Consider the following 516,467-nt stretch of genomic DNA (forward strand, 5'->3'; position numbering starts at 1 on the left):
TTTAACAAGATTGTACTTTTATTTCAAGATAATCTAAAACAAATTAAATAGGCATATTCCGGGTCATCGGAATCCAGTTACTTCTGATGAGGCAGTTTAAGGAAGTGGTGAAGAGGATGTGTTCTGGGGCTATCCCTGTTCAAATTCCTCCCCCCGCCCCCCCCCCACCCCTAATCTCAGCTGTGTGACTCAGGACAGCACTCCTCATCCTCTGTGCCTGAGTGCCTTTAGCTGCAAAAGGACAGCAATCATCGTTCCTACTCTGGGGTCCCCGTGAGATCTGAATGAGATTATGCCCGCAAAGCACTTCGCCTAGTGCTCAGCGAACATTAGCGTGCAATCACCATTTGATTTGTGTGTATTATCTGGGCAGCCCCATCTCTGTCAATGGCTCATGAGAAAAACACAAAGGTGGATTTAACAGAGAGAAGTGATGTGTGAGAGCCAAGTGAAGGCCAAATGATATCATGGAGTGCCGAATAAATGACGTTTTCACAGTGGTTTAAATAAAGAAAAGCAGTGTGACAATTGAGTCATCACACCAGGCAGGCTGAGCTCAAAGGAGTGTGCCCGGGAGCGGTTGGTGCTGTGCTGTTGTTGGGAGCTGCAATTTATTTTTCTGCAAAAACCTCATCTATCCCATCAAATCAATGTTGTTAATATGATTTTTATTGGTTTTGTCATTTTATTTGCATTGAAGTTATAAATTTGTTTTGCCTTTATATGAAAGATGCAAGCATGAGCTTATATTTAGTTTGCACAAATTTAGGTAACTTTCTAAAAACAATTCAAGTCGACACTGTGTCTTAAAAGCCAGTGGTCAGTTTTAGAAACACTGCTCTGGGGGCTTTGCATTGGAATTCAGACGGAGGGAAATCCAAGGTATTTCCTTTTGACACAGAGCCCTAACTCACCATGAGTGCCGGAACTCTCCAGTTAGAGATGTGAGGAACTGGAGTCGAGATAGCAGCCAAGACATCAAGAGCAAAGAGGGCCAAGCCAGTAGCTCTTCACCACCACCGGAGTCTGCAGGCCAGCAGCTCCTCCAGGTTCACTACCCTCCAAAGCTCTGAGCATGCACTTGCTTTTGTGATCCAGGTGACCATTGTGTTACTGGCTACTGGTATCGCCTTCTAAGATTTCTACTTTTGCATTCAGGATCTTTGAGAGTTAAGGCTCTGTGGGATAAAGTGTTGCCTGGTACTTAGATAACCTAGATGTCATGGAGCAGAGTTCTCTCCAGGCCAGGATTCAAGAGGTCTGATTCTCGGCAGGCTCATCATTGAGGATCCGGCACTAGCAAGCTCCTACCTGGGACCAGCCTTCCAGTGAAGTCTGTGGGGCCAGGCCCCCCTCTTCTGGGGCCTGCGTGCCTTCACATGGCCTCGGGCCTCCCCAGCCTGCTTTGGCCACCTTGCCTTGGTTCTATCGTGCCTCAGCCAAAATGTTTAATTCTGCGAAAGTCTCAAGGAAGACTGTTCTGAGCCACTGGGAGGGCCTGCTGCTGGGTGCGACATGGAGGAGGCAGATAGGACTCCCATCCTCAGGGAGCCCCTGGCCTGGGGTGGGGAGAAGGGGCCAGCATGAGCATGTGCCCAGTGCCACAAGAGGGAGACAGTGTCCTGAGTACAGAAAAGAAGAGAGAATTTCATGTGGAGGGATCTAGGAGGGTGTTTTGGATGGAACCTTGAAGGATGGCAGGATTTGAGATGGAGCTGTAGGCCGAGGGCGCATCATGGTGCAGGAAATGCATTCTCTAGGTGAGGAGGCTCAAAAGGAGAATGGGGCCAAGCCACAGGCTGTCAGGCCTGGAGGGGGAGTTGGGCCTGGGCAGCGGTGAGGCTTCTGGGTTAGTTAGAGACTTCTTGTTTGCAACAGATGGGAACTGGACTTGAACTTAACTAGGCAAAAAGGGTGATTTATTTGGAGAACTGAGAACCCTTCCCAGCAGAGGAAGGACCCTTCAGGAACAGCTGACCGGCTATTCAGACACCATCAGGACCCATCTCTTGATCCTATTTCTCTCCATATCGGCTTCCCTTTTCGCTTTCACGGCTCAATTTCCTTATGTGGAGGAATCCTGGGGAAGGGACATACTGGCCGGGCTCGGGTCAGGTCCCCACCGTGGGATCCAGCAGCTAGGGTAACATGGTCACGGGGCTGCTCTGTTACCGTCTGCAGAAGGGAGGGATGCTGAGGAGGCACCCCAGAACTGTCCCCCGAGTTGCTGAGCAGAGGAATAAGACCTGCTCAGATCTGCATGTTGGGACGAGGAGGCATTAAAGAGGACGGGTTTTTTTTTCCCCTTTTATTCATAAAAACAAATTTGCAACAATTTATTAAAAATTGATACCATGCAATAGGGGTACGAGAAATTCCTCATTTACATTTGATTCTGGCAGTCCCGGTCTAATTTAAAGCATTTGTGCACTAACGTCACTGGAAAATGCCTTCAGGCTGAAGCCTCTTCGGAAATGTACGGTGTGTTTGCTGCGTATAAAAGAACCGTTAGATAGCTAGAGTCACTTCTGTGGGTCTTGTTATTTGCAGGGAAATTAAAAAAAAAAATGGGAAAACCTACAGTATCATTAAGACAGAAAATGTACTTCGTGGGTGAACCTAGAAGACTGAGCACGGTCAGGGGTCACAACGGGTTACGGACACACACACTCACCTCCGACTGTCTGATACTTTTTTGTTTCTGTTTCCTGCTATGCTGGAATAATATTTCTACAGGTATATTTGTGTGTGTGTGTGTGTGTGTGTGTGTGTGTATACATTATGTACAATGAATTGTCTCCTTCCCTTGGAAAAATTAAGTGGTCCTTTAAATTAAATCTGGTTTTGGTAAAATCAAGAAAGCAAGTCAATACTGGTAATACACAGTGAGTGACAACACCGATTTGTAGTGCCTAAAACCGACAATGACTTCAATTGGACCTGTGATGTGTTGACATTTTTTTTTTCCCCTAAAAGCTACAGTACCTCCATAACCTCTCTTGGGGGGAGGGGAGGGGGAAGCTATGCTACGTGAAACAGGGTGTTTTTGAAATGTTGGCGATGGTGGGATTCCTGTGGGCCCTTTTGTCAAAGTCTGGTGGTGACAGCAGTATATTCCTGACTTCAGTGGTCGGGGAAGAGATTATTGCCTGCCTGTTAAAGCTGCCATTAGGTTTCTTTAGGGAGTGAGCAACCGCTCAGTTGTGCAGACGTCCTGGACGCTGTCCTTCAGGCCTTTCTTTAGCAAAGAAGGAACCTGTCTAGGAATGTCACAAAAGTCGTTGGGAGCCTCTCTCCACCAGGTTATCTTGGTAGAGGGCTGTGCTGGGAGCTTCTCTGAGCCAAACCCCTGGTGGTCGTGAGGGCCGAAGGTCATGGTCATCCTGATTTCTCACGGGTCAGGGCTGCTTCATGGTTTGGTACGAAGCTTTCCCGGACAAGATCAAGTTTTGATCCTCAGAGCGACCCTGTGAGGTAGGCAGGACGGGGGTTATTTTCAACCCCAATTTGTTGGGGAGGGGAAACGGAGGCTCAGAGAGACACTAGTGATTTTCCCAAGGTCATGGAGGGAGTCAGCCATGGAGTGAGGACTTGAGCCCAGGTTCGTCTGACTCCCAGGCCAGTGCTCTCTGGGGTTCGGTTGAGAGGGAAGAGTGATCTTATGAATGAGAACCAGTGTGTTGACTGGTCACCCCTGTGACCCCCAAGGGCGAGCTCCCCAGCTTGTCCAGATGGAAGGCCACCTTCGGGAAGCCAAGGAGAGCCCTCGGCTAGCAACTCTCTCCCTACGACTACAGGGATGTCTTCTAGCAGAATGCCTGATTCACTTTGGTCAGAAACAAAGTCAGTGGGAAAAAAACCAACCCCAGCCAGCCCTTGGGCCCTGATGAGAGGTTAAAGTGCACAGTCTTTCTTTAGCGTGTTTGCTGGGAACAGACATTCCATGATTAGCTCGGGTGGTCCCCCTGATTACTGGAACACCTGATACAAACACAAGGACATGGCCAACGTGGTGGGTGCATGACCGACTGTCGGTGAATGCTGCAGAGCGGGTCTGCAGTGACGTGCCCTAAATCCCCACGGTCCCGGAACGGGTGTTATTGTGTTAATGTGTGGCATTTATCAGAGAGTAAGGTCCCACCGGGAGGCATGGGAGTCAGCCTGCTCCCGTAGCCCAGCCCTCGGGCCACCTGGCTGCCCTGCAGACTCCCTGTTCCAGGAAGGCTGGGGGTGGCTGCACTGGCGGCTGGGAGCCTGGCTGCCCTGCCCACCTCCTTCCCCAGAGGGCAGAGGGGCTGGCCTGGGGGGGGAGGAGGGGCACAGCCAGGGATGTGTGTGCAGAGGCAGAGGCGGTTTCTCCAGAAGCCCCTCGCCTCTTCTCAAGGCTGCTCAGGGACACTCGGTGACTTCTAGCTGGAGTTCTAGTGATTCTCTCCTTGTCTAGGATTTGTTTTGTTTTTTGCAAAGTTTCAAATATCCCAGCTCCTCCTCCTTTGCAGACATCGTGGAAGAAGTCATTTCCATTCCTCTTCTTTGTGAAAGAATAAAAACTTCACAAATAAGGCGCGAGGTCAGGTGCCAAGTGCCCCCATCCTGTCCACGTGAGTGCCACCGAGCAGCCCCACAAGGCCAGCCGTGGCGCCCAGCGGCTCCGCAGCCAGAGCTGACAGTGTTCCCGTGGCCTCTGCTCCGTGAGGTTCGGTCATGGGGGAGGCCCCGGCCCCAGGCCTCCCACCCCTACAGGCCAGAGACCATAACTCGGAAGGAGGGTGGCACGTGTCTGTGGCGGGGGCTGGCGGTGGGGCTGACGCAGGGGCTGACGCAGCTGGCATCCACGCCTCCGATGGACGGCAGGTAGGCGTGGTGGAGGATGGGGAGCTGGAGGGACAGCCGGCGCTGGATGCTGTAGCATGGAGAGAGAGAGAGGGAGGGAGGGAGGGGGTGAGAGGAGTTTTAGTGAAGGCTACCTGGCTGCTCACCAGAATGTTCCTGGGACTCGCTTTGGCTAAGAAGCTGATGGTGGGAGAATGGGTATCCCGAATCCAAGCTCTGTCCATCCGATCATCTAACCATTCACCCACCTAGCAGGTGTTTAATGCGGGCCTACCCCTGCCAATGACTGCCCTGGGAATAACCAGGGAGATGGACTAAGCAAAGGGGACGCAGTCTTCCTGAGTGAGAGTGTGGCCATTCCTAAGCACAGGTTTTGCTCATCTCATGGGGCTTTGCTGCTGACACAGTTCTCACTCTACTCTCGAGAGCCTCCAAATGGACTGAGAGGCTTCTCGCTGCTCTGGCCTTCCTCATTGGCCCTTCTGCCCCTGCCTTGCCCAGGACCTCAGCCCTTCTTGCTGGGCTGATTCCAGTAGAAACTCCTTCCTGGTCTTTCAGCTTCTTTGGTGACTAGTGTTATCTTTCCACCTCTGGGGCAGTACATGCAGGGCTGCCTACGATCTTTTGCCTAATTCTCCAGGTGAAACTTCTACCCACTCTCCACCCAAAACCTACCCTCAGGCGGCTAGTTTCCCCTAAATCACTGCTTAGCAGGGCCAACTCTTCCTTGCCTTTGCACCTGCTCTTCCCCCAGCCTGGAATACTCTCTCTACCTCCTACCTGTCTCCCCTTCACTATCCAGTTTAAACTCCTCAGAGAGGGCTCCGTCGTCCTCTGAGCTCCCAGAGTTCTGGGTAAATTCCAGAAGCACAGCCAGAAAAGCCTGAGGCAGGACGGAGGCAGGAGTGGTGTGTGACTCCTGGCAGTGTGTGTGTGTTGGGGGGGCTGTGCTCTGCCCAGCTGCATCTTGTGTGGTTCTCTCTTGTACCCGGGAAGCTGCAGTCTCGGTATCCTTAGGCCTCCTGTGTCCTCAGTGCCTGACCGGTCAGGTGAGGACCTTCCCCCCACCCCCAGATCTTCACAAAAACCCAGTAGGTAAAAGAAGTATTGCTAGTCCCACTATAATGACTAGGGAAGGGTACAGAGTTTAAGTAACTTGCTAATGGAAACAAAGCCAGAACTGGGGAAGGTGCGTCTCCTGCTTCTTCTGGGGAACCACAGTGCTTTGTGAGGAGGGCAAATCAACTCACAGGGGTCACCTCATCCCAACAGGTGTGCCCCTGGTGTGTATGCATGGCACTGAAGGATCCCAAGATGGATGGGGACAGACGCAATGCTGTCCCCCTCCCCCAAAGGACCTGTGCCTTGGAGAGTTTCTACCAAGGACACCTCACAGGTGCTCATGAGGTTAGCGTGTTGGAGCTCTTCTTTTGAAATTCAGGTTGAACCTGTGTGTGTAACCTGAGCTACGATTGACTCCTTAATGCAAGAGGGTGCTGGCCAAGAGTCCAGGTAAAGGGAGGCTGGAGAATAAACTCTAACCTGGGAAGGCCTATGGGCCTGGGCCAGGTGGACATCTGTCTGTGGCTCTCAGAGCCGTGGCATTTTCCTGTCTGGTAGTGGGGTCCTGTTTACACTGTCATTCATTTAATAGACGTTTGCCAAAAACCTATCAGTGCCGGAGCCTGCATTCAGTCCAAGGGACACGGGAGGGGCTCACCCCTTATCCTCAAGGTGCTTACACTCTAGCGGAGGGTACTAATAAGCAAAGCACTGACAACTGCCATATAACCATAATAATTATTCTGGAGTGTAAGCCAATGAAGCCTTAGAGCTAACTGGGGTGAGAAGCTATTGGCTCTAACACTAAATGGCCCCAAATTACACTATAGTTGGTGATTTGGCTGTCTTTGCTGCTTGTCGCTTTCCAGGGAGCAAGTTTCAGTGTTGACATTTCTTTTCTTTTCTTTTTTAAGATTTCAGAGAGCGAGAGGGGCAGAGGCAAAGGGAGAGAGAGAATCCCAAGGCAGGGCTTGATCCCACGACCCTGAGATCATGACCTGAGCCGAAATCAAGAGTTGGACGCTTAACCGACGGAACCACCAGTGTTGACATTTCTGACCTCTGCTTCCAAGCTGCCATAAGCAAGGAAGATCTAACAGTTGCCAGTGGGAACACAGCTAACAGAGCTTAGATGTCACCTTCTCACTGAATCGCTGCTGATCGCTCTATTTAAGGTTACAATCCCTCACCCCTTGCCCTGCTTTATTTTTCTCCGAAGCACCTATGATGTAATACACTAGATTTTGCTTTTTTTAATGAAGTTCTTGTGTCACCGGATAGAATATAAGCTCTGTGAAGGGATTTTTGTCTGTTTTTTTTCACTTCCTTGTCTGACACACAGTAGGTGTCAGTGAATAGTTGTGGAGTGGTTAAATTTTATATATAATGAAGGCACTGTGCCTCAGTGGGCTTGATGGTGGACAGACCTGGGTTCAAATCCTATCTCCTGCACTTAGAAACTGGGGGAGCACTGACAAGTCACCTGCCCTTTCTGAATATTCGTTTTCTCATCTGTAAAATGAGCCTTGTAATTTGACCTGTATCATGGGGTTGCAGTGGGGTTCAAATAAAATAATGCACGCAAAAACGCGGTGCAGATCGAAATTGCTGTGCAGGAGTAACACGCTCTTCCGCAATAATTCTCAAGGAGAAAGTACTTACTGTTCTGGGGAGTTTATATCTTCTATAGGATCTTTGCATGTTCGAGAGGGCTCTGTTGTGTTCCACTGTAGCTGGGGATTTTGATCGAGGTGGTTTTTTAAAATGGCCTTTCCCCCATCTGAATGCAAAATAACAAGATCACAACACATTCTGTTAACTTCATTAAAAAAAAAAAAATGCAGTCTTTCTAGGATGCTGCCCAAGGAGAGAGAATGCAAAAGAGCCTATTATCCCATCACGTGTCCTCCTTAATACCCTTAAGGAGGGCACGTACTGCATGGAGCACTGGGTGTCATACGAAAACAATGGATTGTAGATCACCACATCAAAAACTAATGATGTATTGTATGGTGAGTAACATAATAAAATTAAAAAAAAAAAATTTAGGGGAGAAAAAAAAGAGCCTATTATCCCTCCAGAGCTGTGGTTTTTGTAGTACCTCTCTCGGGCCGAAGGCAGTGAACCCAAAAGCTTCCACCCAAGGATGGAAATGGCATCCTGGGGATTCCCTTTCTCCAAGAAAAAAAGGGGGGCGAAAATCAAGTCAACCAATGTAAGTCACATAACTTGGAAATGAAAAGTTCTAACATAAAGGCCTGTTTCACGGGTGCTCAGGAATGTAATGACAAAGGAAATAACCCTCCAAGGTAAAAAATAAGACTGCCAAAGACAGAAAAGAGTAATAATAGTCAGTAAACTGCTGGTGGGAGTATAAATTGGCATAATCTTTCTGGGGGGTCACTGTCAATAGGCATCAAACCCTAAAAAAAAAGTGCTTATCTTCTACCCAGAATTTTTACTTCTGGGAGTTATCCTAAGGAAATAATGAAGGGTGTGTGTGAAATTATACACAAGATGTTCAAATCAGCATTGTTTATAATATAAAAAAGTTGGGACTAGTCTGAATTTTTCCAGTAATAATAGATTAGTTACATACTCATGTATGTATGGGGGCTCCATTCAAAGAAATACTGTGTAGCCACAAAATGCGATGATGTGGATGCTTTTTCAACCCTCTAAGTTTCAGAACCATCTAAGGAGACTTAAAGAAATATTAAATATAAAAACCTGGCCCCCACCTGAGGGATCTGCAGGAGCATTGCTGTTTAGTTGTTTTTCTGCAGTGGGTAACTTTGTGAATGTCATTTTGCCCCCATGTGAGTACAGTGGATCCTCTTTATTCATGGGTTCTGTATTTGTGAACTTGCCTACTCACTAAAATTTATTTGTAACCCCAAATCAATACTGCTAATGCTTTCAAGGTCATTTGCTGACACACACAGTGTTGAAAAATTAACATTGACCTCATGGTCAACAACAGCACTATAACGCATGCCTGAATGAAGCCCATCTAACCCGTGTATTTTTTTTTTTTTAAAGATTTTATTTATTTATTTGACGAGAGAGACACAGCGAAAGAGGGAACACAAGCAGGGCGAGTGGGAGAGGGAGAAGCAGGCTTCCCGCCGAGCAGGGAGCCCGCTGCGGGGCTCGATCCCAGGACCCTGGGATCACGACCTGAGCCGAAGGCAGACGCTTAACGACTGAGCCGCTCAGGTGCCCCTAACCCGTGTATTTTCTCTGTCGGGCACATCACAGCCTTCTTGCACTTAGGCATGCGTTATAGTGCTGTTGACCATGAGGTCAATGTTAATGAATCAACACTATATATTAAATAAGACGTCTGCAAGCAGAAACACACATACAACAAAGTTATGTATTGACTGACCAAAATGTGAACCCGAGAGAGCCTCGCAGGAACCAAACCCTGTATTCCCCCCAGGAGCAGTGGTTCGGTAGTCACTAATTAATTCATGATTCACAGCAACTTTATCAAACACAATCACCATGAATAATGAGAGCTGACTGCATATTCTTAGGATAAATTCCAAAAGTGGACCTGCTGGGTCAGAACAATTTCTATTTCAACCAGCAAAGTTTGAGAATGCCTATTCCCCCAACTGTGTCCTCAAATTCTCTGTAACTTTCTGATCTGTCTTTGCCAGTCTCATTGGTGAAAATGGTATCTCACTAAAGATTTCATCTGCATTTTTAAAAAAGTTTTTATTTATTTATTTGAGAGAGAGAGAGAAAGAATGAGTGGTGGGGAGGGGGAGGGTCAGCGGGAGAGGGAAGGTGAGAGGGAGAAGCAGGCTCCCCGCTTAGCAGGGAGCCCACCTGAGGCTCAATTCCAGGGACCCTGAGGTCATGACCTGAGCTGAGGGCAGAGGCTTAGCTTAACCAACTGAGCCATCCAGGTGCCCTTCATCTACATTCTTTTAATAAAGAGTGAGCTTGAGCATCTTTTCATAAACATAGGAACCTCTTGCACTTCCTTCTGTGAGAACTCTCCTTTGCCCATTTTTCTTCTGTGTTGTTGGTTTTTTTTTTAATTAATTTGCATATAATTATATATGTCATAGAAATTATATAAAATTTCTCCTTATACCTAAGAAAATAAGCTCATTACCTGAGTTACAATATTTTTTGGCTTGGTTTGTTGGATTTTTTGACTACTTATGATGGGTTTGTATTGTTAAAAAAATTTTTTATAGTTAAATTTATCAACCTTTTCTTTTGTGGTTTCTGTGTTTTGCATCAAGCTGAGAGAGGCTTTCCTCTCTCTGGATTATATATATATATAAAAAATTCTCCTGTGCTTTCTGTGCTTTCTTTTAGTTCTTTCATGGTTTCACTTTCTACATTTAAATCTTTTATCCATCTGGACTTTATTTTTGTGTAAGGTGTGACATAGGGATTTAACTTTATTCTTTTCCAGATGGCTATGCACTTATCCCCATTAAATGTATTGAATAATTCATTTCCCTCCACTAATTTGAAATGTCCATCTTTACCAGATACTTATATTACTGTGAATAGTTTTTATTCTTTCAGTTTGTTACTTATCTCAATTCAAACTTTTTGCAATCAACTTATATAGTAAGAATTTTATAATTTGCTTTTATAATAATACTTATGACTTCTATAAGAAACTATAAAAAAACCTAAAGATTTTTCATTGATTTAAAAAATAATTTTATAGCAAATTAATGAACAAATGCTGACAAAATGCAAACAGAGAAGTATATTAAATGTCAAAGGAATCCTTTCTCACTTTGCAGTGTTCCTTTTCACACAGGTGGATACTGTTAACAATTTGGTGTTTGTTTTTCCAAACCTTTAAAAAAATGCACTTAATACACGCACAGACGTGTGCATGTGTGTGTGCATTTATGTATATCATAATGCTAGCCTTCATCTTGTTATTTTCACTTGGAGAGCTCTCCATATTTGCACAGATAGATCCATCCCATTTTTTTTTTAAAGATTTTATATATTTATTTGACAGAGAGATAGAGAGCACAAGTAGGCAGAGAGGCAGGCAGAGGGAGAGGGAGAAGCAGACTCACCACTGAGCAGGGAGCCCGACGTGGGGCTTGATCCCAGGACCCTAGGATCATGACCTGAGCTGAAGGCAGCCGCTTAACCGACTGAGCCACCCAGGCGCCCCAGATCCATCCCATTTTCTAATAGCTGTATTATGTGCCTTATTTGATTGTGTCATAATGAATGAAACTGCCCTACACGATGAACATTAATTCCAGTTTTTCTCCCCTACAATAACATGGTGATGAGCACCACATGTATACATCTTCGCCCACGTGGGAGTATTTCCCAGGGGCAAGATCTTGCTAATGGAGTTGTTAATTAAGAGGTTTAACATCTAGGGGCGCCTGGGTGGCTCAGATGGTTAGGCCTTTGGCTTGGGTCGTGATCTTGGGGTCCTGGGGTCGAGCCCCGCATCGGGCTCCCTGCTCAGCGGAGAGTCTGCTTCTCCCTCTCCCTCTGCTTGTGCTCTGTCTCTCTCAAAATGAATAAATAAAATCTTTAAAAAAAAAAAGAGGTTTAACATCTAACATATGGATGTGCCCGACTGACTTCCAGAACATTGCAGGAGAATGCCTATTTCTACACACTCTTAACAACACCGGTGATCTTTGAAAATTTTGCTGAAATGTAGGCAAAAACCAGATTGTGTTATTTTGGCTTGCATTTCCCAAGTGGTTGGTGAGATAGAGTGTCATGTCATAGCTTACTGACCATTCTGTTCCCATACATCGAGAAGGCACATCTGAAACCGTGAAATGTCACTGGGAGAAGTAAGGTAAACTCTTCACTAAGAACACTGTACCCCCAATCAGAACCCCGGGAATGCTGGCCAGGTCATGTACGTGCGCCACTGGAACCCAAGAGACCGAGGGACAGAAGCCCCGGCTCTAGGCAGGGTAGGACCCCAAACGGGGCCCGAACTGTGGATGCCAGGTGCTCCAGCTCTGCCTGTGTGGCTTCAGGTCAGCCCCACCCCCTCTCTGAGCCTCAGTTCCTTCCTCAGTAAAGTGGAAGATGGCCAGCTGCTGTCTGATACCCAGGTCCCCACGTTCCAGGGACCCCGCCTCCTCCTACCTGTGCTCTCAGTGAAGTTCCCAAGGTTGAGGATGTCGTTGAGTTCTTGGTAGTGGTTCTGTTTAATGTAGGTGGTCTTTTCTGGTGTATCCTGCAGCTGCATAGTGACCTCTTCCAAGTCTTTATCCAGCTAGAAGGCAAAGGCTCCAGCTGAGTTAGAGCCCCGGGGCCCAGCCCCTTCAGCCCAGCTCACAGGGTCACGGGACTGGGCCATGGGAGGGCGCCCAGAGCCAGAGAGGCTGCTGCCTGCTGGGGAAGAGCTGCGGAGGGCCCCTGCTGGCTGTTGTGCAGGAGGGGCCGGGAGGGGAGGGGCCTGGGCGCTCTAGTGATGTGTTCAGGGCAGGCTGGCGCCTTGGTGGAGCAGCTGGGTGAGCCCGGGCAGGCAGGGCGGGAGAGTGCCAGGGCGCAAGCTCTGAAGTTGGACAGGCCTTGGGGCAAACCCAGGCTGCCCCTTACTGTCTGTGCACTGGCTTGTGAGACTGAGTCTCAACGCCTTCATCTGTACAATGTGGTAACAGTAACTACCTTTGTGGTTACTGTGGAGATTAAACGAGGCAATGCACTGAAAGTTTAGCCCAATCCTTGACACATCGTAAGAGTAACCCGCCACTACAGTGAAAGTACTATAATTATTGTTACTGATACCTAGCAGCACTCTTGCAGGGGAGGACAGATCTGTGGGCCAGTCAGCTGTGAGCCTCACATGGACACCGAAGCTTAGCACAGGAGGGGCTCCTCTAGAGGATGGACTGCAGCTGCCTTCAGTTATAGAAAAGTCAGGTGCAGGCCCTGGGGCAGTTTAGCCCTTGAGAAGCCTGGTGCGTGTGTGTGTGCTCGTGTGTGTGCGTGCATGTGTGTGTTGGGGAGGGGTGGTAACTGGGAAAAGCAGTGGACATTCTACTATAGCATAAGGGAGAGGAAGTTATAAACTATAAAGTGTTGTTCTGATGTCAAGAGCACAGCCATTAATTTTTAAATGCATTTTCACGTGGAGGAGGAGAGAGAGACCTTTTCTGTGTGACTCAAACAGCAGGACTAGGACAAAGGAGGCCAGATTGTGATTCGAGTCCAGGTAAAACCACCCAGCATTTTATGGATTTTGACAATGGCTTCGGTTTCAGGTTTCCTGAAGTGAGTGAACCCTTTATTGCTGGAGTGTGCAAGTAGAAGTCAAATGTCAAGTCATGGTCGTTCTAGTCAGAGAAAGGTCTGAGATTAAAACGGAAATCAGCAATGGGCTTTGAGGGACAGAAACCTTTTATACTTTGCTCTGGTGACCAGTGGGGGGCTATCCCATCCTAAAGCAATCAGGTTTAGGTGCACAGACAATTGTGTAGTGGATCTTTGTGACAGACTAATGTGAGTTCCCCAAAAGGCTACTGGAATCTAGCAAATACAAATATGGAATGCCCAGTCCCATCTGAATTTCAGATAACGATGAATCTTTTTTTTTTTTTAGTGCAAGTAGATCCCAAGTACTGTATGGGCCATCCTCATACTAAAAGTATGCTTGATTGCCTGAAATTCAAATTTCCCTGGGGCACCCTGTATCTCACTTCCTCCTCCCGGTTCAACAGTAGAGAGCACATTTCCTAGCCTACCTTGTGTCTAAGTGTGATCATGCGAGTTCTTGCCAAGGTGACTGCAGCAGACCCAAAAGGCGCACAATTTTTGTACCACTTGCTCATCCCTTGTGTGGACTACTTCTTCCCCTCCTATGACTGAGAACAGGACATGCCTTCCCCCTCCCAGCTTTAACCGTCCTGGTGAGGAGTGCAGCTTGGGGAGTGGCAGAGAGCAAGAGTGAATGAGCCTCATCCAGTCATGGCCATGGAGGCAAAGCTGCTGGCCAGTCAGGACCCATCTCCTCAGGACCATTAGGTGAGAGAGAAATATTTTCTCTGGGTCACTTCATTTTGGGGTGCCTTTGTTACAGCAACTTAGCAAGTTATCCTGACTAACATGCTCTTCGTTGTGTCTTCCCCATTCCACTCGTCGAATGAGGGTTTCTCTGGGAAACATGCAGCCTGCAGATCATGGGCCAGTCACACCTCTGGACCCAAAGACAGAGGGGAAGAAGGGGAAGGTAATTTGGTCCCCCATTCCAGGTATAGAAAGTCCAGAATTGGAGGTCTGGCTTAGAGAAAGCTAGTTATGGCCTCTCTGGAATGCTGAAGAACCAGTTAAGGACCCTCAAGACAACAGTGAGGTCTCAGCAAACTTTCTTCCCTGAAAGTTTCTCTTTACTCCCTCCTGTCTTGCTGTACATCACATGGATGAGGGTGGTTTTTGGGTTGGGAGAGTGAAAAATCAAGGGCGGGGGGTCCCCGCACACTTAGGAAGCTCCTATAATCTGGGAGCTCACAAATCTTCAGGAACTTTCTTTCTGAGGATGTCTGGAATCGGGGCATGTCTGGCCTCCACGAGCCTGGGCCAGGTGAGTGGATTCCGATGAACTGCCTCTGTCTGGTTTATGGCCCCGCTTGTTCTCTCGGCTGTGACCCCAGCACATGGGACTGCACAGCCTGATGCAGGGGGTGTCCCGGGGTGGGGGGTCCAGGTTGGGAGTGGCAGCCCTGAGAAGTCTTGCCCTGAGGCAGACGGATGCAACTGGGAGGCTGGGGCCCTGGCTGCTGGTACTGGGGGAGCTACCTCGGTGATCTTCATTCGAAGGCGATGGTTTTCAGACTGCAGGCCCTCCAGGCGGGATGTGCTTGCTTGGTTCACGCTGGTGACTGAGGTGGACGTTTTAGAATCTTCCTTCTTCTGATTCTGAGTGAACTGGAATCGCCTGTTCTGGGTTGCTGCATCTGGGTTTGTTCTCAGAGTGATGAGCTGAAAGGACAAGGTATGGCTGAAAAGAGAAGCGCGGGGTCCTCCCCCTACAATCTCCCATCTACTCCGCCACAGCAGGTTCTATGCTGGAGGCAACACGGACCCAGGCTGGGAGCCCGGAGCCCTGGGCTCAGGCTTGTCTCTGCCACTGACCTTGGGCAGGCCCCTCCCCCCCCATGCTGAGTCTCAGTTTCCTTCTTCGTCAGCAGAAGTCTGGTCTCCTGATCCTGACTCCACCTGTATCCCAACCACCCCTCGGAGCCCACCAGCGCCTCTCGGGCCTGATTCCAGCTGAGCCTCACTCTGCCTTGGGCCTCATTCCACATGGAAAATAACCCCGAGGTGACACTGGAAGACAATGGATGGAGGCAAGGGAAGGCTTCTGCTTCTTAGAACCATTGGTGAGTGTTGAGGAGACTTGTGACTAGCTCGGTCATGGACAAAAGCATTGCTGTAGAAGAGAAAAGGCTGCTACTTGATCCTCATCTCACTCAATTATTCAAGAAACACTTCTGGTCTGAGGCAGGCTCTGGGCCTGGACTGGAGAGCAGGGACTGGGTGAGGCAGGGCCCCTGTCCTCCAGGACCCCACGGTCCAGAGCCCAGAAGTACTGAGGGCAGGCTGGGCTGTGGGTGCTGTGGGCCTGGGCTGGGCTCTGTGGAGGGCCCGAAGGATGGTGAGGGAAGGGAATTCTAGGGGGGAAGAAGGGGCATGTGGAAAGCAAGGGGGCCTGGAGCTCAGGGCACTTAGGGAGAAGGGCAGTCTGGATGGTGGGCAGGGTTCTTTGGGGAGACTGGAGGAGACTCAAGGGTCCTAAAAGGCAGCCTGGTATCGGGGACTTGATTCTGGAGCCAGGAGGGCAATGAGGAGCTCTTGAGGGTGACAGAGAAGAGTGACAGGGTCAGGGCTGGGCTTGGAGGCATCCGGCATCTTTGACCAGAGTGAGAGAATGTCAGAGTGCAGGCAGAGAGGTCTTGGCATTGGCCTGGAGCCTGGGCACGCGCTGACAAGCAGAGAAGGCAGGCATATAGGGTAACAGTGCTCCAGGGAAGTCACCGCTTGGCGACTCACTGCATGGAGGTGCCATGGGCCGTCTGTTTAGGGCACAGTGGACCCCGACTGATCTCTCGTCCCCCCGTACTCCAAGGCACACCCTACCCCACTTGGGCCAATAATTCCTCCCACCCTCTCTATTTCCCGTTCTTCTCTGATGCTGAGACCAGCCTACTTCGGGGGCTCCCAAGATACCCAGGCCTCTGGTTCACCTGCCCGCTGCTGGGAAGGATAAGGTTTGAAAAACACCCTCTTGGGCTGGTCTTGAAGGTCAGGGCTTCAGATGAATGGCTGTTAAAAGTGGTTATTTATTCCTTTTTACCCACTAATGCTACTTCTGAGGCTCCATCTGAAGGGTATAGCCAGAAATGGGGATCATGTGTTATGTAGAGAAAATAAGTTCATTTATAATATAAAAAATCTGGAAACAACTGTAATGCTCATCAGTAAGGGAATTGAGTGGACAAGAAAACATGGAACATCCCCCGTCAGTGGTGGTTATGACTGAGAAACACAAAGGAGAAATTCACAGTGGAAGAGGCAAACTACAAAACGATATGTGGGTTTAATCACAGCTGTAACTGAGAAGGCACCACTGCCTAACCATTTAAAAAAGACCGCGGGGTGGGGGGTGCCTGGGTGGCTCAGTCCTGATTTTGGCTCAGGTCATGATCTCAGGGTCCTGGGATCGAGCCCTGCATTGGGGCTCTGCACTCAGTGGAGAGTCTGCTTGTCCCTCTCCCTCTGCTCCTTCCCCTACTCTCTCTCTCTCAAATAAATAAATAAAATCTTAAAAAAAAAGACTGGAAGTAAACACATCAAAAATACATAGTTTCGTAAAAAACTAAAAACGTTACCAGTGATTGTTTTTGGGTGGTGAGACCCTGAGATTTCTGGAAAATTTGATTTTTACGTGTTTGCATTTTCTAAACTTTCCATGATGTGAACTGTAATCATCCCAAGCAGAGAAAGCATAAAATGGCTAGAAAGCGGAGGAAACCAGCAGTCCCCTGTGCAGGGCCGGAGGCCAGAGGGCAGGATGCAGGGGGTGGGCCGTACCTTGGGCACGAACACCAGGCAGAGGGTGATGGTGCTGCAGAAGATGATGACCAGGGCAACGATGCAGAACTGCACGTTGGGCTGGTCCCGGGTCAGGAAGGAGACGGCGGCCCCGATGATGCACATGATCCCCACATTGTAGACACTCATCCCAATGTACTTGCTGTCATTGAGGGCAGGGATGCTGACGTTGCGCGTCTCCCAAGCCAGGAAACAACCGAACAACTGAAATGATGAGCAGAAGGGGGAGGTGGACATTATCACGGGGTGGCACACATCTGCTGCTCTGAGAAGGGGGGCTGGGGGCTTTGCTGTGGGCCAGGTCTTCTGGATGTCACCCTCGGTCTCCACTGGTGGCCCTGGGGGGAGTCCTGCTGAGGAAATGCACACTGGGGGTGTTATGGCGTCTGTTCTCCTCTGTCCCACAACCGGTTCACGTACAGCAGGCCATGGTGGGAAGGGCAGACATGATCTGGACCACCTCCCCTCACTCTAGAGAGAGCATGGAGGCCCAGAGAGGAGGAAGGGGCTTGTCCAAGGCCACACCGTCATACAGTGGCAAAAGTGGATTGTGTTTCCAGAACTTCAGTCCAGTGTTTTTTACTACTAAATAAGGCAGAGCCCCTGTGTCTGGGACTTCTATTTCCTCTCAATGCACAAAGTCACTCAGAATAGAGACTACATATCCTAACTGTCCTTGAATCTAGGTGTGGTATATGAGTAGGTTCAGGACAGTGCCAGGTAGGTGGAAGTGGTGTGTACAAGTTCTGGAAAGTATCTATAAAGGGAAACGGTGTTCCTTTCCCTCCTTCCTAGTAGAAGGAGTGGAGTGTGACGGGTGGAGCTTGAGCAGCCATCTTAAACCAAAAAGTCATCTGAGTCTACAATGTGGGAGCTGTACGGTGAAGACGGGGGGGGCCACAAGATCCAAGGAGCTGAGATTCTGGGAGCCCCCACCAGCCCTAGATTGCTCATCTGAGAAGGAAGTTAACTATCTCTTTAACCATTACTATTTTGGGTTTTCTGTCACTTGTAGCTCTACTCCTAACTGATACATCTCCCAGCAGAAATGGACAAGGTAGAGGTCCAATGTGATCTGAAGCAGGGTGTGGAGGGTTTAGCCTTCATGGGTGGTCTAAGGGGAGGGCAGGTTGCGGAGGAAGTACAGATGGAATGCCAGGCAGAATGGTGGTGTGGGTGGGTGGGTGGGGGAGGAGCTGACCAGGACCACTGACCGTGCAGGGCCATCGGCTGCAGTCCAGCCCTTCTAGGACGTCTTTCCTCAAAGGCCCCTCTTCCTTCCGACCTCACCACTGCAGCTCAGGGCATCCAAAGCTGCATGATCCATTTAATAGCACACTGAGGGCTTCTGTTTTCAGGTTTGACTTAGTAGGGTAGCACGATGCCCTGTGCTAGAAGGGTGGCTGGCACAAGGCTGGAGGATCTGGAATCTTTGGGCAAGTCACTTCGCCTCTCAGGGCCTCAGTTTCATTGTCTGTGGAATAGGGATAATAATAACACCATCTCACAGGGTTTGTATCCAGATGAAATGGGAGGATGGCTCTGAAAGCATTTTGTAAACCGAAGTGCCCGGTATAAGAGTTGGCTAAAAGTTATTTTGTTAAATGGTATTATATATACAACCATGGTTGCTTTCCTCTCCTTTTCTCTAAGCGTATTATCTCACAGACAGATTTATTATTATTATTATTTAAAAAAATTTTTAAAGTTTTTAAGTGATCTCTACACCCAATGTGGGGTCCAAACCTACAACCCCAAGATCAAGAGTCACACGCTCCACTGACAGAGCCAGCCAGGCGCCCTAGACTAATGTATTTTTTAAAGATGTCTTTTAAAATGGGGAGCCAGAAGCCCAGGAAGCAGATACCTAGGAGAGAAAGAGTCCAGCGGGTGTTGAAAGCCTGCTTTGTGCTGGTTTCTTCATGTGTGTTCCCTTCAGTCCCACAGTGGGGGCTGTGCCAGCCGGGCCTGGCCGTCCATGTCTTCCAGGGGAAGTGGCAGAGGCTGGCCCTGCCGAGGGTCCCACACCAAACCATCACGAGAGTCTCTACCCATCATAAAATGTGGGCAAGTCTGGGGACCTGGTGGTTGGCTGCCAATCTCTGAAGCGTGTCAGGAGGAAACAGACAGCAACTTGTTCTTAGGCCTTCAAGGAGTAGAATGAGGGTTCATGGGCACAAGGTACATCAAGGCAGATTTTAGTTGAGGATAAGGAAGAACCTTCTAGAAAAGCAACCCAACTATAGTGGGTTGAACGGTGGCCCTAAAGATATGTCCATATCCGAATCCACGGGGACTGCATATTTGGAGAAAGGGTCTTTGCAGACATAACTAAGGGTCCTGAGATGAGATCAGCCTGGATTATCCAGGTGGGCCCTAATTCAAAGGACAAGTGTCCTTACAAGAGACCCACAGAGGAGAGACGTGGAGAGGAGAAATGGCCATGTGAAGACGGAGCTGGAGATTGCCTGGAGCCATCAGCCGCCGTGCAGAGGCAAGAGGGCATTCTCCCTAGAGCCTTTGAAGGGGGCACAGCTCAGCCTTGGTTTTCGACTCCTGGCCTCCAGAACTGTGAGAGAATAAAAGTGTGTTGTTTCAAGCCCGTCTGTGCATACCAGTTTGTGGAGATTTGTTCCTGCAGCCACAGACACTGATACACCATCCACGGGTGCCACAGGCCACTCTGAGGCGGGGGGGCTCCCCATCTCTGGAGGTATGGCAGCGGTGAGTGACGGAATGCTTGTCGGGGATGCCCAGCGGGGGCTGGAAGTGCTGAAACTCTGACAGGGGAGTGGGCCGACAGGGCTGGGCATACTCTCTCCAGCCTTGAAATTCTGTGGTTTCAGAGCGGCAGGCACCAGGAGCTAGAGTTTTAGTCCACAAACCCTAAGAGCCAGGAGGGCGGAGGACAATTCCTTGCGCACACTGGAAACAGTAAGGCACTTGTGCTGCCAAATTCAGCTTTTGCTGCCCCATCGGGCTGGAGGTTCTAGCTTCACTGGAAGAGATGTGGTCACCTCCAACCACTTTTGCAAGTAAGTGCCGAAGATAACGGAGGGTCAAACATTACAGATGAACGCAGCTTAAATAGTCAATTGGATTCCCCATAATCTAATTTCACAGTCTCAGATCAGGGAGCGTGGAGCGGGAGGGGTCCTGGGGAGTCTGGTTTCACGCTCTTTATTCAGCAAGGGCTGGGGGCCTCGAGTCACGGGTACTGCTTGCTTCCCGCGAAGGGAGCGCCACCACGTGGGCGGCCACTGTTCTGTTGTACAAAATCCTTCTCTAATGTGGACTTCAAAGCTGCCCTCTGACGACGGATCTGCCTTCGGGTCTATGCCACCTGTCTCTGACAGCTCCGGTGACCATGTCTCCTGAGTGCCCTTCTCCAAGCCCAGGGCCACTGGCCAGGCCTCAGAGTCCCATTTCCACTCTGGGTACCTCCTGTGGACACCTTCAGGGTCATCACCTTGTGGGGCCCAGAGTGCAGCCCACTGGTCCTCATAGAATCCCTAGGGAAACTAGTCTCAACTAGTATAAAGTGGGGGACAATCTCTGCCTAGGGTCCCCTAACACATGCCCTTCTGGTGTGGCCCCTCAGAAACAGTTCTCCGAAGCAGCAGAAGGTGAGGATGCATTTGGGCAGTACAAGAAATCCCTCTTTATCTGACCTTTGGAGAAGGCTTCATTCTTGGCCTCTAAGTGGAGGCCACACAGAAGCGAATGGCGGCTCAGCTTGCCTGCGGAAAGACCTGAGGGGGGAATGGGGGCTGGTTTCCTGTCCCTGGAGGGATTTCAGTGGAGGCACGGTTTGCATAGGATTGGAGAGAAGATTCAGGGGTCAACATGGGATCAGATGGGGTGTGGCTGCCCTTTCAAGTCCTTCCAGACGTGTGGGGCAGGCTTGGTATGTGATCTTTGATTCTAACAGATGGGAGGAGTGGAAAGAGTACTGGGTTCGGAGGTTGGAGGTTACGAGTGCCCTTTAACCTTTCTGAGCCTGACTTCTGTAAGACGAGGATGATTCCAGTCACCTCCCACAGATTTTGAGAGAACGCAGTAAGATGGGGGATGTGAACGTGCGCTGGATGTTGACAGGCTGCCGTTCTGGGAGCGCTACGGTGGCTGCCCTGAGGTACACTCACAGGTTTTGGGGTTACTCTGTGGTTAAGCTCTTGAATCTGCCTCTCACTACTGAGTGACCTCGGGCAAACCAAGCCTCAGCATCCTCATCAGTGAAATGGGGCATTATCTGCACCCATCTCAGAGGGTTGTTGTGGGAATCGAGAGAACACGTGGCAGACACGGGGCCTGGCAGTTAGTAAGTGCTTCGTCCTGGGGGCTCTGTTATTTTTATGTTCACAGAGGCCCCTGGGAGAGAGAGCGCTGACAGAGAAGCGGCCCCCCAACCTCTGCCTTCTTCTCCACACCTACCATGAGAAGCCCCTTGTAGGCATAGACGATGCCAAGCCAGATGGTCATGTGGGTGTTCTCACAGTGCTCCAGGAGTGGGCGGATAGAGATGTCTCGTCCTGCTGGGTCCGGCTGTGCAAAGAGAAAACAGAAACCCAGGGATGGCACTGGGCACCTTTTCAGCAGCCAGGGCCCCATCTGATGGCCACTTGCCCTCCCGTGAGCTACAGCCAGTCCCTTGTCCAGGAGGCCTTTTGGACCCCTCTTCTATGTTCCCACGAGGCTGCTTTCTCTTTGTCAGTCATGATTCAGCCCTGCACTCTAGTTATCTGTGTTCTTCATGCCTTTCAAACATGAGTCAGATCTCCTGAGGGTGGAGAGTGGGTCACTTCCTGTGCTTCTAGTACTTAGCATGAGACCTGGTCCAGAGCATGCATCTGTAATGTTTGTTGAAAGAATGAAGGTGAGAATAAGGCACAAGTTATGTCAAGAGGCCTTCAGGTGTCTCTGGGATTAACTCCAATAACTGCTGGCTGAGCCAGCCTCGGGGCCTGCCGAGCTCTTCTAAGGAGACCTTCTTGCCCATCACCCCCAGTGAGGGAACAATGGGGGCAGCCATGTGTTATTCCACATGACCTATCCTGGGCCAAAGTTGATTGGATAGAGGGTGGGTACTTGACCCACAGTAGCCAATCCAGAGTCTGGTCAGAGACTTACGAGGTTTTCTAGTGTGGTGTTCTGCTCAAAGAGGGATGGTGGAGAGGACCCTACCCAAACATGGTCTCTCTCAGGAATTTGAGCTGGGAAACTCTGGGCAAGAATCAGCCACATGGTGGAAAGAGGAGAAAAACACACCCAGAGAATGAAAAAAAAAAAAAAAAGTATATTCTACATATGTTTTTTCTGAACCATTTAAGAGTAAGTTGCAGACATCCTGACCTTTCACTCCTAAATATCTAGCAAGTATTTCTTAAGAATGAGGAGATTCTCGGGGCGCCTGGGTGGCTCAGTTGGTTAAGCGACTGCCTTCGGCTCAGGTCATGATCCTGGAGTCCCGGGATCGAGTCCCGCATCGGGCTCTCTGCTCGGCAGGGAGTCTGCTTCTCCCTCTGACCTTCCTCCTTCTCATGCTCTCTGTCTCTCATTCTCTCTCTCTCAAATAAATAAATAAAAGAAAAAGAAAAAAAAAAAGAAGAATGAGGAGATTCTCTTATATAACCACATATACTTACCAAATGGAGGACATTTAACTGATACAGTATCTAATATGCTATCAATTTTCAAATTTTGCCAATTGACTCAATAATGTCCTTTAAGACAATTGTGGTTTTTCCAAAGCAGGGTCCAATCTGGGACAATGTCCTGCATTTACTTGTCACGTCTTTAGTCTCCTTTAATCTTCGACAGTTCCTCAGCCTACTTCAGTCTTCTATGTCATGTATATTTCTGAAGAATCTGGTTCAGTTATTTGGTAGAATGTCCTTCAGTTTGGGTTTGTCTGATGTGTTTTCATGATTAGATTGGGGTTATGCATTCATGGTGGGACTCCTATGTAAAGTGATGTTTTTGCTTCCTTGGAGCTTCATCTCAGTGGCACTTGATGGCACTCTGTCCCATTACTGGAGATGTTAACTGTGATCATTTGGTTCAGTGATGTCTGCCAGATCTCACCACTTCAAAGGTACCATTTCCCCCTTGTAACTAATAAATACTCTGTGGGAGATACTTTGAGACTGTGTGAGTGTCCCGTTTCCCCACAAATGTCAACTCAGTGGTTTCAGCATCCAGTGATGGTTTCTACCTGAGTCACATTCCTTTGGTGGCTGAAAAATGGTGATTTTTTTTTTTTTAGAGTTTATTTATTTATTCATGAGAGACAGAGAGAGAGAGAGAGAGAAGCAGAGGGAGAAGCAGGCTCCCAAGGAGCAGGGAGCCCGATGCGGGACTCGATCCCAGGACCCTGGGATCATGACCTGAGCCGAAGGCAGACGCTCAACCGTCTGAGCCACCCAGGTGCCCAGGTGATTTTTCTTTTTAACTCTATCATTTCATTTAAATACTTGGCACACCACTGTAAACAGATCTTTCTTTTCCTCCCATTTATTTATGTATATCAGTATGCATTTAGGGCTTCCTTTTTCATTTCCATTACTATCATTCATTTTGATGCTCAAATTTTCCCAGATTTGGTCAGTCGGAAACTCCCATGTGCAGTCTCATGTGTTTTTCCAATACATCCTCACACTTTTTGGGAGCACTTTCCTATGTCTTGGCACAAAAAGTACTTCTACTTCTTTGTGCTTTCCTTTTTCCAGCCTCAGATTCAGCCATTTCTCTGAGGAGTCTTGGTTCTTTTTGGTGGAGAATGATATTTAGAAACCAAGATCTGGGCTCTAGATGTGCGGTATCATTACTTCTAGGCCCTTCCTTCCTCCCTTCCTTCCTTATCTATCTATCTATCTATCTATCTATCTATCTATCTATCTATCTATCTATCTATCTGTCTGTCTGTCTGTCTGTCTGTCTGTCTGTCTGTCTGTCTATCTATCTATCTATCTATCTATCTATCTATCTGTCTATCTATCTAATCTACTATCTATCTATCTATCTATCTATCTATCTATCTATCTATCTAATCTACCCATCCATCCATCCATCCATCATCATTCTATGTATCTATCCTTGTCTCTCTACCATCTGTTTATAGATGTAGATAAAATCCTACACCACAGGGTTCTTGCTTCTTCCCATTCCATATTTGCATCTTCCTTCTCTCATAGTGAGATCTCTGGTTTTCCACAATATCAAAATAGTCACTCATTTGCTCAATATTAAATAGACACAAAATGGTTTTAGAATTTCTACATCCATGCACTACCAATAACAAACTTGCAAAGTCAAGTTGAAGATATATTTGTGAATCTATTTGTCTTTAGAACAGATACCCACTGAGGGTATCTCATCAAAGAACTGTGTCCAGGATGGAGTTGTCCTACAGAGGCCCAAGGTAAAGCCACAGGCCTAAGGGTAAGAGGTACGCATCCCCAGAGTCACTCACCAGTTAGAAGGGACATTTTGGTAGGATCCGGGGATGTGGAAAGCAGGCCTCAGGTAAGAGGGAATGGGCATCCTATTTCTCTTGGCCCTGCTCTCTTGGCCTGGCCTTTGAGGCAGACAATGGTCTGGGCTCCTGTGGTCTGGGGAGTGATGGTGCTTCCACATGGAAGCAGGAGGAGCTTCCCTAATGCCTGACAACCCAGCAGACATCAGAATGCAGGAGCACAAGCCCATTACGGTCATGCATGAGTAGCAAACTCATTAATGATGATAGTAGCTGTTGTTCTACAATGAAAGGCAATAATTTATGATGGACTCTTAGATTCTCTGTGTATAAAGGACCGATGCTGTCATACACCATTGTTCAATGTTATGAAAAGTCTATTCACGGGAAGCCGAGAGTGGCTGTCGGGCTCTTACATCCCCAGTGACAGGGAGCCCACCCCCTCCCACTCCTGGTGAGTGGCTGCACAGTTCTTTTACTGACCCAGAACCTTCTGTGCGTCCACCCCACTAGCCCTTGCCTTTCCTCTGGGGTCCTCAGAATAATCCCGAGCTCTCTCCTTGCGTCTGCACGCCCTTTCTCAGGAGGAAAAGAGCTGCAGTGAAGGTACACATCGCCTCCTGCCACGAGTCGGCCTGGTCCTTCAACCTGCTCGAGTTTACCATCGATCTATAGGCCTGTAATCGAGCTCAACACTCCAGGTGGTGGTGAGCGAGTCTGCCTGTGCCCTTGTTCCACATCTCCTCGGCTTTCTTTCTTTCCTTTTTTTTTTTTTTTAAAGAATCTCTTTTCTTAAGATTTTATTTATCTATTTGAGAGAGAGAGAGAGTGAGAGAATGAGTGGGGCGGGGGGAGCAGCAGAGGGAGAAGCAGACTCCTTGCAAGGAGCCCGACATGGGACTCGATCCCAGAACCCCGGGATCATGACCCGAGCTGAAGGCAGACGCTTAACCGACTGAGCCACCCAGGCGCCCCATCTCCTCAGCTTTCTAAACAACTATCTTCCACCGGTGATTTATATGTTCCTTATGGTTGACTAAGACTCCATGAGGTAGTTTTCCTCCAACTGCGGCTACTCTGTCTTCCCCCTTCTGCAGCTGACGTTGTAGCCAGGTTATCTTTTTTTTTTTTTCCTAAAGATTTTATTTATTTATTTGACAGAGAGATAGACAGAAGAGCACAAGCAGAAGGAGTGGCAGAGGGAGAGGGAGAAGCAGGCTCTGCACTGAGCAGGGAACCCGATGCGGGACTCGATCCCAGGACCCTGAGATCATGACCTGAGCCGAAGGCAGACGCTTAACCATCTGAGCCACCCAGGCGCCCACCAGGTTATCTTTTAACTTGTTAATAGCCCCCTGCCCATGCTCCCCATCTTGGTATGCTCTGACCCCCATCCTGAAATCCTAATCCGTACATCTGGTCTTTTAGCACCCCCACCCATCTCATTAAGCTTAAGCAAAGGTGGGAGGCCAGCAAAAAATCAAGGGCCAGAGTTCAGAGAACTCAGTGGTCCGAGGCTGGGCGGAGCCTCCTCTACGCTATCCTCCCACTACGGTGTTGATCCAGAAAGAAGCCACAAAAATCTGATCATTAACATCACCCTCACACAACCCCATGTCTGGGCACACTGTGCATGGATCAGAGTGGCAGGGGTTGGGGTGGTTTTAGGAGTGATGAGGTTCAGGTACTCCTGGGGCTGGGGATGAGGAGTCTGACCAGTCAGTCAGTACCCCTGTACTGAATCTCAAAGTCATCTATAAAAGCCATGGCTTTTCTTCTCTGATCTGTTCTAATAATGCCTGGGACTGGAGTTCAGAGTGGTCTGAGCAGTCACACACATGGGGAGAGATGCACTCGATGATGCAAAGGGTGGGTTGTGGGGGGGATGGAGAGGGAGGACCGTGGGGGTGGGGAAAGGCGCCGCCACCTGAGCGCTTACTTGGAGACGTTGTCACACAGCAAAGAGCCACTAGAGGGCACCCAAGACCTGCACGGAGGGTCTGGCCCAGTGGCCCTGGATCACCCTCTGCTGAGGACACAGAGCTAGTTTTGTGGCTCAGTGGGGCCGCAAAGCCCTCAGCAGCATCCTGTGCTACTTTAGAAGGCACCCAGTGGTCTTAAAGGAGGCCAGATTTCCAGGCACCTTGGAGGACCGGCCCCACCCCTTCCAGACAGTGGGAGTGAGGTGGGAGGGTAGGGGATGTTGGGGAACGTGGGGCTGGAGGACCCAGGCCTACTGACCCCACCCTCATCCTGCTCTCAGTGTGGGCCTGACATGCAGCCCAGGGCCAGTGATCCCAGGGCACTGACCAGTGCTCGCTCCGGCAGCATACATACAGGGCACAGACCCCTGCAGATGCCATGCTGTGGTCTCCCCTCAGGGTCTGAGCCAGGATGTCAGCCCTGCCTCTCCAGATGATTGGGGACTACAGACTTTCCCCTGGTCTAAATCAATCTCCATGGACGACTGGCCTATAAGAGCTTTCGAACGGCTTTTTTCCTCTTCTTTATTTCTCTTCCTTACTTGTTGCCCACCTGGGCAATTACCTAAGTAGTCATTCATTCGTTCCAACGTAACCACGAAGCACTACCATCTGCTAGGTTCTGTTCTGGGCAGGGGGTAATACAGCAATCACCAGGATGGACACAGCCCCATCCTCAGGGCTTTTCCATTCTGGCAAGATCAGGACAATTCCACAAGAGACAGCCTCAGAGGCCGAATGAGTCGACCTCACCCAATAACAGCCGCCCCAAGAACACCGAGGGCGCTTGTCACGGGTGACAACAATGCACCAGATGCGAAGCTGCTAACTCTACCTATGCTGTCTTGTCAAAGCCTCGTAAGAATCCAACAACGTGTTGTATCCATTTTACAGATGAGAATACGGAGGCACAGAAAGAACTTGCCCCAAATCTCCAGGCAGTAATGTTGGAGCAGGGTTCAAAGCCAGGTCTGTCCGCCTCCCAAACCAGTGGTCTTTCCTCCCTCACTAGGTGCTTGTCCCAGCCTGCCCTGCCTCTCTCGAGCACCGCGTCACATTCCAAGGGGACAGTGAGTATAACCCTAGAACCCCGCTGTAGAAACTGGGAGGGGCTGCTTGTGGGAGGAATGACTTCATTGCGACGTGTTCCATAGAGGCCTCCTCGGAAGCCCCCAGAACTCTGCGAAGGTCGCGCTTTGGGGCCGCAAGCCGAACGCAAGCTGGTAAGAGGCTCTTCCTGCCTGACGGGGCGCAGTGCCCGGAGGGGAGGCCACGCCGGTCCGTGCCGGCCGCGGGCTGGCAGTGCTCACACCTGCCTCCTGGCCGGACCGCGGCCCAGCGGGAGCCCTGCAGAAGCTGCCCGGCAAGCCTCCCCCGTCTGTGCAGCCGAAGGAGAGCAACTGGCCTGAGAGTCCCTCTGCATAATGCAATTACTCACAATGTAGGTCAGCGGCCCCTGCACACATCCTGCTTTGTCCGGCCGCGCACACGGACAGGCAGGGGGTCTGGGCGTGGGTGCAGGTGCTGAGTCCTGAAAGGTCAAAGGCTTTGGTCTTGCTCTGCCATAGACTGGCCGGGTGACCGTGGCATGCCCCACCTCTTTCTAGACCTCAGTTTCCCACTTGCAAAGTGAGTCTGAGGGTTAACTTAGGGCGTAGTTAAGGTGAGCCGGAATAATGGTGAGATGGCGACAGTCGTCCTATATTTCATGACTGTACTGGTCCTACACTCACTCGCTCCACTCAGGCTTGTGTGCCTGCTGTGTGCCCTGCACCGTGCTCCGCGCTGGGCCCGCGTGTGTCGGGCCAACTGGGCATTCTGGCAAGGGCAGATCACACAGCTCGGCTGTGACTCGAACAGCGATCCGTGCTGTAAAATGGAGAACTACAGGCCACGCTGAGAAGGGCCACGAGGGGCATCGGCTTCAGAGCCGGTGGTCTGGGAAGGCTTTTCTGAAGTGGGGACATTCAGTCTGAGGCCTGAAGGCAGAGGAAGACCAGCCTTGTGAGAACCTAGGGGGACAGCGTTCCCGAGACAGGGCCCAGCAAGTAGGAAGGGCTTTGGCGTGTTTTAGGAACCCAAAAGAGGCCAGTGTGGCTGGCCTGTAGTCAGTGAGGGGCCGGCCCTGCTTCCCGCTGGATATCGTGCACACAAGCCCCTAGGGAGCTTGTTAAGGCGCCGATGGGTGGGGCCCAGGATGCTGCTGGTCCCGGGACTGCCATTCGGGCAGCAAGGCCTTAAAGGATCTTAAACAACGGAGTGACATTTGGTCCTCAGCTTAGCAGATCTTTGCTTAAAAATGCAGATTCTCTTGTCACTCGCACACCCGTGACACAGAGTGACAGCCCAGCACAAGCACAGACTTGAATGGCTTGTCTGTATGTTCTAAACCCAGATCAGACCCCGGTAGTACTGTGTTCCTGTGTGTCCTGCGTGGGGCTGGCCAGGGCGCTTAGGGCTGGCCACGTTGCAGGTCTGGGCAGAGAGGATGGGGAGTCCGGGTGTCGGGAGCGAAGGGGGTCACACGCCGCACCTGGGATCACAGGGCTCTTGGTCCCTCGGACCATTCATGCTCCGCTGCTGTGAGGGGCTCAGGTGCCCAGCCCCACTTGGCCAGTGCTTCTTGGAAGGAGGGGGTGTCTTCTACCTTCTGACCAGCTCCCAGAAGCTGGCTCTCAGAACTTTCTCCCTGGGCCTTTCGTGCTGCTTCTTTATTCGTTTTAATTTCAAAGTTGATTTTTGAAATCTGTGGTAAAATTGGTAGGTTTTCCTACTGGAGGTGAGTATATGTGTGTGTGTCAATTTGAGTTTGAGTGTGTGTGGTGAGGGGAGGGGAGGATGCCTGGCCTTTCCGGGCTGCATTTCAGAGTCCCGAGATGCCTCTCTTTTCCTGGGAAGGCAGGTGAGTCAACACTGCCTTTTCTGGGGGAGATGGTGAGGGAGTCCCATCAAGGAAGTTTGGGCAGGGAGGGGGAAGGGCACTGGGTTCAGACCCCAGGCCCATCACTTGCCAGCTGTGTGACTTTGAACACATCTCTAAGCCTTTCTGAGCCGTGGTTGGCTCATCTCCAACCTCCTGGGGTTGGCAAGACGATCAAAGGCAGTAAACGGTGTGTTTAGCAGGCTTTAGAGGCTGGAAAGCCGGCTCCTTATGTGTAAACCCTCGTCATTATCTCCAACTGCAGAGTCACAGAGCCCTGGAGCCAGGAGGAACCTTCTGGATCCCTCCGAGGCTGGGCTGCTTAGCTCAACAGCGGCAGTCCCACGTCTCTGAGGCGGCAGAGCTAGAAGCTGTCATTCCAAGGTAAGAATTTCTTTTTAGAATGATTATGAATTTGGGTGAATTTTTTCCAAATCCCAGTTCTGGAAGGGACCTGTGAGATCACCCACCAGGGTTTCTCCACACGGGTGCTTCTGCAATTTTTTCTTTGGAGGGGGCACGATTCTTCGTTGTAAGGGACAGGCCCCTAGACCGTGGGCCCTAAATGCCAGGAGTGTCTCCTGGTCACTGTGACCGCCCAAATCTCCCTCCCCTGGCTCTCCATTTCCAAACACGAAAGGGATCATGCACTAGTCCAATTCCTCTTTTTACAGATGGAGAAACTGAGGCCCAGAAGAGGACTCATACCAAGTGGGTGACTGAGTGGAGACCCAGATAAAGGTATCCTGACCTTGGTCCCACGCCCGGTGTACTGGACCATGCTGCGGGCTGGCACGGGAGGGGCCAGCCTTTTGGGCTGCTTACCAGCCAGCGTTTATGGGGATTTACCATTCAGGGGCGCTTGGCAGTGCCCCATCAGCCCCCTGGAGCTAGCTTCTGCATGCATCCAATCTGTTGGTGCTATGCACCCTTGCTCGGGTGCACCTGGAACAGCTCCCAGAGCAACACGCCTGGGTCCCAGAGCCGCTCACCTGATGCCCGCTGGCCACATCCTCACGGAGTCCTGCTTCATGGAGGGGAGATGCGGTAGCAGGGGGAGGGTGGGTAGGTGGCAGGGACCTGGCTGAGGAGGGCAAGGAGCCCTGGTCAGCATCAGGCCCCCAGTAGGACAGCAAGCCCCCTGCCTGGTCCTGTTCAGAGAGGCTTTCTGAGTTTGACCTTGGAATTAGTGGGAAATCTCATGGTTGTATAAGGGTCACAGCTGGGGTGAGGATCATCTTGGGGAAGCTAAGGGCGGACAAGTAAAGTAATCTCTAGCCCTTTGCAGCCCATATATATTCATATGAGAATCTCTCTTTGACTTTGACCTCAGGGCAGTCTGGTGAAGGAGCCAGGAATTTTATACCCTTGTTACAGGTGAGGAAACCGAGACCTGGAGAGGACAAGAGACTTACTTAAAGTTACATAGCAAGTCAGAGGCAAAGTCAAGCCAGCCCTCTTCCCTGCAGAGCAGGGGTGTCGCACCTTCTGTCCTTTCTTGTGGCCTGGCTCTGTTCCCCTCCCTGGGGAGGGGGGCCTTCCAAGGTGCCCTGATATTCCTTGGGCCTGCATCGGAGGCCTCTGGGGCAAGCCTGGAGCAGGAAGAACTCACAGAACCCCAAGCCAAGAGGTGCTTGATCACAGTGGGGGTGGGGTGGGGGGGTTTACCAGGCACACTGTGAATGGGCGTCAGCTTCATGGTCTGCAGTGCTCACCCAGCACAAGGACGCTGGCATCATGCGCTTTTCCCCAAGCCTGATGGGGCTGGGTAATGAGATCGGTGCCCAAACACACGCCTCCCCAGCTGGAATGATGACCCAGCAGCATATCCTCGAGAGAGAGTCACCAGGGCACAGCTGGGCGCCAGGGTGCGGAGTCTTCCCGCCGTTCTAGAGCAGAGAGAAACTCGTGGCCTTGGGGCGGTGTGCGGGCCATGGATGGGTTTTACTCAAGCTACACAGGGCTTAGAATTTTTTGTCTTCATGGTCAGGATTTAAAACTCAGGTGATTCACAGGAACACCTAGATTTCTGGCTTCCCTTGAACAAGACACCAGGCAGCACGGGGCTTGCCTGCGTGAGCCAGGTCTGTCTGCCGCCTGCCCACATCTGTGCTGCTCGTCTAGTTCTTCCCAGATCTCAAAGCCCATGAGGGCCCAGCTGACACTGGGGTATGCAAGAGGATGGGTTAACTAGTCACATAGTCGCCTGAGTTTTGTAGAAGCTGCAAGTCTGCTGGCCATCATGGGGCAAGCAAGCCCTTAGCCTCTGCGGTCCCCTCAAGGGCTGTGGACAGGCTCTCTCCCCTCACCTCCGGGCCTTGCCCTCTCCTGGCTCTTTGCCCTTCTCCGCTGGGGCCTTCTCCACTTCCTCTACTCACTGCTCTTCCTCTTCCAGAGGGCATCCCTTTCCTCGACGTTCCTGGGCCTCCGACCTCACATTTCTAGTCTGAACTCATCACTCTCTCTCTTAAAGCCGCCCCTCCTCCCACTTTGGCTAGCTCAGAGAACTGCTCCACTATCCACCCCAGTGAGACCAGAACCCTGGGCGTCCCTTCCTTTCTGATTCCACCCCGGCTCCCAACCCAGAGACCTTCAACAGCTTCTCAAACCACAGGAAAGACACCCTGACCCATGACTCCAGCATCGTGACCCTCTGCAATGGGCCTTGACGCCCATCACCAGCCTCATCCATCTGTGGCCAGGCCCCATAATGTCCCTTCTGGGTCCTGGGACACCCCTTCTTCACCACCATGTGAATAGTACCCACTCTTCTGTCTCTGAAATCTTCCTAGGGGCTCCTGCCCTGCATGGGCTCCTCTGAGGCCCCGTGTTTCCTGCCTCTCTTCTGGGAGGACCACCGCCCTGTGTGGGACATACTGTGTTTGACCTTTCCTCCCCCTCCACTACCACCCAGCATCCCCTCCACCACCTGTATCTCCTCTGTGCCCCCCCCTCCCGTTTCCTGCCTGCTCACCGTGTGCCAGACTCTGAGCTAAGCGCGTCCTATGCACTGCCCGTTGCATCCCCAAAGATCACTGCAGGAGTGAGCTCTAGTGAGCCCTTTTTAGGGGATGCTGAATGAGACGTGGAGGGGCTGAGTGGTGTGCCCAAGGTCTCGCAGGCACTAAATGATGGAGCTGTGACTTGCACCCCGGTGTGCCCAACTTCCCAAACCTTTGCTTTAAAGCACAAATCCAGAACTATGCCAAAGTGTGCCTAGGCCACAGTGTCAGCAATGGGTTTCAAGTGTCCCAAGATGGTGCTCTCCCCGGCCTCGGGGCACACGGATGGCCAGGCACCTCTGGCCATGAGCTGCCTCTGTGGCCGCTCTGGGGCCCTGCCCTACGCTAAACTTGGTCTTGGCCCAAGTTGGCCAAAGCCCCTTCTCCTGTACTTTCCAGTCTGGCCTGGGCCTGCCTGCGGAAGTGCTGGCCCACCCTCATCCTGCCTCTAGGCCCGCACCCCTCAGGCCAAAGGGTCTCTTTGTGGGGGTAACTGCCCCTTGCCAGGGCGGGGAGAGGTCTGTGGCCCCAGAACTGAGTAGAGCTCCCAGCCCCAATCCCTGGGGGCACTGGCATCCCTCCTGTTTAGCTCAGAACTCAAGGCCCCCAAGCCAGCCCTACTCAGCCCTGGCCTGGCCATGCAGGTGCTGTGTGTCTCATCACCCTCTCACGGGGGTCTGCTGCATGGCCTGGCTCATGGTTCACGGCCATGCCTGCTGGCAAGTCCATGCCCAGTTTGGCGTGAACAGGGAGGGGACAGAACTAGGGTGCGAGAATGCTCTAGGTGTGAGGAAGCGGGATCATGGACAGAGCATTCCACCACTGCTGTGCACGTGCACTCAATTTTATGGTTTTCAATGTCATTCGATCTGCCTAACAACCCTAAAAATTTAGTAGGGCCATCAGCCTCATTCCCATTTTGCATAGAGAACACAGAGCCCAGGAACAGGCTGTAACTCACCCCAGGGCACACATTTGCGTCCTGACTCCTAGCCCAGGGCCCTTTCTAGTGCTCTGGGCTCCTCCCTGGAACTCTGCCTAGTTCTGGGAGTCCCAGCTCATCAAGGAGAAAGGAAGGTGGCTGCCTGGGAGAGCGTCCAGTGCTCCCTCCCCTGTTCCCCGCTGCATCTCAGATTTTCCTGTTTGCCCTTGGCTAAGAGGCAGGAGGGCGGGACCACAGTGCCCTGGGATGAAGGACAGCCACTGGCCTTGCCTCTGAATGAGGGTTCTTGCCCCAGCTCTGTCACGTGCCCATTCGGAGCCCCAGGTTCTCCTCTGAGAAATGCCAGAGTCCCCTGCTTTGAGGCTTGCTCTGAGCATCCAGCCAGAGCACAGAAGATAAAAGACTACAAAGCCCAGAGACACACAGGCCCCAGGGTAATGTAAGTGAGAACAATGCATCCGTTCCATTTTCCTGTTGTCATTCAGGGAGGCAGGAGGATTGGGAGCCCCCAAAGTGCAATGCTGCAAAGATTGTTCCAAAATAGGATGTAGTCATTGGTGGTGCTGTTACCAGTCTGGGATCCCTGGGCAGCAACAGGCTCCTGGCACGTGGGCACGCCCCCTTCCTCACCCCGCAGCCTGCTCGCTTTCCTAGGCCCCTTTCCTTCTGCCTTGCCAGTGCACTCGCCCTCCCTCCCTCCCTCCTTCCCCCTCTCTCTCTCCTCTTTATAGATACACGTAGAAAGTCTTCTGAGATCACGTTGTTCTAGTGTGTGGACTCATACACCTTTTAGGTTTGAAGAGGCCCAAACATTTTCTTTCCCTTCCAGGCCTGCCTGTGTAGTCTCTGCCGAGGGTTCCTCCAACCTTTCTTTGCACACCTCTGGTGACGAGACACTACCCCCGGAGACAGCCCAGTTCATTTTGGGATAGATCACCTTAAAACGTGAAAGTTCTTCCCCATCCTAGACTGAGATCTGCATCCCCAGAACCTCCCCCTGCTGGTCCTGGATTCTGCCTTCTGGGGCCCTGCAGGTCATGGCTCCTTCCGTGGCTCCTTCCGTGGCAGCTCCTCTGAGACCTCTCTTTGCTGGCTTGATGCCAATCCTTTCTACGTGGCACAGGTTTTGGCCCTCTCCCTGTCCTGGCCACCCTTCATCTTGTCACTCTCTGCATAGGGTCTGGGTCCCTTATAAGAACACAAGTTTCCCAGGGGATCTGAGTAGGGCAAGAGTGTGGTCCCCTCTCCATACCAGAGCCCTATTCACCTGGGGCTGTCCCCTGAGCTTGCTCTGGACAGCTGAAGCACAGCATGGGGCTTGGCAGTCCACTGTGTCACTATCCACGTTTAAGGGAATACTGGTGCTTGAAATAGTCACACACACACACACACACACACACACACACCTGTCTGGTGTTCCCTTAGGGATCTAAGAAACCACAGATCCCGTGATGCAGAACCCCCGAGCGTTCTCTCTGCTGTCCGGAAGAAATGCACCGCTGACCCCCCTGCCCCCGTCATCCCTCACGATACTCCGGGGTCCCTCTCCACGCAGGATGTGTGGCCCTACTGTGCAACTCCAAAACTCAGCCACCGAAGGCTACTGCTAGGTGACCTTCACGATGTAACTGAAAAATAATTTCAAAGGCCCAAATGAGAGGAGGGAGGGAGCAATGAGAGACAGGCTGCGGTGTGGGGAATAAGAGGAGCCTAGGGATAAGGGAGGTGGAAGGCGTATGCTTTTCCTGTGAACCAAAGAAAGTGACATGGCTTTGGCCCAGCGGAAAGTAAGCCCACAACCACCTCTCACATTAACTTCGTATTTTCCACGTACTTATGGGAAAATGCCCCTCTAACAATCCCACGGAGAATAGGGCAGGAAGCGTGAGCCCTGTGTCGCAGATGAGGCAACAGGCTCAGAAAGGTGGCGTGGGCGGACCAGAGGGGCTCCCCTGACACCCCGGCTGCTGGTCCGCAGTTCTCAGCCCCTTCACCAGTAGGTGGGGGCCACATGGCCCATTCTGGCCAGTGCACTGTGTGGGACGTGACATCGGCCCCTCGTGGGCTGGAGCCTCGAACCTGTTGCAGGACCCGCAAGCCGCCCGCCCGGCGCTGGGGCCCAGATCGCTGAGCTGCCTCCGGGAAGCCAGTTACCCTGGAGACCACGCGGATGTGCAGGTGGACTGTGAATGAGTGAGAAATAGACTTCTGATGGATTTAGCTGCTGGGATTTAGGGCTTCTTTATTACTGCAGCCCCGCTCAGCCTATCCCCGCTAACAGAGAAGGGCGATGACATCCGTGTTTCTGCGACCACGTGTCAGGCTCCGTGCTAGGGACTTTGCACGTGTCACCGCAGGCAGTCCTTGAAGCTGCTCAGTGAGGAAAGGGTTACTATTCCTCCCCTCTACAGTGTGGGAAAACAGAGCCCTGGAGAAGTGCAGCCCCTTGCCCCTGGTCACAGAGCCATGAAGGTGTAGACCTGGGACACGAATCTGGGTCTCTCTGATTGGAAAGCCTTGATGAACTCCTGTGATCTGCAGAAGCAGATGGCTATTGTGTTCCAACACCCTGTTGGGCTAAATGCTTCCTTTGAAGATGCAAGATTGCACAGATTGCTTTTCTCATTCAGATTTTATGCCTGAGTAAAATCCTTGTGCTATGATTTATTATAGCAACACTGATTTTCCAATTTTAAGACAACAATACAGCTTGAAATAAAAGAGAAAGAAACACTGAAACATTTGAAACCTTTGCTTTAGATCCTTATTTCATCTGGCTCGAACTGCACAGGGGCCTCCTTTCCTCTTGCCTCCGGGCTCCCCCGTGGCAACTGACGGCCCGCGCCACCTTTCTAAAACTGAGCCTCAGCGTGCTCCCTCCTGCTTGAAACCCACAAAGACTCCTCATCCCCACCGGCAGCACTTCCTAAATTATATTCTGCAGAATATGTAAATGTAAATATGCTCCATGAAAGAAGGGTTCCATGGCCAAAGAAGTTTTGGAAATGCCAATTAAATTTTTTATTATTAAATATTAAAATGTTTAATATACATTTAAAAAAAGATTACTTATTATATTTATCAGAGAGAGAGCATGTATGCAGGGGGACGGGCAAAGGGGAGAGAAAGAGAGAGAATCCTAAGCAGACTCTGCATTGAGCTCAAACCCTGACCATCTCACAACCCTGAGATCAAGACCCAAGCTGAAACCAAGAGTTGGACACTTAACTAACTGAGCCACCCAGGAGCCCCATAATTAAACAATTCTTTTAACTGCAGGAATTTTTGGAGGCTTTAACATGCTAAAGCCTATTGTACATTTCCAAGAAGCAGATGTATAGTTTCTGGGATTTCTTAAATGATTGTACCATGAAATCCACCATTCCCTTTTATTTTGGGACACCTAATGGGATTAGCATTCTATGTCATATACTTTGGGAAGATGTTGGCTTTTAGGATAGAGTCTGAAGTTCTCAATTTAACACTCAGGTCCTCCCTTGATTTGGTCCCGGATCAGCCTCCAAGCTCATCTCACAAACCCCTGTCTCCGTCTACCCCAGGGTTCAACCTCCAGACATCTTACTGTTTGTCATATGCTAGGCTGTGGGGTTCTCTGAGCTGTGACCTGGAGAGAAGACAATGGTTGAGGAACAATGTCAGAAGCTTGACACAAGACAGCCTGCATTTGGGGGAATGTGAAGAACACTCTATTAGTGACGTGGCTGGGATGAAAATGGGAATGAGGATTGCACGACTAATTGAAAGCCATGTGTTTACCGAGGCTCAAAGGATCCCTTTTAGAAACAGGAACTGGGCCCACATATGCCAATGAACAAGGCAAAATGGGTGCACGCTGGAAACAAAAAGCACTAAGATATGCTGGGCCGAACCACAGATACCAATGTTAATAATAAAGAAATTAACATGCACAGGAAACGCAAAAGCTGCCAGGAGGCTGATAAGAGAGCATTTTTAAAAAAGAATGAGCAGTGTAGCAGAGAAGTGAAATTAAGTTTTGCATTTCTTTTTTACCACGGACCCCCAAAATACTCTATGAGTAATAAATAGGTCTTGGTTTACTGCAAAAATACCAATGAGGCTGGGACCAAAATTTGCTGTTGACCCTCTGTCTGGCAAAATAAACAGATCAATCATCCATCAGCCAGCCAGTCATTGAGAATCTGAGGAAGTGCCTTAGTCTAAAACGGGAGACCGATATCAGGTGGTTAAAAATGCCGGCCCTGGGGCCAGACTGCCTGAATTCCCATCCCAACTCTGCCACTAGCAAATGATGGAAGCTTGTAGCAGTGATTTAACCTCATTGTTGCCATCTGTGAAATGGGTGCAAACATGGTGCCTAACTCATGGGACTGAGGTTTAAATGGACTGATGATGTGGAAAATCCCTAGACCAGTGCCTGGCCTCGGGGAAGGGCTCATCAGGGCCAGCTGTTACTACTGTTACACAGCCCTCCCCCCCTCCGCCCTGCTGCAATCTACCCCCCCCCAAAACTCCCTGATGACAGCTTTCTCTCTCTCTTGCTTTCTCTCTCGCCACACACACACACACACACGTTTCCACCCCCCAGACCATCTGAAAGTAAATTTCAGACTGCATGACATTTCAGCACAAATGTACCTTGTCCTACACAGTCACAATATGATCATACCTAAGAAAAGTAATAATAATGCCATCATATAATCTGATAACTAGAGTGAACTTGGATAAGGAGCTCATCATGTTGGTCCACTGCTAAATTCCTTTAATGGCTCCCAGTTGCCTCTTGGGTTAAAGTCCAAGCTCCCTCCAGCCCCGTCCTACTTTCAACTAAAAAGCAGCCAGATGCAACTGATTCTTGAACTCTTCCCCAGACATAGCCTACACTTTCCTACTCAAGGATTTTCATCTACCAGGAATGCCACTGCCTCTAACATCTATTCCTTGAGGTTTTGGCCATTATTTAAAGCTAAAATTATATTTTGCCCAAAATTTCTAAGCTCTTTCTAGATGAAATGCATCTTTCTTTTCACATCTCCATAACATGTGGGAAGCTAGTGTGATGATCAATTTCATACATGGAAGAAGGTGGGGACAAAAGAATCATGGAGCGATGGAATGGATTCCTGATCAAACTGTGCCTGAGGTCCACATTGCCACTGGACCTTTCCAAGATGCCAGTAGGTGGTCTCTATTATGCACTCCAACTTAAGTTACTTGCAATGGAAAATATCTTAATGGCTACTGTAGGGATTAGGGCTGACAATCACTTAGTCTAAAGCTGTGAAGCAACAGTAGAAAAATACAATGCATTATGCTCCAGTTGGATCGGAAACTTGCTGTTCCCCAAAAGCATTTCCCACTCTTCCTACCCTCACTTTGGAATGCTCTTCACCTGGAGTGCCCCTGTCTACCTTTACCTGTCTTATTAAAAAATTGAGATAAAATTCACATAACGAAATGCATCCTCTTAACCATTTTCAAGTGTATAATCAGTGGTTTTTAGTATATTTACAATGTTGTTCAACAATTACTACTATCTAATTTTAAATCATATTCATCACTCCAAAAAGAAACCCCATAAGCAGTCACTCCCTATCGCCCTCTCTACTTCCTCTCTCTGTGCATTTGCCTCTTTTGGACACTTCATATGGACAGAATCATACAGTATGTGGCCTTGTAGGGTCTGGCTTCTCTCTCTGAACGTAATGTTTCTGAGGTTCATCCCTGTTGTGTGTATTCAAACTTCACTCCTCTTTATGGCCAAATAATATTCTATTGCCTGGGTAGACCACATTTTGTGTATCCATTCATCAGCTGATGAATGTGTGGGTTGTTTCCTTTAATGCACACATTTTCATTTCTCTTGAGTATCTACCCAGGGGTGGATTTGCTGGGTTACATGGTACTGTTTAATTTTTTGAGGAAATAACCAGACTGTTTCACACAGCTCCCATTTTTTTAAAAACTATCCAAGTCCTAATTGTTCTTTCAAGACTCAGGGAGAAAAGTCCCCTCTCTCCTTTTTTGGGGAAAATACTTCTCAAGGCAGGATGATTAGCCCCATCCTTTGTGATCCCGTAGGGCTTGGGGCTAAGCTATTCCAGAATTTCTACCTATCCTGCCATTGCCCATGAACATTTCTGTCCCCCTGGGGGACAGGGACTGGGACAGTCCTGAGAGCAGGGTCTGTGCCTCCCCCATCGCCGTGGCCCCGGCATCTGGCACGCAGCGGTGCCCAGCAAATGAGGTTCTGGCAAATGAATGAATGGCTCCCGTCTCTCTAGCAGCCTCCTGGTGCAGCTGAGCATCACAAGGGCCTCTCACAACCGAGGGCAGGTTGTGCTGAGAGCCTCCCCGTGCGGGAGTGAGGGCGTGTGGGCGGGCACGGGGTGTGGGTGTGTGAGAAGGCCCGGGGCAGGGGGAATGTGCGTGCATGGATGCGTTTTGACCACACGTGCAGAAGTTTACAGACAACCATGCAACGGGCCAGATGAGACTGATCCAACTGGTTTATGCCTAGAAGAGGCATAAGGACAGTAAACATGGACAAGAGAGCCGTTAGGATGCCCGGCGACAGACAAATGCTGGAGACGGGCCTCACCCTGGGCTGGAGCTCTGCTACTTCTGAAGTAATTTCCCATCTGTGGTCTCATGTGAGAATCAGCATGGAGCATGGAGGGAGAGCTTGGCTTTGGGGAGCAGCAGGCCTGGCTTCGTGCCTCTGAGCCCCACCAGCCACCTGTACGGTCCAGAGCCTGTCACCTGACTCTGGGCATCTCCAGGTGCTCACCGCAAAATGGGAGCAGGACTCTCTCTGCTCAGGGTAACGGTAAGGATTAAGTGAGTGCACTTGGGTAGAAGTGCGCTGGAATGTATTAATCTACCTCCCACGCAGCACTGCTCCTCAGGACCTCCCTGGGACCCCTGGCAGGGGAGTTGTGTTCACTTCCTTATGGAGTCAGGAAGTACGGAGTCAGGAGTGAGAACAAAGTCACAGTGATCGAACTCCTTTTATAGGTCAGGGTCAGTGTTAGGTCCTTGAACATGTTATACCAGTGAATATTCCTGGTAAACCTGAGGGAGGCATGGATTTTTCCTAGTAGGCACTGGGGCTCAGAGAGGGTGAGTCTCTCACCCAAGGCCACACAGCTAGGAGATGGCAGAGTATGGAGGAGAACCTTGGACTGTAGCGTCTATGGTTACCTCATCATTCCCCCAAAGCCCACAGTGCAGGAGCCTGGGCTGTGAATGCATTCCATTTCCTTGGCATGTGAATGAATTTCCAGAAGGCTGCCATATATTTTTAATAATTGGTATGAACGTGCAATCTCTGGTCAGCTGGCTTCCAGTCTGCTGTAAGACACAGATAAGAAAGAAAGAGCCGAGCAGACACAGGAAGATCCTCCATACCCATTGGCAGAAATCACTCTGGCCCAGAGTTACCTTTCTGATTTAATTCTCTGAGCCTTCTGTGTCTGACTCATGTAAGAAAATGACTTCTTGGGTGAAATATTAAAACGCCATGCGTGGATGTTCATCGTCTCGCTCTGGCAGCTCTGGGGATGATGGCTCAGAGGAGCCAGCTCTGCAGCCTGGGTTTGGGAGTCAGATTCGATTCCTCTGAGGTTCCTGGGCCAGGAGACGCGCTGGTCTGGGCTCCGGGGGCCCAGCGACAAGGAGTCAGACCCAGGAAAATGGCAAGATGCGGGACTAGTTCTCAGAGGGCTCAGGGGCAGGGTGGCCAAGGGCCAGGTCATCAATATTGCTCCAGGCGATAGCTAACCTTCATCAAGTACTCTTGATGTGCTGGGCACAGGGTAAGGCCTTCTAATCCTCCCCAAAGCCCTTGGCAGTAGGTCCTATTAATAATGGAGACCCATATTATGGATGAAGAAACTGTGGCCCTCGGAAGTTGTCACTCACGATGTGTACTAGTGTCCCAGGGTTGCTGTAACACATTGGCCCAAATTGGGTGCCTTAAAACAAAGAAATTGATTCTTGCACCTTTCTGGAAGCCAGGAGTCTGAAAGCAAGGCGTTGGCAGGGCTCACCCCCTCTGAAGGCTCTGTGGCTGCAGGTCCCTGGCTCGTGACCACATTGCCCCCGCCTCTGCTTCCCCCTTCCCATGGCCTTCTCCTCTCTGTGTCTGTCCTCTTTTGTCTCTTATAATGACACTTGCCACTGGATTTAGGGCCAACCTAGGTAATCCCAGACGACTGCCTCTTAAGATCTTCAATTACATCTGCAAAGACACTTTTTCTAAATAAGGTTACAGTCATAGATTCTGGGAGCGGGCATGTTGATATATCTTTGGGGGTCCACAATTCCACCCACTACACTTCCCTAACCTCACACAGTATGTGGCTTAGCTGGGATTTGAAGCTAAGCCTAATTCCAGAGTCCATCTGCTTAACTGTTACGGGCCATATGCTATACACTTAACCTGCTGTGTGACTCTGGGTTAGTCACTTAACCTCTCTGTGCCTCAGTTTTCTCATCTGAATATCATGGTGAGTACTGCCTGGGCTTGTCGTGAGGATTAAATGGGCTGGCAAAGTAAAGCATCTGAAACAGCACCTAGCATATAGTCTGCACTCACCAACAGCTGCTGGTGTTACTGTTTTTGCTGTTGTTATTATCAAGACAACACAGCTGAGTCGGAATCCTGCATGAAGGCGGAGCACATGCTACTGAGGCTGGACTGGGAGACAAAGCTCTCAGATCTCAATTTGCTGGGTTTGAACATCTGCTCACAAGTGCACCACACGCACGAAACAATTCACAGATGTAAAAGAGATTTAAACATTGATAAGAGAACACTATGCACAATGGATGCTAATAATTTTGAAATCATCAATGAAGAAAATATTTCTTTAAAACAAAACAAGTAAAACACAGGATTGATGTGAAGAGAAAAAGAAAAAGGCAGGAAGATCCGGAGACCAATAGGCCCATCCTAGCAGAAGAGATCCCATGTCCTCTGACACCACATGGCCCAGGCTATGGACAGTTCACCTCTCCAACCTTGGTTTCCTCATCTCTAAAATGGGGATGTCCAGGTGTGTTGTGAACTGTGCCACACTATGGAGATGTGAGGCCTTGTTGTCATTACAGTATGCGTTTGCCAACTGTTGAGTGCCTGTGCCCAGGTGGGACAGGCCTGGGGTCAGGGCCCCCGTCCACAGAAGGGCAGGACATTGTGTGGACTGAGCACTGAGAATGGGGCAGGACTTGAGATTATGTTGCTCCCCCCTGAGCTCTTGGCGGGGGGCGCCCACAGTTTGTGTCAGGGTCCTCTGAACTACACTGAGCATCTTTGGGTCACGTAAGATATTCCTTCCTATGTCAAGGTCAAAATGATTCAGCATGTGAAGTTTAATCCACTGTTGCTTTAGAGAGAAACTTCAGGGCCAAAGTGGCCCAAAATAACAAACATCCACCGAGTGGCCGATGGGTCCATTTCAGAGCCACTGTGAATGCCAAGTTGCCCGGACACTGCGGTCCGCTTGGCCTTTGCCTTCCTGTTGGGTTCTGTGGTTGGTGGCTCCCTGTGACTGCAGGGCACTTTTTGTTTTTTTTTTTTTAACCTGCCTAAAGTTTTGGTCTGGAACTTGTCCACCTGCCTCTCAACTGTAATGAAAAATATGGCAGAAACAGAAATCTTGTGGCTTTTCCTTTTTCCTATTCCTCGCTCTCTCTCTTCCATGGGGGAAACAATTATTTACATGATGATACAGGATTTTCAGAAAATCATGAGACTGGAGGAGCTCATTCAGCTGTGGGGTTCACACACGTGCGCCTTCCCAGGTGGCCCTCTGAGTCTGCATGTCCTTTGTCACTATCACATCCTCTGGCTGGGGGGCAGGGTGGGGCTTGGGAGGGGACCAGCTGGACTTCAGGTTTTCTGGATTCAGGTTTTTCTTCTCTTACCTTTTTAGCCTTAACTTTATTGTCCTAAGGCTAACTCTAGCATTCACAGTGCCGTCCTGGGCTCTTCCTAGAGCTCGGTGAGGGGCTAGTCCAGAAGGTTTCAATCCTGGCTGACACTAGAACCCAGGAAAACTTAAAAAGAATCCTAAGGCTCAGGTCCCTTGCCAATTCTGATTTTCTGGGGAGTGTGCCCTGAGCACCAGTATTTTAAAAAAGATCTTTTCTGGGTGATGCAGCCAGGATGGAGAACCACAAATGTAGCCTATCTTTAAGACCATTGAAAAATCTTCCTCCCCCACCTTTAAAATATTACTTATTTTTCTTGTCAGTATCAACATATTTACCCAATAATTTAAGCCAGCTGCTGAGCAACTGCATCACCTGGTCAAGAGATCGCCAAAGCTGAAAAGAAGCATGCCAGGGAGGCGTGCCATTCATTCATTCATTCATGCATGCATGCATTCCTTTGCTCATCATTCACGTGTCCATTTAACCAACATATATTAAGCACCTACTATGTACCTGCCAGGCCCTATGCTAGGCTTTGGGGGTAGAGCACTGAGCAAGACAGGCAAGGGCCCGATTTCATGGAGCTCACATTCTAGTGGAGGAAGACAAAAACAGAGGAGGGAGTGAAGGATAAATAATGTGATGGAAAAACAGGATGAGGTGAGACAGAATGTTGGGGGCCATGTATGGTTTGTTAGTTAACGTGTCGATACTTCCCAAATCGATCTACAAATTCAAAGCAACCCTTATGAGAATCCTAACAGTCTTTTTTGCAAACGTGGAAAAACTGATCCTATAATTCTAATGGAATCAAGGGACCCTGAATAGTCAAAACAGTCTTGAAAAAGAATAATGAAGTTGCAGGATTTATACTTCCCAATTTCAAAGCTTACCATAAGCGATAATAATCAAGACAGTGTGGTGTTGGCATAAGGACAGACATGTAGATGGATGGAATAAAATTGAGAATCCAGAAATAAACCATACATCAATGGTAAATTGATTTTGTATAGGGGTTAGAAGACTATTCAATGGGGGAAAGAATATTCTTTTTAACAAATTGTCCTTGGACAACTAGATATCCACATACAAAAGAAATAATTTGTACCATTACCTCACACTGTATAAAAAGTTAACTCAAAACAAATAGAATGAAAAGAAAAACCCAGATAGAATGCTTAAATGTAAAATTAATACTATAAAACTCTTAGAAGAAGACATTAGTATAATAAATCTTCATGACCCCAGATCAGGCAATGGTTTCTGAGTTATGATATCTAAAATACAAACAGCCAAAGAAAAAATAGATAAACTGAACGTCATCAAAATTAAAAATGTTTTGGGCGCCTGGGTGGCTCAGTCGTTAAGCGTCTGCCTTTGGCTCAGGTCATGATCCCAGGGTCCTGGGATCGAGTCCCACATCGGGCTCCCTGCTCGGGAGGAAGCCCGCTTCTCCCTCTCCCACTCCCCCTGCTTGTGTTCCTGCTCTCGCTATCTATCAAATAAATAAATAAAATCTTTAAAAAAAATTAAAAATGTTTTTGCATGTCACAGGACAATACTAATGAAGTGAAATGTCAACCCACAGAATGGGAGAAAATATTCACAAATTGTATACCTGATAAGGATCTAGTAGTATCCAGAATACATAAAGAACTCCTACAAATCAACAACGAAAAGACAAATAATCAAAAATGGGCAAAGGACTTGAAGAGTTATTTCTCCAAGGAAGATATACAAATGGCCAACATGCACATGAAAAGATGCTCACCATAATTAGTTATTTGGTAATAATTCTCTTCAAAACCCCAATGAGATACCACTTCAGACCCAGTAGGATGGCTATAACCAAAAGGGCAGATAAATAAAATTTTTGGCAACAATGCGGAGACATTGAAACCCTCATACACTGCTGGGAAAGAAAAATGGTGCAGCCACCGTGTTCCTAAAAATGTTAAGCAGCATTTTATATGACCCAGCAATTCTACTGTGCGTGTGCGTGTGCGTGTGTGTGTACCCAAGAGAACTGAAAACATATGTTTATACAAAAACTTGTACACGGATGTCCACAGCAGCATTATTCATAATAGCCAGAATGTGGTAAGAACCCAAATATCCATTAACTGATGAACGGACAACTAAATGTGTTTATCCATAGAAGGGAATATTTTCAGCCATAAAAGGAGTGAAGAGCTGACAGGCGCTACAACATGGAGGAACCTGAAAAACCTTATGCTAAGTAAAAGAAGCCAGACCCAAAAGGCCGCATGTTGTACGATCCCACTGATGTGACCTGTCCAGAGCAGGCAAATCCATGAAACACAAAGTAGATTAGTGGTTGCCAGGGGCTGGAGGGAAGGGGAAATCTGGGGTGATGGGCCAAAGGAGAGGGCTTTATTCTGGGGATGATGAAATAGTTCTGGAATTAGATAGTGGGGATGTTCACACAGTCTTATGAATGTATTAAAAGCCACCATGGCATACGTTTTAAAACTGAATTTTATGCATCTAAATTACATCTCAAAATAGACCATCAAACATAAATCTCTCTGCTGTGTGGAGAATGGCTTGCAAGTGACAACGAGTGGGAGCAGGGAGCCCGCTTAGAAACTTGTGATAACAACAATAAACAACAACTCAGTGCCTTCCACTTAATCACACCTCTTGGGCACTGTGTCGACAGCGGCCTTGCCTCATAGCGCCCCCTCCTGGGAGGCCAGACACTGAGCAGGTGATGGTGCTTTAGGCCTCGGTGGTAGCCGTGGAGGTGGACAGAGCGGTGGGTTAGGAGAGGGTTTGGCAGTAGTAGAGTCTGCAGGATTAGTACAAAACCTCTCAGAGAATATCCCACTGATGTCCTCATACAGTTGTTCTAAGGCTGAGTTCATTCAATTATTCAATTACTATTCTTCGTTGAGTGTGTACTATGTGCTGGGCATTTTTCCAGGTGCTGCGGATCCAGCAGTGACTAAAAGACAACACTTCCTCCTGCCACGTCCTTGCACAGCTCACATTCTAGGATGGGGCAGTGTTTGTTACAGCAACAGGAAGTTGGATGGAATGTGCTGGACTCATTCCTATAGCATGTACTATAGCCACTGTACTGTATACAGAGAACCCTGTATGTCAGCACCTGGTTCTCTCTCCCCTAGGCACATAGTAGGACTGCTCTTCCCTGCCCCACTGAACTCAGGCATGCACTGTTAACATGCTCTTCCCACTAAAACATGCGCGGAAATGACATGTGATCCTCGGGAGTGGGAGCTCTAAAAGTCAGTGCACGCTTTACCATGTACTCTTTCCCTTTGCCACAGAAACTGCCCCACCAGCTGAGTCCTGGAGTTAGGACCCTATGGGAGAAGCTGTAGTTGGCTCTTGATGGACAAGTACTCAGATGAGTAAAGAGTATTATTTTTAGTGCAGAGTTTGTTTGTTTTTTTGTTTTTTTCCTGCCATAGCAAAACCTCTCACACCCTAACTAATACAGGTTCTCTCTTACTTTTTTATCCTCTGGGGGCCATTAAATCCAAACTCAGTCCTGGCTCCTACTTTAGAAAAGGAAGCCCAGTCTCTCAGTACTGTCACTTAAACTTTAAACTGAGAATCTGGAGGCCTGTGTCAGAGAGGAGATACCGTTGGCGACAACCCCCTGCGTATGTATGTCTCTGTGTGTATCTAATCTTGCCCACCGGCCTGTGCGGTCCTTAAGGGAGCCTGAGCAGGACACACAGTGGCTCCCCACCCCTCCCCCCAAATGCTGAAGGAACACCCAGGTGACACATAGAGTACGAAGAGTAAGTTGTCTGGCATTTTCCCCACTAAAAAGAGGGAAGGTCTCTGTGGGTGCAACAGCTGATGTTTCTGCCGACATGGATGTGTGGGGTTGGGGAAAAAAATCACCAAAATCTAAAGGCTCCTTTTGCTCAAGAACTGGAATGGTTTTACCAAGACACACAGTGGTCAGAAGATGCCAGTATCACAGACAATTTTCCAGCCATTCTGTTCCAGGTGTTTGAGAATTTCTAGTAAACAGATCATTACCCCCCGCCCCCCCCCAGCAGCGCCACCTGGTCCGGGAGGGACCAGAGTATTTCTAGCCTCAGGGCTGTGCCCTGATTTGGTGGCTCTGTGTCTTTTGCTTTGTGTCCTGAGGGGCCTCTGGAAGTGCCTCCCGAAGGCAAAAGGGAAGCCGACAAGGAAGATGAGATAGACTAATCTCTCATCTATCTAAGATGCCTTCTTTTTTTTTTTTTTTAAAGATTTTGTTTATTTAGTTGAGAGAGAGAATGAGATAGAGAGAGAGCATGAGAAGGGGGAGGGTCAGAGTGAGAAGCAGACTCCCCGCCGAGCAGGGAGCCCGATGTGGGACTCGATCCCAGGACTCGGGGATCATGACCCGAGCCAAAGGCAGTCGCTTAACCGACTGAGCCACCCAGGCGCCCTCTAAGATGCCTTCTGATGATACAAGATGTTCCAGAAATGCGGCTGTGGCCAGCAGAGTCCGTCTGTCCACACATGGGGCCTGCAGTGCTGACTGCAACTGGGGCTGAGCCGGGACCCATGCCAGAAGGCGAGTGTCTGTGGACATCCTTCAATACTTCTCTGGCATATTATTCCAATTAAATCTTGCTCGGCATTCTCATTTTAATAACTTAATCTGGAATTTACACCTTGCCTGCTCTCCCAAAGGGCCTGAGGCAGCACATAATAAAAGCCCCAACACAACAGGACAGTTAAAAATAAAGACACATGATTGAAAGCGAGATAATCCTCCAGGAACCTGAGATAAGATGGTTATTGCAGCCAGAGTGTTGAATTTGGTCTCCTACTTTCTGGCAGCCAAGGTTAAAAAGAAAACGGAGTGGCTTATTCAGTTACGACTGCCTGATCGAAGGAAGGAAGTAGATTCAAGTTCACTGGGAGAGCACAACCCATTTCCTGGCGCTAAATTCTGTAAGGATCTAGCCTGTGGATCTTCATCTCAGGGGCACTAAGTCACAAACTGAACAACAGTCCTTTAGAGAAGATGCTGAATCATTCTTCAATTGGCAGCTTTAGCCCCATAAGTGGGCCCTTGATAAAAGGTGAGAGTGTAATATTAAATTAAATTGCAACTCAGCAAAGACATTTCTTGGAGAAGCCGGCTTAATGGGCCCAGACAGATGGGTTGAATTTGGACATATGGAGGCAATGGGGAGAGAGTTCCAGGTGGAGGAAACAATTTATTCAATAAATATTTACTGACTACTTACTCTGAGCCAGGCCCTGCCAGTGAGTAGGTACTGGGGACACACAGATGGCCTTGCCCTCCGAGGAGGTCACAGACCTGGGGGGCCAGGTGCACAGACAGTCAGTTATCAGTGTTGTGACTGGAATGAGGGGGCAAACGGGAGAAGGGGCCTAGGCAGACACATCCAAGGCAGTCTGCATGTTCCAAAGCCTCCTGGAGAAGATGCTTTCCAGCTGCCTCTTGAAGGTCAAATAGGAAATTTTTGCATGAAGATGGCATTTTGGGGTGCTCAGGAGAGTGTTCTGGGTAGAAAGAATAGCACGTACAAAGGTGTGGGGGAAGAGAGAGTGTGATGTGTTGGAGGAGCGCCGATCATTCAGGGTAGCTGAGCACAAGGAGTAAGGAGGGGCTCACAGATGGGGAGGCAAATGAAGTCAGAACGTTGAGGACCTCCGGGCCTGCTAAGGAGTGTGGGCTTCATCCTCTAGCTGATGGGGAGGATTTGAACCGGGAGAACGAACTGGCTAGAAGCTCAGATTGTGTAGCTGTCTCCGGTGAGTAGTCAGACTCTGCCAGAGGTCCTCGTGGGGTCCCACTCCCCTGCCTGGAGTTGGTTCGAATCTGGCCGGGGCCCCAGCCATCCAGGACCCCATGGATGACTATGGATGATAAAGACCTGTCCCACAGTCCAGGGCTGGCAGTGATGACCCATTGCTTGGAATGTGACCCTTTGCATCAAAGCTTTGGACCACCAGGCCACCTGTGAGCAACCCACAGAGCAGAGTGGACCCTGATGCTTAGCACTACCCTCACCCTGGCCATTCTGGTATCTATTTCGTTTCTTTCTTTTTTTTTTTTTAAGATTTTATTTATTTATTTGTCAGAGAAAGCAGGAGAGAGAGAGCACAAGCAGGGGGAGCTGCAGACAGAGGGAGAAGCAGGCTCCCTGCTGAGCAAGGACCCGGATGCAGGACTCGATTCCCAGGACCCTGGGATCAGGACTGGAGCTGAAGGCAGACGCTTAATAGACTGAGCCACCCAGGCGTCCCAGTATTTCTTTATTTCAAAATGAATAGTGTGAGATGGAACTTGGACAAGCTTTATAAGGATACCAGATGTTTCCAGAAAGTATGTGCTCTATGATTGGATTTTTTTTGCAGAGCAACTGTGGAGGGAGTGTAGAAGATAAGACTTAAAATTATTTAAAACTCTATGTATTTGCCTCTTCCAATATCTGTTGCCATAGAAACATACTGGAATAAGCCACCAGTTTCAAAGCCAAGTGTAGTCTATGACTTTTAAAGCCCTGGGTTTGCTTCCGCAAAAAGGATGGTAAAAGCATGGAACGTGGAGGGAAGTTTGAAATACCCCTCCGTTCCAGACTGCCCTTAACTTGATTACTGCCCAAATGGCCAGAAAGCCACAGAACCCAGAGTGCTGGGAATTCTCGATGTGGGCGGCTTGCAGCCTGTGGAGACAGCCTTTCACCATTTCCATAAATAAACACCACACACATGGCTCCCATGGGTGCCTGGACTGCACACGATTCCACCTCTTGTTGCAACCTGCCTGGGAGCAGATGGGGGATGTCTTTAGGGAGGGCAGGTGGTCTCAGGATGTTGCCTCAGTGGCTGTCCTGAGGCTCTGTGGGGTGTTCAACATTCAGCGACCTTTAGTGCTGTCCGCCATTTTCTCTTCACTTCCAAACCATTTCAGAGCGGTCAAGTGGAAGTGTAAGAGGTGGCCTGGTGTAGAAGGAAGGCTTGGGGAAAAAACCCAAACAACCCTTCCACTAGATTCATAGGCTATCTTCACAGCATTAGTACACACTGCTCTTACTTGAGGGGGAAATTATCTCAAATTATTTTCCTGAAAAGAAAAACATCCCATATGGGTGTGTGTGTATGGATACATATACACAGTGTCAATTCTTGGTTTTCATCTTAACTTGATCTAAAAGCAGCATTTGACACACTTGATTGAAACTTCCTTCTTGAAACACTTTCTTCACTTGGTCTCCTAGACACCAGACTCACCTGGTTTTCTTCCTATCTCGGTGGCTTCTCCTTCTAGGTCCTTTGCTGTTTCTCTCCCACCTTCCTGATGTCCAAACACTGGAGTGACTGAGGGTCTGTCCTTGGTCCCCTTCCCTTCTCCATCTGTATGCCCCACCCCTCATCCAAGCACCATCTTAGTGCTCTCATCCAAGGTTTTCAGTGCCATCTATATTTTGACCATATCCAAGTTCCCATCTCAGGCTTACATGTTTCCCCAGACTCCAGACCCATGTATATAACACCTACTCACTATCACCACTAGTAGAGTAGTACTCAAAAATGAGTGTTTTCCCTTTTTCTCGAGAATACAAATCATAGTTAAAAAACCCCTTTTAGCATCCTTGGCAGATTTACCCACACCTGCTCTATCTGAAATGCAGAAACAGCCAATCTTCCCATCAGATGCCGCAAAGCAGAGGGAGGGAGGGCTGAGATGCAGTGTGGGAGCACTAAGCCCGGGGCCAAGTAAGGGGGTGCACCTGTCGGTCCTTGCCTTGGTCTGTGGCACTTGTCTCAGAGCTCCCCCTCCTTCAAATGCCCACTGTGCATAGGCACCTCTCTCTCCTGGCTACTCCCTTCCTTCCTGACCACCACTTCAAAATTCCCTTCCCAGGCTTCTTCTGTCCCCATCAGTGCTCTGTGGTTGCTCAGGCTCTAGTCAGGACATCTTCACTTCTTACTGCACCCAGTCCCTGGGTGATTATACTCATTCCCACAGCTTCCATCCTTGATGTGTTAACTGCCCTCCGTCCCCATCTCTGTCACTGGACAAACTACTCCTTTGTGCTCCAGGACTCTGTATTCAATCTTTTGAGCCCCTCTGCCCAGAAGTGAGACCCTCACATTCCCTCCCAAACCTGCTCCTTATTCTGCACCCTGCCTCAGTGAACAGGACTGCCATCCACCACCCAGAGATCTGGGCATTGCCCTTGCTGCCTCCCTGTCCCACCCCTTAGAGTCAATCAATCACCGAGTCTTGTCATATCTGCTTCCTTAATCTCTCTCAAAGCCATCCACTTCTTCCTGTTCCCACTGCAACTGCCCTGCTTTAGGTCACCATCAGCTCCTGCCCGGATTATAGCAAAAACCATCTCTGAGCCATCTCTGGGCCTCCAGCCTCGCCCCTCCATCTGTTCTCACCATGCAGCCACGGCAAACTTGATCATGTCACTTCCCTGATTGAATGTCTTTAATTTTGAAGTTTAAACTCCTCTGTTTAGCACATAATGTCCCTAACAACCAGGCTCTGACCACATCTTCATTTGTCTTTCCTGTCACCTCCCCAAAGTCACCCTTGGCTTTGGCCAGCAGAACTATTTCAAACTATTTCATACACACACACAGGCACTCTCTTTGAGAAAAAAGTAATATACTAACATCATTAATATAGTGAGAAAGTGGGTACTTTCCCTCTAAGATTGGGAATAAGGTTGGAATGTCCCCTTCTCACCATTCCTATTCAAGATTGTACTTGGAGCCCTAGCTAATACAAATATTAGACAAAAAAGGAAATAAAAGTTATACAGTTTGGGAAGGAAGAAATAAAATTATCTCTTTGCAGTTGACATGACTGTCAATGTAGAAAGTTCCAAAGAGTCAAAAAAAACCAAAACCAAAAACAAAAAAACCCCACAAAAACCTCTTGGAACTAATAAGCAATTATATAGCAACGTTGTAGGACATAGGTTAGTATACAAAAGTCAATTGCTTTCCAATATGCCAGAAATGAGTGACTGGAATTTGAAATTAAAGATACACCACCATTTGCATTTTTACCAAAAGCTAAATAAAATTCTTAGGTATAAATCTAGCAAAATATGTATAAGATCTATGTGAGGAGATCTACAAAACTCAGATAAAAGAAATCAGAGAAGATCTAAATAAATGGGGACACATTCCATGTTCATGGATAGGAAGATTCAATACTGTTAAGCTATCCGTTCTTTTCAACTTGGTCTATAGATTCAACACAATCCCAAACAAAATCCCAGCAAGGCATTTAACAAACTGATTCTAAGGTTTATGTGGAGAGGCAAAAGGCCCAGAATAGCCAATACAATATTGAAGAAGAATAAAGTTGGAAAGTGGACATATTTGACTCCCAGACTTACTATAAACCTACAGTAATCAGAACAATGTGGTATTGGCAAAAGAACAGACAAATAGATGAATGGAAAGGAATAGAGAGTCCAGAAATAGACCCATACAAATATAGTCGACTGATCTATGACAAAGACCCAAAAGGCAATGGAGAAAGAATAGTATTTTTGATAAATGGTACTGGAACAACTAGACATTCACATGCATAAAAATGAATCTAGAAAATGACCTTGTATCTTTTCACAGAAGTTAACTCAAAATGGACCATAGACCTGAATGTAAAATGCAAAGCTCTAAAACTTCTGAAAGATAACAGAAGAAAATCTAGGTGACCTTGAGTTCGGAAATGAGTGTTTAGACTTGGCACTGAAAACATGCTCAACGGAAGAAAAAAAAAAGATAGGTTGGACTTCATTAAAATAAACAATTTGTGTTTTGCAAAAGACCATGTTAAAAGAATGAAAAAACAAGATACAGACTGGGAGCAAAGATTCACAAAACGTGTTTGATAAAAGACTTGCATCCAAAATATACAAAGAACTTTTAAAACTCAACAAGAAGACAATCTAATTAAAAAGCAAGTAAAAGACTTAAACAGACATCTCACTAAAGAAGATGGCAAATAAGCACATGAAAAGGTGTGCCACATCACACATCATTAAGGAAATGTGAATTAAAATAAAAATCTGATATCACTTCGTACCTGTAGAATAGCTAAAATCCAGAACACTGACAACACCAAATGCTGATGAGGATGTTGAGCAACAGAAATTCTCATTCACTGCTGACGGGAATGCAAAATGGTAGAGCCATTTGCAAGACAGTTTGGCAGTTTTTTACAAAGCTAAACAAAGATTTTGCATATGATCTAGTGATGGTGCTCTTAGTTATTTACCCAAATGAGTTGAAAACTTATGTCCACACAAAACCCTACACAAAAATGGTTATAGCAGCTTTATTCATAATTGCCAGAACTTGGAAGCAACCAAGATGTCCTCTGATGGGCAACAGATAAACTGTGGTCCATCCATACAATGGAATATTATTCAGTGATAAAAAGAGATGAGCGATCATGCCACGAAAAGACATGAAGGAACCTTCAATTCGTATTGCTAAGTTGAAGACATCAGTCTGAAAAGGCTACCTAGCATATGATGCCAACTATATGACATTTTGGAAAGGGCAAAACTATGGTGACAACAAAAAGCTCAGTGGTTGCCAGGGGCTGGTGGAGTACTGAGGGCATTTAGGACAGTGAAACCCTTCTGTATGACACTGTAATGGCGGATCCATGACTTTTGCATTTGGCAAAACCTACGGAATGTGCAACAGAAAGTGAACCCCACCTAGCCATAAATTATGGACTTTAGTAAATAATAATGAATCAATATTGGTTCATCAATTGTAACAAATGCACTACACAACGCAACATGTTAATAATAGAAGAAACTGTGGGGTATGGAGTGGGGTGTATATGGAAACTCTCTGTGCTTTCTGTTAATTTTTCCTGTAAACCAAAACCTGCCCTAAGCAACAAAGCCTATTAAGTATACACTTTAAAAAATGATACATATCACACATTCAGAATAGTACCTGGCATATAACAAGTGCTATATAAATATTTATTGCATGGAAATGAGTAAGGGTGCAGAGCTGGGATATCTCCAATAGGACTCCAGAATCAGATTTTCATTCTCCGGACACTTACACGCACTCTCACCGGGAGAATCTCCTCCACGGGTCCGTCCTGTTATTTGCCAACTCTTCATCCTATTTACTTCTAATCGCTAATAGAATCTACGCGATCTAAAGTGCTCCCGCTTATTTGTCTGTGTGTTTACTATCTGCCCCCCAACTAGCCTGTGGGTGCCATGAGATCGGGGGCCAGGGCGCCTGTGCTTGCCTCTGTCTCCCCAGCAGAAGACATGTGCAGGGGTGCTGGCTGGGCAGTGTGTGTTTGGGGAGGGGGTCTCTGTGACGTGGTTCTGTCCTGGAGAAGCTGGCGGTCCAGTGAGAGCAGGGGCAGGGATGCACGCAGTGGAGCTGAACAGCACGCTAAGTGTCCCGACAGGGGAGTGTCGGGAAGCTAGGCACAGCAGTGGGGAGGAACAAGAGCTTAAATCTGGTGGAGCCAGGGAACTCAGGGACACATCCCTGTAGAGATAACCCAGGGGCCTGGAACTGAAGTTCATTTACTTGTCAGAGACTGTTCTGGAAGGGGGAACAGCATGGGCAAAGGCTGGAAAGCGTAACACAGAGCAAGGCCTATGACTAGAATCCTGGGATGTTCAGAGCATCCAGAGCGTCCGGAGCAACCAAATGCGTCCATTTGGTAGGGCGGTAGGGACAGACCACAAAGGTCTTTGGTCACTTCTTCCCCAAGCAGAGACTTTCTCTCTCACTGGGGGCCCTGGACAAAACAGCCCCTTGAAGGACAATTTAGGACACCTCATCCCCTGGGCACACTGTTCAACCACCACGCCGTGTCCGACGGAGGAGGGCCGGAGAGAAATCAACTGGCTGCCTGGTGCTGCTTGGTGGGAAAATGACAATAAGGTCGACAAAGCAAAGGGTTCTGCTGCCATGGCAACAGCATGACAGGGCAACCCTAAAAATAAGAGGAGGAAAAGAGGAGCAGGCCAGAAAAGGTTCACAGAGAAATCTCAGCAGATACCTGGAGGGAAACTGAGACAGAGTGTCTGGGCTGAAAGCCAGGGAGCTGGCTGTCCTCCAGGCCTCACCTTGGAAAGTCTGGATGCCCCTTGGCAGGAACGTCCCCTCCCCAGACTCAGTTTCCTCATCTACGCAGTGGGGCATTTCCATGGCCCCCCTCGGCTCCTCTGTTTGAGACCCGTTGCCCTGGAAGGTGGTGCATGGGCCAGGGTTCTCTGCACAGAGCCACCGAGAGCCTCCGCACTTACTTCAGAAAGGAAGGAAGAAAGGTAAGGTCAGTGATAGCAAACTGTCACTTACGCTAATCCGACTGCACAAGGTTGATCTCCTTTAAAGGGTCCAGGGGGACTGGCTTCCCGGGTCCACTTCCCGGAGTCTGCTGACTCAGGCCGACGCCAGCCCTGCGGCCTCTCCGTGCCACAGCCAGAGTGTGGGGGACCCCTGGTGCATACTTGGCCTCCACCTTAACCTTGAGTGGAGGTGGCAGCGGCTCGTCTCTCCAGCCACCCCACCCCGGCAAGGCTGTGAGCCAGTGGACGGGTCTGGCCTCCGTCCACCCGCCCAGCTCCAGTTCTTCAGGCCAGCTCTGCGCACCTCGCTTTCTCCCTCCCTGACATCCTGGGCCTTCGGTCTGGCCGGCGCTCTAACCCGAGCCCTCACCCGCACAAAGTGAAAGCACTTCCCTGCCCACTTCACAGATCTGTGCCTACGGCCAAGGTCTGTGAGAGGCCCTAAAAACTGCAAAGCGCCATCTGTGTGCTGAAAGGCAGGGAGGGGAGTGTGTGAGAGGGTAGTTAGTGGTGTTGCCACTAACCTGCTAGGTAGCCTTGGGTCACTTAAAGAATCTCTTTGGGCTTCTGTTTGCTCATCACTAAAATGGGGCTAAGGGGGGGGGCACCTGCAGTACAGTTACTGTGAGGATTCCGCGAGTTAACGCGCAGAGCTGGCTACCACCACCATTGCTGTTGCGGTTATCGGCGTTAGGGTTGGTGATGAGCAACCCCCGGGCCTCCCTAGCCCAGAGGCCCACCTAGCCATGACAGTTCTTCCTCCTGTTGACACCCCGTCCGGATTTCCAACTCCTGGCGGTGGAAGAGGAAGTCTCCAGGGTGGAGTGGGGTGGGGCAGGACAGCTCCTTTGCCAACTGTGGGTCATGAGTAGTGACCAGGCGTCACCTCCCCTCTGGAGCCTGTCTGCCCCAGTGACCTCCTGCCCCCTCGGCCCACGGGTACAGCCCGCGTCTGGGCCTTCCTCCTCGGCAGTCCTGGCCGTGCCTGCCTGGAGTCCTGCTCCCTCCCGAAGTGAGGCTGAAGGCCGGGAGACAGAGGCCCCGGCCCTAAGGCTGTCTCCTACATCTGCACGGGCAGGAAGGGGCATTCTCTGCCCCGGCACTGGCTTTCTGACTTCTCCCTGTGCTGGGTAAACCCTCTATCTGTTCCCCTGCAAATGAAGCTGGGCTTCTTATTTGCTAGAAAACCATCTTGTCCAGAAGGGTAAAAACCTCTGTCCCCAGTGCATAAAATGACCAATTCCACATTAGCTTAAGAATCCACACTACATTCCACAAAAAGATTTCTCTAATAATGCGGACACCGGTTCTCTCGGTAGAATTTGCTACACCATATGGAGATCAGGATGCACGGCGCACGCCATTCAAGCCCGGCCCTCTCCCATGAAGGCAGGTTTAACTGTTCTAAGAGCAAGGCAACAAAACCACAACTTCCAAAGGGTCTTGAACTTCCCTAATCTGGAGCATCCTGGGAAGACCAGTGTGAGAAGAGGGTAAGGCTGAACGCAAGACTGTTAAAATATATACTTTTATGTAATTTTATGTAAGGTTCTTTATTTTAACAGAACTCCTCACTTCGAAAATCACATAGTAACTAGAAGGAGCTACCAGAATGTTTACTCCCAAGTAGCACTCCTTAGGGAACTTGCTTAAAAGGAGGTTGAAATTCAATGTATTTCTGGATGGATGAATCCTATAAATGCGGGCTTTGACAACGGGCAGAAAATATACTCATTTAAATGGCCTAACATTTCTTATTTCTGCATATATTAATATCACTAGACAATTCTTTCACTGTGCTTTCCCCAGGAGTGAAGACTTTCTATTTGGCCTTTCTGGAATGTGTCTCAAATGGAACAAAACAGAACTAAATGAGGAGTTTCTGATGGGGAATGTGGGCCCACGTGGAGCTGTGAAGATTCCCCTGGAACAACCTTGATTTCGTCTTAAGCAGCGCCCTTGGGGCGGTCAGGGCGACGTGCTGCCTCCCTGTCCCAGAATGTCTGGGAGCAGCGTCCCCGCGGGCCTCCCTCCTGCTGCCGTGGGCACTTACCTCCATGCTGTACCTCTCCACCGTCCTCCTCAGAGGATCTACAGCCTGCCAGCAAATCAGGATGCACAAGTCGATCAGCAGCATGCCCCCAACAATCACCAGCAGCTTCTGGTCCTTGATGATCTGCAGGGAGGGCAGGGCCAGAAGGCAGCAGACATGAGAGAGCTTCCCCACCAGCAGCTAAGGGGCGGGCTCAGGGGTTTCAGAATCTCTCGAGACTCTCCAACACCCACAGGAGAAATCCAGCCACACTCCTTTGCTTGGCATTCAAGGCCTCTCATGAGCTTGGCTGGACCACTCCCCAGACACATATGTGCACACACTTAGGTTTGAGGACTCCTAGTTTCTGGACCTGCTGTGACTTTCACCGTTCCACCCAAACTCCCACCCCCAGGCCTTTCTAGGTGCCAGTTCTGTTGTCTGAGACATTCTATTCTTTATGTCTGGCAAACTCCTAATGATCTTTAAAGATCCAGATCCTTGTCACTTCTTCCACGAAGTCCCCTCTAACTCCCACAGGAGAATTAATTACTCCTATAGCACTTTGTTCACATACTTAGCCGGAGAAGTCATAGTTACTACTATTAGAAGAACAAGGAGAAGAACAGCTACTATTTAGTGAACATGTACTCTGTGCCTGCCTCTAGGCTGATTAATGGGTTACATATATTATCTCTAATAAAGACAGATACTATTATTATTGCCATTAAAAAAAAGATTTATTTATTTTAGACACAGAGAGAGAGAGAGTACGAGCAGAGGAGGCAAGAGGAGAAAGAGGATCTCAACTAGACTCCACGCCGACTGCGGAGCCCAACACGGGGCTTGAACTCACGACCCCGAGATCATGACCTGAGCCAAAACCAAGAGTCGAACGCTCAACTGACTGAGCCACCCAAGTGCCCCTAATTATTCCCATTTTATGGATGAAGAAACTGAGGTTTGTGAGGGGCTAAATAACTTGCTCAATGTCACACAGCTAGTATGAGGTGAAGTCCAGATTTGAACCATGCTCTGCCTTTCTCCAAAGTCCACACCCTCCGACACTTACAGCAGCGACCAGATGCTATAGCGACCAGATGCTATAGTGTTTTATTCTATCCTCCTCAAGAAACTGGGGAGCCCCTGACAGAAGGGAAGCTGATTTTATTTTTTTGTGCACCCTCAGCAGGGCCTGGCAAGCCGTAGGCACTTAAAGGTTTGATGGATCCAATTGAGGTGAAGGAATATTAAAAAAAAAAAGAAAGAAATATAATTTCCATCCCTCTTTGCAGCCTGGGATGTCTTAATTACATGGTGAAACTCCCACCCCATTTTATGTCTATTTGACAGGGACTGGCCTGGGGACAAACACGGCCAGCTCCAGAGATAACCTGTATTTCATTCATGGCACGGTTATGTGCCTCCTCCCCCAGCAGCGAACGTGATGAAGTCGTTCTGGAAGACACTATAGAAAAACAAACAAAACGGAGGCAGAAGCTTAAGAAATATCACCAGGTCCAGCTTTTAATGATTAAAGCCATTTTCAAAGGAGAAATAGGAACTCAAGAGGCCTCTGTGTTGCCGAATTGTAAAAGAACAGGAAAATATTGCTGAGTTCCTGCCAAAGAGATCAAATCCACCAAAACTGCTTTATGTGGAGGCTGGGCACTGGCAAAGCCGCCTCTTTTGAGATTTTCCAGAGGCATCCAGGGAACCCCTGATGCTTTGCAGAAATCCTACTTAACCCTTGCCCTCTGGGGAGCTAGGCAACTCCCTGCTAGCCTTAAGGAAGTGGGGCAAAAGGAAGACTTGCCCAAGGAGCTCAGGACATGGAGGACAGGCTGGAAGGGGCCTCTCTACTTAATGCTCCCCCGGGGCTGTTTGAGCCCCCAGGCACGTGCCCACACTGTGCCTGACCCTGGAAGTTCCTTCTCCCACGTTCCTGCTGGTACCCCCCTACCCTGACCTCAACACTGAGCCCGAGCAGCTGCTCCTCAGGGATCCCAGGCATGCCCTGCACCAGGTGCGGGCTGCAGCCGTGTTCCGGTCAGCGAGGAGGTAGGGACCAACTAGTCTCCCCTCTGTGCCCTGGCGCCTTGTACAGAGGCTGGCTCTCAGACGTTCCTGGAGAATGTTTGGGGAATGAATGAATGAGCCTCAGGAAGAAGCCAGGAGAAAGGGGCACTGTAAAGTCAAGGTCCCTGCCTCCTGCCCGGGGCTCGGGTCCTACTTCCCATGGGACTCCTGTTGCTCTAGCTTCTTACCCTCCTCATCTGACAGCCCCCAAACCCTTCGGGGCACACACCTTCGTCTCCTTGTCCTCGCTACAAGGCTGGGGGACAGTCACTGGAGTTTATGGCCACACTCATTGCCTTTGGAGACCCAGTGACAGTTGCACCTTCACGTTTATTTGTGTGATCATTTGGTTTGTGTCTCTCCTCCCTTCTGGGCTGTGAACTCCGTGTGACTTGGTTTTGCTCATCACTGTATTCTTAGAGCCTGGCTGAGGCCTGGCAGAGAAAAAACGCCCCCTAAGCTCTGGTCGATGATGATGGCCTAAGAAAACATGCCCCGAGCACCCACTCCGTGCCGGGCCTTGTGCTGGGCATCAGAGATGCAGAGAAGGACAGACACCGTTGTTGCCCTCCAGGGGCCCCGAAGGTTGGGAGGAGAGGCAGACTTGCGTTGGATGAATCCAAGAGGGTGCGGGGAGGTGATGAGGTGGCTTCACGGAGGAGTTGCTGGAGGCCACTGGGGAGAAGGGACGTCAGACAGAGGAAGCAGCTGGAAGAGCTGAGGGGCTGGGTCAGGGGAGTGACCGCATCATGTCACCCCTGGTTCAGGATTCTCCTGTGACTCCCCATCACCTGGGTGATAAATCCAGCCAAACTCCTTTGCTTGACATTCAAGGTCTTTCCCGAGTTTGGCCTGACTACTCCCCAAACACAAACATGGTCTTGTTAATGCTTAGCCACTCCCGAGTCTCTGGCTGAGTTGTGATTTTTTTCCCTCCAGATCTTTGTAGGTGCTGGTTCTTTTGTCTGAAACGCCCTGGTCTTTCTGTGAGGGGTTCTGTGTGAGTGGGGTGGGTGGGGTGGCTGGAGAGGGGGTTAGCTGGAGGGGGAAAGCCTGCATGACACTGGAAAGGGGCCCCTACATGGGGCTGCTGGAGGTTGAAGCATCATGATGGGGAGTTCTCTGCAACATGGAAGGGTAGAGCCGAGGAGGGGAGCCTGCAATAGGAGGCCAGTTAGGAGTTGGTGCAGGCGTCCTGGTGAGCAGGGAGGAGGCTCGATTCAGAGTAGTGACTATCATGATGGTCAGGAAGATGATGGTGCCACAAATACCAGGCAGGTGGAGTTGCTGGGTTCAGCCTCTGAGTTCTCTCTCCTTCCCCAAACCTCCCCCACCAGCAAGGGTCGTCACCTCCAGATCCCCTGAGACAACAGATCTATGACTCTTCACGGTCTACCTTCCAGGAAGCAGTGACCTTGAACATGCTCAGCACTGATTATCATGTCGGTGCACACTGATGCCATCACGTTGAGCGCTCTCTCTGAAGCCAGGAGCTTACTAGCGCTCCAGTCTCAGTGGGTGTAAAGGCATACAGTAATAATGATTCAGCTCAGGTTCTGGAATTAGATTTGAGTGTGAATCTTACTAATGAGCTATGTGGCCTTGGGTAAGTTTCTTAGCTCATCTACAAAATGGGGGCACTAATCACATAAACTGTCTTAGATTACCAAAGTCTGGTTTATTATAACTGTTCAACGGCTGTCGGCTATTATTACTAAATGTCACTTTCGATCGTTGTTTAGAGCAGGGATCAGCAAACTATGGATTTGGCCCACTGTTTGTTTTTGAAAATAAAGTTTTATTGGAACACAGCCATATCCATTCATTTATGTATTTGTCTATGGCTGCTTTCATTCTCCAACAGCAAGAGTTTAGTGGTTACAACAGCAATTCAACAGCCGGCAAAGTCCATATTTGGCTATCTGGCTTTTTACAGAAAAAGTTGTCTGATTCCTGAAAAGAGCATTGGTTTATTTCTTCAGAAATAGAGCATTGGTTTATTTCTTCAAGAGACTTTAGATATTTTGCTGATTCAGACTGGCCTTCTGCTAGGACCAACTCATTGCCTAGTCTCAAGGACACCATTCCAGGGGAGTACAGAGTGAACGGTGCCCCAGGAGTTGGGCAATGCATATCACTCAGACGACTGGTGCTCTCCGGTGAAGCTGCTGAAAGCTCTCTCTTGGCATTTTGCTGAAGTTGAGCCCACAGGAAGGTCTGTCCCCATGTTACCGTCTGCAACAGTATTACCAAGTCACATGTGAACTTGCTTTTTTTTTTAATTAACAAAATTTTTAAAAGTAATTTCTACAACCGACATGTGGCCCAAACTCACTACCCCGAGATCAAGAGTTGCCTGCTTCACTGACTGAGCCAGCTAGGCGCCCCTGTAGTGAACTTGCATTGTCCTCCAAAAAAATATCTGCCTCCAGAACAAAAGATCTCATCTCTGCTCTTGTCTCAATGTCTCTATTTGGTCCTATTAAGATGCAGACTAAAGACTGTAGTAAGTCTTCCAATTCAAGATTTTATGATTGAGCTTTAGAAAAAAAACAGTAACATGCCATAAAAACACCAGATTTGGAAGCATTAAGTCCCCACATGTCACTATGTCCTTTAATAGGCTTCTCTTCCTCTAATGTCTTTAAAAATGTGGCCATATGGGGTGAAGTTTGTGTTATGTGTGTTGGGGAGGGCATGCCATTGTGAGTTGGGGGAGGAGGAGGCACGAGCCAGGGAAGGAAGAGAAGGATAAAAAGACTATGAAAACAAGTATATATTGCATTTGCAAACTTATGTAAATCCAGTAAACATGTCAGTAAAAAAAATGAAAGGACCCATCTTAAAAAAAAGAGTCTAAACTTTAAAAGAAACCAATAAAACAAGACAACAACAATAAAAACCAACCTTGGCTAGCTACATAAAGGGTTGGACTCGTGGAGAATTTAATTCCAGTTTTGACCTGTACTTCCACAACCCTTTTAAGACAATCTGGTTCCCTGACTTGGGGATTTTAAGGTATAAATTTCTCTTCTACACCTTTAACCTCCTCTTCTTTGTTGATAAGGGATGGTCGGTGGCAGCACTGCAAACCTGTTCTGGAATAACTAGAAAGCAAAACTAGAACAAAAAGTTTCTCCCCCTGGGATGGTGTGTTCATCTAGCCTTAGTCGTTTTCGGACCAGACAAAACTGGTGACCAAATCTTGTACTCAAAGCCTTTGGCAGTTTCTCAGACAAGCCCCTTCCCAGGGCCCCTGGCCCACCGCCAGCCTGAGTTCCAGCTGCCTTGCTCTGGCCCCCCAGAAGGTGTGGCCACACCACAGCCCCGCCCCCTGCAGAGCTCTCGGATGACTGAACTCCCCAAGTCTTCCCTGACATGGTTTGTCAATTGTTGCCAGACAACTGGGAGTCTTCTTGCTCAGCGATCACATGAGTAATGGAAAACAAGGGCCGGTTCTTTATTACTGATGACAATATGGATGAATCACATATTGACACAAAGGAATCAACACTGTGATTCTTTGAAGCCAGGATGGAGTTGTTATAAATGGCAGAGCAATTCTAATCACAGCCACCACGCAGGAGGGGCCCTAGAAGTCACTTGGTCCCTTGGTGCGCTCCCACTTTGGCTTGCATCTGCATGGCTGGGGGTGCTGGTGAGAGAAGGCAGGATCCTGGGCTCCACCCCAGGATCCTGATTCTTAGGGCTAGGGTGGGGCTTGAAAATCTGCATTTCTTCTCTCTCTCTCTTTTTTTTTTTTTTTTTAAGATTTTATTTATTTATTTGTCAGAGAGAGAGAGAGCGCGAGAGCAGGAACACAAGCAGGGGGAGTGGGAGAGGGAGAAGCAGGCTTCCTGCTAAGAAGGGAGTCCAACGCAGGGCTCGATCCCAGGACCCTGGGATCATGACCCGAGCGAAGGCAGATGCTTAACCAAGTGAGCCACCCAGGTGCCTCTCTGCGTTCTCTTTAAAAGTAGGCTCCATGCCCAGTGTGGAACCCAACGTGGGGCCCCAACTTACGACCCTGAGAACAAGACCTGAGCTGAGATCAAGAGTCGGATGCTCAACTGACTGAGCCCCCCAGACAACCCGAGAATCGGCATTTCGAACAAGCTCCCGGGTGAGGCCTACAATGCTGCTGGTCCAGCGCACACTCGGAGTAGCTCTGATCTAGACCAGAGGTCTTCCGCTCTGGCTGTGTATTAGTATCACCTGGGAAAGTCCTAAAAGCTCCTGATGCTCAGTTCCAGCCCCAGAGAAGTGGTTTCACATGGCTTGGGTTGGGTTACTTCTTGGAGTTTTCAAAAGCTCCCGTTTGCTTGAAATGTGCAGTCAGGACTGAGAAGGACTGGGGGGCCATGCTTCTCATTTTACAGAGGGAAGGGAGTTGTCATAAATGCTGCTGAGGCCCATGAGGGAGGGCCCTTCAGGTGAGCACAGGTAGTGGGTGGCAGAGACTGACTCTTTCCTCCCTCTAAATGCAGCCTGCAGTTTCCCTGAGGTGGTCCAGGTAGGGGGCAGGGGGCAGAACAGAGAGGACAGTCCTCCCTCATCCGGACAGCAGCTCCTAAAGCAGCCCCGGCAGGTGGAGGGGCTGATGAGTGAGTGGTGCCACTGGGCACCGGGCAGAACCACAGCCCAGGAGACAGTACCATTTCAATATGGCCCCATTTCACAGATAAGGAAATGGAGGCCCTGAAAGAGGAAGACGTCTGCTCAAAGACCCACGGCAGGTCAGATGCTCCAGGGGGCGGAACAAGAGGGGCGGCTGCTGCAGTGGGATCAACCCCTCGAGTCCGTGTGGGGGAAGGATGCACGCATGCCTCCTGTGCACCAGATGTGGCCGGGGGCGGGGGAACCGCCACATGGTCCCCTGGGGGAGTACGGCACCCACGTCAAGGGCGCTGCCGGAGGGAACGTTCCGGATCTGGGGCCTTTGAAAAACCCACAAAAGCCCCCTAGGAGAGTCTAAAGGGTGTGCTTAACCAGGCCTAGCAAGCGCCATGGCAGCTCCTTCCATCGCTCCAAGCTCCAACTCCAGAGGGTTCGGAAACCTTGGGATGGGGATGACAGGGAAACAGCTCAGGCTTGCAAAGGAGAGAAGCAGCCCAGCACACCATCTCTCCCAGGCGGGGCAGCTGGCCCGCTGCAGGCCTGAGCCGGGGGACGCTGTGCCTTTGAAGGCAGTTTGAAGTTCTGAATATTATGACGGACTCCACGTGTTGCTGGGCTGGCCAGAGGGCCTTCAAAGTCATGAGACTCGTCTTTTTCTCTAGAAGCATGGGAAGAACTGTGCCACCAGAAGAGTTAACACGACAGTGGTGGAGAGAGTTTCTCTAGGATTACATCCTAAGAGTCAAGTCGAGTCAACATTCTGGTTACACGTAACCACATGGGTGGCAAACGCTCTCTACCCACACCAAGGCCGGGCCCCTGTTCTCTCAGGGCCTCTGTGAAAATGGAAGCATTACATTTGGTCTGTGTCCTGTTTCACTCCCCTCTTGTAAGGGCTCCTCACTGCCCACAAGTTAAAGTTCAGATTCCTTTCTGTGGCTCGTCTCGTACCCTGTCCTGGCAAACACCATGTCCTGGCCGCAATGAGCCTTTGCCAGCTCTGGGAACACACCCAGTCCCTCCCCAGGCCTCCATGCGTGCAGCTCCCTCTACAGGCCTCTGCCTAGCTAACCCCCACTCATCCTCCAGGTCTCAGCACTGGGGGCACTTCCTACATGAAGCCTTCCCTGAGTGCTTGTACCCCCAATGCCCCTAGACATTTCCAGCCAGCCTTTACCACTGTGTGTTGTAAATGCTTTGTTAGCTGTTTGATTTCACTAGGAGGCTGAAGGTGCTGGGGATGGGCACTGTGTGTAGCTTGAATCCCCAGCAAATAGCCCAGGGCTAAGCACATTGTAGGTGCCTAATAATATTTGCTAAATAAACGCCAAGTGAACATTGCAAACATCCTGAAACAGGAGTGATTACCTTCTTCTTCATTTTCACATTTTTGAAGATGGCGTGGACCCTCCATGTCTTTGCAAACATTGCCCCAAAGGCGGTTGTGTAGCCCACGGTGAGAATCCAGGTCCTGACCTAGAGGCCATGAGAAAACAGAGACATTAACAACTCCTAGGTGGACTGACCTCACCATTTATGAGCATGTCCCAACAGGGAGATTCTAGGTGATGTCTATCTTACATTCTGTAGAGTTTTACTATCATCAAGAGTCCTTCAATCACATCTCAATTTGATAGACAGTTCTGTCAGCCACTCTCTAGACCCAGGGCCCTGGGCACAGGGGCCTGTGAGGTTCAAATTCTGCCTTCCATGGGCCCACAGCCCAGAGGGAGCCAGTCACAGAAGAGGCACAGAGGCGCCCAGGAGCACTGAGGGGTCACTGAGGGACTACAGACCAGCCTTCTGGTCTTCCCCCCTCCTTCCCTTCCTTCTTTAGAGCCTTTTAGATGAGGAGACAGATCTGCAGAGGTGAACATAATCGCTGACTTCCTGTCTCCTCACCTGAGTCCGTAGGAGACCAGATGGCCCCAGGAACCTCTTCAATGGGACTCCCAGCTCCCGGGTTGTGGGCAGCAGATAGGGGAGGGCACTGAACCACAGGGGCTGAGACTGGGCAGGAGAACCAGCCTGCTGTGGTCCTTCTCCAGGGCTCAGCAAATCCACCACTCTGGAGGAGCATGGCAAGACTCAGCCAGAGCTGGCCCCAGGGACACCTTGCTGGCAGCTGCACCCAGGCCAGCTCCAGACCATTGCAGGGGCTGTTCAGTTCGGGAGGAAGACCGGAACAGAAGGGCCATGACCTTCCTGCTCCCATTAGGGGCCTGCCTCCTTGGGTCTTGGGAGAAGAGAGAAGCAAATGCTGCCTGGGTCCTACCATCCAGCCCCATCTGCCATGGTTGCTGTGTGGTTCCTACTGCACTGTGTGACCCCAGAGTCTGGATACTCAGCACCAGGCCAGCCTGGCCCCTGAGCCCACCATTGGACCTTAGGTTCCTGCTCAGACTAAGGCCCTATCTGGCTCTCACCTAATCCCCAGGATTAAATGTCTCCTGATCCCCAGCCCTGCATTGGTGACAGACAGGCTGGACCCCTGCAGGCTGGGATGGATGGCCACCATCTGTTAGGTCGTGGGGGCATCCTGGATGCCGATTCCCTGGCTGGCCTGCCGTCACGGCCAGACCCCAGCCTCTCCAGATTCCCCCCTCACCGGCTGGTCTGGATACCCTCCCAAACTGAGCAGACTTGCCTAGCTCCAGGCTGTGTGTCACGGAGTCCTAGGGCCTCCTGCTCACTGGGATGAGAAAGCCATGTGGCTGTGAGCTTCGATTCTGGGCTTTGGTCTTTCCTCCGCTCTCCCTCAGCTCTGTTGTGCTAAGTTCCCTTGGAAAGATCCGCCCCCCCCACCCCCCCACCTCAGCTGAACACAGCAGGAAGGTGAAGGGAGTAGGAGAAAGAGGGAGACAGCCAGGCTGGAGTGGACAGGTGAGGCCCTCCGTGCCCCGAGGAATCGGACACAACAGGTGTGCCTGGCCACACCCTGCCCCTCCAGCCCAGGGTGCCTCAGCCTGTGTAGGAAGTTCCTAGAAATGCTCCCAGCCGACTTCCTGCATGGAGTACCTTCACTCTGCCCTTCTAGCAACTTGGCTCTCTAGCCTCCAGTTTCCAGAGACAGAACATGTCCCCTTTCCATTTTATTTGTTTTTTTTTTAAAGGTTTTATTTATTTATTTGACAGAGAGAGACACAGTGAGAGAGGGGGCACAAGCAGGGGGAGTGGGAGAGGGAGAAGCAGGCTTCCCGCTGAGCAGGGAGCCCAATGCAGGGCTCGATCCCAGGACCCTGGGATCATGACCTGAGCTGAAGGCAGACGCTTAACGACTGAGCCACCCAGGCTCCCCTCCATTTTATTTGTGAAAGCAGGACCTGGCTGAGAAGATGGCGAGGCCGGCCCCCTAAGGAAGGACAAGAGCATCACAGTGATTGCTCAGGTCTGAATGCTGACAATGGGACAGGTGGAGACGTCACTTTTTTTTTTTTTTTTTTTAATTTCAAAAGCAAGGATAACTCAGACAGGCAAGAATGAATCACAGTACTTTAGAGAAGGCACCGGAGGGCCACATTATTACCCATATTATAATCCAACAATGCAAGAAAAGTGAACACAACAGGCGGGGAGGAATAATAATGCCCAATTATTGGGAATTTAGACCTGAGCTTAATCCAAGACCAGCTCACAAATCTGTAGTCTGTCAGGGTTGCATAGGACCTTACAGATCATTCATTCATTCATTCATTCATTCATCTGTTCACTTGATAAGTATTATTAGGCTGGAGGTTAAGTGTATAAAGATAAAAACAACAAATAAAACAACAATAACAAAACAGAGTGGTTTTTTTTTTGAGCCACCAGTTGAGTGAGAAAACCACTTTGCAGATGAAGAAACTCAGAGACTCAGGGCATTTAAGACATTTCTCTGAACCACGGCACACAGCCGCAGAGCTGAGCCTGGAACCCAAAGCCTTGCCCCCCGCCCCCTCTCCCCTACATCCTGCTGCCTCCTCCTCAGATAGAGGTTCCTACTCCGAAGCTGGTTCATCCACACCCAGGAGTCAGCTGTCAAAGGGACAGGACACACAGGGCGAGGGGCGCAGGCTAGCCCACACACCCGTAATGCTAACAGGTCGGCAGGAATGTTAAGACAATGGCTTCCAAGTGTTTTGGCCATGTTCTCCTATCAGAAAGAACAACTTGAAACATGAACATAAAAGGCAACGTGGACATTTGAAAAAGGATGGTAGGGGATGAAATCGTCTCATTTGATTTTTATGTGGCCAACAAAGATCTCTTATTTTGGGTGGAAATGTCACTCCAGCGTGCTTAGCATTCTTAGAGTTGCTCTGACTTATGTTTTCTTTGAAGTAATGATTTCTGGGCCACTTGCCTGTTTTTGTAAGGCTAAATTCATTAAGACTCAATACTATAAATTAGTTACACCTTGATAATACAAACCTAACCTGGCATCTGGAAACAGCAACATGTTGCCATAAATGGAAAGCGAAGAATGGCTGAGGGGGCCTGGGCAGGAAAGGGTTAATGGAGCATGCTCCCGACCCTGTCCTTAGGAGGGCCTGCTGGCCAGATTGACCCTTGGCTGGCGTCTGGGAACTTGGATTTGGGGACAGTTCCCACCGTCCCCTCAGTGATAAGAGTGACTCTTGGCCGGAGCTGTTTGGGCCAACACCACGGTTTATGCTGCACGCCTGCTTTCCTTCCGGGACCCTGGAATTTTGGTACGTGCTGAGCAGAGGGGGCCCAGGTGACCTGTCCCCAACAAAAATCCCTTGGATGGCGTCTCACACGTGTTGTCGCCAGTCACTGCTGGGGGACTCAGGGTGTCCCGTGTGATCTGCTGGGAGAGGCCCGTGGAAGCCCCGGCCTGGTTTCCCGTGGACTTTGCCCCATGTGCCTTTACCCCCTGTGGATTCTGCTCTATATTCTTTCTTTGTAATAAATCGCTGCTGTGAGTACGACCATGTGCTGAGTCCCCTAGTGAATCGCTGAACTGGGGGTGGCCTTGGAGTCCCTTGGCACACACCCCACTGTCGTCTGGCGTCATGGATCGATCAACCACACGGTTCTCTGGAGAGTTCCTTCATCTGACGACTGGACACTGCACCAGGGCTCCAGGGCCATTCCAAGTATTACACCTTAGTAAAGCTGAATTTCTTTCATATTTTTCTATATAAAAACCAAAAATAAATAAAAGCTATATTCTTGCGCGAGACGATCCCAGCAGGTCACCTCACACACTGTGGTGTTCATGCCATTTAAAGACAGCCCCACAGACCAGGATGAAACAACACTGGAGGAAAGAACTCTGAAAGCGGGACAATGGGACCCCCACCGGCAGAGCTGCCCACCACGGGCTGGCTGGGCCCAGGGTCTTCACTGAGCGGGGCGGGACCTCTGCAAAAGGGATGTTATTTCTCTTCCCACTCCTCCACCATCTCTTTGAGATGGAAATGGACTCTCTTTGCCTCTAAGGGCTCTCCCCGGGTTATTTCCCCCACTCTCAGGCGTCAACTACTTTCTCTGTGCTGACAAGTCCCTTACATCTTTCCCAGCTTCTGTCTCTCTCCTGAGCTCCGACCTGCATATGGCCCTGTCACCAGAGACCTAGGTGATACCTAGCTGTGTCATAAAACTTCATACTCCACAGCCAAAGTTGAGCCCGTTGGCTCTTCCTCTGAGCAGCTCTATTTCCTCCCAACTCAGGGAGTGGTGCCATTATCCACGCCATCCACTGTCACCCCAGTTAAGGACCTGGAAGTCTTCTCCCTTGGGGAATCCTCCCCACCGCCACTCTCCTCTCCACCCGCTAAGCCTGGCTTCTGCCTCACTTTCTGCCCAGACCATGCTTTGCCCTTCCTTGTGTCTGAGAGGCGAGGCCCCGTGCCCGCACCTCCTGGGCTCCCTCGCCCTCTGGCTTTCGGCTGGACTTGGAAGGTTCCATCAGGAGAGTGGAGGGTGCCAGGAGAGAGAAGATGGAGTGTGTGCTCCCTGCTGCCGCTGTTTCGGAGCTGTATCTCTGGCCGAAGCTGGGTCTGTTCACATGGCTCAGGCCCTCTCTGGGTTCTGGAAAACACTCCTCTCTCGATCCCTTCCGGCATAGGAGTAAAAGGGCTTCCTGTGGTTGCTAGTCCCCAGGTGCTTCGACCCCCATGTTTGTTTCCTTAACCTTCCTGCACCCCAGGAGCTAGTCCCTCCACTAGAGCCTCTCTGTATGACCCACGGTGGCAGACTCTGTCCTGCCAGGCAACGCCTGATGGCCATCTTACTGCACGTCTCTTGCTGTACACCCCCTCCTCCGTGTACTCATGTTGCCACCTGGGTCAGTCATGACAAGCAGGGCTCCAGAGTCAGGCTGACAGGGGTTCAAGTCCTGGCTTTGTCACTTGCTGTCGATGCGAACCTGGGCAGGTCGTGTAATGTCTTTGCGCCTTGATTTCCTCATCTGTGAAATGGGAACAGTGGTGCCTCTTTCTTCATAGAATGGTTGTAAGGATTAGATGAACGAAGGTGTGTGAGGGGCTGAGGTTCTTAATCAGTGTCTGATTCTTGTTCATGTGTTCCTTGCCACCACTCGCTGGTCCACCTGGGGAGCCCTGGCTGCTCTTCCCACCTCTACCCTCACCTCCTGCTCATCCATCCGACCCGCCCCCTTGCCGTCCTGGGGCTGTTCTCTAATGCAAATCTAAGCAAGTCTCCTGCGTTTAAACCCTTCGCTGCCCCCACTGAACCATCAGGTTAGACTCTGGATTCTTAGCAGGGCGTAGCCCCTTTCCTGCCACCCCCCACGGGGCACTTCGCATCCAACGGATCCCACGCTGCTTGAATATTCCCCGCCCCGACTGCTCTGGCTCATGCTGTTGGCCCAGGCACCAGCGATTCTCTCTATTCGGAATGATATTCCTCTCTCTGATCTCCTGCACAAATTCTTATCCTTAGTTGTGCTCTGAAATCCAAACTCATGAGCCACCTCCTCTGAGAAGCCCTCCCAGACCTTGCAGGGAGATCACGGCCACCTCCTCCTTGAGACCTGTGCCCTCATGCACGTTTCTGCTGTGCTGGCCACCCTGAGATGTCTATCTGATTACCTGTCCACCTCTCCCACCAAGTGGTGCTACTGGGGGGGAGGGCCTACGGTGCTCGCTTTTCAGTCTCTGGGGCCAGCACTGGGTGAGGAGGGGGTGATCAGGCTGGATGAGCCAGCTTAGGAGGTAATGAGCTCTTTGTCATCAGAAACGTGCCTGAGCCAAGCACACAAAAGGAAGACCATAAAGGGAACTGGAGCATTTGATGGCAAAAAACGCTGAGTTCATGCCATCCGTGGTCCCTTCTACCCAAAGTATGCTGTTAGGTAGTGAGATCCCCATCACCCACATATTCAAGCAGAGCTTAGAGGACCCCCTGTAGGAACGCTGTAGGGGCATCTCCTGCACCGAGGCACTTCATGCACTTCCTTGATGATGCCCCGGCTATCTCCCTTCTGTGTGTCTCTATGAGGCCAAATAAACCAGAAGATTCTGAGGGGCTCTAGGGTTCTGTTTCCACTAAAGTCTCTACTGATTCATCAACACAAGACAAACAGCTACTTCCTTTTTCTCCCAAAGTCTTAAACATATTTACTCTTCTACCAGTAAGGTCTTTCTTTCCTCCCCTCAGTGGCCGCCCCCCTCCGCACACTGCCTTGAACACTTACATCCATGAGGCAGGGAGAACTTGAGGCAGGTGATACCCATATCAGTCTCAGCTATGAAAACGGAAAAAACAATTAGACACATCTCCAGATGGAAAGAAAGATCTATGCCCAGAACAATTCTGCTCAGCTGCTTGTTCAACTGATTTTGGGAAGGCCTGCCTGGCAGAGGGAAAGGCTTTCATTGCTCTTTGGGGGACCAGTGGGCAAATGGACACACAGCCTCTCTTGCAGGTTCTGACAGATGACTGGGACTCCCATGCTCTGGGCCTCCTGCCACGACAGAGGCATATGGGCCCCGGGCCGGGAAGGCAGATGGTAGGGAAACTCTGGGGGCTGGTTGGATGCTGGGGAGCAAGATGCTTTCCCGTTGTCCAGTGAGGTTCTAAAACCTTTTGTTTCATTCTGACTGTTCACTCCAGGCAATCAATAGTGAGAAGGTAGGTAAAGAAGACCCAGACTGTCCAAAAGCAAGACCCAAGCCTCTATTATGTACATCTTCCTGGGGCAAGGGGTGAGATTTGGTGTGTATCCTGAGGCAATAAGCCTTTGAAGACCGTGCTCTATAAACTGCTCCAGAAGATCCTGTCTTGCCCAGGGTCCTTGAAGCAAGAACTGCACAGAAAAGGCCCTCTAGGGTTTGGAGTGCAGCAAAACCTTTCGGGGGGAGCGGGGGGGGAAGGTACAATTCAGGGGGCCACGGGAGATGCTGGGTACAAAAAGGGGTACTCTGGGCCCAATGGGGGCATCTTAGGAGCCTTGGGCAAATTAGAGAAAGGCCTCCCTTTTGGGAGGAGGAATTTCTGAGAGGCAACCCCCCCCCCCCAGGACCCTTTTGAAAGAATCCCCTCCTTAAGGCCCTCCCAGCTGAAGAACTGAGCAGACCACTGGATGAAATCCAACTCCCGCTGCCCCTGACGCCCACACAGTGCATTTGGTGGCCCTTGCTCAGGTGTCAGAACAGAGAGTGAGGGAAGAGGCCTTTTTTCCCTTCCCTCCGCGCGACCCCAGCAGGTGTCTGGGCCATGAGAAGCTGGCGAATTTTCTGGATGCGTGATGTTTTCATGTTTTCAAGATGGGTGGTGGCAGCCTGGGGGCATGGGGTGTGGGCATGGGGGGGCGCCTCCATGCAGCTTGGGGGACTGAGGATGCAGATGAGTAGGGGCTGGGCCAAGAGGGGGAGGGGAGAGTGGATGCACCATAGTGACTACAGCCGCTATGAAACTCATGGGCATTTCAGGACTTCCAGAAATAACTGCTGCTCATTCTGAGGGGTCCCCTACTTAAAGTCTTCCCTGATCTGCCCCTTCACTTTTGGCCCTCACTCCTTCCCCCAGGCACCCCCCATCAGGGCATACAACATCCCGAATGATAGTTACTTGTTTGCCTACATCTTCCCGTCTACACAGCCAGCTCCCTGAGAGCAGCGGTCTATGCAGCCCAGCCCTGTGCCCATAGGCCCTGGCTCACAGTCGGTGCCTGGGAGATGTTACCATGGGGATGAATGACGTATGGGACCAGAGCCAGGGCATGGAGAGACCCACATGAGGGTGTGTGGGCTGGGAGCACATCATCTGCTGGAGGGTCTGGGAGCCTCTGGTGCCCTTCTCAAAGCCAGAGGGACCCCTTCACCACCGAAGGCCCTGGATGGCCCGGGGTAGAGATGGGGTGGGGAGGTCGCCACTGTAAGAGGGGGGCTGCAGCCTCTCCAAGACTCCAGTTGGCCCCAACAGGCCCTGGCAGCCAAAGGGACTGGCTGCCTCCCTCCCCTAGTCTGAACCTGCCAGGCAAGGCCACCGTCAGACACTCCGGGCATCCCCTGGCCCAGGCTCCCAGCCACCTTCCGAAATCACAAAGCCCTCTACCATGGCCAGACGCAAAAGCACAGGATTGCAGGCTGAGACAGCCCCCTCAACCACATTATTACATCAGGTTATCTCTCAGCTGCCTCAGAAGGAAATCCCCAAGCAAGAAACATCACAGACATTTATGGCCTTTTAACTCAAAGCATCACTAATTCTTCCTAGACTTGAACTTCCTGGGAGGCCAGATGGGTGTTCTCAGTTTGCCTTTGCCTTTTGAGTCAGAGTCAGAAAATCCTAGCATCCCAGGAGGGCTAGAAGAGGGCGTCCTGCCCCTTAATCCAGTGCCTGCGCCCCCACCACCTCACTCTTCCCAGTTGCTGCCCATCCTGAGATCATTCACACACCTCTTGTGAGCAGCGTGGAGGGCTGAGAGCACGCTTCAGGACCCAGAAACCAACCTTGCCTCCTGTGATGGGGCTGCTCTGCTTCCAGAAATTTCAGGGGGGAGGCCCAGGGACAAGGTTTCTGATGCTTCCCTTTCTCTTCCATGACCAGTCTCCAAGAGACAAACACGGAAAAAAAGCAGGGTTCTAACCTTGACCTTTGTACTCTGGGTGTGGTCTGGGAGCTTGTTAGAGATGCGGCGTCTCAGGAGCACCCCAGAACTCCTGAGTCAGAATCCGCATTCACCGTGCGCCCCAGGTGATTCACGTGCTCATGGAGGGGCATTTTTGTGTGTGTGTGATCAGAAAAGCTTATTATCAATACCTAATAATAAAGCTGACAATGAATTAGATAAAAGGTTTTGTTTGTTTTTTTACTACTAATTCATTTCGCATTTATTCTTAAAGCTCCTATGTAAAATACTCCCACACCAAATGAATGTATTATGCACACACAATCTAGATAAGCTCATAACCATGAGACTGCTGCCCAGCATGGTAACGTACATTTACATATTCTCTCTGCAACATGAATTTAATAATATCTGTTATGGATTCTTTAATATCAACAGGAAGATTCCTTTTCCATAGCTTTCTGCAAAAGGGTCTGAGATAGGACTCAGTTTGATTTTGAGTAGCACTGTTCAGTTTGCCCTGCACACTGCGCTTCACATAATCTTCTTTGGCATTCAATTCTTTAGTCCAAACACCAAGAAGAAACTTAAGGAACTTGGTAATGATGTCCATGTCCTTATGATCATTGCCTTTTCCTAAATACTCCCCCAGTGCCTCTAACTCTTCAGTGGTGGTGTTTTCTTCATGAACTTTCAAATCATTCTGTGTGTCTTCCTCTCCAGGTTCCTGACCACCCACAAGCTCACTGAGGTACTGCTGGTCGATCTTATCCAAAGCTGCTTTGGACAGGGTGGTGGTTACCCTTGAGGGGGGTATGGATAGCAACTGGAGGAGGACAGGGACCACTTCCAGGATGCTAGCAGTGGTCTGTTTCCTGGGCAGGATGCTGGATTCACAGCTGAGTTCAGTTTGTGAAAATTCACTAAGTTAGATGCTTATGATATGTGTGTGTGTGTGGGGGGGTGTATACTTTAATAAAAAGTCAAAAAAAAAAAAAAAAAGAAGGAATTGGAATTGTCAGAAATTAGAGGCAGCTGGGAGCTCTACAGCTAAGCCACGCTCCTCTGAGCTGCCGGGAGAGCGGCCGATGCCTGTGGACTTGTGTGGGAGCGCCCCGAGTCCCACCTGCCTCGTTCTTGCCTGCCTGCCCGAGGCCCCTTTCGGCACTGAGGGTGACAGAGATACAGCAGCTTGGCTTTGACGTAGGGCCTGAGTCTGTCCCTGCCCCAGTTCTAACAGAGCAAGGCCATGTAAGGCCAGAAGTCCCCACGGATATACCTCCATCCAATCAACCAGCACCAACACCACTTTTCCAGGCTCTTCTTCATCCCAAGTTCACTGTGCTTTATCAGCATCTCTCTGAGCAGCGTCCATAGGGGAATACCAGTATACAGATACAATCCCGTCATTCATGATGATAATTGCTAACATTTACTGAATCCTATTGGGAGGCAGGCAGTAAATGCTTTGTGTACACTGTGCTGCTGAATCTTCCCAAGCCTATTATTATGCCCATTTTACAGAGGAGTAAAGTTAAGTCACACAGCTGGGAAATAGTGTAGTTGGGATTTGAACACAAAGCAGTCTGACTATAATTCTCTTATAGGCTAGGTACTCTGAGATGCTTGGGGACGGATCAAAAATGAATGAAGAAATATATGAAAACCCCTGAATTATACACCTTAAAAGAGTGAATTTTATGGTATGTGAATGATATCTCAAGTTTTAAAAATCTGAATGGACAAATTTTGGGGTTGGGATAAATGTTGACTGCATCCCTAAGAATTTGGTGGACCTGTTTCTCGGGTATGAACCAGCTAGCAACAAATACATATATATTTCTTTAAAAAAAAAAAAAGGAATGAAATATCTCAGACACCTCTGTAGTCCAGCAGACCTAGTCCCAAACTTCAGTCCTGCCACCTAGCCATGTGTGACAGAGTTTCAGTTTTCTCTCCTGTCAAGTAGGAACAGTGAACTTCGCCTTGTCAGGGGGTTGTGGGGATTAGAAGGGACGTCTCCATGGGGCAGCAGGCTGGGCCTGGTGAATCACAGCACAGAGTACTGAATTTCAGGAGGGCATAGGCCTGGGGAGTTAACATGGCGCTGCTGACTGCCTCCACCCCCAGCGATGCCCCAAGAGCTCCCGAGGCTGTCGAGAGTGCTACTTCTCACCCTTCCGTGCTCATGCTGGGGGTTCTGCCTAGGATCCCCCAAGGAAGACAAGCGCCTTTTCTCTCCCCCACCCATCTTGCTCCCTCTCTGGGCTGCCAGGGGCAGGGATTCCTGAGCCAGGGCAGCGAGTAAGTTTTGAGCCGGCATTCCCACAGCCCCTGGCATGGGGCCTCTGGCCCACGCCCAGCACTGTCCTCACAGGCAGCTCCCTGCCCACAGGGGCCACGTCGCTATGGTGATCCCACTACCCACACAGTGTCCAGGGAGACGGCAAGTGTAGCTGGAGCTGTTTCCAAGTCTTGCTGAAACCAGGCTGGGAAGATTCCTGAAAGGGTCAGAGGGAATGGGCGGGGGGCGGGTAGGGGGAATGGGAACTAAGTGTAACTGCTTCCCCAGCAGTAGGTGTGTGTGCGTGTGCGTGCGTGCACGTGCATGCACTCACGCGTGCGAGGGCATGCTCACACATGCCACCACCCCCCGTCCAAGTTATAATGGCCCTCCTGGGCAGAGGGACAGCCCCTAGAGAGGCATAATCTCATGACCGTCACGGGTTTCTTCCTGAGGTGGTGTTCATGGTTTATCACTGTGTTTTGTTTCCACATTGCAAACGAAAAGAAAAAAGAATGGCATTCGCATAGTAGCAGGACAGACTGAACTGTGCCTTCTATTGCTCCACACCTGAAGCTGGCTTCATGTTCTGCCTTGTCCTTTATCCTATAAAAATAGCCTCTAGGACACAGAGCAGGACACCAGGACTGTAACTGTGACCGGGAGAGAGCCGCCCACCTGCTGCGTCCCATGCTCTCGGCGCCTGACTGCAATCATCCCAGTGACCCACCATCGTGCACGGGGATTTGTTATGCTCATTTCACAGATGGTGAAACTGAGGCTCAGAGAAGCTAAGTCACTGGCCACAGTCAGGGGCCAGTACGTGCAGGGGTGGGAGTCCCACCCAGGCTGTTCAAGATCTGTGCTCACTGAACTAGCTGGCCCTGCTTCTACCTCCTTCTCCCAGCCCGGTGGGTGTTTACCAGCGGGGGGCCCATTTGGCCCAGAGAGAACAGAATCCAAGGCACCAAGTAAAATAAAGGAGCCAAGCCCTGGGGAATAGCAGGTGGAGCACAACCCAAATTGCACTCACTGGGGACTGCTATTTAGGCTCTAAATTCAGGAGCTTTCAGTTCTCCTTCCTGAGCGATATGGGGAATTATTAACTAGATGACCCCAGTCCTAACCCATGTGCACATTTGTGCTGACCCAATTCAGTCCAGAGTAGTTAATCTACGCTTCTTCCCCACAGTCATGAATGTGGGTTCCCCTTTGCAGAGCCTCTGAAACAGCCCTGACTGCAAATAAATGAATCCTCAGGGATGGTGAGAACCGGGGCCTAACATCTTCCGAGCCCTCGTGTTTGGAGCTAATGCTGATTTGTAAAGTGCTTTATGATTTATTCATACTGCCTTGCCAGCCTTCCCAGGACAACCTTCCCCTTACACAAATGAGCGCGACTCCCAGAACAGAATGTCAGGCTTCATTAGAAGAAAAAAACCCAGGTGTGGGGGATGTCCCTTTTTTTTGCTCCCTAGCTTACATCATCCAGTGTTTGCAGGATTCAGGTCCCAGTCGAGAAAGCACTTTGGCCCCTAAGCAGGGTAAGAAGTCAGGAGGTTCTTCCTGGGAGGAAGAGACCCTCTCTGACTGAAACTCAGGCCAGTGGATGCATTCCCAGGGGGGCAGGCTGCAGGTGACCAAAGCCAGACAGAGAGGGGCCCCAGGAGCGGCCAGGGTAGGGCTCTGCTCTCTGATTCTTGGCTGGGAGACCGAGGGGGGCCCCTCAGCTCTCAGGGGTGCCACGGAGTCATCAGAGCTGTGGAAAGTACAATTCACCACACTGGCTCCTGATACCATTTTCATTACTGGTGTAATCATGGTCTCCTCAAATTTGGGGGGGTATCCCCAGGTGCAGAGGGAAGAAGGAAATCCCCACTCTCCTCGCTTAGCTTCTTCCGGGTGCCTCAGGAACCCCTTCGTGTGGCCTCACCCCTGCCCACAGGAAAGCTGACCTCGGACACACGTGGCATCCATGAAACTGCAAGGGCCCAAAAGTCAAAAGTCATGCTGAACAGAAATGCAGGGGACTTGACCGCGAGGGACCTAAGGGTCTTCACGGCATCCCTAAAATGAGCAAGACCCCCACAAGCCCCGGTCATCCTTGTGCCAAAGGGTCACACTTGCGAGGGAACACACGGCTGAGCCACACCCACGGGGACTTTGGAGCAGCTCGGCGTACTTCTTCGGACGCTCCCTGTCCTCTAGGGTATCAGGGGCTCCACCACACGCTTCTCAGATGGAAACTTCCGGACAGAGTAAGAGATCTGTGGGCATCTCACTTGCTAGGCAATTCACACTGAAGTTACTGGTAACATGAACAATTTCTTGGTGCCATGTGAGAGTCAGTCCGATCTAATCATCTGCAGGACTCGGGGGCATCGTCACGTATGGCATAAGATCCAGGGGGCTCCCCTTCTTTCCATATGCTGTCTCAGCACAGGGACCGGATGCAGCCCCACCAGTCCTAGGTGTGGATGCTGACCTGCCGCACGTGGAAGGAAGGGGTCCTCCACTGTTTCTCCCTCGCTGCTAGGCTAAGTGTCCAGTGGTGGGCGACACTGAGACCTGAGATCAGCAAGTATAATCGAAAACAGACTGCTGTGCAAAAAAGGGCCTGTATTGCTCTTAACGCCTTACAAGAAAACAGTAACAACAAAAGAGTCGCTTTCAACTAATCTGGCCAACACGGATCCTCTGGCCATCCCTTCTAGCTCTGGTCCTCCAGGCTGGGAATTTGATGACTGATTGCATTTGGGACAATACAGAGACCCAAATGGCTAACCCAGTTTTGAGAGATCACAGTAGTCAAAGTCCAGAAATAAATCCCAACTGCTCATTCTCATTTTAAATAGCGAGTCAGTGATACTTTCATCTGAGAGTGAGTTCTACACCATTGTTAATTGCTAATGCATAAACTCTTGTCGAAAAAACCACCACCACCACCACCAAGGAGGCAGCGAATGTTTAAAACCCAGTAATTAATGTTCAAAATAGGATTTCTAAAATATAGTTAATAAATTACACTGTCTTGTTCTTCCTTAGGTATATGCATTCTCAATGAGGGTATATAGTTCCCAAGGGGGCAAACACTGGTTTTTAAATGGGAAAATATTACTCTTTCGTGTATAAACCATAGATATACATACAACATATAAACATATAGTATATCTTCAGTATTAAATTTTCATGAGATAATTATAAAAAAAGTCTAAAAAGGCTTCTTAGGGGAGCAATAAGGAAAAAAATGGGTTGAGAAACACTGCTTAAATAGAGAATAGTGGCTCTGGTTTTTTCTATATGACTCAAAATCACACGCATAGACACCTCTTATCCTATTCTGTAATAGTTCTTGAGATACACGGGCAGATTTATTCCTTCTTACATGGCCCTGACCCTGACCCCAGGTGTGGATCCTTTTCTGGTTGGTAGTTTTCCTCCCTCGCTTTTAAAGGCTACCTGGTTATCCCTTGGGGGACTGTTTTCTAGCGGAGGCCTGTTAAATCCATGATCTTAATTTTGCAGGCAATACTGAAGTCCATTCCGGTCTGAAAGCAACAACATACTGCCTTGTTGGAACTGCATGAACGGCTCATGAATGAGTTGTCTTTTGCCTGTTCACATATTTTCATTCATTTCTGGGTTTGTATCTACACTTTTGAGGATGGAAAACCAAGAAAACCTTATATCCTATACCCCGAGAAGATGCAGAATGACTTACGGTGCAAAGTGTTTCAAAGGTCTTTTCAGACACAAAGGATCCATCAAGGCCAAAGAGAAATATCGATGCATAGGAGAGCATCCCTCCGAGGATAATGAGGTTGTTCATATACGGACTGGACATCTTTATCAGCCTGCCAAGAGAAAGATGACAGTTAACAGAAATGTTAATGTTGTTATTCCTCCAGCAAACATTCCCTGAATGCCTGCTAGGTCTATGGTGTTGCCAAGGCTGGAGGAGAGAGAAATGCAAGCCCAGGTTTCCTCCACTCCCCACCACCCACATCCCAGGCTGTGCACCTGCTAGGGGCCGCTTCCCCCTCACTAAAGGACCCTAGAAGCTATATAATGCTACTGGTGGATTTTTCCTCCATCAAGTTCACCTATCATTTCTCTAGGGGCAGCTTGTAACACCAGCTTCTTCAACCATTCATTTTCAGTTTACACAAATACCTTATTAAGGCAACATGTCTTTTTTTCCTCTGGGGCTGGGAAAATAGGCTAAGTCTAGAGAATTCTACACTTAAGCTCAGCAGCCTTAAGGGAGGAGGGAGGTGAGGGGGAGAAGGCCACACCACCCTCCACCTTACCAGGTGGGCCCAGCCTAGGCGGTCTATAGGTGAGCACTCAGGGCTGCTCACGAAGTGTGGTCACCAGGTGGTATGTGAGCATTCACTCCAGCTGTCTGAAGCTCACCCGGTCTTGTGCACAAAGGGGTCACACCCATGCACAGGAACACCTCCCCTAGGCATTAGGTGATAAACATGGACATTGCAGTCCCCATCCCCACCCTACCCCTGTCCTCACCAGGCTGCTGCTGGGGGTATTCTTTACACTCCCACACTCTACACGCTTGTCTCTCACCTCCTGCAGGAATTCTGCTTTGGCTCCCAGCTGCCCAGCAAGCCAGGCCTGGCTGAGACCAACGGCTAGGTGGAATTCACCCTCAGAAGTGCCTGGCTACCCCAGCACAATCCACTCGGTCTGTCTTGGGTTTTGAGGCGCCCCCTGGTCCAAGTGCTCTTTTGTAGATTGTAAATATGGTCACTTGTTCCCTGAACATTTTCTCTTGTACTCTGCCATTCTATGAATCCTTTCACATTTAAAAAATGCAATGTGTCCAAGTGGAAGAGAGATAAAAAGCCTGGTGTAAATTATGGATTGCATGCGGCTTTTGAGCTGGGAGCACGGGGTGGAGCCACCCTACAGAGGTGCACCCTTGGCAGGCCACTTGGCCTGGCTGAGTCTCCTCCGGAGTAAGACAGGAGCCCAGATCATACTGCCCAGGGCAAGTGTGCAGCTCAGAGGACGCTGGATTCCTGGAGGTCCTTCTGCAAACCATGGACCGCTAAGACCCCTTCATCTTTATTACCACGAGAAGCTGGGGAGGGGAGAGGCCAGGCGTTGGGCTGGTTACCTGGAGGAAAAGGACCTTAACAAATAGATAGCATTTAGGGACATAAAAGTGAGGGGAACTTGGAACAACTGTGACATTTATTCTTATTTCTTTCAGATTTTTTAATCTGCAAAGCCAGTCAAAAAATTCACATAGATGCCAGCCTACTGGGAAGAGTAACAGTAATTTTCTACAGGAGGGCCAAAACGGGGTAGTTACCGAATTAAAGGAGTTTAGTCTCACAATAGGGGCAACTTGCTGTTAAGATAGGTATTTTGGAAGCTTGTAGAAAAGGAGTCTAATATTAATTGAGAGCTGATTCTGTGCCCAGGCCTCGTCCAAATGCTAATGGGCATGGTCATCAGTTAAGGTTTGTACAGAGTAGGTGAAACTTCCTTCAATTTTTTTTGTGGTGGTGTATGTGTTAGTGATGTATAGAAAATAAAACAACAAGTGAATAAAACTCCTTTTGTTCTTCAGGAAATAGGTTTGACCTAATCAAAACCAAAAACAACAACAAAGAAATATAGAGCCTCCAAGTTCTGTCTTTGCAAGCGGGAAGAGAAAAAAAGAAAACAACCGTGTTCTCTGTGGAATCAGGTTTGCTCCTGGCTGCCAGGAAGGTCACACAGCGTGGCTTCTGGGCTTGATGTCAGCAAGGCTGTGCCTCTGGCGGCCCTGCTCTGAGCCCCTGCTCAGTGGCTCCCCAACAACCCAGGGAGCTGGGTCCAGGGGTTTGCCGTGGGAACCACAGAAGCTGGTTGCGCGCGGTAAACACCACCGCTTGGGTGGCGGCCTGTTCTACCCACGGCTGACCGAATTAACTCAGACGGGGAGCTGCTCTCCTCCAGAGAGGGAAGAGCCTGTGTGGTGGAAGAGAAATCAAAGCGGGATACCCAGGGGACCCATTCTGCCACACACAGCAGTGTGGCCTCGGACGGTGGCCTTCCCTCTGTCACTGGGCTTCGGGACTCTCATCTGTGATCCGGGGGGAGTTATCTGAGGGTTCCAGTGAGAATGATGGCAGGGAGGAGCTTCTCAGGCTGTAAAGTACTGTCCCGGGGGGTGGAGCCCCTTCCTGAACTCAGTGACTCCCTTGGGCAGAGCTTCCCCACGACGCTGGGGGGTGGAGACAAGACTTTGGGGGAGCTCCTGCTTCTGTGTTTTCCCTCCTGCACCGTACAAAGTGGAGGAGGCCTAGAGACTCAGACCCTTGGAGTTTATTTATCCCAGTCCTCCTGTGCAACCAGCAGCCCTGCCTCTGTGTGTGTGTGTGTGTCTGTGAGAGAGAGAGAGAGTACGTACATTACATGGAACATCTAATCACATCCCAGGGACCGAATGACCACTTTAGAAAACTGTCCCCAAAACTTCTGTGCCCCTGGTGCATCGGTCATGTGAAGTCCCTACACTTTATCTACGAGTTTGTCAATCCGGAAAGCATCATCCAAGAGGAGGCTGTGAGTGGCTTACTTCTGATTCCGATTCTTGATGTTGAAGAAGAGAAAAGCGCTGGCCATGATCATCCCCAGGATGGTGAGGGCAGAGAGGATGCTGTAGAGAGGTAGGGAGATCTTTCGGAGCTGCTCCAGGATGATGGTCTTGTCTTTTGGTGGCTCAGATCCTAAAGGCCAAGGAACAGACACCAGCTGAGCCCGGTGCATGGTCAGCCCTCGAGAACACCTTTGCCTGCATGTCTTGCTGTCTGGCACCTGGACACGATCTCTGAGCAGGACACAGCTACTGGGGGAGAGGGCTCCAGTGGTCGGCCAATCTACCGGCAGGGAGCCTTAGCTAGGACTTATTTCTTTCTCTAAATAGAATCAATAAGGAATTTGTGATGCATTTAACAGCCATTAAAAGACTAGGATTTGATCTGGTCTAATTATCCTGTTGAAAAACCATCCCCATTTGTCCCCAAAGGTAACAGCAGCTCGGAAGGCACAGGGCTGGACGCTGTGAGTGGGTCCCACTGGGTGTCACTGGGGGCGAGGCACCTGGCTTGGGCTCTCAAGGACTCTGCTCTGACACGTGATAATGACCACCCTCAACAGGGCAGACACTTTGCCTGTCAGTTCCATGGAGACAGAGATGTCTCTGGGCGTGGGTTTTCTGCCTCAAGGTCATTATGTTATAAAAGCTCTTTCTGGTTTTCCATTCTCATAAGCCTCACTCACTGTGGGAGGCAGAAGCTACTGGCATGCCTCCCCCTCCCTACCGTGCCAGGACTGGACCAAAACTGTGGGGTTGCATTTCTCTATGTGACTGAAGAGCTGTCCCTGCTCATTCTCCACGGGCACCGGGAACCTAGGGGAGCCCTGAGGGCCTCAGAGAAAACTCATCTTTCTGGTCGCTGGCAAAATTGTCTGGATCCAGCCTGGTTTGGGAGGAGGGGTGCAGGGACTCGCCCCACCCCGCCCCACTTCTTACAAATCCCTTTCTTCTCAGCTGCTATTTCAAGTCAGGCTTCTGCTGCGGAACCGTGAAACACTGGGGCTTTTCTCTCTGGTGGGGAAGGCGGGGAGCCCGGGGAGCCCCCACAGGGGTCATGAGGACCGCACCATGGCTGTGCCGTGGGGGGCAGCCTGGGTCACACCTCCGTTCCCAGGGGACAAGCAGAGGATGGGCAGGTGTGGCAGCAGGGATGGAGATCTCTGAACATCTGTGTTTCAAAAATTCTGCTAGCAAGTTCAAACGTGTTTGGAAACATTCAGGGGATAAGAAGAGTTCGAACCATCTAAGCAGGGAAACTGCCAGGTTCTAAAACAGCTAGGAACCTGCTAGCATGGTTAAATGTAAAGTTTAAGCAATTCCACGTAAAGGAACATTTTGAAGGAGTGGCCGAAGGTCAGGGCAAAAACAGACACAAGGTAAGTGAAGTAACACCATTTCTTGCTTCCAGAAGTGAAAGCTCTACATCTGAATCCTTCTTCCACCATTCTTCCCTTTTTTTCCCCCCAACCTCCCACCCCTAAGCGAACCTCTGGCTGCATTACGCTGGCTCAGGTGTCTTCTGGTTTCCAAACACTAGAGCCAACCTGGGGGTGCCCGTGAGTTCCTGGCTGGGAACAAGTCCATCTCTGGGCATTGAGAAAAGAGCTGAGGTTTGGACCAGCAGGTATATGATGATTGTGAGCACTCGCTGCTCATGCAGAAATGACGTCAGGAGACTGACCACATCTCCTCTTCCTTACTCTACCTTCCCTCCCCCGAAAATAGTGCCTTCACACACAATGCACAAAGAGCATCCATGCATTCATTCAGCCAGCAGGCGTCTGTTTGTTTGTTTTCCCCACAACCGTGTTCTCTGTGGAATCACCTTTCATTCATTTATTCACCCACCCAGTCATCCCCTCAGTTGATCAGTCATGTGTTTAGTTTTTGATCAAATATGAACCTTCGACATGTGTCAGACCCCGGCTGGCATTAGGAGTTTATTTATTTATTTTATTTTATTTTTTATTTTTTTTAAGATTTTATTTATTTATTGGACAGAGAGAGAGATAGTGAGAGCAGGAACACAAGCAGGGGGAGTGGGAGAGGGAGAAGCAGGCTTCCTGCCGAGCAGGGAGCCCGATGCAGGGCTCGATCCCAGGACCCCGGGATCATGAGCTGAGCCGAAGGCAGACGCTTAACGACTGAGCCACCCAGGCGCCCCTAAAGATTTTATTTATTTATTTGACAGAGAGAGAGATAGCGAGAGCAGGAACACAAGCAGGGGGAGTGGGAGAGGGAGAAGCAGGCTTCCTGCCGAGCAGGGAGCCCGATGTGGGACTCGATCCCAGGACCCTGGGATCATGACCTGAGCCGAAGGCAGACGCTTAACGACTGAGCCACCCAGGCGCCCTAGGCATTAGGAGTTTAAAGTCAGATAGGATCCAGTCAGGGAGCTCATGGTCTAACAACCTAGAAATTTCCATGCAAAAGACAGTGACTATGGGGAAGGCAGAGACAAACACTGAAAGCCAAGACAAGGGAGCCATTAGCTCAGCTGGGGGCAATCGGGGAAGGCTGCACAGAAGAGTGTCATTTGATTTGGTTCTAGAAGCTGAGGAAGAGTTCTCCCGCAGAAGAAGAGGGAATGATCTTCAGGAAGACCAGCCGGTGGACAGGCTTTATTTCTAACCCAACCAAGTCGTTTCTCCCAGTAGGAGACAGATCTAAATTTAGCTGGGTCACATTTAAACAGAATTACTCCTGGCTATGGACTGGTTTAAATGTAGATGCCTGGGTAAGAGACAGCACGCCATGCAAATTTCAGTGACTTATCCTAGGAGCAGGAAGCCAGCTCCCATGTGAGTGATGGGGACCCTGTGCTCAGTGAGTGTATGTGTTGAGAGGAAAGGAGGTTCCCTCTTCCCCAGGAAGCCAAAGACTCCGAGCTTGACCCCAGCCCTCAGACAGTATCTGACCTTGGGAGCAATTGAGCAGGCCCCCTCCTATGAGAAGCCCATCTGCCTTACCTTGGAACCTGATAGTGTCGTTGATGATCTCCAGTGTGTCAGCCACAGCGTTGTACTCTCCCACCTTCACCTCCCTGCTATCTGTGGGGAACAAGAGATAGAGGCTGGTTAGATGGAGTCCCGTGCCTGTGGCTGGCTGTTCCTGTCGCAGCTCCTGCACCCCCACAGGCCCTGGCTACATTCTCACAGGCTTTCCTTTGCCCCGGGCCTTTTCCGGGTAGAATCGCAAAACCTCCGATTGGATCTGGGGTGGGACAGACGCCCTCTCACCCCAGTGCATCCGCTGGTGATCCCCCCCCTTTGCTATATGCCTTGTGGATGGAGGCCTTCTCCCTTCATAACGGACTCGTCTGTTACCAAGTCCTTCCTGGTCATTGGGCTGAACGGTCTCTGTAACTTTCCCCTGGTCTCTGGCTCTGTCATCTAGGACCACACAGACCGCTTCGGCTCCCTCTGCTCCAGGACAGCCCTAGAGACTTGAAGACACAGATCATCCCCCTGGTGCCAGCCCCCAACCTCACCTTACAGAATATCATTTCTAATTCAGCCCTCTCCAGGTTCCTCCTTGGGCCACGCCACACAATGTCACTGTGTCTGAGAGAGTGTAGACTCAAGGACTGACCAACATACTTCTTTAGGCATGGTCTGGTCAGCAGCAAGTGCAGGGGATTATCCCCTCCTTCATTTTGCACATTATATTCCTATTAATGCATTCTGAGGTGGAATTAGTATTAGTGAAGCCGGACGTGCTCATGGATCATGAGACTGGTGAGGGTGGAGGTGTCCTTGGGTCTGGAGACAGGGGAGAGGTCTGAGCTGGGGAGAGAGTTGGGGCCATCAGCATGTGAACTGGGAGTTGGAGCAGGGGGCAGGGAGGAGATCCCTTGGGACAGTGCCAAAGAGCAGAGAGGACCAAGGGCAGAATCCTGGGAGCGCCAACCTCTCGGCGGGGGGGGGGGGGGGGGGGGGGGGGGAGGTTGGGCACGGCAAGGATGCTGCAAGGAGACTGGGAGGGACTGGCCAGGGTGCCGGGAGCAGGGTGGCAGGAGAGAGTGGGCATCATGGGAGCCAAGGAAAGGGACAATTTCACAATGAAGCTGGCTAGCAGTGTCAGATGTCACCGAGAGACTAGAACAACAAGCCCCTTGAGCAAGGGGTTAATGGATTTGGTGTGTGGGGGGACTGGTGACCACAGACAAAGCAGGTCTGGGGAAGCAGGACCAAAGGCAAAGGTTGTGGAACTAGAGGGTGAAGCCCCCAGGGCTGAACACGCTTTGCAAGGGCTGGGGAGTGGGCGGGGAGAACCACTGAGGAGTCACCGAGCCTGGACAGTGTGCCTGGACCTGTGCTGGGAGCTTTCTGTGCCTTTTCTTGTTCGGTTCTCACAGCTGCAGCTGGTGGTTTCGGTCCCACCGCACAGATGAGGCAACAGGGCTCGGCAGCTTGTGCCTTTGCTGCCACTCCACCGATTCTAAGAGTAGAGCCCGGCCTCGAACTCGGGATGTTTCCCACAGACCATGCTCTTTGCTGACATGGGGCTGCCTCAATGGGATCCCTGAGTGGTGACAGTTCCTGCCAAGCTGCCCCCTCCGTGTAGTAACTGCAGAGAGGCACGCCCACATGCCCACCCACAGGGCAAGCGGGTCCCCAGAGCTGCAGATGCTGGGCCTCCAAATGCCCGGAGGTTATCAAGTGACACGGCTGCGGGAACTCCGAATGTGCACCCAGAGGACCCGCTGGCCGGCTGGGGCTCTGGCTCTCAGGGAATTTCTTTGCAGAAATGCAGACGCACTGCTTGTCCCTTATACACATTTGGGAAGAGGAACAGGGAATCCCATAGGCCACACTTCTGCCTGTGTTCTTTTGACTGTGGGGTGGAAAACAGGGTTGTCAAAGTCACTTCCCTCCCACTACAGTGGTCTTCCTGCCCCTTTGCAGGTGGCTGTCGCCTGCCTGGATCACAGCTCCTAAATGTCACATTAACAGACTCTGCTGGGAGCTCCAGCATCCCTGCTCTGGCCTTTTGAAGTCCTCAGCCCCAATCAGCTCCTGCTGCTCAGAGGAGGAAGCCCTGATTTATTTATCTGGTGTGGGGAGGCAGCTCATGAAATATGCAGGCTGATTGGAACAAATCACCAGGAGCCGGGAAGTGATGTGGCTGGCGCCCCACCGCACCCCCAGCCACACAGCCTGCCCCCCCGACTGACATACCCTGATGGACTGTCCCATGGCACCAAGAGGAACTGCCGACTGGCTGGGGCGCACATACTTGGCTTCCCAAGACAGCTATCATCACCAGAATCTCTCCCTGGGGTACCGCTTGGGGGCTCATAGGTGCGTCACATGTTCTTGCATTGAAGGCTCTTGGCAAACCATGAACTGGACATGATTTGCCCCCATCTGTAGATGAGGGAGAAGCCTCACAGAAGTTAGGTGAACGCTCAGAGCCATGTGCTGGGCAGTGACCAAGTGAACTGAGCTCCCTTAGCTCTGAACTCAGACCACTTTCACCACCCATGCTGAGCAGAGTTGTTGGTCACTCAGCCCACATTTATGGAGGGCCTACTGCATGCCAGGCCCAGCCTCAGGTACTTCCTGATAAAGAATCCCTCAAAAGCATCAGTGTGGGTGGTGAAAGATGAGGTTCTGTCCTCACCCTTGACCAAGGTCGCCTTGGACATCTGGGCACTGAGGCATGCTTGTGCTAAATCCCTTAAGCACTCCATTCATTCATTCATTCATTCATTCATTCATTCATTCATTCATTCAACAAACATTGACTGGGTGCCTATTATCTGCCAGGCTCGGGGCTGGAGATACAAAGATTAAAAAAAAATTAATAATATCTGAGATTGTAGTTAAAGACTCACCCAGCCCCACCAGGCAGGTAAAATTATTCTCATCTGCAGATACTATTTCCCTCCAGCCTGCCCTTTGTTAGCAGGTGGCTGCAGCTGGAAAATGGGAACTTTCAAAGTGGCCATGAGGATTAAAGAGGAAAATATGGGCAGTTTCTGGCTTACAGCCTAACTCACAGTAAGTGTTCAATAAATTGTAGTTTGCCTCATGATAAAAGTAACTGAGCTATTTGCTCGGTCCCCAAATACTCCCTAGGTTTTTTTAATGCCATGGTTCCCCATAATGGTCCCTCTGCTTGGAAGGTGGCTTTCCCCTCCCTCTACCAACATGGCCCAATCCTACACCCACCTCTTCCAGGAAGCCTTCTCTGAGTACGTAGCTCCCCTCTGAGCACCTCAGTTGCTGTGGGCTGAGGGCATGGGTGACAGCTCCTGGTGTTGGAGCTATGACCTAGGTGTACCCAGGCCTCATGATTCCTATCAGCCAGTTAGTTCCTGAGCGGGCCTTGAAGCCTTGCATCTGGCATCCTTAGGTAGCATCGAGTCTCATCCCCTGTCCTCTACCCAGGACCCCTCCCGGGTCTGCAGGTAGAAGGATGGTGCCCTCTGTGTTCTTCCACGGCCCAGCTGGTGGCCCAGCTGGTGGTGACCATTATAGGCACCCAGCACTCTCAATGTTTAACTCTTGGGTTCCTTGCTAACTCACAAACAGCGTTAACCACCCAATGGATACAGACTGGGCCTTGCAGACTGTGGGTCAGGGGACAGGCTAGGAAGACGCACCAGGGGGTGGGGGTAGATGAAGGAATTGAGCAGAGGGCTGCCGTCCTGCCCCACAACTCTGCCGCAGCTTGCCACTGACTCACTGTGTGGCCCTGGACAGACTGTCTCTTTCTCTGGCCTGAGTTTCTCCATCGGCAAACTGCACAGCAGGGCTTCCAATGGTTCCCAGCCCCGGCTGGGCATTAGTATCACCTGGGAACTGCTGGAAAATACATACGTCTGAGTCCTAATATGGACCCATTATATTAGAACCTCTGGGGGGCTGAGGGGTGGGTTCTGGGCGGCAGTATTTTTAAAAGTCCCCTAAGTTGATCCTAACACACAGAGTTGAGTACCACTAGATTTGACTGAAGGCCCTTTAATGCCGACAGTTTCTGTGCTAAGAGCCTAAAAATAGTATGGAACAAGAGAGCCCCTCTCCCGAAGAACAATGCTGCTTCCTCGTTGTGGGGCAAAAAGAAGTGTTCTCTTTGAAAAACCCATTCTTTATTTCAAATTTTAGATTTGGATGATACGTAAAGGAAATAGGTCCTATTGGTGAAAATTAGGCTGCCAAAAAAAGTCCAGTCTGAAAATATTCACTGGCTGTGGGCCTGAGAGCATCCACGAGATGGCTGGGAGACAGCTTCCGTCAGTGATTCTACCTCCTTCTGGGACCGCAACCCCTAGGCGGGAGAGCCAGTTACAGGGTCTCTTGCATTAGCTGGGTTCTACTCCCCTCACCCTTAACTGTCCATTAGTCCTCAATTGGCTCTAGATCCGAATGGAAGGAGGTATATGTGTTCTTTAAAGTTTAATGGTTACAAACACACACACTCAATGTATGACTCCAAGGTCTAAAACACAGGATGGCCTTGACTCAACAAAAATAAAATAAAAAATGCTATAAGTTATTCCATTCTAGGCCCTCCTAACAAAATCCCAAACGCAGGGAGAAGAGCAAGCTCTGGCTGGTAGACAGGACCCTCGGAGCTAGTCTTGGCTTTGCCGTCACTTCAGTGAGGAGCCCCCAGGAAGTCCTGGCCTCTGCCTGGGTCTTGCTAAAGCGAGTGGGCTGGGTGGGGAGATCTCTGTGGCCTCCACCTCTTGCTCGATGATTCTGCAATTGCTTTGAAAACCTGCCTCACAGGTCCTGCCTCTGCCTGGGGGCCACACATCACATGGACTCCTGCTCCTGCTGGTTCTTCGGAGGTGGGAACATGGCGATCACGGGCTTTGATTCTGCTCTTCTCCAGATGGCCAGCCCTTCCTCAGGAGTGATCCCCAGTCTGGTCACTGCCTGTGGACAGGCCCTAGAGGGTGACTCTCCTGTCACTGGGTGAGGAGCAGAGCTGAGCAGCACCTCTCAGCAGCACTCCTTGGCCTGAATCCTGCACACACTCTTCTCTGTCTTCATAAACAATATGCCACTGCCACATTTGTAACAAATTAACGTCACTGACCTTTGTTTGGAAATTTTTAACAGGCCGGGTGGACACTGGCCAAATGGCTTGGGAATATGATAATCCTGCTAAGGGCAGATTTGTCTGTTGACTTAGGTTAACTGGGCTAGGGGCAAAAGCTAAGTATCTGGGGTTACCCAGGACATATATAAACACAACAGGTTATTTGCACCTAGAGCACCTTTTGTCTCCGCTTCTCAGCTAACTTCCCACTGGCCCTTCAGAATCCCAAACTCGGGTGCCTGGGTGGCTCAGCCATTAAGCGTCTGCCTTCAGCTCAGGTCATGATCCCAGGGTCCTGGGATCGAGTCCCACATCGGGCTCCCTGCTCGGCGGGAGGCCTGCTTCTCCCTCTCCCACTCCCCCTGCTTGGGTTCCTGCTCTCGCTGTCTCTCTCTCTGTCAAATAAATAAAAATCTTTAAAAAAAAAAAAATCCCAAACTCAGGGATAGGAAAGAAAACTCAGATGCTTCCTCTCCCAGGCAGCCTTCCTAGAATCTGGCAGGTGGAGGCAAGTGCCCCTCCTCTGAACACCCTTACCACGTATCACACCCACTTGAGGTCCTATGTCTGTGCTCCCCCCACCCCCAACCAGGAGCTCTCTGAGGGCAGGGGCTGCATCTTACCCAGCTTGGCACCCCCTGTGCCCAGTCAGGAGCTGGCATGCAGGTGCCAGGAAATGACTCCCAGGAAACTTAAAAAGCCCAAACCATGGAGTGGCAGGGGGAGAAAGGAATTTATCCACATCAAAATTAAGAACTTCTGTTCAACAAGGACTTTAAGTCTATAGACAAGTGACTGAATGGGAGAAGGTATTTGCAAAGCCTAAAGGTAAAAGGGGACTAATATTTAGCGTACATAAGGAACGCTAGCAAATCAATAAGAAAAAGACAGTACCCTCAAAATAAAAGTGGTCGAAGGATCAGAAAGATCAACAAATGGCTGACGAGCACAGGAACAAATGTCCAAACCTCATTAGCGGTCGGAGAAATGGTATTTAAGACTACAGTATGATATTACTTTATGCCTTTAGCCTGGCAAACAACGAGTGAGCCGGGGACTGGCAAGTGTTGGTGGGAGGAGGGACACAGGAACCCCCATGCTGTGGCAGTGGAGACAGGTGTGGGCACTGAAAGAGCCATCTGGGATCTTAGGCATGTTCAGTGTTCACACACCTTCCCATCCAACAGTTCTGCTCCTGGACATTTGTCCTAAAGAAACGCCCAGTTGGGTTCAGAAGGGGACATGTACAAGGACACTCATTATTTCTATGGGTAGGGAGTTGCAGGTGGCCTGGGTAGCTGTCACTGGCAGAGTGGATGGGTAAAGCATGATCAGCGCAAGGCATGGCTCAGATGTACACACAGGAACATGGAAGCATTTCCAAAAAACAAAGGCTGAGTGGGGAGGGAAAAAAATAGAGAAAGAAATAGAAGATACATAATCCAGTTGCACAGACAGAAATAAAAATATATGCCTACGAAAGAGCAATCCATATTTTGTAAGGACATACCAACACAATATATGCGTTAAACACTTAGAGTGTTTGCCTTTCCCTGCGGGATGAGCGCAAATGCTTGAAATAGGCCACAAACAAGCGAGAAGCAAGACAGTACTTTTCTCAAGAAATTCTGGCGGGGCCGCGGATCTGGGGTTATGGTCATGAGTGCCCAGGAGAGGAGCAGGAAGCCCACGGTTGCCATGGTCCTTCTCTGTGCTAGTCACTGAACCGTTCATAGCTTCAATGTCATGGAATTCTCACCATCCCTCAAGGCTAAGAAAATGATCCCCTTTAATTTTACTATTTTAAACTGAATGCTGAAATGATGGCTTTAGAGAGATCAAGCCACAGGACCTAATTAGTAAGGAAGAGACATGTCTGCTTCAAGGCTCATTTACATGCGAGGGGATGAGTTCCCCATCACTGGAGGCATTCAAGGAGAGGTAATGCTGCAAGAGAGAGTCACGGCTCCCTTCAACATGGAGAGTCTATGGCTCAATGAAACACAAGGTCTGCTAAATAATTCTTTTTCAGGCTACCTTCCTTGGGCTCTCTGAAACATAAGGATCATGGATCATGAAGGCTCAGAAGTGTCAGGGTCAGGCTCCCAGCCTCAAAGAGCCCACATACATGTGTGTCATCCCATTTCTGCTGACCCACAACCCTGCCAGGGTCTCTTGCGTTTCAGCGGCCCATGTCTCCACTCTTAATTATATCAAGTCGAGTGGCAGTTGGACGACCTGGCCTTTCTAGACCTTTGTCTAGATGAAGGGAGCTACAATACATGCCTTGACAGAAGGAAAAGGACATTAAAAACCAGCCTCAAGCATCTCAAACTAGAGTCAAACTAGCTCCGAAAGTTTTCTAGTCAGTTCTGGGAAATCATCTTCCTGCTTTTATAGACCCTGGCACTGGGCCAGAAAAATTATGAAGCCCCCAGGGGGCAGGGACTGTATCTTATTCAACTTGGCTTCCCTCAGAGGACTTGGTAAAGCGCCTGGCAGATGCTCAGGAAATGTGCACTGAATAGAACAGTATCTGTTACCCCAAAGACCAAACGGTAATTAATGTCTGCAAATGGGGAGGACAAGCCTACATTTCACTAGGTACCTTCTGAATGACAATCATGCTGTTGGAGTGATGCAAGACCCCGTGCCTTCAAATCAGGTGCTGAAATAGAAAAGTCCGAAGTCTGAGCCCTTTATGTTGCACAGAAGCCGTGTGAAATTCGAGCACATTATCGCTCACCAAGACTCTGACAAACAGGCCTAATGAAGGCAGGGCCGGTGAGCGGGCGAGCGTGCAGATGCTGAGAGCTCCCAAAGAACAGCACAAACAAGGCTCTAATCATGGCTTCACTCAACTTCCTTCCCTGCTGCAAATTCTGAACCATGTTTAGACTTCGGCAGGAACATGGATTCTTTCTTCTCTTGAGGGAAGAAAGAAGCCAATTCCCTGGCATTCATGCTCACATACACGTGGTTTAAAGGCAGTCAGCTCCAGCATGGGCAGGGGGAGGGCAACTGAATGTGGAGTCAGAAGGGGTTTAGGCCTTGGCCCTCCTGCACCCACGGTGTGTGGCCAGCAGGATGCCAATGCCGGCTTCTGACCACAGGTGCGTCACTCAGAATTGCACCTGAGACAAGAGTAGGAGGACACGGAATTGATTTGGGAGGTGGTCTTGTGGCACACTCAAGAAGTGTGGGGAGGTGAGACAGGACAGGGAAGGGAGCCAGTCTGGGGGCATGCATGAGCAGGTTTCTGGGCGGGCAACTGAGGCACAATTCCACTGGGGACCCCTGGAGACAGAGCAGAATATACCTTGCAGTTGCCCCACCCAAGAGGAAGGATGCTGGGTGGTTTATCCTCTGCTTCTCTCTCCTCCCTGGCACAAGGTGTCCCTGAAAGCACCAATTCCCTGACATATGGCCTACTCCTTGCATGGGTGAGGGGTGCAGGTGCTTTTCATGAGGCATTTGTTCTGGAATTGTGGATGCTCTGGGAGTATGGATGTGTCATTGACGGCATCTCCCATCTACCATCTACATTGTCCTGCTGGGAATTAAAAGCTACGAAAACAACGGATCGCGGATCATCACATCAAAAACCAACGATGTATTGTATGGTGACTAACATAACATAATAAAATTAAAAAAAAAAAAAAGCTTTGGGAACCCCTGAAAACAATGTAAATGGAGGGAAGCTGGGAGTGAGGAAGGTCATTCTTAGGGATCTGAAGCCCTCCTTGGATTAAAAATGCCTCGGTCTCAAGAGGGGCCGGGGGGCTAACCCTGGCACATTATTTTAGAACAGTCCTGTTGACAAGACACATGGTTTCTCCAGCCTGAAACAACAATGGCCATCATCTTGAATTAGCTTCCGCTCACATTCTGTTGTCAAGGCTAACTGCTGTTTCCCAGACAAGTCACCAGAAACCACAAATAAATGAAGATGTTCTTAAATTTCTACAAGTCCTATCACCAACGAATCCAGTAAACGTTACCAAGAGCCGGCCAGGAGCCAGGCATCATGTCAGTAATGGGACGTGCTTCCCAGGCTTGAGAAGCCATAGAGCAAAATCTCATTTGGCCCTTTCCCCAGCCCCAGGAGCTGGGCAGGGCTGGCTTTAGTGTCACCCCATTTTCCAGAGGATTAAGCTGAGGCTTAGGGAGATGAAGTAACTTGCCCAGGGTTACACTGCTGCTGAGTTTCAGAGCAAGGACTTGAACCCAGGTCTTTTGCCTCCCAGTTAAATCAATAAACTTGCACTGGGGGCCTACTGAGCGCCAGGTGTTTGTGCTACCCTACAGCCTTGGAATCAAAAAGTGCAGGGCCATGGCTTCTTAGCTCCCCTTTTAGTCTTCTTCCCAAAGCTACCTCCCATTTCCACCTCATCTGTGTTTTAGTTTTGCAAAGGAATTAACGGAGCCTCCGATGCAATGCTTCCTCTACGGTAGGTAAAAGGGTTCGGAAGGCCCTGCACAAATAAAGAGCTGAAAGAGCATCGCGTGAGGTCTTCAGAGGAAAGGTGGGATGGGCCAGCTTCCAAGATCAGGTTAGTGAGCTTTGAGACAGCCTGGGTGTGAGTCTCGAAGCAGCCCCTGCAAAGGGATCCTCCACCACCGGGGCTGACTGTCAGCGAGCCAGCTCTGCTGTTCACTGTCCCCTCTAAAGATGAGGCAGGAGGTGAGGGAGAGACAAGCAGACAGGGAGAGAGGTGGTGTGAAGGACATGGCAGAAAACAACATGGGGCTCTATTTAGAAGCCTTTTTGAAAGGCCCATGGCATGAGGCAATTCTCGGGGTAAATCCTGGAAAGTCCCAGAAAACAGAGTCCGGGCCAGCCCAGGGAAGCATGGGCCCAGAGAAGGGAAGGAATGAACTCACCATCCCATGGTGAGTCAGGGTCTCCCCCAGGAAAGTCCCTTCCCCTGTCTGGGCCTCAGTTTCCATTCTGTGAAACGAGATGATAACCAGGCACCCTCCCAGGTTGGGCAACCTGCCCAATAATTCAGCGCCGCTCCATCCTGGCAGACAACGCACCTCTGAGATCCTCTATATTTGGAAAACTAACTCCTGTGAGGACACGAACATGCCCCCAGCATTCTAGTGGCTCATTTTAGTCCCGAAATAACACAGAATCCCTCTGTCAACAGGATCAATGTTTGTTTTAAAAACATATAAAGAGAAGCATGTGCAGGTTCAGCTCTGATGTTCACTAAAAACTGGGCACAGATGTGGTAAAGGGAAAACACTCAGGTGTAGGTGTGCTTGTGAGCACAAGGGGAAAACTGAGGTCCCATCTTAGCTCTGCCACTAACCAGCTTGTGTCCCGGGGCGGGGGGGGGAACACCTCCCTCCCCTGGGCCCCAGGATCATCTCTTAGACCCTGCCGTATCTGACATCCTACATATGGCTAAGTGTGGGGAACAGCTATAAAGGGCAGGCAGACATAAAGGCACCTGGGGGTTTCAACACACCAAGAGAATCTGGATTTGTTTCAGAAAAGTGTCATAATTTTTTTGACACAGTGCTAATCATAATTGCTGCTACTTGCTGAGCAAGAAATATATGCACATATTTCTATGTGTTATCGAGTTCTTTCCACATTCCGAGAAGATAGATAGGATTATATTCCTATTTCACAGATGAGGACTTCACACAGGTGAAGTTACTTGCCTAATGTGCTACATCAACTTGAGCTAAGGTGGGTCAGACCCACTCTGAACTATTGTTTGCTCCACTGCTTTCCTTATAAATGCCCAAAACTGGTCACTGGAGTTGGTGTCTAATCCTAACATATGAAAAAAAAAGGCAATAAAATTGGCACGCACTTGTAGCTGTGATCGGCCAATCAATATTTTATAAAATATTCTCCTAGAATGATATAATTTGAGAACTGGAAATGTGACAAGAGAATTTAGTTACAATCACTCAAAAAAAAAAAAAAAAGTAAAAGTGTCTTTGCCAAGATGCTTACTTGGTTCAACCAATGAAGAAACAAGACTTAACAAATGGGACAATAATTACATTTGCCGAAAATTACATCTTTCGCGCATGCCAGAGAGCTGACATGCGTTTCAATTACCTGCCACGGGAAGACGAATGGGTAAATCTACAAGATTGCATTACTGAGCCACAGTACCAAACACCTCTCCTCATTGAGCTAAATCCAGTGGGATTTGTCTGAATGAACCCGAATAACTCGATTTCATTTCTTGCTTTCCCCTGGATGACTTTGGGATCTGACGCAAAGTCACTGCTCTTGATCCTGGATTTTTCCAGAAACATCCAGATGCTGAAAAACACTGCAGTGAAGAACGGTGCATCTCGTGGTTTTGGCTAACGACCCTGCTGATGACCGTACCGGGCTGCATGGAGGTGTCTACCTGGAGGAAAGCCCAGCCCCGCTTCTCACAGATGCCCTGTGGGCTCTGACAAGCCCCTGCCCCTCTCCGGGCCTCTACTTCCACCTTGTCACTTGAGGAAAGTGGTCTGGAAGGTTTCTGAGCCCCTTCCAACATGGACACCAGGAAAGTCCAAAAAGCGACCTGGTTTCTTAGAATAAAAATTAAGGACCTGTTACAAGTACGTGGGGGATGATTATGGGTTAAAAGAGATTAAAGAGAAATAGCAACCAGCCATTGTGTGGGTTCTCCCACAAATTGTAGAGACATTTTGGAGATAATCAGAGGATCAACACAGACTAGAAATGAAAGGATATTAAGAATCATTGTTAAATGTTTTAGGTAGGATAATAGTATCATGGCTATGTTTTGAAAAGTCCTTATCTAGTAGGAATGCATACTGCAGTATTTATAGATTGAAATGAGATAATGTCTGGGAGCTGCTTTAAACATTATAGCAAAAAAAAAAAAAGGGTGCAGTGGGTGAGTAAAGATAAAGCAAGATTGGCAAAATGTTGATGATGGTTGCAGCCAGGTGATGGGTACATGGGGTTTATTCTGGTCCTCTCAACTTTAGGGTCTGTTTGAAAATTTCTATCATCAAAAACAAAAATAATGCAAGCTTTTTCAGAATACTGGAGGGGATTGAACCCCCACCCTCATACTTCCATGAGCTTCTCAGAGTCATGTGGGGAGACTGAATAGCCTGAGAAGTCATGCAGTTGAGAAAAATATTCTAAGTAAGTTGAAACTAATGTTTTCACAGAGAAGTGTTTTCTATTGACTCTGCTTTCTCTTATCTGGAACATCATACTTTCATTTCTTTTGATGTATTTTATTGCAGAAACACAACATCCCCGAATATAGAATTCATCAACTAGAAAGAATAAGCACCAGAAAGCCTACCTTGAAATTGAGTAAATTTAATGGTCCCCATTCTCTCCCCATTCCGGAACACAACTTGACCCTAAAAACAAAACAACACAAACAAGAACAAAAGAGAAATGCCATATTAGCTCAAACACTACTGATCTCAACTACAATTCGTAAGTGGTACAATGTGATTACTAATATTGGGAAAAAAAATAGATTCCCGTGGGGCTGCAGATGCAAAATTAAACTAACTGTTTTAAAACTGGTTGTGACTTTACCTGGTTAACTGGAGGAGAACAAAATCAATAACAGAACTAACACATGTGAATTAAAGCTGAGCTATGTGTCATCATTACCACTGTGATCATCCATGAAACCCCCACGTATCCTGTGTTATCCTGAGACAAGGTCTTCCAGGGTGCTAGAAAGATGGAGGCAGAGATGAGGCCCACGGGGCCTGGCCCTGACTCTGCTCCTGGTCCTCACCCATTAAGATGCGTGGCTCTGCTGAGGCTGTTTGGCGTGAGAACCAGAAGGGGACTGGAGGTCAGTTAGTATTTCTTATTAAGGACAGAGAATGTTTTTGTAAGTTCTTCCTGAGTGGTGACATCAGCCCCAATTATAAATGGGCTACGGGGCAGCACAAAATGAAGGTTCTTGAGCCAGAGAGACCTGTGTGTCACAGGCAGCTGAGCATCCCTCGTTAGGGGCCCTGGGGGCTCCAGACGGCATCATCTGCAGCATCTGCCTTGCTGGCTGATACCGGGCTTCCATATGCTGCGCTAAATAAATCGGGAACATAAAGAGGGGGTGGGATCTCTCCTTGCTAATACACGACCCATCAAAATTCTGTAACCGTGCCAGGAAATCGACACGTTATATCAATGAATCTTTTTGACAAGCTCGAGTGGAAAGGGGGATGATCCTCATTTTACAGATCAAGAAACTGAGACCAAGAGAGGTTATGCGCTCTGTATTAGGTCCTGTAGGTGAGGCTGCTGGGAGTCAGATCCAAGTTTGATTTTAATGCTCAGGCCATTTCACTACAGCATGTTGCTCCTCAGCCAGAAATAAATTCCTTCCTCTCTTTCCATTACCGTGCAATTAGGAAAAGCAATGGTCTTAAAGGGACACCGCTTTACTCTCACTATGCTCTCACGTCATCAGGTCATAGCATAGACGATACTTCAGATCCCACTCAATGCTCGGGACAAAGTGCCAAGAAGTATCTTCCCTAGGTGGAAACCCAAAGTCTGAGGCCCTGCGGCTTTTCGAACAAAGAGAATCACTCAACCTGATCTCAGAACGAGAAGCACCTTAGAAGGCCACTTTGACACCTCTTTGAAATCCTGTAGACAGCCGCGAGAACTATCAGTTTGAAAGTAATGGCCAGCAAATTCCATATTATTCAGGTGATGGCACGCAATTCCCGGGAGTGTGAAAACACTTCAGTGTAAGGTGAGATGGACGCTGTGATTTGATTTCTAGGGAGGATTGAAAAACACAGAACATTGTGCAAAAGGCTCACTTTTATGCAAATAGAGCACTTTGCAAAGCTGGGAAAGACACAGACGGCGGTGGGGGGGGGGACAAGGAGGACATTTCTTGGTTTGATGAAGGTGGGGATCTAATTTGCCCACCTCCTGCCACGCTCTGAGGAACTCCAAAGGCTTCTAGATATAAAATGTGGACAAATTCTGCAGAACCTTTATTAGTTAAATGAAAAAGGACATGAAATGGTCTTTGAAGCTTGGACGGAATGACACTGGATTGGAGTACGAGGTGGGGAAGAGAACCTCCCTTTACTTGGTAAACAAAACAAATTAGTCCGTCTTTGAAGGGAGAGCGGTCACGTTTTATTTTCCTCACGATAACTATTTTTACTAACGTGGCTCCTTAAGCTCTCAGATAATGCAGTGGAAGGAGGCCCGTGTCTGAGTATCCCAAACCCGGCTTCAGTGCCCCCTTGGGCACGTTCCTGAGCACCCGAGTTACGGACCTAGCACAGCTCCCGACCTACAATGGGCATGCAGTAAATGGCAGTAGTAATTTTTATTTTAAAATGTTTAATAGCAGAGAGCTGAAATAAAAAAAGATTTTAAGCACCAGGAAGCTTTCCAACCCCTGGGAGGAGATTTTCCATATCACATGGTGTCATCCGGCAAAGGGATAAACTGTTGGGTCTTTGCCCAGGCATCCTCACTTCTCAGAAACAGAAGCCCCCAAGTGACTGCGTTCTCAAACCACACGAGCCGCCGTGAACTTCATTGGCGGGTAATGAAGGACGCACAGATGGGTAATTGGGCTATACCGGGTGGTCTGCACAGAGAAGAAGCCAGGAAGCCCCCTTCTGAGGGAGATGTGTCTTCTGGTTGTTTCCAGAAGAAGTTACCATGGCACCCACTGGGTCTGACCGCTAAAGCCAATTCTGCCACCGTGCCCGTGGCTGACAGGATGGGGACCACCGTCCCAGCCAAGTCAACGTCGACAAGGAAGCCCACGTGCCAGTCAGATGATTTTCATGAAATTTTGCCCTTCCACAAATACTTGCCTATTCTGGGCCACGTACTTAGCTTCCAGGAGCTGATTCCTGCTCTTGGAGAGCTTTGTATTTGATGAGGAGGGACAAATGAAACAAGTTCTCCAATGAAGGCACAAGATGACTTTAGTTTGTGGTGAGTGCCGTGAAGAAAGTAAGAGGGAGCGGCTGGGCGAGGGACGGGTCGGTTGTGCAGTCAGGAAAGAGGTCGCCCAAGAGCTGATAGGAGAGCCACAGGCCGCAAGGCGGGAGGGGGCTGCTGTAAGCAGAGTGCGACCTCAGGGCAGGAACAGGAAGGGCCGGCGTGGCGGCGAGGGCGCGGGTGGGTCAGCAGGGCCAGGTCACGTCCAACCTGGAGGCCACGACAGGGCTCTGGAGGTGATTTTAAGTGCAGGGAGGAGCCCCGGAGTTGGGGAGGCTGAGCAAAGCAGTACTATGATCTGATGTAAGATCTGGGAAGATGGTTCTGGCTGCTGGATGGAGATGGGATGGTTGTGTAGAAACAAAGACACAGAGAAACTGGGGGCTCTGGCAGCCAGTAAGCCCGGTGTGAAGGGACAGCGGCTCAGGCGAGGGTGGTGGCCGGATTCTCTCTCTTGCCAGCCCAGGGGGCACCGCCACGGTGGCTGGGCACTGTGGCCCGGACAGGAGTGGATTTCCACCCTACTCCTGGCCCCTCTGTCTGACGGACGCTGTCATGTGCTGCCCCAGGGCCCCCTTGGGATGGAGGCACTCATTTCGCCAGCCGCCGGGCATCTTGGCTGCTGCTGAGTTGCCCGGCACCCACACGGGGCTGTGCCAGGGACGGTTATGCCCCCTTCCTGGGGGGCAGCCTACATCCAATGGTCATGAAGGGACAAGTTCTACCCCCTTGCCTCAATTCAGGACAACTGTGAAGGACCGTGGATCCGGAAGTCCCCGTGGGATGACCGAGGCCATGGTTACAGCTGCGTTATTTCACTTGTCCCTTTGCTACATCCTGCTTCACTTCCTCCCTCCCAGGTCTCGTTCCTGAGGGCCCTCCCCGATCGATCGACCTCCTGTATGCAAATCTTTGTCTCAGAATCTGTTTCCAGGGCAACCCCACCTAAGACCCCCGCCATCAGGGGTCACTGGGACTCTTTCTTTCTTGCCACCTGAAGGAGGCTGACTGAGAAGGCGGTGGGAACAGAGGCGGTGGATTCTGCGCGAAGCCCATGCTTCAGCCTCACCGGGGCCTGGCATGTCCGCCAAGGAAGCCGGGCTGGCTTTGCGCTCTTAAGCCCCAGGTGGAGCGGGGATTTGTTTCCCTCTTCTCCCCGCACACGTACTCTTTATGTATACACAAATGCCATGACTCTCCTTAAGCTTTCGCCGTGTGCGATCCCAGGGCCGTAACTGCAGATCATCACGTGCACTTGAGACCCATCCACATGATGTGCGGAATTCTAAGGCAGTGGAGTTTGGTAGCTCTGGCCGGCGTGGTGGCCGACTTCTGTCCGCGCTGGCTCACGCCCGCACTCGCTCTTTTATACCCCTCTCTGTGTTGCCGGGGCCCGAAGTCCAGAAACCACACTTCCCACCATCCCCTGCCAGCTGGTTTCCATTTAGGTTCTGCTAATGAGAAGCATTCACGGGAGATTTAGAAAGTACGCATAAGGGAAAAGCTTTTTTTTTTTTCTGCTTAGGCTGTAGCAGCAGGAGTTCTGAGTGCCTGCAGGTGTCTTTGGGTCCCAGCAGCCCCCCAACTGTCAGCGTGGGGGGCTCTGAGCTGACTGCTCCGTGGCCGGTGGGGGGATCCCCAAAGCAGCAGAAACAGCAGCGGCAGGAGCCTCAGAGGCCAGGGCACTTGGGTCCCCATTATTTTATCTGCATTCCTAATCGGCTCTGGGGTCATTTTTTTTTTTTTTAAGATTTTATTTATTTATTTGACAGAGAGAGACACAGCGAGAGAGGGAACACAAGCAGGGGGAGTGGGAGAGGGAGAAGCAGGCTTCCCGCGGAGCAGGGAGCCCGATGCGGGGCTCGATCCCAGGACCCCGGGATCATGACCTGAGCCGAAGGCAGACGCTTAACGACTGAGCCACCCAGGCGCCCCGTCTGGGGTCATTCTTATAAACTCCTCGGAAGTTAGAATCCATTATCAATCAGCATGCCGTCTAGAAAACAGAAACCACTTCATGCACTTCGTGCATTTCAGAGGCGGTGGCCACACCGGTTCCCTTTTTGTTCCTGCAGCCCAAGGGGCTTGGTGCTTTCTGTAAATACTTATCTCCGGTGACAGCACCTTCCTGTTTCGCTCCTCCGCCCTTTTCAACAAAGTTGTAACCAGTTCCCGGTATTAAATCTCCCTCTGAAATGCCTGAAGTGGTTTCTGTTTTCTCAACGGCATGCTGATTGATAATGGATTCTAACTTCTGAGGAGCTTATAAAGAATGACCACAGAGCAGATCTGGAATGCAAATAAAATAATGGAAGTAAAGCCGCCAAGTGGATAATTTATAAAGAACTTTTTTTTTCCTGAAAGAGATGTCGCTAAGGTCCACGAAGGCAGTCTATTTCATAAAAGTCGATCCAAATGAACAGCTCAGGTTGAACCCGGGAGCAATAAAGCTGCATCTCTTTGTCGGAGAAATCTTCAGAATGCACAGGATTCTGTGCATGGAAAAAACTTACGTTTCAGCATTTACCAGACAAGAGTCAACACTGCCCCCAGTGTGACCCCGGATAGTCACGGAGTGTTTGAGTGTCCATTCTCCTCTTTGAAAAATAGGAAGCTCAATACCTACTTGTCAGGACTGTTTGTGAGAATTGAAGAAGGTATTTATGAAAAAGGCATAACCCAGAGCTGCTGCGTATAAAGGGTAACTCATAATTCCTTCAGGTAATCCTAGTTAGCAGAATTTCACCTGCTGTTAGCTCAGAATCCCCAAGAAAATCAGTGGAGAGCGAAATATACACTAAGGATCCCAGCAGCCTGCTCTTAGAAAAATTGTTTCCATTATTCATTTTTAATATTTCACTACTAAGCACGGGTAAGATCTATGCTAATAGCAGTTTATGAATTGTATGGGTCAAGCCCTACGTTGGAACTTTTTTTTTGGGGGGGGGTCTCTTTCAATTTCACAGTGGAGGGCAGGGATGCCCAGCCCCGGACGTGATCTGATGTTGGGCTGGAGCTGGAGGCTGGACAGAGTGAAGACTCCCTGGTCTCAGCCTAATTGCGTGGTGCCCTGGGACCACTGAGGGACACAGTCTCTCAGATCATGGCACATTTAGGGAAGGATTTCCATCTTTAATATGACCCTAAGTGCACTCTTGTCTCTGGCAGTCCTGTTTGTCTCTGGGAGGTGTGAGCATGCATGCTCATCTGAGTGCTTGGTCTGTGCTGTGGGGAAACAGGACCCGCCCTGACATGTCACACTGCTATCTGTGTAGATGATCCAAGTGTACCTTGGACGGTTCTGCTGCCAGCCCTCCAACCAGGACGATGCTGGTCTCAAATAAATAATGAGAACTTGGAGAAAACACTGAGGTCTGAATGCTGGTCAGATTTTCCATCAAGGGTAGAGACCCTCATCATGTAGTCTTAAAGAAGAAGGTGCCTTCTGTTTTCCAAGGGATGGCAGGACTTAAAAGAGAAATATCAAACAATTGTGTAGGTCCACCCACATATTCTACAAAGGTGAAAAATTCTTTATTCTCTGCCTGTGCCTCAGGCTAAAATAAGTCATATTTTGCAGACTATTTAAAATATTTTCTTAAATGAAACGCTTTTGATAGGCCCAAGCCTGGAGAAAAGTTTGATGTATCCATTGAGTTTTGAGCTATGGGTTTGTAGGGAATTAAGAGGAGGGGCAGGATGGAAGGTGTAGCAAGCCCCAATGCTACCCTTCTGCTGGTACGTAGTAAATGGAGGGGCATCCTTCTGAGAGACCATGAGCAGATGGCCCAAAGGGTTCCAATGGTCACCAGCCACAAAGCACGTGGTGGCCTAAGGCAAGGCTGGGTGCAAGGGAGGGGAGACAGATGAAGAGAAGATGTCAGGGTAGATGGGCCAAGAGAGGGGGGACCAACTCCTCTTTCCTTCCAGTCATAATACAGGAGTTAAGCTTGTTTAGAATAGCAAAATATCAGACATGAATGAAATGTCCACAATATAGGGCAATAGCCACATACACAGTGATAGACACGTGATGAAATATTATGATACATGCTTTCAATCAACCAGCACTGTTGAGCACCTAACATGTGTTGGGCACGTGCTGGGCGGGCACCAGATAAAGGGTGAGCAAAGTCAACATGGTCCTAGATTGCATGGAGTGTGTAGTCTGGTGGGAGATGCAGACATTAAACAGTAAATACACTGATAAATATATAATTACAAACTACAATAAGTGATATGAAGGAAAAGAACAGGGTGCTACGAGAGAGAACTATAACACAAACCTAATGTAGACAGACTGTGAGCTAAGGAGGGCTTTTCTGGGGAGGTGGCATTTCCACTGAGATCAGAAGGAGTTAGCTAAGAGTGTAGGAGAGAGGGTCCTGGGAAGAGGGATTGTATGTGCAAAGTTCCCAAGGCAGGAGAGAGACTGGGAAACCAGAGGACCTGAAAGATCCCAGTGAAGATGAAAGAGGTCATTGAGGAGGAGATGAGCATGGAATGTGATTGGCAAGGTGGTCATGTGGAACCTTACAGGCTGTATCAAGGATGCTGAGCGTAATTCTGAATGCAAGGGGAAGCAACTGAAGGGTTTTAACCAAGGGGTGACTTGATCTAAGTTATATACACTTGAGCATTCAATTACAAATTGAATTACAAAAGATTGGAAAAAGTGATTTCTGACTGTACCAGACACTGGCTAGCTGTTCACCAAATTCATTTTCTTTTCCTCTTGGGCACATGGTTAAACTGCATTTTCTAACCACCTTTATTTATTTATTTATTTTTAAAGATTTTATTTATTTGACAGAGAGAGAGACACAGCAAGAGAGGGAACACAAGCAGGGGGAATGGGAGAGGGAGAAGCAGGCTTCCTGCGGGGAAGGGAGCCCTATGAGGGGCTCGATCCCAGGACCCTGCGATCATGACCTGAGCCGAAGGCAGACGCTTAATGACTGAGCCACCCAGGTGCCCCTCTAACCACCTTTACAGTTAGGGGTGGCCATGTGACAGTTCCAGTCAATGGAATGTGGGTAGAAGTGCCATATGATATGCCAGATCTGGCCCATGAAAGCCTCCCACAAGACCTTTCATGCTCCTTCACTTCCCCATCTGCCAACTAGATTCACAGGGTCTTTCAGTGAACTCTGAGGCCCTAGGAACAGAGGGGACCCTAGGTGGAAGAGCTTGGGTCCATGAATCATCATGTGGAAAGAATTTCCACCAACCAGAAACATCCACTTTGGACTTTGCATATGAGGAACATCAATTTTTACTGTGTTGATCCACTAAGATTCTGAGATCTCTTTGTTATAGCAGCTGATTACTTATCCTAATAACATAAGTAAAAAGGGGTAAAAATTATATTTATAGTACATTCACAATGATACAAAAATCACTCCCACCAAATAAAAATGTTTATGCTAGTTGGTTTTTAGGTTGTGTGATTATGGCTTTTTCTTCTTTTGACTTTTCGATATTTTCCAATATCCTATAATAAGTATGTATTATTTTCCTAACAGGAAAACTTTATTAAAAACTTTTCTTGCAAAGACGTTATAAGGAGGCTTTTTTTTTTTTTTACAGGCAAAAATAGCAACATCATCACCAACAAAATAATACTCCGTCTTGGAATAGATTAATTTTTACTGACAGCTTTGAGTTTTCATGAATAAGAGCCAGAGATCCGTGCAGGCATAAGCACGTTTCCCCCTCCTCTTGGAAGAATGTAAAGAGCCATGAGCAAGGGGTCTGAAGACACAGAGGCAGGCTGTGCTCTGCGTTTTCTCAGAAGGGTACCTGGGATGAATCCTTTCTTGACTCTGTCACAGAACATACAGAGATAACACCCTTCAAGTTATTTTTAGCTCTGCTGAAACATTTGTGTACATTACCTGAGATTTTTTTTTCAGGGCTGTTCTTCATGAATCAATTCTCAACAGCAACCCCAATGCGGTGCACTGTGTGTGATCATTATCTCTGTTTTACAGATGAGGAAACAGAGGCAGTGAGAGAAGAAATTTGCCTGGGGTCATGTGACCAGTGGGCAGAACCGGGATTCACTCCAGATGAGTCGGACTTCAAGCTTACGCTTCTAACCACATGCTACCCTGCCTCCTTATGCAAGAACCAGCCACTGATGGGACAATGAGCTCTTTGCAGGGGATCAGAGGGAGGCCCAAGCAGCCTTGATGGAGAGTAGGGAGCAGGGGTGGAGTAGGTAGGTGGAAGAGAAAAGGAAGGTAGCTAGTCAGGGATGTGTTGATAAATGTTTAACAATGGGCTCTTTGGAGGGGGGGAGCCCTGGTTTATAGTGTTAGAGAATTTCCATGGTGTAAATACTCTCACCAAGGCAGACTTCCAGCTCTCTACCATTTAACACCTGGCTCATCAATTCTGGATCATTTAACAAGTAGCTCTTGGCTCTCTTGGGAGCCTGTAGGATCCAGCTCTAGCACATTGGTGGCCAAGCCAGTCCCCTTGGGTTTCCAGAGTAAAAAAACATGAGGAGGAACGCAAAATGCTTAGTTTTTACCTGCACAAGGGGTGGGTGAGAATCTCCTGTCAGAAATGGGGAAAGGAACTTCATATCAGAGCAGGAAGAGCTGCAGAGAAGGGGCTCGGGCTGGTTGCCTATCTACTGCCTCAGTTCCCAAAACCGCCCTGCTCCACTCTGCTCTGAACCGAGAGGGATGAAGAGCCCAAGGCAGAGGAGCTGGTTATCATGAAGACCCAAAGGTTATCACAGGCTGGGAGATCCAGATACCCCCGCAAGCTGTTGGTACTGGGGTCTGTGTCCCCCGGGGGCTGAATGATGTTTGCTGAGGTTGTTTCTATACAATTAAGCCAGAAGGGGTTCTGGGCTTTGAGTGGGAGGTTCAGGGCTCTAGTTCTAGTCTTGTCACGAACACCTGTGTGCCCCTAATTATGCTCCTTCCTTTCTCTGGGCCTCAGTTTCCTCACAGAAAATGGGGGAACAGGTGCTGTACACTGTTGTTGAGTGCTTACTCTGGGACAGGGCATGCTTATGCTAGACCCTGGGGAAATGCAGTGATTAAGCCAGAGTCCTAGTCTTCTAGAAGCCACAGTCTAATGAATGTGACAGGCAAAAAAAGAGATAGTTATAAGGCAGTGTGACAGTTGGTAGGAGAGGGTGGGTACAGACGTATGAGCACAAAAGGAAGAGCACTCTCTCAAGGAAGGGCTTGGAGGGGACAGGAAAGAATGAGTGTCAGTCAGGCAGGCAAAGAGGATGAGAGAGGAATGTTCTAGGCAGAGGGAAAAGCATATGCAAAGGCCTGGAGGCAAGAGAGAGCTTGGCTCTATGAAGGACCAGAAGGAAGGGCAAGGCGGCTGGTGTTAGGCAAGGGGTAGGGAGGTTGTTGGAGGCAAGAAGGCAAGAACCATATCAGGCAGGGCTTTGGACCTCATGTTGCAAATGGGGGCCGTAGAAGGGTTATTATAAACTGGGAGGTAACACGTCCAAGGTCCTCTTTAAAAAGAAGGAAATCCTGTCATTTGTGACAACATGGATGGACCTGGAGGACGTCATGCTAAGTTAAATAAGAAGGACACAGAAAGACAAATACTGCATGGTATCAGTTATGTGTAGAATCTACAAGAGCCAAACTCCTAGAAGCAGAGAGTAGAATGGTGATTGCCAGGCGCTGGAGGGAGGGAGAAATGGGGAGATGTTGGACAAAGGGGACCTACTTTCAGTTACGCAGGATGAATAAGTTCTGGGGAAGCTAATGGACAGCATGGGGACTATAGGGAACACTATCATACTGTAAACTTGCAAAGTGCTAAGAGGGTAGATCTATAAGAAAGCAAGAAAGAGAGAAAGAGAAAATGAAAACTGTGAGGTGATGGCTATGAGGGCTATATTAATTAGCTTAACACTTGTGATCATTTCATAATACATATGTATATCAGATCATCACAGAGTACCTCTTAAATAGATATAAATCCTATTTCTTAAGTATGCCTCAATAAAGCTGAAAAAAAAAAAAGCTACTCTGGTGCTGTGTGGAAAATGGATGGGCATAAGGGGGAGACTGGGTGCAATGAAGCCAGTTGGAAGCCATTGTGGAATCCAAGTGGATGGACGGATGGATTGCGGAATCCAGGAGGATGACATGGCTGGAGAGTAGTCCATACTTCCCAAGATGGGAAGGAGGTGGAACCCACAGGGCTCAGAGATACCCCATGTGAGGGCTGAGGAAGGTGGAGAAGTGAAGAATGGCTTTCTGGTTTGGCAGACAGATGGTTGTACCCTCCTTACCTGCGCCCAGTGAGTGGGGTCTTTGCCCAGCTTCTGGGGTGAGCTCTGTCACTCTAAAGCCACACATCACGAGACCCTCCTCCAGGCTTTTTGCCCCCACCCCCAGCCCCTCTTCGAAGTTTCCTGGTCACTTGCAGATGCAAGCATCCCCATGATTAGAAATACTTAATTTTGCTTTACTGTATGTTCTATTTTTGTTCAGTAGATTAGTCTCGACCAGGAAAACCAAACTGCTGACCAGTCGACCTGAAAGTCTGAGACAGGCAATTTGCAATCTGTTGGGATTTTCACTTTAAGCCAGGGTGGGCTGCAGGCTGGCCTGGGGTGGAGGGAGGTGTGGGCCTGCAGCTCAAACAAAGCAGTTGGTCCTGCAGCAGCCCAGGCGCAAGGCCAGAGGGCTTGGGCTGCAGGGTGACCAGGCAGAGCGAGAGAAAGGTGCCCAGTAACAGTACAGGAAAAATGGGCAGGGCTGCGGAGCCCATGGACAGGGGCTTCAGAAAGGGCCCTGTGCGGGGAGGCGGGCCGCCCGGCTTCTAGCTTGGGGCCCCCTCATCCCTTGGTGGTAGTCTCCTAGTGTGTAAGGAGATCAAGTTTGTATTATCTGAAAGCTGGGCCCAGAATTCCTCCTAAGAGGAAATGATCTTGGTGTAGGAAGGAACTTGATTAGCCTCCTGGGTGGAAGGTAAGAACCTCCGTTGGGAGAACAGGAGGGAGCTATCTTCTCTGCAGAGAAGAAGGCCCAAGAGGGGTGGGAGGCCTGGTGAGACCACCGCAGGGTAAGTGGCCCCTAAGACGGGGGAGGGTGTGTGTGTGGGGGGGGGGCAGAGCATGAACAGGATCAGGAATAAGTAAGGTCCAACCTGAAGTCATTCAAATGACATTCTATGGTACAAACCCCCTCCCCCTGACCCCCAAATCTTCCCTGGAACCCCTCACAAGTCCTTATAAAAGGGGATGGCTTTCAGGTCTGTTTGTTTTTGTTTTGTGTGACTGTCATAATGGAGGAGGGGTCTGCATTCCCGGCATGGATCATTGGGGCCCAGAGCTGAGGGGAAAAAAACATCAGGGATCTGGAAAAAAACAAAAACAAAAACAAAAAAAACCATCAGGGATCTGGGATGGTCCAAATCCTGAATGAACTCAGCACAAGCAGGACCATGAGAGTGCAAGCCCACAGGAATGTGAAGAAATCTTGAGGTTGGTTGTGGTCATCCCTGAACTGAGAGATGGAGCTTCCTGAGAACCTTTCCAAGCTCCCAATGGCTGACATCAAGTTACACATAGAGGCTAGGGTTGGGCAGGAGGCTCTCTCAATCTTGAGTGTGTCTTGGTTTCTCCATCTGTACAACAGTCAGGGTGTGAGTTTGCATCTGCCAATGTGCGGATGTGTCTAAGTGTGTACACGCATGAGGGCATGCATACGCATGAGGCAGGCCCAGGGCAAGGAGTACTGATGTGACAGTCTCCCAGGCTCCTCCCAGCCCCAGTGGCCCTCAGCTCTCAATCCCGATGAGTCACCAGTCCCACCTCCCACCTCGGAAACAGCGGGTGGGGCTGGCAGGAAGGTGTCCCTGGCATGACTGATTGAGAACCCATTCTCCCTCTTGGCTCGGCTCCCCCATTTGAAACCCAGATGGCTCCATATGGGGATCGGGGACTATTCACTTGGCCTCATGGGCTAAGCCTAAAAATCTTCCATCAGTTAAAAAATCTTCCACTAATTCTCCCGGGGAGGAAAGAGACAGTAGTCAGCAGGGGGGAGAATCGGAAAGGGAGGGAAGAGCAGCTGGTGAAAGCCCCACCTCCTGAGGCGGTCTCAGGCTGAGGGCGGTCAGGAGGCTACTTCTAGCAGCAGACCGGAACGAAGGCTGGGAAAGGCCAGGCGTGGACCAGGAACACACACAGTGTGTCTGAAGCTGTCTTCAGACCAGAGTGGGGCCAGCTGAAGCTCGGAGAGATAAATCTAGGAACCTTTTCGCTTAAGATGGGTTCTCTCTTCCCTCCTGCCTCTGGCCTGGGCTTGAGGGGGTCTTCACTCCCAACCACAGGGGCTCTTCTAAGACCCAACTTATGGGTCCAGCTGGTGAATTTAGGAGTCTCAATTCCCTATATTGATAGGATTTGCACCTGGTTTATAGCCATCAAACACTGTGCAGTGGATATTTATTTTTCTTGCTCACCAGCTGATCCCACTTTGAATGATAATAGTACCCTGATTTTAATTTAGAGATGATGTTGGTCAGGGGCTGTGAGAGCCACTCTCTAAGATGGCCCCAGTGATTCTTACCTACGGGTATTCACAACCTGTACAGTCCCCTCCCACACTGAACAGGGCTGGTCTGTGTAACCAGTAGGGTATTACAGAAATGGCAGAGTGTGACTTCCAAAACTAGAGCATACAAAGACACTGCAGCTTCAGTCTTGCTTTCTTTTGGATCATTTATGCTGGTGGAAGCTGGCCACCATGTGGTGGGGACACCCAAGCAGCCCTATGGAGAGGTCCATGTGATAAGGACCCGAGTCCTTCTGCCAACAGCCACCCTTAATTTGCCAGCCATGTTAGTGAGCCATCTTGGAAACAAATCTCCAGCTCCAGGAAGCCTGACGATGACTGCAGTCCCATCTGCAAATAATATATTAAAGCCCCCAAACCAGAACCTTCCAGCTAAATCACTCCTGAATTCCTGACCCACAGAAACGACATGAGATAATAAATCTTTATTGTTGCTTTCAGCCACTACACTTTGGGCTAATTTGCTATGAAGCAACAGACAACAAATCCAGGGTCACAGGAAGTAAGAGAATTCACCCTGGATGGTTCTAAGGAAGACTACTATTAGACTATTAAGGACTACTACAGAGTGGGGGAACAGATTATGAGGGCAGACAAAAGACAGTGTTGTGCCCATAGATTAGTAATGGCAGGACTGTTATGTAACTCAGAGCAGAGGAACAAGGGAAGAAATAGTGTCCTCAGAGCTTCACAAGAGTGGGAGACACAGAGGGGGAGCCATAGCCTTGGAAGGAGGGCACATTTATTTCAAGAGATACAGCACCAAAGCAAGGCTGAGGGCTGCACCCTGATCTCTCTCCTCTTGGCCTCCAATCTCCTGCCCGTACTCCCTACTGGCTAAATCCAACCAGAAGCCGAGGACAATGGATCCCAGGTGATGTCGACCATGGGAACAGCTTCCCAGAGCACAGAGAAGGGCAGAGAATGCATCTGTGGGAGGAGAGGCAGAGAAGATAGAAACGCCAACCCTGAGATTCACCTGGCCCCACTCTACCTTGAAGTTCGATGAAACTTTCTCTAAGCAGGGCTGAATCACATGACTTAGACTAAGCCAATCAGTGTGGTCCTCTGGTAATAGTGGTTGGTTCGGGTATGGGCACGTGACCCAAGCCAGCCAATCAAGGGGGACTCACTTCCAGGGATTTTGTTGGCACTACTGGGGAAACGAGCTCCCTCTTTTGCTGGACTTGCTGCAGTGATGATGGGATCTAGAAGTAACTGTGCAGAGGCTGAGCATGGAGCTGGCACAGGAGGAAGCAGTCCCAGCGATGGCGAGATGGAGAAGCCTCATTCTGGACTTCACTGTTATCTTTGGGTAAGGACGGTTTCCTATTACTTGCACCAGAAGAGTCCTGACAGCATATTCTCATCTAGACTGCCTTGATGATCCTCATTGTAGCTCTCTGGGGTATGCTGGGCAGAGAACATTAATCCCATTTTACAGATGGAGAAAATGAGGTTCAGTTCTCTTCATCACTTGGCAGCCAGTTCATTTAAACTCATCGTTATGTTCACTATACCACCCTAGGTTTTCGGAATATATTTCGTCCTCACATTGTATGATTTTAGATTTCTGACTTCTGTTTCAGTGGCCTTGCTGTGTATATGCCTGTTATTGAAAGCTCCTCCAAACTCTCTTTAGAAGTAGGTGGCACTCCATTATTAATTTTCATCAAACAAGCAAACAAGTCATGGTGGTTAGGAAGATTTTCCAAAGTCACACATCTTTTGGGGGCGGGATCTGAGACTGGAAGGCAGGACTGATGAAGAAGGTCCTCCAGACCTTTCTTGTCCCAAATGGGAAATGTCCTCTTTTCAGTACTTTTTTTTCCCCCCATACTCTCCTCTTCTTCCTGCTTCTGCACTGAGCCGATATTCCTGGGAGTACAGTGTGAAGGCTGGTAGTGGGCAGGTGTGTGCTCAAGGCTATCCTGATAAGGTAGGGCCAATTGCTCCATGGTCCCCAGCGAGTTTGGAGCAAAGCAGGGGCACGTTTCGGTCTGGTAGGGGAGGTAAGAAAGAAAACATCTTCTCCTGACTACTGAGTTAGCCAAAGACCTTGCACGGCTTACCAGGACCAGTGAAATCTGGCCTCTGATTTCTCTGGTGGTGTCTCTGCATCTCCCCTCACTGACACCATCCAGCTACACTGGCCTCCTTGCGCTTCCCACACACTCCAGCTTCTTTGCCTGCTTGGTAATTCTTTTTTTTTTTTTTTAGATTTTATTTATTTATTTGACAGAGAGAGACACAGCGAGAGAGGGAACACAAGCAGGGGGAGTGGGAGAGGGAGAAGCAGGCTCCCCGCAGAGCAGGGAGCCCGATGCGGGGCTCGATCCCAGGACCCTGAGATCATGACCTGAGCCGAAGGCAGTTGCTTAACCAACTGAGCCACCTAGGCACCCGCCTGCTTGGTAATTCTTGATGAGATACCAGACCCATCATGGGGTGCTAGATATTTTTGAATATTCCTTTATATTCTTAGGCTTTGGGACATAATTAAGTTACTTGGAATGACTTTGACCCTTTCGAGGCTTGCTTCAAGCTTTCTTGGGTGGGACCAGAGGTACCTTTAGTCTAGGGTTGACTACTAGGACAACAGCCTTCTGAGTACCTCCCATTCTGAAGTTTTTCACCCTGGCTGGTGTGAACATGAATGATTCCTGGCCTTGCAGGAGCTCTGAGGATCCTTCTGTCTGTTCCTTTCTGCTGGTGCGTTCCCTGGTCTCAGGTGGTTTCCTCACTACATCAGCAGGTGCCAATGAGTCCGCAGCTGAAGACCTGAGGCAGCCCCTTGGAGTCCTCAACTGCCCTGCCTCTCTTCCCTCCGCTATTCTGCCTGCAAATTCTAGCCTCCTTGGTCTCTCTTAATTCAAAATTTCAACGTCTCAATTCACATTGTCAACTTGGCGGACTGTGGGGCTGTGTCTGGGCCACGCTTCCTGTGCCACAAACTGCAAACTCTCCAGGCAGTAAGCTGGGCAATTGTCAGGCTCACATCCTCTGTGTCCCTTCTCTCAGGAGTCACTCTCCTCTGCTGTCTGTAGTCTAGGGTTGGAAAACTGTTGTTTCCCATGATTTGACTGGTATTTTAGTTGCTTAGGGCAAGAGGGTAAATCCAGTCCCTGTGACTCCTCCATCTTGGCCGGAAGTAGAAGCTCTTCCTACCCCACGTGCTGAAGACACTGTCAACCATGGCTTTCACACTGCTGTCCACCTGCCTGGATCACTTTCCCCCTGGTATTGCATGGATCCCTCTCACACCTTCTTCAAGTCTTTTCTCATGCACCACCTTCCCAGTGAGGCCTCCTCTGGCCATCCTGTTTAAAACTTCTCTTGGCTCCCCCTCCACGGGCGCCATTTCCAATTCTCCTTCCCTTCCCGCACATTTCTTTCCTTTTTCTTCTGAAATAGCAACTGCTGCCTTCTCACATACTATATAATTTACCTACTTAACATGCCAATTATCTCTCTGCTTGCACTAGATTGTCAACTCTTTGAAGGAAGGGATTTCTGTTTGTTTGGTTCACTGCTGTATTCCTGGCCTCCAATATAGTGCTTGGCCCATAGTAAGTTCTCAAAAAAATTACTCGTTGAATAAATGCACGGTTGAGAAAATAGTAAAAAAACCCACAAAAGACCAACAGCCCATAGGCACAGCTGTGAAGGTTGAAAAGTTGCTGTGTGTGTGGGAGAGCCATGAACATCCCTTCCGTATGAGGAGCAGCATGAGGAAAAACAGCTGGCAACACTATGGCTGGGGGTGAGCTCCCAAGGCGCCAGGCTCTATCCTGTAGGCAGTGCGGAGCCAGGGAAGGCTTTGAATAAGGAATAACGTGGTCAAAGATTATTTAGGAAGAATAATCTGGTGAGTGTGTAAACGTGAGAGCCAGAATAAATGAGGGGCAGACGGGAGAGAGAAGAGAGGCGGGGAGTTCACGGCAGAGATCAGCAGGTGGAGGGAGGAGTCGAGATGATAGCTGTATAGATTTTTCTGTGGAAACATGACAGAGCGAACTGAGGTTCCAGAGGATTCCACTGAAGGAGGTGGGGGAGTGGATGAGAGTGTAAACAGAACATGGGCGTTAGAGGGGGTTGACATCAGGCCCCAAACCTGGACTCTGCCCTTCCTACCTCCTGAGCCTGGGCACAGTTGCCACTTCCCACGTTGTGAGCCTGGGCACAGTTGTCACCTCCCACCTCGTGAGTCTGGGCACAGTCGTCACCCCCCACCTCGTGAGCCTGGGCACAATTGTTACTTCCCACCTTGTGATCCTGGGCACAGTCATCACTTCTCACCTTGTGAGCCTGGGCACAGTTGTCACTTCCCACGTTGTGAGCCTGGGCACAGTCGTCACCTCCCAGCTCATGAGCCTGGGCACAGTTGCCACTTCCCACGTTGTGAGCCTGGGCACAGTCGTCACCCCCCACCTCGTGAGCCTGGGCACAATTGTTACTTCCCACCTTGTGAGCCTGGGCACAGTCATCACCTCCAAGCTCATGAGTCTGGGCACAGTTGTCACTTCCCACGTTGTGATCCTGGGCACAGTTGTCACCTCCCACCTCGTGAGCCTGGGCACAGTTGTCACCTCCCAGCTCATGAGCCTGGGCATGCTACATGGCCTCTTGAACTGGGTTCCTCTTGTATAAAATGGTACTAAGCACATCTGCTCCACAGGCAGGGCTTGCTCCCGGGAAACTCAGTACTTCGGGCGCTTAGTAATGTTGGTTCCCATCTTGAAAAGCTTTTCTCTTTCACTACTTCAGAGTCACAAGAGGCCTCAGGGATCGGAGAGCCCCTGCTCGGACCATGCCAGCCAACATCCCCATCATCCTACAGATGAACTGAGGCACAGAGCTCAGCCCCAGCTGAGGTCCATGACTGTCCCATGGGGGAGACGTGATAAATCCCACTTCTTGTGATGCTCACTACTCCTCATACAAGTTGGGCTGAGGAGAGTGAGCCCAAGAAGACACCAACCTGCACATTTCCACATCCTGTTGCTGGTGGGGGGCAATAGGGCATGTTTCCATTACATTGAAGTGTAGAACCTCAGAATACTCTGTTCACAAGAGACTTTAATTCCTCAGACAGCTGTCCAGTGGCTAAGGTCATTAAACGTGGATTACTGAGGCAGCTCTTCATAAGCCAGTTGATAGAATTACTAGATTTGATGATGAACGGAATTTTTCTAGTACATTCCGGAAAGCACCGTAGAGCCCGTACACACCGCAGGGACCCTGCCAGATTGCTAAAGGGGAATTGACAGTGGTTCTATGGATTAACTATCACTACATATGGCCTACTAAAGATCCCGTGTGCCTGAGGGAGAATCTAGGTCACTGTTTTATCACATACCGTGGGCCTGTAAAAATATACATGTACATGTATTATGTATGTAGAGCATACATACATATGCATATACAAAATTCTGCGTTCTTCATATTATCACACTAAGGGTCTACTAAAGCCACAGTCTAGAGCTGATCTGTCACAACAGTCATTCATTGCATGTACCTAAGGTCTCAAACCTCAAGAGTTTTTCAAGCTGGCCTAAGGCCTATGGTAGGCACCCTCCATGTTTTTTTCCTACATACTCAGATTAAATAACATAACACGCCCTCAGTTAACTGGACCCCAACTAGTGGGGATCCAACTCACTAGAGTTTGGCATTGAGGAGAAAGAAGTTCCTCTAGGCTCAGAAAATTGAAGCTCACAGGAGAGCAGGACATGTTCAAGGCCTCTCTGATGTTTACTTCCATCTTGTCTCCCTTCCCTACTCCATTCATTTCTAAGTGAGAATCAGGGTCCATCTAAGATAGAATGGGACAGAAAGGAGAAGAGTACCAATAATGGCTGAGAGCCTACAGGTGCCAGGAACTGTGTCATCTAGCCATGTGTCATTTAGTCCTCATGACAACCCTTTGAGCCGAGTATTCATATATCCTCTTGTACAGATGGGGAAAGTGAGTCCAAGAGCTTATTAGCTGAAGTCCCTTGGCTAGTAAGGGCCAAGACTGGAATAAAATGTAGGTGTTTTAAAGTTAATATGTTTTTTAAGTCTTCCTTTTTTTTTTTTTTTTTAAACCAAGATCTAAAGTAATATATGGGGGCACCTGGGTGGCTCAGTTGTTAAGCGTCTGCCTTCAGATCAGGTCATGATCCCGGGATCCTGGGATCAAGCCCCGCATCAGGCTCCCTGCTCAGCGGGAAGCCTGCTTCTCCCTCTCTCACCCCCCCCCCAGCTTGTGTTCCCTCTCTCACTGTATCTCTCTATCAAATAAATAAATAAAATCTTAAAAAAAAAAGTAATATATGTCCACTGTAGAAAATTTGGAAAGGAGAAATAAGCAAAGAGAACGAATTCTACCCAGAGACACCACTGCTAAGATTTTGGAGTACATTCTTCTGGTCTTTACATATTTAAAAATTTGTTATCAAAAGTGAAGATTTGCCGTGAAAACCTTTGCAATCTGCCCCCTTTTCACTAAACAATATATTACAAACAATCTTCTATGTCATTAGATAGTGCTCTGTAACAACTATTTCTAATGGCTGCCAATAATTCTACCGTATAGATACATCCAAATGTATTTAGCTCAGTCCAAGCATTGGGCATTTCGGTTATTTCTAGTTTTTCCCCTGCCCGCACCAAGACAAACCATGTTTCCTTGAGTGCTCTAGTACGGCCATGTTTTTGCTCATATCACCACTGCTTCCTGAGGAAAACTTCCTAGAGGTATAGTTTTTTTTTTTTAAGGTCTAAAGGGATGCACTACTCCTCTTAGAGGGCAGGGTCCGAATGCTTATTTCTATAAAACATTTTCCTCCCTGCTCCCACTGTCTCTGATTTTCCAAACCTTATCTGTCCTTTTAGGTCCAGCCCGACTGTCTTGACTGGAAGTCTATACCACTGGGCCAGGAGCGACTTCAAAGGTTAAACCATGGTGACCAATAGAATATGAGCCGCATATGTCATTTTAAATCACCCAGCAACCATATTTAAAAAGTAAAAAAAAAAAAAAAAAAGGTAAAATTAATGTCAATGATAAATTTTTTAACCCCATATATCCACAGTAATATCATTTCAAATGTAATCAATATAAAAATTATTAATGAGATAGTTTATATATTTGGGGTACTAAATCTTTGAAATCGGTGTTTTTTTACATTTATGTACCAGCCACATCTTAAATGCTCTTGAATGAGGCTAGGGGTGACCACAGTGAGCATCACAGGTGTAGAATGTGTCTTACTTTCTCCATATTCCCATGAACACAGGGCCTGGTATGAGTGAGTCGATCACTGAAAGATCCACTAATGGCCTCATCCTATCTTCTCCAGCAGGTATGGAGTCTCTCTACTATGACCCCTTAGAACCTTGAAATATTCCTCTTGGTGTCTCTCCAAAGTACAGGGGCGCCTGGGTGGCTCAGTCGGTTGAGCGTCTGACTCTTGGTGTTGGCTCAGGTCATGATCGGGGTCATGAGATCGAGCCCCGTGTAGGACTCCATGGTCAACTTGGAGTCTTCTCAACATTCTCTCTCTCCTCTCTCTGACCCTCCCCCGACTTGTGCTCGCGTGTGCGCACACGCGCTCTCTCTCTCTCTCACAAAATGGAATAAAAACTTTAAAAACAAGACAAAACAAAAAACAAAGTATATCCAGTCTCTTCCAACATGCAGCAATGTAATTACAGGGGTCCCTGCTGCGCCTAAGCCAGGACTCAGAGCCTACCCCTGTTGGATGCTTTTGGGGGCCACAGTCCCTGGACAATGAGATGTTTAACGTACTGGTACTCGGGTGTGTTATGTAGGGAGTGGGAGCTGAGGGGACAGTGTGGTCACTGTCTCCAAGCCTGACCCCAGAGATTGAATCTAAGGGCACCGTGTTCACAGGGAAGCTTGTGGGGCCCAGGACACGGCCGCTGAGCTCCGGGCTCAGTCAGTGGCGTGCTGGGAACTGCTTAACCACAAGCTCTCCAAGGGGAGGACAAGTCCTGATTTGTAGCATTCAAGGATTACTGTGGAGTAAATACTCCAAGTCACGGCCAATTGCACGCTACTAAATGTGACATCTCAGAACAGGAAGTTGGGAAGACAGGCGCACAGTTGGCCCTCACCAGCCGAGACAAGTGAGCTCCCACGTACTACTGAGGCCAGCTGTGCAAGGGGCCGAGTGGCCTTCCCCCCCACTGAAGACTGAGGCCATTACAGCCCCATGTGGGCCCTGAGGAACAAAGATCTGGCAGTAATGTGGGGAGAGGCCTCCATGAATGGCTTGCAGGCACTGGATGTCACCAAGGAGCTGTGGCACTGGGCCAAGCAAGGAACCATTTGTGAAGACACGGAAATGCCTCCAGGGACACACAGGGAAGACTGGAGGAATGGTGGGGGTGGGGTGGGGTGCTGGGACTTGAGGTCACGCTGTTCGGCAGGTAGGAGCAACACCCCAGGGAGGTTTCCCTGGTGCTGGTGTAACCTCATTTGTAGACAGGCTGGAGTGGGTTCTGGCCGCTTACATTATGTCTGCTTCCCCACGAAACGTGAGCACCTAAAGGCTCAGATCAGATGTGTCCTGCACACTTGCATTTTTGGTTTTTACCGAGCACATCTTTGGGGTCCTGATCTCTGCATGCATGGAGTATTTTTCTGCAGGCTCAGGAAGGGTAAGTGCTGCATCCAGTTTCCCCTGGACCACCATGAAAAATTTCAGATTATCCAGATGTTACACTGCACAGAATACCGTAGGGTCTGTAGATGCTTTTCTTTCATTTACTGTAGGAATGTTTACAGTGTATGTAACTTGAGAGACATTCAGTTTAAAATGAAAAGTAACTCCATTAGAAGTACATCCTTGATCACCTCCTCATTTCTGTCAAGACTGACATTTTTTTTCTCCCCAAACATGCCTTGAATCCACCTGCTTCTCTCCCTCCCCACTCATCACAGGTTAGTACCAGTGTCCTGCAGGTGTTCTTACTTCTTTCCAACCTGTTCTCTCCACTGCAGCCCGGGGAACCTTCTTAAAAACAGCAATCAGTTCACTCCCTTGCCAGACACCCTTCTACAGGGTCTCACTGGTCTTAGGATAACAGGTGCACCGTGGTCTAGCTTCCACCTACGGCCCACTCCCCAGGTTCATCCTGTCCCACTCTGTTCCAGCCACATTGGCTTTCTTGTGCTTTCTCGAAGGTGCCGCACCTCCTCTCACCCCAAGGCCTTTGCATTTGCTTTTGCTTTTTCCAGGAATGCCCTTCTGACCCTCTTTGCCCAGTTAGCTCCTATTCATTCTTCACTCTCAACTCAAAGTCATCTCAGGGAAGTCTTGTCTTTTTTTTTTTTCCCCTTTTCTTTTCTTTTTCCAGGGAAGTCTTTCCTGATCCCTAGCCTTGGTCAGGACTCCATTTCTAAGTTCTCAACATGCCCTGTGGCTTTCTTCAGAGCACTTTCCACAATCTATATTCAAATCGTTATTCAGATGAATATCTGCTTACTATCTGTCTCCTCCTGGGTACAAGGACCACATTTGCCCTGCTCAGCGCTGTATCTGTAGCAGCCCCCTCCCCGTGCCTCTCACACTGTAGGTGGTAGGAAATATTTATAGAAGGAATGAACGAGCAAAGGGAAACAGCCACTTCCCTGCGGTGGTGCCAGGTTTTTACGCAGTGGTTCCATCACTGATAATAAAAATCCCACGGCCCAGAAGGGGTGTTTTATTAGTTCTTGGACATACAGTTAATTTTTTCACTATAAATATCTGATTTCTCCTCTTGTTTAAGCAAAAAACAAAACAAACCAAAGAGATACATGCTGTCACCATGGTGCCCATGAAAAAGGCTGGAGTGAAGGGGGGCAAAAAAAGAAGCAAGTTCTGAAGTTGAACTCTTACCCCCACCCCGCCCTGTAGAAGATAGAATCATGGATCCTGCCAAATTTGAGCCATTTCTTCCAAAGAGAATCCAAGTGAATGGAAAAGCTGGGAATCTCAGTGGAGGGGTTCTAGCCATTGAAAGGAGTGAGAGCAAGATTACTGTAACTTCTGAGGTGACTTTTTCCCAAAAGGTATTTGAAATATCTCACCAAAAAACATCTGAAGAAGAATAATCTATGTGATTGGTTGTGCGGAGTTGCTAATGGCAAAGAGAGTTACAAATTGTGTTACTTCCAGATTAACTAGGATGAGGAAAAGGAGGAAGAGGAAGATTAAAATTCATTTATCTGGGGACGCCTAGGTGGCTCAGTCATTAAGCATCTGCCTTCGGCTGGGATCTCGGGGTCCTGGGATCAAGCCTCGTGTTGGGCTCCCTGCTCAGTGGGGAGTCTGCTTCTCCCTCTCCCTCTGCTGCTCCCCACCACTTGTGTTCTCGTTCTCTCTCTCTCTCTTTCAAATAAATAATAAACATCTTTAAAAAAATAAAATTCATTTATCTGGAATATTTTGTATGAGTTCTGGAATAAAACTTGGGAACCAAAATAAATAAATAAAATGATATAGATGAATTATGGCTTTCTTTCTTCTTCTACTGGGGACCCCTCACCTGCCCTCTCTCCTCAATCACACACTGCACTTTACAGTTTGTAATGCACTTTCCTTAATTCATCTCCAGAGCAACCGAGCAAGGGGCTCTGGTCACTGGTCTCATTTTGTAGCACAGAATGCAAAGATTAGAGACTTCCCCAAGGTCACCACTGCTAAGATGCCGGGGACATCATGCAAACCTAGGACTGCAGACTCCATGTCCAGTGCTCTTTCTGCCACACTGGGCTGCCTCTGCCAGGAAGGTAAATGAGCCACCCAAATGAGATGGTGTCACTTCAGTTTTGCCTGGAATTTTTCACCAATGCTTTCAGAATCATTTTTGCAACCGGAACATTTCTTAAAGGAAGAAAACTAGTTCATCACAGTAATCAAGTCTGTCATAGAGGATGTGTGATGATGTTTGAAAATATAATCCTATGAACATCAGAACTGACAACTCTGAAACATCTCTGGGCTAAATCTGCTAATAACAGTCTTTAGCATTCAGGTTGGCACTCACATCAGTTGGTGTGATACATTTCACAGCAGAAATGCCCTAACAAGGAACTTCCTCAAAGAGGAGCTGGGTAGAGGACAGATTTTAATGAGGTCGGATTCCTGAAAGGGTGAAGTGTGAGTGAAGAATAATGGCATGAAATGAAACATGTATTTCCATGAGTCAGATGACAATATGGGGTTTCACATCAGAAAATGCAGCAAACGCTTTCTAGAGGTCAGGACTTGTACAGAAGAGGAGTCAAGACATCAGGGCCATCACTTCTGTAGATCCTCCCAGAGAAAATGTGCTTTGATTAGAACGAAGCCGACACATATGAATTGCAATTACCTCTTCTGGGCCTGCTGTTCACCCACTCGTTCCTTCTTACCCACCTATCTACCCACCAACTCATCCACTCATTCATCTTTGTCTGACCACTGACCTGCCCATCTACCCACCTGCCCCCCCTCTCCATCTATCCACCCATCCACCCACCTATCCACATACCTACCCATCCATCCGCCCACATACTCATCCATTCATCCATCTATCCTTGTATATACCTGTCTCTCTCTCTCTCCATCATCTCTTCCTGTATCCATTCACCTATCCACACACCCATCCAGCTGCCGTTCACCCATCCACTCAACCTTCCAACTGTCTACTCACCTGCCCACCCCTTCACCCATCCACTCACCCATCCAACCAGCTAACTAGTCTTTCCTGTATATCTACTGTGTGTAAAGTCCTTAAGAGATGTCGAGGAGGTGGGGGACATGTGGTAATAAAAATCTCTGATGTATTTGTTTACTGACCGTGAGCTGAGACTCTAGTAGAGGCCAGACTGTGAGCTAGCAACTGAGAATGCAAGGGTCTTTCTAAGACCTCACGTTCAAGGAGTGGGTAGGAGAAGACTCCACCATTAAGCTAACCAAGTACTTGGAGTCGAGATGAATGGCACAGCCAGGACGAGGGCAGAGATTTCCACACTATGCTGGGCTCCAGGGCCAAGTTCCATCAGCTGCCATAGGCAGCTTACCCAAAGCAGCCCGGCTCTTGTCTGTTTAATGAACACCCACCCCCTGGCCAAACACCATTTTTTGTTGTTGTTGTTGTTATGAACACACAGAATGTGGTGAAAGGGTATGCAACAAAAAGGCTATTAATCCTACCACAAAAATCTCGGGTGTAAAAGTACAGTATTGTTTGCTGCTTTGGTGACTAGGCAGGCCACCCATGATGACCACTGTTCTGCTGTTGGTTTCTCTCTCTCTCCCCCACTCTTCAGTGATTCATTTCTTCACCTTTGAGGAGGACAGCCAAAGTGCCTTTCCAGATAAAGATAAAGCAGTAAGAAACCCCCATGATATGTGTATCACCTTAGTGATTTCTGCAGCCTCCACGTACCATCTGTGCTTTTCTTTACTAAATATCTGCCTCTTTTTTTTTTTTAAAGATTTTATTTATTTATTTGAGAGAGAGAATGAGAGACAGAGAGCATGAGAGGGAGGAGGGTCAGAGGGAGAAGCAGACTCCCTGCGGAGCAGGGAGCCTGATGTGGGACTCGATCCCGGGACTCCAGGATCATGACCTGAGCCGAAGGCAGTCACTTAACCGACTGAGCCACCCAGGCGCCCGATATCTGCCTCTTAAAAAACCTAAAAAAGTAACCCCTTCTTGCTACCTTAAGTGCTAGTTATATTTTTATTGCACACATTAAAATCAAACACAGCTATTAAAATAAAGAATGTAGGTCTGGGTCCCAGCTCAGATCGTGCCCTCTCCCACCTCTGAGGCGCTGTGCATGGACCTGCCATCATGGCTTCTCTCCTCCCTTCCGCCCTGCCTGGGTGCTGACCGGGGTGGGCTGACCCGAGGGCCCAGGCTAGCTTCCCCGTTACAGCTTTGCTTCATCTTGTTACTGCAGAAATTGGCTTGCTTATTTTTTAATAAACGAGGAGGGTTAATAGAGGAGTCTTTGAAGGAGCAATTTTTTTTTTTTTTGAGAGGGAGAGGGAGAGAGAGAGAGAGATAGAGAGCAAGTGGGGTAGGGGCAGAGGGAGGGGGAGAGGATCTCAAGCAGGCTCCACATGAGTGTGGAACCCGAAGCCAGGTTTGATCTCACAAGCCCAAGATCATGACCTGAGCCAAAATCAAGGGTCTGACACTTAAGGACTGTGCCACCCAGATGCCCCCCAAGAAGCAAATTTAAAAGAAAAAAAAATAATGTTAAATGTAATCTTATGTTAACTGAGGGGCCATGATATTGGGATTCTCTGTAAAATCTCTTTTGGAAAACAAGTTTGAAAACAAGCAGAATAGACTGATAAATAGCTACGTACGCGAAGACTATGAACACCCATAAATCACATAGTTAGGGGTGTGTGTGTATCGTTTTGGAGTCCATGTGAGGGCATTTGCTCGTGTGCATAGGACTGTGAGAATGGAAATTCCCAAAGACGGTAAGAGCTGACAGAATGCAGCTGGAGTAGTGATGTGGGGACCCGCCAACCCTGTTGCTCCTGTAAAGTTAATCACAGGTGTTTGCGGGTCTAGAGGACTGTGTGCAGCTGGTATCGGGATGTACCCCTCCTTATTGTTCTTGTGGTAATTTAACTTCCATCATGTCCTGCACCCTACATGCATAAACCTCTTTAATCCCCACAACCCTATACAGTAGGCCCTGTTGTTATCTGTAGGGTATCCTTGTTATCTGTAGGGTATCTGCTTAGCTCTCCTCTTTACGGCTGAAGCACCATCCTCCAGCTCCTGGGAATACTGGAGACTGAGGGTCCCAGCTGGGTCTCCTACTGGGAATTACCCTCCACCATGGGGAACCTCCTTGCCCATGGAAGCACCCCTCCGAGGGCCCGGCCATGGCCAGTCACTGGCGGATGGGAAGATACAAAGGCCCGGGCTCCATGTCTCGCTGTGGACAACTGTGAGGGCCATCCCAGCTCCCGAGTGCTCCCAGCATCAACTGTAGCCTCAGTTACAACCACATTTCGGATCAGCTTCTAGCTCTGCCCCAAGTTGCCGTCCTCACTCCCTTACAGTACATTTCCTGAGTTCACCCTCCCATAAACCTGCCACACCCAGTGTTCTGGCTCAGAGCCTATTTACAGGGAGCCCAATCTAAGGCATTATCCCCATTTTACAAACAAGGAAACTGAGGCACAAAGAGATTAAGCTCTTGCCCAGGTTTACCTGACTAGCAAGTGGAGCCAAGGTCTGAACCTAGGAAGTCTGTCTCCAGAGTCTGTGACGCTAAGCATTTCACATTATTGATAGCAAAGGTGGGCAACCCCACCCCACAATCCTATCCCTCCCACACCCCCTTCCACAGTTTGCAACTGAGTAATTTGCCAATTACTGTTTATTTATTAAGGATTTATTTATTGATTTGAGAGAGTGTGCGCATGTGCGCGAGCTAGGGAGGGGCAGAGGGAGAGTGAGACTTAAGCAGGCTCCATGCCCAGTATGGAGCCCAACACGGGGCTCGATCTCAGGACCCTAAGATCATGATCTGAGCCGAAACCAAGAGTCAGCCGCTCATCCAACCCCGCCACCCAGGCACCCTGGCCAATTACAATTTGAACAATTGTTGTTTAAGTAAGAATCGTAGGATGCTTGAATTCCAGTGAGAAAGAAAGGGGGTTACAGGGGGGTTGCAATTCCAGAAGAAGATGGATCTTCCCAGCTCCCTCTGCTCCCTGACCCAGGGCTGGCCTCACACAGGGTCACATCCACGTGTGTGTGATTCACCGCTGTACTCGCACACCCAGGCGGAGCTGACATCCATCAATGTTTAAGGCTGTGTGTCTTGTCAGCTGAAATTTCTGTCAGCTGTCCCCTGATGGCAGAAGGCCTCCCTCCCACTTAGCAAGTGCACAGGCTAACATACCTTGACACGCACTTGGGGGTGGTATTCTGGCCTCATGCGAGGAGAAATGCATGTGATGTTTTACGGGGCTCGTCAGATTTGCTTTTCACCCAGGATCTGAGTCTATCTTTATCTGAGTGTTTTCCTCAACAGTGGGGATGTCACTCCTATTTACCTGCATTTTACTTTAAAGTAAACTTTAATTGTTTACTTTAAAAATTTTGCTCACAGTATTCTCAACATTTTAAAGTGTACATTCTTAAATTTCTGTATGAAACTTTTACTAGGCTAATGACTATTTGGTTAGCAGTAGCTTGCAAATAACTTTCCTCTAAAATTAGTTAGTACACTACTTATATCTTTACAAATACTTTTCAATATAAATAATAAATAAATTAAACCAGCTTTCCCATAATAAATAATAGTTCTAAAATAATCACACCGGAGTGCCCAGGTAGCTCAGTCAGTTAAGCCTCCTACTCTTGGTTTTGGCTCAGGTCATGACTTTGTGGGCATGAGATTGAACCCTGCGTCAGGCTCCATGCTCTGTGTGGAGTCTATTTCAGATTCTCTCTCCCACTCACTCTCTCTGTCAATAAATAAATAAAAATCTTTAAAAAAAAAAGATTGCACCTAATGGGGGGGGTTAGTGTTCAATGGGTACAGATGCTCAGTCTGGGAAGATGAACAAGCTCTGGAGATTGGGGGGCTGATGGCTGCACAATGAGGAGACTGCTTCATGCCACTGAACTCTGCACTTACAAGTAGTTAAGGTGGTAAATTTTATGTATATTTTATCATAATAAAAAAAGAAAGATGGGGTTAAAATGATTGAGGGCCACTGTCATAGAAAAAGCTTTATAATGTGAGGGATCAAAACAAATAGCCGTAAAAGAATTAAAAAAAAAAAGATCACAGCTGAGTGTGAAGGGTGGTCCTTCAAGTGGGCCTGTCTGAATGACGAAGTTACGGGTGATTTTGATTTTCTTTTTGGTGCTTGCCTGTACTTTTTACATTTTCTTTCTGATCAAGTATTATTTTCATAATCCGAAAAGGAAACGTATAGGTTATTTTTGAATACATGAACGAGAAGAAAATGGAACACGGGGTTGCAAATACCCTTGCTCCCCCAGTCAGGGAAGAAGTGAGTAAAATGTAAGGAGCTGCTTCTGGGACTGACTGGCCACACTGAGAGGCATAGAACTTTCCCCTGGGCAGTAGAAGCTGACGTCAGGGAGAGTTGCCCACCTAGAGATGAGGGGCCAGGGCCCTGGCTCCAGCCCCACCTCACACTAGGGCCGCAGACTCCCCACCTGCACAGTGGGTGGTAAGACATGCTGGTCTCACTGGCTCCTTTCAGCTCTGTCCTTCTCTGGCTGGGATTCTTTTGCCCCCTCATGGAGGAGAGCTTGTCTAGGTGTAGGATAATGGTTAACCGCGAGGGTTGAAAATTAGCCAGGCTGTGTCTTGTGTCCAACCTTGGGTAAATTATTTAACCTCTGAGTTTTCTCACCTGCCAAATGCTGGTAACAACAGTCTCCATTCTGTGGGGTTGTATTAGTTTGCTAGGGGCTGCCTTAGCAAAATATCATAAACTGGGTGGTTTAAACAATCTAAATGTCATGTCTCACAGCTCTGGAGGCTGAAAGTCCAAGATCAAGGTGTCAGCAGGGCTGGTTCCTTCTGAGGGCTGTGGCGGAGAGTTGGTTCCACACCTCTCTCTCCAGCTTCTGGTGGTTTGCTGGTAATTGTTGGTGTTCCTTGGCTTGTAGAAGCATCACCCCCTCTTTGCCTTCATCTGCATGTGGTGTTCTCCCCATCTGCGTGTCTGTATCCAATTTTCCTCTTTTTATAAGGATGCTAGTTAAATTGGATTACCCTACTCCAGTAGGACCTCATCTTGACTAATTACATCTGCAATGACCCTATTTCCAAATAAGGTCACATCCTGAAGCACTTCAGGTTAGGAGTTCAGATATGGATTTTTAGGGGGACACAACACAATTCAACCCATCACCAGAGTTATTATAAGTATCAGATGAGATAATGCATTTCAGAGCTTAGCATGGCACCCGGCATATAGTGAGTGTTCAAAATTATAGCCATTCCCATTATCATGACATTTGTCATTACAGTGATTGTTACTATGACCGCCTTGTCACTGGCTCCTTCCTTTGTTTCTCACAGAGACCTGGACAGTGTCTGTACATAGGGCTTCTGTTGAAGCTCTCATGAGACGATACGCTCCCCCACACTGCTTTTCATAAGGAAACAGCTATTTTTTCCCTGACTTGAGAAAGTCAAACTTGCAAGCTTTGGAAGGCTAGGCATCAATTGAAACAAATTGCTAAACCACATTATTTTGATCTTTCAAATTTATCTGACAGCAGAAGGAGTAGGTTTCTTTCCTGTGCTGTACATTATCTGCAGTCATTTGTAATTGTGTTTAAAGAAACAGGGGCGGGGGGCAGCCACGCGGCGCCTAGGAACACAAGATTTGGAGACACCTGCCTTTAGAATCAGAAGAACTAGGATGTGATGCTGAACGAGGCTCACCAGTAACACGGGGGGAGCCCAGCAAAGCTGGCGGAATTAACAGAACACCTAAATGGTGAAGAACATGGGCTGCTGAGTTAGCCAGATTGCGCAGTTCTGAATCAACTCTTGTCACTCGCTGCCTGGAGGATACTGGGTACATCATTTATCTTTGCTCAGCCTGCTCTTAAAAAAATCTATGACATGGTCATTAATTATCGAAATCCTTCATTCATTAAACAAAGATTGATCAGGTACCTAGTATGTCCCAGGCACCCAGTTCTAAGTCTTACGGGAGGCCCTGTGGGGGGAAACTGTGGTGAGGCAGGATGAGGGGGTGGGAGCTGTGATTTTAAATAGGGTGTGGGCGAGGCCTCCCTGACAAGGTGACATGTGGGCGAGATGGGACAGAGGGGAGAGGGCAGGACACAGCTCATTGGGAGGCGGCTTTGGGGCATGTGGAATTACCCATCCCCCACCTGGTGGCTGTTTAGAGCATCACATTCAATGACATGGGTACCATGCTTAGGGTGCTGCCTGGGATGCAGTAGGAGCTCATTAATTGATAGCTATTATTAGCATTATGTTAATAAATGGAATTGCACTGAACAATGAAGGCGACTATAAATGTACTCTGTGCACAAGGGTAGCCACACGATGATGATGATGATGATGATGATGATGATGATGATGATAGTTGTTTATGGCTAGCAATTACCTCTAGAAAATATTCCTGACAGTCTGAAGTCACAGAGGGCCCATCAGCAACCCCTCTGCCCCTCAGGCCCTACGACTTGCACCCCAGAGAGACAGGGATGGGAGAGACCAGGGAGCGGGCTGGAGGGTGGGTTTCTCTCCTGCCTCTCCCCTGCCTCAGGAGCCCTGTCCCCAGCCCCACACATACACGCTGGGGAGATTTCCACAGCCGGTGTGAAACTGATGCCGGCCATCACAGCAAGACTACGGGGATCATTATGAGCAGATTCAACAACTATAGATCCTGTTAATGCTTCTCTTGTCAGTTCTAATTATTTATTGGGCAGAAGTCTTTTTAGTTTCTAGAAGCCTGGAAGGCAGCAGACTGGGAGAGTGTGACGGAATTTCTCAATCATGTGTGGATGCTATCCAACAAAGTTAATTCAAGGTTACCAGTGGTGAAGAGCTTCTACCAGGTGTAAAGTGCTGGGTGCAGAACGGTGTGACCAGAGGCATGAAAAGTGGTCCCTGCAAATCTGGGAGCTGCTAATTCATCAGAGGAGGCAAGTACGGCTCTCCCACAGGCTGACGGCAATGGGCAGGGCCAGGAGCGAGAGGCAACTGAGCATACCCAGGGAGAAGAGTCCAGAACCCTCTCCCCGGTGTGAGGGAGGCGACGGGGGAGGGTTGCTGCTAAACTTAAAGGCAGAGATGACAATTAGGTTACAGGAAAAATTCCCTCTTGACAATGTTTACATTTCCCATAATGATACCCGGGTGTCTTCAATTGGGTCCTCCAGAAGCTCCAGAAGCCCAGGACAGGGAATTGTGTGCAAGTGATTTTTTAAAAGATGTGTTCTCGGGCGCCTGGGTGGCTCAGTTGGTTAAGCGACTGCCTTCGGCTCAGGTCATGGTCCTGGAGTCCTGGGATCGAGTCCCGCATCGGGCTCCCTGCTCGGCAGGGAGTCTGCTTCTCCCTCTGACCCTCCCCCCTCTCATGCTCTCTCTCTCTCATTCTCTCTCTCAAATAAATAAATAAAATCTTTAAAAAAAAAAAAAAAAAGATGTGTTCTCAGGAGAAACTTGTAAGGGAGAGAGGAGAGAGAAAAGGCCAAGAATGTGGTTTCGGGTGAGGGCCAGCCTCAGCCTAATCCCACGGGGAGCTCTGGCGAGTGCCTAGCCCTGGTGTCATAGGACCACACCAGCTAGTCACCGTGGCGGGTCGCTGGGCTATGGTGTGGGTCCCAGGCACCTCCAATCACCCAAGGTGTGAGCCACCAGCAGGGAGACCTGCATAGCTAGGGGCTGGGCAGACCCGACCAAAGCCCTAAAAGAGATCCCAGGAGATCTGGCTGGGACACCAACAGGATATGCTGTAGCTAGCTTTCGTGTGTAATGCTGAGTGCTAATTCTCAGGGCCGCGGGAGTTTGAGCCAGACTAAAGAGAGGAACGGAAGGGGGTCTGCAAGCAAAAACCTTCCACTTCTAAGGTGAGTATCAAATCCCCAGAGTGAATGGCAGCAGGGAGAAAACTGGAAGTGTTCTTGCTTACAGGCAGGGTTGACGCCATTCTGTTTTGATATTAAACTGCCACAACCTTAATACAAGTTAACTGATTTATTATTGAGACAATTAAATGAGATAGTATATGTATAAACAGACTGGCACTTAGTAGGTACAGAATGATTGTTTTGCTGGACTTGATTCTGAATACTGCTTGATTAGACCCACATAAACTCTGTTCTTTGAAAAGTCACCATGGGGACAGCAGTAGTAATAATAATAGAAATAATGATGTTGCAGTTTGGGGAGCTAATCACCAGCATTACTTATCCGTCTCAACCCTATGAAGTAGGTTATATTTCCCTCCATAGATGAGAGATAAATAATCTCCCTGAGGGCACACAGCTCTAAGCAGTGGACTGTGGCCTCCTTTTGTCTGACTTCACAGGTTTGCACTTCCTGTTGTAATTCATCACTGCCATGCCCCGGGCCATGGTACATTTTATCTGAGTTTGGGGCAGGGGACAGGGGAGGGCATTTGCCAGGTTCTCAAATCAGCTCCTCGGTAAAGTTTGTGTCTGATACAATTCCCCGGAGCTCCCAGAGTCTGGGATGGGGCGGAGACAGGTGGGGCGCAGCGGCCGTTTGGGGGGGGTGCTGTGGCTCCTGGGAACAGCCAACAGAGACTCATGAAAGCAAGGCCCTAAAACAGGAAAGCTTGAGTGGCGTCGGCAGCTAGCGCGACGTCACTGGGACAAGCGCCATTTTCTAGGACTTACGGTAGACACATCACAGTCAGACTGTTGCAGAGCTTCTGACAAGTTCCTAGTGAGAGCCTCGAGTACAAAATGGAGAAGCAGCCAGAATCCTGATAGTCCAGGGGATGGAGTCAAGACTGGCGGAATGACCAGTCCCAGAAGGAGTCAGATCTGGGATTAGTCGGGTTTTCTCTACTCCTGGGTAGACTTCCTAGTGCTCTGTTTCTTATCTCACTCAAATTCAACTGGAAATGCTGATACCAGATACAAATCACAAATGGGTGACTGGTGCAAAGCCTGTAGGTTAACGTGTCTTAGAGAATAAGACCAGGAGTCCGAAAGATGGGACAGGCAGGCGAGATGGGCTAACTCTAGCAAGATGATGTTTCACTAATTCGTGTGTGTGTGGTATGAAGTTTCCCATTTAGATAAAAAATCAACTGCACAACTTCAGCATCCCAGTAGGACGAGGCAGCAGTGTGTGTGACATAAAAAGGGGCTTCAGCTAACATCCCCCTGGGACGAGGATCTCACTGGCTTCCCCCAACTACCTACAGTCATTGGAATTCGAACCAAACTGAGTTTACTCTGGCATTGCCTCTATCCAGGTAGGATGGCAGGGGGAGCACGGTGGCAGTATTTGAGTCTTAGTAGAGATAATTTTTTTTATACGCATCTTGCATAATGATTTGAACTTTAAGGGACACACCAGCGAAGGCTGGATTCTTGTGCACCAGCAACAAAAGCAAATAGATCAATAAACTCTGCAAATCACCATCTGTTGTTCTTTGTCATCTCCTTGGTGTGACCATTTAGACATAACTGCCATTAGACGTGACATGCTCAAAGCTGAGGCTGCTGGCCTCCCCCGACAGATGTTACACGAGATGTCCAGACCCATAGGTGGTTGAGAGGCTGGGCAGACGATGAAGAATGGGGCTATTATTTGGAGGAACTTTGGATTGCTTCTACATTAGGTCCATCCATGGGGAGTGAGGAGGCAATCACAGGAAATAGTTTAGAAAGAACGGGCCCTCTTCTTATAATCAAAGATACTCCCCAGGAGCTTCTTTCAGTTTCTCCATGGCCAAATGCTCTTGAAAGCCTCATAGCCCCCAAGCAAACTTGGTGCATACCCTCAGTAACTTTCCAGGAAAAATACAATGAGATTATATTAATTTAGCCTCCATCCTAGGTACCAGGAAGTAAATATGATGTCATTTTAAGAGACAAATCAGAAGGAACATTTACTAAAGGGGGTATACTGTGAGTTAGAGCCATCATATCCTAGGGTGACATGCCTAGAGGATTTGTCCACTTGAGATCTGGTATGCCATCCTTGTTTTAAGAGACTGGAAACTGGAAAAAATTAAAAAGTGATCACCTGGGGCACCTAGGTGGCTCAGTCGGTTAAGTGTCTGCCTTCAGCTCAGGTCATGATCTCAAGGTCCTGGAATCGAGCCCCCAGTCAGGCTCCCTGATCAGTGGGGAGTCTGCTTCTCCCTCTGCCTCTCCCCTGGCTCATGCTCTCTCTCTTTTTCTCAAATAAATAAAATCTTAAAAAAAAGTGATCACCCAAAGAAAATGAAGGCTTTGATTTTTACCTGGATACTTAGCACATGTTCCCAAGCATGTTTTGAAGAGATGGATATAAGCTGGTCAATGAATTTAGTAAATCCTTGGTAGGAACACCTAATTAGAAGGCTTCTGTTAAATCGCAGTATATCACCATCAGTCCTGGGCATGGAGGAGGCCAGCATTGCATCCTTGCTACCCAACACATGGCACAGTGTGAGAACGCAGAGCATGGGCACCCTGCAATTATCCATACATGGAGTTCCGCTTACTGAACTGCAGGAAAATTGAGGACAGCCCTCTGCTCTTTACTCCCATAAGCTGAATGGAATCCTCCCTCCAAGGGCCTTGGACAGACCTTAGATAGTGACCAGCCATTATTCATCTACTTGTCTATATCCCCCACTGGGCAGGGAATTCGTAAGGGAGGGACCATACCATTAGTCCTTTCCATGCTTCCAGCTCCAGCACCCAGCCCAGGGGCTACTAAAGGAGTGAATAAATGTAGGAACAAATACATCTCTGACAGGTTTAAAATCAAAAAGTGTATGTGCATGCGTGGGCACATATATGTGGGGGCACATCCATCAGAGCCCCAAGCAATTCTCAGGGTTACTATCTGAGAATCACCAGGACTACTTGTTAATAATGTGAATTCCTTGGGGGCGCCTGGGTGGCTCAGTCGTTAAGCGTCTGCCTTCGGCTCAGGTCAGGATCCCAGGGTCCTGGGATCGAGCCCCACATCTGGCTCCCTGCTCAGCGGGAAACCTGCTTCTCCCTCTCCCAGTCCCCCTGCTTGTGTTCCGTCTCTCGCTGTGTCTCTCTCTGTCAAATAAATAAATAAAATCTTAAAAAAAAAAAATAATAATGTGAATTCCTTGGTCCTACCACAAAGCCATTGGATCAGAAGTTCTGGGTGGGGCTGGGAAATCAGAATTTTTAAGGAAGTTCCCTGGGAGCTTCTCATACGTCTAGAAGGTTAGGAATGTTGCCCTAGAGGAAACCTGCTGAGCTGGGATTCTCAGAATGCTCTGGGCTTTTGATACCTTAAATAGCCAACTCCAGCCTGAGTTTCTGTTCACACATTTGGCAGAAGAGAAGTTTCCACATGGGGAAGCATTCTGAGATTTGCAGACAATAGAGAGGTAAGAGATAATAATAACAGGACCAAAACTCAGAACAGCAGACTCAGGGAATCAGAGGCAGGCGGGACCCCCCCAGGCCATCAGTGTGCAGGTGGGGACACAGAAGCCACATCCCAGTGTTCACTGAGAAGGGTAGCTGGGAGGAGAGCTCCTAAGAAGGTAAAACAGAGCTGGGCCCCAAGCTAACGCCAGAGTTCCCATTTAGGACGCATGGAAGAAATGGAAGAAATCTCTACTTTGGCATGCCAACCAGGAACCACAGGCCCGGCTCCCAGACCAGAATGTGCACACTGAATCAATTGAAATTGAGTCACGGATATAATTAATTTAATGTGTTTAAACGATTTTCCGTATAGTAAACATGCTGAATGAGGGTGACCCAGAATAAAGTGCCTGCCTGAGAGTGGAAAAATGGACACCACGTGTGCCGTATAATGAAAACCTTTCAGCAAATAGAAAATGCTGCAATTTATTTCCGCCTCCTGTTCCTTTCCTTTCCAACTCTTTATTTATGGCTGAACTTGGCCTTCTGTGGTCTCCTTGGACCACAGAGACACTTTATTTTGTCAGAAGACATCCTTTCTTCTCTGATCAGAAGACAATTTTAATGAAACCTGTCTGCGGCCCCGTGACAAGCACATATTAATATGTGACAAAGGGGATCAGGACGAAGGGGAAAAAATAGTGCAGAACTGTGTCCCTATTGTAATCCCTTTCTCCAGTAAAGGGGACCGTGCAAGATGAGAAGGGAAAGGAGGTGGCACTGGGGGTGGTGGGGACAGGACCCAACTGAGCCACCATCCTGGCTCTGCCAAACCGTCCCTCCGTGGGACTTTCCAAGCTCCCTCTCTGGACCTCAGATACTCATCTACAACACGAGGGGGCTGAACTTGAGGATTTTAAAGAGCGCTTTCAATCCTGACATTCGCTAAGTTAGGAATTACAAACCAGAGCGGGCGTAAATGTGTGTCAAGGAATTTCTCATTAAAAAGAAACTCATCTTAAAGCCATGTAGAGTGTTGAGGCGGTCTTATCTAATTGCTCATCAAGTGGGGATTATGTGTTATTTGGCTTAGATGAAAGGGAGCACTTGGAAGTGGTTATAAATGATCTCCCACTAAGAAACATCAGGCATCTGGGCAAAATGCCGAGTGCTAGGATGAGGAGGGGCGCCGAACGCTTCCTAGATTCTGTAGCTCTCTATCCAGCTGTTCCAGCTGGAGATACTATGGATTCCTTCTATTAAATAAGAACCAAAGTGTGGCAGAAGTGTACCCACATTTTCAGACAGCTCTGCCACAGTGCTCCTGGTGGAACAGGCGAGTCCCACCCTCTCCGAGGCTCAGTCGTCTCAGAGGCATGTGACTCAGCCCCTCTGGTACAAAATGGGGACAATAATAGTCCCCACTGTATGAGGTCGTTTGTACCAGAAAAGGGAGGACCTCTGGGGTACCTGTGGGGCCATTCTGGGGGCGGGGGGCTGGGAGGGGGTCCTCAGGGGCTGCAGGAAGGGAGGTCGAACAAGCAGGGCCCTGGGCTCCTCCTTCTTTCAAACTGAGAGGCTTCTCTCTAATCGGTATTATATACCAGCACCACGTGAGATTTTATAAGAGGATCTGAGGATAAAAAGTTTTTTTTGAAACCAAATTTTTGAAAGGCACCCAAGTTTACCGTCTGAATCCAGGCTGCGCTATAAACACGGGGATTGCCCGTAACTATTCAGAGCCTTGACGTCTGAACCGTGGGAACAGAGGCCAAGAGCTGTTGGGTCCAGAGTGGCTCTAGTCTGGGGTTTTGGAGATCGCCTCGTTTTCAGCAAGCCTCCGCAGCTTCCCCCGCCCCCCAGCAGCGGTGCTCGAACTCCAGTGCGCATTAGCACCACCTGGAGGGTCGGTTGCAGGGGGGGCCCCCACCCGAGGCTCTGCTTCACTGCATCCGGGCTCGGGCTGGAGAATGTGCATTTCTAACCAGCGCACAGGGTGCTGCGGGTTGAAGCGCACTTTGAGCATCAGCGGCCTGTGAGCTGAAGGCCAGCCTCCTCAGCTTGTTCCTTCAGAAGCGCGCCCCAACTCACCTTCCCAGCCTCACCCTCCTCCTTTCCAATTACCCCAACAAAGTAATTGTCCCTGCACACACTCACGCATATCTCCCTCGCTCGCCACGCTCCATCTGGCCAGACTGCCGGCCCCCTCTCTGCAAGCCTAAGGCAGAGCACTAGTGTTACCTCCCCCAGAAAGCTCCCTGACTTTCTCATCCGTGGTCCCAGAAGCCCCTCTGGGCTCATACGCTTTCTCCCATGGTGCCGAGCCCTTTTAAGTTTTATTATCATCTGTGTCCAGCTCTCGCCCCTGCACTTGGACCGCGGGCTCCCATCTTATTCACTCGGCATCCACGTCATTGTCTACACCCTCACTACCCGCACCGCCCTGGCTACCAGACCAACAACCAGCAAGCCCGAGCGCACACACAAAGGAGTATGAACGTTTAAGAAATACACCAATCAACTCATCTTGTCTATTCTTCTTACTACCCCAAGACAGACTGATTCTCTAAATGGCTCTTTAAGTTAGAACACAAGACAGGAGTTTAGCCATTTTAACCTATTCTTTAGGCAAATTTCCCTTATTTTCTGAGAGCAGAATCAGTAACAAATACATCATTATGAGACATGACTAACTGCCACTTACGTCCACTACCAGCAGGTAGTATAATGCAGCAGTTAAGAGCTATACCCAGGTTCAAATCCCAGTTCTACTTCTGATTGGCTGTAGAACTTAAATGCTCTGCACCCCAGGCTCCTCACCTCTAATGGTAATAATAACAGCATCTACTTCCTATGGATGGCATATGGGTGCAATGAGATCATTATTAACACTAACAACCCTAGCATGGGCCTAGCATCGGGCATACATTATTGCATCTAACCTATCTGAAGTGCTCAGTGAAGTATGTAGCCCATAATAAACATTAAAGAAATGTTAGCAATTATTATCATTGCGAGACGTATATTATTATCCTCATCTCCCGGAGGAGAAACTTGAGGCTCAGAGCAAGTAGCCTGCTCAACAAATATTAGCAGTTCTTACTTTATAATGGTCAATCTTTATACCTACCTCATGAGGTAGGTACTATTTCCATTTTGGGAATGAAAACTCTATGGTTCGGAGACGGTACTTCGAAAGACCCAGGATTTGAATCCGACTTTGGGTCCAGAGCTCTTGCTACCCCATCCCCCACCTGGTGAATTTCAACTGCTCTGTGTACAGTCAACTCACTACGCCCTTTGTAATCCGTGAGCTATAGAGAGGCATCTTCCCAGCCTGTCAGAGAGCATCACTGAACCTGTCCCTCATTTCGGCAGCCGGGCAATCCTACAACCAACCCATAGGAAGTATTTCAGTGATCGGAGAAAAGGGACCTCGTCTCAGAGGCATGTTACTCAGCCCCTGTTGCCTTGTACATCTCCAAGGGGCACGAAGGAAAGCACAGTCTGGGGTGTGGGACTCACCGTGACCCCGAAGAAGTTGGTCTCATTCATGGCATTGAGGATGATCCTGCCCAGCGTGTGGTCCGTGTAGTTGAAATCCTGGATCCGCTGGTGCCGGCTGCTGGCGTGCAGCGTCTCCATGGCCCTCTGCAGCGTCTTGGCAATAACCCAGATGCCATCGTAGGCGTACCCGTGGAACTTGCTGGGCCCCACGCCTGACCGCTTGTTGTTGTACTCTCTCTCATACTGCTGTGGCGTCTGTAAAACGGGGCGGGTGGGGGGACACCAAGTTATAGCCAGCAGGGACATCAGGCACGCGGTGCCAAGAACGGACGCTCTCCAGTGCTTACTGCGGGCCAGGCCCAGTGCCAGGCTCTTTGAGGCCATTGTCTCATTTAATCCGCACAACGACCTCATACAGTGGGGACTATTATTGTCCCCATTTTACGGATGGGAAAACTGATTCAGGGAAGTTGACTTGCCCAGGATGACACGGCCAGTGAGTTGCAAGGCTGAGACTTGCACCCTGGCTGTCTCGCAAGGCTAGGGTGAAGGGATAATGCACCCGCAGCGGGCCTCCTTGTGTTATTTGCAGGGCCTGGAGCTATAGTACCAGTGGAGGACCACGTTCCCTATGTTCCTAAATATTTAAGTTACGGACCAGCAAATAAACTGCTCGATAAAATATTTTCTATCTCCCCATCATAATGAATATATCTTCCTAATGATCTGGAAGGGCAAGTTTGAATTCAGCATTCCGGGGCTCCTCCGAGCTTCAGGCGGGACACAGAGGCACAGGGGGAGCCGGCCTTGCCGTGGGGCCCACCCCTGCAGCCCAGCCAATCTCGGTGCACACCTCCTCCCCTTCCAACATCAGAGACCTTTAACTACCCCAGAAGTGCAGCTCAGCCTCAGGAGGGCCGGCCCTGGCAAGAGGCTCCCTGGCTCTGGAAGTGGTTCCAGCTGTTTGGGCAGGGCATTCAGGGTGTGATGTAGGAGGGAGGGGTTGGAGGCTCAGGGGTGGGGGGTATGTCCCAATGGCTTGTGGATTCTGAGCCCCTGGGGCCCGAGCGAGGCCTGCCTAGAGCATGGGGCCCAGGGCCTGTCCCAAGTGCCCAGATGTAAGGGCTGTCCTGACCCTATAATGTGCCCCTCCTCTTTCCTCTTCTGTAATACAGCAAGGTCTGTGAATAATTCAGCATTTTGTAAAAAAGCATTTTTTTCCTCCCATTGAACTGAATTTCAGAAAAGAATTTCATTGGTGATACTAACATTCTGATTGTAGCCATAAAGTCATGAAAACCTTTTTACTCCAGTTGCTGAGGCTTACACATCCAAAGGGATGCCACCCCAGGGAAACCCATCACCCTCAACCTTTCCATGGGCCTCTCAAGTCACTTCTGAACTCCTCTGCCAGAAATGTCATCAGAGCCCATGGCTTAGTCTTCAGAAAAAATCTCTTTGGGAACAAATCACATGTAGAAACCGGGTCTAGTGCCCAAGAAGGGTGGTGAGGCTGAGCCCTCGAGGGCTGGGTCTCGTGGCTGGAGCCGGGGTGAGTCTCTTGCCCTTGGTTCACTCACACGTGCCTGGGGACAGCCAAGTGCCTCCAATTGTGGACCCTGTAGGTGAGGAATTCTGCCTGGCCAACCGGGAATGCTGGTCTCCCAGCAAGAGCGCTCCCTCCTTCTTTGCTTCAGCTCCCACTGGATGACTCAGGTCTTATCCCTGTTGACAGTTTTCCTTGGAAATGTGTCATGTCCAGCCATCACATTTGTTCATCACTCAAAACACACAGCAGAAGCTCCTAAATCCAAGGGTTCCTCAAGGAGGCAGCACTGTCTCTGTCTCTAGCCTCACTCAGGGCCTTTAGCGGCTCCTCACTGTCCCTCATACCCTCCACCCTCCCGCTCTCAGCTCTCCACCCTCCTCCCTCCTCCCCGCGGAGCATGCGGGGTCCCTTATGAGGCGCACTCTCTCCCTTAGACCTCTTGGGTCCTTTGATCACATCAAGTTTGTTCGTACCTCAGGGCTTTTGCACCAGCTGTTTCCTCTGCCAGAAAGCTTCCCCAGCTCGTTGCATGATATTCTCCGCATTCAAATGTCAACACTTGTCACTTCTCAGGGGTGGCTTCCCTGACCCACCCTTTCTAAAAACCCCTCACCCCAGGCATTCTCTATCCACTGGTTTGATCTTCTTAACTGCACTTTTCACTGCCTGCAACTTTCCTACTTATGCATCTGTTTGCCCATTGTCTGTTGTTCCAGCCCTCCCTCCTCCTCCCCTCCCTCCCACAACTAGAATTAAGCTCCATGGGGTCAAGATGTTTTCTGTCTTGATCGCTGAGGTATCACCAGAACATGGCGATACCGACAGAGATCCTTCCCAAGCCTCAATTTCTCCATCTGAAAAATGAGGAGGTGGGATCAGGTGATCTGGAAGTTTCCTCTTGGCAACATAGGTAGGAGCCTGGCACAGTGGTAAGGACAGAGGATTTGGAAGCAGGCAAGCCTGCCCTCCAGCTTTGGCTCTGTGGTTTGCTAAGTGTGATGTGGGGCAAGGTCTTACCTCCTCCAGGTCTCTGTGTCCTCCCTTGCTGGGTGGCCATGCGGATTCAGTGACATGACGCGTGCAAAGTGCCCAGCCTAGTGTCCAGGACATGCTGCTGCACCACAAATGTCACCCACTGTTACTAACAGTAGAGGTGGCTGACTGGACCCGGCCACCCAGGATGCCCTGAGGAGCCCAGGTTGCGTTGACATCTGTGCTGAGGGGGGCCAACAGTTCTCGGGTGCATGCACGCCCTACCTTACTTCCTTAACCAATCTCCAATTATTGGACATTTAGGCTGTTTTGAATTTGTCCCAATTATAGGACTGCAAAAAGCATCCTTGTATCTAAATTTTCTGAACACATACTGGTACTTATTTTTTTCAGAATAAATTCCCAGAAGTATAATTGCTGAGGCAAAGAGTATAACAAACTTAAACACGATTCATCCATATCTGGGCCAAGATAGTCTCCCCAAATATGAGAAATTAAAATCCCCCTGGGTATGAAAGTACCCGTTTCCCTGCATCCTTGACAATAATAGCTATTACAATGTTAAAAATCTTCAGTTTGTTAGGTTAAGAAAAAAAAAGTGCATCCCCTTTTAATTTTAATTTGCATCTCTCTAATGAGTAGAGTGAGCTCCTTTCGAGTACGGATAGGCAATTTTTATTTCTTAGGTGCTTTTCTTTTTTCTACCATAAATGTTATGGTGATAGTCACACCTGTCAATGTTTTGTTTAAGTGCATTCTTATTATTTTTCCATCTTTTACTATTTGACTATATTTTCTTTGATTTTTAAAGATGATTTGGGTCTATTTCTGGTTATTAATTTAGCTATTGGCTATGTTAAAAGTATTACAAATTACTTGAATTTGTTTTCTCTAATTGCTTTAAGTATAAAAGTTCTGAGGCCCCCTTGACTTCTTCTCTCCTGGATTTTGCTCCTGTGAGCTTTCTCTGATTAATACAAAAGCATCGAGGGCTGCTGGTGTCTGTATTGGAGTCCTGTTTTTTCAACCTAATAATTATATTCAGATGATGTTTCCAGACCTCTTTCCTACCCAGAACATGCCACTGGGTCATCCTTCAAGGTTCCTATGACCTTTTAAAGTCAGGGGCCCAGACCTGAGGCAAACGTTCTCAGTGTGGTCTCACCAAGGGATAAATGAGTATAATCTTTTAACTTCCTTAATGTCGTTTACTGGGGTCATTTTTTGTGGAGACAGTAGGGGGAACAAAATAATATCATTTATTCAGTTTGACCTTGGAGCGAACACAAGCCCCTATGTATACTTTTTACATGTGTACTTATAAATCCACATCTTTCTCTTAACACTGTTCTTCACCCAGGGGGTGGGGGGCAGGAGGTAGGAGGAGAACAATGGAAATATGGCTGTTGACCTCATTTCTGTGGGAAGAGTCCTTGGAATGGGACAGGTGTAGCTAAGCCCCGCAAGGTGACCTCATTCTCACTGTCTTAGCAAAGCACTGAGTTGAAGTCATTGCCACCACATTATATCCCAGGCCATTCATCACTTCCCAGGTGAAGCCAGCACCAATCTCCCTTGGGCAAAACAATGACAGCAGGAAGAAACACTCTCACAATTGTCTGAGAAAAAGTAGTAGTTGTTCTTCAAGCAGGCCTCTGATTATTCAGGGCAGAAGAATTTCTTCCATTGTAGAGCTGACACTGAAGGCTGATTAATTACTCCTTCTCTGAGGTCAGGTTTATCATGAGATGCTAAAAGTTTCTGAGCAAATAACTTTATATAGATAGTCCCAATTACTGACAGGTTGTGCTCCAGCATATTTTTGAAAGGCAGTTGTTGGAACTTGGAACATATTTTTCCACAGAAACTATGTTATAAATAGTGGTTAGGCTCCCAGGCTAGCCCACACAAGCTTGCTAACCCACAATGTGACTAAACCTTATGGGTCTGTCATTCCAACAGAACCAAGCAGAGTCCTGCTTTCAGGGAGAGAGGAGCCTCATGGACAGAAGACAGCAGAAGGTGAAGAACCCATCCCCTTCCACATCTCCAGCTGCCATCCCCAGAGTGGCAAAACTGGCAGAGTTTCTCTCTAGCATCCCCTGTGGGATTTTGGAATCCCAGAGTCTCATTTGGGAGGTACACTAGGGGGAGTTATTTAGTCTCCTTGTTCCTGTACCCCAGTCTGCAGATCGCCTGGGGACCTTGTTAAATGCAGACGCCAGAGCCCTACATTTTGATTCAGTATGTCTATGGGATAATTTCAGAATCTGTATTTCTATCAACCTTCTAAGATCTCAAGAATATACAATCGGTTACCACTGATTAAGTCCCTCCTACAATCCGATTATTGGATCTTCTCAATACTAACTTCTAGATGTTTGCTGAACTCCATCTTAGACTCCTCCAGGGCTGAGAAGCTCACCCTCTCTTCAGAAAGAGCTTCCACTTAAGGAGTGCTTGCCATCTAGGAGATTTGTGTTCTGGATGCAGCATCTGCAGCACCTCCCTATGACCTGTATTCTGCATGCAGTGTCTCCTTGTGGAGCTGCGGTAAACATGGCTGTTCCCTCTTATGCATAACAGCCCCTCAGAGCTGAAGGCAGTGGCAGGCTACCCTGTCCCCAGGGTGCTGTTTTCTACCTTTGAAGCAAAATCGTCTCAGTTCACACTTCCACTCTGACGGTGATGAAATGGCTTATATCAGACCAAAGCTCCCATGAAGAACATTCAGAGAAGCAGAATAAAACATAAAAATAGCTATTCAAAGGCATCATAGAGCAACCAGGACATCTAGGACTTGAGGAGCAAGATGCTGGAAAGAAGAGAATACTTTGAGAAGAGTCCAGCAATCTTTGCTGTTTCCCCTGGAGGCATTTGCTGATTTGTAGGTAGGAAAGTTAATTGCAAGAAAACAAAGCACTGGGTCAGAGTCCCACAGGGAGGGCAAGACAAAAAACTACAGTTCAGGGTTATCAGGATAGCAAGGCTTGTAGGACCAAGGTGTTAGAGGAAAAAGCAGCACAGAAAAGTGAGCCCAGTATTCAGACTGGCCTTTGCACTTGAAATACTTCATGATAACTAAGCTGCATAAAGCAAGAGGCTGAGAAGCCAAGAAAAAGCAGTGGCTGAGGGGTTTAGAAATGAAACAGAAGTGTTTGGAGTCTCACAGTATCAGGGAAGACAAAAGTTGAACTCCAGGGCCAGTAAACACCCCAGGATTTCAGCTGATAACAATGAAGGGCAAACACTAGGAGTAAGAGCAAACCAAAAGAGACCAGGTCTATAAAAACCAAAACCAAGGGGTGCCTGGGTGGCTCAGTTGTTAGGCGTCTGCCTTCGGCTCAGGTCATGATCCCAGGGTCCTGGGATGGAGCCCCGCATCAGGCTCCCTGCTCAGCATGAGGCCTGCTTCTCCCTCTCCCTCTCCCACCCCCCTGCTTGTATTCCCTCTCTCGCTGTGTCTGTCTCTGTCAAATAAATAAATAAAATCTTTAAAACAAAAACAAAAAATAAAACCAAGACTGGAATCATTCAATTGGAATCCAATCAATTCTTGATTGGATTAGGTGATCTTCCCCTAGTCTAGCTACCTTCTTAAAGAGAAATAAATCTTCTCTGAAGAAAGATAACACCATCTGTAGTCTCTATATTTTTTCATCTCCAATTATATTAATAAAATGTAACAGGTACACCAGGAAATAGGACCAAATAATAAAAAGAGAAAAGGAAGGAAGGAAGGAAGGAAGGCAGGCAGGCAGGCAGGCAGGCAGGCAAAAAGTAAGGAAGGGCATAAGGAAGGAAAGAATAAAGGAAAGAAGAAAAATAGACAACAGAAACAGACTCACAGATGATCCAAATCTTGAAGTTATTAGACATGACTTTAAAAGAGGAACATTTATGTGTTCAAAAAAATAGATGAAAAGATACAGAATATTACCAGAGAATTGGAAGCTATGAAAAAAAAAAAGAGAGAATAAAATGAAGAGTCTAAAAATGAAAAAATACGACAACTGAAATTAACTCAATAGATGGATGAAGCAGCATATTAGACAGAGCAGAAAGTAGGTTAGTGAACTAGAAGAAAGGGTAGTAGTGGTAAATAGTTAATAAATATTCAGACTGAAACACAGATGGGAAAAAAAAGAGTAGAAAATAAGAAACAAACATAAGATATATGGAATATGTTGAAAATGTCTCACATATATAATTGTTGTCTTGGAATGCAAGGAAAGAAAGAACAGGGAGAAACAATATTTAAAAGGATATTATGCTAGAATCTCTCCAAACACGTATCAATCCACAGATTCATGAAGTTGTATGAACTCTGTGAACTACAATCAAGATAAGCCCAAAGAAAGCCTCATTTTAGTACAGCATAGTAAAATTGCTGAAGACCAAAGCAAAGACAAAATCTTAAAAGTAGTTAGAGAAAGGAAGATGCATTACCTTCAGAAGACCTGACTTAATAGAAACAATGGAAGCCAGAAGACAAATAATGGACTATCTAGAATTCTACACCTCAAAATTAAAGACAAAAGAAAGAAAATTTCAGAGAACCAGAAACGGAGAGAATTTGTCTCTAGCCAACCTGCAGTAAAAGAAAGACCAAGAGGAGTTCTTCAGGCAGAATGAAAGTGATCATAAACAGAAGAACAGAAATGCAGGAAGGAATGAGAAGTAATGGAAAGTGTGAATATGTGAGTAGATCTAAATGAAAAATGACATCAGGGCCAGGAACATCCAGGAAAATCTTAAAGAAGAAGAACAAAGTTGAAAGATTACATGACTAGGTATCAGGTCTTATATAATAAGGTTTTAGTTATTAAGACAGTGGTATTGGTTAATGGATAAGGAAATGGACCAATGGAAGAGAATGGAAAGTTCAGGAACAGATCCACATTATATACAATGATTAATTTATGACAAAGTTGTCACTATAGCATGGGGGTGGGTGGATGGTGAGGATGATGGACTTTTCAATAAGTGGTCCTGAATCAACTGGTTATCCATATGGGCAGAAAATGAATCTTGATCTTACCTCACACCATACATAAAATCAATTTCATGTGGATTCTATATCTAAATGTGAAAAGGAAAAAAAAACTTCTAAAAGACAGGAAAATATTTTCATGATTGTGGGTAGGCAAAGATGTTTAAATAGAACACAGATATACTAATCATAAAGAAGATGAATAAACTGGACTACATTAAAATTAAGAATTTCTGTTCACCCAAATACATCATTAAGGAAGTGAAGGTGTAAGTTCAAGAATGGAGGAAGATATAAATAATACATATAACCATCCAAGGATTCATATGCAGAATTTAAAAAGAACTACAAATCAATAAGAAATAGGCAGAGAATCCAAGTAGAAAAAATGGGCAAAAGACTTGAACAGGAAATTTGTAAAAGAGGGTATCAAAATGGCCAGTAAAGATATGGAAAGATATTTGACTTCATTAGTCATTGGAGAAATGTATATTAAAACTCAAATGAAATACCACTACACACCCACTAGATTGGCTAAAATTAAAAAGCCGACAATACCAAATGTTGGTGAGCATGTGAACCAACTGGAGCTCTCAATCACTGCTGGTGGGTGTGTAAATTGGTACAACCACTTTAGAAATCTGTTTGGCAGGGTCTACTAAAGCTGAACATATGCATACCCTGTGACTCAGAAATTCCACCCCTACGTATGCACCCAATAGTAATTTGCACATATATTCACCAAAATACCTCAATACCTAGAAATAAACCAAACACAGTATGTGCAAGAATTCCATACAGAAAATTACAAAACATTTCTGAGAGAAATTAAAAATGACCTTGGTAAATGCAGGGATATACAAAATTCATGTTCATATATTATTAAGTCAATTTTTCCTGCATCAACCTACAAATTCAGTAAAATCCCAACAACAAGCCAGAGCAGATTTGTGTATATGTGTGTGTAAACTGACTCACTGCTCCTTTCCCCAGCTCTGAGGCTGCTGTGCTAATGAAGAGACCACAATTTGTCAAGCACCTATTATGTGTTTGGCACTCTGCAAGATACTTTTCTCCGCTTTACTTTATCTAATTCTTATAAATCTTATAAAAGGTATTATTACCCCAATATTGTAGATAAGAAACAATTTCAGAAAAGTCAAATGACTTGCCCAATGTCATTGTATCTCTATCACTATGTCACCCAATTCAGCTGCATATAACTGAAAAAAAATTATCAGTGACTTAGAGATGGTTTATTTTTCTCTCACATAAAAGATGTCCATACGTTGGCAGTGCATGGCTGCCATGGCAGCTCCATAGTGTAATCAGGGACCCAGCTCCTACCTGTATGCAACACTACCCTAGAATGAAGCTTCCTTGTCACGGTCACTTCTTGAGCCAAGATGGCTGCCAGAACTCTAACCATCCCATCCACATTCCAGCTAACATTAAGGAGAAAGGAAAAGAAGAGCAAGCTCTCCCCTTAAAGGAGACTTCCAGAAATCCCATATAACACTCCTACTTATATTCCTTGGCCAGACTTAGAATCCTGGCCATATCTAGCTACATGGGAAGCTGGGAAATGTCCCTTTTCAGCTGGGTGGCAACATACCTACTTAAAAACCAAAGTTGTGTTACTGAGGTACACCGGGGGGCTATGGATATCGGTATGGACAACTAGCTATCTTTCAGTCTCCTAGTTGGGAAGTGGTGGGGCCAAAATTCAAATCTAGCCAGTGCCCTTATTACTTATGACCCTCCAGAGACTACCACACCTTTCCTCTGGAGCCCATGTTCCTCTGCTACACTACCTGTCCCCCATTGAAGTGAATTCCTAGGGAAGCAAGGGGAACAGGAGCTTTGTGGGGAAGGTGGGAGGCAGAAGAAGCAAAGGGAACAGGAGCTTTGTGGGGAAGGTGGGAGGCAGAGGCAGTGGCCTTGTGAAGGATGACCTCCCCAGGGAGCACGCCTACTTTTCCATGGCCCCTTCCCTTCCTCCTCTTTAGACCCCAGAGCTTCCCAGAAGTTCCACGTTCTTTGTCAGGGAGCTCACTTGGCAGTGACGATGAGATGGGTGCAGCTTTTCCTGGGTCATTGGCTCTCCACTAAGGACTCACTTGATTTGTGTTTCCTCCATTTCTGCACTGTTAAATCAACAGTCACGGGTGGTTGCAGAAGCTTCTTGCCAGAAAACATTACAAAACTCTTCCAAAGAATGAGCCTGTGCATTTGATGGGGGATTGGGGCCTCTGAGGTCCCCAGTGATTCCAGGGTTCTGTGAACATCTCCATCTGGTGCCTTGGTCCAGCTGTCTCAGCAGGAGAATGGGAAAAATGTCCAGAGAGGCTGAGCCATCACCAGAGAAACCTGGCCAGAGTTGTAAAGGCTCACAATGGAAACAAGCCTAACGGGACATTGGAAAGGGAAAGCTGACGACGGAAATCACCAATGTCAAAGAGTTCCTATGGAGGAGCGGAGAGGTAATGGGGAGTCTCAGTGAGTAGAGCCAAAGCAAGTGCCCAGAGACTGTCCTCATGAGGTTCCAGAAGACTGAGCTCTGGATGTGTTCGGGGAAGCCCGAAGGTCTGAATTTGTCTCATCATTGGAAATTCCAATAGGAAGAGACTGATGAATGTACTCTGGAGACCAAGGCCTTGTTATTCCTCCTACTAGAACTCTCCTGGGTGCCAGTGAAAGAGTTGGGGATGGCCTGCCTGGCAACAGGTGTATGGGAGGGGACACCTCAGAGAACACATTCCAAGAGGGGCCACTGTTGCCTGATTCTACAACTTTCTCTACCAGCAGTCACCTTTATCCCAGGGATCCCAAGGTTTAAGTGACATTACAGCCAAGTCACACAGCACACTGTAAGAACCCAGCACCATATTCACACAGAGCCAGAGGACTTAGCTGTGAGAGGAACCCAGGAGTTATCTGGTCCAAATCTCTCCTTTTCAGTTGGGAAACTGAGGCTGGGGTGGGGGTGGGGGGAGGAGAATGACTAACTGTTGGAGGCAGATTAATTGGTGGGAATGCCAGGATTTGTGCCAGATCTCCTGAGCACCAGACCCATGCTCTCCTGTATGCCACCTACTAGTGGTGGCTGGCTGAGACAGAAAAGGCTGATTTCGGTGCATTCTGTTCTAAGCTTGTCACAAGTCTTGGGCGGAGAGCATGGCAGAGGGGAAGGGGCTCTGGGTAGGGAACAAGCCGTCCTGGCTTCAGGTCCTGGGGCTGTCTCTGACCTGCTGGGTGACTGTATCAGTTTCCTGGGGCTGCCATGGCAGATTTCGACAAACAGAGTGGCTTGAAACAACAGAAGTTTATTCTCTCCCAGTTCTGGAGGCCGGGAGTCCAAAACTCAGGTGTCGGCAGGGCTGGTTCCCTCTGGAGGCTCTGAGGGAGAATCCATCCCATGCTTCTCTCCTAGCTCCTGGTGGCTGCCGGCTATCCTTGGCATTCTCTCTCTCGTGGTGGCATCACTCCAGTTTCTGCCTGTGCCGTCACATGACCACCTTCATGTGGCAAACCTCCCTTTGCCTTTCTCTTATTAAGGACCCTCGCCATTGCATTTAGGGTTTACCCAGGTAGTCCAGGATGACCTCATCTCAAGATTCCTAAATTAATTATATCTGCAAAGATGCTTTTCCCAAATAAGGTCATGTTCACAGGTTCCAAGGGTTAGGACACTGACCTATCTTTTTAGGGGCCACTATTCAACCCACTACAAGGATCTTGGGTATGACCCTTCCCATTTCTGCTGCTTAGCTTCCCTAATATGGATGGCAAGAGCTCACTGACTTGCTTCTACAAGTGTCTGCTTATCTTCATGGACACCGATGGACCCCAAAATATACACCTCAGCTCAGCAGCCTGTGCCAGACTGAGCACAGTCCCCAGCAGTCATGTATAACACAAATTCAAATTCAAGAACTATTTCCCACCTCTCTAGACCTTCCTTTGACCATATATTCTTGGAGATGAGTAGGGGAACTTGGCTGTGGTCAGACCACAAATAAGAATGCTTTATTCAACCGTGGGCCCCACACCCCAGGGAGAGAGCATTCAACAAGAACAAGCACAGAGGATGGGCTGAGTGGGGAAGGAGTTTGATAAACACAACCTGTTCAGGGCCAGGACTGGGGGGAAGACGAGCAAGGTGTGAAAACGAAGAGGGAGCCAAATACCTCATTAATCAAGAGAAATGACATTTTAAGGCAGTATTTTTAAAAATCAAAACGAATGCAAAAAAAAAAAAAATCCATGATGAACAAAACATCAACATTTTAAATAAAGACAAGATCCAGTCTTGCAATTGTGTGACTTAAATCACTTAGTTCTCCCTAATCCCAGTCCTGTGAATCTTACCTTTGTTTAAAATGTTGACGTTTTGTTCATCATGGATTTTTTGTGTGTGTGTTAATTTTGAGTTTTTAAAAAAAATATTGCATTACAATACTTTTCATCTTGATTACTGAGGTTTTTAGCATCGCCTTAAATTTTGCCCTTAGGTTCTGCACTAGGCATGTGAATTACAACTGGAGGGACTGGGGCTGTTTAATTTGGACAAGGATTGTCGCTGGGGAGATGGTCACCATCCATAGGACCTGTGTGGGCCCTGAGGGACCAGTGGGGGAAATTCAGGGAGAAGTAGTGAGTCCTCTGCTACTAGAAGGATCTGAGAATCTGATGGGAGGTTGGTCTAGATAATCTGTAGGAGAGCCCTAAAACTCTGATTTCAAGAGGCAGATGCCTCAGATTTTCTTGCATAACTTCAATCATCTTGTAACCTCAGGATAATGTAAGAAATGGTGTCTCTTGCTTCAAACACTTCAGAGGCAGGGGCTGAGTGTCCTGGAATTTTGGAAGCTGCTCCATGCCGGGAGCCTGGCACTGTTCCATCCTGGGAGGCCAATGAGTAGGTCACCCACACTGTGGGGTGAAGTGAACAACCCCAGGAATACCCACAAAGTGTTCCATTCCCAGGCACAGAGTTATGGGTGTGAGGTCAGCCTCAGCACCAGTCCTAAATAAAAACCATTAAAATGAAGAAAATTAAAATGCAGGTCAGTGACCTGGGAGATGTTATAAAGTCAGAGCACTACCTCTAAAAGATACTGCAAAAAATGAACTTCCTAAAACACATTCCCGTGTACTGCTCATATCCGTGCACTGCTCACCCACCCAGTAACATCCATGCTCCTTGGAACGACATTCAAGGCCCTTCTCATGGTGTCTTACGACCCTTACGCTCACAGATTTTGTGTGTAATCATTTCTGTCTTTGGTCTCCTAAAGTCCTCCGTTCAGTTATGCTGTCTGCGGGTGTGGAATTTTTTTTCTTAGTTTTTGTATTTTCCTCAAATTTTATATTATTTTGAGATTAGAGTCCAGGGTGTCCCTGGACTCAAATTTCTGCTAATAAACTACAAACTTTGACGTCTTTAAAAATAATACTTACTGAAATAAAATGAGTTCTTTCTGCACATTATTCAGCATCTCAGAAAACTTTCTGTATGCTCATTGATTTTTGCATGAAAATATTTCTTCCAACATTTTCTAGCCAGAGTGTTTTTCCAGCATCCCTCAGGTGCCAGCATGATCTAAAGAGTTGTTTACAAAATGTGTCCTCATGATTTGCCATTTTTTTTGAGAAATCAATAAATCATTCTTATAGAGCTGGCTCTGATAGAGATTAAATAATAGCTAAAAAATTATATACAAAAATTTTATATAGCTTTGCCATGAAGTTTAATTCCTTCGGTGGAACTGGGGTCGGGTGGAGAAAGGAACCATCTGAGCTCAGAGAAGACAGAAGGGAATTGTGTGCACCGCTCTCCTCGATACTGGCTGGCGGTTAGGACTACGAGATAGAACCGTCTTCGTTCACCAGGGCCGCCATCCCCTGATTCTTGATAACATTTACACTGACAGGTAACGGTGTACTTCTGAAATACTTTTACGTATGTCACATTACCTGGCCCTCTTGCAGCTCTCCGGGATAAGCGGGGTGGGGGGGTAAGGGGGGTGGCAGGGGTTAGTAACGCCCATGGGAACATGTGGAGTGCCCTGTCCAAGGTCCTGCTCCCAGGAATGACAGCACTGAGGGACCGGGCACCATGCCAGTCACATTGCACAATCTGCCACCAGAGGAGGGTATTTCTACCCTATTGTACAGATGAAGACTCCGTGGCTTGGACAACTCAAGCTCAAGTTCACACAGCTGGTAAGTGGCAAAATGGGGTTCAAGCCAGTCTGGCTGGTCTACAGCTCATGTTTCCCAAAGTCTACTTGAGGGGGTCTGTCCTCTCCTCTAGGCTGACAGGAGCACCAGTGAGCCTGAGAAATGACATTCCAGGTCCGAGGTACATGGAGTGAAAGCCCGACAAAGTCTGAAACACCGGGCCGGTAGTTGGTGCTGTCAAAATCATGACTCCATTGCTTACGTGTTTTGTGCTTACAAAGCACCCTTACCTCATTTGATTCTCAAGTTCCTTAGAGGGGCATGCAGTAGAGGTCTGGCTATCCCCATTTAACAGGCTCAGAGAGGTCAAGTGATTTGCTCAAAGTCACACAGCAGAGGCCAGAACAAGATCTGGGCACTTTGTACCAACATCATCAGACAAGATGATCAAAAGAGATGGGCCTGGGGGCTGAAGTGGGCAGACCATGGCACTGACCTTTCCTGAGATGGTCTTGATCTGCTTGGAGCTCAGGGGCTCGAAGTCCACGCCGATGTAGCCCTCCATGGCAGCAAGCAGATTCTTCCGGAGACAACGGGATGAGTTGGCTTCTGTGCGCACCTGCTCCCACCACGAAGGCTCATACCAGCCCGGGATGATCCACTGGTATTTGCTACCATACATGTTCTCCTCATATGCCTGCAACAGATGGGTTGACCATGAAGGTACCAAGAGTTAAACATTTGTTCAAGGCCTTGTGCCCTGTGAGACCGGTGAAGGGAGCTCAGGCCTCCTCTTACCAGAGGGTTTATTAATTTTTCTATTCTTCGCTTTGTTATCTTTCCTCATCATCTCTCAATAGACCCAAGGTAGTTTATTGGAAACATATATAATAAAATAATAAACACTGAATAAAAATTGAAACATGAGGGCCTGACCAAAGCCAGGTAAGGACACTATAAGAAAAGAAAACTATAGACGGATATCTCTGATGAATATTGTGGCAAAAATTCTCAACAACATATTGGCAAACTGAATTCAAGAACACGTTAGAAAGATTATACACTATGACCAAGTGGCCTTTATCCCTGGGATGCAAGGATGGTTCAACATACACAAATGAATAAATGTAATACATCACATTAGTGGAATTAAAGATAAAAATCACGTGATCATTGCAACAGATGCTCTCTGTGTACTGTGATGAACTGTGCACATTTTAAAACATGACCCTTAAATGATCCTGCAGTACATTCCTGGAGAGCCATGAACACATTGGGAAACAGTTCATGCCATGCCCCGTTGGGCTCCTTGGCCTACAACAGAGACAGCACAGAGGCCAAGAGGACGTGGCAGGGGAGCCTGCAGGATTGCTTTGGACTCCAGGAAGCTTCTGGTTGCCCTCCACTTAGGCTCTGGGTTGTTAGCCAGGCTCTGTCCACAGCAGGGTGGGCCAGAGACCCTAATGGCCTCTGTACATTAGAGAAAAGTTACAGTCAAGTCTGAGAGTTGGGGGAGAGATCCCCCCCATTCCTACATCTGGGGAAGCGACTCTTCTAGAATTCTCTTAACACCTAAGAAAGCCCATCCTGCAGCATGGGCAGTGGAGCATCTCACTGGGATAAATGTGAGTTAAAATGTTTGTTCCTTAACTTAAGCTCAGATACCATCTCCATGGCCTCATCTCCTTGGTTCAGTGAAGCCTCTGGAGATTAAACTGAAATTATTTAATGAAAGAGCCCTTCAACTACTTCAAGGCAGTGATCACACTGTGTTTTCTCTAGACTCCTCTGATGATATGGGACCTTGACCTCCCCAATTCTAGATAATATACTTCTCATAATGCAGCCTCAGATCATAGTCATTTTTCCAGCAGCTACATTATAATGTTGCCCCATCACAACTGTTGTAGAAAACACAGCCCTCATATTTCAATTACAGGATAAAATCCCAGTTCAATAAAGGGAGGCAATCTCCTGATCTTCCCTCTAATAAATGGGATTTAGTCCAAAGAATCTTTCTTTTGAAGAAAAGATAATCTGAGATCTGTTGGGGGGCTAGATTTTTTAACAAAAGGCTCATCCCAGTGATCCCAGGTCACTGTATGAACGGCAGAACCTGTGAGACTTTACAACTCTCATCCTTCATAGGAAAGGAGGAACTCACATATCTTGAGCCCCTATTGTGCTTGGCCAATTATACACATTATCTTATTTTATTCTCACAACAACCCTATGAGGTATGCATTATTATTTCTAACTTATAGATGATGAAATTGAGGCTCCGAGATTGAGGGATTTGCCCAAACACATACAGCTAAGTCAAGGGGACAAGATTCAAAGTCCATTTTTGGAAGTTCCCCTCTTATCTTAGCAAAATAAATAAAACAAAACTTTTTGGAAGCTTTCAGGTTGAGGCAAGAAGAGTGCCGCCCTTATTAGGAATGTATGTTAGGTAGGAATCAACAGATACACAGTGAGGACAACAGGACTTCTAAGCAGACACAGAGGCAGACCTGCATCACTCTCTGAGGACAAAGACCTCGTGATAACTTAGAGACAGCACAGAGCAGGAAGTCAGAAGCCGCCCAGGGATCTGCTGTGACAGCTCTTTGACCTGCCCTTGTCTCATTAGGAGCTGTTCCTTATGAGTGAATTTTCCAGAAAATAGAAGCTCAGCCCATTTGAGTGACAATAGATTTTGTTTAGAATGTTATTCAGTTTTGATGAAGATAAACATTTTCCTACTGACCTTCTCAAACAAACAAAAAGGGAGATTACAGTCAAGCAGCACCAGATTCTCTGCCACATACCAGCTGGGTAACTCTGGTGCCCAACTCCTCGGGTCTCACTTTTCCCATCTCTAGCCTGTGGAAAGCAAAGCCTATCTCACTGGGTTGGTGTAAAGAATTAAATGAGATGACACGTGTACCATGCCTGGCCAACACTACATCCGGGCACATTTTAGCAGCTCCTTCTCGTTGCCTTCTCCTTTCTGTAATGCATGGTTTTATTCTGAACACCAGTCACTGTTACGGGCTGTGCACAGTCATGCTGCTGGGTCTAGGGTGGCACTTTTCACTGCCATTGAGCCCCTGTCTTCTCTGAACTTGCTGCTTTTAAACTGTTATGGCTTGGAAAGCAGGGCGGCTGGGTGGTTAAACATGTGCAGAGCAAAAGTAAATAGGCTTTGAGTGAGGGTCTAAGAGGCTTCCCTGCAAGGTAGGTGAACTGGTTTAAATACACCATCCACCATCTAAAGCACCTGAGGGGAAGGCTCTGGGCCTCCATTCTGCTATTCCCATATTCAGACGGACTGAGCATGTGAGCTGGGAGTAAAGGAATGCTTTCTGTCTCCTTTGCTGGAGGGGGAGTTTTTGTAGGGTGGCGTCCACTCTTCTGTGGATCTCCGGTGCTCGGCACAGTGCCTGGTGTGCCCAGGGCACCCAAGAAGTGGTTGCAGAACGACTGAACACATTTCCAGCTTCCTTGGTCACTTTAGTTTTCATTTTCCCTGTCTCTGGTAGGAATGTGATCTCAGGACCTGTGGCCACCGGTGGGCCCTGCCATGTGGCGACAGGCAGTCCTGAGCTCACCTTCTTCAGTCTCAGGGACTGCTTTGGTTCTTATTAGTTGCTGACAGGTAACCATGATATGAATTATTTTTAAAAATCCAGTTTCCTCTTTTTATGATGTTTCCTTTCGCCTCCTCCCCTTTCCATGCAAGAAGGACATTTCCCTTTTCCTATTACGGTCACACCAATGATAGTAATAAACCCTCACATCAAGAAGGCAGTTCACAGTTGGGATGATGGTCTCCTTTCGTGGCCTTATTTAAGCCTCTTGCCAACCCCGTGAGGCCGCTGGGGCAAGGACTGCTGCTTCCATTTTGGAGGTGAGGCAGCTGGAGACCAGAGGTGTAAGGTGACCTGCCTGAGGTCACACAGCTGGTGGAGCTAAAACCAGAACCCAGGCCAGAGTGCTTGAGAATTTAGAATAGACCCCCGAGGGCGGAGGACAAGACAAAAGCGACGGAGACATGCTCATTCTGTGCTGAAGCCCAAATGAACATTTTGCCACAGGGCTATAAATAGGTCTTGCATTTGCTGGAGTCTGCTCTTCCATTGGGTGGCGGTTCCAATCTCAAGAACACAGCAACATGCTGCAAAGTTTGCACTGCGGCATTTGGATGGCAAAGATACGGCTGTTTCCACCGGATCTGCACTCTGACCCTGACGAGGAGAGGAAGGCTCTTTCACAGGGGTCTCCGCTCTGAGCAGCCCCTCCCTCTGTCACACACCAGTCTTGATCCAGTAGGAAGACATGGAGCAGACTCTCCTCAGGATCTTCCAGACCTGCCAGAAGAATTCCTTCCTAACCACGTAAGAGGGCAGATGGCTTCCAAGGGTCTCGAATAAATACCCAACAAAAAAACCTGCAAGGAATTTCTCAACAACCAAAGCCACCCGCAGACTCTAAGAGGGAACCCATTGCAAAATGTCCACCGTCCAACAAGAGGAAAGTAGGATGACGAAGTGGATGGTGTCTCACGCCATGTGGAAGGCAGGCAGCCTGGGGCTTTGCGTCGAGAGGAAGACAGCCACACCGTCTGTTCTGAAGCAGAAACCATGGCTGGAAATGCCACTCGGAAAATCATCCCAGTGCATGGCACAGAGTGGAATCACAGCCACGCCCCCACTTGGGTTTGGCTCAGAGCGGAGCATGAGGTCTGTTTCCAGTTCTTGAAAAAGGGAGATGGCCAGCGATCCGTGTGGTGTCTTTGTGGATCATGTTTATTAATTTATTTCTCCTGGAGTTATGACCCACCATGCACCAGCTGCTTGCAAGGCCTTGGGGATATGGTGAAGGGTGGGGAGGGACAGGGATAAAATCCAGTTTCTTCCCCAAAAGAGATTCCATTCTCCAATATGGAGCATTATTTTCCTTTTTATTTTATTTTTTTAATTTTTTTTAAGATTTTATTTATTTATTTGACAGAGAGAGACACAGCGAGAGAGGGAACACAAGCAGGGGGAGTGGGAGAGGGAAAAGCAGGCTTCCCGCTGAGCAGGGAGCCCAATGTGGGGCTCGATCCCAGGACCCTGGGATCATGACCTGAGCCGAAGACACTTAACGACGAAGCCACCCAGGCGCCCCTATTTTCCTTTTTAAAAATGGACCACTTCGGGACCTCAGATGGTAATGTACAAGGTTTTATGATAAAGGTTTATGAGTAAAATTTTATGAGCAAGGTTTTGAAGTAAAATGTATTAAATCCATTTGCTCCATTTTTTCAATTTTTCTCATGTTCATCCTTAGATTTTCATAGGGAAAGACCCCTTGCTTCCCTTAACTGGAGCAGAGGATGCTTCATACCATCTTGTAAAGACCATCAGATAGGAAACTCACCAGCCCAGCAGTGAGTTCCATTCTCACACACCTGAGACTTTACATAAACAAACAAAAAAAGACTGCGGACATTTACCGAGGGCTCACTATCCATCAGGCACCGTGCAGTGTTTCTGTTCATTCAATCTCCACAACAATCCTAGGAGACTGGTACTATTATCATCCCCACTTTACAGATGAGAAAACAAAGGCTCCAGAAGTGTCAACAACAAGTCCAAATTCAGCAACTAAGCCGCAGACTGGCTCCTGAGCTCCCAACTCCATCCAGGATCCCCAGTAAATCGAGAGATGATCAGGAGGTTCTCATTTTGTTCTTGAGCCTTCGGGATGAAACAGCCCCGTGTGACTGTGGCTTCCGGTCACCATTCTGTCCTCACTCCTGGTGCACTTTGAGTTCCTGCATCTCTCTGGAAAGGGGTAGCAGGAGCTGAGAAGGATACTCCAGGCAGTGTCTCTCCAGCAGACAGCAGAGGGACCACCTTCCCTGGGTGTGGACATGCAGCTGGAGGTCCCCTTGGCTCCTCAGAGTTATGCTTACCTTGGTGACTCACAGCAACCCTGAAGTCAACCAAGACCCCAAAGTCTCTTCTCTTCTAAATGCACAGTCCTCCTCAGCTATGCTCTACCACCTTGGACACAGGCAGCTTGATTTGTTCTAATGTAACCTTCTATTAGGGCTATGAGATTTAACCTTAGACTGAAGCAAACATTCCAGCCTGTTAGGGTTCTTTGCAATCTTGGATCTGTTTCCAATATATTTCACAACTTCCAAAATTCCTACAAGTCTGTTTTTTATAATCTCATCCAAGTCATCAACAAAAGATCAAAGAGAATGGAGGCCTATGGCCCATCACTAGAGACTACACCTAGAATAAGCTCACTCTAAGTGGAAGCGCTTATTGGGGAGACAATGACTCCCGTGACTGGGCTCTCATTCTGTTGACTCTTCTCCTGACCTGGGGTGGGGGAGAGGGAGCCAGGGCAACCGAATGGAAAGACTTGGTTCCTGTGTTAGAACTCTCACAAGTACGTAGGTGGAACATCATGTGAAAAGAAGTTGATTGGACTGGGAATCAGGTGACGGGGATGGAGCCTTGGCTCAGCCACGAGCTGGGCCTCTATTTTCTTATCTCTAAAGTGGGATAATGATAATTGTGAGTTGTGTCACATGGTTTACTGAAAAGATGAAATGAGATAAGGTATAAAAAGGTACCTTGTTGCCTATCACGCACCAGACAATTGTAAAGAATTCAGGGGTAGATACTGAATGGTTGAGAGAACATTCTAAAGTTGAGACTCTGAGCCCTGCTCCAGGGCCGGGAGGGGGCTCTGAGGTAGCTCAGCCTTGCCGGGACGGCTGGCCCCTCCCACCCTGCCGTGCACATGGCCCACCTCCAAGGCTAAGAAGACAGGCAGGGCATTAGCTTAGACAGGGCGCTGGAGGGGAGGTTGGGCCAGCTGAGGTCCCTAGGTCCTCCCACGACTGCACTGTTCTGAACCCTCGGGGTTTAGCTCCCTGCAAAGAGGAAAGAGCAGTGACCATAACATTTCTGCTTCCAACAACCCGGACTCCAGTTCTATATCCCGCTCAGACCAGGCAGTGAGAATGAGTCTGAGAAACAGCTTCGTGAAACTCCCCATAGACGCAGTGACACGACCAAAGTTTTACTTACACAACAGAACACTTTTGCTGCCATATTCTGGTCAAACTGGCCGAGGATGATCCTCACGTCATTGCCCTGTGGACAGAAGGACATGTGTGTGAAGGAGAGTGGAGGACAGGCACACTCGAGAGCTTGAGGCCACGGGCAGAGAACATTCGTGCACCCCCAGGTCCCCAGCCAAGAGCCCTGCCCTCTCACCCCAGCCCAGCCTGGATGCTCTGGCCCTCTCTGAGGCCAGCTTTCCCTCAGCTCCTGCTGCCCTCCCCGGTCTCCACGGCACACCCTGGGACAAATCTGCACGGGCTGGAGGCTTTGTAAAGCTGGCGGCTCTCAGCGGTCCCAGCAGCATCCCTGATTCCTTCAACAAGGGCAGGCCAACCCTACAGGGCACCGAGACAGCATCTAATCTTCTTCCTCACTTGACACACAGGGAAACTGAGGCCAGGGAAGGGAAAGGAGCTTCTAAGGTCCCCAGGGGAATTGGTGGCTGAAATAAGACTGCAGCGCCCCCCCCACCCCCCAGTATTCTAGACTTTTCTATACCTTCCTGGAACCCACAAGCCTTCCCAATTAAGGAGTTTCAGAGTCTCTTTGAGTTTTGAGCTTTGTTCAAATCTCAGCTCCACCCACAAGCCTCAGGGCGCCTCAGGTGGCTCCTATATGCATCTTAGCCTCAATTTCCTCACCTGTGGAATGTGGAAAACGGCAGTACCTACCTTCCGGGAGGACTCCCTGACGTGACCCACATAAACTGCTTCACACAGTTCCGGGCACATAGCGAAGGCCCAATAAGTGCTAGCTAGTATTAGGATTTTATAACCTCCTCCCAACCCGTTTTTAACTCCCCAAAAAACTTATATTTGAAAACTCTATAAATAGGACTGCACTTATTATCTCGATGTGTGCCTTGCACAACAGCTCCTGTGACTCATTTATTCATTCAACAAACATTTACTGGGCGTTTTCCTGAGGCTCCCTCCTGGGTCAGTTGAGGGGCCCTTGCTGCTCTCTGGGGGACAGGGATCCAGGCGGGGCCCGGCCCCATCGAGAACAGGCTACAGGAGGATGTGCCAGGCAGCCTGCAGGAGACCAGCCGGGGCCCTGGCCCCCCGGCCTGCTCCCCACCCCAGTCACTTCCTGCCCTCCGCCCTGAGGCTCAGGCTTGCAGGTGGTGCCACCTTCCTGCCTCTCCAGCAGGCCTCAAGGCCCTTTGATGCATAAAGAAGAGAAACATGCCTTTAAAGATCAGTTTTTAGCATCTTTCAAAATTGGAAAGTGCTGACTGGGAGGCCATTTTACTCATCATGTACTTTAGCAAAATAAAAAAGGCTTGGATTCTAAAATCATCCTTCGTTTGCAAGCAAGAATGGAAAGAAGAGAAAAAAAAAAAAAACCCTGCTCTGAAAGGACTTTAAAAGATCGTTAACAGAGCAGTTGAAGGAAGGCAAGCCTTTGTCATCACCATGTCTGCAACGCTATAAAAAGTTCTAAGCTGCTTCCGTTCTGTGGACAATGCTCTCAGGCACACTCCAGGGTTTTTTTTGCTTGTTTGTTGAAATCTTTTAGCCTTCTTTGCTGCTAATAGTATTCATCCAGCCAGCCAGCAAACACTTACTGAGCATCTACTTTGTGCCAAGCTCTGTGTTGCTAAACATGGTATAGTAGAAATAGCTTATCGGGTTTTAGAGTTAGGGAGACCTCAGTTCAAATCCCAGCTCTACCACTGACCAGCTGCGTGAACTTGAATCTTAATCCCCTGGAGCCTCAATTTTCTCACCATTGAAAGAGGGATAATCCAACCTACCTTGCCGGAGGGCTGTAGGATTCATACTAAGGAAACCCAGCCATTGGCTTCCATGATGCTTCCTCCTGGCTCCTTCCTACCTCCTAGTCCCTCTTGCTCAGACTGAGTCAGCTCACCATCTTTCTGCAAATCCGTACATGCTGGTGTTCTACACAGTTCTGCCCTTAGCTCTGTGTCCTCATCACTCTCCTGGGCAGCCTCATTCAAGACCCCAGCCACAACTGCCCGCCGTGTGTTACGGAGGCCCAATCACTCTCCCCACGCCCAGCTTGTCTCTAGCTGCCCCTGGATCCCTCCACTTGGATTCTCCCACGTACCTCAAGCTCAGCACATCCCAAGCTGAACTCATCATCTTTGCCAACGAGCCCTTTCCCCCTCCTGCGTGGTCCATCTCTGAGAACAGTGTCGCCAACCTCCCACCCACCCAGGTTCACTTGCCTCCCTCTGAGCCCTAACCAGGACCCACCCGCTGGTTCTGCCTGCCCACCAGTGCCAAATCACCCCCACCCCTGCAGCTTCACCTCGCTGGGTGTGGCCACCATCATTCCTCCTCGGTAAAATACAACTGCCTCCCAGCTGGATCCCCACCCTTAGTCCTGCTCCATCCACCCTGCTCTCCACAGAGCGGATTAAGGAATCATTCCGAGATTCAAATGTGGTTGTGTAAAATCTTTCCATGGCTCCCTGAGCTTTCCAGGTCAACTGAGCTCCTGAGTAGGACATTCGAGATGCTTTACCAGCCGACTCCTGCTCAGTCTTTGCCAGTCTTGCAGGGCATGAGAATGAGCTACCTGCAGTTCTCTAAAAGAGGGCTGCCACTTACGTACTCCTTCACTAGCTCATTCCCCCACCTGCTCCCCTCTTGCTTTCTGCAAGCTCGTCCATCTTGAACGCCCTTCCCTCTCACCTCTGCCTGGAGAGCTGCCACTCACCCTTCATGCTTTAGCTCAGGCACCCCTACCCTGAGAAACCATCTGTGTCCTCTGAGGTGCTCATTTGCTCCTCTGTGGGCCCAGAGCACTCTGTGCTTCCCTCTATCATGGCACAAGTCCACTTGCTTATCTGTCTTCTCCGCTGGACTGAGGGTAACTTGACTCATCTCTGGGTCCCCGGGTCAGGGGGTCAAGGCATGACACATATATAACCACAGGTGTTGAATGCACAATTAAGTGAGCGAATGCTCTATCAAGTACCAAGCGCAGTGCCTGGCCTGCATTCCTTATTCAGTAACTGGTAGCTATGATCACCACTGCCCTGATATCCTGCTAGCCTAGGGCCTCGGCACTCACTGGGTTCACCATGTCCGGTTCTTGAATGCACTGAGGAGCCCACATCTTCATGGCTGACCACCTGACCACCTGCAGATAGATAAATAACCGGCTCTACCACTTGTGGACCATTTGGTGTCTCTGTTGCCATGACAACCAAGTCGCAAGGACCATTTGGTGCTATGCTCCCAGACTGTTAAAATTGGGCAGAACCCAAGGGATCACTGATCTAGTGAACCCCTTCCTAGAGAGACAAAAGGCTTCCCCCAACACTGCCCAGTGGAACCAGTGCTCTCACCTTGGTGGCCCTCTGACCATCAGAGGACCCTGGAGAAAGGTCCTGGCCAGAGCCAGGTTCTGCCCATGGTAGGGAGTGACTCACACCCACTCTGATTCCAGCCGGTGAGAGGCAACAAGATGCTGCAGTGTCTGGGAGGGAAGACCCAGCATCCAGTGCAGCTCCCAGAGAGGGAAGGGCGTTCAAGATGGACGAGATGGAATCCCGTGTGGGGAGTGGACAAAGGGAGATGGAACTGGCCTGGGATGCTTAGCAGGAGCCTTGAGAGTGGTAGAAAGAACTGGAAGGGCTTCTCAAAATGGGATATGTTTCCTCCTGGAGCATGAGTTTTCCTGAGAGTATGAGAAGCATGGATATACCTCGTTCTTCTTTCCAGAGTAGCAATTTATTGGAAGATTCAGGGGTGAGGGAAAAGGTTTTGGATTCCGGGAGTCTTTTTTTTTCCTTTTTAAATAAAGATTATTTATTTATTTATGAGAGAGAAAGAGAGCGAGAGAGAGTGCAGGAAGGAGGGGCAGAGGGAGAGGGAATCTTTTTTTAAAGATTTATTTATTTATTTGTGCGTGCGAGAGAGAAATAGAGAGAGCGTGAGCAGGGGGAGAGAGAATCTCAAGCAGACCTCACACTGAGCATGGAGCCGGATGTAGGGCTCGATCTCATGCCCCTGAGATCATGACCTGAGCTGATACCAAGAGTCAGATGCTCAACCGACTGCCACCCAAGCGTCCTTGGATTTCCAGAGCCTTAAAAGTTTTTAACACATGTGTCCTCTCACAAAAGTTCCAGAACCATGCTGTTCAATGTTACATAACTTGTATCTTTCCCTGAAAATCTGTAAAGTGGAAAGAGAAATTTTGTCTCGGCAGTGGTTCCTGCTTCTGGCCACACCTCCACGTCCCTGCCAGGGGCCTGAACACTTGCTCCTTTGCCATGGAAAGGACTCTGGGGCAGTGTGGGGAGAACAGGGGGTAGAGGAGGAGAGCCCTGAATGTCCCTGAGGCTGAGAGTGACAGAACAGAGTTGGGACAGTACAGTGAACCCAGAATGTGGCAGAGGGCAGGGTCCAAAATTCCTGTGCCCTTCCACAGACTCTTGATTCTGCAGGGGGCCACCTGGAGCAAAAGGTGACCTGAGGTGGGACAAAGGACACCTTGTACTCACATGGCTAGATCCATGTGTAGACCACACAGAGGCCTGTGTTCACAAGAGGCCTCGCTCACAGGGAAGGGGCAGACACGGGAGGAAACAACGATGGGGTGGGAGGTCCAAGCCTGGATGGATTTCCTTCCCTCCTTCCTGGTCCTTCTCATCTCTTGCCTAGAGCCTCTTTGTCTCTGGGACACTTAAAGTGAGCTAAGATCACACACACACAAAAGTGACACTTCAGAAACATGACCCAATTCAAAGACTTTGTGTAAAACCCCTAGGTTGCAGGGGATCTTAGCAAATAAAAAGCAAGGACAGTTCCTGAGCTCTTTCTAGCTGTGGGACTAAGGAGTGCATCAGCCCCGCCCAAGGAGAGAGGTGTTATTACCACGTCCACTCCGGAAAGTTTCACGAGTGAGCTGAGCCCCAAAGAATGAAGGAAGTTTCTCAAGTGCAGCACATCGCCAGCCCCGCTGGTTCCTGCACTCGGGACCGGGGCGTCCATCCCCGCGCAGGGAGGGTGGGCTGCTTCTAGCTCGCCCCCCTCTCTAGAGAACTGCCCCCAGCGAAGGGACTTCAGGCGGTGCCCCACATCCTGCAGCACCCAGTGACCGACTCCCTGAAAGGCGGGGCCCGCTCTGTGGAGCAGGCTGTGTTCCAGGCAATCCCTCCAAGACCGCAATCTGGCCCGGCTCCCCGCTTGCCTTATCCTGCATCTCTCTCCCTTCTCCGGAGCAAGCTCTCAATAAATCACTTTGACCAGACTCTCAGGCTCTGTTTCTAGGGAGTTCAGCCTAAGACACCAGGTCCCACAAGTAGGAAGTGGTGGCGCTGGCCTCCACCCCGGGTCGGCCTGGCCCCAGAGCCTGAGCGCTTGACCTCTCAGCCCTACGTATTGCCTCCCCGGCTGAGAAAATACCCAGTTTGTGGCAATGGCTTGCGGAGGAAAGTGGGGTAGCCTTGGACGTGAAAGCACTGCAACAGCCGGTGTGATCCTGAGACACTGAAATAGCTGGTGGGCGTTGAAAAGAGCAGGCGAGCAGAAGCCACCCTTCCCTGTGGCAGGAGCGCAGGGTCCCGCTGGAATGGAAGGTCAACCAGACACTGACCTCTGCGTTACCTGGCCTCTCCTGCCACCCACGCATCCGGCTTGGTCCACCTGCAATCGCTCCCTGGCTTCCCAGGTGCCCAGTCCCACAGACCCACTGGGCTGCTGGAAAATCAGGTAAAACTATGTGCAGTGCTGTTGGAAGGGAGGCTGAGCTTTAGAGGCTGGCCATGATGGGGCTGGGGGCTGGCCTGGGAAGGGCTCTGGAGCCCAGGCCCACTCCTGCCCCCTGACTCTGGCCGTGAGACCTGGGGTAAGTCCAGCAGGGTTAGCCTAGACACTTCCCAAAGTCCCTCCTGGCCCGGACACACTGTTCCATACCCAGAATGAGTACTTTCATTTAGTTGAAGTTAGTTTTTCTTAGACATTTTTCTTCCTTACCAGAAATATGCCTAAATTTAGGCAGAGAAGCAGGAGACTTATATTCTTTTGTTGCTGTGGTTACATTGATCTTTTTATTCTGATTAGCCCTCCCGTTTATTTTTCATTTTTATCTATCTGTCCGCCTGTCTACTTATTGGAGCGTAGTTGACATAAAACGTTATGTTAGTTTAAGTGTACAACATAGTAATTGGACAAGTCTATACCTTAAGGAGACATATATTTCTTTTTTAATTTTTTAGGGTTTTTTTTTTTTAAGATTTTATTTATTTATTTGAGAGAGAGAATGAGATAGAGAGAGAGAGCACAAGGGGGGGGAGCAGGAGAGGGAGAAGCAGACTCCCCGCCGAGCAGGGAGCCCGACGCAGGACTCGATCCCAGGACTCCAGGATCATGACCTGAGCCGAAGGCAGTCGCTTAACCAACTGAGCCATCCAGGCGCCCTATTTTTAAGATTTTATGTATTTATTTGTCAGAGAGAGAGAGAGCACAAGCAGGGGGAGCTGCAGGCAAAGAGGGAAGCAAACTCCCCACCAAGCAAGGAGCCCGACACGGAGCTTGATCCCAGGACCCTGGAATCATGACCTGAGCTGAAGGCAGACGCTCAACCGACTGAGCCACCCAGGCATCCCAAGGAGACATATGTTCTTAAAGAAGGAAGTGAAGAAGGAATAGCCCATAGCATGCCACTTCTGTAAAGTTTATTATTTTATCTTGAAAATTCACGTATATTTGGCATTCCAATAACATATTTATGTTTATCTCAAGATAAAAATAATGCTTTCCTTCCCAGGTTTCTGAGCAAAACTGGCCTGCTGGGAAGATGGACGATGTTTATTCTGTAGCTTTGCATCCCCCTGGGGTGCCTGTGTGAAATGTAGTTTCCGGCAGTCAAGCAGGCTCCTGGCCTGTGGGGTCGGGGGGCAGCTCCCACGAGGCCTCTCCCATGGAGCGAAGGGGGCAGCAGTCCACCTGAAGGCCTATTTTTGTGGTCTTCCTATGATAGGCAGACTGAGGCCCCCCCACCCCGGAATGTCCTCTTTCCTAATCTCCAGAACCCGGGAATACGCTCCGTGACGTGGCCAGAGGGAAAGAACGCTGCAGGTGGAATTAAGGTTGCTCATCGGCTGCTTTATAAATTAGGGAGACTATCCTGGAATCTGAATCCTGAATGATGGGCTGGGGGCGCTGCTCCAGGGAAGGTAGATAAAGCAAATAAAACGAACAGAGCATCTGAAGCCGGGCACTCTCCCCCACGGGGCCCAATGCTTCGGAGCAGGCACCCTGGAAATAGCCAGGGGCAGCCTCCGCCCTCCTCCCTGCACAGCGTGGCAACAGTTCACTTGCAAGCCCCCGTGTTTGGAACAGGCCTGGAAGGAGCTGAGAGGCCTCGGGTCTGCGTCACACAGAGATGGTTTCATTTCTTGACTTCCTTGGGGTGAACTTTGGTACATATGCGCTAGGTCAGCCTGATGAATTTCACGATTTGGTTCCTCTGTGCTTTTGCGTATTTTCGCCTGGGTGATCTGTCCAAGACTGAGAGTGTTATGGCTCCCAGTGCTGTTGTGTTTCTGTCAATTCTCCTTTGTATTTTAATAGGCTTTTCTTTATATATTTCAATGAGATGCAATTTACAGCAATAATGGTCCATGAGTGTGTTATTCTCACGGTGAATCAAACCCCTATCTATATAGAATGACTCTCCTTCATCACAGCTGGTACCTTGAATTCCCTTTGGTCTCATATGAACACTGGGGTTCTTGCTTGGTTTGGTTTGCTTGATCTACCTGTGCCCGACATTTTACCTTTGACCTTTCTGGGTCATTTCCTCTGTTGTCAATAGCTGTAGTCAGTTCTTGAAAAACATAATTCTCAAAGTCTTTGCCTTTTAATAGGGAGATGGGCCCATTTGAATTTATGGTCAGAATGGCTCTATTTGGTCTGCAGTTATATGTTAGGCTTTCAGGTTTTCAATACGTGGACTAAAATTTCCCTGCTTCTACCTTCTCTGCCAAAAGCTTTGGGTTCTGTTTGCGTTGTAGTGTATTTACCATCAAGTTATCAAAGCCTTCTTTAGCGTGTATGTTTATTTAGGAAACTCATGAGCAAGGTGGGCTCTGCTGAGTCCCTCTTTTACTTAAAACCAGGAGGTTACCACCCATATGTTTTACTCACCCCCTTTTTGGGGCTCTGTGAATGGAATTTGGATTTTTCTATCTCAGTTATTGTTATTAAAGTATCTATTTTTGCACCCGATGTATATGTACGTTGCTTTCAAAATGAACTTCTGCATCTGTGTACAATTTTATAACAATGATTTGGACTGAGCTCTCCGACCACGGGTTGCATTGGCCCCTGATCAGCCGTCTCCGCCACGACCTGCTATGAAGTTTGCCATTGTTCTCGGCTGAGCTGATGTAGGACTTGAAGGATTAACTCCAAGAAGGGCACCTGGCTAGGACTTGAGCCGTATGCATGGGAGGATGTCTCCCAGCTGCTCCATTGTCTCTGGGCTTGAAAGCTGCAGAGGAGTCGAAGTGGCCTGGTTTTTGCATCTTTGTGGGAAATTTGCTTTTTTCTGGCCTAGATACTTATAGATTTTTTTCCCCTTTATGTTTGTACTTCAAAGATTTTGCCAAAATGTGTCTTGGTATGACTCTCTTTTCACCAATTCTGCTAGAAAGTGGAAAGGCCAGCTAGACGGTGCATATAACAATGCGCACATTTCCTTTATGAAATTGTTGATCTTGTAGTTCCAAATGGTTGACTATTAGCAATTCTGTCAGTCCAATCTAGCAGGACTCTCTTGAGCCCACTTAAGTGTGTCTCCTTTTTCAAAATAAACTTTTTTTTTTTTTAAGATTTTATTTATTTATTTGAGACAGAGAGAATGAGAGAGACAGAGAGCACATGAGAGGGGGGAGGGTCAGAGGGAGAAGCAGGCTCCCCGCCGAGCAGAGAGCCTGATGCGGGACTCGATCCCGGGACTCCAGGATCATGACCTGAGCCGAAGGCAGTCGCTTAACCAACTGAGCCACCCAGGCGCCCCAAAATAAACTTCTTGAGATAAGTTTTAGATTTACAGAAAAGTGACAAAGAAAGTTGCCCTATGTTCCTCACCCAGCTTCCCCTATTATTAATATTTTATGTTAGTGTGGTACATTTGATACAATTAATGAATCAATATTATTATTAGCTAATGTCCATACTTAATTCAGATTTCCTTAGTTTTTTTTTTTTTTTCTACTGTCCTTACTCTATTCCTGGATTACATCCAGAGTACCACATTATATTTAGTTGTCATGTCTACATAGGCTCCTTTCGACTCAGACGTTCCTTATTTTTGAAGACCTAGACAGTTTTGAGGAGTATCTGGAAAATGGCCTTCACCTGGAATTTGTCTGACGTTTTCCTCATGCTTAGGCTTAGGGCATGGGTTTTGGGAAGGAAGGCCACAGAGGTAAACTGGCCTTCTCACCCCCTCATATCAAGGGTGCCTCCTATCAATGTGACTTATCACTGTTGATGTTAACCTTGTCACCTGGCTGAGGTCGTGTTTGTCTGATTTCTCCACCATCAAGTTACTCTTCTCTCCCCTTTCCTCACTCTGGAAGGAAGTCACTTAAGAAGTGGTTTGTCCTGCTCCACCTCCATGAGCATGAAATATCTACATAAATTATTTGGAATTCTTCTGTATAAGAGATTTGTCTGTTCTTTTCCATTTATTTATTCATAGCAGCACAGACACACGGATATTTATTTTTATACATTGGGTTATAATCCAATACTATTTTATTCAGGATCATGACCTGAGCCGAAGGCAGTCGCTTAACCAACTGAGCCACCCAGGTGCCCCTGAATACTCCCTTACTTTTCTGGCACTAAAAGATGCTCCAGGATCATCTTGCATATGTCCTGTCCCAGTCCTAGAATCAGCCATCTCTCCAAGGAGTCCTGGATCCTTTTTACGGAGAATGGGTATTAGGAACCAAGATCTGGTATGCTTGTTGCTACTATGATGTCTATTTTGTTTTGATTTTGGTTCCGTTTCATCCATCCTCGTTTTCCCTTAGGATCTCCCTTCCCCAGTGTCCCTGTTACCTCTTCCCTCATTAGATGGACCACTTTCACCATTTCCTCTGAATTCTGGGAAATATCTCAAGTTTGTCCCTCACACTATTGATTTTTATTTTTCTTGGCATTAACTCTGCTCTCTAATACTGCCAATGCAGATTTTAATTCTGCTCTTTGGTATTTAATTTTCTTCCTCGTCCTCTGTACCCCCTTTTCTATCCTATCCCACAGTAAACCAGAGATTTGCCTTTTCTCTGAGCTTTCCAGAAGTTACTTTATTCCTGAGTATTCCATCCTTGTGTTCTCTGTTGGCTTTGTCTGTCCAGACTTGGCATTTTATTTACACACATTCAAATTAATTTGATTCTGGGTGATGGGGAATGACACAGTGAGCATAGCAGACGGAAACTCCTGCCTCCCAGATCTTAGGTTCCAGTGGGAGGAGACAGAAGATAAAACAACTAGACAAAATGGGCAGTAGGTCAGATGTTGTGAAGGGTTGAATGGTATCCTCCAGAGATATGCTGAACTCCCAATACCTTAGAATGTGACATTATTTGAAAACAAGGTCACTATAGATGTAATTAGTGAAGATGAGGTCATACTGGAGTAGGGTAGACTTGTAATCCAACATGACTAGTGTCCTAATAGGAAGATGATGTGAAGAGAAAGGGGAAAATGCCCTATGAAGTAGGGACTGGAGTTATGCGGCTGAAGCCAAGGAACTCCAAGGATTGCTGGCAACACCAGAAGCTAAGAGAAAGGCAGGGGAGAGCCCCAGAGCCCTCTAGAGAGCATGGCCTTGCCAAACCTTGACCTTGGACTTCCAGCTTCCAGAATGTAAGAGAATACATTTCTGTTGCTTGAAGTCACATAGTTAGTGGTACTTTGTTACAGCAACCCTTGGAAATGAATACAGATATCCATCAGTGAAATGGAGCAAATCAGCACGAGGTGGGCAAGGGTTTAACTTTTTTTTTTTTAAGATTTTATTTACTTGTTTGACAGAGAGAGAGAGAGTGAGAGAGAGAGCACAAGCAGGGGGAGCAGCAGAGGAAGAGTTTTCCGGAAAAGCAGGCTCCCCACCAAGCAGGAAGCCCAATAATGGGGCTCGATCCCAGGACCCTGGGATCATGACCTGAGCTGAAGGCAGACACTTAACCGACTGACATACCCAGGCACCCCAAGAATTTAACTTTTAAATGAAGCATTCAGGGAAGACCTCTGGGAAAAGTGAACAACTGAGCAAGAAGGAGAAGAAGGCTGGGGAAGGAGCCATGCAGGTCTCTGGGGGAGAAGTGCTTCCCCCACAAGGACTCCTTCGCCAACAGACAGACTGGGCTCCGCTCCCCCAGCTTATGTGATGTTGGAATCCTTTCTGGGCCCTGCAGCTGTGTGGGGCGGTGGAGAGACCTGAGCTGCCCTGTCACCCAGATCCAGGCTTGAATCCAGCCCCACCGCTTTCCAGCTGCGTGACTCGGGGTGATCCTTAACCTCTTTGAGCCTCAAGTTCCCCATCTGTGACACAGGGATGCAAAAACACCCTCAGTCCCAGGGCTCTGGGTAGGACTGAACGAGCCAGTGCAGGTCAAGGCTCTGCATCAGGGCCTGGCTCTGGGTCAGGGCAGCAGACAGGCAGGCTGCCACTTCCATCATCAGTCCTGTCACTCCTACTTCTGTTGGAGCTAGTTGGTTGAAGAGCAGAGCACCCAGTTCCATCCCTAATTTCTCGCAGGCTTTCAACTAGTGCTTCCGCTCCACACACAGAGGCTCTTTAAACTTGAAAGCCCACAGAACTCCGTGGGGCCTCTGAGGCACAGGAAGAAGCTATTTCAAGTGCCCACCCTGGGGAGAGGCTGCCCTGTGTGGCAGGAGGATGTCGGCACAGCATCGGGCTCCTCTCCCCACCCCCGGCCCCACCCCAGCTGTTCCCTGCAGAGTAAGCACTCCACGGCTCGGGGTCCTCTGGACCCCACGGCCTGACTGGACCTTGAGGACACACAGCCTTGGGGGGAACAGCGTGGGCACATCCGGCCCCAGCTACCTGGGCTGCCAGCAGGCCCTCCCTAGCTACGGTTTCCTTCTCTGCACGGGCTCTTAGGGCTGAAATGTCATGCACAGGCATGGTGGCTGCTCCTGAGATTAGGGGACAAACCGCTGGTGCTCTGCTTCCCTTGTTCCCTGGCTCTGGGCCTCAGTCTTCCCATCTGTGAACTGAGGGCTTTGGAAGACAAGAATTCTAAATGGCCACCTGCTCTGACGGGTGTAACCCGGAACCCGCCCAAGATGGAAGGGGGCATACCAGCAACTGGCATCTGGGGTCTCCATGCCAAAAGCCCTAAATGTGAGCACGAGGGAATGGAAGAGAGGGAAAGAGGATGGTAACACTGCTTATAAACTACGTCTGCACTTGCTTATAAACCCCTAGCACCTCCCACTGCCCCCTGGATAAAAGACCAAACTCCTTAGCTCGGCATTCAAAGCTTGTGGAACCTGGCTCCAGGTTCTTTTTTCTTTTTTCAGCCCTGACACTCCGGTGCCAGTCGAATTCCTGCTGGTCCCTGGTGCGTGGAGAGCATGGCTGCTCTGCCTTCTTACCTTCAGCCCCCCTTCCCTGCTGGGCACCTGCTCATCCTCCCTAGCCAGGTACAAATGCTCCTCAGTAGCCTTGTCTGAACCCTCTCCCTGGGCGGGATGAGTCACTTCCTCCCTTTGTTCCCAGGCCCCTCTGTTCCTGATCCCCAGAGAGGTAACTGGCTTCCTCACCAGCTGTGAGCAACGTGAGGACAAGGGCAGGCCTGATGGCGTCTGTGGGCCCAGGAGGGGGTCTGGCACAAACCAGCTGGTTGAGAGAGTGTGTGGGCTGAGCAGACAAATGGCAGACAGAGACCACTTGCAGCTGGGCAAGCTTCTAGTTGGCCCTTTCCGTTCCTGGACTGAGAGTCCCGAGAGGGGCTGGGAGGGAGCCAGGGCTTTCAGTCCCAACAACTGTACCTCCTTGCTGTGACTTTGGGCAAGATAATCCCTTCCTCTCAGCCTCTTGGCAACAAAGAAGGTAGTAACTCTCACCCTGCTGGCCCCTTAGGCTCGGTTGAGAGATACAACATCACCATGGAAGCTCCTTGTGGCTGTGCACGCACTCGGCAACCAGGCCTCCGGCCACGGCTGGCCAAGCCAGGGCGAAGCCAGGGCGAAGCCAGGGCGAAGCCAAGGGAAGCCAGTGCCTGGGGTCCTCTCCCCACGCGCGAAATGCCAGGATGAGATGAAAGAGCCGAACTCGAGGCTATTTCAGAGTCAGGGATGTGGGGAAGCACAGGGCGTGGCGGCCGTCTGTCTGTCCTCCCGGCCATGGCCAGCCGCACCTACCTTAAGCTTTTTAACACTGGTGCAGGGGTCGTTGGAGAAGCTCTCGGTGTCCGAAATCTCGATGTCCTCACCATACAGAACCCCAGTCAGGTCGTTCCTCACCTGTTACAAAGAGAAAGCAGTGGGTGGGTACACTGGCGGCCACGGGAAGGACAGGAAGGGTCTGTTCAGAGGGGTCAGCCTGGGGAAGCAGCTCAACCGGGCTGGTTTTCTCCATCAACAATGCAAAAGGAGTGATTTTCCCCCTTCATTATAAACCAAGACGGCCCTGTGAGTCCTGGGACATGCACCCATCCCACCGGGCAGGGGACACAGGGGCACAAGGACAGCAGACTGGGAGTGCACAGGGGTTTCCTGGGAGAGTCCAGATGGGCGTCCGAATCTCTGGCCTTTCATGCTGGTGTTTCTTTGCCCTTTCACACAGTCTCCAAGTCAGACTGTTCACATACACCTCTATTTATATTTTGTATTATTTGTTTGCAATACTATTTCACTTCTAGGATGAAGAAAGAGTAAGACACTCAGACAGACGGTGCAGAATAGAGGAGAGAGTAAGGGGCTATGGAACCAGCCTGGGCTGTTACACGTGACTACTTGTCCACCGACACACAGACGGCTAACATCTATGTGTTTGGAAAGCAGAGGTCTGCAAACTCCAGGGTTTGCCGGGTCCGGCCATTGTGTGAAGCAGTCCATGTAGAAGGATGTCAGGGAGTGGTGGGGACAGCAGCAAACGGGTGACCCCATGTCCCATCTAAGGTGGCAGCTGCCCCAATCATGCAGTGTCAGAATGCTAGTCTGGGGTCACTAGACATTCTGATTTGGGGGCCAGAACTCTGAAATCTAGGTTTTTAAAAAATATAAGATCCTTTCATATCTTAAAATATTGATACGATTTTGAATTATTTAAACACACACACATACACACACACACACACCCCAAAGTAAGGACCAAACCAAAGAAATGTGAAGTTTGTATCTAGCCTGTGGCCATGGCTGACCACCCACCTCAGTAAAAACAACTTAGGTAGGGGGTAGGGGCCCCAGGTTCTAGGTTCTGCTCTGTCACTGACTTGCTTGTGACCCTGGCCTCGCTGTATGACTCTCTTGTCTCAGGGCTTCAGTTTCTTCTCCCTTAGGAGAAGATGATCCTTACAAGCACTTCTTGTTCACACGCATTAGGATGGCTATTATCAAAAAACAGGAGACAGCAAGGGGTGCCTGGGTGGCTCAGTTGGTTGGGCGACTGCCTTCGGCTCAGGTCATGATCCTGGAGTCCCTGGATCGAGTCCCGCATCGGGCTCCCTGCTCAACGGGGGGGTCTGCTTCTCCCTCTGACCCTCTTCCCTCTCGTGCTCTCTGTCTCTCATTCTCTCTCTCAAATAAAAAAAAACAAAAACAAAAACAGGAGACAGCAAGCACCAGTGAAGAGGTAGGGGAATGGAACCCCCTGTGCACAAAATGGCGCCACCACTGTGGGAAACAGTAAGGCATGAAACATAGAGCACTCTATGAGCCAGCACTCTGCTTCTGTGCATATTCTCAAAAGAACTGAAAACAGGGTCTTCAAGATGTATTCATATACCCATGTTCACAGCAGCATTATTCACAAAAGCCAAAAGATGGAAGTAACCCAAAAGTCTAGTGATGGATGAAGGAATGAACACATGCGGTATATACATGCAATGGAACATTACTCAGCCTTACGACGGAATGAGGGTCTGACCCATGCTAAAATGTGGATGAAATGAAAACATTATATTAAGTGAAAGGAGCCAGACACAAAAGGATAAGTATTATAGGATTCTACCTGCATGAGGTACCCAGAGGAGTGAATTCATAGAGACAGAAAGTAGACCAATGGTAATGTGGCGTTGGGGAGGAGGGAACGGGGAGTTAGTGTTTGAGCAGTACGGTGACTGTCTGGAAGGATGAAAAAGACCCGGGGACGGACGGTGGTGCCGGTTGCATGGTAGTATGAATGTACTTAATGCCACCGAACTGGACACTTAAAAATGGTTAAAATGGATGGGGGTGCCCGGGTGGCACAGTTGGTTAAGCGTCTGACTCTTGGTTTTGGCTCAGGTCATGATCTCAGGGTCATGGGACTGAGCCCTGTGTAGGGCACGCTTAGTGTGGAGTCTGCTTAAGATTCTCTCTCTCTCTCTCTCCCTCTGCCCCTCCCCCCCCAAAAATAAGTCAATCTTAAAAAATGGTTACAATGGAAATTTCATGTTATGTATATTTTATCACAGTAAAAAAAGTACTTCTTGTTTCAACAATCAGTAGAGTCTTCCAATGTACATGTCAACGTGTTTGGAATAATTTGGCCCTAAACGTTACAGGACGGTCCCCGGGAAGCCACCACAGTGGAAGGGAACCAAGGGGTTTCAGTGGGAACTGCTGTATTTTATTTCTTTTTTTTTTTTAAGATTTTATTTATTTATTTATTTATTTGAGAGAGAGAGAGAGAAACAGCATGAGAGGGGAGAGGGTCAGCGGGAGAAGGAGGCTCCCCGCTGAGCCGGGAGCCCGATGTGGGACTTGATCCCAGGACTCCGGGATCATGACCTAAGCCGAAGGCAGTCGCTTAACCGACTGAGCCACATAGGCGCCCTGTATTTTATTTCTTTAAGACAAATATGACATATGTAGAATAAAATGTGAACATCTATTAATTCTGGGTAATGAGTCCATGGGTGTTTGCTATTCTGTGTTTCCTGAATGCCTGAAATACTCTGTGCTGAATGTTTTGTACAAAAAACGAAGCTGCCACAGTCAGGGTGAACCCTGTCCATCCTTAGTTTTTACCTCTATTTTGATGGGAGATGGAACTAGTTGACTGGACAAAAAAAGTTGACTCTGGCGTTACACTTTATTTCTGCTGCCACAAATCCTTTTTGGATGCAGGTGGAGCCCCGTTGTTCGTTTTGTGTGTCGGGGGGTGTTGTGGAGCAACAACGATTATTAGATACAGAAATTGTGCAAAATCACCCCTGCTAGATGCAATGCAGGTGATGCACGCAGCACCCGGCTTGTTCGGCAGCCCTCGGCTTGCTCACCACACACACCCGCGGGAACGGTTAGAGCTCTCTTGAGCCTCCGTCTTTGCACCTCTGAAGTGGGCACAATACAGCGTGTAATTTACAGGGTTGTTTCGGGGCCCAGCAAAAACACTGAGGATGGGGAATGGCTTTGTAGACTCTCAAGTTCTTTACGCGGCTTAAAAGCTGGAATGATCATATCCAGGCCTACGGCAAGCCGTCCAGGTGGTCAGTGGCTTGGGGTGTCTCTCTGTGAATAAGAATGTGCACGAAAGCTGTATATAATTAGGGCAAATAAACTATCATTTTAGGCAGTCAGAACTCAAAACAAACAAAACTAAAACACCCCTGGAAGTCATCTCACTCTGCCCCTAATTTCACAAATGAGGAAACTGAAGTGTCACTCCTAGTCTTGTGCTCTCTGCATGCTCCCAGGCTGGCCCTTCTGGGTCCTGCCAGCTGTGGACAGTTCTAGAAGGCTGATGAGCCAGAACAGGTCAGAACAGATGGTGGTGTGATCAGCCACCATAATTTTAGCACCAAGAAGTCTGAGCTCAGCTCAAGTATTTATTCTAATGGACCTCTTTAGAGAAAGCAAATGGAGGAATTCAGTAATAAATGGTATTTTTAAGAAACCAAAGCATGGAAAAGAAACAATGGAATTGATGTAACTCCTAAGGAAAAGGACCCACAACCTCATGTGTGAGATCGGGAGGGCCATTCAGTCCACTGGCCAAAGCTGGACGACATGAATTTGTAAACGCCTATTTTTCCTTCTGGAATTGCAGGTTCTCTTGTTTAATGGGGCCAGTGTCTTGCTATAAACTGCATTTCTGCACACTGAATCCCAGGTTTTCATTCACCTCCGTTACAAAAGCAGAAATACCTTCTTCTGGGCAAAGAGTAACTCTTAATTTCCAAGACAATAAAACACACACACACTCTCTCTCACTCCAGTACAGCTGGGGTCCCACCAGGGGACCTAATATGCATGGATGGGACAGAGGGGAAGGCTGCCCCATTACCAGGAAGGACCAGCCAGGACTGCTGGGGGGCAGCGGTGGGTGGAGTGAGCAGGGTCATGGGCGGGGTCCCCAGTGTGCTAGAAGAAGAGTCAGGAGGGGCTGAGTCCTTCAAGGCTGGGGCCCCGGGGCCAGCTCACAGGGCTGAGGTCACAGAGGGGAGAGTTCTCCCTCCTTCCGGAGCAGTGGATCTGAGCCCAGGCTGCTGGAGGAGCTCCCGGGAGCCCAAGTCACTTGATGTCACAGAGACGAGCCAGAGGGTCAGAGCCCCATGACTACATAATCTGGGGTAGGCTTGGAAGCAACAGCTGCTGACTTCCCTCCTCCTACCTCAAGAACTGGTACGGACTGGACACGAGGTCATGCCAGGAAGCATGTCCCTAAAGCAACGGTTCTCAAATAGGGCCCCAGAGGGTAACATCGGTATCACCTGGGACCTTGTTAGAAATGCAAATTCCCAGGCCCCACCCAGACCTACTGGATCAGACACTGTGCAGTGGGGTCCAGCCACCTGTGTTTACTCAGCCCTCCAGGCGATTCTGATGCTCGCTCAAGTTTGGAAACCACTGTCCTAAAGGAAGCAGGATAAGTTTTACAAGAACCATTGATCACAGTGTGAACAAATGTTTCCAAGGGCTTGGATAATTTCCCCCCTTGATTAGAAAACCAGAATGTGTTAACTGAGTGAGGCCAAAAGGGTGAGCAGGACTGGGAGCCACATTTAGAAGGCATCACATCTAGAATGAAGGAGGGGACAGGCACCCTCTGGTCTGTCCTCTGTCCATGTCAGCTCATACCTGGAACACTGGGCTCAGTTCTGGCTGCCTTCAGGAGGGAGAGTGAGGGGCACCTGGGTGGCTCAGTTGGTTAAGTGTCTGCCTTCGGCTCAGGTCATGATCCCAGGGTCTTGGGATCGAGCCCCGCATCGGGCTCCCTGCTCCGCGGGAAGCCTGCTTTTCCCTCTCCCTCTGCCTGCCGCTCCCCCTGCTTGTGCTCTTTCTATCTCTGTCAAATAAATAAATAAAATTTAAAAAAAAAAAAAAGGAGGAAGAGTGACAAAGTGGCTCAGGCTCAGAGGAGAGAGGTGTGGCTAGGACAGGAACCAAGGACCCTTTAGGGAGGCCACGGACTCAGGGGGCTGGGGAGTGTAAAGGTTATAAGGGATGACAACAATGTCTCCTAAGGGGTCCCAGGCTGCCTTGGGAATCCAAGATCCAAATCCAAGAATTTCAACATTTAAGCTCAGACTTTAAGCTCTAGGGAAGTCTCTAGGCAGAATCAGCAGCGCTGGGGGAGCCCAGAGCCATGGGGATGGTCCTGCTCAGGGTGAGAAGGCAGAAAACCCCGTCAGGTCTGATCAGCCATCTGAACAGCAGGCCCAGTAGGTATGCACACCGTCTCCCTCCCAGCTGGGTCACAGGGCTGAGGGGGAAGGCATGATGGGGACTTGTCACTCCGATGAAGCCATCACACTGGCCTCACTCTTCCAACTGACTGAGGCATAGGGGACATAGCCTGTCTGTATCCATCCTGTGAGATGCAGGGGGAGAAGCAGACAGGTTGGAGGAGGAAAAGGAGACCAGAGGACTAGGCATGTCAGCTGGCTAGAGATCTTCCTAGATTTCAGGCTCCCAGTCAGGGCTCCTGCTTCAATCCCAGGGCGGGAATTCCATCTGATGCCCAGTCACTGCCAACGGGCTTGACTCTCTTTCTGGACAGTTACCTAGTGTTCTGGTTATTCTAGATTGGGGCCCTGTTTGTTCTTGCCAGTCTCTTTCCTGATTTTTTCATTCTCCCATTCATTCATTCGCTCATTCGCTGGCTCATTCATTCATTCATTCATTCATTCATGATATTGACATCTCTTCTATTCCCCACACCATGTGAGGTGGTACTAGGGCTCTGAGAGTGAGCAAAACCATTCACAGTCCTGGGTCTCTATCTAGTGGGGGTGAGGAACACTTGTCAGATAACCACCCTGGTACCTACCAAGACAAGGGAATACTCTCAAGTTCAGGAGTATGCTCTGGGAGAGGCTGTAATGGGGAGCTGGACCCAGGCCAGGAGGTAACGCAAGAGAAAGATTCCAGGCTGAGGAGTCATGCATGCAAAGGTCCCACAGTGGGAGACAGCAGAGAAGCTGGAAGGGCCAGGCTGGGCTAAAGCAGAGCATGGGTCAGGGAGGGGGGAAGGTTGTGCACACAAAATGAAGAGTAGGCCATAAGGGCCTCATAACTTACATCAAAGATGCTGGTCTTGAGCCTACGCACAGCGGGAAGCCAGTACAAGGTTTCAAAGAGGGGTAACATGACCAGAACTGTGTTTTAGGCTGCTGTGGGGCCAGTGGGGGGCAGAGACAGGAGGGGCACAGGAAGGCCAGGGAGGCAGAGACAGGAGGGGCACAGGAAGGCCAGGGAGGCAGAGACAGACAGGAGGGGCACAGGAAGGCCAGGGAGGCAGAGACAGGAGGGGCACAGGAAGGCCAGGGAGGCAGAGACAGGAGGGGCACAGGAAGGCCAGGGAGGCAGCTCCAGCAACCATCCTGGTTAGATTCTGGAGGCCCTGGTGGAGATGCAAGACGTGACCCACTTAGGGGTATGCTCGGGGCAACTAATAATCTGTATTCATCATCCACGGCTGTGTAACAAATTTCCCCCAAACTCAGTAGCTTCAAACAAGAAATATTTATTATCTCACAGTTTCCATGGATCAGGAATGTGGGAGCAACTTAGCTGGGTGGTCCCGGCTCAGAGTCTATCGTGAGGTTGTGGTGAAGGTATTGGCTGGGGCTGCAGTCACCTGGAGCCTTCGGGACTGCCTATCAGAACCACTTGGGGAGGTAAAAAAAAAAATACTGATGCACTGGCTGCATCCTAAACCAATTCGAATTCCTAGGCTAGCACCTGGGCATCAGCATTTTTAGAGTTCTCCATGTGGTTCCCACGTGCAGCTAAAGATGGAAACCACACATTTTAGGGGTAAAAGCAACAGGACTGCCAGGCTCACAGCAGGGTTGTCAGCCTGCCCAAAAGCCCCCCACGTCACTGTCCCCACTTTGGGAACCACACATTTTAGGGGTAAAAGCAACAGGACTGCCAGGCTCACAGCAGGGTTGTCAGCCTGCCCGAAAGCCCCCCACATCACTGTCCCCACTTTCTCCAGGTCTGTGGCACCATCCTCCTTTACAAAAGCTTCCTTCACCCCTCCCCTGCCCTTTCCTGCCCCAGCCCATAGTTAGGTCTCCTCTTTCATCCCCAGATCCTGCTACTCCTGGCCCCAGTGTGAGAAGCAGGTCCTGACCATGTCAGAAGCAAGAACAGAAAGAAGGAAAGAAGGGAGAAGGCTTAAGAGACAGTAAGAAAGGGGCGCCTGGGTGGCTCAGTTGGTTAAGCAACTGCCTTTGGCTCAGGTCATGATCCTGGAGTCCCGGGATCGAGTCCCGCATCGGGCTCCCTGCTCGGCAGGGAATCTGCTTCTCCCTCTGGCCCTCTTCCCTCTCATGCTCTCTCTCATTCTCTCTCTCAAATAAATAAATAAAATCTTAAAAAAAAAAAAAAAGAGGTAAAGATTATATTTAAAAAAAAAAAAGAGAGACAGTAAGAAAGGCAGAGGAGGAAAGCAGAGCCTTGTGACAGCTTTAAGTGATCACTGTCTGACCATGCGTCTCAGGCAGCGAAGGCTCTCACGGAGGACGTGAAGAGCAAGGTGGACCCCATGGGGAGCATCAGAGACCCCGGGACACTTGGCTTCTGTGGCCAGGAATTCCCTGGCCGCCTTACCTAATGAGGCTGCTGCACCAGCTGAGGAATCATCTAGAAAGGCAGAGATCCAGGTAAAGGTGGGGAGAACCAGATCTGCGCCACATGCACTTTACAACTCTTTGAAAATTCTAATTAGGTTACAAAATGAACTTGAGAGGAAAGCGAATTCCCAGCTCTCCTATGGAAGTGGAGGTAACCTACTTTGTCATTCAAATGCACTCGCTATATATAGCCCTGGATTGTGCCAAAATGTCACTCCTCTTACCTGACTAAAGCGTATAATTATAGATTTACTTCTGTTCATTCATGAAATGTGTCTTCCCTTGATTAAACAGTTCATTCAAGTAAAATCCATTAAAATATGGAACATGTTAAAATGTGGCTCGTTAGAGACAGAGGGCACCGCTGTAGTTAAGATGCTAATTAGGATAAACAGGCATTTGAAACACTCAAATCTTTGAATAATTCAGGTCACTTTTACTGGGGCTGGAGCTCCCCAGGAACCACCATTAATTTAAGCTAATTAAAAAATTAGCCTGCAGAAGAGAAGACCAACGCAGGAAGTGATGGCTGGGTTTAAACTCTGAAGGGCTCTCATGTGGAAAGGGCACCTGGTTCAGGGCACCCCAATGGCAGAGGAGGGACCCACAGGCAAATGGTTCAGGAAAGCAAACTTCGGCCCAAAGCCAAAAGTACTTTCTAGTGATGGAGAAGGCGGCTTTGATAAGTAGTGAGCTCCCTGTCATCAGAGGCGTGCAAGGAGAAACTGGTTGGGATGCAAGAGAAGGGAGTTTTCTCTCAACACCAATGCATGTGGTTCCAGGAAAACAAGTGTTTCAAAATTCCACCTGCCCCTGCTCTGTCTTTTTGAAGTACCCCTCTGCATCTCTGAAGTCTTTCAAAGATTTGGGACATGCACTTAAATTCCCATGTTCCATGTCGCTGTATTTCCACTTTTCTAAACCTGATGAACATTCATTGAAGAAAGCATTCCTTTAAAAAAAACAGAGCCGGGGCGCCTGGGTGGCTCAGTCGGTTAAGCGTCTGCCTTCGGCTCAGGTCATGATCCCAGGGTCCTGGGATCGAGCCCCGCATCGGGCTCTCCGCTCTGCGGGAAGCCTGCTTCTCCCTCTCCCACTCCCCCTGCTTGTGTTCCCCCTCTCTCTGTGTCTCTCTCTGTCAAATAAATAAATCTTTTAAAAATAAAAATAAAAAAAACAGAGCCATCTAGCTTTCAGATTTCTACAAATGTAAGCTCTTAATAAGCTATAACCAGAGTTGAACACAAGTGAGAGTTTTTTTTACAAGGGCAAGTACACAAGTGAACATGTATCAACTCTACTGCAACCATGGGGCATTTGCACAGGGTAACACCTGTGGGCATATATGCAGCCGTGTCCATGTGAAGACCACACATGTGTGGGGGACACCTGTGTGCTCACCCGGCAGAGCCAAAGGTGACCCCCACAGAGGTATGTCCAAGTCCTCGCCATCAGAATCTGTGAATGTGACCTGATTTGGAAAGAGCATCTTTGCAGATGTGATCAATTTAAGGCCCTTGAGATGAGATCATCCTGGACTACCTGGGTGGGCCCTCAATCCAAAGACAGAAAGGCGGAGAGAGATTCGGGACACACAGACGTGAGGGACAAGGCACGTGATGACAGAGGCAGACACTGGAAAGGTGAAGCCACAAGCCAGGGGCCAGAAGAGGCCAGGAAGGACCCTCCCAGGGGGCCAGCAGAGGGAGCCGGGCCCTGCTGCCACCTGATGGCAGATCCTTGGCTCCAGAAGTGTAAGAGAAGGGATTTCTGCTGCTTTAAGGCATGCAGTTGCTGGGCATTTGTCGTGGCAGGCATGGAAACAAAGACATTTGGGGCCTCCCGGGACCCGGCCCCTTGCTGGTCCAAACCACGATCCTGTGGAGCAGTCGGGCTTCCTGTCCTGCCTCTTACCTGTGCTGTCACCCTGCTAAAGTTTCCCTCTACTTGACAGCCACTTGTCTGTCCCAAATAACGGTGTTTCTCACTTCCCCAGCATTACCAAGAGCAGGACAGCAAGTGCAGGATCAGGAGCTGCCAAGTTGTGAGATGCGGGGACCTAGGTGGGGCCGCTGGTCTCATGGGCCTCCGGGGCAGGCTCAGCAGTCCAGGCTGCTGACTTCGAGCTGGCCCCCAAAGAGCTGACCCGTGAGAACTGGGGCTGTCACGTCTGCTCCCTAACTAACACGGCAGCCCCGCGAGGTAAGGGCTGTTTGATTTCCTGGATCTGGCACGGTGCCTGCATGCAGTAGGTGCTCAAAACTATGAGACAGAGGAGAGAATGAAGGATGCACACAGGTGGCACCACATCCATCCGGGCTTGATGCAGAGGGTACATATTCTGAGGCTGAAAGAGTTCACGCTGAGACCATTTGAGAAGGTGTTGCAGGGGTGGGCCAAACGCCCAGCACTGGCCTGCAAGCCTCAGCCTGAAAACGCAGCCCGCTGACAAGGGGACTGGCCCTGTGGGCACTCCTGGGGGACAGGGGGCACGTAGAGTTCCCGGGGGCAGTTCCCTGGTGTCCTCACTATGGCACGGGGTGTGGGGACCTGTGACCTGAGCCTGCCTAACCACTCACATCAGACCCTTAGGACAGCGGTCGGTGGACGTCTGACCAGCCCACACGGTGGCTGGGAACAGGGAGCCCAACTGGCAGAGTTGGCCAGTGACAGGCTCCGGTACCCAAGATCCCCCCAAGACGTCTCCCTCCTGCCTTGCAGCCTCCGCCAACACCGTGTTACAGCAGTCCGTCAGAGGGAGGGGGAGAGCCTGCAGGCCACGCTCCTCTGCCCTGGTGCCCCACGACCTCCTTGGGGGCCCATCTCCCAGAACCACACCTTGCAGGGTGACAGCACACCCTAGACCAACCAGCACGGGCTGGGAGAAGGGACAGAGGACTCACGGAACCAGGGTTCTCTGGCTCTCAAGCTCCTCTTCCCACCATCCAGCCTTGCACAGTTTTAGAAATTCCAAAGAATAAGTGTGATAGAAGAAAGTCCCCTCCCAAAAGATGCACACATCCTCCTTCCTGGAAGCCTTTACCTCACATGGCAAAGGGCATTCTGCAGATGGGATTCAGTGAAGGGTCTTGAAGTGTGGAGATTGTTTTAGATTATCTAGGTGGGCCCAGTGTAATCCCAGGGGTCTTCGTAAGGGAAAGAGGGAGGCAGTCCCAGAAGGAGACCAGACAACAGCGGCAGGGGTCTGAGAGAGATGCGTGTGACAAAACCACACGGCGGGTTCTGAAGGTGGAGGACGGGGCCATGAGCCAAGCAATGAAGCTGACCTCTAGCAGCTGGAAAAGGCGAAGGAGCAGATTCTCCCCTCGAGCCTCCAGAATGCACCAGTCCTGTCCATACCTTGATTTTGCCCTAGTGAGATTGATTTTGAACTTCCAAGGTTTGTTACTGTAACATAACAAATTGTTTGTGATGTTTTGTTACAGCAGAATAGGAAACTTATAAATCGGCTCTGACTTTAAAATCCCACACATCCTCAAACACCCCCTCCTACGGGAAGCCTTCCCTCATGCCCAAGCTGGTGGTGACCCCTCCTTTAAACCGCATGGTCCTGTGCTCAAGGCCGCTCTCTCAGGCGAACCAGGAACTGTCCTGAGCGTCAACACACCCTCCCTCTGGGACCCCCGGCGCCCAGCCCTGGAGCATGGCCTGCAGGACCAGGCCCAAGTACCCTTCTTGGATATGCATGCAACCCCAGCCAGCAGTCCTCCCTTCTTCTGCCATTTCTGCTGCTCTGTTAGCTCCGTGAAGTCAGACCACGCTGAGCTGTGGGGGAAAGAAATCAGCCATCGGAGCCTGGCTTCTTTCCTGTGACAAAGCGCCCATCACTCTAATGGCAGCAGGCTTGTGGGACCCAGACCAACAGTTACAGAAATGTTTAGATATTAAACAAACGGGATATCATCCAGCTAAGAGGAGGGACGTTAGCGAAACCTCACTGGAGAGCGCCGGAGGAAGCAGAACGCAGAGTTGCTCCCTGGCTGGCAGAGCTCCTCCCCTGCTCCCCAGCACCTGAGGAGCTGCAGAGGCGATGGGGAGGGGGCCGCACGGCCAGCAAGTCCCACCTGCATACCCTGAGGAGCTGTCACCGAGACTAGGGGACCAGTGTGGCCCCCAGGGAATGGCCAGGACCAGTGTGGGAAGCCACCAGGAAGTAGCTTTCGGCTCTCTCAGAGGCAGAACTTTCTAACGAGGACGGAAGGAATTTCTGTGGCAGGAGAGTGAGCTTCCCGTCACTGCTGGTATGCAAGCAGAGATGGGTTTGCTATAGTAGGTATTTCAGCCTCAGATGGAGAGACAGAAGACACAGCTGGAACCCTGAGGAATATCTCAGGTTCTCGAGCCTCTACTCCAGTTACGAGGGCGCAGATGTCAAGGGCAGCCCTGTCTAACATAGTCTCACCCTGCAGAAACGGGACAGCTCCAGGCAGCTCAGGGAGCTGGCTAAGGCGTGGATCCGTGTCCACCCTCTCACTGCAAGGTGGAGCTGAAGGACTCCTCAGAGACCCTGGGGCATCTCTGCCCTTCTCACGTGCAAATTTCCTTCCAGTCCTATATTCCAAAGTGGGTTCTTTGTCCTCCGCTCAGTAATCTGCCCGGACGTCCTATGGCCCTCGCATTTGAAGTCTTCCTCCTTTGTCTACGCGGCCTCCCTCCCTCCTCCCAGACTGCAGATTGGCCGTGTGGGTGGGGGAGGAAGAGAAGGCACCCCTCTGCCTTCCCCCTCCCACCCCTCACTCCCAGCCCTCGGGGAGCAAGCAGGCTCGGGGGCTCGGCAGGATGACTCTGGAGTGCACAGCATCCTCTCAACAACTTTATAAAGCAGATATCATTTTTATAGATGGGGGGCTTGGAAGGTTAAGTGGCTTTACAGTCAGTAAGCCGCCGGGCCGAGATTCAAACTCGTGTTTTTCTGCCCCCCTGAATCCAGGAGGATAGACGCAGGGAGAAGAGGGGTTGGGGGCGGCACTGCCCCTCAGGGTGGTTCCCACGGTGACAGGACCCAAGAAGGGCTCATTTACCTGAGTGTCCCACCCCAGACTGGGAGGCCTGAAGGTTGTGACCATGCTGGGGCCTCTCCAGGTACCCGTGTGAGACACAAAGCGAGCAATCAGGACGTTTGGGAGAGAGAAGAAGGCAGAGCTGGACACATCCAAGGGACAGGGCATCGAGATCAGAAGGTGACAAGGAGGAGGCACCTGCCTGAGGTCACTACAAAGGGACGCCTCTGGCCAGCAGGCGCACTGCCCACATCCCCGACACACTGACCCACCAGCCCTCACCGGACAGCAGGGGAAACTGAGGTCTGGAGAGGGGCAGGGACTTGCCCCAAGTCACAGAGCTGTCTAGGGGCAGAGCTGGATTCAAACCCAGCTTCCGGCCTCCCGCATCGATGCTGCCCAGAGCCTCGTCTTTAATAGCAGCAACAGAACCATAGCCCCACGAGAGCCCCGAGCTGTAGCCCTTCCAGGCCCCTTTCCCGAAGCATGCCCGGCCCGGTTCCTTGACGTTCCAGCACCTGGCACAGGGCTTGGTGCAGAGCAGCTGCTCGGCAAACATTGCCCAGGCCTGGAAATCTTCCCTGACGTCAGCCACACTCGGCTTCAGAGTTCTTAGGAGCGTGGCCACAGGCCTGCTTGTGCAACGCGCCTCCCTGGGAGCTTTGTAGAAATGCGGATTCCCGGGTCCCACCCAAGAGATTCTAACCCTGGCATGGGGGGGTAGGGAGGGAGACAGGAATGTGTCTGCATAAAGCACCCTGGGGTCTTCGTTATACAGCCACATTTGGGGACTACTGGACAAGTGGTGCCCTTTCAGCTGTCCTGGGCTTACTGGGCCCACTAGTCTAGACTCCTTCATTCCCAAGGGCCCTATAACAGATACTGTGCTGTGTTGCCAGAACCTTCCATCCTCCCAGCTGCTGGGAGTGTTGGCTACTAACAGCTCTGTGTCTCTCTCGGGGATTTGCCCTTGACTCAAAGGGGCGGCCTTGTCCAAGATCACACCCCTCCCCAGGGCAGCCCACACCGGTGACTGGTCCAGTCTTCATGCCTGATTTGGGACATCCCTGAAGGGCCAGCTCAGCTCCAGAGCTCCCCCTGGGTTCCGCTGAGGCCTCTGTTACCACTGCATTTTGTGTCCAGGGCTCTCCCTCCCGTGGGCGTTCCCCAGTAAGCCTCCTACAGTCTTGAGTCCCTTTCCTGGGGAACCTGACCCGGGTCAGGCTCGCCCACGTGTGTGCTGACTCAGCCCAAACCAGCACTTTGGAAGCCAGAACTTAGATGACAGGCCTCCGGTGCTGAGAGCTCACGGCTGCTGGAGAAAGGCACCCGCTTGCTTTGGGGTTCTTCAGCGGTAGGACCCTCGTGCTGGCTCAGACCACTTAGGTGCTTTCCACTCAAAGACTTTAAACTCTGCAAAGTGACTTCTACACGTCACCTCAAGTCTGAGAAAAGGAGGGTAAGATACAACTACTCATATTCCCAACACACTAAGCCAACTAGTACAATTTCTTGGGTTGGTTGCCCTTCCCCACACCCCCAAGCCAGTCTCTGCTACTCTGTTTCTGGAATGTGACTTCTATGGACTGTCACTTGAGCTCCCTGTCCTCTGACTTCCAGATGGGCTGGGCCAACCAGAGGCCCCAGCTGGAGTCAGAGGGTGGGAGGAGAGAACACCAGCCCTGGGCAAGTGGTCCCTCCCCTTGTCCTCCAGTGATCACTCCCTCCCCTTGTCTTCCAGGGCACATGGGGGTCACAAGTCTCTGGTGCTGCATTAGCTCTAGTTGGTTCCTGTGGTCCTGCCCAAAGTACTTCTTCTAAAGTAAACTTTCCTCACCTCAGTCCTCTGAATATGCCGTCTGTTCCCTGTTAGGCCCTTAACTGGTACAACAGGTCTTTTTGGTAGAAGTCATCAAAGCGTCAACAATTTTATATCCTGATTTTTTTTCACCTCACATTTTATCCTATACCTTTATAATTCATTTTTACCACCAAGCACATACACTAATCACTTTAAGTTCTTGACCTCTGCTCTTCTCTGTCAAAAAGTCCTGCTTGCTGCTTTAAGCCCCACTGCAAACAGCCCTTCCTCCATGAAGTCCTTTGGGATTTTCCAATGAGCTGCACCTGAATGCTCTTCCCTCTCTGGTCCATGCTTTCCTTTTTTTTTTTTTTTTAAAGATTTTATTTATTTATTTGACAGAGAGAGAGGCAGGGAGAGAGGGAGCACAAGCAAGGGGAGCAGCAGAGGGAGAAGCAGGCCTCCCGCGGAGCAGGGAGCCCAATGCGGGGCTCGATCCCAGGACCCTGGGATCATGACCTGAGCTGAAGGCAGATGCTTAACGACTGAGCCACCTAGGCGCCACCTGGTCCATGCTTTCTTGACCCTGTTCTAGAAGAACTGGGAAGTTTTTTGGGTCATTAACACCCCCAAAACAGCACACAGCATGAGGTCTCCTTTGACCTAGTACGGGTGGCTAGGAAAGAATGTGAGCCTCACAGACTGATAAAACGGAGCTAAGATCAACAGCTCCTCCAAGGTCAGGAAAGACAGTCTGCCTTTGCCCTGGCTCAGGGCTGGCGGAGCCAGCCTCAGCCTGGAAAGGTGCTGAGTGTGTGCCCTGGGAGGGAGCTGGCGGGTCAGGTGAGCCGACCGCATCCTGGGGTGGACACGGCATCAAAGTGCTGAGCAGGCCAGCAGCCCGGGAGTGGGGCCGGACGCTGTGCGAAGCTAAGCAGTTTTTATAATGTCTCTTCCTAAGAGCAGTATCCAGCAACTCCAGGGAACAGGTATTCACTGTGCACCGTGCAAGGGGAATTTTCCAAAGGGGACCGGAATCTGGAGGTACTGGGACTGTGGTTATTGTCATAACCTACTAACCCGTCCATCTGCCCCTGGGCTGAGAGCTCCAAGAAAGCCCGAGGCCCTGTCTCAGTGCCTCTCAGGTTCCAGGACAGCAGCCTGGCTCAGTGAACACTGGCTGAATGAACGAACAAGACCAAGAGTGCCCTGTCCCTGTTCATTGGCCAGATGTGAGGGCCATTGATACCTGCTGCCCAGCCTTCTGGGGAAGCTTGAGAAGCATCTGTGTTTCATCTGTATCACAGGGTATCAGAAAAGATGAAGGGTTCTTAGACAAAAATGCCAGAATGTTCCAGAAAGGAAGCCACAGAGAAAAGGTGGAGACTGCCGCACTTCTGGGATAGAGAGAGGTAATGATGACAGCTCTCAGTTACTGGGCATCCCTCCTCAGCAGAGCCTGCACCATGTGTCATCTCACTCCTCTTGACCGCTGGGTATAAACTCAAAAGGTATAATTTTGACCAGTTAATGGGTAAGTAAAATGAGATTCAGAGATGTTGAGTCACTTGCCCTGGGTCACACAGCCGAGAAGTAGGGAACCAGGCATTTAACTTTAGGTCTCTTTCCACAGCCTGTGCTGTAAACCAGGGGTCAGCAAACTTTGTCTGTAAAGGGCCAGACAATAAATATTTTAGGTTCTGCAGGCCAGTCTCTGTCACAACTACTTAACTCTGTCTTTAGGTTGCAAAAGCAACCCTAGACAATGTGCAAAGGACTGGCTATGGCTGTGTTCCAATAAAACTTTATTTATAAAAACAGAGAGCTGGATTTGGCCCAGGGGCCCACAGTTGCAGATACCCACTCTAAACCTACAAGAAAGAGCCCGTGGTTCTATTTGTCCCTGTAGGAAGGTGGTGGGAGAGGGCAGGAGCTCACACTGGAGTCAGGTTGCTCCAGATGAGAACACTGGCTCTGCCCCCGCTGGCTGGGCCACTTGCAGGGAGCAAGGAAACTCCCTGAGAGCTTCTCTTTTCTGTAAAACGGGCGTAACCACAACTTATCTTCACACCATGAGGCAGGTTAAAAGAAGCGAATGCATGCTGCATGTCCAGCACGGCTAAGGTCCCATGAACGGTTGCATTTATTATCAGTCAAGAAGGGGAGGTGGAGAAAACACGATGCGAAACTAACCTCCATGGGTGTGTACTCTCACGAAGGCTGGTCACGGGCTTCCTGCAGGAGAATGCTATTCCATGCCCCATGAAACCCCGAAGGGACTTCACAGGCATCGCGGTGGGAGGAATCTTGTCGCCAGCCCCGGAAGGAACAGATGTGTGGTGCTTGGTGACTCCCCACGAAGGGTAGGGAGGCAGCTGTTCACAGACTTGATATGGCAAATTGTGTGATGTGCTGTCTTCCTGGGGTGGGCAGCCAAGCAGGGATGGGCGGGGGGGGGCTCTGCAACCCCTTCCCTCGCCGCCAGCTGCCCACGTCTGCTGATTCACGCGGGAGGGCCGGGGTATGCCAGAAGGAATCTGAAATGGTTCTCCAGTGAAACGCAAGGCTTCGGAAGGAGACTGTGGACTTGGGGGCAGAGGGACGCTTTCTTCTCTGTTTGCACTTGAAGGTCATCACTTTGGCAGAGAAAGGAGGATGTGGGGAAATTCCATCAATATTGCTAAAAGCCAGGATGTGGCTTACGATGCCAGATGCCGAGCCCCGGGCAAGGAGCAGCGCTCACTGCTCCAAGACTAGCAGTACCACGTTTGACAGAATTCCTCGTCTGATTGAGAGGATGCTACCGACATTTGAGAGGGACAGGAAAAGTGCCCGGGAGAAACTATAGCAGCAGATATGATGAGGGCTGGGATACAGGAGGAATCACAGAAAAGGAGAGGCTCAGGAACTGTCATATATCTGTATGCCAAAGTACAAAGTATGGGGAACGATGTTAACTATGAAACTTTTGGGAAAGATGGTAAAGCTGAGCACAGATGTCCAACTCCCACCTAAGCTACCTCCTTCTGAAAGTGACAGAAAGGACCAAGGGAGTATAAAAATAGGGGGGAATCTGCTTCAGCATTGGATAACAGGAATGAGTGCCATCAATATGCCACCAACTTTGAGGAATTTCTGCTAGGTACAGTGCCAGTGGAACCAGATTGAAGGTTGACTCACAGCTTTCCTTCCTGAGAGAGCAGCATGGTGCTGCAGGGAGGGTGGCCATGCTCATAGGACCGACTTCCCAGCCTCTGAGGGTGAGTGACTGAGTGCTGGCGGAGAGGCTGGGTCACAGGAGGGGTGCAGAGCCTACCCCAGGGAGCCCCCATCTCTCATGTGCAGCCCGACGGCCTTCTGGAGTGGCTGGGCCCTTCGATCCAAGAACAAGCAAAGCCCATTCAAGCCTGCGTTCCCCATGATAGGCCTGGGCATCTCCCAGACATAGCAGGCGGGAGAACAGGGGAGAGGCCAGGAGGATCACTACACATCTGGAGCGATGTGCCAACAGACTAGAGAAGAAACGCCCACAGCACAGAATGCCCCCCTCTGACCCCCACCCCCGGCTGCTGGTCCCTGGCTGGTAATAAGAAATTTCACCATTCAGTCTTCCAGATTAATGTCTGAGGTGAAGAATCTAAAAGCATCTAAGTCACATGATGAGGGGGGCCCAGGATAACTGACCCAGTTATAGGCAAATACCAGGTCCAGGGAAGACCTAAAATACACATGGAACCCATGAACACTTCTCGAAACAGAAAGGAAGCAAACAAAGAATGCACGCACAGCAAGAACATCGCCTCCAGAAAGATCTGCTACAGGAGCTAGAAGTAAATTGTAGCATCTGTCTTGTACTTCAAGGAGATTATGAAGACCTGGGCTCTAAGATGTAAGAAGTGGAATATGCAATAAAAGACAGATAAAAACCAAAAGAGACCTGGCAGAGTTAGGAGAATAATGACAGGAAATGAATAAAGTTAAGAGAATTTTAAGAAGCATCTGAAGCAGGAAAGAGCAGAACCCCACTGGAGAAAACGGATGGGTGCTGCAGAGGGCGACAAGGGTGAGATGCCCTCTCAGAATGTAGACGACAAAGACTCAGGTGAAAATGACCAGAGAGAACATAATAATATGGAGAATAAATGACAGAGACTCTGTGAATTACTGGTTTTTCTAAAAAAGATACCAGAACAAAAGAGCAATAACTAAAGATATAATAGAAGAAAACTTCTGCAATCTGAACACTCAATTCTTCAAATAAAAATAGTAATCACATGTTAGACAAAATAGGCTAACATTCGACATGTGCTGTGTTTTCTTTTTTAATTCCAAGGATTGGGAAAGAATCCTACAAGCATCCAGGATAGAGCGAAGAAAAAAAAAGAAGACTTATCTACAAAAGAATCAAACCAGATTGCATCAGACGTCATCACAACACTGATGTAATGTCTAGAGAGGTTTGAGGAAGATTATGATCATAAAAATCTGTATTTCCTAGCAGAAGTAACAGAGAGAAACTGAGATCCATGGAAGACCATGGTAGGTATAAAGCCCATATGGCCTTCCTGACAAAGATGACTCAAAGTTGTATTCATGCCGTGGAGAGACAAATCAAAACACAAACTCATGAAAGATCCGTCAATAGAGACTGAAGCCATATAAATGTGGATCTGAATCTTAAAATCAGTTATTATAACATAGTTTTAAAATAAAATTAATAGCTCAAATAACAACTGAAAAAGAATATCCACAATGTAAAGAATAAAGTCAAATAAAAACTCAAATTATAAGAACACAAAATTAGAGGTGATGAGGGATGGGCAGTAAATAAAGTGCTAATTTCTGTAGCTAATAATATATATTGCATCGTTATGTTTCATACTGCATTTTATGTACGTAGAGAAGTAGAAACCTAATATTTTAAACTGAAAATGCAATTATAGACAGTTTCATTATAATGAAGATGGCATACCGTTTAGCTAAATGTATAGGATTTGGCCAAAGCTGTAATCAAAGACAAATTTATTGGCTTAAATTCATTTGATAGCAACTAAAAAAGAGTAAAAAATAAGTGTGTGAATCAAGAAACTAAAAAGGATGGCCAAACAAGCAAACATAAAGTAGAAAGGTATTCATAAGGATAAAAGCAGGAACAAATAAATTAGAAAGCAGGTAAAAAGAAGCAGAGCCAATAAAAATCCAGGTGATGGTTCCTTGGGTTAAAAAAACAAGGTAACAGGATCTTTCACTGAAGATTTAACTTGGGTTTTTTGCTGTATGTTCTTTAGTGAGAGAGAGATCTTATGTCTGGTAGGAGGAGTACTCTTTAAAGGGGAGGCAAATGGATCCCCCAGAATTAACCAAGGTGTCTGCTCCAAGGAGGATGGTCTCTACTCGGCTGCAAAAGACAAGAGCACCATTTAGGCAGGTTGCTAAAAGAGACCCTCTCAGACTCTTGGGGATGTGGCTGTCAGAGAAGAAAAAGCCAATAGAGGTTCTGGATCCATGCGAGCAAAATGAGCAAATCACTCCTGACAAAGTGTTCCTGCATCCTGGGAGGGGCTCTATATGGAAGTGAAAAGCAGTGGGTGGAAAGTTGCAGGCTGGGAACTTAGTGAGGAGCTTGAGGATGCCCAGAAGTTTGTCCAGGGATTTTGTCAGTGGCGGTCACCAGTTTGACCAGTGTCGACTGCAAGTGGTGACAGGCGGCAAGGGCTGCAGAATGCAGGCTCGCCTATCTCGGTGACAGAAAAACCACCAGGGCTACTGGCCATATTGGAGGAGGGAGACGCTTTGAGAGGCAAGACAATGACCCCGGCAAATTTGGTGGCAGGTGGCATACTTGATTCAGATTTAATTTAATTTGGAAAAATAAGAAATGGGACCATTTTCTGCATGCTGAATTGAAGATGGTAATATCAGTTAAATCAATAAAAAAAGCCAAGGAGCTAGTTTAATCAAAGGGGAAAGTGGGGAAACAGATCTGTAATGAGAAAGAGCATTTGACAAAAGACACAGAAATGAAAAATAATGCTACTCAAACATACGCTAATAAATTTGAACATCTCAAGGAAATGGACTCTTTTCTGGAAAATGTAAGTTAACTAAAATCCACACAAGAAGTATAAACCTGATCAAGAAGCTCAGCAGAAGCCGGAAAGACAACTTGTGAAAAGGGTAAGGTGGGGGATGCAGAATTCCTGGATGGTTTTGTAGATTCATCTTTTGATTTTCAAGGAGCAGCTAATTTGTAGATTCTATAAACTATTCCAGGGCATCTAAAAAGACAGGACGCTTTCTAATTCACACTGTAAAACTAGAATTACTCCTTCAGCTAAACCTGATCAGAGGTGGCATAATCAGAGTAAAATATAAACTATTACCACATGTGCTTACAGGAAAAAAAACCAAAATAATTAAATTGATTAAAAGAATAATGCAGCATAACAGAAATAGGTTTATTTCAGGAATGCTAACATGGTTTAATGTAACTGTGAATTCCAGATCCATTTATCTGACTACCTAGTCAACTTCTCCATCTGGATGCCCAGTAGGCATATCTAAACTAACTGTTGAGTTCCCTCCCTAAAACTTGCTCCTCCACATTCTTCCTCAAGTAATTCATTCCTTCCAGTTGCTCATATTGAAAACTTGGCACCACCCTCGGTGCCTCACTTTTTTCACATCACACATACATTCCATCAAGAAATCTACTTTGTCCGTTTCACCATCAAAAATGATCCAGAATCTGATTGGTTTTCATTATCTTGTCTAAGTCACCACCTTCCACTCAGCAGCCAGGGTGATCATTTTAAAATGTAAGAGATCAAATCTTTCTTTTATTTTTTATTTATTTATTTTTTTAAAGATTTTATTTATTTGACAGAGAGAGACACAGCAAGAGAGGGAACACAAGCAGGGGGAGTGGGAGAGGGAGAAGCAGGCTTCCCGTGGAGCAGGGAGCCCAACGTGGGGCTTGAACCCAGGACCCTGGGATCACGACCTGAGCCGAAGGCAGACGCTTAACAACTGAGCCACCTAGGCGCCCCCAAATCTTTCTTTTAAAAAACTCTCCAGTAGTCCACAGATAAATCCATACTATTATGACCAATTGGTTTTCAGTAAGGATGCCAAGCCCACTTAATGGAGAATAGTCTTTTCAACAAACAGTGCTACAACAACTGAATAGCTTCATACAAAAGAATGCAGGTGAACCCTTACCTCACACCATATACAAAAATTAACTCAAAATGGACCAAAGACCTAAAAGTAAGAACTAAAACTATAACACTCTTAGAAGGAAAGATAGCTTTAAGTCTTCATGACCTTGAATTAGACAATGGTTTCTTAAATATGACACCAAAACACAAGAAACAAAAGAATAAAAACCAATAAATTGGACTTCACCAAAATTGAGAACTTTTATGCAAAGAACCCATTAAGAAAGTGCAAAGACACCCCATAGGATGGGAGAAAATATCCGCAAATCATATCTGATGGTTTTGTATCCAGAATATATAAAGAACTCTTATAACTCAATAGCAAAAGAACAAACAGCGCAGTTGAAAACTGGGCAAAAGTTTTATTTTTATTTTTATTTTTATTTTTTTAAAGATTTTATTTATTTATTTGAGAGAGAGAATGAGAGAGAAAGAACACATGAGAGGGAATAGGGTCAGAGGGCGAAGCAGACTCCCTGCCGAGCAGGGAGCCCGATGTGGGCCTCGATCCAGGGACTCCAGGATCATGACCTGAGCCGAAGGCAGTCGCTTAACCAACTGAGCCACCCAGGCGCCCCAAAAGTTTTTTTTTTTAAGATTTTATTTATTTATTTGACAGAGAGAGACACAGCGAGAGAGGGAACACAAGCAGGGGGGGTAGTGGGAGAGGGAGAAGCAGGCTTCCCGCCGAGCAGGGAGCCCGATGCGGGGCTCGATCCCAGGACTCTGAGACCATGACCCGAGCCGAAGGCAGACGCTTAACAACTGAGCCACCCAGGCTCCCCTGGGCAAAAGTTTTAATAGGCATTCCTCCTAACTTATTTGAAGATATACAAATAAGTTAGGCTCAAGATGCCACAAAATGCCATATATTGTATGATTCCTTTTTAAAAAAAAAAGATTTTATTTATTTATTTGACAGAGAGAGGCACAGCGAGAGAGGGAACACAAGCAGGGGGAGTGGGAGAGGGAGAAGCAGGCTTCCCGTTGAGCAAGGAGCCCGATGGGGGGCTCGATCCCAGGACCCCAGGATCATGACCTGAGCCGAAGGCAGACGCTTAATGACTGAGTCACCCAGGTGCCCCCTGATTCCTTTTTTTTAATCTTATCGAGATACAATAGAATTATTCAACTGATGTTGTATAAGTTTAACATATACAACATAATGACTTTATATATGTATACTTTGCAAAATAATCACCACCACAAGTTCACCTCACATAATTTTTTTCCTTGTGATGAGAATTTCAAAGACCTACTCTCTTTAGCAACTTTCAAATACACAATACGGTATTGTTAACTATAGTCATCATGCTATACATGGGGATATATTATATCCCCAGAATTCACTTATCTTATAACCGCAAGTTTGTACCTTTTGATCATTTTCACCCATTTCCTCTACCTCCCACCCCTAGGATTCCATGTCTATGCAATATCTATTATAGGCCAATCCATAGACCTAAAAAATAGATATGCGACTATTGGGCTGGGACGAGGGGGAAATGAATGTTAATGGATATGGGATTTCTTTTGGGGGTGATAAAAATGCTCTGGAATTAGATAGGAGTTATGGTTCATGTCATTGTGTACATACCAAAAACCATTCAATTGTACATTTTAAAATGGTTAAAATGGTGGATTTTATGTCATATGAAATTTTTCCTAATAAAAACAAAACAAAATACCCAGTAGATTCTCAGCTGACTCAAAGTATAAGCCAAAGTCCTCACAAATGTCTTGTATGGGCTGGAAATCGGCCCCCCCTTCCTGCAAATCCCAGCTCTATTCCCTCTCACCCACTCTGTTCCAGCCATAGTGGTCTCTGTGATGTGGCTCCAGCACCTCCAGCATCAGGACCTTTGCACATGCTGTTCTTTCTGTCTGGAATGCTCTTCTCACAGATATCCTATAACTTGCCGCTCACAGCCTTCAGTGGTTTGCTCAAATGTCATCTTATCTTTGAAGCTCTCCTTGGCCTCACCCCACCCCATATGGCATATCGTACCCCCTTTACCCTAGCACTTATTATTACCTGATGTAATAATTATTGGATTTATTTGCTTATCGTTTTTATCATCTGTCTCCCCACACTAGAATACAAGCTCCTTGAGGGCAGGGACACATTTGCCAATGTGTCACAGTGCCTAGAACAGTGTCCAGCACATACCAGACACTCAAATATATGTCAAATGAATGAACGCGTTACAGAATGAACATGAGGAAACTGAGGACTATAATTTGTCACACCAATAGAGAAAAGAAAAAAAATGCATAGCTATTGCTAGAGGTTCCAAAAAGATATCTGACTTCTTCAGCATGTGTATCTGGTCAAACACTGAACAAATAGAACTAAAAAATCCCTTAACGTGATGAGGAATGTCTGTTCTAACAGACATCATCCCTTACAAACAGCATTCTCATTAAAGTCAAGAACAAGACAAGAATATCCACTATTATCACTATTTTTAAGGATAACTCTAAGACATTTAGTGAATAAGGCAAAAATAATAACACTACTAATAGTTAATATATATTGGGTGCCTTTTTGGTCACTGTTCTAAGTCCTAAGTGCCTTATATGTATTAATTATTTTTCTACAACAGCCGAGGTAATATGCGTATGTCTCCATTATGAGGGACAAGGAAAAGTTACACAGCTGGAAAGGTCACATGGCTGGAAAGGAGCTGAGCTAGAATCAGAGAGCCCAGCAGTCATTCGGTTCTAACCACTATGTGGTACCACCTCAGTGAAAAATCATGAAGATACAGATGCTGTAACAGTGGAAAACAGAAAACACATTTATTCTCATTCCAGATGGTATTGTTGTCTACCTAGAAAACCCAAGGGAATTAAGTGAGGAAAAATTACCAGAAGTAATAAGAATTCAATACGGCCAGTCAAAACATGTATATACACTGATCAACAGTGTTCCTCTATTCCAGCAATAACAACTTAATATTAATAAAGAAAATAGATCTCATTTCCCTAAAGCAGTAATAAATGTGGAATACTTGAAAATAAGCCTGACATGAAATGGAAAGGATCTGCATGAAGAAAATGACAAAAGATCACTGAGGACCTAGTTAAAATTTTTGAATGGAGAGAAGTTCTACGTTCATGAATGGATAGACTCAGTATTATAAAGATGTCAAATGTTCCCCAAATTAATTCTGGAATCACTAAAATTCAAATAAAATTCAAATTGCATTTTTGCAAACTTCTAAAAATTAAATTGGTGAATATAAAGGCATTGTAACAAAAGAAGGAAGGGCTGCACATTAAATCGTATTCTACATGAATAATATTTCAAACATGGGGATGCCAATTCCAGAGTAGATAGATCAATAGGACAAAATGAAACAAGAACCTGAGAACAGTCCTACACTGCACTGTCCAATATGGTGGCCACTCGCCACCTTGGTTCCTAAGAATTTGACATGGCTAGTGTCACATGTTGAAATGATATTTTGGATATACTGCATTCAATAAAATACATTATGAAAATTAACTTTACCTATATCTTTTTACCTTATAAAATGTGGCTACTAGAAAATTTAAAATCACAGATGTGGCTTCCATGATATCTCTATTATACAGAACTGGTCCTAAGTATAAAAAAATGTGTATTATTTTCTAAAGATAAAAATTAGCCTAGGCATTTTACTTTATTTTTTATTTTTTCAAGTTTTTATTTGAAATCCAATTAGTTAACATAGAGTGTAATAATAGTTTCAGTAGAATTTAGGGATTCATCACTTACATACAATACCCATGCTCATCACAAGTGCCCTCCTGAATACCCATCTCCCATTTAACCCATCCCCCCTGCCCAGCATAGGCATTTTTTAAAAAGATTTTATTTATTTAACTGAGAGAGAGTGAAAGAGCACAAGCAGGGGGAGCAGCAGAGGGAGAGGGAGAAGCAGACTCCCCACTGAGCAGGGAGCCCAATGTGGGGCTCGATCCTAGGACTTGATCATGACCTAAGCCGAAGGCAGACACTTAACCTACTGAGCCACCCAGGCGCACCCCCAGCACAGGCATTTTAAATGTGTCAGAGAAAGATATATTAATGAAATGTTGGAAGAATTATGGAGTGACTATGGGGCCAGGAGAAATACAGGTTTGATATTTCAGGCTGTATGCTAAAATTCCAGATAAATTGAAAAATGAAGCAATAAAAGTACTAGAAGAAAATGTAAGTGAATATTTACAACAATCTGGGGGATGAAAAGAGCATGCCAAGCCCAAAATGAGAAATGAAAAAAATGGTCTTAATAAATTTGACTATATAAAATACTAAAGTTTTCAATATTATCAAGTAACATAAAAAAAACACAATTGAATGTTGCATGAAACATGAGGAGATATCTGCAACCAATGTGATAAATCCTTACCTTATAAAGAGCTCTTATAAATCAGTAAGAAAAAGAACACTCCAATAGGAAAATGTGCCAATTACATGAACAGCCAATTTACAAAAGAAGAAAGAGAAATGAGAAAGACTCCTCGTAAAAAAGAAATTCAATCTTAGTAGTAATCAAAGAAATGCAAATTAAAATAGCAATTGCCAAGGATCAAAAAAGAATAATATATAATGTTGGCAATGAGAGCTGTCATATACCGTTATGCAACTCTAAATTGGTATGATCTTTCTGGAGGACAATTTGGCAACGTGTACAAAAGGTTCCAAAATGTGCTCACGCTATTTCTAGGAATTTATCGTCAGAAACTAATCAGAGATGTTCACACAAAAATACAAGTATGAGTTTCCTGCATTGTTGTTTGTAATCAGGAGAGATTGGCAACCATCTCCATGTTCCATAGCGAGAGCTTCCTTGAGTACTTTTTAGCATATCCATAGGGTAGAATTTTTTCAGCAGCTCTTGGAAGAAACTTCAACAGAGAATATGCATCTACCTCCTGTCCTATCGCAAATTCCTCAAAATGGTCAAGATTTCTTAAGAAAAATGTCTGAAAGAGCTCTGGAAAGCAACGAAGAAGATTGACAGTGGACCGCATATTTGCAGAGCTCTTGGAAGATAGGAAGGAAGGGAATAGACCGTAGGATAAATAGGACTGGGGGGAAGCCATCCAAAACACACAAGACTGTGGCAGAGGTGGGGTAGCTCATGGGGTCACTAGGCCCAGTGGACAGGCTGTTATGAGTTACAGTGATGGAGAATACCTGCTGGACTGGAAGAACATTGTCACTGGACTGCTAAATTAAAGAAGCCATTTCTATTGGAAGAATGTGTATTTGTTTATACGTATTCACTCATACACACTGAGAAAACTGTACAGACATTGGCTATTGATGTTAACGATGACCTTTCAGGGGCTAGGTTATGGCCAATTTTTAACCTTCCTTTTTGCTCTTCTGGGTTTTCCAAGTTTTCTGCACTGAGTACATATCGATGTTACAGTTAGACAACAATAAATGAGTATTTTTAAATAAAGAAGCAAAAAAAAAAGAAAACAAAAAGAACTTGAAATTTTTCTGTATGAACATAACTACAATCTTACTAGTTTTCTTTTGAGTTGCTGCAGTAATGTCCTGGCTGGTTTCTCAGACTCTGGTCAGCTGAAGATTGCTACCATCTCTCACTTGCTACTTAAAAGCCTTCCATGGCTCCCTACTGCTGATGTTCAAGTCCAAACGTAGAGGCATGCAGGGCCTTCACCATTCTTCACTTCTCCTACTACACACTGGCTATTTGCCATTTTCTGAAGGTCCCACACACCTTCCAACTCCACTCCTTGGCCCCTGTTGCCCTGGCACTAACCTACCCTGGCAGGTGGGCTTCGGGGGGAAAACCACAGCCAGAAGGTACCAGAATAGCCCTGGGGACCTGCACACTCCAAGAGGCCCTGTCAACTAAGAGGCCCAGCTGAAACAAAGCATCCTGGGATACTTCAGCAGGAGCAGGTGTGGAAGGACAGAGCTAGGCTCTGAGATTTCGGAATCCGGGAAAATAATAAAAATTTAATGCGGAATCCCATGGCGAAAATTGCAGGGGACTGCAAGGAGCTCTCCTTGAGACATGAGTTGGTTGGTCTATATATCCACCTCCTTGCTTCTGTGGTGGGGGTTGGGGTGGGGATTCTGGCCCTGGCTGGTGGTCTCCTCTCCCCGAGTGGGCACAAACCTGGGTTTATACCTCCACCCCCCACGTGGTGGCTGTGAGACCTTGGCAAAGTGGTTTCATTCCTCCTGAGTCTACTCTACAAAACAGAGCGCGCCCCATTCTGGGTGACTGAATGTCATCACCTGCATGCAGTCCCCCCACCACCCCCTAAATGGCAGAGATGATGTTATAATTCCATTTTCCCACCCTGAAAGTTCTGCTTCAGGGCTAGAGTCATGCTTCGGGGACCAGGCCCAGGGGCTATGTAGGCAGCCCTAGGAAGTGTCCCCTGGTGAGGGCTCTGAGGTCGCCGTGGATGGCAGGACCCCCCACCGAGAGACCTCTAGGATCTTCTTCTGGGCCCTCACTCACCCCTGTGCTCCAGGATCCATGTGGCCTGGGAGGGGGGTGTATTTATCTGCTATCACAGCCCTAGTGAGCTGAAAGACTGTCCCTCTCCCCAGCCCGGGATGAGCCCTGTGCTCGGCATGGCATTCCCACAGCCAAGCCTCCTGTCCTCTCTAAGCAGGGTCCAGGGCAACTCCTTTCTTCTAAGAGTTGGGGTGTCTGCGGTAGTAGGACCTGCCGTGGAGTGTTAGGGAGGATGCTTCCTCCAGACCCCAGGGTCTTTCTGCCACAGCACGGATGGGGCAGCCATCTCCATGTTCTGGAGTGGAGGGAGGAGAGCTTCTGAGGGCAGAAGCTCTGAGGCAGACCAAGGGCATCCAGGCTGGAGATGTACTTCTTCTTCAGAAGTCCTAGTCACTGCAGCCACCACGGGATAGAGAACCCTCAGTTTCCTCCCAGGTGTGTGCACACGGCCATAGAACACCACCACCGGGATGGCGGGAGCCCTGCAAACTGCAGGCGCTGACTGGGGATGGTTCTCACGCACATGGGAGATGGGCACAGCAGAGCACTTGCTAGGGGGCTGCACTCTCCCCGGGGGCGCTCGCAGGAAGGAACAAGTGTTGCTTGAACCCTAGAGTCTGTCCCATGGAGCTTCAGCCTCAGAAGGCTGAAGGTCTTCAAGTTCAGTCCTTGACCTTGACCTTGACCCATTAAATATCTGCACTGGACCAGGGCTGCAAGGAAAAGCTTATGACTACCAGTAGCAGCAAAGCCAGTCCTACCCTCCACCCCTCAGCCCCTGCCATCTGTTAAATGAACAGGCAGCCGGATGGGTTTCAACCCTCCCAGTGGTCCCCAAGCTTCAGTTCCTCCTGTACCGCCCTAGAGATAATTTCACCACCTAAGTGCACCACCCAGGTGCCTGCTAGCTTAGTTTTTTCCTTTGAACAGTCTCACTTTTTAAATGAAGTTTCCATTCTTAACAATAATTCCAATGAAGTGCAGTTTTGATGAGCTAGTAATCTCTCCCCCCCGGTAGATAATAACATAAACAGGCAACTATTAAAATTGTACAAAAATCCTATCATATATACACACACCCTGGGAAATAATGGACCCCCCCAAATGCCGAAGAGGCTGCCACAGATAGCTGTGTCGGTGTGGGTAGGTGGATATGGAGCCGTCCCTGCCGGCTGGCTCGAAGGCCAGGTCCCTCCCAGGGCTGGAGGTAAGGGCCCAGAGAAGGAGAGGATGTTTCTAGCCTAGGGGCAGACAGCCAATCACCTAAAAGCATTAGCGAGTTTTCAGATAAAAGTTGGGGCACAGGACGGGGCCCTAGGACCATTAGGATTAGAATCTGGTCTGTCAGGAGTCCCCTCCTGCCTCCTAATGATGGAAGATCTGCAGCTGTGGGCTGTGTGGGTGGCCCAGGTGACCCCGCAGCCTGGAGGGATGCCAAGGACAGAGAGCAGCGGTGCCTCAGGCCTTCCAGGAGGCCTGGCCTGTTTCTCAGATAAAGGAGGCTTAGGAGCACAGTGGCCTCAGCTGAAGGCTGCCCTTTTTCCTCCAAGACAGGGGTTCAAAAACTTCAGCAGACTGGGCCCCACCCCACAGGGTCTGATCCAGGGTAGCCAGGGTGGGGGTGGGGAGAGAGCCCTCAAATCTGCTTTTCTAACAAGTTCCCAGGGGACATGACACAGTGCTGCTGGTCCAGGACAGAACTTCAAGAACCACTGCTTTAGAGCATGCGATTACCTGACCCTGGTAAGACAGGATTCTGAAGTTCAGAATGAACATCCCAGGACGACACAGCCAAGAAAAATAACTCAGACACAAACTACAACGCGTGCATTCCAATGCCCAACATCACTGCCACCCAGCAGCAACCACGAGGCAGGTCCCTGGCCACTGCTGGTTCCAGTGGCTGGCCCAGAACGTTCCAGTGAGATCTCTGGCAGAATCTCCACCACTAAACAATGCCACGTCCAAAAAAAAAGACCCAGCTGAGAAACGACAGAATAGCTTGGCTGCGTTCTGTGGGCATGTGACTTGCTGACTGTACCAGCTCCTCCCTCCCCGACAGCCCCCGTGACTCATGCTAGGGCCAGGGGTCTCTCTGCAACCCCCCACCCCCACCCCACCACATCCCATCATCCTGGGTGCAGGCAGACTGAGGGCTACGGAGCGGAAATCACTGCATTTGCCCCCAAGAAGCTGGCCCACTGGATCAGAGAGCCACTGACTGAAATCCTTGCTGAGCGTTTGGCCTTGTGTCAGGCAGCGTGCAGGGCGAGGGGACAGAGAGCCTGGTCTGGCTCTCGTCCACAGGGGCTCCCCGGCCAGCGGTGCTGGGCGAAGAAGCAGATGCTGGATCACGCTGCACTGGGCAAGGAGCAGGTACGGAGGGCTGCCTGCGGTGGAGGGAGTTGTGGGGAGCACGGAGAGAGCATGTGTCTTCCAGCCTGGGGATGAAGGTTGACCAGGTGTGGGGGAGGATGCTCCTGCAGAGAGAAGCCAGCATGGGGGTGAGGCTGCAGCAGAGGGGGAAGTGACTGGAGGTGACAGAGGAGGAGGCCTTGGGGGACCATGGAGGGGCTCTCCAGCCAGGCCAAGGAGTTCATTCCCACTTAGGGCTGCAGAGGAGGGGCGGATGCCTACGAGGGCTGGCTCCTGGATTAGATGCAAGCACGACGGCCCTGTCCTTTGCTGCAGGAGTGTCCCCCAAGCGACTGCTCCATAAGAAAAAGCATCTTTAGAGAAGTATCTTTAGAGAAGGCGACCAGAGACCCCTTGGGTGGGACAGCCAGTGACATGGCAAGCCTGGAAGGCTTCAAAGGGCCAGGAGGGGCTGCGGAGGGCTGAGAGGGCTGGTGCTTTCAGGGGGAGGAACTCTGCAGATGGTGCCCTTTCGGTGCTGGACAGATCAAGGGCCTTGGAGGGTCCCACCACTTGGGGGAGGTCTCTGATCTGGAAAGGTCAGCCCCAGAAGCCCTGAGATCACTGAGGACCAGCAGTGGGGCAGGGAGCCTCAGAGCCTGCCTGGAGGGCGTGCAGGAAGGGCAGCCACACAGCTGGGCTCCTGAGCGGGGGCAGCCGCAGGCTATGGAGACAGATTCGAGATGATCATAAAAATAACAGCCACCTTTGCATGATGCTTCTTATGAGCCAGGCACTTCTCTCAGCACTTTAAGTTTCTAAACACAGTTAATCCCCACCAACACCCGAAGAGTTAGGTACTGTTGTTATGAGCCCCACTTTCAAGATGAAGGAATTCAGGCACAAAAGAGGCGAAGTAATTCTCATGGGCACACCCCTGGGAGTGGCAGGAACAGGGTCAAAGACCAAAATTCTTTGAGCTCAGAGAGGTCGTTGAGGTCAACTGGCCCCACTCCCTTACCTGTAGAAGGGGAAACTGAGGCCTGGAGAGACTGATTCGTCTAAGAGCGCTTAGCTGGCTAGTCGCATCATGGAATTGGGAACCTAACAAATAACTTGGTGAAGGTAATTCCGTAGACCACAGGGCCTGGCACTTGGGGGGAGAGGCCCGAATACCCCTGCTGCTGTCTGCTGGTTGCCCAGGCAGCCCTGCTCACTGCCTTCATCTCTACCCCAAACCCTGCCACCATCCTGTGCCTGCCACGCCCATATGGACGTCACGCAGCACTCTGGTCTCTCACCTCCTCGTCCCCAGTTCCAGTGACACCTACCTCCAATCCACTTGAGCCGTTCACACAGAGCCAGCACCTGGCCCCTCAATCCCGACATCCTTCCTCCAGTTCTGACCACGTCTCCCCCCTCCCAGCTCCCTCAAACTTCCCAGAGACTTCCAGAGCTCCACTTCCTCCAAGCCCACGGGCCATCTGTCTGCTCATCCCTCTCCATCCCGGGCCCCGGGAAGCACCCACTCGGCAGCACCCTCAATCTTCATCACCCGCCCCCACCGTTGGCTTCCACCTGGCAGAGCCCCGGCGCTGGGCCACGGCCACCCTCCACCTTCTCCACCCTGCTGCACCCTCACTGGGTCACGGTCACCGCACCTGCGTAGACCGGGGCTACTCTGACAGCAATGGTACCCGCCACAAGAGGGCGCCATATCCCACCCTGAATTCCTGACTGGGCCAACTGGGAACTAGGTGCACATTGAGGGCTCACTGAAACCACCTGCACGGCTCCCACAGGGCGTAATGCCGAGGTCATCAGATGTAACAAGATTGTTCTGAGGGGTGACCCGGGCATCAGGCTTTTAAAGGCTTCCCAGGTGATTCTAAAATGTGCCCTATCCACACAGGGCAATACTACTCAGCTGAACGAAGAAACAAGCTACTCATACACGCTCCACGGATGAACCTCAAAAACATTATGCGAAATGAAAGAAGCGAGACACAGAAAAGTACATGTTATATAATTCTACGTATATGAAATTTCCAAAGCAGGCAAAAGTAGGGAGCAAGTAAACGCCCCTGGGGCCGGGGGTGGGCCTGACTACGAGTGAGCACAAAGGAATCTGTGGCGTGACGGGCGGGTTCTAACACTGGGCTTTGGTGATGGCTGCATAACCATATCAATTTACTGAAAATAACTGAACTTGTACGCTAACAATGGGTGAACTGCACGGTATACAAATTATATCCCAGTAAAGCTGTTAAAAGTGGGGGCAGAGGGGGAACCTAACATACTAAAAAAAAAATTCCCCGGTGAGTCCACTGAGCAGCCAGAGTAGAGAACCCAGCGAAGGAGGCCTGACACCCACTGAGCCCGAGGCCACGTCCATTCCTCCCTGGCCCCCCGCAGCACAGGGCCCGTGCCCATCACACACCCTAGCACACCGGAGACCACATTATTATTCTTTGAGTGAAGGGATACGCATTCCTAGAGTTTGTCCCAGGAATCAGTGGAATGGAGGATGTCCATTTAATGAGCACTTACTATGCAGAGGTCTTTCGTTTTCTCATTCTAACTCTCTCATCTCCGCGTCCCTGCGAGGTTGGGATAAATATCTCCGTTTTACACAAAGGGGACTAGAGCTCACTGAGCTGAAGTGTATTGCTTGTGACCACACAGTCCTTGCCTGGCAGAGCTGGGCCTAGAGATCAGCCTGCTTGATACCAAGTGCTTCCCTCTTTCTCAACTCATTTAAATCTTGGCTCCAGAGAGGGCAGGGCTGAAGCAAGTTCTACCTTTTCAGCTGCTGGTGTTCACTAGGGACCCTTGTTTGTCTCCAGCTCTTATACATCCAAGTCAACAAGATGAAGGAAATTGTCTGGGCCCACACAGCCTTTGCTTGGCAAAGTGAGATCTGGACACCGGCTCATCTGATCCAAGTCCCAGGCAGCCTCTGGGCACCATACACTAGGTGGGATGGCTCTCTATACACAGGATCAGCCGGCCCCGAGGTGGGATGGCTCTCAGCCCTGCACCCCTTTCAGTCCCAATGTAATAAGCTTCTGGGATTAAGCTTCTTCCCCCCATCCCCCTCCAACTTTAGGATTGCTTTCATTTGATGATCCTTCCAGTGCACCAGTTCAGAACAGAAGTGCATGACGCTGCTGATCGACCAATTTCATAAAAGGAATCCAGTTTCCCTCGCACTCATGAAAAGCTGTTAGCCCCTGGCCAGCTTCCAGAGCCTGCAGGCCAGCAATGCAGCCCAGACATTGGGAGAGGGGTGCCAAAACCCTTGGGCACACAGAGTCGTCAGCTGGGCTGTGAGATTTAAATCAAGAGGGGTTCTTGCCAGCAACACCACCAAGCAACATCCTGTCCTCAGAGAAAAGGTTTCCTGCTGAGATGCCCTAAAACCGCAGCTGAGGGCCCTAACACAGCCGTGTAGGGGTGGAGATACGGTCCCAGACCGTCGATACTCGACCCCAGTGAGGACAGCCTAACAGAGAAAGCAGTGGAGGGTCAGGCGGGCAGCAGGCCCTTTATCGGCATGTGTCCTAGAGGAGGAGGCCCATCGTCCTCTGCAAACTGCAGTTTCCTCATCTGTAAAATGCGAGCAGAACCCCTCCCTACAGGGCTGCTGGCTGTGAGAGTGTCTGGGAATCTATAAAACATCAACCAAGACTGGACAAACAATTTATCTTCTTTAAACCAAGGCTTTGGGGTATTTCAAACCTCCAAAGTTACAAGCACTTCCCATGTGACAACAAGACGTTCTAGATGCACAGAAGGAGCAAGGGGAAACCTGCACTGGGAGTCGGGATCCCGAGATTCAGTCCCGACTTTTCTGTGAACAATCTTTCACGACTTCAGAGGTGCTAGGAAACCCAGAACTCTGTCCCTTCCCCTCTCTGGCCCTTGGTTTTCACTTCTATACAAGGGGGAGGTTGGGGGAGGTGTCCCTAACGGCCCAAGCAGATCTCTCCAAATTGCTGCCGAGTCTGGTGTCAATGGGGCCACAGGACTGCGCATCCCCACCCTCCCCATCAACCTGTCTGACGCTCATTTAAGAGTATTGGTCACTGCTGTAAAGAAGACCGTCTTCCCGCCAAAGCCGCTGCGGGGTTCGGCAATGAGTCACAGCCACTGCAGGTCCCGTCTGCTTTATGCCTCTCCCTAGGGACTGAGAAAGAGAGGTGGGAAGACGAGGCCCAGCCTTGCCTGCGAAAAGCCTGCCTTGTTTGGACAGCCACAGACCGTGGGGCCAAACACTTATGCTTCTCAAGCACCTCCTAAACATCCCTCTCTGTGCATGAACTTTACAGTTTACAAAGCTCTCTCAAATCCGTGACTGATTTCGGCAAGAACTGCAGGGACGGCATGGGAAGGGCCACGGTTCCCATTTTACAGGGGAGGAAACCACAGCTCAGAGAAGTGATGTGACTTCTCCAAGGGCGAACAGCCAATGCATGGAGTGGGCTCTCCTTCCCACGGGAGAGGTGGGGCAGAGCCTCGGAGATAAGTGTGGAGCTGCAGCGGGAAGAGGTGTGGTGACTCCCCACCCACCTGCCTGGACACACGCCCCACCTGCTGCACAAGGGGTGAGTCCTCTGAGACTCCTCCCACTGAGGTCCGCCTGGACACCCGACTCCCACACTGTCTCCCCATGCGGCTCACGGTATTTTCTCTTGGGTTGCTGAGCACATATGGAATGGCCTGCCTTGCTGGGATGCTCTGAGTAGCCAGAACACACGTGGGAGAAAAAAGGAAAGTAGGAGCTCCAGGGAGAATGGGGGAAAAAGGCAAGAGATCATTTTGCACTCATCCAAGTAGGGAAAACTTTTTAAACATTGCTAATATCCACTGTTAGTAAAGAAGTGTGGAAATGAGGATTTTCAAACACTGTTGGTGGGACTAGGACTCAGAACAGCCTAGGACTCAGTTTGTTGCAATATTTTAAATGACCCAATAATTTCACTTCTAGAAATCTACTGAGAAGATGCACACCGAGGCAGGAAGGTGCTATGGTATCAAAAAGCTGTATACTTTCAGGAAATTACCACCTATCCATCTGACAGAATACCATGACCCACTAATAGGAATGTGGTCTATCAAGATCTCTAAGATCCATAGTAAAGTGAGAAAACCAACATATATAGTATGAAGTCATTTGGGTTTAAACGAATATGCAGAAAAAGTTCTGGGCAGATGAACAGTAAACTGAAATCAGGGGTTCACTTGGGCGAGAAAGCGGGTTTTAGGGGGATCGAGCAAAACAATGCTTTTATTTTTTTACTATCTATATTCAACTTTTTTTTCTTTTTTGGCAAAAACAAAACATAACCCTGAAACACCACGTATGATGTATGCGTGTAAACCATTAAAATAAACCACCAAATAAAACCCCAAACAAACCCACCAATCCAGGGTGAGCCTTCGTTCCAAGCCAGCCCCTCCCCAAACTCCCCTCACAGTAGAGACGCTTTGGGTGGCACATCGTGATTTTAGGTGGTCACTCGGCATCCGTAACGAGGACAGCAAACCTACAGGGGCAGTCAGGGAATGAGCCACAGGATTTAGCCGAGAGGCACGACAGAGGGAAGGTTTCGCTCCTGAGCTATCTGGGATGCATGTGTTCACCTGTCCTGTGCCCAAATTCCTCAGCCACCAGCTCTATCTTGTCCATGGTGTTTCAGCTCTGAGCCTGCTCCTAAAAGCGTGCTTAAAGGTCCTGCAACGTTACCCGTCCCGATGAAGCCATACTGCCTCCTGGCAGGAGACAACAGCTGACAGGCAGGTGTGGACGCGCCCTCTCGGCACACATACCTCAGAGAACCTCTGCACGTCTTGGGTCAGCGTGCCCACTCGCTTCCATTGGTAATGCTTGAGCAACTTCAGGATGGCTGGATTCACCGCATTATCTGACGGGACAGTCCGAAAGAAATAAGGGTATTTTTTCTTATCGGCTAGGACGGGCGTGGTCGCAGCAAAGGAAAGCTGGAAAACACAAAAGAGACATCACCTTCATTGGTGCGCTTCACAGCTGTGCGCCCAGAGCCTTTGGAACAGAGCCCCTAAGCCTGACGTGGGGTGCAAACACATGGGCCAAGACATTTTTTTAAAGATTTTATTTTTAGGGGTGCCTGGGTGGCTCAGTCATTAAGCGTCTGCCTTCGGCTCAGGTCATGATCCCAGGGTCCTGGGATCGAGTCCCACATCGGGCTCCCTGCTTGGCAGGAAGCCTGCTTCTCCCTCTCCCACTCCCCCTGCTTGTGTTCCCTCTCTCGCTGTCTCTCTCTCTCTGCCAGAGAGAGAGCACAAGCAGGGGGAGCAGCAGGCAGAGGGAGAAGCAGGCTCCCAACTGAGCAAGGAGCCCGATGTGGGGCTCAATCCCAGGACCCTGGGATCATGACCTGAGCCGAAGGCAGTCGCTTAACCAACTGAGTCACCCAGGCACCCCGGGCAAGACATTTTTTAAGCCCTTTTGTTGTGAAAGTGATACATTATAATTGAAGAGGTTTTAAAAAATGCAAAAGAAGGAGAAAGAAGGAAAAACGTGGACCAGTAATTTACTCCTCGCCAATGAACCACCATTAATGTAGTTTATTTCCTTCTGGTCCTTTCTCCATGCACAGTAATTTTTTTAAAAAGAGATTCTTGAGATCATTCTATGTACACAATTAAACCCCCCCCCCTTAATATGATCCCACAAGCCTTGAAACCCTCTTGTTAAAAAGAAACTCCTTGCAAACATTTTAATAGCTGCATAATACTCCAGCATATGAACATACCATAATTTACTGAATCATCTCTAATTTGGGGGCATTTAGACTGTTTGCAATTTGTCATTATTGTCATGTTATTCTACAAGCATCTTTGTGCAGAGCATCTTTTTTCCACATTTTAGGCTATTTCTGTAGGATAGAGCTCATGATATAAAATTTCCCACACAAAGGAGATGAGCTTTTAAAGATTTAATACTTATTTCCCCCCAAAATTATGTCAATTTACACCCCCACTAGCCAGGTATAATTAGAGGGCCAATTTCACTAGTTACCAACAGAGAGAAATAAAACATTTTTCTATATAATCTTATAATGGTTTATCACTAAAAAAATGAATCATATTGCATTCATGGGTTATGCATAATGTTGAGCTTATTTCCATGGGATCGTTAACTAGTAGTATGTTCTATTTTAGGGGTTGCTTTGTCATGTCCTTTGTTTATTTTTGAGTGGTATTCTAATGCTTTTCTTACTGAGCCTAATGAAGACTTTATAAGTACAGCATCCAAAGTCAGACTATTGCAGTTACTGCAAATATTCCAGTTTGTTTGCTTTTACATTGTGTGTGTGTGTGTGTGTGTTTTAATTTACACTCAGTAGTCAAATCTGTCTATTTTCCCCTTCATTATTTCTTTTCTTTCTTTTAAGTGCCAGTAAGTTGCTAAATTGGGTTTTAATTATCTGTCCTCCAAGGCCCAGCTTAAATGTCACCTCCTCTGTAGCATTTCCTCTGATCTCTGCTCTCCCTGTCCCCCGGCCTCACCCACAGAAGATGCTTTATCACAATTTTTGATCTTTGCTGTGTGCTGGTGAAAACATGATATCTTACTGCACTTCTAATTTGCATTTACCTTACTATAAGCAAGATTGAGTACAACTTCCTATGCTCAAGAGCAATTTGCAGTTTGTTTTGGAAACCGTTCACATCCTTTACCTGTTTTCCAATATGACTCTTAGTCTTTTTCTTATCAGTTGGTAGAAGTGATCTTTTATATTAACGAAACTAGACCTTTGCAATAGAAGTTGCTAATTTCCCCCAGTTTGTAGTTTTTCTTTTCATTTTTCTTATAGTGTCTTCTGCCATAGAGACCTTTTTTTTTTTTTAAAGATTTTATTTATTTATTTGACAGAGAGATAGAAAGAGAGCACAAGTAGGCAGAGTGGCAGGCAGAGGGAGAGGGAGAAGCAGGCTCTCTGCTGAGCAGGGAGCCGGACGTGGGGCTCGATCCCAAGACCCCAGGATCATGACCTGAGCTGAAGGCAACTGCCTAACCGACTGAGCCACCCAGGCGCCCCGAGACCTTTTTTTTTTTTTTTAAGATTTTATTTATTTATTTGAGAGAGAGAGAATGAGAGAGAGCACATGAGAAGGGGGAGGGTCAGAGGGAGAAGCAGACTCCCTGCCGAGCAGGGAGCCCGATGCGGGACTCCATCCAGGGACTCCAGGATCATGACCTGAGCCAAAGGCAGTCGCTTAACCAACTGAGCCACCCAGGCGCCCAACCTTTTTTTTTAATGTGGTTGAATTTATCAATTTTTTCCCTTTTATGTCCTTGGGTTTTGTGTCATATTTAGAAAGGCCTTTCCCCCTCTGAGACTATTAAATAATTCCTGCATGGTTTCTTTCAGTCAGTCATCCCCCCTCCCTCCTTCCCTCTGTTCCTCTCTTCCTTCCTCCCAACCTTCCTCCCTCCTTCTTTTTCTTTCCTTCTTTTGTTTCACGTAAACCCTTGGTCCAGAGAGGGCACAGTGGAAGCAAGCTCACTCTGTCGCCACTGGCTTTCTCCGGGAGCCCATGTGGTCCCAGCAGCAGCTCTAGACCTAATACATCCCAGAGCCCAATTTCAGGACCCAGAGAACGAATATCCAGGTGCCCTCAGGCTCCAGCTGAAGATACTTTTGACTGCCTCTCTTGTCACCTGAGGAAGCGCTCCTTCTTTTCCTCCCTAAGACTTCCACAGAGTGAGGCAACAGAGATCTTGTCCCTCTTCCTGGTCTGGCTCAGAGGGTAGACAACCACTACGTAGGATCCCTGCATCTCTTGTGTCCAATCAGCAACCTCACCTCATCCCATCTGTTGGAAATGAACACAAAATATCCCATCAGTGTCCCTTGAAGCTAGAGAGTACCTGTAGGGACCAGCTTCTAAGATCCTCATAGAGAGAGGGACATCATCCCAAGCCTGCTAAAGGTCAAGGGTAGGATGACTGTTTAGAAAAATTCTGACTAGAAGAAGGACCAATGGGAAGAAGAACACACAGAGAGGCAAATCTCTGCTGGACACACTGAAGAACGCTGGCATTCAGAGTTGGCCAGCAACACAAGTAGTGAGATCCCTGCGTCTGGAGGTATGCAAAAGGAGGCTGGACCATGACCTAGTGAGAATACAGAGGAGCTCCAAGGTGTCTGTAAGCTCCTCAAAAATTACATGAAAAAGTTGTGTGAAGGTATGTGCATATAGGCACGCCCATTTTTCTGAAAAGAGGATCCACAGTTTCCATCAGGTTCATCAAGAGGGTCCTATAACCGGAACAAGGTCAGCACCCCTGCCTGCAAGTGATATTGGGGTCCCAGAATGAGGACAAGAAATAGATGCTCTCTACAGTCCCCTTGAATATAGTGTCTGTGACTCTTCTCTCAAAATTAAAACAAGACTTCAAGCCTCCTATGGACGCCAGTGTTAAGAGGGAGCTATTAGAAAAACCAGGGAGTAACTCTTTCAGGACCTGGGATGGTATGTGCCATCATATCCCCCCAAATGCTTATCTAACACAGTTTGGGAAATATTGGTTTTCTGATGTGATTTCTGAATCACACTCTGGTTGATACTTTATCACTATTGTCCCATCAGCTCCAGGTCCACAATTAATTGTTGCTTGAGCAACCTCATATGTTTGCCCTGTAGGTAATTACAGTGGTTACTGTTCAGTGAATAAATGGCCCATTGTGTTTACAATGGGTTTGGAGTACAATCTATGCCCCCGGTCTAAATCACGTTGGGTGCAAAATGTTAACTGGCACCAGCATTTTCTGCCCCATTTGAGATAATGCTCACTCTGATTAGATTGCTCTGCATTACCATGCCTCTGACTTTAGCCTCCTAAAACTTTCTTCTTTGGGCAAAGGCTGCAGGTGCCTAGGAGGAACCTGAGAAGTCATCTAGCTCTGGGGTTGTCTACCCTGGCTGCACGGTGGAATCACTTGGGGAGATGCAAAAAAAAAAAAAACAAAAAAAAAACAATGCCTTGGGGGCGCCTGGGTGGCTCAGTCCGTTAAGCGTCTGCCTTCAGCTCGGGTCAGGATCCCAGGGTCCTGGGATCGAGCCCTGCATCGGGCTCCCTGCTCAGCGGGAGGCCTGCTTCTCCCTCCTCCACTCCCCCTGCTTGTGTTCCCTCTCTCGCTGTGTCTCTCTCTGTCAAATAAATGAATAAAATCTTTGAAAAAAAAATATGATGCCTTGGTCCCACCAACTGAATCAACCAAATCAAAATCTCTGCGTCTAGAGCCTAGGTCTCAGTATTATTAAATAACCTCACAGGTGATTATGATACCCAGGGAGGGTTGAGAACCACAAATACAGCTCAACATCCCTAGTTCTGAATAAGCAGGCTAAAACCTAGAAATGGGAGACGTCGAGATATTTGCCCTAGCCAACCAGAGTTAGCAGCAGGACTCCAATCTGGGTCTACAGGGCTCCAACACCTGTGTTCTTGCTCCCCTTGAAGGCCGTCCACCTGCATCCTGTGTGCTTGCTAGGTCTTCCTCCCTGGCCCAGTCACTCAGCATCTGGAAGCCCCAGGCCCGCTGCTGCATGGCCCTAACTGCAATGTCCAACTTTCTGGGCTCTCCTTCCTGCTTTCACACAACCAAGTTCGTTTCCAAACACACTATGATTCAGGCTCTGAGTTATTGAGGCTCTGAGTTAATCCCTAACCAAGGATTTATTGCAGAGAGTACTTTTAAATTTATTTTATAGTTTGTTATCATTTCTGGTTTTATTGCATTGTTTTAAGAATTTGGCATGCATGGGCGCCTGGGTGGCTCAGTTGGTTAAGAATTTGGCATGCGGGTGCCTGGGTGGCTCAGTTGGTTAAGCGACTGCCTTCAGCTCAGGTCATGATCCCAGGGTCCTGGGATCGAGTCCCGCATCGGGCTCCCGGCTCAGTGGGGAGCCTGCTTCTCCCTCTGACCCTCTCCTCTCTCATGCTGTTTCTCTCTCGCTCGCTCTCCAATAAATAAATAAAATCTTTAAAAAAAAAAAAAGAAGAAGAATTTGGCATGCATAGGGTCTGCTTTTGGAATTTATTGAGATTTTCTTTGTGGCCTATTCTGCAGTCAATTTTTGTGAAAGTTCCATGGTGGCTGGAAAAGAGAAGGTAGTTTCAGGTTGTAAGCTATAGAAGTCTTTATCAGATTTCTTATGTATAACAGATATAATCAACCAAAGTAACTTAGTATCACATGCTCTGTATTTCTGTTTACTTGATCTGTCAAAGACTGGAAGGCTTGTTAAATTTTACTCTATTGTCTCTGACAATTTCTCCATCTATTTCAACAGTTTTTGTTTTATCTGCTTTGATTTTATGTTATTTTGAGCATAAATGTTCATTACAATTATATCTTTATTTTTTAGCAGTGTATACCCTTGCCTGGTGCCAACAGCAGGCACTTAATAATCATTACATGAAGTGAGAATTAAAATATTTATCAAGGTAAAATAAAACCCTCTGTCATTTTATTACTTTTTTGGTCATTTTATTACTTTTTGGTTTATATTATATCATGCTTGATATTAATATTGAAACCTTTACTTTATTTCTGCTTGTATTTGCCTGTCATAGATCTGATCCTCCTTTTATTTGCATTCTATTAAGACTGTTTTAAAGTATATTTCTTGAAAAGAGCATATGGATTTTAAAATATGTAAGCTTATTGCTGTAATAAGTACTTGATCTTGCACTTATCTTGTTGGCAATCTTACTCTTTTTTTTTTTAAGAGAGGGAGAGAGGGAGAGAGGGGAGGCAGTGGGGAGCGGCAGAGGGAGAGAGAGAGAGAGAGAGAGAAAATCTTAAGCAGGATCCATGCCCAGCATGTAGCTCGACACGGGGCTCCATCTCACAACCCTGAGATCATGACCCGAGTAGAAATCAAGAGTCAGACTCTTAACTGACTAAGGCACCCAGGCACCCCAGCAGTCTTTCTCTCTTTGGATGCTTCCTATTTATTTCCTCTTGTTCTATTTAGTACTCAGACTATATGTCTACTCTTCTCCATTCTGGATATACCAATCTTGCTTCTTGTCTCAAACTGCTGGAGTACCTTTTAATATTCTGAAGAAGGGCAAGTGGTTGAAATCTTATTGAGGAAGACCCTCTGTTGCCTCAACAATGGTAGAATTTAGCTGGGTCTAAAATTCTTGGGCTACACTTCTCCCCTTTGAAACTACAAAGTGATGCAGAGGAGAAATATGGGGCTAGTTTGACTCTTGTTCATTTGTAGGTATCTGGTGTCCTCTGCCTGGATCCCCGAAGGTTTTTTTCTTTATTCTTAGATTTCAAAAAATTTGCCAAGATAGATCTTGGTGTGGCACTCTTGATTTTATCTGAGACCCTGGGAGTCCTTCAATCTATACATACAAGTTTTCAACTCAGAAAAAAATACGTATGTATATACAAGATAAATGTAGTATTATATGTAATAGTATATTGATTATATTATATTCGTATATATTCTTGTCTTTCCTCCAAGAAAGCCTCATTATTTAGATGTTGTCTCTTCATTCTTCTATTCCATATTGCTCTTATTTCTTTCCATGATTTTATCTCTTGGTCCTTGTCCTCTACATCCCACAAGAGCATCTTATTTTATTCCATATCTTTTATTATGGGGTATGTGCATATTTAGTTTCACTAATTTCTGGTCAAGTGGCTGGGTTATCCACAGTCCCGGCAGCAGGGCACAAGGGCTCTTGTTTCCTCATATCCTGGCCAATAATTGGTATTATCTGCTTTCCTACTTCTTGGTAACCCTCCTGGGATATGGTGGCACTTCAGTATTATTTGACTTTGCAGCCCTTTGACTGTAATGTGGTTAACTAGCTTGTACATAAGCAATTTAGCCTTTCAGGTTCTTTGTTCTATGAGTTTGTTGATCTGCTTTTCAACAGCCTCACTTTTAAGTTTTACTGTCTCTAACATATTTTTATTATGTTATTGAGATTTTCCATTTCCTAAAAGTTGTTTAGGATCACACTCCTTTTTTACCCTGTTGTCTTATCTCAGGCTAGTTCGTGGAGACCCTGTTTTTTCTGCATATGATTGAGGATGCTAAATGTTTTTCTGAAGTTTTCTTCTTTATTCTGCAATAGATCATTTTCAGAGGCGGACTCTTCCTCTGCTTCTTCTGGGTATGATGCACCTTTGATTATTTTTGCAATACTTTTTCAAAGGCTGAATGTTAGCTGTTTCTAGTGTACTCATTGTCAAAAGCAAGGCAGGTCTTTTCAGACACGGCTTATCAAATAACACAATACACGGATTGCCCGTGGCCCCGTTTTCTCTCTTTTTACATTATAATTGAATATTTTTCCCAGAAAAATGGGAAATAAGTATTTGAGCACAGTCTTTAGCACCCAGGAGACTCTCTTTTTGCTGTTCTACACTAATGAGTGACATCTTTGCCCTCAGTGCTTAATTTTCTGATGCTCTGAATCAACACAGTACATTACATCTCCATCATGCACTGCTGCCGGGGATTTTCTTTCTTGCCCATAAAATTTTACTTGAGAGGTTTCTGCTTCCCCGGATGCAATGCACGCCCAGTGTCCTCCTGTCGTCTTCCTATTCAGCTTTTCCTAGGAATTTATAGGTCTGTTTGAATTTACAAAGAGAGATGAAAATGAGAAGAGAAGAAAGCATCTTGGTTGCTTCAAAGGTCAGCAACTGTGAGTAGAGGCGTAGCTGTCCAACATCTGGTTGGTAAAGCCCTGGGTCTCTAACTCAGATTGTGGGAGAGAGAGGGAAAAGTCTATTATTTTTCAGAACAATTACTGTCTTAGGAGACTACTGTTCAGAGTGCCAGGAGGCCAAGTTTCGTAGGATTTTATCAATCTAGCTCCATCTATTTTAAATCACTGAAGCCGCCGAACATCTAGAATATCAGCTGGTCTCAGGGCCCCTCGGTTCTTTGGGGTAGGAATCACCATCCATTTTACAGCTGAAGAAACCATGGAAAAGAAAGGCGATGCGGTTGTGCGAGGTCAGTACAGGAACGACGGAACTGGCCTTTTAACTTCATATCTCGTTCTCTTTCTTCAACCAGCTCTGAACGGCCAGTCCCAGCAGAGATGGGGCAATGATCCGGGACTCGCTCCTTCTTCTGAGACCCCGTAGCACAGGGGCGAGGCAGCTGATTCCAAGGCTTCCAGAATCTCTCACACATAGCAAGTTTCCATGGTGGGCATGGCTGGTCCTGCAAGATTCTGGGGGACTCACCTTAACCAGCAGAGTGAGATGGGGAGAGAGCTGTTAGCATCTCTCTCCGGGAGGGGAGCTCCAGCCTGGCACGAAATATTTTGTGGGTCTGCTTATGGAACCACAAGTCACTTTTATTTATTTATTTTTTTTAAGCATAGAGAGGTTAAGCTCCTTTTTTTTTTTTAATTTTTTTTTGAAGATTTTATTTATTTATTTGACAGAGAGAGACAGCGAGAGAGGGAACACAAGCAGGGGGAGTGGGAGAGGAAGAAGCAGGCTTTCCGCTGAGCAGGGAGCCCGATGCGGGGATCGATCCCAGGACTCTGGGATCATGACCTGAACCGAAGGCAGACGCTAAACGACTGAGCCACCCAGGCGCCCCAAGTCACTTTAATATTAAACTGAGGCCACTACAAGGCCACTTTAGGGAGTTGGGGAACCCGGGCTTAATTAACCCTGTCTCTATGACTGTGAGAACAAGGACATCATTTCTTCTAGGTGTCCGTCCCCTCTGAATATGATGGACGAAGGATTTCAAAGGTTCCTTGCAATCACACAATTCTGCTTTTCTCTCCAGCAATTGAGGAAAATGATGAAGTCTGTTAGCTTTGTGGGGGTATGTGTTTCATTTGCTCTGATTTATTCAGATAATTGCCTTTGTATCTCACTTCTCTTTGCAGATGTAAGCCCAGATGAAAAATGTAAATACACCTCCCAACTTCGGGATCTTTATTAAATTCCAAGCCACTGATGAATTCTTGCCTAAATGGAATTCATTCTTTCCCTGGTTTCGGGCCTCTGAGTTTAACTTCTCTGCGGAGCAACGGCATTTTTCAGGTGGAGAGTACGACCAAGAGCGGCCCTCGTTGCTAAATCCTAGGTGCGAGACTCAGGCCAGAAGCAAGGGGGGCAGAATATGATGGAGACTTGCTCTTTTCTCTGCTCGGTTTAATCTTGTTCCATGGGTTTGCTGACTGTTTCTGTAATTAAATGAGGGAAGTATTTGTCATCTTGGGTCCCTTTCAGCTGAGATGAATGGAATGCAACTTTCTCAGGAAGCGTCTGACAAAACCCTGTTTGTGGCCAGTGCCAGGATGTATACAAAGGCGCTGGGCTGGGTGCATTGGGAACTCGGGCCCGCTCCAGGCCTGCACCAGGTCGCTGCAGCACCCGAGCCCTGGCGAAAAACTGTTTGGACACAGAGTGCCTCTCCATAGACGCCCGTGAGATTACTGTGATGTGGAGTGGCTGCAAAGCATCTCCCGAGTTAACGAGGGGAAAGGAACGCCTGGCGCTGGAGTGAGTTCCCGAAGCCCCGTTCCCGCAAAAGGCCTGCTGGGGCGGCACGCAGAGACTTGCTCTAAGGTTGGACGCCTTTTTAGTCCGGGGTCCCGGGCCGGAACCACTTGGGAAATAATGGCTTCTCCTTCCTGTAAATGAGCGTTAGGTTCTAATCACTGAGAAGTGCACAGCAGCTCGGCTTTCACCACCCACCTCCGTGCCATAGTCTTCTGGGGAGCTCGGAACCGTGTGCGAGGGAGGCAGAGGAGGCATCATTGTCTTTGTTCTTCCTGGACTAACTGAGGCTCAGGGAGGTATAGTGACCTGCCTGAGACCATGCAGCTGCTAAGGGGCAGAGCTGGGATTTGAGCTCAGATAATCTGACTCCTTATTGCACGATGAGCACCTGCCATGGGGCAAACGCTGCATTAAGGGCTCAGCATTCACTTTTTCATTTAATGAGCAAAACAACACTACGAGGTAGACACTATTATGAGCTGCACTTTTCATATGAAGAGACTGAAGCTCAGAGAGGTTGAGTCACTTGCACTTGGTCACACAGCAAGCAACAGGCAGAGCAGGGAGACTGCATGAGCCTTTGCTCATTCCACAGACTGCTATACTTCCTCTCTGTAATTAACAGCTTCTAAAACACATTTACTTCTTTAGTCTAACTTTGATCTTCACAAAAACCCACCATGTTGGTAAAGTAGACATTATGACTCTCGTTCTATAAATAAGAAAACTGAAACTCAGAGAAGTTAAGTGACTTGCTCAAAGCTGTGCTTTAGCAAGTAGCAAGGCTAGGGCTTGAACTTGGGACTTTCGTTTTTGGCATGCAGTTCTCTCTCCAATATTCAAAGCTGTTTCTTAGGGAGGCACCCAGTAGAAGATGAGAAAGCAACTAGGGCAATTTAAAAGAAAGGAGAGAAAAAAAAAATCTGCTTAAAAGAAACAACAATAATACTGAATCACTGGCTTATTATGCTTTTGATTCCCTAGGGTGGTCCAATTCAATTATATGAAACAAAACTCATATGTGTATATATATATTTTTTTATTTAAGAGAAAATTCTTCATATTTTTCTTTTTAAACTTTTATCATGATATATAAGCTACGTCTAACCGTGTAAGTGTATGAAATACATATGTTCAGTTTAAGGAGTAATAACAAAACCAATATCCAACTGCCCATCACCCAGGTTAAGAAATAGCTTTTATTTATTTGCAAATATTAAATTGTAAAGTAATTTACTTTTTTGCTCTTTTATATATAACCTTGTGTGATTTTTACGTCTTCCTTCCCTGCCCCAGCATTTCTCTCATTATTTTACATAAAGAAGTTTGGAAAACAAATATTACTTCCTCGAATCCTTTCTTTCCTTTTTATTTAAGTCAGAAATGGGAGTAAAACAGAGAAACACCCAAACCAAGACAGTGCTGAGAAAGCAGTATGGTCCATAAGGTAGGGATTCAGGGCCTCAGTGCAGATGGGCTGGGTCTGAACGCCCACTCCACTGCTCACTATGCAACTCAGGAACCCTCCTCCACTGTTTGGGGTCTGTCCCCTTCTCTGTAATGCAGGGTGACATACCCCACCCCACTCCCGTCTCCGGATCCGAGGAGAATGATGGCTAATGTCAGATCACGACTTCTAGACTCAGATGTTATGGGGATTAGAGGGTGTTTCTTACCCTTATGAAAGGCCTCTTAACTCACAGAGCTTTTCCCCTCGGTAATACCTCAACCCCAAGGAGGGCGGAGTGGAGAGGAGTTACACCCATTTCACAGATGAGATGCTTCGGTGAATGAATGGGTTTGCTCGCTGCGGCGTGGCTGCCACCAGGCAGAGACATAATTCTAAATCAATCGCCTTCTAAATCCTAATCGAGTGAATTTAAAGTGGCTTGTTAATTTAAAAAAAAATGATTATATTGCTTGTCTAATTGTGTACAATTAGGATGTATGTCTTTAATTTTCTCTTAAATTTCCTGTAAAATGTTCCATTTTCCCCTCACAGCCGTACAGGTGACAAATGTAGGAAATTAGCAAATTACATTAGAATCCTCTTTGGCTTCCTCAGCTCCTTTGCACTTTGCTTTCAGCTGACGTCTTTATGGGTAAGAAGTGCTCTTGTGTGATCGCAGCTGTGAAGCCAACAGCCTTTTAATTACCACCCTGCAAAAATCATGTCTCCTCATGTCAGTTTAGCACCTCTAATTAGTGGATAGGTTGCAATCACATCTATAGTGGGAGAAAGGCGTGCTGGGGCCCACCTCGATGCTTGCAGTGAAAGAGGATGTAACCTTTCTATCTGTTGGATCCTCCCATTTCTTCACAGCCAGCTCCTACTCATCCGTCCAGGCCTGCTCATGGCCACCTCCTCCAGGGAGCCTTCCCTGCTGTCCCTCAGTTCTCTTAGCAGCTTTCACAGAAGAAGCATTCAAATATTTGTTGATAAATGAATGTATGAATGAATGCAAAGGGAGCAAACTTAGTGTGTGGGGTCCCAGAGAGAAAACTAGGATCCATATATGACTGTCTCAGGGAGCCTGATGTGGATCAATATACGGAAGAAATATTTAATAGTGAGATACTCAAGAAGGAATCGAAATCTTGCAAAGTACTGAGTTCTCCATCTGGAGATGGAGGTATTCAAGGAGATGCTCAAGAATCCTCTATCTAACAGGGTTATGGAGGGGATTCCCAAACCAGCAGGGGGTTTGCACGAGTTGGTGTCTGCTGATGGCAAACCCAGTGATTTTAGTTCAGCCCCAGATTAATATATCTTAATAGGTATGCTTTCTCGTTTTTTACTTTTACACCGTCTTCTTAAAAATGATACTGATTTTTCATTCATGGTATTTAAATAAAAGGATGAGTGCATTTAAAGGAAAATCCTAAATCAGTTAACAATACAAGTGGTAGACCCAAGGGTCTTTGAGGTCTGGGAAACACGGGATTGCAGGTTCCTTAAGGAGTCCTACAAGAATATACAGTCCTCAGAAATAAAAATCTCCTACTCAAATCTCCATCACTTTCCATTAAATTAAGTCATAATATGAATTTAAACAATACAGAATGAGCTAGGCTCTTATCTGGGCACTGGAGAGGGAGCACCATCAGAAGCGCCACAAAGGGGGTAGACAGACCTCTCCAGTGAAAGAAATGAATTACATTCAAAAAAGATACATAACTGCACAAGTAGAAATGGCCTAAGAGGGTTGCCATAGTTAGCAATACTGGGGACATACTTGTGCTAAAAGATTATTCTTTATTTGCCTGAAATTTAACTTTAACTGGGCACCTGGATCCTATCTGGTAATCCTAAGTCACCATCCACGCCAGAGACGGTAAATAGGCTCGAGCCTATGTGACGTCACGAGCAGGTTGACTGTGGCGGCCAGAGACGTGGCCTAAGTCAGTGAAGAGCGTGAGGGGATCAGTTAGTCACGCCTGCCATTAGCACAGGACGGGGAGGTGAGGGCACCAACGTCATTCATTTATCTGCCATCCTGAACTGGTCCAACTCCTGGTTTTACACACGGGGGACCAGAGCAGACAAGGGACTTGCCCAGGCTCACAGCCCGAGTCCACAGCTGGGCTGGGCTAACCTCATTTGTTGCTCCATGCTGCCTGCTCAGAATCAAATCAGAATGCCACCAACACCAGGATTATGTAATCTCAGACTCTCCTCAGCAAACATGACCACCCACATCACCGGCCAGAACGCACACAGCTCAAGCCTCCACCCGATCTGATTTATCATCATGACTACATTTGAATGCCCTAGAATAACACAAAAGATGTGAACAAAATCCATTTACACTAAGACAGTTCTGTGAAAGGCGATGTCGTTACGACAGAAAGCACTCAGGGGTCTGAACCCCTGTGCTCTCTATGTATTATCTCAAGGGCTCATGGTAATGCAATTTCACATTTGACTCTTGGTAGAACCTACAAACAAGTACGCTTTATTCTAAAGCAGATATTTCATGTACTGCTTACTGCATTGGATGGAACTGAGCTGAATGTGGGGTTTCTTCTCCACCTTTCTCCCAGCCCCCTCCTCTTTCGGGGCCTGGGGTTCCTTGTTTAACTGTTAAAATAAAGGAGATAGCACTGGGTGGCTTTTTATTCCAGCTCTACCCTTTCATGACTTTGCAATTCTGTGTTTGATTTACAGACCAAGGAGGAATTCATTCTTTCGGTGAGGGAATGAACACTGCTTCACTTAGAGATTTTGTGAGAGGGGCCTGAAACCAGCCTCTTTCAAGACACTCAGTCTAATTGTTTTATGTCTCCATTTGGATATCAGCCTTTTTCTTTCTGCTCTTCTTAATCAAGTTCTTTCATTAGTTTTCTCACTCATTCAGGAAATACTTATTTTATAGAAAAATTACAAATGCATTCCCTTGACCCACAAATCCCCCTTCCAGGAATTCATCCCCAATTCACACAGGCACGCATATGACAACGTGGCCCAGGTTATTCCAACAGACCGGAAACAACACAAATGTCCATTGATAGAGGACTGGCTGTCCAAACTATAGTCCATCCACATCGAGAATGCTATGTAGCTGTAAAAAAAAATAAGGAATGTCTTTATAGACTGACAAAACAGACAGCTCTGGGAAAATTAAGGGAAAAAAAGCAAGGTGCAGGACAGCATATGCGGTATGCTCCCTTTTGCGTAAGAAAGAGGAAGAGGACTAAAAACACACATTTATGTATATTTGGAATGAGAAACACTGGAGGGATAAATGAAAAATGGCTATCTACAGGAAGGGCATGGAACAGAACAGAGGGAAGCTGTATGGGGTCCAGAAATTCTCTACTTATTACATACTTTTTACTGTGGAATCATCTAAAAGTTGTAGAGGTTTTAAAAATAAAATTAATAAAATTAACTAAAAGAAAGAAACCAATCCCTAAGAACTGAAAACAAAGGCACTTACAAGTATATCAATCACACAGAGAAAAATTTGTGAAGAGACTTCTGGATACATCTTCGCTGTCCAACTAGGAGACATCTAGTGTCCTTCTACCCCCCCACCCCACCCACACATACACACTCACAGCTTTTGACTGTGAAACTATTCAAACCTACAAAAAGGTTGAAAGAACAGTACAGTGAACACCATGTACCCCTCACCATGTATTTTCCCCATCTGCTTTCCTCTCTCTATAAATACACATATACATACACATGTATACACACATACACAGAGATGCACACACATACGTTTTTGTTTCTGACGCATTTGAAATTATAAACTTTGACACTTCACTCCCATCAGTCCAGAATGCACCCCCTAAGAACATTCCCCTATGGTATTATTACAGTGTCATTATCATGTTTACGAGAATGAAGAGCAATTCAGTACCATCCAATGGTTAGTCCACCCTGACTTCTTCAATTTCCCCAAAATGCCCTTTCAGTTGTTAAAAACCAGGATCTAATCAGCATTCGTGCCTCCCATTTGGCTGCTATATTTTTATAACCTCTTTTCATCTAAGAACAGTCCCTGGCCTTTCTGTTGTTGTACTTGTTGTTTTCCACAACATTAACCTTCCTGAAGAATCCAGGCCAGGTGGCTTGTAAAATGTCCTAGATGGGTGTGATTATCTCCTTGTAGTCATATTCAAATTTAAATGTTTTTGTTTAAAACATTAAGAAGTATATTTTCTAGTTCAGTCCACTGGAAAAAAGAAAAACCTAGAAGCAGTGAACCTCAGGAGCAACGAGCAGAGCTAGCCCCCCGATCTTGGTTCCTAAAAATGATGCCCCAGCAGAAAGAATCAGGAATGCTTGGAGAAATGGCTGGTTCCAAAGCTAAGGCAGATAAAATATTAAGTGACCAGACAAATGGAGGAAAAGGCAAAAGAGGGGAGAAGGGGGCAGGAGGGAAAGAAAGCATCAAAGAAGGGAATGCTCTTCTGTAGAGAAGAATGCCAGCTTCAGTGCCGGGGTAGGGAGTCGGGTCAGAAAATGGCCATCTTGCAGCCCCGATGTAACATGGCTCAGCCAGGACCATCAACTGATGCTCAAACCATCTGGTAAAAGATTATGGGGAACCAGGACATCAGCCTCAAAGTTTCACCCCACAAATTACTTAAGGGGAGGAGGTATCTTTACAATAAATCTAGCAGATGCCACCTTAGTCAAGGGATCGAATTTAGCATCACTGAGAATGGTTCAAAGGTGGGTCTCCTGACTCAAAGCGGCGGGAAGAACATGGTATATAAAAAAGGTAGCATTCTGGCCAAAACTGTTTAACTGGAATCTAGCTGTGAAGAAATGATCATACAAATCCAGATTTGGGATTTGGGAACATTTTCTAAAACAACTGGCTTGGGCCTTTTAGAAAGGTCAATGTCCCAAAAGCCAAAAAAAAAAGTAGGAGATTAAAAGTAGTAGATTCAAGGAGACTAAGCACGTGATGGGACTTAGACTGCATGCTACCTGATTGGTCTCTCCCACCCCCAAATAAATGGCAATAAGAACATTCTGGGGACAAGGGGAAATCTGAATATGGGCCACATAATAGGTAAGATTATCGTATCACAGTTCATTTTTTAGGTGTGATCATTATATTATGGTGATATAAGAGGATATAATTGTTCTTAGGAGATTCATGCTGACATATTTAGTGGTGAAGTGTCGTTACGTCTGCAAACTATTGTCAAGGGCTTCAACAACAAAATGAGTGGCAGGGGAGGCAGAGGAAAGAGAGGGAGAGGAAGACCAACATGGCAAAACATAGACAACTGGTGTCCCTACGCAAAGGGGATGGGATATTCACTGCACTTTCTTTTAATTTTTGCAGGCTTGAACATTTTCCAAAAAATTGGAAGAAAATTTAGAGGAAAGTTAGAAATATTAAGTAGAGCAGCACAATACTGTGTTAAAAAATAATGTCTGTGACTGACTGGAATACAGCCCATTTAATGTATTTTTTAAAGATCCATGAATTCATAATGCTACTTGCATAAAAAGGAGAGACAGAAAGACAGAACCCCCAAACCAAACAAAAACAAAGATTCCTGGAGGTTCTCCTAGATTCCAGGCCATATGTTGGGCTCTGGGGTTCCAACTGCCAACAAGGGAGATGCGGTCCCACCCCCCACCCCCCAAGCTGCCCCTGACGGAGGGGACTGATAATTACCAAGTAAGCTCTACACTGAACAGAAAATTGAACCTTCGATGACAAGGCAGGGAGATAGGTGTTACAGATGTGTCCACTGGAGGCCGTGATCTGGCTGGAAAGGCTTCCCAAAGAAGTGGTGATCGACCTGGGAATTCAGGAAAGATTTCTTTTTGCTAGTGGGGGCTGCTGGGCTGGACCAGGGCTGGTCCATGTCCCCATGACTCTAGCAACAGGCCTGGAGTTTCAGAAGACACTCAGAAAGAACAAGGGCGCCATTCCCAGTACATGCAAAGCCCACATTCCATCTCAGAAGCAACCAGGACAGTGTTATATGGCAGCTCGTGTGGGAACCTGGGGGAAATCCGAGAACACTATGCTTGTGTTGGCATCTGGGCATAACGTCTCAATAATCATCTAACCCAGGATTGTTTGTCTTAGGTTGAGCGCTTCCCACTTTATAAAGCTCAGTCTCTGCATCAGGTAAATAATAAATTATTTAATTTTCTTGGTAAACAGAGCCAAAGCAAAAGTCTTTTGTATAATTCAACACTAAAGTAGGCCAGGTTCTATTAAAAAAAAAAAAAAAAAGCAACCCATTCATTATAAAAACCAACCAGAGTAGAACTCTAAGTACTATATGCTTGAAATACTTAGCATAGTTACTGATCTTCACCAACAACCAGTCATCTAGTTTTTGAGTTCAAAGGAACCATTTATTTTTTATACACAAGTTACTGGACAAGGAATAGGTTTAAAAGTGGTGTGTGTGTGCGTGCGTGTGTGTGTGAGAGAGAGAGAGAGAGAGGAGAGAGAGAGAGAGAGAGAGATGAAGGATTTACAGGGAGAACACAGGTCTGCACTGAGTTCCAGCCAGCCTGGGTGGTCATTTGCTACCAGGCAGGAGCCTCCTCACCGAGGTAGACTAGAGGGGGATCCCAGGGACACAGAGGGAGCCTATGTGGCCTCCAGAGATCCCACTCCCACAGCCTCAGATCTGTTCACAGCAGGAAGCAAGGCAAGTCTCTTTGATCTTTGCATCTTATTTTCCTCATTCTATTTTTTAAAAAGATTTTATTTATTTACTTGAGAAGGAGAAAGAGAAAACACAAGCAGGGGTAGGGGCAGAGGGAGAGGGAGAAGCAGACTCTCTGCTGAGCATGGAGCCCGACACGGGGCTCAATCCCAGAACCCCGGGATCCCAGGCCCAACCCAGGAGCCCCTAGAGGAGGGAATTACATGCAAGGCACAAGAGGGAAGACAAGAGGTTTAAGGCAGGTGCTGATGACTTTGAGCTCCAAGGTTTTGGGAATAATGACACGGCATCATCAGCTGGCCCAACCCTTCACCTTTATAGTAGGAGGCCCAGAGAGGGCAAGGGATGCGCAGAAGCCACACAGCTAGTCCCAGAGAGCTGATCCCAGATCCCAGGACCCGCCCCCCTCTTCCTGGAAGGTAGACCAGAAGGCCACCTTGGTCCTTGAAGAGGAGGGAGGTGGAGTGCACTTCATGGTACCAGGAACCCTGAGTGTCTCATCTCATCCCATAACCAGCCCAGGGTTTGCCATTCCATTGCCATGTCACAGATGAGGAACCGAGACTGGTAGAGGCTAAGTGACTTGTCCTAGGTCGCCAACTAGTAGGTGCCAGAGCCTGGATGTGAGCCCCAGCCCATGTGACTCCAAGCCCAAGAGATGGTCCTTATTACAAGTTGACCAAGCACATTAGCCCCTCTGGGCCTCTGGGCACAATCTTACGGAATGGGATGAACAAAGGGCAGTCGGCGCCATGCCATGACACAAACCCTGTGCTTTTGTCCCAGAGCTCCTGCCAGCAGCCACCAAGCCCCTCAGGGCCCACCTCACGCAAGCATTAGCACAGTCCTAGGAGGAAAGCGGAACTGTTATGGATGAGAGTGCTCAGGCTCCAGCGAAGGAAGTGGTTTGTGCAAGGCCGCTCAGCTGGGAGATGGCAGGGTCAGGATGGGAAGCCAGGTCCCCTCACCCTGACCCCGTGCCCTTTCCACTGCTCCTTACTGGGAGCCACAGGTCCCCTCTGTGTGCTCCTGGCCACTATGTGGTCAAGGGCCTTGCTGGCTGAAAGGACTCTCAGGCTGGTGTGTCAGATCGAGGCTCAAGCAGGACACGCTCTGTCCACACCGCAGTTTGACAAGAGTCTTTGAGGTCCGTGATGCTGACTGCAGGCATGTCCAAAGTGGCGAAATATTGATTGCACCTGCTTTTGTCCCTGACATTCTGCAAGTAGATTCAGGGGCTCACTTGTAGGTATTTCCCTTATGTCCCCTCCAGGGTCTCAATACCTACCCTCAAACCCTTCTGCCTCAGCTGACACGCCTGCCTTCAGAGACCCCAGGCACCTTAAATCAGCAAGAATCATCTAGGATCTTGTCAAAATTCAGATTCAAGGTCAGTAGGTGTGGGGTGGGACCTAGGGGTCTGCCCTTCTGACACGCTCCCAGGTGTTGCTGCTGGTCCTTGGACCGTATGGCTTTAGAGCATCTCTAGGCCAGTATTTCCCCAAGTCCCCTGGTGATCAGAACTATCCAAGGTGCTTGTTAAAAATCAGCCTCTCAGGCGTCCTCCCTAGGATGTGATCAGTGGACCTGGGAATCTGACTCTTAATTAAGCAAGCCCGTGCCCTGTCCCCACTCCTCCCCCTCCCCCCATGAGTCCTACGGCCAGGTACACGTGGGCAACAGTGCGGAGTCCAACCCCCTCATCTGGTGCCCTAATCCCCTCTCAGCATGCCCACCAGGCACGGCCCAGTGTCCACCTGAGGGTGGCTCGCCCCCCTCCAGCAGGGCCTCCCGCCCGCTGTGCGTCAGAGTCACCAGAAGCTGACGTGCCCGAGGCCCAGGCTCCCAGAAGTAGGACAGAGCCTGGCCAGGCTGACCAACTTGGCCCCGTGTGCCTGAGACTCTCCTGCTCCGCGTTTCCTGTCCACATTATCTCCATCCTCTCACCCTCTGAGGTTGCTGTCACACCGTTTGACACGTCTGTCCTCCTGCAGGGAGTTACTTGCCCGGTTCCCTCTCTGGGTCTTCCCAGTCTCAACTTGTAATTCCCGACTCAACTCCATGTAATCTGCGGTTGTGCTGCTTAAGAGCAGCATGAGCTGAACCATAAGTAGTGTGAGTGATTTATTTATTTAGAATGAATTATTTACACCCCGCATATTTCCAGAAAGGGGTTGAGGCAGAGAAAGACGCATCAGCAATGTGGCCATTGGGCTCACACGCCGGGAACCGATATTGCTTTAGATACCATGGTCTTGAATTAAAAATGGGGGTCAGAACCTTGAATTGAATCTTTTGCCAGCCGGACAGGAAGGATATGGGTTGGGTCGTTGGCAGGAATAGATTGGGAACCGCCATGCGCTCGCTCGATAGCACCATGCCCTTCTTTGCCTCTGCTTCTGTGAAAACTCAGCCCAAAAGAGCAGCTGTGCCTCTTCTAGCTGCCCTGGGCTTGTTTTGCCTCTCCGGCAGGTTCTCTGTTTTAATTTCACTCTTCTGAATCGCCTTCATGGTCTGTGATAGTTCATTTCATCCACACGACTTTGAATCTGGAGGCAAATGGAGACATAAATCTTCAAGGAATTCCCTGGCTGGGGCCTGGCGGCGCCTCAGACGGCGAAAGCACTGGTAACGGTTAATATTAACCTTAGTCTGTCGAGGGCTTTACAGTCTGCAGAGTGCTTCTACCCTGCTCCATGACCCTGTCCTGTCGGATGCTCTCAACAGTCCCTGGAGAAGGGCAGACTTCGCCCATTTCGCAAGTGATGCTCAGTGATGCTCGAGGAGGCTGCTGATTTGCCCAAGCCGGTTCTGGGCAAGGAGAGACACAGGACGGATGACCACCCAGAGCATCTGGGTTCAAGACCTCTGTCCTAGCTGCTCCACCAAACTGCCTCTCCGCCGTATCCGCCTGCCCTGGGGTGGCAGTGCTGGGCAGTGGGAGGAACAGCAGTCTGCGAGAGCCTGGGTGAGTATACAGCAGACATCGTACCGCTTGAGTGAGGGAATGAATAAATACCTGTGAGCACGGGTCAGCGAGGGAATACATGAACGAGAACAGACCCCCTCATTCCCTGCAGAGGATCAGCGGGTCCTACCCGGATCCCTGGAGAGGGTTCCTATTTCCTCCGATCCATTTGTATCCACACCAAAAACTACCAACCTTTCCTGACCACACACATGACATTCAGCCCGCTCTCAGGACTGGACTTCCCCGCACCAGGCACCCAGTGACACCATCAGGGAGGCCCACCCATAGTCTCTGCTTGGCCCACGGTGCGTGCCCTTAATACCCCTTCTCCCTCTCTCGCACCACCTTCTTTTCTTTCTTATGAATCCAGAAGGTGGAAGCATCTCATAGATTATTAATACACTAAAAGGCCCCTCTGGAGACCAGCGCCAAGAAATGGCTCCAGCCGGGCCTGGATTCTTGGCCTCTGCTGTCTTTCTTAGAGAGCAGCCACAGGAAGGGTTTCCCGCCGTGCTCAGTCACACCGCACCTCCTGAATGGTCTCCATCAGGTCCACGGCCTGGCCACCCAGCCACCCCTGGGTGTGGCCGCCCCGTGTGTGGGCTGGGCGGAAGCAGGATTCCGGCTGGGTGGGTTTTGACTCCCGGGGGCTGAGAAGTGGGGGCCGTGTACAGCCTGAGTGTCTTGCTAAAGAGCCCCCATCCTGCCCAGGATGCTTTGCTTTCAGGGTCTTTGGGGCCAGAGTAAACCACCTTGGTTGTTGATGCAAAATGGGGTGATTTAAAACTCTGAGCCGTAATTGGAGATCTGCTTCTGGTGGAGAAGTCCCTGTCACTGCAACGGGGTCACTACTGTTCTGTAGTCTATAGAAGTGCTTTCATTTAAAAGGGAAAGCCTTCAGTGATTCTCACAAGGCATGAAACACGAGAGGCTGGTCCCATTGTACATAAGAGAAAAGCAAGGCTGAGAGAGAGAAAAATCAAACCATATTTTGGTGGAGATTGCAGAGCACTGGAGGGTGAGCTATGGGACCCAGTTCTGCTGTTACTGTGAGAACTGTAGAGCAAGGTCCTCTCCGTGTTGGGCCTCTGTTTCCCAGTCTGTATAATGGGGACACTGGATCCGATGCTTGCCAAGACCCTACCAGCTGTAGCCTTCTATGAATCTATCTCAAATTCCACAACCCACAGCTAAGTAAACAACAACAACAACAACAAACAAAAACAACCCTTTGATTTCTCAGGCAACCTACAGCTTTAATACGATAATCACTTGAGACAATCAAATCAGATGACAAAATTCCTGTTCCTAGGATGCAAATGGCATTGACCCACAGTTTAGAACTACGCCAGAATTCAGTAAATAGCAAAGGGCTTGATTGGGGGGGTTTCACTGATTTGGTTTTTTAAATGTCAAAACCAAGCATGACTTAGATTTTGCAGAAATCAAGTCCTAAATGTTCTGGGCCATAGTTGCCAACACTTCAACAAACAGAGTCAACATTCCCCTGTCTGCATGACCTGCTTCCCTCCGCTCCCTGGCAGGAGCGTCCCCATGGATTCAGCCCCATCACACAAGCTGAACCGTCCCCCCCCCCCCCCGGTCCTGGAGGGAGCACCGCGGCGCAGGATGGGCTGCCGAGGGAGGCTGGGAAGGTGCCAGCACAAACACATCTACAATTTAATATCTGCTGCGCTACCTTTGAAGGGACGGGCTCTGCGGGATACGGTTCTTGACGAAATAGTGTTTGCGTTTTCCTGCGAGCAGCCCTTTATCCCTTCAGGAATCTGCCTTTATTTTCATCAGCGAGACTATTTTTGTCTGCCAGCTGAGGCAGCTATCACCTAGCTCCCAAGAAGGAAGGAATTTTGTCCTGGTCTCTGAGGAGGTCAACCCCCTCTCGATGCATCTCTTGTACCTTCCCCAGGCTCTGCCGGCATCTCTGGCTTCAGCTGCCCTGCCTTCATTCCCGCCCCCCACCCCCCGACTCGCCTCCAAATTCTCCTGCCTCTTCCCCAGGCCCCAGGTTCGCAGAAGGACAGCCTAGGTTGGGGGCAGGCCCGCAGAACTGCTTGGGAAAAGCGCAAGGTAGGGTCAAAAGCAAACCCCCTTCAGAATGCTGAGGACAGGATCCTGAGGGGGTCTTCATAAAAGTTAAAGAACAACATGGGGTCCAGAGACAGGAGATGTGGGCTGGGGCCGAGCTGGAGGCCGTTTAGGGTCTCCCTCCGCTTTCATTTACCAAGGGGCTGCAGGTGGAGAACCACTCTGGGTCCCTTCATGTCTGGCAGGCTCTGATGATCTGCCCTCCTCTTTCAGGAGGAGACTGAGGCCTAGAAGGCAGGCGTCCAGGCCTCTGTCAGCAAGTACTCCCCCAGTACCCCTCAGCACGGGAGCCAGGGGGCACGAGGCTGAATGAGAGCAGACCCCGGCCTCAGGCAGCTCCAAGCCAAGACAGACCCAGGCACAGGGCAGCACATGCCGTGGCGGGGGGTGGGGGGGCTGGGGGGGGGGATGGCACAGCACAAGGAATGGGGGACTTCACAGGAAAAGGGGCAGCAAACTGCACCAGAAGGAACGAGCACAGTCCTGCTGGGTGGAGAGAACTCTGTCTGGGGCCAGGGACATGAGGAAGCAGGGCAGGGTGACAGCAACTTCTGACCACACTTGGGACTGTGGGCTTCATCCTGGCAGCCCTGGGATATTTGCCCTGCTTCTTCCCAACAGGGGCAGCATACCCCGAAGTTCTGGAGACCAGGAGCACTCCTTAGAGTCCCTGGGGTCCCAGGCCGTAGAGTCGCAGGGTGTGGGAGGTGAACGTGCCCGGTCTTGCAAGACTCCAAGAATTAATTGCATCTAAGTCTCCTGAGCTTAGGCACTGCAATGGCAGCTGGGGCAACAAGTGGATCTACAGCCCTTGAGGCATTTGTTGAATCCCTTAGCCTGGACCCGCTGAGTGGAGCCCAGGAATTTGCATTAACACAAGCCCATCCCCAGCCCCCAGAAGTGACTCTTACAATATAGTTTGAGAGCCTGGAACCTGGTCTATGCTCACTCTCTGTATTAGATCTCCCCAGCAGCAGGCCTGGATGAGATTGGAATGTTCGGGCAACTTCAGGCAACAGGGAACCCCCTCATTCACAGCCAGGCAGCCTGCCCCATTCTGGATACCTTCAGTGATAAGGGCTTGCTTGCAGGGAGTGGAAGCTCTGCTCCCCACTAACTTCAGCCATTGCTCCCCCATCTCCCCACCTATACCACTGAGAACCAGCAACATCTCTCACAGAACCATGCAGCTCTGGAGGCGAAGACTCCTGCGTGTCCTCCAGTCTGAACATGCTGTCTCCCAGGGCCAGACCCTGGCCCTTCCCAGACGCCTCCCAGCCTGTGTCCTGATAGGTCCCTGCCAGGGAGGCCCAGCTCTGAGCTCCCCCAGGGCGGCGTCTGACCAGGTCAGGGAGGGACAGAGCCTGGACTCTAAGAAGGTCCTCGCATCTAGCTGGCTGAGCTGACGCTCCCCAGTGGCCGAGTGACTCACATCATGACTTAAACAATATTAGCCTCTCGACGCAGCAACCAGGAATCAAGAAGCCCGGCAAAAGGCAAAAGTTAAATTTAACCGATTTTGGCACCAGGCTGAATTTTCACCCCTCCGTCGCGCGAATCCCTATTTTTGTAGCACCAGGGAACAGAAACAACTGATTACACATTCCAGGCTGTCCAGCAAGCATTGTTCCCCCAAAGGGCAGTCAGAGCTCCTTTTCAATTACACAAATTACATGCATTTTCCCATTTGCGAAACTCTGTTTGGGAGCCCAGTTTTGAATAAGTTAAGGGATTACTGAATCCCTTGAGTGAATGTAGGCCCACTCCTCCAGCCCCTCCACCATCTCTAAAGCCAGCTCAGCCTCTCAGAGGTGGGGAGGGGGCCGGGAGGTCCCCAGAGTCTACTTTCCCAGAACGTGGAGGGAGGCAGAAGCTCCAAGGCTACTTCCGATCAAGATCCTGATCTTTGTTGCTCCACTTTCCTCGGCTGGCTCCACAAGCTGGGAGAAGTCTACTCTCCTGGGCTCATCCTGTGATTCTGCCTCCAAGGTCCCCAGAGCTCTCCAAACTGCCAGGCACCATCCAGTTCCCTGCCCCTTGGCGGCCCCATCAGTGTGCAGCTGGAGCCCTTGACCTTATGCAGTCCCCCAGCAGATGTCTAGGGTAGTGGTGGGCCGTGCTTGTCGGCAGCAATGCAGAGTGATCCTGTTGCAGTGGGGGCCGAGAATCTGTGTTCCCTCCCATGCCCTCCACCTCACCACGGTCACGTCCACGCTGGGAAGAAATTGTTGCCGCGGAGGGTTTTCAGGCTCCACAGCCTGCGCCCTGCACTTAGGTCAGTTCGGCACTCAGTGAGGACCTGCTGGGTGCCAGGCCCTGTGCTAGGCCCTGGGAACTGGGGGACAAAGAAAATGGGGGGCCCTTGCCCCCCAAGAAGCTTATATTCTAGCAGGGAACACCTGGAAATAGAATAAACCATCTCCCACAAAATGTAATTCCTTTAATGACAAAATATCGGATGCAACAGACATGACGTAGAACCACGCTTCCCAATCTTCTTTTCGCCATTACTCTCCTGAGAAGCCCTTATAGACATGTTTTCCTATCCCTGCACCGCTCATTTTAATGAAACCGAAATTTTAATGCCACAGATACTATAGATCTACTTATGTACCGTATGTATCTCTGTGCTTTGTACATAAAAAGAGTAGGATGTTTCGCTCCCTCCCCACAAGAACCAATTTACACTGACTTGTGGGAGATGGCCTTCACAGAGCAGGCTCTGTTGAGGAAGGAGCAATTAATTCACTCTGGGGCTATGGGAGGCACAGAAGGAAAGGGATCAGGGAAGGCATCACAGAGGAAGAGGTACTTATCCAGGGTTTTGAAGGATGAGCAGGAGTTCCTCAAAACAGAAAAGGGACTCAGCATGGAGCTTCCTTTGCTGGGCAGCCTGCGATCCTGCCTTCTTCCCAGAATCCCTCCTTCCTGTGGTAGTCAGCCTTCAAGATGGGCCCCAGTGATTTTCACCTCCCACTACAGCTTGTATAGTCCTCTTCCACACTAAATAAGTGCTAATTTGTATGACGAAGAGAATAAGGCATAAATGACAGTATGCAACTTCTGAAGCAAGGTCCTAAAAGACTTTTCCACCTCTGCCTTGGTCTCTAGATGAGTCGCTTTGGGGGAAGCCAGCTATCATGCCATGAGGACACTCTAGCAGCCTTATGAGAGACCTACAGGAGAGACACCGATGTGTCCCCCCATGTGAGGGAGCTGCTTGGGGGCTGATCCTCTAGCCCCAGTCAAGCCCTCAGATGATGCTAGAGTCCAGTCTCCAAATCTTCCAGCTAGACCCCAAACATTATGGTGCAGACATAAGCCATTCTCTGCGTCTGAATTTCTGACCCAAGGAAATAATGCAATAATGACTATTGTTGTTTCAAGCCACTAAATTTGGGCATGATTCATTATGCAGTGATAACTAACACGGTCCCGACTTCATAACCCAGTCTCCTGTCTTGTCAACTTCTCGAAGCTGGAGGCCTTCCATGCTCATGCTGAGGCCAGGCCGCTCTGGCCGGCAAGCCAGAGTCCTCAGCGTTGTGCTCCCTCCTGGAGCTCCTCAGAGAATTCTGAGGAGCAAACCATTCCAAGTGAGGCTATGAAAAGGTCCGGAAGCTCCCTGGATTCCTCTCTGTGTAGGGACTGTCCAGGGAACTTGGCCTGCCATGTCTGAGCAAAATGTCCATCTGCATGCAGGTCTTTCTACCCTCCATCCCTTCCTTCCTCCCTCCACCCCTCTGATCATTCAACAGACGCAGAATAATGTCTGTGGAGTGTTAAGCACTAGGAAAAACAAGAGGAACTCAGGGCCAGGTTCTGTCCTTACGGAGCGTACAACCCAGCTAAACATGCCCCCACAGGGGCAAAGCCCTAAGAGAGGGACAGGCAGAGGGCACGACGGGTGGGCTATGTACATGTTCTGCTAGAAGTAAATGCAGGGAAGTGAGAAAAAGAATTTTTAGAGGGGCTACCTTAGAGAGTACAGTAAGGAAAGGCTTCTTGGAAGAGGTAGCATTTAAGCTGGGTCTCCAAGGATGGGTGACACACTAGGCATGGGGAGAATGAGGCATCTCGGGGGTGGGGGGGACAATGTGGCAAGAAAGACCCAGAAGGCTGAGGAGTCGAGGTATTCAACTCAGGAAGCAGTAGGAGGCAGGGCAGGGGTGACAATACAACGAGGAACACTTAGTGCTTAGGATGGGCCAGGCCTGGCTCTAATCACAATTTCATCCCTGAATCCATACAGCCGTCCTATGAGATCAGTCCTCTCCCTCCCCTGATTCTACAGGGGAATCCCTATACAGGGGAATGCCTGGCCCTGCTGCCTAGGGAGTGGAGCGAGCTCTTCAGTTTTCAGGAAAGGAAGCTCAAACACAGAGAGAGTGACCCGACCAAGGTCTCACGGCTGTTTGCAGGAGCCACAGGGCTGGAAGCCAGGTGAGCGGCGCTGGGTCGCAGGCACGTGGTTAGCTCTGCACCATAGCATGCCGAGCTGCTCTTCGGGCCTCATCTCCTGCTGTATCCACCCACATTCAGCGTGGCCTGCTCAGGCCACAGTGAATGACTCACTGCTCCCCGGGCCCATGCACTCCCCCACCTCCAGCTCCTGAGCACCCCGTTTCCTCTGCCAGCAATGCTCTCCTGCACAGCTCCAGCTGTCCAACATCCTCTGCTCCTTTCCAGCCAGCCCCACGTTGCTCCTCTGGGAAGCCTTCCTTGCCCCTGGGCTGAGTGCATGGCCCTCCCTGGGACCTCACCCCCTTCCTCCTCATACCTCAGTCACGGGTAGCTCCAGCCTCCCTCTGAGCTGTGAGGTCGGGGCTCTACCCCCAGCACCTCATGTGAGCTCCTCAGTCAACAGGATTGCAGGGAAACCAGATCCTGCTGTGGTCAGGCTCCGCTGGCCTCCTCATTCTCACCCCGGCTCCCCACTGACCACGCTCCCGCCCCACTGCCCCGTTCTCCACTCCCTGAATGAGCCAAGTTCTTTCCCAGCACAGGCCATCTGCATCGACTATTCCATCGACCCAGCCAGCTCCTTCTCATGCTTTGGGTCTCAGCTCAAATGTCACCACCAAGAGGCCCTTCCTGACTGCCTTGGGGCGGTCACCACTAGTCCCATCACCCTGCTTATTTCCGTCCTGGCTGTTTCCTACCACAGTCTCAGCTCAAGACTCCCTGAGTTTAAATCCCTGCTCGGTTACCTAAGTGCTGAGCGTCCTTGAGCAAGTCACTAGGCCTCTGCGTGCCCAGGTCTTCTGATTTATAAAATGAGAATGATATAGCGCTTACAGCACAGAGCAGGTATAAGGATTGCATTAATGCAAATAAGCGCTCAGAACAGTGTCTGGTATGTTCTAAGTCTGGCACACGTATGACACAAGTGTTTGCTCTTAGATGATGACTTGCCTACTTGCTCACTGCCTACCTCCCTCCTAGCACGGAAGGGTAGGCGCCTATCTGTCCTGTCAGCACTGTCTCCCCAGAGTCTACCAAAATCCCAGGTGCAGAATTCTAGCTGTTGGATGGCTGGATGGCTGGATGGCTGAAGCAAAGACATGATCAAACTGCGTGGGCCACCCCTCATCTTTCCACACTCTTCTTCTCCCGTTCAAAACAACAGTTGACGCTGGTGAGTGTCGCCTACATCAGGCCATGCACTCCCTGGCTGGCTGGTGTATGACGTTAGCCAGTGTGAAGAGTGAACCCTGGCCAGGAGCCCCAGCAAAGGCTTGTGGGGGGGGGGGGGGGGAGCAGTCTTGGTGGACAAGACCACGTCAGTGGGGGAGGGGGGCTTGGCAGCGAGTAGGTAAAGGCCCATCTGATTAGGAAACAGTGAGAGCAGGGCTCAGAGGCCCGAAGGTACAAGATGCCTTTGGGGAAGGGTGAGTGGTTGCAAGGGGCCGAGGCACAGAGGGAGTGGCAGGGACAGCAGAGGACACTGGGCAGACGGACTGGCCGGACACTGGTGACAGAGTCAGGCTAGGCCGTCACTGAAGGACTCTGAACATGCAGCGGAGGTGTTGGGGCTACCTCATAGAGACCCACCATGTGGGCCGTGCCAGCACAGGCCTGGGGGTCAGGCCAGGAGGTGGGGTGGCGGGGGGCTGGGCAATCATTCATCCAGGGAAAAGTCAGGGAGGCCTGAACTGGGCAACTTAGGAGCCATGTTGCACAAGGAACCATTCCTGCAAAAGACTGGTGGCCAAAGACAACCAAAGGTGAGACCCGGACCTTACCTGCACCAGATTCCAGCCTTGGAGGGACTCCGCAATGATGGACGTAACGGATGGACAGACTCCTCCAAACACCATCAAGTGGTTCGGTCCGTATTTTATTGCATCGTAGAAGGCTTTCAACCCTTTTGCATTATCACACTGGAGAGCAAGAGACAGAAAGAGAAGCCCGAATTAGAAACAGCTTTCCCCAGGGACAGGGGCCCAACGGTGGATTCACACAAACAAATTTCCTCATGAGAAACCTGCTGGGTTTCAGCTCCCCCACTTGGGAGGCCTCTCTCTAAGCCAGCCAGTAGCCCAGGCTATAAGCTCAGTGAGTGTGATGTTGGAACCCCCCCATCCTGGCTCTCCTCCCGCTGAGCACCTTCCCAATCCAGGACCGCTGGCTCTCCGGCAGAGCACACAGAGGAAAGGGCCCCCCAATGCCTCACTCTGGGGTCTCCCCCTTCCTGGAGTCATTTACATGTCAAAAGGGGACAAATCCACACCCATTAGAATGGCGATCATCAAAAAAGCACAAAATGGTAAGTGTTGGCGTTGCTGGTGGGAACGTACAACATGCAGCTGCAGGAAGAAACAGTACTACAAGGCCTCAAAAAGGTTCACTGGGATTGCTATGCGAGTCGGCATTCCACTGCTGGGTAGACAGCCCAAAGGACCGGGAGCAGGGACTCCAAGAGGTATTTGCACACCTTTTGTATAGGGGGACAGTGATGAAGGGATAAACAAAATGTGGCATATGCACACAACGGGGTATTTTTCAGCCTTAAAAAGGAAGGAAATTCTGACACGTTCTACAACACAGATGAACCTTGATGACATTATGCTAAGTGAAACAAGCCAGATGCAAAAGGACAGTTATTGTAGGATTCCACTTAGATAAGGCCTCTAGAGCAGTCAGATTCATAGAGACAGAAAGGAGAATGGTGGCTGCTGGGGGGGCTGAGGGTGAGGGGAATGGGGAGTCAGTGTTTAATGGGTACAGAGTGTCAGTTTGGGAGGATGGAAACATTCTGGAGACCGATGGTGGTGATGGTCACACAGCCATGTGAATGTACCTATATGACACTCTTTTGTGCACTTAACAAATGGTTAAAATGGTAAATTTTATGTTTTGCATATTTTATCACAATAAAAAAAGAAGGAAGAAGAGGGGGAGGAAGAAGGGGAGGAAGAAAAGGAAGAGGAGGAGGAGGAGAATCTAGGGGGAAGAATTCGCTCAGCAAACACTTGCCATGCACTGCTGTGTTCAGTCCAGGGCTGGGTACTTAGTAACATACAAGTTGGACCCGGCCCCCTGCCCAGGCGCTCACATCCTAGAGCGGAGAACCGAGCCCTAAAACAGATCCAGGCGATCCAGTATGGAAATGAACAAGGACATATTGTCCTCAAATATCGGGAGTCAGTTAGGACTCACTTCCACCTGCACCTCCATCATTCAAGCCATGTGGTCATCTCTTCCGTGTACAGAGGTAGGCGCCCAGCCGGGCTTCTCGCTTCCCCGGGGGCCCAGGTGAGCCTGCTCACCACCCAGCCGCCGTCGGAAGGTGCTTTGTAAAACATAAACCGGTCCTTTTGACTGTCCTGCTTTCCATGCGCTTAAAGCCCAACTCCTAGCAGAATATAATTCTCAAAAGGTTAAAAACATACTTCTTATGAAAATCGATAGTGGGTACGTGTCAACCTTTTATTTAACTCATTAATAGGGGGATCTGCAGGATGACAAAGTGGATTCAAAAGGAAACCTGAGACAGGGATTTTTACAGTGAATGGAACAATAAGAAATAAGGTAAGACTGCCAAAATAGATACAAAACGGGTTAACGTCCTGTAAGGCAATAAAAATAACCTTTGGGGACAGAAAAGAAAATCACTACAGGCTGGCACATCTTGTCAGTTGTAGAGAACCAGTAGCTATTCTGTCTTCAGCATCAGGGTTCCATGTGATGCTTAATTTGAGAAGGGCATTCTATTGCTAGCAGCATAAAATGCCTGGAAACCAGGAAGGGGAGCACCCCAGAGGTCCCTGCCCGTGTATGATCTTTGTCTTTGGCCTAGGGAAGGGCAAAGGCTGGATGAGCCGGTCACTTGAGCACACTCTCTCAAAGTTAATCCACTGCACATCAGTTTGCCCCATAATCAATTCACCAAATCACTGGGGGAATTTCTCTAAGTTTGAGTTTCCTGAGGGACTCCTCGCAGACACTTCACACGGCCATTTCACGAGGCTTCGTCCTTCCGGCTCCGGTGAAAGTCAATTTCACCTGTGTCTCACATTTCAGTCCTTTCTAAAGGCTGCACTCGGAGACGTTCCCCTAATGCCTGTTTATTACCGTCCTCCTCTTGCAGACTTCAGACCCGCCCCTGCATGAACCAGGGAGATGCCAAAGCTTCTCTACTCCCTCCATTTAAGGTGTCTGTCGGACGGCTTTTAGTGAGCTGGTCACTGGGCAAAACTATCATTCTGAGAAATTGTTTATGGCAAGTTGTCTTTGAGCGCTTTGGCTTTTGATGAATTGCTCTCAGAGCCCCCTATAAGGGGGTTCTTGTGTCCTGGAAGAAAGCTATGGGCTTTATCATGTTCTCCGACTTTCCCACCTCTCCAACTAGAGCCCTCCCACCCGCTCACATTCTCATGCAGTAGTTCAAAGCTTATCGATGGGCCACAGCCTCTGATCTGCAGTTCTGCGACCTGGACATGGGCCCTGGCACACAGTAGACCCTCAGGAACTGTTGCTTCCCCCGCCCCCACTCCTCTTCCCTCTCCAGTATGTTTCCTCTTTGCCCTCCACGGACTCCACACCTACAGCAGTTCACGGTCACTGCCCCCAAACTCCCTGCCCTGATTTCACTTCCGATGGCCCCTTTTTCCTGGTAAGGACACACTTGTCACATATAGGCTCTTAAAATTCAGCACCTATAAATGGGAATAGATCCAAAAGCCATGCAAATCCATTTTTTTAATGAAAAAGTAGAACTCGAATACATCCCATTTTTCATTTAAATCTCATTTTTAAAGAATTAAAATACTTTTTTTGACTTAAAAATTTCAAAGCAAATGTTGCTGAGAGTTAAAATGTAAAAATGCCAAGGAAATGTCAGAGTTAATAACGACCAATTTGAAACTGAGAATTACTCCGTACAGAATTTCAGACTTTAAGAAGAATTTGAACACTGATGTGTCCAACCTGCCCCAGATACAAAGCCCTCCTCCATGCCCCCTGCTCCAGGAGCAGTTGGCATCTGCTTACATCTCTCCAGTGGCAGGAGTCTCACTCCTTCACGGGGGAGCTAAGTTGTCTTTGGCCAGCTCTGCTTCTTATGAAGTCTTAAATATCACCCTCCTTTTGCATTTCTCTTTCAAGTTCTCATCCTAGAGCAAAGGTCAGCAAACTTTTTCTGTAAAGGGCCAGGCAGTAAATGTTTTAGGTTTTGGGGACCATATGGTGTCTATTGTGACTCGTCAACCCCTTGTAGCCCAGAAGCAGCCACAGACAATACATAAACAAATGAACGTGGCTGCCCACCCCTGCTCTGGGGCGTTTTAGAATTCGTACAGTCTTCCATTCCCACGAGAGCCCTTCAGACACCTAAACTAGGGCAGCCTGACTTGACTGCAGAAGATACTTTCAGGCCAAACGACCTCTTCTAATCATCCCCATAGGATATAGTGTCACACCCTTTCCATCTGTGGTCACCAGAGGCTTCAGAGGACAGACATTTCTAGGATGCACCCCCCCCCCAAATACCTCCATCTGCCCGGCACAGAAAAGGGATGCTAGCTAACACGCATCATGAACGCATCATGAACTCACTCTGTGTTCGGCACAGTATTAAGAACTTCATGTAAATTACCCTATTTGTTACAATACTGTTATAAGGCAGGTATACTATTATTATTTCCACCCTTACAGAGAAGGAAATGGAGCTCCAGAGAAGTTATAACTTGTCCAAGGTCACATAAAGGGTAAGGATTCCATCCCAGGCAATGTCACTTCAGAGCACTATTTTATTTTAAATAATGTTATTATGAAATATTTGTAGAAAAGAATATACCATATACATACAACTTACATAAAATATGAAAAATAGTAATACGAACCTATGGTATACCCAACACCCAGCTTGTGTGGAAGCCTCTGTGTGGCCACCCTGAGGATCACCCCCTCCTTCACCCAGGGGGCACCCCTAGTCTGAATTTATCCTTCCTTGCTTTTCTTTTTTAAGATTTTATTTATTTATTTGAGAGAGAGAGAGAGAGCACAAGCTGGGGGAGAGGGAGAAGGAGAAGCAGGCTCCCCAGTGAGCAGGGAGCCGGATGTGGGGCTCAGTCCCAGGACCCCAGGATCATGACCTGAGCCGAAGGCAGACGCTCAACCGACTAAACCACCCAGGTACCCCTTCCTTGCTTTTCTTTATTGTTTTATTACATGTCTATGTTTCCTAAACACTATATCATGTAATTTTACTTGTTTTTGAATGTATATATATGTAGAATCATGCTGTATATTTTGCCTGAAACTTGAACTGAAAACCTCTTAATGGCTTTGTGTTGTTTGTGAGATGTTTATTGCTGAACACGGCAGTTCATTCATTTTCAGGGCTGTGTAGTATTCCAGGGCAGGAATATGCCATGGTTTATTTGTTCCTTGCCCCGCTGGTGGACACTTGGATTATTACCAGTATTTTGTTTGGTTGCTGTTGTAAATAAGACGCTTAAAAATTTCTGTATGTGTCCCCTGGCACATACGTGCAGAGCTCCCCTAGCGTCTAAACCTGGAAATTGAATCGTTAAATCACAGGATTTCCCACCTTTTTACAAAGCGGTTTTATCCATTGACACTCCCACTGTCAGCGTTTGAGAGGACTCCCTACTCCACATCCCTATCAACCTTAATTTTTGCCAATCTTGTACATACTGATGTCATTTCAATTTGTCTGTTCCTGATGATTAAAGAGGATAAGCCATCTCTTCATATGTTTATATGTGTTTTGTTTCTTCTTTGGGACCAGTGACTTTGCTCATTTTTCTGTTGGTTGTATTTTCCTTATTGATTTGTTCAGAGCATGCCTACACACAAGGCTAAATTGAACGAAATGATCACCTCCCACATTCTGAGCACGGACTTCTATTAATGCAACCTTAGAATGCAGTCCTTGTATTTGGCACCTACTTCACACAGACCTTACTATCAGTAAAAACTACTAAAGCATCACACATAATCTCTTGGTAACAAAACACCTATGAAACTTTCTTGGGGCGGGGGGGGTGGAAAAAAAGACTACTTGATGAGAAATGCAGCCAACCATAACATGACTCAAAACACAGATCTCAAAAACGGAGGCTTGTGATTAACAAGGGGCAATTGTGAGTTCTGCACCCATTTCACACGAAACAACCGGTAAAGTGAAGAAAATAACAAAATTCAGAAGGAGGAGGAGGGGAAAAGGAGTTGTAGGACTGCAAATTTCCTCTTCTTCCACAGGAAAACTTGGATCGATACCATCTACAATTGAAAACTGGAGTTTAAAAGCCAGGACTCTAACCTCACTGCTTTTCATGGTCTTTTATTACCCTTGATATTTCAGAAAACAAGACTGTCTGTAGTGAAGGCAAAACCGTTTAATGTGGAGTAATTATATTTCCTTATTTTCTCCTGTGGCATTCAAAAAAAATAAAATTTCACATCAGTTTTAAATAGCATGTAATAATGATCTCATTTTATAAAATGATTTCTGTCCATCTTTCTCCATATAACGTATGCATGGCAACATGTCTGGAATGAGACTCATCTAATGTTAAAAATGGTGAGCTTTTGAACGATTTGTTTTTACTCTCTTCTTTGTACCTATTTGTTTTACTCAAAAAAATTTTTAAATGCACATATTATTTTTATAAAGACAGGAGGTCGTTTTTAAACCAGTAGGCTTCTCACACCCAGCCTGCTTTCGCAACCATGTTAAATCTTTCTCATTCTGTTCTTCTGGGGTTGACTTTCTGAGCTGAAGAACAGGACTTCACATTTCTTATTGTGAAATCATGTTTAAAATTAGCCCAGCACCATGGCCAACTGAATTAAACACTATCTTGTTTTCCCATGGAAATTCATTCATTCAGACATTTTCTGAGCCCCTATTAAGTGCTAGGAGAAACAAGTAGGTCCCTGTGACACATAAAATTCCTCGAACAAAGCAGATACTCAAGAAACATTTATTGACATACTAAGTTTGGAAACATTAGGAGTAACAGTAATAAGACAGCATCTATTTGTACCAGGTACTGTTCTTATGTCTTTATATATATATATTAACACACTTAATCCTCACAACAACCCTGTGAAGTATGTCCTTTTGTTATTCGTATTTTGATAGATGAAGCAATTGAGGGTCAGAGAGGTGAGTCATTTGCACCACGTATCAACAGTGAGGAAGAGGCAGAGTCTGGATAGGGACACCCAATCCCCGCTCCAGGGTATCTGTGTTCTGCTTTTCTCCCTAGGCACGAAGCGACGCTACATTCCACAGTCTTCCTCACAATCACCTGTGACCACTGAGCTTTGGGCAATGGCAGGTGAGTGAGGTGATGTGCGCTCTGCCCAGGATTGGCCTATGAAGCCCCTCCATGGGTGTCCTGCGCTCTCTGTTCCATCCACAGTATGAGTAGGGAAGACTCCAAGGTCCTACAAGTTAGAAGTGGTGGAGCGCCCCCACCCCCAAATCCCTGTGGTCATCATGGAAGGGCACTGCCACTTCAAGAGAAACTGCCAGAAGGAGGACAGTCTCAAGAGCTGATAGCCTCTGGGAGCCATGCCCTTGGGATACGCCCCACTCCTGCCTGGCAACCCAACGCTTGGCTGAGCCTGGCGGTGGAACCGGGGCTCACCGTTTCTGGCCAGCACAAGTCTCAACAGCAGGCAAGCTTGGAGTCCCTGGTCTGGCTGGGACTTTCTCAGAGCCACAATGCTACCTGGGCCTCTTTCTCCCCACCCTGCTTCCTCCGTGCCCTGCTTTTCATGGGGGCCAGATCTGCCCCCAGTCAGAAGACCTGTCCTGCCTTTCTCTGCTCCCTCCCCGCCGCCCCGTACCTTTCCCAGTGCACCTCTGACTCCATCTGTACCTTTCCCAGTGCACCTGCTCCCCAGAGGGCCCAACCAACACCCCCCTCTGACCTGCACTTGACTATGACATGAGCAAGAAACCACCTTAATACATGAAACCACTCTCTACAGGAGTGTCTGTTACTGCAATTAGACAGCCTCAACTAATCAACATTCCCAACCACCTGCTGGAAAAATTTTGAAACGTAAGAAATCAAAACACCTGGAAAACTATTAGAGAAAGGTGAAACTTTAAAGAGAGATAAAAAAAAGATGATGACAGGAAAAAGTAGAAAGAAAGCATGCTGTGCATTTAAAATATGTCCCCCAGCGTGCAGGACACTGATGTCAAACCAGAATTGAAGAGACATAAGCAGCTACAGCTCAGATCTGGTGCACTGGGCTGTCTTAGTCCCCCCGCGTCCCCCATGCCCAGCAAAGGGCCTGGTTCCAAACAGGTGTTTAATACATACTGGCTGAGCGTACCATGCCGCGTGGTGGATGCGGCCCCCGCGGGTGGATACAGCCTGAAAGAAGAGTAGTCACATCTGAATCTCTGTCCCAAAGAGCTTATTAACTCCAGCCATCTTGAGTTTTTCACACCCTTTCCTCGGGGTGATGGACAGACCATCTGCTTCTCAAAGCCTCCAGAGAGCCAGACTGTCCATCCTGGATACTGAGAAAACCTGGCATTTCTCTCTTCTCCCTGAAGTTGTCACTCTGCATTCTTGGTCAGCTGCAGACTGTGTTATTTGAGGATGTTGGGGCCACAGCCCACGTCCCTCCTCTGCACGGGGAAAGCCATCTACCCAAACCAAAAAATGTTTTTCAGACTGGTGGATACAAACTGCGTTTCTTGGTTAGCTCTCGATGAGTGCCCCCGCACAGGCAGGTGTGATAGTCTTAAAAGTCAGGGTCATGAACACGAAGCACAGGAAGGCTGCCGGTCGGGAGGGGGGAGAGGGCGGTGGCCGTTTGCACAAATATCCCAACTTGTCAGCCTTTCCCCTGGGGATGGGGGCCCGGGTCACCTGCTGAAGAGGGACCGCATGCTGGTGGCGTGCCACCAAGCCATCTCTGCCCCTCTCTGCCCCACATACGCCTCCACGATGCGCTTCTCTTCCTCTCCATTTGCTGAGGGAGGGCGGGAGGTGTGAGGGGGTAAGACTTGGTCCCTGCCCTCAGGGACGTGCAGTCTAGGGGAGGTGAGAGACACAGGAACCATTCGGTAAAATGCGGTGCGGGGCACAGCGGAGGTGTAGATCAGTCACGGGATCCTTTGCTCCCATAATACTCATGGGGGGCAATGAAGAGCCAGGGCCTGTGCTGGGTGCTGGGGCTGCTCCCGGCCGCCAGGGAGTGAGCGAGGAGACAGCAACAAAAAGCTGGAACACAAGGCCAGATAAAAGTGGGAACCACGGTAGAGACACAAGTCATGCAAAAAGGAAGGTATATTCAAGTCATGCTGACATGTTCTGCCCAGACTTCTTGGAGGAGGTGCGTTCAGGCTGAGCCCCGAAAGGTGTAGAAGAGACAGAGGTGACGGGGAGACGCAGCGGGCTGAGACTGAGCGTGAGCAAAGGCCCGGGATGGGGAAGTGCCAGGCACACGGGAGAAATGGGGCATTTGCTTTTGGGGCAGGAGCACGGGGTGCAGAAGGGATGGGTGGGGTGAGCCGGCGCCCTGGGGAAGCTTGGACACCAGGCAGGGCGTGCTTTCTTTCCTCTGGACAGCAGGACGCCCTGCAGAACTTTAATCAGGGAAGTGCAGAGATGGAAGCCGGCTTTACACTGATGCCTTTGGAGGCTGGTCTGGAGGAAGAGGCCCTGGAAGTGGGGGGGAAAGGAGGTCAGCTGGGAGGTGGTGGCCATGGTCCAGATGTGAGGCCTGATGAGCAACCTGGCCCAGCACCCCTGGAAAAAACGAGTGCCCAGAGCAGAGCTCACTGGTCAGGCTGTTCTGAGGCTTGGGTTTGACCAGCACATGACGTCAACAGGACCCAGTCAAATGGGTCAATCTCAACGGCCTCCTTAACGGGACCCAGTGATGGGGAAGACCAAGGAGGAAAGAGAAGAAAGAAAGAATAAACCCAGCTCTGCCAAGCACAGGTTTCAGTCCTGCACAGGGTGGGGCCAGGCCTGCCCCTGCCTCGCCCTGTGACGTCTTCTTCACAGACCTTCACTTATAAAAAACGAGAAAGTCGAGTGAGCAGATTTATCAGTTGGGAGAGATTAGCCTATGCTGTGGCAACAACCACGCCCAAATCTCAGAGCAATACCCCCAAATCTCAATGGGGCATTCCAGAAAAAATTGACTTCTCTCTCCCTGAGGGGGGCTCGATGCATCACAGTAACTCAGGGGTCCAAACTGATGGTACTGCCACCATCTAAATGCTGCTAGCTGCCAAAGGAGAAGGAAAAAGAAAATTCTCCAGAGACTCAACCCGCAATTAAATGGAACTCATTGGCCGGACTTGACCCAAGAAAGTCCCAGGGACCAAGTGCAACCTGGCCAGCAGGAGAGGGGGACTAGGTGTCAGGGAGCCTACAAATGACCGCCACAGTTCGTCTCTCCGATTCCTTCATGCCCTAACAATCTGTGTTTTGGTTCATGCTCAAGGCCAGGTTTTGGTTCAACTTATTAAACATATCAAACTAACATTTCTTCGGCACTGACTTATATGCCAGGCACCATGCTAAATTCTTTACGTGCATGATCTCTTTCACCTTTCATAATGGATCTCGTTTAATATTTGCAATGACCCTATGGAAAGGATACCAACATTACCCCTCATTTAACAGGGGAGAAAATACAAGTTCAGGGAGCTTAACTGACAAGCTCGAGGTCACATGACTAGTTAAGTCCTGATCCTGGGACTCAAAACCAGGCCATAATGCTCTAAACCTTGCCTCTGCCTCTTACCGTCCAAGACGCCCAGAAATGGGGTCAAATGCCTGGGCAGACAGCGGGCTGCCCGTCACCATGGGTGTTCAGGGAGAAGCCTGCAGGAAGAGGCTGTAGAAAGGATTATTTCACCGAGTAAAGGGCTAAATTAGTAAAAGACTCTAATCCTGAGATTCCACGGGGAGAGACAAGGAGACAGGAAAAGTGGGATCAGTCTTGGGAAGAGCAAGTGGTTCTCTGGGTTGGAGCACTCCATGGGCAGATGAAAGAAATGACAGATGGATTGGAAAGGGGGGCTGAGCACCCACATACAGGGCTGCACCCTATTCTGGAGCCCCAGGGAGCTTTTGTTTGGGTTTGTTTGGTTTTTTAAACCATTTTCATCATTTTTAAGTGTATAATTCAGTGGCATTAAGTGCACCCACAATGTGGTGTGACCATCATCAGTATCTATTTCCAGAATGTTTGCATCCTGGCAAACAGAAAAGCGCCATACCTATTAAACCCAGGGGCGTTCTTAAAAGGGCTTAACCTGATAACGACATCACCAGAGCTGAGCCGGGAAGACATCCATTCCCGACACCTGAAGGACGTGACTTGAAGGCAGAGAGGCTGGGCAAGGGGATGGTTCATGAGGCTAGTGTGGGGGTCCAGGCAGGAGATGGCAGGAGCAAAGGCTGGGCAGTTACGGGGCTGAGGGCAAGGACAGACGCAGAAAGCAGAGAAAGGGAAACCCCAGAGGGAGGGGGGAGTCCCAGCTTCTTCCAGGCCCCTGTATACCCTGGGCCACCAGGAAGTGAGCTGGAAGAGCCAGGAAAGGATGCGGGGTCTTGGGGACGCTGCCAAGTCCAGCGCTGGACTGGATGCAGGTTAGGGGCAGGCCAGCTACCCACTCTACCGACTTTCCCTGGGAAGCCACATCCAAGCCCGACAGTCCTTCCTGGGACACGGGCCAGAGCTGTCCCCCGGGGAACCCCCAGAGGTCTGCGGCCTGACACAGCTCCTGCCTGCGCTCAAACACTCACTGGACGCCCACTCGGAGGTGAGCAGTGACTGCAGGCCCAGCGGGATCATCACCCCCTCGACCCACAGCCACACTCATCACTCAGGAGACCCATCCTCCGTCAGCAGCGGCTCAGCCGGAGTTAATTATGTGCCTCTCCTGTCCTCCAGCTGGGGACATGGCGGTCACTCCCCTGCCTGATGGACAGAGGCTGGGCCTCTGTCACACACCACCGTGACCAGGGGACTCTACTCAGGGACTTTCCGATTCCTCAGTCCTTCCACCTCTGCGGCAGGCACCTGTTTCCAGAGTTCCTTTCTGGAGGCGATTTCCCCAACGCATCGACACTCCAGGCCAGCTCCCCCAGCATCCCCGCCGTGGCCGCCTGACCCCACAGGCGGAGTGCTGACCTCACGTGGAAGTTGACTTCAGGGATCCTGCTTGCACAGGCAGCCTTGGGCCTAGCTGTGTCCCCATCTCAACACTTTGTTCCCATACCCCAGCTTCTCCAAGTCTGAAGTCCTAGCACGCCTTCCCAGGTCTGCATCCCTAGGACCCGATCCTTACCTGCCCCCCACCCCCATGGCTGAGATCCTGCTAAGTGGTCTCCAAGCCCACATGGCACTGCCCGCCCAGACTGCAGCGCCTGGGGCTGCCCCTGGACTCTGAAGGAGGTGAAGCTTCTCCCTGCCTAGAAAGTATGCAAAGGGGTTTCAGCTGGAAAGACAGCCCAGAAAACAGGTAACACCCGGACAAGGAAGCAGGGAGGCTCTGGGAGAAGGAATTCTTTTGAGGAGCAGGACAAGGAGGAAGTACTGGTGGGGGCTGGTGGGAGGCGCCAGAAGGGGGATTCATTTGAGGGCTGGGTCCCCCCGGGAAAGGCTCCTGTGGCTGTTGGGGCAGCAGCTTGGGATCAGTGCATTTAGGAGTATGATCTACTCTGAGGAAGCCCCTCTGCAAGACCCCTGCCCAGGTGGCTGACAAAGCTCCAAGTACAGCAGCTTTTGGAAGGCCAGGGGGCAAGTGCAGGCCCTCCGAGCGAGCGCAGCCCATCCCAGCCGCGGTGGGGAGCTCACACCCTGCACCGCCCTTCTTTGTGAAACAGGCAAACAATGCCAAGAAAGCCTAACCCTTGGGCACTTACAGGGCTGCATGGGGTGAGCAGGGGGTGGGAAAGCATGCTACGAGTAGGGCGACAGCATGGGGCCTGGAAGAGGCCACCGAACCCGGGACCAGGAATCAGGGTAGGTGTCCTGCAGGAGGAGGCCCTTCTGCTGAGTCTTGAAACACAAGGAGAAATTAGCCAGATGGAGAGGGTGGAGGAGGGTGGCCCGCAGTGAGAAGAGTGTTCACTCAGTCTATGTGAATTTATTGAGCACCTGCTATGTGTCAGCCACTGTGATAGGTGGCAGGGACAAAGCAGGGAACAAAATCCCCACCCCTAGGGAGCTTCCATTCCAACCATCCAGTCAGGGAAGGAGAGGATAAATAAGTAGGATCTAAGTAAAATGTTAGTCAGCGTTAGATAATGCAGCAGTAAGTAAAATGTGTTATATGATAAATGCTAAAAGGAAAAATGCACTGGGGGGACAGGTTGTGTGGGGTGGTGGAGGGGAGGGAGTGAACTGGGTCCTCCAGATTCCCTTTCAGCAATGACCGACACCCAGATGAGAACATGGGGAGCGTAGAGGAGGTGAGAGGGTGTGTAGGACAGGGGAGTCACGGGAAGCATGGGAGGCCAGTTTGGGGTGGGGGGTATGGCGGACAGCAGACCCTGGAGAGCATCATGAGGAATTAGTCACAGTAATCTTAATTATCATTAAACCAGCACCACTGCTATCGTTCCTAATGTACTACTGAAGGTCAAAGCAACTAAGAACCGTAATACTTTGGGAAAAGTTCCCCTCCAACGCCAGAAGCATCCAAGCCTTGACAATGAAAACAGCCACTCAGAATCTGAGCATGTCTGAGGGATGGAGAACCCTCTAGATGGTCTCACCCCGGGCTAGGGTGACCTGCCAGGGGCAGAACAGCACAGGAGGTGATGGAAACACAGGCAGGAAAACTGTTGAGCTGGAGGAAAGGTCTTTGAGCCCTGCACCTAGGGCCCAGGGTACCAAAAGCAGTGCGTCTGCCAAACCAGGGGCCCCGGCCCGGTCCCCATCTTCTGGCTACTGCCTGCTGGGCAGGTCTCTACCCTCCTGAGCTTCTCGTAAAACAGGTCTAATGAGCCTCCCTCCCTCACAGGGCAGAGGGCAGGTCATGCTAGATGGGGCTAATGCATTCAGGGGCCCTGGAAGTACGTGCATGTTGAAGGGCCCTTGTTATCATTCATATCCCAATCCGAGGGCAGAGCCTGTCCTGGGACTGGAGCCTTGGGCTCCTACCTGTTTGCTATTTGCTGGGTGACCTTTGACTGGGCCCCTCCTGTCTCTGGGCTTCAGGATCCTAGTCCTGGGACAGCCTCTAGGATCTCCAGGCTCCAAGGTTCTGGGAGGTCTCTTACAGGTGGTAGTTTGGCATCTCCAGAGTGGGTCCTGCCAGAACCACCCCCCAAACCTAGGCCCAGTTCTAACCACGAGAGGACCTCCACCCAGCCCAGATACAGGGTAAAAGTAAGGCTGCCCATGGCCTCCACACCGCCCCCTCCCCGAGATGCTGCTCCTCAAACTCCTGTCATGGCTTCCTGGGCCCTTTCCCAGATGGAGGGCAGAGAAAAATTACCTTCATAAATCCTGCAAACAAAGTAGGAGGATTTTTCAGGGTTTATTCATTTTCATGCAGAAAAAAATGTGATTATTTTTTTCCCTGAGTAGCAACCTTGCTGTGAAATTCTTACTTTGTTTTCCTTTTAGGTTTAACAGATCCTTCCTGAGCCTTAAAAAAATTATTTGAATGCCGTTCTTCAAATTAAAAAAAAAAAAAAAAAGCAAGCAGGAAGTGAAATGAGACGGATAAAAAAGGATAAATATTGCATGATTCACTTAGATGAGGGACCTGGAGGAGTCAAATTCATGGAGACAGAAAGCAAAGTGGTGTCTCCCAGGGGCTGGGGGAGGGGCACGGGGGAGTTAGTGTTTAATAGGTATAGAGTTTCAGCTTGGGAAGATGAAGAGTTCTGAAGATGGATGGTGGTGATGATCTCACAACAGCGTGAATGTACTTCATGCCGCTCAAGTATACACTTTAAAATGGCTCAAATGGCAAATTCCATGTTATGTACATTTTGCCACAATTTGAAATAAACAAGCAGGAAGGTGATCACCGCCTCCCCAGGACAGGTTTCGTGGCCTCTCCCTGGACCTCAGTTTTCTAATCTTAAAGTAGGAGATAAATCCATCCCTCCTTCCTCCCTGAGCCGAGGTATGGAAAGAGAACGCGTGCCTTTGTTCTCTGCCAGGCCAGGAAAGTGGTTTTCAAACGGCACTGTACGAAGAAACTAGAGAGAAATCAAAATGGAACTCCATAGCAAATACACAGAAGCACAAAAGGGCCCCATGTGTGGAGGGCAGGTTGGTGTGAGGTCGGCAGGCTCCTCGCCCAGCTACTGTCTGCCCTGTTCGTGAGGAGACTAGAGGGGAGAGGAGGAAGGTGCCGAGGGCATGTGACTGAGCCAACTGGGGCAGACTCTTTTGCCCCAGACACTATGCCCCGCTGCCCCGACAACAGACCCCGACTCCTTGGACCGCATGTGACTTCTGCACAACAGACATTCCACCTCCTCTGTGCTTGGCCAAGCCCAGCACATCTTGTTTCGTTCTGGAAGCTTCCGCTGGGTGAGATGCCCTTTCCATGGGCTAACCCAGCACCCTCTGGAATGGAATGGCCCAGGGCAGCCCCCCGAGTGTGGCCCCCCTAAGGACAGCGCTGTCTCCTGCACCTCTGTAGCATAATGGTCTAGGGTCCTTACTCGGGAGCCGGATGCCTGGTTTCAGGTCTCCCCCTTCCTAGCCCACTGACCTCAGGCCGATTCTAGTTCAGTTTGCTCAGGACCCCCACTGTCCCCACCTTGCTGTTTGCTGGCCACCCAAGCGGGGGGACGAAATGAGTCATGGCAGCCTTGAGGGTGGACACGGGCCTAGGAATTCCTTTCTGGGGCTTCCACTTTCTACAACAGTGGAGACCCTAGGACAGTCCCCACCCTGTCTGGTCCTTCCTGAGGCAGCGAGAGCGGGATATCCTCTTGAGTCCCTCACCTGTACTTCTCTAAAAGCCTGGGCCGCCGCAGCTCTGCCGTGGAAGGAGCGAGTTGTATGGTCACGACAGGCACCATATGGGAGCCCGCCCCTCACTATTTTGGGCCAATCTGTTGACATGACAACCAGGCTTCCCGACCCTGCCACGCAGCCTCCATCCTCGGGTCTGCATTGTGCCAGGTACATCCTTTACCAGCTGCCTCCCAGGTTGGAGAGGCATTTGCACAGATTCTGTCGAGACCCTTCCCCGGAAGAGCAGCAGACGGGGACGTCAGGCCAGGCACCCCGGTGTGGTGGGCACAGGAAGCGGCAGCTTTGCTCTTCAAAGCCCAAAAGTGGAGCATAAACAGGCACCGAGGAAGGGGTGACCCCCGTCTCAGAGCTTTCCAGGAAACCCGGGGCTGACTCGCCTTCCCCAGGCAGCTGCTGAGGAGGGCCCAGCCCCACGCCCTGCTCAGTCTCCCGATACTCCTATTTTAGGAGATGTCCGGCCAGGAAGGGCTCACAGAGGTCGTCTGGGCCCAGCGGTGCACTGCACTTTTGGGGAATCCAAGGCGCGCGGCTTACTTGAAATCACACAGAAGCCCCAACAGGAGTCCCCACACCCCATCAAGAGCCCATTCACGCTGCTCTTAAATTGGTGAAAGAATGTGCTGGATTCTCCTGCATCACAACAGAGCACACAGAATTTTATTTTTATTTTATTTATTTATTTATTTTTTTTTTTAAAGATTTTATTTATTTATTCATGAGAGACAGAGAGAGAGAGCGGCAGAGGGAGAAGCAGGCTCCCAAGGAGCAGGGAGCCCGATGCGGGACTCGATCCCAGGACCCTGGGATCATGACCTGAGCCGAAGGCAGACGCTTAACCATCTGAGCCACCCAGGTGTCCCAGAATTTTATTTTTAAACCAGCAACTTTGTGACCACAAACATCAGGCCAGGGCCAACCCACGGGGACTGAGCGTCCACTAGGGGTGGCAATAACAACAGCAAAAACCATCATAACGATAGGTCTCACCTCCTGAGGCTCCCTATGTGCTGGGCAAAACCCTCAACTCTTCACAAACGTCATCTTAAGTAGCTGAATGCGTAGAGCACCCCCCTCTTTGCAGATTTGGAAACAGAAGCTCAGAGAGTTTAAGTAACCAACTCAAGGGCACACGGACAGCAGAGGGGTAGCTGGGCGTGGAGCCAGCCTGGCTAGGCAGGCACAGACCCATGACTTCATGAAGCCCGGGAGGTGGGGGCACTGAGGATGACGTGGCGGCAGGCATCCCTGAGTCACCTGGGGTGATGGCGTCAGCCAGGAAACTTCCAGCAATACCCTCAGGGACCTGAGGGAGAGTGAAACCAGCAAAGGGGAGGGGAAGGACCCAGGAGGTGGCGGAGAGTAGGAAAGAGTATGTACTTATAAATCGTTCTAACAGCCGTGCACAGAACTAGGTACCTTTGATGGCACCGTCTGTCCACCTTGCTTAAGGATTTCTTAGGGGACAGAGGGTCAGTGACAGTCCAGTGACGGGAACTGCAGAGACTGGCAGGGGCTCCTTGCAGGAGGAAGCTCTCTGTTTTTTGTTTTTTTTTTAAAGATTTTATTTATTTATTTGATAGAGAGAGAGACAGCGAGAGAGGGAACACAAGCAGGGGGAGCGGGAGAGGGAGAAGCAGGCTTCCCACAGAGCAGGGAGCCCGATATGGGGCTCGATCCCAGGACCCTGGGATCATGACCTGAGCCAAAGGCAGGCGCTTAACGACTGAGCCACCCAAGGCGCCCCGAAAGCTCTCTGTCTGTTAAGACAAGGGGACTGCTTGAATTTTCCACAGCTCAGGGAAACGCGTCGCCTACTTCCCAGATACAAAGTCTGCAATATTCCACCCAGAGACCACACCCACACTAAATTCTCCACATTCTCTAGAAACAGCGGGACGTAAAAGGGGAGATGTGTTGTTAACATAGAGCGTGCTACAGGACAAAGGAATTTCACTAGGAGGCCGGCTGAGGCAGTCAGCTGAAATAAATAAATTAAAATGTGGCATTGTTGTCTCTTTGTATACGCTAGTTTTAATGACTATTTACTGAAACTTCACATGTGCAAGAAGAAACACAAACTCCCAAACTTGGGCGTCATCATCATCATCATCAGACTCTGTGTTAACAGATCTGCCCCGGGGTCAGGAGGGGGGAGTGGTCTTTCATTTTCTGCTGCGATGGCATGGACTAGCCAGGGGCATGGAGAGTGGATGCTCCTCAAGTGCCTTGAATGTTTTTCCACATGGCTGGTGGATGCATGGATCGAAAAGCTCATCCACGGATCACGAATGCAGTTAACCCGCGGGGCAGCACTGCACCCCTCCACAGGCCATATGCCAGATGGACAGGGTTTTCCCCGTTTGGTCACAGCACACACAAGCCCCCGACACACCTGTTTCACTCTTTTCTTTTTTTTTTTTAAAGATTTTATTTATTTGCCAGAGAGAGAGCGAGAGCGAGAGCAGGAACACAAGCAGGGGGAGTGGGAGAGGGAGAAGCAGGCTTCCCGCCAAGCAGGGAGCCCGATGTGGGGCTCGATCCCAGGACCCTGGGATCATGACCTGAGCCGAAGGCAGACGCTTAACGACTGAGCCACCTAGGCACCCCTGTTTCACTCTTTTCTTAACCAGCCTGTTGTTGCCATGGCTGGCTCCCCCACCCTACAAGTGGGCAGACCTGAGCCATCTCTCTCGGGCTCTGTGCCATTTTGCCCATCTGAGCATGAGATAAGACGAGCACCCTCAGCTGTTGGATCGGCGGGGAGAGACATGGAGGGTCTCACTCCTGGAGGGGCCTTGATGGTGAGGGATCCACCCTAGGAATCTCAAACTCTGTTCCGCAGGAAGCCCCTCAAAGTGGGCACTGACATAGTACGACCCCACGGCGCAGGGCTCTGGATCTCTACCACCGTCTAGCCAGGAGAGTTCCCTTCTACTGATTTTACACACTGGGCTTCTAGGAAATGTTGTTCAAACAGAGGGTTCGGGAGCTCAGCAGAAGAGCCGATGCCAGGAGACTGGAGGAGACCAGGATGTCTGCCATGAGACACTGCCCCTCACCATCAGCCAGGTCTTCAAAACCCACCTCCTGCAGTGGTACTCTAGGCTTCCGTGGCAGGAAATGCTCTGCCCCAAAAGAGATCCGGAAGATTTGGCCAAAAAGACAATAAAAAACACAACCAAACCTCCAGGAAACAAGTAGAAGCTTAGAGCGTCAACACAGGGTGAGGGGACCAGAGTTTTCCTTTGACCCGATGGGGGTTGAATTACAAATGGCCTGCATCATACTCCATTGGGCCTGCTATAACAAAGGCCACAGACCTGGTGGCTCAAACAATAAACATTTATTCCTCCCAGGTCGGGAGGTTGGGAAGTCCATAATCAAGGCACTGGCAGATTCCATGTCTAGTGAAGGCCCACTTCTGGTTCCATGTCTAGTGAAGGCCACTTCTCCCTGCTCCCTCACTGGGCAGAAGGGGCAAGGGGGCTCTCTGGGGTCTCTGATGAGGGACACACGCATTCACCTTGAATGCTATCCCAAGAGGTGCCACCTCTGTTCTATGAAACACGTAGCCCAGGTCCCAGGGGGTGCTGCCGGGCTTTGCACGGTGTACGCAGTCACACTGTGGCTGGCCCCGGGAGGCGCCGCCGTGAACCCAGGACGCAGACCAGACCACAAGGCATGTTGAGAATCTGCCAGCTCAGTCTGGCTCAAGCGGACAGTATGAGAGACGGACAGAGCGGAGAATGCCCTGATGCGGGGGTGTGAATTCTAGAAGGTCAGTTGGGAAGGGACAGGCACGTGCTTGGTAACCGCTGAAGGAACACGAGCGATGGCTTCACAGAGTCTGTTTATCTCATCCTCCTGCGGCTGTATCTGAAGTCATCCATAATAAAGAGCTCAGGAAAAAAACAAAAGGAAGAGTAAGAGCCAAGCAAAGCCTGCATTCTCCCCTCGCCTCATTTCAATGGTTCTAGGAAATACACAGCGCAACACCCAAATCAGCTAGGAAAGGAGGCACAGGGGGCTGGAAAGGCAGGACAGCTCCCACTCCGCTCTGTTGGGCAAAGCATGTCTTCTGTCTTCCCAGGCAGTATGTCCAGGCAATTTCATCCCTCCTACAGCATCAACCACCTGCTGCAGGCAGTAACCCCAAATCCCGACCTCCCTCCCTGCTGTCCCCCTCGGCTCCAGACTGCACGTCTCCACCTGGATGACCCACAGGTTCAAATTCAGACTCACCACCTTAAATGGGGTCAGTGTCCCAGAAGGCGGACGGCAGACGTGACTGGTAGGAGACCCTGAGACCCAGACCCTGAGACACCTGTTTCTCATTCTGTGAGCCTTCTGCACAGGTATGGCGCTCAGCACACAGAAGAGCTCAGTAAACGTCAGCCATCACTGCTGTTAGTATTGATGTTTGCATTAGTATTAGTATTAACATTCCCCTCTGCAGGTTCCCCCAAGCCAGAAAATCAGCAGCCACCCTAGACTCCAGGTTTGCACGATCCCTTGCACCCAGTCAGTCTCAAGTCCCGAAGGTTCTCTTGCTGAGATCTGTGCAACGGGGCCAGCCTCTCCGCCGCACTGGCATGTGCTTCTCTCTGGCCTTGTCATCTCTGCCCTGGACGGCAGGCAGGCTCCTCCGCTCCCAGCCCTGCTCCTTCCCGCTGCTGCCCACCCTTCCCCCAGGAGTGAGCTCCCTAAATGAAAAGCTGGTCATGTCACCGTGCTCCAAGGTGTTCGTGGCCCTCTGGGGCCAAAGGCACTCTGTTCAAAGTCCTTCACCTGTCCCACGTGGCCCACACCGCTGGCTGGCCTCCCCTCTCCTTGCCCGGACTCCTGCTCAAGCTAGCGGGCAGCGTTCTCAAGAGCATCCCGAGCTCTGCTTGTCTTTGCTCGGCAACCTTCCTCCTCGAACGGCCGCTCCCTGGTGAGCACCCCCTCATTTGGCCTTCCCCTGACTCAGCTCAGATGTCCCTGTCTGCCCAGAGCCTCCCCGATCGTTATGACCACCTCCTCCCTGTGCCCCATGGACCCCACCCTTGCTTCCAGAACATCACCAGTAATGGCAGGGCCCAGGCTCCTGCACACAATTCCCAAAAAGAACCAGACTGCCCGCTTAAGTTGCCATATTTTATTTTCTCATGTAAGGACATTAAAGAACAAAATAATATGAACAAACAGATCCTAACATCTTCTATCACCGCGATTTAATTGTAAAGAGGATATGCTAGGAAGGGAGAGGAGGAGGAGGGAGAGGAGGGGAAAGGAAGAACACCACCTCCAAGGAATGGATGTTCTTTAAAATAACAACGTTAGCTCTAGGAAAAACACATCCTTCTTTTTCTCGTGTCACCATGGTCTGTAGAAGCTCTGTCAAGGCCAGTATGGGCTAAGGGCCGGTCATTGTGAGCACCTCCTGTGAGAGACTGAGCCCCGGGGGCGGTGGACGAGCTTGAGTGGAGAGGTGCTCCGTTGAGTCCACAGATGGACAGATGTGCCCAGGTCAGTGGGTGTCAGGGCGTCCCTGCTCCCCAGCTGCCTGAGAATGTGACTTCCAGTAACACACGGTCACAAAACAATCCAGCTACAGCGAAGGCCCCTGGCTGAGCCGCTGAGTTGCTTTTAGAAAGATTTTACTTGTACAACCGCTCCTCCTAGTATCACTCAGGAAACACTCCTTATAATAATAATAAAATACAAACAAACCTGCCCAAGCACGTGGGAACAATTTGCCATCGTTAATTAATTCAATGGGAGAGGGGAAAGATGCAGGAAAGGGAACCGAGTCTCTCATTAGAGAAGCTTGGCTTCTGTTTCTTTTTCTTTCTTAGCCAACTACCTTGTACCTGCCATAGTCTTTACTTTCCTTGAGCGCCCCCGCCCAAGTAGCTGCTGGGTTCCACCAAGTAGGGGACCACAGTCTGAGGTGGAGAGCCCAAGACGTAGAGCTGGAGCAGGCACGGCCCTGGGTGCTGCTGAGCGACCTGTGGGGAGGGAGAGCCGAGACATGTGCTCCACAGGCTCTGCACGTTCCAGGACAGAGCGAACGCAAGGGATGGCTGCCCGAAGCACCGTCACTGTGGCCAACAAGACTGCTAATAAGTGTGAAACTAAGAAAGAAATGGGGTGCATACGAATAATTACCCCGCTCTCTCTGGCCTGCCTCACACGGCGCACCTCATTTCATTTGCCAAGGCATTCCCTGTTTCAGGGAGATAAACAAGATCCCCGAAGGCTGTACATCATTCTTCTGGCAACTTCCTCCTTGCCTGCTGCAACCAAGACCTGGGTGGACGTTCTCGGGCAAAGAATGTGGTCTGGAAGAATTTTCCAGTTTCCTCACTAGCCAGCATTCATTCATGCTGGAGAGAGGAGGAATTTAATATTTGTAATTACTTTTTAGGGAGTAGTTTACCCCTGGAAATGCTGTAATTGATTTTCATCCAGTTTCCCCTTGCTTGGTGTTATTCTCTCAAGACCCTGTCTGAGCCTGCCAACTACACTACTTTTCCTCTTCTTCATATTCCAGCTGTGTGTTAGCTTTTTTTGTCCTCCCTCAAGGGCAAAGATCATGCCTGCGATTTCTGGATCCCAGCCCTGGGCCTGGCACATCTGTGGAGCGAAGCCAACACACTGGGAACAAAGACCAGGAGAAGAAATTATTGCCCATACCTACGCTTTCTCCAACTGCAGCTCAGAAATCCCAAATGGTTCGGGATAAGAAACTGGCCCAAAGCTAATTAATTTTGCAAAACAGACCTTACAGGGTAGCACACGGCATCTTCAGAAAGAACATTCTGGTTTTTACTTCCCACTGAGAGCTTCAGGGACCACAACTAGAGTAGCTTGAAACAACACGCTCAACTCTGGTTCACGAACCCCCAAGAACCTTCCCAGTGACGGGCACAAAAATAACGTCCCGTTCCGTTTGAAAATATCACCTCCAAGTCCGATCTGTGCTTTCCCATGGTGTTCTGTGCATTTTTAAAAAGCTCCGTTTGGCTGGGTTTTGACAAGTGGAAGCTAGGGGCATGGAGGTGTGCCTCAGGCACGGGGTGGGGTTCTTCAAAAACAACGCTGCCAACTGCATCAGCCCCACCTGGGGTGGGGTGGGCATCCTTACAATGGGGCTTCCCAAGCACTATTCCACAACCCCCAAATAGGAATCCCTAGGGCTGGTCCATTTTTAAGTAGCAGCCACGATGACCTGGATGCACACTAAAGTTTGAGATGCCAACTCATTTTTCCGCCAAGGAAAGTTACTCAACAGCCCCTCCCCAGACACCCCACCCCTACCACACACACACTCATTCCTCAGCCTTTACTGAGTAACTATTTTTGCAGGACAGGACCTCAGTGGGATAGGACTCTGTGGGATCCCAAGGACTGCAGCCTCTCCAAAGTTCTCAGGGTTTTGTCTGCAGCCCAACGTTCCCCTTCATGCAATGGCCACCTGCCACCCTCTAAGCTCCTAGTGTTTCCTTTTGTTCCAGAAGAACATGTTTTCCAAGTTCCACTCTTCCATCTACAAGGTACAGAAGGCCAGGCACCAAGAGAGGCCCTCAGAAACTGCTTGTTGATTGCCCAACACTTGGCAACACCTTCATGGATTAGAGCCACTCACTGGAAAGTCCTTCCTTAAATATGCATTATTGAATGCTGACTGGACATTAGTGCTGACAGTACTAATAATAGGGGCTCCTGGTGGGGGGGTTCAGCCAGTTAAGCGTCTGACTCTTGATTTCAGCTCAGGCCATGATCTCAGGGCCCTCTCTAAATAAATAAATAAATAGAATCTTTTTTAAAAATGGTATTAATAATGTTAGGGATAAGATTCCATACATAAAGCCCTTTCCAGCTTACAAAGACATGTCACACATTTTCCCTTTGACCCTCCTGGTCATTTATAATACTGCCAGAGCAAACATGATCATGCCACTTTACAAAGGGGAAACTGAAGCACAGAGAGGTTAAGTGACTTTCCTGAGGGCTTACAGCTAGTTGGTTGCAGGGTTGGTGCTAAACCCAGACCTTGTGACTCCCAGGAGTCAATCATTCTCTCTCTGATCCAGTGAATAATTATCAAGCACCCACTATGTGCCATTCACCACACCAGTGCTGGGGATGAAGAGCTTACCTTGTCCCGTGCTCGTCCTCACACCCCAGGCTCCAGCCACAGTCTATGCACCATGCTCCTTCCAGCCACATGGCCACCATACCTACGGTCACCCCCATCCCATCCCTGATCTATGTAATTCCTACTTGAGCTTCCCCAGCAATGAAGATTGCCATAGACTCCTTCACTGCATCGCCAGTATATCCAAGGAATGGATGGATGGATGGATGGATGGATGGATGGATGGATGGATGGATGGATGGACGGACAGATGGATGATGTGCAAAGATGCTGAGAGCATCCCAGGCATAACTAATTGGACAAGGTATGTAAACCCAAGCCATAGGCTAGCCACTGACCTATGACCTTGTGGGTCAAGGAACAATGAGCTAGCAAGGTAGGGATCTCCTCTCTTGAGAATCTGAATTTTGAAATGTTAAGAAAATGAGGAAGTGCTCTCAGAGCACATGTTGCTTCCTCCCAAACCTGGTGAGGTTCCCCTTTATATATGCTCACTTCACCATGTATCTAGCCCTCATGCTCGTGGTCACACCACAACTGTCTCCCACACTAGACCCCAAGTTTCATGGTAGTCTTGTTTACTACCACATCCCCGGTGTCCTCAAGGTCTGAATGAATGAACAAATGAATGAATGGTGGTTGACCGAGGAGCCATGAGAGTCCACCTCATGACATGGCTCACAGGTGCACCTATAGGAGAATGGGTCCCAGAATCAAGGAGGTAGGAAGCAGATTCTGGTTGATCTGTCTAAATCCACCTTTGAGGCTCCATCTAGGCCCTGCCTATGAGAAAGGGGAAAATGTGCAGTGTCCATGGCGGGAACTATGTGGGGAGAGGACGGGCCATCAGATCCCATGAGTTCAGGCTGCAGAACCTGGAGCTGCTCAGCCTGGAGGAGAGCTCGCTTGGGGCCTGGTCATGGCCTCTACACTCTGATGGATTCTCAAAAGCAGAAAGCACAGATGTGGTTTGTTTCATTCTAGAGAATAAAAACAGAACTACATGGGGGGTGGAGGGGTGGGGTAAGAGAATCTGTAAGGAGGCAGATACCAGCTGAAAAAGAACAACTTTTTAAAAACCAGGGCTATTCAGAGATGGGATGAAGAGGAGGCAGGCCAGGCATTAGATGCCCCCACTGTGGGACGGGTATAGAAGAGATTAAAGTATTGGAAGGTCCTCTCTAATCCTGAGAGTCTGAGCTTTTGTTCTCACTGCCACAATTATGTACATTCTGATGTAGCTGTCACAACCTCATCTGTTTCCTAAAGAATGTGACAAGCTCAGTTTTATGAAGAAAGTAAACATAGGAATCCCAGCCAAGGTGGTATCACAAATTAAATTCACATCTTGAAATCCCTTCCTCCCCACCATACCAAACACATAGCAATGATAGCTGAAATAAAAAATAGAAAATTTAAAAGATATAAATTACTCAAAAATAAGATAAAATTCTCAAAGAAAAAAGAAGAAAAGCCCCATAACATGGTAAGTGAAGATGAAGCTGTGGGTTTGGTGGGCTTCATGAGCTCTGGGTGCAAAACAGCCAAAGGTACTTGGCAGTGAGAATTCTCCAGGACAAAAGAGACTCATAGCATCCCCAGAAAATGCAGGGGCAGAGCCACATTCACTGCAAAGGGGAACCAGAGCCAAGCTCACTATTTAAAGCAAAGCAGGTAGGGAACAGCTTCTGCTACTCATAAGAAAAGCTGGAACAAAGTTCTACCAACTGCTGCCTGGCACTGCAGGCCACACGAAGCTGCATGCTTGTGGGTGGCAAGACAAGGGAGCAGAACAGAAGGACGGACTGAATGCAAAAATGGCCCTAGTTATTCAGTCCTTTCTTTACCCATGGCCTTTGTAATATGACTTTGCATCTCCCTCCATCAGAAGGTAGAATCTACTTTCCCATCTCTGGAATCTGGGTTGGCCTAGTGACTTGATTTGGCCAAAAGAATACAACAGAAGTGACAGTAAGCTGGTTCCAGGCATAGGCCTTAAGAGCTGCACCAGACAAAGACAGTTCACAATGAATCAATAACCAGATGGACAGCAAACTTCTCATCAGCAACAAGAGATCCAAAAGATAAAGTTCTGAAAGTAAATCGCTGTTTGCTTAGTATTCTATACCCTGCTAAACTATTACTCAAGTGTGAGAGGAACACAGAGACATTTTAAGACTTCCAAATATTAGGAAGATCACCCTTGACCCCCCACCATATGCACTGAGTACTACTTAAGGATGAACTCAGCAAGAAGAAAAGTGAACCTAGAAGAAATGGAAGGCAGGAAAAAAAAAAGTGAGCAAAGACGTTGGTAACATTTGTTGGCAAACATAATAGTTAACTAAAAACTAAAAACAACTAATTTTTTTTAAATTAGTGGACCCCAAATTCTAGGAAATAAGAAATATAGAGTAGATATTTAGTGGGTTGTTAGGCATTGTGACAATTCTTGTCAAATTCAGTAGAGGAGAAAGATACTGTGTAACTTTAGATTTTAGGAGAAAAAAGAAATATAATTTAGAATATATGCTAAAATGTTAAGGGTATAACCACGTCAGCAGAGGGGAAAAAAAAGGGAATGGCAGAAGGAACACCCAAAATAAGATGGTAGAAATATGTCAGCAATCACAATAAATATAAACCAATTAAAACCACCTATTAAAAGACAAACTAAAAGGGGTATAACAAAATGGAATGCAGAATGTTATGTACAGTATGATGTTTATACAAAGCTTTAAAAATACTATATATTGTTTATGGACATGTACATCTGTAGTAAAATATAAAAATAGAGATGGGAAAAATACAACCAACTTCCAGACAGTTGTTATTTCTGTGGAAGGAGGAAGGGAGGGGAATGGGAAGGGGAGGGTTAGGAGGGGGCTTTGGTTGCATCTGCAATGCTTTAGTTCTCTGAAAAATGAGATCTGGGGAAAAAATATTCACATTTTTCAAATTGGAGCTGTAGGTATAAGCTATGTTGTCGCTATATTGTTTTTTTCTTTCTGTATGTTTGAAATATTTTGTGATTTGTTTTCACGTTGGAAGGAGGGAGAAAGAGGTAAGGAAGGAAAGCAGGGAAGGAGGGAAGGTAGAAAGGATTCATTCTGACATATGGAGCCTTGCTGACCACCTCTCTCAGGGTTCATCAATGCCTAAAGATAATAAACAACTAGACTGTGAGCCTTTTACATGCAAGCCAATCCAGAGCCCACACCCCCAGACTCTTCATTTTGGGGGGCTTTCACAATCTGGGCCACTATCCACATGCCCTAGTCACCCTAGACCCAGGTACAAGAAGACTGACCAACAGCCCTAAGCCCCAGAGCCCAGGGAAGTTCTCCAATCCAGCCAATCGCAAGCTGCTTACCCTGCCTCGCCAGATCCTTCCCATGGAAACCACAATTAAGGCTCTTGCCCATGTCTCCTCTCACTCCCTCTGCTTCCTGGCAGACCCCGGGGCTTCCCTATGCACCCTGCCTGGCGTGGCATGCTTCCTGCATCTAGGGGACTTCCAGGGTAAACTCCTTCTTTGTGACAGTCATTTCCATGTCTGTACATCTTACTGTACCTGATAAAAAACAAACCAGGTAGCCAGAAGCAGGAAAAGGAAGGGAGGGAGGGAGGAATGAATATATGAAGATCAACCCTACAGAACTTGACCAGGAATTGAGACCACAAACTCAGTTCATCCAGGGGCTGGCTCTTTCTTTCTTTTTTAAGATTTTATTTATTTATTTGTGGGGGGAGCAGGGGCAGAGGGAGAAGCAGACTCCCCACTGAGCAGGGAGCCCGACAAGGGGCTCCGGGATCATGACCTCAGCTGAAGGCAGACGCTTACTGACTGAGCCATCCAGGTGCCCCAGGGGCTGGCTCTTTCTACACAGGATTTTATTGCCCAGATATAGACTTTCAAGGTAAATAAACCTCCTCTCTGCCTTACCATGTGCTGTTCTCTCGGCCCGGAACAGCTTCTCTTCCCTGATTCTCCCCCTACCTCCCCCACCCCAGAACAAACTGCTCCCCCAGGCTTATCCTTCAGTCCAACCCGCGGCTGGCTGGTCCACCTCTGACGCCGCACCCGATGGGCTCCAGAGACAGGGATGCTGTCCCACTGGCCTTCAGATCGCCCGCCCCGGCAAGTGCAGACACACCAGCCTGTACCATTCACGTCCACGCAGACGGACCAGATGACAGTTACAGCCCTCAGAGGCACGGAGAATGGCTCCCCATGCGAGAATTACAGAGGAAACCAGGAAAGACCACAAGCCCATGGGCGCAGCAACAGGCAACACCCACCATGGAACCATGAGACAGCGCTGACTGTTCCACTGGAGTTTCTAGATAACCCAAATATACATCTTCATAAGCCCAAACTTTCAAGCATTATTTGATAGACTCATTTTTACAACGCAATGCACATGTAGACATGCCTGCAGGTTTTAAACACGTTCTTATTCTTTACAATCCTTTTTCTTCCCCCCAGGAATGTTTTGTTTTGTTTTTTAATTGCTAAGGTAACACATGCTTGTAGAAAATTCCAACAATACAGTAGCGTTATCAGTCAAGTGGGGAATGCAAGCTCCTCCCCGCCTCCCTTCCCTCCAATCCTGCCGTCCAGGAATAATCACGGCCCTCTCCCCGCTCTCCGAAAGCAATGGTGCTAACAGCCCCGAAGCTTTAGTTTGACGCCTCGCTGTGTGCGGGTCTCAACAGCTCGGGGAGGGAGGCGTGATTCTTGCTCCCCGAATACCGGCCATGGTCAGGACGGGGACCGGAGCCTGGCTGCCTGGCTCTGAATCCTGGGCCTGCCATTTGTGAGCTCTGGGGGCTGGGGCCGCTTTGCCTCTCTTCTGAGCTTTGGTTTCTCAGCACAAATAAATGATGCCTGCTTCATAGTGAGTTGCGAGAATTGAATGAACGGACACAGGTCAAGAGCTAAGAACAGTGCCGGATACACGGAAACCCAATAAATTGTTATTTCTGTTTTATGGATAAGCAAACGGAGGCTCAGAGAGGTTAAGGTGCTTAGCAAATCCAACGGATGATTAAGAAATCAAGTGTGGACCTGCCAGGGGCATGTGAAGTTCCCCCCGAAAGGCACAGGGCCTGGGGGTTATTCTGTCCCACGACTTTATTTCCCCACATGCTTGCTTAGCCCTTAGGTCCTCGTCTGACATTTTCCTTTCCCTCTCGCCCTCTGAGTCAGGTAGCAAGCTGTCACTTCTTGCCGCTGGCTCCCTGCCTCCAGCAACCTGACACCAGCTCCCAATTGGTTGACTTGCTGTCGACTGGGAACCCAGTATCACACGGCTGGTGAGGACAGCGAACAAAACAAGTACAACCAGGCACGCGCAAAGCCCTAAGCAGAGCTCCCATTCATAAACTGAACGAGTCTTAATAAAAGCCTTCCCTGGGCGCCTGGGTGGCTCAGTTGGTTAAGCAACTGCCTTCGGCTCAGGTCATGATCCTGGAGTCCCGGGATCGAGTCCCACATCGGGCTCCCTGCTCAGCGGGGAGTCTGCTTCTCCCTCTGACCCTCCCCCCTCTCATGCTCTCTCTATCTCATTCTCTCTCTCAAATAAATAAATAAAATCTTTAAAAAAATAAAAAATAAAAAATAAATAAAAGCCTTCCCTACCAGTGGCTCAGAGACCTGCAGGTTCCAGGCTGGGTTCTGGATAGGCGAGGTGGCTGGATCCACGCCGTACGGATAAGCGAGGTACTGATGCCTGAATATATTTTCCCTATTTTTAAACAAAAGTCTCCGGCCTAGGCATTTTTAAATGTCCCTGCTCTCCATGTGCAGAGCCGTGCCTCCCAAGCCCCTCTGGCAGGCTGTGTTATTTTGAACACCCAACATTCCCGGCTTCCCCAGGAGCCACATCCCATTCACATTCTGAAAGCATACGTGGGACCTAGGATCATCGTGAGGTGCCGGGCTGCATTTAAACAACTTCCCAACTTGCCACAATAAATCCTCTTTAGGATGGATGGTCGCAGGTTGCTGTCAGACATGTGTGTCTGAATACTAAACTGTGCTGTGAACCGAACGGACCCCAATGCATCCGGGGCCACCTCTCCGGGCCCGGCCCTGGGGCACCAAGTAGGTGAGACCCAGGCCGCCCTTGAAGGAGGCGAGCGTCCGGGGAGTGATGGGAAACAAGGCACAGAGAAATAAAAGGTAGTGTGTGGCTCTCTGAGGGAGTCAAAAAGGAGACTGAGGATGTCTGGAGGAGGGGGTACACATGCAATTTGGGGAGAAGCGGGGACACAGCGTCCTTTGTGACCACGAAGGCCTCTAAGATCTCTGATTTCATAGTCCCACTCATGTGCTGCTTGAACTCACAATGAAAGCACGTGCATCAGACACACACCGTGGCCCACGCAAAAATCCCAAGATTCAGCAGGAGTGACAAGGCAGATGGGATTTTCCAGCTTATTTTGCACAATCAGGTAACTCAGGTTCCTAAATGGATTTCTTTGGCCTCCATTCTCTGATTAGATAACCTCAAAATCATTACCTCTCCTCTGGTGAATATGGGAGGCCCAGATTGTTTGTTACCCACCCCAAAAAAAGGTTCAGTAAACCAAGCGCTAAAGTCACGGCAGGGACAGGCTGAGCACAGGAGCAAGCGGTATGGTTCACAGGGTTGTCCCTGCGTGGGAGCCTAGGGGAGGAGCTGGTTAGGAATCCAGGCTGTGGCGCCCAACATACTTGGCAAACTGAGCCAACAGATGGGCTATACGAGGGTTGGAAGGGGGGTGTGGCTGATAGGCGTTGGGACCCTCCTGGAAGCGCTGATCACCTTCGAGACCCAGACTTAGAGCCAGAGACTGGTGTCCAGTTTGGGTACACTACCTACCTGCAGGCCATATGGCCTGGAGCAGGCCCCCTCACTAGTCCAAGTCTAGATTTCCGCATCTATAAAATGGGATGCTATCCATCCCATTGGGTTGTCTCTAAGGACTAAAAGGAGAAAGATATGTAAAAAGCTTAGCCCAGGGGCGCCTGGGTGGCTCACTCGGTTAAGCATCTGCCTTTCGGCTCGGGTCATGATCCCAGGGTCCTGGGATTGAGTCTCAGGTCAGACTCCCTGCTCAGCCGGGTGTCTGCTTCTCCCTCTGCCCATCCCCCTGCTCATGCACTCTCTCTCTCTCAAAAATAAATAAATAAAATCTTTAAAAAATATATTTAAAAAAACCAAAATAAAAAGCTTAGTCCCCAGGTAGCAAGCACTCCAAAAAAATCGCTGTTATATCTCCTTGCCATCATTAAGAAGTGTCTTTCACTCATGTCAGAGGCTCGCATCCCCACGGCAGTCAGGCCTCAGAGCAAACTGATCCTATGACCCCAGTTCTCTGGTCTCAGACCTCGGGAAGGGCGTCCACCTTTCTTCCCTCTCAATGGCTCAGTAACAGGGGTCCTCAGAAGGGGAGCCAGGCACAGCGTAATTACCAGTCTTGCGCCTTCCTTGTAATCTTGACTTCATGGGGACTGTCGGATCACAATAGTTGGGGGTTTGTGTGCGGTATTTAATTAGGCAGATGAAAGCATGTTGGAATGAAACAGTAGTATCTCTAACTTGATGGCCTGTTGTGCATCTTATCCCTAAAACCATAACAAAGGATGCTTCCATCTGAAGGAAAAGAGTGCCTCCCTCCCTTTTTCCCCAGCCGACATCCAGTTAACATGGTTCCCGCCTGACCACCTTGTTCTAGTGAATAAGCCATTGCTGACCACCCCTACTTTCTTGACACCACCTGACCGATGGGATCCAAAGGGAAGGGCCTGGAGGGGGAAGCTCGGTACAGTGGTGAGCACCCCGGCTTCTGGCCTCATCTGTCCCCAGCTCTCGGACCCCAGGCCAGTCTCCCCCACAAAGGGGCAGCTTTATTTTAAGCCTACCCTGGCTTTTCTTTCTCAAAGTAAAATAGTTACTAGAACTTGGGCCTGTAGGACCAAGATTTGGAGGAGATTTATAAAATTAAACACGGTTTAAGACGGGAGAATTAAATATAATAAAAACAATGTCCAGCTAAAGAAGCATCCAGAAAGAGATATTAGTAGCTAACAGGATGATCTCAGAGGTCTTGTCTAGCTCTAAAATTCCATTATTTTAATTCTGGGTTGTAAAATGCCAACATTTACCCAAGTCAATAAACATCAAGAGACTGATATTTCATTGGAATCCAAGTCCGATTTTTCAATATTGATTTTTGTGAAGTCAATTTTGGTTTAAAGTGCCTTTTTAAATTGGTGCTCCTGTGGTGTCAAATGTCAACATTTATTTTTCCAGAACTCTCTTTCCTACGGGGACTCTGGTCAGTGAATGAAGCTTTTGATACTTGGAGTTCCTGTTTTTCTTGCTTTTGATGCGAGGTCCTGATTAATAGTGTGGGGTGTTTTTGTTTCTGTTTGTTTGTTTGTTTGTTTTACTGAGACTTTGAGCTTCCTGTTGGGATATGAAAAGTAATTTCTACTCTATGTAAGAGTGGGGTGGGGGAAGGAGGAAGGGTTCATTTGTCCTCTAGTTGAAAGCTTCACACGGACCTGAACTGCAGCTCACCATTCACCTGCTGTGTGACCTTGTGTTAGCCACTTACCCTCTCTGAGCTTTGTTAGGTTATTCACAAAATGAAAATAACAACACCTACTTTACAGAGAGGCTGGGAGAAACATATAAATAGCTCATGCCAGCATCTGGCCCAGAGCCCAGCCCACAAAAGACTTTCAGCAAATGGAATTGTCCCTTGAATTATTTTCCTTCCACTGCTATGTTTTATTTAAAAATGTTCAGATCTACAGAAAACTGGAAAGAATAGGACAATTAACACCCATATACTTTTCATCTATTCACCAATCATTATTACTTTCCCACATCTCCTTCTTTCTCTCTTTCTCTGGTTTTTCCCCCTGAATTATTGGAGTGTGGGTTGCAAACGTAAGACCACGTTGGGATGTAGCTCCTAGAAATATGGATACTCTCCCACATAACAACATTCCCACGGTACACCTAAAAAAGTAATGTTCATAAAAAATATTATTTAAAATAGAATTTGTATTTAAAACTTCCCCATTGTCCCCAAAATGTCATTTTTGCTTTTCTTTAATTCCAAAATTTAAAAAAAAAATTCACACATTACATTTGGTCATCAATTTCTCTTTGTCAATGTGCCCCCTTGATTTTTATGTGGTATAAGAACAAAGACACTCTCCAGAGCAAGCAGGGACAAAAAGCAGATGGTAATTTGGCAGAAAAGGCAAGAAGGAAACTTTGGAATTGGGTTTGACTCCTCTCTGAGCCACTGGCTCTGGGTAACCTTGGGCCTGATGCTTCCTACAGATGTTTGCTGCATCATCTGGAATCAGGCCCTGCACTGGCCCAACTCAGGACCCATTATCAGTCCAGTGGAGGGCGTTGAGGCTTATGAGCTTTCAAAGTCATACAGAGCCCAGTCTGAATCCTCCTTGCCTAGTGGTGTGACCCTCAGCATTACCATCTGCAAAATGGGTGTGCTAACTTTAGGGCCTACCTCACAGAGACACAATTCATAATCAGAACCAAACCTCCTAATTTATGTGGAGCACTAAAACAGCAGCTGACACAGAGTAATGGCTCTATTTTTTTTAAATGATAGTTTAGTTTTTAATTTTCCAGAAATTACGGACTCTACAATCAATGCTCTTATCTGCACAGCAACTGCCTTTGGCTTATGAAGAGCCCTTCACCACTTATGAAGCGCTTTCTCTATTATCTCCTGCTTCCAGAATGCAGTCCGAGGAGGTGGCCGCGTGGGGGACAGTTTCCCCCACTTCGGAGAGGGGACCTGGAGGCTCAGAGAGGTTGAGCAGGTGGGCTGAAGTTACCCAGCTGGCTGCAGAGCCCCGACTCAGAGGGGGCCCACCCTGTCTTGCCCTCCTGTTCTGAGCTCTTGTTCTGTTTTCGGTTTCCACGGCATCAGCACTGTGCGCTCTCCAGCCATTTCTGCCTTCAGAACACACATCTTGTCTCATTTGAATGGCCACTCAAATCTGGACACCCCTTGCCTCCTGCCATAGGACCGCAAAAAGGAGGGTCTGCTCTTCTGAGCCTCCGTCTGCCGTCTGTGGGATGGAATGTGAAGCCTCGGGTCCCGGGTCCCGGCAGGCTGCTAGGGCCCTGAAATGCGAGGCAGGGACGTGCGCTGAACTGCAGACGCTGAACGACAGAGCGGCCACTGTTAGCCTCAGACTCCTGCGGGCCTACTAAGGGCTCCTTCAGGAGCAATGCGTCCCTTTACGTGCAGAGCCAAAGGGTCCCTTCCCTTCTCCCCGGCTTCATTTCTGAATCATAAACGACAAGAATCAAAGTCACTTTGAAGAATGGCTTTTCGTTTGTCATAATTTTCATTTCCTCAAAGAGAAGGCATATTGTCCTAGGCAAAAATCAATGCTTCCCCATAATAACGTGCCTACAGAGATCCGTTGCTGAAAGCCTCATGGAGAAGGAATGGAAGCTTATCTATAGGATACATCAGCCACATCAAGAATCTGAAAATCAATACTTTATGGGCTGACATTAAAAATGTATAATTTTTTAGGGCGCCTGGGTGGCTCAGTTGGTTAAGCGACTGCCTTCGGCTCAGGTCATGATCCTGGAGTCCCTGGATCGAGTCCCGCATCGGGCTTCCTGCTCGGCAGGGAGTCTGCTTCTCCCTCTCCCACTCCCCCTGCTTGTGTTCCCTCTCTCGCTGTGTCTTTCTCTGTCAAATAAATAGATAAAATCTTAAAAAAAAAAAATGTATAATTTTTTAATCAAATTACAAAACAACTGACTATTAGGTTTTAAGATGAAAACTGTGTCTTGCCACTAAAAAACAAGGTCTGCAGGCATCCCGAGTGAAAAATGTATCCTCTTATCAACCTAAATATTAGAATTATCAGAGCATCTTCCATGTTGCACGAACCTAGTCACTCCTCCTCCATCCCACTGATAGCACATATATCTCATAGCCACCAAGTCAGAACCTCTAACTGGGACAGAAAGGAGGGAATGTTTGCTGGGTGCGGCTACACGCCACAGTCTGGGCAAGCTGCTAGAGAGACGAGGCCAAAGAAGCAGATCATACGTCAGACCATGGCCCTCTGAGGCTCACCATCTTCCCCATGGTGCCCTCTCTCACTTGGGGTCAAAGCCCCGGCAGTGGCCCCCAACCCCACGTGGCCTGGCCCTGGTTAGGTTCTCCCTGATGTCCCCTCCCTTCCTTTTCGGCCAGGCTGCCTTCTTCTCTGCTCTGAACACACACACACACACACACACACACACACACACACACACTGCCCCTGCATTCCTTCCCCAGGCCTGCTATAACAAATTACCACAACTGAAGGGCTGGAAACGAGAGAAATGTATTCTCTCCCAGCTCCGGAGGCTCGAAGTCTGAAGTCTCAGTCGGGCCATGTTCTTTCATAAGGCTCTAGGGAGAATCTGTTCCATGCCTTTCTCTTAGCATCCCGGTGACAGCTGGGAATCCCTGACATTCCTGGTCCTATAGATGCATCACTTTAATTTCTGCCTCTGTGGTCACACACCATCTCTCTGTCCCTCCGTATGTCTCTGTCTCTCTGTGTCTCTTCTCCTCTCCTTACAGGACACCAGTCATATCGGATTAAGGGCACACCCTACTCCAGTATGACTTCATCTTAACTAATTACATCTGCAATGGCTCTATTTCCAAATAAGGTCACATTCACAAATACTGGGGCATTAGGCCTTAACATAGCTTTGGGGGGCATAATTCAACCCACAACACACACTAGCCTCAGGGCCTTTGCACTTGCCATTCTCTGTGTCAAAGGCTCTTCCCCCAGGTGTCTACACAGTTCACTCCATCATGCCCTCCAAGTCTTTGCTCAAATCCAGTCTTCTCAGGGAGACCTTCCTGATTACACCACGTGAAATGGCAACACCCCCACCCCTCACACACTCTCCATCCCACCTACCTGCTTTCCTTTTGTCCACATTACATGACTTCTGATTGTATAAATTACTGATTGGCTTGTCTGTCTGTCCTCACTAGAGTAGAATGTAAACTCCATGAGGGCAGAGTTTCTTATCTGTTTGGTGAAACGACGGTATCCCCCACACTGAGGGCGGTGCCCGGCGTGTCATATGCACGTTATAAACACTTGCGGGATGCATGAACGGTCCGACGTGAGGGAAGGGGCACGTGAGAACAGAGCCTGACACTACAGGGTGTTGGGGGCTGTGAGGCACAGCACAGGCGATTGTGGGGAGACGGAGGAGGCAGCGGTCTGGCTCCAGCACAGGGAAGAAGGGGTCAGAGGTGGCTTCCTGGAGGAGGTGACATGTGAGCAATGTCAGGAAGGGCAAACAGAGTAGTCAAGTGCTGGGGGTTGGGTGGAAGGGAGACAGCAGAGGCGGGCACCCCAGGCGGGACACCCAGCATTCTGAGAGACGTGACACCACCACCTCCTCCTCCTCCTTGTGATATTTCCTGAGTGCCTGTGTGCCAGATGTTCTGTTTTTTGGGGTTTTTTTTAGAGAGACAGGGCCCCCCGAGCAGTGGGGGAAGGAGGGAGGCGAGCGCAAGGTGGGGGGTGGAAAGAGAATCCCAAGCAGGCTCCATATTCAGCGCGGAGCCCGATGCGGGGTCAACATCACGACCCTGAGATCTTGCCCTGAGCTGAAGTCAGGGGTCGGACGCGTAACCGACTGAGCCGCCCAGGCGCCCCAGCAGGTGCTCTTCTGAGCACCTGTCTTAGCTCATGGAATCGTCATAGCCAACGAGGCAGGTGCTTGGGTTAGTTTCCTACAGCTGCTCTAATAGGCTGCGAACCTCATGCCTTAAAACGACAGAAATGTACGGGGACCTTACAGATCTGGAGGCCTGAAGTCCAAAACCAGTCTCACTGGGCTACAGTCAAGGTGTTGGCAGGGCTGCTTCCCTTCGGAGGCTCTAGGAAAGAAGTGACTCCCTGGCCTTTTCCAGCCGCCTGCGTTCCTTGGCTCCCGACCCCGTCCTCCGCCTTCAAAGCCAGCCGTGCAGCCTCTTCAGGTCTTGCTCTGACTCGGACCCCTACTTCCATTTCCCCATCTCCTGCTCTACCTGGACTCTCCTGCCTCCCTTCTAAGGACCCTGGTGATGACACTGGAGCCACCGGACAATCCAGGACAGTCTTCCCACCTCCAGGTCTCTAACTTCATCTCATCTGCCAAGTCCCTTCTGCCACGCTGGGTAAGCTTCAAAGGTTCTGGGATCAGGACAAGGACATCTTGAGGGGCCACAATTGCGCCCACCACAGTCCTCCTGTTACGCATTTTTCAGATGGGGACCCTGAGGTCCCGGCAGCTCTGTAACTTCCCAGGCCCCGGGGGCAGGAGGGATAGAGGCTGAGCCGGGATTCAGAAGCACAGTCTCTCCACAGAGGCCACACCCTCATCTGGCAGGTGCACAGATCTGCAAGGAACACCATGTGGCTGGAGAGCCAAGGATGCTGGGGGAACAGCAAGAGCTGAAGCAGGTGCAGCAGGGCAGGTGAGGATGCAGAGGCCCTGTGAGCCATGAACAAGCCGGACTTTCTCCTGAGGGCGATGGGAAGCCCCAGTAGGGTTGTCCTCACCTTCAAATATCCCGGCATGAGTGAAGGACAGGCGGCGTGGCAAGGCGGGTGCCTACAGGTCTCGGGAGACATGAGCTCACCACGCAGGTGCTGGCAGAGCAAGGGAAGTAAGAGACACCTTGACCCCCTCAGCCTGGGTGCAACATGAACATGGCCCCCGCTGGGGCACTGGTATCCCGCCCCATTTCAATGAAAGGTTGATATATTTTGGCCAGAACTCTGAGAGAAAAAAACTTCAATTACCCTAATTGTTCAAATACTGTCTTCTAGTAGAAAAATGAGATGTTAAACAAAAGGTGGGTGGGTGGTAGCAACAAAGACAGAGTTTGGGCGGGAGGCAGAGCGGGGAGTAAGAGAGTCGCTGGGGAGGACGGGGAGGGGGCAGCAAGGAGCCACTGGGTAGCAGCGGGTGGAGGAAGGTGGAAGGCAAGATGCCCAGGCTTTGGAGGACGGCAGGCACTGGCCAATGCACTGAGAAGGGCAGGCCAGGCAAAGAGCCCGAGCCAAGAGCAGACAGGAGTGTGGCTTGCATTGACCTACAGTGGGACCTTGAGCAAGAGCCCTTCTCTCTCTGGCCCTCAGTTTCCCCATGTGTACGGGGGGATATGAGAGAGGAAGGATCAGCCTGATGCTCCGCAGGGTTTTCTGCAACACTCAACTTCTCCTTCACCACCTGGCTGGGCACACCTCCCAGGAAGCCCTCCTCCTGGCCTCTTGAACCTTTGCCAGCCGTCCCCACCCAGGAGGCACTGCCCTTTGTGGAACCAGGACCTGAGAGCCTGGTACCTCGGCCAGCATGCACTCCAGGCCAGGTGGAAAGGCTCTCAGCTGTGGCCTCCACAGAGGGGGATGAAATCTAGCCCACACCCCAGTTGCCATGCTGCACACCCACCAATGGGACACTGGGCTGTCCTCCTGCCCCCACCCCCACATTTGTCTCTACCGGTTACTCAGGCAGGAAACCCCAGACCATCAACAACACCCAGCACAGGGCTCCACATTGCCTGGGAGACCTAAGTGCCCACGCTGCTCCTGGGGCTCGTCTCCTCCTACCAACGGCTCCCTGTCCTCAGCCCCTGTGTGACCCACATGGAGCTGGGAGACTGTGGGGCAGAGAGAAGGCAGGCTTGGCAAGAAACCACTTCAGCCACTTCCTCCTGGGGGGGATCTTGGGGAGGACCTGGGCTTTCTCTGGGGGTGGCCATGATGCCCCCCCCACCCAGGGTGCTGAGAGAGTCAAACGGGATAACAGGGTGACTGCATTTCGTACTAGAAGGCTCTACGTGCACACAGTGATGGTTAGGATCACTCCTCTTTGATGACACAGAGTTACAGGCTCAGAGGTTTCTCTGAATTTTTAAGGTAGGTCCACAACCAACTGGATCCATATTCTACCAGCCCCATGGCCAGTCACAGTCTGGAGGAATGCATTTAGGCAACTATCTCTTTAATCCTCAGAGCAACCCAAAGAGGGAAAGACCAGTTTACACCCACTTCACAGATGAAGAAACTGAGGCTCAGAGAGGTTTAAGGGGCTTGCCAAAGAGCACACAATGTTGTAGTGATCTGGATTCACACCAAGTGCACCTTCCTCTAAGGCCTGCACAGGAACATGCCACAACCAAGGAAGACAGGACTCAGGGAGAACAGTAGAGGGAACATTCCCCGCCAGCCAGAGAAGGGGAACTGCATGCAAGGGGACCAGCCTGGGCAAAGCTCTGGATAGAACCTGGGAACATTATGCTAAGTGAAAGAGCCAGTTACAAAGGAGCATATAACATACACTTTCATTTACAGAGAATGTCCAGAATAGGCAAATCCATACAGACAGAAAGGAGATTAGTAGTTGACAGGGACTAGTGGAACTGGAGGAAAAGGGAGAGTGACTGGTATGGGTATGGGTTTCTTTTTAGGGTGATTAAAATGTTCCTAAATTGATGGTGGCAATGGCTGCACAACTCTGTTAAGTATACCAGTTACCTAAATGGCTGAATCATACGGTACATGAATCATAGCTGTTATTTAAAAAAAAAAGATATGGAAGTGAGTCTGATCTCTGGGTTAGCTCAAGGTGAAATCTTAGTGAGGCAGTTAAGAGCCTGGGTTCAAATCCTGCTACTTGCTGTGTGATTTTGGACTAGTTACTTAATCTCTCTGTTTCTCCATTTCCCTAACTGTACAAGCCCGGTAACAATACTCTTAGGATTATGAGATTTGATGTCTTAAAAAAATATATTTTATTTATTTATTTTAGAGAGAGAGAGATCGAGCACGAGTGGGAGGAGGGGGGAGGGGTAGAGGGAGAGGGAGAGAATTCCAGGCAGATTTCACACTGCATTCAGAGCCCGATGCAGGGCTTGATCCCACGACCCTGAGATCATGACCTGAGCTGAAATCAAGAGTCGGACGCTTAACCGACTGAGCCACCCAGGAACCCCGAGATTTGATTTAAATGATGTAAACACCTATATTTTAAAAGGCCTGGCTCATTTTAAGTTCTAGACAAGCACTTGCTCTTATTTTTGTTACCTGAATGAACACCAAGCATGATGGCCTTTAGTCCCCTTTGCATGTTGTATGTACAAAGCTGCCTGTTCTGTTCTGTCCATCATGAAGTGACCTAAAACGCTTTCCCTTTGGAGGGAGAGAAACAAGCATTCATTCAGTCAATAAGTAGTCATTCTTGCCGGTGGCTAGAGCTTTTCTGGATTCCCCTGGAGAGCTGAACCAGCAGAGAAGTTATAAGGAAGTGAATTCTAAGATACCACTGAGATCATCTTGCCTTGGGAATAAAGGAGAGAGGATGTGGAAACCTACTATGTCTCGGTTTGAAATCCCCTTTCTTGAGCGAGGCAGCTGAGCAGAAAGGATGTAGGAACTGGCTACAAGTAGATTAGCCTCAGCCTCTGACAGGCCAGTTTGTAGGGGTGGCCCCAATTTCAGAGGTCCACATGATGCTCTGAGCCCACCTTCGCTCCTGGACTTTCTCCTTGAATGAGCTACTGAGATTGGAGGCCAAGTCATCAACAAGTTGTGATTGGCCTACATCATCTCTCTTGTCAGCCTTATCCATCCTCTAGAGGATACCTGGACCACCAGAAGCCCCCCTCTGGGACCCAGGCAGGGAGACTGGGAAGAAGAGCCCAAAGCCCCGGCTGCAATGTCCACGGTTTCAGCACCATGAATGAGATGCAGTTGGGATAAGCTATTCCCCGATCTCTTGTTCATCGTTCTGGCTAATGCAGGAATCATCTGGAACAACCATGTAGAAATACTGTGTTCCAGTGGGCTTTGTAAGCTGTCCTCACCTGCAGGTCTGTTAGACTCACGATGAGTACCTAACAGTTTGAGAAGCTGCACGGGGAAAAGCTGTTCCTTGAAGTAGCAACCACCCTGTCACACGTCCACACAGGGCGGCTGACAGATGAGCACCCATCAAGGATGTCTCGAAGGGGATGCAAGTGCCAGCGTCTGATCTGTGTAGGCCCACAGCCACTCTCCTTGGTTTCTGACCCGTCAGCAGTACCCCCGACCTGAAGCTCAGTCAACTATGAAAATCACAAACCATGAGCTACCAGGGACCTCAGAGACAATCCAGTCCAGCCCCTCTACTACAGCACAGAAAAAACAGATTTTTCAAGAGGAGAAGTTAACTTGCCCGAGGTCACGCCGCTATTCGGGGCAGAGCCTCGAGTCTTAAATTGGTGTGTTCAACTGGGCCTGAAGTTGGACACCGGCAGCCGGACTTTCAGCTGAAAAAACTCTTTCAAGACTTTTTGTTTCCATGGAGGAGAGCCAAATGGCTTTTCATCAGATAAGGATGCTTCTCAAACATGGAGAATTTTAGAAAAACACAGCTTTCCCTCCAGACCATTAACAAGTAAAAATCAGAATAGATGTGGGGCGCCTGGGCGGCTGAGTCATTAAGCGTCTGCCTTCGGCTCAGGTCATGGTCCCAGGGTCCTGGGATCAAGTCCCACTTGGGGCTCCCTGCTCCGCGGGAAGCCTGCTTCTCCCTCTCCTTCCCACTTGTGCTCTCTTGCTGTCTTTCCCTCTCTCTCTCTCAAATAAATAAATAAAATCTTTTAAAATGAGAGAGAGAGGGCGCCTGAGTGGCTCAGTCGGTTAAGCGTCTGCCTTCAGCTCAGGTCATGATCCTGGGGTCCTGGGATCAAGCCCCGCATCGGGCTCCCTGCTCCACGGGAAGCCTGCTTCTCCCTCTCCCACTCCCTCTGCTTGTGTTCCCTCTCTCGCTGTGTCTCTCTCTGTCAAATAAATAAATAAAAAAAAAATCAGAATAGATGCTTCGAGAAGTTACAAGATGTGAGATACAACAATAATAACTTACATGGGTTTAAAATGATCCCACTTGGACCCAAGAATAAACTGTTTCAATTTTAGCCCAATTTTACAGATGAAATGAGTGGAGACCAGGTAAGCTTGAGAGAAGAAAGAATGAGAAGCCTGGGCTGACTTCAAACCCAGGACTTCTGCCCCTACCCCGCTGTCCTAAAGCCACATGTTATAAAGATACACAAATTCTGAAAGGAAGGTAGCTAATCATCTAGGCAGCAGGCTAGCTCTAGCCCTCTCCTGAATTGCACTTGCTGAGGCCAGAGCCTTCTCTGGACATCTGCTGGGGTTTGACCGGCTGTGGGGCACCACGAGGCTGTCAAACACTTGCGCATGCTGTGAAACTGCCCACTTTAAGTGACAACACCTTCCTTTCTTTCTCCCTTATATAAAAAGTACAGGCATTGCTATTTCAAAGCTTTTCTATTAGCTACGCCACTGTACTTGACTTTTCCTCCGAGCAATCCCACCTCCCTCTCTGCTCTGTGTGTGACCCAAACCTCTCCTGAAAATGGAACTTGCCTTCACATCCCACCCTGCCTCCAGCACCCGCTGCCAACTACTGCTGGCGGGATCTTTCCCTAAGAAGAAAGGGCAAGAGTTGGTGGCATGACAGAGTGTGGATTCCCCGTCGGCCAACTTCTCTTACCTGCACGTCTCCCAGCTTCCACCTGTGCAACTTAGGATACCCATGTGCGTGCCCATACGTGCATGCCCGTGTGCACACACACGCACACATCAAAAGCTGCTGCAGCTCCCCAACTGCTTTGCCTTTAGCCCCACCTGCCTCCCTATGTAGGTCTTGCTCTTATTAGAGCAGGCTGAGCCCTTCTCCTCTCTGATCACCGTTAAATCGGTTGCCAGATTTAAAACTGAGTCTAAGTCAGAGCCAAGAGTAAAAGCCCCAAAGGCTTCAGATCCTTACAAACCATTCTGGGCAACGAAAGGGATAATTCTTACCACTCATGGTCCTGAACACTAGGGGTTCATCCAAATAGGACGAAGAGCTGAGGTTTAATGAGCAAGGCAATTCATTCAGACCTGACAGTTACATATTTTCAAATGTGTTCTAAAATGATGGGTGCCTTCATCTGTAAAGAGAACACAGAGATTATTGGGTTCATGCTATTATCTTAATAAAGAATAATAATTTTCACAGAAAAGACTAGAAGTGATCAGATGATGAGCCTAAAATTTCTTCTTGCTCCTCTTTATACCTATGATGATTCTAATCATTAAGCTGAGCATCAAGCGCATTTACTGCTGGGAGCTCCTTAAATTACAAGCAATTTTCTTTTCCTCAAGAGCAGATAATAGAAACCAGCCTGAAAGGGGTGGCCGTCCTTTTCCTCATACCCCCGACGGCTTCAACATCTCTGACCACTGAGTGTTTGGAATGGTTATAGTGGACACCAGTGGTCTCCTACCTAGCATTCATCTTCTCTCCCCTGGTAGACCCTGATTTTCATCGGGGCTCACCGCCCCCCCCCCCCCACACGGCAGAGACCTGTGTCGTGCACAGTCCTGGCCTGATCTAAACCATTTTCCCAGATCATGACTGGTGCAGGAGTAGGCCAACCAGAACACACAGGTCCCTGAAGGAATCTGCTTGGAAAATGTGGGCCACTGAACTATGAAAAAAAAGTTTCTTTTAGTTACAGGACAGGACCCCATTATGACGTGAGGGGGGCCTAGGTATTTTTGCTTTCCTGGGCCTTCCACAATCAACAAACAAATACGTAAGTGTGAGTGTGTATACACGAAAAATTACGTTTTAAGGCTGCATTGATATAAAGACGGCATTATTACTATTACATATCAACACATTTTCTCCAATGTAAAAGTCCTCTTCCTCTTATTTTACAATACAGTAAAGCATTTTGTGGGCTTCTAAAAGGCACTGTGCTTACTGTACCTCAGAGATAAGTTGGCCCGGTTATAGGATTGAGTTGACACTCAATGCCCTCCCCTCCTCTGGACTTCTCATTTGAGCCCATGGATTTCCTAACGGTTTATGCCACTCTGAGCGGCTTTTTTATTCCTGGCAGCCAAGAGTATCCAGGTACCCTGGAACAATGGCCAGCAAGGACTGCTGGATGAGAAGCCCCCAGACAAGGCAGGTGAGTCCAAAGCTGAAATCAGACATTGGTTCAAATACCCATAACACTAATCTTTCTGGTCTCAATTTTCGCATCTGTAAGATGGGGATAACACCACCCACCAGACAAGATCACTCAATGAGAGATGCACCTCGCACGGAGGGGGTGTTCACGCCATGGTGGCGCTTACTTCGAGAATCCTGCTTTCGTTGTGACCAAGGTCTGGCTGTGGGGGTCTGGCAGCAGGTAATTGGCACAAGCCGTAGTGGAGGCAACGGGAGCGCGAGTAGGAGAAAAGGGGGGGCACCAACACGTGAATACTTTTAAACTATGGAGCTATGTCCAGCATGGCAGCCACTAGCCATGTGGGGCTGACACCTAAATTTAAATGACTTCAGATTCAACGGAATTAAAACTTCAGTTGCTAGGTTGCACTAGCCCCATTTCAATCACTTGCTGGCCACATGTTGGTAGCGGCCAGCATTTCAGACAAAGCAGCTAGAGAACCATTCCACCCACCATCGCAGACAGTTCTGTGGTCCAGCACTGCTGTAGGACGAAGGCATCGCCATTAAATGCTCTGCTAATATAAAAACTACCGATCAAAACCCGACCGAGGGGATTCTCAATTCTGAAATACTTCATCAACTTCTGTGTTGGGTTTATACAGTTAGGAAAAAAGCAGCACAGGACGACGAGTCCAAAAATCTGTATTCAAGCCTCGATTCTCACGCTTCCTTGGCTGTGTAACCCTGGAAAAGACAACTTACCTTTCCATGCCTCAGGCTCCTCATTTAAAAAAAATGAGATTAATAAAAGCTTTTATCTTATAGGGGTGCTCTGATGATCACATTAGCTAACATACTCATTCAGCTTACACTTATTACATGTCTACTATGCATCCGCAACTCTGTATTTTACCCCCTGGGGATAAAACAGGTGGCGGAACAGACAGATAGCCCTGCCCTTGTGGAGCTCACCTTCTGAAAGATTTTAGCCAATGTTACATATTAATCCTGGTAATGACATTAACGATACTATGATTCACATATGGCATTAATGGAGCCCTCTCTCTCAATTAGTAAGAGTGTAATTTCGATTTTAAAAGAAGCAGGCCCCCTAACTTTTATCTTCCTCCCAAATATAGATCTCAACTAAGAATTCTTTAAACTTGTGCACGGCTTTGGGTTACATCATAAAACCAGACTTCCCTCTGACATTTGAATCTAATTCAAGAAAAAGATCTGATTTCAGCAGCTTTTAGTCCAGACTTTAGAAAAAATTAATTATGCATGCATTCAACTAGCAATGAGCAAACTTGATAATTTAGGCAGTTTAGCAATTGGATTGAAATTTTACAGCTAATTTAAAGTACTCCACACTACTGACTTCAGACTTGAGGTTATGAAGCTGAATTAGCCTGGACAAGAGCAATAACTCAGCACTTTCAGCACACATGGCCTTGACTGACTTTTAGGCAGCCACTCACACCCGACCACAGTTGGCTGGATGCTAGGATGCCTGGGGGTAGGTGTATACCAGAACGAGTCTGCGTTGTGTTCTCTGAAGCAAGGCTGGGTCTTATTGATCTTTGTCTTCCCCAACCCGATAAAAGTCACAGCACACTCCACAAATGAATGGAGTCCTAGTAGAAAGGTCATAATGATTTATGGCTGTGTGACTTCAGGCAAGCTCCTTAGCCTCTCTGAGCCTGTTTCTTCATCTGCAAAAGGGAAATGGTAATAATACCTGCAGGGCAGGCGATCTGATGTCCTGACCCACAGGATAATATATGAAATGGTGGTGGTTTTGCCCTGACGTTGGGGATGGTTTGTTACAGAGCGATAAGCAACTGGAACATTCAGTAGGCATCATTCACTCAACACTCACTGGGCCCTTTCTATGTGCAAAGTAATGCGGTGAGCTCTGGAGAGCCTCAGGAAGTGCACAGGCGAGTGGAGAACCCTAACTATAAACAGCTAGTGGTGTGCTGGTAAACGCTAATAAACACCAGGGGGGAGTGGAGAGAAAGCCGTGCTGGCCGACGTCCATGGTGTGAACACTCTCATCAGTGCCAATTCCAAGCTACTGATGTGAAAAATTCCTGAGAATTTAACACGAGCTCTTATGAGCCAGTATCAGCTGACTCCCTCCCGAACGCCACCGTCAGAGCACTCAGTCTGGGGTGGGAAGGGCTATGATAAAGGCAGCAAAAATGGCAGGGGCGAGGGGGATTTTCCACGTGGTCCAGGTAATGGCTGCCATTTTTGTTCACAACTCCCAATATCGCCTCCAAGAGAGGATAAAGAACAAGAAGAATAAAACGTGCACCTTCACTACAACGAGAAGGCAGAGAGTCCTCCAAACTTCCAAGTTCCTGAAAGTAGAAAAACAAACTAAATCTCAGGGAGAGCGAGTGCCCAGACCAAGAGCAGTTTGGGGCCAAGGGTGTAGAGAGGAGAGAGGGGCTAGTAGCAGGTGCAAAGCTGATGTAAAACCATCCTAGGGAAAGTAAGTCCACCCTAAGTAAGGAACTCTGGAAACAAATACCAGTGGATCCTACCACCTACCACAGGGAATGGATTTATAAGGGGGCGGTGCAGGGAGGCGGTTGGTCAGTGAAAGGCAATGCTTAGGGTTAAGAGGAAGAAGGGTCGTGGAAAAGAAAAGTGCCTCGGGCACACAGTGGAGGGGAAAAGAAACTAGAGGGGAATCTAGAATCCTAAAAAAAAAAAAAGCAAAAGAAAATTGGAAAAATCAAAGAACATGCAACCCCTCCCCTCTCCCTCAAAAGAAAAACATATCAGGGACAGTGTCTGAGTCTCATCAAGGCCAATACTGTCCCATCTGTAAAAGGAGGCTGTGTCCAGGTCTAAACTTACATGAGTCCATGTTTTACATACAGCCTAACCTATAGCAATCCAGGGTTTCCTCCTAATGTGTAGCATTCTGTGTTTGCATGGGGTTCCCTAGGAGCAGAGCTTGCCTGAGGGCTAAGAGGCGATCTGGCAAGGGAGCAGGGAAGGGGGGATAGGCCCCACTACAATGCTTCTCCGGAAGAGGGAGACGAAGGCAGCTCTCCGTGTTGGTCCAGTTCCTCTGAGAAGGAGATGCCAGGAGAGGATTAATGGGGAGATTAACGGGGAAACACTTTGTGAGGAAACGGGCCAGAGGGCAGGGTTGCTGGGAGAGCATCAGACCACACTGCGGGTCTGCCCGAGTGCAGGCAGGGGGCAAGCGGGAAGGGCGGTCAGTGGGAGAGCCCTGGGCTGCAGCGCACTTCTAGGGGTGCTCAGCGAGGCAGATGGGCCGGCCTCGAGCCAACCATCCATCGGAGGGATGGGCCGGCCCTTAGTGTTCCCACTCAGCTCCGTACAGGCTCGGAGCAGTGCATGGGAAGCATGGTCTCAGGATGAAAGTGGGGACGGATTTCAGGAGGCAGCAGTCGGAGCTCTGGTCAGTTAGGCTCACCACTCCTGGGGGGGCAGGGGTGCCTTTTCATAGCTGCCACATGGGGCCGAGTGGCCTAGAGACAGGGACCCAGAGAAGTGCTGTGGGGCCTTGTGGGGGGACCCCATCAGCATGACCTCAGGGGTGCCCGGGGCTTGTGGGACAGGGGGGAAAGTACCAGCCCGGCTCCCAACTGGGTCCTCTGCCCTGGACCCTGGATAGAAACATTATTCCCACTACTTCCGTCCATACACGTGGGAGGCCTGACCAATAAAAACACGGGACTTCCTGGGGTAGAGCATTAGAAGGTGAGTACACAGCCCGGGTAGAATGTTTTATACCTATTTTTAGTGGGTTGAAATAGCGTTCCCCCAAAATTCATGTCTACCTAGAACCTCAGAATGTGACCTTATTTGGAAATAGGTCTTTGCAGATGTAATTGGTTAAGGAGCTTGAGATGACATCTTCTTGGATTGAGGGTGGGCCCTAAATCCAATGACTGTGGTGTCCTCATAAGAAGAGAAGGCACAGGGAGACACGCAAGGAAGAAGGCCACCAGACGATGGAGGCAGATACTGGAGTGACGGGGCCACAAGCCAAAGGACAGAAGGAGCCGCCAGAAGCTGGAAGACACAAGGAAGTAGCCTCCTGTGGAGGCTTCAGAGTAAACACAGCGCTGCTGACACTTTGGACTGGCAGCCCCCAGAACTGTGACATGACAGATTTCGGTGGTTTTAAGTCATCCGGTTTGTGGCCATGTGTTAGGGCAGCCCTAGGAAACTCTGAGACCAACAAATGAATAATAAACTACTGTTAGCAAAAATACAAGAGTAAATTGGTGAAAATAAAATAATAAACTAATAATTCTTAAGCCCATCAAAAGTGTAGACATCACAGAGCTGGAGGAAGAAAAGCCCAAGCAGAGAATGAGTGACTCGGCGTCCGACCACATGAGAGCCACGCCTCTCACCCTCCGTCAAACCTCTGGGACGGAACTCATTCAGCTTCTGCTGGAACACCTCCAGGGCCCGGGAACTGGCCACCTTAAGAGAAAGCCTCTTCATTTCTGGCAGCTCCGACAGTCAGAGCCCTTCCTTATAAATATCTGCCTCCCTGTGATCCCCCAGCTTCCAGCCTGGCTTTGTTCCCTGGTACCCAAACTGTTCCCGACAATGCATCTCCTACTAAATCTCCCTCCTGCAGGCCCCAGTTCCTTTAAGGAATAATGTCACTTACTCGAAATACAACAATGAACCAGAATATGCAAATCATCTTATCAGCTGTACTCTGTAAAGACAATCTTTCCCTGATTAGCATACTGCTCTGTCTCTATTTTCATCAGGGATTCACATAGCTGGCACACCCAGGGCTTCTAGCAACCACAGGGCATTTGAGGACAACCACTAAGGCTGGGAGGGCATGCCAGGCCACGTTCAGGGGGAGAGAACCGCAAGAGTGGTCCCTTCGTTCCACATACAACTAGAGAGTGACCCTAGGTACCAGTCTGGAGTGGGGGTGGGGAGGGGGGGGGAGGAGGCCAAGGTGAGGGCGGACAGGCTCCAGAGGGAGAGATCGAGAGGAAACTGTCATCAGGTTACTCCCAGAACAACAGTGTGGGAGACAGAGCCAGAAGTACTCTCTAGAACTCTCAACCTAACTCAACTGTCATACTCTAGCTTAAACAAAGGGGAAGGCTCACACAAGAGGCAAGAGGTATGACTGCCTTCTGATGTGAAATCAGGACAGGCTTCCAGAGGGAGGCATCTGAAGGTTGGGCCTTTAATTCAGATGTGACAACCAAAATAAAAGGGGCAGATGAGGCAGAAGGAACTATCTAAGCAAAGACTGAGTGAACCCTCAGGCAATATTTGGGGAATGAAGACCAGTCTAGCGTGGCTGGAATAGAGAGATTACTCCAGTATTTGAAAGAGGCAGAGATGAGAGTAGAAGTCAAAAATGGTCTTAGACTGGATAAAGGGTTGCTTTACTGAGCTTTACTTCCCAGGAAACCAAGCATTTATGGTGGCTCGTATACTTTAGTGTGCATTAGAAACCATCTGTGCAGTGTGCTTAGCATCCAGACCCCTACCTCCCTGCACCAGGCCCCTGGCACCCCCACTCCCTTGCAGACCCCACCATGGCCCCAAGTCTGACTGCGTGGGTTGGAGTAGAGCCTGGGTCCGCATCATAAATATGCTCCAGCCATGCTTCCAAGGCAGGAAGTGGCAAACCTCACTTAGGAAGCAGCCTTGGGTTCCCACCTTTCTTCAGTATGGAAAACACTGCAGGTGGCCTGGCAACATATGAGGTTATGCCAGAAACCCTGGCAAGTGAAATTCCTATGGGAAGTTGCACTGAGGAAAGAAAAGCAATTTCAATGCCCCATCAAGGTATCTGTTGAAAACAAAAGGCCAAGAATGTATCAGAAACTACCTCTGTGGGCAGAGCAGTGACTTGTGGGGCTGCCCAGCCCTCTCCCTGACCCTCAGACTTGCCTGTAACTTGCACAGAGATCCTCGGGTCCTTTCAGGGGGAGCACAGGGTTCGGCCCCAAAATCCCTCAGGAAATTGACGCACATCCCTGGAGAGAGGTCATTCCCTTACGAAGGACATTTCATTTTGTTTTTGAAAAGAAAAAACAAATTGGGAAGCCAACGGATTTCAGGAGCAAAGTATCTCAGTGGTGAAAGATCCTTCGGGCCAATCTGCCAACCACTGCTAAAAGGTTTCCTTCAGATACCTAGCTCAGAGGTGCCCACGAATGCAGAGTCCCAGGCCCTCCACTGGAGACTCTGATTCAGTGGGTCTGGGGTGGGGCCCCGGGGAATCGGGTGGTGAGGGACATTTGGAAACACTGATCTAACTCGCCTGGCCTCTGCTTACACACCTCTAATGACAGGGAGCTCCTTCCCTTCAAGGGTGACCCATCCCAAATTTGAAGAGCTGTGTCCATTAAAAACTTCCATCTGCCACTGAACTGAAAATGTCCTCCTATGCCAAGTGCTCCCAACTCCCTGTCTCTGCACTGACTCCACATAAATCCAATCCTTCTGCTGCAGGCAGCCTGGTGGGAAGGTCAAATCCACACGCAGGAATGGCCTACTGACTGCATATACTGAACATGAAACGGAAAAGCGCCGAGGCCGCTCTGAGAACATTTTATAGCCCCCTCCCCGCCACTTTTCCGGTGCTCCCTCACTTCTACTTCCTAAAGGAAAGGAGAGAATAACGATGTTAATAAAAAGGCTCACTTCCTGGATGCCTACTGTGGTCAGCAGAAATACCGCCTCCCCGGCCCAGGATGTCCATATCCTAACCCTCAGCCTGCGAATACATCAGGTTACACAGCGAAGGAGGACCGGGTTCCAGAGAAAACTGTGGTTGCTAATCAGCTGACCTTAAAAGAGGAAGATTATCCTAAATTATCTGAGTGGATCCAATGTAATCACAAGGGTCCTTAAAAGTGGGAGGGGGGAGTAGAAGAGCGAGCACCGGAGCGATGTCCTGCGGAAAAGACCACTGGCGGCCACTGCCTGTTGAGACCGAAGGGGACGGGAGGCCAGGATGCCCGCCGCCTAGACGAGGCAGGGAAACAGATTCTCCCCGGGAGCCTCCAGAAGGAATGCGTCCCTGCTGACACACCTTGACTTCGTCCCACTGAAACTCACGCTGCACCCGTGCCCTCCAAACTGTAAGATGATAAATCCGTGTTGTTTTAAGCCACGAAATTGGTGGCAATTTGGGAAGCCACAGTAGAAATCTAATACACTAATACCTTCAGCCTCTGCCCGGGGCACAGCTACGGAGGCTGCCGGGAGCCCTGTGCCTGTGCTTCTCAAAACCGTGTCCTCCCCTGGCAAGCCCTCCTGCTCCTGGACATCCAGCAACCACGACAGAAACAGGCCGTATTCACGCCAGTTATCCGCGGTGTAGGCTGACCCCCGTCTCCGCCTCGCACGCGTGGACTGACCTGTACCATCCCACCCACGAGGATGGCAGCTGCCAGGGGATGGGCACTGCCCTGGGATGGACGTTAGGGACCCAGTGCCCTCCCCGCTGCCCCCCACCAGGGAGAGGAGACACAGCACAGCTGACAATGACATGCATTTCCTACAAATACAACTCAATTAACCTGGCATAAATTCCAGCCTCATAGATCTAATCACCAACCGTCCCTCTCACACATACATAAATACAAATTCAAGACCCATTTGCGAGGGCTCAAGAAAATCCTGATTTCCCGCACTCTGCTTTAGAGACGGCCTCACAGCTGCCCCCTTCCTGGCCCAGAGGTGCGGCCGCCCACGTGTGGCCATCTGCCTTCTCGGAGGGTCCCAGCGGCCCCATTAAAAACAGCCTTGCCTCCGAGGCGCCCTGACGATCGGGGACCTGCCCGGCCGGGCCTGGAGAAAACTAGGCGCTTCCTTCCCAGCCAGAAAAAGAGCCCCCACCTGCAACTGGCTATCAGCTCACCCCGATTCTTACCTCTCTTCCTCACAATCACCTCGTTTGTATTGAAAAAGGACTCTTGGCTAAAATCCCCCTCATTTCAGCATTTAAGACTTGCATGGTACTTGAATAATTTTTAAAGTTTTGGACCTTTGGAAAGACAACCGCATATATAAGAAAGATTTCAACCATTTGGTAGTGATTTTCTCAAAAGAGCCAGAAGTTCCCTTGCTAAGAGCAGAACCAGGACCTTATTTGCCTTTGGATCGGCTGCATCTCGGGCACCCAGTGGGTGCTGGGGACTTAGTGAGTGTCGAAACGAACTGAATACCCTAACCTCATAGGAACCTGGGGATAGAACAGAGACACTGTTAGTCCTACGAGGCTTGCCCTGCTGCCCACGCTAAGCTGCTAACTACCAACACTGAGGAAACCCGCTCCCAGCACACAGCGGCAGATTATCCTCATTTTCTCCTCATCCTGGAAAGCTCAAATACCCCTCCTCCACAAAACTGCCCTGATGCGTCCCCCCGCTACCAGTCAGAGTCTGTCGCTCCTTGAGCGATGCTGAGGGACCACAGACAGAACAGTCCTACCATGTTTCAGATACTGGGCATACAAGGAGTGTGAGAGATGCCCTGAGGGCAGGGGAAGGTGCAACAGGCACACAAGGATCATCCTAGACTTTGAGCAAGCTGTGTGTTGGAAGCCCAGAAGAGAGAGAAGTCTAACCCAATGGAGAAGAGGGAGGGCAAGAACGCATCCTGGAAGACTTCCTGGAGGTGGTTCCGTCTGAGCGGAGTGGGTACTATGCAGGCTATGCAAGGTGGGAGGAACCCCACTGCAGAGACTCAAGAGGTTCTGAGACATGGCAGGGTGCCTGAGGGAACCACGAGCAGATCAGTAAGTCTGACACATGGGATTTGGAATAAGATATTCACAGACTGAGCTTGACCAAGTCACTAAACATTCTGAAGCCTCAGTTTTCTCATCTGTCCGATGAAGGCCTTAGGCCTCCCTCCTCAGTGATTCTCATACCTGACACACATAAGAGTGCGCTGGAGGCCTTTACTGAAATGCAGATTCTTGGGCTTTCCTCCTCTTCCCTCCACCCCCACACAAACACAGCATCTGAATCAGTAGGTCCGGGATGGGACCCAGCCATCTGCTGTGATACACAACACACACACACACACACCATACCCCACCACACCACACTACATCACACACACCACAAACACACACACACACACACCCACACACTCACCCCACACACACCAGAAATACACACAAACCACAAACACACACACATCACACACACCACAAACACACACACACATCACACACACCAGAAACACACACACACACACTCACCCCACACATACCAGAAACACACACACACCACAAACACACACACACATCACACACACCAGAAACACAAACCACAAACACACACACACACACATCACACACACCAGAAACACACACAAACCACAAACACACACACACACATCACACACACCAGAAATACACACAAACCACAAACACACACACATCACACACACCAGAAACACACATAAACCACAAACATACACACACACACCCCACACATACCACAAACACACACACATCACACACACCAGAAACACACACAAACCACAAACACACACACACATCACACACACACACCACAAACACACACACACATCACACATACCACACACACACACACACACTCACCCCACACATACCACAAACACCCACATACCACAAACACACACACACACACCACACATAGCAGAAACACACACATACCACAAACACACACACATCACACACACCAGAAACACACAGTCACACACACAATTTTGATGGGGGGGCCAGGTCCAGGGATCCATAAAACAGCAGCTGAATTTTTGTAAGACTTAAATCATCCAGTGTAAGTGAAGCAACCAGTATGCACTTGACCATCACTGGCACTGAACAAGTTACTTCCCCTTCCTTCCTCTTTGTTCATAAAAATCATTGCCAATTTTTTTAAGGTTTTAAGAGAGAGAGCACGAGAACGAGCGGGGTGAGGGGCAGAGGGAGAAGCAGACTCCCCGCTGAGCAGGGAGCCTTGACACCCCCCCTTCCTGAGCCGAAGGCAGACGCCTAACGGACTGAGCCACGCGGGCACCCATTCACTGCCAAATTTTAATAGAGCAGAGACCCCACTGTGCTTTCATTTTGGCTGGAGCCACTTTGATATGTTTCTGTGTGTTTCTGTGTCTGCTTCCTCCAACAAGCCCGTGAGCCTCTCAGGGGCAGGCACCAGATTAGCGTCGGCAGCCTCCAGTGGGCCCAAGCCAGGTAGGTGTTTTGTGAATGAAAGGCCAGAAGGCAGCCCTCCTCAGCCCCTAAGCCTGGCAGTGTTAACTGTGTAGCAAGTAGGCCGATGGGCTGGGGGGTCCCGACGGCCTCACGTGAGAGAAGAGTGGCTCTGGGAGGAGTGGTCAGAGTGGAATCCATCAGGAAGCAAGCCTCCTCCGGCACGGCAGCTTCCCACGACAGCAGCCCTGGGGGCGTAAGGACAAGTTGGGTGACCGCTCAACAAGTTCTTTAGGACACTGCCTGACTCTCACACCAGAATAATATTAGTGAAAGTTTCATGCCCTAATAAATAGTTCATCAGCAGGCACGGAAGGTGATGGCCCACCCTCTGTCCGGGGAGCCAGCCTGGGGTCCCACTGCCTCTTTGTCTCCTTTCTCCGTCTTCACATCCAATTAGCTGCCAAGGCCCACTGCCTCCACCATCTGCTCCTGCCTCTCCATCCCCTGCCCCAGCCCTAATGGAGACCCTGCAGCTTCTCAGCTGGACGGTGGCAATGGGCTCCTCACTGCTCTCTGTGTCCCTTCCGGCCCATCCCCACACCGTCACAATAATCTTCCAGAAGCCCAGCTAGGAACTGATCACGCCCCTACTCAGAAGCCTGCAACGGCTCCTCGCAGCTCCAGAACCGAGGGCAAATGTTTAGGCCTGACATTCAGGCTCCTCTGAGGTCTGGTCTGACCTAACTCTCCCTGATCACCCACTACTCTGATTCCTGTGCCTCTCTAGCCCAGTGAACTACAGATCCCACCCTGTTTGTAAGACATGAAATTAATTTAGTGGGTCCCAACCAGGAATTTTTAATAAAATAGAACAGAATATGAAATACCAGAGTGCATTGCACATAGGAAGTTTCTATTTCATGAAAATTCTGATTTAGGTGCGTGTGTGTGTGTAGGTGTGAATGTATCACACTGTAAGCCACACATCTTACCATGGGTCGAAGTCAAAAAGGTTTGAAAAGTGCTGTTCAGGCCCACACTGAATTCACGGAGTCTCTTCTCTGTTCTGTGCTCACTGGCTCCTCTCCACTTCCTCCTGTGCAGTCTCCTCCTCCCCTCCACCCTAGCCACCTCCATCCACCCGATCCTACTCACCCATCCACACTGTCTTAGCTGGCTTCCCCCAGAAGAGCCTGAGACAAGGATGTTTCTCTGGGAGGTGACCCCAAAAAGCACCAGTAAGGAAATGGAGGAGGGAAATCGAAAAGGAACTGGAACAATCCAGGATGTTCTGTGGCAGGTTCCTGCTGTGTGCACCTGGACTCAGGCCGCTGGGGCCTCTAGGGGTGAGGGAGCTGGGGTGTTCATCCACCCCCTCCTGCTGGTCATCCCTGCAAGATCCTGCAGATGGGGGCTGTCAGGGCAGCATGGGGCGCGCAGTATCCAAAGGCTATGAATGGAGCAGTGACAAAGATGGACACAAGTCATTTTAGACACGAAATCTGGCCTTATGCTCTGCCCATCCTACACACACACACACACACACACACAGAGGCATCATGGTTCCACTTCTGTAGTAGACATTCCCTTTTCTACCTTTGTTCTTGAACTTCACTGATATAAAAATTTTAATAGAGCAAAGACTCCATTCTGCCATTATTTTATTCGGAGCCCCTTCTGATATTTCTGTATGTTCCCCGCAATGAGACGGTGAGCTTCTTGGAGGGATCGAATTAGCTCAGCACTCGTGCGTTCTTCTCCCTGGTAACAAAGCCCATATTTTCCTTGGGGAACACCCTTCCTCTGCTCTCAGTCCCTGGGAGCCACCGTATCCCTGTGGCCATAGTGACAGGGGCAGAGATGGGCACCGACCCCAAGAGGTCCACGGAGGCGCAATCCGGGGATGTGCGTTTGCTCTGTTGGCTAAAAGAATCCCTGTTGCTGAGCTGTCCACTGCCATCCTCCCACCAAGAGGAAGAAAAGCTACAAGAGAATGTAGCCAACAAAAGGGAAGGGAAGAGGGGAACCGGGTCCTCGTGCTGGCACTCGGTAGGGAAAAGAAGCGGTCTAGAGAGAGGAGAGGAGGAGGGCCACCCAAACACCTGTCCCAGGCCACTGCGGTTCCCGGCCGCCAGCACACGCCACCACTGACCCAGTCACGACCCCGACCTCCAAAACAGAGGCAGTGGACTGTTACAGACAGAGTGTGGGCAGCAAAGAGCAGAAAGGACGAGGCTGTGGGAAAGGAGGCTGGGAACAGAAGCGTGTCTGGGGCACCTGGGGCGGTCTAAGAGGACCCCTGGTTGTTAGCACGGGGATCTCGGAACTTGCCAGCATATTAACCCAGATTCAGCTCCAGTGAGGCCCCTAGCAACACAGTTTGTCAGAGCTGGGGGACTTAGGAACATTCTGCCCAGCCCTGAGGAGGGGCAGGGACTGGCCCAAGGTCCCTCAGCAAGCTGGTGGCGTTGCTGGAACGAAAAGCCGGGCTGGTGCTCTTCCCACCGCCTGGGGCTGAAGCGACAAGAAGGTGGCCCGGTTCCTTCCATTACTGCTGTGGGGTTGCCAGAGAGCTACTCTGAACCTTTGGCCCCGCCCACTGCCATCAGTGCCCCCCGGGAGGATTTTGTCCACTGTGAATTCTCCAGTGCTCAGGAGACGAGCAGCGACTGAGTCTCCACCCCACCCTGGGCTCTAAATGCCCCCCTTGTATGTAAGAGCCACGATCCCTGGCCCTGCCAAGGACCAGGCGCGGTGTGGCCAAGACATTTCTAGTAAAATGAGTACAGTTTCTTTGGGAAGCGAAGTTACTGCAACCAAGCATACCTATTTAGCATCACAGAACCTTAAATCACAATGAAAAGAGTAATAATAATACGGCGAAGCTAGTGTTACTTAGCACTTTCTACAGGCCAGGCGCCTTTCAAGCGCTCCGCATGGACGAACTCATTCAATCCCCAACCCTACTGAGGTGGGTACAGTCATCCCCTTTCTACAGGGGAGGACACAGAGGCACAGAAAGGTCAAAGGGCAGGCCAGGATGGGAGCCCAGGCAGTCAGGCTCCAGCGCCCCACGGAGGACCACCGTTCAACACCTCCTCTGTGCAGAAAAGGGTCAGCGGAGCAGGCCTGAGACCACAGCCCGAGAGAGGACTGTTTGTGAGGCTGGCCACTGGCCAGAGTCTGGAAAAAATGGATTTCAGGAGGGTTCCCACCACCTTCAGAACAGATGAGGGTGGCTCAGGGTGCCTAAACCATACAAACACCGGGGTTTATGCTGCACGCCTGCTTTCCTTCTGGGACCTGGAAGTTGGCTATGTGCTAGGCATGGGGGCCCAGGTGCCTGGCGCCCAAGAGAAACCGTGGGCATGGAGTCTGGAATGAGCTTCCCTGGTAGATGGCATTTCACGTGTCGTCACTAATCATGTGTGAGCCACCTACTGAGAGAGGCTCTTGGCATCTCGCGCCTGGTTTCCTCTGGATTTCGCCCCATGTGCCTTGCTGACTTTGCTTTGTCTCCTTTCACTGTAAAATCATAGCTGTGAGCACCACAATACTGAGTCCTGTGAGTCCTCCCAGCAAATCATGGAACCTGGAGGTGGTCTTGGGGACCCAACACATCCTCAAAAACCCTAAAGCTAATCATTTGAAAGAACATCATAGAAAGCTGTGACTCAGCTGGTCTTGGGTGACATTTTTCTCTGCCCCTATTTATATGGTACATAAGACTATCTCTCTAGTATCGCAATGTGGACTGAAGTATATTGCCAGGCACTGGGCTAGCATACGGTCCCAAGGCCGGTAGGGTTCTCTGAGGACTGTTCCCACACCCATTCTGGCCTCCTGGGGCATCCAAAACTGGCCCTCAGCCACCAGTAATACCAGCAATATTGTTTTACTTATACGGAAACTGAGGCTCAGAATGGTTGTGTGATGTCCTCAAGGACTAGAATCTAGATCTCTTGCTTTTTTTAAAAAAAGGACTTATTTATTTATTTATTTATTTATTTATTTATTTATTTGAGAAAGAGAATGTGAGCCGGTGGGGGTGGGGGACGGCAAAGGGAGAGAGAGAGATTCCTCAAGCAGACTCCCCACTGAGCATGAATCAGGGTTCCATCCCACAACCCTGAGGATCATGACCTGAGCCGAAACCAAGAGTCGGACGCTTAACTGACTACGCCATCCAGGCGCCCCAAGGTCTCTTGACTTCCTATCCAAGATCTGTCCCAGGCACAATGAAGAGAAGAGTCAGAACATTTTGTGCAATATAAGGAGTAATACCCCTCCTGGAATAGGGTATGCTCCCAAACACACTAAACAAACACAGGTAATGTGCTGGGGATGCTAGAAGAATCAGACACAGCCCCTGTCCTATGAAGCTCACATCTGGGAAAAGGCTTTATTTCAAGGACTGAGTTCCCCACCACTAGGAATGTCAAGTAGAGGCTGGGTGGCTGTCTGTTGGGAACCCCTGCCTTCTAGCACCTGACACAGGAATTCAGTAAGTTAATGTTGAGCTGCTAATGCCAGATAAGCCTCTCTCAGGCCTGCCATACTCTTTCTCCAACGCCTCCTCTCAACTCAACCGTTCTGCTCCAGAGAAAGCCCAGCCCAGGAAACATGCGGGCAGCCGGCAGAGAACACATAGTGGGCTTTGGAAACAGATGGCCCCAAGTTGGATCTCAGCTCCACCCCACACTAGCTCTGGGATTCTGGCAAGGGCCATAAGCCCTCTGACCCTGAGCTTCCTCATGGGGGCGGGGGGGGGGGGGGGGCGGCGCCTCGGAGATGGCGTGAAATCTGCACCTGGCCACGTGCCTGTCACCCAGCAGGAGTGTCATAAAACTTGTGCCCTACCCCCCTCGATGCCCAGAGTGCTGGATGTGCCAGTTTTATGAATAGGCCACCTACTTTCCTTTCTTCACTCCACCAACAGGAGGGAGAATTAGGTTAATTACACTGAGAAGAAAGACGAGAGGGTAACAAGGTCTCTAATCCCATCTTTTGTTCACAAGTTAAATAAATGTAAAAAGTTCTTACCTAAGTGATGTTAAAATGTGTGACCTCATTACCCTGTGTGCTGGCCATGGTGTGGGGCTTAGTCACTGAGAAGGAGATCTCAGCTATTCAAGAACCACTTCACTACCATAAGAATGAATGTCATTCTGACATCATCAGGTGAAATGTCAATTATTTTTTAAATGTTTCTTTTTTTTCTCCAAGCAAGTTCCCAGGAACATCAGGAAAGAAAGCAACTGACGGGGATGGCACGCAAATATACCACTATTTCCCTAAGTCCCCTTCTCTACACTATCTTTATTGAGATGTTTATAATCATGCAGGATGTGCTCCTCCCACTTGAGAGCATTCTAATAGCACATCTCCGTGTTTTGACATCACCTTCATGCCTGCCACGTTCAGTGGGGTACGCTCTGTACTTGTGAGCACTTCTCCAGGCCTCATTCTGAACCAGGTAACTCCTTCCCTGCCCCCTCTGAGTCCCTTTCCTCCTCTGCCCATGGGTGGTCAGGGACTAGATCAGGGATTCTCAAACCCAGCTTACTTAGCATCATAATCAGGCCTCACCCAGACCCACCTCTAGAGAGGAGGGGGTTGGAAATCTGAATTTTTTTAAGACTCCCTGTTCTCAGGCGCCCGGATGCAGCCAGTCTGGCATCCAGCCCGACTAGACTCTCTTTACATTCCTCCAGGATTGATAGCCCACCTTTCGGATGACCCCAAAGAACTGCTACCTGGTAATAATATTAATCATTTCCCAATTTCTAGGCATCTGAGTTATTTTCCATTTTCCTAAACATGACTCTTTTTAAATAGGTCGTGCCAGACATCATTTTTCCTCACTCATGAGCATCCACAGAAAACACAGAGCCCAAAGGAAAATCCACATCCTAAAGGTCCATTAAAAAAAAAAAAAGATGGATGTCTCGCAATCCAGGTCAGTTTCAAAGGTAGATTTCTCCTGATTCATCTCTCAGTGACGACAGGACAGGGCTGGTAGATTTGATTTAAATCTAACTGATTTAACTCTCCAGTCAAGAGGACTCAATTTGACCAATTTTTCTCCAACAAAAGATGTGTTCTTTTTTCAGAAATATAACCTTAAAACTTCCTTTAGAGCCCAGAGACAAATGTAACTTTCTTCTTTGTTTAAAAAAAAAAAATCATGATTTTATTAGCATCCAAGCATCCTTGAATGTCAAGGCTGAAAAGGCCTAGTGGTCACCCAGTATGACCCTGTAAGATCTCAAACAGGCAGTGATCTTCCGAAGTCCTGCTGAGAGTTTGTGGCTCGTCAGGAGGAGGATGGTGCTCTGGACCTGTGAGCAGCCCCTTTCCCACCACACCCCTCTGCTGCTGGCTGGATTCATGGTCCTTCCCAGGAATCTCAAGGCTACAAAAGAACCCTCCACAATGCCGAGGTTTTCCTTTTACCCAAAACTAACCAAAGCTTTCTTCTCAGTTCACAAGTTCAGACACTCAGGTTTCAGACACTTAGAAATAAGACTCTCCGTTTCATAACATCACCACAACTAAAACATATACCTATTTTATGCCTACAGGAAAAACAGGACAGTGTGGTGGGATTAATGATGTTCTTCTCCATTTTCCAAAATAGTGCCGCATTGTTTAAAAAATAAGGGTAAACCTTACAACCATAAAAACACATGAAGCTCTTGGAAAGGGAACACCCAGGGGCTATCAAAAAACAAAAGGAAAAAAAAAAAGGCAGCCATTTACCTTGCTTCATTTCTTCTAAATTCTATGACCGTCTATTTTGGATATTTTCTCTAACAACAAGCATTCACATTTATGCTAACAAAGGCCCTGGGCTGATTCATATGTCTGGATCTACACTGACTTCAGTGAGGGCTGGTGGGGGGGGGGGGGGGGGGGTCTCTCCCCTGGGATATTCCCAGAATACCGTACTCATTTGGAAGATAATCAGGTGTGGTCTTGCAATAATCCCTCTGTTGACTTGAATTTTCATTTGTACTTTCTATTGCATTTTTTTTTAATTTTTCAAATGTTTAGGCCTTGTTTCCCCAAGAATCAAAATAACGATCTCCTTTTAGCTAACTCACCCCCTCACTTGAGTACCCTTGTAGCATAATCCCACTAGATGACCCAGGACAGTACCCTGTTGCACACATACTAACTGGGTGATCCTAGAGTGAATGACTCAACCCCTACTTAACCTGTTCTCCCATCTTCAAAATAGGGGTTAAAAGAACACTACTTACCTCATAGGGTTAACTCAGCACTTTTTATAAGTTTTATAGACTTGTGCCTGGCACAGAAAAAGTACAATATAATTGATATATTTTAAAATACTTTCACCAGCCCATAAGTTAATGAGGTCATCAGCAAAATCCCAGATAGTGGGGAACACTACAGGACAAATGACCCAGTTTCATTAACAAATAAATTGCAAGGAGAAAAAAAAAAAGAATGGAAGGAGGGAGACAAAGGGGGAACCTACAGATTAAAAGATACTTTCAGAGTTATTCATACATTCATGTTCAGAGCAGCATTATTCACAATAGCTGAAAGCAAGCCAAGCGTCCACTAATGGATGGATAAACAAGATGTGGTATATAAATACAATGGAACATTATTCAGTCTTAAAAAGAAATGAAATTCTGATATAATACAATGGGGATGAACCCTGAAGACATTACCCTAAGTGAAATAAGCCAGTCACAAAAGACAAATTCTGTAGCATTCCACTTTTACGAGGTACCTAGAGTATTCGAATTCATAGAGACAGAAAGTAGAATGGTGACTGAGATTTGTTCTCTTTTTTTTTCTTCCAGAAATACAATGTAAAGCCTCCTTTATAGCTCAAAGACAAATAGAGGCTTCTTCTTTGTTTAAAAAAAAAAAAAATTCGTAATTTTATTAGCATCCAAGCATCCTTGAATGTCAAAGATGGAAAGGCCTAGTGGTCACCCAGTTTGACCCCAAAAGATCCCAAAGAGGTAGTGACCTTCTGAAGTCCCACTGAGAGGGTACAGAACAGAGTTTTGGTTTAGGATAACGAAAAAGTTCTGCAGATGGATGACGGTGATGATAGCACAGCAATGAAAATATACTTAATGCCTCTGGACTGCACACTTAAAAATGGCCAGGGGCGCCTGGGTGGCTCAGTCGTTAAGCGTCTGCCTTCGGCTCAGGTCATGATCCCAGGGTCCTGGGATCCAGCCCCGCATCAGGCTCCCTGCTCCGCGGGAAGCCTGCTTCTTCCTCTCTCACTTCCCCTGCTTGTGTTCCCTCTCTCACTGTGTCTCTCTCTGTCAAATAAATAAATAAAATTTAAAAAAAAATGGCCAAAACAGTAAACGTAATGTTATGTATTTTTTACTGCAATTTTTTCAAAAAAGATTATATCATCCAATCACAACATGTGGACCTGATTCAAAATAAAAATGTGTGATGTTTATGAGACATCTGGAAATGTGAATCCTGACTGGATATTTTATAATATTAAGGAATTAGTGTTGATTCTTTAAGATGTAATCATGGTCTTTAAGAGCCCTTGTCTTTGAGAGCTACACAAAAACATGTACAAATGAAACGGGTTCAGTTGTGAGATTAGCTTCAAGATAATAAGGGAGGCGAAGAAGCGGATGGGGACACTCATGAAACAAGACTGGCCACCAGGTGCTAATTATCAATGCTATGTGACAGGTACACGGGGCTCCTCATACCATTCCGTCCACTGTATGTTTGTAAGTTTCCATCACAAAATAAGGTCAAATCGTTTCTTATCATTAGAGAGAGGGCTCTTCCATTATGTGCATTATCTTTGTTCTCAATGGTCTCAAACGGTTCCTGGCACACCACAGCCGTGGGGTAACTGCTGTTATCCAAGACCTCAGGAATATGGAAAAGCACAGATCTTCCCCTGAACCTTCCCTCTGCCCTCTCTGGTCCAAGGCGGACCTTACCTTCCTACTGCTCATCCGTTTAAGGTGCGACAGGAGTCAACAACCTCACGGCTGGAGAGCACTTTTCAGCAGAATTAACCTCGGTTTGGAGATGAGGACCCGAGTCCCTGAGAGTTTAGGGAGTCTCTCTTGCCAACGAGCCTCAGAATCACGACGAAAACCCGAAGCTGTGGCTACAGAGCCGTCCTGCTTCCCCTGCTCCAAGCAGCCGCCTTCCTCCCGCTCCCAAACAGAAAGCCTTGCTTTTTCTGCCCTGCTCTCCTTCAAAGTGACCCCAGAACCCACTTCCTACCAATTTTCTTCAATGAGGCTAAAGCCTTTCCCCTAGTATTTCCCAGGTGAGCGGGAATTCTCCCTCTCCTCTTCTAGGTTTACATTTGGAGGTTGTGGGTCCTCTCCTGGGCACTGCAGGTGAGAAGAGCCGCCACCAGGTGGCCTTAGTAGGTGGCTCTGAGGTCTGAATAGCTAGGCTCTCCAGTCCTGGTCCCCGGGGGGGGGGGGGGGGGGGGGGGGGTACGGCTCAGCCCTGGCCGCACATTCATGCCACCAGGGAGATCTGACAAGCACCAGCGCCAGGGCTCCACCTCCAGAGATATTGACCCAATTGGTCTGGGCTGGCCCCAGGCATGCTGGTTTTTTTTAACTCCTCAGCTGTTCTAAAGGGCAGCCAAGGTTTCTGATACAGCCGCAGAGAGGACAGGATCCTTTTCTCTAATCTGCTAGCTTCTCCACCTACAAAATGGGACTCTTCAGCTTTTTTCAATAAATGGCTGGAAATAAAATAACCATTGGCATAAACATGACACATAAATGGAATGCACAGTAAATACTGGTTGGAAAAAAATGATGAGATTAGACCAAGATTTAAAGAATGCAACTTTTGAGGTCCTTAGGTAGAATGAAGTGTTTCCACTGCCTCCCCCCTTTCCTGTCCCAGCTCTAAAAGAAGAAACTTCGAACTTTTCTTTCTGGACGTTAATTCAAAAGCCACCAGGATAGGAAATCATCAGCTGTTAGCACAGCTTCTCTCCTCCATGCCTAAAGGAAACCACACCCCCCAGAGCATTCCAGTGCAGACACACGCATATGCACACCCTCACCTATCTACCTGTCTCAATAGCTAGGGTGAGGCCACAGAAAATACTAATCTGCAGCATCATAAATAGCTAAAACTTTCTTTCTTTCTAGTCAGAAGGGAGGGGGTCCACACACAGTGCCTCCCTTTAGCTCACGGAGAAACAGAGCTCCAACACGACTGGGTGCGTGCATGTGGGTGCCAGGTCCGAAGCCCTTTACCTGTGTTCCATATTCCCATTTCATCTTTGGGGAAACGAAGGCTCGGAAGGATTATGTAGCTTGCTCAAGGTCACACAGCTCATCCACGACTGCCCTAGGTCCTACATTCTGGTTTGCAGACTCTAAACTCAGTGGGCTCTCCTTCATACAGCCATAGCCTCTCGCACCCCCCGCAGACTGCACACACACCCAGCTGCAGTCGCTGGGGCAGGCAGACCCAGGGAGCCCTGGGAGGTGCTCGTGGATAGCACACGCAACTACTGGTGCCCGTTCTCTGCCAGGCCCCGTGGACACAGAGCTGAGTGCCAGTCGGGCCCCCCTGCCACAGAGGCACAGGTCTGTCCCCGCCCTTCTCGCCTCCAGCGCAGTGGGTCTATTTCAATATGCGAGCTCCTCTGAGGGCCATGATAGGGAGGAAGAAGAACATTCCTTTCACCATTCACTCACTCAACCAATATTTACTGAGTGCTCTCTATGTGCCAGACGGTGCGGACTCAACAGTGTGCAAATATGGAGCTTACATACCAGTGGTGCAAATGGGTATTAGTCCAAGAGTTACATGAATGCACAGATAGTTACAGGCTGATGAGAGCTATGGAGAAGCACCGGTCATTAGAGAACACAGAGCAAAATGAGAAGTACCTGATCAGAAGGGGCAAGGAAGATGCCCTGAGGAAGTGGGGTCAGAGCTGAACTCTGAAAGATGTGTTGGGGTTCGCTAGAAAGGGGGGTGGTGCGTGAAGAGGACCTACATAGCATGTACAAAGACATGAAAGACGGGGCAGAGGCCCGAGTGCTGAGAGCAAGGGGACCAAGTTAGGAGATAAGAACGGTGATGTACACGTGGGCTGGTCCATGCAGGACCTTAAAAGTAAGGTGAAGGGTGTTGGTCTTTACCTGAGTGGGCCATGTGAGCCACTGGTGGAGGGGGGGAGTCCTAAGCAAGGGGGTGATATATAGATTTCAATTCTGAAAATCAGTATCTGGCTGCGGTGTAGGGAATGAAGTGAGAGTGGGTCAAAGTGGATGGAGGGAGAGGGGAGCTCAGTGCAGCTGCCGAAGAGCTACACGATGCCCTGGAGCAGGGCAGTGGCAGAGATGAGGGAAGTGAATGAATCCGAGAGATATTTAGGATGGATACAGTGGAGAGGACGAAGGGCTGTGAAGGATGACCCTCTAGCCTCCAGCCTGCAGAAACAGATGGACGGTGGGGCCAGACACCAGGAAGGGGGACCCTGAAAGGAAACCATAGGCGGGGAGCAGAGACCGAGGTGCTGCGATCACATCCGACAGGCTCCATCACTGGGCTCAGCCCAGCCGTCTGCTGCCGTCTTATTATGAAGAGAAGAAAAAAACAGTTGAGCTGATATTTTGAGTAATAAGTGGGCAAGTACTTCAACATTTAATTTATATGTCACCAGTTTCAAAACTCATTTTAAAACCTTCCTATAATCTTACCAGGTTTACGTACACTGACATTATAACACCCAAATTATTTCTGATCTAAAAATAATTACCCCGTATGTTGCTTTGCCTGAAAAGGCGTTGAGAGAAATTATTGGCAAGGAATATTTTCCCATTGCCAAAGAACAGTGAGCCAATTACAAGTTATGCCTTAACTCATTTCATCCATTCTTAAGAAAACCTATCAGAAGAGACACACGTTGCCCGATTGCATTTTGGAATAAGGGTGTCCCAGCAGGAGGGCAGAGCATCGTGAAGTGATTACGGAAACGTGAAATATGTGGAGAGCCAGACAAGAATCAGTCAACAGTTGGGAGGTCTGCTAACAGGTAGGTGGTAGGGGGTACTGGCAAGAGCAAGCAGTTCTTTGATTCTGGATCACAGGTTGCAAACCCATAGCTCTTGGGCCATATTCAACCTTAAAATATCTTCCGTTCGTCCCGTACGGTACTATTTTTAAAAACTGAGCCAACATTTAAAAAATCCAAATTTCTGGGGTGCCTGGGTGGCGCAGTTGGTTAAGCGACCAACTCTTGGTTCTGGCTCAGGGCGTGATCTCAAGGTCGTGTGATTGAGCCCTGTGTTAGGCTCCGCGCTCAGCATGGAGTCTGCATGGGATTCTCCCCTCTCCTTCTGCCCCTCCTCCCTGTGCGCACGTGGGTGCTCTCGCTCTCTCAAATAAATAAATATTTTTTAAAAAATTCCAAATTTCTGACTTTTCTTGAAACATCAGTAGTAGATCTGGCCAAACTGGGCCGCCTTCCCAGTAACGACTACCTGAAGCTGAGTAGCCACTACCCTTCAGATGGGCAGGGCTCTCCCATCCACCATGTCCCCATGACTACTCATGTTTACCCAACAGTTAAGTGTCAGCGGATATTGATCACTGTACTTGCAATGCTGCTGCTTTTCTACGGTGAAGAAATATTTCTCTTTACCCATGTCTTTATTAGAAGTGGGAAAACAAAACATAAACCAAGAAGACAGTATGTTTCCAAGAAAAATAGAGACAGCATATTTCTTAGCAGAATTAAAAACTCTTCCAACAGGTGCAATTCACAAAGTGTGTCTGTGTGGATTTCGCTTATCCCTGCTCTCGACATTCATTTTTTATTATCTGCCCGGTGCGTGCCTGTTGGCCCTTGTATGCTCTTGAGTTTGCAACCTCTGAAGGCACTGAGGCCCCGGGTCAGGCATTCAGATACAAGGAAGGGACCCAGTTCTAGGGGAAGGGGACATGAAAAAGACATGACCACGAAAAAGACCAGTGTCGAGTAATTAGAACCAGGATCCAGGGTAAGGGCCAACTTAGCCAACTCAATGATAATGATGATTCTGACCATGATAGTCACAACAACCATTACTAATCACTGACTGACTGTGTACTAAGCACCATGCTAGGTGCTTTATATATATTCATTTTAATCCATTTTACAGATGAGAAACCTGAGGCTCAGAGAGGTTAGTCATTCGCCCACAGTCAAGTGACTAATAAGTTGGGAAATCAGGATTCAAACGCTGAACCCAGGGTCCACCACCCGTGGTTTTTCCACTGGAGATGCACATCAGAATCACCAAGGGAGATATTTAGAAATACACAGGCCTGGGGCCCCACCCCCAGAAGATTCTGACTCACCAAGGCTGAGTGGAGCCTGGACTACACTATTTATTTACAAAGCTCCCCAGGTGCTCTGTAGGCACAGCCTTGGTGGAGAACCTTAGGCCTCCTTGTTCAGTGAATGATTGCTGGAGTGACTTGGCTAACACAAGTAAAACAGGATAACTTTCCCCATTAGCTGGTGTCACCAAGACCTGCCTCACAGCAGCCTCTTCACATGCAGACAAGTGCTTGTTCCAGTCCCTCACTCTGTCATCCTACAAAGGCAGAACCAGCACCTGTCACACAAAAAGCCACTCTCTCTTCCATGAGGCACCCTAAAAGTGGCTTTCCCAAACAACCAGCGACAGCGTCCTTCGGGGCTATGTGTGCAGAGTGCTTTGTTCCAGTAATACGGAAGGGAGAACCCTGGCTTAGGGACAGGGGGCAACATCTGACCTTCTGGATGCCACGTGGTAACAGCTGTGGCTCAGAGTGACCACAAGCCACACACGTTCAAGTTGAGAGACCCCCAAAGGCAATCTATTCTCCTTCTGGGCAGAAGACTGCAAATCTGGTCACACCAAAAATTCACTTTATTACAGCTTCAGAGGTGGTGTTATCTCAGCCAGGAAAAACTAGGACACTTCTCTGGGGCAGTAGGTGTTTTAGGTATTAGAGATGGTGTCTGTGTTCTTGCTTTGGCCACTAGGAAGCATGGGACCAGATTTCTGATTCTCGTCTAGCAATTGTGCGAGACCCTCTGCACACATTTCTCTGTACTCGCTTTATTCCTCTCTTCATCTTATGATCTTTCCTTTAGTATCTCCACTGACTCTCCAATTGATCTATTTACTTTAAACCATTATGCTATGGAAATTTTCATAAATCTTTTTTGTTTGTCTTACATTTTTAACATTGTTTTATTCATTGCAGAAAATTATAAGATATAGATCAGGGGTCAGCAAGCTTTTTCTGTAAAGGACCAGATAGTAAATATTTTAGTATTTGCAGACCATATGGTCTCTGTCATATTTTTTTTTAACAACCATTTTAAAAATGTAAAACCATTCTTACCTCGCAGGCTTTAAAAAAAAGGTGCTGTAGTTTATTGACTTCTGATAGAGATTAAAAACCAGATCATACCTTACCAGAAATAACCACTATTCAAATTATGGTGCATATTCTTTAAGACATTTTTTATGCGTATTTTAATGAGATCTAGATTATATTATAAATACTATTTTGTGACCCGCCTTTTTCATTCAACAGTAAGTCATTAATATTTTCCTATGCCAAAACTGGATACAGAAAGTATTGTATAGATACAGCAATATTTATTCAACCAACCCTCTCTCCTTGAATATTTAGGAGGTTCCCATTTTTCATTATTATAGATCAGACTCCAATCATTACTTTAGGATAAAGCCCTGGAAATGGTATTTCTAGATCAAAGAAGATGCACAGTTTAAAGTCCTTTGATAAATATTCTCAGATTACTCACCAGAAAAGTTATACCAATTTACACAAAATTCCCACCAGCAGTATGAGAATACATGTTTCCTTAATCCTTACCGACAACGGGAATCACTGTTTTTTTATCTTTACCAACATGATAGGTAACAGTGGCATCTTACTGCTTTAATCTTCTTTGATAGCGAGCATATACACTTGTAATGAGGGTATACATGTTGAACTGTATTTGTACTGTATTTATTCTTTAGTGAATTTCTTGTTCAGGCCCGAACTAGTTTCCTGTTGCTATTGTAACAAATCACCACCAACCTCGTGGTTTAGAACAACACATATTTATTCTCTTATCGTTCTGGAGACAGAAGTCCAAAATTGCCCAGGATTAAAGACAAGATGTGGCTAGGGTTGGGTCCTTCTAGAGCCTCCAGAGGAGAATGTTCCCTTGTCTTTTCCAGCTCCTAGAAGGACCTGTGTGCCTTGTTCATGGACCCTTCCTTACACCACTCAAATTTCTTGATTCTGTCGTCACCTGTCCTACGACTCACTCTGGTCTCCTGCCTCCTCCTTACAGGCACTTTTGTGATTACATCAGGCCCACCTGCATAATCCAAGAGAACCTCCCCCTGTCAGCATGGTTAACTGATTGCATCTTCAAAGTTCCTCCTGCCATATACATGTAGTAACATTCACAGGTTCCAGAATTAGGAGGTGGGCATCTCTGGGCAGGGGCATTATTAAGCCTTTACAGTGGGTCTTTTGTCCACTGCTCCGTGGAGTAGTCACCTCTTTCTTATTTTTTCTTTTGTACATTCAGATATTTTGACTATCACAGTGGATGCTATGGTAGGCTGCCCAGATCTCCCCTTCAGGACCACGTTCACGATGATAAAGTGGAATGGGATATTGGAAGGGACAATGCTACAGGAGTCTGAGAGGTTTAAGGGGAGGAGGAACTGTAAGGAGCTCAGGATGGGATGGCCGCCAGTGGGTATAATCAGGATGCTGGAGGAAGATGAAGAGAGGCTGACAATGATTCATCACCAACTTAAGCGGGAAGATCAGAGGCCTTCCTCGGGAGCGTACAAAGATACTTGCATCTCCTGCGGGTGAAGACAGAAAAAGCAGAGCCCCAGCCCAAGGACTCATATAAAAGTGTAATGGAGCTCCAGGAAAGCTGCATTCTCAACCCTGATAATCTGCCATGCCTAAATCAGGGCTCTGATTGGGAAAAGAGGCCATCGGACTTGGAGGGGAGACATCAGGACCATGCACTTGAAAACTCGAATCCTCAGATTCTCCTGAGCCCTCTGAGCCAACAGTCGTGACCCACTGCCCCCTACGGTAGGCTTAAACATGATCCAGAAACTATAGTGCGTATGCTCCCCCTCAGGATTCCTCCCCATCTCCCTTCCGGACCACCAGACCAAAAACGAGAGTCGAGTCACAACACAGCCCGGACAGAGGCCCTGGGCCTGCTGAGGCATGATAAGTAACATTCACCAAAGGGCTGCAGGACCCAGTCAACATGTACACAGGAATGAGGAGATTATGTATGAGCCTGGATTCTAAGGGAGGTGGATCAAGGTGGGGTTGGGGGGGAACACTAAGCTGGTTAAGGGAGACTTTATCAATATGGGAGGACCTTCCCATGACATAGGCTATAAGACCCTGGCAAGTATCCTAAGAGGTGTTAACCCAGTGAGTGGCTCTTAGAAGCCTGGCTCCCACTAAGTAAAGCAGAACCGTCAGGAGTCTCATGAAGACAGTGGGAGAAGGGATCAAAAAGCTCAGGGAAGCGAGCATATGAGAGCCAAGGCCAGAAAACCTACATGGGGCCATGTTCTTCAGGGGCAGGTGGGGAGGTACCTTTAGAGGGGCCCAGCATCAGCAAGATGCTCAGTGGTGGCCCTCCTCTGCAGGCCAGAGCTGATGGCAAAAGATGCTGATATAGATTGGGCTCTCTGACAGCAATAGGGATGACAGGGTCCCAAATAATAAGACGCCAGACAGCAGCACTTAACTGCTAAAAGCAAGGTGGGCGCAATTATCCTAATGAGTGGCAAGGTCAGGGTGGCAGTCGGAGGGGCCACTCCAAAGAGATCTAGGAAGATGGTTAAGAGAACACAGGGTTCCTAGGAGGGAGACACATGGGCAGCCAATAAAAGCATCGCTTAATCTATACAACCAAAAAATAAAAGAGCAAGAATGGGTGATTGGGACACTGAAGGCAGCTATCCCACAGACCTGAAAACCTCTGTCTGAGAGGCTAGGGATTCCCGTGAGGAAGGACCCTATCAGAACAGCAAGTATATATAACAATGATTCTCTCAGTGTCTCGCCAGAGGGGCTCACAGAATTTATTCCCGTAATCATAAACTTGGGCAAGAGAAAGACCCAGACGCTTTGAAGATGGTTAAACACAGGGTCTGAGCTGATGTCAATATCTGAGGACCCAAAGGATCAACATGGCCCCCCTGTTAGAATGGAATTATATGGGGATAGCCAATAAAAGGAGTTTTGGCCCAGGTCCTTGTCATAATGATTCTACTAAGTTCACAGACTATCCAGTGGTATGCCTCCAGGTGATCCACTGACGTATTTCTCGGTGGTCCTTTTCCCAGTTGTGACAGTAAATGGTCAGGGCAGCGCTCATGGCCTGAGAAGAACATGGTGGTCAGAAGCCCAGGGCCCTCGGAGTCACCCCACCTAGTAGGCCACCTAGACTACGGAGATGCCGGAGTATGCACAGTGCATAGCAAAGGGGAGAGGTGATGAGTAACAGGCATCCCCCAAAACCAGCTGTAGTGGGGGGGGGCAGTACTCTCTCCCACTCTTCCTCTTGGAGTTTCCTAGGAAGAGATTGCAACAATTTGGAGAAGACGCTCCAGACAGGGTGAACTTACTGATCAAAGAAAATGAATGCACCCCGATGGGCCGGGGTGCACTGCTCAGATACTCCCCTTCAGGACCCAGACCCCCTTCCCCGAGTTGCGGGGAGTGCCAGCTGCCCGCCTCTCAGCTAAGCTCTCTCCAGGACCTGCCCTTAGCCAAACTAAGCCATCTCACCCAAGTTTCCGTCCCCTCACCAGGGACAGCCCATATCCATCTGTTCTACCTACGCTGGCTTCGCAGCTCCCCGTGGGGTCAGCTGAAGCCTCCGCTACAACTGAGTTCAACTTCTCTACCGGCCCCATCCTGCCTCCCTCCCTCCCTCCCTTCGGGTGCTGTTCCAGATGAGAACCCGGCAATGGAAACCTCCTGCAGGCAGACCTCCCTCGGCTCAGGTTCAGGGTGCTGGCGCATCGGCCCTAAGATAGCCAGGCTGTGATATCCGCCCTTGCTGCTGGCGGCTGCAGTGGATCCCGGGGGCGGGAAGGGGGGGCACGCCCATCCCTGGGCTGCTGGGAATATCTGCTGCTGCTGGCTCAGCACGGGGAGTCCCTTACAGCCTCAGGGAGCCTCATCCCCACCCCAGGGCCAGTCACTGGCTGCTATAGGGAAACAAAGACCAGAGCCTATTGCCTCAATTGGGGACAGCCCTGAAGGGGCAAGGCCAGCTCCGGGGTTCCCCTGGGACCAGCTGAGGCTTCCAGTGAAACCATCTTGCTGGTAGGCTCCTCCACCTGCCCGCTCCCACCTTCCTGGGCTCACACTGACCCTCCCCAGAGCACCGCCCCCAGTAAACCCCTGCACACATTTCTCTGCCTCTCAGTCTTTTTTCCTGGGAGCCCAGCTTAAACTTAACATAATGGTGGCTCTGATTTTCAGACATTTCTAAATTTTGTATTCAAGTGTATATGTCTTTTCCTTTGTGGTTACCCATTCGTGAATTGGCTTGTTCTGACATTTTAACTTTTTGAATGTGATTGACCAGTCATCCTCAATACCCTCTGCTGCATAACTCAGCTTTTCTCAATTATTTTACATACTACAATTGTTATATATGACATTATTGTATTTACTTGGTCAGGCTTCTAGAGTTTCTATTCTGTTCCACAGACCAGTCTATCTCTTTTGAGTTTTAGAACACACTGTTTTAATTAATGTAGCTTTGTAAGTCACTTTATTAGCTGCCATTTTGCTTTATTTTGTTTTAAGCTCCCTTGAATCACTTTAGGAACAAGGCAGAACATTAATACCATAGATCTTAATATCTAAGATGTTACTGATTCATCATGCCACAAAAGCCTATGGAGTGTTACTGCTAGGACCGGAGCATACAGGACAGACAGAAGACCGGGGCAGGGGACTCACACACAGTCAATTAAGCATAGATGTGCAGGAAAGTGCCTATCATGGGGAACCTCCTACAAGGGGTCAGGAAAGGCCTCCTTGAGGAGGTGATGTTGGAGCTAGGCTCTCGAGCAGGTGTAAGTAGAACCTCTCTGGGAGTGCTGAGCAGGGGACTGGGTGGAGGTAGAAACGCTGCACTCCAGGCAAAAGGCAGCAAGTCCTGTGTGCAGTCTCCAGCTAGAATGGGACTAGGGAAGAAGGTCCAGACCAGGCAGGCAAGACCCCAAGAGCCAACTAAAGGAGTCTGGACTTTTTCCTCAGAGCAGCAGGGGGGCCACTGAAGACATTAAAAAAAAAAAAAAAAAAGCTTTATTGAGATATAATTCACATACCATATAATTCACCCCAAGTGTACAATTCAATGATTTTTAGTATATTCACACATAGGTGCAATCACCGTGGTCAATTTCAGAACATTTTCATCACCTCAAAAAGAAGCCCTGTGCCCTTTGGAAACCACCCCCTACTTCCCCAGCTCTAAGCAACCACTCATCTACTTTCTGGATGTTTCATGTGAATGGAATCATATAATATGTGGTCTTTTGTGACTGGCTTCCTGTTTAACTTACCATAATATTTTCAAGGTTCATCCATGTTGTATATCATTCCTTTTAATGGCCAAAGGATATTCTATTTTATGGATATGCTGCATTTCGTTTATCCATTCATCAGCCGATGGACATTTGAGTTCTTTCTACCTGATTGACTATTATAAATAAGGTCGCTATAAACATTCATGCACAAGTTTTTGTGCAGATATATGTTTTCGTTTATCTTGGGTATATATCTAGGAGTGGAATTGCTGGGTCATATGGTAACTCTATGTTTAATAATTTAAGGAAATGCTAGGCTGTTTTCCAAAGTGGCTGCACCATTTTTCCATTCCCATCAACAGTATATGAGTGCTCCTCTTTCCACGTCCTCGCTAACACCTGTTATCATCTGACTTTTTGATTCTAGCCATCCTCGTGGGTCTGAAGTAGCCTCTCACGGTGGTTTTGATTTACATTGCCCTAATCACTAAAGGCTTTTAACTGAGGGCCTGATACAATCAGACTTTTGAACAGTTCATTCTGGTAAAAGGATCTGAGGACAGAAAGGAGGGTGTGAGACTATGGTGGGAGACGTCCCTGCAGCCGCCTGGGGAAGCTGATGTCCAAGGACACGGCAAGAAGGGAACAGTAGAGAAAAAGGGTTAAGATCCACAAGGGCTGGAGATCACTGGATGAGGCACAAGGGAGGTTTCAAGTGTCTGGTCGACGGGGTGGATGGTGGAATCTTCACCAAGGGAACACAGAAGTATGTGTTTTAGTTGCGATAAAATACATCCAGCATAAAATTTATCATCATCACCATTGGCAAGTGTATAGTGTTAGTATATTCACATTGTTGTACAACCAATCTCCAGAACTCTTTCACCCTGCAAAACGGAAACCCTATACCCATTAAATAACTCCCCATTCTTCCCTCCCCCCAGCCCCTGGCAGCCACCTTCTACTTTCTGTCTCTATGAATTTGACTATTCTAGAAACCTCATATGGTATTTGTCTTTTTGTGACTGGCTTATCTCACTTAACATAATGTCCTCAATTTTTATCCATGTTACAGCACATGACAAGTTTTCTTCCTTTTTAAGGGAATACACAGAAATATTTTTTGCTGATCAACAGAGAGCACAGGTTTATCCGAACCACTTTCTTCTTCAATATCATGACTCTAAATTTTCACCTAAGCCTTCTTCAGATTCAGATTCTCAAGACTCTTCCAACTCAGTGCTTGCTTTGGTCAGTCATGCACAACATTATGCTGACACCCTGCTGTTCATGACCCAAACTTCATAACCCTGACCCCTTCAGCACCTTCCAAATTACAGTATAATTCTCAGACAACCTGAAGGGCTTTCATCCGAATTTCCTATTTGGATATTTGCAGTCATTTTTACTTACCTAAATTATCTACTGATGGAAACTAAACACTTTCTCCTGAAAATCAGTCCTAAGCCTTTAATAATTTGGGGCACTTGATATTCCTCCATTACAACAAAAGTTGCTCACATCTACCTCCCTTTGCTCTGAAAACCCTATGATCTATTCTGAGAGGTTTGGCAATTTTGGCTGCCTTTAATCATCTTGCCTGGCATGTGACAGGCAGTCTTCTGCATTCACAATAATTTTATTACTTCATTATAGTGTAATCTTTTAGAACACATAATAAGCAATAATTTAGGAATCCAAATGCAAGTTAAAATTCAAGTGTGTCTCCAACGAAATAAGTGACCATAGCAACTGAGGTAGAAAATAGACAAAAGCCCATCCACACACAGACGATGATCATCTTCATCAGCTCTTAGTCTTCTGCCTGCTGGCAGGACACATCCCGGTTTCAGAAACATTAAAATGCCGAGGGAAGATGTGCATCTTAGAATCAAGAAGATACAGTGCATGGAGAGAGGCAAAAGGAACACAAAGAAGGTTTACGTACAGCAGCAGAAAGTACTAGCCGGAGCCAAGAGAATGAAAAAACACAGGACAGACAACAAGCACACACAGCACTTTTTATACTCAAAAGTCATCGTGCAGGAGCAAGAAATCCTCCTTGCCTCACGAAACTCCCCGGAGTAAAGTAGAAGACAAGTAATGAGGACTGAGATGAAGATCTGGAATCCTCAATAAAAGATTAAATGAAAAGAACCCCATCTGAGAAGTGGGAGGTGAACAGTGCTTGCCTCTGAGAAGAGCAGCGTAAGGGAGAACGTTGCTACTGCTTATAACAATTTTCTTGTTTTTTGCTACAGCAAACATACATATGAAAAAAAAGTTTTTAAAAAAAGGAATAAAAATATTTTAGAAAAAAAATACAAAATGGCCAATATGTAAAAAGAAAATACAGTTCTTGCTGGTGTGGAAATGTGGAAACCGTAGTTCCCTGAAAATAAGCGCCTTTTAGGGCAATTCGTGTCCTGAAGATTGTGACTGCAGCATCACTGACTGTGAAAGCCTCGTGTGATCTCCAGGGTCACCCAGTTTTGCTATAAAGCGGTGCTCAGCAAACAAGCCCCTGTCTGGCCGATACTCAGTGCTAATTCTTCAGCTGCTCTCTTTGAAGGTCACAAGGAGCCTGGCTGAGGAGGAGATAAATGGTAATGGTTTTTGGAAGGAGGACGCCTCGTCTGGAGCCCACGAACACTACTCACACACCCCGCATCGATCTTCAAGGAAAGAAGGAGAGATTTATAAACTTGGTTTCACAGTTAGGCACTCCCTCCTCCGGGGCTGTGGGCCTTGCAGAGCTCACACTAGTTGGTCATCTGGGTCCCTATCATCTTTTGGGGGGGGGGGGGACCAGAAGGCTTTATCAATCTGCTTGGCGGTTCATTCTCGTGCCCAGATCGGTGCCCGGAACACAAAAGGAGCCTCACAATTTGCTTTGGGTGGAAATAGAGCCAACCTTCTATGGGATTCCCATGTCCAGATTCAGTGAAATTACCTGTTCTTACAAATGGGTTAAATCCACCAACCCAGCCAGAAATCACAGGGACTTCGTCAACAGCATTCTGAGGGGAAAGCACAGGCCCATTCATGGGAGCCACGAGAGCCACGTTCACGTCCAGGGGTACCACAGGATCCTCCACCCTCCAGCTCTCTCCTGCCTTACAGGCCCCAAGGGCTGGGGTCTGGGTGGATGGGCCAGGTTTGGGGGCCTGACAAGAAGCAGATATGAGCAAGAGAAGATTCTGCACCGGGAAGTCCAGTGTAGCTCTAGAAACAGCCCCTGGCAAAACACTGGCCCGAGAACAGGCTCATTGCTCCTGATGGATGGAAGAGAGGAGTCGCCTCCACTGGAGTGGATGACAGGCGAGACCAGAAGAGAGGCGACAGGCAGCGCGGTGCAGGCCACAGAAGAGCCAAACAGCCAAACTGTCACGGGTGACAGGGCCTGAGCTGGCGCAGCTCCTGAGCCCGAGGGCCGGCAGCACAGCCCTGCCCTCCGGAGCCCATGGAGGCCTCCCAGGCCGGGGCACGATCATGAGTCGTGCACAGGGGTATTGCGCAGGGGCCAGGAGGGAAGCCGGCCTCGCTGCCCTCTAGCCCCTCTTCTCTTGTGACCTGGCCAGGCTTCGGCTGCAGGAGCCCTGGGCACCGGTCAGAAAGAAACCACCGGATCTTAAGAAGGTGTGCTCAGAACTGGCCGGGCTGTCCAGCTTGTGAAGGAGGAAGCCAAGGTTCAGAGAACAGACTGGTGTCTCTCGCCCCTGGCCTCCCGGGGGTCCATAGCTAAGGATGAGGCCCTGACCCCGGAGCCCCGACTCTGAGGGCCTTTCCCTGTTCCCACCCTGGTCAAGCACATGAAGACTGAGAGCTCAGGGGTTTTCTGGTGCAAGGAACCAGGAACACGGAGCAGATTTCTGAGCAGAGAAATGCCTAGAAGATGTTGAAGGAGGAGGGGCTGGAGGCACCAGGGCCCGTTAAAAGTGTGCTGAGTGTGCTAACCGGCAGGGAGGGGGCGCCCTGGCCAGTTTCACGAGCAGCCAGGCTACAAAGAAAGGCCAGAAGTGAACACCGTGAGATCTGAAAATGTGGAGGCTGACATGGCGGGAGAGTCAAGGAAAGGGACTGGTCGGCCATGAAGCCAGGGCCCTCGGTCTGTGTGCCCAGAAGGAGGACCGTACAGGAAAACCAGGAGAAGGAGCCACACTGGTGGCTCGGTAATGGGCTCAGTTTTAGCTCTAGAGAGCTCAGTGTCTGTGGAAGGAGACATCTGATCCAAATGTCTGTCATTCTGAAGGTGGGGTAGGTGATGGGAGTCGAGTCCAGTGCAGAACTTAATAGTAACAGGTACGGACAACTGATCTCTCCTCAATTCTCTTGCCCGAACTTAAAGTCTATACACTTAAGGATCCACACAGGATACCTGACTCCCTTTGCTTTCCTATAGAGAAGGTGGTGGAACCAATGCAACTTCCGGGCGGTAGGAAAGCATGGCACGCAATACCCCACCAAATGGTCCTTCGTTCAACATTAACTGAGCATCTACTGTGTGCAAGGCATTAAGCACATTGTCCCCGATAGCCTTTCTCCCTTTCCTTCTTTTAGTAATAAAACCACTTCCCACCTGTGGTAGACAGATTAATGGTCCCCAAAGGATATCCATGTCCTGGCCCCAGATACGGGTGAATATGTCTCCTCATGTGGCAAAAGGGACTTTCCAGGTGTGATTAAGTAAAAACTGAGATGGGGAGATTGTCCCAGATCATCCAGGTGGGCCTGATGTAATCACAAGTGTCCTTAACAAGAGGCAGGCAGGATACTGCAGTGATAAGAGGCAGGAGATGTGACGACAGAATCGAGAAGTTTGAGTGATAAAAGGAAGGAAGGGCATGCAGGTGCTTCTAGAAGCTGAAAAAGGCAAGGACACAGACTGTGCCCTCAGAGCCTCCAGAAGGAACCAGGCCTGCCAACACCCTGGCTTTACCACGACTCATTTTGTACCCCTAACCTCCAGAACTGCCTGAGAATACTTTTGTGTTGTTTAAAGTCAAGAAGTTTGTGTTAATTTGTTATAGCAGTAATAAGAAACTAATATACCACAACATTAAATCCAAGCTGGGCACCTGCCATCTAGCTAGAAATCAAACGTAACCATCCTCCTTTGCAGCTGGTGTGATTATGTGACTAATTTCTAAACAACAGGATTGAACAGAAACAATGGGTACTAATCTTGGACCATCTTCAGCTTTAAGACAAGCTGCGTGCTCTGGACTTGTATGCTTTCTCTTCTCCCTGTCCCCTTCCGGTAGACTGCAATGTCGATATGACAGTGACCCTGTTCCAACCACACCAATGTGGACAACTTCTATAAATGGTAGGACAACAAGAGTTAAGGAGCTTGGATCCCTGAAAGACCTTGTGGAGCAGAGATGCTCCACCAGCCTGGAATAGCCAGATTGTTGGCTGAGGGGGAAATAAATTTTTAACTTATTTAAGGCACTGTATTTTGGAGTCTCTTTATTGCAGCAGCTTACCTATAACTCAAACACACTGCCTAAAGAAAGTCCTAATTTATGTGGCCAAACACAGAAACAGATGTTTACACTCTTACAGGATGATGCTAAGGTACAGAGGTAGGCAAGGTGCCCAGCGGTCCAAGAGGCCCCCAAGGTGCAAAGGAAAAAATTCCGGATTGGGATCCAGGACCTCAGATGGTTATTCACTCAACATAAGCCCTCGGTCTAACCTCTGTTGCCTTACAGGCCTCTAGAATAGGGATAGACCTGAAGATGAAACAGTCATTTCACATGGCCAAGAAGACAACCATACTATCTGAAGCCCAACTAACTATACAACCATTGCCCAGGTCCCACCATCAACAGTGGTTGTTTTCAGCTCAAGAAGATGGGGCTGAGCCACATCTACGCCTCCAGACACAGGCTCTGGACCAAAGGGAGGTATCTAGCAAACTCCACAGTGACCACCCCCAGGACAGATGAACGCTTGATCCAGACAACAATCCGGTCAAAAATGAAGAGTGCTATTCATTGGCTTTTCCCATATTAATAACCCGAGGCCGTTTACAACATCTTCTAGGCATTCAGGCATTGTCGCCAATGTTTCAGAATTTGTTTCGGTTTTTGTGATGGTTGTTGGCTACTTTTTCTATCTTTTTTTTTTTTTTTAGATTTTTATTTATTTATTTGAGAGACAGAATGAGACAGAGAGAGAGAGCATGAGAGGGGGGAGGATCAGAGGGAGAAGCAGACTCCCCGCCGAGCAGGGAGCCCGATGCGGGACTTGATCCCAGGACTCCAGGATCATGACCCGAGCCAAAGGCAGTCGCCTAAGCAACTGAGCCACCCAGGCATCCTACTTTTTCTATCTTTTTATATCTCTTTCATTTTCAGTCAAGTATGCCAGATCTGCCAATATATATGGGGGGATGTCGGGGGGGATGAAAGGAACCCAAAATGCTTAAAGACAAGGTCTGGAAAATGGCCCTAAAACACAAGTCAAATCATATCATTTCTCTGCTCAAAATGCTCAAGTGTTACCTGGCCATAAAGCACTCTGGGATCTTCTTCCCTCCAGCTTGGTCCTGTAACACTCCAGCACTCTGTGCTGGCCCCAAGGGCCTCCTCACGGGTCTTAGATTCCACACGCAAACCGCCACAGGGCCCCCCACCTGCTCTTCCTCTGGCCTGGACATCACAGAATCACAGGCTCCCTTTCTCTCTCTCATCTCAATCTCCCCTCAAATGTTACCTGACAGGTCTTCTCTGGACACCAGCTGCAAATAGAACTCACTCAGCCCCTAAGTCACGATCACTCATGCCCCTCCTCTGTTTTATTTTTCTTTCCTAGTACTATCACCAACTGACACCGTCTCTGGCCCACTAGTTAAGATGGAAGGTTTGTTTATTCATTGTTCACCCATCTCCTTCACTAGCGTGCAAGCTCTCTGTGGGCAGGGTATTGTTTTGTTCACTGATGTACCCCCACTGCCTACATTAGGACCTGGCACATAGTAAGTAGATGCTTAATATTTGTTGAATACATGAGCAGTGCACCAAAATCACCAATAGGTGAAAAGCCAGTAATAGGGACGATTTGCTTTTTGCCAGCTCATCATTTTGAACCTAATTTTCACCTTGGTCCTACCGTTTCCAACCAAACTGTTTTAGAACAGCTCGTTTTCAGCCAAATCATCTAATCCTCCCTGGCAGCACTTCCAACTCTGGTCCAGCTTGTCACCTGGCACCCTAACCACGTATTTATTCAGAAAGCACATCTAATTCCCCAAACTCACCCCATCGCAACTGCACCTTTACTGTGAGGTGCTTTGCTGGAAAGCCTGCCTGCCATGCTGGCAACTGGCATGATCAGGAGGCCGGTGATACCGGAGCTCAGGAAGGCTGCAATTCGTACTCAGGACAAGCACTTTAGGGTCTGCAATTTAAATGTCTATGGCATTGTAATTCAGTTCCTCAGTGAGGCAAACATGTTACTAACCTCATGTGGGAGGCTGGATGAAATGCCTCCTTGCATTGATGGCCTCCTAATTAGTGCACGTGGGGAGGTGGGGCTCCCCAACCATCCCACCTCCAGCTTTTGAGGGTGCTTTCTCTTGAGTGTCCTCCTTAAAATGTGCGCCTCTGGCCGATGATGGCTCCCACACGCGCTGATGGAGCACCTGCTGGGGGAAGCCTGAGGATGGGTTTTGTGTGTTGTTTGTCCGCAGGGTCGCACTTTGGCTGAGAGGAATGACTGTGGGTGATCTTGAGGACAGTCCCCACCCACCCTCGAGGAGTTGATGGTCAAGGGCTGCAGATATGAATTCATCCATCTGCCCCTGCTGAACACTTTGAAATGCAAACAGTTCAGATGGGAGATGCTGAAAAAGCACTTAATGAAACTCAGCACTCATTTCTCACTTACAAGAACAAAACCAAACCCTCTTAGTAAATGAGAAAGAGGGTACTCCCAGGACACCAAAGTGTCAGTCACAATGGCCAGCATGCCCAGCAGTCGCTCCAGCAAACAAGATGCCTAATGCATAACTTCTACACAGTTCTGTTCTCAGAGTTGACGACAATTCAATCCATGGACAAGAAAGCCAAGTAAAAACACTGGCACGGAAGAGGCTTGCGTAAGTATTGTTGCTCACAAATAATACGACCGGCTACCTGGAAAACCAAGGAAACCCATGGGAAACTATTAGGACCACTGAGAATGCTCAGTTAGATGGCTGGTTACAAAAATAACAGTCACACATCAAAGTTTCTACATAACCAGCAACAATTAGAAAGTACAATGACAAAGAACCACTATAAAGTAAAAGGATGTCATTCACAATAGTAACAAAGACATAAAACACGGAGCTGACCTTAGTGAAACAAGAAAGATTCATACGAAAAGGACCCCAATGTCTAGAGCTGCTCAAGAAATGTTTGTTGGATAAATAATTACCAATTGTTCCAGAGGGATATAAAAGAGGTAAGAGTGAAAAAAAAGATGTCCCCTCAGGGTTCCTGAGTGGGATGAGTCAACACTGCAAAAATTTTGATTCTCCCCAAATTAGTCTCTAAGTTCACCAAATTCCAATCAGAATATCATCTATATCAATATTATATTTAGAATTCAACAAAATGATTTGAAGTTTCTAACATAAGGATAAACAGGTGAGGATAGATAAGAAAATCCTTGAAAAGCAGAAGTATTGTTATTAGTGTTTATTTGGGTTTTTTGAGAGAGAGAGAAAGAGGGCCAGAGGGAGAGACAGAATCCCGACCAGGCCTCCATCTCACGACCCTGAGATCACGACCTGAGCCGAAATCAAGAGTTGGATGCTTAATCAACTGAGTCACCCAGGCACCCTGAGAAGTACTTTTATTGTTAAGGAGAGGACTTGACTTATCGGATACTGAAGTGTAATAGAAGGTTAAGGTGATTTAAACAGTGGGGCACTAACCCAGAAAGTATTAGACATACCTATGAAACAAAGCAAAAAATTCAGAAACAGACCAACCATATATAAGGCGTCATTTCCAGTAAGTGGAGAAATACATTATCAACAAATAGCAACTTGCCCATTTGGAAATATCACTGCAGGTTCACTTTATAAAAAATAAATTCTAAATGTATTAAATGGTTAAATATTAAAAAATTAAACCATTATTGTAAACAAAAGAAAAATACATTTATTATTAATACACATTAGCATATATTTAAATTTATATTATATTATATTTAACAGACAAAAATGTAAAAATCAATTTCACGAATCAGTAGGGATGAGTTATGCATATTAATGAAAACAGGCAACAGATATGACAAATCAATTCACTAAAACAGAGGGCTCATTAAACATTGAAATACGTTCAACCTTTCTGATAAAGAAGTGACAAAATAAAAGCTTATCCATTGCCCAATTGGCAGAGCTTTTGTTTTTGCGTTTTAGTTAATATCTCCCAGTTATGTGCTCCAGGAAAGGGCCCCCGCCCCCATCCATCGTTGTCTGAGGTCAGCCTAGCAATAAGTAGTGCACGATTCCACCGAGGTCCTGCAGGCAGCTGAGTGGGCGCTGATGTCCTCCATGTTCTACCTCTGAGGTCCTGGACAAGTCTCTATGGCCTCAGATATTGTCTCTTGAAAGAAGGATAATAATAGTTCCTACCTATGTTACAAAGACTAAATAAGATGATGCATATAGAAGCACCTGACTCTGGTCCAGAGTAAGTTTTCCAGAAATGGCAGAGACAGTTTTATATCCCCTTTGACTCGGCCAATGCTAGAGTCTAAGGAACTAGAATCATGGAGAAGCACACATATTTTGTCTCAAGGCTGTATGTTGCAGCTTTGTCTGGAATCAGGAAAAAACTGGACACAACTCACATGTTCCATAACAGAAGATTATCCAGATAGCCTGTGTCCTGGTGGAATACTGGGAAGTCACTTAAAAATATGGAGTAGAGGCTCGGACATGGTCCAGGTTCTGAAATGCCCTTCATGATATACAGTTAAAGAAAAAAAGAGCAGGGGCGCCTGGGTGGCTCAGTTGGTTAAGCGACTGCCTTCGGCTCAGGTCATGATCCTGGAGTCCCGGGATCGAGTCCCGCATCGGGCTCCCTGCTCGGCAGGGAGTCTGCTTCTCCCTCTGACCCTCCCCCCTCTCATGTGCTCTCTCTCTCTCATTCTCTAATAAATAAATATAAAAAAAAAAAAAGAAAAAAGAAAAAAGAGCAGGTAACAAGCCGCAGATAATCTGAATTTTATTCTTCAAAAGTGTGATGATGCACACCATATCAATGGTGATTACATTAGAGAGTAGGGTGACAGTGATTTTAATTTTCTTCTTTTTATTTTCATTTTACAAATTTTCTTCAATACACATAAATTACTTCTATAATAAGATAAAAACACTACAAGTTATCTTGTTTTTTTTTATGCAAACTCTCCGAATATGAAAGTTGGTTGTTAGGATGGCTTTTCAAAAGATGCAAATGAGCTTGTCAGTATGCATTTCCCTTCCCAGCTGGGAAGGGTCCAACCATGGAGATGGACTCCATTAGCGTGATATTGACTGAAGTCCCAAACAGAAATTGCTCGTGGTACTCAATGGTATCTATTTATTCCTCGGTACATTTGTCCTCATTCTGGAAAAGGGGGCTTGTGATTCCAAGATAGCGTACCTATCCCAAAAGATCAAAACCAAATATATTTTTCAATACTCTACAATAACATTTTTCAAAAACACAGAGTGAAAACAGCGTCTGTGGTAGAGAGAAACCTCACCCCAGTCCAAAGCTTCTCTCCTTAGCGATCTGTACTGTGCAGTGGCCTCGACCTGAATTCCCTGCCCTCAGGAGGAAATTCTGTGCTTTCCTCAAGGCTAGCTGCCACCTCACTACCCCCCTCCCCAACCTGCCCAGTCCGAGGCGGAATGAACTATTCTGCAGAACAGGATGGCCGTTCCACTCCTGGCTCCTCCATGTGGTCTCATCTGGGTGTTGGCCAGTCAGCTCCTGCCTGCCTCAGGCCGCCGGCCTCAGGATGACTGGATTTTCCCCATGACCAGTCTGAGGGCACCATCCCACAGACTCCCTGGCGTCAACTACCACGGGCTGCAGAGAGGCACTGGTCAGTCCCTGAAAGAGGCGCCATCCTCAGAGGACCCAGGGACTCCAGCCTACCTGGGTGGCCAAATTTACACACACTCGCTGAGCAGCAGACCCCATGTGCTCCCTTGATCCATAATGAATCATGGTCAACCAGGGCCTTAGTCTCCACATACCTACTGCCTTTAAGCCTCATCAACTTTGTCCTGTCCGTAAACAGTTGGTTTCTGAACCCAAGTGCCAGCTGACCCAGTGAATCCTGGAAAAGAAATCTTGGAATCCTGGAGGGTGGATGTATTAAGCGAAAATTTATTTTTTGGCTAATCCTCCTGGGCTAGCTTGACATCCTCAGCAAGATTTGAACAGTATGACTTCTATGACCTTATTCAAATCATTGATTAGAGAATTAACATATATCTTTCTTTTAAAGAAATAATATACATCTTCTTTTAAGTTGTATATAAATATAATATATATTATATAGTGTACATTTATAAGCAGTATGACTTCTATGACCTTATTCAAATCACTGATGAAAGAATTAATATGTGTCTTTCTTTTAAAGAAAGAATACATATCTGATATTGAAGGCAAAGAACAGAGTCCTGTGGACAACCACCAACAGACTACTTGCAGTTTAATACCTTTTGCGTTTGAGATCCAAACAACTAACAGATGCACCCAAATGGACCATCTTCTCTACCTAGTGGAAAAGTTACAAGAGATTTTGTCAAACACCTTCATGGAGTTCGCATTTGCCAGGCTCCCAGCTCTCCGTACCTCAGTATTCTCATCTGAAAAGTGGGAGCAATGAGAATGCTTATCTCATCGGGCCTTGATGAGAAGTAGATGATTTACTACATAAAGTGCTTAGAACCGAGGCTAAGCCCATGGAATGTGCTCCCCGTCGATGTCACTGATGCTTCACTAAGGGATGGCTTAGCCAAGCTCATGCCTGCTCCCAGGGCACCTAGGCAATAAGCCAGGATTTCCACATCCCAGGTTCCGGAGGGATCTTGGACAGCTCCAAACAAGAAGAGCTGGGCTGGAGAAAGCAAACCGCTGCAGCCAGGGGAGGGACCAGTGTTGTCTTCTGAAATATTCTCTATTCCAGATGTCTCCTACCCTCGCTTTTCCCCAAGTCACAATGGTGGGGGCCTGTGGCTCTGTTGTGTTCTTCCTAACACTATTACGACAATTGTGATTATTTATACCGGACAAAGATCTGAAAGCTCTTAAACTAGCTTCTTATGCACATCCAAGCCACATAAGAGAATGTTTTCAGGATATATTTATTGGTTTGCTCTGGTGAGCTCTAAATCTCCTGACATCCTGACTTCTAGCTTACACAGGATGAAAGAATCCAACTGTCTACTTTCTGCCCTGAAAAGCAAATTCTGACTCAAAAACAAGAATAGATAGTTCAATCTTTATATCCACTGCCCTATTTCTTCCCCCAAACCTAAATGAGACCTACTTTAGTTCCATTATTTTCACAATGCTGCTTTTTTGGTAACTTTCATGATTTCCTTCCTCACGAGCTCAGACAACTGACACTGTAGAGCTCTCTCACGGAAACACTTAACAATCCTAGATATTCCTCTCTTGGCTTTTCTCAAGGGCTTTCCAGTGCTATTATCTGATTGAAGCATAAAATCACCCTGGGAGGGTAGCCAGAGAAGGTGCCCTCTCCATTTTACAGATAAAGAAACCGAGGCTCAGACGCCCCGATTCCCTTAGAAAGACCCCAGGGGTCGAGCCTTCCAACATCCTGAATTCTGAACACACTCTTCTCCTTTCAGTTCCCCTAAGCCACTCCAGCTCCCTTTCTCCAAACACCCAGAACGGAGTCATTTTGGTAAAAATCCAATTGAGTCTTCCGACATCAACTCCTTTATCAGCGGCTGTGAGAAAACACCTTAACATTGCTCTGTTCCAAATCTCTTCCCCTCCAAATGGGTTTTAGGAACGGCCCTTCCCCAGTCAGAGGAGAAGTGACCTGTGGCAGGCTGAAAAGGGGCTGGAACCCGGCAGGTCTCCAAAGGAAAGCCCCCGGGAGCTTTTCCATCTCCAAACCCAGAGCCTGTCCTGTTGGGGGGTGGAGGAAGCACCTAATCCTTGCCGGGCATCCCGACACAGCTGAACAGAGACAGGGCCCCCAGCACCAGCACGGTGTGCCGCACAACCCATGTCCAAAGGATACACCCTTGCGGCCACGCCGGCTGCCCGCCATCCTGACAGACAGCCCGCGGGGCTCTCAGCGCCCATCCTCTGCCCTCCGACGGCGTGGCCAGGCCGGCCGACCCGGCTTCTGGCCGCTGGCCTTCTATGACAGTGATTCCAGCACGGATCACCGCTCCTCTCTGCTTCCCTTCATCAAGAAAGCCATTAAGGGAAACGTAAAGCTGAGTGCATCTACGAGGTCCACCTACAGACCCAACCTGGAGTAAGCTTTGAAATCACTCCTGGGCCCTCTTCAGGCCCTGAGTCATTTTTTGATTGTTAAAATTAGAATGGTCTTATGGCAGACTTCTGAATCTAAGTGGCGTCAAACAAAGCTGGGTCCTGTTCCCATTCAGCGTTCTCAGGCATCTGCGGTGTGCGCAGCCCCAGCTGGGGCTTTTGGGGACACTTCCTCTCGTCTTGCCCTCTGGTCACCCACAGAGCAGAGTTGCACACCCCAAATGGGCAAGTGGAAAAAGAGCCTCAGTGGGTCAGGGGTCTGCCCAAGGCCACACGGCAGGAAGTGATGAGGCCAGATTTAACTCCAAATCTGCCTGATCCACCTTCTTTCCCCTGCACCCTCGTCTTCGTGATGCCCCTGGACACGAGCTTGCCCAGCTCCCAAGTGACAGGGGAGTGTGTCCTTCAGCTTTAGCTAACAGGAAGCCTCTCCGCTGACAGTAAATATCAGAAGCCAAGGAGCCTGCAGGAGGCTCTCGGCAAGCACGGATTGATTTTAAAAACATGCCTTCAGACACGGCAGGCCCACAGGGGCTTTGCATTTCCAGATCTTCCAGCTTCCTTCCCCCAGCGTCTCTCATGATCAGCCACCTGGGTGCCTGCCACCTCTGAACGGCTGCACATCATCCCACCTCCGTCCCCCCACGGGGTTCTCCCGTATCTTCCACCTATGTCCTTCAAGGCCAGCTCCAAGGTCAGCTGCTCTGCCAAGCCCTCACAGGTTGTAGGCTGTACTGTGAGAGTCCCTCTCCTCCACTTCACGCGCCCATAGCCCTTACTTGTGCCTCCCCGAAGAGTATGTACAAATCAGTCTTGTATCAGTTATTTCATTTGACAAACACGTTATGGCGCTTCCTATGTATCGGCCAGTGGCTGAAGTCTTTGGCAAACTTTAACTGAGTTAGTTTTTCTCACTGTCTTGTGAAGTAGGTACTACCGTCACTCTTTTGTACAGACAAGAGCACTGGAGCCTGGGAAATGAAGTGGCTCGCCCCAAATTAACACGACGAGCAAGTGGAGGCCAGGTGGTCCTGCTCCAGAGCCCGTGCTTGCTTGTAAGCACTCCACAGGGTCACCTGCTTGCGTGTGAGTTGTCTACACTGTCCTGTGAACCCTCTAAGGGCAGGCAGGGGTCACGCCCGAGTCCTGCCCGGATGCCCACAGCCTGGCACGAGGCAGGGCCTCTGTGCTCCTTGCTGAATGAAGCTTCCACGTCCAGCAGGAGGTCACTTCTCCCGTGTGGCCAGCTGACAGGAGCCAGAAGTACAGATCCTGCTCTGAACTTCCAGCCGCTCTGAGCGCCTGCCTTCCTCCCGCGGGCAGCCACCTCTGGCAGTCCTTCCTGAGATGCTCGGGAGGATGAAAGAGGAAGCACTTCGTCGTCCGTGAAGCCCATAGGATCTATACACACGTCTCACCATCTAGAACTGTTCCCCACTCTCCAGGGCTTGACCAAAAGGCCTCTGGGAGCAGCCAGGATGGAGGACTCCCCTGGCTTCTGGCTGGATCCCAGTAAACCCAGTCAAGAATGCAGGACGACAGACCCTTCCATCTGGCTAGACTGGAGTGAGAGGGGAAGCTAGGGGTGGTGTCATGAGTCTAGCAGACTCAGACTCATTAAGTGTCCACTTAGTGCCTCACATGGGCTCATCATTCTGAGCCTCAGTTTCCCCATCTATAAGAGGAGCTAACAGAATTCCTCTCTTACCAGGTTGTTACCAGATGATGCATTTGGAAGAAATAGTAAACTCTACCACTGCACTAACTTTGCAATTCTTATTTAATTGTTGAAAGAATATCTACTAAATAAGGCTACTGTAAGAACTACATTAGAAACCAACTGCAATTCTCCCTTTACCAGACTGGGGTACAAACAAGATCACATGCCTTTGAATGTTCAAAGATGACAGGGATAGGCATCCTCCCAGCGACACCTGGCCCAGTGAGCCCTGGACCCTGGGGTAGCCTATGCTGTACCCCTCAAGGTGCCCCTGAGCCCAACCCCTGAGACAGGCCCCTCCGGCTCCGCCCTGCTGCTGTGGTGGCCACAGAAGCCAGGGGTCTCCACTGAAACCAGGGCAGAACCCTGCTCCCTGAGGGGGGTCAACCCTGGGACAGGGGAGTGCCAGAGGCTGTACCAGAGCTAAGATGGAAACTGAGGACTACCGTTCTCAACGCTGAGCACCTTCAGTTTGCATTTATACATGCAGCCACAGTCCCACAGTCAGGGGGAGGAGGGATTCCAGCATCAGCTCCGACCTCCAGACCAGACCGCCCTTGGCGCCCCACACCCCCACTCCAAGCAAACTTCCTCTGGGAGCTCTTTTTGCCCTTTTCGTGCAGCAGACCCTGCTCAGGGCTCCAGCACTCCTCAGACGAGGCTCTGTCAGTGTCAAGCTCCGGACAGAGGGAGTCAGTCTCATTCCTCTTCCTTCCAGAGGCCCCTGTGCTCTTCAAACAGTGGGGCTACTGACCCCAGCAACCTTGAAGCTTCCTAACAGTAAGGGAGGGGCTTCTAGAATGTCATCTGAATACAGAGCCAGGCCTTCTTCCAGGGATATCCACGTCCCTGCCTCCCCCAGCTGTAAGCACCTGGCTTTCTAAGTGTGCAGTGACAGGGCCGTCCAGGTGACTCAAACTAAAGCACAAGAGAGGGCGCCTGGGTGGCTCAGTCGGTGAAGCGTCTGCCTTCAGCTCGGGTCATGATCCTCCTGGGATCGAGCCCTGTGTTGGGCTCCCTGCTCAGCGGGGAGTCTGCTTCTCCCTCTCCCTCTGCCCCTCCCTCTTGCTCGTTCTCACTCTCTCTCTCTCTCTCTCTCAAAAATAAATAAATAAAACGCAACAGAGGGCCTCACCCTCGGAAACCAGTACACAGGTGCTCTCAGAGGCTAGTCTCGTGACTTTCTGCTCTGACCGTGCACCAGGACAGAAGCGCGTCACATCCCCCCAGGCACCCCACACTGTGGCATCTGTGGAACACCCACTGGGCAGCAGCTCCACATAGTTTTATTTAGTCCCCCAAACAACACTGGTTATCTGCTATCAAACCTCCATGTTACACATGTCAGAGAAGGGAGGCCCGAGGGAAGCGGCCAGCCCAGGTCACCCAGCAGGGCTGAGGGGTGGACCTGGCCTCTCTGGCTGCAAGACCAAGCTCTTCCTACGACACCTTGCCTTCGTGGGTGCACGTGTGAAAGCACCCAGCACGGTGCCCGCGTGTGGTGGGGCCTCAATAAGGATGTGTCCCTTGGTTTTCGCCACCCTGGAGCACAAGGCTAGAATGAGGGCCAGCTGAGGCCACAGCTTCCAGAGGACGGTGAGCAGCCAGAGCAAAGCCAATCAATGATCTGAAGGCCCAGGTCCACAACAGCCTGTAGGATGTGGTAGCTGGGGGCTTGGGGGCCCCCAAACTTCTCAAATCACACCCATCTCCACACTGCCTGGCCCAGATCTCTTGAGGTATGAACCGAATACCTGCACACTTGCTGGGGAGAGCCACACAGTGCCCTGCTGGAGAAAATAAGTACTATTAGCTCAGCACATTGGGCATCCCAGCCAGCCACTCCTGCAGGGCCATTTCAGATTTCCAGCCGGTGTGCCAGGCTTTGCCCCAGCCTCCAAACCTGCAACCCCCTCCCTGACTGGAAGGCTGGGCCCCCACTGCTGGCCTGACCCCCAAATCACTTCTCATAGCAGACAGCCCTCACTCTCTCTCACGTCCCCAAATTTCTGCCCTGGGACCCTTGTTAGATAGTTTGGCTGTGGATGGTCTTGGATCTGACATGTGCCGAAGACGGATGGCTGGACTTCTGATGACTGAAGACATCTGACAGTTGAGAGGAAAACATGTTCACTACATCTTGTTCTAGACGCTTCTGTAAGAGTGCCAGCTAGGGTCAGAAAACCTCAGCCCCCTGCCTATCCGCTCTCACACTGTTATAATCTAATACTATGCCTTCTTTCTTTATTAGGAAGTTGAATGAATCACCTGTGTGAACAACATCTCAGTGTCTTTTATTAAGATGTTACTGGAAACAGCCAAAGGCCCTGAGAGAACAACCCAGAATTAATTACTCTTTGTGCTTAGTTTCAGGCATATCTTATATCTGTAACTCTTTACAACTTTTATAAACACTTTCACATTAATCTATTTCTCTTCCCCTCTCTCTGCTCCTTCTCTCCCCCTCCCCGCATCAATGATCTCTACAATAACTCCATGGAGAAACAGGGCAGGCATCATTATCATTCTCATTTTATAGATGATAAAACTAAGGTGTAGAAAAGTTGAATGAGTAGTTCAAGGTCCTCCACCACTGAATATCAGAGACGGGTCATCGTGTGGAGCGCAGAGCTCTTCCCACCGAACTGCCCCGCCCTCTAAGCTAACAGATTTGTCCTGAGCCTAAAGGGAACTATGTCTCATCACACAGGAACACCAGGACGTTTCTCTCCAGCCTTCAAATGCGGTCTTCAGTTGAAACAGTCTTCAACTGAAGATGCCTGATAACGTCTTCTCCCTCTGCTCCATTTAGAGGCGCAGTTGTGATTTTATCCAAAATTGTTATTTTACATTGTGTTTAGCACCACTCATGTGAGAAACATTTGCTAAGCACTTACAATGTGCCAGGGGCCATGTGAGGTGCTTGGACAGAGGCCTTCATTCACTCACAGATATTACCAAGTGCCTGCAGGCTCTGTGCTGGGCACTGGGACATGGCAGGTACCAGAAAAATGGCATGCCTGTCCTCGTGGGCTGGCCCAGCACACAGCCAGGTGAGGCGATGGACAATAGCCAGCAGTGACAACACAGAGCTATGAGGGCATCACCAGGGACAACAGGCCAAGGAAGTTCACCACTGAGCTCCCAGTGTGGGCCAAATCATCCCAGGAATGAATGGGGTCAGAAACAGCCACATAGAAAACCCATCCAGTGAGGCTCCCACCCAGTCGCATGCGTTTTCGTTGGCCTCAGACACATGCTCTCCCACTGCACGTGACTACATAGCATTTTACACGTTCACCTACATGATAATAAAATGACGGTAAAATTTAGTGGGCGCCTACTCAATGTTCCCTGTGTGCTCAGTGCTTCACATGAATGTTCTATGCCAACCTTCAAAAGATCCCCCTGACAGTGGCATCTCCATACCACAGAGGATAGCCCAAGGTGCCGGGTGAGGGGGGGACACATGTGCACGCATTGTCTGATTCCAAATGTTAACAGTCTTCCCACAGTGCCCAGCTGACTCCCTGACGAGGCACGGAAAACACACAGCAAGACATTATAAACGAGCAGATTGGCCTCAGGAGCCCTTCAGCTCTCCCCGATTCATCCCACAGATATCTCCCAACCACCAACTGTGGGCCAGGCACTGGGCTGGGCACTACGGGGAGCCAAAACAGAGCTTCTCCTGCACTTATGGAGTTCACGGTCCCCTGCAGGAACACGGAAGACCAAGAGGGATCAAAGAGTCCAACAAACGTAGGACTGCGATTGTGCTAAGTCCTAGAAAGGAAGGGTTCATGGTGCTCAGAGAAAACGGGGCAAGGGATTTTTCCCAATCAGGGAGGATAGACAAAGCCCACTTGAGCTGGTATCTAAGAGATGAACAGAGGTGGCGAAAGTGTTCCAGACAGTGGAACAGCTTGTGCAAAGGCCCTGTGCGGGGGGGCGGGGAGGAGCACTCACTCCAGAAACTGAAAGGACCATGGGTCTAGGCCCAGAGTAGGAAGGGAGAGCATGCAGCACCGAGGCTGGGGAGTGGGCAGGGCAGACTCTCAGGGCCTCCAGGGCTACCAGGAGAAGTTCTGTTCCTGCCCCCAGAACAAGGCTGAGTCCCTGCAGGGTGTCAGGCAGGGAGGCCACCTGATCAGAGTGCTGGCTCAGTGGTCCTAACTGTCCTCTGCAGCCGGGAGACAGCCCCTGGCCTGTCCCCTCACCCTTCTCACACTGCTAGGTGACGATGCCACATGGCCTCGCACAGCCTTTGGGAGCACGGCTGCTGTGGGTTCACGTCCACAGGCCCCGTACCCAGCCCCAGGCCTGGCACTGCACTGCAAGTACAAAGGGAGCAGCCCCGCTGCCTTCGAGGTAATCCAGGAGAGACACAGAGACACAAACACTGACACCCCAAGTAAACACCGCGGGAGGCGACAAGCTCCCCGGGTGCAAGGGGAGCAGAGAGAGGAGCTGTGGGATCCAGGTGTGTAGATAGACGTGCTCAAAGTGAGGGGACAGAACAGCCTGGCTGTGTGTGACTGAGTGGGTGGGCAGGGAAGCGGGAGAGGCCGGGGCTGAGTTAGAGGGAGAGACGAGGGGTTGGGCGAAGTTCACAAAGTAAAATAAGAAAAGCATCAGCCACTGCAACACTTGCCGCTTGCCCCTCTGGGAGGAAGGGAGGAAACTACCTGAGGATGCCGCTCCCTTGGTGCACGGGCGTCACGTCAGACCGTCCGCACTGAAATGGCAGCTCACCGCCCGGTTGGCTGTCATGTCACATGATGCCGCCAAGCCTCAATGGCAACCCGAGGGCGCTGATGGCACCCAGCGCACCAGGCTGTGGAGAGGATCACGTCAGCGAACCTGCAAAGCACCCGACGCGGGGACTAATGCGTGCTGAGCCCGGGATACGGGCTGGTTCTTGCTGCCGCTGTACCCTCTTCTTCACCTGCACGCTTGCAACTAAATGCTTCCATTCCCTTTCCTTCTTTTGTAACAAGATTAGAAGCTCTCCAAGGGCTTTCCAGTATTTCTGCCTGCCAGTTAAATCCCTGAAACAATTCTGGGCATTCTCAGAAAAGCTTCAGTGAACAGGCAGTTCTAGAAACAAAGTGATTTGGATAATATAGTGATTATTATAAGGAAGGCTGTTGCTTTCAAGATCAGTTCCCTCTGAACAAAGTCAAGTGGATCATAAGCAGAGTGTGAAAATATCATTTTCTTTCTGCCACCTCCTGACCCCGTGCCATGAGAGGGCAACAACGCATCACTCCACAAAGTCTTTCTTTGGCTAGATTTTATCTGAATGGTGACTGATGATGTCCTGGCCAAGTGGCAGGAGAGGGGTCTGCTTTAGCCAGCAGCTGTGGAACGTGGACACTGATGAAGACAGATGAATCTATTTACTCAGTACTTTGGATCTACCACTAATTTTCCAGATGACAATGACACTTCATCCTTCCAGCAATGTAGACTGTTCAAAAAGACCAGAAAAGTAGAAAACTGCAAAAGGATTCCCCAATCGGCCCCAAAAGGTGTCACAAGGTTCATGCCCTTTACTTGAGCAAGAATTCTCAGACCCTCAAGCTCAGTGCATAACTGATTTACTCTCATTTTGCACATATTTCTAATAAACTTGTTATCCGATTTGGGGTCCGGACCAAAACCAGATCAGGGAGATGGCCACCTCTAGGCTGAGTTTACCCAGTTCCTGAGTCAGTCTTGACCACGGAAGGATAAAGAGCAGAAGCTTCCAGCCCAGGAGCAGACAGCGTGGAATAAGTCTTGCTATTCAGAGGATCCCAGGGGGCCTCTTCATTCACTATCCCCAGACCTGTCACCAGACCACCTGGCTCGCCAAGGCTGATGACTTGGCTCCATTCCTGCAGTTTCTACTAGGACCAGAGTCCAGTCCAGCCACCATTGGCTCTCACTTTCCCTGGAGGTGGGAATGGGATATCACAACCTGATTCCTATACCCACCAACTGCTGGTTTAGAGGACTGTTCCAATAAACCCATCTAAAACCATAACAGTTCTCAGATGCTGGAAAGTATTTATTTCCTAGGTTTTCACATATCTTGGATGATGCCGGGTATGTTTGTCAGGGGGAGAGGAGAATGACATCAGCTTTGTACATAATCTTCCTTCCTTTTTTTTTTTTAAGATTTTGTTTATTTATTTGACAGAGACATAGCAAGAGAGGGAACACAAGCAGGGGGAGTGGGAGAGGGAGAAGCAGGCTTCCTGCCGAGCAGGGAGCCCGATGTGAGGCTCAATCCCAGGACCCTGGGACCATGACCTGAGCCGAAGGCAGACACTTAACGACTGAGCCACCCAGGGGCCCCTGCACGTAAGCTTCTATTGGAACATCCAACAAGTAATCTTTTCCCTTTGTACTCCACAACTAAAGGGACCCTGAAAGTACCAAATAACAAGAACCCAAATGAACAAATAAAGAGCAAGCAGGAAGCTCACCCCACATGGCTTGGCATACAGAGTATCTCCTCAATTTGTTAAAACTATGCCCATTAATCCTCTTAGAGCCAGAGAGCTGGGTTCCAAGCTTTTAGATGTATTTGTTTGTTCAATAAACACTTATTGAGCTCCTGCTCTGTGCCTGGCCCTGAGATAGCGCCTAGAGGGGACCACAAGGGAGCCAGACACACTCAGCACCTGCTCTCACAGTGGTTACAATGGAGCAGAGATCCTCAAGCCATGCTGTAATTCACAGAGAGAAGCAAGAACTTCCCCATGGTCTTAACAACTAACCTAGCACCAGAACCCAGACTGCCAACCCCATATTGGGCTCACACCCCCACGGTTCCAGCCTAGTGTACCTGCTTGTTCCTAGAAAGATACAGAGAGAAAGGCGTCTCACCAGCCTCACTGTACATCGTTACATAAGATTAGAGAATAAGAATAAAATAAAGGAGCAGATGAAAACAGATGCTCATTGGGTGAACTACACCATTTAATTTTCTGACCTTCCTACAATCAAAATAACCAAAAAAGTTAGCGACAAGGAGCCACTTACATTCACAGTCGAACATAGGGAATGGCCAAATGGGTGCCTCCAGAAGGAGGTCGCCTTCCCCAGCATCCTCCTCTGACCCCTACCATGGCTCGCTCACACTACGTGCAACAGTTTCTGTCTGTTTTGACCACCTGTTTAGACCGTGAGCTCCTCGAGGGCAGGTTTCATGTCCCATCCACTTCTGTGTCACAGAGCCTAGAACGGGGCCTGGCAGAAAGTTCTATCAGTGAGAGTGTGTCGCACTAGGGCACTGAGGCAGAAGCAGGTAGTGCCTGCAGCAGCCGTGTAAGTGGGCCAGTCGATCTCCTCTGCAGGCAGAACCTACAGGAGGAGGGCGGTCAGCTGATGGCCTTCACCGCAGCTTCAACTCTGTCGCCATATTTAATTCCGCTAAGGACACAATCTCCCAGGCAGCCTGAGGTCGGTGACTGAGTTGGGCAGGGATTCTAGAGCCTGGCTCTTTCGGTCCGATGCGGGACCTCTCTATGGGCAGATTTTACCCCAGAGCAGGCCACTGACGGGCCCAGACTTGCTGAGCCGCTCCCGACCCATCTCTCTTGCCCCCTCCATTCACAGCTATCAGCCCAGCATAATGGGCTGAGCGTCTCCCCACCTCCTCTTGTATCTTTCACGGGCATCCCCCCCAAGAGCTCCTGTACTTCTAAATCCATCCTGGCATCTAGTTCCTGAAGGACCCAGAATGACAAGACTTCATGGCATCCACCTGCTTCTCAACATTTCCCACCCTCCTCTGAAGCTGGCGTGACCCGTGATTATTTCCAGTCAATGGAATACGAGTAGAAATCATGCATGTGTCACTTCCAAGGAAAGATGGTTAAAAATCCAGTGTGCCTTCCCTACCCCCATCTTCTTGAAGTCACAAAATGGGAGAGTCCCACCCCAAACCTGCCTGGATCCTTGCGTTCCCACTTGGAGGAGAGCCCCTCGGGAGCACTTCTGACACACTCTGGACTTTGGGTAAGCGACAGAGAAATTTTACTATGTAGGCAATAGAGATTTCAGGATTTGTTTGTTCAAGCAGCAGGACCTAGTTCACCCTGACTGACAAAAGACATGTATCCTACACATGGATCCGTTCAGCACCTCTGTTTTCACAGCTCTCTTACCCCTCCAGCTTGCTCATGTCCCTGCTGAGACCGCAGATCTCCACGTGAAGAAGCCAACGTTACTCTGTGCCCATGGGAGGGTAGGCCAAACACAGGAAGAAGCCCCCGTTAAAAATAAAGTTAACAAGTTGAACTTTTGGCCCAGTACCAAGTGCTAAACAGGCCCTAGCGTGTTAGTTCCATCCACAGCCCCCGTGGGTGGCTGGCTAGGTCTGGGGAATTGGTTGGGGGCTGGCATGGCCAAGGGCACTGCCCTCACACGGGGGAAACCCTGGGTTGGTGTTGGGGGGAATAGGCAGGAGGCAGCTACAGCCTGACAGACAACTTAATCCTGATAGATGGGGTCACCTGAGTCCCGCGGTGATGGGAGTGGGGTGAAGCCCCTGGAGAGGTGATCTGGACAAACTTCATTCAGTGGGATGCTAATTCAGAAAGGAGACTGGAATTTATGCTCTCGTGGTGCAGTTGAGCAGACGCTCACTGATGGCCTGCCCTCACAGAGCTCAAGTCCAGTGTATGCTAGGACACACGGCAGAGGGGAAGACGGGCTGCTCACATCCCCCTCCTCCGGCACCCCTCCTGGCAGCGCACCGTTGGCACACGAGATTACAGATAACTCTGCCTTACATTTACACCATGTTGTGAGGTTCCACGTGCAACATATTTATTCCTTCTTACAGCCCTGTGAGGTCAGCATAATTGTCCCCATATGGTACAGGAATAATGACAACGGTGACAATACAGCAGCGAATATTCACTGGGGCACTCAAAGTGATTACTTTACCAGGGTGGTCTCATTTGTCAGCCCCATTTTATAGATGATGAAAGGGAGGCAAAGTGCCTTGCCCTGGGTCACCAAGCAGGTAAGTGGTACCCAACAGGGATACAAACCCAGGGTTCCTGACATATTGAGGAGCTCATCCTACAGGTACTAGGGACTCGGGGAGCTGAAGGATCTGGAGAGGGAGTCTGCCATACTGTGCCTAGCCTCACCCCCACTGGGCCGCTCTCTCCTCGTGCCCCTACAATGCAGCGCCTGGACTCAGGGACTCTTGCCTGCCAGATCCGCCCCCCTCCCCGGCACCCCAAGGGTTCCTCTCTGTTGTCCTTCCCACCCCGGCAGGTCTCAGCGCTGCCCTCCTCCACATCCTCCCACACCGCCTCTCCACCTCTGTTCAAGCTTCGGCATCTCACCCTTCCACTGCTGGAGTAGCCTCCTGGCTTCTCAGTGTCCAGGCTCATTTGTCTACCATCTAGGCTCTGCACTCCCACTGGCCCTGATCACAGCATGACCACGTTCAAAACCGCCACTATACATGGCTCCTCGTAGTTCCAGAAGAAAGTCCAACCTTCTCGACACGTGATTCGAGGCCTTCCACACCCACCCCCAGGCTACCTGTCCCTCCATAAGCCCTGCACTCAGGGGAAAATGTAATAATTCAATGCTCCCCAAACACACCTCACACTTTGTCTCCCTCCATCCTTTGATCCTGGAGCTCCTGCCTGGGATCCAACCTCCATTTCCCTGAGTTCCTGCTTTTCTGTCAAAATTACATTGGCCCTTTCAGGCCCATCTTGATTTCCTCTCCTCCAGGAAGCCTCTCTTGACCTAGATATGATCTTCCCTTTCTCTCAATGCCCTTGGCATCCCTGGTCTCTTTCTTGAATGTAGCATTTCCCAAGTGCCTGTCTTTGTGGATATCTGTGATCAGACGCCCCTGCCATCCACACCTTTAACAGCCTCTGATGTCCTTCGAGGAATCACCTCTTCTTCACTCCCTACTCATGTGGTTGGGCAGGGCTGACCTCCCTGCCCTCTCCCTCCATGAAAGACGGGCTTATGTCCCAGACCATCAGTGCCATGTGGTTGGCTCAGGGATGGACACATGACCAGCTTCGAGCCAACGAGAGCTGAGTTTGGGACTTTTGCTGAAACATTTGGGAAAGGAACACTCTTCTTACTGGAGTTTCTAAACTGGGAGTGTGTAAATTTGCAGCTGGTAAGGGCCATCTGTGCCACCACATGGGTAGAGCCAGCTTGAGAGTAAAGCCAAACAGAGGAAATCAGAGCCGAGAGAGAGAGACATTTTTTAAGACAGCATTTCAGTCCCTGGATTCAGCCATGCCTGAGGACAGCCCACTCCAGGATTTTTCAGTCACATGAACCAGTTCAAGTGGGATTTCTATCACTTGCAAGGAATCCGAAGCAATACACCTCCTAAGGGCCAGGTACCACGCTGGGCAGTGGGGCTAGAACCACAAGAAGAGGTAGTCTGATCCGAAAAGGGCTCATTTTCTACCTTTTTATTTCTAAGAATAGCTGTATTGAAATATATTCATATATCATAACATTCATTCTTTTGAAGTATATGATTCTACAGTTTTTGAATATTCATAGAACCGTGAAGTCATCACCACGATCCCTTTCTATCTTACCTTGAAAATGGCCAATATGTGCTGGCCCTGTTCTCCCCTATGCACCAGTTCCGCCCTCGAACCCTGGGTTTTATTCCCTTCTGCAGCACCAGTGACTGCAGTAGGTGCTCAATTACTGCCTGCCAAGTTGTACTCAGACACCCTTGAAAAGCTCAGCCTCCATCCACCAGCTGCCTGGGCCCTTTCTAAAGCACAGTGAATGAGAGAACAGATATTTGGCAAAGCTGCTTAAGGAAAGGACATACCTATCACGAGGCTTCCCCTGGATTTTTCTAAGCTGGATCCCTGCATCAAGGTAGATTTCCTGAGAGGTGCACACCTAGAATGTGCTCCTTTGGCTCCCTGAACTTTCCCTAAGTTTATCACATAATAATTTAAACTAGTAACAAGTGGGAAAACATATAAATCCAACAATAGGGGAATGACTTAATATTTATGGTGCACCCATAGGATAGAATAGTGTACAGCCACTCAAAATCATCTTTGCAACTGAGGACATGGAGAAGTACCCATAATATAATGTTAAATTAATGAAACAAAATATAAAAGGGCACATAGAGTGAGATCTCAAGTACATAAAATAGTAAAACTTGGCAACTAGAAGGGAATAATGCTAATTATTAGGTGTAATTGTCTTTGTATAGGGGGATTATGAGCAATTATTATTTTTCTTCATGCTTCTTTCTAATTTTCCATTTTTCTAAAATGAACATTACTTTAGGGACACCTGGGTGGCTCAGTCAGTTAAGCGTCTGCCTTCAGCTCAGGTCATGATCCCAGGGTCCTGGGATCGAGCCCTGCTTCAGGCTCCCTGCTCAGCGAGGAGCCTGCTTCTCCCTCTGCCTGCCGTTCCCCCTGCTTGTGCTCTCTCCCTCTCTCTCCCTCTGGCAAATAAATAAATAAAATATTTAAAAAATAAAAAATTTTAAAATAAACATTAATCAAAGTAGAAAAGCCAACACTGTTTCTTATCTCATCCCTTGGTTATTATTTAATTTTATTCATTTGGCTACTGAAGGATGAGAAACAACATGTGAAGAACATTCTGAATCTCCCATGAAACTTTTTTAAAAAGACGTCGTCCTTCAGAATCTTTTAATCAAACATGTAAGTAATGTAATCCACCATTTTTACCTTTTTACCTTGACTGTCAGGAAGCTCAGAGCTAAAATGTAATACACAAAACTGTAATAACCCAGGTTCTTGGTATAATAACCTCCATGCTTCTATATGTCTTCTGATGCTTCTTTTATTTGTATATTCAGTCGTCTCACTTGTGTTTTTATATACTCAACTCTACTTTGGGATAAGATTTTATCTAGAGCAGAGAAAAGAGGTCCTAACCAGCAGATGCTCTGTTGGGATATTTCATTTTTAGGAACACAAGGCACTGAGTGGGGCTTTGAACATTCTAGTGTTATTCTAATTATAGTGAGAGGGTCAACCTAAAGAAATTCAGGCAGGAGGCTCCTTTATTGAGAGAGGTTCTCCCAGTGGTCAGATTAACCCATTACTTGGTAAATCTCCATCTCTTTGAAGACTGCATGGACCAAGGTCCCTCCTGGCTGCCCACAGCCTCTGGCCATTGACTGACAGCAAATGTCAGCAAAGCCAGCCAAAATCCATTCACCACATCCGTCTTGTGTTCAAGTCTACAGACAACAAGTGACACAGCCAGGAAGTGATCAGGGAGTACACACAATCCGCAAAGACGGCCCATGTGAATAAAACAGGCCCCAGATGCTCTAACACAGGCCCCAACCACCCTTCGGATCACTATGGATCTTGCTGCAATTACCCACACGGAGCATTCCTTTACTGCAGCTCAGCAAGAAAGTACCTCTTCTATGGAGATGGGCCACTTGAAAAAATTAAGTATTATATCACCTGCATGTTCTCCCAAACATGACACCTCATGGCAGGAGATAACATACGTATTTGATTGTAAGCCAGGATTCTTCTTTTTTTGGTGATAACTTCACTGATCCTTCACAAGATTTCAAAAGTGAGAAAAACAAAACAAGCAGTCTTGATGTTTAGTTGTGACCATTTTATCACACCTAAAGCTGCAACGTCTTACTTGTGACCACGCCAGAGGAAAACGCAGGAAGGGAGGCAGGAAACATTGCGTTGGTGCTTCCAGCATGTCAGACGGAGGCCTGGCTGCCGGGCCCGCCAGCTCACGGCACTCCCCACCTGGGCCCGTTATCCCCCTGGAGTGTCACACCACCACCCTACCTAGTACGTGCAACAGCCCCGCTTTTCCAGATGCGAGAATCTAAGGTGAAGACAGATCCAATGACCCCACTCAAGGTCACCCAAGGGGAAGATAACTGGCATCTGACTAGAACCCAGGTCCCACCCACTGCAAAGCCCTCGCTCTGTGCCCCTTCACACGGCCAGAGACGCTTCTCTGTTTGCACGAGGCTGAGAGTACCCTGCGCCCTCCGTCCCACACTGCTTCCTGAAGATTCCCACCAACTGAAGAACCTCATCTTCTCGCCTTTGGGCCCTCTCACTCAGAAAGTCATCAAGACACACTTGAAAAATAAATGTAAAAGCTTCAACCCACACCCTGAAACCAAGCACCCATGCCTTCGCTGCCACAAACAAGCTAATGTGAAATCTCTTTCAGGGAGGCTTTCTGAAGGGAATCAATTGATGATGAAAACATTCTGCAGATGACAACATTCCGTGATGATGCAAGCAGGGCTGCCCTAGCTACAACTGTTTCTGTCTCCAAAGAACCGGCTCTCTCCTGTCCCTTCTGAAAGAGTATGTATGGAGGCAACAGGGAAACAGCGCCGAGGGGACATGCCTAGGTCAGAACTGAGGTGCGCTGTGCATTTCTGCGTGCCAGACAAGTCCCCCGGAAAACTTGCAATGTTCGGGCAAAGATGAGGGCGACGAGAATGCCATTCAGAAACAATTCCACACTCGGGTTAGTTCTGCTCAGCCTCCCAGCTTGCATCCTCCCGGGGCAGAAGGAGGCTCTCCGCTTGCAGCAGGCGGCGCGCACCGCCACCAACTGCCACCCGTTCCTTCACCTTTTATTTACAGCGCAGAGCAGGCTGGTTCATCAGTGAAGGGGGGAGGCGGGGAATAAAGATGCCATCCAGATTTCTGTTCTTTCTCAGGGGACAAAAAAAAGGGGGGATATCAGGCGAGAAGGAAGCGGAGCCCAGGCCGCACGGGCAGCGCGGAAGCGCAAAGCTCCTCTCCGAAGGGGGGGAGGAGAGGCACCTGGGCTGGGAGCAGAGGCTCCCGGGGAGCTCCGGGAAGCCGGGGTCAAGCCCAGCACCCGGCCCGGCTTGGCGCGGTGCTCAAGGCGCCAACAGACCGCACTGCACAGGAAATCACTGCCCCCTTCAGGCCGCGTCTGAGACGCGGCGGCCGGAGCGGAGGGGCTCCCTCAGTCCGGAAAAACTCGCAAACCCGACCTCGCGCGGCCGGCGATCGCTCCTCCAGACCCCCTCCAGCTGCCGTGCAGGCGGTGTAGGTCCGCGCTGGAGCTTCAGCCAGAACCCGCGCTGCGGGCGTGAGGCGGGGGGCTTGGGATGCGAAGCCCTGGGCTCTGCCGCTCCCCTCGGAGAAGGAGGCCGAGAGGGCCAGCCCGCTGCTGCGCTCCAAGTCCGTGCTTCAAGTCTGCGCCCGGAGAAACTGCGCCTGCAGCCTCAGGGCCGACAGCAGCGGCGCTGCCGGACACCCCTGCGCGTCCGCAGCGAGACCTGCTCAGGGCACTCTCTGAGCAACTAAACCGAGGGGGAGTCTCCCCATAAAATCGCTCCGGCTGCAGGCAGCGCCGGGCACATTCAGGCAGCAGCCGTTTAGAGCCGGCGGCCCCACACCTGCCCGCGCGGTGCGGGCTCCGAGCCGCCTGCGCGCACCACGCGCCCAGCCCTCCTGCGCGCTCTGGCCCCTCGGGTCCCGGAGCCCTCCGGACCTCAAAGCGCGGCCGGGCTCTCCTGGGGGCCCGCGAGCAGGCCATGGCCTCTCTAGCCCCGAGTGGCCCAGTTTCCAGTCAATGCGCCTGCCTGTTCCTCCCACCCGGCAGTCCACAGCCCCACCAGCGGGACCTGGGCAACCACTGCAGGCCTTTTAGAGGGTCCAGTCCCCACCTTCTACACTCCTTCTCCGGTCAAAGGAAACCCGTCTTCTGTCCCCCACCCCCCAACACACATACACACACACAATCCCAGAGGAGGGAGATGCTCAGCAAATCTTGGTACCAGCTGTGCCAGCCAAGCCCGGAGGGACCCCGGGGTGAACACTGAGCACCAGCCCGCGGAGCCCTCGGCAGGCACAGGCGGCTCAATCTCAAGGGCTCTGCCCAAGGGTCGAAGCTTCCCTCGGTTCGGCACTCCCTCACCCGCCGCCCCCTCCCCCCCCCAGCCCCGACGGCGCGGGCGGCCGGACACTCACCTCGGTGTCGTAGAGCCGCAGGTCGAGGAAGTAGGGGCGCAGGAGCGACTCGTTGCGGATCTGCTCGATGGCCAGTTCCACGGCGGGGAGCACGCCGCGCCCGATGCTGCCCTTGGCCACCTCCTTGGTGAGCGGCATGAGGCCCATGATGGAGAGCGGCGGGCTGCTGGGCGGCGGCCGGGGGGCACCTCGCGCCCAGCCCCAGGCCCCGGGCGCCAGCGGCAGCAGCAGCGGCAGCAGCAGGAGCAGCAGCAGGCGCGCGGGCGGCGGCGGCGGCGGCGGCGGCGGCGGCGGCCCGGGCTGCCCGGAGCTCCGCGGGGAAGCCATGCCGCGCCGCGGGCTGCGGGCGCCGGCTCACTCGGCCCGCATGGCCTGGCCCGGCCCGCCGCCCCGCGCCAAGCTCTCCCCGCGGCGCCCGCGCAATGGCGCCGGCACCGGCGCCGGCTCCGGCTCGGGCTCCTGCTCGGCTCTGAACGGCCGCGGCGGCGGCGGCAGCGGCGGCGCCCGTGACGGATCAATCACGCCGGGAAGGGGCGGGAGCGAGCGGAGTGCGGGAGGCGGGGAGCGAGAGAGCAAACGCGGAGAGGGGGGGCCGGCGTCTTCGCGCGCGCCTCTCTCCGGCGCGGCCACCCCGAACCAGGCCGCCTCCGCCCGCCCCCGTGCGCGCTCTGAGCCGCTCTCCCGCCGGGAGCTGCTCGGCGGCAGCCCCTGGAAGCCCGGCCGGGGGAGGGCGGGCGTCAGGAAACGCGGGAGGCGAAGGCGAGGCTGCTCGGCGGCGGCTCGGGCCGCCTCCGGGGACGAGGACGGGCCGTGCGCGCCGGGGGAGGGGGAGGCGCTGGCGCAGGGGCGGCCGCGGGGAAGGCCGCCTTCCCAGCACACGCACACACGCGCCCCGCGGCCCTCCGCCGAGCGGGCTGTCGCTGTCCGCGGACCTTCGGGGACCTGAGCGCCCGGGGACAGGGGTTGGGGGACCGAGCCGTGCGTGCTGGCACACGCAGTGGCCGCCGCCGCTCCGCCGAGCTTTTCCTGCACGGTGGTTTGGGACTGCTGCTCGGAGGTCTGTCTGGGAAGGTCTGCGCTGCGAGCGCGCCACGGAGGCGTCCTAGAGGCACCTGCAGCCTTATGCTCTTCTGTTCTGCGCGGGTGTCCGCGGAGGCCCTAACCGAGCCCGAAGGGGCGGCCAAAGATGCCGCCGGCACTCTAACATCCTTTGGTGCTAGGGTGTCCAGAGCTCAGGGCCTTGACTGAGAGCCCTCCGAATTCCCCACCAGACTGAGAAGCCGTCCTCTGCCAACCTCAGAAGAGATTAGGGTCCTCACCTTGCGCCCCCTCCAGGCATTTGACCTCCCCGCGTCCCCACTCCCAGAGGGCTCCGCCCTAGAATTTTCCCTCTGGGTGGGAGCACTACTCGGAGCAGATCCCTGCTTCCCTTGACTTGGTCCTCTCTTGGCCGGGTCGCGCAGGCTGCACTGGCTAACCTTAGGCAAAGCAGTCCTGTGATCTGACCGAGCCCCTCCACGCTTGAAGAAGAGAAATTGTGGGTCATTAAAATATAAAATCCCAAGGGGTGATTAATGAGAGGAGACAGTAGGACATCAAATGAGAAAACATCCTTGTGCTTGAGCCAACCATTGTGGGCCATATCCACGACCTTGCAACAAGGTTGGAAGTTTAACCTTCACTGAGCATTTACTACCTGCCTTATAATGTAATCCTCACAACAGCCCAGTGAACGAAGTCCTGTGTTTATGATCCTCGATTTACAGGTGAATACACTGAGGCTCAGGGAGGTTCCACAGCTTGTCCAAGTACACAGAGCTACCAGGGTAGGACTGGAACCCAGAGCCAGCAGGAGCTCTGTACATAGTGCAGTGGGAGCCAGGATGGGGGACAACCTCCACTATGGGAGGGGCACTGCCCTGACTTTCAATTGTTCAGAACCTCGGTTCCCTCAGGTATGTGGTGAAGGAGTTGGACCAGATGAAGTCCACAGACTTGCTCTTCTGGAGTGAGGTAGGGGCAGCCCTGAATCACAGGCTAGTTAATCAGGAAGCATGAGGACAGAGAGGGGAGGTTGTGCCCAATCCTGGAGAGTACCTTGGACAGCTCTGGGGAGCCCAGGCCAAGTACTCCTGTTCCCAACTCCTCTTTCTAGGCTTCTGCACACATCACTCCTGAGCTTCACTTAGCCAAAGGACAGAGCTTTGCATGGACAGAGCTCACCTGAGCATCTCCACGAACAAGACCAAAAACGGTCCAGAGGACAAGGTAATCTCTCTTAGCTGGTGTTCACTTGACATCACAGCTGTCCTCTAGCCATCGGCTTCTGGCATCGGCCCTTCCTCAACTTCTCAGTTCAGGTTTCTCAATGAGCATTTTCACTTTTTTTCCTTTTTTTCCCTTAGTCATTTGTGCTTTCCTTGTAAGCTGTGCCAATATGGAGTATCCACAGACACCTACATCTGGGAATAAGTTGAAAGCTAGGATAACTTTGATTGACATTTTCTAAGTGGTTGAAGGCCTTGCCTGACCCCTGCCTTTCAGCCCCTCTGTCTCCACTTATGGGGTGACCTGGCCCCAAGATATGTGGCCTGGGACCAGCCCTGACCCGAAGAGTGCCAGCCTCACTCTCCGTCAGCCTGGATCCAGGCCAGGCTCTCTCATCTCATGCCCACTTCTGATGCCTGGGCATCCCTCTGGTTCCCAGATCCTACCCTGGCTTGTGTTCCAGTTTGGATAACTGGACTCCTGGCATGCTTCCTAGGTCTGAGTTCCTGCCTTGGTCACCAGCCTCGAGTCCATATTCCCCTACAGCTGGAGTCCAGCCTCTTGCTTTAAAATAATCATTCATTCCTTCAACAAATGTTTTGCAGCTTCTACTGTGTGCTGGGCAGTGTCCTAGGAGCTGAGGAGGCAGGAATAAACAAGCCAAACTAAAATCCCTGCTCTCATAAAATTTACATTCTAGTGGAGAGAAAGAAACAATAAACAGAAATAGTAATAAGAAGATATCTTAGTATGACAGCTTATGAAAAGTGCTATAGAAAACAAAGCAGGAAAGAGGGTTGACTCTGATAGGGTGGGGCTGCAATTTGAAATGGGGGGGTCAGAGAAGGACTCATGGAGGTGATTTTTCAGCAAAGACCTAAAGGAGACGAGCAAGCAAGACATGCAGATAGTGTCCCAGGTGGAGGAACAGCAAGGGCAGAGGCTCCGAGACAGGAGTGTGCCTGACATGTTCAAGGAACAGTCAGGAAGCTGGTGTGGCTGGAGCAAAGTGAGCAAGGGGAAAAGTGGTAGTATCCAAGGTCAAAGGCAGGCAGGATCAAGTAGGACTGACTGCACCTGACAAAGTGGAGAACAACTGGAGGGTACTGAGTGGAGCAGTGACATGATCTGACATATTTGAACAGGATCAAAAGGGGGAAGCAGAGAAACCAGCTAGGAGACTGTTATGATAAGCTGCGCTTGGTGGCAGGAACCAGGGCGCAGAGGAGGTGATGAGAAGTGGCTAGATTAATAACTGTTCTTCTCATTATTAATGGGAATAATATGCATCAGCAGATGCCAAGTCCCAGGACCATAGTAAACACTGATTTATAGGCTCATCTACCTTACAAGGGACATAGTAGAGACTTAAGAAAGCATCATGCTCAGGGTCACGCACCTAGAAAATAATAAAACATGCATGTCAGTCCAGGTCTGTATGGCTTAAATTCTCATCTTCCCCAAATCCTGCCTCCTTAGCAATTCTTTCTCCCATGCCCTTTCCCTGCACACAAGAACCAGAAGCCAGTCTCCAAACCCTGGCTTAGAGGTTGGGGCTGCTTTGAAAGATGATGCCAAGTCCCTATCTGAGGATTTTGGGGGCTCCATGATCCATCTGGCTTGCCTTTGAGCAGGATCCCAAAACCAGGCACCCCCCCTCTTGCTATCTATCCTTTTTTCAGGCTGGGCTGGACACCCCTCCCTGCCCTGGTGCCAGAGGCAGGGATCTGCCCTCCTGCAGCTGCCTCCTCCCAGGAACTGGCTCCAGTTTCCAATACCCTGTTCCCAGTCTGACCTGCCATCCCTGTCTGCCTCTGTTCTTACTCCAGCAACAGGGAGGTCTTCTTTTACTTTTTTCTTTAAAAAAAAAAAAAAAAAGCACAAAACCCCCAAAATTTAAAAAACCCATAAGCCATCTTACAAGTATCTCCCATGTATTTCTTCTCTTTCCCCCATGTATTTCTTATTCCTGTTTACATTGAAATGTTTCTTTCAACCAAGTAGCTCAGCTGTTTTTTTAAGTACCTTGTTTGTTTTCAATTCTTTTTTTTAAATAGGTAAGTTATGAATGTTGGCTCCAAAAAAGATGAGCTGAATGAATCTAAGTTGCTCTTCCCTTTTCACAAGGCATGTTTTTAAACCATAAAATTGGGTTTCAGGCATCAATGTGGTCTGGTGACACAGTTCGGGTAATAATAATAGCTACCATTTATTAAACACCTACCTACTCTGTGCTAGACACCTTGGTATGCATCATCTTAATCTTAATAACTGCCAGAAAAATAGGTGTTAGGATCCCAGTTTTGCAAATTACAAGACTGAAGTCCAGACGGATTAACTAACATGCCTAATGATACTTGGCAGAGACAGTGACGGGGCCCAAATCCAGTCTGTTTGACCCCAAACTCCTGCATATTTCTCTATTCCACATGTCTCTCCTGGAAGATACCTTTATATGACTGAGGAGTTAATAGTCTTAAAGAACTAAAGAATGCTCCTGAGGATCGACACCAGAAAAATGTAAAATGGGGTCGCCTGGGTGGCTCAGTCGGTTAAGCGGCTGCCTTCAGCCTGGGTCATGATCCCAGGGTCCTGGGATCGAGCCCCGCATTGGGCAGGGAGCCTGCTTCTCCCTCTCTCTCCCTCTGCTTGTGCTCTCTCTGTCAAATAAATAAAATCTTTAAAAAAAAAAAAGGAAAATGTAAAATGACTTGGCCAGAGTCCCTCACCAAATGAGAGATGAAGCTGGCCTTCCTCCTGAGTTATTGGAGGAGAGCATCTGGCCTGGAGAGAGTCTATGACTGAACCCTTCCGGAGTCAATGCCGAGCCCGGGGTAGACCAGAAGAGCCTGGAGCGTCTCCTTCCACCCGTGCTCTTTGTCGGTTTGAGAACAGTGGAAGGATGGGGGAGTCACCTTGCTCGGTGTCGGCTGGACAAGCCCTGGGCAGACACAGGCAGGAAATTTAGCTTAAACCCGAGTGGTGTCCAAAAGGACACATACTGGCAAGGATGCCAAAACCCCCTCTCATCTACAGGTTTCACAAACAAGAAGATGCTTTAGGAAGGGGCACAGTTTAGGAACAGAACCTTGGACAGACGGCAAAATCTCTGGTCCAACCCCTCACCAAACCGTAGGAAGCAGGCGGTCCTGGACTCAAAGTCTGGCTCACCAGTTATTAGTGACTCAATTCTGGGGGAGTCACTTACTCTCCTGACCTTCAGTTTCCTCACCTGTAAAGTGGGAATAAACAATTCCTCTTTCATATCAAGTTTATCATGAGGATTAAATAATTACAACAGCTAGTGTATTTTGAGTACTCACATGTGCCAGGCACTGTTCTAAGCAATTTTCACATCTTTAACCCCCTTGGTAAGTAAAATAATGCATATATGCATATAAAGCACTTACCGCAGTACTAAACTCTTATTAGGCATGCGACTAATAATAATAGTAGTAATAATACCACCAGAAATGTTAAGATCAGTGCCTCCTGAGGCTCCCACTCCATTATTTGGTCGATGGGGGTTTTGTGCATGATTTCTGAGGCTCCACCAAAGTCAGTCTTCCTGTCGCATCCACTCTGGATCCCAATCTGCCACCGGGGTCCGTGGTGCTCTCCCTCACCCGTGGTGCCCTTCACCAAGGACAGCTCACAAACAACGCCACATTCCACCCCCAACTAAGTCACCTCTTCCTCAGGAGAAATGCGCCCAGGTTCCTCAACTTTCCCTGGCCAGTAGTCTGCTCCTGGCTTTCTTCAAGGGTGATGTCCAGAACTGACCACAAGCCCTCCATACAGACGAAGAGGCACGTGGAATAGCAGGCCCACCCCTCTGTGCTCAGGCCGCCGGGATGCTGTGCTGGCATTTGGTGGCAGCCACATCACCCTGTGGCTCATAGAAAGCTTGTGGCTCTCCGAGAGCCCTAGGTTTGCTCTCTGTGGACTTGTTGCTGTCTGTTTCAAGGGAGCAGCGAGCCAGGTCTCTCTGATCCTATTTACCAGCAGTGTAATTCAGGCATCTCGGAACAGGGCTGAAACATTTCACCCGTGATTACGTCCCCATGTTCCAGCCTACTGAGGGCATCTTGCATCATGGGTCTCTTTTCTAGCATATTCGCCATCTCCTCAGTTGGTGCCATTGCTATTGGACAATCTCATTTGCTTTCCTAAGCTAAAGCATCGGTCCAAGTGTGAAATAGGAGAGTGTCAAAGAGCTTTGGGACTGCCCACGCTAGCAGCCATCGGCCCCCTATGGTCATGTGACCAGACCAATGAAGCTTTCCCCCAACCTCTGCTTTCCGCAGCCCATGTTTGTCCAGCTTGCATGCCAAAATGTCAAGAGAATTCTTGCTACAGCTCTTACTGAAGCCCCCATGCACTCTGTCTCCTTAATTTCTCTGACCTGCCAGAGTAGTAACCACACATACAGGTGAGTGTGGCTGGCTGGTTCTTGGTGAACCCACATCCACGCCTAGGCACCATCCCTCTCCTCTCTGTGCAATCACACAGTATTTGTAAAATCAGTACTTCTCGAATGCCGCTGAGGGTCAACACCCAAATCCCATATGGCTGACCTCGCCCTTTTAGCCTCTCGGGACACCCAAACACTGCTGTGTCCCCCACCTCCTGGCCCTTCCATTCACTCATCTCCCAAAGATCCTTAGAGGCTCTGGTTGGATATCATCCGCAGTTTCCCGCCCTGCCCTCACAGGTACCTCATGGACCTGGAGACGTGGGCTGATTGAATGCATCCTCATCTCTCCTTCCCTCGTAATTATGCTCACCTCTCTATTTCTGTTTGCTGGTCATTCTCCACCAGAATGTCCAGTGTGCCTCTCTCACAGGCCTGGAGGTGAAAAAGCTGCATTCTTTATCCACCTATGCTTGCTCCAAGTGCACTGTATGAAGCCTCTGGAGTGGTCTGTGACTCATTCTGGCATTGAGTGCTTGTGTGTTCCAGCAGGTGCCTCCATTTTAGACCCCTGCTCCCAGTGTCTCTCTGTGTCCCTAATTTGGGGGGGCAAGGGAGCCAATTGTATTGAACCATGACATACATACAGAAAAGTGTGCAAATGTTAATGCACAGCTCAACTAATTTTCATAAAGTGAATACACCCACGTAAACAGCACCAAGAGGCAGAACATGACCAGCATCCGAAAGCCCCCATGGGGTCCCTGCCAGTCATTACCTTCCCTCAGGGTAACCAGCATCCTTACTGTTAACACTATAGATCAGTTTTTGCCTTTTCTTGATCCTGATGTAAATAGAATCACCTGTCTGTCCTCTTTTGTGTCTGGCTTCTCTCACTCTACGTAGTTAGTGAGATTCATCCATGTTGTTATATGTGACTGTAGATCTTTTATTCTCATAGTCTTGTGCTTGCCTTAGCCTTTTACAATCCAACTTCATCCCATGGGATCCATGTGCAGCCCCTTGGTTTTCTCTCTACCCGCCCCCAAGAGGGCTGGTTGTGAGTCTCACCTGCATCCCCACCTCTGGTCTCACCCTTTGATCTACCCTTCATTTACCCTGCCAGATGAGCCTCTCCAGAGTTTGGCTCCAATCATGTCCTCCCAGCTCAAAACATTCTATGGCTCCCTGTTGTCTTATGGGGCACTAACTCCCAAGACTGGGGTTCCAGGCTCCTGACAATGTGGTTTCAGTGGTTCCAGCTTCACAACCAGCTGTACCTCCCCCACTCCCACATTCTGTAGTTGAACTACTCAGCATGTATTAGTGGGTCCATCACCATGTCTGCCCTTTTCGGCCTCCAGACCTTTGTTCATACTATTCCTTCAACCTGGAATGTTTTTCCCAATCTTCCTCCCATTGGTGAAATCCTGCACAACCCAGATCAAATGTCATGTCCCTGTGAGGACTCCCCTAGTCACCCCACAGAAGTAATGGATTCCTTCTCTCAGCTCCCATGGTGAGGCTTGGCTCCTGCTGAGACATACCGCTTATCACTTCTTTAAAAGTTAATTACCACATTTCACCCATTCTGAGACACATATTTGTATTCATCTCCAGGATCAGGATGCACCTTGCCCTTGATGGCATCTTATAATTCACAGTATTTTTTTACCTTTCTTGGTGATACATAAAATAATGGTGTCTTCAATTCGATGAAATACAGTGTTTCATTTTTTTTTTTTTTTTTGGTCTCAGCATATTCTAGAAAGACTCTCTGACACCACACTGCATTGTATAGTTAGTCCACATCTCTGGGTCCTTTTCCACGTGTGAGACCATAGTCACCCACAAAGCACGCAATATGGGTTTGTTGAATGAATAGGTGTGCATTATTCATCGTGTTTCTACCATGGGTAGAGGGGGTAGCATGGGGAAGGCCTCTCAGTGTGGCTCTTCATGAGGTTCCTCCCAAAGGGCAGAGGATCACTCTTTCCTTCCAGGGTGCTGAGGGCCAGGTGACAGTGGGGGCATCTCACTTCCCTGGGTCTGGCACAGCTTCGGGGGAGGAGGGAAAGCTACACTGGATTAATAGAATGCCAAATCCTTGATCAGCAAACCAAGCTTCAATTATAATATACTTCCTATCAGGTAAATATGATTTGCTTTTCAAGGATCTTATTTATGGCCTGGTTTTCAGGAGCACACTGAGACAGGAAGCTGTACATCCTATCCTGCCAATCTTATTCCAAGCTTTAAATAACAACAGTGAGTCTTTTCATTAGCTTTTTCCTAATGAAATCAGTTATTCCCTCTGCCCCACCCCCCAACCCAGCTCCATATTCTATTACATAACAAAGGACACAGATAGGCCGGCGTCTGACTTTGGTGATATTTTAGCTACTCTTTGCCCTTTTCTTAATATTCCAGCCGTTCAAATTCCATAGGTGATTTTAATAAAATCCAGCATGTTCTATTGTTTTCCAGGTGCTTCTAAAATTTGGAAATACAGCGTACGTTGTCAGATGCTTTGGGATGATCCACTTTGTGGATTAATGATACTCTATCCTCCCAATAGTCTGCCATAGACAAGTAGGTGTAAGATCTTCTGACTTCAGATGGATCTGTGTCTATGTTTAAAGGATTGGTTTAGAAGGAACTCTGCTCCTGTGTTCACCAGGGACCCTGAACAGGATAACAACTTCGTATGATTTGCTCCAGTTTTTGGTCAGTTTGATGAAGAATTCATTCTATGTATCAGGTGTTGCTTTCTGTTTGTTTTCCTGGGTATTTCAAGGGCATGGAGATTGCTAGGCTGATGAGCATGATAAAGTTCAACTGCATGGCCATCTGGACTTCCTTTGGGGAGTTTTTTTGATTGATATTTTTATTTTGTCAGGATCTTGGAAAGCACTTAATTCTTTTATACAATGTTCATTATCTTTTAGCAAATTAGATGCCTCTGGGGCTTTTCTAAATTCCATCTTCTCCTTTAAAAGATAGATACAATCACTTGCAATGTGAAAACAACAAATAAAAAGTTTCTTGCTGTCAAGAACAGTGACCTCTGGCTAATAGGACCAGGAGTGAGAGGTAATGGAAGGGTAAAAACAGATTTATTTTTCACCTTCTATCCTCCTGTACTGTTTGATTTTTTTTTTTTTTACTATGAGCATGTATCTCTTTTATTAAAGAAAAAAAAAAGCTTCCTGTATCATTTTGCTGTTTTATTATTGCTTTTGGTTCTATTTTTCTTCCTCTTATATTTTCATTTTGAGACATTCAGCCAGAGGATGACTCAGTTCATTTAAAAAAAATCCAACAACAACAAAAAGATTGGGAAAAAAAAAACCCCACTACATTCGGCTTCTATTGTTTACTATTGCTTTTCCTTTTCAATTTTCTGTTTATCTATGCTTCCATTTTTTTCAATATTAGATTTAATCTTATAATAGAAACAAAATAAAACCCTTAAGTCTCTAAAAAATAAACTTGTTGGGGGGAGTTAGGGACCCTTTAGAAAATCTGGGGGAGAATCTGGAGAGGCCCTCTGCAGAGGAGGAAGGTATAGACACACAGCCTCAGGGGTTCCCCCCGAATATCTATCTATTCAATATAGTCTAGTGTTCAATGTCCTTTGTTTATATTATCTCATTAAATGATCTCATTAATAAATCTGTAAGGCATTCTCATGCCCATTTTACAGAAGATAAAATGGAGTCTTAGGCTGAACGTCAAGACAGGACAGAAGAAGGGACAAACTTTGGGCTGTAATTCTGGACTTAAGAGTCCAACCGGTCTTTTCCATCACACCACAGTTTCAAGGTTAAGTGAAGAGTTGATTTACTAGCTTCTCCTGTTGGTTTTGTTCCCTTTGTTAAAAGTGGGCCTGACTGGGGCACCTGGGGGGGGGCTTAGTTGGTTAAGTATCAGACTCCTGCATTTGGCTCAGGTCATGATCTCAGGGTTGTCAGGCTCATGCTTAGCACAGCCGAGTCCGCTTGAGATTCTTTCCCTCCTCCCTCTGCCCTCCTCCTCTGCTCCTCCCCCGGCTCGTGAATAATATAAAAATAAATAAAATAAAATACTTTCTCTCTCTAAAATAGAAATAAATAAAATCTAAAAAAAAAAGTGGGTACCTGATGCCTCATTGTTTTCTTTGCCATTTCTTTTAGCAAGATTCCCTGTGGCTTGCATGTTCTTCTCTGGACGTTATCTTATGCTGGTATGAGTCTCCAAGGCGGTCATTTGATTTGTTGTCTCTTTGGAGGTCCTCAAAAGACATCCCAAAAGGGTCATAAGACCTGGAGTTCAAGCTTTCTCACTTCAACATCCCTGGCATGTAACAACACAAGCCCTAAGAGCAAGGAAGGGAGGGGACGGTGCAGGGAGGAGAGACGGAGGGAACCTAAGGAGACATGGAGACTGCATTTTGTTCCCAGGATGCTGGCATGTGGGAAGCTCCTTAGCCTCAGCTTCCTTTTTTAAAAATAGGATGAATGAGGATTCATGGGCAATTTTAACTACTGCACGTTGGGCTTCTACCATGTGCCTCACTCTGTGTTTGGCACTTTATAACTAGAAAAGGGTGGAGCTGGGATTCTAATCTGGGTCTGGAGGCCTCCAGGGCCTTCTGCCCTATTACCCTATGCTCTACTACTCCCACTATGATATCCTAATAGGCCCACTCTCCCCAAGTGACTGGCAGAAAGATCAAGGGGATGTGAAAGGAGATGCCACACCCTTCCAAATATCTCTTTTCTCTCTCTGAAATTTATTTCTTGCCAAAGTCTACATTTTTAATGTTCATGAAAGTGATATTATGATCAATGAAAAATTAATGTTCTGTGTCTATTCTTAGGCATTTATTTGTCTCCCAATCCACAATGATAACATGAACTGACTTTGGGAGAAATATTCATTTGGGGTTCATCTCCTCCCTACCCCACATAACCAGAGTGTTACTAGGGCTTGCTGTTATGTTACAGTATCTCTGCATATGTGTATTTGGGGGAGATTTAGCCAAGACAGAGAGCAGGACTAGCGTCCCTCATTGTGGTGATCTGATCTGCTTCGGTACTAGCTACTTCCAGTCCCCGACAAGCCAACTATCCCATCTCTGTGCCTCTGTGCACATGAAACCCTCCACTGGGAAAGCTTTTCTCTCCAGCTCTAAACTGCACCTGGTTTTCAGGCCCCACATTAAATTCCACCTCCTCCGTAAAGTCTTCCCTGGTTGTCCCTGCAAGGGGACGACCCCCCTGCCTTCTGCACGCTCAGCCCTTGTCCCTCACCTCCTGCTGGGCACCGAGCAGGTCCAACCTCGCACTCTCCCTGCTGGTGCTCAAGACTGCCTCTCCCACCAGGCTGCGGCCATCTTTCTCTGCCTCCTCCTTAGCCCTGCCCAGGGCCTGGGAGGTCCTTGGAGAGCATCTGTTGAAACGCACTCGTGACGCCCAAGATTCGTCTTCACTTTCTATCATTTCTCCTGTTGCCCTGCTCAGCTCTCCCAATCCTCCCGGTCAGATTCATTGTCACTCCTTCTGGCCCTCCATGTACCCTGTCCTCATTCTTTTTCTCACTGTGCACTTGACAGAGTGCCTGTTGTGTTACTGACAGAACAAACCACTCCAAGACTCTGGCTCAGAATAGCAAGCATGTTGCTTATGACTAGCATCTGAGCTGGGCTCAGCTGGGCAGTTCTGCCGGTCCTGCTGGTGGTCACTCATGGGGCTGCATTCAGTTGGCAGGCTGGCCGGAGGTTGGGCTCAGCTGAGGAGGCTGGCACATTTGGGATTCTCTGTCTCTCCAGTTCATCTTGGAGCCTCTCCCTGTCCACATGGCCTCTGTACATGCTCTCTCTGCATGAGGTCTCTCCAGCAGGGCAGCCAGCTTCTGTGTGTCCGTGAAGGGCGCTGGGAGCACAGAAGCAGAAACCCCCAGCTTTCTTAAGGTTTAGGCCCAGAACAGGGACAATGTCACCTCCATCACGTTCCATAGGAAAACAAGTCACAGACCTAGCCCAGATTCAAGGGGAGAGGACTTCAGCATACCGTGGCCCCTGCACTCCACACAGCAGAGCTGTTTGACTCTGGGTCCGTCCCGCTCCCACGAGTGCACCCCCTGAGGGCAGTGCCTGACACAGAGTGGAGAACTCAGTAGGAAACAAGAGCAAATTCCCCAGAAGGGGTCGGGAAACCTGGCCTCCAGATGAGCTTTGCCGCAGCGTGACCTTGGGCATCCCTGGCCCCCTCTGGCCCTGTTTGCCGAGCCATAAGCATGAGAGGCTGAACCGATCAAGATCTCTTGGGCAGAGCTGACATTCCGTGACTCTGGCGGGCACAGCACTGACCACGGGCCCGTGCCCCAGCCACGGGCCCTCCGGCTGCCCCCCCAGATAGGCCATGTTTAGGCCTCTGCTCGTTTTCACACGTTATTCTGTCTGTATGATCCTATTCTTGTGGCGCTCACCTTTTCAAGGCATACTGTACATGTTTCACCCTCATTTGCAGAGGTCACATTAACCACCTCCCTGGCTTAAGGCACACTCATCATTCATTCCATGCAGCGTCCTTCTCCTGCTTGGTTTTTCCCTTCATCCCTGACCCCCACTCTTCCCCCAGCCCCCAACATGGTCACTCCTCCAATGTGCTTACATGTCACATGTTACTCATCCTCATACAATATCCGTTCCTCTGGCTATGGGTGGTCACGCCCCCCCCCTTTCCATTTTCCCACACACTGTAGATGTTCTTGGACATCTGTCCTTGTGCACCTGCAGGAGAGTCGCTCTAAGCTGCACACCTAGGATTTGGGCCTGCCTGAATTCTAGGGATGGGAATCAGACTAACGAGGAAACAGAAACTGCTTGAGTGTGTATGACACGGGGACTTGCATGCGGGGAACTGGTTACTCGGGGAATGAAAGGGCTGAGAAGCTATGGGGGGGGGTGGCACTCAGAAGTTAGCAACAGCAGGGAAGTGCTACCGGCGCGTCAGAGAGAGGTGGGCTTACCTGGCAAAGCTGGAGTCATCACTCACCTGTCCTGGCCCCTTGGAGGAGGCACAGCTGCCCCTTGCAGATGCCACCTGAGGTCAAGAGGAGGAAGAGAGATGCCCTGGCTTCTCCCTTCTTTCCATCCTCCAACTTCCTGTCAGTGCCTCCCACTGCAAGTCAGCTGACGGGAACCTGGGAAACGCACCCTGAAGGGACCAGGCCCCCACAATACAGAGCCTAGCAGGAGAGGACAAGAGACACGCACCTCAGGGACACACAGCCCGGGGCTGGCTCCGCAGCAGGGACAGACCCAACGTCACGAAAATCTGCCAGACTGCTCTCCAGATGTTTCCACGGCCCGCATCCTTCACAGCACTTAGCGTTATCCAACCTTTGAATTTTTTAAATGATGGGTATGAAATGGAATCTTGCTGTTGCAATTTGCATTTTTCTCAATGACTGGTGAGGTTGAGCATCTCTGCATATACTTAAACTAGTTTCTACTTATGTGAAATGGCCTGTTCCCGGTTTGCAAATAGTTCTTGTATAATCTAGCTATTAACCCCTTAGGAATCCCTTATCAGATTTAGGCACTGAAAACATCTCCTCCCTATCTGTTAACTTTGTGACCTTCATCTAAAAAGAAATCTTGAGGGGCACCTGGGTGGTTCACCCGGTTAAGCATCTGCCTTCTGCTCAGGTCATGATCCCAGGGTCCTGGGATCAAGTCCCGCATCGGGCTCCTTGCTCAGCAGGGAGCCTGCTTCTCCTTCTGCCTGCCATTCCCCCTGCTTGTACTCTCTCTCTGACAAATAAATAATTAAAATCTGTAAAAAATAAAATAAAATAAATAATAATAAATAAATCTTTAATTTTGATGTAGTCAAATCCACAATTTACCAGCGCTATCACCTTGGGCAGGTCATGCCCCCCCACCCCAGTTTGCTGTGCTGTAATTCTCTAAATGTACAAATGCAGAGAGAGGGGAAGAAACTTGGTCTTTTCTCCAGGTTCTCTCTCTGTGGCCCAGTTTTGAGCTGTTGCATCAGGAGATGTTCTCTGCTCTGTACCCAGGCTGAGTATTCATCACTAAAGAAGGCTTTGTTTTCCGGGTGTCAACTTCCCCGAAAACACACTAGACATTGTCTTCACAAACAACACCACAGTTGCAAATAGCAAGGCAGAATATGAAGGAAAGATGGTGCAACAAAATCGGTTTCCAAACTGGGCCCCTCTCAGGAAACTGTAAGGAAAGGAAGTAAAATACAAAGTTGAAAATTGGCATTTTTCAGTTCTCACTTTTCTCAGGTGTCATATCTCAAGGAAATAGACATATCTCAAGTTCATTTTCATTTCCCTGATTTCTTTAAAGTGTTCAGAAAGTCATACATTCATAGTTGTGGCGAGACAGGAGGAGATTTGGACACACGTCAGACAGACCCCACTCCAACATGTGGCTGATCTGGGATTTCCCACAAGTCACCCCACTGCTTTGAGCTCAGTTTCTGGAAAGTGAGATTTACCATGGAAACCTTTCCAAAGAAGCTTCAGAGAGTGGAAATGAAGTGTTTGCAATTTTTATAGATTTTTTTTGAGATTTTATTTATTTATTTGTGAGAGAGAGAGAGCATGAGTGGGGAGAGGGCAGAGGGGCAGAGGGAGAGGGAGAAGCAGATTCCCACTGAGCAGGGAGTCCGACGTGGGGCTTTGATTCAAGGACCCTGAGATCATGACCTGAGCCAAAGGCAGACGCTTAACCGAATGAGCCACCCAGGCGCCCCGCAATTTTTACAGATGTTTAAAGCACCTACTGTGTGCTAAGCACTAAGGTTTCTTTTTCTCATTTAATTTTCATAGCCATCATAAGAGGAGAAATTTATTATCCCCATCTTACAGATGAGAAGGCTGAGAGATTCCGAGGTTTAGAGAGTTCCCAGGCTCAAAACATCTAGGATTGCTATGCCCCTGCCCTTAGAATAGAAACTGTTGGAGGGGGTCACCAAGGGGACATGACTTCTGGTTGACCTGGGAGCTGCACCCCGGCACTAGAGGCTCCACATCCCTCCCCTGTCCTCAGAATGCGGGTTCTGCTTGCCTTCCCCACTCCCAGAGATCTGCTCCAAAGACATAGCCTTGGGATAGTAAGGCGGCGTTAAGACCATCTGGATGTATACATGACTAAACCCAGCTAAGGCCTCTGTATACCGAGATCCACCCCTCTTGCAGCTGTCCGAGACAAGCCTTGTATGCAAGTTCCCCTATCAAACATTTGGGGTGGGGGCTTTAGCTCTTCTATTAGGTATTTCTCAAGTTCTTTTCAGAGCAAAAAGTAACTCCTGGGAAATATGAAAGCACCACAGTCCTCATTTTCCTGCCTGGGAACCAAATTACAGAGGCTGCTGCCCAGGGCTCCCCTCCCTTCCCCCAGCTCAGGCTCTCTTATAGCCTTGGCAGCCCCAGGGCTCCCCAAACCCAGCTGCTGAGGCTCAGGGGCTCCCCTGAGATGACAATGAGGTGGTTCCTATAGCTCTGAACAAGTGGAAAAGGGGTGGGAGGACCTCGGCTACCCCAAGGGACAGAAGGTGAGTGACAGCCCCGAGGAAGGCACATTCATACAACGGGATCCAGAAATAACCAGGGCCATCCCCAGGAGTGAAGCTTCCCCTTAGGCCTATGGGGCCAGGAGATGTCCCCACTCCCCAGCTCCAACTCCACCACCAGGAAATGGTGTTGTCCCGAACCTGGAGGGTGGACACAGGATAGAGGAGCTTGAGGGCAGGACTTGGGAGTCTGAGGGTGGGCTGGGGTGACTTGGGGTAAACACAGCCATGGACATGCGCTGTCATTGCTACCCCTGGGTGCCACCCCTGGGTGCCAGCTTCGGCTAAGGGTCCTGGGGGCCACGACGGGACAGTGGCCTCAGATGCGTGCTCTCCCTGAGGCTGGAGAGAGAGTATTTCCAGCCAAGCCCCGTTCATAGGAAATTCCCAGGACCCAGCCAGCCAGGAGCTGTAGGGCCAGTGCTGATGTCTCTCCACTCAGGTACATGTCAGTTGTGGAACAAAGTATCGGGGTGACTCTAGGAGCAATAGGTCTTCTTTCCTTTCTTAAAAAATGATTAGCAAGTCACGGAATGTCAGAACGGGGAGGAACATCAGAGGCGGTCACGTGGAACCTGCCTCCCGGTGCACCTAGGAAAACAGGCTCAGAGAAGGCAAGACCCCAGCACCGTCTGCACAGCAGCCACCCGGGGCCTACATTCCCAGCAGAGCTCTCACCTCAAATGATTCCTAGTGGCCCCCGTGAGAAAAGTGTTCATCCCTGGAAAACCTCTGCTGAATCTGGAGCTGCCATGAAAGTGGGATTTTCCTCTAGAGTTTGAAAACTCAAAGGCATCACCCTCTCGTTTTTAAAATTGCATCCTGATTCATTTGGGCTCATGTGGTTTGCAGAAACCTTGTTGCTCCTAAGAAAACAACAAAGAAATGATGGCTTCCTGAGTCAAATCCCTGGGAGGTGCAGGACTCAAGAAACATTCTGCTTTTCATCTTGCAGAGCCCGTGGGGAACCAGAGAAATCCCAAGTCTCGTGTTTCCCGGAGAGCAACGTGACAATGCTGGAGCAGATACCAAAGGAGCAGAGATCCCCAGAGAGGAAAGAAGGGGACTTGAGAGTTGGGAGGCTTAGATTCAAATGCCAGTTTTATCACCGATTTGCTGTGTGACCTTGGGCAGGCGCCATCCCATTCTGGGCCTGTTTTCTCTCTCATAATTTGGAGGAAAGGTGAGATGCTCTCTAAGCACTCTTCCAGTGTCACCTCTGCCTTCCGAGCCCTCCCATCTCTGTCCCTGGACACCAACTCCAGCCTTCCCTCCGGGCTTGCAAAGCCTAGGAGGGATGGGAAAGGGTCTCCCAGCATATTTTCTTTCCACTTAAGCTCAGATTTACTAAGTGACTTGTCCGCATTTTTGGGGGGGGGGGAAGTGACAGCTAATGGATAAGGAGTACCTCAGGTGCTTTGTCTGGATCTGACCAGGGAAATCAGCAGGAAGATAATCTCTAGATTGCTCTGGGCTGACGTTACTGCTACAGGATGATGTTAATTCTGCTGTTTACAGAAATAAGTCCAGTGTGAGTCGAGGCTTTTTGGTGTTTAAAACCAGATGGTATTTCCTGCCTTGATCAGCCTCAGAGCTTTGGTTCCCATGACAACCCTGAAGTTCCACCTACTGCAACTTCCCTGGTCTCCAAGCTTCTTCCTCTTCCACCATTGTGCCAGGGCCCCTGGAGAATAAAGCCACTAAGTAGCATGTGCACAGCACTTTACAGTTTACAACACACTCCAGTATTTATTATCTCACTTACTCCCCACCGCACCCTCACCGGACAGAGTTTGCTGTTCTCTCCATTTCACAGACGGGAAAACCAAGGCCTCAGAGATGAGCTGATCTGCCCTCTCAGCCCGAAGTAGTGTCAGCCGGACTCAAACCCAGGTTTTATGACTTTGAACCTCATGTGGGGTCAGCTACAGAAGGATAAATATGAATGCCCTGCCCTGCAGACCATTTACTTGCTCTGGCTTCTAAGTAGTCAATTCCATACCTATATTGGGGATCAAGGTGTGGCATCCCTCAACAAGTTACTTGACTTCTCTGTGCCTCGTTTTCTTCATCTATGAGATGGGTAATTATAATGGTACCTGTGGATGGCGAGAGGATTAAATTAGCATGTGTGTCAAAGAACGAGTGCTTACTGGATTTCAGTGGGCCCGAGAAGCCCACTGAAAGCCCACTTAGTTCTACTCTAACCAGCATGTGACCTTGGGAGGGTCACTTTGCTTGTTGTCCCTGGCATCACGGTGTTCAGAGGGATGTTACGCATGATGAGGTTAATGCACGGAAGGGTACGGGAGAGCACCCTCTCTCACACCACTTTGACTAGCAAGGCTGTAGCTTCTAAGACAATAACATGCAAGTGTTACTACCAATCCATCACGCAGAGAGCCGTGCCCATAGTTCTCCAGTTATAAGCTGTCAAAAACTCAGGAAGCTTGGAGAGCTCACCGAGAGTATCAGCAGGAGCCCATTTGGAGGGTTTTCTCAGTTGGGAGATGTCCATCAAGGAGAAGGGCTCCCTGGGCCCCCAGTCCTGGGCTCTGTATCCTGGAACCCCCATGGGGCTCTGGTGAAAGCTACACCTGATCTCGGGGCTCTCAAGAGAGGGTGGAAAAATGTAAATGTGTTACATCTTACACATCAAAATATTCTCATTGATAATGACCTGTGCATTTCTTTAAAAATAAACTTTTTAAATAAAAAAAGTCGACGTGACCCAGGAAGGCTGGGTGATCCACGTACAAGTGGGTGACAGAATGTGGATCAAATAGAGCTATTACACAGGTCTAAAGAACACAGGCTGCACCTTGGGCTTTCTGGCCCAATGCTTTGTTCTGTGTTCTTCCTAAACAATTGCAGATTGTAAACTGAACTATGTGTGTTAAGTTCATTGCTTTGCAATAAACAAATATTTTCCATTCATTCTTGCAATTCGTCTGGCTGGGTGCATCCCAGGCCCTTGCTGCAGGTCCATAACCCAGCTTCTCTGATAGCTCGCAGCTCTGGGGGTCATTAATGTGGCAGAGCGCAATGTTCCCTGTACCGTGGCTGGTGCAGAGCTCCTTTGGCCCTGACCCCCAAGGAACAGGGAGAGAAATGAACGATTAAAAGTGGCAGATGCCCATGAGCACTCGCCCTGTGCCAGGCGCCGTGCTGAGCTCTTGACTTGGATTCTCTCAGTTAATCCTCACCCTGCCCTGTGAGCCAGGATTTTCACCACCCCCCGGGGATCATAAGCTCCATGAAGGCAGGGACTTTGCTTTGTTCCCTTGGTGCATCACCGGGGCCTGAGATGTGGTGAAGGAGTGTGTCAGTCCTCATTCCAACAACGAGGAAACAGAGCTTTGCTTACCTGAGGAAGGCTGCCAGCACCCACAGGCCTCTTGGCCAGCCTGGGGCTCCAGGTGGCTTGGTGGGCATTCTCTCGGAGGGTCCTGACACAGACTCTTGACCACGGTCCCTGGTGAGGAGTTAGTAAAATCAATTTGCCCTGAGGTCACCTCACTGATGAAGCCAACCTACAGAAGCCGCAGCGACATGGGTATATGGCCTCCAGTTCTAGATTCTTCTTTATGGCTGAGGTTCCCCTCTATATACACACACAGCCTCCCCATTTATAAACCCTGCTCACAGGCTGGGTGACCCAGGAGCAGACTCGGAGTGGACATTAGCCCGTAGCATGTGGTTTGGAGCTGTCTTGGGAGGGACCCTCGTGGCAGGATGGGGGCAAGTGGGACTGGGCAGAGGGAGGCGGGGGTGCAGGGCTGGTGGCCGCCGCGGTGGGCTAAGTGGGAGTTGATGGGGCTGGGCCCCTCGGAGGCATCGACTCAACAGCTGAAGAAGTCCTTCATCCAACGGGTGTCCATGCCAACACAGAAGGGCTTCTGAAAACACTCATCTGTGACTCAAACGGAGTGTTTCTGATTGTGATGAAAGTGGAGACAATTATTCAACTGAAAGAGCTGTGAGCAAGTGAAGCGGAGAAGCTCCGAGGCCCTTGAGGAAAAGCAATGAGAGCCAGAGAAAGGGCAAGTGGCCTGGGGCGAGTGAGGTTACCTGGCACCTAGAGAAAGTTCCCGCCTTCCAAGGGGACTTGCCTTCCCAGAGCCAGGACAAGACAGCCCCACTCACACATGAGGGTTTTCTGTGCCAGGCCCCAGAGACGCTGGCTTGAGACCCTCCATCCTTCTCGACCCTCTGACGAAGGGGACAGAGAGGTGTGTGTACATGAGTGTGGGGTGGGAGAGAGAAGAGAGGAAGACCCTAGGGTGCTTATGACCTTTCACCTTGATGAAAAGGTCCAGATGAGCAGACTGACAGGAGGAGGAGGGAGGGACAGCCAGCTGATGAGCTCTCCTCTTCTTCCTTTTTTTTGAAAACTCATGATAAAATGTGTATCACCTAAAACTTACTCCTTTAACCATTTTAAAGTGCACAATTTCTTGGCATTAAGTACATCCATGATTTACAACCATATCATTATTTAGTTCTAGAACTTTTTCATCACCCCAAAAAGAAACCCCCTCTGCAGTAAGGAGTCACTCCCCATTTCCTCAGCCCCCCAAACTCTGGCTCTCTCTACCTCTCTGCCTATTCTGGACGTTTCACATGAATGGAATCGCATAATATGGAGTCTGTTGCCTGGCTTCTCTCACTCAGCATAGTGTTCTCAAGGCTAGTCTATGCAGCGGCACTTGGCAGCATTCCGTTCCTTTTTATGGCCGAATAATATTCCATTGAGTGGCTATAGCACATTTTGTTTATCCCTTTATCTGCTGAGGGCCGTCTGGATGTTTCCACCTTTTGGCTACTGTGAAAGGTGCTCTGAATATTTGCATACAAGTTTTGTTTTGTTTTGTTTTTTGAATACCTACTTTCAATTCTTTGGGGTATATACGTAGGAGTGGAATTGCTGTGTTACATGGTCATTCTATATTTAACTTATTGATGAGCCACTCCGCCCTCTTTTCATAGATTTTCATAGAATCACAGGGCAGGAAGGGACCTCAAAAGTGACCTAACACAGTTTTTCTCAGACTTTTAGATTGACACATCAGTAAAACTAAAACTACCATCACCACCACCCCCTCTCGCTGAGTAGGAGGGATTTGCATCAAGGCCGATCCTACAAAATGCATATATTGCCAGGTAAACTCATTGCCTTCTTATTTTTCTCACGTCATCTGCACCTGTGGGTCATTGGGGAACCAACTGCTGGGTAAGATCCTCAAAGTGTGAATCCCCCTCTGCAGCTGCCCTGCTATGGGCTCGCCCAGCCTCTGGGGGCCCTTCTGGGGAATGCTCCCCCTCCCAGGTAGCTCTGCTTCCTGGAATGTTCTTCCTCACGGAAAGCTGGCTCTATTCCCATGGTCTCCCCAGCATCTTTGCTCCACCCTCTGGGGCCCCACAGACCTTGGCCTCCTTCCAGCTGCTTCAGGACTGGAACCCACGCCACCTTCCCCTTCCTGTATGTATGATCTGTAGCTCCAAGCGCGCCCCCATGAGGCACTGATAGCAGAACAGGTGGAGATGAGGCAGTCCCCTGACTTGTAAGAATTCTTAGAACAAAGAGAATCTCCCAGCTATTTATAGTGTTTCATGAGCACACACATCCCCCCAACTAGCCTGCCAAAAAAAAAAAAAAAAAAAAAAAAAAAATTGTGAACAAGCCATACAGACTAACAGGTTTTATTTTTGTTGTTGGCTGGGCTTATACCAATTTAATGTTTCTGTGTCGGAAGGCAGCAAGACGTCCTGGAGAAAATGTGGCTCCTCCTAAGAGTGAGAGAGGTGAGACCTGCATTCAAACCCACTGTCCCTTGTTAACTGGGAGACCTTGGTGAGGTTAATATCTGTGTGCCACAAAACAAAGGAACAAAGACAAAGAGAAAGAGACCAGGAAACAGACTCTAACTATAGAGAACTGGTGGTTACTGGAGGGGCGGGGGGTGGGGGGACTGGATGAAATAGGTGATGGGGGTTGAAGAGGACACTTAGGATGGAAAAAACAAAATCTGTGTGCCACAGTGACTGAACTGGTAGGAAGGGAATTAGAAAGCTGCTTGAGGGGGCACATGTGAAGGAGGCAAGGCAGCTTACAGCCACGCCAGCACGCCGTGGGCACCTGCTCTGTAATGGTTATCACTGGAAGAAATCTGAGCAGCATTTATGCCTTCGATGAGCAAAATCAAAGTGGGAAGACAAATTCACTGGTATTTGATATACATTTGGCAAACAAAAGTCCTTTAAAGAATCAAGTCCCTGCACGGAAATAACACTAAAATAATAATAAAAGTAATGTTTGATGGGTGAAGAACATGGGAACCCACTCTGGAGGGCTGAAACAAAATGGCAGCCTGGTCTCTTATCAAAGCCTACAGTGGCGTTGCTGAGGACTTAAAGTAAGGCTAAACTCCACCCCAGCCACCTGGAGGGTGGAGACAGGGTCTCCCTGAAGAGACAGCCATGCCCTTTGTCCCTTAGCCCTGGGGAGCTGGCTCCAACAGGAACTGGGAACCTGGTGGGGTTGGCTCACGCCACTGGGCAGGGCCCTGAGGAGGGAGTCCTGGATGGTCTCTGCCTTAGAAGGAACTGGAGACAGATGAACTGGGCTTTCTGCTCTATCCCACTACCAGTGATTCTGTTTGATTCCTCTTCTGTCACCCTAAGCTTTGGTGACTCACTGTCTATAGAGACTGGCTTCTTAGACGAGGGGCTGAAATTTCAGGCAGGGTCTAATCCCCTCTTAGACAGCATGTTACAGAGGAACAGGGGCCCCCTGAGGCCAGCGGGGAATCTGGCAAGCCCTCCAGAAATATTTAAGGGGAACCCACCCAGAGGAGGTGATTCACCTCCCACCTCCTGGGGAGGAGATTCATTCTCCAGCCTGTCCTACAGAATTTGGTATTGACTTTATCAGGGAAAAACATCAGGTGTCCTTACATGTTGAACAGGATCTATTAGTTAAGAAGACATGATTATCTTGCTTGACATAGACAAGGGCAGATGGGCACGGATGATGCTTCACAACCCCTTCAGGCTGTGCTGCAAAATCTTCCCAAGAAGGGTCCCGAGCTTTGGGAGGTGTTCTTGGTGGACGGGTCAGTGTAGGTGCCCACAGCTGCCTAGACCGATCCTGGCCCGCATGGCTATGTCCTTGGGCAGCTCCGAGTAGGAGAAAACTGGAAGGGTTTCCTGCTCCTCTTTGTTTGCTGGATCAGCTCCTGCAGTTTGGCTGGAAAGCCTTCCTGCTTCTTTCTGTCCACCTTGCTGGGAATCCCAAAGACACAAACACCCAGAGTCAGGACTGCTGGAGCGTGGGGATCCTCTGTCAATCCTTGCATCCTTGGGCTCTGATGCCAGCAGAGCCATCGAAGCTGCTGCTCCCTCTGGCAGGAGGCCCCTTCTTCTGGCCTTACTCCCTGCTCCCCACCCCAGCTATGGCTATGTCTGGGCAAGTGGGAGGTGGGGGTGGGGGGGAGGATGGGGAGATAGGAAAGAACATTGAGATTGATTTCAAATATGCAACCATAGTGGAGATTTCTCAAGTCTGCACGGCTCCACATGGTGTGGAAAGGGCTTTCTCACTTGCATCTGATCTTCAGCACCGTGGGGAGCACTGGCCCCTTCTAACCAAAAGGGAAAACTGAGATTCAAGAAGAAATAAGCCTGCTGTTACCCAGTAAGTGGCTGAGCCAAAACCCAGTGCTAGGGTTGACTCTAGATTCAGTGCTCTTTCCAGGGAGACAGACTGCTTCTATGCATTTTAAAGAAAAGAACCCAAATCAAAAAAACAACAAAAACCCAACCCAAATCAGAAAAACAGGTATCTAACTTAACCCCAGCCATATGTAGTCCACAAATGTTATATGTGGACTAACTTCACACAGGCTGTCCCCTTCTGGGGGCCCTTTGGCTTATCTGCCAGCCCTCTCCTACAGGGCCAAACCTTAGCCATCACAGATGACGTGCTCGGAGCCAGGGACCCAGCACACACCTTCATTACAAGCCTCCTCACACGGCACCGCAATGCTTTATTTACATGCTTGTCTCTTTAAGACACTGTGGGCTCCTTGAGGGCAGAGACGGGTATATTTTCATCTCTGGATCCAAAACACAAGCAGGGGCATGCACAGGCTGGATGCTCAGTGCATGTCTGTCTGGTGAATGCAAGGATGAAAGAGTAAGCATTCTCCTTGCAAAACTAGCTGGCTTCCATGTGACCATGTGGCAGCGAAGGAAGGTGGGAGCACCCCTGGCCCGTGGGGGGCGTGGCACGAACACGAAGCACCCGCGGGTTGGGGGGGGGGTGTGGAATCCGGCACTAAGGCTGGGAAACAGTGCCCTCTCCCCTGCTGGAGACCCCTGCAGAAGATGGAGAGTCCTCTGAGCCGGGTCCCAATCACCCAAAAGTCAGGGGACTCCCCTACCCTGATATCCTACTGCCAAGCAGGGCACCTCTGCCAAGAGATGCTAGGGACAGAGGAGGACCAAGGACCCCTGAGCCAGCTGAAGCCCCTGAGTGCCCCCTCACCCTACTCCCAGTGGCTGTGAGTCCTCGTGGCTGCCACTGTCCCAGTCAACGCAGGTTTCCCTGACAGTGTCCCAGGAACCTGTCTTGCAAGAGCACCGTGAAGAAGCACTCTGGGGGCAAACATAAGGGGCCTGCTACATGGCCCCCTCCAGGAGGCCCAACACGCGCAGGCACGCTGAAGGTCCTGAGATGTCCTGCAGCAAGACAACCATATTAACTGGGCTTTAACCCAGTGCCTGCCAAACCTATTTGATCACAAAGCCTCACCCCACTTTCACATATACACTCCCTTGATTTTTCCTTATGAAAAATCCATTAACATCCCATGGAAGTAGTGTTCCAAGGCACACACTTTGGGGAATGCTGGTTCAGGACACTGAGCAAGGGAAACACTGTGGCGGAGAACAGCCCCTTACAGGCAGGCGGGGGATACATGTGCAGGGCGGGGGTGTCACCAGGAAGGGGGAGATCATGGCCCAGAAAGGGTGCCAGGAATCTCTCATCCAGCAGCACACAAACTGCCTGGGAGAAAAAGCCTTAGAACCACTTGAGTCCAGTGGAAAAGATAAGAGAGGCATCTCTCCTGAGCTTCAGCTTTCCCATCTGCAGAATGGGAATCAGCCCTGCTCTGTGTGGGGTCATCAGATGAGATCACGGGAGCTTGCACTGCGGAAAGGTGCCCCCTCCAGCACAGCTCTTGTATGTGGCAGATGCTCAATCAAACGTACCTGACAGGACGCTGCACAAATAGAGGGCTTATGAAAAAAAACAGGACAGCAGCAAGAAGCACACACAAAACCTCAAAGCATGTAACTCAGGGGCCAATGTATTTCAGGGGTAAACAACCCTCAACCTATTGAGAACTAACCCCTGAAGACACCAGTCCATTACAACAGTGAGAATACCCGGCGCTTCCAGCTCCAGGAGCCTACCTGGATCAGTGGAAAAGGCGTGGGCCTGGAAGCCCGCCTGATCCAGTTCTAGGCCAGCTCTGCCCACCACCACCACCCCCCACCCCGGCCTGGGTAACTGGCATGCAGCTTCACTCCATGTCTGTCTCCCAGATGTGCAGGGTTCTCCAGGGTGACGGGGAGGATGGATGACACAGGTCAAGCTGCTGCACGCAGTAGGTGCTCAATGACCACGTGTCCTTAAAGGCCTGACTTTGAGGGATATTCATAAAGATGCCTGTCGGTGATGGCTAAAGTGAAACCTCTCTCCAGTCATGCTGCAAGTCGGCTGCTGCTGGTGGGAGGATGAGAGGATGGAGGGGCTGGCACAACAGGCAAGAAGCCAGGGGAGGGGGAGCAGGCTTTCGTGGCTGGGGAAGGACACGAGAGGCCACGCCTCCCAGGGAGATCAGCACGCAGCCTGGTGGAGCTCGTGGCAAAGACGAGAACTCTGTGAAGCCTGCTGTCTACTGGGCACTTTGTGCAGACCAAAAGCTTTCTGCACAGTGGCTCTCGGCTCTGAGCAGGAGGCCAAGTGACCTGTCCCAGGCCACGCAGCTGGCCAGCCCCGGGGCTGGAGGTGAACTTTGAGCCAGAGTCCAGAGCACAAACCACTCTGCCATGCTGCTTCTCGAGGTTGGGACTGACCATTCATGTCTTCTCCTGCCTATCAAGGTCCCCAAGGGTGGGACTGGCTCTAGCTTGTCTCTGTATCCCCGGCACATTACAGAAATGCAGCAAGCGTTGGTCAAACAAATTACTTACTTGAAAACACTTCCAAAAGCTACTGGATTTTAGAAGTCAGAGCTCTGCTGATATAATAGGACATGGCAGAAAACGTTAAGAACCGATTCCCTTCTGAGGAACATAGCATTAACAGGGTGTACAAGAAATTCCAAACACTTGGCTTCTTTGTCTAGAAAATCTAAGCACCAAAGTCCTTCCACAATGTAATATATTAGGGTCTTTGGCTCTCCCTTGAAGTGCAGGAAGGCATGGGGTGAGCAGCGTAGACTATCAGAGCATCATCCTGCCTGACCCCCAATCTTACAGGTGAGGACACTGACAGCCAGAAAGGAGAAGGGATCCAAGATCACACAGCAGGCCTACTCTTTTTTCTCCTACAGAAAAGGCTGCCGTTGCAATAAAGAAAAGCATGTTCAACATACACATCCTGAACACCTGTTGTATGTTGTATGCTGTCGGTGCAGCCAAGTGTTAGAACAGAGTTATAAACAAGCAGTAAGGGACCCTCGGGGCTGAAGTTAGTTCTGTGTAAGGGAGTCAGGAAAGGCTTCACTGGATCAGTGACTTGGATCACAAAGAACAAGTTAGAAGTTTTACAGGAAGATGTGTCAGGGAAGGCTAAGCTTCCTCTAAAACATGTGCTGCCCTGGCTAAGTGTAGACTTGCTGCTGGGCAGCCACCGCCTGAACAAAGACTACATTTCCCAGCCTCCTTTGCAGGCAGGTGGGGCCATGTGACTCCTGGTGGCCAATGGAACGTGAGCAGGAGTGGCTAGAGCAGGAGCAGTCAAGAGAAAGGTGGTTAAGAATGGCTGTGCCTTCTCCACCGTCCCTTTCCCCTTTCTGCCAACCAGAGGCAAAGATGCTGAGGACCCTGGGGATGCCAGGGCCACAAGGTGAAAGGAACTGGGTCCCCAAATCACAGTGGGAAGCCACCTACCAAGCAGAAGCAGCCATACGGGACTTCATGTGAGGAGAAGTCTACTGTGTTTGAGTTCCTTACGGCAACAGCATCACCAACTAGGACAGCAGGGAAGAGAAGGGGAGACGGGCGTTCGGGGCAGAGGGAACGTGACAAAGGCACAGCAGTGTGACCAAGCGAGGCGTGTTTGAGGGAATGGGGAAGAGCTGATGCTGGCTGGAGCAGCGGCTATGTGAGGGCAGCACTGGGATTCAGAAAGCTCACGCTGGTGACCACAGGAGGGAGGATCATGTACAGGGATTGTTTCCAGGGGCCCTGGTGTTGCTGGCGCTGCTCTCAAAGGAAGAGTGGAAGTTGTGAATGGTTTCCTGTAAAATTTGTCTCTCGCGTCCCTGTGGAGGAAATTGAAAACAGACACAAAGTCTCATTAAATCTTTTGACTATTACTTCAATTGACATAGTGTTGATAATGTTCAACTCAAACTTGAGAAACCCATGGGTGTCTTGGAGAAAATAAATTATCTAATTAAAAGAGTACTGAGTTTAATAAAAACATGCTGACTCAGAATGTCCCCTAGCACCCATAATCACAGCATGTCAAGGGTGAAAAGGGCGATGCAGGGATCCAATCCCCCAGACAAGGACAGGACACAGAGCCCAGGCAGCAGGACTGACTTGGCCCAGGTCACATGGCCTGCGAGGGAGGTTTTCTCCCCATTCACTGTGTGTGCCTTTCTAGCTCTCAGATTTCCAGGGAATTGAGTGGGAGCTGAATCCTTTCTGCTACACAGGGAGAGTTTGAACTGTCTAACTCCCCCTTGCCCAAAAGATGTCAGATTGCTCTTGGCAGTGATTCACGCACGTCTCACTCTACCCCTGCAGCACTCCCCCCACATCCCTACCCCTTACCACACTTGGTTTGAGATGGGAAAAGACGGCGGATGTGGATGTTTCTTTCCGCCCAGAGAACATCTTCACTGAATACCTGGCTGAGAGGCAGTGATACACAGAGCTTAAGAGCAGAGACTGGAAGCAAACAGCCTGAGTTCGAATCCCATTCTTACCATTTACTAGCTGGGTGGCCCCGAGCAAGACACTTAATCTCTCTGGGCCTTAGTTCCCTTATTTATAAAATGGGGATAATAATAGTACTCAAATGGTTGCTGGTGACATCAGACCCTGTGTGGGCAGCAGGAGGCTGACAGGTCCTGTCCTCAGAGGACAGCAGTGTGGGCTAAACACATATTTTTTTAAAACCAACAAACGTGGTCAACATGTAAAGCAGATTAAAAATGAATAATCTCTGGCAGACTGTTCTCTGCTAAGAGTAAAAAGAGAAAAAAAGTCCACCTGAGTGAGCTCAGACTTCAAATTTCCTCTTCTTTCATTTTGTGGACGCTCCAGACCCCAGGGGGCCCCTCCATGAGCCCTGAGCAGGGACCTCTACTGCCATCAAGGCCCCCTAGACACCTGAGCGGACGGTAGGACTGCCCGGTATGCCAAGCCTTCCAAGTAAGTTAAATAAGCTAGAAAAATGCCCTCCCCCTCCTCCCCTCCCCCCCGGAGTCCAGCAACACAAACCTAAAGGCTGCAGGGCAGAGGGCAAGGCAGGGATGTGGGGTCAGAAGACGGTGAGTCCCTAACTCTACCGCTCCCTGGCGATGGTGTCCCGGGCAGGACCCTATTTGCTGCTGGGTGGATAGGAGGACATGCTGGGACTGTGAGGAGGCTCGACCCGATATAATGAATGGGGTGACACTGTGCAAACTGCAGAGGGCTAAAAAACTAACCAGGAGGGATGATGGCCATGTCGCTATTAAATGCTACCTTAGCCTGAACTGCCTCAGAGACGAGGTCAGGGCAAGCCAGGGTTCCAGCACTCTGCCTCCTACTTAGGAAAGAGCCGCAGACGATGAAAACCGTAATTGTTCCCCGTGTCCACAGCCAACTGAAGAGGACGACAATAAATGCCCCTTAGGAACCCCTGAGTTTCAAAGGACCTGCCTGAGGATTCTTAAAAGGGAAAAAGCGAACGGCCGTGAAACATAGAAAAAAGTGTTCAGTCTATCCAGTAGTTAAAGAAATACAAATTAGGGCGCCTGGGTGGCTCAGTTGGTTAAGCGACTGCCTTCGGCTCAGGTCATGATCCTGGAGTCCCGGGATCGAGTCCCGCATCGGGCTCCCTGCTCGGCAGGGAGTCTGCTTTGCCCTCCGACCCTATCCCCTCTCATGTGTTCTCTCTCATTCTCTCTCTCTCAAATAAATAAAAATCTTTAAAAAAAAAAAAAAGAGAAAGAAATACAAATTAAAATGAGGCACACTTTTTGGCCTCCCAAATTCATAAAAATCTAAAAGCAAACTGAGAGTACTCAGTCCTGGAGGGGATTTGCGGATACTGGAGCCACACGCCCACAGCTGGTGGGGATGTTCACTGGCATTTTCTGGAAAGTAATTCAGGAAGAAGTGCCATATACCTTGATTTAGACTCTTTTGACTCCACGATTCCACTTTTAGACATCTATTCTGAGGAGATAATTAGAAAGCCTTATACACAAAGTTGCCCACTGCAGTGCTATTAATAGAAAGTTTGGATATCCACATATCCAACAAGTAGGGATTTAAAATAAGGTAATTTTAGTACATCCATGCAAATGTATTATATTAAAAAGAGTTTTTAATGACATGGGTAACTGCATATATTTAATGTTAAATGAAGAAAGTAGGATGTAAAATTATAGATCCAAATTTATCTCAGCAGAGAAAAACATTTGGAACAAAACACTGCAGTGATCTTCCCAAATGTGAAAAGCACTGGCCTCTGGGTGGTTGGATCATGATTCCCTTAAAAACTCTTTTCACCTTTCCGGCTGTGCAATTTTAGTAAAATGAATGTGTGCTGCTTTGATAATCACACACAAAAATGGCAATATTACAGAAGCAATGGCTTAGGAACCAACCGAAGGTGAAATTTCTGGTTGACCTTCTCCAACATATAAACTGTTTGAAACTAATCAACTAATAAGCGAACTCGAGTACACATCACAGCTTGAATCCTGGAAGGGGGAGGCTCAGACAGAGGCCCCTGGCTTGTAAGGCTGAGGATCTATACTGCTTTGCTGGTATTTGCATGGCAGAGCCAGGTTTCTGATTATTATTCATCAACAAAACAAAACAAACATAAAACCTTTTAAGCTAAAATGTTCAAACTATTTTTGATTGTGCAAGAAATACACTTTAGATCACAACCTTATTACGTGTAAATTTATACAGCCGAAACAAATTTACCCTCCTACCTGCAAAGAATGTTGACATTTTCTATGCTATTCTGTTTTTTTCTTTTTTAAAGATTTTTATTTATTTATTTGAGAGACAGAGAGAGCTAGAGAGCACAAGTGGGGGAGAAGGAGAAGCAGGCCCCCCCACAGAGCAGGGAGCCTGATGTGGGGCTCGATCCCAGGATCCTGGGATCATGACCTGAGCTGAAGGCAGATGCTTAACCGACTGAGCCACCCAGGTGCCCCAACTATTCTGTTTTTTAAAATGCTGCTTTAGTGAACCACTAAATTGGGTCCACAACCCCCAGCATGCTGTGGACCACAGCCATGAAGACACTGGTGGACAAGGGAAGCTGGGCCTCCCCTCTCTCATGGGTCCTGGTCTGGGTTCTTGAATGTATCCAGAGCATTTGAGCCACCAATGGGTACTCTCTTGGCTGAGGCTGGGTTGCAAAAGAAAAAGTATGAATGCTCACGGGGGAGTGGGTGCCCTGTAGCAATCAAGGAGGAGGTAGAACACCCTGAAGTCAGGGTGAGAGGGGTCCAGCCCAGAAGAGCTGAGGCCCAGGGCATCCAAAGGCCACCCAAAGGGCTCCTGGCAGCCACGTTCGGCCTGAGAACTTCTTCGCTCTAAGCAGCAGCACCTAGCTTCAATGGCAACTCCAGAGTAGTGCAGCAGATTATTAACCTGTTTTTGTAATATTTAGCTTCTCCCAATCCTGCTTTTGCTCTAGGACACGCTGTGATGCATGGTCCTCACTTCCACTGGACCTTCCCTCTGCCCCTATTTCCATGTGGAACTGCCTGACTTTGAGGGTGGATGCTGCCTGTGGGAGGGACATGGGTGGGACAGAGCAGTCCCTTCGGTCTGGCAGGTTGGAAGCACCCAGGTCTCCTGGTTGGGAGCTGGTCAGCTGGTGCCCCCAAGGAAGACCACTGTTACAGAAGGACTGTGTCTCCACCATCCAAATTCGTATGTTGAAACCCCACCCCCAGTGGGATGGTGTGAGATGGTGGGGCCTTTGGGAAGTGACGGGGCTTGGGTGAGGTGACGAGGGTGGGACTCCCATGATGGCAGCAGTGCCCCTATAAGAAGACAGGAAAGACCTGGCTTCTCTGCTCTCCGCCGAGTGAGGACACGATGAGAAGGTGGCAGTCTGCACCTTGGAGGAGGACCCTCACAGATCTCAACCATGCCGGAGGCCTGATCTGGGACTCGCAGCTTCCATGCTGTGAGACAAAACTCCTCTTGTCCACGAGCCACCCGGTAGATGGTCCTTCGTGATGCAGCCTGAACTAAGAACCACCAACAGCTGTCAACGCTTCTGCTTCTCTAGACTGGGCCTTGTTTGGCACAGCATGCAGACTCTTACAGGAATAAGTACGGGGGCAATGAATTTGAGAGAAAATGAAAAAAGGTCCCGGTTTGTGCAAACATTAAGAAAAATGTTTTCCTTTGGAGTGGGCTTGAGATGTCACATCATCCACTCTGATCATGACAGTTAAGCTTCCTAAGATTAGCAAGCCAGTCCAGTCTGCCTTCTTTCTGTGATCCTGGGCCACAAGGGCCATGGTCACTGAGGGCAGAGGGGAGGGTCAGGAAGCATTAGCAGCTACCATCTACCAAGCCCTGGGCCAGGCTTTTAGTGGCACCCAGCTCCTGGCCTGTCCTCCCACATCCTCCATGGTCCTCCCTGGCCCTACATCTAGAATCTTTCCTGTCCTTCTTCAGCTGGCTTGGCTTCCCCCACCTCTATCCTCTCCTTGGCTCACACATCTGGCCTCTGGAGGCCAGGAGCAGGAAGGGTCCTGCAAACCTTGAGTCAAATCCCCCTACCATCACTCACCTCCCCTCTCCCAAGAGCCCTTGCCCTTACTTGACTGGGTCCCCTCAACCACCTGGGGGCTCATCTGTCCCCTCTGGCCTCCCCTCACACCACACCTCTTGCTCCCAGGTCTAGCACTTCCTGAGTTCTTGAAATGCACTGTACCTCCTCTTACCACAGGGCCTTTGCACATGTGCTTCCCTCTGCCTGGTCTGCACTCTTCTACCCCTCTATCCAAAGGTTCCCATCTTTCTTCAGATCCCAACTCTCCTGCCACTTCCTTGGGGATGTCTTCCAGGACCTTGCCTTTCCAGCCCCCACTTGAGGTCAGGAGCTCTGCTTTATACGCACTTGTGGTTCACGCCGAGGCAGGGCAGCATAGTGGTCAGCACTCCAACTCTGGCTTTGTCACTTACCAACAGCATGACCTCAGTCAAGCTCCTTACCCTCCCTGTGCCTCACTTCCTCCACCTATAGACTGGAGGACCTGGCCTCAGTGGCTTTTGTGAAGTTAAAGGAATGACTAGATGTGACACGCTGAGAACAGTGCTGGGTACAAAGTAGCCTCAGAGCTCAGCGCCCACATAGTGCTTGGGACACGGCAGAGAATCCAAGGGCTATTTTTCATGACCAAATCAATGCTCTAAAGACTTCAGTGCTTGCTCTGGTTGATCGATGCCCCAGGGGCTTCACTTCCCTGGGTAAGCCCTTACTACCAGCCAGGACTGGCCCACTTGCAGCAACTTCCAGCAACCTCCCCTGCCCCTCACATCTCAAAGCAGAGCCAAAACAGTGCTGGTCTGGGAGTCAGGGCTCACTATCCATCTCTGAGCCTCAGCTTCCCCGTCTGTAAAGTGAGGTAGCCCAGGCCCATGGAACAGGTGAGGGAACAGGTGAGCAGTGTTTAGCAACGGGTCACTTACAGAAGAAAAAGAACAGACAGTAAAAACTCAAGATAAAACACAGGCACCGGAAGCACTGCCAACTAAATCACTCAGAAGGACCACCTTGCACCCTACAAACAGGTAAAATAATAATAATGATGACAGCAAGAGACCCAACCCCCACCCCCACCCACCCCAGTGGGGCTGGCAGGAGCCACCTGCACACAGCACGGTGCTGTGGGAACATACGATGAAGACCTGGGTGAGGTCCTGCCTCACTTGCCTGCCCAGCTCTCCACCTGGGCAGCTGGACAAGGGAAGTGTGAGGATCCGGCCTCCTCGGATTAACTGGGGAAATGTATGGGAAGTGTCTTGTGAATGATAAAGTGCTACATGAATATTTATTTGCTGTTGGCACTCTAAGTCTGTTCAATATTTCTGTGCGTACCCGGCAATACACAGAAAGAACCGTAAGACCGGTCACGCTCTCTGACATAACCTCGCATCATGGAACACAGCCCGAGGAACAAAACAACAGAAGAAAAAGGAACAAAGCAGAGATATCCATTATGGTGCTATTTGTAATGGCAAAACCCCAGACATGGCATGACAGGGGGGCTAACAGGAGGGGGGCTGTCAGGCAGAGCGTGAAACAGCAACAGGTAAGCAAGTCCCGTACACTGTTGGAGTGAGACAGAAACGTCCATCCCACGTTAGGGAAAAATCCATGAGGCAAAGGAGCCTGAATAGCCCAACAGCTACTGTGCTACTAAGGTTTGCAAAGTGAGTGGTGATTTGCTTCTCATGCATTTTTTTTTTTTTTCGCATGTGTGCCTTTGATGGGGGTGCCTTGTTAATCTTTAGTTTAAAGCTGATGAAACAGAAATTTAACATTGGACAAAAATGTAGGATGCCAACAATAACAACAGTGACTGACAGGTCTGTGTGTGCCAGGGGCGCTGCTAAGCTTTTTGGTTCTGGCAATGACCCACCGCCCCCAGCGGATGAGGAAAGCACGGCTCAGGGAGGTGATGACTTCTAGGGGACACAGTGAGTAAGGGGCAGAGTGGGCTCACCCCCAGGTGGGCCTGACTCCAGAGTCCCTCTTATGAGAGCTCTGCTTCCACTGTAAGCTGGAGGGCAATACCCAGCCCCATGGGTTGAAATTACCACAGGGAGCATTTTTGCTGAGTCTATGAGAAGAGAAATCTGGAAAAGGGACAGGGAGGTAGGGAGCGCTCGGTGGTGAGAAGTGTGCACACGGGGCCGTCCTCTGCCAGATGCGCCAGAGGAGATGGAATCAGACCACAGATGTCCTCAGGAACACGGAGGGCTCAGGATCCTAGTGAAGCTCTCTGCTGTTTGAAACAGGAAAAAAAGATTGAGAACAATACCTTGCCTGCATTCAGTTCAGAAATCGCTGCCAAAATCTGCTGCCTGGATCCATCTGTCTTAATACCCAGCTCCTTCAAGTCGCCGTCGGTGAGCGTGAGGAATGCTTCCATGTCCACCTGGAAAGAGAGAAGGGGGATTCATTACCATCTGCTTCTGGTGCCACACCTTTTTTTTTTTCCCCATCCACACCAGAAATAGCCTGATTATGAGCTATTAGTGCTTATTAGCAGTGAAGTAATTATGATTTACTACTTCCAATTCCTGACTTTATGTTGAAAGTTTAATTGAAAGTATTATTAAGGACTAACTCTCCCCAGCTCTAGGCCTGGGAATCCCAGGACAGGTGCACTGTAGAAGGACCCCGACCACTGAACAAGGAAGGGGAGTCTCTGAGACCGTAATCTGGGTGGCCGGCCTGCTGCAAATCCAAGGCTGCTCTTAGAAGGTTGATCCCAGTGCTGCTGCATTCCAACAAGATCAGAAACCGCACGGAAAATGGGCATATATGGCGGGACTCAGCATGGCTCCCCCCCAGAGGACCAGGGAGATGTAGACTCTGGAAAGACAGAGTGAGCAAGTCAACGAGCAAAAGCAATAAAGGGGAGAAGGGCCACAGAGAACCGAAGCGGAGAAGGGCTCAGAACACGGGCATCTCAAAGCCGCACAACCCTTGGCTGCTAGAGCTGAAACCCTAACATTCCTGTCATCCCAGCTTGGGCCTCAGCGCCAGGCGAAGAACCAACAGGGCATCCTGTTACATGGCCGCTATGTTGCGGCGTCCGTCCTGCGAAGGTCAGACGTGGCTCAGAGGCAGCAAGCACAGCGGGTGGAGGCCAGCCCTACACACCCCAGCTCTGTCCCCGAGCCTCGCTGTCAGGTGACAACGGGGAGGACACAGAAGCTAACACCACGTGCGAAGCACCTTCTGAGTATTCAACACAGACTGAGTTGTTTAAACCTTACGACAAAAGTGAGATTACTACTATCCCCCATTCGGGGGCGGGGAAACTGAGGCACAGGGAAAAAAGCAAGACTGGAACCCAGGCAGTGGGCTCCAGAGTCCCTGCTCTTCTCTGCGGGGCCACGTCACCCTTGATGCTGCAGCTATAGTCCCTGGCCTGGGGGTGGCGGCCTCCTTGCTAATGTGACTTGATGTTCCCTAAGAATTAAGGGGTTCTATCCCCTGTATGGGCCCTTGCAAATTAGACCCCAAAATGGCAGTCATCTGGGAGACAGACAGGGCCTCAATCCCCACTTGCTGCCTGGGGCACCTGGGCAGGAAGCTTACCTCAGTTTCCCACCTGAAATGTACGAATCCTCCCCTCACCTAACTTACAGGTGGTTGTAGGGTCTACCCAGAGGGCTTACACAAAGCTTTGCAAGCTAAATCATAAAAATATTATAGTTTTATGTGATATAATATTGCTGTCATTTAAAATTAAACTTTCATAACTTACTGAAAATCCTTAGTTTTTCACTTTAAAAGTAGGCTTTGTTTTCTATTCCCCCAGAGATACTGAAGATTTTTAAAAATTTTCTTCAAAACATTTGATGTATGTGGAGATAGAGGAATTTTTTTCTGAAAAATGTCCCCCATCTTTCCTTTTCTATTTTAATAGTCGTTTTATTTTCCTGGATTAAAACCACCTTGAAGCAGGCGTGAGTCGGTGGGGAAGGGTCTGCTCCCTCCCCAGCCCCAAGCTCTGTGAGGTGTCCCCCTGCCTCTCTCTGGGATTTTACAGCTCACAGGGGCTGAGGGCCTGAAAGAGCAGATGACATGGTTTTGAGACACTGCCTGCCCCTGGCTGGGCCAGACACTCCCCTCTCCCCACGGCCTGACCCCCAGGCTGTCCCCACAGCCAGCTCCTCAGCACCTCTCTGCCCTCTTGCCCAGGGTGCCCCCCCGTCACCCCCTTCTAACTGGAGTCTCCTTTCCTGTGAGTCTGCCCCTAACTGGTCCACCACCCACACCACAGGCTAGAGATCTTGCTGGCCCTCGTCTGCCTCCGGACTGTGGTTCGCAAGATCACGTCCATGCTGGCCAGGCCCTGCCCGGTCAGGCTCCCTGCTCCAGTCAGGCCCCGAACAGGCCGAAGTGCTGACGGCTCTTGGCACATGTCTGCTCCCTCTTCCCAGATGCCCTACTAGCCCTGCTCCCCTCCCTCAAAGCTCAGTTTATGCTCAGCTGAGGTGTCCTCTGGCCCTCATTCTATAGACCCCCTTCCCTGGGCTCCCAGAATGCTCTGGGTGTTTCTGCCTTTGCTAGGGTCAGGCTCTGGTAGAGGGCCTGATAGGGGGTAGAGACCTGAGCTGTGTTTGCTGGCTGACTGAATGACCACACCAATCAATATGCTACTGCATCCGCACATTCACTGACCTTCTCAATCTCTGACCTCTGTCAACCCTGGGGGGCTGCCAAATCCTCACAGCTCATTTTAGGTGGAGGGAACCAGAGACTAAATTCTCCTCACGTGAGTACTTCTGTAGGGTCAGCACTATGAGGCAGAAACATCTGTGTCCTTTCAATATTCATGCCCTACTTTTTTTTAGTAATAGAATCCTAGTTGTCAGCTAGGCACATTGCCATGAAGCTAAAGCACTATATTTCTGAGTTTCCCTTGCATATGAGCATGTCAATTGACAAACTTTTGGCTAATGAGATATAAGGTTTATGGTACTTTGAGGAAGTCTCTTTAAAAAAGGAGAACACGTGTCTTTTTGCTATCTCCTTCCATCCTGCTGCGTGGAATGTGGATGTAATGGCTGGAGCCCTAGCAGCCATACTGCACTTTGAGGATGAGGGCCATACACCCTAGTGATGGTGGAGCAGAGAGCTAGAAGGAGCTTTGATGACTCATCTGAACACTTTCTGTGGGAAAAATAACCTTCTATTTTGTTTAAGATACTATTATCTGGGGATTTTTCAATATATGTAGCCAAATCCATCCCAATACAGATAGAGAGATGAAAATTATTAGTCTGTCTTCAGTTTCAGTATGGCAGGATGAGAAAATGTATTAACTTCATTCTTCTTCCAAATTCTCAACAAGCACTAAAAGCATATAATAAGAGGGAGAAATTTTTATGAGCCCTGGAAATGAGGGAAAAGTACTATCTGCATGCCAGTTACTTTAAGGAGTTTCTTAAGTGACTAACAAGTGCTCTGTAGCTGTGGGGATGGGTGTAGAGGTGAGGGCAGGGGCAATCAGTGGTGTTAAAACCTGAGTCACATGAAAGCCTTCAAGGGAACACGGGATCTCTATATGGACAGATAACAACTCTCACATAGTGCTACCTAGCTTATATGTTGTCCAGAGAGAAGCTAAGTGCAGGGGGGACAGCTGAGCTGGCTCCTGACAAGGGCACCGCCTCAGCTAACCTCACCCTACCCAACACACACAGAAATCCTCCAGCTAGTGGCTCTGCCCTCCCCACAGTCCTGCCCCAGGCCTCAGCACCCTCCCCAACCCCCAAGGCTATGGAGACTTTCAGGTGGGTAAGTGAAGACCACAGCAACTCTGCCTGGTCTCCCTGCCCTCTAAAACTCTGAAAGTGTCAAATTTCATCTGGAACACCCCTCAGTTCCCTGTAAGGGACAGCTGCAAGAACCAGAGAATGGTGAATGACAGATGTGCCCTCAGACATATCAGCTCCAAAACAGGGATGCAGCTAAGAACTCAGGACAAACGTTGCCTTGTGACACAGAGACACCTCAAGAAACAGAGGTACACCTTGAGGTGTGTTCCCTGCATACTCCAAGAGGGCGCAGAACACAGCACACAAGAGCAGGCTGCCAGCAGTGCACGGGAAAGATTTCTTGGCAATGAGAAACATCACTGCTGAGGTTTAAAACACCAAAGAGGCAGGAAGGACCCGCTGGCTCCAGCAGGAAAGCAAGGGAGGAAGAAAGCCACTGCACTCTGTCTGCTGCTTAAGACAAAATGCAAACTCCTCAGTAGCATCTCAAGCTTGCAGGGACGGTGAGTGATTCTCAGGACTGCTACTGCAATGATGAGAGTTGTCATGTACTCGACCGGGCGCCAGAAATATTCCAAACTGGTGATTACACCCTGGTGGCTAGTGGGCCTGCAGAGGAGCTTTATGTGGCCCAAATGGTAAGTTTTTTCCAAAACGTACTGAGATGTAATTCACTTACAATACAATCCACCCATTTAAAATGTACAGTTCATAAGGAATACATCAGTGGTACTGTGACAGCGATGTGTCGGGATGGAGGGCAGCTACGCTTGTGGTGAACGCAGTTAACGGATAAGCCTGGCAAATCACCAAGCTGTATATCTGAAATTAATGTAACACTGTGTGCAACTACACGCAAATAAAAAATTCTTTTTAATTAAAGAAAGCAGAAGATTCAGTGATTTTTAGTATATTCAGAGTTGTGCAACCATCACACTCTACTTTAGAACATTTGCATCACTCCAAAAAGAAACCCACACCCATATAAGCAGTCCGTCCCCATTCTCTCCTCCCCCCACTCCCTGGCAACCACTAATTACTTTCTGTCTCTACAGATTTGCCTATTCTGGACATTTCATATAAATGGAATCACACCATATGTGGCCTTTTGTGTCTGGCTTCTTCCCCTCAGCATAATGTGTGTCCCAGGCTCTTCCGTGTCATAGCGTGCGTCAGCACTTTCTTCCTTCTTATGGCCGAATTATATTCCATAGTACAGCGATAACGCATCTGGTCATTCATCGATCGATGGACATCTGGGCTGTTTACCACTTTTTGGCTATTATGAATAATGCTGCTATGAACATTCGTGTGCAAGTTTTTGTGTGGACATATGTTTTCGGTTCTCTTAGGCACACACCCAGGAGTGGGACTGCTGGGTCACATGATAATTCTATGTTTAACATTTTGAGAAACTGCCAAACAGCAGAACGGTCATTTAAAAAAAAAAAGTGACTGTGAGTGCTTTTAAGCAAAAGGAACTCTCTCGGATTAACACAGACATCCTATATCCAGACACTTAGCACAAAGTCAATAGGATTTGTTTTTGACCCGTTTTAAATCTAAAAACCTGCCCATCTCCTTCAACAAAAGTGTGCAAAGGACAAACACAAACTTTACTAGCGAGAGCAGTGCGCAAAATCACATAATTCTATTACAACAAAACAAGCCATAAGGCCCCCAGGATTTCACTGTGATGAACTGAACTAAATGTGCTGAACACAAACTCCATTTCCTTAGCTGTCTCAGTGAGAAAGATCAATCTATGCTTGTAGGATGAAAACCCATATATTTATTTTTTTTAGAGTAAGATTCAGATGGACATTCAAAAATAACATCCTTACCTCTTGCTCCTCAAAAATGGGCTGATATTTCTCAAGTGATAATTTCTTAAGGATTCCAGTCAGTTCATCTTCAAGAGGGAAAGATGTGAAAAGATATTTTAGAATTTGGCAAAATGCATCAGAACAGTGGTCTTCAAACTCATAAAGTAGTGGCAAGCTTATCTCAAATGAAATGTCACAAGAAACCCCAACACAGGAAGCAGCTCTAAGCTCCACTTGTGGGGATGCAGCTGGGGGCGGGTCTGAGCCACCTGTCAGCCATGCTTCCCCTCAGGGTGCGCCCTTGGCATCTCCCCAGACCCCAAAGTGGGTGGTAGACACAAAGGTGGAGAGGTTCGTGGCCAGGTGACCCTCCAATGGCCGCAATCCCCAAGTTCTCAGAGTTCTAGCTGCTGGGACTAAAACTCCACTTTCTGTCCAAGAACAGCTTTTAATTATGATTTCTTGACTGCTGGTCGCCGCACCTGTGGCAAATGCTAATGCCAGCAAGTTGTCAGCGAGGTGGAGAAAAAACTTAAGAGAACAAGCAGGTGGCTTCCGACCGGAACTGGAGTTCGGCTAAGTGTGAGGAGGCTGTGGGCTTCCCGAAGGAAGGACGGATACATCTGAGTGGAAGAGCAGAGCTAGAGGGCACAGAGCAGGGGAAAACAGAAGATTTTGGATAGCAAGATTTCAGAGCAGGGAGGGTGAAGAAAGGAGACAAGACTAGCATTAGTGGGAGGTGGGGGTGGCTTGAAACAATATTCACTGACACATTCAACAGGGATTTACCAGACTAGGCACTAGGGACCCAACAAAGACCAAAACAGATAAGCAGGCTGCCGGGCCAAAGGCAGTGAGGACGAAGGAAGCAGGGTAGGGGTAGATAACAGGGAATAGGAGAACGTTGTTTATTATAGAGGGTGGTTAACAAAGGGCTCCTTTATAAAGTACCATTTGAGCAGTAAATGAAGGGATGAACTGTGTAATACCAAGGGAAAGATCAGCAGGCAGTATTCAGGCAGAAGGAACAGCAAGTGCAAAGGTCCTGGGGCCATAGGTGCAATTCACAGAAGAGTGGAGGGGAGGTTAGGAGACCTGAGTTCCTTCTTTTAACTCATTCATTCAACAGTGGCTACCAACATGTCTACTACATGCTGAGAGTGCAAGGATGGAAAGGTCTGTGCTGTGAAGGAGCTCAGTGTGGCTGGGAAGATGAAATGATGAGGTTGATGCACCATCAGGCACCCCACACATGGATAACCCATCTGCTCTTTACAACAACCCCATGAGCTCCATCCTATCATCGTCCTCATTTACAGAGGAAGTGAGGTATAAAAAGGTTGCCTAGCACATCCTGGATAAGATCATACTGCTGGTCCATGGCAGAGCAGGCTTTCACACCAAGTCGTCCAGCTCCCAGGCCTGTGCTACGCACCCCACCCCTTCCGCCATGTCTCTCACTGGTGACAGGTGCTATGATAAGGGGTATTAACAAGGGAATCAGGGGACAGGGAGGACAGCTGACCAGCCTGAAGGACTGGAAAAGGCTTCACAGAAGAGTGCTACTGAGCTAGGATGTATGACATGAAGCGAGTCCTGGTCCACACAGAACCCACTGATTGTTTCATGATGCCAAAGCTTTGCTCCTGCTGTTCCCTCCACACACAGCCTCTCCCCACAGTGGTGTGCTAAGTGGTTAACAACCGGCTCTCTGAGGGAAAATGTGTGTGCGTACATAGGTAGCTATGGCAGTTTACTGAAGATTTTACTGAGGGACACGTATAAGGGACAGGTAGCACTCAATTTACATATAATAATACACTACACAATATTGTTTCTCACAAATTCCATTTCGCCAATGCTTGCATGGCATCTCAGGCACCTCACTGAATGCTTTCACTGATTTTCGCCCTCCTCTTAATCCATAGCCAAGGACTACAGTTCCAATATGGCTGCCGCTGGATAGTTTCGTCTACGGGAACAGGTAAGATGAAACAGAACAATGAGGACGCATATAGGAACTTCACATGAGCAACTGGGCAGAGTGAGATAATGATTTGAAAATCCTGAAAGACTATTTTCTCAATTATTTGTGCTAGTCACACTTCTAACTTTCTCCTGCAAAATGAACACTTTCTCCAACATTGTCTAGATGACATCTAGATGCTCTAGGAGACAACAAACCAAACCCTGACTGGTGGCATTTGCTGACATCATGGAGTCAGTGCCCCCTCCTGGCTAATTTCAAGCTACCAACTATAACCAACGTTCCTGAAAGTGGAACTGGGAAGGGATGTGCATAGTAGCATATCATTATATAGTATTTCTATTGCATAAAGAGCACAGACGTTCTGTACTAAAAAGTTAATAATATATTTTGTTTTAAATACCACATACCTTTAATTTAATATAATTAGTATAATTACATAAATTCACATAATTTGACTTTTTCTTTTCTTTGGCTTCTTTTATATATATATATATACACACACACACACACACACTTATATAGATTCGCTTTTACATAGATTTACATATTTATATTTTTTCATATATATTTTACATATACTTTGTTTTTACATATATATATTTTACATATTATATTTTTACATAATATATATACATATATTTTCATAACATATGTAGGTATTATGTTATATATGCACACAGGTATTGTTGTTTGGTTGTAATTTAACTTTTAATAGCTGTGTTTAATCACTGGCTTGTACATTTCCTATCAATTCGACAACTGACTCTGGTCCGCCACCGCCCCGCCTCTCCTCAGCCCTCTGGCCTGAAGGCCTGCTCTTCGGTGAAGCCCGCCGTGGCACCCGACGCTCTGCCGCTAACTCAGATTTGCCCCCATCTGTGTCACAATCCCTACTGCTATTACGTTGCCTGCACCCGAAGCCCCAGCCAGGCTGTGAGGTATCCTAACAGCCAGCACAGGTTAGGTCACCCAGTACACAGGCTTCACCCCTGTGAGGGAGGGGGTCTCAAGAGCGCCGCAGGTGGAAAGATGGGGCAGGCAAAGGCTTGCATGTAGTCCACGACTGGGGCCACACATTTCCCACACAAGTGTCATAAAAAGTGGCTGTCTGGGGGATGGATTGCAGCTCTGTCCTGTGACAATCTCATGCTGCCTCAGGACACAGGAACTCTGGAAGGGAGAGCTAGGCTTTCTACACCAGAGAAATTAATCTAAAAAGAAATTGCTATCAGTTCCTCTTTTGTTTCTATCCCAACTCGGGCTTTGCAAACCTTTTTAAATGATGAGGGAGAGGGAAAAGAGTGGGCATGGACAGTGCATACAGATATCCACGGTCTCAACTCTGTTTTGGAGAAAGGTGGGGTATGAGTACCTAACTGAACCTCTAGGAGTTTAGATTCCTAAAAGCTTCCACAGTAGGAGAATTCATGAGTGGGGAACTAAAACCCACACAGAAAACACAGTTAGGGATGTGTTTTCACATCCCCATAGAATGGGGTTGCTAGTGACTCTCTGAAGCTGTTATAAATGATGGCATTAGATATCACAAAAAAATAAAAGTGGCCCCCGAATACAGAGGATGTCAATGGCAGCATGCACTTATCAACTCAGTCCAGACCACAGCCGGTGCAGCTGGTTTCAGCTTATCACCTGCTGGGCAGAGCGTGCTCAGCCCCTTCCTCCCTGCAGCCAGGTGCCCTCGCGTGAGCATGAGGCCCTCACACACCTGAGATTTCTCTCCCCTCTCTGACACACTACTTGATTTGCATCTGCCTGGGCCCCGTCTCTTACCAAAGCTCTGCTCCCTCTCCCGCCACCTGCCCGCCCCGCCCCCCGGCCCCCGCTCCGCCTCCCATCCCCAGACCACCAGACAGCAGTTTAAAGGACAGGATTCTTCATCTCCCTTTGTCTTTTATCTCTTCCTGTCTTCATCTGAGGCCTCGCAGCTGGGCCTCCACTCCCTTGTCCTTTCTGCATTATCCCCACTTGCAGTTCACGCGCCCAGGTTCTAAAGTTCTCCTGGTTACAGGCGACAGCTATTGCCTCTGCTTGCCCACCATCCACGCCCTCCTCCTTCTAGAAACGGCACTGCGATTTTCCTTCGAGGAGCCACTTCTCTCCAGGTCCGTAGCTCAGACCCTGACCCCAGCTACAAAGGCAGACCCAGGACCTGTGCCTGGCCAACGGGCACATTCCGCTGCCACGGACACACGGTCAGATGGCCCGTCACTGTAAACAGAGCCAAGGGAGGCCAATGATGTCTACCCCAGGATTTGCTGGACCTGCTAAGAAAGTAGCACGGTTTCTGCTTTCTGTGGCCAAGTTAGCAGGAAAAATAAGTAAGCCTGAAGTTCCTGGGGGACAACTTTGCCACCACTGAAAGAGAGCCTACCTGAGATATGGAGAAACACTCCCAAGGTACCTGGATCTGCACATGCCTGGAGCACACCCTAGACGCTTCCACTTTATGAGCCAACAAATTATGTTGTTTGCTTTTGCTTAAACCAGGTTGAGTGGACACTGCATTACTTGCAAATGACAGAATTCCGATTTGTACAAGGTTTGGGGAAAGGTCCATAACTGGTGTTGGAGAAGCATCTCTATAAGTCCATGTTTGGGTATGTCCACAAAACTCACCTATGCTGAAAAACCAGCTGAGGGAGCCTGCCATACCATTAGCACGGTAAAGATAAAAATTCAAGGTGGAATCAGGGAAGAAAAGGGATAGGAATTTTTGCTGGAAGTCTTAAAGACCTGACTTAGGACAGCTATCGCAATTAAGAGCACCTGCCAGGTCACAGCGGCAAAGAGGAAAGGGTGGTATTTCAGGACTTTGGGGGACTCACCCTCATCTGTGATGGTGCCACTGCTGGAGCCCCCACTGCTCCTGGACTGCCGATGGGACGAAGAGGAGGACACCGAGGACTCAGCTGTGTGCCCTTTGGGTGAAGGGGAGGGTGTGAGCGTAGGGGAGGTGCTCTTGGAGGTAGTGGAAGTTCCAGACGGAGGCCTTTTGCTCGTCTCCAGTTTCTGCCGAAAAGAATAAGCAAATACATAAGCTGTCACCTGGAGGGTAGAAGCAATTAAAACACACTCGACAGGGAACATGGGTGCTGACTCAGCAAGGTTATCTAACCAGGACGATGAAACCTACTTTAAAACACACGCAAAGCAGAAACAGTATTGTCAGAACACTCACAGGAAAATCGTCCCCTGGAGCAGAGAGGCAGGGGGTAGGATGGAAAAAGTAGCCCTTGAGGAGCCAGGAACCTGGGCGCTAGTCCTGCCCGTACGGCTACCAGCATTGTGTCCTTGGCCAAGTCCCTTTCCCTCTCAGCTAACCCAGCTCTAAATGGAAGTGTGGCTTATAAATGCACGAAGTCCCTTTCTGCTCCTGACGGTCCTTGATCTAAACCAGTCATTGCCAACCTTCCACCAAAGAACACATCATTTTTCCCTTGTGTGTCATTTTGCTTAAAAAAAAAAAGTGCCTTCTTTTTAAATTTTAGACTTACAGAAGAGTTGCAAAGATAGAACAGAGCATTCCTGTGTATCCATCAGACAGCTTCCCCTGATGTTAACAGCTTACATAACTATAGCACAATCATCAAAACTACGAAATTAACAGTCATGCAATACTATTAGCTAACCTATGGACTTCACTCGGATTTCACTGGTTGTTGCACCTGATGTCCTGATTCTGGTCCAGGATCCCACGTTGCATTGACTTATCATGTCCCTCTGACCTCCTCCAACCTTCCCTTGTCTTTCATGACCTTGACACTGTCGAAGAGTTGAGGTGTTTGTAGAATGTCCCTCAGTTTGGGTCAACCTTTTATTTTCTCATAATTAGATTTGCTTATGGATTTGGGGGTTAATGGCCCCAGAGGTAATGCGCCACTCTTACTGCATCATACCAGGAATCTCAAAGTACCCATTTCTTATTACTGATAACATTGACCTTCATCACTTAATTAAGGTAGTGTCTGTCTGATTTCTCCATGGTGAAGTTACTACCTTTTCCCTTTATAATTAACAAATATTTGGGGGGAGGGGGGGTAGATTTTGAGCTAAATATCTTGTTGCTCCCAGTAATTTTAGCATTCTTCAGTTGATCTTGTCTACAGCAAATACTACTGTGATGTTCTAATGATATAAGATCTGCTATTTCCTTACCTTTCACTTATTATTTGGAATTCTGTAAGGAAGAGTTGCTCCTTTTCCTGTTTATTCAGTTATTTATTCCTTATCAGTATGGGCTCATGGATATTCACGCTATTCTTTGGGCTATAATCTAATAACTATTGCTATTTATTTTATGGTTGTTCAAATTGTTCCAGTTTTGGCCACTGAGATTTTTCAGGTGGGCTCCTATGTCCTTTTGACATGCCCACCTTTTTTTAATTCTTTCTTTTTAAGGCCGTCTCCTTTCCTTACTTTCTGAAACCATAAAATGCTTTAGGCTCATCTTGTATTTTCATTGACCCACCACTGGAATAAACCACTTCTCCAAGGCCCTGGTCCCTTTTCTTGGAGAGTGGTATTTAGAAACCAAAATCTGGGTACTAGGTTGCTCGTGGTTACTGGGATGTCACTGCTTATAGGGTGGACAGAGCAAGGAAAGAGAGTATACTGAGCCATGTATACACACAGCCACACTTACTACTGTATCAATCTGTATATATATATATATATATATATATATATATATACACACACACACACATATTTATAGGCATGCATTCATATTGATTCATACCGACACCTCTGACAACAGTCCAATATCCATGGGGTTTGCTCAGGCATTTCCCCTTTGATTCAATCTCTGACAGTGAAAAAGGGGGCTCGTTATATTTACTTATTTGATCAACCCTAGTATAAACAAAGTGTATATGTATACAAAAAGTATCTATGTGTAAAGTGGTTTCAGAATTTAACCCATATCCCTACAAGAAAAAAAAATCATCAATTAGAGTACAGTGTTTGGGTACGGTTATTTGTCTGTATTTGGCCTTACCATATCCACTCGACAGTTTCCCCCCACCCCCACCTCCCAACGTGTGCTTACATCAGTCATTTGTAATACAGATCTGTTGTCATGGTCTGCATTCCCATCTTTGGTTCCTGGTTCATACCGTTTTTTAAAATCTGCATACAGCAGAAATAACTTGGTTGTGTAAAATTCTCTGGGTTTTGATAAACGCAGAGTTGTGTACCATACAAGAACAGTTCCATCACCTCCAAAATTCCCTTGTCCAGTCCTTTTCTAGTCACTCTCCCCCTCATCCCGACCCACAGAAATAAAGGATCTGTTTTCCATCCCTAAGGGTTTGTCTTTTCTAAAACGTCGCATAAATGGAATTATACAATATGTAGACTTTTGGGGCTGGTGCAGCAAACTGCCTTGAAAATCCATTCAAGTTACTGCACATGTCAACAGTGTTGTCCTTTCCACTGCTGAGCAGCGTTCCATCACATGGATGTACCACAGCTGGTCTATCCATTGGCCTGTTGAAGACATGTCTCCAGTTTGGCGTGATTATGGAGAAAACTGCTATAAACATTCACAAACAGATTTTGGCATGAACAGTTTTTGAAAATACACTTGGGTAAATATCTAGGAGGGAGACAGCCAGTTCATATGGTAAGTGCATATTTAGTTTTATAAGAAACTGCCAAACGTTTTCAAGGTGGCTGTAGTTTCGCATTCCCACTGGCATCTGAGTTCCAGTAGCTCCATATCCTCACCAACACTTGTATCTTTAAATTCTTGGTTTTAATTTTAGCCAGTCTATTAGGTATATAGTGCTATGCTGCTGTGGTTTTAATTTGCATTTTCCCCAATAGCTAATGTTCAACATTTTTCCATATGTTTATTTGCCATTTGTATATTTTTGAAGTATCCATTTTGCCTATTTTTTATAATTTGTTGGTTATTTTATTGAGTTAAAAACAATTTTTTTTAAATAGGTTCCATGCCCTAGTATAGAGCCCAATGTGGGCTTGAACTCATGACCCTGAGATCAAGACCTGAGTTGAGAACAAGAGTCAGAAACAACCAACTGAGCCACCCAGGCGCCCCTCTTATTGTTGAGTTACGGGAGTTATTTATTCAGTAGTGTAACTAGGATACAGCTACGTGTTTTCTTTTTGATATTTATCCTATAGTGTTTTCTGAACTTCCTGGATCTGTGATTTGTCATTTATCATTAATCTGGGGAATTTTTCAGGCATTATTTTAAGATATTCTTTCCGTCCTACCATTCTCTTTCTCTTTTTGTCTTCAGGGATTCTTATTACTTGTATGTGAGAGCACTTGACATTATCCCACAACTGTTTTTTTGTTGTTCTTGTTGTTCTTATTTTTTAACTTCTTTTTTTCTTTGTGCTTCCGTTTGGGTGATTTCTTTTACCCTGTCTTCCACTTCACAGACTCTTCCCTTGGCTGTGTCAAGTGTACCGAAGAGCCCATCGAAGGCATGCCTGTCTCTGTTACCTGTTTTCTATTTCTAGAGTTTTCATTTGATTCTTTCTTAGAGTTTCCATCGATCTGCTGAAATAGCTATGATCTCCCATGTTCAAACTTTCCATTAGAGCCTTTAACAATTAATTATAGTTCTTTTAAATTCACTGTCTGGTAATTCCAACATCTTTGTCATATCTGAGTCAGGTTCTGATGACTGCTGTTTCTTGGGAGTGCAGTTTCTCATGCCTTTTTGTAGGTCTTGTAATATTTGGTAAAGTTGTACATCTTAACTAGGATAGCAGAGGCTAAGATAAATAGTTCTAATGCATGGAAATGGGTACACCTCTCCTTCTGCTAAGCCTTTAATGCTCCTTCTAACCACATCCCAGAGTGGAACAACAAGTCCCTCTCTTAGATTTTGAAAGATTTTGTCATTTAGTTGCATATATTGTTAATAAATTCTTCTTTCTGCTTTTTTATAAAGAAGGACATTCAATAATACAGCTTCTAATTAAGCAGGAGATAATTAGTATATCCCGACTAACCAGATCTATCCCAGCCAAAGCAAAGAAGCATGATACTCTGGATCTTGTGGGCAGCATTATTTGGTAGGGGTGGGGGGACAGATAAATATGATTATTTGGGGTGCTCTGAAATATTTGAACTATTACCGGGGTTCCCAGTATAGCAGACTGATTGTGTTAATAGTGTCATCTCAATTCCTCCCATGTAACTCTGTGTGTTCTCCTGCAGTGGGTGTGCTGACTTCTTAAACAACCTGGTTGGTTTTCAACTCATGCCTTTGGCTGTTGTCATGAGAACATATCTAAGCTTGTTGTGGGCACACATGGCCCAGTTATCCTGGTCACCCCAGCCAACAGCCAAATGTATAAGTGATTCCCCCCAGACCAGAACGACTGACTAGCTAAGTCCAGACTGAAATGCTGACCCACAGGTTCACAAGCTAAAGAAATGCTTTTTGTTTTAAACCACTAGGCTCTAGGGTGGGAATAGAGAGCTGATGTACTCAGTGGGACTTTGGGCCTCCAGAGGTCTGGGAAGCACTGACACACACACTGAAATGTCCCTCACCCCCTGGTTCTCCCCAGGTTCACCTCAGGTTGATTCGTGAACATGGCAAAGCCATGTCTTGTGACTATTCCACCATTACAGTGGTGCTTGTCTGAAGTAAAGTTCAAAAACCAGATTCAGGAAGCTCCTATTTTGAATACTAATTTCTAATTCTTCCTAGGGGAGTCTTTGACAAGCACTTCATGTCTCCATTTTGCTGCTGGAGCCTTTGACAGAAAGCCCACTCCTTGTGTCCTTTGATTTAGGGCAGCTGTTTCTAAAAGCCCTGGGCTGGGCTGGCTGCAATACTCTCTGGGGGGAAAATCAGAGTCCTCAGATCCTGTCTTGAAGAGTCTCATTCAGTTATGCTGGGTGGAGCCCAGAAACCTGAATTTTTAGAGAGCTCCCCAACATTGTTAGGAGTATCAGGTGATCACTGAACTGGATAGTTTCCCCAGTTTGTTTCCTGAATGCATCTTTTGACACAATCTCCTTTCATCAGAATATACTTGTACATAGATTATATATAATAGACGCAGCCAAGGGAGATAAGTTAACTTATAATTTAGATGCCTACCTATTTTGAACACCAGTTAAAGGAAGCTAACAATATCTAACACATCATAAGATCATCCAAATAGAAATAGAAATTCTTAAACAACAGAGAAGAGGAAAACTATATCAAAGCCCAGACAAGAAGACTTACTTTAATTAGTAGCTCTGAGTTTCCTAGCAGCAAAAGCAAAAAGAGAAATAATTATATAATTCTTTTTATCTAAGGAAAGAAAATGTATGAAAGTATCAGTAGAGACATTTTTCTAGAGCTGAATTCTAAAGGGAACTCATTACACAGATCTTATTACACAAATAATTTTCAATATAATGGAAAATATGCTAACGCATAGGGACAGAGAAACTTTCTGGAGCTCTATTATAATGGGAACCTAATTATGTATGTCTGATTGCAAAAGGGACCTTGAATAACCAAAAGTTATGTAACCAACAGTGGTGGGCAGAAAATGAAGATTATTTCTCATACATCCATTAAAACATAATCTCTGGAGGCACTTCTGGGCAAGGGTCCAGGGGTGAGGCTTTCACATGATCTAACTTTTCTCAGGGAAAAAGCTTAAGACATCTAAAAAAATATAAAGAGTGGGATAGTGCCTGGATGTGGGGTCCTCTCACAGGACAAAATGGGCTACACTGAACCACCGGAGGGGGGCACGTGGAGGGCCACGCAAACTCCACACAGAAACTAACAACGTGTTGCCTGCTCTTGGGCTGCATCAATGGAGGAATGCTGCCGGACAGACAGGTGAGACTCCAACTCTGGCCTGCCTTCCGACCTTGCTTCAGCTCTTCCCCTCTGGAGTGCCTTACCCTGGAGCAGCCTCACCCCTGTCGCCGTCATCTGGCTCCTCATCCTTCAGACCCCCTGTAGGTGTCACTGATGCCGTCAAGCCTGGGGAGCGGCCCCCATCTGTGCCCCGACGGCATGCCCCCTCCTCACTGCCGGAGTCCGCAGTGACAGTCTGAGAGCCGTCAGACAGACCGCCGCACCCTCGCTGCCAGCAGCGCTAGGCACGAAGCAGCCACCCCAGAGCCGTGCACGGTGCAGGCATAAGGTGGGGGCGCGACCACTCCTGCTGGGCACGTCAGCACTGACAGCTGCCACAGACCGGCCAGGGGCCGGGCCCCCCGCAAAATGCTCAAGGGTGGGGCTGAGATCTCATCCCAGGCAGTCTGCTCCTGAAGTGCTCCACACTTCTTGGCTCTAAGCTATGAACCAACGTACACAGTGTGAGGCTGAGTGAGGCACCTGGAGATGCCCTGCAGATCAGGTGGGAGGTAGACGCACATGTGCAGGCGGCCGAGGGCACAGGGTGGGACCCTGGCAACCGCCGGCCTGATCCAGCCCTCCGCAGACAGCCTGGGAGCAGCCGGCTGCAAGGGGCCTGTCTCGAGTCCCGTCCCACGACCTCGGCACTGCCCGTGCTCCCCAGCACATGAGCCACGTGAGGACAGAACCCAAGAGTGTAACAGAAGGAGAGAGAAACAGAACACACACCTTGCCACCGGGACCGCCACCGCCTGCAGGGGAGACTGGGAGTTCCGACGAGCTGGACCCTGGTGCTGGCCCAAGGGGACTTGACTGGTGGCTGGGCTTCTGCTCCGATAATCCGGCTGCTTTCTTCCTCTGGGCAGCAATTTGTGACAGGACACTGTCTATGCTACCACCTGAGGAAAGAGGAACAGAAATGACTGCCAGGGGTCCAGGGTCCAGCAACAGGGGTGTGGTGGACTTTGTGTGCTGACCTTACGGAGCTGGAAACGCCTTTCCCAGACGCCCCCCTAACCCCGTGTGGCTGTGGGTCCAGGTTGACCACAAGAGGCCTGTGCGTGAAAACCGAAGGTGGAGAGGACACAGTGGCCATCATGCTCCGAAGGCATCATGGTGAGAGGTGTTGAAAGAGGCAGCGCAGGTACGATCAGCTTGTCCTCACCTTCCCCACGCCACAGCCAGCTTGTGCGGCCTCCCGCAGGCAGACGCCCTGGCCTGGCCGCCCACAGCAGTCCCCACACTGCCCCTTCCAGCAGCCGCACAGCCTGCCCGACCAGCGTGCGCCCTCGGACCCCCCTTCCAGGGCCTTACCAACACCACTCCCACAGCTGTGTCGGTAACCTCCTCACCCCGCAGTACTCAGTGGACTGCCATGTTCCCTTGCCCAGTTGTCCCAAACCCACCAGCAACCTTGCATTACTATGAGAGGACAGGGGAAAGTGATACTATCCAGGGCTAGGGAGGATCCAAGGGAGGACACCGATACCAACGTCGGTAAGGGGATAACTAGGTGTCACGTGCTGTTGTTAAGTATTTTACGAGTATGAACAGTGCCATTCTGGAGGGCAAAGGGCAACACTGTGAATTCACTGAAGAATCCCTGAGCCACATGAAGGAGGAAGACAGGGTGTGTACAGTTGCTCCTGGGACTGTCCACCGAGCAAGCGCAGGGGGCCATTCACACCCGCAGCCCCAGGGGACCCTCCCGCCTCCCCTGAGTGGCCCTGCCTGGTACCCACCTGAGCGGTTATGCAGCTCCCCACCGTGCCTGCTTGAGCCCCCTACCCCACTGGAGCTGCTTGAGGAATGAGGTGAGTGGTTGAAGTTTCCAGAACTGGCAGGAGAGGCGGGGCTTCTGGAGAGAGATGGAAATTTAACGGGCCTCACAGGAGTCTGCAAGAATAAGTGGGGTGTTGTGGTTTGGGTGTGTTGTTCCCTCCTCTGGGCACACATGATCACAGCGGGGAGGGACCCGGATTCCCCTGGCTCACCCTAGCTGATGCCTGTCGCCTGGCACACCCTCGCCAATTGGTGCTCAGCCCGCCAGGAGTCCCCCAGCGAGTTCACTTCTAGCCGCTGACAACCAGACCATTAGCTCAGGCCATGCCCCCATGACATCGGTCCCCGAGTCACCGCACTTTGAGCATCACTCAACCCCTCCCACAGTGCAGACTAGATGCAAGCCAGCCCTGCCCATGTCGGGCACCTCCAGGGGCCAGGCTCACTCTCCCACTACAGATGGGCTATTGCAACAGCCCCCGGAGGCAGCAGCGAGCAAAGGTCAGCCCCGTTTTAGGGACAGAGCTGGGGGCTCTCAGGTCTTCTGGTCACTGATCACACAATGACAGCGCAGGGCCCTGAGTCCTCACCTTTGGTTTGCCATTTACTGAATCTACGGTGTGGAGTCTACACACATGGAAATAACCTCCCCCACCAACAGGGACTACCTCGGGACATTACAGAGACACACAAAGGGCCACAAAGTCACAAGCAACTCTGGGAAAAAAGCTACAAGTCCCACTCCTTGTGGTATAAGAAAATACCAGTAGTGCACACAGTTGCCTCTTAGTGTTTGCTCCTGTCATGGACCTGAGCAATGACGTAATGTGGAAGTTGGTTCGAAATCAAGAACCTAAGCGACTGCCTTCGGCTCAGGTCATGATCCTGGAGTCCCGGGATCGAGTCCCGCATCGGGCTCCCTGCTCGGCAGGGAGTCTGCTTCTCCCTCTGATCCTCCTCCCTCTCATTCTCTCTGTCTCAAATAAATAAATAAAATCTTTAAAAAAAAAAAAAAAAGAAACCAAGAACCTGACTCCTGGTCCCCAGCCCACGTGATGTGGCTGGGTGCTCTGCAGCAGGTTACTTCCCCTCTCTGGGTCCCAGTCTCCTCATCTATTAAAGGGAAGGTTGGATTACATCAGGTCTTCAGGCTGTGCTCCTTGGAGATCCGGGGCTCCATAGAAAAGGCAGAGAAGAGCGGCCCCCACTTTCATTCCCTTCACACTATGTTTTAATCTGTTTATAAAGTTAAGTCCCTTTGTAGGATTCGTGAGACAAAAGGATAACACTCATTTAAAAGAAATTAAAAGCTTCGACCTTGCTGGATTAGCAGGTCTGAGGTCCCTTCTGCCCGAAACACACGCCAACTTCAATGAGTGGTGAGTGACATGTCAAAGCACATCCACCGGGTGACTTACAGCGTCTGTGCTCCCACCAGCCACGCCCACGGGGGCGCCCCTGCTGGCTCTCTGGGGCAGGACGGTCTTCACGGGCTCAGCCTTCCCACTGTGACATGTCCGGGACCGATCCGAGCTCCACAGCTCAAAACTGGAAGGGGGTAAGAAAGGGGGGATGACTGCCTTCAGCTTGTCACTCGGGAGTCTGGGGAAGGGGGCTCCATTGCGAAGCTGAAAAAGACAGGCTGTGGGTTAGACAAGCCCCGGTGGGGCTCTTCACGGAACTCTCCAGGTTTCTCCTGCTTCTCAGAGAATGGCACCGTCATTTACCCCCTCACCCCTCCCAATACACACCCGGCCAGAAACCCATGTGGTATCCTCTGCTCTTCTCCCAGCAACCAAGCAATACCCTCCTTTACTCTGCTCCAACCCCCAGCTTCTTTTATGTCCATCAGAGCAGCTAGAATGGAGACAGAGGGGATGGGGAGCTGGGGGAGGGGACCAAGGGATGCTGAATGTGCTGTGACAGGGACCCTGGGGGGCTGGGGAAAAGGGCACTGCAGGCCCAGGGAGCAGAACGCAGGCAGGCCTGGCAGCCAGAGGAACAGGACGTGCATGCAGAGCTGGGGGTCTCAGGAGGATGGGGGAGGGCAACGGCGGGGGGGACCGGGAAGCCCAGGCTGGCTCTCTGGGAGCCCAGCAAACACTCCCTTCCCCATCCCACCCCACCCTTCCTACTCCAGCCACACCTCCCACTGCTGACATTTTTAACTGTAATTTTATATTTTGAAAATGTGATTTGGGGTTAGTATAAAATCCACACAATGATGACTGGTGGATTGTCAAGGAAAAGCATTCACACAGTCCATACTAACTTTAATTAAGAAAAGACGGTGGACTTGGCGCCAGATGGTGCTTTGCAGGGAAGGGCATCCCACAGCTCAACCTGCCTCAGGAGCCGGGCAGGCATGCATCTCCACAAGGATGGCTGCAAACGCCCACTCGGCAGGGCTCCCTGGCCGTCCTCCATCTGCCGAAGGGCAGGCCAGCACACTGCTGCCTTCCACTGGGCACGAGGAGGTGGGACAGGGACGTGCAAGGCAGGCGGCGGTTGGGCATGCTGGGTCCCACCCTGGCTGTCCTGAGCTCTTCTGAGAGTCCGTGAACGGTGCTGTCCCGTCTGGACCTCAGCAACCTCATCCAGCAATGGGGGCTGGACTGGAAGAGGACTGCAAACCCACCACAGATGGCATTTTCACTCCTTGGGGACAGAGTCTAAATTGTTGCAAACTTTCTGGAAGGCAATGACATTCACACCCACTGACCCAGCAATTCTATTTCTAGATATTTACTCCAAGGGAACAATCAGGCAAGCGGGGGAAACTGAGGCATAAGACTATTCATCAGATCTGTGAAACAACAAAAAACTAAAAACCCCAGAGTCCAACAGGTGAGCCTTCACTGGTCCGTGAGGCACATTCCCATGATGGAAGGTCGTATCATGCAGCCATTCAATGCAATGTGGCTAAAGAGTGTTTAATGACACGCAACAGATGATCACATGAACTGGTAATAAGTCAGGCTCAGCACCGTATGGGGAAAAGAACACTGCCAACCTCACAGGCAGGGATGCCGGGGAGACTGAATGAGCGAATATACGTTAAGTGCTCCGAGTAGTGGCTGGCACTTGTTAAGTAAGTGGGACGTATTTGCCATTGTTAACACATGACATAATACACTAGTAGATGCTAAAAAAAGTGGCTAGAAAAATACTCAAAAAAGATATATAGCACAAGATGTCAGTCATGATCATATGCATCATCAACGGTGACTTTATGTTTCTTCTTTATACTTTACTGCATCTTCTAAAATTTCAGTAACAGCCCTTGTCTTCATACAAAAGTAATTACTGCTATTTAATGAGATTATCAAGTGTCAGGCAGCACCAGCTCCCACCTTGGTAAACTGGTCTAGAGACACGGATGCACACCTATTGCATAGCAGGGCAGGGCGGAGACAGCAGATCCGTCAGCACTCAGCCCGTGGCGCCTGGAGCGGCTGGTCCCTGAGGCAGCTGAGGCCTTCTTGGGGGTGCTTCTGCTCCCTTCTCCTCTCCAATACTGCCCTCTCCTGGCCAGCCTCCAGATCAAGGTCTTAGAGCTAAATGGACTTGAGTTCAACCCCAACCAGGAGGCTCTCATTCAAACAAGAGCAACGTGAGGCCCAGAGAGGTGAAGTCACACGTCCAAGGTCACACAGCAGATAACTGCGAGCTAGGCACTATGCTAAGAACTTCCTGGGAATAAACTTATTCAAAGAAACAACCAGGAGGGATAGCCTCCCTTAAGTCAAAGACTGCTAGCTGTCCCCCGGTATCCATCCTTCCACATCTTCCTTAGTAGACACCCCTGGCATTGCAATGGGACACAGCCACCTGGAACAGAGACTTCATTTCCCAGCCTCCCGTGCAGTGACTCCCACGTGACCACATGCTGGCCGAACTGATCTAAGCGGAAGTGATGTGTGAGTTCCCAGGAAACTTCAAAGACACCTGCTTCTCCCCTCATCTCTCCTGCTGGCTGGAATGGCGCAGTGATGGCCACAGCTCTGGCAGCCGTCTTGGTAACAGAAGCCAAGCACGGGTAGAAGGAAGCAGGTCCCTAACTCCACGGGTCAACGTACCAGTCCTGAGCTGCCTTTGGAAAAAATAAGCTGCCGTCTCATCTATGCTGTTGTCATTTGAGGACTTTCTGTTACTCACAGCCGAACCTAATCCTAGGTTCATAGGTGAGGAGACCGAGGCCTCTCGGGCTGGAAACACAGCCTCCTCTGTGACTCCTCTCCCCCTGACTCCCCATAACCGAAATGGTGAGTCCAAGGTGCCCCATCAGGTCCTACTGTTCAAAGCCCTGTCCTCAGTGCTGCCTCCCTGCGAACACCATCAGGGCTAGTATCCGGCCACTAAGCACCAGCACAGCTTTACCCACGGTTTCTGGCTGGTGTTGGTTCCCATTCCTCAGTGCCTGAGCTGTGCCCATTGTTACACATTTTGGTATCAACCCCATCTGTGACCACCACAAAGACAGACACATGTCTACATCCAGCCTTGTAAATCAACCAACTCATGATTGTTAAGAGACCTGAAATGCTTTTAGAAAAGCCCCACACTCACCATGGTTGTCAATAACACATCTTCTTTGTCTCCTCTCATGCTCCCAGGACCTGAGAGACAAATGGAAATTTCCTGAAATGACCCTCCCCAACAAGTTCACGGCATAAGGATGAGTGACCAGGTCAGCCTTCATCCTGGAAAACCAACTCTCCTGGGGGATTAAATATTTAATAATAATTGGTATTCAATATTTGAATAGAAGGAAAGCATTTAAAAGGTATCTCTCAAAGCATGTTTTCAGCTTTTCCATAAACCACTGCCATGCCGGGCCAGACAGGGGTGCACCCAGCTCAACAGGCTGTCTCAAACAATGCTGAAGGAGCTATTCTGGGTGCGGGGAGTCTGGTAGAAGGGATGTGATCTAATCAATTCTCCAATCAGTGTGGGAATCTCCTTTGATGCCCTGGCAAAGTCATCCAATCTGTTGAATATCTCCAGTGGTGGGAAGCTCACTACCCAACCCCCAAGCCCCCACCCCAGATAACTCATTCTATTTCAAAACCCTTCCAGTGCCAGAGACCAATCATGTTGGACAGGTGGGAAAAGCACCCATCAGAGGCAAGAGAGAGGTAGTGACTGGCTCAGGTCCCTCAGCAGGGTATGTGGGACAGCTGCCAGGGACTCTTGTCACCAACATCCCCATTCTACCACGCTGACTGCACTGCTGTCCCTGCCTGCCGGTCCTCCCCCAGACCAGCTGCTTTGCTCCCGTGTCACATCCCAATAGCATCTCACCTCTGACATCAGCCCAGGAGATAGGACAAAGGGCAGAGAATTTGGGTCTGGCCATTCTGGAAATTCCACAGCACATGCAGTGTTTTCTTACCATTCTCTTTCATTGTGGGGGCCACCTCATGAAGCCCCGGGCAGCCTGTCTTGCCCTGGGGGGCAGCCCGCATTGTGGAGTCCAGCGCTGACTCTGGCTCATCACAGAAAGGCAAAGGCTGGTTGCTGCAGAGCCCACGGGGCAGGGTCTGTGTCAGTTTGAGCTTCCGGAACCGATTGGACATTCGGCTCCACCAGGACTGCCAAGGGAATGTCAAGCAGAGGTCACACTCCATGAACACCCAGCCCCCGGATGGTGACTATACTTCACACATGCTTCCCCCTTGCTCTCCTGGGCGCATGACAAGTTTTCCCAGTCGGCCTCCGCACCCTCTCCCACAAAGCCATGGTTCTCTCTAAATCCCTCCTGACTCAGCCCTTAGGGGCCCACGTCCGACAGGGGACCCCATCTGCCACCCCTCAGCTCCCCAATCTCCGCACGGCACAGATGGAGAAATGGAGACCCAGACGGGGTGCCAACTTGCTGAGTCTTAGAGTGAGTCAGAGACAGACAGATGGACAAGAGACAACACCAAACACCGTGACACCAGTCACTGGGTAACCTCTTTCCCCCACTCCTGTGAGTGTGAGAGGTGCCGGGTGTCCATAGCAAGGCCCGGGCCATCTGCTCCAGCAGCTGATGCCACCCCACCTAGAAAGAGGACTGGTGCCACCCCCCAGGGTGTCCCATAACCCCGTGACCGCTCGGAGGCTTCGACACAGGGGGAGGGGAGGCTGGGAGGGCCTGGCCCAGGGAGACGGCAGCAAGCACAGGGCTGCAGGAACCCAGGCAAACAACACCAAGAGAGAGGAAGACCCGGGGCTTGCGGGAGCTCGTGTGAGCTACGGACAGGAACAAAGGGCAGAGTGTGCAGATCTGCAGAGGCTCCAGAACCCCAGACAGGATGGAGAAGAGGGAAGTTTGATTTCAGACAAGTAGAGCAGGATGGGCAGCAGAAATTCGAAGAAAAATACTCGGCTTGCAGTTAGAAATGAGCAACTGGAGGTTGTTCTGGTATTTCCAGAAGGCCGTGGATGCAGGCCCGGGGGCTGCGGGGAGACCCGAGAACGGCGCGAGCAGCAGTACCCCACGTGCAGGGGCAGAGGCCGTGCACACCCGGCCTGGGAGGAGAGGCATTTGGTCCCCCCGATACCCGCCATCTTTACTGCTCACCCCCGGCTTACTTCCTGCTCCTGCTGGGCAGCCCGAGGTCAGCAGGAAGCGGCAGGCATCCCCCACCCCGTCAGCCTAACCCTCTCAAGCCCTTGAGGACAGGAAAAGGCCAACCTTAAGCCCGCCTTTGTCATCAGGCAGCACTGGGACACTCCAGGGCTGTCGGGCCTTCGAGTGGGGCAGAGGCGGTGGGTGGCTGGGCCGGCCTTTGTCTTTATTCACCTGCATGCAGACAGATGCCAGCAGTCGAACAAGTTCCGTGTCTATGGACACAAAAGGCAGCGCTTTACCTGCAGATACGTCTGTTGGGCCATGAGGAGAGGGCTCAAGGAGACCCCGGTCAGCCTCAGAACCCAGCCCTGGGCCTCCAGAGTCTGTTACTCCAGGAGCAAGGCCCCGCCCTCTCCATCTGGTCTCCAGGAGGCGGCAAACAGACCACGGGGCTCCATCCACTTCACCAGAGAGAAAAACCAGGAGCCCTCTCCCCACAGAAAGACAGGGGGGTGGCGTGGCTTAAAAGAACACTCAGCAGCCGGATGGCAGGGGCTCCAATTCTGCCTCTGCCCCTCCCTGGCTGTGCAAGTGCAGGTAAATGAGGGAACCTCTCAGTGTCTCTGGAAAAGGGGTGACAGCATGCACCACATAAAGGTGTCTGGGGGATTCGAGGGCACGTCTGGCATAAGGTAAGTGCTTAAGAAAAGTTAAGTATTGGGCGCCTGGGTGGCTCAGTCATTAAGCGTCTGCCTTCGGCTCAGGTCATGATCCCAGGGTCCTGGGATCGAGCCCCGCATCGGACTCCCTGCTCAGCTGGAGGCCTGCTTCTCCCTCTCCCACTCCCCCTGCTTGTGTTCCTGTTCTCGCTGTCTCTCTCTGTCATATAAATAAATAAAATCTTTAAAAAAAAAAAAAAAAGAAAAGAAAAGTTAAGTATTATTATTATTACCTGGGTTACCAAAATAAATAAATAAATAAACGAAATTGAGAATACTACAAACTATTAACAGTGTTTTCCTCTGGATGACTGTTTCTTTTTCTCTCTCCAAGTGTTCAGTAATAAGCATGTGTGTCTTCAAAAATTTCAGGCAAAAAGTTTGTTTAAAAACAAACCCACCAGGAAAAAAATCGACTAGGGAGAGACTGGGGGTCTTAATGCACAAGGCAGTGGGGAAGTGGTCAGCGGCAAGGGAGAAGAGACACCGTGAGACACAAGTTTGCTCGAGAAATGCGTGCATGATGCAGGGGGTGGATTCTAATGACACGAACTCTTTGCACGGAGTGAGCTCACTGGACTTGGGCAAAGGACCCCACCTCGCCAGCTGGGTCAAGTCGTTTCCCCTGGCCCTGGTCACCTCCCCTCCACAAGGGGATATGCAGCTCGGCTTCCCCTCACACATCCTGCGAGGATGAAGTGGAACCAGGTATGCACCTGAGACACGTGGGGCCCGCGGCAGGGGGGCTGGGGTGAGGGCAGCAATGCCAGCGATGAGGCAGGGCACTCTGGCCTGCCACCCCGTAGCCCAGAGAAGCAGCAGGGGTAACTCCACTTGGGACTACGGAGGTAAAGTCCTCTCCCAAGGCCAGCAGGTTGGGATCTGGCTCAGGGCTCAAAGTCTGTGGGTCAGAGGGCCTCACAGCCTCTCTCCCTCCCTGGGCTGAAACTCCAAGGCAACAGGAAGCAGGACAGACATACAGACAGACAGACTCTGACCCCTGAGCTGACTGACTGTATGCCTCAGGTCCCAGAGGAGGGCCTGTCATAGTGGGGGAGGGCCCAAGGGGACCAAGAAAGGTGGGACTAGGGACGGAGACAGCCCCAGAAGGGTGCCCTTGACCCAGCGGCCTCCACTTACGCAATTCAGCAGAGAAGGCCACTGCTCCGTCTCTGACTCTGCTTGTCAAAGGGGACTTTTTGTTTCCCTGAGTCAGGGTTTCTGGCTACGAAGCCCAGTTACCATTCTGGGACTTCTGTGGACTGCTGAGGCAGATGCGTGTCTCGCTGGCCTTCCCTCTTGGGAGACTCCCTGAAGGCTGGAGCTGGAGAAACCCAGGGGATTATCTGGTGCCAGCCCAGCCTTTGCTGAGGAGGGAAGCGACTTGCCTGAGGACACGTGGTGAGCCCTTGGGGCTTGAGAGTGACTTCCCCCATGAGTAAGCAAGGGCTGAAAACAAAGGTGATTCTCTCCATTCCTAGCCAGAGAAAGGCCATGCAGGTTTATGACCCTTTTCAGGGAACAACCCACCAGGATCACTCAGCAGCATCACTAGGTCAAAGGCCGTGTACCCGTTTTTTGCACGAAGAGTGACATCAGCCCCTTGGTTTAGCAGATATTTGACAATGTCCTTATTCCTGGGGAGGAAAGAAAAAGCCAGAGTTAGACACACTGAAAGCCAAAGCCTGGCTTTGCTCCTGGGAAGCTGATATTAAGTATAGTGCCCCATCTCTGAGCCCGGAAGAAGGGCGTGGAAAGCTGCAAACGGCCTCACACTCCTCCTTCCCCACCCCATGGGCAGGTCAGACCCAAATGTGATAGAAACCAAAGCCTAGGTGTTCCTTCCACAAACAAAAGGAAGACCATGTGGCCACCATGCCACACGCAGGTCCCAACTACTCCTGTCCCAAATCGGGACCCGCGCACTGTGGAAGCCCCACACAGGCCGAGGTGTCTGACGCGGAAGCCCGAGGCTGACCAAATAGGAAAACAAACTGCTTCGAGATGACACAGTTAAGTGCTGTGATCACTTGAAACAGGGCAAGGAAAGGGCTGGTAATTTGGAATCAGACCACCTGGCCGCTGTAAGACCGTATGCAGCTCCTGGCCTCTGGGCCAGCCTACCTGGAAGAGGTGGCCTCCAGGAGGACAGGAGAAGGGATTCAGAAGCACCAGCCAATGGTGGCGCCTATTCAGAAGGAGAGGGTGAGGACAAGTCTCACTGCCGGGTGCCGAGAAGCCAATGGTATGAACAGCCGATGTTCATTTCCAACAGGACATGGACATCAGTGTGAACACTCCAAACAAACTGATCACTGTTCCACTGAAATCAACCTAGAGAAGCTTATCTGCCTGCATAAAACTTTCCTGCTGCACGGTTTTTATGGCCACTGGTTAGTTCTGTGATGAGGTCACGAGCATCAGGACACAGAAGAATAGGAATGCAGGGTAGACGAGCCTGCGCTGCTCTGGGTTTTTTGTGTGTGCACCTCAAGGGCTTCACAGCCCTCGAGTTCATCTGGAGTTTCTCAGGATCAGAAAAGCCCATCAAGACCCCTCTCTCGGCTCAGGGAGTCATCAGCCTCCCACGGAGGGAGTGGGGCCGGCACTGACCCATGGTAGGTGGCCTGCATGAGGGCCGTCCAGCCGTGCACGCTGTCCTGCTTGTCGACGTCAGCGTGCCTCTCTAGCAGCAGCTGCACCAGCGGCAGCTGCCCCATGACAGCTGCCAGCATCAGCGGAGTGGCCCCATCCCCGTTGACCAGGTTCACGTAGTTGGGGTCTTCGTCCGCAATCTCTTTGACCAGCTGGAAGTTTCCTGCACACAGAAACAGGAGATCTGGTGATCTGGGGGCCCGGCGCAGCCGGATGACTTATCCAGCAGGTTTCGGTAACAAACTAGTACTCAGCCTGCCTCTGCACTGGGCTGCTGGGCATCAGAGGGGCTACAAAGGTGAGGAAGAGGGAGCCCCCACTCTCAGATCTCTCCATCTGTAAGGGTCAGAGGCAAGCACACAAATGGTTTTTCTAAAAGAGAGAAGTGTTATTGATATCCTAAGAGAACAGATGAAGGAAACATGAAGGGCAATGTACACGCAGAGCGCTCAGATCTCCCTAGGAGGTGAGTATCAGGGAGGGCTTCCTGGAGGTGGGGTCTACATCAGGAGAGATTTTCAGCTTCATCACAAAGACAGTGGAGCGGGCAGGTAGGCAGTGAGGCATTTCAGAGGTAGGGAAAAGCCAGAACATAGCCACAGGGTTTGGCTGGGGGGGGGGGGGGGGGGCTGGGAGAGCAGTCTGGAACTTGTGTATAAAGCACCATAATAACTACCAGTCTCCAGGGGCTGAACCTCCCTGTGTGAACCACCGAGTCAGGAAATAACAAAATGCCTGTTTCTTTCTCAAACACCCTGGGTGGCCTTGAAAAGGACTACAAATACTAGGTTGAGAGAATGTGTCCCTATATTCATAAATCTCCAAAAAGATTTTCTAAAGCGCTTACCCATTTTCAATGCATGGAAAATATCAGGCCGCCTTTTCTCCTCATCTAGGTAAACAAAGATTTTAAAAGTTAACCACAAAAGACTTAATAGAACAGAAAAGTCACACGCATGTAACAATACAGCTTAGCTTTAAAAGTGATCTACCTTCCAAAAGCAATCTGATCAGAGACCCATGTAACAGACGAACCCGGTAGCCCTTCTGGAAGAGTTATTCTCAGAGTGTCCACAAATGCTCCAGAGATAGATCTTGGGCAGTCATCTGGCCAGCAAAACATGAATAAGCAGAACATTTCCTGATCCCACACCCATAAAGCAATCATTTGGGGGCATTCCAAACTCTGGGATGTCCTCTCTTAGATGTAATGGAAAAGTATAGGGCGCCTGGGTGGCTCAGTTGGTTAAGCAACTGCCTTCGGCTCAGGTCATGATCCTGGAGTCCCGGGATCGAGTCCCGCATCAGCTCCCCGCTCGGCAGGGAATCTGCTTCTCCCTCTGGCCCTCCTCCCTCTCATGCTCTCTGTCTCTCATTCTCTCTGTCTCAAATAAATAAATAAAATCTTTTAAAAAATAAAAATAAAAATACATTACTTATGGGGCACCTGGATGGCTCAGTCGTTGGGCGTCTGCCTTCGGCTCAGGTCATGATCCCAGAGTCCTGGGATCAAGCCCCGCATGGAGCATGGAGCCCCGCATCGGGCTCTCTGCTCCGCGGGAAGCCTGCTTCTCCCTCTGGCCCTCCTCCCTCTCATGCTCTCTGTCTCTCATTCTCTCTCTCTCAAATAAATAAAATTAAATTAAATAAAAGAGTATAGTCTTGGAAAAATCTGTATTCTTATGAAAAAATTTGTTTAAAAAGCGATTCTTTTCTACTAAAAACTAAATGCACAACCCTGAGATAATTCCAAAGCAGAGGGCTGCAGAGACACTGAGCAGCTGAGCCCAGGCGGAGGTCATGGACGTGGCCACCAGAAGAGCCAATGTTCATTTTCGTTCTCCTTCTCAAATAAGAAGCAATCTGAACGACTCTGAAAGTCACCCCTGCCCCAGCCTTGCAGACGTGGACCCTGCAGACCACTGTCCACCTAATGTTTTCATGCTGGTCTCTGCAGCGCAGCTGGTACGGGGGCCCACGCCTACCCCCAAACCGGGGCCCGGCTGTGCCCACCCCATGCTCGCCCCTCCCTCATCTGCTCATCGGTCACCTGTCTCCAAGCTTGGACTAGCAGGTACCAGTGCTGCTGTCAGAAAGCAGACATCCTCAGCACCAGCCCCCTCGCAGGCGGCCAAATGTAGGACTCCTGCAGTCTTCGGCTAACTCCAGAGATGGAGTGGCTGTGAGGGAAACCTGTGACTCTGGGCTAAATCTCTGGTCCAGGTCAGCCCCCTCAGGCAGCCGAGAAGAAGCTGCAGCCCAGTGCAGGGATCACCAAGTCTGGAGTGAGCATATCAGAGTTTGAGTGCATGTTTCCAGAATGATCAGTCTCTTCATCAACAACAGGGGGATAACATGCTACTATGGGGACCACATGGTGGTTGCAGAGGTCAAGAAGACAGATGAGAAATGCTCCAGAAATCCAAACAGCAATTTTTGTTCTCTTGACTAGTGACTGGCACCCACCCCAGAAAGGGTATTCCTTAACTCCAGGGTTCTTATAGAGACGTACAGACAGGGCCATGGAACCAAGTGTCTAATTCTGCTTGTGCAATACTATTAAGGAAGGATTCTGCATCTTAGTTTTAAATATGTCACTTTCCTTTAAGTGTGTAAGAGTCTAATTTGCTGCGGACGGAGCCTTCTCATGCCAAGACCCTTTGAGGGAAAAGTGTGTCATCTGGCCTGCGTGTTGGTTGCTAAACAACCATCTGACACAAAAGAATCACTGACCCTCTAGCCTGACCCCAGAAGGCTGGGGCAGCTGTGCCACCGATGCCAAGTGACCCTGGCTGGTCCCTTCCTCCTTCCAGATGCCAGTGTTGGCATCTGCAGCAGAGTAGTTCTGGGGACCCTGCCCAGCCCAAGGAACAACCACGGTGGGGGTGGGGGGGGTACCCTGTCCTGTAGCTAATGCGAGGGAGGGAACTGGGGGTCTTCCAGGCGGATTTCTTGGCATCTCACAAAAATAGCTAGGGGCTGGGCGCCTGGGTGGCTCAGTCGGTTAAGCGTCTGCCTTCGGCTCAGGTCGTGATCCTGGAGTCCTGGGATCGAGTCCCGCATCGGGCTCCCTGCTCAGCGGGGGGTCTGCTTCTCCCTCTGACCCTCCTCCCTCTCGTGCTGTCTCTCGTTCTCTCTCTCAAATAAATAAATAAAATCTTTAAAAAAAAAATAGCTAGGGGCTAATGGTTATTTATTTCATAATCTATCGTTAATAACGCAGCCTTTGCCCTTGCTGCTGTCCTACCCGGAGGCTCTTCCCTGAGAGCCTGTTTGGAGCACTCCCTCAGCTCCTGCACGTCAGCTGCAGTCTCACCTGCTCCAGGAGGCCACCCACCAGGGACAGCCTGCAGCGCCCCAGTCACCACTCCCAAACCCCACCCCTGCCCCGCCCCCAACCAAGGCACTGCCCACCTATCGTACTCCGGATTTAATGTTCATTTCCTGTTTCTTGCCTGTCTCCCCTATAGAGGCCAAGGTCTTCACAGGCAGAGGGCACACTGTTCTAGAGCAGGGGTTGCCAACTATAGTCCTGGGCCAAATGTGCTCCCCAACCGGTTTTGGTAATTTTACTGGAACACCGCCATACCCACTCACTGACATATAACGTATGGCTGCTTTCACTCTAGCGGAATTGAGTGGTTCTGACAGAGGCTGGCCCACAAAGTCGAAAATATTTACTCTCTGGTCCTTTCCATAAAAAGTCTGCTGACTTCTGTTCTAGAAAGATCCCAGGATGTCCTGCACCAGAATCATCCGGCTGGAAAGGAGAGGTCTTGCTATGGGGGTTCCAGGCTCTTCCCACAGATACCAAATCACCCTAGAAGGTGGCCCAGGAACCTGCAAGTAATAGGCACTCCCAACCGATTCTTATGCACAGCACATCTTAAGACCCACTGTTCGGTAGGCCAGACTCTGATTTGTACATGCCCTCTGGTTGGGTGACCCTCAGCTTCTGTCATTTAAACACAGTTTAGGGTCCTTTGTGAAGCCAGGGCAGGGAAGGGAAGGGTTGGTGGTGGCACAGCCTGACCTGTCTTGGGCCTGACCGTGGTCAGCGGGTCCAGGTAGTCTGCAAGGTCCCTGTGCTTGCGGTCAAGTGCAACCTCGAAGGCGGTCTTCTCCAGCACGCTGAGGTGGTCAGGGTTGGCCCCCTTCTCTACCAGCTGCTGGGCCATGCCAAGCCTCCCGATGAGCGCCGACAGCATCAGTGGGCTCCAGCCCACAGTTCGGGCCACGTGGTTGGGGTCTGCACCCCACTCCATCAGCAGACGCACCACGGCCTCATGCCCGTGCTGGATGGCAGCCATTAGGGCTGTGATGTCCAATAGTTCGTCCCTGCTGTCCCCTGCCCCCGGCTGCTCGCCTGAGGGGTTGTGATGGTCTACAAAGGCACCAGCTTCCAAGAGCAGCTTCACCACACCCAGGTGGCCACCCCGAGAGGCTACAGTGAGCACACTGGCCCCTAGCCGGTTCTGGGCGTTGACATCAGCCCCATGATCCAAAAGTAGGTGTGCCACGCTCACGTGCCCAAATCTGCCAGGAAGATGGAGAATTAGTGACACTAACATGGAGCCCCGACATGGAGACAGCTTATGTAATCCTCATTTGTCATTAATTATTAAAGTCATAATAGCTACTTATAGTAAAAGGTCCTCTTCTGGCGCCAGGCACTGTGCTGGCCCCACATGTCTACCATCACAAAGGTGAACAACCGCTCTGTCTAGGTTCAAATCCAGCTCTGCCAATCACTAGCTGTACGACCTTGAGAAAGAACTTTAGCTTCTTCATGCCTTCATTGCCTTATCTGTAAAATAGGGATGTAATTGTATCTAATTCAAGGGCTGTTGAGAATTAAATGAGTTACTATATATAAATATATAATATATACAGCACTCAGAACAGTGCTTGGCCAAAGGAGCACCACATAAGTGTCAGATGTTATAATAATCATTTGACCTTTTACGTTACACTAAGTACCAAAGTCACCCAGCTGGTAAGAGGTGGTGTCAGGGTCAGAACCCAGGTCTGTCTGAATCCTGATACCCTCACTCTTTCCCCTATACCATGCTGCTTCCCACATCTCAGAGTTCATTTTATTCAGCTTTGTAGCCTTGTAATCTACTTTTCTGCCTGTGCTGACTCCCATGGGCAGGGCTCATGTCTGACTCATGTCTACTCATCCCCAACCACACACAGAAGGTCCTTCAAGATGAGCCAGTGCACCCCATGCCAAGAGGTGTAGCCCGGCTGTGGTCAGCCCAGATGGGCTCAGGCACCTCTCACCAGAGGCCTGCTGCCACCTGCTGGCAGGAATGTCCGCTGCCAGGGGCTAGGAAATGGGCCTGGGCGAAGCCCTCCTCCAGGAAGCTTGAGCCCGCCTGAGAGGCGACCCCCAACCAACTCCGCTACCAGGAAAACAGATGCCTCTTCCCAGCAAAACCTCTGCCTTCTTTTGCCGTTAGAGGGCAGAAAAGATCTGTTTTGCAGGGTTTTGGTTGGCGCAGGGCTCGGAGCAGCGAAGTATCAGGGCTGGAAGGAGCCTTGGACTAACCGGGGAAGAATGACCAGAGAGGGACCATAATGCCTGCATAACGTCCGCATCTGCGAGGCAGCGTTCTGAATCTCTTGTTGCAACCCCCCCCTTTCCGGAAGTGAGTTTTGTACCTCCTATAAACCTAGGGCCTCCCTTCTCCCTGTGGAGGCAGAGCCAAGGCCAAACTCTGATCTGAACTTACAAATACCTTCAGAGACGTGAACCTTAGCGGCACCAGGTCACCTCAGCCTCTGGAGGGAGAGCTTGGAGAACGGGCTCCTCCAGCTGTAGGGGGACCGGGCCTGTCCCTCCTCTTCTCCAAGAGCAGAGAGGGAGCAAATCAAAAGGACAGAAACTCAAATGCAGAAAGCTGCAACCCCAGCCTGTCCCCCTGCCTCCAGTCTTGTTCCTTCCTGCCCATCCTCCATGGTGGGGTTGCCTCAGCCTAAAATGACATTTCCCAAACCTGACGGCCACTGCCCAGCTTCCCACTGCCTGAAGAGGCCTGTCCACCCTGGCTGGGCCAACTTCATTTCCGCCCAACCCCCACGTCATTGGCTCCATGCTGGCCTGTGCCCACCAATCCTACTCCTCCCACAACTTTGCCTTTGCCATCCTGCCTCTCCGCCCAGAGTGCCCTCCTGTCCGCCTCTCCTAAGTATACCCTTCATCCTGCTTCAGGATTCAGCTCAGAGCTCACCTCCTCTGAGCAGCTTCCAGAACCGCCCCCCTCATGAGTTCAGGTGCCCTTCATCTGGGCAGGCAATCCCCGGTCCTCGCCTCTAGGATGCGCCTGAGCCTTCCTTCTACCATTATGTCTGCTCGTTAGACTGTGTTCTCCGAGGACAGGACTGGTGGCTGACTGAGAGTGGGGCTCAGTGTCAGTCAAATGAATGACTGCCATAACCAAGTAAAGGACGGTCCAGAGACGGGCCATGGAAAGGACTAAAGAACTCATGTATCCTCCATGGAAGCAGAAAATTTTTAAAAACCACACCTATTTAGTTATCAAGCATAAAATAAAACCTAGTATAATTCCTCACAGCAGATTAAAAGGTACTGTCACATTTTTATCTCATTTGATCTTAATAACCCCTGAAATAAACGGATAATGCCCATTTCACAGATGAGGAAACTGAAGATTTTAATGGAAAGCAGAGCCTCTCCTTTTGAAAGTGAGAGTCAAAACTTGAACCTAGATCCTAAAATCCCAAACCCCAGCTCTTCTGGTATAAAACATTATGAGACAGAAAGAAAAGGAGAGAATCTGAGCAGAAATGCTGACATTTGGAATACTTTCTGAACCCATGGGTAGCCCAAGAGGTCATTCAATTAGGCTGAAAACATAAAAGAATTCAAGGAAGGCTGAGATAATTTTGCGGATGCTAAGTTTCTAATAGGTAATTACTGAGGACAGGGAAGTGTGGGGCTTTCTGAACAGCTGCTGTGATTACCAATTAATTTCGGCAATTAACACCTGTGTTTAAAGACCTGGCACAAACCTACCACCCAAAGCACTGGGCAGAGAGGCCACACTGACAGGCAAAGAAATGAAGGGCAGGAGAAGGAAAGTAAAGAGACCAAGGGTGAAGTTAGGGCCAAAGTAAACACCACGCACACAACCTGTCCCTTTAGCATTTGGCCAGTTTGGCGAGGAGCGTCCCTGTGGCCAACACCAAGAGGAAACAGTCGGTTACGGGATTCGTGGCAGAGAGCAGAGGCTGGGAGCACAGGCTCTGGAGCCACCTGCCTAGGTGTGAATGTGCCACTTACTAGCTGTGTGGCCTTGGGCAAGTTAACTCTGAGCCTCAATTCCTCATCTGTAAAACGGGGGTGACAACAGTACCTACATAGCCTAAGGTTTCTGTGGATTGAATGAGTTACTTCACTTAAAGCACTGAACACCGCGCTTGACACAAAAAGTGCTCGAAAAAGCTTATTTTCAGAATCGGATAAAAGATGAGTGTAACCATTTCTGATACTAAAACACCCACCAGAGACCAAACTGAGGGGTGGGTGGGGCCTAAGACGATGGCCAACAGGGGTGAGTGACTTTACTGCATACCAGAGTTCCTTCCCACCAGCGCTTCAAGTCCTGTTCATCCTGCTTCCTGAGTATATCTCAAACATCTCATTGCTCTCCACTGCTGTCTCTGCTCTGGTCCAGGCTACCATCACCTCTCCCTAGACTGCTGCAATCCCCTGTGAACCAAGCTTTCGGACGCTGGCCCATCCCTCCAATCTGTATTCACACTGCAGGGAAAGTGATGTTTCCAAAACATAAATCTGATTCTGTCACTCTGCCTTCTATTACTCCCCAGTGCCCTTAGGAGAGCTCATCTTCCTCAGCCCTGCCACACAGCATATGCCTCCTCTCCAGGGGCGGCTCCTCTCCCACTACTTCCAGCCCTCTCTTAGCACTGACATTTTTCTAGCAGTCCTACCAATGCCTTATGTTCGTTTTTGCTTTCAAACCTTTGCGTGGGCCTCCTATCACCCCGTTCCCACCTCCCACTTCTTCTGTCCCCGTTAATTCTTATGGAGTCTCCACCTGAATACATACATCATTCTTACCAAAAACCCTCCTCCACTTCCCCAAACTGGGTCTACCATCCCCAGAGCTCCCTACCCTTTCCCCATCAAGCCTGATCTCTTGTCTGGCCTGCCCACTGGCCTGTGAGCTGCGCCTGGTGGGGCTGTGCCTGGCTCCCAGTGTGCCTGGCTCCCAGTGTCCCCGTCACCCAGGCTAGGGTGGGTAGGTTCTTAGGAAACTCCTGTTGCAAGAAGGAATGAATGAACACCTCTAAGATGATGTGTCTCTAAGATTCTATTCAACGCGGTCTTCAGATTGTTTCGAAAGGCCCAGTTTCTAAGATTCTAAAAAAGCGCTCCCACTTCTTGTAGTATCCCAAGCTGCCCAAAGTATACCATTCAGCTCTCTGGCACGAGTCCTTGACTCTTTACCTCCCGGGCCGTCTGCAGGGGCGCCAGGCTGGGCCGGCCACCTGAGCCCGCCTGGCCCCGGGGCCGGGCGGCCGGACACCACCCCTGGGGATCCCGGGCCCCTCACCTGGCTGCCTGCATGAGCGCGCTCCAGCCGTAGTGGTTGCGGCTGTTGACCGAGGCGCCGCGGCGCAGCAAGAAGCGCACCAGCGGCTCGTAGCCGCCGGCCGCGGCGAACTGCAACGCCGTGTTGCCCGCCTCGTCCGAGCAGTCCACGGGCACTGGCGCTCCGGCCGCCGCTGCCGCCGCCCCGGGCCCGGCCGCCTCGGCCCCCGCCGGCTCCGCGCCCGCCTCGGGCTCCGCGCCGCGCTCCGCTGGCTCCGCCGCCCCGGCCTCCAGCAGCCGCCGCGCCGTCTCCGTGTCGCCCTGGTCGCAGGCGCGCAGCAGCAGCTGGAAGGCCGGGGGGAGCCCGCCCTCGCCCATTGCGGCCCGGCGGCCCGCGCCCGTCGGTCTGGCCGGGCCGCGCCGGCTCCGCCCCCGGATGCCGCGCGCCAGCGCCCCCTTCCGCCCGCCGCCCGCGCGCCTACTGTGTGCCGGGCGCGCGCCGGGGGGCGGGGCCGCGCGCCTACTGTGTGCCGGGCGCGCGCCGGACGCCGGGCCGCGCGTCCTCGCCGCGCCGGGAGGGACTGCGAGTTCCGGGAAGCTCGGAGCGCCCGGGCGAGCGGGCTCGCCTCTGCCTGTGCGGCGGCCGGTGGCGGCCCCCCCCGGAGGCTCCGGGGACTTCCTGCCCCGCGCGGAGGTCGGAACGGCTGCTCCAGCCCACTCACGCTGCGAGCTCGGAACCACCGGGTCTGGGTCCCCCGCCGGTCGGGCCCGGCCTGTGGAGCGCCGCTGTTCCCTACCCCGCCGGCGCCGGGCGCTTAACCGCAGCTTCCCAAATAGTTGTTGGCTCGGATGGGTCCACTCTGTACCCCGCCCCCGGGACGTCCTGCGGGGCCTTCAGAGCCGGTCCTTACCAGGGAATTAAAGCTACAAGCACCTCCTGTACCTCCTCTCTTTTCATCGGTGATTCTTGAATCGGCACCATTTGGGACAGTGTTACCAATGCAAATTTCCTGACCCCACCCCAGACCTACGGGATCAGAAATTCGGCAGGTGGGGCCCAGCCAGGTGTATTTTAACAAGGCCTCCGGGTGATTCTGGTGCATACTGAAGTTTGAGACCCGTGTTTGATCCTCGCGGCATCCTGTCAGTCACCAGGGAGGGCTCAGGTGACCACCCCCAGTTTACAAAGGAGACACCTGAAGCCTAAGGGAGATTAAGTCACGCGACTATCCTGCGGGAGCGCTGTGACTGGGACCCCGGTCTCCTGTGCTCTGATCTCAACAAATATTTATGGAGTGCCAGCTATGCACTGTTCTAGGTGCTGGAGAAGCTGCAGGAACAAGATAAAATCCCTGCCTTCCTGGAGCTAACAGTGGGAAAAGACAAGCTGTAAATACACAAACAAGTAAGTAACTTGTACGTGTGTTAGTGATGAGTGCTATTGAAACAATAACTAGAGCATAACCTGAATCCAAGTAAATAGGATAAAGGATGGGATGTTATTTTATAATAGGATGGGTAGAGAAGGTGTCACTGAGAATGTGATACTCACACAGAGACCTGAAGAAATTGAAATAATGGAACCATGCTGACATCTGGGGAGAGTGCCATCCAGGCAGAGGGGGAAAAAAGCTTCTAACGTGTTTGCAAACTGCTTACAACCGCCTGCTCCTCGTGATAACATTAACATTCTGATATGGGGTAACTGGCTTCCACAGACTGCGCTGTGGTCGGAAAACCTAGCAGAAGGCCAGATATAGTAGGTGCTCAGTACATGATGCGTAAATGGCTAAGTCGCGTATACATAGAATTATAACACAGATCAGCACTTGATGAGGTCCTGAAGAAGGAATAAGGGTCATGGCATTGGCAGATCAGAGAAGATCGTAATACCCTTAGGATCTGGGCCAGCAGGGCTGGAAGAAAAAGTCTTCTTTTTTTTTTTTTTTTTTTTTTTTCAAAGATTTTTTTTATTTATTTATTTGAGAGAGAGAGAATGAGAGACAGAGAGCATGAGAGTCAGAGGGAGAAGCAGACTCCCTGCCGAGCAGGGAGCCCGATGTGGGACTCGATCCCGGGACTCCAGGATCATGACCTGAGCCGAAGGCAGTCGCTTAACCAACTGAGCCACCCAGGCGCCCCAGAAAAAGTCTTCTAAGCAAAGTGTAAAGATGAGAAGTCTTGAAAGTACAGAGGGCTCGGATTGCCGAGGGCCAATGAATGCCAGGATGAAGACTGTGGGACTTATTCTGTGAGTAATGGGGAGCCATGGAAAGTGAGCAGGCGAGTTACAGGGCTAGAGCTAAACACGTAGGCCCAGTGTCTGAAGTGGTACACTCTCACTCACTTCCAGATTTGGCCTCAATCACAACAAAAGTGAGGACGATTTCCTTTTGAAGGTCTAATGAAGGCATTTGTTTCTGTGAAAATCCTGAATAATTGCATCCTTTTTAAATTCTATTTATTGGCTATCTTTTTAATAACTAGCTGTTTCATTATAAAAGTTATATGTGTGGTAAAAAATAAATTCCAACAGTATAGAAGGACATAAGGCAAAAGTAAAAGCCCCTTTCCCTCTTCTCCCACTTTCCTGGTCCTACTCCCCATAGGTAACCAATATTCACATTTGTTTCATCTTTCCAAGGATGTTTCACACATATACAAACATGCATACGTACATATAGGCATTGATCAACTTTCTTGATTGCAAGCTATAGAAACAAACCCTCTGGATAATTTCAGTAGAAAGGGGATTTAATACAAGGTTCTTTTTGTAGTTCACAGATCCCATGAGGGCCAGAGAACCAATCTTGGAAGGCCCACAACCAAGAACGATGCACCACATCACGCCATGGCTGCACCCTATACTCAGATGGAGTCTGCACAGGCCCTTTTTGGAATTACCAGCTCCAGAGTGAGAGCCTGAGATGAGCGCATGTAAATGGCTCAGCCTGGGTCACGTGTTCTGCCTGGCAAAAAAGGGAGAAAGTGCATTTCTGGCCTTCTCAGCATATATAGCAGAAGGCAGACTCCAGGATAGGTGCCCTAGAAGGTAGGAGACTCTCCAGAATAGGGAGGGGGTTCAGATACTGGGCAGCCAAAAAGGGTAACAAATGTCTACTACAAATATTCCCTCGAGAGTGAATATCTGCTGCTTATACCTGCCCTGCTTCTCCGACTCTGGGAAGAAAAGCCTTCTTTCTTTTAGGGAGCCTCCCTCCCCACTCTCAGTCTGTATGGCTCAGTGGTCAGCATATGTCCAAGCCCATCCTGATTGCTTCAGCCCAGGAGTTTTTGCTAAAGCAATTGGGAACAAGGGCCTCTGTGCTCAGGTTGTCAGCTGTCAGGATGTCCGGATGTTGTAAGCCACACTGTGCTTGCCCTGCCACCACTTGAAGACAGTCTGCCTGGGAGTGAAGCAGAGACAAGTGATGGAAAGAGATGGAGTCGGAAAATCCTCGCAGCTTCCCCCTCCTCCCCCATTCTTTTTGGTAGGTTTGTTTTGAGCAGGGTTGTCATCCCCTGCAATCCCAGCCTTCACAAATGCATATTCACTTTTTGAATGAATTAAGTCATACTATGCAGGCTATTCAGAATCTTACTTTTTAAAAAATTTAACAAATGGCTTGGGCATCTTTCCACGTAGGTGACTATAGATCTACTGTATCCTTTTTAGTGCATGTAACACCATTAAGCAGATGTACCCTAATTTATTTAATCATTTTTTTAATGATGCACAATTAGCTTGTTTCCAATGTTCTATTATAAAAAAAAAAATCTTGCGCTGACAGTGCTTACAGCAGTCAGGGTCCCAGCAGGAGACGACGGTACACTTGGCTGAAGAAATGAGGAACATTTACTAAAGGACTAATTACAGAACTGTAGACAGAGTTTACTAAGAGCCACCAGAGCTGGTGCAGTACTCCAAAGCTGCTAACAGTGGGGAGCCATTGCCACCCCAGGCCTGAAGGGGGAAGGGAGAGGAGCAGTTACTGGAATTCTGCAAGAGAGAAAATGGAGACTTCTGGCTGATAGGAGTTAGGACCTTTGGTAGAGGGACACAGCCAACCTATGGTAACCTAGTAGGGAAAAATCCGCAGAGGAATAAAATCCTCTGACCTCCCCCTCCTCCTGCTCTCTAGTGCTCCTCCTTGGCCAAACCCAACTGTTAGCCGAGGTTTGAGCCTGCTGCTGTGGTCCCCCACCCCCCAGTCATCCTCCCAGGGTTCAGAGCAGGGAGGAGACTCAGTGGTGCATATAAACATTCCAGCACCTTGCTGCTCAAAATGGGGTTCTTGGACCAGCAGCCTTGGTACCACCTGAGAGCTTCTTAGAAATATAGCATCTTGCATCCACCCCAGACCTCCTGAACCAGAATCAGCATTTCAACATGACTCCCAGGTGATTCACATGCACATAGTTTTCGAAGCATGAATCCAGCACATCTTTGTACACAAACCTCTTATGCAAGTGTATCTGTAGTCTTATTAAGTATGAACTCTCTTCCAGTATTTTTTCATTGATCCCTCTTGTTGTTGTTTTGGGTCCTCTGAGAACCAGATGCCAAGGTGTTCCCCCCGCCCCGCCCCCAGGAGAAATGCTTGGATAAAGGAGGAAGGAGGAGGAAAAGGGAAGGAGGGCCTTCAGACCCTAATGCAAATGCTACAGCTGGGAGATGGGAGTGGGAAGGAGGAGGCTGGGGTAGGAAGGCTCCAGAGTGCTGTGCGGTTCCAGAAATGTCTCAGCCAAGCACTGGGGAGTCCCCAGGCAAAGGTGGCCTGCTAGGGTGTCCTGCAACAGACAGAAGTAGCTAGGTTCTTGTACCCCCCTGCTTAGTCACTGACTGGGAGAAACCAGGGGAAACAGCCTCAGCAAGAACTTCACAGAGGATTAGAAGGCACAGCAGCTGGAGGCTGTCTGTCAACTGTGCTCTGCCCAGTGGGTTCTCTTGAAGGGTGATCTGAGCAGTGTACCTCCATCACCAACACAGTCCTCATCCGACCAACGTTGATTGAGCGCCTTCTGTGTGCCAGGCATTGTGTCTGTGATGGCATACTATGGATGATAGGGATGGCCCCTGGCTCCCAGGGAATTCCACATGATTGCAGAGAGCGTGGTTTATGAGCTTTCACTGTCAATTCAGAGGAAGGTGTCACAGTTCGGGGTATCACTGACAGCTTCATGGGAGAGCTTGGCCACAGGTTAGGCAGAAAGACTGGGAGAGATCTGAGTTATGGTAGGAAAAGCGAGGAAACAGGTTGGAAAGAGGGAACAGGAGGACTGGATTCCAGAGACCCATGCAGTGGCTTAGGGAGGAGGTACAGAGGGCCTGGAAGTAAAATCATCTCCAAAGAGTATTTTATTACTTTTGTTTTAAGCTCATCTCTTGAGCACTTGTGAATCTATTTCTGTGGATATGACATTGCAGACTCAAAAGGATATGAACATTAACATTTCTAATAAATGTTGCCTAATTGCTTTCCAAAGGGTTATACCAGTTTGCCTTCCTACCAGCAGTGGTAGGAATAAACAGCCTGTTTATTCACATCCTTGCCAACACTGGAATGAATAACCTTTTAAATCTTTGCCAATCTGATAGATGAAAAAATATTTCAGAGTAAGTTTAATTTGCATGCATTTTAAATAGAGAAACTGAACATATCTTGATACGTTTCTAGACCATTTGTATTTCTTTTTTTTTTTTAATTTTTTTTTTAAAGATTTTATTTATTTATTTGACAGACACAGCGAGAGAGGGAACACAAGCAGGGTGAGGGGCAGAGGGAGAAGCAGGCTTCCCGCCGAGCAGGGAGCCCAATGCGGGGCTCGATCCCAGGACCCTGGGATCATGACCTGAGCTGAAGGCAGTCGCTTAACCGACTGAGCCACCCAGGCACCCTGACCATTTCTATTTCTTTATTGGGGGAACTGTCTATTCAGATCTTTCAGCCATCTTTATTTCTGTTCTTTTTATTTCCTTGTTGATTTACATACTGGGTAAATGTCATCTGCAGATGTCTCTTTCTGATTTGTCTTTGTCTTTATATTATTTTGGGCCTTATGGAATACTAAAATTTTTATGTAGTCAACTTTATAAATCTTTTCTATAATGGTCTCTGGGTTTTTTCCATCCAATACTTTTATTGTTGGATTTTTTTTTATTATTTTACCTTTACATCTTTAGATCATTTGGATCTAAATGGTGTAACGTATGAGGATAGCCAAATGGCTATCAAGTTGCTCCAATCATTGATTAAATCAGCCATCTTTTCCCCACTAATGTTTGAAATACCACATCTACCATATATCACATTAAACTCCCAAAGGGATGAAATGATCCCTATGAAGGGAGCTAATACGACAAATCAAAAGTGCCTTCTACAGAAATCCGTTTGTTGGTTGAACAGCTGATGAAATGAGATGGTGTGGTCAAAGAACAAATAAGCTCCCCAAATGAACAACAAACCCAAGGGAAGGACAAGGTACTCAATTTGGGAAGTGGTACAAAAAGAATTAAGGTCCCAGGTGAATTTGCCCTCGGTGGGTGCCAGCTTGTCATCGTTAATAACCATTCCTTGTGCTTTCCCTCTGCTAATGAGCTGTTGTATTTCCAATAGCTCGCAAGTGGTCCCAATGCTGCTGGTCTAAGGACCACACTGAGTAGCAAGGGGCCAGACACCTTCCGTTTGCCCTTGTAGAAACTCTCCCCCCTCCTGCTTTGAGCCTGGGGAGGCTGGCTGGGTGGACTACATCACTGAGTCCTCCCAAAAGCCCTACTTGGGAGATACCATTATTATTACCACCATTTTACAGATGAGCAAATTGCCTAAGGCCACAGAGCAGTCTGTGATGGGGCTGAGGTGTGACATCACGCAAGTGGGCTCCGAGGTTGTGCTCCTACGCATGAAGCTAAGTTGCCTTTTGGCCTGACAGCAGTCTGCCAGTGAACTGTGGGGTGGGAAATCCTGAATTCAGAGTCAAGAGCCCTGGACGCAAACCACTGCTCCGTCACAGCCATGTTCTTCGACACTGGCTAAATCACCTCCCTTCTCTGAGCCAAAATTTCCTCCTCTGTCTACCTTGCAATGCTGTCGGGAGAGTGAAATGAAGAATAAAGTCTGGCGGTTTACGGCACACACAGATGCTTGCTAAATGACAGCTCTTACCATTAGCTGGGACTTGAACCCAGGTTGTGTCAGATCAACCCTCGCTTCTCTATAGCTGAGCCTGCATCAGGAAGCATTCCAATGTGGTAAGCTGATCTGAGACATCATGAGTTGTAATCCTTGTCTGTTTTCTAATCTGACCACAGATCTTAATTGTGTTGAGCGTCTGGATGGAGGCCAGAAGGCACAGCTCCAGGACTTTCCTCTCACACCTGCCTTCTAGTACCATCCGGCAGACTCTGTTCCATGGGTGGAATCACTTCCCACTAGTCGAGTCTCCGCAGCAGGTCGTCCTGTGTAGGAGCCGTTTTGCAAGTTCACCGCAGGCCCATCCCCCTCCTGGAGCCCGTGGGGAGGTGCTCAGGGCAGGACGCTTTCCCCCAGGGCAGCTGTGAGTCTACGAGGGCGGCAGGTGAGATCCTCCCTGTACCTGAGACACCAGCTTGTTCGAGGGCCCTTCCCCTACTCTGTGTCTCAGGCTCCCCATCCATAAAATGAGAGAATCAGACCAGATTTATGTCTCTTAACTTTTTTGGCTGTGGTCCCCTTGAGAATAGAGAATATTCGATAAAAAGCTTCGGAGTAGCTTTCCAGGATGTAAAAAATTAAAAAAAAAAAAAAAAAAAAGTACAGCTTACTGACTCTATCCTTCTATGGGAGATACAAAACTATTCATTGCCCTGAGCTGGGATCCAGCAGAGGGAGTTCCACATTAACCTAAAATGTGATTTGAAATCTCTGATATTACTTTAACATTCAGGTATCCATATAAACATTACTTCCTCAGAGAAACCTTCCTAAACCCGTCAACTATTCTGTTATAAGCCCTTTTAGCACCCTGACTCTTCTTCAACACACTAACCACAACTCTAATAAGTTACCTTTTTTTTTTTTTTAAGGATTTTATTTATTTGACAGAGAGAGACACAGTGAGAGAGGGAACACAAGCAGGAGGAGTGGGAGAGGAAGAAGCAGGCTTCCAGCTGAGCAGGGAGCCCGATGCGGGGCTCGATCCCAGGAACCTGAGACGGTGACCTGAGCCGAAGGCAGACGCTCAACGACTGAGCCACCCAGGCGCCCCATAAGTTACCTTTTTAATATCTGTCCATTCCATTGCGCTATAAGCACCATGATGTCAAAAATACCTCTCCTGACAAAGACTCTCTCCTTGCTCAAACCCTAGCCAGGCTCCTCTGAGCCTTCTTCTCAACTAGACCTCAACCTTGGCCTATAACGAGGACAGAGTCTGAACACAGATGATTTTATACATCTACCTCCCTTTACACTGAAGACTTAAATGCTGACAGTTTTTAACAGCTCAAGGCTGCCCTGGAAGGATCACCCCAGCCCCCCTTAAATATCTGCTGGAGGAAGCTCACGGCTATCCAAAGAATTAACCGTTTATTGTAGTTAACACCTAACCGTCCGCCCCTAACCACCCTCTCTTAGAGAGTTTACTAAGAAGGGCTTCCAATTATAAATCCTTTCTCTGTCCCTTTGAGATGTATGTGTATCTCCTACAAATCAAGAGTGTCTTTCCCAAGGATGGAAAGCCCTTCCTTTACAATGTAATCATCAGGAAGGACAGGGCCTCTGCCTCCCAAGCCTCTGTGAGGATAGAATCCTCACTCTGATACTTGCCAGCCGCAGACACAGCTAGCATTTTCAGCATTTACGCTGATCACTCCTTTGTAATTTTGCACTTCCCTGACTCTATTTAAAATGCCCAGTCATTCTGTGCAAATCAAAGTTGAATCCATTCATGCTGGACCCTCTTCCCTATTGCAACAGTACATTAATGATTAAGATCTGTCCTTACCACTTTAACTGGTGTCTGGTTTTGTTTCTCTTTGACATTTGCTCATTATAGCATGCCTAGACCCTAGCATGGTGCCTGGCATATAGTAGATGCTCAATATATACTTCCTGAATTAAAAGACTGTCGATTAAAATCATCCATTTGTTCTAGTTATTTATTGCTGAGTAAAGGACCATCCCAAAACTTCATGGTATGAAATGCCAACTACCTTACCATACTCATGGATTCTGTGGGTCAAGAATTTGAAAAGGGCATCTCTTTTCTCCACTCCATGACATTTGGGGCCACAGATGAGGTGACCTGGATGGCTGGGGTGACTTGAATGGCTAGGGTGACTTGAATGGCTAGGGTGGAGCTACTTCCAAGATGGCTTCTTCACTTACCTGTCTGATGCCTGGGCTGGCTGGGCCGGCAGAGGTTTGGGCGCAGCTTGCACTGTGGACAAGATATCCTACCTGGGATTTCGCCATCATGATGATACCAAGATAGTCGGATTTCTTCCCCGGCAGCTCAAGGCTCCAAGAACAGGGATCCTGTAAACAAGATGGAAGCTTCGTGGCTTCTTATTCCTAGCCAGTGAAGTCGCAGAGCTTCCCTTCTACCATCATCTAATGGTTGAAGCAGTTACAGGTCTGCCCCTATTCAAGGCAAGGGAGTATCCAATAATTTGCAGCCTTGTTTTAAAACCACCACACTATCAGAGCCAGATTTGGGGAGAATTCTTGTGCAATTTATCCTGCGTATCACTTAGGATTAGATTTGGCTGCATAGGACAGAAAACCCATAGGAACAGTGGTGCAAACAAGACAGAAGCTTATTTCTCCCTCACATAAACAAAGCCTGGATGGAGCCCATCAGGACTGGTTCAGTGTCTAGAGTGTATGGACCTGGGTCCTGCTGCCTTGTTGTGTCCCCAGCCTCAGTGCACACCTTTTACCTCATGACCCGAGGTGGTTGCTTAAGCTCTAGTCTTCATATGCACAGTCCGAAGGGTAAGGAAGTTTCCTTTAAGGACATTCCCCAGAAGCGCTGTCTGACAACCCCACTTACAGCCCGTTGGCTGCACACTCAGTCACATGGCCATGGCTAGCCGCAAAGGAGGCTGGGGATTCTAGTCTTTAGAATGTCTGATCTTTAGACCATGGGCCCAGAGGAACAAATAAGCAAAAACTCAGGGTTCTACTCTTAAGGAAGGAGAGGAAAATGGATGTTGGCAGACATCCACTGGTGTCAGCCACACCTTTTTACTCCATTTTATTTCCTGTTCTGCCACTGACCTGCTGTGGGCTTGGACAAAATACTTTCTTTGGTTGTTGTTACCAGTTTCTCTGGTCATTAGGGAGGAGGGTGCTATGATCTAAGAAGGAAGCTCAAAGTATGAAGCAGATAAAAGTGTCAATGCTCTGATTTTAGGGAAGGGAACTGGGGCCCCACCCAGCCAGCCTCTTTTTACTTTCCTGGGTGGTCTCTGGGGTTTCTGGGAGCAGATTTTTGAAAACTCCCATATTGGGTTACTGCTGAGGGCTTTCTAGCAACAAGACCTCAAGAATTCATGTTCATTACATTTTGGGAATAACTCCTCCCTGCACTTAACCAGGTTGTGCCTTCCATCAGATACCTCCCCAGCGAGTTCAGACAGATGCCACCAGAAGGCAGCGGGAGACACAAAGCCAGCTATTAATTGACTACTTTCTGTGTGTCTGACACTATACTAAGGTCTGCGATCATGAAGTCACCACAGCTCATACTCTAAGTCCCTTACATTTTTTTTTTTTTTGTTACAAGGCTAGGGTAAATTAAGCACGATCCAATGTACCAAGCATTTTAACAAAGTATGATGGTGTTATGGAGTGAATTGAGCCCCTGCAACAAGATATGTTGAAGTCCTAATGCTTGGTACCTATGAATGTGAATTTCCTTATTTGGAAATAGGGTCTTCACAGACATAATCAAGTTAAGATGAGGTCATTAGAGTGGGCCCAAATCCAATTTGACTGGTGTCCTTAGAAGAAGAGTAGAAGAGACACAGACAGGCACAGACGCACATCAGAAGAATGACAATGGGGGCAGAGATTGGAGTGGCGCGTGCATAAACCAAGCAATGGCAGGATTTCAAGCAACACCAGAAACTAAGAGAAAAGTATGGAATGGATCCCCCACCTAGAGCCTTCTGAGAAAGCATAGCCTTGCTGATAGGACTAATTGATTTTGGATTTCTAGCCTCCAGAATTGAGAGGGAATACATTTCTATTGTTTTCAGCCACCCAGATTGTAGTACTCTCTTATGGCAGCCCTAGGAAACGAATAGAGATGGTCAGTTTGATGTGTCAGTTTATCTAGGTTTTAATCCCTAGTGTATTGAATCAAACACTTAGATGTTGCCATGAAGATATTTTGTAGATATAACGTCTATAATCAGTTGACTTTAACTAATGGGGATTTAGCTAGGTGGGCCTGATTTACTCAGTTGAAAGTCTTTAAGAGCAGAACTGAGGTTGCCTTAAAAAAGAAGAAATTCTGCCTGTGAACTGTAGCTTCAGCTCACGCCAGAGAGTTTCAGCCTTCCCTTCCTGATGGCCTGCCCTAAAGATTTTGGATTCGCTTAACCAGCCCCTACAATTGTGTAGATCAATTCCTTGCCATAAATCTCTTAATATATCTCCTGGTTCTGTTTATCTGGTGGAACCCTAACTAATACACAAAAGGATGATGCAATCTTGAAATGCATTTGCATAAAAGGCTGTGGAGTTGTCTAAGGCTTCACAGAAGAGGTGGCTTTTGGCAGGGCCTTGAAGGGTAGAGAGGGGTTTGCCAGGTGGGGCAGGGCCTTTCAAGCAGGGAGAACACCATATGCAAAGGTTTGGAATGGTGAGACCCCGCTCCCCTCCGCCCCAGTGCTGTGGGGGTAGGCCTTGGAGTCACATTCTGAGGACCTCTTCCTGTCAAGTTGAGGACTTGAGCGTTGGTGCTGGAGGCCAGGGCTTCTCCCTTTTTTTTTTTTTAAATTTCTCTTAGTTCTGTCTTTTTACTTATTTTTTATGTTTTGAATTGAGATATAACTTTCATAAGTCAGGTGCATATTTTTAAAAGAAGAACATGATGATTTTTTACTTATGTATCCATGTAATCCCCACTGAGATCAAACGTGGAATCAAGGCTGGGATAAGGGTGAGTGAGGTCAGTGACTTGAGCTGTGCAAGCACAGTGTCAGATTCCGCCTTTATTTAAAATTTTGGTGTTTTGTTCAGGGAGTTTTTGCTCTCATTTTGATTTTTAAAAGTATTGTTTATTTTTGGTCACTGATTTTGTTTTGTTTTGCCCATCCTATAATTTTCTGCCTTGGAGACAGCCTCATGCCTCACTTTAGTCTTGACCCTGTTAAATATTTCCAGCACCCCCAGTGGCTCCTTCATTTCTTCAGTCCCCTCAAAGGAAACCTCTAGCCAAGGTCAGGGGAATGGATGGCCTGGGTGTGTGCGATCATTATTACTGGTGCCTATGCATGTGTTTCTCGCGGGGGGGGGGGGGTAGTCATTCCTTTGATCAGTTTATTGGACGCCTTTGTAAAGTGAGGACTAAAAAATGCAGAGATTGACTAACAGGGAGCCAGAGGAAGGTTTGTTATTCAAGGGATCTAAACAGTATTACGTCTGTGGTAGGCCTGCAGGCCTCAGTGACACAGTCTGGTGTGTATTAGCCTCACTGTGCCTCAGTCCCCGCATCTGTAAAATGGAGTTGATAATCCTACTACCCCTGTTAATGGACTGCTTAAGAGTCCCATGAGATAGGGGAGTAAAATTCATAGCACCCTACAGGGCGCACTCAGCCAGTATTCACTGAGCGCTTACAATATGCCAGGCGCTGAGCTGAGGGTTTTACGGCCGTCACTTTGTTCATAATGCACACAGCCCAACGAGGAAGGTGCGAGTTCCAGCAAGCCCGCGGGAGCGGACCGGTGAAGACCAGCCACGCTCCGCGGCGTGGGGGCCGCGCTCCTGCGGGCGGGGTGGGCGGGAAGGGGGCGGGGCGCAGGTGGGGCGGGCCGGGGGCGGGGCGGCGCGGCGCTGCGGTTCCGGGATCCGGGTCCGGGTCTGCGCCCCCGCCTCCGGGCGAGCCGAGCGCTGGCCCCAGCTGGCGGGCGCATGTGGGGGCGCGTGGCCTGGAGGCGCTGCCCGCGGGGGCTGCGGCGGGGCCGCGAGGCGCTGCTGACGCTGCTGGCTGTGCTAGCGCTGGCCGGGCTGGGCTCCGTGCTGCGGGAGCGGCGCGGGACCAGGGCGGCAGAGCCGGGACCCCTGCGTACTCCGCGCCCGGGGCGGCGCGACCCGGTCCTGCCGCGGCCGCCGGTAGCCGGCGACGCTCTGGGCGCGCGGGGCGAGGCGGTGCAGCTGCAGCTGCAGGACGAGGAGCTGCGGCTGCAGGAGGAGAGCGTGCAGCTGCACCAGATCAACATCTACCTTAGCGACCGCATCTCGCTGCACCGCCGCCTGCCCGAGCGCTGGAACCCGCTGTGAGTCCGCAGGTGGCGGGGTGGGGGGAGGGAGACACTGCCCGCGAGGTCCCCGGGCCTCAGTTTCTGCATCTGTGAAGTGGCGGGGTGGAACCGGGGTCTCGAAATACCTGGGGATCGCGCGTCTTACTGAGTCTTTCTCGGAAGTGGGCAGTGGAAGGGGTCATATGGGATGGGGGGACGCAAGAAAGTTTTAAAAAATGAAAGTAGGAAAAAAAAACAAACTCAGAAATTGACGAATCTTTTACTGGGTGGTCTCTTGTCTCCTTCCCTCTTGAGAAGGTCTGTCATTCGGCTCTAAAAAAGTGGCGGGGAGGGTCGGGGCTAAGCAGACAGGTGTAAGATGAGACCCTCTTTGGGTGCTCTTCCTGGTTTCAGAGCACCCCCAGTCCAGCTCTGCCAGTATGGCCTTAACTTAGTAAAACTAAGGACTCTTAGGTTTCGAGGTAGGCTCCACTTTTCACTTATCTGTGTGTGCCAGGCCCTTGAATGAACCAGGAGGGGAGGGCGCTCCAGCAGGAGAGGTAAAAGGTCGCTGGAAGGCCAAGTCCGAGGTTTCCCCCTCACTGGGAGCTGAATTCCTGAGCATTAGGCAGAGGAAGGCAGGAAAGAGGTAGTGGGAAAGGCTCCTTCTGGCCGAGGTCCAGCTGGGCTCACTCCTGTGGATGGTGCAGGCCCTGAGCCTGTGTGGTCAGAGGCCTAAATCCTATGAGAGCTGCTGGCTGGGTGGGTTGTGGCCCCCCTCCCCCGCCTAAGTGAGAAGGGAACAACCTGGTAAAAGGACAGACCTCCTGGCCTTCTTTCTCCTTCCCTCCGTTGGTGGTGATCTTCCAGGCCCCCAGTTGAGCCCCGTTCTTAGACTTTGAGGAAAAGAGGAACGGGGCGGGGGGGGGGGGGGGGGGAGGGAATAGCCAGTGGGGCAGCCTCCTGTGTGCACCGAGCACCTGCTGTTCCTCCCGGTTCCTTGGCATGCCTGCTTTAGAGGTGTGGCAAAGATCTCAGGGAGGACAGTGACTCACCTAAGGCCCCACAGCTGGAAAGTGGTGGAACTGGCTGGCGGGGATGGAACCCTCCTGGCCCCCTAGGCATTGTGCTGATTTCAGGATTTGGGGAGCGGTGAATCCTTGGCTAGGGAAAGCATGAATACCTGCTCCAGGAGTTGCCCCCCACCCCCTTTTGGCAGAGCTGGGAAGGACTTGGGCTTCACGGTCCTCCCTATTTTCCAGTGTCTGTTCATGTCTAGCCTCATGCTTTTGTCTGAGGCATTTTCACTGTTACTACACTGTCTACTCTTTTTGAGTAGAACTTTGTTAGTGTTGGTAGCAGTTTCCTCCACTCTCCCTATCTGCAAAATAAGGAATGAGTAAAAATAACACAGCCTAGGAATTAATAAAACATCGAACACACCGTGCATTCAATTCTTCCTAGGTTTGTCCCCCCTTCCCTGTTGCCAACGAGGTACTCAGGAGGTCGCTTTTAAGAGTCATCCAGGGATTGGTTGTAAAGTGTTTCTTTTCCGGGTTCCAGCTTCCTTTATTGTCCCAGGTTGAGAAATCTCTTTCAAACACAGTGGATAACCTGTGGGCGTATGGTATCCCGTCTCCATGGTAACACAGCTGCCCTGTGTCCTATCAGGATTTGCTTATAGATCCTGCTGTTGCATTGACTCTGGGAAGTTAATCCAAACCCAGCGTAATAAGAAGTATGAATGCCTCCTGCCTTTAATTCCTGCAGCAAGGCCTGTTGGATTATTGTTGCCTAGCTGGAGAGAAAGGTGAGCTTAATCTGTATTGCTCTCAGCCAGGCCAGGCAGTGAGGCATAACTTCAATGTGGCCCGTAAGGTCAGGGCCTTTTATGGAGACTCACTTTTTTTTTTTTTTTAAGATTTTATTTATTTATTTGACAGAGAGATAGAAAGAGAGCACAAGTAGGCAGAGTGGCAGGTAGAGGGGTAGGGAGAAGCAGGCTCTCTGCTGAGCAGGGAGCCTGATGCGGGGCTCGAACCCAGGACCCTGGGACCATGACCTGAGCGGAAGGCAGACGTCCAACCACCTGAGCCACCCAGGCGCCCTGAGACTCACTTTTATTATAGTTCATACAAAGGTGAACACCTAATCAGGGTCTGCGGTTTTAGCCTGAGAAATCAGAATGGCAGAATATAAATTTATAATTGGAGTGGCGGTGCATGTGGGGGAGTCCCTTGGGACTTTAACTGATAAGCAGAGGGATGGTTAAGATCCTTGAATGTCAGAAAGGGAAAGGCCCTGAGGGAGATCCAGTCTAACCAGAGAGTAAAAGCCGTGCCCCCAAAGTAACATGCAGATCCGGGGCAGAGCTGATCTAAAACCCAGATCTTTTCTTCCCCTCCTCCCTTTTGGGATGCAGGCAATGATTTATCTATTTATTTTAATTATAAACACAATACATGTTCACTCTAGAAATTTTGGCATATACAGAGAGGCAAAATAAATAAATAAATAAAAATCATCTATAAACCTACTGCCCCAGGAGAACCACTGTCAACATTTTGCTGTGTATCCTTTTAGACTTTTCCAGGTATAGAAATAGATTTTGAAAAATACATGTATGGGTATGTGAATGAGAACATATTCAAACATGGGTATGTACATAGGTTCACACGCATTTTTAACTGTGCTTTATACTACAGTGGATGAACCTGTTACCATAGGCAAGGAGTCGGGAACTACCAAGGGACTCTGGCTTCTTCTTCTTGGCGACTGCAAGCCTTGAGACTGTGTCCACTGTCTTGGACAGGCCAGACCCGTAGAGATGCTTCAGCATTGGCTGTAATTCCTTGCAACTTGGTGTAGACCCCAGCTCTTCTGTGAGTCTGATAATTCACAGGCCAGTGGATTAGAGCACAGCTTTATTTCTGTTATTTCTGTTGCAGAACTCACAAACACCATCTCCTTTGAGCCAGGCAAGGAGATGGAACTTTCACTCCGAGATGGCAGTAGGCCAAAGTGGGGAGCCAGAAAGCTGGATTTGTGGCCTAGGGGAACTTTGAGAAATATTGATGCCAAGGACTTTCCCCAGAACAATTAAATAGAATTTCTGTAGGTAGGGCCTAGGCTGAGGCTGATGTGCAACTAGGGTTGAAAGCTACTGTCTTAGAGTCCGTGGGGTTTAAATTACTCAGAAGATTAAGGGTGGGTGCTTTTGAGCAAGTGGGAGAATACCAGAATTAGGCAAAGTAGGGATTCAAAACAGATGGCCTGTCGTTGAAACTAGTGATGACATCACAGTCAGTTGTAAGGTGTGTCACGAGTAAATGATTGCTAATGTGCCAGTATTTGCAGAGTTTCAGTTTTTATAGCTCAGAGAAGCCTTGAGATAATCACTATAATGTCATTCTTGTTTGCATTCTGAGCCATTTAGCAAGTGAGAAAGACACTGTGGATGACAGTGCCCTTGGGGCACGTGGATGGAGATGCCACGTGTGAACATCAGACGTTCCCTGCCATAGCAGAGGGATTTTGAACAGCTGTTTAGGAAAGTGTGCCAACAATACATAGGTGTCCCTTGAATGCTTGCTCTGGTGTTAGCCTCATTAATGCTATACTTGCAGATGTGCATCTGAGTTCAGGGGTCAGGACTTGGGTGCTGGGATGGTGAAGAGTTTCAAAATAGCTCTAAATAGGTAATTCAGCAAAAGAAAGCGTGTCTTGCTGGGGTTGGCAGGAGGGAGGGAATTGGTTAGGATTTCCCTTCTTGCAGAGAGGTAGCCTGCCTGACTGTTCTCATAACGACGGTATCTTTGGAACAACATCACCCATGGTATGGAGATTAGACTGATGTTTCTTTGCTTCCCCAACGAGGTTGTAAACCGCAGGTTATTTTATTAATTTTTACCAGACCCATCTGCGGTTATCAGAGTAACATCCTTTCTTTGAATCAGTGCTTTCAGTCTGCAGAACATGTTAGGTTTAGTTAGTATTTTCCTGATACCTTTTTCTATCCCTTTACTCTCATTCATTCTGTGTCCTTATGTTGTAGGCATGTCTCTAAATAGCATGTCACTTGATTTTGTGTGGTCATTAAAGAAAACATCCAGATTGACAATCTTTGACTTTTAACTAGTATGTCCATATATAGATATATATATATTTTTTTTTTCGTACTTACAAGACACTTTAGGTCTGATTATTTGGATTATGCCATCTTATTTTATACTTTCTAATTGTTTTTGCTTTCCCCTTCTTTTTTTTTTTTATGCTGCATTTTGAGTCGATAGAAGTTTTTCTCTCCCCCTCTTATTCCACTTTTTCTTCTCTACTAATTTGGCAGTTCTATTGTTTATTCTTATCTTTAGCAGTCAATTTGAAAGTACATATTCAAGTCAGCAGGATCTAAAGTTAATCACTAGCTATGGACCTTCGGGTGCTTTAACATTGGTCACCTTCCTTCCCAACTTACGTGCCATTTTACTCCAGGGTTTTAATTCTGTCTTGCTTTTTGAACCAACACATTAAAATATTTAAAAAATGTGGTATTTTTTGGTTTACATTTACCCACCAGGTTATCATTTTTTTCTGCCCTTCATTCATTCCTGAATGCTGGGTGGTCTTTGGATCTCAGAGAACTTTCTGGGGTTCTTTTCCTTCCTGAAGCATGTCATGTATTCATTATTGTAGAGAAAGTCAATGTTGTGAATTCAGTTTTACTTATCTGAAAATGTTCTTATTTTGCTCTTGTTCTTGAAAGATAATTTTATTTGGGTATGTAATTCTATATTGGTAGTTTGGCATTTGAAGAGAATATTCCATTGTCCCCTGACTTGCACCATGGCTGTGAGATGTCAATCCTGAGTGAGATTTGCCGATCATTCTTGTTTCTTTGTCATTCATTCGAGGGTGTCTTTTATTTATTTAAGCATCTTAAGCATACTTATGCTCTGTGTCTCATAACTCTAATATCTAGATTTGTATTTTCTTGTTGTTCCTGGACTCTGAGGACTTTTTTTTTTCTTTCCTGTAAGCTGAGCCATGCATTTAAAAGATTTTTTTTAAAGTATTTTATCGAGAATTTTTTCCAGCGGGTTTCCCCAAGCATTATAAATCCTCCATATTGCCAGAAGTGGAAGTCCTACATTTACTGGAAAAAAAAAAAAGACCTATTTCTCTATTAGTCATAGTGCTTTTGGTTGAAAGTGACTGAAAACCCAATGCAAACTGATTTAAATATAAAAGAAAATATATTGACTTTGATCACAGAAAAGTCTGGGATGAGGACTAGGTTCAGATTATTCTGGGCCCTGGATTCAGTGACTCACCTGATGTCATCAGGAGAATGTTCATTGGTCAGACCTAGGGGGCATGTGACCTTCCCAGAGGGGTGTGTGTACGTGTGTGTGTGTGTGTGTGTGTAGCCTTGCACAGACCATGCACACTGAGAGTCCTGGAGACATGGTTCCTGAAAGAGAAATCAAAATGCAGTAACGTGAAGAAAGGAGAAAGGATTTTGGGCAGGCAAAACACATCAAGGTACATTATGACCTCCCTGGCCTGTTCTGCGAAGGATATGGGTTTTTTAAAGGACATTAATGTGATAACATGAATACAAACATAAAAGAAGATGAGGAGGCATTTTCTGCACCCATTCGTTCACATCCTTATAATACATAGACATGTATTGTGCTAGTGAAGGTTATGGTCCCCACCCAATAGGGTTGTTGAGGAGGGAAAGTGGAATAGTGCATATAAAATGCTTAGCACACTGCCCCTGATGTGGTCAGCACTCAGTACATGTTATTATTACCAGGTACAGTACAAAGCATGCAGAAAATAGAGCAAAAACCAGAATTCAGCCACTGCCCTTACAAAGCCCATGAATTATACCAGAAAGTTGAAGAGAGGACAGCTCACTATGATTTAGCAGTGAATTTGGCTCTGAGCTTCCTTTTTGTCCCCTAGGCAAAAGTGGAACCCCGAGTGATGTATGCATAGCTGTTCTTGTCTAATTAGAGGATGTACCACTTTTTATCAGTCAGGAGAGGGAGAATGAGCAATGCCATATAATTCTTTTATATTCCATCATAACGCCTAGGATAGGGATAGGCACATAGGAATTGTTAATAATTTTTTCAGTTAATTGATTCAAACTGAAAAGTTGGGTAATTGAATCAAAGACAGTTAATTCACAATTCTAGAAGGTTAGACTTTGTACATTTGTAAAAGTCTTTCAACTTGTCTTGATCATGCAATGAAAGTGAATTGCTTATTTTTTTCATCAGTGTTTGTTTTACAATCTGAACTTTTGGAAACTTACTTTTAAAAAAAAAAAGGGAAAAGGGAAAGTATTTTTCCTGGAAACAAACTTAGACATTCCAGAAGGATATATTGAACTTCATGAAAGAGAATGCCTTTAAGGTATGTTTAAAGAAAGAAGGAGAAACTCTATCAGGCCAAGAGAAAAGGAGTGGTCAGAGTGTGCTATTATTGCCCAAAGAGGACATTGGCTATGGGAAGCTAAATAAATAGGATACAGCCTTTTAAAAGTAATCTTTCTTTGTGATTATAAAAATGATGCATGTTTATTGTAGAATAATCTTAGAATGCAGAGAACTGTAAAGAAGCAAGAATCCGCAATAATCCCGCTGCTCAGAGATCTCCATTGTTAACATTTTTGGCATATTTCTTTCTACTGTGTATTGTTTGTGTGGGAGCATGCTCGTGCACGCATGCTGCTGTTTATAGATTTGTACCCTTTTTTTTTGTGATTTACCGTTACAATGAAGTTATTCTCCTTTACTGTTAAATAGTCCCTGAAAACGTGGTTTTGGATGGTATAGTAACCCAGCTGCCCCGTGTTTCACATTTTCTTGTTAGACCGTTGGAATTGTTTATAGCTTTTTGCTGTTATAAATAATGTTACAAAGAAAAATTGTTAATCACAGGTTTCCTTTGGGGTATCTCTGATGATTACCTTAGGTGAGAAGTTCTTCGATATATTGATATGAGATTAAAGAGAAGAGGAACATTTTGAAGCTCTGTGTATGTTTTACCAACTGGTACCCAGCACTCTTCTGATTTAAAGGGACACAAATAGAGTACCTAGACATTCTAGAACAGTGGCCTTGGGCTTTGGGGTTTTGCAGAGCAGTGAAAACACATAAACAAAAACACTGAGGAGAGACAGACATCTGGTCCCGGCGTTATTTGGTCAAGCAGAGCTTTTTCTGCCCTCCTACTACTCTCATTCTAGAAGAAACACATTTTAATACTGAACAGTAAGGATGTGATTTCACACGAAAGGACAGTTGTTTAAATTGAATAAAACTTGATGTTTAAAAACCTCAGTTTACTGTCCTTATTTCCATTCATTCCTCCTTGGACCTGTGTGCATTTGGAACTAAATTTTTGCTTTTTTTAAATAAACTCTTTATTTTTAGGTTGCACAGAAACACATTTTTTTTTTCATGGAGTATAAGCAATTAATTATTTCCAAATCTTCTAGTGGGCTCTGACTCAGTGCTACATAGCTTTTTCATGCACCCTGGCTGAGTCAGGGGCTTTTAAAATGAAGATACATTATTAATATGTTTATACATATATATGTTTTCCATTTGTTGTAACATGTATTTGGAGGAGGGCAGCAATTTTGGTGGAAGTGGGAAAGAATGAGATAGGAGAGGGCCTTAGTCAGGGCCACTAAGCTCGAGATACATATTTTTACAATCAGAATTGGCTCGGTGCTTGGATATACCCTTGGCAACATTAACAGTTTTTTCTTCTTATTGTATGACACTTTTGATTTTGAAAAAATTCAAAGCCAGAAAAAATTTAAGAATAGCATAAGAAACTCCTGTTTGTCCTTCACCTAGATCCATTCATTATTTTGCCCCATTTACTTAATTTCTGTTTCTCTCTCTCTCTCTCTGTGCTATAATATTATACACATTTGAGAGTAAATTTCAGCAATAAACACCCTTGATCCTTTGTTACTTCCACATGCATTTTCTAGGGACGGGGACATTCTCTCGTGATACCATGATGTAGTTATCAAATTGAGGAAGTTTATACAATACTGGATTTTTTCAACTGTGCCAATTTTTGGAGCAGGTTTTTCTTCCTGACCCGGTATCTAATTGAGAATCAAGGGTGACATTTATTTGTTGTGTCTCTTTAGGCCTGTCTCTGTCTCTTAGGACACCAGCATTTTTTAAGAGTACAGGCCTATTGGTTTATAAAACATCTTTCAGTTTGGGCTTAGCTGAAAGATTCCTTGTGATTTATTTTGGCGTATGCAGTGCCATACACTTAGTAACTTAAAGCAACAATAAACATTTGTGATTTCACATAATCTCTGTGGGTCAAGAATTCGGGAGTGGCTTAGCTGGGTGGTTCTGGCTCCGGATCTCTCATGAGATCACAGTCAAAAAAATGCTGCCCGGGGCTTTCATCATCTCAAGGCTTCACTGGGGCTGGAGGATCTGCTTTCAAGAGGGCTCATCCCATGCTGGACAGTTGGGACGGCTGTTGGCTGGAGGCCCTCACCACAGAGACCTCCCCAAAGGATGCTTGAGTCTCCTCGCTTCACTGCATGGAGCTGGCTTCCCCCAGAATGGGTGGTCCGTGGGCAGGAACAAAGAGGAAACTTCAGCATCTTAGGACCTGATATGAGAAGACTCATACTCTCACTTCTGCTACATTCTGACCCTGCACGGTGGTTTTAAAACATATCCACAAAGTTTTTGCTATCCTTCCCTTCAAAGGATGGAGCCGCCTTCTCTCCCTTGGAGTGCGGGCTGGACTCTCCTCTGGGAAGCGCAGTGCTAAGTGACGGCTTCTATGCACTGGGCTGGAAGCCCATGATGTCCAAGGACTCAGGTCCTGCTGCTCGGGCTGCCGGGGATGCCCTCTTGCTTCACGATACCAGAGCTGCCACGCTTGCAGCCTCGGCTGACTTTTCCTCAAGTGTCCAGAGCCGGGCCTGCAAACGCAGCAGGAGTAAGAATGTAAAGGTGGCTGAGAAGAGCCAGCCTCCCACAGAGTCTCCCGGAGAAGGCTGTTGGTGTGCGAAAGCCATCCCAGTGACAGCAGAGCCCTCTGCAGAAGCTGTCCTGACGTTCAGGAAGAGGGCCTGGAGCAGGACCCTGAGAGGAAGCACAGGAGAAATTGCCCATGGCTTGTCGGAAGGAGGGCTAGGCAGGCAGGGATGGTGTTTGCCAGCCCACCCTTCCAGCCCCAGGGCCCTGCAGGTGCCCCTCTTGGGCTTCTGTTCCTGCCCCTCTCTGGCCATTTCTCGCCCTGAATGCCCTGGGGGGTGGGAGCGAGCCAGAACCCTAGACAAGGGCTCTGGGCCCAAGGACCTCGGCCAGGTACACACCCTCCGGCATTCTGTGAACTGCCCATGTTATTCACCTCGCTGAGCCCCGTCTCAATAAATGCCAACATAGCACGTGTTTTTGAGTTAAAGTATTAATGTCATTAATTTTAAGTCTTTTTTTTTCATATTTAAACATTTCTGAGATTTGGAGACATCTTAAAATCAACACATCCTACAGTTAGGTGACATGTGTCCTTTTAGAGGTTCTTAAAAGAATGGTGTGTCTTCCAACCATTGGCATCTTAATTTTTATGAAATACTGTAGATTGGGGATATGGTAGTGCCAAGGAATCACTAGTTTTTTTAAGGTGTTTCAGCTTTATTGTGTTTTATTATAAAAAAGAGTCCTTATCTCTTAGGTCTATTGAAATATTTATGGATGCTGTGCTATGTGGGGTCTGGGATGGAGGGAGTGGGTAAGGGCTTAGGTGAACCAAGATTGACCATGCATTGAGAATTGTTGATGTCGGGCCAAAGGTCCCAGGACTTTCTTATAATATTCTCTCTACCATTTGTATGTTTGAAAATTTTCATAATGAAATAAAGGGAGAAAAACCACAAAGAAATAAAGTGCATACCTAAAGGGCTTTCTCTCTGCTTTTTGCAGGACCGGGTCCCTCAATATTCAGGTCTCATCGTCCATGTCACCTCCTCTAAGAGGCCCTCCCTGATTACCTGTTCTGTGGTTACTCCCTTTCCCCCTTCCCACACCCCTCAACAGTTGCTCTGTTTCGCATCCTGCTTTTCTTCCTAGCACCATCGCCTACTGAAATTACTGATATGTTTGCTTACTTGATTATTGTACCCTTGCATTTAAGCTCTGTGGGAGCAGGGGAGTTGATGCTCGTTTTTTTTGTTTTTGTTTTTTTAAAGATTTTATTTATTTATTTGAGAGAGTGAGAATGAGAGAGAGTACATGAGAGGGGGGAGGGTCAGAGGGAGAAGCAGGCTCCTCGCTGAGCAGGGAGCCCGATGCGGGACTCCATCCCGGGACTCCAGGATCATGACCTGAGCCGAAGGCAGTTGCTTAACCAACTGAGCCACCCAGGCACCCCTATTGCTGTTTTTTTAAACCCAGCACCTAGTAGGCTCTCAGGAGATATTTGGTGACTGACTGGTAAGGGCCCCCTGGTACATCGCCTGGCCCGTGGCAGACAGTTCACAGAGCTAGCTTCACTACTCACACTGCTACGTTCTGCATCTCTTCGATGTGCCCCGGCCCTCTTTCTGTCCAGGCAGCCTGTCCTCTCTTCAGCCTGCGTGCCCCTCTTGCTTTGCCAGCCCACCCTTCCAGCCCCAGGGCCCTGCAGGTGCCCCTCTTGGGCTTCTGTTCCTGCCCCTCTCTGGCCATTTCTCGCTGATGAGTTCCAGGCACGGCCCAGTTTCTAGGATGACCCTGGGAGTTTGTCATCAGCTCTTGTGAGGAGAGAATTCTCTGTCAAGTAGGGAAACTTCCCTGTAAAGTAACAGGAAACCCTACTAAAGAAAGAGGAAGCTTATTGGTTCCTGTCACTGCCAGTCAAGGCACATCCCCTCACCCTACCCCCCCACCCCAGGCCATCACAGAGTGGATTGAGGGGTGGCGTGGGTACTCAAGGGGGGGTTAGTCAGGGTCCTCTCCAGAGCCCTTCCAGACTGTTCTAGCATTCTAGTGGCCGCTCCAGTTTCTGCGGCCAGCGCACTGCTTTTGTGAGCAGAGGTGCGCAGCTGGGGTGGTGCTGGGAGGGCAGTGAGACTCCAGCAAGCGGCCAGAGCACGGTGAGCAACACCTGCTGAAAGGGACGCGTGGCTGGGGGCCCCTCCTGCAGCCAGCAGCTGCCTGCACCCTCAGGCCCAGGGACAGAAGGAGGACAGAGAGTTTGCCAGGTAGAGAAATGAGGAAAGGATGCTCCATGCAGAGGGCACGGTCTGAGCACAGGCCTGGCAGTTGGCCATGGGGTCAGAAGGGAGCAGACCGGTGAGAGAGTGGCAGTCTCCCTCCCTTCTGGTCTGCTTAGCTTGTCTGTCGCTCAAATCTGAAAATTGCTCTAAAGCTTAAAAACGGCGTCCCACCATTCAAGCTTATAGGGTGTCATTTTAGAGTCTTTCTTAGAATCTGTTAGGGTTCCTAGTGGAACACAGGGTGGGGATGGGGGGCTCTGGAAGATGCCAGCAGATGATTTTCCATTCCCAGGAAGAGGCCTCGAGACTGTGACCGGTGTCCCCTTTGCGCCTCCCTCCCCAGCACCAGCCTGGGCCTGGTACACACGGTCCGCAGCGGGTTCTCGATTCCTGAAACTGTCTTGTATTTGCAGGTGCAAAGAGAAGAAATATGATTATGATAATCTGCCCACGACATCTGTTGTCATAGCGTTTTATAACGAAGCCTGGTCGACCCTCCTCCGGACAGTTTACAGTGTCCTCGAGACGTCCCCAGACATCCTGCTAGAAGAAGTCATCCTTGTAGATGACTACAGTGATAGAGGTGAGCCCCCGCCGTGGCCTCTTGGAGGGGCCTGGCTTTCCGTGGTGGTGCCTGGGAGGCAAAAGCATGACGGAGGGGTGGAATATGTCTGGGCAGGACGGGCTTCCTGTGTCCCCCCGGGCCCGGCCCCTGCCCTCAGGGGGCTCCGAGCCTGCTGGGGATGCACGGCCACTGACAGCTCTACCACATGGTGCTGCAGGAAGATGGGGCACTCGGGAATAGGGGCTGACCTTACATCTTGGAGGATGAGTAGTTTGTGGGCAGCAAAGGTGGAGGGAGGGCTTCTGATGGAGGCACAGAAGGTGGGAAGGCTCAGAGGCACAGTGTCACATGAGTTGTGTAGGATCTGTAGGTAGTTCAGGAAGGCCAGAGGAGCAGCTGCCTCAAGGGGAGCAGGCAAAGGAGAGAGGTGAGACATGGGGAAGGGTGCAGGCATTAGACATGAGGTCAGACTGGGACTTTGTCCTGAGGGCAGGGAGACCAGAGGTGGGATTTTAAACAGGAGAGCGGTTTTGCACTTTGAGGGATCCCTCTAGGCCCAAGATACCTGTGGGTGGAGAATGGTGTATGGGGGAGCTCTGCGGGGAGGCCAGGGACTGTAGAGGTGGCCTAGGTGAGAGATGGAGGCTGGGCGTCAGGTGGGAGTGGGGTGGGGTGGGGAGGAGGGACATTCGAGACATGACATCTGCAGGAGCTGCAGGCTTCTGGCTTGGGTCTCTGGGTGAGTGGTGGTGCTGTCCCAGAGCTGGAAAAGCCACCCAGGGCAGAAGTGACAGGTCTGGGAGAGGAAGGGGGGCATTTGGCTTTGGATGTGTTGAGTTTGAGATGAGATCAAAAACGGGCAGCCCAGGGGTGCTTAGGTGGCTCAGTCTGTTGGGCGTCTGACTCTTGATTTCGGCTCAGGTCATGATCTCAGGGTCCTGAGATCAAGCCCAGTGTCAGGCTCTGTGCTCAGCAAGGAGTCTGCTTGCGATTCTCTCCCTCTCCCCCTTGTCCCACTCTCTCTCTCTCTCTCTCTCTCTCTCTCAAATAAATAAATAAATAAATAAATAAATAAATAAATAAATATTTAAAAAAGGGGGGGGGCAGCCCAGACAGGAGAAGAACTGAAGCCAGGGAGAGACATTCCATTGAGAGGGTGGCTGGCGTCCCTACAGGCCTGACCAGTGACCTGGGGTGCAGCAATTCACATGCAGTCCAGGGCTGCCCTGATTTATTCAGTGAACACTTTGAGTTTCTACTGTGTGCCAGGCACTGTTCTAGGCACCAGGGATCCGGTGGGAAACACAAGTCCCTGCTCTCATAAAACTCACATTCTGGTGGGTGGAGATGTGGGTGGACATGGTCAATGAACATGTGAAGAATAATATAAGACAACACAACACAGTGTAAAATAGCATAGCATAACATAATGATGCAGCAAATGTAATATAGCAAGGTGGGAAGTGCTGTGAAACAAAGTGGGAGTAGGAGAGTAAGTGGAGCTTGGTCACAGGCCCTCCGCTAGCTGGTGGAGGGCAGGAAGCCTCCTTGAGGAGGTGGTTTTAAGCCAGAAGCTGGGATGTAGAGAAGGAGGCAGCCCAGCAGCCACAGGTGCGGGAAGGAGCTGGGGTGAGCAGGCATTCCTCAGGGGCAACCATCGGCCAGTGGGGAGGCGGCATGGGAGACGCGGTTGCAGGGGTGGGCAAGCCAGGCCAGTAGGGCCCTGGGGGCCACCATAAGGGGTGTAGGCTAAAATAGGAGCCTGATGGGAGCCGTCTGAGGGCCATTGAGGGAACAGGAAGGTCACTCGGTCTTGGGGTGTCTGCGCTGCCCCGTGGGGCATCGCCGATGGGTGAGGGGGCATCGGGGCTGCTATGGCCATGCCCTGTGCCACGTGACAAGCTGAGTGAGGGCAGGCTCAACTGAGGGGACATGTCAAGGCCATAGCCCGTTTCAAGCCAAATTACCATCCCTGGGCCACGCATAAGGATAGCAGCTCCTGCTTCCTGGGCATCTGCTGCTTCAGGCTCCGGGCCTGGCCTGTCGGACTTCAAAGCCTGGAGTATGTGTCCTAATTGGGGGGTGTGTTTGGCTGTTCTCACAGAGACTCAAAATAACAGTGATTTACATGGGATAAAAATGATGTCTCCCACATCACACATCTTGTGTAACTGTCTAGGGCTGGTGTGGCGGGCTTCACAGCGTCAGGGCCCCAGTTCCTTCTGCCCTGTAGCTCCACATTCTCCAGGATGTTGTGCTGCCTTGTCTGCATGCTCCAGGCTGGTTCTTCACCTTCTGCTCACTCCCGTTGGCAGAAGGGTTTCCAGGGGCTGGGGAGCCAGACCTAGTTGCCCTCATATCCCACTGAGCAGAACGGGGTCACTTGGCCACACCTAGCTGCAAGGGAGGCTGGGAACGGGAAGCTATATGATGAGTGGCCGTGTGCACCTACGGAGAGAGCGTGTGTTCGGCCTCAGCTGGCCTTCTCCATGACAGTATGCAGGCCAGGCTGGGGCTTGATGCGGAGTGATGCCCACCTGGCACTGAGTTCTGGGGTCAGGGCACCTGGGCCTGAGGTGAGCTTTATCATGAACCTGTCATGGCACCTGGGACAAGTCACTTGTCTTTTCCGAGCCTCGATTTCTCATCTGTGAATGGATTTATCCACACTTATATCAGAAAGTGGTGAGGAATAAATGAGATCGTGCACAGGACAGAAGCCCCATGTCAGCCGGGACCAGATGTCTGTCTCTCCTCAGTGTTTTTGTTTATGTGTTTTCACTGCTCTGCAAAACCCCAAAGCCCAAGGCCACTGTTCTAAAATGTCTAGGTACTCTATTTGTGTCCCTTTAAATCAGAAGAGTGCAAAGATCAGATTATTTATTTTGTCCTCATGGGATGGAACAGCTCCTCAGCAGGCAGGGCTACGGGATGAAACCCTCCCCATGCAGCTCCATTCTCTCGAAGATGCCAGTGTAAGGCGCCGTGGGGCCGAGGCTCCCTCCCCATCGTGGTAACTTGTAGAGTGGGCAACATGCCCGCTCAGCCTGTAATGAGATAGGAGCCCTGCCCTGCCCTGCCCCCCTCCCTGCCGCCCTCTCTGCGTGTCAGTCTGAGCTGGATGAAGGGGTGTCAGCGCCCCAGGGCATGGGAAGACCATTCAGACAGACATAAAATTGATGCTGACCAAATCCATAAAGAGTGCAAGGAGGTTACACAGGCATTTCCTTTTTTTCTTTCTCCCCCCCCCCTTTTTTTTTGCACCTGCAATTTCGTGTATGTTTACTGGGCACTGCCACTAATTAGCTTTGCTTGGGAAGTCACCTCCCTTATTTGTGCTGTCAGCTTATTTGCAGTTATATTTAGGATTGAAAAAAAAATCAACCAATGAATGCTTTTTTTTTTTTTTTTTTTGAGTGTCAGGAATATTTAGAGAAACATTTTTACAAACAATGAAGCAACCTAGAACAGTTCATAAAATTTCCCCTTTTGCTGGGGCACCTGGATGGCTCAGTCATTGGGCGTCTGCCTTTGGCTCAGGTCGTGGTCCTGGGGTCCTGGGACCGAGCCCCGCATCGGGCTCTCTGCTCTGCAAGAAGCCTGCTTCTCCCTCTCCCACTCCCCCTGCTTGTGTTCCCGCTCTCGCTGTCTCTCTCTGTGTGTCAAATAAATAAATAAAAACTCTTTAAAAAAAAATTTCCCTTTTGCTGATGGTTGAGGACTTTCAGACAAAGCCCACATCAACATGGGTAGATCCTCTTATTTTTATTTTGCCTGATGGGTTCCCACCCACCTCACGTGACCTACGGAGGGGTGTGAACCAGGGCCTCCAGTCCCGGTGTGTGTGTGTGGAGTCACAAGTCCTGGGGCCAGGTAGGGCACGACCTTTCAACTTTTAAAGCCTCATTTCCTCTTCTGCAAAATGGGATGAGCACGTCCTCCTGCCAAATTTTGGATTTGTTTCACAAGGATGAGAGATTATACAAGAAAGCTCTGGGAGGCAGTGTTAATTAAGCCTGAGGATTCAAGCCAGGGCCACCGGGTTAAAATCCTGGCTCCTTAGCACGCTTGTTCTGGGACCTTGACACATTACTTAGCCTCCCTGGCCTCAGTGTTCTCATCTATAAATGGGGATCGTTGTAGTGCCTACCTCATGGGAAAGTTATAAGGCTCGCGTGACTGAGAGATAAATCCCCTAGACAGTATTTAGCACAGGAGGCCCTCTGGTGTGAGCTGCCATTATTATTACTATTACCGTGTCCAGTGAAATGTGTTCCTGAGAAAATTTACGTTAACATAAATATAAATAAAATTTGTTAACTTAATTCCACATAAAATTTTATAACGTATTACATAATTAACATAAATAAACCAAGTTTATATGAAGCCAATTTTTCTGAAAAATTGTGGTTGAGCAATTTTTGTGTTCTTCATTTTTAAATGTTCACAAATCAAGGTGTGATGTATTTTTGAGGGGGTAACAGCTTTGTTGAAATACATCCACATACCATATGCACCCATTTCAAACAGTGTGCATGTGTTGTGAAGGGGAGCATTCCGGGGTTCTGGAATTCCTCCGCCCCAGCCTCCCCTGGCCTTTCTGCGGGCACATCCCAGGTGCAGAGCAAAGGAGGCTTCTGTCTATTCAGTTTTCTTTTTTGGGGATAGCGAGGCCCCGGAAGGACATGGCTCGGGATGTGTGGCAGTGACCCTGCTTGCCTTGCTTGCCTCCCCAGAACACCTGAAGGAGCGCTTGGCCGATGAGCTGTCTGGGCTGCCCAAGGTGCGTCTGATCCGTGCCAATAAGAGGGAGGGCCTGGTGCGAGCCCGGCTTCTGGGCGCTTCCGTGGCGAAAGGCGAAGTGCTGACCTTCCTGGACTGCCACTGTGAGTGCCACGAGGGGTGGCTTGAGCCGCTGCTACAGAGGTGAGTGTGCAGCCGGGGGCCCCACATGGTGCAGAAGCAGAAACTTCTTACCTGGGCATAGGGAGCTGCCGGGCGCCTGGGTTCAGATGCTCCTTGGGCAGTCCTCTATCACTGGGCATGATAACAGTCCGTGCCCCACAGGGCTGCGGAGGCCATTCAGTGAACTAATACACATACAGTCCTTAGAACATGCTAGCATGTAGGAGGCCCTATGAGTGTTTGCTTTTATTCCTACTTATTTTATGTGTTTAGTGTGGAACACCTTAGAAAGTATGATCAACCAAGAAAAAAAAAATCAATCCTATAGAATTGCACTGCTAAAGAATATATATTTTGGCGTATTTCCTTCAAGCAAGGCTGTCTTATCCATTATACCTAGTGCCTACAATGCTTAGGACCCATGAACCTTTAACAGACCCACAAAAATGTTTTTGCAGTAATTGTTTTTTTCAATCAGAAGGAAAAAATGAGTATCAATAATGACTGTACAGTAATGAATTTAGCCTGGATGGTGTTCGTCCTTATACCAACATAGTCGTAAAATATAGTTTTAAATATATGTATATTTTATGGAGCCATGAAAAGTCATAATACAGTCCTGTCTTCAAGGGCATGTCTCCTACTGTCCCACAGTGTCTTACCTTGACCCTCCCAATCTGCCTGTCCTCCAAAACTACAGTCGCCGGGCCTTTTGTTCTCTTCCCTCTCTCTCTCCCTACTCTCCCGATTCTGCATCATAGCAGTCAGGAGCTGGGCTGGCCAACTCGGAGCTCTTCCAGGTGGGGGAGGAGGGGCCAAGGTGGGGGGTCTGCATTTGGTCCCTCCCTGTGGAGCTGGCGAAGGGTCAGAGGACCAAAGTCTCTGCAGTTGGCAAACTGCTTTCCCATGGCCTCTAGCGCTTTGGTTGCCGGAGTCTGCCTGGAAGAACTGGGGACCCACTTGCCTCCCTTCCTGTGTGAGACCAGGCTGTCCCCTGCTCTGCCACTTCCACTGTCCTCGGTCCTGTCCCCTGTGGGTGCCCCAGCTGCCTCTTTCTCCTCCTGAGCTCTGCTGAGCTTCACTAGCAGCAAGGACCCAGGGTTCCCCAAGCCTGTGATGGAGTCTGAGGTTATTTAGAATATGGTGACAGCTAAGAGTTCTCTCTGGAACCTGGACCGGTGGTTTTGCCCTCTGCCCCCTCCCCATGTGCACAGAGTTGGCTGCGTTTAGGCCGGTCTAAAGGCAGCCGATGCGCTAACGCTGCCCAGAATTCCTCTCTAGCCCATCCCCTGAGGGCAGCAAGGCAGTCCTGTCCACAGACAAGTTCCTTGTTCCGTATCTCCAGACAAAAGCACCCCATCTGGGGAATTGGTAAAACATACCAACTCCTGTTCTCACGGCAGACTCTTTGGATCTGAATCTCTGGGGGTGGGCCTGGGCTTCTGGATGTTTCCGGAGCTCCCCAGGGACCTCGGTGGGCACCAGAATTGGCACGCACTGGTCCCTTAGACGGTCCAACAGGAACAGTAACCCCATTCCTCCAGGGGCTTTTGGATATAGAAGATGTTCTTTGGTTCTCAAGTCAGGCGAGTCGTGCTCCTGGCGTTTTTCTGAGCTGGGGACTAGGGATGCCGGACAGCCCACAGTGTGCAGCTCAGCCCCGCACAACAAAGAATGGTTTGCCCCAGATGCCAGAAGCACGCCTGCCCCGCCCCCCCGCTGTGGGGCGCACTGCTACTGGGCCTGCTCATTGTGTGACCGTGCTCCAGGGGCCTTTATGCCAAGGCTGGCTCCCCCAGTTCTGCTTTTCCTATAAAAATTAGGCTCCCCATGGTTCTTTTTTTTTTTTAAGATTTTTTTTATTAATTTATTTGAGACAGAATGAGAGAGAGAGAGAGTACATGAGAGGGGGTGGGGCTAGAGGGAGAAGCAGGCTCCTCGCCGAGCAGGGAGCCCGATGCGGGACTCCATCCAGGGACTCCAGGATCATGACCTGAGCCGAAGGCAGGCGCTTAACCAACTGAGCCACCCAGGCGCCCGCTCCCCATGGTTCTGACCAGCTTGATTCCAAGTCACAAGTTCTTGTCTCTGCCAGGGGATAAGTAGCTTCTTTGAACCTGCCCAGCGGGTCTGCCATTGGTCCCCTCAAGCCCTTTAAGAGCACCCTCAGTTTATTTAAAGAATTGGGTGTTGATAGGTACCTGGTCCACGTCTCCCTCACTTTAGAGAATTCCCGGGTTTTATTCATGCAATCTATCCCAAACAGTGCAATTTCACCTAATAGTGTAATTCTTACCTAAGTGTGATATTCACAAAACCCCCTCTGGTTTTCTGGTATTATTCTAAAGACACAGCTCAAGTCTGCTTGATCTCTGTTTCTTCACACCCTTGCTCTGTGTGACTTAGGATTTTTCGGTCTCAAATCCCAGAGAAAAGCCCCTGAAATGTAACCCAGAGAAATCCAGTGTTCACACACAGCCTAGTCCCAGTTCATCTTTCCTGGTGTGCCGTCAGAGGCAAAATAGCGACACGACATGGCAGCGTGCTGAAGGATGCTTGGGTCTGCAGCCGGGACTGGAGAGGCGCCGAAGCAGGCATGCGGGCTGATATCTGCGGCGGGAAGTCACAGGGTTTTTCGCTGTAATACCCCAGAACATTGCACAATAACAAGAATTAAAAGGATAGCAATAGTTCCAGGTTCTCTGTCAACCATCTTTTACAAACATTCCCTCAGGGAGTCCTCACATTAACCCTCTGAGTAGGTATCAATGCCCCTGTGTTACCCACAGGGATTAGGCCCTGAGAGGTTAGGTGAGTTGGCTAACGTCACACAGCAAATAAGGGGCAGGATTCGAATTTTTATTCGAGTTCCAAAGCTGATCCTCTGGTCTGGGTGCATCTCTGTTTTGAAGGGGGATAATTATTTCTTGACATGAAGATGCTTCATTGCGATTACATGAAGAAACCTCTTGCCGTCTTTAGAAACTGAAAATCTGTTTTCTGTTTTAAAAGTGACCTTTGATTTTCACATGTCTCGACTTTCATGGAGGGATTCAAGTTTATGCAGAATAGCCATAGATGGAATTCAGAACATGAGAGCTGTGGGACCTTCCATCTTCAGGCCAGAATCCTTCCTTCCTCAGCTTCCCCCATCACCTGAGCATTCCCTCTGCTGAGCACCAGCCAGGGCCTGACATGGCTGCAGACACCTGCAAGAGAAGGCGCAGGCCTTCTCACACGGGCTAGGAAGGAGGAGGAGAGTTCATCCCCAAGCTCCCTTCCAGAGATGGTCCCCCGGCCACCTCTCTGCGCGGAGAGGCACATGGGGCATCCTGGTGTTCGTAGAATCCACGAAGAGGAGTCGGCGGTGGTGTGCCCTGTGATCGATGTGATCGACTGGAACACGTTTGAGTACCTGGGCAACTCCGGGGAGCCTCAGATCGGCGGCTTCGACTGGAGGCTGGTGTTCACGTGGCACGTGGTCCCCGAGAGGGAGAGGATGCGGATGCGGTCCCCCATTGATGTCATCAGGTGAGGGGTGACTTCCAGGCGCTCACTCTTGGAGCATGCCTTGTCGCATCTGGCTGCTGGGGCAGGGAGTCAGCCCTTGGGAGGCTGGTTGGCTGTTGCTCCCTTGTTTTCTCCAGAGCATTTGCTTACTTTTATTAAAAATCTTCGCTACACACATGAATTTTATATTGGTATATTTTATTGATTTGTTATTTAAAAAACTGTGGTAAAATGTGCATAACATAAAATTTCCCACTTGTACCATTTTTGAGGGTTCAGTGGCGTCAAGCACATTCACAATATTGTATAACCATCACTTCTACATACTTCTAGAACATTTTCATCATCCTATCCAGAAACTCTATACCCATCAAGCAATGACTCCCCTTTCTCTCTTTCTCCAACTCCTGTCTACTCTACTTTCTGTCTCTATGGATTTCCCTAGTCTAGATTGCTCATTTAAGTGGGATCACACAATACTTATCCTTTTGTGTCTGGCTTCCTTTACTTAACATAATGTTTTCAAGGTTCTTCTAGAAGCCCATTCCTTCTTATGGCTGAATAATATTCCACTGTATATACACCCATGTTTGTTTATCCATTCACCTACTGATGGACACTTGGGTTGTTTCTACCTTTTTTATTTTTTTTTTAAGATTTTTACTTATTTGACAGAGAGAGAGAGAGATCACAAGTAGGCAGACAGGCAGGCAGAGGGAGAGAGAGAAGCAGGCTCTCCGCTGAGCGGGGAGCCCGATGCGGGGCTCGATCCCAAGACCCCAGGATCATGACCTGAGTCGAAAGCAGACGCTTAACCAGCTGAGCCCCCTACGCGCCCTGTTTCTACCTTTTGGTTATCGTAAACAATGCTGCTGTGAATATTGGGGTACTGTTATCTGTTTGAGTCCGTGTTACCCATTTTTGAGGGTGTATACCTAGGGTGAGTCATATGGTAATTTCAAGCTTAACATTTTGAGAACATGCTGTCAGGCCCTTTTTCAACTGGGGGATAGGTGGGTCTGGGGCTGAATCGGCCACCTTTGGCCAGTGAGTGAGCCTGGGTCTGAGAAGAGTGGGCTCAAAGGGGGCTCAGTTGCTCTCACTCTTTGAGGTGTTGAAGTAATAGTATGGCTTCTTCCTCTCCTTCCAAGTTCAGGACCAGATGGGAGGCAGATACAGGAATCAGGCAGATGGAGGTCAAACATCAGCTTTATTGCTGGTGTACCAAGCTGGAAATGGTGTCTTAGATCTGCACCCATGTTTGCCAGGTGGGCTTCTGGATCTTCCACCCGAGCTCTGACCCTGAGATGACTCACTTCTGGCCAGAGGGAAATGCCTGTGGGGACAGTGTTGAGAGATGGGGGAAGAGAGATGAACGGGGCCAAGCCACGTCCAGCCTGAAAGGCCAAGGACAGGGCTTTGGACTTTACCCTGAGAAGGTAGAAGCCGCCGAAGGGATTTGAGCTGGAAATTACCATTGCCTGTTGCATTCTTTAAAGGTTGCTGGGTGCCACGTGGTGAGGGGCCTGCAGGGGGTGGGGCAGGGGGCAGGGACATCATTAAGAGGCATCGTAGTCTTCTAGGCAGGAAGGATGGTGCAGGAGAAGATGGAGGGAATGGAGGACCCCAGAGATGTTGCAGTGGAAGAATTGAGGGAGGCTGAAGGAGAATGGGGAAGGGAGAGGTTGGATGATGCCCAGGTTTCTGTAGGAGCCCTGAGGGACATCCTACCCAACCTTTCACGGATTTTTGTAAACTGAGGCTCAGAGTAGGAAGGATCCCATCTAGGGTCACATATCCAGCTTGGGATGCTGACATGAACTCCCATGCCCCCACCACATGTGTACACATGAACTCAGGAATGTCGTGGGCAACTCCCCTTCCCTTCCTATAATATCCCTGGGCCTCAGTTTCATCACCTGTGAAATAGGTACATGCATATCCACCCTGCCTACTTCTTAGACTTTTAGGAATAACACACATGGAAGTGCTTTGTAGCCTAGAGCCTTCCCTTCCACAAGGAATCTTGCTGCCCTTTTCTCGTTGGCCCCAAGCTTGGAGCGCAGGGAAAGCCAAAACTTTGTCAAGGGCCGGAAGTGCTGCTGGAAGACCTTAACATCTGCAGACAGTTAGACTCTTAATGAAGTATAGGTCTCCATTTCCGACCTTTTGCATCTGCATCTCCTGGTGTGTTGACCCTACAGCTTTCTGCTGTGGTAGGACAGAAGCCTTGGGCCCTTTCTGGAACCTGTAGTGGTTCTAGAGGAGGCTGGTGAGGAGAACATCAGGCCGGCTGAAGAAGCAGGCCAATGCTAGCCGTCTGGGTCCTACAGAGGAGGTCACTCATGCAGGAGAGGAACGGGCCCTGGGGAGCTTTAAGATGATGGACTTGCCTTTCGTGGTCTTCTATAGCCCTAAGGGCATCCGAGCTTGCCCGCCCTGTGACTGCACGGCCAAGGCCACCGCAGCCTGGTGCTAGCCATCCTCTTGGGGAGCACGTCTCTCTCCTTGACTTTCCTTGTTGTCTGTGCTTCTAGAAGGACAAAGTTTTCTCTCACCCTCAGGCCTTTGCTCATGCTGGTGTCTTCCTGGAGAACCATCCCATTCCTCTTCTCTGCCAACTCCCCTGTGTTCTTCAAGCTGAGCCCTACCCCCCACCCCAGGCCTCTTCCTGGGTGCCCCCGGGGCTCTGACTTGACCTGAGTGCTCTTACACACAGTGCCACTTGAGGTGTCTATGAGCTTCCCCGGGGCAGGGACTGTGGGACACATCTATGCCTTCAGGCCCAGCTTAGTGCCTGGCATGGAGTGTGAACTCAGGATGTACTTAGAGATGGATGGGCAGGCTGGAGGGCTCGGGGCAGGCAGGAGTTCAGCCGTGCTGGCTTCCTGCCACTCACACTACAATACAGTTTTCACACTCTTCTAGGTCTCCAACAATGGCTGGAGGGCTGTTTGCTGTGAGTAAGAAATATTTTGAATATCTGGGGTCTTATGACACAGGAATGGAAGTTTGGGGCGGAGAAAACCTCGAATTCTCCTTTAGGGTAAGTATTCCAGTCTTCTCTTCAGACTCATTCTAACCTGTTCTGTCTCTCTGTCTCTCCCTCGGGGAGTGATGGGATTTTCCAGGAGACCCTGGTGGACTTTTCCCCCATGTTGGCAGATTTTATCTGACAGTGCTGAAAGATCATGGTAGTGGTACACACATCCCATAAACATGCTTGTCTTCTTGTCTGAACCTTTTTTAAAAAAATGTACTTTTCATAGATTTGGGGCAGGGAAGGGCCTTCCAAGTTACCTAGTTCTTTTCTCTCACTACAACTGGGAGGAGCTGGGGCCTGGACAGGGGAGGTAACTGGGTCAGGGTCACCCAGATAGTGAGTGGCAGACCCTGGGCTCAAACACAGGCCCCTGTGTCCCGATTCCATCTTTTGGAGCCTTGATCTGCTTAATTATTCATGAAGTACCCTGTTTGGTACAGTGACTTTCCAGCTTTGCCACATACAAGAATTGTTAGGGAGACTTGCTTAAAAAGGGCAGATTTATAGGTACAGTCTCCAGAAAGTCAGGTTTGATGGATTTTCAGTAGGGACCAGGAATCTGCTTTTTGGAATAAGCCCACCTACTGATTCTGCTGCGTATGACCCACAGATGCCCCTTGGAGAGACCTCCAGCATTTCATTGGGGTTTCCAGTTCACCAAATCCTGCATTTTGAAGTATCAAAAAGTTATGTCAATGTCTATACTTTTTAATAGAAAATTTTAAATTTCAGTCATGTTTTGTATGGTTTCCTGCTTAGAAAGAGTTCATAAGAATTGGCCCTCCACTGAAGACTCACACCCCCCATTCTAAGTACCCTGGTCATACATCCTGGGGACAACGGGGTATTCCCAGCCATTTGCCCCCGCATGAAATAGTCTCAGACAACTCAGCCTGTTGAGGTTTAGGGTGTGCTTTTAATGGTCTTTCTGCCTCTTCCCTAGGTGTCAGGCTACTCTGCCTGCCTCTAGAAGCTCTTCCTTTCCCCCTTCCAAACCTCTCTTCTTACTTGCCACTTTCCTATCTTCTGTGGCTAGGAGACCAGGTAAAGAGCCTGTGTTTTACATGATGAGTAAATGGGTTCTGGTGAGGTCAGCTATGGGTACTCCTGTGGGTCAAGTGCATGAGCTTTAGTGCATGGACTTGGAGGTCTCACTTCCAATGGCTTATTCGTCTTCGGGGCTGTGTTCTTGCTCTTTGACTGCATTCTGTGTTCTGCGTGTGCTGGGGGAGGTGGCCTCCTGTCCCCTGGGGGGTGAGGCCCTGGCAGCATTCATTGTGACGTCTGTGTGCCCAGACTCCTGGCTGTGGGCATTGTGGACCAGCAGCCCGCCCCCCACTCACCCACCGGCCTCCTCCCTGCTCTGTGCACAGATCTGGCAGTGCGGTGGGACCCTGGAGACACACCCCTGCTCTCACGTTGGCCACGTTTTCCCCAAGCAAGCTCCCTACTCCCGCAACAAGGCTCTAGCCAACAGCGTCCGAGCCGCTGAAGTGTGGATGGATGAATATAAAGAGCTCTACTACCATCGCAACCCGCATGCCCGCTTGGTGAGTTCCCCGGCCTGCCTGCACCCCGGCTGGCCTCTGCACCCTAGCGGACCTGGCTCCAGAAATAGAGAATAAATCGGGCATCCATGATACCAGCATGGGAAACCTTTATTCCTCCGCTTATAATAATACTTACAGTTGCTTCTCATTGGTCACAGTACTTACGGTCTGTGCGGTCAGCCCCAACCCTGATTTCCAGACTACTGAACCACTGCTCCTGGAGGTCAACAGGGCCAGGTTCCTGCATGCCTTTCGCAGGCTGACATGTTTGCCAACTGATCAATACATAACTTGGTTTCGTGTGTATCTCGGTTGGAAGACATTACGAAGTACACAGTGTCGATTCTTCACATCGGACTCACGGCCAACAGCACTGTAACGCGTGAATGAAGCTCATCTCACCCACGTATTTTCTCCGTCAGGCCCAGCGCAGCCTTCTTGCACCTAGGAACGCTAGCCAGCCCTTCAGTGCCGTGCTCGGGGGGCTTTTGACCAGTGAAGTCACCAACACAGAGCAGCAAAACCTGGAAAATGTGGCACTAGGCGGACCCTGAACAGGACACTTGTTGACAGGATGGGGCTGAAATGTGACCTCAGCTAGGAGCGTCCCATGGGACTGCGATTTTCGGCCGCTCTGCGCGTGTTTGTGAATGACGGTGAAGGGGTCGAACCACAAGTACTGATACTAGGGTTACAAATAAACTTCAGCAAGCAGGTCCACTGCTTCTGCGCTGGCCAGCTCTGCAGGCCCCGGGACAGGGTGCCCACCAGCATCTGCATAACTGAGAGGGCCGCTTGGCAAGATGAGGTATGCTCTAAAACCTCTCGATTCCAGCCACTTGATGAAAATCTCTTCTTCTGAATCCTTAGCAGCCCTTCAAGATAGCTATGAAATTCTCATTTTTTAGATGACAGAACTGAAGCTCAGAGAGCTTGCCCAAGGCCTTATGGGCGATGCAGGCAGAGCTGAGCCTGGGGCATGTGCCCTCCCAGGGACCCTTCTCCCTGCTCTGCAGAGCCCTGTGGACCTGCCCCTGACCTCCCCCTTGGCCCCCCTCTGCCTCTGGGCTCCAGGGTCGTGGCTTCCTCTGTCCTGCTCAAGGCTGCAGGGTGGAAACATCCGCTCCTTCCCGTTGCCCAGTCTGGAAGCCCCAGTTCCCTTTTCCTGAGGGTTCCCAAAGAATAACGTGTTAGAGGGCCACCGCATATGCCTTTTGTCTGGATGCCCGGGACCCAGTGTTAAAATGGGTATTTGGTTGAAGGTGAGGACGCCATGACTCACCAAAGAAAGAACCACTGGGAAATAAGTAAAAAATCTGAAATTTTACTCAGCCATTTTCCTATCATTACCATTTTGCTAAATATTTAGCTTGTCAAATTTTAATACTTTAGCGTCATAGTGCATGGACAGTAATATGTCAGCGCTCAGCATCACGCCCCTGGCCATGCTGAATAGACACTTGCTTTTATTCAGTTACGTGGAAGTTCTTAATCATCGGTCTGGTCCAGAAAACGAACCTTCTGCAAGTATTTATCATCGTGGCACTTTGCACTCACCGCTCTAAGTATATATGCCGACTTCAGTGTGTTGAGCACGTAAGGTTTTTGAGCATGATTACATCGAGGATACTTAACCTGTGTTTGAAAGTGGATGCTCAGGTATCAGCAGTAATTCAGCACGTCATGGTGTACGTACTGTACGAATGTTCCCTGGTCTGTGATCACGCGGCCCCAGGACTCGGCGGCTCCCTGACTTCACGACCAGGCGCTTTGTGTCCTTCCCTTGTACAGCCGGCCACACCTGCCTGCAGCGAGGACACGCGAGAAGGCAGATGTCTGTGTAACAGTCTCTCCCGCCACGGTGATGTAGCTGTGTCTGAGGCCGTGCAGGGCCCAGCACACAGTAGGTGTTCAATAAATGCTGTTGAGGAAGGGAACATCCGAGGAGATGGGGCTTTGACAGGAAGTTCATGACCCGCAGGGACTCACTGTTTTTGCTGTTTTCTCAGGAACCCTTTGGGGATGTGACCGAGAGGAAGCAGCTCCGTGCCAAGCTCCGGTGTAAGGACTTCAGGTGGTTCTTGGAGAACGTGTACCCAGAACTGCACGTGCCTGAAGACAGGCCTGGCTTCTTCGGGATGGTGAGTGAGGCGGGCCTGTGGCGGGCCGGGGCTTCCCTGATCGACAAATCCTGGCCAAGACAGGTCCCTTTTATGGGGACTGCTGGCCTTCCTCTCCCTCCCTCCCCTCCCTGCATTCATGCACTGTCTTTCCTTCTCCCCACGTCTGGGCCTTGGGTCCAGACTGTCAGCACTAGAAGCCATCTCCAAATTGGTGAGTATAAGCCTCCCATTTGTATAGACGAGGAAACTAAGGCTCACTTAGTGCTTCCATGTCCAATGTCACATTACTTCAAGCTTCAGTGGCTGGACCGGTTAATAATCCCCAACTCAGGGATTCATAAAGGCAATAGTGGAAGGAGAAGCGTCACTTCTGTTATTTTAAAGAACCTGAAAGAAATGTTTCTGGGATGAAGTCAACTAAAATGTCCAGTGCCTTTGGCTTTTGTGAGGAACTACACTAACTTAGGGAGGTCTCCTCTGCTGTGTGGTGTTGAACAGAAGTGCCTGTGTTCTATTCTCGAAGTCTAATAAATACAAAGCAAGACGCTCTATGGTCAACTCATCTTCAACAAAGTAGGAAAGAATATCCAGTGGAAAAAAGCTATTCTCTTCAACAAATGTTGGGGAAATTGGACAGCCACATGCAGAAGAATGAAACTGGACCATCTCCTTAAACCATACACAAAAATAAACTCAAAATAGATGAGAGATTTAAATGTGAGACAGGAATCCATCAAAATCCTAAGAAACAACAGATGTTGGCAAGGATGTGGAGAAAGGGGAACCCTCCCACACTGTTGGTGGGAATGCAAGCTGGTGCAGCCACTCTGGAAAACAGTATGGAGGTGCCTCAAAAAGTTGAAAATAGAGCTGCCCTATGACCCAGCAATTGCACTACTAGGTATTTATTCAAAGGGTACAAACAGTAATTCGAAGGGGCCCGTGCACCCCAATGTTTATAGCATCAATGTCCACAACAGCCAAACTATGGAAAGAGCCCAGATGTCCATCGACAAATGAATGGATAAAGATATGGTGTGTATACACACACACACACACACACACACACACACACACATACACACCAGAATATTACTCAGCCATCAAAAAGAATGAAATCTTGCCATTTGCAATGATGTGGATGGAACTAGAGGGTATTAGGCTAAGTGAAATAAGTCAATCAGAGAAAGACAATTATATGATTTCACTCATATGTGGAATTTAAGAAACAAAACACATGAACATAGGGGAAGGGAAGGAAAAATAAAATAAGATGAAAACAGAGAGGGAGGCAAACCATAGGAGACGCTGAACTCCAGGAAACAAACTGAGGGTGGCTGGAGGAGAGGTGGGTTGGGGGATGGGGTTACTGGGTGATGGACATTAAGGAGGGCACGTGATGTGATGACTGGGTGTTATATGCAACTGATAAATCACTAATTTCTACCTCTGAAACTAAAAAAAAAAGAGAAAATTGCAAGCACATTGCATGGAATGTAAGTTCTCCACAACTGTGAACTAAATCAGAACCTATTACATCTTCAGTCATCTAAAAAAAAAAAACAAGTAAACACCATAAACACCTATCTCCCTAATATGTGCGGTCTCTTGATTATTTTTAAGTCTCTGCCTCTTTTAATGAAATTTTCCCCTACTCACCCAACAGATTTGTGCTTCTCAAGAGTATCTGTAACTTTCAGAATACTCCAACTTTAATATTTATGTGGAATTTACCCTGTGCTAGGCACTGCTCTGGGCATCGGGGGTTTGATGGTGGAAGGACAACCACTGTCCCACCATTAAGAAGTGTATTGTCTGTTAGGGGAATGGACCTTAAATAAATAATCACACACACAGAATAAGTACAAAGCAGGCCATTAATGCATTAAATTCAATTTTCCTTGTGAAAATGTCCAAGCAGAGAGCATGGTGTAAGGAACCCTGTCCCGAAGAATCTAGAATCATCATGATATTGCCACTCTTGCTTTCTTTCTTTCTTTTTTTTTTTTTTAAAGATTTTATTTATTTATCTGAGAGAGAGAATGGGAGACAGAGAGCACATGAGAGGGGGGAGGGTCAGAGGGAGAAGCAGACTCCCTGCCGAGCAGGGAGCCCGATGCGGGACTCGATCCAGGGACTCCAGGATCATGACCTGAGCCGAAGGCAGTCGCTTAACCAACTGAGCCACCCAGGCGCCCACCACTCTTGCTTTCTGTCTCCTCTGCTCCATCCTCTCTCGTTTTTCTTTGCTCAGGCTCACCCCAGGCATCCTGTCATTTCACTCCTGGTCACTGTCACATGCACGTCTGTACGGACATGATCTTACAGGACTACAGACCATTATCACACCCAGAGGAGCAATCATTTCTTCATATCCTTCACTATCTAGCCCTTATCAGGTTCCCCCAATTTTTCATATCTTTCTTGGGGTAGTTGGCTGGTTCCAACTGGGATCCAAACCCGGTCTACCATTGTGTTTGGCTGCCATGCCTTTCCTCCCATGGCTCTTTCAGCTGAGGCAGACCTCTTCGCTTTCTTCCCCCCTTTTACTAATACCTGTTGAAAAAACAGCATCTGTTGTCCCGTAGAGTGTCTCACCCTTGGAGTTACCTCATTGTTTCCCTGTGGTGTCTTTTAAACTGTGCCTCTCCCCACAGTTCTTAAACTGGAAATGAGGTCTAAAGGTTTGATTGGAGTGGGAATTGACCTTTTATGGCAGGAGCGCTTCACGGGTGTGCCCTGTGTTCCGACTGCGTCATGGGGGGGAGCACCTAACCTCTGGTCATCCTGCCTGTAGTGATGAGGGAGCCTGTCCTGGACCAGCTGCTATCAGGGGCCACTTCAACCTTCTCTCTCCTGTTTTTGGTGGCCGTTGATAATCATTGCCTAGACTCGTATTTCTTTTTTTCTTTTTAAATATGAAAGGCTTCACAGATTTACATGTCAGCCTTGCGCAGGGGCCACGCTGATCTTCTCCGTACTGTTGCAATTTTAGCATACATGCTGCCAAAGCGGGCCCTAGACCCGTATTTCAAATGGCATTGCCAAACGGTGCTTTTTCTAGTCCTTTCATTTCTTCTGTAAAGAAGAATGTTCCCTTGTTAACCAGGACAGTTTGATGTCTACGAAATTTAGAGTTCATTCAGAAAAGGCATAACACATTTTTAAGTCTTTTTCTTTATTTGCCTATTTTTAGGGTAAGAGTTGGCACTCCACTTTCCTCCAGCTGGGCGGAATGGGTTGTTTTTGTTTGTTGGCTCATTTGCTTCTTGGCTTTTTCTTTTCTTGAGCATCATTGTAAACCAGTGGGTTTTTATATGGCCAGTGTTCTTCAATCAATTAACCTGTTGTGTGTGTGTGTGTTTCTTTGATCTGTTCAGGTTGCCCATCTTTGGCTGTGAGAATCTCTTTATTTTGGCTTCTATGGTCTTGACTCCTTATAGTGGTTTGATCGCCTCCTTGATTCTGGTCACACTCATTTTCTACATCTGCTGCCATGCCTCCCGGAAGCCCCGACCCTTTCCGCGGGGAGCTGTGGTCAGAGCCCACAGTCTGGACACCAGCGGTGGTCTTTGTCTCTAGGGCACGCTCCACAACAGAAACGTAATGCTAGCCACATAAGTAATGGGACATTTTTTAGTAACCATGTTTTAAAAAAGGAGCAAGTGAAGTTTATAACATATTTAATTCAATATATCCTCAATATTAGCATTTCAACATGTAGTTGATGTAAAAATTTATTGAGATGCATTACTTCTTTTCATGCTGTCTTGAAATCTGCTGTGTATTTTATCTTTACAGCATATTTCAGTGTGGACTTAGTCCCATTTCAGGTACCCTGTGGCCACACACCACCAGTGGGGACCACGTGGGACAGCGCAACACTACAGCTTTTCAGTGGGCAGAGAAAGGCAATGCATATTTTTGAGAAACAAATCGTGAGCTCATACGGATACCTCAAATTCAAATGTAGTCTTACAGGATTTTTTTTTCTTCTTTGATATTATACTTGTATTTCTTTTTCTTTTATTTTTTTGAAGATTTTATTTATTTCACAGAGAGAGACACAGAGGGAACACAAGCAGGGGGAGTGGGAGAGGGAGAAGCAGGCTCCCCGCTGAGCAGGGAGCCCGATGCGGGGCTCGATCCCAGGACCCCGGGATCACGACCTGAGCCAAAGGCAGACATTTAACCGACTGAGCCACCCAGGTGCCCCGATATTTGTATTTCTTTTTTCTTACACTGAAAATCTTAGTTTCAAAAAATATTCACATATTATTTGCTTTATCTTAAACTATATTTAAAGTAGTTTCAGAATAATAACACACCATTACCACTGGCAGTGTGATACTGAATGAGGTTTAAGATTTCTTTGCAGATCTGTTTATAGAATATAGTTCACTAAGAAAATGTAATCAAATATGGGATAGTTAAAAAAAAAAACTTGGAATGTTCTAAAGTCATTTAATGTTTCTTCTGTGTCTCACCAACTTGACATAGCTAGCTTGGTGAGTTAATCTCAGTTTTAATCTTCAGAGGTTCCCATCTCTCATTTAGTGTTTTTGTGGTTTGTTTCAAATCTTTCTGAACATAGGGAGCTCATTTGAGGTCAGGGTCCTTTGGTGGTCAAGACATGGCTAGATGACATTTGAACCCTTCCAAGTCTAAGATGCTCTGATTATTCTAAACATCTCCCGTTCCCAGATTCATTCACAAAGCAAAGAGACTCTAAGAACACGGAAGTCTGTGCTCTATGAGCTGGTGGACTGTGGAAACTTCTTTCTATATAGCTGAGTCTTATCTTCAGAAACAGACTAGTCAAGGGTGGACAAGGGCCAGGACAGGAGTGGCGTTCACAAGGAGTTCGTTGAGGGGTCTTTGAACTCTCCAGAAAGGGATTTGGAAAGGTATGTGTCTTTCCCTAGAGGCTCCCGAAAGGGAAGAGGAAGCATGGTTTTTTGCTCCTAGAATGTTTGAAGGGTTTTGGATCTAAAAGGTACCTGAGAGATGACATTAGATTAGACGGCATTGAGTGATAGAGAGAGTGGACTTGGAGCTGAGGTCCTGGATTCAGACGCAAGTGTCTCTACTTGTGTGACCTTGTGCGAGTCATTGGCTCTGTATGATGCTATTCTTGTAGTGTAGAATGGTGGACTTCTGATCTGTGGACTGGTGAGTCTCTCAGTCGGGATATCTTTTTGCAGATGCACACTCGCAGGCGTCCTTGGGACATATTTGAGGCAACAACCCAGCTGTGCTTGGACTAGTGCATCAATGAGGCTTCACTAATGAGAACTGGAGAGATACGAGCTTTCAGGCCATAAAGAATTAAACTGTCTGCAACTCAGATTTGTCATCTTAAAACGGGGGCTATGCTTCTTGCCTATGGTATAGAATGGGAAAGCACTTTCTAAACTTGAAATGCAAGGGGCTCTTACCCTTAAGTTCAGTTCGTGAGGCAGACACTCCTCTCTGATGGAGTCATTACCTTCACAGCCTTGGGTGGGATCGTATGTTGCATATAAATCTGGACCAAAATGCCACCTTTATGTTTTGTTTAGCTCCAGAACAAAGGACTGAAAGATTACTGCTTTGATTATAACCCTCCCAGTGAAAACCAAATCGTAGGACACCAGGTCCTTCTGTACCTCTGTCATGGAATGGGTCAGAACCAGGTAGGTGCTGCTTCTCTAGCTTGACATTCTTGGGCCAAGGGACAGCGGACAGCAGGAGGCTCTATGCTCAAGGGACTATTGGTAGGAATCTCTCCATTTTAAAAAAATTAAACATTTAATAATAAAGATCAGAGTAAAAAAAATTTAAAAATAAAACATAAAACATTTGATATTTTTTGCATGATCCAGGTAATATATGCTTATTGCAGAACATTTGGAAAATACAAAATAGAAGCAGTAAGTGAGTGACAGGTCCCAGCAACCGTCATAAGAATGAAGATGTATTTACTTCCCATCTTTTTGTATGCAAGGCCTTTGGATTATTGTTTGAAATAGTTATTATCATAATGTCTATACGTTTTCTATCCCATTATTTCCACTTACTTCATCATACTTTTCTTGTGTTATTAGACATCCTTTGAGACTATCATTCCTAAGGGCCTCTTGATAATCCTTCATGCGGCTATGTTACTATTTAGTTATAACTGAGTCCCTGCCTGCCTGTCTTTGCAATTGTAAGTGACCCTGCCACTAACTTCTTGTCAGAAAAAAAAAAAAAAAAAGGAAAAAAAACAACAGATCTGCATTTCAGATGCCTTCCTTAGAATTAATGCTTAAAAAGAATTATGAGTTTTGATACACAGTGCTGTGCAAAGCAGTGTTTAGGGCAATTGCCGGTGGCCTGGGCAGGTCTGTTTGGGTGAAGTGCTGAGCTTCAGGCTGGGCCGGGGAGCGAGTCCTGGAAGGTCTGTGGCCTGGAACAGGACCCCAGCCCAAGCAGGCGGATACACCAGCAGGGCGGGGCCCGTGGAGGACGGAGGAGATGAGGTGGCAGACACCTAGAGACGGAGGAGTGGGATTAGAGTTTCTTCCAACCTGGAGTCTCCCCAGGTTCTCGTCCAGCGATCTCCCTCTTTCCACATCAGACAGTAACTGGTGCATGTTGGTTGCTCCGTTTTTAGTTTTTCGAGTACACGTCCCAGAAGGAAATACGCTATAACACCCACCAGCCAGAGGCCTGCATCACTGTGGAGGCAGGAACGGATGCCCTCGTCATGCATCTCTGCCAGGAAACTGCCCCAGAGAATCAGAAGTTCATCTTGCAGGAGGTGAGCGAGCTGTCTCCTGCCTTCCGTGCTGTTGGTCCACGGGCTGCCGAGGGGGGAGTAGAAGTAGAGCTCCCCAGCCTAGTCCTCTCGGGTGTCAGGGGTGCAGCCACGGACAGGAGACCCAGGACTTCCCCCAAGGTGCTAGCAGTGTGGTTGGGGTCCCGCTTCCAGCATCAGCACCCAGCATCAGTAGCGCTTTGGCTCCCGTCCAGTCGTCCCACCCTCCTTAAACCTGGAGCCACAGTAATGGAAACAGGAGCTGTTGCAAACACATTCGAAGATGAAATGGGGTTGAAATGACGAAGGATGTGAGGTTAGACCCAGGTATGAGCTACTCCATGTCTGTAAGCCTCATTTTTCCCAGCTGTAAAATGGGAGCGATCATAGAGGACTAGATGTGTGGCAGAAATTGTCCTTGGAAACCATGAAGCTCTACAAGGATCAGCTGTTACTTGCAGGATAAGAAAATATCCTTCTGAGGGAGTTGGCTCTCCATCAGAATAGTTATTGTGGATTTGAAACTGGGTATTATTTCAGGCCTGAGAGGCACTAGCCGCCCCCCCCCCCGCCCCGCCCACACACACACAGCCGTAATGGGACTCGTGAATCTGTCAGATCCTTTGACTCACGAAAAAGCACATGAGGGAATAAATCCAAAAAAAATAATTCACAAGAAAAAATTAGTTCTCTTTTATCTCCATAGGAAGCTTTCATTCCCAGCCTGGCTCCAGGGATGGAAAGATTGGCCTCTGTTGCTTATAAATGGGTTAATTCTAAGTATGATTAGAAGCTAGAGTCCATTTTCCTATAGACGATATTATGATTAGCACTGAAATCTGCAGGCCACCTGGACAAGCCTTGCACTATGGTGCTATCCATCTGATATTAAAAATAAGAGGGAAGACACCCCCGGCTGTGGTTCTCTGCAGCGCCTGCCCCCGTCTCCTTCTCTTTTTTCTTCTAACTGGAAGCTGTTTGTAAGCCCTCGAGGAAGAGTCATGCAAGCTAGAAATCATAAAATTGGTTTGAAATGTCATTAAAATTTTATCTTAAATTTCAGTGACCATTTAAGGAACAGTACGTTTCCTTAGCAGGGTGGGAGAAAGGAGGCTGTATTTAATCATTTTCTTTCTTGGTACTCTGAGGGCTACTTGGGAGCTCTCTTAAGGGTTTTAAAGGTTAATATTTTTGAGGTTCTTCTGCATATAATTCTATTTCCAAAGTTTCTCCTTCCCTAGAACAGATATGTCACTCATTCTGCCCATTTGCTCCTCAGCCACGATGAAGTTCCCTGGGGTGTACAGCTTACAACAGAGACAGGTGGAGGGGAAAAAAACTCCAGGACCGGGAGAGAGGCTTGCTGAGTTAACTCAGCAACAGTTGAGAAAAAGAAGAGAAGGCATTAAAGAAGACCATGATCTTTGGGGTTGGGGAAATGGGCATGGTTCCACAGAACCCATGTCCTCGCTGGTGACTTACCCCCTCACCCAGCTGTTCTCTGGCTGAGCTGGGACTACAGCCAAGTTTCCTGTGTCTGCATTTAAAAACCTAAAAGAAAGAGATCACCAGGGATGTAATTAGTTGACCTGAGGGAAGTGAAAGAGGTTAATAAGAGATCTCTTTGATCCTGATTTCCCTGAACGAAAAGAAGAGCAGTAGGGAGGAGACATGGAGTCTGACAGATCCCCAGAGTGGCCAGCAGGTGGCACCACCGGCCCTGACGGTGGAGTTGGGGCCCCTGGAGCTGAGCTTCCAGCTACAGGGGAGCCTACCACACCTGCACACGCCTGGCCCTCCCTATGTACGCATGGTCCCGAGTCGCCTTAGCGCAGGGCAGACACTTAGAGCTCACTAAATGCTTCTGAAGTGATAAAAATCACCTGAGCTCTTAAGAACACATTGTAAGGAAAAAGATATTTTCTGGGGCATTATTTGCATTTCTCTTACATATCCATAGTTTATTATCTCTTGTAGGATGGTTCGTTATTTCATGTACAGTCCAATAAATGCATTCAGGCTGAGAGGAAGACGTTCAGTAGTGACAGTTTCGTACCCCTCTTGCGGGACTGCACCGACTCCGAACATCAGAAATGGTTCTTCAAGGAACACATGTGATAAAGTGTCACGGCACAAGGAGCTCATGGAAGGAGTGGGAAGGCCCCCGGACTCTGCCCAAGAGAGACTTAGCAGAGTCCAGTGACAGACCCACCCCAAAGCTGGCTGCTTTCCTTTGATAAGAAAGTTACTTACAACCTGTGAAAGTTGATGTTGGATTTAAGAAGCTTTTTACTGATTTTGAAAACTTCAGAATTGCTCCTAAATACCCTATTTTCAAAGGGTAGTCATAAAATGTTAACTCTTGGTATTCAGAGAATTAAAACCTTTAAATATTTTTCTATCAAGATGTTTGTTCCTCTGTCATGCATTTTAATTACAATCCCTGGCAAAAAAGGTAAATATTCTATTTTTGGTGTCTGCAAGGATTCCCAGGCATTACGATGTTTGCGTGGGTGGAAATTAGACTCACGTAGCATACTCTACGTAAACTGACAACACCTCAAACATTGGGTTAGTTTTTTCTCGGGCGTAGACAGATGGACACTGGGAACATTGTATTGATTCCTTCACATTGTTGAGATATTCCAGGTTTATTTAAATAAGGAATGCTATTTGGTTATGTGTCACCACCATAGTCAAGACTCCAGCGAATGTCTCTGTTAGCTAACGAGGACTAACCAAAGCTGAAATCTCAAAGGCACAGCACGACTCAGCGAGTCACCATCAGCTTCTGGCACACGGTAGCCTCCAGACAACGCCTCGCTGTGTCATGGCTGGGGGGCTTTCAGAAATCACCTCCGCGACTTTAAAACACATTCGTGTCATTTTATGTTTTAATTACACATTGGCATCCAGGAGAAATGTACTGTGCTATACCAAACACAGTTTTCAAATGTGTTCATTAACAGTATTTGGTCCTTACACCCGTGTTCAGTTCTGTGCTGTAGTAACTGCTGCTGAACTAGCCCAGATCCACTTCTGGGATCTTGTCAACCTGATGACATCACTGTGAACAATTTAAAGAACAATAGGAAGACATTGCAGATCTTTGCTTCTGTAGCCAATCAGATGTGAGCGATGAAGACACAGGTGTACTTGACTAAAAAGTATCAACCTGTGTGGCCTCGGGCTCTTTTTTAAAGCATGCTGCCTTCTCTGGGGGGTCCAGTTTAACAATCACCCAGAAGGACTCCTACTTACCTGGCTAGCATCAATCTGATGCCACTCTGAACTTCGGTTTCTTCTTCTGTAGAATGAGAATAATGAAACCAAGCATGGAAGGGAGTCACGAGAATGAAATAACAGAGCAGATGTGGGCTTAGTTTAGTCCCTGGCATGCAGTATGGGCTAATTAAATTTCTAGTTTCATAAATAACACATTATAATATGTGAAGCACAATAAGCATCAGTGGGTGTTTATTCAAAAATAAATATTAAGTACTTTAGTTATTTTATCTTTATGGGATTAAATAGCTCATTGGCAGGCAGGACTATGGTATGAGCCCCTTCCAGCATAGCTCAGTTCTCTCATAAGTGGTGAAAGTGAGAAATTTTATGTTCTGCATATTTTACCCTTTCTGCGTGTCAGTCTGAGCTGGATGAAGGGGTGTCAGCCCCTCCCAGGGCGTGGGAAGACAATTCAGGCAGGCGTAAAATGGATGCTGACCAAATCCATAAAGAGTGCAAGGAGGGGACGCCTGGGTGGCTCAGTTGGTTAAGCGTCTGCCTTTGGGGCCTGGGTCATGATCCCAGGGTCCTGGGATCGAGTCCCGCATCGGGCTCCTTGCTCAGCAGGGAGCCTGCTTCTCCCTCTCTCTCCCTCTGCTTATGCTCTCTCTGTCAAACAAATAAAATATTAAAAAAAAAAAAAGAGTGCAAGGAGGCTAAACGTGCATTTTTGTGTGCGTTCACTGGGCATCGCCGCTCATCAGTTTGGTTTGAGAGTCATCCCTCTTACTCCTGCTATCAACTTAACATGTGGTGATTTTTAGGGTAGAAAACTAATAAAAATATTTTTAGGGTATCAAGGAAAGTATTCTTACAGACTGGGCGGCAATTTACTTTTTGAAGAACATTTCCCTTCACTGATGGATGGGGAATCTGAGCCTGGGTGTCTAAACCTGACCCACTGGAAGGTGTGAATTGGCCCCCAGTCCCGGTGCGCAGAGCCAGGAGTCCTGGGGGCCAGCCTTAGCTATGGCAGATCATTTCACCTTCCTGGACTCATTTCCTCATCTGCATCATGGGGATAAGAATGTCCTTAAGAAGGTTGATTTCTTAGCTACATTTTTTAGTTACCCTAAGGATTGCAGTATGCTTCCCAAATTTATCACAATCTTCTTCAGTAGAGTATCGAGTTAATTCCAGTAAAATTTAGCAAATTTTTATTAGTGTAACTCCATTTCCTACCCCCTCCTCTGTGTTATTGTAGACGTACATATATGTTATAAACTCAATCAAATGATATAATTATTACTTTGAATTATTTTAATTATTTAAATAATAGAAAAAAGGAAAATATATATATACGTGTGTGTGTATATAATATATATATATATATACACACACACACACAGTCTCTTATATTTACCCACATCTGTATCATTTCCATGCTGTTCATTACTTCCTGTGAATCTGAGTCCCCTCGTGTCATTTTCTGTCAGTGTAAAGACTTTTTGGTATTTCTTCTAGGATGATCTGTTAGCAACACAATCTCAGTTTTTATTTATTTGGGAATGTTTCTATTCTACCTTCAGTTTTTTGGAAGATTGTTTGGTTGGATAAAGAATGCTAGTTGACAGGGACCCCCCCCCCCCCCCCCCGCCACCACCACCTTCAGCACTGTGAATTTGAGATTATACCACCTTGAGTGTTGCCTTTGTTTTGAGTGAGAGGTCATCTGCTAATCACTTGGTTACCTGTATGTGATGAGCCATTTTCCTCTTGCTGCTTTTAAGATTTTCTCTTTAACCTTAAATTCTCTTTCTCTTCAATGTGTCTTTGGCTTTCAGTGGTTTAAGATACGTCTAGATGTGGTCTGTGTTTATCATACTTAGGGTTTGTTGAGCTTTGGGGAATATAATGTTTTTAAAATCAGTTTGGGAAGGTCTAAAGCCATTTTTTCTTCATTATTTTTTCTGCCCCTCTGTTCTTCAAATTGAATAAAGTCTATCTGTCTTCTTTAAGTTCATCTGACTTCTTCTGCCATCTCAAACCTGCTCCTGAGGTTACACAGTCATTTTATTTCAGTTATTGTACTTCTCACCTCTGAATATCCACTTGGTTCCTTTTCGTAGTATCCAGTTTCTGTGTTTGAAATTTGACTCATTGTTACAAGCACATTTTCCTTTAGTTCTTTGAATATAGTTTTTAAAAATTCTTTGAATATATTTGTAATAACTACTTTGAAGCCTTTGTACCATAGCAGCTTAAAACATTAAAGACATTATCTTGCAGTTTCTATAGGTCCGATTTGGGGCATGGCTTGACTAGATTCTCTGCTCAGGGGCTCCCAAGGCTGCAGTTGAGGTGTCCACCTTGGCTGTGATCTCATCTGAGACTCAGGGTCCTCCTCCAAGCTCCCTGGTTGTTGGTGGAATTCAATTCCCTGGGGCCACAGAACTGAGGACCTCAGCTCTAAAAGGTCACTTTCTGCTCCCCGCCATGTGGCCCTCTCCACAAAGTGACGGTTTGCTTCTTTAAGGCCTGTCGGAGAGTGCCTGCTGCTTATTCTTAGCTCTTTTAAGGGCTCACTTGATTAGGTCAGTTTGACCCAGGATAATCTTCCATCTCTTAACTCAAAAGCCATCTGATTCAAGACATGAATTACATCCACAAAAGTTCTCCAGTGCAGTGGTATCCCATTACATTCCGAGGTCCTGCCCCCACTCCAGGGGAGGAGACCACACAGAGCATGTTCGCCAGGAGGCAGGAAACATGGAGTTCATCTAAGCCTTCTGCCTACCACAGCCCACCCTCTGGCCCCCAAGTAGTTGACGCCCCTTCCATGTGAAAAATACATTCACTCCCTCCCCAGGTTCCTGAGTCTCATCTCATTACAGTATGAGTGCAAAGTCCAAAATTGCATCATCTGAATCTAATCATCTGAATCAGCTGAAAGTCCAAAAACCTAAGTCAGATCCAGGTCCAGATGAGGGCTCCCGGGTGTCCCCCAGCAGGTGCAGCGGCCAGGACACGGTTCCCCTCCACTCGTGGGCCTGGGAAGCCAAGGGACAGGTTCTCAGCTCTGCCACGGCCAGCACACGGCAGTGGGAAGGCACGGGACACTGGTTACAGACATTCCATCTCAGACAGGGGACATGAAGGTCGGAAGGAGCCATGGGTCCATAACGCTTTTGAAATCTAGCCAGGTAAATGTTTCACTTCTCTGGACTCAGCTTCAAGACCTGGGAAGAATCCTCTGGCACTCTTGCCTCTTTCTTCTGGGCACACAGCTCCCCAACTCTTGCCCTCCTTCCTTTTTTAGGAAAGGTGACATGGTTGCGATGGAGTAGTTTTACCAATCTGCACCCCCCAGTGGAGTTTTGGGGGTCCAAGACTCTCCTTCCATTGTGTACTCTCACTGTCCCTTTTTAGTCCAAGGTGGCAGGCTTTCTGCTGAAATAATTTTCTTGAGAACTTTGGGCATCTTGTATGAATTCGTTTCTTTTTACCCCACTAGACAGAAGCCACATCTACAGGTCTCTCTTTTTCTCTGCAAGCTTCCTAGATGCCCCTGGCTCAGCTGAGAAGACCTTTGAGGTGCCCACACCCCTGATCTCTTAAAGGGCCCTCGGTGGGGCTGAACGTCCTGACCTTTCGTTCGCTTGGAGGTTCTAACAAAAGGTGGTGCAGTCATACACTGGGCCTTCTCTCTGTGCCACACGTTCAGCAGCCCTTCTGAGTTTTAGCATCTTTTGCCATCTGGAGAGGCTGAGAATTTTCTTTTTTTTTTTTTTTTAAGATTTTATTTATTTATTTGATAGAGATAGAGAGAGGGAGAGCACAAGCAGGGGGAGCGGCAGGCAGAGGGAAAGGAAGAAGCAGGCTCCCTGCTGAGCAAGGAGCCCGATGTGGGACTCGATCCCAGGACCCTGGGATCATGACCTGAGCCGAAGGCAGCCATTTCACTGACTGAGCCACCCAGGCGCCCCGAGGCTGAGAATTTTCTAAATCATTTAGTCCTGCTTCATTTTTGTGTAACTCTATCCGTCTCCTCTTGGGTTCTACTGTGAGTAGTGGGAAGAGAGCAGGAAGCACCTTCCGCACTGCCTGGAAATCTCCTTCGCTATATACCAGGTTCATCCCTTATCAATTCTACATAACTGCAGGCAGTTTTGCTAAGCTTTCTTTCTTTCTTTTTTTTTTTTTTAAGATTTTATTTATTTGATAGAGAGACACAGCAAGAGAGGGAACACAAGCAGGGGGAATGGGAGAAGGAGAAGCAGGCTTCCCGCCGAGCAGGGAGCCCGATGTGGGGCTCGATCCCAGGACCCGGGGATCACAACCTGAGCCGAAGGCAGGCGCTTAACGACTGAGCCACCCAGGCGCCCCTTTGCTAAACTTCCTGCAGCATAAAATAAGGGTCCCTTTGCTCCTGTTTCCAATAATGCGGTCCTCACTCTCTTCTAATCAATCCTTCTGATGCTTCACCAACAGTGTCCTCAACATCCATATTTCTACAGACAGTCTGTTCAAGGAAACTTAGCCTTTCCTATCACATTCTGCAAAATTCCTCCAGCTTTCTCCCACTGTTCATTGCCAAAGCCACTCCCCCATGCTAGGTATTTGTTACAGCAGCATCTCACGTCCAGGTACCCAAATCCGTATTTGTTTCCTATTGCTCTGTAACAAATCACCACAAACTTAGTGGCTTACAATAGCCCTCATTTACCTGTAGGTCATTGGCCTGGGCATCACTTAGCTGGGTTTTCTGCTCTGGGCTCGTGGGCTAAAATCAAGGTGTCTGTGGGGGTTGCTGTCTCTTCTGAGGCCTGGGGTCTTCTTCTAAGCTCATTCTTTGTGGGCAGAATTTGGGTCTTTATGATTACAGGAACAAGATCCTCAGCTCCTAGAAGTCGTTTGCTGAGAGATTCTCCAGCTGGCTCTGAAGAAGCCAGCCACCATGCTGTGATAGGTCCAGGTGGCTAGGACTGAGGATGGCCTCTGGGAGCTCAGAGTGACAGAGTTCGTGTTGAATTTCTGGAAGCATACTCCTCAGTGTGATTAGTACCACAATGACAATGTAGATAATGCAGGTTCAGCGATGCCGTTCTTGTGATCAGATGCCTACTTACCATTAACGAAGGTTCCTTTCTGGGGCTCCTGCGTGGCTCAGTCGGTTAAGCATTTGCCTTTGGCTTGGGGGTGATCCCAGGGTCCTGGGATCGAGCCCCGCATCAGGCTCCCTGCTCAGTGGAGAGCCTGTTTCTCCCTCTCCCTCTGCCCCTTCCCTGGCTTGTGCTCTCTCTCACTCGCTCTCACTCTATCTCAAATAAAATCTTTTTTGTTTTTTAAAGAAGGTTCCTTTGGGCGCCTGGGTGGCTCAGTTGGTTAAGCGACTGCCTTCGGCTCAGGTCATGATCCTGGAGTCCCTGGATCGAGTCCCGCATCGGGCTCCCTGCTCGGCAGGGTGCCTGCTTCTGCCTCTGACCCTCCCCCCTCTCATGTGCTCTCTCTCTCTCATTCTCTCTGTCTCAAATAAATAAATAAAATCTTAAAAAAAAAAAATCTTAAAGAAGGTTCCTTTTTGAAAACTTGTAAAAATTCCCAAGAAATGAAACCTTTATCACATGAAGAGCTCCTTAGATATCAGCTGGGAAGGATTTGTTTTATTTATATGAGTCAATTCTGAATTTCTTTACGGGTTGAGTATGTGTTAAATTGCTTGCACCAACTAGCTTCCTTTCTCCCTCTGATGAAAGCAGTGCTTCTCACACTCGAACATGCACAGGATCACCTGACATCTTGTTAAGAGGCAGATGCATGGTTAGGAGGTCTGGGATGGGCCTTGAGATTCTGCATTTCTCACGAGCTCCCGGGAGATGCCAATGCTGCTGGTCTGTGGGCCGTATTTTGAGTAGCCGGATATTCAAGTGAGAAAAAGGAGAGAAGAAAGCTCCAGGTTGGCTAGTCACTAGTGTCTTTCCCTCACACACACGCCAGATGGTGTTGTCAGCTCAGGAAACGTTAACAGGGCTTTCACTGAGGCCAACTCTACTGGTCTAAACAATCCTCCAAATCATGGTCCACGGGAGGCAGACCTGGAAGGCACCCAGAGGTCATCCTGTGCCCAATGTAGCTGATGGGGAAGCTGAGGCCAGGGAGGGAAGGGGTTTGCCCGAGGTCACACAGCAAGTTAGGGACAGCATTTTCTTTGTCAATCCCTGTCATTCCATCTGGTCACCCATATTTTAAATTTGGTCTGGGTGTGTTTTTCTTAAAGTGTTCAGTTGGTACTCTTTTTAAAAAAACATTGTCTCTTCAGAAATTGGCCTTGCCATATTCTGTTAAATTATAAAATAAAATGAGTTACCAATCTTGATAGAAAGTTCTAAAGACCTGGCCATGTGCCTCACTATATCAGAGTCACAATATTTATTTAACAAGTGGGGTTGGAAATACCGGCCTCTTCTGTCTCCTCATGTCTAAGAGGGTTAGCGCACTACACACGAAATCTCTCACACTTGTACACAACTTTAGTTTTGTTTTCAAGGGTTTTATTTTGTTTGATCCTATGAAGTCAACTGGATGAGGATTGCTCTCTCCTGTCTCCTGCTGCAGCTATTGCTGCTAATGATGAGGATGACGATGAGGATGAGGATGATAATTGCATGAGTTGGGCAGTGCTCTAGGCATTCATATAAAGGATCTAATTTAATTCTCAAAACCCCCGGTGAGGAAGGTGTTAGTCCTCCCCTCTCCACCCTCCATTTTAAAAGGCGAGAACACTGAGCCTCAGAGAGGGTAGGGAACTTGTCTAAGGTCACACAGCTAATCGATGGCTGTGCTGGGATCTGAACGCAGACGGTCTTAGGCCAGAGCTCAGTGATAAGGGCTCTGTCCCTCTGGCTTCTGGAGGGCAGGGGACGACCCGCCCGAGTCTGCAGCCCATACCCCCTGCCGGCCGCGTCCCTTCCCTTTTGGTCCAGTTACGCCACACTGCCGGTTATGGCCTGAGGATTACTGAGTCTGTCCCGCTTGGAGGGCGCAGGAGGTCACAGTGGATTCCTGTCTCCGGGCAAGCTCATTTCTTTCGAAAGCGCCGAGTCTGGGAGCAGAACCGGGGACAGGGGCCCAAAGTGCAGAGTGGCCAATGGTTCTGACCTGCTCCTTCATGGGCAGCTGTCCAGGTACCATCCCCTTTTGCCCATACCCACAGCCTGCCCTCTCTCTCTTCCAAATGAGGCAAGAAAGGGAATGCAGGGTTTGGGAGGCATCTCTGCAGCTTCTCCCTTGAGCTTCTTGCTGCGGAGCAGGGAGGCCGGCAGTCCATGGCCAGGTCAACTGCAATTGCTCCATTCAGCATCGATCTGCCTTCAGAGTGTTTCAAACCCGTGGGACAGGGAGTTGTGTCCCATCTGCCGTGTCATGATTCCTCTGTGAATCATCTCGAACTTTCTTTTATGAGGCAAAGGTCAGTGGAACTGATTGCTCATTAGAATTAAGACAGTTATTTCAGTATCCCAAAAAGAAATTGCCAGAGGGGTGTGTCTTTTGGGCAGCTCTGGTTATTAACTCAAGAGTGATTGCAAAGCAACACTGGGGTCTAATTGCCAACTGTTAGAAAAGGAAGCAAACTACTGGGTTATGGAGTTTGAAGAGACTTTAGAAGTCATATGTTCAACTCACTCGCGATGCAGGACTCCCTCCTGGCCCCCAGCCTGTGGTCAGTGACCCTAGCTTGTCCACTGCCACTGGGAGGGATGCTCTTCCCTTTTTAGGCGGCCCGTTCTGTTCTCAAATGGCTCATGAAACTGAAATCCATCTCCCTGAAATTTCCCGTATTGCTCTGGATCCCCCTAGGAGGCCACCCAGCGTGTTTGCTCTCTCAGCCCCTCGGAGATTCAAGGAGAGAGAAGACGTGTCTGAGTCTTCTGTGCTGTAGGCCAGCCAGCCTCATTCCTTCAAACCATTCTTATGGGATGTGGTTTTCACTGGAGTTCTGGGAGCAGGGAAGATGGATATTTGCATTAAATCTGCTCCATTTAACCAAAGGTAGACTCCATTCTCCATTGCTGCAGAGGTCAAGGCTAGCTATGGCTGCCCCAGATGCCCTGAGAGCAATAAAATGACATGAGGAAGGCTGTGGGGCAGGGCGGGGCAGTGCATGTGTGCGTGCACTCGCGCGTGTCCGTGTGCACGTGTGTGGGGCGGGCAGCAAGACTGGGAGAGACGCTGTAAGGGAACCTTCATTTTCCATAATAGGAAGTCAATAATAATGATCTAAAACAGAAAAATCATGAGAAAGCAGGGCTGATGTATTATTTGAAATACAGGGACAAATATTGGAAGAAATAGCTTGAAATGTTGAGTAGAGGCTCTCTTGGGAGCCAGATCTAGATGGGGTGGGGACAGGTAGGCAGAGGACTACTGATTTTATTACAAACCTTGAGGACTATTAGACTTTTTAAGCAAAGTACATGTACTCAAGCTAACTGAGTACATTTGGTAAAAATTATCTTTAAAGGGCGCCTGGGTGGCTCAGATGGTTAAGCATCTGTCTTCGGCTCAGGTCACGATCTCAGGGTCCTGGGATCGAGTCCCGCATCGGGCTTCCTGCTCCTTGGGAGCCTGCTTCTCCCTCTGCCTCTCTCTCTCTCTGTGTCTCTTATGAATAAATAAATAAAATCTTAAAAAAAAAAATTATCTTTAAAAATTCTCCCAAATGGAGTCTCAGTCCAAACTCTTGTTAGTGGAGAAATAATTAGGGACCTAGATTTGGCTTTATTTAGCAGGCCAGATTTCAGAGAGGTTGGCATTTGTGGAAGGACAGATCTGGATATAAATTCTGATTGGTCACTCGCCAGCTGTGTGACTTTGGGCAAGTGTCCTAACCCCTCTGAACCGCAAGTCCTCATCTGTAAGACAGAGGCAGTACTCATACATCACTCTAAGGGGGTTGTGAACATTACATGAGATGAGGTGGGCAAAGCTGGGAGCCTAGAGCACCCAGGAGGACAGGTGCTCAGGGACCACTTACTGGCCAAAGACTCAGAATTGCTGGCACTCAGAGATCTCCTGGGTACCAGGAAAGCCATCAGAAACAACGAGGTGTATCTCGGACCTCTGCCTGTGGAACAGTTGCTCTTCATAAAAGTCAGATTCTGTGTTGTTTGCTGCCTCGTGGCTGAACAAATGAGCAAAAGTCCTTGGAGGCTTCCCAGCCTCCTTCCCTCTCCATCTGTAGGGAAGTTAACTTTCAACTTGTCTCTTCTTGTAATTATTCATCTGTGGGAAAACTCTGAACTCAAGAACTGCAGGGGACTTGGGGGGGTCATTTTAGTCCAGTCTTTTCACTGTCCAGTGAGAGCACTGCTTCCTAAGAGGGGCTCGGAGGGGGGTCCCCGGGCTGGTTCATCCTCTGTGCCCACAGGTAGGGGATGGGAGTGTGAGCCTGGGCCACTCTGCAAAACCCCAGCAGGCCATGGGATTGGGAAGACCAGGGGAGCCTGCCCTGACATGGAATGGGCTCAGCAAGCTCCTTTTGGAACCAGAAGCTGAAGGGAGATAAAACTGCCCTTTCTGGGTAAGATTCTGGACAGTTCTGGGAACTCATCTGCAGAACAAATTGATTTATGGAGATCCAGCTGTGAAGAACTGTACAAAACAGCGATCAGAGGAGATACACTCCAGATGTGGCTCTATTAAAGGCAAGGCTAGAACAGTGGGGTTAAAAGACTTTCTGAGGTCCAGTGGACCGTGGAGACTTCAAGAAAGTATGGCCAAGAGCCTGCGGCTTCCAGCTGCCGATCCTGAGCTGGAAAACAGCTTAGAACCCATTGCGTCCAATCTCTTGAAACTATAGATGGGAACCCCAAAGTCCAGGGAGGGAAGGGGCTTACCCCGCATCACACAGAGCGGGGAGATGAGACTGGGGCCAGAATCCGCGTCCGTTGCTGTCAGTTCCAATGCCTGTCCCATCACCAGCACTCGCTCACCTGCCTTTTAGAGCCAACTCAGGCTGTTTTCGGAATTGCAAGTTGAGGGAAGGCTCCACCTGCCACACTCTGATGGTGATTTACCCCAAGAGGGAGACTTGGCTGACCCTAATGCGGGGTTGAGGAGCTCCCTCCCCACCTCACGGGCCTTTGAGACCTTCCTGTAGAGCCAGCTGGACTCAGTGATACTTCCTCCGCTATCTGCCCTCTGTCCCTGAGGGTGAGGGCAGGGGTGGCCAACGCACAGGAGGGCACTCCCCTGCCGCATCGCCTCTGCCAGGAAAAGGATTTCAGGTTTTTGCTGCCTGGGAATGAGATTCATATTTGGTAGACTCTCAAATGAAGTCTAGACTCCCTTTTGCACTAGCGTATACCTGACATACACTGTCTCTTGCCCCCAACACTTCACTTTTCCCCAGTTATTGGAAAGATACAGGCTTAGCTGAAAAATCAGAAACTATGCAAGAATCTAAAGAAATCACTTAAATTCTCGCTACCCAGAGACAGCACCATTTGGAACTATTTCCTTCCAGTTCTTTTTTTGTTACCACCATCCCTTTCACTGGGTTGGAATTGGCTCAGTATTAGCTTTTGCCAGGTGAACCTGGTTCTGTCCTTTGGGGAAAAGCAAAATTAGTCTCCTTCCTCTGCCCATACCAGGGTTCAGATGTGTGAAGACAATGTTTCCACAGATTCTTCCCACCTCTGGGGGAAAACCTAAACTCCATTTTTAAATGCCAGGGTTTATCATTACAAGTATGATCATTGCCATTTATTAAGTGTGCATGGTTTGCAAGGCATTGCACTGCTTGCTTTTCATACATTCCTTCGTTTAATCTTTACAACAACCTTTCTAAGGAGATATCTTCTAGCTCCAATTTATAGGGGAAGAAACAGGCTCAGAGATTATGGGTCTCATTTGGACTGATGGGAACTGAGTTCAGAAGATTATCACCTCCCTTCATCTGGCCTCTTTATCTTTATTAATATATCCAGAGGACACACTAGCATTCCTGACAACCTTACTAAAGTTGCTTATTGAATGCTATACATGCAAAGCAAGCCTTTATGGTTGTTCCCGACAAATTCGTCTCCTTCATTCTGTCTCACGAAGACGTTTTTTTTCCTTATAGCAATCACTGTGAGGCAACATAACTCATGTAGAATTCCTGGCAACAATATTTAAAAACAAAAAACAAAAAGGACCCAACCAACCTCCTAGCTCGGCTCCTAGGACACAGTACTCCCCCAGTACCTGGTTGCTATGATTATTATATGAGGTGGGTGACACTGTTTGTTTGGTTCCCTGGGTTTCCCTCTGTTCCCCACAAAACACAGCAGAAGAATGTGCTAAAAGTAGCCTTGTGCTAAGGAGGAGCCCATCCACTGTGGTTGGTCTCTGAGCTGGCTTCCAGAAGCATCCTTCCTCCCCAGCTATTGGCAGAAATAAGAAGCCAAGAAGATGCTTCCTTGAGTTGGGGCGCTTCTGCCCTATGCCCGGCCCCACCTTCCCCGGGGGTCTCCCCATCCCACCCGTGTGTTGGTGGGGCAGGCCTGTGTGTCTTTGGTGGGAAGACCCTCTGCTCCCCAACAGCCTCCGAGCCCGTGACGTCCCAGCCTGCCTTGCTGCTGCTTCTGCTGCCGATCCCTCACCCACGTGGCTCCGAGGAGACACTCCTTTGAGCGGGGTGGAGTTGTCAGAACGGATTTTAAAACATGGGTTGTATTTCATTTTAATTTTTGGTTATTTTCTAAATTTGGTCACAATCGCATCTTCTTGTTCTAAAACGAGAGGGAGGATGCAGCTGCCCTTGGGAAATCTCCAGAGAGGAGAAGGGAAGAAAGCCCTCGTGCTTCTCTGCTGATTGCTCTGCTTCCTTCCTGAGCTCTCCAAAGCCAGCTATGTGGGAGTGGAAGGGACAGATGTGGACCTGAGAATACCCACATGTTCCCCTTGAACCTGGGAGCTCCATGGAAGGCATACTGTCACCGGCCCAGGACCACTCACCAAGGCTACTGGCCCCCACATGTGCCAGACAATCAGACACTGTCCCTACCCCAGGGAGTAAAACCCACTTGGACCCAGGAAATTTTGATTCGAGGTGGACACAGAGAGATGGAAGGAGCCTTTAAAAAAGGGATCGATCTCTTTGTCATCATAGAAGGGTGACATCTGTGCCATCTTGAAAGGCTGAGCAGGCCATGGATTGGCAGGGGAAGGTGGTCCAAGGGGAGGGTGGCAGGGCCAGGAAGGGTGGGTGGTGGTGTTGCTGAAACATGGGGAAGGGAGGCTGGGAGGGCGAGCCACATCCTGGCTGGGGCCCTATCTCGGCTGGCTCAGATGCTAAGCTGAAGAATTTAGACTTCGGCCTGGAGGCAAGGAGGGGAAATGGTCTTTGCAGGCAGGACAGGACAGCAGCTGGCCAAGGAGCCACTTCCTCACATTGCATCATCCTTCCCTAAGCACCCATCCCCCACGAGTGAGCTGCCGAGGGCTGGGATTCTATCACACTGTGTGGTTTGGCTTCTGTCCCCAGCCCTGCACTGAGCCTCTCCTGCCAAGGTCAAGGGCCTCTCACATACGAAATCCCTTGAAAAGTTTCCTCCACATGTCCCTGCGTCTCACCATTGCATTTGGCTTGCTCTAGCCCGGTCTCCTCGGGGGTTCTGGCCGCCCCACCGTGTTTCTTAGTTCCCACCCACCCCAGACTCATCTCAATCACTTCTATGGGTTTTCTCTCCACATTCTTGAGCCACATTTCCCAGGATCCTCTTGCGAGGGGCCCATAGGCATGGCTTTAATGCCAACAGTTAGTTGGGTCTATCAGTTAGGACTTGTATGCAGCTGCGAGCTGAAAAACAGTGACTTAATAAAATTCAAGGTCTTATTAGTCTTATGTAGAAGGATGCTCAGAGTTAGGCATTTCAGGGCTGATATGGTGGGTTCACAGTGCCGTGAGGGAGGGAGGCTCATTCTGTCTTTCCATACGTTCTTGTCACACTGTGATTGCAAGATGGCTGCCCCCGTCCCCCCACAAGCATTCCGTTTGTCTTCATTCAAGGAGAAGGAGAAAGGACGAGAGCAAAAGACCTGCTGGCTGAAGAGAGGCAAGAGGAGTCACCAACACTGTCCGCCTTTGGAGTTACCTGTCCCTCTGACTCTTAGTGAGGTGTTGGCCTGTGTTCGTCAGCCTGGAGGGACCCTGGCTCTGTCACGTCATGGCCTGGCACCAAGGCCTGGCATGGATCTTGTTCCTTTGCAACATCAGTGGCTCATTTCACTGTCAGATATATTCGTGTCCTGATAGCAACTATGGGAGAGGAAGGTGCAAAGCAATCTTTTGTTGGAAGATGGAGCTGGGGTGTTGCTCAGTGCAGGACGGCCGGGGCTGCTCCACTGCCAAATCCTGGCACGCAAAGGGAGGACGAGGCTCTCACTCGGCTGGACTTGCTGTTCCCGAGGCAGGGAGTCCAGAATAACTCCAGAGTCCGAAGCATTATTTGCCCTCTTAAGCTTGTCTCTCAGCCCCTGCACGCCGGCAACGTGCAGGTCTCTGCGGCCCAGGTCTTCCCCACCCTGCTGCCTGCTGAGCATTTCCCTCCGGTTGAGCCAAAGCTGCTACATAACTCAGTCGAGCCTGGACTCGGGTCTTGTCTTCCCCCAGCCTGCTGTTCTTCCCGTGCCGTCCGCAAAGCTGGAAGATGTGGTTTGTCCCCTTGGCATCTGTTTCCCTCTACTCTGGCAAGAGCCACAGTGTGTCTTTGGGATTTACCACTTCCCCTCTTAGTCTCTGTGGTCCACATGGCTCCAGCAGAGCTCATGGACCAGGTCTAAGCCAGTGAGCACAACCACAGTGACTGGTTCAGGGGCCGGCATGTGATCTAAGCTGGCCCAACCAGAGTGAGTCTCAGTGCTTTCACGGAGATGCTAAGACACCAGCCCATGTTTGATTTCTATATGACTTAAACCTCAAAGGATATAGCTCAGAGAGGCGTTGGCAGCCACCTTGTGACCATGAGGCTGGTGGTCATCCTGTGGCAATGCAAGAAGAGCCATCAAGAACAGTCAGCACAGAATACCTGAGCCAAGAGAAGGGGAGAGCATATACTGATGATATGGGTTGGGCCCTGGGATCCAGGTGTGACTAAAGTGAGTGAAATCCACCCTCATACTGTTCAGTTGTAGGAGCCAACCCACTCCCCTGTTCCTTTTCATACAGGTCAGTTTGACTGTCACCAAGGTCAGCCAGTTGTAACCAAGTGTTCTGCTACATCTGTCTCCCTGAATGGCAGAGTACCATTTATTTAGCCACTTAAGCCAGAAAACTGGGGTCACCTCCAGACTCACTCCCCACATCCCGGGAGTACTGAAAGGCCCTCAGTCCTGCCAGCCATCTCCCAGGCCAGTCTCCTCCCTGCCCTCCCCATGTCTGTTGTCTGTTCAAACCCATATCCTCTCTTCCCTGACCCACAGCATCGCGCATCAAGCAGCCTCCTCTCCAGACTTGCCATCTCAATTTCTCCTTCTCCCCACTTGGCAGTGTGGTCTTTCTAAAAGCAGATCTGACCCGGACAGTGTTCAACCACTCTCCAGGCTCTGCTGAGTCTCGTAGAGAATGACCTGGCTCTGACTGCTGTCGGTGGCCCTGGGCAGAGTGGGTGTGAAATCGTGAGGTTGCCAGAGCTTGTCTCTGGGGCCTCCTTCCCTCTTCTTGGTGCTGTCTCCCACCCCTGCACCATCAGCTGAGCGTGGTACAGAGCTGCCCAGGTGGACCAGGCCCACGGAACCAGAGGAATTTTCAGGCCTGGGAGAGGTCAGGCCTCTCTCTTTTTTTTTTTTTTTTATTTGATAGAGAAATAGCGAGAACAGGAACACAAGCAGGGGGAATGGGAGAGAGAGAAGCAGGCTTCTTGCCGAGCAGGGAGCCCGATGTGGGACTCGATCCCAGGACCCTGGGATCATGACCTGAGCCGAAGGCAGATGCTTAACGACTGAGCCACCCAGGCACCCGAGGTGAGGCCTCTCTTGCCTAGCACTATAGAACCAGAAACCTTGGGGTGTGAGGAGCCACGAGACCCTCACCAGCCTTCCCTCCCCTCGGTCCCCATCCCCTGGCTGTAGCTAGATGTCCAAAGCCAGCTAAGCTCAGAGGGCAAGGGTGAGGGGCTGGGATGTGATAGAGAAAGGGGGCTGGGGATGGGGCAGGGCTCAGAAGGCCTGAGGTTTAGACTGAATGAGCTTCCAACTCACTGTGGGACCATCTCTGATCCAGTCAGGCCAGCTTCTTGGGTGTCTGACCTACTCCCTAGGCGCCACACATAAAAGGGGCCCACTTGGTTTAATACTCTACCATTACCATCATGAAATTCTTAATACTTTTTGAAAGAGGGGGCTTCGATTTTCATTTGGCATTGAGCCCCACAAATGACGTGGCTGGTCCTGTGTCAGTCCCCCCACCTGGTGTGTGACAAAGGTAGGATCCCTGGATCCCTTGCAGTTGGGGTGCTGGGGCACTCCAGCGTCAGGAAGGGGAGGAATGTCTGCTCCAAGTTTGCCAAGTGGAGGTTTACGTAATTGGATTTCATGGCATCTCCTGGCAGGGGAGGGAGGGGGGACTCATAGTGCCATCTTCAGTCCTGGAGAGCCCCTATTTCCTTCTGCCACTGAATTTTTCTTTATCCCTCCTCACTGGGGATGTTTGTGCACCTACATTGGGGCGGGGGTATCTTAGAGTGAGCAGGGGCCCTGGAGGTGCCCCGCGGTCCAGCCTACTGAATCTTGCTGGGTCTGACAGACTAGAGAATCTCAAGGAAGCTGTGGCCCCTGTCCATATGCAAGCACACATGTGTGCCCTGCACACAGACACACCCGACCGCACCTGCCCTCCAGAGCTTCCAGGTAGAAACTTCTGCCTTAGAAGACTCCTTTCTGCAGCCTCTCCATCCCCGGTTGAGAGCCCTCTGACAGTGAGGCCTCGCCCTAGCACACCTGCCACAGCACCCACCCCTGCACCATTGCTCCACTCTCTTCACCTCCTGTTCTTTGCACTGGCTCTGCCTCCCAGTGACTTTGTCCATTGGTCCTGGTCCTGCTCCTCACAGCCACCCAGAAGAGATCACTTAGTCCTCACTGTGACAGGATGAGAAGCTAAGGAATTAAATCCCCCAGATTTTGCCCTTCTCCATGGCGTTCAGCTGTGACTCTTTCTTCACAGGACATGGTGTCCAGACCCTTCCCAGCCTGTCTAGTCCCCAGACATCTTTCCGTGACTCAGTGTTCCCATTAAGGGCTGGCCTCCAGAACACAGCATTCCAGGTACAGTTCGACTAGCTCAGGGAAGGGTGACCACTCACCCATTTGTTCTGGACATTAGCCTCAATTAAGGTAGCTCTGGGGACAGACATATAATAGCAGATACACTGAACTGGGGTTCACCTCAGACCCCCAGATCTTCTCCTTATAAACAGGTAGCTGCCCAGCCATAACTTCCTTTTCTTCTTTCTAGTATTTGGGCGGTTTTAAACTGAAATGCCAAATTAGACCATATAATCTGTCCCATTCCTTTACTGCTCGTAGTGCCTTCACCCAAAGGCATTTCCACCCTTGAGCGTCGGTTTCTTCCCAGGTTTGTCGGGATGGACAAATATATAAAGAACATGCTGGGGCATTTTTTGAAATGTGTAAAAAAAACCCTTTCTGTCAGTTCTTATTTTGGAAAAGATCTCTGGCTGTTTCCAAAAATCCATTTCCCCTCGCTTACATTGAAACAGAGCTTACACCCTGGCCCACCGAGGCTCGGCGCGAGACCACAAACCCCAGGCTGCCTTGCGCTGGGCGCTGGGCGTGGCCCTGGGAGCCGAGGGGCGCGAGGCGCTCGAAATGCAGCCATGCTCTGCAAGGCAGAAAGAAGCACGCCTTCCCTTGCCCTTTGCCCCTCCCGCGACTGGGGACGTGGTGGTGCACATCTTGAAGCACCAGGATGAGGACAACACCCCTGGAACAGCGGAGCAACAAGACGCAGCGGCTTGGGTCGTGACGACTTCAAAAAGCAGCCTCTCCACACTCAAGGACGACTTCCACGTGAGTGAGGCATGATCTCCTGTCTCCTTTAAGCCACTAGGGCTCGCGGAGCTCAGCTCAAGCTCAGCGCAGCCGCATGGAGGGATTTCTGGAGGCCTGTTCATTCTGAGAGGCAGGTGTTGGCTCAAGTTGATCAGGAAGCCTTAGGGATTTGCAAATAGCCTGAAGAAATCCGTATTTCCGCCTTTCTTCTTCCTGCGTCTTTCCTTCCGTCCTTCCATTTCTCTCTCCCCGCATCTCTCCTCCGAGATTCTTCTGCGCCAGGCCCTCTGCTTGGCCCTGTGGATACGAGGCGGTTGAGGTGCAGCACCCGCCGAAGGCTCACGGGGGAGACCGGTGCGATAACTAATGGCCTTCCAAGCCCCCGCAGCGTAACGAGGTGGCTGCTGTGCAGATGTTTCCAGGGTGAAGGGTGAGAGAGGAGGGGCCCGCCCTGGGGCCTGGCAAGGTGGGAGGCCGGGAGCTGGGCCCTGAGGGTTGAGTAGAGGTTCTCCAGAGAGAGAAGGTACGAAGCGCACTGCAAACAGCTGCAGCCTGTGGAAAGGCTCAGAAGTGTGCCGGGCCGCCCACGGGCTCCCCGCGCCGGGCACCCTGGGGTGGGGCTGGCTCGCTGCCTCCCGAGTGCCCTGCTGGAGCTGAGCTTCCTTCGGAGGAGCCCCAGGCAAGGGAGGGACAACTGCTTTGCAAACAAACACCTCCTGTATTTATTGCATGTCTCCTCTCCTCCCCTGAGTGAGCTGCCTCGTGCGTGGCCTCACTGCATTTCCCCAGGAAACTGGAGAGAGCAACATCTGTCTAAATCCCCCTAACGCGCTCCAGATTTCCGGGGCCGGGGCGTGGCCCGGGGACGCGGCCCCTGCGGGCTTAGAGGGGGGCTCGCGGTGAGCCCCTGGTGGCAGGCGGAGGTTGGGCCAGAATTTCGCGGGGAGCTTCATCAGCCGCTGCGGGCCCCGGAGAGGGAAGCGCAGGACGGTTCCCACGGGCTCCTGCCCAACGCGCCTTCTTGAGTTTTATGTTCCTGGGAGAGGGGGCGACAGCGCGGCTCCAGCCCCCACACCAGCTGCTCCGGGAAGGCCGCTCTCCCCGCATGGGCCTTGCGCTGCTCCCCGCCCCGGGGCCGCTGTTTGGGACGCTGTTTTATTCACAGCCCTCTGGTTATGGACTTTATTCGGGGGACACTTTCTCTTCTGCCCCCCAAAAAGGAGGCCGCTTGGAGCACGGGAAGCAGCAGGGGCAGGCTTCTAGGGATCGGGTTCCAGCCCTTGAGGGTCCACTTCCTCATCGGTAGGACAAAGCCAGCTGGTCCAGGTGGCATCCAAAGGTGACGCATGGACAAGGTGAGGACTTTGGAGACGGGCAGACAAAGTTTCGGTTCTACCTGTGCTGCTTGCTGGCGGTATGATCCTGCCTGGGAGTCCCTGCAGCTGGCTGGCCTCAGTTTCCTTATCTGTGCAGTGAGGAGTGGGACCAGGTCACCTCCAAGGGTCCTGTGGGCTTTTTAAATATTAAGGATAAGGAACAAATGCTTGCCCTCCATAAGGAAGCTGAGGAAAAGGGTTTTATTCCTTCCTCTGTGGCAAAGTATTTCTGATTCTATACCTCTTGGAAGTAAGCAGGATCAGCATAAAAGAACTGGCCTCCACACGTTACCCTTCTGCCACCAGTGCCCCCCACCCCAGCCAATTCTCCATAGATCAGAAGAGTATTTTTTCTGAAACATGAACTGGATCCCTCCTTAGGGTGTCCTCTGAGCCTTGTGGGATCCAGCCCTGCCTGACCCCCCCTGCCCATTGCTCTGCCGTCTCAGTCACTCTGGCCCCTTGTAGGCCCTAAAATGGTCCAGCCACAGCCTCCTTTGGACCTGGCCCCAGCGGCGGTGCCAAGGGGTGGGTGGGGGTGGGGATGGGCCTTTAGGTCCTCCAGAGTCTTCATCTGCTTCCCCAAGCCACTCCAGAAACCTCCATCTAAGTAAAAGCAGGAGGCTGTTGGTACATGACAGGGCCAAGTCCCCTGGGTCCCCCTTTCAAGATACCACCCCCAACCAGACCCCAGTGAGGGGGCGGTGTGCAGTTTCCTCTGCCTGGAGTCCTCCTACCCTCTCTACCTTTCTGCCAGCTTTCTCTCCTGTCATTGTCACTCTCTCCCAGTGGCACTTGCCTACATCCTGTAGGTCCCCCTTGTTCCATCTCTCACAGCACCTGGCATTTTCCTTCAGAGAACTCCTCATATTTGGAATTAATACATGTCTCTTGTACTTAGCTGTTTAATGCCTGACTCTTCCACTGCCTTATAAATGCTGAAAGGGCAGGGGTCATGCTGGTCTTGCTCCACCCCCACCGTATTACACAGCGCCTGGTGAAGAGTTGGCTCTTGACAAATAATGATGAATGAATGAATGAATGAATGAATGAATGAATGAATCACCTGGAGAATCTAGAATCTGGTGGTAAAATGATCCCAGTGGGAAAGCAAATCCCTACAAATGCTGATGTGGCACCTACCCCATTGAGGCCCAGGCTTTTGGCACTGAGATCCTGGGTACAAACCCTGGCGTTGGCACTCAAGGCTCCGGGAGGGCAAAGTCATTTTCCCTCTCAGCCCCAGGGAGGAGAGTGTCTCCAGAAAAAGAGGATGGTCCTTTATGGTGAATGTTTCTGAGAAGTCAAGGAAGGAAGCGAAGGACTGGGACACATGCCTGTTGATTCCACCACAGGAGGTTATGGTGACCTTGACAAGAACAGTTTCAAAGGACTGGGGAGTCAGAAGCTGGACTGCAGGGTGGGTAGCGGGAGTCGAGGAAGTGGAGACTGTGAGTATTAATGACTATTTCTAGACACTTGAACAGGAATGGGAGGAGAGATGACATTAGCTGTTTCTTACCACACAGGATCACGTCAAAATTAATTTGGAAAAGTTTCTGAATAATAAGAATGATTCATCTACTGGAGGGCTAGCAAAATAAGATGCCTCAACTCCCCATCTTACTTTTCACAGAAAAGTAGGATGTCAGAGCTGAAGGAATCTCAAAGGCCAGAGGTTCCAGCATAACCCCTCATTTGGTAGATGAGGTGCCTGAGGCCCGGAGAGGGACAGGGACGTGCCTGAGTCACACAACAGATGAGGGCAGAGCCATGTTTTGAACCCAGGCTTCTGTATGCCCAGTCTCAGGTTCTTTTTCATATTCCATGCCTTTCTTTCCTCTCTTCTTTCCAAGCAGTCTTTATTGGCTCCAGGAAATGGGGAGGATCGTTATTTTTAGTTTATTCAAAATGAGTAAAATAGGAAATGCCCCCCTGCCATATATCAGATCCAAAGCATGTCTTATGTAAGCACTAAATGGGATGAGAAATGGCTCCACGGTGAGAACAAAGATTCCTTTGAATATTAAAATTTCCAGAGTGAACCCCAAATGAGTCCAAATGACTGCAACCAGTTCTCCTTGCCTAGCTGAGGGAGCAGGCTGGGCAGGGCTGTGTGCGTGTGGATGACATGGGTGTGTGTGTGTGTGTGGGGTAACAGGCTCCCTCTGCCTAATGATTGCTTGAGTACCAGGGCAAACCTCCTCAGTACCTCTTTTATTGTTATTATTATTATTTTAAAAATAGTTTTATTTTTTAGAGCAGTTTTAGATTCAGAGCCAAATTGAGCAGAAGGTCTAGAGATTTCCCATAAACCTCCTGCCTCCACACCTGCACAGCCTCCCCCACTATCCTGCACCGCAGTGCGACATTTGTTACAACCCAGAGATCTCCATAGGGGCATCATCACCCAAAGTCCATGGTTTACATGAGGCTTCTCTCTTGCTATTGCACATTCTAGGGGTTTGGCGAATTTATAATGATGTGACCCTGAACCTCCTCAATACATTATTACGGTAAAATACACGCAAAATTTACCATCCTAACCATTTTTAAGTGCACAGCTCAGGGTGTGAAGTGTATTTGCATTACTGTGCAACCATCACCACCACCCATCTCCAGAACCCTGTCCCCATTAAACACCGATGCTCCATTCTTCCCATGCCCTGCCCCGGACAGCCCCCCTTTGACTTTCTGTCTCTGCAAATCTGACTGCTCCAGGTGTGTCATAGAAGGGGACTCCTTCAGCATTTGTCCTTTGTGACCGGCTTCCTGCACTCTCAGAACCTCTCAGAACCCCATGGGGACCATGTCTATTTCTGTCCCCCTCTCCATCCCCCGTGCTGGACTACTGCTCCTCGGGGTTCCCCTGCCCCATTCAGAATCCCGACTTTGTCAGAGAATTTGCTTCTCTGCTGAGGAGGGGCAAGCATCCCCAGGGAAGAACACACTTTGGGGTTGACTGGCACTATGTATTTAATGCCAGTCAGTGGGTGATTCCTTGAGAGCAGGTTTTTGATGGGGTGGGGGTCACCCTGCTTGAAAGGCCTGGTTGAGTGAGAAGGAGAGAAGGAGAGACATTCATGACAGAGAAGAAAATTGTTCCCTGCCTGAAAAAATGTTGGGATGATTCTAAGTCAATCTGAGTAATTAGTTTTATAATATAGCCACCTCCTAGATGTATGTCTCCAAGTCTGTTGGCCTCATGGCTTGCTCTGACTTGATTCCTTGGGGGGTTACAGCTGGGGTGCCCTCTAAAGACTGTTAGTAGTAATCATAACATCACTCTTGTGTGTTTGGGTTGCATTCTACAATTTAGGATGTATTTTTATTTCTCTTATTCTATTTGATCAAAATGACAGCAGGACGAGGTAGTTAGAATAGGACTTGTCTCCGTTTTCCAGGTGGGGAAACTGAGGCTCAGTGGGGTGAAGGGACCTCCTCACGGTTATGGAGTCACTTGCTGGTAGAGCTGGATGGAAAACCCAAGTCTTTCATCCAGGGCTCTGCCCATGTGCCACATTTTGCTGGCATTTACTAACTCAAAATATTAAGGGTAACATCTATCTGCAAATGCATGGTTCTTTCCCCCACCGCTTGATCTCAGACCCGATTCTTCTCTGAGAGTGATGTGTCACCATCCAGACGCTCAAATTAGAAACACAGGAGTCGTCCTTGACATTTCCCTCCCTCTCGTTCCACGTCCAATCTTCAGTTAAGTCCTGTGGTTTTTAATTCCTAGACATGCTGTCACCATACCCACTTCCCCGCAGTTCTGGACTACTGTCGTCCAGCCCCGGTCTCTCCTTATATTGGGGTTGACCCTTTATATTGTCGTGCTGTCCTTTCTGTTCCTCTGTGATTTCTTGAGAATTGTGGGTTTGAGCAAAGTTAATCAAGTTTCTGTATTGTGGGTTTCTCAGAGGCTTTGGCATGCTAATCATGGGCCCAGTGACTCCAGCCGAGGCAGGGGGATTGGGTATTATGCACACCCCAAACTCACTGCACCCTGCAGCCCGTCTCTGCCTGCTCTCCCTGCCCATTGTCCATTCTCCACACTGAAGCCAAACTGATCTCTGCAAACTGCAGTGCTGGTCGCGTTGCCGCCCTCACACCCCTCCTGCCACCTCAGTCTTTGAGCCTCTCTGATGCATGCGAAACACACCAGGGTGCCCCACCCAGATACCCCTCGCCAGGCCCCCCCCACCCATCTCCAGCTGCAGCAGCCTTGACTGCTGACACTCACAGCTGCCTCTTCTCGGCAGCTACCTACCTGGGAGGCCACGTTCCCCTCCCTTCAGAAGCATCTCATGGCCAGTGTCTGACTTGGTGGTTGCGTTCACAAGAGACCACCCACCTTGCCTCAGGGAGAGAATCTCTGCTGTGCAGGTTATGCTACGGAGCTGGCAGGGATCAGGACCAAGAGAGACTTCACGGGAGAACACATTCTCTTGCCAGTGCTCCCCCTTCCCTTTCTGCTTCCCTCACTCTCTGTAGGTTTTTCCCAAAGAGCACTCCCTGAAGACCTCCCTGTCTCAGCCTCTGCTCCTCGGGAGTTGTCCCCAAGACTCATGCTCTCGATCATAAGAGGGACCCTTGTATGCCATCTCTCGGTCCTTTGCCATATTCTCTCATGAAGCAACTTTGTCTCCCCCATGGGGACCATGTCTGTTTATGTCCACCTCTCCATCGCCCATGCTGGTAGGTGCTCAGGATTTGCCAAATGAATGAAAATTAGCACCATAAATATCCAGAATGCAGATGAAAAGTATTTGTACAAGATGGCAGGCAGCAAGTGAATGTCTAGAATGTATGACAAGCTTTGGCCAATGAGAGGAGGCAAACATCTTCATACAGAAATGAACATGAGCACACAATTCATACATACAAATGGAGATGATTGCTATGTAGATGGGAAAGCATGTTAATCAAAAGCTAGCAAATGAAATCCATAGTTTAAAAAAAGAACATTCGTAGACTGTTGGATTACCCAAGGTTTACTCATGAACAGATCATCACGCTGGTGAGGGGCTGAGGAGCCAGGCATGCTCATACATGGCTGGTGGGAAGCTGGTGATACCATCGCTAGGATACAGCTCCAGAGGGCAGAAAGTTTGTCTCCCGTTCATTGCGTGCCCAGCACTATGCCTCGCATTTAGGCACCCAGTGGATATTTGTCGAACAAATGGAAGGCAGTTTGGCAGTATGTATCAAGGACCTTAAGTTTTTCATATCCCTTGGTTTAGTAATTCTATTTCCTAAAGAAACCCTTAGAGAGAAGGACAAAGATAGTTGTACAAGAACGTTCACACATTCATTAAAATTCATCTAAATTTTGATTCATCTAAAATCAAAAGACTGGAAGCAACCTGAATGTCCCTTGGCTGGTAATTAATTAAATTAGTTATGGCACTTCCGCACTGAGCATGTCATATAACTGATAAAAATGACATATTTGAAGAAGACTGGGTATATAGAATTATGCTACTTATAAATGATAAAAAAAAGAACTTCAGACTTTATATACAGGGTCACCTCAATTTTTGTTTAAGAAATCACTTGTTAATAGTAGGTTGCAGGGGCGCCTGGGTGGCTCAGTTGGTTGAGCGACTGCCTTTGGCTCGGGTCATGATCCTGGAGTCCCGGGATCGAGTCCCACATCAGGCTCCCTGCTCAGCAGGGAGTCTACTTCTCCCTCTGACCCTCCTCCCTCTCATGCTCTCTGTCTCTCATTCTCTCTCTCTCAAATAAATAAATAAAATCTTAAAAAAAAAAAAATAGTGGGTTGCAGTGATTTTTATTTCTTTGTTTTTCTCTTTATTTTCCAGAATTTCAACAATAAGTATCTAATACTTTCAGAGTCAGAAAAACAAGAAAAAAAAAAGCTTTAAGAAAGAAAGCATGGTTAATAACAAAACTGTGGGCAGCCAGGAAAAGTAGGAATAACTTGTAATACTATTTTTTCCATTAATATTTCATAACACATCATTTTATGTAGGTTACAGAACATAGCCCTCTGATGGAGTTGGCCTGGTTTTATTTAGACAACAATGAGAAGTAAGTTTTGTGCTGTTGGAGACACTGACTGTTGTTTTCATGTTCTCAGTGTATATTTTTCCATGACCTGGAGAATCTTAAAATATTGGCTCTACTCAAAAAAAAAAAAAAAAAAAAAAAAAAATCACAACTCGTTTGACTGGAATTGATTTCTCCTGTGGCTCCTGGGGTCTGTAAAAGGCATCACGATACGACATGGTGTTGACCTTTATTCTTTGCCTTGGCTGGAGAATTTCCCTATGGCTGGCTCAAGGTTTCCAAAAGGAAGGCAATTAAATGACCTAGCACAATTGTCTGGATTCTCGGCCCTGGGCTTATCTTGATTAGGAGGAAGTCGGTATCTAGTTGTTCTAAATTTAGAGCATAGGAAAGAGCCAGATGTTTGAGACTATCACGTGGAGAAAGCCTTAACCCATGGGGGCTTTTGTCCCACTCACCACTTCTTAGATATCTGGTTGTACTGCCTTGACACAGAACAAAGGAATTTAGGGTTCCATTTCCCTGTTCCTAGGAAATCTGTGCTGGCTTCCGAGTCCATGGCAAGGCTCATGCTAGGTACTAAAAGGACTGGGCACGTGTGCTGGCTTGTGTTGAACCTTCCATCATCTTTAAGGTTCAGGCCAGGACGCCACGCCTAGCAGCCAAGGCTCTTCCCGTCCTGGGCCCTGCCTCTCTCGCCCACCATTCATCCCCACTACAGTGAGAGAGCAGCATTTAAGAGAGCAAAGTCCAGGAACCGCGAGGGTAGTGGAGAGACAGACCCGAAGGGAGGACATTCATCTGGCAGAGACTTGGGTCTGAAGACCAGATAGTCCTCTTGCCAGTCGTGGGAGGCCTCTGCGTCTTCGTCATCTCCTCTGTTAAGGGGTGGGTGGGTGTTATAACAATAGGAATAATAATAGTACCAAATCCATAAGGTTTATGTCATGTATATTAGGCACTCACTACGATCCCTGCCATGGAGTTAGTGCCTAATGCCTGTTAACTCTCCTTTTCTCTTATTTATTCACTTGGAAAGAGTTTGCTGAGTTCTGACTAGGTGCTAGGCACTGTGCCAGGTGATGGAGATTCGGAAGGGGATAATGCACAGTCCCTAGCTGACCCAAGAAACCTATATTTTAGTGATGGAGACTCACGGGGAACAGGTCAACATAACACAGCTCCAAGGACCCCAGTCTCCTCACCTTTCCTGAACACGCCATGTTCCTCATGCTTTGTGCCTTTGCTCATCTGTTCCCTGTGCCATAAGAGCTTTCCCCCCACTCTGCCCTTTGAAGACATTCAAGGTGCAGCTTAAATGTCATCAACATCAGGAAGCCTTCCTGACCTGCAAGCCAGAATCATGATCTCTCCTGTGTCTCCATGGTGCTTTGCGTAAACTCTCTGACCCTTACCTTTCCCTTCTGTCAGGGCTGGTCCTGTAAGCAGCATCTCCCAGTAGATTGGGGGCTCCTTGAAGGCAGGTTTATGCTTGATCCATTTCCATGTCTCAGTGTCTAACACAGGGCCAGGTGCGCTGTCGATGTTTAGAAAGTGTTTGTTGGTGGAATGGGTGAAGGAATGGGTATCTGGCAATGTAGGAGAAACCACTTCATTGACAGGGGAGAGGAGGAGGAAAAAAATTTTTTTTTTAAGATTTTATTTATTTATTTGAGAGAGAGAGAATGAGAGAGAACACATGAGAGGGGGGAGGGTCAGAGGGAGAAGCAGACTCCCTGCCGAGCAGGGAGCCCAATGCGGGACTCATCCAGGGACTCCAGGATCATGACCTGAGCCGAAGGCAGTCGCTTAACCAACTGAGCCACCCAGGCACCCACCAACTGAGCCACCCAAGCACCCTGGGAGGAGGAGGAAATTTTATGAGACTATCAGATTTGCTTTGCAGGTACTTGGGTCCCTCCTATTAGTTCCATCTGTAGCTATGAATAAGGATAATTTTATTGAGTCCTAGGAAACTTGGAGAAGGTATGTGTTCTCACAGTGTCTGCCTAAGGTGTTAGGCCTGGGCTTTCAAACTGCTGTATTGTCAGGAGCATCCTGAAAGGGTTAAAACCCTTGTCCTGATGCTGGGCTTGTGCCCTTCCATTTGCTTTTCACTGTGTGGGAGACTATTTAATTGCAACTGGAGTTACTAAGGCCAATATTGCAACAGAAATAATTGGATATACAACCACATGGGCTTTGGGGACTGGGACACAGAAATTTAACTTGATTCTAGTTTCCGCACTTATTTGTGCGGGTACACTGTGGATGGCTCCTTCTCCTTTCTGGACCTCATCCATTAAATGTGATTGTAGGAGGCGGGAGTTAGGGTAGTCAGACTGATTATGTCTGAGTTTCCTTCCTGCTCTGATAAGCCATGTCTGTAACTTACACGATATCCAATGGACAAAAGGCCCACTGACACAGAGTTGCTGGAAAGTGATGTGGATGGAGTTCTGGGAGAGGATCCCAATCCTCATGAGTTCAAGGCCATGGTTTTGGAACCAAAAGCTTAGAAATGCTCTGAAACCACAGATGGCCAAATCCACCCACTGGAGGTTCAGACATGCTTACTCTAATTTGTAAACTAAAAGCAGAGTTTTTTGAGTGGTTTAGAGGATGCATGGCTAGATCTAACCTGGTAGGGGGTTTATGGATTGGCTCATCCTGTATGAGGCCCACATCATAGAGTGAGGAGATATGTCCCCTTAGCCATCAGGCTGAAAAGATCCCTTCAATGAGCCTTGCTCAGGCACCAAGTCTTAATGAACCTAAGGGAGTTCTTTTAACTCACTGTGTTACAGAGGCAGTAGGATCAGTTGAGAAGAATGGAATCCACTCTTGGTAGTGAATTGTAGCATACTCTTCTCTTTTCTCTTCTTTTTTATTGAGATATAATTCTCATACCATAAAACATGCCCTTTTATATATATATATATATCTTTTAAAGATTTTATTTATTTGAGAGAGAGAATGAGAGTGAGAGAGAGAGAGAGCACATGAGAGGGGGGAGGGTCAGAGGGAGAAGCAGACTTCCTGCCGAGCAGGGAGCCTGATGCGGGACTCGATCCCGGGACTCCAGGATCATGACCTGTGCCGAAGGCAGTCGCTTAACCAACTGAGCCACCCAGGCGCCCCTAAAACATGCCCTTTTAAGGTGTACAACTTACGGTTTTTAGTATCTTCACAAAGTTATGCAATCATCACCCATAATTCCAGAACATTTTCATCATCCCCAAAAGATGCCCCATATACATTAGAGTCACACCCCAGCCCCCCAGCCCCCCAGGCTCAGCAACAACTAATCTGCTTTCTGTCTCTATGGTTTTGTTTATTCTGGAATTTTCATTAAAAAAAGAATCCCATGACATGTGGCCTATCAGGTCTGACTTTCATTTAGAATACTATTTTCAAGGTTCACCCATGTTGATCACATACTTTTTGAACAATTAAAAATTATATATGTGTATCAACTTTTAGCTAGCATACACACAAAACTGTAGTGTCCATTTGGTGTGACCTACCAATGCTTCTTCATGGACCTGTTGAAGAACTAGGCTAGTCTAGCTAGGCCTGTTCCAGATCCTTCTTTCTTCACCACTCCAGTTCAATTGTGGCCTTTTAGAAGAAGCACACAGACCTTTAAAATTAAGAATAGGGGCACCTGGGTGGCTCAGTCGGTTAAGTGTCTGCATTCAGCCCAGGTCATGATCTCAGGGTCCTGGGATCCAGCCCCTTGTAGGGCTCCCTGCTTAGCAGGGAGTCTGCTTCTCTCTCTCCCTCTACCACACCCCCTGTTTGTGCTCTCTCTCTCTCAAATCTATAAATAAATTCTTAAAAAAAAAAAAAAGAATTGGGACACCTGGCTGGCTTGGTTGGTGGAATACACGACTCTTGATCTCAGGGTCATGAGTTCAAGCCCCACAATGGGTGTGGAGATTACTTAAAAATAAAATCTTTAAAAAGAGAGAAAGAAAATTAAGAATCAAATCGATTGACATTTTCATTTTTTCTTCTGTTTTTGCTGGCAGGTTTATTTATTTATTTTAAAGATTTTTATTTATTTATTTGACAGAGAGAGACACAGTGAGAGAGGGAACACAAGCAGGGGGAGTGGGAGAGGGAGAGGGAGAAGCAGGCCTCCCACCGAGCATGGAGCCCGATGTGGGGCTCCATCCCAGGACCCTGGGATCATGACCTGAGCCCGAGGCAGATGCTTAAGGACTGAGCCACCCAGGCGCCCTTGCTGGCAGGTTTAAAAGTCATTTTCCAACCCAAGATTACTTAAAGTCATACAGCTTTTCCTGTCATATTTTCATGGTTTCATTTTTATATTTTTAGCTTGCATTCATCTGGAATCTGTAAATGGTGTGAGGTAGGCACCTAGTTTTTATTTTTTTCCATGTAGTTAGCAAATTGTATCACAATACATCTTTTTCTCATTGATTTGGAAACAATAGCCTTAGCATCTACTACTTTCTATAAGTAGTCAGGACTATTTCTGACCTTTCTTTTCTGCATGGAGCTGTCTTTTTTCTTTTCGGCTGCTAGCATACTGTTAACTTTCTTGCCCTTTTATGATACAATTTCATATTTGTTAGGATAAGTTTATATTATCACTCATTTAAAAATGCCTAGTTATTGTCATATGTTCATTATTTTTGTTTAGCTTTATTGGTTAAGGAAATAGATTTCATGTCATGTGTATTGCTATATTATTTAAAAATTTGTGTTCTGCCTTAGAGAGCAATAGGAGCAAATAGTTGTGTGAGACATTCTAGATAAAGTAAGCAGAGCATCTGTGAGCTGGAAGGACCAAGGAAACACTAAATATTCATGAGGTCTGAGATACCAGATACGCGTGCCAGCTAATGCAGAGCTGCCGCGGGAGAGCCCTTTCCGTGAAGACTGAACAGAGAACCAGATAGGCCTAGGTCTCCTGAGTCATGGGATTACAGCTGTGCCAGCCTGCTCTGCTCCCTCCAATTTAGGCAAGAGTGGAAGACACTTCTATTTTGTCCAAGCCATGATGACATGAAACGGAACATCACCCCCACTGTTATCACCCCTAATTTCAGTTTTGTATTTGGCTGTCTGGATTTGCAGAACAGGGTTAATCACACTGACAGGCATGGACATCTCTTTGGTTACTGATGGGAATGGGAATGGCTCTAGGATCTCACCATCTCAGCATCCTGCTGGACTTGATTTTACCTAGAGTACATTTGTCACTTTAAGAAAACATTCTACTCTCACCTGATGGCAGTGATGGTGATAATGAGGAGGAGGAGGAGGATGGAGTGTTGAATATTCTCAAATGATTTTGGTCATTTATCAAAATAATTGTGTGGCATTTCTGCTTTGCTAGAGTAATATGCTGAATTTGACAAATAAGCTTTTCTGCAGTGGAAGCATACGTGCAACTTCCATCCTTTTTCTCTAACTCCTGTTCTTTTCTTTTCTATATGTAGAAGCTCTGTTGTAGCTCTTGGCTCCCTTTTCAACTTTTCTTTCTCCATGTGTATCTCCTTAACCACTTCCTTTGAGTTCTGAGAGAGCTGCTCAGAATTTGTCTTCTGATATCTGGCTCTTCAAAGTGTGGTCCAAGGCCCAGCAGTATGAGCACCATCCAGGAGTTTGTTAGAAATGCAATTTCTTGGGCCCCATCCCAGGCCTACTGAATCAGAATCTGCATTTAAAAAAAATATTTTATTTATTAATTTGAGAGAGAGAGAACACAGAAGGAGAGGGAGAAGCAGTCCTGCTGAGCAGAGAGCCCGACGTGGGACTTGATCCCAGGACCCTGAGAGATCTTGAACCGAGCTGAAGGCAGACACTTAACTGACTGAGCCACCCAGGTGTCCCCAGGATCTGCATTTTAACAAGATACCAGATGATTCGCAGGCCCATTAAAATTTGAGAAGTGCTAAAAATTCTAGCCAGAGGGAATGCTTTCCAGGTTTTGGTGGTGATGCTGATTTTCCCCATTATTATAGGAGTTTGATTATTTTAGTGTCAATTTGGAGGAGTTCAAGAAAAGGCTTTGGATTACCATGATGTAGATTTTGAATGTTGGTGTGTTGGTGTTGGTGGGGTGAGGCCTGGAGCCGATGGCCAAGAAAGAATTCTTGAGATGTCTTCGGTGCAAAAAGGTGGTTTTATTAAAGCACTGGGACAAGACCTATGCTCAGAAGGAGCTGCTGCCCCGAGATTGTGAGGGGCAACTGATTATATACTTTGGGGTTGGGGGAAGTAAAGATATGGGAAGTTTCAAAAGGATTTTCATCTGCTAAAGAAGACTCACAGGATGCCAGAGGCCCTGCTATTGTCAAACCAAGGTTGTTTTCCCTCTAGCAAGCCATTAACATTAAGACAGTTGGGAGCTTCCTGGAGGAACATTATATTCTGCCTGCCTCAAGTATTTGTCAATGGGCTGCAGGTTATAAGGACATTTAATTTTATCTACATTTCCTTCTGCCTTTATTTCCCACATCAATCATGTGGGACCAGAACCCACAGGCTCTTTGTGACACGATATGGGGGAGGGGGGCAGTCGGCTGCTGTGTATGAAGCCAGGACATGAAAACGACATCCCAAAGGTCATCAAAATCACCACCAGGCATCATTAGACCAACAAGAAAGAATCCTTCTGTTGCATTTCTGAAGAGCAGTGTGTATCCCCCAGAAGGCTTTGCCCACACTCTTTTCTTTAACAAATTAAAAATGCCAACTGGCATCCACAGGAAAACCTCTCATCCTGAGCTGATAGAAGGGAATGAAGGGGTTCTGGCCTACTGGTTTGGTGTCAGGCACACATTTTCCTCTTCTTGGTAACTAGAAGAAACTTCTGAAGTCATTGAGGAAATCAAGTTCTGCAGGGCCCCAGCATTGTGCCTGAGGGCTGCCTGGTTGGGGTGGGGGTGGGGCGGCGTATTCACAGACTTGAATTATGGGAGTATTAGCACAAGGAGAGACAAATTCTTTTAAGGAAAAAATTAATTGAATAATGCTCAGTTCTCATCAGTCATGGCAGAATAGGCAGGAAAAGCCTGGGGGAGGCATAGAAAGCTATTGAAATGATTCTAAAGAGAACTAGAATCTTTAGGACAAAGTGGCTCATTCTTTATTACTATCAAACCCTTCATTCCCTGGAGATGTTGAAACAATACCCGCGCATAACTCTCATTATGGAATTGACAAACATCCTACCTCTCTTAATGGTTTCATGGAGTTATTGTCTCAACAGGAAGTTCTGGTCATTGTCCCACATTCTTCTTGTTTATTATTAGTAATAATAACCCTTTGCATCACAATTGGGCTCTAAACCTTACAAGGCTTTTCCACACAAAGTAGGTCATTTGGTCTTTCCTGAGAATCCCGTGAGACAGTAGAGCGAGCAGCCCTTAATGTGCCCATTTCACCAAGGAGGGGACTGAGGGTTGGAGGAATCACAGGACTTTACAGTTTGTAGTAAATGGGAGCCACAGGCCTCAGACTCACATTCACTGACCACGGAGGTCTCCAAGACACATCTGGCTAAGTGTCTTTGATCCTCAAGCCTCCTAGTCCACCCAGAGATTTTGCCTGGGCCAATACATAACAAGTAAAGGATCACCACCCGTGTGTAAAGATCACTCTCCACAGTTTTACACTAAAACGCAATGTGGGACTTCAGTGAGGTTACATTCTTCAGATTTGATTCACATGGTCAGACATCTCTGGTTCTATGTACACTGTCTGTTTAGCTGTCCCCCACTACAACAGACCTTTGTTAAACTTCTGCTAAGGATCTACTAAGTGAGGTGTGATTCATTATAAATCAGCAGGAACTGGTTTTAAGTTATTTTTGACTTCCTAAATTTGATTCGTTTCACTCAATGGGGAGGGTGATGTCATCTTCTTTCTGCCTTTCTATATACTATGCTTCTACTCTTAACTTCCCAAATTTCCCTTAATGTTCTATTTATTCTCCTTGAATATGTTCTCTTTACCTAGAATATCCTTCCCTTCCTCACTTCCCCACCTTCTTCACCCTTCTTGTCCTTAATGGAACTCAGATTAAAAGCTTTTCCATTGTGAAGACTTTCAGACCCAAAGCTAGAAACTTACACTCCTAAAAGCACTTTGAATGTATCCCTGCCATGCTACGGATGTATCACAGTCTGAAATGTATTTCACTTAGCTCTCCATCTACTGGGATTTCAACTAGATTGGGAGCTACTTGGGGGGCAGGACTGACCTCTTAAACTTCTCTGTGTCCTCTGAGCTTGGAACCTGACAACTGATAGGAATTCACTAAGGGTCGATCTAAATTCCTCTACCTGATGGCTTTAGTGCATCAGGAATTCTTTTTAACCAGATATCACTTTAGTGTCTGCATTTTAGGTGATAGGAAAGTCCTAAAGGGGACTACTCAAGCAAAGTAAGAGTATTGTAGCTCCTCAAATTAAAACAGGAAGTACACTAAACTTCACTCATTGATTTATCTTAGATTCTGTTCCTTTATGTTTCCCAGATTAGAGTCATTTTAGAGTAGAGCTCCTTTATCGACATCTGCATTTTCTTTGGTACCAGAGCATTTTTTTCCGGTTCCTTCACAATTAGGGAATTATGGTCAATGTTCTCAACCTTCGCTGTGCGTTGGAATCACTAAAGGAGATTTAAATATACTGATGTGAAATTTTCATGGAGTCCTCTTATGTTTTTTGCTGAGTAGTAAGCTGTACATGCACAGAGTGAGACTCTGAGAAACCTATCAGGAAACAGCTCCTGGAGGGCACAAGCTCAACAGAGATTTTGGTAGACTCACAGTGCTGATGGATACTGGATTTCTGACTAGCTATATTAGAGAGCCCTCACTCAGTAGCCTAGACTGTCAGTTGAGACCCCAGGAAGTCTGTGCCTTTATCTCTTTAGAATAAAGTTAACTGCCTGCCAGACAAAACAAAACAAACAAAACAAAAGACATGACACCCTTTAAAAGAAGGTAACAATCCATACTGTCAATATAGTATCAACAGTGTCCAGCAAATACACAAAAATTACTGGAAACACAAAAAAGCAGGGAAATGCGCACCAAACTAGGAGAAAGAACAGTTAGATAAAACGGTCCAGAGATGATAAAATGATGGAATTAGTAGCTAAAAGCTTTACACAGCTATTATCAATATGTTCATAGATTTAAAAAAAGAGGAAGAGATGGACATAATAAGTGAACAGATAGGAGAATCTCAACAGAGAAATGGAAATGACAAAAGAGAACCAAACAGAAATTCTAGAACTAAAAAACCTAATATCTGGGGGAGCGGGTGGGGCAGGAAAAAAAACACAAAAAACAAAACAAAACAAAAACCTAATATCTGAAATGTTAAAAATTCACTGGAGTGGATAAAGCAGATTGGACACTGCAGAAGGAATTGGAAAAGGTAAATAAATATGTGGGCATGTTGAAGACTTTTTTCTCTGTACTTCAGCCACATGATTGAGGTCATCAACAGTCATAAGTCATGGTGACAGTATGTACCCTTGGTATGATGTGATGATGTGATGAGAATGACACACATGAGAATTACCTCTGTGGTCTTCCTTTCCAAAATCCTTAACTCCAGTCTAATATTGAGGAAAATTTCACATACTCATACTTCTCAGAACTTCTCAAAACTGTCCAGCTCATCACAGGCAAGGGGAGCCTAAGAAGACATAACTAGATGTGATGTGGTAGCATGGGTGGAATCCTGGAACAGAAGAAAGACGTTAGGAAAAAACTAAAGAAATCTCAGTAAAGAATGGACTTGAGTTAATAAAAAATGTACCAATAATGGTTTACTTACTGTAATAAATATACCATACCAATGTAAGATGTTAATAATAAGGGAAGCTGGGTGCAGGGTACATGAGACCTGTCTTTTGCTACCTTTGTAAATTTTCTGTAAATCTAAAACTGTTTCTAAAATAAAAAGGTTACTAAAAAACCTGACATAACAAGTGCTGGCATGGATGTGGAGCAACTGGAACTCTCTTCCATTGCTGGTGGAAGTGTAAAATGGAATACCTTGGAAAACAGTTTGCGAGTTTCTTATAAAGTTAAACAAATACTTGTGATATAACCCAGCAATTTCACTCCTAAGTACTTACCCAAGAGAAAGAAAAACATATATTGTCACAAAGACTTGTATGTGAATGTTTATGGAGGCTTTACTCAGAATCATCACAAACTGGAAACAACCAAAATCAACTGCTGAATGGAGCAATGAATTGTATTAATCTATACAATGGAATATAAGTAAGCAATGACAAAGGAATGCACTACTGATATATACAAAATATGGATGAATCTAAAAAGCATACACTAAGTAAAAGAAGCCAGACGGAAAGGAGTTCATACTGTATCATCCTGTTTATAGAATGATTCCAATTCTAGAATTCCAACATATATATATAATATATAGAACATTATATCTACATATATAGAACATATTCTATATATTTAATATAGAATTCCAATCCTGGAACAAGCAAAAATAATCCAAGGTAGGAAAATCAGAACAATGGTTGCATCTTGAGGTCTGAGGATGGGGATTGATTGGGAAGGGACAGGAGGGAATTTTCTGAGGTGATAGAAGTGTTTCATGTCTTGATAAGGGTATAAGCTACACAGGTCTATGCATTTTTTTTAAAGATTTTATTTATTTATTTGAGAGAGAGAACAAGCAATGGGGAGGGGCAGACGGGGAGGGAGGGAGAGAAAGAGAGAGAAGCAGACTCCCTGCTGAGCAGGGAGCCCAATGCGGGGCTCGATCCCGGGACCTGAAGATCATGACCTGAGCCGAAGGCAGGTGCTTAATTGACTGAGCCACCCAGGCGCCCCTATGCATTTGTTAAAATACATTAAGATGTAGCAAAATAAGTCAATCAGAGAAAGATAATTATCATATGATCTCACCGATATGAGGAATTTGAGAAACAAGACAGAGGATCATAGGGGAAGGGAGGGAAAAATGAAACAAGACAAAACCAGAGAAGGAGACAAACCATAAGAGACTCTTAATCTCAGGAAACAAAGAGGGTTGCTGGAGTGGATGGGGTGTGGGAGGGATGGGGTGGCTGGGTGATGGACATTGGGGAGGGTATGTGCTATGGTGAGCGCTGTGAATTGTGTAAGACTGATGAATCACAGACCTGTACCCCTGAAACAAATAATACATTATGTGTTAATAAAAAAATACATTAAGATGTATAGTTAGGTTCTATAAATTTCCGAGGTATGTCAAGTATATCTCATTTTTTTAAAGGTAAAAATGCTGATATCTGTGTCCGACCCCTAGAGATTCTGATTTTTATGGTTTTAGATGTAGGGTATTGGGTTTTTAAAAGCTCCCACAGCCAAGGTTAAAAAAACTACAGTTGTAGGTATTTGTCTGGTGATAAGATCCTTCGTCATTGCTGTTTGCCATGTAGATGCTTCTCTAGCTTTGTATGGACCCTGGAAGCTGGATGCATGGGATTACATGCCTGCTATTGATGGCTGGGTCTACCTGGGGTTGGCTTATTGGCAAACACCAAGATGCCAAAAGGCCCAAGAAGAAGATAGGAGCAGGATGGAGCCCCCAAAGAACCCCTCAAGCTTTCCACTTTCTTCTGCCTCTTCTGAGAGTGGGCTGCTTATTCGGGAGTGGATTGTTATGGTGGCAGGAGCATTGGAAGGGGACCAGTGGAGGCATCATTATGAGGTGGGGGGACTTCTTATTCCACATACAACTTTGGAAAATTGCCTCTCTCTCTTTAGTCAGCTGCTGTCACATAGACAACAAACTCCCACTGGATTCTGCAAAGCTGGCCTGGTCTCATCTTGATTTTGTCCTCTTGGTGACTTCAGACAGGCTGTAAAAAGGGAAAGAACAGGACATGTCCATGTGTTGAGCACATGCCAGACCCTCTGCTGGAACTTTGCTGCTGCTTTCCACTTCCAGGTTAACACTCTAACTACATACTTTTCTTGGTAGCAATTTTCCTTCTTTTGAAGCTGACAGGCAACCCATTAACATTTTTAGGACAAAAAAAAAAAAGCTTAAAACTCTATCCAACATTAATAAAACTGTGTAATAAAAACTGAAATGATAATTCATAACAGTTATTCCATGGATGCTCTTTGTCTGATATTTATTTCAGAACACATGGCCAAGATTTCTGAGAGGTCTCATTAATAACTAGAACTTTGACTAACAGTTTCATCTAGGGTACACCAATAAATAACAGCATAAACTTAGACACTTCCATCTGCAAGGAGCTTTGCAGAGCATCTAGCCCAACCCCCTCATACAGTGCCTGAGTAGCGGCTGCATGGCCCCTGGATTCTGCTTGCACATCTCCCAAACAGGGGGCCTTACAAGACAACCCATTATGTCTATGAGCTGGTCTGACACGATTTTTCCCAGTATGATGCCACATTTGATTCTCTTAGTCACAAAGAACATCAGATCCCTTTTCCCGTTTGCTGTCCACAAGCTTTTTCTGCCACAAGTTAAATGTCTCTAATTGCTCAAAACATGCCTCCTAGGATTTGGATTTGTCTGCACTCAACCAGCCTGCTTTCTCTCCCTCATGAGTCTTGGTCTAGTTCCATTCAAATCCAACACAATTCATTTGCATCCATGTTACTGGAACACCTTCTCAGTGTCAGTCACTAGACCAAGTGCTATGGGGAAGAGCAAGTCAGGACTCGCTTTGTGAAAGAGAGAAGCCTTGTCCCAAAAAGGCCTCCAAAGTGGCTTGTGGTATGGGGCAGGAGAGAGAGACGGCATCCTATTCCCCACCCCACCCCATCCCTGCCCCCAGTTCCCAGGCTCTCACCTTGCATTGTAGCACATTGGCTAAAATATACAGCTGTGCAAGCTCAGGGCATGGTTCGAGGAGGCTGCTCATCAAATGTTTGATGAAGGCATGCCAATTGACTAGGCCTCTGTAGTTCAAATTCTTGGGAGGGACAGTCTCATTGGCCCAGCTTGGATTGGAGCTCCATCAGCTGTCTGCAGAAGGGACTGGGTCGGTCACCTGGTATAAAAGGCTACATTTTCTGGGCTAGGGAGAAGGAAAATTCTATGAAACATGAGTGTGGTTGGGGAGGAAATGATAGGCATTCTTAGAGATATATTATGGATATAATCTCCATAACATATAATGTCCATAGGTATATATAAGCAGTATATAATATCCATAAGCATTAATCCTGAAAGATGGGTGTTTTCTCCATTTCATAGGTGGGGAAATGGATTCAGAGAGACTAAGTGACTTACCAAAGTTACTGCTTATTAATGGCAAAGTCATGGTTTGAATTCAGGGCTGCCACATTGCCTCTTGGTATTTCTTTAACAGTTCTTTCTGGAACTCATTTAGTCACTCACTTATCTGTTCATTTATTCATTCAACTAGAATTTTTCATGCACTGACCATGGGTCTGGCATTGTGTGAGGCCCCATGATTCAGCGATTAGCCACATAGGCCTGGAGGGACAGCCATCAAGAACATGAGAGACGGTTCTGGCTCTTTGGGTTTTACTGGAGAGATGAGACGTATAGACACCACAAGTTCAGGCATTGTTGCATGAAATGATGCCTGGAGTGAACCAAGATGGTCAGGGCTTCAGAGTAGGGAAAGAATGTCAGAGTAGAGAGATCTCTGAGAAGTAGAGTAGTTGAGGAAGCTTCCTGGAGGCAGAACTCTGATTAGTACCCAAGGATAGAGCGAGGAGAAGGAAGGAAGACACTGCAGTGGGCAGGGAGTTGTGCCGATTTTACTTCCTGAGTATTGTTCACTGACATCCACTTCTCTCCATCCCCTCCGGGCCCTCCTCTGGTCTGACTCAGTGGCACCCCTCCCCTGGACACAGCCTAAGCCTCTCCAGCAGATATGCCCTCCTTGTCTTGCTTTCCACCAATCTGTTGTCAATTTAACTGAAAAAACACTTCAAACACATAAAAAAAAGTACAGCAAATAATAAATTTTGATTCAATAGATAACATTTCACCATATTCACTTTAGCCCTGTCTTTTACAGAAACAGAACATTATCATCTCAGCTACATTCCCACCCTATCCCTTAACACTCCGTCACAGAGTAAACATTATCCTAAAGTGGATGTGATTTATTCCCACATGTGTTTTTCTACCTTTTCTACTGATGACCCACAAACCCTATGGTATTAGGTTCATGTTCTTTTGCAAGTTGCCTTTTTTTGCTCCACTGCTCATTGTATTTTCAGATTTGTCCTTGCTACATGAAGATCTAGTTCATTCACTTAACCATCGTGTAGATTCTGTTATAAGAATTTATCATTGTTTATAGAGTTGCTCCCCTACCAGATGCCTGGTTAGGTCATTTCTGTTTTCACTATTACAAATGGCATTGTGGTGAATATCCTCACACATGTCCCCCAAGAAACAGAGTTGCTCGGTCAAGAGTAAACAGATCTGCTACTTTACTAGGTATTGCAAATGGTTCTTTACAGGGTAGGGCAGGTTACACGTGCGTTTCTCAGTGTATCTGAGTATGGGCGTTCCAGTGGCTCCACATCCTCAAAGACGCTTACTATTATTAATCTTTTCTTTTTTCAATCAGGTCCCCCTTTGCCCGTGGCAGACAGGTGGATCTTTTTAGAATACGCTCCTGACCATGTCCCTTCCCTATTTAAAATTACCCCATTAGGCCCCATTGCTCTCCATATAATACCTAGAGTCTTACTCTGCATGAGTCAGTGCATGCCCACCTCTCCAGGCTCGCCTCTCTGTCCTCTTGTACTCCATCGTGCATGCACAGGCACACGCAGGCGTACCCCCCTCACACACACACACGCCCACATGCATGCGTATATTCTGTGGTCTGACCAAATCAAATCACATTCATGTCCCCTAACCTGCTCACCCTCTGTTGTCTTCAGGCCGTGGTAAAGCTGTTGCCTCTGCCTGGAATACTCTTACCCTCCTTCAGAGACCTGATTGCTACCAGCCCTCGGTTCCCAGCTTGATGTCTTCTCCTCTGGGAAGCCTCTGCAGGAACCCAAGGCCCGAGTTAGACACTTTTCATCCCATTGCCTCAGCACTCTCGCCTCTGACATCACAGTTCTCAGGACATTGTCTTGTAATCCCGTTTGTTGTCTCCCTGACGCACTAGATGGTGGACACCTTGATGGCAGGGCCTATGTCCTCTGTGCCCAGGCTGTCTAGTGAGTGAATTTGTTAGATAATCCATGGGCAGGAAACAGATCGGGATGGAGCAGAGGCAGCAAGATGGGAGTAGTTGAAATCAGACTGGAGAGAATGTACTACCCCATCCATCGCCTTCATAGCCTCAACTTCCATTAGGGAAACCGAGGCGTAGCTGGGTGACTTGTCTAGAGTCATGCTGCGGTTGATAAATGGCAGGGCTGGATTTGATTCCGTCTTCAGACTCCTTGTCTGGGCTTTCTCTGCTGCACTTCAGCTGCAGTGGATGCGAAGGAGCCAGCAGAGGGGGAGTGGGGTGGGGGGGCTGCCAGGGAGGAGAGGCTGTGCAGGAGAGGGCGGTCCTCGGATCTAGGACACAGGTGGAGGGCTGAGCCCAGTAGACATGACCCCAGATCCTCTGAGCCAGCGAGGAAGGAAGAACATTTGGCCAAGTTTCTAGAACAGACACTTGTCAGGCTGCCCTGGGAGCCAGCCCTCCTCTGGGGAGGAGCAGACCTGTGGAAAGTAGTTCAGCATCTTCCTCAGCACCCAGCCCACCCAAGTGGCCTCTACCTGCTGCAGCAGGAAAATGATTTCTCAAGACTGTCCTCCTGTAGGAGGGAGACCAGAGCCAAGGACAGCTGGGAGGACATATAGGCCCAAGGCAAACAGGTGGGAGCCGGCCCAGAGGGGCTAGAGCTCCAGTGGAGAGCCTGCAGGTCAGGCTCAGAGGCTCCGGGTCCATGGGCATCTGGAGGAGCTCTGTGGACCGGCTCATGTGTGGCAGGGCAAGGGGACATCAGTAAACTGGGGACAGTAGTACCTATGCCTCCTAGGATGGTGAGGATTAAGTAAAATGAAATACGTAAATGGCTGAGAATACTGCTTGGCACGGAATACCAATCAGCCGTGGCTATGGTTATTTTTTCATGGGACCGTTGGGAGGAGTGAACAGGACGACGTGGTGGACAGACTCTGCAGAACTGTGTCAGTGTTGGGGAGCAGCCTGCTTTTGTTAGGAACTCGGTAAACAAGCATGGATGCTGATCGGGAAATCCAGCGGACAGAGAGGAGGGGTGTGGAATTCAGTGACCAGGCACCCTCCTCCGGTCCCTGAGTTTCTTCACGGGACATTTGCATCAGAGACCACACAAGTCAGTTTGGGAAGGATGCCTAGAGATGGGACAGTCCCACCCTCCAGCTGCACACAAAGGGAAACTGAGGCTCGCAGGGTAGAAGGGACTCATCCGGGGCTCAAATCCAACATTTCTCCTTCTGTCCCCTCAGTTCAGGCCAAGCTCAGGATGGGGCTCTGTCAGCAGGTTCAGGGTTGGAGTGTCTCCCTGCTGGTGTCCCCTCCCCCACCAACGTCAGTGGGGCTCCCACCAGCTCTGAGAACCTCAACCTACGAGAGCTCCCTGCTTTGAATGCTGTCTTCCTGTTTTTCCATGGCCAGCAGTTGAAAAGTAATTGAAAGCCACTTCCAGCTCTGGTTTCCCCTCCAGAGCTTTCCTTCCCTGGGCCTCCCTTGGAGAGGTCGGGAGCAGGTCAGCAGCGTGTATATACCTGCTACCTTCGCCAAGATTTCTTTAGCTTTGGGCAAGTGTGAGCATTTCCCTTCCCCTCAAACAGAGCTCCCTCCTTCCTCCCTCCTGCCTTTTTTTAAAGTGACACCCCAACCACCCACACCTTGCCATTGGACTCACCGATCTGGCACACACAGAAGCTTATTCTGAGGGACCTTGGGTGTGTATTCTTGTTGCTCAGGTGGGATTTCTCTGCTGAAAAACAGTTGCAGGAGCACATAGGTACAAGATGCCAGGCCTGCTAGAAGCTCATTTGTAAGGTACATGTTGCCCAGCAAACCCAGCAATCATAGGCACGCAAACAGGGGGAAATAAAGATTTAGGATTTTTCTCGTAGCTACCTCCATGTCTTGGGAAGCAGTTGGATCAGCCCATGGGAAGGTCTTGCTGCCATGACAAATTCTCCAATGGGCAGAGGGGCTGCCCATTCATGAAGTGGCCTCACACACATTACTTCATCTGAACTGCACAACTGGCCTGGATGGAATTATTTTCTCTGCTTTTCCAATGAGTAAACTGAGGTTTAGAGTGGTGAGAGTCACTTCTAAAGATCAAGAGATGCAAGGCTTCCCCCAGCGGCTTCTGATTCCACACCCAGGGCTCCCTTACTAGCTATTCTACTAAAGAAAATCCAGAGTTTTTAACTTAGGACAGGATTCTGCCTTGACTTTGTAGTTCAGAGGCAAAACTAAGTGAATTAGAAGAAGACAGCCACAAAAGGGACATTGTGGTGAAGATAGAAGTGACCATTGAATTAATGAGAAGCTGGCTGTCCCAGTCTGGTCTCCTATTCTGCTTTTAAACTCCTAGTTGGACCACGTTTCCTCCCCAGAGCTCCCTTCCCACACCTTGGGGTAGAGTGTGTTCTCCTCGTCTAAGATGACCTTTCCATGCTCTGTGCATATCCACTGCAATTCTCGCTCTACATTGTCATTTGCTCGTTCCTAAAGCTCTCTTGTCCTGTGAACAGTGGGCTGCTCAGGTAAGGAAGGACTCCAGGGGCACCATAGCCATGCCAGCAGAGGTGTGGCAAGCAGTGTGGGTCAGCTCAGCTGCACGGCATGGGGCTCCGTGTGGGGCTGGCCTGGAAGCAGTGGTGTCTGGAGGTCCACAGAGAGGCCTGCAGCGGCCAGAGCAGTGACCAATGGCTGAGGAGTGGGCAGTATGGAGGTTCTAGGGAAGTGGGTGGCTTCTGAGGAAGTCCGGGAGCCATAGGCCTGAGGCTTGGGGTCAGGATTCAAGTCTTTGGGTTAGGGACGCCAGTGATCCTGAGGAAATGGGCTGCAAGGCCAGGACTGGTATCAAGCCCTTCCCTCCTGGCCCGGCTGCCAGGCCCACCGGAGCTGAGCCCTCTGAGCACCCCGAAGGAAGGCAGCGCCACGGATCTGGGGCCACCTCAGTTGCGGGGAGAAGAGAGGGCTGGGAGTGGGGAGCCATTTCTCTTACTACCAAAAGTGAGGAGTTCTGAGAAGTTAAGATACAAAGAATGAAAAACACTGTTTGGTTTAGAAATTGCCATAACCTGGATTCTTAGGTTAGGGGCTGCCTGACTTTCACACAGAGCCCTTTGTGATTCCTGCAGTAGAGGAGATGCGTCTTCCCTCATGCCAAACAGCCGGTTTCTGCCCCCGCCCTGCTGCCTGGGTTCATCTCTCCGATCCCCACGGACAGGCCGACATCCAGAAGGCATATTGAGTAACTGAGCTCACAAATTACCAAACCATTTGAATTCGATTTTCTGGGTGAAGAGTTATCACCCAGTTACTATGGAGACACGGACTTACCGCGTTCTTATCCCATCTGGAAGGGAAGTCCTCAGTCTCTGCACCCTGTCTCCCACGGTGAGGACCACCAGCCCTCTTGCTTGTGCTTGAAGCTGTGGAGCAGAATGGCCAGGGCCTCGTATCTTTGAAGAGGTGAAAGAAGAGAACTCATGGTATTTACTGCAAACCTGCTATGTCCAGACACGGCCTTGGGCCTTTTACCTGTATCATTACGTGTGTAGGCATATGTATGCATATGCATTAGCCCAGGGACCTAAAACTTGACTGTCCCCCACCCCCAGAGGAGGAAATGGAGGCCCAGCTGCCATACAGCGAGAGTAACAGGCCTCTCTGAGATCTTCACATTCCCCCTCTCTGGAGATGCTCAGAAAAGGTTGACGCTGCCTTTTCAGAGCTGGGATGGCCACTGGAGCTGGTCAGGCCACCAGGGGCTTTCCGATCTCTCAAATGCCCCTCTCACTGCAGTCTCTCCAGTTGACATCAGCCGGAACATCTGGCGGGCTGGCCCAGGCATCCAGAGGCGAAGGCCCCATCCTGGCCCAGGGCCCCTTCATCGGTTAGGGAAGAGCGCGGCGACTGCTTCTCTGTGAGGGGACTGTGAACCCGGCCGGGAGGATGAGCTGGCTATGCAGGTTTGCCTGCAAAGGGAGCCAGCGCAGTGGGTTGTAGGGAATCTGATGAAAATAATCAGCTGCAAACTCCTGAAAAACAAACAGTCCGTGATCCAGAGGTTTGAACAACAGCCCCCTCAGCCAGATGGCTGCAGAGGCGTGCCAGGGAGAGAAAATGATCTCCCGCCCTGAATTTCCTCTTTGTTCTGGATGTCACTGGCCTCCACCCCTCGCGTGTGCCAGCCACCCAGACCGAGTTTCGTGTGCAGGGAGCTTAAGGCAGCTTTCCCCAGATTAGGATTTGGGGACAGGGAATCCAGGAAAGAAGCGGCTTTCTTGTCCCAGCATGAGTCACCCAAGGCTGCAAGAAGCACACAGCTGTCTGCATCTGGGCCTGGAATGCTGCTTTTTCCTCAGAGGACACTCCCAAGAAGCCTGGGACCCTTGGGGGTGCTGAGCAGGAGGCCATAAGCAAGGCTGCCCTGTGTGGGGCTGGCCCTCTGGACACCTTGGTCCCCTCTGATAGACCTTCACAGCTGAGCTATTGGGAGCTGGATGCTAGCCTGTTGCCATGGCCGGTGTATCCCACCAAACTCAGCCTCCCTATGACTCCAGTAAGAGCATCTGTGTAAGAGCAAGGCCTTCATGGCTCTGAAGCTTACTCTGCCACTGTGTGACCTCTAGCAACTTATCTGACCTCTCTGAGCCTCAGTTTCTGCTTCATTGAGCTTTAGTGAGACTAATAAGTAAAGAAACTGTATTTTCGATGCATGTAACACACTATCTGGCACACAGCAGGCATTCAGGAAACACGGTTCCCTTCCAGCCCTCTGGTCCAGAGCCTCTTGGTACTGATTTCTTCTATTACCCACTCCTAAATGCTTTCACTGACCCATGATACAATATTTCATTCCTGCGATTTGGCAAAGCTTCCAGGTGCAGTCCTCTCCCGTTTTCTCTGAATGGATCCCCATCTCTCCTCCATCGTTGTATTAGCTCCTCTGTTTGCCAGTATGTATTTTGACTCTATGAGCTGCCAATATGTATTTTGACTTGAGGAGCTGCTACAGATTCTGTCTGGAAGGAACATGGGCAGTGCATAAGTGCAGTGAGATTGCACCAGGCTCACTGAACTTACCAACTGACTTAGAACTTTCCTCCCTCTATAAGATGTAAAGCCACTTAAAAAAAAAAAAATCTTCACAACAACAAACAAATCTATTTATGTGTACTAGGATTCTGAAGCACATTAGTCAGGTTGAGCTGGGGTTTGCTGCAGGAACACCAAGCTCCCAAATACGAATGGCTTAAAACAGCCGACGGTCATTTCTCACTCATGCCACACATCCATTGTGGGTTGGTGGGGTCTCTGCCCCACACTGGCCTCTCTTGGATACTCAGAATTCACCATCTGGAATGTTGTTGGTCACTGCAGCAGGGGGAGGAGAAGATGAAGAATTGCCTACCAGCACTTTAATGAACCTGCCCCCTTGCAACGCATGTCAGTTCACATTTCACTGTCCCAAGCAGGTCACGTGGTCTCCCCTATGCTCAAGGAAGCGGGCATGTCCAACTCCATTGTGCTTGCAGGTGGAAAAAAATTGAAATATTGCTGGACAATGCTAATGTCGACCATATAGAAACTCAATGTTTTCAAAAGAACAGAGAGTAGATAAGCAGAAATTCTGAAATTCTCCACCCCCCCACCCCGATTCACTAGAGACTTGAGAGTCATTGTAAAAGCAGAAAATGCCCAGACATTTGCATATAGAAGTTCCTTTCATTCCTGCCTTCATTCTATTTAGGGGTCCTCAATTTCCAGTGTGCATAAGAATTATTTTTGACATTGGACAACATCGTATATGCAATCCTAGATGGTTTCAAAGTGTTTTGAACATACACAGTTTTTTTCCCATATGTGCTAAATTTAGAACCTAACCTATTAAAAAAAAAAAAAAAAAAGAACCTAACCTATTTAGGATGTGACTCTACAGTGATTAATTCATGCTAATGCCTGACTTTATTATTTTGTAAAACCACTTTATTGGGGCGCCTGGGTGGCTCAGTTGTTAAGCATCTGCCTCCGGCTGGGGTCATGATCCCAGGGTGCTGGGATCGAGCCCCACATCGGGCTCCCTGCTCAGTGGGAGGCCTGCTTCTCCCTCTCCTACTCCCCCTGCTTGTGTTCCCTCTCTTGCTGTCTCTCTTTGTCAAATAAGGAAATAAAGTCTTTAAAAAAAACCAACCACTTTATTGAGGTGTGACTGACATACAAAAAACTGTCCATGTTTAATGTATACAGTCTGATGAGTTTAGAGAGAAGTATACATCCATGAAACTATCACGGCCATCTATGCCATAAACATATCCTTTACCCCCAAAAGTTTCCTCCCACCCTCTTTGATTGCCTGAATTTAATTGTTTCAATGTTTTATTCCCTTTCCTCTTCTGTGTTTCACTTACAACCCAAGGGGGCCACTCTGTTCCTGAATCCAATTGCACTTAGCATTTGTTTGATTTTGTGCCTTGACCATAAGAGTGTACAAATACTAATTTTTATCCAAACTCTAAAAAAGTCTTTCAGGGGTGCCTGCGTGGCTCAGTCCTTAAGCATCTGCCTTCGGCTCAGGTCATGATCCCAGGGTCCTGGGATCAAGCCCCGCATCGGGCTCCCTGCTCAACGGGAAGCCTGCTTCTCCCTCTCCCACACCCCCTGCTTGTGTTCCCTCTCTCTCTGTCTCTGTCAAAATAAATAAATAAAATCTTAAAAAAAAATTAAGAAGTCTTTCATACACATTATGTCATTTAGTGATTCTCACCCTAACCCTAAGGAGTTGGTTTATTGAACATTTCCATTATGCTGATGAGCTAATAGAGGTTAAGGGAGGTTAAGTGATTTGCCCAAAGACACACAGTACAAATGTGTTGAAGTCAGGTTTAGAGGCTCAGGTCCCACAGATCCCTTTCCACTGTTATCCCTACAGGGCATTGTGCTCAACGGATGCCGCAGGGATTACTCTGGGCACACAACATTCCTGGAGCTGGACGTCCAGGAATTCCTGTCAATTAGGCATTGATTCACAGAATAAACACTTCCCTGAAGAGCTCTCCACAGCCGGCCAATGTCGTGGCCCTGCCATGGTTCAGTCTCAGGTGGTGAGATGCCCATTAGTCGTGGAGGCGTGACAGCGTGAGGTACAGATTCACACATGAACCGAACTCTAAGTGTGTAATATGTATCCAGTGTGTAAGCTATGTTCTCTGTGGGGTCGATGTTCCTGTAAGTCTTTTTCGATTTATAGGGTCACCTAGTACAATACATGATACCCAGTTAAATTTGAATTTGATAAAAGACAAATTATTTCTTAGCCTAAGTATGTCCCAAATACACTAAAAAATAATTTGTTGTTCAGGGGCGCCTGGGTGGCTCAGTCGTTAAGCATCTGCCTTCAGCTCAGGTCATGATCCCAGGTTCCTGGGATCGAGTCCCACGTCGGGCTCCCTGCTTGGTGGGAAGCCTGCTTCTCCCTCTCCCACTCCCCCTGCTTGTGTTTCCTCTCTCACTGTGTCTCTCTCTCTCAAATAAATAAATAAAATCTTAAAAAAAAAATTTGTTGTTCAATTGGGCACCTTGCATTTTTATTGGTTAAGTGACAAGTACATCGTTATGCCTGTACGTCAGGATAAATAGATTTGCTTGTTCAGTCCCAGGGCGCACATGAGTGTGTGTGCGTGTCTGTATCTGTGTGTCTCTGTGTGTGTGGGGGGGGTCTGTGTGCATGTGTATCCTGGCTGATAAGGAGTCCGCAAGTCATTGGGACTAAATGGCCTCACCACCCACAGCTCATTTCCTTCTAGGCCAACCCTGTTGGAGCAAGAGAGGTCAGGATGGACCTTGAATGCCAGGCCAGGGAGCATGGACTTTCTCCTGAGGGCAATGAGGAGCCATGGAAGGCTCTAAACTAAGGAGAGGGCAGATTTTGATGTGTGCTAGAGATGCCCCTCTGGCTATTTGCAGAGAACTAGAGAGTGACCCGCAGGAGGGAGGATGAGGGGACTGGTGGTCACCTCAGTGAGAGAGATAAGGGTCCAGGCTTGGGCTTTAGCAGTGGAGATGGAGGGAAAGATGCAAACTGTGGGACTTGTTTCACATTCCTGCAGGGGTGAGGGAAGGGGGAGTCGGAGGTGATGCTCAGGTTTCTAGCTAGGGCGCCGAGGGACTGCAGGCTCCTTGAAGGTTTATCTTGGTTCCTTCCTCATCTTCAGTGTCAGGCACCATGCCTAGCACATCAGGGATGCTCAATGGGAGTTTCTGCCATTAATACGTGCCTGTGTGAATGAGAGAAATGGGGGACACTGTGGGATTGGGGGGAGGAGGAGAGGTCTGGGAAAGAAGCTGACCTCAGTTATTTGGGGAGAGCTTGGGCTTGAGGTGGCAGCAGGACTTCCCAGGGAGATAGCCAGGAGGCAGTTGGCCATAGGGCCAGCTCAGGAGAGAGGTCCAGGCCGGAGAAACAAATTCAGGGGGTGTGAGTAGGTAGGAAACCAGATCACTGGAGCGAAATCACTGGAGGACAGGTGAGGAATAAGAAGGCAGTGGATGTGGAAGGAAGCATGGGGCCAATGGCATTTGAGTAGCTGGAAGGAGTCTGAGGCGGCCAATGGTTCCCCCTCACAAGGCTGCTAGGGGTTAAGTGAGATACCCATTGGCTTGGAAGATGAGAGCCAGGCAGGGTGTGATAAGCAGAACATTTAACAGGCACTGGACAATCAGATCAGACTGGGCCACTGATGGAAGCCAGGTCTTCTAGGCTCCCAGTTGGGCTAGAGTCAACTCCTGAGTAGTTGGATCATAGGAAAGGTGGGGGGGCAGGATGGGAAGAGGGCCTGGGGCAGCTGGGGCAGGGAGTGGGGCACCCCGGGGCTCAGGGCAGCTGCTCTGTACCGGCTAGCACAGAACATGTAAATACTTTAATAAGTGGGACAGTTACATAGGGACATCCTGGCTGCATGTCAGGGCTGGCAGTATCTATTGCATTCATTCCTGGCTGTGGCCTCACATTAGAAGAGCGCCCAGCAGTGAGTAAATGACAGTTCACATCGGGCCCCAGCACCATGCCTGGCCTGGAATAGGTCCTCAATCCATGTAATTTTTGTCATCTTCTTTTCAGAGAGTAAAGACCTCTCCATAGTTCCGGGAATTTCCTTCCCTGAGCACAATTTTTCGTTTTAGGGAATCAAATTTCCTTTCACTTGTGAAGACCTGTCTTTTCTGCTATTGAAGTCCTGGGAATTTCAAAGGCCCCGGCTGGAAAGCTTGCTGAGAGTCATGGGACAGGAGGAGCCCAAGTGAACAATGGTCCAATCTCAAGGGACGGCTCCAGTCAGGGTCACCCTTCTCGTGGCCTCCCCTTCTTTCCAACACAGCCTCATCATCTGTCGGGAACCAGGGATTTCTCCCGGGCCTGGCACACCGTCTGTGCTATGTAAGTGTTTGCTATGATTATTTTTGTTATTACTGTCCCTCAGCCTGGTGTTTCCTCAAATTGAATTATTTCTGTGACTCCAAAGCTTAGTTTATTTTTTTTTATCCGAGCCTCCGACTAATACCTCAAGGCTTTGGATCCCCCAAGCTGGGTCCTCTTGCAAAGACTAATTCCAACACAGTCTCTTTCCGGTGATTTTTAAACACTCACACTGCAGAGGAAGGTAGGCTTCCTTCAGGAGCTCACTTAGTTTAGATAAATATGTGGCCTGTGGCTATACGAATGGTCCTAAAATGTACCTTTTTCTAGGTGTAGGGTCTCAAAAGGAGTTTTCACGATTCAATGCCTATTCAATCAGTCATTGATTTGTCCACCGAGCAGCTGCCGCTGGAACTTCAGCGAGGACAGGGCTCCGGGCCTGTTTTGTTTGCTGACGTAAACCCAGAGGCAGCACAGAGCCTGCCACATCCTCGGTGCTCAGGGATACGTGTTGGATGAGTGAGTGAGCGAATGAGTATCTTACCTGTGTCGGGATGCCCAGCTTTGGAAAGCCAAAGTAGGACACGATCCCTGCTGTCCGTGAGCTTGTGGTCCTGTGCAAGAACCCGCCATCCCCATGCCATCTACCGGAAATTCAGAATAGGTCAGCATGGCTGCCCATGAGGCCCACAAACGTCTTGCAGTGGTCCAGGAGCCTGGCAGGAGTGGTGCCAGTGTGGGGAAGACCAGGAAGGGCGTCTGAGCTGGGTTTCATTTCAGCGTGAGGCATGGGTGGCAGGGAAGCAGAATGAGCCAAGGTCCAGAGTGGGAAATCTTGGTTTCGTAGAGGAAGTTCCAGAAAGGCCCCTGGGTTGGGTGGGTTACTAGGAAGAAGCTCCAGGAGGGCAGGGGCTGTGTCTGTCCGATCCATCTTCTATGACCCAGTGTCTAGCACATAGGAGGCTCTTAAGAAATCGTAGCACGGGAGAGCAAAGAATGACACGAAATGGAAAGGAAAAATGGGACCTAGAAGTCAGTTTTGGAGGTTTGCTCAGCAACTTCAGTGACTGTCTCCTTCCAGCCTGGAAGGTAGAGGCTCGTGTCTGGGAAGAACATTAGGGCCCACCCCAATCACCTCCATAACACCCCTCCCCAAGTGATCATGTAGTTTGGGCTAGGATGCCCCTCAGTGATGGAGACCTCCCTCCCTCCCACACAGCTGGTCCTTTTTTTTGGTATAGATCTGATGGCTAGAATAGCCCATCCTTATGTTGACCACATAGGAGTGGCAGGGATATAGCACTGAACTTGGCTTGGCTCTTGGCCCTTCCTCTGACTCTTGTGGTCCTTGGGCAGGGCTGGCATGGCCAGTGATTACACAAGTGTGGGCTCTGCTGTCAGAACAGAAGTTACTTGATACCGCTGTGCCTTACTTTCCTTATCTGTAATTGGGTTTAGTAGTAATAGTACCTCCCTTGTAGGATTCTCGTGGGGATCAAATATATCCTAATGTGTTAGCTAATACATGCAAAGTTCTTAGTGCCTATTGGCAAATGAGTAAGGGCTCAATAAAAGTGAGCTCTGATTTTAGTGTTTTTGCCTCCTTTCAGGCTTTCAGTTTCTCCCTCCATGCAAAAGGAATAAGAAGCCTTGCCTCGGCTGTCTTGGGGATGGTGGGAGCACCCAGAGAGAGAGAAGGGTGTGAAGGCATCACAGACGGGAGTGTAATGCAGCATTCCCATCAGCTGTGGCCTTTGCCCTGGACGATCTCACCGGCATGGCTGACCACCCTCTCCAATCACTCCCACCCCGCCCAGCTCCTGCGTTTTCTCTCTACCTTTGGTTGCTAGTTCCTGTTCCTTGCCATCCTGTATCTTGACCTATAAGATATATATTTAGAACAAACCTGCAAAGAGAGGAAAGGGGACATGAAGAGAAGGAAACAGGCAAAGTTCTCTCTTTCAGCAGTTCCTTGGGGGACTCAAGGCTCAGGCTTTCTGATCCCTCTGCAAAGGGGGCTCACCCAGCCTTTGAACTAACCACTTCCTCTCTCCTGGCCTTTTCAGATCAGAGAGGTGGGAGGGGGTGTGGAGATTCATTTCCTGGATGAGCTGAACAGGAGGCTGCAAGCTTCTCTCTGATGTGGGACACTTCTCCAGGGGCCCTGGCCCTGGAGATAGTACTCGGGCTGTGGTGGCTCCTCTTGGGGTCTCCCTTGGACTCACCGCTGCCCAGCTGCCACTGACCACATGGATTGCTTTTAAGAGTTTGGGCTGACCTTCAGCATAACTAAGATGCTGTCAGAGCTAGAAGAAGCTTTCAGACTCTTTCCGTCAGTAGTTCCCAGACTAGGGGCCCTGGGTGCTGGGGGTCCTCAGACTATTTCCAGCTTTTCCACAAGCCCAAAAGACACGGTAGATAGCCCCTGTGTGTGTGTGTGTGTGTGTGTGCGCTCATAGGTCCCTAACAATATTAGGTGTCTCCGTGTTTTCCTGACACCAACTCAGGGTGGTCCTCTGTACGCTGGTGTTGCTAGATACAATAACAGCTTCTCACTGAGTATCCTCTGCCAGGAGCTGGGGGCAAAGCCCTTGACACACATCATTTCACCAATCCCCAACCCAGTAAGGTGGGAAAGCTTTATGATCTCTATTTTGCAGATGGAGAACCTGCGGGTCCAAGTTGTCTGCAGCCACACACACAGTCAACCAGGATTCCAATCCAGGCAGACTGATTCCCTAGCTCCAACCCTCAGCCACTTGGAGACAGTCTCCTACAGCTCAGTTGTATGTTTGTCAGAATTGCAAAAGGGCAAACACATTCGTCCTTACTCAGGGAAGGCTATTGGTAGAGAAAACTTTCGGATGCATGTACTAGATGTAGGAAGCATAATCAGAGGGGCAGTGGGATGGTTGAGAACCAGCCACTTGTGTTGTAGAACTAAGGCCAAAGTAGTGAGGGTCTTGCCCAGGGTCTTCTTGTGAACTGGCAGCTGGGACGAGAGCTTGTTTCACTTCTGGTGATCCCAGAGCACCTTGGGCCAGTCAGCAAGCAGGGCAGCAGAGGGGTTCCTCGAGCCTATGGCTCCCACCTGGGATGGCATATGCCCGTGGCTCTGCCTGGCAGGATCTCTGAGTTCCCTCTGCCCTGCAGGCTGCTCCCCAGCAGGGTTCAGACCACACACCCTGAGAATTCTCCCCCAAGCCCCACCTACCTCCCACCAGCTGCACAGGCTTTGGCTTTGCCAAACCACAGGGCTGTTGAGTGCTGAGGGGGCCGGCAGTATTTGTCTTCAGTAAACTCTTCCTTTATCACCTCTGCAGCTTCTAATTCCATACTTGTGCATGCACTTTACAGTTTGCAAGGTCCTTCCACATCTACCATTTCATTTGAGACCCAGCGCTGTTCTGGGACCTGGGCAGGGGAGGAATAACACCCCCTTTTACAGAAGAGGAAAAGGAAGTTCTAAGAGGCAAGGTGCCTTGTTCAAGGTCACGTGCTCAGCTCGGAGATGTTGGAGCCAGAAGGTGGAGTGG

At 48.8% G+C, this 516,467-nt stretch overlaps 3 protein-coding genes, 2 long non-coding RNA genes, 1 other non-coding gene and 1 pseudogene across 19 annotated transcripts; 3 read left to right on the top strand and 4 right to left on the bottom strand.

The window, feature by feature from the left end:
• Window positions 1-2,302: 2,302 nt before the first annotated feature.
• Window positions 2,303-346,998, bottom strand: GABBR2 (gamma-aminobutyric acid type B receptor subunit 2). Its single transcript, XM_054509321.2, has 19 exons — window positions 342,097-346,998; window positions 238,522-238,659; window positions 209,300-209,470; window positions 172,700-172,801; window positions 159,264-159,329; window positions 152,681-152,881; window positions 138,482-138,718; window positions 98,629-98,689; window positions 86,233-86,313; window positions 83,243-83,393; window positions 80,375-80,507; window positions 65,696-65,803; window positions 57,653-57,775; window positions 21,424-21,534; window positions 16,969-17,193; window positions 14,674-14,856; window positions 12,022-12,151; window positions 7,558-7,675; window positions 2,303-4,903 (listed from the first exon to the last, which is right to left on the bottom strand). The coding sequence occupies exons 1-19, from the start codon at window positions 342,421-342,423 to the stop codon at window positions 4,738-4,740; spliced, it is 2,832 nt and encodes a 943-aa protein (XP_054365296.2). The 5' UTR covers window positions 342,424-346,998; the 3' UTR covers window positions 2,303-4,737.
• Window positions 121,679-122,067, top strand: LOC123849824 (large ribosomal subunit protein eL22-like; annotated as a pseudogene).
• Window positions 346,999-347,158: 160 nt separating the features above from the next.
• Window positions 347,159-413,847, bottom strand: ANKS6 (ankyrin repeat and sterile alpha motif domain containing 6). Of its 14 annotated transcripts, none has more exons than XR_010407766.1 (19): window positions 413,414-413,846; window positions 408,841-409,343; window positions 405,655-405,699; window positions 404,766-404,970; window positions 403,683-403,789; window positions 401,557-401,705; window positions 400,270-400,468; window positions 399,444-399,493; window positions 396,293-396,502; window positions 394,835-394,988; window positions 393,822-393,991; window positions 387,060-387,243; window positions 382,242-382,309; window positions 376,920-377,036; window positions 361,742-361,849; window positions 360,838-360,985; window positions 360,377-360,473; window positions 359,053-359,240; window positions 347,159-357,017 (listed from the first exon to the last, which is right to left on the bottom strand). XR_010407766.1 is itself a non-coding variant. In XM_064579567.1 (18 exons), exons 1-17 carry the CDS (start codon window positions 413,767-413,769, stop codon window positions 360,406-360,408), a joined length of 2,841 nt encoding a protein of 946 aa, XP_064435637.1. In that variant the 5' UTR covers window positions 413,770-413,846; the 3' UTR covers window positions 347,159-357,017; window positions 360,377-360,405. The 14 variants fall into 14 exon arrangements, 3 of the variants coding, with proteins under 3 accessions (XP_064435637.1, XP_064435636.1, XP_045738726.1); XR_010407765.1 differs by having other exon boundaries at window positions 359,053-360,058; XR_010407764.1 differs by having other exon boundaries at window positions 359,783-360,473.
• Window positions 413,848-413,893: 46 nt separating this feature from the next.
• Window positions 413,894-422,505, top strand: LOC123849394 (uncharacterized). Its single transcript, XR_006792043.3, has 4 exons — window positions 413,894-414,796; window positions 416,169-416,443; window positions 420,704-420,969; window positions 421,457-422,505. It is a non-coding gene; the product is annotated as an uncharacterized LOC123849394 (long non-coding RNA).
• Window positions 422,506-426,457: 3,952 nt separating this feature from the next.
• On the top strand, window positions 426,458-463,644 carry GALNT12 (polypeptide N-acetylgalactosaminyltransferase 12). The gene is made up of 10 exons (XM_045882772.3): window positions 426,458-426,883; window positions 438,527-438,696; window positions 443,415-443,604; window positions 446,929-447,114; window positions 450,022-450,139; window positions 451,510-451,686; window positions 453,696-453,827; window positions 459,371-459,484; window positions 460,447-460,593; window positions 462,568-463,644. The coding sequence occupies exons 1-10, from the start codon at window positions 426,519-426,521 to the stop codon at window positions 462,706-462,708; spliced, it is 1,740 nt and encodes a 579-aa protein (XP_045738728.1). The 5' UTR covers window positions 426,458-426,518; the 3' UTR covers window positions 462,709-463,644.
• Window positions 456,722-456,824, bottom strand: LOC123850313 (U6 spliceosomal RNA). The gene has a single exon (XR_006792280.1). It is a non-coding gene; the product is annotated as a U6 spliceosomal RNA (small nuclear RNA).
• A 35,173-nt stretch (window positions 463,645-498,817) lies between the features above and the next one.
• On the bottom strand, window positions 498,818-507,658 carry LOC123849395 (uncharacterized). The gene is made up of 4 exons (XR_006792044.3): window positions 506,856-507,658; window positions 505,192-505,266; window positions 501,138-501,365; window positions 498,818-500,168 (listed from the first exon to the last, which is right to left on the bottom strand). It is a non-coding gene; the product is annotated as an uncharacterized LOC123849395 (long non-coding RNA).
• Between the last annotated feature and the right edge of the window lie 8,809 nt (window positions 507,659-516,467).

This window comes from Mirounga angustirostris, unplaced genomic scaffold (assembly GCF_029215605.1).
Source record: "Mirounga angustirostris isolate CCGP_5_RB_7025 unplaced genomic scaffold, mMirAng1.0.hap1 SCAF_15, whole genome shotgun sequence".
NCBI classification, from domain to species: Eukaryota; Metazoa; Chordata; class Mammalia; order Carnivora; family Phocidae; genus Mirounga; species Mirounga angustirostris.

Bases quoted from the DNA above. Each gene is read 5' to 3' on its own strand.
- GABBR2 (XM_054509321.2), bottom strand. From the start codon at position 342,423: ATGGCTTCCCCGCGGAGCTCCGGGCAGCCCGGGCCGCCGCCGCCGCCG. The intron at 83,394-86,232 runs GTAAGGCAGATG...CTTGGCCTTTAG, and splicing joins CGACACTATCAGGTTCCAAG to GATCTGAGCCACCAAAAGAC. The intron at 80,508-83,242 runs GTAAGCCACTCA...TTCTCTTGGCAG, and splicing joins ATCAAGAATCGGAATCAGAA to GCTGATAAAGATGTCCAGTC.
- ANKS6 (XM_064579566.1), bottom strand. From the start codon at position 413,769: ATGGGCGAGGGCGGGCTCCCCCCGGCCTTCCAGCTGCTGCTGCGCGCC. The intron at 401,706-403,682 runs GTGGGTTGTTCC...TTGTGTCCATAG, and splicing joins GATGCTGCTGAGTGATCCTG to ACACGGAACTTGTTCGACTG. The intron at 396,503-399,443 runs GTGAGTGTGGGG...TGTCTTTTTCAG, and splicing joins ATGTGTTATTGACAACCATG to CTTCGCAATGGAGCCCCCTT.
- GALNT12 (XM_045882772.3), top strand. From the start codon at position 426,519: ATGTGGGGGCGCGTGGCCTGGAGGCGCTGCCCGCGGGGGCTGCGGCGG. The intron at 438,697-443,414 runs GTGAGCCCCCGC...TTGCCTCCCCAG, and splicing joins AGATGACTACAGTGATAGAG to AACACCTGAAGGAGCGCTTG. The intron at 447,115-450,021 runs GTGAGGGGTGAC...ACACTCTTCTAG, and splicing joins TCCCCCATTGATGTCATCAG to GTCTCCAACAATGGCTGGAG.